Source organism: Coprinopsis cinerea, assembly GCF_000182895.1.
Source record: "Coprinopsis cinerea okayama7#130 chromosome 9 map unlocalized cont3.9, whole genome shotgun sequence".
In the NCBI taxonomy this organism is placed as follows: domain Eukaryota; kingdom Fungi; phylum Basidiomycota; class Agaricomycetes; order Agaricales; family Psathyrellaceae; genus Coprinopsis; species Coprinopsis cinerea.
In genome coordinates, this window is record NW_003307536.1 from 1 (window position 1) to 412,484 (window position 412,484).

Genomic DNA, 412,484 nt, shown 5'->3' on the forward strand with positions numbered 1-412,484 from the left:
ATTCGGTGGTGTTTGGGAGACCCGGCCCGATCGCCGATTTACCAGGTTCGGTGGGGCTGACCTGCGACTCCCGGCACCGAAAATTCTCATCCTTCGAGGGGAGCCGATGTGGGTAAGTGGCCATTTTACTTCGCGACTGCCTTGGTGATTGATTGTGGATTGATTAGGAATTGGCTGGGTGAATTTCCCTTTGTCAGGACGCGCCTTCTCTTCCCTTTTATTCGATAATTTCCCTCTTCTCCCTTTCATAGTACTACCCGCTTACTTACCTTTCTTGATGATTCCCTTTGCCGACTTGTATCTTGAGGTTGGGTATGAATTATATAATTGTCCTTAGTATATACTGTTTTGTGGGCATCGAACGCCTGGCAGAGCAGCTAAGTTGTGAGGTGGTGTGGGCGAAAATGTAGAAACCCAGAGCTCAGGTGTAAGTGGTTCCGACTCAGACAGGGGTGTTCCTGGAACACCACATACAGAGGGTGACCACTCCGACTCAGAGTGTGGTGTTCCTGGAACACCGCATGTGAGCGAGTCACTACTCGGACTCAGAGAGTGGTGTTCCTGGAACACCGCATGTGAGCGAGTCACACTCGGACTGAGAGAGTGGTGTTCCTGGAACACCGCATACAGAGGGTGGCTACCACTCGGACTCAGAGAGTGGTGTTCCTGGAACACCGCATGCGAGCGAGTCACACTCGGACTGAGGGAGTGGTGTTCCTGGAACACCGCATACAGAGGGTGGCTACCACTCGGACTCAGAGAGTGGTGTTCCTGGAACACCGCATGCGAGCGAGTCACACTGGGACTGAGAGAGTGGTGTTCCTGGAACACCGCATACAGAGGGTGGCTACCACTCGGACTCAGAGAGTGGTGTTCCTGGAACACCGCATGTGAGCGAGTCACTACTCGGACTCAGAGTGTGGTGTTCCTGGAACACCGCATACAGAGGGTGGCTACCACTCGGACTCAGAGAGTGGTGTTCCTGGAACACCGCATGTGAGCGACTCAGAGAGTGGTGTTCCTGGAACACCGCATGCGAGCGAGTCACACTCGGACTGAGGGAGTGGTGTTCCTGGAACACCGCATACAGAGGGTGGCTACCACTCGGACTCAGAGAGTGGTGTTCCTGGAACACGCGCATGTGAGTGAGTCACACTCGGACTGAGAGAGTGTGTGTTCCTGGAACCACCACATACAGAGGGTGGCTACCACTCGGACTCAGAGTATGGTTCCGACTCAGAGAGTGGTGTGCCTGGAACACCGCATGTGAGCGAGTCACACTCGGACTGAGAGAGTGGTGTTCCTGGAACACCACATACAGAGGGTGACCACTCCGACTCAGAGAGTGGTGTTCCTGGAACACCGCGTGCGAGCGAGTCACACTGGGACTGAGAGAGTGGTGTTCCTGGAACACCGCATACAGAGGGTGGCTACCACTCAGACTCAGAGAGTGGTGTTCCTGGAACACCGCATGTGAGCGAGTCACTACTCGGACTCAGAGTGTGGTGTTCCTGGAACACCGCATACAGAGGGTGGCTACCACTCGGACTCAGAGAGTGGTGTTCCTGGAACACCGCATGCGAGCGAGTCACACTCGGACTGAGGGAGTGGTGTTCCTGGAACACCGCATACAGTGGCTACCACTCGGACTCAGAGAGTGGTGTTCCTGGAACACCGCATGTGAGCGAGTCACTACTCGGACTCAGAGTGTGGTGTTCCTGGAACACCGCATACAGAGGGTGGCTACCACTCGGACTCAGAGAGTGGTGTTCCTGGAACACCGCATGTGAGCGACTCAGAGAGTGGTGTTCCTGGAACACCGCATGCGAGCGAGTCACACTCGGACTGAGGGAGTGGTGTTCCTGGAACACCGCATACAGAGGGTGGCTACCACTCGGACTCAGAGAGTGGTGTTCCTGGAACACCGCATGCGAGCGAGTCACACTCGGACTGAGGGAGTGGTGTTCCTGGAACACCGCATACAGAGGGTGGCTACCACTCGGACTCAGAGAGTGGGTGTTCCTGGAACACCGCATGCGAGCGAGTCACACTGGGACTGAGAGAGTGGTGTTCCTGGAACACCGCATGCGAGCGAGTCACACTCGGACTGAGGGAGTGGTGTTCCTGGAACACCGCATGTGAGCGAGTCACTACTCGGACTCAGAGTGTGGTGTTCCTGGAACACCGCATACAGAGGGTGGCTACCACTCGGACTCAGAGAGTGGTGTTCCTGGAACACCGCATGTGAGCGACTCAGAGAGTGGTGTTCCTGGAACACCGCATGTGAGCGACTCAGAGAGTGGTGTTCCTGGAACACCGCATGTGAGCGAGTCACACTCGGACTGAGAGAGTGGTGTTCCTGGAACACCACATACAGAGGGTGACCACTCCGACTCAGAGTATGGTTCCGACTCAGAGTGTGGTGTTCCTGGAACACCGCATACAGAGGGTGGCTACCACTTGGACTCAGAGAGTGGTGTTCCTGGAACACCGCATGTGAGCGAGTCACTACTCGGACTCAGAGAGTGGTGTTCCTGGAACACCGCATGTGAGCGAGTCACACTCGGACTGAGAGAGTGGTGTTCCTGGACTCAGAGAGTGGTGTTCCTGGAACACCGCATGTGAGCGAGTCACTACTCGGACTCAGAGAGTGGTGTTCCTGGAACACTGCATGTGAGGGAGTCACACTTGGACTGAGAGAGTGGTGTTCCTGGAACACCACATACAGAGGGTGGCTACCACTGGGACTCAGAGAGTGGTGTTCCTGGAACACCCCATGTGAGCGAGTCACTACTCGGACTCAGAGAGTGGTGTTCCTGGAACACCGCATGTGAGCGAGTCACACTCGGACTGAGAGAGTGGTGTTCCTGGAACACCACATACAGAGGGTGACCACTCCGACTCAGAGTATGGTTCCGACTCAGAGAGAGTCACACCCGGACTGAGGGAGTGGTGTTCCTGGAACACCGCATGTGAGCGAGTCACACTCGGACTGAGAGAGTGGTGTTCCTGGAACACCACATACAGAGGGTGGCTACCACTCGGACTCAGAGTATGGTTCCGACTCAGAGAGTGGTGTTCCTGGAACACCGCATGTGAGCGAGTCACACTCGGACTGAGAGAGTGGTGTTCCTGGAACACCACATACAGAGGGTGACCACTCCGACTCAGAGAGTGGTGTTCCTGGAACACCGCATGCGAGTGAGTCACACTCGGACTGAGAGAGTGGTGTTCCTGGAACACCACATACAGAGGGTGACCACTCCGACTCAGAGTATGGTTCCGACTCAGAGAGTGGTGTTCCTGGAACACCGCATGTGAGCGAGTCACACTCGGACTGAGAGAGTGGTGTTCCTGGAACACCACATACAGAGGGTGACCACTCCGACTCAGAGAGTGGTGTTCCTGGAACACCGCATGCGAGTGAGTCACACTCGGACTGAGAGAGTGGTGTTCCTGGAACACCACATACAGAGGGTGGCTACCACTCGGACTCAGAGAGTGGTGTTCCTGGAACACCGCATGTGAGCGAGTCACACTCGGACTGAGAGAGTGGTGTTCCAGGAACACCACATGTGAGCCAGTCACACTCGGACTGAGAGAGTGGTGTTCCCGGAACACCACATACAGAGGGTGACCACTCCGACTCAGAGAGTGGTGTTCCTGGAACACCGCATGCGAGCGAGTCACACTCGGACTGAGAGAGTGGTGTTCCTGGAACACCACATACAGAGGGTGACCAGAGAGTGGTGTTCCTGGAACACCGCATACAGAGGGTGGCTACCACTCGGACTCAGAGAGTGGTGTTCCTGGAACACCGCATGCGAGCGAGTCACACTCGGACTGAGAGAGTGGTGTTCCTGGAACACCACATACAGAGGGTGACCAGAGAGTGGTGTTCCTGGAACACCGCATACAGAGGGTGGCCATCACTCCGACTCAGTGAGAGTGGTGTTCCTGGAACACCGCATACAGAGGGTGGCGACTACCAGACTCAGAGAGTGGTGTTCCCGGAACATCAGAGCAACAGCGGCTCACCACCTCATCTCAGAGACTTGAGCAGGATGCGCCCAGGGTCCCCCATACTCTCCCCTGACCCTTTCCCCCAGGGTCAGTCCCCAGGGTCCCCCATATTCTCCTCTGACCCTGTCCCCCAGGGTCAGTCCCCAGGGTCAACCATATTCTCTCCCTGACCCTGCCCCCCACAGGGTCCCCCATATTCCCCTCTGACCCTCTCCCCCAGGGTCAGTCCCCAGGGTCACCCATATTCTCCCCTGACCCTGCCCCCAGGGTCAGTCCAATATGACCCCAGGGTCAGACCGACCCTACTCCATTTTTTCTCTCTCTATAACCCTAACCCTAACGATGAACGGACGACGGACGATGGGACGGACGATGGCGGACGACGGACGACGGACGATGGGACGGACTAAGGGACGGACGATGGGACGGACTAAGGGACGGACGACGGACGATTTAGTGATGGCGGACGACGGACGACGGACGACGGACGATGGACGATGGACGGACGACGACGGACGATGGACGATGGACGGACGATGGCGGACGACGGACCCCGGACGACGGACGATGAACGGACGACGGACGATGGCGGACGACGGACGATGGACGATGGACGGACGATGGCGGACGACGGACCCCGGACGACGGACGATGAACGGACGACGGACGATGGCGGACGACGGACGATGAACGGACGACGGACGATGGCGGACGACGGACGACGAACGATGAACGGACGACGGACGATGGACGGACGATTTAGTGTACGATTTACCGAAAAATTCGTTTTTTTTTGGTACGACGGGACGATGAACGGACGATGACGTCATTTTCCCATGGCGGACGACGGACGACGTCGTCCGTAAACATGGCCATGTTTTTCGGAACATAATATTAGGCTTTTTCACTCCTTTCGGTTTTGTGACAAAGATCGGGCCATATCTCGATCATTTGTTGGCCAAATCGAGCCAAACAACGACGAAAATGATGGCATCAAACACCCGGTGATTTTCACAAAATTTTTTTTTCGCCTCTCTGGGTTTTTTTCTTATCTTATCTTATCTAATCTTATCTTATCTCGTCGGATCGCGCCGAAGCGAAATTCAACCTGCCAGCTCATCCTTTTGCTTCTTGCCCTTCAACCACCACCATCCCCTCCCCTGCTCCTCTCTGGTCCCCATTTCCGAGTGCCTCTGGCTCGGAATATGTAGTATATGCTGTAGATTAGTTTAGTCTTAGTTGTTCTCTTTATTTTTCATGTTTTTCTTTTTCTTTTTCTTTTTTTAGCTGATGATGTGGCACTTTTTCGGCGCTTTTTTGCGCTTTTTTTTCCTTTTTTCTTGGCCTCCACCCACCTCCACTTCCAGTTGGGGTACCAGCAGATGATGGGTCGTGCTCCCATCATCTGTGTCGCTCGGCTTGTGCAGTCGAGGGGCAGGTGCCTTCATTCGGAAGTGTGGTCGGGTTTGGTCAGGTGACCTTCGGGCTGCCTCCTGCCCCGACGTTCTGCCCCAGTGCTGGGGCTCGAGCGCGGGTGGGAGTTGCATATCCCGATTAAAGCCTCGGCCGCTTTTTTGAAACATTTTCTGTTTCTTTTTCTTTTTTCTGGGCCCGCTAGGGGCCATGGATCCTGCCCCGACGTTCTGCCCCAGTGCGGGGGCTCGAGCGCGGGTAGGCATCCGGCCATCCTGCCCCGACGTTCTGCCCCAGTGCTGGGGCTCGAGCGCGGGCAGGCACTCTGGCGAGCCCAGAATGCTTTAATTTGCACATTTCGTATTTACTTTATTTTGCATTCGCCTAGTCGGTAGGTAGTCGACAATAAATTTGATTGTGAATTTTGTGGGTGCCAACCGACTGAGGATGTGAGGTGACATAAAGATTCCGAATGGTAGGTATATAGTGCACATATATTGCAAGATATTATATGGTCTAATGGCCCAGTTGGTTTATTGCTCGCGCGATGGCCAAGAGGTCGCAGGTTCGATTCCGAGTGGTGTCGTCAGTTTTTGGTGGTGGCTGTGTCTGATCCGCGAGCGATATTGTCCCGAGTTGAAAGAATATCGCTCGCGCATCAGTGGCTGTGGCCAAGAGCAGGCGATATTCCTCCAGTCCGAGGGAATATCGACAGGTTGCCAAGAGCAATCGATATTCTGTCGAACTGGAGGAATATCGAGTGGGTGTTAGTATATCTATAGTCTACAGCTACATGTATTAGATAGAATGAAATGAAAGCTACTTGTATACAACAACTAAACAAGTGTGAAGTGAACGATATTGTGGCGAAGCAGAGGAATATCGGGTGAGACCTAGGAGGCGATATTCCTAGGAAGTGGAGGAATATCGACCGAGTGCCCAAGAGAGTCAATATAGTGGCGAACTGGGAGAATATCGAGTGGGGTCGAGGGGCGATATTCCTAGGAAGTGGAGGAATATCGAGTGGGTGGGTCTGGCCGATATTCCTAAGAAGTGGAGGAATATCGACCGAGTGCCAAGAGAGTCGATATAGTGGCGAACTGGGAGAATATCGGGTGGGTTCGAGGGTCGATATTCCCCAGAGGTGAGGGAATATCGAGCGGGGTCGAGAGGCGATATTCCCGAGAAGTGGAGGAATATCGAGTGGGTCGGGTCGATATTCCCGAGAAGCGGAGGAATATCGAGGGCGACCCAAAGGGGCCGAAACCCGTATAAGTGGCCTCCGAGCGGAAGCGGGCCCGTTATACGGGTGCCGTGTTATCCGGACAGACAGTTAGGGTACCACAAGGTATCCTCATCGTGCTCTAGTGGTACTATGGTGGTACGATGGTACAAGGGAGGGAAGGTGGGGGGAAGGAGGCAAATGGTTTCAATAGTAGGTTCAAATTGGAAACCACAGACGACGGACGACGGACGATGGCGGACGACGGACGACGGACGATGAACGGACGATGGCGGACGATGGGACGGACGACGGACGATGACGGACGACGGACGACGGCGGACGACGGACGACGGACGATGAACGGACGATGGCGGATGACGGACGATGAACGGACGATGGACGGACCATTTAGTGTACGATTTACCGAAAAATTCGTTTTTTTTTGGTACGACGGGACGATGAACGGACGATGACGTCATTTTCCCACGGCGGACGGCGGACGACGTCGTCCGTAAACATGGCCATGTTTTTTGGAACATAATATTAGGCCATTTTAGCTTAAAAATCCTAACCCAAGGCCCTTTTGGGTTAAAAATCCTAACCCAACGTCATTTTCGGAAAATAAATCCTAACCCAAGGCATATTTGGTTGGGTTAACATTTTTCTGACCGGTTTTCGTGTCAGAAGAATTTTCTGACAAGCAGAGGGGGGTGTATCTGCCCTGCCAAAGTGTATCTGCCACCAGAATAGTGTCAGAAAAAAATGGCAGATACAGTGTATCTGCTACAGGCAAATAGATAGGCTCGTGAAATGAACCTACAGTTCCCGGGTCACTTTAAATCAATATTCCTGCTTCAAATCATTTCCAATTCAAGTTTCCTACTTTAGATAGACGGATAGAGCTTAACGAGCATTCTGTAACATTTACAAGTAAAGTTCGTGACTGTAAGCGGAGTAAACACTTGTGGAATTCCGGGGTAAGGGAAGAGTGGAAAGTAACTTAAGGTAACTTGAAAGGGGAAATGTGCGTGAAGGATCTAATAAATCAGTGTAATGTAAACGTTCGAAAACTTTACAGTACTATTAGATAAGAGGATACTTTAATCTACTTTCTAACGCGCTTTGTACCTCTTTTATCCTCACCCAAACGAGAAACTTCCATCTCTTTGTCCAAAGATCCTACTCTGTCCCTCTTCTGGACTGTTGAAGCTAGGAGTACTCATGTGGTGGTGGTCTGCTGCTCTCCTTTGGTTGGTTTGAAGTTGAGCTTCGTCTGTTCAAGGTTGGTCAACTTCGAAGTCGATGGTACGCTGCTGACGACGCGATAGGTTCCAGTCAATGGAAAACCACGAGGGATAGTGGGGACTGGGGGAGACCCTTCGCTTGAAAAGAGGGCGTTAAGCGCTCGTTTTATCCTCCTCATCTTGTAGATGACCTGCAGAGAAGAGCGGTTAAGAGAAATCGACGAAAGGCAGCTAGCCCTCAAGTGTCCCGCCTCCCGAAATCCCGATGGTCTCAGCCCACATGCAAGCGGAAGCAAATGTGCGGTTTGCCTAATCAGTCTATTGGCGCGTCATAGTACAGCCTACGGTACAGGTAATTATACCTAAACCACTACTGTACATGCAGTTAGCCTGATAAAGGGTTGTGGAATGCGTGTTTGCTCGTACCCTATCCCACTGTTTCAAAGGACCACCCGGGCCCATCCCTTGCCCCAAACGACCCTTGCTACTACGCCAGCTCATCCAACTTTGTATACAGTCGCCCTTTGCCTTTTGAGGTCGAAAATACTGACCCTGTCTGGATGATCGAAGTCGAGCGTCATGGTGGAAGCCAGGAGCCAGGAGAGGTCCTCGCTCGGTGGTTCAGCTTCGGCCTAATATGTAACTTGTCATTCTATATATGGTATGACCACCGTATAAGGACCGAACTCTCACCGGGCTCTCAGCTATCCCTCTACACATACCATAAGTTTTGGTAAGTTCGTACCTCACTTTTTCTGTGTCCCACCAACTTACCATCACTTTACGGTACCTTATGTATGGGCCCAGTAGGGTAAGTTACCTTAAGGGAGCGTAAGTACATTTAATGTACTTTTGGCGGGGCAACTTAGGTAACTTACGGGAGCGTAAAGTACTTTTGCAACCACCCTATCAGCCCAGGAGCGACGCTCGGATTCCTCGACACTTTTGGGGTACAGTAAACGTCGCGCATGCGGTGGAGCACCTGATTTCAATACCTTGTTGACACCCATAGTATTTCACAGAGTCCTCAGTCTACGGGTGTCGTTACTATAGAATGGAACATTCTGGTCGGGTCGCTATCCTTTGCGCTGCCACGGTTAGACCAGATTACATACCTCTCTGGGACTGAGGGTAAGGTTGAAGTTCGAATTTGTTCGACCAGGTTATTCGCATTCGAATGCGACATTAACAAGTGTATTAATACGACATAAAGGGCTCAAATGGCCCAACAACATAAAGAAACGAGAAAAAATCTATATGTACAGGCGAGCGGACATGAATCTAAGAGGAAGGAACAGTGACGAAAATGTACGTATGATATGGGCAGCGAAACGGAGACAAGAATACAAGAAGAGACGAGACGACGGCGAGGGTACGAGTCACGACCACAAGGTAGGGAAGACGACCAGTCAACTACTTCCCAGTCTTCTTCTTCTTCGTACCCTTCGCACTCGCACTCGCCGTTGACGCGTTCCCAGCAGGAGTCGAAGGCCGCGACTCGTCCACAGATTTCGAATCAGCTTTTTGAACTTCCTCGATACCGCGTTTCTGTGCAAGAAGACGAATCAGCATTTGAGTCCCGACGTCGGAAAGGAAATCGTAATCCCAGTCTCGAAAAGAAATCCCAGTCGTCCGAAAACGAAGGGCGTCGCGCAGTAAAAGGAAAAGAGTCACGAAGAAAGGAACGCAACACTTACCTTGCCCTTCGTCCCCTTAACCTTGGCCTCCTCCGCCTTGGCCTGCTCAGCCTCCTTCTCAATCATACTCAACAAGGTGTTACACCTCCTCTGAAGCTCCTGCGGACTCCGACTCTTGAAGAACCAGTCGAACCTGCACGATATCAATCCAGTCAGCCTCTCCCCGGTCCAACGATATAGAGATATAGATGAGGAAAGAGTTCGACGCACCGGAACACAGGGAACTCGTTAATATCCCTCTTAATCCTCTCGTACACGTCGTCGGCTTGCATACCGTAGTGGTGCAATCGGCAGAGGAGGTATCGGTCTTCTTCTTCCGAGTAGACCTTGCCTACAACACCGCACCGCGTTAGCTGGTGGTCCTCAACGACAAGAATAATGTAGACGTACCCTTCGTCGTCGGATAATTCAACTCCAGTTCCTGCATCGGGTACCGCACAGACTTGATCTTGGCGATGAGGAGGTTCTCGAGGTTCTGCCGCTTGGAACGCTTAGCCTCGCCTTCCTTGAGTCGGGCTTCGATACGGGGGTACTCTGTGGGGAGGGCGAGGGGTTAGCGAGTGGTTGAGATAGATGGATGGATGGGTGGGAGGCTCGCTTGCGCGTGACGAGGCGACGAGAACGAAAGAAGAAAAAGGAAGACCAACGCACCAGGCAACGAAGTCCAGTTCTCCTTGAACGCAGCATAGTATCTCTCAACCTCCTCAGGCGTCTTGTCACCAATCTCGTTAGCGTAGACGTCGATATCTTCGTCCCTGTAAACACACGTCAGCGCCAATGTACACGAGATATACCGAAATGAAGGGGATTGGAGGAGGGAGGAGGAAGGGTTCCTCGCCGTTCTCGTCGACCCTCGTCGTCGTCGTCGGCAAACCAGCTGAGCGACGCTCGACCAGGCCCCCAGACACTCGCTCGACAAGCCCCTCCCCATAAAACCACCCTCCCCTCCGAAAGGAACAACCGCACTCACCATCCATACGACTCCAACGCCCTCACAAACTGCTGGAAGTCACGCCGACTCCAATCTGGGAAGCCCTCCGAGATATACTGCTCCTTCTCCGCGAGCTCTTCCTCCGTGAGGGGTTCGGCTGTAGACGAGGCGAGGGGACCGAGTCAATGCGAAAGGGGGATGGCGACGACGATGAGAAAAGGCGACGCGATGATGTAGTACGGGTGACGACGACGATGTAGGACGGGTGACGACGAAGACGACGGCGAATAGCACCACGAACAAAAAAAGAACCAACAAACACCTCATCAGCACCATCCCAAACACAACCCAGCAAAAAAATCGACGCACCAGTATCAATAAACGCCTGCGCAGCCTTCAAATCCTCCTCAATCTTCTCAGGCGTATCATCCGGGAGCGGGTCGCGCGGCGTAGCAGGGATATTGTTCAACCTCTTGTGGACCGCAATCTCCCGCTCTTGAAGCTCAGCCAGACGGGGGTGGAAGAACTGGAAGTCTTGGCTAAAGGACGGAGGACGACCGTTAGTTCAAATTGTTTCGACATGGACAGGGATGCGAAGAAGGAACAGAGAAGGACGAGAAGGACACGTACATCGCAATCTGCTTAGGCGCCTTGGGCATCTTCGGGGCCTTGTCCGTCTTGGACGTCCCAGCGCGGAGCGTATCCTTGAAATACGAATCCACCGAATAGTTGGATTTACGCTCGCGCTTGGACAGAGAGAGGATGTTCAGGTGCAGGGGTTTACGTTGCTAGAGGGAAAAAGAAACGGAACGTCAGCATCTAAATCTTGCTTGACTTGAAACCTCCCGGGAAGGGTAGAGAGACGATGATACGCACCCCACTCCTAAAATCCTCCCCCTCCCACTGCTGCACACTCGCATCACTCTTGAAATTACTCAAGTCTTCGAGGTTGAGCTGTTCGTATTTGGAGTTGAGCTCGGCGGTACGCTCCTCCCCGCGTTGGATGATAGCGTCGATGTCGTCGTCGACGAGCATCCTGTTGGATGAACCGTATGGGGTGGGGCATCGTCACCATTCGATGAACCGTGTTCGAGTCGGATGGGGCGTCGCAATTCGGGTTGGTCGAGGACGCATGGCGAGACGAGATGGATGTCAACAAAAGGGTGACGCGTCGACGAGGAAAGCGCAGTTCGAACGGTTGATAAAAAAGACCGGCAGGTGAACGAGACGGCGACGAGGATCAAACCGACGACCACCACCACCAAACCGATGAGGGCCACACCAACCGAGAGAAGTGAAGTTGAGAGAAGAAATTCGAGATCAAGTCAGCAACCAGTCCTCGACATAAAGAGAAAACCAAAACGCACTGTTCAGACGAATTAATAATCTTATCCGCACCATGCGTGATCATCTCCAACAACTCTTCCTTATTCGCAGCACCTGCCCAAGAGAAAAGAAATTGTCAGCAACACATCCTTCAACATAAAACTCGACAACGCAAGGGCGTGAACTCGACGAGCCTAAACACGAATAGATCGAAAGGGCCACGAACAACCCTAAGTAAACACCACGAGGAAGGCGGAGCCACTCGACGAGTGATCGTATCCACACCGCCGCGCTCACGAAGCCCCTTCCCCACTTTCAACCGCCCACTCCCCTCCCACCCAAAACCCAAAACCCCCAAAACCCCAAACAGAAACGAAACACACTCACTCTTCGCCTGCTGCTGCGCCCTCCCCTGCTGAATGACCAACTGGTCCAACCTAAGCTTCTGCGCAGCCCTCTCAAGCATCCTCTCCTCCACACTCCCCTCCGTAATAAACCGATACACGTAGACTTGCTTCGTTTGACCGATGCGGTGCGCGCGGTCCATCGCTTGGAGGTCGGCTTGAGGGTTCCTGTGCGACGAAGGAAAAAAGGAGGGAAGAAGGGAAAAAAGGAGGGAAGAAGGAAAAAAGGAGGGAAGAAGGGAAGGAGGGGCGGGTAAGCGGGGGGCCCCTAGCGCGACAAGACTGGAAGAAGCGGCGGCTCACCAATCACTATCATAAAGAACAACAATATCCGCCGTAGTAAGATTAATCCCCAATCCTCCAGCACGCGTCGTAAGGAGGAAAATAAACTTGTCGGAACCGGGCTTGTTGTACTCGTCGATGGCGGCGATACGGTCTTCGTGCGCTGTGCCTCCGTCGATGCGGCAGTACTCTGTGGGAGAGAGGAGGTTAGTTTTTTGTTCGAGAAAAAGGGAAGGCGTTCGTCGCTATGGGGAAGGGGAACGATGTCGCGTATGGTTCGACGCCCGCCATAGCTCGGTCATCTCAACGAACGAACGACGAGACCAGGAACAACAACACCAACGACGCAACCCACACCCGCCCAACCACGAAAAGTCGCAGAACAAAACGATACTCACTGTACCCCCTAAACAAACAATAATCCTCCAAAATATCCAACACTCGACTCATCTGACTAAAGATGAGAACGCGGCTGCCCTTCTGGTACATCATCTTGAGGAGTTTGTCGAGGATAACCTGCAAAAGGAAAAAAAACGAGCAAGTTAGCGAAAGAAAACGAGCGAGTTAGCGAAACGTTTGTCTTTCGTGGGCGCGCAATGGCGGCGACGACAACGAGGACCGCGAGGTGGAGGAAAGACGCCCAACCGACAATCCTCCTCCTCCAATATCCTCCAACCCCGAAAGAAAAGAAAAAACAGCACTCACCATCTTCCCCGAATTCTGAATCAAATGCTCATCGGTCGTATACGGCGGACCAGGCTCGGCACCATCAAACAAGTAAGGATGGCACGTAACCTTCCGAAGCTGCATGACGATGTTCATAAGTCGAGTCTTGCCTTCTTTCTTGCCGGTTAGACCTAGAAAAAGACGCTGGTGTTAGTGGGGGCGTTCTCGGGGGAGGGAGTGGGGAGGGTAGACGGGAGGAAGGGGACGACGAGAAAAAACGCACCGTTAACAGCATCAATATCCTTCTCCAACACACTCCGGTACCACTTGCGCTGCATCTCCGACAATCCAACATAAATATTAATCTCCTTCTCTACAAACCAACCATCAGCCTTAACCCTCCCAAAACAAAAGAAAACAAAAAAACGCACTCGGGAGTAAACTCTTCTCCACATCACTCTTCACCCTCCTCAACAAGAACGGTCTGAGGATCTTATGCAGCGCCTCGACCACCTTCTTGCTCTTATCCTCCTCATTCTCCGCTCCACTATCATCCTTGTGCAAAAACGCGTCCAAATCCGCATAATTCACAAAAATCTCCGGGCAAATAAAGTTGAGCAGCGCAAAGAGTTCTTTGAGGTTGTTCTGGAGGGGTGTACCCGTGATGAGGAGTCTCCCGCGCGACATGAACGAGCGAACGATCTGCGAGAGGATAGAATCGACGTTCTTGATCCGGTGCGCCTCGTCAATGACGATATACTCGAAGCTGAACTTCTTCAACGCGCCCTTTTCGATGAGACATATTTCGTATGATGTGATGCACACTTCGAAATCTTGCGGTAGTAGACGCGTGGCGATGATCTCGGCGCGCTCCTCCTTTGAGCCGGTGAGGAGGGCAACGTTGAAGTCGGGCGTCCATTTTTCAAATTCGCGCGCCCAGTTTTGGAGGGTGGACTTGGGGACGACGACGAGGTGCGGTCCGGTGATGCCGCGGACGTGTTTGAGGTACGAGAGGAAGGAGATGGTTTGCAGTGTCTTGCCCAACCCCATCTCGTCAGCGAGGATACCGTTGAGGCCGTTGTGATGTAGCGAGACCATCCAGTTGAGGCCTTGGAGTTGGTACGGGCGCATCGTGCCGTTGATGACTGCAAAGTATTAGCAACGCGAAAACAAAAGAGACGGGGACGACGCACAGCTGGGTGAAGACTCGAATACATACGGCTCGTCGGCCTCCATCTCGCCCTCCTTCAACAACTCTTCGTCCTCCTCCTTTTCGGATTTACGATGACGCGCACCGGGTTCCCTATATTCATCTCGTTAGTGAAATTGACGAAAGGCAGGAGGGTGTGGGACGTACGGCGCCTTCTTGCGACCACGACCTTTGGGTTTGGGCTGAGCGTCCATGATAGCCGCGTATTCAGGGTCTCGGGCGCGCTGCATCGTGGCGTTAGCGGGTGTGGCGGGGCGTGGCGACCAAGTGGACTACGCACCTGCATGTCGACAAAGTGCTTGAACAGTTCGGTTTGGCCCAGGAGGTACGAGTATCGTTTTACAGCGTCGGCGATCTAGAGACCACGCTAAGGAGGAAATAGATAGAGGAGGGAAGGAAGGACGCACCTTGGCTTTGTCCATCTGCTGCCTCTTCGCCTGTAAACCCTCCTCATCCGCCTTCCTCTTCTGCCTCTTCTGCTTCTTGTCTTGTTTCTTGTTCGAAGGTCCCGCGTCCTACCCACCCTCCCTGTTAGTACAAAAACCCATACACCAACCACCGGAGTTTGACGCACCTCATTCTCGCTCTCGAGCTCGTCCTCCTCCATAGGCTCGTCTTCAATCTCGCTCTCGGGTCCTTGACTGGCCTGTACTTCCCTCCCGTTAGACCTCTACAACCGGTAATAGGCGTGATGATACTCGCCTGGCGCGACACGATGTTACTGGGGACGACATCACTCAAGATGTCCTCGTCCATTGGTTGCTCGATCGTGAATTGCTGTTGGTCGTAAACGGGCGGGTTAATTTTCGTGGTATTGACGTCGTATAGGGAGGTTAAAAGTGATCAGCGCGAGACGAGGGAACGAGGAATACGAAGAGGGACGTACGCTCATTTTTTTTAGTGTGTGGTGGTTGGTGGTGGTGGATGAGAGCAGTGTCACGCTTAGAGCGAGCCGCGACCAAACCAATTTGTTTGAATGCTTGGCTTTTTTTTCACACGCTGCTACTTTTGGTGTGGAGCCCCTAAGTACCTCAGCGCTTCGCTTTTTGCGCTTGTGTGTCGACACGTTCGTTGCGCTTCGTTCGGTGTTTTAGAAGCAGGAAATGGGGAGGGAGTCTGGTGGTAGATGCTAGATGAGCGTGGCCGGTTAGGGTCGTGTTGGATTATTGGACGAACGACTTGCCCTGCCTTCGAGTTTCGACACTCGATCCCCAACGACCGACACAAGATCGACTCCACCTGCTATGACTCATCCCTCGTACCGAATGGAATCCTGTAGACTTTCTGCACCACCCTCTTCTTCGTAACACCCTCTTCGATGGCTAACTCCCAGGCCACACGGCGACCTACGAATATAGATATATTTCCGACTCGTCTTTCCTGACTACATTATTTTTAGAATGGATTGATTTGATTGACCAACTCGAACTGGCATGTCGTCTTGTCTCGTCCTCGACTACCGCTGTGCGTATGAACAAGTCTATCGCTGTATGTATGGCCGAAATCTACCTTACGAATCCTCTTCGTACTGTATCTTCACGAGGGGCCTCAGCCTCCCCATATCTCTCTACCATGAAGTATCAGACGTGCGCGCTTTTCGTTGTTACTAACCGTACCAGGCCGTGCGCGTTAAGACTATCCAACACCAGACACACCCACAATAACTTATTAGCTCTTTAATCCGCCCCTCCCACCGTACACCAGCTTTCCCCCGATGGAACAGTCCGCCTTGCAATCCCTCTCTGCTCCCTCACCTCTCGTCACTTGTAAAACACCATCTCGTCGCTCGCTGAACGCTGAATGCTGAACGCCTCGGTTCACTCAGGGCGCCCGTCATCGATTCATCCCTCGTCGAGCACCATCCATCTCCATCCAGTAATCAACCCTCGTCTAACCCTAAGCACCACCTGTCTCCACTCACTACTCATCCCTCATGGAAACAATACTTCTCAGCCTTCGTCGAACATCTAGCAATGTCGGACATCTACCGTCGTCGAGCGGAGCAGATAATCCACCCTCGTCCGACGTCGAACATCTACCCTCTCCGAACGTCTACCATCCTCATCGAACATCTACCGCCATCGTCGAACAATTTTCCTCGGCGAACAGGTGCTACCCTCGTCGTTCAACCAATCCAGCCAAACAAGTACCTGCTCAACCAGCCGTCGCGGAACCGCCGAAAGATGATAATGTCCGCCGCATGCGAGACGCTGTATACCCAAAATTTGAACGAGAACATGGACCCCGGGTCCTGAATGTGTGTTCGGACTTTTACTTAAAGAGTATTGGAGGACGCGGTGGAGCCTGGAGGTAGTGACGAAGACGACACTACGAGCTCGTATTCATCTCTCGCACATCGACATGTATGTACCATATTCGCATTGTAATGTCCACTTTCTGCCCTAACCCTCTCGACACACGACACGCCCCTCAAACACATCAAGATTCAAACTCGACCATACATCGCTCTCGAGCACGACACGTCGGAGGGCAAAAGTCCACACGCCCAAGCTTGCTTCCGTCAACGACCGCCCTCAATTGCACTTACGTTCGCCGTCTGGAGTCTGGAGTCTGAACCCATCCATTTTGTGTCCAAGCTAACTTCCTTGCGTCTACAACCACCACGTCCCTGGTGGGTCGCCACCCCGCATGGGCGTCGACTTGGACAGCTTCAATCGATACACGCAGCACCACCACCCGGCCATGGAGTTAAACTTTCAAGTGAATACGCATATGTCGAGTCTTGACTACATACCGCCAACTGGCCGACGTTCAAAATCGTCGAGGATCGAATGCTGAAAGGGGCGAGCGAGTGAGTGGTCGGTGACCGTGCGGTCTCTCCATGCACAAATCGAACGGGATCCACTCACTCACGCCCTGAGTTTGTCCGATGCCAACCTCGCCTTTCCCGGCAGCTCTTCTCCTCACTGTTTACGATGTACCTTCAATCGATACGGATCCCTCAGCCAATGGAACCAATACCCTCCACGTCACAGCACCGATATCGTCTTTTGCGGACTCCGTGTCATAAATTGAGGATCAGTTTTCGGGTGACATTTTGCGCTTGGGCGTCGACGTTCGTGCATGGGCATTTCGTTGGGTGTGTTGGATAGCGTGGATTGAGGGTTAGATGAGGAATTGGGGTGGTAGATGCTAGAAGAGGGTGGCTGGTTAGGGTTATTGGATGGACGTTGGACGAACGACCTGTTATGCTCGTGAGTTTCGACGCTCGATCCCCAACGGACCGACGCAAGACGGACTCCCCCTGCTATGACTCATTCCTCGTACCGAATCGAATCCCGTAGACTTTCTGTACCACCCTCTTCGTCGTAACACCCTCGTCGATGGATACCCACCTTCCGCGCCGCGCCTGTACAGACCAACATGGGTAAGTTTCCGATTCGTGAGTCGTCGTGCTATATTCAAGTCGCATTTTCGGACTTCACTATTTTTGACAAGTCCGAATTGGCACGCCGGCTCGTCGTCGACTACACTGTATGCATAAACGAAATCAACCGCTCTACCCATCAACGAAAATCTATATTCTACCGTTATACCAATCGACTCCACGAATACCCTTTGTACTGTATCGTCGCTAGGCATCCCCGTACCTCGACCAATCAACACGAGGTGTGGTGCATATTCGTTGTTACTAACCCAGCATCAGGCATGCCCACTACGCCAGGCACATCCACTGGTACTTAGTTAACTCTGTAAATCCGATCCGTCCTAACGTACGCCAGCTCCAACGCGACGGCACCCGCACCTCTCACCACTCGTCGAGTGTCACCTGTCACCTCTCAGAACTCGTCTCTCGTCAAAATCGTCACCTCTCATCCCGCGATGCCTCATCGAGCATCGACTAACAAGTCGACCAGATCAGATATATACATCTTCGAACATCAACCCTACCCTCAGTCCCAGAGAAGTATTTAATCTGGTCTAACCGTGGCAGCGCAAAGGATAGGCGCCCGACCATAATGTTCCATTCTTTTGTAACGACACCCCTAGACTGAGGACTCCGCGAACTACAATGGGTGTCTACAAGGTATTGAAAAATCAGGCGCTCCAATTCTTCTTGAAGGCAAATCAAGCGCTCCAATTTTGGACGCCGACGATCAAATGGCCATTGCCACGAGCAGCTTGAGAGCCTGTACGAGAGCAAGAAGAGTCCGACAGCCAGCGTGAGTTGGCGCTATCTCGGTGGGGGAAAGACTTAAAAACAAACGTACCTCCAACCCGATTTGCGAACATTGCAGTGGGACATGACCCAAGCGACCGCATGCGCGACGTCTCGGCTGTAAAAGTACAAAGGAAAATTGAAATCCGTCACCCATTAGCGATTCAAACTCAATTGAGAGAATAATCAAAGAAAAACATACCAATGCGAAGAAGCAGGGCACTCGGCCCCGATACACCCGCCAATGACATACGAGCTGCCAATGCGACACATGTTAATACCGCCGTAGCCGCCTGTACCCTCAGGGACGCGGCAAGTGGTGGTACCGAGGCTATTGAGGTAGTTGTAGCACGCGTTGGCATCCGCGAGGGGGATGCGGCCATCGTGGCACACAGGATCGTAGCGTCTAACCAGGCCAGATTCTTCAGAGGGGGTGATTGATTCGTATTCTGCTCCTGTTGGAGTAGAAGGGGTATTAGTTGCTGTAGTTAATGAGGTGGGATGGTAAAGGAGAGGGTAAACGCACTAATGGCGGCCAGTGTTTCTTCTGGGATGGGTTTGAGGAGGTCGGCGGTGGTCAGACCGAGCTCTTCCAACGACGGGAGACCTTCTCCAGGCGAAAAGTCCAAGGCGGGCTCAGTGGTCTCGGTTGGGAGGGAGACAGCTCCAGCGAGGAGAGTCGCGGTGGAGAGCAATGAAAAAGTGATTCTGACCATTGTGGATATTTGTGAAGGGTTTGAGAATGGAAGGTGGGAGAGAGAAATAGTAGCTTGCTGGTTGCTGTTTCGTCAATTGCACTTCACCCCTGCTTTTATAGCATTTTAGAGGGATTAGTCAGGGTAGGAAGCCTTTTGTCGGACGGTTCATGCCGTTCTTTCTTTGGATGAATGGGGAAGTTGGACATGGTTTCTGCGCCGAGTGGTCGATCCCCATATATCCCCATTTGATTCCAACAGAGATACTTTGCACGCTGTGTCCGGCCGCCGTAGCCCTTCGGTATCGGCAGTTCACTTGTGTACACCTCAATCCAAACGTCGAATTCAAAGCACCCAAGATTCGTTACCACCTCATGGATAACCCCACTCTCCGCAGACATTTCTACTACAAGAACTGCGAAGCGGAAAGTGTTGCATCGCTCGGCACTCACAATTGGGTTACATAGGGACCAAAGTATCGTTCACTTCGCTGGTTTTATGATTATTCTCGGTGACTTTCGAGGCCGCGAGTGACTGCAATCGGCTGGTTTCACCGTCACGGAGGTATGTCTGTAAAAGTCAACGCCGACTGATCCTGGCGTTGGGCGCTTGCTTACTCCAGCGGTCTTGAGCCGTGCAAGAAACCTGAGAATGATTTCGCCACAAGTAGAGGAGAAAAACGGAGAAACTCTGGTGATCTTTACCAGCCGAGTACATAGGAGAATCGTGATCCATGCTCGAGTGAGATCGGATGCAAACGAGAATAACAGGGTGGCCAGCTGAGGGCGTTTCAATAAATTTGTGTCCATCAGTAGGGTCGTATCGTAGCCTGACCTTCATAGAGTTCGGATTCTAGACCTGAAACCATCACCGTCAACTTGGTAGATCGCATGAATTCCATTCGATTTCGACAGACTGGGTCTTCAAGACTCGTAGTCCGCAGGAACTTCAGAAGAGGTGTAACACGCTGCTTAGCATGAGCGAGAAGGAGGCTGAGCAGGCCGAGGCAGGGGAGACGAAGGTGGAGGGGACGAAGGGGCGAAGTGAGTTGGGTGTTCTTTGTTTCGTCGCTCGTTTCCTTTTTCTTCGTGACCCCCTTTGTTTTCGAACGACTGGAACGAGGACCCAGATGCTGACACGGATTTGTACAGAAACGCGGTATCGAAGAAGTTCAAAAATCTGATTCGAAATCTGTGGATGAGTCGCGGCCTCCGACTCCTGCTGGGAACGCGTCGACGGCGAGTGCGAGTGCGAAGAGTACGAAGAAGAAGAAGACTGGGAAGTAGTTGACTCGTTGTCGCCGTCTTCGCCTGCCCTACGTTGTGACCCCTACACCTGTCTCATAGAAAGCTCCTATTCTCGCCGTCTCGCTTGCCTGGGCATATCACACGTACATTTTCGTCACTGCTCCTTAGATCCGCGTCTGATCGCCTGTACATATAGATTCTTTCTCGCTGTTTCATATTTAAATATACTTTTGCAATGCTGCACGATTGGGATGCGCGATGAGCTGGGAGCTGTCCGATTGTCGAAGTGATTTCGGCGCTTAATGAGGGTGGAAAGTTGAAGGAAAGCTTTGAGATGAATTCCCCCAAGTGCGCGCCATCGACTGCGACTTCGACTCTCTTTTTCGGTGGGTAGTCCGGCCGTTCGCCGTTACTGCCTACCAACAAATTTCTCGGGCGTGTGGCAGATTCAGCGTGAGGGCTGAAATCGATGTCGCCCGACATGCTCCTTCACTTCGCTTCGTTGATCAACTATAACTATATACCTCGACTTCGCCAAAGCGAGATCCAAGTCCTAGTCGTCCGCACAAAGAAGAATCGTTTCGACTTCCTTGGTCGCAAGTTTCAGGAGGCGGTTGGCGCGAATGCGGGATGTTCAGAGTCGTTGTGCTGGTCGTGTATCAAAGTTCAGGAATGGGCAACGGGTTAGGTAAACAAAACTGTAACAGATACCAGTGATAACCGTGTTTAGACACTCAAACGACACAGTGTATCACAATTCGAGTGGTGAAGTACAGGTGCGGTGTTACGGAATTATCGGAACAACGGATCGGAGTAGGCGCCCAATGGACGACGTCTTACAAATCCAATGCAATAAATATTCGGTACGCTGCACATAAATGGGTCAATTCATTGACACAATACTAGGGACCCAGGACATACCTTACTGCCATATTAACCAGCGACGCACGTACAAGTACGGCAGGAAATGGTTCCCTTAAACCCTTCTTCGATGCACGACGAGCCCGCCTTCGCGCAGTACCCTCCTTTAAACCGACATTTGTTGACCTCGCACAATCTTTCCGACGCAGTGTAGACTGTGAGCGACAGTGTGAAGGGTCGAATACGTGACTCGATACTTACGAGGCGAAGATATTACAATGGTAATTGCAAGTTCAATGGAGTTGCTTATGTCAGAGAGAGTGGACTCTTGCTGGAGACAGGTTTGTAAGACTCTTCACGGCTCCACTTCTCGCCACAGTACTCACCTTTAGACAATGAAGGGGACGTTTGCTGACTGACTTGAAAATCGAAACTGGCTTTCGGATTAAATACTCTTCAAGGAACCTGTGGGCGCCTAATTTTTAAACGGATAATTTGGTGCACCACAGCGTCCTGCGAGCTCGTCGGGAGATCCGACGCCACTTGTATGCGCCCTCTTCCCAATCTTTCTTCTTTCACGATGCCGTTTCGGGAGTGGACACGCGCGAATAACTGAGATTTAGACAAATGTAGTTGATGAATCCAACAACTACTCCGTGACAGACTGTCAGCAGTGGGAGCCTCACAGGAAGCCTTCTTTAGCTCTCTTTAGCTCCCCCAACACTGTATCGGGATAGCTTTGCCCTATCTAGATTGTCGGGCCAGGAAAATGTGATAAGGTGTGTTGAAAAAACGCAATGACTTGCGAGAGCTTGGACCAACCTCTCAGGTCAGCCGACCAAGGGCAACAGCCGTAATGCACGCAATGTGGGTGTCATGAGGACGAGGATCATGATTCCCATCCAGCGGCTTCTAGGCTGTGGGTATGTGTGCATAGAGGAGAACGCCCGATCCATTGAGGTCCGCGCGCCGGACCTGGATTCAGTGGGTCGGTCCGCGCGAGGCATCACACGCCTTGTGCATACTTCCTAAATCCAAAAGGAGTATCATCGATGAATAGGTCTGTACTAGTCCTTTCTGCTTCGAGACAGGGATAGGCAACTTCAAATCCTTCCACAAGCCCGAGTTCCACGACATACCCTAGATCGAAGGGCACTTTCGTATGCGTCGGTACGCTGAAACTTAGACACACTTGTCCGTATTTTCGTGTAGTGGGATCAAACACCATTATGCACCCTCCACTCTAGTGGGCGCCTAGACAATTTCCCTTCTTTTGTTAGTGGACGATGGTTGCCCACATGGACTTGAAAACGCTGTGGCGCGTTACATAACATAGTGTCTAGGCTAGTAGGAGATGCCCCTAACAATAAACATTTGCGCGCTCAGTACCTCAGAAATCTCGTTTCGTTCGTTCTCGTGGGTGCTGCGATTGTATAAGCAAGTGTGAATGTGGGTCCCGCAGTGTTCCGTAGTGTTTCTGTTGACACACTTCATTTAAACCGGTGACAGGCGCGTGTCTGATTCGATGGATAGCACTCTACAAGCTGATCGATACAACTTGATACATACTTTACATACTTAAAGCCATCTACATTCACGCTGCAGGATCAGTCTCCGTTACAGGCTCGACCTCATTCCCTCTCATTGATAACAGCGGTGTGTACACAATACCTGGATACTCATTTGATTGTTGAATTCTGTTTTGATGCACAGATTCGATGTCCGAGAACAGGTCGTACCCACGTCTCAGCACCTGGAACGTGGCAGCGAAAACCGCAATCATAGGAGTCCCAGTTGGTCTCGAAGACGTGCCCTGCCTCACGATGATGCTGCGTGTCCTCCACGAGTGCCTTATCCGTGGCATCAAAGTCGTCAGCGCTACATGCAGTGAGGAGGGAGGGCAGCTATACATCGACACCCTCCACGAGGATTGGTACATGTTTAGGGCTTACATTCCCACCGAAGTCGAAGTGAAATTTCCAGATGGTACGAATGAGGATTTAGGACATGAGATCGATGCCTTGGATTCCAGCAGGCACGTGTAACTTTCGTTGATCGTTTTTGATTTTCCGTCACTCATCGAGGTGTAAATTTGTTAATTGTAGTTTCCAACTACAAGGCGACCCCGCTGTGTTCTCTCCCGACGGAGAGCACCTCCCAAAGTGCCCCCCACTCACGATCTACAACCCCGCTGGAAAACGACACGGCGAGGCCGGACAAGTCGTAGTGTCCAACTCTGACGGACGACAGCCTCTCGAGCGGTTCTTCAGAATCCTGCAGCTAGTCGAACGCAAGTACCTACCCAAGCAGACGTTCTTGTCTGCCGCCTATACGCTAGAGAGCTCACAGATCATGGTTTACATTGAGGAGAAGAACTGGGTGGGGCAATTTGCACCGTTTGCTGGGACGGATGTGGTTCAGTCGGGGGTTGGCGTTGGTGTTAGCACTCGTGCTCAGGAGAACTTCAATTTTGTCGAGATTTAGACTTTATTCCCTACATTAACATGACTCTGGGTGTTGACGGTTACCTTCGCCATTCTGGCAACATTCTGGCTCTATTTTGGTTTAAAGTGCGAACAAGATAGAATGTACTTGACGTTATTTCAATTCAAATGTTATGGCGGCTGAATATCTCTGTCCCATTTTCAACGGAATGCTTTCATTCATCGTCGGGGACGTTCAAAAGTACAGACTTCGAAGCGTAGTATCTACTGACGAACCATCATAAAGGTACCCGCGACTGGGTCACCCAGGCCAGTCTGAGCAGCGAAGGAGCTCAAGTTCCAGTTACCAATGAAAGTGGTGGGTGTGACCAAGCGTTGTTGGTTGAAGTTCGGGGACTGTTTGAAGGCCCAGAAGACGTATCTACATTGGATCGACATTTTAGTACCAGTTTACCCAACCTCCGGTTCTACTCGAAAGTTCAGCTGTAGTACAACTCACCGATGAGCAGGATTACCAAACCCAGGCGAAGGCTGGAACCACGCCGTGATGGGTTGGCCAGACGCAACAAGGTTTCCGTCAGGTTGGAGGTTGTAGTTTCCAGCGAGGTAGTGGCGGACATGACCGAATTGTCCACCGTCGGGGTCGACGTTGGCAATCACGTATGGGCCAGGGTCGGTGACGCCAGTGAGCTTGAATGTGGGAGTTTGGGCGGTGGCTGGAAGAGTAGAAAAGGAGAGGAAGGGTCAGAGACGGGGTACAGAGACTAAAGGAGAGATAAGTACCATCTCGAGGAACATTCTGGCCAGAAGAGAACGTAGTTTGCTGACCGTTCCTGGTGAAAGTGGCCTGCAAGAGTCCCACTGGGTTGAATTGGATACCAAAGTCCCGTGGGATCTATAGGGCAACAAACGACTCTGAGTACAAGGAATGAGCATGTCTGGATTGTATAAGAACATACGTTGGCGGTGTTGAAAGCGTTGACGACATCAGCGATGTTGGTGTCCTGTGCGAGGGCGCACGAGGCGATGGAGATCAAAGCGACCAGAGATGGGAACCGCATTTTTTGAATGGAGTTATGAGCTCGAATAGGTCAGTAGTGGAGTACCATTTCCTCCTCTCGACGTTCGACCTTTATACCATTACCGCACCCTCACCGCTTCTTGAAAAAGCTCCAACGGATTTGCCACTACCTTAACTTCTGTTCTCGAGAACTCCGAGTTACATACCATCAAATAGCAATAACAGCAATAGGTTACGGTTATACCCCGGTATGGAGTAATCAGACGATCAGAAGCATGCATCGAAGGCGCATCGAAGGGGCCAAAACGGAACAATTCAATACGATAGCGGTCCGTACCTTGTTTTCTCTACTCTGGAAACCAAAGATTTACCGAGGGAATTTACCAATTTACCCGTCGAAGCGCGAATGAGGATCGCGTGGAGGACACGCGAGAAATGTTTCTGCGGTACCGAAGTGTACATCCGTCCAGTACGAGCACCCTCATACTCTCAAGCTAGCATGTACTAGAGCCCGTAGCTTCTTGGTAAAGCTTGGACCAACTTTCATGAATCTCGAAACGACAATTTGGTTTCCTAACTGGGAACAGACCCGTTGAAGGTTTCTCCTGCTCTTTCGCAGAGATCAACCGTTTAGCCCGAGATCGATAGGTAGTGACCGGAGGTGACTGCTTGTCTCCACCCTACGAATTCAAATGAATTGATAGATCTCGTCCTGATAAATGAAAGAACGCCGTTACCGCCGGTTGAAATATTCTCGCTCCAATTTACTGCTCTCTTCTGAAGCGTACAGCGAGCTTCAGATTGTCCGTAGAGGCCCAGGTGATGATCGGGAAAACCGATAGGTTTCGGAGAATATCATGCATTCCGAGCTGTATAAACATTTATAACAACTGTTGCTCATAGAAAGCTGCAAGAGAAAGGTAAATGTCGGCGAATCCTCCGAGCGTTCAAAAGCGACGCTTCATCTATTTAATTCCGGGTCAGTCAAGTCAAGTGTGGAAGAGTGGATTGGAACCACGTGCATTCCTATGTTTCTATTCTCTAAGTCTGACCCTAAACCTTCGCGCTTGTCTCCCAGAATTAGTGCGGACATCGTCGAGGAGGGGAGGGTCACCATAGCTTTTGCACAACTCACCAAGTCGGCTTTGGTCAGGTTCGAACCAGGGGCTTCGGGGCTTCTCGGGGCTTGGCTGATTGGTCTCGATGCTTTTGCCAAACAGAAAGGCTTTGTCAACTGATATCGGGGTTCACCACAACCGTCAATGACTGGTACACACAATTACTGGCAGCAACATTTGAAACCTATCGGCATCGACTTCTCGTCATGGGTACCGCAACGAATGCTAACCTCCCTGTGGACTCCACACTCGTTTTCTTCTGCGTACCCACCAACGCTATTCGAAACGTAATGAAAATCAGGTTCCTTGGATTCGATTTCCCAAAGTCACCTTCTCCTGTTCTCTGCCGGTGGCTCCACGGCCAAAATCAAACCAGCTGATCTTTATTTATTGGTTCTACACGTCGAACTCGACCCCGTGCTACTTGTCGAAGGTGTCGAGAAAGCGCTTTCGACGTCTTCTTCGACAGCTAGCGTGTGGTCTGAACTTGGCGACTATGCTTAAGAATGCTCATGCCCGCTATCTCACACTTCTCAGCTCTCCGTATGACTCGTAAACTAGCCCTATGTCTTGCGCTCCTCCCGTTCCTCGTAACGGCGCAATCCTCCTCTGAACGAACCCGCTGGATTACCGACCCAGTCGACTTCGTGAACCCATTCATCGGGACGACTAACGTTGGCCATGTCTTTCCAGGTGCTACGATCCCCCATGGAATGGTGAAAGTAGGAATGGACACCGACTCTCCTGGAAACGTCAGTCAGTACCCCGGTTACTGGTTAGCCTTTCGCTGAACCTGTGCTCGTTCGGTACTGCAGCATGCGGGTTACGACAGTAACCCTATCTACAACGTAACCGGCTTCAGTCAGCTTCACGATAGTGGTACTGGAGGGGTATGTGTTCGCTATCTACCGTATTCAGTATCACTAACTCCTTGTCCAGTCGATTCCTCTTTCGAATTTCAAAGTTTGGGCATATCCCAATTGCACGAGTTTCGAGCGGTGCCCTCCTTCACTTGCAAACCGAAAGCTGTTGAGAAAGGTCCGGGAGGATGGTACGTCGTACGTTCCGTATCTGTCTCCTCGTTCTAATCCCACGTTCAACCCAGGTCATGCGGACGACTTCGCATCGCCAGGATACTTCTCAACAAACCTGGTTAGCTCTTAATCCCTTGTACGACGCGCCACACTGATAAGTTTCTCCAGACTAATGGAATGAGGGTAGAACTCACTGCTACTCGAAGAACAGCTCTGCATCGATATACCTTTCCTGCTGGAACGACCCAACCTCGCATTCTGATCGACCTAACGAACGACGGACAAAGAAGCTCCACCGATCCCATTCTCACCTTGGACCCCGATATTGGAAAGGTCGAGGGAGGAGCGTCATTTGCCGCGTCATTCGGACCAGGTTAGAATGTCATATCACCTCCGATTCCTCTCCGCTTATCACGCACTCATCTAGGACGATATAGGGCGTACCTCTGTGTCACCTTCAGAGGATCAGGATATTCGATCGGAAAGCCGACCGAGTATGGAGTGTGGCTCAACAACTTCCCAGTGCGAGGAACAACCGACGTCCAACAAGTGTACTATGGTACGTCCCAACTGTCGAACGCTCGACGAGTCACCTCACATTTCCCTTCAAACAGGGTTCCAGCCCGAGATGGGCGCCTTGTTCACTTTCAATCCATCACCCACTGGTCAAACATCGATCCTCGTACGAGTTGGGGTATCCTTCATCTCAAGCGCTCAAGCGTGCGAGACGGCGGAACACGAAATACCGAACTTTGAATTTGACGAGGTCCATCGAAAATCGAGGAAACAGTGGAACGATGTGTTGTCTCGAGTTCAGGTAAACCCTGAGGGAGTTCCCAGAGAGACTGTGGAGTTGCTATACTCTTCGGTACGCCTGTGCGACAGTAGGCCGCTGATGATACCTTGTTGACGACATATCTAGATCTATCGAACGCATATCTCCCCTGCTGACTGTGAGTTAACTTTGTCTCTATACCGTCATACCCCTAACATTTGTCAGACACTGGAGAGAACCCAAACTGGGAATCCAAGGAACCGTACTACGACTCGCTGTACTGCAACGTACGTCGTCGTCTCAACGGAGTCGCTTCTATGAATTCTGATCCTTCTCAGTGGGACACATACCGCACGCTGTTCCCTCTCATGTCACTGCACGACCCTGTCACCTTCGCTCATATCGTCAGGGGTATGATAGATATCCAAAAGCATGAAGGTATCGACGATAATCCGTACCATCCTTCCGAGCCTAACCGCAATCTCAATAGGATGGTTACCCGAATGTCGAGGAGCAACTGTTCAGCACTACATGCAAGGAGGAAGCAGTATGGAGTCGTTCCTTATCCCTTGTACTCCGATTGCTTACAATCGTCCCCAATACAGACGCCGATCCCATCCTTGGAGAGTTCTATGTCAAGTTCCACGAACAGGCTGCCTCTCTAGGTGTTTCAGCTGTGGATCTCTACGATGCCTTGCTTGCCGACGCTGAGAAACAACCTCCCAACTGGAACCTTCAGGGTCGACAAGTTGAAGTGTGGAAAGAGCTCGGTAAGCCATCGGATTTCATGACCCAAGAAGTACGAATGGATAGTGACGTGCGATAGGGTACATTGCGCAGGACATGTTTTCTCCCGGTGGAGCTAATACTAAGCAGGTGTCGCGGACGCTAGAGGTACGGGACTAGCTTCCCTGTCTGGCTGAAACGACGCTGATAGCGTTCTCAGCATGCCTTCAACGACTTCGCCATTGCTCAAGTCGCAAAGGTACTCGGGAAAGAAGACGAATTCAAGAAGGTGATCCATGTCACGATTCGAATGCCCAATTTCTGACTCGCATTGGGAGCTAGTACCTCAAACGCGCGCAAAACTTCGAGAACGTCTGGAATGCCAACGTTTCTGTTCCGGATGAGCCCAGTATCGTTGGGATGATGCAGGTGAGACACGTCTCCTTTCTCGGTGTGGCGAAAGCGCTGAGTGCGTCGTATCTTAGCCTCGGTTTGCGGATGGAACCTGGAACTACACCGACCCTCGTCACTGCAGCATCCACGATCCTGAGAAGGCAACCTGCTTCCTGAACGCAGTTCGAAGGGATGGCTTCTACGAAGGGTCACCTTTGGTCGTGAGTACTGCTCGACCCAGTGACATTTATTTCTCCACTAAACCTCAAGTTTCTAGTATTCCCAGGTACGTTCCTTAATCAAGTTACGTGTCAGGTCATAACAGGTCGCATCAAGTATGTACCTCAAGACACTGCGAGGCTTATCGAACTCCAAGGTGGAGTCGACACTTTCGTTAAACGGTTGGACTTCATCTTCGCCAACGTAAGTCCCATCCATCTGGTGTAGGCACAAAACGACAGCCCGCTCTTGATCGTAGGACTACTTCGAATCTACAAACGAGCCGTCCCAACAAATGCCGTTCATGTATCACTACGCCGACAAACCTGGGCTGAGTACACAACGATCTCGACAAGTTATAGCCCAGTTCTTCAACACCTCCAGGAATGGCCTTCCAGGAAACGATGGTGAGCTATACCCCTCACTCACGTCGACCAACTCTAATGATGACATGTCTCCTCGGCAGACTCTGGTATACCTAACTGCGCCCATATCCCACTCGCCCGGTTGGTCTTACGTTTTCCGCAGGTGCCATGGGAAGTTACGCCGCCTTTTACCTTTTGGGACTTTACCCCCTTCCAGCGACTCGTCAACTCCTACTCTCATCTCCATTCTTCAAGGAGGTAGCATTCCACAACCCTGTTCTCAAAACGACAACCAAAATTAAAGCCGTCGGATTTAATGGCAATCCCTCTGACGGGACTGGCGGTAACGTCTTCGTCAAGGTACGTCGCATTGCCACAATCCCGTCCTTAAACAAGCTCAACGTTATTTGTGACCTATTTCAGAGCGTAACGATTGATGGCCAACCATGGAAGTCAAGTTGCTACCTCGACTGGGACGCATTTGAGAAGGGGTCAGTTATAGAGCTGACGTTGACTGATGATATCAGCGTCACCTGTGGGACCGGGGACGATGCTTTGCCTCCTTCGATTTCTACTGGAGGATACGATTGATGCAACTGTAACGGACCTTTACTCGTCCCTCGTAAACGCTATATTTCTCCTGTTTCAAGGTCTACCGTCCCCCAATTTCGCAGAACGCCTTCGAATTACTTTGGAAATATGTACCACAAATTCAGAACTCACCCTCATCCAATCCAACGGTGTGCGGCTGTGGCGCGAGGATGGGTCACTAAATACGCGCCTACCTTGATTCTTTCCCTTCATCATTAGCCTCTCCCGAGTTTCAGGCCCACACCGACCATTTCTACTCATTGATTTCCCTCGTGGATACAGAATGAATAGCGCTCTAAGGCACCAATTCAATTGGCACTGGACCTTTCAATTGCTGATCTCTGTAGACGACGATGCGCGAAATGAGGTGCGAGCTCGACGTCCAGTTCCTCGTCTACAGTGCGTGGACGATCGAGTCCAGGCGATAGCATCGACCTTTCTTGTGGCCTGGAATAGACGGCGCTGTCCAACTCCAAAAGATCAGGCTCGCCCTCTGCACAGTTGACCAAGGTCGAAGGATTGAAGGACGGAGAGGCCACTCGCGGGACGGGACAGAGAATGGGATTTCCTCCAGGGCGGGGGATAAGGGAAACCGAACAGAAATTACCGCGCATGAGATCCTGAAGGACCACGGAGACTATCGACAATGAAATTAAGCTCGAACATTCGTAATCGAGCGCTGGAACGTGAGACAAAGCCATCCGTGGATAACTCCAAGCGCCCAGCGTGCGGAGTCGTGTGCTCACATAGTGGGTACCGTTATCCGAGAGGCAAACGACTAGAAAAGGTGAGGGCCTGCCTGTATACCGTCTAAGTCGAGTTAAGGATGTGCTATTACTCCCCTTTCTCGAGCATGCATCAGGCCTTGAGTTTTTCCTCTCTGAAGATTAGCGCTCCGAAAACCACGAGAGTTATCCTTAACTGGAAATCTTAGCCCCTTGGTTACATAGACCTTGCCCACGAGCGGCGTATCAGATGGGAGATTCAGTAGACAGCGGGGATCAGGGTGGCAGGTAAAGCTCTCCAGGTTATGTTAACCAGTAGGCGAGGGATATTGGCACGGTTGTGACGAGCCTCGTCGTCGTTCTATCTCATGGCCGCTCACGAGCATACACCGTAGGTATCAGTTACAGGTTACACTGATTCCAAATTGCAATTGGATCGTCACGGCATCACCCATTGGGAATGTATCTCTTGGTAAGCCGGTAAATTGGGATAGCGTGTGAGAGGAGGGGTTGAACAGAAAGTCAAGCGCTCCTTTCCCCTCTGCCAGTGAAACGGAGGAAGGCTGGGTTGTCTATGTCGGGCTACGCCGTGCTATATATGGTCCAGCTTCCTCTCTGAGTGATGGTACCGACGAGCCTCGACGACGGTCACCATTCCAAACCCCAACGAGACGCTCTCCGCACTGCTTTACGCACTGAGAATAGGAATCCAAATCAAGTTTCGTGCCGTCATTCCGACGGACACCATCAAGGACTTACGGATGTTAGGGCATTCTCCGGCTTCATCATACCTACTGCCAACCAAACACTACTCTATGGAATGAGGAACGATGGGAATATTACTACATGAAAACTCAATTGAAACGAATAACGTTGGCGTCTCCACAGTTGGGAGGATTGAAACCAAGCTCTCGCCTCACTTCAGTCTTCAAGCCACCTTTAAGAGCGCTCGGAGACCATACCTATCGCCTCTCCGTCTGCCTCTTACCCATTGTTTCCCGGTGCGAGTAGTCACTAGTTGGCTGCCATGGCGGACGACGTGACCACCTTGCTCGATCCTCTGAATCTCACATACAAAACATATTATTTGGTTTGTTTCTGGCTGGAGGTACGGATAGATTCAACTTGAAACGTGCGCCGTCTAATCCTCCTAGCAGTCTCTTCTCTATGGTTGTTTCATTCAACTTCGTGACCCGCGACACGTTCCTCATACCCGCTCTTCTAGGGATCTATTTCTGTCTCTTCGCCGCAACGCTCAACATAATGCTGCGGAAACGTTCCCTAAACACTTTCTCGTCTCGCGTTTTCCTGACCGGCGTCATCATAATGTTCATTATAATTACTTTCCACAACTGTGAGTACAGGTTTTTGCGAGCTAACAACGTTTATTTTCGCTGATTCCTCCGCTATCGCCGACGACAGCTCTAAACGTCTACCGAATGATCACAGCATACGTATACCAGGTTCCGTTGGAAGCGGCTGTCCAATACATTCGTAATTTAGACAACTGGGATGCATACGCTCTCCCACTTCTGCTGGCGATTCTCATCTGGCTGGCCGATATACTCGCCGTGAGTGAAAGCCTTGTCCCAGGCTCACTACTGACCTTCACATACACTTACACGTTGCGGATAGATATATCGATGCTATCTCATCTGGAGCCATACCCTCCTCCCTGTGGCACTTCCTATCCTCCTGCTCTTAGCGAGCATAGGTCAGTCCCTGCGGAACACCGTCGCATGGGTGTCGATTATTGACTTACTGACCTTTACTCAGGCACCCACTCCGTGAACCTCTGGTGGTTCGGCCACCGCACCGCACGCTCCATCGACGAAATGCAGCCCCTCTTCAACACCACATTCCCCCTCCACCTCGCTCAGAACGTGCTAACGACATTCCTAATCGCCTACAAGATCTGGATGGAGCACCAAAAGGTCAAGCGGATCGGTATCGCAGTGGTGGGCGGGATGAACCTGATGAGCGTCATCCGGATCTTCATCGAGAGTGCAGCGCTGTATACCATCGAGATGCTCCTCGCCGTCATCTTCTTCTTCGCGCGCCACCCCGCACAGGTGATCTTCCAGCACGCCTTGATCCCCACCACCGGTAAGTACCAAGTTTACATCTATTTCAACCCGCTCTCCGAGGAGCGGTTTATTTATGAGAGAATCCAGGTATCGTCTTCGCCCTCCTCGCCATCCGCGTGCACACCGCCCGACACCGCGACCACGGGCGAAACATCCAAAGTTCCAACTCCATCATCCCCTCCTGGCTGCACGGGGGCGAGGACAACCGGAACGCAGGAACAGGGACCGCCTCCCGGCGTCTAACCCAAGGTGGCATGGGCATGCCAATCGTCACCACCGTCACTGAGGAACACCGGCTGGAGGATATCACCACCTTCAACCGCCATGATTCCGGCTCTGATGGGAAGACGGACGGGAACCTGACATATGATCAGAATAGGACGACGGACGTCAAGTTCGTCGTCTGAGATCTGACTCGGACGTTCGTGTTGTGTATTGTATTGTATTGACTATGGACAGAATACATTTTGTATAATGATATATCTAGCTTATCTGACCTCTTGGCCTATGAGGCTAAGTAACTCAATTGGACACCACCTTAATCACTGCGCGGGTGGATATCTCAATTTGACTTTGTTAGGATGCAAAGTCAATGACGGGATCATCTCCGATCACAGATTGTCAGATTTTCCCTTCTGCAGATCTTCACTGGACCAGTGGTTCGAAGCTGAGGGTAAGTACCCGCACGCGGTGAGTGAGATACAAGATACATACAACGATCACCTCCTTTCCATTATAAGTATCCCAGTTTTAAGTATCCCAGTTTGATAGGGCACTGAAGACGAAAGAATTCCCCTCGCCCGACCTGCCCGTCTCCAGCGCCCCGATCACACCTCATCACATCACCGCGCCCGACTACTACCTTGTATTCAACTCCTCTACAGCATGATTGAACGGCGTTGGGCAGTGCTGCCTCGAGCACGCATCTGTCAACCAATCCCTAAATCAAGACTAGACGATGTCCAAGTGGGCTTGAAGTTGAATGTAAGTATGTAGATGAATCAAGGCTGCGCACGGGGATCAATCAGGACTCTGTCACCGTCGAGGATAAGGTCACCAAGCAACACCTTGTCACGTTGAGGCTAAAAGCCTTTAACAAGGAAGAGCCGTCCAAGGCATAAAGTACATCTCCTCCTTCAAGTTCCCCTCCCTTTTTCCACATAAACCGTAGATTCCCTGCGGTAGACGAACAATGAGCCTGACAGCGCTAGCAAACGGAACATACACAATCTCCTCACTGGTGGGGTCCGATATCTTCTACCTCCAATTCCGAGATAGCGCACCCGGTTCAAGACTTCGTGGTCGACCTTACTCCGGGGATGACTCCCAGCACGTACGCCTTCTGTCTTCGTTCGTCATTGTTCCTGCCACTCCACTTCACTGTCTACCTTGCCTTCATCTTGCCCTCTCCCTTGCCTTCACTTCGCCCTCAGACTTTCCCATCCCCATTACGAACGCGTTTTTCTGAGACATCCTTCGCCTCGTAGTGGGAAATCAGAACCTCCGAACTCCCAAACCAATATACGATCCTCAACGCGCTCTATCGCGTGCATGTCACGTATCCTCAGGCTCCACCGGCCGAAGGAGAGTTTCCAACGCTCGAATCTGGATCAGCACCACAAAAGTGGTTCATCTTCTCCTCCCAAAATGGCTATACGTAAGTTTAACTATGTACCTTTTTTCACCCACCAAAACGCCCTCCACCGACGTAACTCGATTGAAAAATCAATATTTAGGATATCAGATAATGCGAACAGGACATCCGTATGGAACATCGCAGGAGGTGCAATCGTCGACCACGCCAACGTACGTACGGTCCCTTCCCGACTCGTAAAAGACGACCCACTCTGATACAGTATACGTCCCCCACCTGTAGATCATCCTCTACGACTACCACGAATTCGCCGAAAACGAGCTCTGGAACATCGTACCACGGGGTTCCAATACCACAAGCGAAGGTGCAGTAACACTTAGCTTAATCTCTCGCTCTCCCCTCTCGTCGTCGTCCGAGTCCCCCAAGTTCTGATTAGCGCCCAATTGCACACTCTAGGTCCAGCAACAGTTACGGTCTTCAAACCGCTCACCCGCCTGGCCCCGCGTACAAGCACGTCATCCGCATTGCAAAGCCCTAGCCCTCCCACGGATACCGCCAGTAACGAGACCGAGATCAGTGGGGCGCTCGCAGTGCGGGGCTGGGGATTTACAATGGTCCTTAGTGTTGTGATTTCGATACTTTATACTGCTATGGGGCCCATCGTGGTTTGAATACCGTCCAACAATTTAAATGGTAGATCAACGCTCCTTAAATGTTTGTCACCCTATGGGGTTTCAACTTCTCATCACGCTCGCTACATGCTTGGCGCTCAGAGAGTCGAGTCTGGCCTCGGGACTCAGACGTGAATGTGTAGTGAGAGTGAGACGCCTAGGGAAACGGACTCAGGAATTCGGAAGGAACTCGGATTGGTTTGGAATTATAAAAAGTGTTGTAGGCTAAATCGCCTAAGTAATCAAGCTGTAGGCGGTATTTTACCGACCACCCATTCCGTATTGTGTATCGCAAACCATTTCTTACATTGCAGGGCTGTAATTCTAGTATCCGTACTCAGTGTCCCATTTCTTATGGCGGGGTTTAAGTGCTTTGTTTGGATCTGTTAGCAATGGAAGCCTTTGCCCTCCATCAACCCGACTTGGCACAACTGATTGCGTCACTCATTCGGAGCCAACTCTCAACGATACCACCATCAACCCAGAGCTATTCTAACGACTCTACTACTAACGACCTTTTACGACTCCACCACCGCCAAACAAGAAAACATGCCACCAATCAGCCTCGTCCGCGTGCGCTCCTCCAACGCCCTGGCAGCGAGCGCAATCAAAGGCTCGCCCGTCGCCGTCTTCGTCGGGGGGACGTCGGGCATCGGTCAAGGGATGGCAGAGGCCTTTGGCCGTCTGACGAACGGCAACGCACATATCATCATCGTGGGTCGCAATCGACAAGCTGCAGAGTCGGTCCTGGCTAACATACCCACCGCTACCACCCCGCTCGACCCAGCCTCCAACCACCCCTGGTCGCGCGAGTTTGTGCAGTGCGACGCGACGTTGATGAAGAACGTGCAGCAAGCTTCGCAGGAGATTTTGGACAAGTACCCGAAGATTAATTATTTGGTGCAGAGTCCGGGGTTTATGACGACGAGTGGGAGGGACGAGACGGAGGAGGGGATTGATAAGAAACTGGCGGTGCATTATTATGCGAGGTGGAAGTTTATCGAGGGGTTGTTGCCTGCGCTGAAGGCTGCGCATGAGAAGGGCGAGGATGCGAAAGTGATGTCGGTCCTCGCTGCTGGCACGGGTGGGGAGATCGACTTGAACGATTTGGGGCTCGTCAAGAACTACTCGATTACCGCTGCTGCGTTACAGGCAGTCACGTATAACGATCTCATGATGGAGGTGCGTCCATTCGTCCACTCTTCCTTCTTAACCTTTGTTCCAAGTGACGTTCTCTTGCTTCCAGGAATACGCTGAGAGGAACCCAGGCCTCACCTTCATCCACTCCTACCCAGGCGTCGTCAAAACCTCCATCATCTCCAACTCCCCGTCCAAATTCATCCGCCTCACAGGCAAGATCATGCCCCTCTTCTCGCTATTCATGACCTCCAAAGAGGCGTGTGCGCAGTACATGTGGAGCGCCATTTTCAACCATACAGGCGGGGCCTTCAGGACTGGTTCGTCTGGGGAGAACATCGGGAAGAAGAGGTACTTTGGGAATGAGGAGCAGAGGAAGAAGTTGTGGGAGCATACGGTTGAGAAGACGAGAGTTGTCGAAGGCTGAGTGCGTTGCGCTGAGTGCGTGGACTCAGTGTATGCCGATTTCCGTGCGTCATCCTCTCTACCTGTTGCCCTACCCTTTTCTTCTGCTATCGAAGGTTCCAGAACCTGACCCCTATCACGTTTCGTCTCTCCATCGAGGACCCTTACCACACTTTCCGTCTCATTATATATGCGATACCAATATGTACAGCGCTGTAATGTAACTAGATAGTTTACGGTACACGACATGGAATGACTAGTCTCTGTAAATTACGCCTAATTAGTCTTCTGGATCCTTGAGCAACGCTGGCCAATGTTACAGCTACACCCTTCGAGTCGTCTAGTCCCTAGGCGTAACCAGACGTAGGCCGACTAGTAGCTTGATGTGTACACATTCCCCACGGACGGGAGAACGGCTGACTCGGACTCACGACGACATTCCCCAAAAAAGTCTCAATCCCCACAAGGACGCCTGGGACTCAGCATCTCAGTCTAGTGATTCGACCAGCATTCCTCGTCATCGACCTCGTGATTGGGCGGTTCGTTCGGACAGGTACATCGAGAGTATCACGACGACCAACCCTCTCTTTGCAAGCTTCTGCGCCAAGTCTACATCACTCACTTTACGTTTCTTCGAGCGAATCGGGGCGTCCGGCATAGGTTCTTGCAGGTTCTCGGGCGATAATCCTTCCCTCTCATTATAGCGACGCGGCTTCAGAAGTTCCAACGCCTCCCAGTCGCTCCTTCAGCCTTCCAACCCCTCAAAAAACGAAGAGAAAGCCTCACAAAGGATCCAAGAATACGAGACAAGATCAGTCTGCCTGCATTCCATAATCCGCTTTGCACATTCCGCGTATACCACCCTCCTTAGGGTGTTGAGGCAGGCTAGAAAGGACGACTGAAGCAGCGAGGGCGGAAGGAATTTGAGAAGGTCAGCATTCTGTCCAAGATGGTGGTGTAGAATGAAAAAACCGCATCGAGGCATACGACGAATGGATGTACTGCTGGAAGAATGCCCCTCTGCCAAACGCCCGCGAAAGGTTCTCCTCCAATCGCATGCTCAAAGTTGTCGCCCCGTAACACCTCCTCGAGCTCCATCAAGTCTGAATCTACTCTGGAATCCTTCGAAAGAGGATGCGACTTCCAGTTAATGCCTCGTCCAAATGCTGCAATGTCTCGAAATAGAGCTTCCTGAACCTCCGATTCGACGGGTATTGAAACGTCGACAGAAGAGTCCTTTAATGCCATTGTCGATGTTCCTGGGATTCTCTGAAAATCGGAGGCCGAGTGAACCTGTTCAACTTTCCAGCCTCGTCCATAACGCCCAGAGAGGCGAGTAGGACGGTGCTCCCAGATCACCTCCAGGGTTTTGTAGAACAGGGGAACCGTCCGCTCGCCGTCGGGTGGAAGCTCATAGACGTAGCCAGTTCCACCGTGGAGTAGGGTTACGAGCGGATCGAACCCCAACTGCTCGTACGACGAACAGAAGAAGGAGACGAACACATGGGCGAGGATATCCGAGTGCTGTGAGCCGAGCTGTCAGGACAGGTACAAACCGAGCGAGTGAGTGAAAGCCATACCTGCTGTACGTCAAAGGGCTCCGACCTGATGGTCAATGACCTGGAGAAGTACCACAGGGATACATTTCTGTCTTCGACGGTCACCTAAGGAGAAACGAGGTCAATCCCAAGGGCAAAGGTAATAATTAGATCGACATACCCCATACGAGAACCTTCGACGAGGGTCCTCATTGAAGATTTTAGCTGCGTTCGATAGGATCTTTGATTCCTGAAGAAAGACAATTGTGTTAGCGGGTAACTACACCCCGAAGTGAAAGACACATACCGCTGGAACTGAGGTCGACGTGACCTCAATTGGGACCACGATATCGGTCAACTGTAGTTGAGAACCCGGATTTCCCGTGATACAGGCATTGGAGCGATGCTCGCTTGTTTCATCCAAGCGAATAGAGCACTCGTTGGTTGCCGCTTTCACCTTCCCCAGGGCTCTGCGAATTGCGTTCCCGACGGTTTGGAAAGATTTTGCGATACGGTTGGGTGCAGAAGAACCGGTACGGAACAGTGTGTTAAGCGTCTTAAAGACGTGTGTGAATGGAGCCTTTTGCTTAGACGATGAAGGTTCATTGCGAAGCGGCCTGCCACGCGCGACCAAGGCCTTCTCCTTCTTCAACGCTGCAAAAAACGTCGTCCAAAGGGATTTTGTGGTCGGGTAGATAATTCTGAACAAATTCGTCGACTTGACCCGTCACAAAATCGTTAGAAATCGTAATGAGAGAAAATTCCGCAGGTAAGTTGAGGAGATTGGATTGGAATTTAAACGCGAATTGCTTTGGAGATGGTGGTGGTTCAAAGACAACCTGCAATCGCTGCCGCGCGCGGCGATGGGCATCAATGCCCGATTTAAATTTCTCACAGCGTGATCGCGGTACTCACGTGGTCTGATCCAAACGGAGCGCTCGGAGTCGTTATGGACAACGACAGCGTAGCCTGCGTGCTTGAAAGTCTAGGGAGAAGACGACTGTCGACCTATAGTTACCCCATAAAGCTTATTTATGAACTTCAAACTCTGTGTTTGCCAGTGTCGCTGTTAGCTTTAAGACCCATAGTCACTCCGAGGTCGTGGGAACGGTCCATTTATCGCAACCAGTACGGCAACCGCATCTTGTCCTTGAACCACCACCATCTCGCAAACCAAATCTCATTGACTTCCTCTATCAGCTGGATTTTGAAACAAAAAATCATGGAAGCTGACGTTTCAACTTGTACAGTCGGGAAATTCTTTGACAACTATCTCCCTAACCACGGAATGGAGTTCGATGCGGTGGTTGGTGATCTAATGAAGCAGAATGTTCTTGTTTCTCGAGGTCGTTCTTTGAGCCAGCAGCCTGCTTCGCTCCCCAAAAGTACACGTTTCACCCACACATTCAAATCCTTCAAAACTCTTTTCAGATCTCGCACAACCAATCCCACCCGCGTCGTGAAGGCGCTACAAACGATCGGCAATGCCGTTCGTAAAGCTCTGGGAACGTCCCCAGACAGCGAAGTCAACGGCTGCTCTGTTAGGCTCGAAGATACCATCGCATTGGTCTCTCATGGATGCCTTACCACGAATGAGGGCGCGCTGCAGCCCACCGAGGTTGTAGTGCCGATGACAGCCGCTGCTGACAATTGCGACTATACGTTGTCGAATGAGGTACGTTCTACCACTATTTATGTTATGGTCTATTTACTCATGTTTGAATCTCTCAGGCGAAGGCTAAGCTGTTGTCCCGTGCCACCGAAATTATGAATGAGGACGCTCGTCGAAGGTTTTGCTTTGGTGTACATCGATTCTCGCTCTCGAGACCGATTCAATTGACTGATGTGGTACCAGGTAACTTGTGAAGGGCCCGAGGTCACTCTCTGGCGCTTCGCCAGATCTATCGTTGTCAAATCGACACCGTTCGACATGACCGAGGTATGTTCCAAGTCATTACTTGTTCGGCGTTTTCGAGGTGTGTTCTGACACCGTTTCTCTACCAGCAACCAGACCTTCTGGTCAAGCTTTTCGTCGCTCTATTCTCCACCCCTCTACACCAACTCGGTTATGATCCATTGGTGACTTTACTCCCCGATGGGAACTACATCTATCAGCTCTCTTCGTCGACAACGCTCTATTTTAAAACCATACGTCCTATCTGGGATGTCCGTCCCACCTCCCTCTCCGGACGACGCACGCGCATCTGGGAGGTTGAACAGGTGATCTCGCCAGCCCAGCCAACGCGCATCCCAGGGACTCCTACCAGGGCCCTGAAGGATGTATTCCTGTCTTCAAAAGCGAGGACCGAAGCTGACGTTCAGGATGATCTTTTCGCTGATATAGCGAAGCTCGGCCAGGACCCCAACTGGCGATCTCGTCCGCTCCTAAAGGACTTTTCTCCAGTCCACCTTGAGGCGCTTGCTCAGGCGCTAGAAGGCGATCGTTTCAAGGAATATTTCTCCCGCATCATTGCGAATCACCTGGGGGAGGATGATCACCCTGCGTCGGTCACTTCGCCCACGTCTCGACCCAAGCGTCGGTGTCTCTTCTTGTACGAACATATTTGTACACCACTCAACAACGTCGCCACACTGGGTGAAGCCGTTGATATACTTAAGCAGGCTCTCATCCGTACGTCAATCCCGGTCAACCTGTAAATCTAATTCTTACTCCCCTCTCTTTAGCGTTACATCTAATGTTCTGCGCGGGCTGGGTACATCGTGACATCAGTCCCGGCAATATCCTCGCGCGTCGGGATGCGTCTACCTCAGTATGGCAAGTCAAATTATCGGACCTCGAGCATGCGAAGAGGTTCCCTGACTGCGAGATGGCCTCTTCCGATCACATCACGGTAGGTGTACCTGATGACTGCGTCTCGTACCAATGCTGACCAACGACCGCAGGGAACACCTTATTTCATCGCTTGCGAGATTCTCGAGGACAACCAGTTTTTCCCTCAGACGCTAGATCACAGTAAACCACCCCGCACATACCAGCTCTTCGACATCGTCCACACGTACCAATATGACTTGGAGTCGATCTGGTGGATTCTGCTCTGGCTGGTAACCGTGCGAGTCAACCAGAACCTGCCAAAATGGTTCGGAAACAAATATTTTCAGCAGCGGGTCGATTTGGAGTACGCTGGGACGCGGGCCTATTTGTTCACCAGACCCCTCGCCTACGTTCCCAAGATAAAGGAATGCATCCCTCAGGAACTACTTTCGTCATTCTTCGGCCGCCTCGACGTTCTGCGAAATGATCTTTACCGCGAATATGTCACTCGGAACCGCGATGGAAGTTATATAGATATCGAATCCTACTCCTGGATTGCGAGCGAGGGATTCAACAAGTTTTATACTGGGATAGAAGACTCCAGGGATGAGTGGGGAGCTATCGACCTCATAGTTGATACGGTACCCGAACCTGCCCTTGACGTCCGAAAAGAAGACCCTTCGCCTCCTCCCCAGTTATCCAACATCCCGTTATCAAACAAACGCAAAGCTAACCCGGCTCTGGGACAGGGGGGACCGTTGAAGAAGAGGCGATCAGGTGGAGCGAGGGATAGGGCGGTCGCTGTGCGAGTGGACGGACCGGTGACCAGGTCGATGACAAGAAACGCGGGACCAATGACGAGGTCTGCCACTCGACGTCTTCAGGAAGCGGAGAAAAGAAAGCTCGCGCTTCAGACAGGGACTCGCTCGTCGAAATAGGTACATTAGGCGCTTGCTGCATCGGTAGTAACTAGTCTATAATAAACTGATTCGTGTGTTGACAAAAGGAGTGATCCCTTGAGCTTTATTCGTTACAGCCTACAGAATGCGTCGACGGAGTGGCGCATAGACGAAATTCGAAGTCTAATTAACCTCTGTGGCAGTGGCATTGTGTCGATTCGAGGATTCGTAGGGCAAAGCGCTGAAAACACACGTGACCTATGGGAATTAATTTCTAAATTAACAAATCCTCATACCATCAATCCATCATTTCGGTTGTCTTCACCTGAGCTGAACGAAACGCGTCTTGAACTCCTACTACCACTTCACTAGCCCATTCACCAGCAATCATAAGAGGTTAACTTGAAAGCGATGGTTCCAGGACTACTCAATACCACCGCCATGACGAGCTACGATGATACTCTCCCCAATTTCAAGTAAGTTCGCTTCAGTGGCACTCCAGGTGTCGTCTCAGACTAACTTTGGGAATTCGAACAGAACACCGCAGTATGGACGTGTAAGACGCGTACCGAAGGCAATTACAGCATATACACCGGCAGAGAACAGAATTATCGCAGCACCAGAAGCAAAGGCGACCGCGATCGGCTTGAACATCGGGAGCGAAATGAACAAGGAGACGTCCGTTTGCGATATCGAGGTGTTCATGGATCACTATCTTCCAAAGGTCGACGGCAATATCCTGTGCACTGTTCTCGATGACCTGGAGAAGAGGGGTAGTCTTGTACCTCGCGACATCCGTGCCACAGAAGCTCAGGCTGCCACCCCACGGGTCGCCACTTTGGACACCACTACTCTCGGCCGTGTTATTTGCAAGGCGCTCGAAAAGGCCGGTATCAAGCCAAACGAGCATATCATTCGTATGTTCCGCAACAACCAGCGCAAGTCGCCAACCAATGGCAGTATTCGTGGCACCACCGATGTAGCTGTGGCATTTGAGTTCAAGTCGACGCGCGTGGCCGAGATGGAGGTATGTTCTTTCTTTGCTATGGCTTGAGTCAGCCAGATCCTGACATGTACACCATTTTTTAGGACCATGTTAAGGTGGCATTTCAAGCCAGCGACGCAATCAACGACGATTCTCGACGCAAATTCGTTCTTGGGGTATGCTTTCGACGTCCCCTAGGATACCTCGATATACTAACTTCAACTCTTAGATAACCATCGAAGACGATTATGTTTCCCTTTGGTATTTCTCCCGTACCCATTCCGCGAAGTCAGTGTCACTCAGTATGGTCGAGGTTAGTTTCCTTTTCAACTGCTAACCGATGTGGATACTAACTCTACCTCTTAGCGAGCTGATCTTTATGTTAAGATCATGATATCACTTTTTTGTGCCACCGATGAACAGCTTGGATTCGACCCCCTCGTGCAGTTGGTCAGCGACGATGATCTCACAAATTCAAGTGACGAGATACCTGAAGACACGTATTACCACACCAGGCACTCAGTTTCTGCAAGCCGCTCTGTTGGTCGTGCAGGTCGCTTCAGTCGTGCTCGACAGGTTGAGCTCGTGGACCCCGTCAACGAGTCGGGTGCGGAGGACATGATCTTGAACGATGTTTTGTCATTGGTTGGAACGCCAGCTGAGGCTGCCACTCAAGAGTTGGTACTCGCCGATATTGAGGGACTGAGAAAGGACTCTGAGCAGCCCCTGTACGACGCCCCACTCATGGGGGCATTGTCCGAGGCGGACAGTGCTTTCCTCACAAGCCTCCTTCAGGGTGCCGAAAGTGGCTTCTGCCTTGGACTCTGAGCGGCAGCGTACAAGCGAAGGCACCGCTGAGTTGGGCAATGATTCAGCAAACTGTCAGTAGGAGAAGAGGGCGACTATTCCAAGGACCAAGTGGCAAGTCCATGAACCAGGCTGGTGCTGTGGATTTGAAGGCGAGAGAAATCGGCTGCCAAATATCAGAAGAAAGCGAAGAAAGACAGTCGCGATGGACCCCAAACCTTGGAACCTTGCAGAGAGCTCGTTGTTAATGTTCCCCTGTACTCATCTTACCCTCGGAGGAAACGAGGCATTTTGTGTAATTTCGTGTTGTCATTCAGTATCCCTGCTGTTATACTACCCATGTAATAGTCGACTCAACGTGTACTATTTCTCTTGATTATCTGGTGCTAGTTACTTATTCCTGATTATAAAACCTATACATCGATCAACAGCCGTCCGAACTACTTGAATGAGAGAACCCCCCACGAATTTGAGGTGATTAGCGTACCATGACCCACCTATGCTGCACAAAATGCCACGATGTCGACTGAAGAACCAACCAGGACAGAACACCGGTCAAAATGCTGGAGATGTTAGAGTACGCCAGTGTGATTAAACCGAATAATGGGCGCACCTGTCGCAGATTTTTTAAAGACTTCTATCGCCTCACCCCGACCCCAGCGTCGGTGTCGTACTCACACACAAGGTAACAGGATGCGGACAGACTTGCCTACATTGACTCCGTCATCACTTGGCCATCCACACAGTTTCCAGAATGACGACGAAGGTATCGGTGGATTCTCTCTGCCAAGCGCCAGATTGTGCATCACACCACATTGTAGAGTATCAGGCCAGGGCTGGTACAGAATGCGACAGAATCGACCTGAGATCCGATGGTGGAGGCAATCGTGATGCGCTCAAAACTAGATAGAGCCTGTAGTAACGATAAAACTTCCTCTAATCTGCGGATTCCAAGTCATGCTCTATAATTGCGAGTGACATGGCGACCCTGCAACGAGCGCCCAAACCTGTGTCGGGGGTGATCGACCCTCGTAGCCTAATTAACCGATTCGACGATCATCACCCCGGCGATGCCATGGGCGGCGAAGCTAACAATGCTCATGGAGGGGTCATTACGAGTAACGGATAGACCTTCTAGACGGTGATCGCTGAACGAGATTGATCATGTTGAGCTTCTCGTACAGCTTGAGACGCAGTCCGCAGTCTGAGACTGGGATGGCGAGGCTGCTGTGTGGACATTATCCAGGCGCCCAAAAGAAGCTTCTGAAAGAGTGGACAAATGACGCCGTAGGTAGTAAGTTTGGGTGAGGACACGTCGGATGAGTGCCAGTGTTCTATATCAGACCACCGTGCTAGTATGTGGGTCCCAGTCGTTCGAAGGGAAGACGTCTGATTGAGGGGCTGAAGTGTGAGACGACCAGGATTCGGGAGATGAGAGAGAAGATTATATGGTAAAGTCTAGTTTAGAGCCATCTTCTTGAATTGCCATCGCATCGCGATGACAGAGCGCCCACAGAGTAACGGTGCTAGAGGCAAAAAGACAGGAGACTGAAGGTGGCACAGCCACATGAATGACAACGGCAGCTAGGGCGGCGATCAGGCAGGCAGTGTCTCCGACGAACCCTCCAAATCCTAACATCACCAAATGTTGTCGACGACATGGCGATTCCACGCTCACCGAAATCCCGACGACCACGAGGACTGAGCTCGCCACCGTCTAAAAAACCTGCCAGTGTCTCTCGCGAGATCAGAAACGAGATACTCTGACGCTTATCTGTTCGACAGAGTAAGAACATACAGACATCTTCCAAGATCCGTTGTTTGATAGGTAAGTATGGAGGATACTCACCAGCTGACAACGTTTACGGTGGGCTTGGAAGGGAACCATGGTGCTAACGAAGGCGAATTCGGCGATTAAACCAGAACCGGATGATGTTGCCGCCTGGGGATGAATCGTGATTCATTAGAATACCGGGCGGCTTGAGCGCGCTGACTTGGGGAAGCAACATTCTTCTTCATCGATAAAGTAAAGTCGACGGATTGGTTGTTTCGTTTCATCGATTGAAGGACCTACTTACAGCTCCTTAACAGGCTTAATTTATCGTCGGAACAGACATCCAAGTCCTTCCCCAAGGTAAAGGTACCCTCCATCGCAGAGTCTAAATCACCTCCGCCGAGCGCTGCCCTGAATTAGGCGCCTCACACTCAGCCCGGGCCTGAGCGCGACGTCGACTTGCTGCCATCAAGTTCCGCCATCTCTGCGCGGGGCTAGCTGGAACAATGACGACAGCCCTGTTTACCATCCCATCTATACCCAGGCCCTCGTCAACGGACCGGCACTTGTCACTTCGCAATTCTAACGTGCTTCGTCCAATGGAAAAGTTCGAACCTCGCTCGGTGGACCGAAAGGCTATGGGCATTCGCTTGAAATTTCCTCTCTGGGATCCAAGTCCGAACAAGCGACTTGGGCGCTTTACGTACCTGTGGCTAACCTTGCTTCCCTCGTACTCTTCGCTCTGGACGTTGGGTTGTGGGCAACGGGCATCCTGGAACCTCTTGCGTCATAGTTATCTCCCTCGGGTACTCCGGCTGTAACCACTCCCGACGAGATAAGGCTTGGATTTCATAGTGTTGGGCGAAGGGCTGAGCATCGGTTCAGGCAGGTGCGAGCCTCGAGGCTGATCTCGGGGTCGAAGTACTGTTGAGTCATGCCCCTGCCGGTAGGCTATGACGTCGGTCCTCGCTCATCGATAATGCCTGACCTGGACCATGGTCAAGCTTGCTTGACGGCGTCGGTGGGTGGCTGTCACAGTGTCAGCCTACTTAACGACAATCGAGATGAATTCGAGTGAACCTCCGGATTCCGTTCATTAATGGAATCCCATCTCACTGGGTTCGCTCGGGATACCTCTGGCTGGTTCCATTCCATGCGAAAGACGGCCATACATGAACCTCGGGGAAATACTCGCTGGAGCTTGACTCCTCGGTCTAATCTTGGTTCACAGCTGTCCTTCGGTGACGTCGGTCGTGAGAACAGCAAAGCTGGGCGCAAGTGCGGATGTTGACGGAACTACATCATCTTGACTTCACACCTGTGCGCTTAGCTGTTAATTTTAGCGCCAAGTCCCCTGCCTTTTCGGGTAATTTGAAACGCTTAATTCCTAACGTAACTTCTCTGCAATGGAAACTCAGCACTAGGACGTGGTCTCCGTCTGTCTTTCAGATTATCGCCACCACGTACGTCCAATCTAACTATAGGGTATTGCTTGACTGACTCGTCCAATTTTCAATAGCCGCACTAACGAAGCTTCAGTGGTGAATGGCGGGTCGCATCAAGAAGTTCCAACCCGACTCCCGACTCGAGTCACGCCATGGTGCATTTCCCTTTTCTCCGAGGACTAGAGTCCAGCGCGCAGCTCAGTTTTTCGTTTTCGAATGCATAAGGATTACTCACCAATGTCCACATTCCGAACGCGATCCTCTTATCCCGGGATAGCCTGAATAATACTTCTGAACTCCGAATCCCAACCGCTTTAACCGCTGACAACAGTCTAAGCTTCTAGACAGACCGACAGGCAGGCGAGAATTCTCTTCCAGAATATCGAATGGCTCTCTTCGGGCTTGGCGTCATTTCGAAAAGGCCATTGTTCCCTATGTCCGGAGAAAGTCTCCGCATTGTTCAATCTTCTCCACCGCACAAGTCCAGTCACATACCGTTACCTATTCATAATCCAGACCCTCTTCGTGTCGAAATCGGCGATGTCATAGGAGTTGTGATCCCGTGTGGAACGCGATATGACTGACACGCGATGGTGTATTGGCGGTTTGCGGGTATTGGGAGGTGCCGGGTTATGAAAGCGCGGAGGTGGATGGATCATCCGAATCTAGATGCGAGGTGGGATAGAAAGCGGGATTTTTGAAGAGGGACGGCGTTTCATGAACGTGAGTATATGCGCAAACATTGAGAAATCAGGGAAGGGTGGTATTTCACCCGCTTTCCTTCGCTCTTATAGGTTTTGGTTCGCATAACGGTGACTCGCTCAGGCTCGGTGGTTTTCATCCTCGTCCGTCTTGATTTTTATCACTCGCCCTTGCAGATGATAACTCACTATTCTCTCGATATCGAGAGTCAATCTCAAGATTCAGGGCGCTAAATCAGTAAACCACTATTGAGACCACCAGTATTCTCCCGGTGGCGACCCCTCAACGGCTTCAAGGGTCTGCCTGGGACTCCAATTGCCATATCGTAACCTTTCGTTCTGACATTCCACGCGATTACCCTTCTTCCTTCATCCGAGTCAGGTTTCCATCTAGAGTGATAGAGTCAAGCCTCCGTTTGAGGAAAGAAGCTTCGCACTTCGAATTGATTCGTCATTGTTGGCCCTATTTGGTAGGAGGATCTGTATCTGTGTCTCGTCTCCGTTTAGCTACCGATCAAAAAAAATTCGGGTGCGGCTCGCGCGTTCTACCCCTCCCGCTGGCGTCCTCGAGCCTGTAGTGGTCGAACGAATGATACCCTTATTTCATCGCGCCCATAACTGGCACGAGGTGTACCCGCATGTCAATCCTCAACTTTGGTACTACATTGCTCTGTCAGATTCACTGAAAGGTTGGACTCTCGGAAAGAGCCACGCTCCACCAAGCGCGTGCCTAATTCTACTATCCATTTGGTTCGGAAAGATCTGACGAAAGTCCTTGGATTGGGGGTAGAATCTGAGGTGCTACTCCACTGGCAGTCACCTCACTGATCCTCTTTCAGTCGGACTGTTCTAGAGCTTAACTATAGGGCTGAGAGCCATGTCTCTTCGCGATATAGTCTCAGATCGAGAGCCTGGTCCGTGCATACTAACTGCATTCTCCAATTGCACCCGTCGCAATTCAGTGACCTGTGACACCTCTCTCTGAATAGCGACTGGACATCCGAATCGGAAGGGGTACCAGTCACTAATTCTCAATGCGCAGATTTGGAGCATCCTTCATTCATCTCTGAGTACCCCATCTTCCATGGTACATGTGAATCAGGGGTTTTAGTCCAACCAGTCTAAATAAAGCTCACTGCAAGGACACCCGCACATACTTGATCGATAGATACCCTTCCGAGTCGGAGAGGAAGTACCTATGTACCCCCTGTATTTCAATGGCCTGGGGTTGTCTTGTCAGGAACGATTCATTGGAGAAAGGAAAGCGGGGTCATTGAAGGGTGTTGTGCGAGGGTCGCTCCCGAGCGAATGAAGTTTGAGGGTGATGTTGGGGTAGAAGGGACCGAGAAGTGAGGGAATGGGGTGGAATGAATTACTTCTGTGACGTCGTCGTTCTCCCCATACGTTTGCGTGTTCTTTGCGCACTTCGTGTTCGTGAGCTAGTCGATAAACTGAACAATACCTCGCTAGCTGAATTATATTTTCCTTTTCCCATAAGCCCTCATCTCATAGGATGTCTTGAACCACGAGGATTCTACCCTTTCGATGTGTGATAAACCAGATGTGAAAACAAGTTACAACCACAATCGCCCCCGAGCCGAAATCGAACTCCCAGTGCGTGCTCGTAGGGTGGGCGTGAAACCCTGGTGTGCTACTTAACAGGAGGATTTCTGTGCGGATGTTAGGGGTTCGGGATGCAATAAACATCGAATATTGAAAGGAGGGAGCCAGGAAGAACGCCAGGAAGAACGCCAGGTTGAAGATAAAGGACGGAAGTGCAAGAACTGCTCGATCGAACAGAGCCGTAGGTCGATCTAGGTCCTAAGAAACGACATGAATGACGCGGAGTGAGAGTAACCAGAAAGTAAACGAAAGAAAGAAAAAATGCCTTACACCCTCGGGTCAGCCTTCCCCTACGCCCCCGCAGATACTAAGTAGCGGCAACCCTCCAGCGACGAGATCGCCACTCACAAAACGCACCGTACACTTGAACTCCACAGCTCGTCCATTGGCATGGAAAAAACTTACGAAAAACCCAACGTAGATTACAAAAAAACAAAAAGCACAAAAACGTTAAAAAATGAAAAAGGAACGCTAAAGGCAAAATCCAGAGGCGTCAACTCATGCGGTGCAAAGGCAGAAGACACGAACACGGGAAAAATCGCACCTGATGATTATTTCGTATCCAATCACACCCTGATGATTATTTCGTATCAAATCGCACCTGAGGATTATTTCGTCTTCCCGCTGGCCTTCCTCCTAATTTCAGGCTCAAGAGGGAACCTTTGTTCTTCGGGCGCGATGGAGTACAGCCGCGTCCAGATACCTTGCAAAGGGCCAGGCGTCGGCCACGCCAACTCGTCGTTCCGCAACCAAAGTCAGACCAGGTGGCGGCTATATCCAATCGCCCGGTTTTCCAGTCCCAGTTTGTCGCATAGACGTTGTCAGTTCCTTTGTCTTTTTTCACAACCTAAACTCGAGTCGAAATCACTCACGCTTTGTCAGGGCTGTCCCTAAATCCATCCCTCGCATGCAGGAGTCCGAGACTATTGATGTACTGGATATCGCCCTTTTGGAAGTTCAGCCCTAGAGTGTACTTTTCAGCGAGAAAGTGGATGGCGTCTAGCGCTTCGGCTTGGGCTTCTGTGATGGGTGGGATATCAGGATTGCGTTTTTGAGGGCCGTACCCCGTGAAGTGACGGCGGGAGTATTGGAAGACGACCTTGCTCTCTCCGTTGACGGCGACGTGGTAGAGGAGAGGTCGGGTGGTGTAGCTTGGGGTGCCGCCAAAGCTAGAAATAAATGAGATTAGTATCGGGATACCAGAGTAAGCGCGTGAAATGAGGCCATATAAAAATAAGTAATGGGTTTGCATTCACCTATCTAAAGGCCATGGCTCGGATAGGGTTTTGATCAAGTCGGGCCTTGTAGCGGCTAACTCGTTGTATATCCTGCCACCGCTACTGATCCTCGAGGTGCCGCCCTCCGCAGCCGTTTCTGAGTGCAATGAGGTCCCCGATGTCGGTATGAAAGACCGGCTTGTCGCTGGTATACGCGGAGTTGCCGATCCCGCCCTTCTCTTGTGCATGGCTGACGGTGAGGTCTTTGATGTGCGCCAGGACGACGCCTGAAGCGTCTTGTCTCTGCCTCGAGCGGTACCGACATGTGAGGAGATCCCTGTTCGAGAATCGCCCATGTCAAAACTCATCCTTGTGTGGTGTGGAAAATGGGAAGGGGGGCGTACCGGCATAGATGATAAAGAGTTCCTCCCGCGTGTACTTCTCAATGGGTATCGTCCTCAATACGAAGAATCCTCTCCCGGAATAAAGCTCCCTCGCTAAATCTTGCAACACCGTGCTGAGGGTGGGAAGAGGAAAAGTATTCTTCCCCACAAAACCCATAGCCAGATCGAGGCCTATCCAAGACGAAGACGAGAGCATATGTTAGAAAGAGTAAGTCAAGCCACAACAACGATCATAAATCGAGTCGAGTTTACCCTTGAAATGATTCAACCCAAAATCGATCTCCCGCAACTGTTCCTCGCTGAGAGTATACACCCACTGGTCTTCGCACTCCCAATCTTTGCCTTCCCAGACGATTGGACCGAGAACTTGAGAGGGGAATCCGTCGGGGAGGGGCGTGTTGGGGAGTGACGGGTCTTCACTGAGGCGTCTGGCCGTGCGCTCCTTCCATTTCGCTTCGTCCGGGTGGTACCCAATATCGGGCTGCACCGCGACAGCGAAAGGCGGTTCTGTGCAAGTAAGAGTAGTGGTCGACATACTCAGATATCTCTGTAGATCAGCCTGCGAACTGCAGGGGACATACATCTAATATATCTGATATTGCGGCAAATCGCGGTTGTCGGATGGATAGTTATTAATCATTGGCGCAAGTTCGGTGCGAAGCCAATGCGAAGCTGATTATTATTGAATTGCGCATCAGGAAAAACGGAAGCAAAGATTGAGAAGGATGTACTTCCGGGATATCGGTGCGAGTCTAGAGACGTCTGGGTGGTTATGGTTAGCAGAGACCGAAACGATGGCGCGGGCTCATTGCCCCCAATATGGTACTACAAGGGAGTCCCTATGACCTGGATAACGGGATTCGCCCCAGTAAACTGTCAGAGTCGAGCGGGATAAGAGACGGCATGTTCTACAGAAGTCCAAGTCGGACCAATAAGCGGAAGTGAATTCGGAGCATATGAATGCAAAAAGTCGGCAATTCTCTCCAATAATATGATGTGGGTCTACATGATTGACGACCAAGGGCTGCTAGAAAAGGCACATTAGCAAAGGTAATTAATGTGTAACAATACTCATGACACACCTTGACCACCTCCTTCTCCTCCAGCAGTCTCCAGCGAAAGAAGCAACCACAATGGCCCTCGAGCCGAAAACCGAACTCCAAAATCCAAAGAACTCCCAGTCAATGATCGCGAGTCGGTCGATTGCGATGTTGGGCTCGTACCCACAAGGCCTCAGTCGTTATCCTCTCAAAGAGCGGACAGAATGAAGGAAGGGGACGAAGAAACGGTCACCTATTACATTCAGCACCTCGAGCCACGTTAAATAACTAGTCACCAACGATCGCGAGTCGGTCAATCGCGACCCAGGGTATGAACTAACCCACAGAAAATTTACGTTGTGGAATCTGGAGGCTTGTCTTATGAGTTGTAAGGATATGATAACGACGGAGATGGAGGCAGACCTCCCTGGTCGTTAACGAGCTTCCATTTCGTTTGGGGCGTGGAGGAATTCAGGGACTTGATCCTCGCGCACACAGCCCACTTATCTTGAGGATGAATGAAGTTGTTGTAGCTCAATCCGCATAGATTTGAGTGCATTGGGATAAGGGTATTCTCCAAGCCCCCTCCAAACCGTTGGCGAGGAGTCGACACCGTTGAAACCAAACAGGGACAAGCAAAGGCGCGTTCCAGTCATCGTGATTATCGGGCGGAGGACTCTTCCACCGAAACCACATAGCCGCGTCATTGACCGCCAATTCTAGCTGTTCTCCCCACCTTTCAGGACAGTCACGATAAATTCGACAGCCGTAGGATGATAAATCTCTCCTGGAAGGAGGTTGCGCGCCACTGAACGCGTTCAACACCACTTGGCGATGTCGACGACTGGTGGTTTGGTCACTGGACTAGCTTTCCCCACTAGTATCTCTACGCGTTTCTATCTGCAGACTTCTCTACCCTCACACCAAAAACTCTATTAGACGCCCATGCACTCCTGACATGCACACTGACAGGCCTCATGCCCTCGATAAGCCAGGACAAGGGTAACCAAAACTCCGGGAACTGTCTCTTCCACCACGTTCACTCCATCTATGGTCCACTGTGTGTGCACCCACCAGCTCGAGGTGCGTATTCGAGGTATCTTCGGACCAACCCCAACGCAACGAGGCCTGCCTAACCCTCGTTTTTTACCTTTTCCGCACAGATCACCCTCATCGGTTAGGCCGTTTCAAGGGTAAGGCGAGCAGAAAGGATAGGACGAAGTGGCTTCGGATATAGGATCAGATGACAGACCCCGTCCTTGTCGTCGATTAGTCGTTGATAATGCGACGACGAGTTGCGATCCACTCGTCTTATCCGTCGTTTTGAATGCAACGCTGTTGCTGCGTGGTCGGGTTCGTGGGGTTGGGTTGGTTCTTATAAACCCACAGTGGATGGATGGGGCTGGCGCTTTCCCATTCTTGCTTTCCCTTCCTTTCTTCCTCGCCTGCGATTTGTTTTACTTTCCACCATCCTCCCTCTAGGTTTTATGAACCCGCCGTTTTTGCTTTCGCTCTTGTTTCTCTTTGCCTCCCGGGATGGATAGCCTTTCCTCGTTGCACGTACTCACCTTCTCAAGGCTATAGCTCACCATGCGACTCGGGCCTCGTGCTTCTACCTCTACGTTAGGGACTATGCGATGGGGATCGGGACTGTTGGGGTCGGGTGATGGATTGCCGCGCGATTAGCTCTATTGGGTTGGTTGATGGGTGCTATTCCTCCAAGGGTGTGTACTACATTCTATTAAAATCTTGGGTTTCTCGGGATATTTCCCCATCGTGCTCGCCGTCATCGAACAGATGAGGACGTCTAGGCCAGCTCTCGGCGAATCCATGAGATGAAAACATTTACGATTCGACGTTTAACCCATCAACGCTGCGACTTGATTTTTCTTCGACGTCGGCTGGCATCGTTGTTGATCGCCGGGACGCTGTCATGGAGGCCTGGATTGGATGCCAGCACTACGTACGGAGAGCGACGACGACTGCTATCGACTCGGGGCCGACGCTGACGAACATGTCTATCCACGCTCTGCTCCCCGACAAACGCGGAAGAGACTTTGACGTTCTTGATAGTCACGTCCGCATTGCTGTTTCCCGACCTCGGCTGCACCTCCGTCTGGTTTACGACATTGCACGATACACCTAGAGTACACCCTCATTTGCGTCCCGCTTTCTCACCTTCACATCTCATATCACCATCACCCTCATACTTAATTTTCATCCATCTCGCCTCGTCGGGATATTCTGTTCGCCCTGGGGTGGCTTGGGGGTGATCGTCTAGGCGGGATGTGGTGGTGCGATGACAAGACGCGGAGATGAAGGCGGGAACACGGAGTCGGGACAACCAAACCGGTCTATAGGTGCGCTCTCTGAAATCTTCCATTTCCTGGTTTCGTTTTGGGTTTCCTACGAATGTTACGCTAGCCCTTCTGGTGACTTACTAATACCTAAATGCTCTGCCAATGCCCGAGAGCTATACGCATCCCCAAATGTTTTACTAGCCTATTCTACCCCCTGAACACTATACTAAACCGTTTAGGAAATGCTTTGGTATCCTAGCCCTCGGTAGGTCTTGAATTTCACCAAACCGCTTCAGAGGGGTTAAGGAGAGGGGTCATATCTTCTTACGGCTCCGTTGTCAACCTCTATCGCTGTCGACTACCGCCATCCGCATCGGCGCGCTCTTTCTGTCAACCGCCTTATTTCCATTTCGGGAATTACCGCGGCCCGCCTTCATTCCCGATTGGGATCCCCGACGTCATCGTCATCATCGCCTCTCACACGCCCTCGCTATGCGCCTAACTCCAAGTCCTCGTTCCTCCTCTCTCCCTGTCTCGTTAATCCTCCAGTTGACGACTCCCAGACGCTAGGATTATGATTCGGCGATTCCCAGCTTGCGAGGGGCGAGAGGGGACACATGACCGCCCTCGTGTACGGATTGGAGCGCCACATCGCAGGTCCGTCGCGGGTTTCCGGGTGGTGTGACTGGTGGTTTCCCGATATTGTGGCTCGGGGGTTTGGGGCGTTGGGGGGAACCCTGGGTTCCTGAGTGGTATCTGAAGATGGATGCGAGCGGAGTGGGTGGCTGGTAATAGGTATGGGCTCTTTGCTGGTATGGTATGGGCTCTTTGCGGGTCTTTGCTGGGGAGCGCGCAGGCTTTGCTGGTGCTAGCGCTCGTCCCATGGTGTGCTACCGTCGACGAGTGATTCGGATGCTCCTTGCTCACGAGCGGACCGACTGACTGGCTCTCGCTGGCTCGGCGCGCCTCGTTGTGTCTCTTCCCCATCGCGAGTAGTCGCTCACCTGCTTGATGCACATGCTTACGCCCAACGCTCAATCGCAGCACCCTCAACTTCTGGATGTCGAACACATGTCGGACGTTTGTAGGCATACTTGCTGTCGTCGAACGTCGAACATACTTATGTCTGGACATACCCCCAACATTCACGCTGTCTATCTATCACTGGACTGCATGCTCGAATGGTGTACATATCACGGCGACTTTCTTAAGGATCACTTACTCACCAGAATGCGACAACGAACGTGCCCGTCGCTCGTGTGATTGCTCCGCGGAGAACGGGGAGAACACGACGCTCCTGATGTACTCGATTACCTACCGGTATTGGAACACTAGGACTCTAGGATTTCAAGGTAGGGATCACAAGGATCAATGGGTAACCTGATCATGATGCATGAGCAGCGACGCAGCGTTAGTCCAAGAAGCAGAAGCTTTTCGCGTTGTACTTGAAGGGTGCATTCGTGGATATGTAATAAGGAGGGCGGTAGAAGGGCTGACGACGGGAAGGGTTGAGGGTAATGACGAGGGGAGGTAACGTGGATTAAAGACGCCTTGTTCTGTTTTTGGTATGTAGGCGCTCTGGGAAGGGTTTAGTAGTAGGAAGAAGGTTGGTGGTGCTTGAGAAGAAGTGTTGCACTGGTCGGGGAAGCAGGGTAGGGATGTTGACTAGAAGCGCTCGCTGCACTGGATTAGTAGAGCGCTGGGTGAGAAGAAGGTGAGCAATGGACGAGAAGAAGGTGAGCGATGGACTGTGGACGAGAAGCGTCCTGTGCACTGCACTCGACTTCAAAACAGCCACGGAATGGAACGAGTTTCAGGTCGGAACCATCGGGTAGCTGAATTTGAAACTGATGCGAGAAACGAGGGAAGAGAAGGGTCGCGAAGCGGTGTCGAGGAGAGTCAGAGCCATGGAGAAGCATTTAGGTTGTTGGGAAGGCTAAAGCTATTTTGAGAACCCGACAATTTCGAATAGCCCAATGGGCCATGGGTTGACGGTAGGTGGTTATGACGAACCGCGAACGACTGTAAAAGAGGCATTACCAGAAGAATCAAACATGGATCAGCCTTCAATGTTTCGCACATGGACGTTGGAGAGGTCTTCGAAGTTCGAACCTGGATTCGGATAGCTGGGTCGAGGAGACCGGATCGAAGGAGCGATAGCTGCGAGTTGAGAGGGAGCCATGTTAGGAATGTGGCGAGTGGACCTATGTATGGTAAGTAAGAAGATGGCTAGGAGACCTATATATGATAGGAAGATGGCGAGGGGACCTGAATTTTGGAAGCGAAGTCTCTATGAATTGCACAAGTTGTAAGTATAATTGTGGGGTAGTGAAGTCATGGAGTGACGATGGTTTTGTGGGGTATCGCGTGTGGAATAAAAGACGAGCTTACACTGGTGACCAAGTTCCAATTCTTCCTAATATTTCAGGGATATATCAAAGGAGAGCGAACAGCGAAGTTTGAATATTAGACATACCAGGAATGCAAGTGCTAGGCGTCGAACTGCGGCGTTTGGAACGAACCTTATGCATATAACGAATGGTGAGGAAGAGCGTATAGCTGGTTGTATATGTACAACGTCAGGGGCAGAACACGACATAAGTGGAAGACGAAGGCGATATATAGCCTGTACCTGTTCGTTTTAGCTATAGCACCCGCTCCCCCTCTTTCGTCTCGTTCCTGGTCCATCCCCTACATATCACCATATCCGCCGACTACATACATAGCATACGCTTCTGGTCAATCATGCTGCGAGTGAGAGGGAGAGAGGCACTTGGCTCCACCTACCCTATCACGCGACATAGGTCTCTATTGCACGCTCGCTGTCGCACCAAACCTACTCGCCGTGATAAAGAGAGGCTTTACCTGATTAGAACCTTTACCTTTACCAGATTAGATGGAAATCTCTCATATCAGACATATCATGAACATCCGATATCGGAGATGGGGACTGTATTGAATGGCGTGCAGAAGGGATTAGAGTTCGGTGAGGGTCGTTTTGGGATTTGGATTTGGATTTTTCTCAAGCGAGGGAGTCGGACTGCGGGTGTCGGGTCCTACTCTTGTCATTTCAGAATCTTCATTCGTCAACGCTCCGTCTCACAGAGTTCGTGGTCAGTTCGCTTTTCGCAGATCGCAGAGAGAGTCCATCGTGACGCCGGCAGGTAGAGGAACAGGGTTACGGGTACAGACATACGGCCATACGTACAGACAGAGACCAAGCTAAAATCCGGGAGTAGTAGTTACAGCGGCTATGATACTTTCTCAATTCAGAAGCTCAGGCTTCAGAAGAAGCACGAGATTTCCAAAATGAAGCTTCTCTTCCGTTTTGGGGAAACCGTCCTAACCGACCATGTCGAGAGAGATACTATGGCTCACCAGTACATCGAATCCACCACTGAATCGAATTTTGATTACAAAATCGTAACCATTCATCAATTCGATCAATAATTTCGCCGATGGCACTACAAATTACTGATGCCCCCGCCTTCCTTCAAACCATCCTACCTCCAAATCCCATCCGTTTTCTTCAAAAAAAAGTGCACCATCTTCATTTAATAGTCATCTGGAATCGTTGTTCCAATTTTCAGGTCGATTGGGCCAGTGGAAGACGAGATTCAATTCAGTGGTGGATTCGATGTACTGGTGAGCCATAGTACACCGTTTTTAGAGGCATACATAGCCGCTTTCGGGGCGCACTACATACCATCCTGTCCAGATTCCAGCCTTGTGTCGTCTTCCCATTCCCTAGAGAGCATGCGCGTACGCTGACATTTCAAACTTCTCTTCCAGGTTTTTTGGCAGGGGCGCTTCTGAACGCCGGAAGAGGAGGGAGCTTTCTCGGGAGAGGAGCCTGATTCAGAGCGGTCGGCTTTTTTTTTTCTTATTGTTCTCTGGCATCGCCCTACTTTTGGCGTTCTCGTCCTACTTTTGGTCTTCCCATCCTACTTTTGGCCTTCCCGTTCTCGTCATCATGTACACATCTTCTCACAGGCGTTCCGAGTTCGACGTGCGTGGTGGCTGTCTGACTGCTGGTTTGTCATCGATGGTGGTCACGAACGCTGCGCAGCCTGAGGGGGGTTGGGGAAGAGCAGGGAGAGCAGGGAGCAGGGAGCGTTAGCAGGTTATACGTACCCTACCTTTCTATACTTGATGTACATTGGACGCTTATAGACGGCCTTGGAGCCCTCAATTCAAATCAGGTATTTTTTATGGGTACACTGTGGAGAAGTCGGTAACTTGAAGGTACGACGACAGAGCTCGACGTAAAAGGACATTTTGACCGTTGAGGATGTATTCATGTTCATGTGGGCTCGGTATGTGTGGGCTCATGGCTGATATCTTTTTGGATTCGTCGCTGGACGTAGTACTAGTATATACATGGATAGATAGTACAGCGCTCGGTGTCTAAGGGTATCGTGAAGAATGAGATGAGACGATGAGACGATGATGAGAGTGGGTGGCTCGAGAACCGGTACCGTTGTATAGACAGACCAATAGTTCAAAGCATCTCAAGAGCGAGTCATCAGCCAATTAGAGTAGTTCGAGTTCGTGATATCAAGTGCAAGTGTCATTGAATGCCCTCGAGCGAAGAACCTCGAAGTCTGCGTTTGTGAGATCTGTCGTACGTGCGGCGGGTCGCAACCCAACATAACATGAAAAGTATAAAAAAAAAAGTCTCAAAAAAAAGGGTTATAAAAAAGATGAATGTGAGAGGAAGGAAAAAAGCAAGAAGGGTATACGTTGAAAGGGGGGCGATGAGTGACTACAGGCGTAAGGTAAGCTTCAAGAGGAGGCAAGGCAGCCAGTCATCGAGACTGTCGGGGCGCTCACACCAAGGCGAGCCAGGGGACGTACAGCATCTTCGAGAATAAGAAAGAAGAAAAAGGGGTATCCAGCACGATCGGCGAAGGTCGTGTGTTTCTCGAAGAGCCTGTATCCCCAAGGGGTGGGTGGGTGAAGGAGGTGGGGGGTAAGAAAGGTAACCACGGGGATAATTTTACATACAACAGGCCCTTAAAGAATGAATAAACAAGAACAACAACAACGACGGGCGAGGTCGGGGGTTTGCAGAAGAAATGAGTGAATGAATGAAATGCGAGTGGTATGATGGGATGTATGGGTGTTGCGTGGTGAATGCGATGAATGGGTTGAATGAATGTGGTGGTGGTACAGAGTACAACAAGGGGGGGTAAGAATAAAGAGGGGTATCGTCGGGACGACGGCACCGAGGGGAACGAAAAGAAAAGAAAGGGTAAAGGGATATCAAAAAAGGGAGAAGATAATGCGTTTCTTCCTAACCGTACAAGTTTATTAGTCCTTCGTCGTCGTCGTGGTCGTCTTTCCATGTAGATGGATGAGCGGGGGGTCGTTCGTCGTAGCGAGTTCGTCATGAGATGCATGTGGTGTAAAGTATTGGAGCGCGCGATACGGGTTGTCGCGTCCGAAGTCGAAGCGAAGAAGAGAAAAAAGCCTAAAACACGTTCCAAGACGCACAGCATCTTTTTACGTGGACACCGTAGTACGGGGTTGCGTGGGGGTCGAAGTCGAAGTGTGTCGAAATGGGTGTGGATGATGTTATAGGGTGACACGACGTACGCAGCGAGCAACACACGAGCTCGAAGCTCTTACGCAGCAGCAGCGAACGCACTCCCAGCCATCAGATCATCGTATCCTCCCAGCAGCGGATTCGAATCGAACCCGCCCTCCAGCGCCTGCGCAAAGTCATGACCAAACTCGAGTCCAGTCCCACACAGACCGTCTGCACCGACGACACCGAACGACTTGCCCGACACGTTGGGTGCCGAGAAGGCCATCGCCTGGTCGCCGAGCAATGCTGAGGGGATGGAGTTGACGTCCCAGTTGTTGTCGAGCATCGCGGGGGCGGTGGGCCAGTCTGACCAGGTGAGATGCGACAAGTCGTTTTGTTGCTGCATCTCGGCTTGGAGATCGAGCTCGGCTTGTGTGGGGATGCCGTTGTTGAAGTCGAACAAGCCGAGGTCGGCGGTGTTGGCCATAGCGAGGAAGGCGTTGGGGTCGAGCGGGGCGGAGGAGGGTGTGAAAGGCCCTGTCGTTGGCGAGGAGGGACCGGACGAACCGGAGCTGATGGAAGATGCGGGGGAGATGATGTGGAGGGCTGGGGGCGCGGGAGGAGCGGAGTTGGAGGGAGAGTCGGAGGAGGATTGCTGCTGCATGCCCATAGCGAGCTGTTGCAGGGGTGATGGACCTGGCTTGCGGACTTGACCGGGCACGGTGAACATGTTTCGCATGAACTCGGCAGACTGGAAGAATGATCAGTGGACTGAAGACGTAAAAAGACATGCGACTCACCTGGAGACTTGCGTCGAGTGAATTCGACGACGGGAACGGAGGTGGGACGTAACTCTGCGTTGGGACAAAGTCGAAGTTGTTCATAGAGTCGATCGAACCGGATGATTGACGGGTGATCATGGGGATGAGGGACGGGGAGGTTGGGGCGGAGGGTGTGAGGTGGTAGACCTGAGGGATCTTGATGGCCTGGTAGGGCGGTGGCGTCGGTGCCGACGTCGAACGACCGTAATGACGAGGGGCAACAGGAACGACGAACGAAACACTTGCCTCACCATCCCTCCCCTCCTCCCTCCCCCGCTTCTTCGACGCCGACCGCTTATTCTTCGACCGTCCATCCTTGTCCTTCTGCCTCTGCGGCCGATACACATAATTCGGGTACATCAACTCGTGCTCCTTCTTCTTCTCCTTGGCCAGGTTCTCCCAGTACGCCTTCTCCTCCGCCGACAAGCTCTTCCACTGCTGGCTGATCGTCTTGGATAGATCCGCTTGCCGTTGCTTCTTCAGAGGTCCATCGGCGAGCTGCGCAGCCTCTTCCGCGGCTGCCTGGCGGTCTTCACAGCACTTGCGTCGGAAGAGGATGAAGGCGTTTTCCGGGCGCTTGATGTAATCTTCATCACCCTTCTTCGGTCTCCGCTCCGAAGTCTCACTGCTCGCGGATGATTTCCGGCGCTTCGTCGAGGGAGTGGGTGATGATGAACGGAGGGAGTCGGGCGTCAACGGTCGTGCGTAAGGTTGTTGCGGGAGGAAGGGAGGAGGCGTGGGTATTGAGACTGGTGCGAGCCCTCGGATCTGGACGTTGGAGGAGAAGGGGTTCGTGAAGGCAAAGGCATCTCGTTCAGGCTCGAAGGGAGAACTTGAGGGAGAGGAGGAAGGACTGTCGGAGGAGAGATTGTGCGTTACAGGGAAGGTGAATGCGCGGGGCGTCGGGGAAACGATAGCGAGAGAGGGCGGTGCTGGTGCGTCCGTGGTCACTTCAAGTGCTGTTAATCGATGAGTACCACCTTCCTCTCACTCGATAGAGTAATGACTTACATCGGGATTGGGTATCGCGAGTGCGGAGAGCAGGCATGACTTATTCGTGAACGAGAACAATGAAAGACAGAAAAGAAAAAACGACGACAATGGCGGCGAACTGTACAATGGCGGTGGGAAGAGTGGCGAAGGAGGGAAGAAGAGAGTGAGGGGAGAGAATAAAGGGTGGGTTTCCGCCAGAGGGCACTTGACAATCGTTTTCTTTAGTGTCTCGCGAGCTGGGATCAGGTGAAGAACAATTAGGGCACGAACGGGGCACAAAAAGACAAAAAACAATACGGATGGACAGCTTTATACGTTATCTTAATCTGGGCCATGGGCCCCATGCCAGAAAAGGTTCCGCCGAAGAACACGAGTTCAGAGGTCCAACCATCCCAGAACCCTGGGATTCCGTACCCTTGCATTATCCACCCTAAATCAGGTCAAATCCCGATATGGACTGCCGATCGAGGTTCGCCCGGTCCTGTATTTGCCGCTCTGTTTGGCGCTGCAATGGAGATGGGAAAGTCTTCCTCTCAGCTTATTGTCTTTGGTACGCCGACTCGGCCTGGTCTTTCCCTACCCAAGCTCGCCATCGTTGCCGCCCAGCTAGTCGTTCCAGCGAACTACGCAACGAAACACAGTCCCCCATTCCACAACCACAGCCATGATCACCCATCCTGTACGCGAAGGGCAGCACTGCAGAAGCGATCTGCACGCAAATTATACCTCCGCGCCCGCTCTCACAGCTATGTAATGATTCTGTCTGACGTTGTGTGGTTCCTCTCTTCCCAAATGGTTACACGTGTGGGCGCAACGAGTCAGCCTTCATCAAACCCCAACCCTAAAAGAGGAAGCATCGCCTTGGGGAAAAGATGGGATTCTTCCATCATTCGTTCATTTCAGGACTGAGACTCCGGATTGGGTGATGTGGGAGCCGTCCGCTCGTTCTGAACCTTCCCCCCTCATCCCCTTCCCCCTTCAATCAAGCTTTCAATCTTCTAATCTTACTGACTGACTTACTTACCTGGGGATTGCTGTTAGCTGTGAATCTGACTCTGTTCGTAGGAGCGCTTCCCAGACCCTGCACATGCGCATCTCAAAAAATTAGCTCGTACGATTCCGATTTCAAATCGAGCGCTTCTCGACGCTAGTAGCGCCTCCCGCGAATTCAAGAAGCGCTCAGACTCGAGCTTTTTTCGAATAAACTCATGCTTTTCGAATTGCCTTCCCCTCGTGTATGGACAAACACTCTTCCAAATACCGACTACACCATTATCCCCCTCCCATTATCCCTCAATGAGTACGCTACTCCTAGAAAGCTTGGGTATCATGCTCCGAGGCTTATCGATTGCGCTAGCGCCAACGATGCGAGCTCGATGGGGGATGGGTATCCTCGGGGGAGACGAGAAAATACTGGGATGGATATCTTGGGATCAGGCGAGCGCAAGACGTCACACTCACTTCATTCGGGTCTCCCAATATGGTCTTTTCCCCGACAACGGCGATCCAAGACTCAACTCGCCGGATTGATTACATACTTGCTCTTACTTACTTTCATACTGACAGATTTACTACTTGCTTACCCCCATCCAATCACATCGCCGCCTTCACAATGTCCAAGGAAGGAGGGGAAAGTATCAGCAGGTGTGATGTGAAGCGCCGAAGAGAAAGGAAGGAAAGGGCGCATGATGTAGAAATTAGAGTTTGACGCTAAGGTGCTTATCGAGTCCGACGGGGTTTGAGCAGTTGTAGGCGCCAATAGTACCCCTCCCCATCTCATCATCGAGGAACAGAATTGCTATTGAGTACGATGCTATCCCTTGTCTTATCTCGACTGTATGCACATCCTTCGTTCTCCATCGTCGGTCGTCGGCCCCAGCGACAAAGGCACCTGAATCTCGGGGGTCCCAATTCAAGTCGAGCATCGCGCGCGTACGCCGTACATATCCCGTATCGGACCCATACGCTATCAGAACCCCTCTTTGGAACCATGGAGAGTCGCAAGATGGAACGCGTCCAAACGCACGCACGTACGACCGACCGAACGACCGAGAATAGACTAGCGTACGGCCGGCGCCTGCGTTCATACGTGTTCTGCAAGCGCTAAGAGATGTGAAGCGCAGCCGCCTCCCGCCCCCCTCCTGATGATCAGCACAACCATCACCACCATCGCCCGTTCCTTTTCTTTTGAAGACAAAGCAGCGGGTGTGGGCCGTGCAAGGCGCTTCCAAGTTGTTCCTCCTGCAAGGCACCCGGTACGCTCGTCGGGACTCGGGTCTCTTTCATCGTTCGACTTTGGAGTCCGTGCTTTGTTCCTCGCCGTACTTTACCGGTTTTTCATTTAATTTTACATACCTACCCTCAATGTGATTTTAATTATTACGCATCTCGATGTTCGAGTAGTCTAGAAGTCCTCATTTCGCCTACCCACGAGTCGTAAGTCATCATTTGCTGTTCATCTCAAGTCCACCACATACGTCAACGATACAGCCTGAGGGTCAGGTGTGAGTAGAGAGTAAGTAGTGACTCTCTCTCAGCCGGCACGAACGCTCGAAGTCGAAAGAATACGCACATCGCACGCATTTCACCGACTCTGGTCCGGCCGTACACTTGCCATTTGCAGCCGGACCATCTCTGCGCTCTCTTCTCGGCTACACACGAGCCATTTTTTCTAAATTCTCACCACATCCAGGCGCCTCATACAAACCCTGCCAAGGTCGAGGCAATACATACTTATGTAGCTGGCCATGATGAACGTGCCGCCACCATGGACTCTTCCCTTGGACCTGAGCGTCTCTTGTGCGGCGGGTCGGTCTGTGTTCTCTTTCTGGAATCAAAGAATCGGCAGTTTTAGTTGGGTTGGGATTTTTGATGCTTTTGATGTTGTGATATGTGCCAAGAGAATGTGATCGAGATCTGGGCGCGGAGACAAATGGTCCTGGATGGAATTATGGGGAGGGCAGGTGGGTTGCGTCGAGGATACTGTACGGTAGGTGCGTATAGGGAGGAGTACATAATATTTAAAGTAGATAGGCAAGCTGTATGAACTATTGTAGACACATCCCCTCATTCTCATTTCATTATTGATAACACTGAGGATGAGAGTGGGCTGAGCTGAGGTGTACCAATACCGAATTCTTCAGCGCATACAAAATGAAGCTCGTTAACAACCAAAGAGGTCCACCTCCATCTCCATAGTTATAACGCGCCTACAGCGCCTCAGAAACGTGGATTATCAGCGTTGCTGTACATATCCCGAGTCGCGATCGACCGACTCGCGATTGTTGAATATTTAACGTGGCTGGAGGAGCTGAACGAGGATCACATACTGGGGCTTGGACCATCTTTTGGCCTTTTTCGTACTTATGGCCGTTGTATTGAGGACCCAAGAAGCGAGGTATGATGGGTACTAGCGGGACTACCTCTTCTTACGAGCGCCTACCATTTCTCAATCCCGACATCGCGATCACTGACCGACTCGCGATCGTTGACTGGGAGCTCTGCATTTGGGAGTTCGGTTTTCGGCTCCAGGACCATTGCGGTCTCTCTAGAGCTTGCGGGTATCACTCGTCGCAAGGGTGGGACGTTGTGGTCAGAGTGCTTTTAGAGACGGAGGAATATTTGGGATTAGAAAAAGGAATCGCGGGGTGTGAGAGCGGTTCCCAGTCCGTCTACTACGTCCCATGCATTCCGCAAAACTCTATTCTAAAATATCCGCCTTCTTGTATATACAACTCATGACCACGAAGGGTGGATAACAGCGCGAAACCTATGAGCACAATGACGACACTACGCAGGTATTCCATTCCACCCCAATCCTCCTGATTCTCACATCTCGGTTCCTTCCACCCCAAACGCCAGCCTAAATAATCGAGCTCGGGAGCGAACTGTGCACAGCGCCCTTCATTCCCTTACTCCCTCCTCAAATGAAACGTTCCTGACAAGACAACCCCAGCCCATTGAAACACAGGGGGTAGATAGGTACGCTCCTCCTCCGACTCGGGGTATCGATCAAGAGAGCGCGTTTGAATTGGTTGGACTATGTCGGGCCCCTGATATGCCGTGGAAGATGGGGTAGTCAGACATGAATGAAGGACGCCCCAAATCTGCGTAGTGAGAATTGGTGAGTGGCACCCCTTCCGGTTCGGATGTCTATTCGCTATTCAGCCTGAGAGACAGGTGAGGTCGACCAAGAGCGACGGGTGCGATTGGAGAATGCAGCGAGTACGCACGGACCAGGCTCTGGAGCTGAGACTCTCTATCGCGAATAGATGTGGCTCTCAGCCCTGCAATTAAGCTTTGGGACAGTCCGACAAATTGGGAACACATACGGTTGTTATGGAGTCTCAGCAGCCAACCTTCTAATGGGCGCTTACTGCTTTGATGACGTTGAGCTGTGATGCCGATCAATGGCAGATCTGAGTCGACGCACCATCCAACGACCCTACCCACCCAATTCACAATACAGCGGGCAAACCATACCGCGTCGAAATACATCGACCGCAACTCTAATTAAAGAACGCGGAGTTCCCAAAAGGCTGGACGCGTCTTTCCCGCGTCCTGATCGTCGCGTTCCCACATCACTTCGAGTCATTTCGAATACTAGGTGGTGACACTTGCCCAACCTGAGTACTGAGTCTTGAGCTGGTGATCGCAGTGTTCATGTCTTCTTCAGCGCTGGTATAGCCTTCTCACACGATAATTTATCAGAAGCGTTGGACTATGCACGTCGTTGATTTCATTATACTTGACTGAACTGAAAAGAGTAGACTCGGACTGTGTCGTAAAGACATCGCGATAGTGAAAACATCAAGATGATATGAGTATACGTAGAGATGTGCAAGCACCCGTGACATTGGGCGGGAGTCGAATGTACAATGGGAAATCAATAATACCCTTGGGAAGGAAAACGCGAACGTAAGGACTCGCGTGTATACCATAAATTGAAATCTAGTAACGAGAATGACTAGACTATGAAAGAAGATTAGTGCGGTGACTGCCAGTAGATTGGCACCTCAGATTCTACCCCCAATCCAAGGATTTCCGTCAGATTTTTCCGACCCAAGTGGATAAAGACTCATGCGCACTTGGTGGAGTCTGGTTCTCTCCGACAGCTCCAGCTTCCAGTTGAATTAGGATGACAGAACAATGTAAAGTTAAAGTCGAGTAACGACACGCCAGGCACGAGGATGGACTCGGAGTACATGTCGTGTCAGACCCACTTGTGCATCACTCACTCGACAGTTCGAGTCGACCCTTGCGCTGACTCTCTCTCTCTCTCTCGCCTTTTATTCCTTCCATATACACACCAACACCCGGGCGCCTAAAACTCCCATCCAAAAAGCCACCACAGGAATCTCAAACTCGAGGACGCCGGCGGGAGGAGTAGAACGCGCGAGGCGCACTTTTGATCGGTAGCTCAACGGAGAGGAGATAAGTACAGATACAGATCCTGCTACCAAACAGGGGCAACAATGGCGAATCAATTCGAAGCTTCTTTCCTTGCACAGACCAAGCTTCTTCCTCAAATGGGGGTTTGCCTCTGGCGCTCAAGGTTGAAAATTGACTCGGGTGGGCGAAGAAAGAAGGAAAGCGGTATGGATGTCAGAACGACGGCCTGGGTTACGATATGAAAGGTTCGAGCCCCAAGCAGACCCTCGAAGCCGTCGGGTCCGCCACCGGGAGAATACCGGTGGCCTCGACGCGGTTTTCGAGCTTTCTTCCCTTGGTCCTTAGTGGTATTATGATGTAGCACCCTTGATGTTGGATAGACTCTTGAGATTGAGAAAACGATGAACAACAATACTACTGCGCATTTGCATACCCTATAGTCCTCGGAGAAAGCGAAGTCAGCCATGTCGTGACTCGAGTCGGGAGTAGGGTTCGAGCTTCTTGATCTGACCTGCCATTCACTAGTGAAGCTTCGTTAGTGTGGCTATGGAAAATGGAACGAGTCAGACAAGCAAATTCAATACCCTATAGTGAGATTGGACATGCGCGGTGGTGGTACTTAATTTGAATGGCAGGCGGAGAACACGTCCTAGTGCTGAGTTTCCATTGCATAGAAGTTGCGTTGCGAATTAAGCGTTTCAAATTACTCGAAAAGGCAGAGACCTTGGCGCTAAAATTAACAGCTAAGCGCACAGATGTGAGGCAAAGTTTGTTTAGTTCCGTCCATAGGGATCTGGAGGAAGTATATCCGCACTTGCGCCCAGGGACACCTCACCTTTACTGTTCTCACGACCGACGACACCGAAAGACAGCTGTGAACCAAGATTAGCCCGAGGCATTGGGTTCCAGCGAGTATTTCGCCGAGGTGCATGTACGGCGTTCTTTCACATGGAATGGAACCTGCCTAGAGGTATCCCGGAGTGAGCCCAGTGTCATAGGATTCCATCTTCCATCATCTTGAAGGGAATCCGGAGGTCCACTCGAGTTCATCTCGATTGTCGTTAACCAAGACCGACAGTCACCCACCGACACCGTCAAGCGAGAAGGCCAGCAACGGTGAATAGGCTTTCCAGTGGACAGGCAAGCGAAACGACGACGTCATAGCCTACCGGAAGGGACATGACTCAACAGCACTTCGACCCCGCGATCAGCCTCGAGGCTCGCACCTGCCTGAACTGATGCTCAGCCCCTCGCGTAACATGATGGAATTCAACCCGTATCTCGTCGGTAATGATCAGAACCGGATTACCCGAGGGATATGGCGATGACGCAAGAGGTGCCAGGTGCCCATTGCCCAACGACCGGAGCGAAGGGTACCACGGAACCAAGGTCCGCGACAGGCACGTAAAGCGCCCAAGTCGTCTGCCCGGACGTGGATCCCAGAGTGGAAATTTCAAACGACTTTCCATAGCTGCAGTCATCCGAGGCAGGGCTCGAGAGCTGGACTTCCATTGGGCGAAGCACGTTAGAATTGCGATGTGACAAGTACCTGTCCGTTGACAAGAGTCAGGGTGGATGAGATGGAACAGCATGGCGTCATTCCCTCATCGAAGTCGAGGTCATTGAGGTACGGGTAGAGACGGCGGAGCTTGATGGCAGCAAAGTCACGGTCAACGTCGGGCCTCGTCGGGCTCTGTGGCTGGGTGTGAGGCGCGTAATTCAGGGCAGCGCTCGGCGGTGGTGATTTAGACTCTGTGATGGATAGTACCTTTGTCTCGGGTGACCATAATTAAGCCTGTTAAGGAGCTGGTAAGTACATAAGTCTTCAAGTTAAATCGATGAAACGAAACAACCAATCCGCCGACTTTACTTTATCGATGAAGGAGAATGTTGTTTCCCCAGGTCAGCAATCTAAAGTCTCCCGGCGTTCATCGCGGCAAAAGAAGGCGTGAGAAAAAGAGTTAGCCCACAGTGGTGTAGAGTAAACTTGCTACTACGCTAGCACTAGTACTTAGTAGTATTGTATTGAAACCGTGTCACGGTACCCGGTACCCTCACGTGACCAGGTATCGCCTCAAATCGACGGTCTTTTCGACGATTTAGGAAGTGGGAGGTCTTTTCATGAGAAGTGGTCCAAGCTCGAGCGGATTTGGCAGGCGGTTTGGCGCCGAGCGATGCCGGCGTCCATTTCGGGCAGCGAAGTGCCCGTTTTGGTCGTTTTTGATGCGGAGCTTGAATTCGAACATTTGAACTTCACATCTCTCCCTTGCTCTCGATGGCGTTCAGTGCGTCTGTACATGAATTTCACGATTTATTAAGACACAGATAGATTGTATCTATACTAGTAACTTAGCAATGGGCTCCCATCCCATGTGTAGGAACAATAATCAACCACCCAGGGTTCCATTGGCCAGAATTTCGGGTTGAACTGGGAAGAGACATACAATGGACGAGAAACCCAATGGATGGGGCACAGAAGACGTTGGAATAACGCATAATCAAGCTGTATTAGACTCTGAGAGAGAAGCAGATGGATTGGAGGAGGGTAAAGATGAATCGCACCTCTGGCTTTAGGTTGATAGGGGCTCGTTTACTAAATTAATCAGATCAGCCGTTTCTCGCTTCGGTGGTGTTCGGTGGGTATCAGATGCCAAGGGCTCCCATTATCCGGTATAATGCTACTGTGTACCGGTACCCCACCGAAAAAGCGAGGGTACCCGGGGGTACCCCCGCTAGTGGGCAGTATGCCTTATATCCTATGTATCAGGCAATTAGTCCATAATGTTGGACCAACGACCGACCACCGGTCCAGCATCTCTGGTGGCAGTGGATTGCATTGTAATGTTCGGCGTGGTCGACTGTGGCACCGATCACGTGACTGTGGCTACTGTCTTCCCGTTTCGCACTGTTGCAATGATCTTCCCATCAAAGACACCATGATGGGGTTCTAAAAGCCAAACCTCAACCAAACCCCCTTGACCTTTTACCAGTGACCACAACATCGATTGTTACTCCAGCAACCCGTGAACAACTCCTCTCTTCCATAGATGTCCAATGAAGCCCCCTTTAAAGATGTTTCCCTTCAAGTATGTACTGGATTCACCTACCTTCGCGTAGCCACTGACGAGATTTCAACAGCACCCCCCAGCACTCACCGCAAAAGCCTGATCCCAAGACAGCCTCTAATGCTACTCCGCGTCCTTCGAGACATATTGCGGCAGCAAAGGCTAACACTACAGGCATCCGTTACGATATTGCAGAGGCTATGAACTCGGAGACCTTCGTTTGTGACGTCGAGGCCTTCATGGCTCATTACCTTCCCAAGGTAGAGGACAGGGTGCTATCGCAGGTCCTTGGCGATTTGATTGAGAAGGAGGTTCTCATCCCTCGCAAGGAGACCAAAGCGCGACTACAACCGTCTGGAAAAGGAAAGTCCGCGAAAGCGGTGTCGCCCTCTATTCCGTCCATGTCCTATTCCCATGTGCTGAAGAACTTTAAACCTCCCTGTGGCGGGGGGAAGAAAGATGCCCGTGAGGAGAACATCTTTTCACCCTTGACCGAGATCTGTACGGCGATTTGTGAGGCCCTCAACTCGATCGATGGCGTCAAGTTAAATGGATACACGATTCGCATGTGTGGCCACAACGGCCTTGTCTCCTTGATTAAGGGGGGTGATCAGAGGATAGATGCTTGTATGACGAAGAACACGAAGGGCCGACTCCGCGTCACCGACATAGTTGTCGTGTTCGAATTCAAGACGGTACGAACTGAGCCGAAGGTCATGACTCATGCAGGTAATCATCTTTATGTATCACCTTAAGGGATCTTCTAACGCGACATCAATTTCAGAACCGCGTGCAGATCGTCTCACATTCCAACCACGCAATGAACGAAGACCCGCGACGCATGTTTACGCTTGGGGTAAGCTATTATTGCTCACAGTTCTTCAGAAAAGCCTGACTAGTTCTCTAGATCACTATCGAAGATGGCGGGTTCTCCCTGTGGTATTTCTCTCGCTCTCACTCGGCGAAGTCGTGGGCATTCAACATGGTCGAGGTAAAGCAATTTGGTATCTACATCCCACGATAACCGAGGCTGATGCCTTTTGTTAGCGAGCACATTTATTCATCAAGATCATGATTGCCCTGTTCTGCGCCACCGATGAAGAACTGGGCTTCAATCCTCTTGTTGAGCTGCTGGACGACGATATCAGCTTTGTGTACAAGTTTCCCTCGAGTGGAGACAATGAGGATGCAACATTTTTCCGAACCCAGGCCACTATCTTCCAGACTCGGTCCCCCACCCTGACTGGTCGTTCTACCCGCATTTTGAGGGTTCAACAAGTCGATCCCAGCAACGGTTACGCACAAATTGAAGGAACGAAGGACATGATTTTGAAGGATGTATCGCTGCATGTCGACGTGCGCACGGAGGACGACATTCAGAAACGCCTTTTTGCTGACGTCGAGAAGTTTCGAAGCAATCCAGAGAGGCCATGGAGGGATCAACCAATTGTAAAGGACTTTGGCGATAAAGAAAAGACATCGCTGGCTGAAATTCTCGAGGACGATCGATTCATGGACTTCTTCTCTTGCATCATTAAAGCGTACACAGGACAACCTAGTCTTCCCGTGGTTCCCAACGCGTCTGTGGATCCAAACCTATTCCCGACCTCGCTGAAGAACGATGAAGAAACTTATGTTCACCAGTTCGAGACAAACCGACCAGATCCTGGATGTGAGAGAACTAAAGAGGATGAAATCACCAAACCGAAGAATCCTCCCAGCCCCGATTTGTTCCCGCTGAAGAAGCAGTGCTTGTACATCTTTCCAGAGGTCTACACGCCTCTCTATAACATCCCAACCATGGGCCAGGCTATCCAAATCTTGAAACAATGTGTCTTGGGTACGTAGTGTGTCACACTTATTCTACTGTTGACGCTTGCTAACAAAAATGACTAGTGGGTTGCAGGCCATTAAATGGCAATTATCCGAGGCCTTTTGGCCTGCAGCCCTACAGCTTGTCCTTGTTTGAGAGACATCTCCGCGCGTGCGGAAATGCAGCCACATCAATCACATGCATCTGATCACGCACAAGTCACATGTTGAAATCAAGGTCGAAACCTTGGCATCCCAAATCCATCTCCCAACAGAACCCGAGACCAAAAGGCCTCGGAACTTTATCAGTTCTTCAATTGATGGCTTGCGCGGGATGGGTTCATCGCGATATCAGCGCCGGAAATATCTTGGCGATGTGGAATGAGACGACACGCAAGTGGCAGCTCAAACTCTCCGACCTTGAATACGCGAAGAAATTTCCCAGTGAGAAGGGCAGCAAGTCAAGTGCCGTCCCGAAAACGGTGAGTATCATCTTTCTCCCGATAGAAGATGTAGTATGTTAATGTGCCTCCTTATTAGGGGTCACCTTTCTTCATGGCGGTAGCAGTCCAGTCGCAGAGTCAAATTCGTCCTCCTCCTGATTTGGCCTATCATACCATTGATCGAGCCTTTGACAATCAAGCGACGATCGTACATACATACCAGCACGATTTCGAGTCAATTTGGTGGACGTTTATGTGGCTCGGTACTGCCCGAGCAAAACCCGTAATGCCGTCCTTGCTCATGAGTCAGGTCTTCCCCTTGAAACCGGTCGATAATTTGGCCATAAGTCGTGCCAAATTCCAATCTTTTTAGGGGCTCCCTTGCCATAGATACGACCGTTTTCATGTCCCTTCCACTCCCACTAAAGCGCAGCTACTTCATCGCCCTGGAAGATCTTCGAAGTGCCCTTTATGATGCCTACTGCCAACGTAACAAGCAAGAGGACATCAGCTCGTACTCGACTGTAATCAGCAAGCCATTCCGAGCCTTTTTCGAGACACTCGACAAGTCACCAGACTTGTGGCAATCGGTAGAATTAATCATGGAGAAAGAAAAGAAAGCAGTTGGACCTCCAGCGAACAAGAGAAAGGCGAACGGGGATGTCAAGGGACGGAATAATGGAAAGAAAGTTCCTTGGGTGCCCAATCCCAAAGGAACGACCGCGTGGGGAAAGGTGGCATTGAGGAACATGGGTGTTGGAATGCTGAGGGCCCCAGGACCAAAGACGAGATCGATGACCAGGGCCACAAATACGCAGAGTCACGCAGATGGGACTAGGCCTTTAAAGAGGACTCGGCACTAAGACCTTTCAATGCTCCCATACATGTGTTATCCCTGGGTGAATGACCCTGTTGTAAAGGATACAAATTGCTATCGGCTGTTGGATTATGATACTGTATAGTGTGGGTTACTTCTGTAGTCACCTTTGATAAAGCTATATAACCAATATTTCCACACCACTCCCTATGCTTAAACCTTGAATGAATACATCCAGACAAGCCCAGCCTCACTTCGCTTCGGCGTATCCTAGCTAAGGATTGACAATAAAGTAACTTGGGTCCCTAACTTGGGTTGATTACTATTAAACACGTAAGACGATGTACCACTGCAAGTGGGGAAGAGTTCGATAATATTAGTACAGATATAAATAAGTACAATGAGGACATACCTGCAAGTGGGGAAGAGTTCGATGGGGGAACTCCCACTTGCAGTCACTACCTATATACGTCTGGGGACAAAGGGATGTCTATATACGGTAGAACAATAAGATGTCCGAATTGGGAACAAGGGATACAAGAGAACAATAGAACTACTTAATATATCCGAGATCAGAGAACAATAGAATGTCCGTATAAGGATACATGAAACGTTCGTACATAATTGGGCATCCTTGTACCCGTAAATGGAATAGATGTGACATGTGCATTGTATTTCCAACACACCCCCTCAATGTAATGTCACTAGATAATTACACAAGTCCCAGTGCGATTCGATGACGTTCAACATCTTCTCGATGGAGTGGTTTTGTTAGAATGTCGGCGACCATGTCTTTCGTTGGGCAGAAATGGATCTCGATCTCCCTGCGCTTGATCTCTTGTCTGATCCAGTGCATCTTGATGTCGATGTGCTTCATTTTGCTGTGATGCTCTGGGTTTCGAAGGACTTTAATTGCTGACTGGTTGTCTACCATCATCGGTGAAGGTTTATCGAGTGAGAACCCAATTTCCCTCAGCAAGTTCCGTAGCCATATAATTTCTCGTCCTGCTGATGATGCAGAGACATATTCCGCTTCAGTTGAAGAGTTGGCCACAGTTGCTTGCTTCTTGGCAGACCAGCTGATGGCTCCTGTTCCCATCTTGATGACGAATCCACTTGTTGATCGTCTCGTGTCGAGGCATCCTGCATAATCGGCATCACTGAATGTGTGGAAGAGTTCAGAGGCAAGTTGGGGGTTGTTGTCCATGCGATATGTGAGTTTGAGATCCATGGTGCCCTTGAGGTAGCGGAAGACGTGTTTGACGGCTGTCCAATGTGTCATTCCGGGGTTTGAATTGAATTGTGCTAGCTTTGCCACAGCGAAAGCAATGTCAGGTCGAGTGCCGATTGCGAGATACATGAGTGCTCCCACAGCGTTCATGTAAGGAATGTTCCGCATCTCTTCTCGTTCCTCTTCTGTCTTGGGACACTGATCTTTGCTTAGGCGGACGCTTGGGTTCATCGGCGTTTTGACCGTGTTAGCCGCATCGAGGCGGAAACGGACGAGCATGTCCTGGATGTACTGCTTCTGTGATAGTTGCAGTGTCCGTTTCTCTCGATCGTAATCAACCTTAATTCCCAGAAGGTAGGATGTTGGTCCAAGGTCTTTCAGTTTGAACACCTTTGCCAAGGCGTCCTTGACCCATTGTATCTTCTTCTGGTCTTTCGAGATGATTGTGATGTCGTCGACGAAGACGGGCAGGGTGACTCGGATGCCGTCTAATTCCCAAATGTAGACACTGGGATCGGACTTCAGTTGCTTGAATCCGAGTCGTTCGAGTTCCTCTGCCAGTTTCTCGTACCAGAGTCGACCACTCTGCTTCAGCCCATACAGTCCCTTCTTGAGGCGGCAAACCCATCGTCCCCCATTTTGGTTGGGGACTTCGAATCCCTCTGGCTGGACCATGTATACTTCGTATTCATCTTCAATTTCTCCATTGAGGTATGCATTGGAGATATCGATGGATTCGATGAATTCACCGTTCATGGCAGCTTGTGCGAGGATTGCTCTGATGGTGGCAAGGCGGGAGGTTGGAGCGAAGACTTGGTCATAGTCGATTCCTGGTGCTTGGGCAAATCCTTTAGCGACGAGGCGTGCTTTGTACCGGTCAATAGTGCCATCAGACTTTCGCTTGATCAGGAAGACCCAGCGTGATCCAATTGCTTTGCGTCCTTGTGGGAGTTGGACGAGTTCCCAGGTGCCGTTGGCAATGAGGGCATCAATTTCCGCTCGAGCAGCACTGATCCACTTGTCTCTGTCTGGTCGGGCCATTGCTTCCTTCCAGTTGCGTGGCGAGTCCTCTGGTCGTGTGGCCGCTCCAAGTGCTTTTTCCTTCACCTTGTCGAGAACCATTTCGAGTGCCATTTCACATGCTTCAGCCATCGTGAGGTACTCTCCACTCATCCCGTAGACGTGCAGGATGGAGTCGAGGACTGGTGTTGCTTTGAAAGCTGAGTGGAAGTCGGGTTCGTCCTCCTCATTAATGTCGTCGGCTGTGATAGGTGGTAGATTATCCTCTCTTGCACCCCCTTGATCTACTACCTGATCACCCCCTTGGTCCTGGTTCGGTGGATGACCATTTTCCTCTGCTGTTCGTCTTGGGGCAGGCGCAGTGCCCCTGCGTGAGTGTCCAGCTAAGGTGTAGTAATCCGTGACTCTTGCCGTGGAACGTATCGGACGAGGGTTTTGGGATGGCTGTGGAGGTGGTTTTGGCTTGGTTGCTCTTCCCTGTCCAAAGTTCGGTGCAGGGAGTGGAGCGGGATTCTCTACCAGTGGTTCTGGTGACGATGGTGGGACAGGTGGTTGCGATCGGCCTTGTGGTGTGGGTGAGGCTTCCTCTTCTCGATGATAAGGTGCGTGGCGTGCGACTGGAGGTTTTGCCGTTGGGGTAGAAGGGGTCACTAATTCCTCTTTCACTTGTGGAGTGTCTGTTCCAGAGTGTTCTTTCTTGACCCGAGGTTTCGGCGTGTATGGAGGAGTGTCGTCATCATCGGAATCAGAGTCTGACTCGTGCGTGGTTGTGCTCGGAGCGTCCCCCGTACTCCTAAAGCCTGCTGGGGGAGCTGGAGGATCAGGTGGTGCTCCCGGACCATGCGGTGCTGTATCCCATTCATCGTCATCATCATATGGCCAGATGTCTCGGATGCCGACTGGTTTGACCGTGACTGTGGTTGACTTTGTGGATAGGCCAGGAAAAAGGGTCTCATCGAAGACGATATCTCGAGAGATGATGAATTTCTTTGATTGTGGGTCAAAGCATTTCCATCCTTTGTATCCTGGTTCAAAACCGACAAAAATGCAACGGGTCGTATGGGAGTCGAGGTTCCGTCTATCCTTTCGCTGGATGTTGATATATGCTCTACATCCGAATGTTCTGATCATGGACAAGTCCGGTTTCCGACCTTCCCATACTTCGTAGGAAGTCGTGTTGGAGACCGATGCCGATGGAGTCATATTGAGGATGTCGACGTAGTAGAGAAGGGCGAGTGACCAGAATGATGATGGGAGATTTGCCTGGCAAAGCATGGCTACCACTCCTTCAGCTGCGGTTCGGTTGAATCGTTCACTGACACCGTTCTGTTGTGGTGTGCCTTTTACGGTGTGTTGGCGAGTGATTCCAAGTTTTTCGCACCACGCATTGAATTCCTTTCCAATGTATTCACCCCCTTTGTCGTCTCGGAGTTCCTTGACCTTTCGTCCGTGTTTCCTCTCAACTTCGGCCACAAATATCTTGAACTTCTCGAAGGCTTCGTCTTTGCTCTTCAAGAGGTACACTTGTTTATAACGTGAGTAGTCATCAATGAATGTAATCCAGTACTTGTGTCCGGCAGTTGTGCGGGTGAGAGGGCCATGGAGGTCACTGTGGATGCGTCCGAGTAGTTCAGGGGAACGGTTATTGGAGTGAGTTGGGAAGGGATCCCGATGTTGTTTCCCGTCCTGACAGTGCTCGCACACGTTATGGACTTCGGTGTTTGGTTTGACGAGAATGCCTGTAGCCAGCTCCTTGTTGATGAGGGTGTCAAGTCTCCCTTTGCCTATGTGTCCAAGTCGACAGTGCAGGGTGTGCTTATCGACTCGTGCGATGTATGCCTGCTCGTTATATGCCAGAGTTGTGCCATTTAATGTGCCAATAGTGCCCTTGATGCTCGCTGTGAATAAGACCTTGTTGTCTCTTGAAAACTCGAGACTGTTTCCCTCAATAACCACTCGCATTCGACTCTTTGTAACATACGGTGAGGATAGAAAAGAGGTTATTTTGCAATGCTGGTACATAAAGGACATTCTGGAATATAACGGACTCGGCGGGTTTGCCATCTACAACCGGGGAGAATACAACACTTCCCTTCCCGACTGCCCACACTACGTGTTTGTTGGCGAGCTCGACGGGAATTCTGCATGGGACCATATTTCGGATCCACCTGCGGTGTGGTGTCATATGAGAGGTAGCTCCTGAGTCTGTGTTCCAAGATTCGTCAGCATTGGTGTTAAGCGAGCGGATACGAGGGGGACTTGCGAGGTGTGCGACTTGGGCCATCTGGGCCTTGACGATAGCGGGAGGTGTTTTGTCATCCTCTTCAGCGATTTGAGCCTTTCTGCTGCTGAGCCCTGCAGTCCTTGTCGTTATGGGGACTTGTTGGGGGCCATGGACCGAGCAGTTGACACTTGGCTCTTCGGTTTCTTGGCCGCCTTTTTAGAGGCCGCGAGGGGCAGATGCAGCTGAAGCTTCTGCAAGGGCAGTGTTCTTGTCGAGAGTGTCTGCTCGGCGAAGGTGCTCAAGAATGTCGCTGGCCGTAGTGCTCTTGAGGTGGGCGAGGGTGTGACGAAGAACCTTGTCCCTCTTCAGCTATAAGGCCAACGGTCATCATAGCGGCAGCAAAGTCGTTGACGAGGTCAACAGCACTGTATCCCTTGTCGAAGGTGGAACCGGTGACCACAGTCTCCGCTGTCACTGGTGTTGCGCCGGTCGCTTGTGACGTGAAGAAGGAGCCGGATGCTGTGGTTTCCTTGACGTAATTGGGACCAGAAGGGAGGCGATTGATGAGCTGTTGTCCAGCAGCGACGCATCGTGCACCATAATCCGCGTACGTCTCGTCTTCCTGCTTTCGGAGTGTCATGAAGTTCTTGGATCGCGGAAGTCCTTGATCCAGAGTCCTTGGGCTCGTATGCAGTAAGGAGAGTGGTCCAAATTGTTGGTACGTCTAGGATGTCGACATCACCAAGGAGGGTCTCCGTCTGCGCATGGTCGAGTGTGGAGCGGAGGTAACCGGCCATCTTGGAACGACGCTCCTGATAGTGCTGGCGAGCCTTCATCTGCCCGCTGCCAGTTGGCGCCGTTTCTTCGCCCGTGAAGGATATCATAGGCGGCGAACTCGAGAGCTTTGTTGATGCAGACCCGCTTCCATTGTGAAATGGTCGTGGCCGACAGTGGGTTGTCGGTGGTGACGGTGGTGGACGACATAACGGAGTGTGGAGGTAAGGGTATGCGTCAATTGGTTGACTTGGGAGCTCCCAAGTCAGCAACGACGAGGCACGAGGTGGCAAGTGGGCTTAACGAGTCCTGGGAGCTCCCAAGACTGGTTGTAGGCACAGGAAAGGGGAAGACACGAGGCAGGGTTGGTCTCAAGGTCAAGTGGCACACTTGGACGATGAGAGAGCAAAGGGGGAGCCGTAGGCGAGGTGATCGAACAGATCGTCGTGAGTTGTCAGGCGGCGCGAGCAGTAATACTGATAAATCAGTTATGCCCGGGGCTCATAACCTATTAAACACGTAAGACGATGTACCACTGCAAGTGGGGAAGAGTTCGATAATATTAGTACAGATATAAATAAGTACAATGAGGACATACCTGCAAGTGGGGAAGAGTTCGATGGGGGAACTCCCACTTGCAGTCACTACCTATATACGTCTGGGGACAAAGCGGATGTCTATATACGGTAGAACAATAAGATGTCCGAATTGGGAACAAGGGATACAAGAGAACAATAGAACTACTTAATATATCCGAGATCAGAGAACAATAGAATGTCCGTATAAGGATACATGAAACGTTCGTACATAATTGGGCATCCTTGTACCCGTAAATGGAATAGATGTGACATGTGCATTGTATTCCAACAATTACGGTGTCCCTGACTGAGAAATAGATAGGTCGTGGGTGCTGGCGGGGTCGAGTATGCACAGGGAGCCGCCGACTCCGAGTCGAGGAGAAGGCCATGACTCACGAAAACTGCTATCTGTTGCCTGCACGACTACTATTTTCACCGCGGAGTCAGGGATCACGTACGTGCTGTCGATGATGCTCTTACAAAGAAGCATGGCTGCTATAGAGGCGTTAGAGCTTTACGGTGATGATGCACTCATCCATATCCGTTATAGCGCGCTTCGCCGAATCGCCCGCTACTACCTAACTCCCAAAAGCCAGACCACTCTGAATCAGCAGATATCTCCTCATAAAAAAGCACCTTATTGTTGCTCTGAACTCGTTCATAATTTTCTTCGGTAGGCTTCACCCACCTCTGAGTCAGATCTGAATCTACTACTACTACTACTAATACTACTACTACTACTACTACTACTACTACTACTACTACTACTACTACTACTACTACTACTACTGTCGCCGTACTGTCGGTCTCAAATTGAACACTGTACTGCACCACCATTATATGTTCCATTCCTAGAGCTCATGCGCGCGCAAGGGGTGCGCGTAAGGACTGCCACCTTGTATCTTAGCCTTCGATGTTCTTAAGTTTAGTCTGAATTCATGCCTTCGGTGGGAGAATCATCAGCAAAATTGATGATAACGCTTTTTCTCAGCCCAAGCTTCAACCGGACTTATATGAAAAACATCCACTTTAATGTTATCCGCCACGGTGAAGATTCTAAGTTTAGATAACAGAGCTCTATACTACTACATGACTGGAATCACAGCGCTTAGCGACGTTTCTTCTGCCTTTCCTCTTCTTGAAGGCGACGGGTCATAGACCTCGTAATTCGACCCTCATTCCTAGCCATCGACCGTGTAATGGGTCCTGTCCTGCCAGAAACGATAGCAGGAGCTGGCGTCGAGTTCGGTCTCGCCCTCTTGCGCACTCTTCCTTCCCCACCCAGGTCCCCAGCTTCACGCTTATTGGACACCGGCTTGCCGTGTTGCTTGTTGGCACCCGAAGCGTGAGCTGTAGGCGGGCGGGGTTCCGAGTTGACAATAAGCTCAATGTCTTCCCATTCCGCCCTACTCGCCTTAACCTCATCAAAGAAACTATTCATTCCCTCACTCGCAATTAACGAGTACGAGGAGACGTCGGTCCATTTGGCCTCCCAGCTTCGTGTGCTGTATCCGATATACAGATGGCGTCGCAGTCGGTCCAGGCCTATGAGGAACGGAGAGCGTTGGAGTACCGGAGGGAGGGAGTGGTGGATGTCAATGTCGTAGGCAAGACCTTGCGTTAGCAGCGCACCGCGTCGGCTGGCATGCCCATAACCGACTTTATCCGTGAAATGTTTTGCCCCAAATCTCCATGGAAGCTTTTGGTTGATGCGCATGGTAATCAGCCAAATGAGGATCCACCAGATTGACTCCAAATCGTGTTGGTAGCAATGAACGACCGGGACAGGTTTGACAGGGTGGGACGCGTCACGCTCGTACTCCTGAAACATGGGGTAAACGTGCTTCCTTCCGGAGATTTCATAGGCGATGAAATAGGGCGTTCCCTAGGGGTCTCGAATGTCAGCTCCGAAACCAAATGAACGCGGAAGGAAATTCACAATGATGCTATCCGCCGCACCAGTCGATGCAGGATCAGGGAAACGTTTTGCATGCTCTAGATCGGAGAGCTTGACAGTCCAAGGCGAGCCCGGTGATTCACGATATGCCAGGATATTGCCGGGACTGATATCGCGATGCACCCAACCCGCACAGAACATCAAACGTAGTGCTAAACCAACAGTGTCAGTAAAATAAATCGGAGAAATTCGAGGGGTGAGAAACTTACGTATTAGGACCAGTCTGAGTATGTCGACAGCTTCCCCAAGAGAGGGAATGTCGTTGAGCGGTGTGCATACGTGTTCGTACACGAAGAGACAACGACGTCTGGGGAGACGTGGGGGTGGTGGCTCAATTATCTTCCAATAACTGCCAGCTGGGTCATCTTCCAACCCATTGAGTGGATCAGTTTCTCCAATGTGCTTCGCAACTATACAGGAGAACAATTGGCGGAAACTTCCGTTTTCCAACACCTCCGCAAGATCGTCAATGTCGCGTTGGCGAAAGTCCTGGATGTCGTGAACAGCAAGTACGAGCCCCTATTTTTCCTTATCTTATCTTATCGCTTTCATCGCTCTTATCACCTTCTCTTTATTCTCATTTTTGCCCTTATTCTCGACACGGACACTTTCTCCCATGGAACACTGCCTCGTTATGCCCTTCGCCCTACATCTTATTGTTCTCTCCATTCTTGCACTGCCTCGTCACTCCGTTATTGTTTTCTTCGTTCTTCGCGCAGCCTTGTGACTCTCCTTATTGTTCTTTTGTATCTCACCATCCGTTCGTCATCTTGACTTCATCGCGGCTATGTAGACTGTAGAATAGGTATATAAGCTAGGTAGATCCCTCTGTATTTCCTCAGCTTGACCTCTTCGTCAATATACCGCTTCAGCATTCATCTGCCTTAGTCGCTCATCGCTCTTACCTCGCTCTCCGCTCTCATCCGCTCCGCTCTTCTGGTCTTTGGTTTGGTTTAGTGTTTGCTCTTCGCGACATTAGGTCAAGCTACCTTTGTGCACCGGCAACGCCGATCGTTGCTCCTGCATCATCCGCATTTCTGGCTCCTGGTTGACCTGCCGATCAGGTCCCTCTCTGGCAACTCTGGTCCCCGCACTCCGTCAAGATTTCCGCCGCACCGGAAGACACCTCTTGCCTGTTTAAGCCACACTTCGTTATCCGAATTGGTGACGGGCCCGTCGTCGTCTTAGACGTTCACCTACCGAGCTTCAACAACTGGGTTGCCTGCTCCGAACAGCCCTGCCCCAACCGCTATCACGAACCATCCATACACGACTGGGTTTACATCAATTCCCTCAAGCTAAACGCCGAATCACCGTCCCCCGTTAATCAGCAAGCAGTTGAAGAATTCGCCCGCAACAACCCCAGGACTCCGCCCTCTGAAACACAACCCACCGCCACCGAATCTCCAGAAACCCCGTACCAAGCTTACCGTTCCGCAAACACCTCCCCCGCTGCCAAAGCCGGTTCATTCAAGCTCCCAGATCCCGACACCGACCCCAAAGAAGACGAAGAAGCACGACGACGAGGAAGAAGAAGAAGAAGTCGTCCAGTCCCTTAGCGTCCGATCAGCATCCCCCGAACAAGAAAACACCCTCCCACCGTTCAATACCCTCCACTCCGCTCTAGCCGCATCCGCACCCCTCATCTCCGCACAACGCCTCAGCTCTTCCGGCCGCTCTACACCGACAAACCCCGCCTCTTTCGTTTCTCGCCCGATCCATCCCCCTCTTCACACCTCTCGGCAGTTGGAGGATACATCTGACGCTCCAAGCTCAGAACAGAAACCTCCCACTTCCACCCAGCCAACTACTCTACCCTCTTCCACTTCCCAAACCACCAACAACTTCACGATGTCCGCCGCCGATCTCGCGAAACTCTCAGGAACAGCAAAACCAGCTCACCGCCGCCATTTCTACCCTGGTCAGCCACCTTACAGCCGCCAAAACCGCCTCTAGCAAGAGCCCGGTCAAGGCGCCTGAGCCCTTCCACGGCAAGGCTGAAGACGCCCGACGCTTCCTCCAGTTCTTTACCAATTGGGCCGGACACCAACCCCAGTTGAAGAAGGACGACGGCACTCGAGATGACAAGGAATGGATTTCCACGGCCCTCTCATACATGCATGGAGAAGCTGGTCGATGGGCATCTCGCTTCCTCCAACAGATCGCCGATCACGATGCCGATAAGACCAAGCCTTGGCCCTTCGCTGGGGGAAAGTGGGCTAACTTCCTCACTGAGTTCAAGCAACACTTCCAACCTGCCAACGACGCCCAGGCTGCCCTTCAGGAGCTTGAGCAGCTCACCCTCGGTCGAGGAACTGTAGCCGACTTTGCCTCTCGCTTCGTCGACATAATTTATCCGATTCGGACGGGATGGCTCGCTTCAAGAGGAAGCTCTCCCAGGAACACCTTCTCTGGCTCGCCCTCAGCAACCTCATCAAGGAACCCGCCAACCTGGAGGAACTCGTCGCTCAAGCCATCAAGAACGAGTTCGTCATGCGAAACATGAACCCCAACTCGTCCCGCACCTCCCTGGCCCAGTACGCTCCCGCTCCCACTCCCGCCCCCGCTCGTGATCCGTACGCAATGGAGATCGATGCTACCCGACCTGGCCCTAGTGGCAAGACCTACCAGGATTTCCTCAATGCCATGCGCGGTCGATGCTTCGGCTGTGGATCCACCGGTCACAACAAGAAGGATGGGAATCATGGGGCGTTACGCTGCAACTACTGCCAGCGTATGGGACATGCGGCCACCGTCTGCCAGGACAAATACATGGGATTCCCACCTGGACGAGGGCTCTCTCGACCTCCGCGTCGCCGTGTCGCCGCTACCCAGGAAGCACCCTTCTCCCTCTTTGATGAACCCGCCCCTGCTGCCACTGCCACCGTTGCCGCCACCACTCCTGCCACGCCTTCTGCCCCCGCCCCAAGCCTCGCCTCTCTCTCTGCCACTCAACAACAACAACTCGACATCCTGGCTAAACTCCAGAGGCTCCATCAGGGTTTTTGAAACGGGTGCCCGTCCCTGCCGCAACGCAGGCACCCTTTGCTCCTCCGTACGGCATTTCTGAATATGACTCCATCCGTTCATGTACTATTAGCTCGATTTCGCGAAATAAACCCCCGTTTCGTCACACTTTCGCGTGAACGTGAGGCTCAGAGGCAGAAATCGCAGTACCAACTCCGCGGCCATGATCGACTGTGGGGCGACAGGCAAGTTCCTGGATAGACCCTTTGTCGATCGACACAACATCACCACCTTCCCTCTCCGACATCCCATCCGACTCCTCAACATCGACGGTACCCCTAACCAGTCCGGCAATATCACACATTTCGCACGGCTAGAACTCACGGTGGATGGTCACTCTGAATGGACCGACTTCCTTATCGCCGATCTGGGAGGCGAGGACATCATCCTTGGGCTCCCCTGGCTTCGAAAGATCAACCCCACTATCGATTGGCGCAACGGCACCCTCCAGGTCCCCTCCAAAGTGGCCAGAGAAGTGCGAGTTCGAACGTCACGGAGATCGAATACCTTGGGCTGATCATCCGCGAGGGCGAAGTCAGCATGGACCCCGCCAAGGTCGAAGCCGTCCGCAACTGGCCAGTTCCCCGCAACCTCCGCGCTGTTCGAGGTTTCCTTGGATTCGCCAACTTCTACCGCCGTTTCATCAAGGATTTCGCCACCATCGCCCGACCGCTCAATGACTGTTACGAACTCCCCTATTTCTTCCTTTGTTTCCCTCTACGCACTCTACCTTTCCGAACCTTCCGGACTTCCGTTCTCTCCGTAGTTCCGTTACCTTCGCTTCTTCGATTCTCCCGCATCTCCGAACCTTTCGTAGACTTCTGTTTCTCTCGTATTCCGTACTCATCGATACTCCTTACTTGTCGCTTTCACACCTTCTTTCGCTCTCTTCCAAACCTCTTGATAGCTCGCCAACTCTACTATAAATACTGTCTCTCTGTAGTAGATATTCCTCAGCCTGTTATCGAGAACCTTTCCCTCAGAACTTCTATCGCTCTCAGCTCGATCCTCTCTGTCTGCGATAGCGACAGGCCTCTTGAACTTGATTCCAGAACCAGAACTTCGATCCAGAACTCCAGAACTCCAGAACTCCAGAACGACTGTTGGCAACGATAAGTCCTCGTTGCCCGAAGTCGTAACAGAATAACAGGCTCCTCCATCGCCGCCTTCCTCGAAAGTGCGGCCCCCTCTCTTCAACCACGGATTCAGACGACGATCTCCGAACTCCTTCGACCCCTCCCTACGGCTGCTACAACCAGCCACACGCATTCTACTCCGACAAGAAGTTCGACGTCCACCTAAACCCAGCCGGCAAGTGGATCCACTGCACTCGACAACCTTGCCCACATCGTCTATCCAATCGACCCGAAGAGATCCCCAGTTGGGGAGTCCCCTGTGACACCGTGGAACAAACCGAATTCGATCCCGACATCGTAGAAGAATCCCTCCAGAAAGCTCTCGAATCTCGAACTGAACGAAGAAACAAACAGAAAGAAGAAAGAAGACTTCAAAAGAAACATCAGAAAGCTACGAAGTCACCAAGGTCGAGGGGCCCTACCGAAATCGAACGAACCCTATCGGACCAACTGAAGAACCTGAACATCGACCAACCGATTCCATCGAAGAACCAAGAAGACCCTGAAACCGACTCTGATACCGATATGGCCGGAAACAATAACAGTAACACCACCAAGAACGACTCGAAGAGCGACAATGGCAAAGTTATCCCCAAGAGGTTTAACGGAAACCGCTACCACTACCAGGCATTCCGCGACGCCGTCGATCTCTTCTTCATCACAGACGACAAACACGATACCGATCAGAAGAAGATTGCCTTCGTCCTCGCCCTACTCGACGAAGGAGAAGCTCGCATTTGGCGAACCAACTACCTCAGACAATGCCGCAAGAACGGTAAACTCGACCTCGGAAATTTCGACGAACTGCTCAAGAAACTTGATGATACTTTTAAACAACCTGAAGAAGAAGATGAAGCCCTCTTTGCTCTTAACAACATGAAGCAACGACCCAATGAACGCGCGGAACAGACGATCACTCGATTCAGAGAACAAGCCTCCCTCGCTGGTCTCGATCTCACCAAGAACGACCGCATCGCCATCGACTACCTCAAAGACGTCCTAGACCCTGGTCTCGTCGACAAAGTCTCCCTTGACGTTAGAGAACCCGATACATTCGAAGAATGGGTTAAACTCGCCATCAAATACGACCGGGTCTATCGACGCAACAAACTTCTCAAATCGCTTGGCAAACGGGGAAATACACCCAACTTCCGCAAGACCCTCAGTGCCTTCGCCAGATCCACCAGAAACAACTCCGAACGCGATCCTGATGCCATGGACATTGATGCTATTTCCACCGATGAACGAACTCGAATGATGAAGACCGGCAGCTGTTTCTACTGCCGTGAACAAGGCCACATCGCCAAGGAATGCCCCAAGAAACGCAAAGATCGAAACTCATCTACCTCGAACGACACCAAGAAGAAGACCCCTCGAGAAGCCGCCAAATACATCCGAAGACTCCTCGCTCAATACTCCCCAGAAGAAGAAGCCGAAATCCTCGAAGCCGCTGGAGACACCCTCGATGAAGACGAAGACGATAACCAAGAGGATTTTTTGAATCGGGGAGCGGTTCAGTCAACGTACGCCTCCCCTCAGCTTGATATCTACTCTGTACTAGTCACCGAGATCAATGACCACACTATGCGCGCCCCTATTACTCTCATTGGTGAAAAGACAGGAAAAACCGTTGACACTAAAGTTCTTATTGACAGCGCAGCAGGAGGAACCTTTATTAGCACAAGATTCGCGAAACGACGAAATATTCCCCTCCGTCCACTTCCTCGACCACTCAAAGTCAACAACGTTGACGGGACTCCAAACAAGGAAGGAGCAATCACTCATTTTGTCGACTCATTGGCTCGATTACACGGTCAAACATTCCGGATTCGATGGTATGCAACAGAGATCGCCCACCAAGATCTAATCCTAGGCCTCCCATGGCTCCGTCGTGCAAACCCCATCATCGACTGGAAGAAGGGAACACTCGACTGGCAAGACAAGATTGACCCCGATAAAATCGAAAATCACCTTCCTCAAACAAACTTTTCCACCCCAAACACAACCACTGTCGCCGTAATGTGCCTCCTCGAAGATGAAACCGACGAAGAAGGCGAAACTCCTGTTGTTTGGATGCAACGCTAAAAACCACTACTGCTCAACTCCTGGCCGCACAAGAACAAGAAAAGAAAGAAAAGAAGACTATCGACGACATCCTTCCAGAACCATACAAGAAGTATCGACACCTATTCGAAGATCGCCCAGAAACAGCCCTTCCTCCTCACAGAAAATGGGATCACAAGATCGACCTCAAACCCGGATTTGTTCCCAAAGTATTCAAGACTTATCAGCTCACCCCAGCCGAAGACCAAGAACTACAGAAATTCCTCGAAGAAAACCTCCGACTCGGACGGATCCGCCCATCACAATCTCCGATGGGATCACCTCTTTTCTTCGTTGCCAAGAAGAACGGAAAACTACGCCCCTGCCAAGACTACCGCTACCTCAACGACTGGACCATCCCTAACGCCTATCCACTACCTCGAACTGATGAACTCATGGATCGACTCCAAGGATCCCGATACTTTACCAAACTGGACATCAAATGGGGGTATCATAACATCCGGATCCGAGAAGGAGACGAGTGGAAAGCCGCCTTCAAGACAAATCGAGGACTCTACGAACCGACTGTCATGCTTTTCGGAAAACGCAACTCACCAGCAACCTTCCAGAACATGATGAACGATATCCTCGACGAAGACGACGGAAACCCCAAACCTCTCAAGACAGAAGGATATATGGACGACCTCATGCCCCACGGAAGAACCAGAGAAGAATGCCGAGAAAACACATTAAGAACCCTCGCCAAACTCGACAAATACGACCTCCCCCTCAACCTCGAAAAATGCATATTTGAAGCCACCGAAGTCGAATACCTGGGTCTGATTGTCCGACATAACGAACTCAGTATGGATCCCACGAAGGTGGAAGGCCTAGCCAACTGGCCAACACCTAAAAACGTCAAACAAGTCCGACAATTCCTTGGTTTCGGGAACTTCTATTGACGATTCATCCGAGACTACTCCAAGATCGCTAAACCACTCAACGACCTTACACGAAAGAACAACAAATTCGAATGGACAAGTGCTACCGAAGAAGCCTTCCAGGAACTCAAGAAGCGATTCACATCTTACCCCGTTCTCCGCATGCCCGACTTTACCCAAACCCTTCCAAGTTGAAGCCGACGCCTCGAAATACGCTTCCGGTGCTGTCCTCACACAAATGGATGACGACGGAATCCGACACCCGGTCTGTTTCATGTCCAAGACCTTCAACGACGCCGAACGGAACTACACCATCTTCGATCGCGAATTACTGGGCCATCATTCGAGCCCTTACCGAGTGGAGACACTACCTCCAAGGGTCTCCCTTCCCATTAACCATCTTCTCCGATCACAAAAACCTTATCTATTGGCAAGACCCGCGGAAGATTACCCCCCGACAAGCTCGCTGGCGCGTATTCCTCGAAGAATTCTCCCCTTACGAAATACGGAACACCCCTGGAAAACAAATGATCCAATCTGATAACCTCTCTCGACGACCCGACCTCTGCCAAGAAGATGAAGAACCCGAACTCGTCACCATGTTACCTAAAGAAGTCTTCGTCAATCTCATCAACCTCATCGACCTCGACATCCAGGAAAGAATCCTATCCTCCGATCAAAACGACGACAGTGCAAATCAAGCTTTACAAACCCTCCGTCGAAGAAGCCCCCTCGGATCTCCGACAAGATCTCTCCGATTGGACTTTGGAGACGAAAGATGGCCGACGAATGCTCTTCTATCAAGGGAAAGCTTACGTTCCCAACGACTCCGACCTTCGACGAGAAATCGTCAGAAAACACCATGATTCCCCCACGATTGGACACCCTGGTGAACTCGGCACTTTCAACGCAGTCAAAGAACACTACTGGTGGCCCGGAATGCGACGATTCATCAAATCTTATGTCGAAGGATGCACCGAATGCCAACAGTACAAGATCAATCGTCATCCTACTAAACCCACCTTGGAACCTATCGCCGCCCCAACTTCTTCCCGACCATTTTCCCAAATATCGATGGACTTTATCACCGATCTCCCACCATCAAAAGGATATGACTCCATCCTGGTCGTGGTGGACCACGGCCTTACGAAGGGGGTAGTCCTTGAACCTTGCCATAAGACTATTACCGCCGAAGAAACTGCCCAACTCTTCCTTAATCGAGTCTTTTCCCGATTCGGATTACCAGACAAATTCATCTCCGATCGCGGACCGCAATTCGCAGCTCGAGTCTTCCGCGACCTTTGCAAGCTTCTCAAGATCGACTCAGCTCTCTCCACCACCTTTCACCCGCAAACTGACGGGGGAACCGAACGAGTCAACCCAAGAAATCGAAGCATACCTATCCATTTACTGCACCATGAACCCCGAAACTTGGGCCGATCACCTCCCCATCCTCGAATTCACCCACAATTCTCGACCCCACGCTGACCGAGCCTTGTCACCATTCGAACTTATCATGGGAATCAAACCACAAGCTCTTCCCGAAGCGTTCGATAGAACAGACTATCCTTCGAACGAAGAGCGCATTAAATCCCTCGACAAGTCTCGAACAGAAGCCCTTGCCGCCCATGAACTCGCCCGGTCTCGTATGATTGAACGATCCCGACGACAATGGAAACCGTTCAGAAAGGGACAAAAGGTCTGGCTCGAAGCGAAAAACCTCAAACTCCCTTACCAATCAAAGAAGATCGCTCCCAAACGACTGGGCCCGTTCGAAATCACCGATGAAGTCGGCTCCCGAGCGTATCGCCTTGCCCTACCAACCCAATGGCGCATCCACAACGTTTTCCATGCCAGTCTTCTCTCACCCTTCAAAGAAACCGACGAACACGGAACTGCCTTCTCCGAACCCCCACCGGACATTTATCAATGACGAAGAAGAATGGGAAGTAGAAGCGATCATCGCGCATCGCCGACGAGGACGGGGTTACCAATATCTCACCCACTTCAAAGGCTACCCATCAAGCGAAGATTGCTGGTTACCAGAGCGAAACTTCGAAAACGCACAGGAAATACTCAACGCCTACAAACAACGACACGACCTATAAAACCTTTACCCAGACTCCCCATCCGACAGCATGTACAACCACACCAACTACTACAAACGCTTCCAAGTCTACATCGGCCGACCAGAAACTGTCCAAGAAGCTTCCGACCGCTACGATAAAGAACTCAAACACTCCCGCGAACACTATTACTTCTGTCGCGCGTCCTTCTGCATCTACCACTTTCGCTATTAATCCCCTCTTCATCCCTTCCATGACGGAACGTCCCTCTAACAATTCGCTCCTCCCTCCATCTATCCGCAAATACCTTGAAGAATCAGAAGAACAAATCCAAGCCATCAAGACCGTCAACGATATCAAGGAAGTCGTCGGTGCCGACGCCGCCCTCCTCCTTGTTGGAGAACGTACCCCTGCCATCTGTCGCCTATACGCCACCCTTGTCCAGGAACACGAACGCATCATCAAAGAGAAGTTTCACCTTATCGGACATTACCAAGCCCTCGACGCATCAGTCACCAAATTCTTCGAAGCCACCCAGAAGGTCCTAGACGGACTCAACGCTCAAGACCAGATCCTCGAACAATCTCGCCAACGGGTTGAAGCAGAGCTCCTTCGTGACCTCGACGAACTCAAGAATGCCATTGGACAAGCCCAACTCATTTCTGCTTTCGATCGTCGACGAGTCCATCTCGCTTCCCCCGTACCTTCTTCCTCTGGCAATCACGGATCAGTTTCCACCATGGCTCCCGGACTAAGGCTGTACACGGGTGCACCCGCACGGGTACCCGGAGCCGCCAAGCAGGTACCCGCAGCCCCAAAAGCGACACCTACACCCTTGAAGGTAAAGCTTCGCGGATCACCTGGACCCACAGGTCAGGTACCCTCGGGTACGGTGGGTACCTTCCTGTCACAGGTATACAAGGGTACCTCCAGGTATACCCGGAGGTACCTGCAGGCATAGATCAACAATGACCAACGAAAATTAATTTCACAACCAAAGAAATACAGATTTATGGTATAGACACAGTACAAATCAATCAACCAGCTCGATGACAGTAGAAGTGTCACCTGCATCCATGCGAACCTTCTTCCGCTGGGGACGACGGCGGACCTTCTCCTTAAAGATCTCGAGGACAGTGTCAAGAGGGACCAACGACTGTGAGGCCCAAGACCCCAATACAGTAGCAGCACGGGTAGAGCTGTCTAAAAGAGAATGGCGGAGCTTCGACACTGTAAGCCCACCTCGGGAGAACGCACGCTCGATATCAGTAGACGCAGCTGGAATCAAGGTCAATACTTATTGACCACAGATGGGAGAGACAACATACCCGGTATAGTGAGAAAGTCCAAAGCCATACGTGCAAGTGGATGACCAGCCGCCTGCATCTGAGACCAGTACTTGAGAGGATCAATGACCCCAGGAATCGGAGGGGAAGCCATCCATTCCTCGAGAGGGTCAAGAGATGCAGAGGTCACCGAACGCGAGTGGACCAAAGTGAAATGCTTGCGCGTTACCGCAAAGCGCTACAACAAGATTGTCATTAGTGATACTCCACTAACGACAATGATCGCAAACTTACACCATCCTTATCATTGCCCGCAGTAGCCGACGACGATGACACGGGTGTGGAGGTCGAAGATGCGGGGGTGATAGCAGACTTGTAGTATGTTACCCACTCATCTCGTGCAATGGCCTTGGCCGCCACAATCCACTCCGGTTCCCATTTTGCTGTCATGAAATAGTTCGTTTTGTAACCCGGATGGAGAACTGTGAAGATGTCAGCCAAGAGGTAACTACAGACTGAGCAAACACTTACTCATAGCAATACGATACACGATGCTCTTGTCAGTCTTCGAATAATACTTGTTCAGCATTTTGAGACCACGTAATGCGGCATGGCGGACAGCGGGATGGCGCTCAGTGTTATCGATGAATTCGTCAAACATTGAGGTGAGCGAGTCGATAAAGGGGATGACTTCGTGGATCAGCGGGATGCTCGACTTGGAGACCTCCTTTGTCGCGTAGAGAATGCCCTACAGTCAAGAATTAATTCGCATCAGTTGAGGATGGGAATCAAAACAAATACATACATCGAGAAGGGGAGCAAGCTGCTCCAAGACTTTCCACTCATCGGGAGACAGTCGGTACTGCTTGAGGCGAGCCCCTCGAGAACGGTTGTGCTCTGGCATGAGACAGAGGCGGTCCAGAGCAGCACGGAGCTCCAAGGCACGGTCGAGTAACTCCGCAGTACTGTTCCATCGGGTTGGAACATCACGGACCATCTTCTTTGCAAAGACACCGACGCGCTCACAGCAGGCCTTGAGGTCTTCAGAGATAGTGGGGCTATGAACAATCTTGATGGCGAGCTTCCGGAGCTGATGACTTGTGTCAGTACACTGTTCCGGCCATGCATCAACAAGAGCATACCTTTGTGATACTACTCTGCGCAACCTTTGCGTCGGCAGCAGAGAGAGGATCAAGGCGCGAGACAAAATCTGCCTCAATCTCCCTCACAAGGTCCGAAACCTCCCTCTGGTCACTCTCAATGAGGCCCTCGGGTACTTCGAACTCGCCGTCATCGTCGTCATCATCGTCACTGACATCGTCGTCGTCATCACCATCTTGGTCCTCACTTGGGGGTACCTCGACATCAGGGTGTGCGGTGGACTGACTGTCTTCTTCAGCTGGGTTGTCAACCTCAGGATCAACATCGTCGTTGGGGCCACGCTTCGCCTTCGCAAAGGGTGACATGACAGACTGAGTTGACAAAGTTAGCATAGCGTAAAAGTGAAGAGTTCTAACAGACCTTGACAACCAGGTTAAGGATGTGGGCAAAGCACCGCACCTGGACCTCAGGACCACGGAAGCTCGGCATGAGCTCCTTCAGTTCTTCAAGCATTGTATCGTTGTTCGAAGCGTTGTCACCGGTGAACGCGAGGATCTGCGGACGTGAGTTGTGGTGGATCATATCAATGAGATATGACAGTACATACCTTATCGGCAATCCCAAACTCATGCAGACATTCCATCAACTTGGACGCAAGATATTGTCCAGTGTGAGCCTTCTTCAGCTTGATGAAGTCGAGAAGGGTCGCGTTAATCGAGGCATCCTTCAAGCGATGGACCGTGACACCAAGGAACGAGATGACATTCGGACTGGTCCATCCATCAGCGGCAAGATTAAGCCTGCCCGGGTAATCCTACGGTGAGTGTCAGCATTCATAGATGGGGGAGAATCGTTGCCAGCGCACCTGAAGACTCTTCTTGAGTGCCTCGCGTGTAATGGTAAAGATCTCCCGGACGTCTCGGGATACCATGTTACGTGAAGGCGTTTCGACGAGGGTGTTGAGCTCCTTGAAGATCTGCAAAAGTTCAGGATCTTCAACAATGGAGAACGGCCGACGTTGCTTTGCAACCCAAATGGCGAGGAGGACCCGATGCCGGAGCTTGTTGAACTTGTGGCCCGCTGTGAAGGTGGCCATTGCCTGCACCTCAGAGGAGTCTGCTGGGACACATTTGTCGACGTGGCGCTTGAGGTTACCCGTGCTCTCGTCGTGGCGAGCACGAGTGATGGAGACACTGGGATGACTGATAGGTAGCCATGAGTTAGTCAATGACAGGTGCTCAGTGTCAAAAAACAGACTCACGCCTTGCAGGTAAAAATGTACCAGACCTTGTCACCCTCACGTTTGATGGTCGGCGAGTCGAAATGGTCGTAGCATCTTGAAGTCCAAGCGTTTCGCTGCGCCGCTAAAATCAATGGTCAACACGCGGTGCCCCCTCAGACAATGGTGAGAAACATACCAAGGACCTCTTCGTCAGTGCGAGTCTCAGTCTTGTACCTGGCTGCGAACCGAGACAAGCGTGCCGCATCCTTCGAAGCTGTGGAAGGGTTTACCGGCGCGGTCGTGGGTGTTGATGATGCAGATGCCATATCCTGGGTGGGCGGGGGTTCAGAGTCAGAGCCAGACTGGCTGGCATCGGAGACAGACTCGTCGCTGTCACCAACAGCGCCAAGGTCAGGCATAATGCCAGCATCCACAGCGTCTCGCGCTCGCTTGGTAAGCCGTCGTCGTCGTTTGGGGCGAGTGTTGGTCATGGGAGAGAGGAGGGCGAATAGTTGGGCGCTAGGCGTCGGGCTTTGGAGCCGTGAATGGTGGGTTAAAGAATCTCCAGAATTTTCGAGTCCTGCTGTCGTCGAAGACACCTCTGAGCAACGTGATAAAGGAACAAAATAGGAGGCACTCACCCTCAGCCAATCGTCGACGAATTCGACGATAAAGAGATAGCCGTAGCCGACCAAAAGACGGAAACCGTCACGCAGTTGAACCGGTCGCAGCATTGGTGGTGGTCTCGACTCTCATCGATCGATGACAGGAGGCGCAATGCAAAGAGCAGGGAGCTGGGGAGAGGGGAACTGTGGAATCGTTGAGCAAGCATGACTTGTTGATAAAGGGCTGCCACGTCGCCAGAATGAAGGAGACTCGTTGTGGGCGCTGTTTTGTGTAAACGACGCCCATAGACAGTGCCCACAGCGGCATTCTGCGAGCGGAATGACGTCTGACGTGAATGCTTGGCATCTAATTCACGTCACCAACGGGTATCGTCGGCCACTGACTTTTGCCGGCACCTGGATGTTCAATGAGCCGGGTATGGCTGCAAGGCGCGATAAGGGGGTTTGGGATGCGCGTTTGGGGGGAATGATAAGAGCCAGCACCCAGTGAGGCAGTCCGTCAATGTGCACAAGCGCCCAAATGCAAGACAACCTGCCATTGACGGCACCATCCGATTCGGGCAATCCCACGGCTGCCAACCGGCCTAATTCGGATTTATCGACGAGAATTCCTTCGGTTGTCATCGACAATGCTGCCGAGCCTGTGTAAGTCGACCATCCTTTCTGTTTTCCAGATGTGTGCTTAGTACACTCATGTCATTCCGAAATGTAGTGAGCGCATGTTCTCAAACAGTGTCCCCGCCACGCGCTCGCGATGTCAAAGCCACCAAGAGCTTTTGCAATTAGTGAGTGTCTAAATGCCATCACAGCCTGAGCATTGACTTATCTCCGAATGTAGAAAGCGTTCATTTTGTCGTTCCATGATGATGTTTCGGAGCCCGAGAATAAATCTTAGTAGTTAGAGTGTATGCACGGTTAAAATTAACATTTTTTCTGCGCGGGTACCTGCAGGTATGACCTGCATACATGAAAGCCACACCTGCACCTGCGCGGGTTTTTTGGTGAGGATCACCCGCACCTGCGGGTCCGTTTACCTGCAGGTTTCTTGGCGGCTCCAGGTCCAGGTACCCGGGTGCAACCCGCACCCGCGTACAGCCTTATCCCGGACCGGTCGCCAGAAGCAACGTTCCTTCTGAGCCCGACGGCTTGGTTCGACCTTTGTCGAAGAAAGAACTACGCAAGAGGGATGGTCATAGGTGCAACAAATGTGGCGAAACCGGACACTGGCAATGCGACCATTACTCCTACAAATGCACCCTATGCGGCAAGAACGCTCCCGGACACAACTCTGGTTCCAGGTGGTGTCCCGATTACCGACCAACGCCCCGCAACACTTCACCCGATCAGTATGACGCACTCTTGGACGACGGAGACTATGACGACTACTTATGGGGAGACGAAGGAGAACACAATCTGAACACCTGATGCGGAGCATCAGGCATACGAAGGGGGTACTGTTACGAACTCCCCTATTTCTTCCTTTGTTTCCCTCTACGCACTCTACCTTTCCGAACCTTCCGGACTTCCGTTCTCTCCGTAGTTCCGTTACCTTCGCTTCTTCGATTCTCCCGCATCTCCGAACCTTTCGTACTTCCGTTTCTCTCGTATTCCGTACTCATCGATACTCCTTACTTGTCGCTTTCACACCTTCTTTCGCTCTCTTCCAAACCTCTTGATAGCTCGCCAACTCTACTATAAATACTGTCTCTCTGTAGTAGATATTCCTCAGCCTGTTATCGAGAACCTTTCCCTCAGAACTTCTATCGCTCTCAGCTCGATCCTCTCTGTCTGCGATAGCGACAGGCCTCTTGAACTTGATTCCAGAACCAGAACTTCGATCCAGAACTCCAGAACTCCAGAACTCCAGAACGACTGTTGGCAACGATAAGTCCTCGTTGCCCGAAGTCGTAACAATGACCTCACCAAGAAGAACGTCCCCTGGCAATGGAACGAACCCCAACAGCAGGCTTTCGACACCCTCCGCAACGCCTTCACGTCCGCCCCCATCCTGGCACTCTGGGATCCTGACCGCCCCACTTGCATTGAAGTCGACGCCTCCGGCTTTGCCACTGGAGGAGCCCTTCTCCAGAAGCAGGACGACGGTCTCTGGCACCCTGTTGCATTCCGATCCGCCTCCATGCAGCCCGCCGAACGGAACTACGAGATCTATGACCGGGAGATGTTGGCCATTGTCGAGGCTCTCAAAGACTGGCATCACTTCCTGGAAGGACTCCCCAAACCATTCGAGATCGTCACCGACCATTCCAACCTCGAATACTGGCGCACCGCACAAGACCTCAGTCGTCGACAAGCTCGTTGGGCCCTCTACCTTTCCCGCTTCCGGTTCTCGCTCACCCATCGCCCTGGAAAATCCAACACCCAAGCCGACGCCCTCTCCCGCCTCGATATTCACCAGGTCTCTGACGCTGAGGACAACAAGCAACAGGTGGTACTCAAACCCGAGCTGTTTGCCAAGCTCGCCGCCTCAAGCATGGTCGTCAACCCCTTGGAGGACCGTATCCGGCAGGCCAGCGCCCGAGAATCCCAGGTTCTGGATGGACTCGCTCAGCTCCGCAAGACAGGTCCCCGCCGTCTCACCTCTGGTCTCGCTGAATGGGAGGAAGATAATGGCCTTGTTTACTACAAGGGTCGAGTCTACGTTCCCCCCGACGATGAACTTCGACGCGACGTTCTCAAACAGTGCCACGACGATCCTACCTCTGGACATCCCGGAGTACACGGAACCCTCGAACGAGTTGAACGACAGTACTGGTGGCCGACCATGCGAGCCTTTGTCAGGAAGTATGTGGAAGGTTGCGACATCTGTGCCCGGAAGAAACACGCCCAGCACCCCCGCGCCTCGACCCAGCCCTTGGAGGTACCCGATGGCCCCTGGGAGACCGTTGGAGTCGACCTTATTACCCAGCTTCCTGATGCCAATGGACATGATGCCATCATCGTCTTTGTCGACCACTACAGCAAGCTCCTCCACGCCCTTCCCTGCACTTCCGACATCACCACCGAAGGTGTCGCCGACATCTATTACCGAGAAGTCTTTCGCCTCCCGCGGCCTCCCACTCCGGTTCATCAGCGATCGCGGTCCTCAGTTTGCCTCCAAGGTCATGCGCACCCTCCCTCAAGCGTCTAGGCATCGAGTCAAACCTCACCACTGCCTACCACCCTCAGGCCAACGGACAAACCGAACGAGCCAACCAAGAAGTCGAGAAGTATCTCCGCCTCTACGTCAGCCGCCGACAAGATGATTGGGACAAACACCTTCCTATGGCCGAATTCGTTATCAACTCCCAAATCCACTCTGCCCACGACCGATCCCCCTTTGAAGTCCTCTACGGCTACATCCCTCACTTCAACATCCCTGTCGGTAAACGAATCTGACATTCGCCCCGTCGATGAACGCATCCAACAGCTTCAAGAAGTCCGCAAGGATGCCGAAGCCGCCTAACGCCTTGAGAAAGCGCAACAGAAAGGACTCGTACGAATCCGGCAAGCGATCAGCTCACCAGTTCAAGGTTGGAGACTACGTCTGGCTCAACGCTAAGGACATCCAGATCAAAGTTCCTACTCGGAAACTTGGCGACCTCCAACTCGGCCCTTACAAGATCATCGAACGAATTGGCGACCTCGACTATCGTCTTGAACTTCCCCCATCCCATCTCCCGCATTCATCCTGTGTTCCACGTTGACAAGCTCTCTCCCTGGAAAGGCAATGAGGTCAATGGCATTCTGCCACCTCCGCCTGAGCCTGTTGAACTGGAGGGGGAGCTTGAATATGAGGTTCACGACATCCTCGACAGTCGTTGGAAAGGACGAGGGAAGAATCGCAGGCTGGAGTACCTGGTCAGTTGGAAGGGCTACGGATCGACAGAGGATACTTGGGAACCAGAAGGGAACTTGGAGCACGCCCCCGACGCCGTCAAGGAGTTCCATCAACGTCACCCCTCTGCACCCCGCCGCATCTCAGCCACCACCTTCACTTCTCTCCCTTGGCGCTCGCTTGAGAACTTCACGGACACACCGCCTACCGACTTCGACTGGGAGCTTGGACGACGCCTACCAGTGATCATCGAGGACGATGAAGCTTAGAAGGGGGGTAATGTCGTGAACAGCAAGTACGAGCCCCTATTTTTCCTTATCTTATCTTATCGCTTTCATCGCTCTTATCACCTTCTCTTTATTCTCATTTTTGCCCTTATTCTCGACACGGACACTTTCTCCCATGGAACACTGCCTCGTTATGCCCTTCGCCCTACATCTTATTGTTCTCTCCATTCTTGCACTGCCTCGTCACTCCGTTATTGTTTTCTTCGTTCTTCGCGCAGCCTTGTGACTCTCCTTATTGTTCTTTTGTATCTCACCATCCGTTCGTCATCTTGACTCATCGCGGCTATGTAGACTGTAGAATAGGTATATAAGCTAGGTAGATCCCTCTGTATTTCCTCAGCTTGACCTCTTCGTCAATATACCGCTTCAGCATTCATCTGCCTTAGTCGCTCATCGCTCTTACCTCGCTCTCCGCTCTCATCCGCTCCGCTCTTCTGGTCTTTGGTTTGGTTTAGTGTTCGCTCTTCGCGACATTAGGTCAAGCTACCTTTGTGCACCGGCAACGCCGATCGTTGCTCCTGCATCATCCGCATTTCTGGCTCCTGGTTGACCTGCCGATCAGGTCCCTCTCTGGCAACTCTGGTCCCCGCACTCCGTCAAGATTTCCGCCGCACCGGAAGACACCTCTTGCCTGTTTAAGCCACACTTCGTTATCCGAATTGGTGACGGGCCCGTCGTCGTCTTAGACGTTCACCTACCGAGCTTCAACAACTGGGTTGTCTGCTCCGAACAGCCCTGCCCCAACCGCTATCACGAACCATCCATACACGACTGGGTTTACATCAATTCCCTCAAGCTAAACGCCGAATCACCGTCCCCCGTTAATCTCTGGTCTTTGGTTTGGTTTAGTGTTCGCTCTTCGCAACACTGGAGAAGGGGCCGAGAGCGCCAGTTCACATCCTCCGCGAGCTTTGTGATGTCCTCGAAGAGCTCCTCCTGGATATCTGCCTCGGTACGCATGGTGTGATCCAGGAAGACATCCTTCAACACTCGATTGGACTTTCCAGGGATGGGGACAGGGTTCGAGGCAGATTCCACCTGCTGAACCTCCCAGATACGCAAGCGGCGACCAGAGACGAGACGGGGAGCCGAGTCACTGATCGGCGCGACGGTTTTGTAGTAGAGGGATCCAGTACAGCTAGCGGAGGGAATCTCGTAGACATAGTTGAAATCGGGAAGTAGGGTGATGAGAGGATCGTGCCCCAGGTCACTCGCGGGTGAGTACAAGAGCGACGTAAGCAATCGGATGAGGAGGTCAGGGCGCTGCGGGCCAAACGTCGAAAATGAATCGGAATGAAGCTGAAACCCACCTGAGTCATATCGAAGGGTGTCGACTTCAAGGAGATGGACCTGGTAAAACGCCACATAGTGACCTCTGGACCATCGAACGTAACCTAATACGGCGGTAAGTCAGTTGCCTCGCACCTGTTTCAGAGAGAGAAAGGCCGACGTACCCCATAGCAAAAGATGTGTCGTGCATCCGAATTCATGATTTGGGCAGCACAGGATAAAGCCAATGTGTCCTAATCAATACAAACCATAAGCACCTCCTGAAAACGGATGAAGCTGACCTTAATACATACCTCGTCGGAGTCTGGTTGACCATGGTAGTCGTCAGAGATAGCCATAATGGGCACGGTTGACGACGCGGGTTTTGAACAAGGATTTGAACGATTTGAAGGTACTGGAAAACATGGATCCGTTCTGAGATGGTGACGGTTTCTGGCGAGAGGAATCTCCTTTCTGAACGAGCACCTTTTGTTGCTCGAGGCCTTCGACAATCGCGTCGAACTCGATGTCAGCGCTGGGTAGGTATTTGGCGAAGAATTCTTCAAAAGTGCAGGTTGATAATTCTTCACTCATGATGAGGACCTTTCGAGGTGAGAGACTGAGTGTAACAGGTGAAGTTGAAAAATTGGTTTTGAGATGGTGGTGGTTTAAAGACAAGGAGTGGCGGCGCTCATAATGGCACACCAATGCGGATGCATTAGCCACAGGGTTTCCCACGCATCGAGCAGGTGATCGCGTCAACCACGTGGGTTGTTCCGGCTAAGGCTGTACGCGGGTGCGGGTTGCACCCGGGTACCTGGACCTGGAGCCGCCAAGAAACCTGCAGGTAAACGGACCCGCAGGTGCGGGTGATCCTGCCGACCCTTCAACTTGCCTCGGAACCACCATCATCTCAAAAATCATGTCTTGTTTCCTGTCCTGAAAAAGGGTACAATCATGACCGAATCATATACCTGCAGTTTTGAAGAATTCTTCGACAGCCACCTACCCAGCAATGGAATCGAGCTCGACCCGGTTATCGGAGATCTGAAGAAACAAAAGATGCTCGTTTCTCGAGGGCAGTATGTGTACCAGAAATCGTCCTCATCCACGCAGAAGCCACCGTTCATGCAGACGTTTAAGTCGTTCAAAAGTCTGTTTCGATCGACGATCTCACACCACAAATCCAAGTCGAGTCATGAAGACGCTTCAAACCATTGGTACCGCCGTCCGTAAAGCGCTTGGAAGGGTCACCAAGAGTGAGGTGAATAACTTTTCGATCAGATTGGAGGAGAATGTCGAATACATCGCCCATGGCTGTATAACCTCGAATTCGGAGGGCCCATTACGATTGATGGACGTCGTGGTGCCGATTATGGGCGTGGACAGCCGCGACGTTCACCCATTGTCCGACGAGGTACGCATAATTATTTCAAACTCCTGTATAATCGGTGCATGGACTGAAGTGAGTCTCTTTAAGGTTGATGTTGTACTTCTGTCCCATTTTGCGCAAATCGTGAACGGAGACGCCCGTGGAAGGTTCTGCTTTGCGGTATGTTGTCGCCTAACTCCTTCACGCGCACACCAGTGCAGATCGCTGACTGTAGTAACAGGTAACCTTCATAGATTCTCAAGTAACACTGTGGCGGTTCAGTAGGTCGCTAACCATCAAATCCACGCCATTTGACATGACCGAGGTTCGTTCCACCTTTATTGACCACTTCGAGGTGTTGCTGACGGATCTCTCACAGCACCCAGACCTTCTGATCCAACTTCTCGTGATTTTTCTCGGGTCACAGACACATCTACTGGGGTACGATTCCCTGGTCACCCTGCTCCCCGACTCAAACTATGTCTACGAGATACCGTCCGATGGCGATTCGGGACCCCTTTACTACAAAACCGCCGCCCTTATCTGCGACTCCCAGCCTACGTACGTCTCCGGTCGCTCCCTGCGGATCTGGGAAGTCGAGCAGGTGGAGTCAGTTTCGAACCCCGTGCGCGTACCAGGAACGCCCAACAGGGTATTGAAGGACGTCATCCTAGATGCCACCGCGCGCACAGAGGCCGACATCCAAGAGGAGCTTTTCGCTGATATGGCGAAATTGGCCAAAGACGAATCCTGGTCGTCACGGCCCTTCCTCAAGGATTTCCCCCAGTGTGATATCGACGTTCTCGCGGATGCGTTGGAGGGCGAAAGGTTCAAGCGCTACTTTTCCTGCATCATTGCGAAATACATTGGGGAAGTTGACAACGCCTGTGGTCACGGCCGCCCCATACGTCGCTGCCATTTCGTCTATGAACGCATTTGCACCCCTCTTGACGACATCACCACCCTCGGGGAAGCGGTCGATGTGCTCAGACAAGCACTGATACGTACGTTCTCAATCCCGATAGGATTCCCTTGAAAATGCTAATACCTTTTTCCCAGCGCTGCGCCTCATGTTCTGCGCTGGTTGGGTCCACCGCGACGTTAGTCCAGGCAACATTCTCGCATACCGACAAGCACCCGGGTCGCCCTGGACGGTTAAACTCTCCGACCTCGAGCACGCAAAGAAGTTCCCTGATCCTGAGTCCACTGGGGGGGACCGTATCACAGTACGTTTAGTTGCAGCATTGTAACACATAGCTTGGAGCTAACATCATACTTTGATAGGGAACGCCATATTTCATTGCCTGCGAAGTCCTCGATGGCGATTACCCGTCCCCGCAAGAGCAAGACGAAGATTGCACAGACGATGATGATCCGGACATGTCTCCTCCACCGCATGAATTCGTTCCTGTCTGCCACAACTTCCAACATGACTTAGAATCCATCTTCTGGATTCTGCTGTGGTTGATTTCGATGCGAATTAACCAAAAGATGTCAAGAGCGTTCGGTGAAAGGCATTTTCAACAGCGCGTTGACGGGGGATATGCCATCACCCGTTAGGGAATGATGGGGGGTACCCTGGGGTAAACTGAGAGCTACCCTTACCCCTACCCCTGTAAACCCTTACCCCTCAGTCAGGGGTAGGGGTAGTACCCTTACCCCCCAACCCTGGGGGTTTTGGCCAAGGGTTTTTAGAATTTTGGCACTAATCATTAATTACAGTAGTTTATATAGATATTTTGATGTGTTTTATCACTCATACAGCAGTTATTTGGTAGAAACTATATACAGATGTTGAAATAGGCAGGTTTTGGCTGATTTTTATCAAAACCCTTACCCCCGGCTAGGGGTAGGGGTTTGGCCAAGGGTAGCCAAAGACCTACCCTTACCCCTACCCCCCCTCTACCCCTGGCCTCTACCCTGGGGGTTTTAAAACCCCTTGACCATCCCTATCACCCGTTGCAGGGCTCTGGCATCTAACCTTCTTAGACAGGTGGAGCTGGTGAAGTCGCTCCCTAAAGCACTACTCCATTCTCGATTCCTCAGGCACCTCAATAGGTTACGAAAGAACCTCCACGGCCAGTACATCGCACGGAACAACGATGGAAAGTACAGCGACATTTCTACCTACTCTTGGATCGCGAGCGGTGCTTTCGATAGCTTCTTCAATGAGGTGGAGGCACGCAGGGACGAATGGGCTGACATCGAGGTTGTGGGCAGTTCGACAGCGCCTCGTAGAGAATTAGCGCCAGCCGACAAATCTACTACGATTTTCGCCGCTGATGCACCGCCTCCCCCTTCACGTTCGCCCCCGAACCAACACCAACAGCCCGAGGGCAAGCCGTCCCGTAAGCGCCCAGTCGCCGACTCGGCTGAAGGCGGAAGAGCCCAGAAGAGGGCCCGAAAGAACCCTGTGCGTGATGATATTGTTGTTCCACGCCGGAGTGGACCAACAACGCGATCGATGGCGTTGAACGAACGTCGAGTCACAAGATCAACCACTCGCCGTCTTGAAGAAGAGAAGAAGAAACGTCGTTTGAAGTAAATGGCACCACTCCTGAGTCTTGTGTACTAGTAGCGATAGCAATCTCATAGCAGTGTAGAATACCAGACCCTAGACTTTGAATTCATGCACTAGATAATTCGTTGCAGCATTTCACAGGCCTTTGAGCCTGCAGGATTCCTGCAGTGTCGGCGAGACTCGAGAGGCTGATCGTTCCAAGCATCTGGAGAAGTGAGGGCTCCGAGTGAGACGGACCTCCTGTGAACTTTCACCATCAAAACTGATGGCCACTTGTTCGCGCGACGATTGATCTCGACTTGACTTTGAACCACTACCATCTCCAAACCAAATATTCGTTTACACCTCTCACTCCAGTCGTTCACCTCTCTAAGGGCGTCTCATCATGGTTAACGACGTAACGGTTTGCAATTTCGAAGAATTCTTCGAGAAATATCTGCCCAACCCTGGCGTCCAACTCGACGCGGTCGTTGACGAACTAAAGAAACAAAAGATGCTGGTTTCGAGAGGGGGATCCTTGCACCAGAAGTCATATTCTTCAAAGAAAGGATCTCTGCTCTCGCACACCTTCAAGTCGTTCAAATCTCTGTTCAGATCCCGGACCACCAACCCAACGCGCGTCATGAAGGCGATACAAACCATCGGTAACGCTGTTCGTAGCGCACTTGGGAAGGCTACAGACTGTGAAGCCAGCGACTTCAGTGTGAGAGCGGAGAAAAGTACTGGACTCTCTGCTTATGGCTCTATCACTTCGAAACTGGAGGGCCCACTGCGACCTACAGACGTCATGGTACCCATTATGGTCAACCCTGACAACAATGTCAATGAACCAGATTTGAACCAGGTACGTCTATTCTCGGGCTTCATGTGGCATATCAGTCTGCTTACTTTGGGCTTTGACTAGGAGAACGCTGCCTTTCTGTCCTGCGCTGCTGAAGTTATGCATGGGGACGCACGGCGCATCTTTTGTTTTGGGGTACGTGTATTTCCGTCATTGAACAGCGCATCCATACAGGTGGCTCACCATCGTCGTAGATTACTCTTGAAGGTCCGGAGGTCACGATGTGGCGGTTCTCCAGGACCCTAACCATGAAAACGACTCCATTCGATATGACAGAGGTGCGTTCAAACGAGTTCGCCAGACACTTGCGCGATTTACTGATAGTGCTTTCCCCTCAGCGCCCGGATCTCCTCATCCAAATGTTTACGTCGCTCTTGTCCTCGAGTGCGTGCGATTTAGGTCACGATCCTCTCGTAACACTGCTCCCCGATGCCAACTACATCTACGAAATTCCCTCCGATGGTGGCACTGGGCCTCTCTACTACAGGACGATCACGTCTATCTGTGATGCACGACCCTCCGGCGTCTCTGGTCGCCGCTTGCGTGTCTGGGAAGTTGAGCAGGTGGAATCAATTTCGAACCCTGTTCGCGTTCCAGGAACAGCGACTAGGGCACTGAAAGACGTTTTCCTCGATTCCGGCGTACGTACCGAGGCAGATATTCAGCAGGATCTCTTCGACGACATCGAAAAGCTTGCACAGGATGCAGCCTGGCGTTCTCGACCGCTCCTGAAGGACTTTCCCCAGCGTGATATCAACGATCTCGCATACGCGCTGGAAGGCGGAAAGTTCCGACAATACTTCTCTTGCATCGTCGCGAAGCACGTCAGGGAAGCCAATCCACTCGACAATGTTGAGGAAGAAGACGAAACCGGGGTGGCTGCGCCAGAGGATTACCAGATCAACAGCATAGGGGAGTCGGAGGTGGTCCCGCCAGTCCCCCGGCGTGTCAGGCGTCGATGTCTGTTCGTATACGAGCACGTCTGCACACCCCTCAACGATATTCCCGCCCTTGGAGAAGCCATCGACGTACTGAAGCTCGTCCTTAGGCGTAAGTCGCTGTCAAATAACTCATCCGATGAAGCCATACTCAAGACACTGCTTTAGCGCTCCGCTTGATGTTCCTCGCAGGCTGGGTCCACCGCGACATCAGTCCAGGCAATATACTTGCGTATCGAGAAGTCCCGGGGTCGCCTTGGACGGTCAAGCTCTCCGATCTCGAGCACGCGAAGCGGTTCCCCGACTCTGAGTCGAGTGGCGCGGATCGCATCGTTGTAAGTCGACCCTCAAAACCTTTCCCGGTCTCACAGCTGACGCTACCTGACAGGGAACACCCTATTTCATTGCCCATGAAATCAACGCAGGGTCACGCATTTTCCCCCGAAGTCTCCCCTCGGGATGCTCCATGCTGGTTACAGGATCCTGGCCCCGTCGTTCACAATTACCAACACGACTTGGAGTCGATCTGGTGGATCCTCCTTTGGCTGGTCGCTATGCGTATCAACCAGAAGCTACCACGAAAATTCGCTGCAACCTACTTCAAACAAAAGGTCGGATACCATCGCGGCAGCCTGATTACCAATAACCTGGCCTATGACATCGAGTTGCACAAATCACTTCCCCCGGTGCTTCAACGTTCTGCATTCTTCATAGCCCTGGACCATCTTCGACACTACTTGTATATCGCGTACACGACCCGAAGCACTAACCTCAACCACGACGACGTCTCCTCGTTTTCATCTATTGTCAGCGAGGGAATGAATGGTTTCTTTGACGCGATTAAGGCGAGTAGGGAACAATGGGCCGACATTGATCTCATTGTCGACTCAAAACCCCGCAAGGCGGAAGCACCACCCGCGTCTACATCACCACCTTCGACTCTCGAACAGCGTCACGACGACTCGTCGACCAATAAGCGCCAGGCTGAGGATTCTGGCGAAGGGGGAAGAGCGAGAAAGAGGGCCCGACCCAGCGCTGTGCGCTACACTGCCATCGCTCCTCGCAGAACTGGACCAACGACGAGGGCGATGGCGAAGAATGAGGTGCGAGTTACGAGATCCATGACGCGTCGTCTTCAGGAAGAAGAGAAGCAGAAAAAAGGCGATTGATGTAGTAACCCCACTTTTGTGCATCCATAGGATATACAACTAGGCTGCATAACTTGCCTGTAGGATTGTCTGAAACTTACGATCCGAGGACGATCGAGAAATAAGACGTCTTGAGGTCTTGAGGTCTTGGACGAATCACGATGGCGCCGGGCTCGTGTACACGGTTGGGTATATAGTCATTGAAGAAAATCTCGAAACTGCAAATAGATACCTCGCTTATACGATTCTCGTTACTACTCTTATCCCAGTAACACATTCTGCCAACCGACATAACCCAAGTCTTTCATGTCAAGACACCCCGGTCGTACCCTTTGCTCAATGGAATATTGCGGTGAACCAGGTCTTCCAAAGGTTATACCTTTTCGAGAAGGATGGTAAGTGAGGAATACATCGGTGCGGAGAGGGAAGAGAGGAAAATGTAGATCGTGGTAAGCCGAATGGAGGAGGCAAACTGCTGTAGGTGGACTAACTTCTTTCCAGTTCTACAATCGAACATAGACGCACGACTTGTGAACAACCTCTCTCATTGTCAACACGAGGACCTAAGTTGCGAGTGGTGTATGCCAATGTACGAGAAATGTGTAATTGACCATAATGTGAAGTCTAAATGTACAAAAAATCCTGATCTACGACGCTACTTTATTGGTGCCACTACTACAACCGACGTTGCTTCTGTCTTTCCTCTTCTTGAAGACGACGAGTGGTGGACCTTGTGATTCGACCTTCGTTTCTCGCCATCGATCTAGTAATCGGTCCACTTCGGCGAGGAACAACAGCGGGGGCGTGGGCTGGGTTCGGTCGAGCTTTCTTTGAGACCCTTCTCTCTTCACCCGAGTCGACGGCGCGGCGCTTATTCGACGGCGCGGCCCGGTGGGATTGGTTATGAGGCGACAGGCGGGGTTGAGGTGGGACCGGGCCACCAGATGCTTGACGCGTGTTGAGGACTTTGCGAGGCTCCGAATCGACCATGAGCTCTATCTCGGCCCAGACGCTCTTGAAGGCCTCGACGCCATCGAAGAAATTACTGATCCCCTGTCCCACAATCCACGAATAGGAAGACAGGTCGTTGTGGGTTGCATCGCGGTTCCGTGCAGTGTACTGCTCGTAGAGGTTGCGTCGTAAAAGGTTGAGGCAGTAGAAGAACTTGCAAGAGCGGAGCAGTGTTTGGGGGAGCGCCTCAAGCAATTCCAGGTGGTAGAAAAGGGAGTGTGTGAAGACGCGGTTGCGGAGACCAGCATGGCCTTTGTCGACGCGCTGTTGGAAGTACTTTTGCCCAAATTCCCTTGGAAGGTTCTGATTGATGCGCATAGAAACAAGCCAGAGAAGGATCCAGAAAATGGATTCCACGTCATGTTGGTAGTTGTGAACCAAGGGAATAAACCGATATGATGGGAGGGGAGTATCGAGAGGGAGATCCACGGGGAAGAGTCTCCTGCCTAGAAGGATCTCGCAAGCAATGAAGTAGGGTGTTCCCTGTCACATAGTATGGTGTTAGCTTGGGCTTTCCCGCAGATTCTAAGTGAAACCTACTGTGATACGATCTTCGTCTGTAGCCTCAGCGTCGGGATATTTCTTCGCGTGCTCGAGGTCCGAGAGCTTAACAACCGAAGGTGAACCCGGTTCGCCTCGATACACGAGGATGTTTCCAGGGCTGATGTCACGGTGGACCCAACCAGCCAAGAACATGAGGCGGAGCGCTACGAGAAAGGCATTAGCGGATGTTCAGTGTAGTAAGATTGAGTACGTACGGACGAGAACTTGTCTGAGAGCATCGACCGCTTCTCCGAGGGTGGGAATGTCGTTGAGAGGGGTGCAGATGTGTTCGAATACGAAAAAGCATCGGCGCTTCGGTGGGCAGGGGGTGTCGTCTGATGGAGATGGATCGCTCACTTGATCAGCTTCCCCAATGTTCTTCGCGAGGATGCGGGAAAAGAATTTCTTAAATTTGCCGTCCTGCAATGTGTCTGCTAGTACGTCTATATCAGACTGGGGGAAGTCCTTGAGCAGGGGGCGAGACGACCAGGATTCGTCCACGGCTAATTTTGCTATATCCGCGAAAAGGTCCTCTTGGATGTCCGCCTCGGTCCGGACGGCGGCATCCAGAACGACGTCCTTCAGGACCCTGTGGGGTACCCCTGGGACGCGCACTGGATTGGCGACGGAATAAACTTGTTCAACTTCCCAGATTCGCATGCGACGACCGGAAAGATAGCCAGGCTCGGAATCACAGATTAAGGAAACAGTTTTGTAGTAAAGAGGCTCCATACGAGATGGGATCTCGTAAACGTAATTTGAGTCGGGAAGCAGCGTGACGAGCGGGTCATACCCCAGTTGACGCATTTCTGAGGAGAAAAAAGCCACGAGGAGTCGGACAAGAAGGTCAGGATGCTGTAATGCGAGATGTATCAGTAAGGGCTCGCACTGGAGAATGACATTGGAACGGACCTCGACCATGTTGAAGGGCGATGACTTTATGCAAAGGGACCTAGTAAACCGCCACAATGTTACATCGAAGCCTTCCAAAGACACCTGTTCTCTCAATCAGTCACCGATACTCGCCGTGTGAAGGGATAATGAATCAACGTACTCCGAAGCAAAACGTTCGACGGGCGTCCTCATTCATGATTTGCGCGACACGGGATAGGAGTATCGACTGCGTCTGGTGTATACACTTTCAGAAAATTGACCGAATAGAGTAGAATGTGCACTGTCGCACGTACCTTGTCGGACGATAAATAACCGTCCTGACTGTCGATGGCCATGATCGGTACCACGACGTCTGTTGGATGCGAGACACCCTCCGAGTTGGAGCTGATGCAGGCTTGGGCCCTGGATTCAATATCTTCTTCCAGCCTGATGGCGCAGTTATTCCCCTCTCGATTTTCAACCTTCCGTAGCGCTTTGCGAACGGCGCTTCCAATGGATTGTAGTGCCTTCACGACGCGACTACGATTGGGGTTGTTGGATCGGAGCAGGTTTTTGAAGGTCTTGAAGGTCTGAGAAAAGGGTGGTCTGTGTGTGGATGAAGTCGGTGTCTGGTGCAAGGACCGGCCTCGCGAAACCAGCATCTTTTGTTTCTTCAGATCTCCAATAACCGCGTCGAGCTCAATTTCGGAGTTGGGTAGATGACTTTCGAAGAATTCTTCGAAATTGCAGGTTGGTATTTCGTCGTTCATAATGGCAGTTGGGTTGGAGACGTAAGAACCGCGATTCAATTTTGAAGATGGTGGTGGTTCAAAGACAAGAAGCGGCGGAACTTGTAATTCCACACTTGAAGTATTCCTATTCCCACGGCTCGCGCGCCAGGTGATCGCGTCGCTCACGTGAATCCGATATGGAGTCCGGGTGGCTCGAAGGCCCATTCTGACACAACGCGCATGCGAATTGGGGTATAAAACTTGGATGTCAGAAGGTTTACCGTGAGGGGAGGGACTGTCTTGATCTCACATTTCCATCCGTACCTTACCGTGAGAGCCAGGGGAGAGCAGGGAACTCAGCGACAGGTCACGGAGCTCAACCAGGAGGTGACTCGCCCCTTCTCGCTTGGTACTCCCAACATGGCGCCATGACGAACGTTGTGGAGTTCATGTTGGGTGCCACCTGCTATTTCATAGTCCAAGTATCTGGTATATAAGTCATCGATAGATGAATAACGGAATGTGTGAGCTGAAGATCTTCAATGATATTAGAATCGGATCACTTCAATCACTACTACTAATGTCTGTACTCAAGAGGGAAGCACAAGCGAGATTTTCTGGACAGACTCCTTTGTAGCTCTGACTTAAGCATCGATACATCAACGACTACTTCTCATAATCGTATTTTTAACAAACAGGATTGTGTAACTATGGCCAGCACTAAAGGTGTTTGAGAATCCTCCGTCCCGCGATAGAAACTCCGTCCAGCGATATGCGCATGATTATGAATCCATGTTCAAAGTGCTTGTTGAGAGAGACGGGAGCAACGCTAATAGCGGGCCCTCTTGAATGACCTTGATTCTTCCGGCTGGCCCTCGATGGCCTTCGTCATGGATCTAGTCCTCACCCCGGTGGTCCTCGGCACTGCATTCGACCTTCTAGTATTCGATTTGGACTTTGCTTTTCCCTTGGTCTTGCTCTGAACCTTGGCCTTTGGTTGGTTTGTGTCGTCCACTTCATTATCAATATCCTCCGCCTTTCTCTTCTTAGATCCATTCTCTGTGTTCCCTTCTTCTTGTATCTCCCAACCGATCTTCAGTTCCACTGACCTCCATGGATCCTGAGACTCTTCAAGAATGCTGAAAAAGACCTGGAAAGGCTTGCTGATGATGAATGAGTAGGACTCTGCAAGGTCCTGTTTGCCTTGCATGTTCCGGTCCCGATAGGCAGTGTACAGCTCTCGTCGAAGTATGTTGAGGGCAACCAGGAACGAGCGCGAGAGTTGTGGAGGAAAGAGAGGGGACAATTCATCACTGGCAGCAATGTTCGTTAGCAGGATGTGCTCTCGTGACCCGGCGTCTGGAATTTCCCCTTTGGTATCAAACGGGTTTTCAACAAAGCAGGGCGCGATGAACCACTTTACTCTCGCGATAGCCAGCCATAGCAAAATCCACCAGATCGATTCGAGATCGTGTTGATAATTGTGTATGACCGGTTTCCGTAGTGCGGAAGCGCTTGCCAAATGCTCGTCGACATTAGTGGAGCTTGACTGAGCTTCGGGAGGAAGAATATTGTATTGGCCCTGCATCTCCACCGCCATGAAAAATATAGTTCCCTGCGTGAGATAGTCAGATTTGATGGTTATGAATGAGCCTGCTAGATTGACTCACCGTCTTAGCTATAGCACTTGAAGAGTCAGGCTTGTCATTCGGGAACTTCTTCGCGTACTCAAGGTCGGATAGCTTGACCTGCCACTTCTGCTTCGACTCATCCCAAAAGGCCAGAATATTGCCGGGGCTGACATCGCGATGTACCCATCCCGCGCAAAACATCACTTGAAGAGCTGGGAAGATGGTCAGTTTAGACGTCGATAATGGAATTTGATACTAAAATACGCACCCAAAACGCATTGCTTCAGAATGTCAATCGCTTGACCGAGAATAGGAATCTCGGAGAGTGGAGTGTAGACGTCCGGACAAACATGACGAAACTGCTTCTTTGGAGGAAAGTTGTCTCGACAAGGACCCGCTGATCGGCCGGCTGGAGCATTGGGTTTCGAAGGTATTCGATACCTGGGACCCGGTCGATTTGTCTTGTAGTAGTCGACCAAATGCTCATCTTTGTCCGAGGCAGGGAAAAGAGTTGGATCGGCCCAGACTGTGGGAGCCACAGGGAGGGTAGGTTCGCTGGCAGAGGATCTCACAATACAGGCGAAAAGCTCCTTGAACCTTTCACCGTCCCCTAATAGCTCTGCAAGAGATGCCCTCTCTTCGTCGTCGAAGTCTTTTGCAATTGGGCGCGTTTGCCAGGGCTTGCTCGAATCGGTACCAAGTTCCTTGATGTCGGCAAACATATCCTTCTGTATTTCTCCCTCAGTACGTGCGTCGGCGTCCAAAGAGACATCTTTCAAAATCATGTCCTTTGTTCCTTCGACCTGGGCATAACCTTTGTCGGGATCAACTTGCTGAACCTTCCAAACACGAGTGCAACGGCCAGTAAGCGTGAGAGGGCGGCTTTGGAAAATGTTGCTTTGGGTTCGATAAAACGTGTCTTTGTCGTTGTCTCCATCCGCAGGGAACTTGTAGACGAAGCTACCGTCGCCCAGTACCTCCACAAGGGGATCGATACCCAACTGCTCGTCGGTAGCACAGAATAGGGCAATCATGATTTTAACGAACAAATCTGGCTGCTATTGAATGGTCTCAGCCTCGGCAATCATAGATATGTAGACCTCAAAATGACTCACCTCGACCATATTAAACGCCCGCGACTTTGCCGAGTGAGAGCGAGAGAAGTACCAAAGAGAGAACCCTCCATCCTCGATAGTGATCTAGAGACTTGCAATCAGTGAACTGGAAAAGGACGAGATGAGCTGGAACTGGCTTACTCCGAGCGTAAATTTGCGGCGTGCGTCCTCGTTCATGGCGTGGTTGGAATGCGAAACCATCTGCGCCCGATTCTGAGAACAAGTGTTAGCATAGTCATTGGAACGCAGACAACAGCCGTACCGTCATAACCATAATACCCGTGCGGGTTGTCTTGAATTCGAAAGCGACCATTACGTCGGTGATGCGCAGTTTCTCGTTCATGTTCTTCGTCATACAGGCATCGATCTTCTGGTCGCAACCAATGGTTTCCGAGTCCATCTTGTTTGCGCCACACATGCGGACGGAGTATCCATTTAACGCGACACCATCCACGTTGCGGAGAGCCTCACAAATGGCCTCACAGATCGAGGTCAGCGGTGCGAAGACATCTTTCTCGTGGTCTTTACTCTTTCCGCCCGCGCAGGGAGGTTTAAAGTCCTTCAAAGTATAATCGTATGGCGTTCCAGGTGCCGATTTCGCCTTAGACTTTGCTTTGGATTTGGCTTTCGACTTCGCTTTGGATTTGGCTTTGGATTTGGCTCTCGGATTTCCAGATGATGCCGTCGTTTCCTCTCGAGCTACGAGGACCTCCTTCTTGATCATATCCGAAAGTACATGCGATAGTACCTTGTCTTCAACCTTGGGGAGGTAGTGATCTATGAAAATCTCGACGTCGCAAACGAAGGTTTCTTTGTTCATAGCCCCTGCGATATCATAGCGGATCTTGGTCGTCTTTGCTTCGGCTGCTGCAATACGCTTTGGTTTACGGGGTGTGTCCTTGGTGATTGTCTTAGCCCCAGGCTTCTGCGGCGTGTGCTGGGGCGTGCTATGTAGAGTTCGGTCAGTGGCGACAAGATTAGGTGTGATGAATCCAATACATACTTGTGGGGAAAGGTCTTTAAACGCCCCATTGGAACGCTAACAAGAACTTGGGAGAATGCCTAAAAGGCTGTTGTGGATCTGTTGTATTTGGGAGATGAAGTGGATGTCGTGGTAGGAGGTCAAGAGGCGTTTCGTCGAGTTTGGGCTTTCGAACCGCATCAGTGTGTCTTTGATGGAGATACAATGCACATTCTGCCAATCAAGAAGGTTGGACCCACAGTCACATGATCCGTTAGGACCACGCGCGTCCTTCCTACCTCCATTATCCTGGTCCAAACCTCCTCCCCAGATAACCAGTGACTTGTCTTTAATTACGAAAGTTAATAGTCATGTTTATAGCATTGAAATAGTCTAGTACTTGTACCGACGAACGCCATTTATCGCGCTTACTGTGAATTGAACCTCCGTCATCCTGCCTTCGACCCATGGCCTGTGTGAATCCTGCCAGGGAGTTCCCGCCAACCTTACAGGCGTCCTCCATTATCCAAACCTCGTCCCCAATTACCGGTGACTCGTTTTTATTTAGCATATTGAATAATATGTACATCGGGACCACACTCAATCATTCCGTTAGGTCGTCGTAACCCGCGTTTACTCAGACTGCCACGATGCCAGTGGCATGCAAACCTCTGACTGCCCCACGTCAGCCCGATCTCTGGTAAATGAGGGATGGTCCACGAAGGTCGTGTACTCTGTGGCACATATCTAAAACGACCCAGATTCGTCAGCTTTTCAAGCCAGACCCGTGCGTCGTGACCAATCGCTTGATGAGTGAACCTCTCATCCAAAAAGAAACCTACTTACGAGTAAAGTGTATCCCTATACACTGCCTTGCCGCGTATAGATGAATGTTCGGTTTCAATTAGATGAAGCTACATACGATACATGGAGCAACTAATGAAACCCTTCGTAACAGTAAATTCGACTACCCAGAACCCCATGCATAGGCGACCACCTGAGCGAGAAACAAAGAGGGATCCATATTGTCGCCACCCCTCTTCAACTCTGGCCCAATCCCACAAATCAAAACCAACACTACCCTCCTCGAAACATCCATATGCATCCTCACGGCGCCCAACACTCCCTCCTCGTCTGAAAGTTATCCATATTACCCTTATACCTACGCAAGATGGATATTAAAGATCCTCCCGGGATTCCTGTTGGATTCCTGCCTACATTTCCAACAACGCTCCCTCGCAACTCGCAGCTATCGCTCCCTCGATCCGCTCTGGTCGACCCAGCTATCCGAATCCAGGTTCGAACTTCTTCGAAGACTTCTCCAAAGTCCATATGGGAAGCATTGACGGTTGATCCATGTTTGAAGACCGACATCGTTTCTCACCCAGCGTTCTATTGGTTCTGTGCATCGAGCGCTTCCCGTCGGCCACATCCCCCACCCCTACCCTGCTTTCTCGACCAATACCAGCTTCTTAGAGCGCCTACATACCAGAAACGGAACAAGGTGTTCTTTGAAGTTTAATCCACGTTACCTCCCCCCTCCTCGTCATCACCCTCAACCCTTCCCGTCGTCAGCCCTTCTACCGCCCTCCTCATTACATATCCACGAACGCACCCTTCAAGTACAACGCGAAAAGCTTCTGCTTCTTGGACTAACGCTGCGTCGCTGCTCATGCATCATGATCAGGTTACCCATTGATCCTTGTGATCCCTACCTTGAAATCCTAGTGTTCCAATAGTCGTATGTACTCGAGTACATCAGTAGCGTCGTGTTCTCCCCGTTCTCCGCGGAGCAATCACACGAGTGACGAGCACGTTCGTTATCGCATTCTGGTAAGTAAGTGTTCCGTAAGAAAGTCGCCGTGTTGCACCATTCGAGCCCGAGTCCCGTGGCTAGTCCATAGAGGGTATGCAGTCCAGTGGTAGATGGACAGCGTGAATGTTGGGGGTATGTCCAGACATAAGTATGTTCGACGTTCGACGACAGCAGGTATGCCTACAAACGTCCGACATGTGTTGGACATCCCCGATTCGAGGGTGTTGGCGTAGGGCGTACCGTATACGTGCATCAGCAGATGACCGGCCACTCGTGATGGTGAAGAGACAACGAGGCGCCCCGAGCCAGCGAGAGCCAGTCAGTCGTCCGCTCGTGAGCAAGGAGCATCCGAATAACTCGTCAACGGTAGCTAGCACCAGCGAAGCCTTAGCGCTCCGCAGCAAAAGCCCGATGCCAGCAGAGAGCCCCACACCAGTACCAGCAGACAACCCTTACCAGCACCAGCAAAGAGCCCAGACCAGCACTTTGTAGCATCAGTCTACGCACTCCTGGCATCCCGCTTCCGATACCACTCAGGTACCCAGGGTTCCCCCAGCACCCCAAACCCCCGAGCCACAACATCGGGAATTTGGAAACCACCAGTCACACCACCGGAAAACCGCGACGGACCTGCGATGTGGCGCTCCAATCCGTACACGAGGGCGGTCATGTGTCCCCTCTCGCCCCTCGCAAGCTGGGAATCGCCGAATCATAATCCTAGCGTCTGGGAGTCGTCAACTGGAGGATTAACGAGACAGGGAGAGAGGAGGAACGAGGACTTGGAGTTAGGCGCATAGCGAGGGCGTGTGAGAGGCGATGATGACGATGACGTCGGGGATCCCAATCGGGAATGAAGGCGGGCCGCGGTAATTCCCGAAATGGAAATAAGGCGGTTGACAGAAAGAGCGCGCCGATGCGGACGGCGGTAGTCGACAGCGATAGAGGTTGACAACGGAGCCGTAAGAAGATATGACCCCTCTCCTTAACCCCTCTGAAGCGGTTTGGTGAAATTCAAGACCTACCGAGGGCTAGGATACCAAAGCATTTCCTAAACGGTTTAGTATAGTGTTCAGGGGGTAGAATAGGCTAGTAAAACATTTGGGGATGCGTATAGCTCTCGGGCATTGGCAGAGCATTTAGGTATTAGTAAGTCACCAGAAGGGCTAGCGTAACATTCGTAGGAAACCCAAAACGAAACCAGGAAATGGAAGATTTCAGAGAGCGCACCTATAGACCGGTTTGGTTGTCCCGACTCCGTGTTCCCGCCTTCATCTCCGCGTCTTTTCATCGCACCACCATCTTCATCGCGCCACCACATCCCGCCTAGACGATCACCCCCAAGCCACCCCAGGGCGAACAGAATATCCCGACGAGGCGAGATGGATGAAAATTAAGTATGAGGGTGATGGTGATATGAGATGTGAAGGTGAGACAGCGGGACGCAAATGAGGGTGTACCCTAGGTGTATCGTGCAATGTCGTAAACCAGACGGAGGTGCAGCCGAGGTCGGGAAACAGCAATGCCGACGTGACTATCAAGAACGTCAAATTCTCTTCTGCGTTTGTCGGGGAGCAGAGCGTGGATAGACATGTTCGTCAGTGTCGGCCCCGAGTCGATAACAGTCGTCGTCGTTCTCCGTACGTAGTGCTGGCATCCAATCCAGGCCTTCCATGACAGCGTCCCGGCGATCAACAACGATGCCAGCCGACGTCGAAGAAAAATCAAGTCGCAGCGTTGATGGGTTAAACGTCGAATTGTAAATGTTTTCATCTCATGGATTCGCCGAGAGCTGGCCTAGACGTCCTCATCTGTTCGATGACGGCGAGCACGATGGATACGTAGAATCAGGATGGATATACAGGGAAATATCCCGAGAAACCCAAGATTTTAATAGAATGTAGTACACACCCTTGGAGGAATAGCACCCATCAACCAACCCAATAGAGCTAATCGCGCGGCAATCCATCACCCGACCCCAACAGTCCCGATCCCCATCGCATAGTCCCTAACGTAGAGGTAGAAGCACGAGGCCCGAGTCGCATGGTGAGCTATAGCCTTGAGAAGGTGAGTACGTGCAACGAGGAAAGGCTATCCATCCCGGGAGGCAAAGAGAAACAAGAGCGAAAGCAAAAACGGCGGGTTCATAAAACCTAGAGGGAGGATGGTGGAAAGCAAAACAATCGAGGGCGAAGAAGAAAGGAAGGGGAAGCAAGAATGCGAAAGCGCCAACCCCACCCACCCACTGTGGGTTTATAAGAACCAACCCACCCCTCGAACCCGACCACGCAGCAGCAACGTTGCAGTCAGAGCAACGGATAAGACGAGTGGATCGCAACTCGTCGTCGCATTATCAACGACTAATCGACGACAAGGACGGGGTCTGTAATCTGATCCTATATCCGAAGCCACTTCGTCCTACCCTTTCTGCTCGCCTTACCCTTGAAACGGCCTAATCGATGATGGTGATCTGTGCGGAAAGGGTAAAAACGAGGGTTAGGCAAGCCTCGTTGCGTTGGGGTTGGTCCGAAGATACCTCGAATCCGCACCTCGAGCTGGTGGGTGCACACACAGTGGACCATAGATGGAGTGAACGTGGTGGAAAAGATTGTTCTCGGAGTTTGGGTTACCCTTGTCCTGGCTTATCGAGGGCATGAGGCCTGTCATCGTGCATGTGAGCAGTGGATGGGCGTCTAACAGAGTTCTTGGCGTAAGGGTTCACAAGTCTGCAGATGAACGCGTACAGATGGTGGGGAAGGCTGGTTTGTGGCCAAACCGCGCCAAACGCGTCGTCGACATCGCCCAGCGGTGTTGAACGCGTTCAGTGGCGCGCAACCTCCTTCCATGAGAGATTCATCATCCTATGATTGTCGAATATATCGTGATTGTCCTGAAAGGTGGGGAGAACAGATAGAATTGGCGGTCGACGACGCGGCTGGATGTGGTTTGGGTGGAAGAGTCCCCCGCCCGATAATCCCGATGACCGGAACGCGCCTTTGCTTGACGTTGTTTGGTTTGAAGGGTGTCGGCTCCTCGCCAGCGGCTCGGAGGGGGCTTGGAGAATACCCTTCTCCCAATGCACTTGAATCTACTATGCGGACTGAGCTACAACAACTTCATTCATCCTCAAGATAAGTGGGCTGAGCGCGCGAGGCTCAAACCCCTGAATTTCTCCACGATTCAAACACAATGGAAGCTCGTTAACGACTGGAGAGGTCCGCCTCCGTCTCCGTCGTTATCATGTATTTACAACTCATAAGGCAGGTCTCCAGAGTTCTCAACGTGAATTCTCTGTGTGTCAGTTCATACCCCCAGTCGCGATCGACCGGCTAGCGATCATTGGGTATATAACGTGGTCGAGGGTGCTGAATGGATCATGGCTCGAACTTGGACCAATTCTTCGTCCTTGCGTAGCTCTACGTCCGTGCTTACTACCGCGTACCGTTTCTCAATCCCGACGTCGCGATCGTTGAGTGGGAGCTCTGGATCTGGGAGTTCGGTTGTCGGCTTAGGGGCCGTTGTGGGTGTACTCCGGGGTCTGATTTATCGCACGTCGAAAAGGTAGAGTCTCGTGGTTCAAGAGATCATATGCGACGAGGGCTTATAGGACCAGGAGAATAGGATCGTGGGAGGATACTCATATTTAACTCATGAGAAGAATAACGACACAGGGTAGGTATACTACATTCCACCCCAGTCCTCCTGATTCTCACTTCTCGCTCCCTTCTACCTCATAACACCACCCCGGGCAAACCATACCGCGATGAGATGCATCGACCGCAACTCTAATTTTAAGAACGCGGTGTTCCCAAAGGCTGGACGCGCCCTGATCGTCGCATTCCCACATCACTTCGAGTCACTTCGAACACTGGGTGGTATAACTTTCTGACAGTCTAGGTTAGCGCTGGTATAGCCTTCTGACATGGAAATATATAACTTTCTGTCAGACGAGTTTGTGTATGCACGTCGCCGAGGGCATTAATTATTCGAGTAGACTACTCGAAATGCTATATGAGCAGGTGTAAAGATATCGTGATATTGCAAAACATCAAGATGCTATAAGTGTACCTAGATATAGATAGAAACCCCTGACACTGTGCGGGAGCCGAGACAATGGCAGACTGATCTAGACGGCAGTGAGGAAAACGACAAGACCATGAATGACTAGACTATGAAAGAGGATCGGTGTGGTGACTGCCAGTGGAGTAGCACCTCAGATTCTACCCCCCAATCCAAGGATTTTCGTCAGATCTTTCCGACCCAAGTGGATAAAGACTCATGCGTGCTTGATGGAGTCTGGTTCTCTCCGACAGCTCAAGCTTCCAGTCAATCTAGGATAACAGAACAATGTTGACCCTTTCTCTGACTCTCTCTCTCGTCTTTGAATTCTTCCATATACACACCAATATGAACACACTGATAACACGCATGTAGAAGTCCCATCCAAACAACACCTCGGGAAATACAAACTCAAAAACGCCGGCGGGAGGACTAGAAGTTACCGCGAGGCACGCCCCTACTCGAATTGATGATAACGGAGAAATACAGATCCCCCTTCCAAATAGGGGCAACAATGGCCAATCAATTCGAAGTTCGAAGCTTCTTTCCTTGGGGACTTGACTCTATCACTCTAGATGGAAACCTGAGTCGGATGAAGGAACAAGACTCGTAATCGCGTGGAATGTCAGAACCATAGGTTACGATATGAAAATTCGAGTCCCAGGCAGACCCTTGAAGCCGTCGAGGGGTCGCCACCGGGAGAATACCGGTGGTCTCGAGACCATTGTCGATTCTTCTTGCCTTGGTACTTAGTGGTGTACTCAGTAGCGCCCTCAATCCTGGGATACGCTCTTGACATTGCGAAAACTGCGATCTACTACCCGGAAGGGAGATTGATAAACATCAAGAGGGACGATGGAGAAAACCACCGAGCCTGAGCGAGTCACTGTTATGCGAACGAAATCCTATAAGAACGACGGTGAGCGGGCCAAATACTACCCTTCCCTGATCTCTTAATGTGTACCCACGCACAGCTGAAACGCCGTCCCTTCTCAAGACTCGCGCTCCCTATCCCACCTCGCAGCTACCAGATTCCCATGACTCTTCTACCTACGCAGTTTCGGCACCTCCTAATGCCCATAAACCCGCAAACCCCATACACGTTCGCGTGTCAATCATATCGTGTTCCATACGGGCTCAAGAGCATAGACGACAACTCCTATGGCATCACGGATTTCGATAGGAAGAGAGTCTGGATTATGAATAGGTCAGGGTATTTATGTGACTGCATCTGAACTCGTGCTATGGAGAAGTTTGAACTGTGTGGAGACTTTCTAACTGGATATAGGGAACAATGGACTTTTTGAAATGACGCGAAGCCCGAAGATAGCCATTCGATGAAGTCTGGAAGACAATTGTCAGCCATTAAAGCGGTTGGGATTCGGAATTCAGAAGTATGATTCAGGGTATCCCGGGTTAAGAGGATCGCGTTCGGAATGAGGACATTGGTGAGTAATCCTTATGTGTTCGAAAACAAAAACTGTGCTGCGCACTGGACCCTCGAAAGTCCTCTAGTCCTCGGAGAAAAGGGAAATGCATCCATATTGTGACTCCAGTCGGGAGTCGGGTTCGAACTTCTTGATGCGACCCGCCATTGACCTGCGGCTATTGAAATTGGGACGAGTCAGACAAGCAATACCCTATAGTTAGATTACACGTACGTAGTGACGATAATCTCAAAAGGCAGACGGAGACGACGTCTCATGCCATGAGTTTCCGCTGCACAAATTTGTCGGAGGCTGATCACCGCCTACCCTTCTCAGAGCCACGGACCGATTATGTGCCAATTTTGTCCAAGTGCGATGCGCACGATGAAGTGGGAAGTGGATAGCTAAGTGCGACCTACATGAATTGCATCTCAGGAGTTACTTGGCTGTAGCGCAAGCGGGCCACGGTAGCACGCTTCTCACCTTAGGTCCGCAGGGAGTTCTTTTACTGAAGTAGTTGGGACAGCCGTTGATCGATGTATGGGTTTTATCATTCAAATTTGTGACCAGCACCAGCTAACCAAGAGCAATACACGTCGAGTTGACTACATCTGTACAACAGAAGTCCCGTCCAGGGGCATTGAATGATAATGACGTTCCAGAACCAAAATACTTCGTCTCCTCCGAGGGAGGGAAGTGTACAAGCAATAGATCATTAACGACGAGCTCTCTTCGAAGGCTTAGGTCCACCGTGATCGACTTTCTTCGATTTCTCTTGAGGTTTGGCAGCCGATCTCGCCTTGCCTGCACCTCCAGCCTGGGTCATCGACCTAGTCGTTGGCCCGTTCTCTCTCTGGATCCTGGCTGAAGCCCTCTTTCCCTCTTCGACACCCTTCTGCGGTTCTTCAGGCCCATCACTCGCCTCCTCTTGCTCTGGGACCAAGGTGAATGTTACCTTCTTTACACTGCCTCTGCTGAGTGTGCTCGTCGCAGTTCCTTCTTCGTAGTCCTTCTCTACATCAAGGGCGAAAGTGACCTTCTTCACCCCAATCACACTCGTGTCTTCTGCTTCCAACTCATCCGTCGCCTTTCGCTTTTGCAACAAACCCGAATCGGGCTCTCGTTCTGTCAGTCCATGTCCATCTTCTCCCCCTTTACGTGTCACATCCTGCTCGGCGAGTAGCTCAATTGCATTCCATTTCTCCCTGGACCCTTCGATCTTCTGGAAAAACTTTTGGAAGGCCGTACTCATGATGTAGGAGTAGGTACCAAGGTCATCCTGCTTTCCTTCGACGTTGCGTTTCCTGTACTCAGAAACCAAGTCCTTGCGGAGTCGATCGAGGGCGAAAGTGAAATCAGGCTTCATCTCTTCCGGGAGCGATGGGCGGAAGTTCTTGTCAGTCAGGAGGCTGGTTGTGAGAGCAAGCTTTCGGCTTTTGAGATGCGCCTCAGCCTCCTTTTTCCCTAAATATCCAGCCTGAAAGATGGCATCGGCGAACAATTGTGGAAGGGTTCGATTTACTCTCGCCGTCGAAAGCCAGAGAAAGAGCCACCAAAACGGCTCCAGATCATGCTGGAAGGTGTGCATCACGAACTTCCCAAGCTGAGAAAGGCTATCCAGGTCCTCTTCATCGGAAATGACCTCATCAATGAAGTCCTGAGGGAGCAGGAGAGCGCCATCCTGGATCTCAACAGCCATGAAGAACGGTGTTCCCTGTAAAACGTTGAGACTCTAGTCTCTCAATCTAAACCAAGCAATGTACTCACTGTCTTGGGTATACCACTCGACATACGGCCTTTCTTGCCTGGGAATTTCTTCGCGTACTTGAGATCGGATAATTTGACTTGCCATTTTTTCTTTGATCCATCCCACCAGGCAAGGATATTCCCCGCGCTAATATCGCGGTGCACCCATCCCGCACAGAAGATGAGTCGGAGCACTATATGACAAAAAGGGTTAATGTTGTTGAGCATACAAGAAGGAGAGAAGGGATGATGCACCATCGAGGCATTGCTTCAAGACGTCGACAGCCTCTCCTAAGGTGGAGATGTTGGAAAGCGGTGTGTAAACACGCTCAAAGATGTAAAGACACCGCTTCTTGGGCACTATTTCTCCTAGAGTTCGCTTCTCCGCGTGCTTGGTCTCATCGCAAGACTTCTGAATTCCAGGGGTCGGTCGTATCGTCTGGAAAGGATTAACAGACAAGGTATCGAGCTCTGAAACCGGGAATATAGTGTCATCAGCCCAAACTTGGGGAGCTACAGAATGTCCGGGCGGCCGGATGGCTGTTGCGATTATGCGAGAAAATAAGTCCTTCCATCTCTCGCCGCCGCCTTCAAAGAGGTCTTCTAGGAAGGCTTTGTGTTCGTCAGCAAAACCCTTCACCATGGGATGCTCTCTCCATGGATTCTCGGTGTCCTCCTTCAGTTTCTCAATGTCGCTGAAAATCCTTTCCTGTATGTCCGTCTCAGTGGGGGTGTCGGCGTCCAGCGATACGTCCTTCAAGATCATGTCCTCGACACCAGCGACTTGGAGGTAGTCATTCTTCGGGTCCACGAGCTCAACTTGCCAAATCCGAGTGGAACGACCCGCGAGACCGAGGGACCGTGATTCGAAAATGGAGTGCTTGGTCCGGTAGTGCTTGGCCTCGGGGCAGTCGTCGCTTGCAGGGAACGTGTAGATGAAGTTGTAGTCATTTGTTAGCTGTACAAGCGGGTCGAATCCAAGCTGCTCGTCGGTGGCACAAAACAGGGATATCATGATCTTGACATAAAGGTCTGCGTGCTAATTTCCATGAAGCATGTGAGCTTTCTAGTGGAGGTGTTAGGTCGAGAAGGAAAACGAACCTCAACCATACTGAACGACCTTGCTTTCACGGAGTGAGAGCGGGAGCAGTACCATAGGGAAACGCGGTCGTCTTCAATCGTTATCTAGGACTTCACGTTAGCACGTAGACACAATATGTGGGCTTGGTTACCACTTACCCCGAGGATAAAGGTGCGTCGAGCATCGTCGTTCATGGCGTGGTTGAAATGAGATACTATCTGCAGGCGATTCTAAAGAAGCTTGCGTGTTAGTACCTATCCAACTCAAAGGGTCGCACAGAAGCCCATACCTCCTTTACTTTGGCCCGCTTCGCTTTGAACTCGAACGCAACAGCAACATCGGTAATCCGAAGTTGCCATTTCTTATTCTTGGTCATACAGGCATCGATTTTGTGGTTCCCACCGTTGATTCGAGATCTCAACGGATTATCGCCGCACATGCGAATGACATAGCCATTGGGCTTGATACCTGCCTCCCGTTTGAGAATGTTGCAAATCGCCGCACCGATCGCGGTCAAGGGCTTGAACGTCTTATTCTCCAACGCCCTATCATTGTCGCCGGTCGTCTCCATTGTGCAGGGTGGCTTGAACGATTTGAATACATGTGAATAGGGCTCAGGTGGTGGCGAGGGTGGAGTGGCACCCGATGTCGTCTCTACTGGTGTGGTGGCTGAAGATCCAGTCGTCTGGCGAGGGACAAGGACCTTTCTCTTCTGAAGGCCCTCAAGTACGAGTGCATGAGTCTCATCTTTGACCTCTGGGAGATAGTGGTCCATGAAGATGTCCACTTCGCAAACGAAAATCTCTCTGTTCATCGCCAACCCAACCTCATAGCGAATCAATGTCGTCTTCGCTTCTGCAGCTGCAAGTGGTCGTGCTTCACGCGGTGTTTCAGTCACATTAGGTACAGTTGCTATACCACATTTCTGCGGTGTATGTTGGGGTGTCCTATCAGTAGTATTGTCAGATATTTTTGCACACGGAGGGCCATGTTTGGTTTGAAGAACGTACTCATAATTCGGGTAGGTATTACTACGCTCCGTTGGCATGACGGGCGCCGTTTGCGTGTCAAGAGTGAAAGGTGTGGACTGGATGTTCTCTTTGGCTAGTTACCAAGGTAGTGGCAAGAGGTTAAGAGGCGTTTTGTGCAGGAGTGTGAACAAGTCCCCTTGGGTCAGCATTGATCGTTCATCATTGTCGAGGCAATTGATTTAGTAATTGTTACTCACGCCAAGCTCAATCTTGATCGCGATTTCTCCTGTGGCATTTGTGCTGAAGATTTCACGGAAACTGCACATCATTGGATATACTCGTACAGATTCATGGTCGGAAACCTTACTGACTTAGAGGACGATTACCTTCTCCGACTAGAGTCTGGTTCACAAGACTAACTCAACGCCATTCATAATCCGCTTGTTAGAATGAGCAAGGAAGGTCACGGTACTGTAACCACATTGCGGAAGACGTTGGTACCTTCGCCATGAGCAAGAAGTACAAATGTCCCGGGAGGCTCTGATCCAGGATCTGAATGTATCCGTAGATACATTTCTGCACTTCTGGACCCTCTGGGTGCTTAGACTTCACTCTGGGATCTGATTCGATAATTCAACAACGTGGATATGATAAGGTCGAGGTAGTAATACATACTCTAGTCTACAGTATAAAATTACACGAGTAAGGTCTAGTTGCTCCTATCTACGCTGCTTCTGTAGCTTGGCCTCCCGAAGACGTCGAGTCGCAGACCGTGTCATCCGACCAGCGTTCCTCGTCATCGACCGTGTCGTTGGACCGCTCCTCTGGGGATCGCAGGCGCCACGCATAGGCCGCAGCCTCTTCGGTGCTCTGCTCTCTTCTCCCAATTCGACATTTTGACGTTTCTTGGGACGTTGGACGGTGGGTGGTTGGGCAGGACGCAAAGTCACCTGTACATGGTTGTCGACCTTGTTCCCAGCCTCCATTTGACGTACGTCTGTGTCGACGATGAGTTCAATACCACCCCATTGATCCCTGCATCCTTCGACACCGTCGAAGAAGGTCCGCATCCCTTCGCTGATGATCCACGAGAAAGTCTCCATCTCATTGAACCTTCCCTCCTTGTTGCGATTGAGGTAAACAGCGTAAAGGTTGTGGCGTAGGATGTTGAGGCGTTTGTAGAACGAACCGTGCAGTGCTGGAGGAAGTGACTCCTTCACCTTGGGTTCGTGTGAGAGGGGGTTTATGAGTAGAAGAGCCCTCGTTCGGGCATAAATTTGATCGACTCGCTGCTGGAAATGAAGTCGCCCAAACTGTCTGGGCAGGTTTTGGTTTATCCGCATGGTCGTCAACCAGAGAAGAATCCACCAGATGGACTCTAAATCGTGCTGGTAGTTGTGGACGACCGGTGCGGTAGGAAAAGGGGGAACTAGCCCTTCGGGGTCTATCCGGTCCGGGTCGACTTCTGTAGGGTAGAGATGTTGACTATCGAGGACCTCATATGCAATGAAGTAGGGGGTACCCTATCACCATGGGTATTCAATAGCAAGTTCAAACACGAGCAGGGATATGCTTACCGTTGTTCGATCCCCATCGCTTGATCCAGGGTCGGGAAACCTTTTTGCATGCTCGAGATCTGACAGTTTGACCTGCCAGGGCGCGTCCGCCGTTGCTCGAAAAGCAAAAATGTTCCCTGGACTGACGTCCCTGTGAACCCAACCCGCACAGAACATCAACCGTAATGCTAAAGAAAAGATGTGAGGGCGGTGTTCGAGCTGCGAGGCGGATGGTTTATGACGTACGAATGAGCGATTGCTTAAGAACATTTACCGCTTCACCGAGTGTGGAGATGTTGTTGAGCGGTGTACAGACACGTTCGTACAAGAAGAGACACCGGCGCTTTGGTGGAGACGTGGGTGGAGTGACCGACGCAAGCTGATCATCCTCCCCCAGGTGATTTGCAATGACGCAGGAGAAATAGTTCTTGAAGCGATCGCCTTCTAGCGTGCGGGCAAGCATATCAAGGTCGGCTGGAGAAAAGTCCTTGAGGAGCGGCCGGGATCGCCACTTGGAATCCTGGCCGAGTTTCGCTATATCAGCGAAAAGATCATCCTGAATGTCAGCTTCGGTCCTCGCGTTGGAAGACAGGAACACATCCTTCAGGGCCCTGGTAGGAGTCCCTGGGATGCGGGTTGGCTGAACTGGCGAGATCACCTGTTCAACCTCCCAGATGCGCGTGCGTCGTCCGGAGAGGGAGGTGGGGCGGACATCCCAGATAGGACGGATGGTTTTAAAATAGAGCGGTGTCGACGAAGGGAGCTGATAGATGTAGTTCCCATCGGGAAGTAAAGTGACCAACGGATCATATCCGAGGTCGTGGAGAGGGGCGGAGAACAGAGCAATGAAAAGTTGGACCAGAAGTTCTGGTTGCTGAAGGACGATTCGCGTTAATCATAGGTCGTAAAAGAAATGTAAGGCTCAACACAAACATACCTCCGTCATGTCGAACGGTGTTGATTTAACGACGATGGATCTGGAGAAGCGCCAGAGAGTGACCTCGGGCCCCTCACAGGTTACCTGGTGCCACATTAGTCAATTGAATCGGTCCGAGAGGGGGATAGTCTACGTACACCATAACAAAACCTTCGACGAGCGTCCTCGTTCATGATCTCCGTGGCACGGGACAGCAGCTTAACCTTCGCCTGAGAAATGCTGTCTTCAGTAAGCAGACCAAAGTAAGGAGATTGATACTACGTACCTCATTCGACGACGCATAGTCGCAATTGTCGGCAACGACTGTCATCGGCACCACAACCTCGGTGGGGGGCAGCGCGCCATCTGCACTCGGGGTGAGGCATCCATGAGAGACCAATCCGACGTTATCTTCAACTCTAACGAAACGGTCGTTGACCTCGCCGTCTGGGGTCTTCCCCAGGGCTTTACGGATGGCATTACCGATTGTTTGTAGCGCCTTCACGACGCGGGTGGGGTTGGTTGTGCGAGATCGAAAAAGAGTTTTGAAGGATTTGAACGTATGGGTGAACGGCGGCCGTCTTGGGGACGAAGAAGGCTCCTGGTCCAAAGGACTGACTCGAGAGACAAGCATCTTCTGCTTCTTTAGGTCCCCAACCACCGCGTCGAACCCTATTCCGTGGTTAGGAAGATAATTTTCCAAGAATTTCCCAACAGTGCAGGTCGAAACTTCAGACGCCATGATCGTTTAGTTTCAAAATCCAAGCCGATAGAGGAAAAAAGAGATCTGGTTTTCGAGATGGTGGTGGCTCAAGGACAAGGAGCGATGGCCGTCAATCCACGGCTCGGTTGCAGTGACTAGGCCATTCCCACGAGGCCAGGTGATCGCGTCTCTCACGTGACACGTGGATCCAACGGGCGGGGTGGCGACGCGTCACGCTCTGCCTCCTATGGTCAAAATCGCTGAGACGATGCTTGAGAAGGGATCATCTCTGTTCTTTGCTGAAGGGGCTGTCATCGATGTCATCCTCGAAGAAACGGAATACCCGAGAGATGACAATGACGCAAGAGGTTCTCCAGGACACTACGCCAGTGCCGAGCCTGCCGATCCTCCATACGGCATCACATCAAAACTAAACGTTAAACCGTCGTCGGCGGCCGACTCAGCGCTGAGTCGCCGAACGCGCGTCGCGGCTCAAGCGCTCAAGCTTCATGGTGTTCGCGTCTATGCCTTTGACATTCGCGTCTACATGCCGATAGGCGACCAGACCACATATAAAGGCGGGCGGTGTCTCGAGTGAAGTCACTATCTTCTCTACGACACTATCCTCCCATGGTCTCCCTAACCGCCATCCGAGCCTCGAATATCGTCTCCGCCAGCGCCGTCACTGGGTCTCCTGTAGCCGTCTTCGTTGGTGGGACATCAGGTATAGGCCAGGGTATGGCTGAAGCATTTGGGAGAATGACGAATGGCAACGCGCACATTATCATTGTTGGGCGGAACCGCCAAGCTGCCGAATCTGTGCTGAGCAACATTCCATCACCTACTTCACCTCCTTCCCAACCTCAATCCGGAGCTTCGACGACAAAGGAATGGACCAGGGAATTCATCCAATGCGACGCAACTCTGATGAAGAGTGTCCAAACCGCCTCCAACGAAATCCTCGCGAAACACGGCAAGATCAACTATCTCATCCAAAGTCCAGGGATCATGACTACCGGCGGTCGCGACGAGACTTCCGAAGGGATCGACAAGAAACTCGCGCTACACTACTACGCTCGGTGGAAATTCATCGACGAGCTCCTTCCTGCTTTGAGGAGAGCGAACAAGGATGGGGAAGATGCGAAGGTTATGTCGGTGTTAGGTGCTGGCTATGGAGGGGAGATTGACGTCGACGATCTGGGGTTGGTGAAGGGGTATTCCACGAGGGCGGCGGCACTGCAGGGCACGACGTATAATGATCTCATGATGGAGGTTCGTGCATCGTCAATTCCTCTCCTAATTCTCAAGAAACCAAACCTCTGTCTTTCCCATATGGTCCATGCAGGAATTCTCCAACAGAAACCCAGGCTTAACCTTTATCCACGCTCAACCAGGTGGCGTCAAAACCAACATTGCCAACAACTCTCCGTCTCTCTTGGTCCGTCTGGCTGGAAAGATCGGGCTATTCTTCGTAGCACCCTTCCTCTCCACCTCGGAGCAGTGCGCACACTATATGTGGAAGGCCATATTCAATCATGCAGGTGGTGCATTTAGGACAAACCCGAAGGGGGCGGATATAGGGAAGTGGCGGTACTTTGGGAACGAAGAACAAAGGAAGAAGTTGTGGGAACATACCATTGAGATGACGAGGACGAGCGTTCCTTCAACTTAGACAACCAATTCACCTTTATAACAGGTTTGACCTGTAATGAACGATAGTGATTGATTAAGATATCAACAGTATTCCTTCAATTCCTTCAGTCTAGCTCATCCCACACCCAGTCGATCGCCCTCTTTTGGTTACCTGACGGAACCGACTGTCAGTTTCGTGGATTATTCATGATCCTCTGAACAGCGATAGCGTCATTCCCAGCTGTCCTCCTAAACACGAACACGCGTTAGTCAACTGATGTAAGTAAACCTACTCGAGTAATGAAGTGCGAGTTGGGGGATGTACAGCTTCTGAATAGGAGTGTGAACTGGCTGTGGCTCTGCACTGTACTCTGCCCCTCGAGCTGGGCCTCCACCACGCCGTGCACCTCCTCGACTTGGACCTCCACGAGGACCTCCTCGTCCCCGTCCACCTCTAGTCCGAGCTTCGAGAACGTCTGTATCACTGACAACGCTTTGGAGCGACAGCGAGAGTGCAAGGAGGGGGAGTGCAATAGACGTCGAGAAGCGCATGATTTCGTTATGAAGTTCGATTGGTAGGATCTGAATGGTATGGATAGACGTTGGGGAAGTTCCGAGTCTGTGTTGTTGGATTCTTTGTGGGAGAGGACCAGCCTGAGGATATGAAGCGGCAAAATGGCACTCTTTATAGCACCCCTCTCATTCTGGTTTATGGCTGCTCGGGTGTCGGTGGCAAGAAGCGCTCAGAACGGACGGCGCGCAACCGCACTGATATGATACCACAGAAAAGTTCCTCAGTCTCACGGGCGGTGAAGCAACGGAAGAAACGTAGCACCGGATAGCTATCCCGGAGAGCTGCTTGTGTGGGGACTGCGCGAGAACTGAGTAGGAACGCCATTTCATATGCCAGATGGGTGATCATTCATAGTAGTGATACAGTTCTATAATACAACATACGGGATGGGTAGTATTACACCAAGCTCAGTTGTTTCTGCTGCTTCTTCGTGAAGCCGACGTGTCATAGATCTCGTCTATCGATACACAAAAGTGGGTTTTACTACATCAATCACCGTTTTTTCTGCCTCTCTTCTTCCTGAAGACGACGCGTCATGGATCTCGTAAATCGCACCTCATTCTTCGCCATCGACCTCGTCGTTGGTCCATCTGTGCGAGGAGCGACGGCAGTGTCGCGCACAGTGTTGGGTCGGGCCCTCTTTCTCGCTCTTCCCCCTTCGCCAGAGTCCTCAGCCTGGCGCTTATTGGTCGATGAGTTGTCGTGACGCTGTTCGAGAGTCGAAGGTGGTGATGTGGACGCGGGTGGTGCTTCCGCCTTGCGGGGTTTTGAGTCGACAATGAGCTCAATGTCGGCCCATTGTTCCCTACTCGCCTTAATCGCGTCAAAGAAACCATTCATTCCCTCGCTCACAATGGATGAAAACGAGGAGACGTCGTCGTGGGTGGCGTTACTGCTTCGGGTGGTGTACGCGATATACAAGTGGTGTCGAAGATGGTCCAGGGCTATGAAGAATGCAGAACGTTGAAGCACCGGGGGGAGTGATTTGTGCAACTCGATGTCATAGGCCAGGTTATTGGTAATCAGGCTGCTGCGATGGTATCCGACCTTTTGTTTGAAGTAGGTTGCAGCGAATTTTCGTGGTAGCTTCTGGTTGATGCGCATAGCGACCAGCCAAATGAGGATCCACCAGATCGACTCTAAGTCGTGTTGGTAATTGTGAACGACGGGGCCAGGATCCTGTAACCAGCATGGAGCATCCCGAGGGAGACTTCGGGGGAAAATGCGTGACCCTACGTTGATTTCATGGGCAATGAAATAGGGTGTTCCCTGTCAGGTAGCGTCAGCTGTGAGACCGGGAAAGGTTTTGAGGGTCGACTTACAACGATGCGATCCGCGCCACTCGACTCAGAGTCGGGGAACCGCTTCGCGTGCTCGAGATCGGAGAGCTTGACCGTCCAAGGCGACCCCGGGACTTCTCGATACGCAAGTATATTGCCTGGACTGATGTCGCGGTGGACCCAGCCTGCGAGGAACATCAAGCGGAGCGCTAAAGCAGTGTTTTGAGTACGGCTTCATCGGATGAGTTCTTAGACAGCGACTTACGCGTAAGGACGAGCTTCAGTACGTCGATGGCTTCTCCAAGGGCGGGAATATCGTTGAGGGGTGTGCAGACGTGCTCGTATACGAACAGACATCGACGCCTGACACGCCGGGGGACTGGCGGGACCACCTCCGACTCCCCTATGCTGTTGATCTGGTAATCCTCTGGCGCAGCCACCCCGGTTTCGTCTTCTTCCTCAACATTGTCGAGTGGATTGGCTTCCCTGACGTGCTTCGCGACGATGCAAGAGAAGTATTGTCGGAACTTGCCGCCTTCCAGCGCATCTGCGATATCGTCGATATCACGCTGAGGAAAATCCTTCAGGAGCGGTCGGGAACGCCAGGCTGCATCCTGTGCAAGCCTTTCGATGTCGTCAAAGAGATCCTGTTGAATATCTGCCTCGGTACGCGCGCCGGAATCGAGGAAAACGTCTTTCAGTGCCCTAGTCGCTGTTCCTGGAACGCGAACAGGGTTCGAGATTGATTCCACCTGCTCAACTTCCCAGACACGCAAGCGGCGACCAGAGACGCCGGAGGGTCGTGCATCACAGATAGACGTGATCGTCCTGTAGTAGAGAGGCCCAGTGCCACCATCGGAGGGAATTTCGTAGATGTAGTTGGCATCGGGGAGCAGTGTTACGAGAGGATCGTGACCCAAATCGCACGCACTCGAGGACAAGAGCGACGTAAACATTTGGATGAGGAGATCCGGGCGCTGAGGGGAAAGCACTATCAGTAAATCGCGCAAGTGTCTGGCAAACTCGTTTGAACGCACCTCTGTCATATCGAATGGAGTCGTTTTCATGCTTAGGGTCCTGGAGAACCGCCACATCGTGACCTCCGGACCTTCAAGAGTAATCTACGACGATGGTGAGCCACCTGTATGGATGCGCTGTTCAATGACGGAAATACACGTACCCCAAAACAAAAGATGTGCCGTGCGTCCCCATGCATAACTTCAGCAGCGCAGGACAGAAAGGCAGCGTTCTCCTAGTCAAAGCCCAAGGTAAGCAGACTGATATGCCACATGAAGCCCGAGAATAGACGTACCTGGTTCAATTCTGGTTCATTGTCATTATTGTCAGGGTTGACCATAATGGGTACCATGACGTCTGTAGGTCGCAGTGGGCCCTCCAGTTTCAAAGTGATAGAGCCATAAGCAGAGAGTCCAGTACTTTTCTCCGCTCTCACACTGAAGTCGCTGGCTTCACAGTCTGTAGCCTTCCCGAGTGCGCTACGAACAGCGTTACCGATGGTTTGTATCGCCTTCATGACGCGCGTTGGGTTGGTGGTCCGGGATCTGAACAGAGATTTGAACGACTTGAAGGTGTGCGAGAGCAGAGATCCTTTCTTTGAAGAAGATGACTTCTGGTGCAAGGATCCCCCTCTCGAAACCAGCATCTTTTGTTTCTTTAGTTCTTCAACGACCGCGTCGAGTTGGATGCCAGGGTTGGGCAGATATTTCTCGAAGAATTCTTCAAAATTGTATGTGGACACTTCGTTGCTCATATTGGGTCCTTTTGTGAGGTGGGTGGCTCGGTATAACAGATAAAACGGAGATTGGTTTTCGAGATGATGGTGGTTCAAAGACATGGAGCGACCGCCGTAGGTCCACATTTGCCACCGCGCTAGATTCCCACGACCTGGCCAAGTGATCGCGTCATGCACGTGAGTCCGATCCACTCGGAGACAGACAATTCAGATCCTTCACCGTCAGACTCCTAAGGAGTCTGCTTCACCGTTAACTTTTAAGTTCATATACACGTTATTCAAACGCGCTCGCGCTTCTCCGCAAAGGCTTGCTGATATGGAACCTCAATTTACAGTAGAGCGTCAGTAAGTATAACCTCTCTGGAGGGCGAGTAGTAAGCACGCTTCCTTTCCTCAGGAGAGGGACATCCAGCATCGTTATCAAAGATCTTCGCGACATTGCGATCTTGACATTGATTGACCCCTTCGTACACGTTCACGTAGATGCGAGTCCACTGTCCAACTTCGTGAACGTTGACCACTCTCAATATTAAGCGAGTATCTTAGATCTACGAAAGCGAAATTGATGCGATGAAATTAGGAGACCATATTCCTTTACGTGCAACATCACTCCCCTGTCCTATGACATTTTCGCTCATCTCCCACGTTAAGCCGTGGCGCCTTCATGATCCAGGCAATATCCCGCCATTGCTCTACGCAGTCACGTCAGGGAATAGATGACTTCGGATTATAACGGCCATTCACGAAATATCTTAGAAACGTAGCGCTGGGATTTATGGGGTCTGATTTCAAAGAGTCGAATACAGAAATGACCTGCACTACTATACACAGCTGGCCGTATCAAACGGCCAAAATCAGATACATTCCGTACAACAGAATATCCATCCAGGGATGGTGCATATGGACGAACAGTTCAATTGCAATGTGCATCAAAACCTTCCAACGTCATCAGCGACGAGCCCTCTTTGCAGGCCTCGTACTCCACGCTTGATCCGGGTGACTCTCAATATCCTGTCTGCCTTGGGCGGCTTTGGTCATCGATCGAGTCTTTGGTCCTGTCGTCCTTAGTATTCCCACTGCCCCACCCCTGGTCGCCTTTTTGGCTGCTACTTTGGCTTTAGGTGGACCTGAAGTCCAGGTGACCTTGCCACCTTTCCGGGACTCTATAGCGTCATCCACCGCCTTTCGCTTATTCGCTGTAAATTGAACTTTCTCCTGTTCAATAATCAATTCCACCGATTGCCAGGCGTCCTTTGACCTATCGAGCGTCTCGAAGAATTTTCGGAAAGGCTTGCTGATTACATTCGAGTACGATCCGATATCTTCTTGCTTTTCTTGCAAATTCCGGGTCAAGTAGGCGGAATGAAGGGTATCCCGAAGTTCCTCCAGGGCGATGAGATAGCTACGCTTTAGTGGGAAAGGAAGGGAAATCAGGACACTGGAATCTTTGCCGAGGGAGGTTGAGAAGAGCTGAGTGCGCTTCTCAGTCAATGAATCGTCCGGTTTCAATGGGAACACCTCCTTCGCGAGCTGGTACGGGATAACGGGCTTCGCTCGGGCTGCACCAAGCCACATAAATGTCCACCAGATTGACTCGAAATCGTGTTGGTATGCATGTACCACTGTCGGCGTTTGCAGTCCAATTTGAACATCACTATCAATCGTGTCACATTTCAAAGAAAGATAGGGACGAATTTGGCGCTGGGACTGCACTTCGACCGCCATAAAAAACGGTGATCCCTAATAGAAAGGTACGTTAATTTACTCCTGAATCTCTCAGGGCGACAATTCATACTCACCGTTTTGGGACGGCACTTGCGGTGCACTTCTCATTGGGAAACTTCTTCGCGTATTCGAGGTCGGATAGCTTGACCTGCCACCTGTGTTCCGACTTATCCCACAGGGCCAAAATATTCCCAGCGCTGATATCGCGGTGAACCCATCCCGCGCAGGACATCAATTGAAGAACTAGTCGAGTCGCTGCATTAGACACTGCCATTGCTGGATAAGCTGCCGAAAACACTTACCCAAAACACATTGACGTAAGATATGGACGGCCTCACCCAAGGTGGGGATGTTGAATAGAGGCGTGTAGACGTCTGGAAAGACATACCAGCACTGCTTCTTTGGGGGGAACTGATCTGGAGAGGGAGGATCCTTTGGTTCTGTAGCCTCGTCCTCCTTAGTTCTCTGATAACCGGGATCGGGCCGAATTGACTCGAACTGGTGAATCAAAGGTTCGTCTTCGTTCTCCTCTGAGGTCGGGAAGAGATGGATCCACCGAGGCGTTGGGAACAACCGGAAGGCTGGGAGCTCCAGCATGTGCTTGGATAATGGGGGAGAAGAAATCCATGAACCGGTCTCCCTCGAGGATGTGTGCCAGAGATTCCTTGTCTTCGTCGCCAAAGTCCCTCACGATCGGTTGACTCTGCCAGGGCTTCTGTTCATTGTTTCCAAAATCCCTGATATCAGTGAAAAGGCTTTTCTGAATGTCGTCTTCAGTGCGTGCGTCGGCATGAAGAGATATATCCTTCAAAATCATGACCTTTGTTCCGACCTTGGCGTAACCGTTGCTGGGATCGACTTGCCTAACCTTCCAGATACGGGTACAGCGACCAGTGAGAGTGGGAGACCGATTCTGGGAGCCAGCTCCCTGAGTTTGGTAAAATGTGGCATCGCCATTGTCTCCGCTCGATGGAAACTTAAAGACGAAACTACCATCTCCCAGCACCTCAACGAGGGAATTGAGGCCCAGCTGCTCATCGGTAGCGCAGAACAAGGAAACCATTATCTTGATGAACAGATCGGCTCGCTAATGAAGGGAGTTACGTTAGGTGGTGTTGTATATATAGGGAGAACCCACCTCAACCATATTGAACGCCCACGACTTTGCCGAGTGAGAACGAGAAAAGTACCAGAGAGACATCCCGCCGTCTTCGATCGTGATCTTTAAAGCAAGTGTCAGCGTTTTCCCCAGGGACTAGAAGCGACAAGCCCTTACTCCGAACATAAATTTACGGCGTGGATCCTCGTTCATTGTGTGATTGGAGTGCGACACAATCTGGGCACGGTTCTAGAAGATGATAAGATATTAACAGCACTCCAAAGAAGACACATAGATCCATACCTGTATCACCATCTTGACCGTTCGCGTTGTCTTGAATTCGAACGCGACAATTATGTCGGTGACGCGCAATCGCTTATCCATATTCGTCGTCATGCACGCATCAATCCTCTGGTTACACCCACTGATATCTGAGGCAAGGTTGCTTTCGCCGCACATACGAACAGAATACCCGTTTAACTCGACGCCATCCACGCTGCGGAGGGCCTCACAGATCGCCTCACAGATCGAGGCCAGGGGGGCAAAGACATGTTTCTCATGGTCGTTTTCCTTTCCGCCCGCGCATGGAGGCTTAAAGCCCTTGAGGGTATAGCCATAGGGCCTTGTCGGAGTAGAGAGTGGCGTCGCACTTGCTGATTTGGATCTCGCTTTGGATTTCCCTTTGGATTTCGCTTTCACATTTCCGGTTGATGAGGCAGTGGTTTCCTCTCGCGACACGAGGACATTCTTCTTGATCATATCAACGAGAACCTGCGATAGGACCTTGTCCTCGACCTTGGGGAGGTAGTGGCCCATGAACACCTCGATGTCGCAGAGGAACGTCTCCGAGTTCATAGCCTTGGCAATGCCATAGCGAATGCGGGTCGTTTTTGCTCTTGCAGCTACAATATTCCTCTTGGTACGCGGGGTGTCCTTAGTGATCGTCTTTGCGCCAGGCTTCTGCGGCGTGTGCTGGGGTGTACTGTGCAAAGTTCGGTCAGTGGCGACAAGATTAGGTGTGATGAATCCAATACATACTTGTGGGGAAAGGTCTTTAAACGCCCCATTGGAACGCTAACAAGAACTTGGGAATGCTTAAAAGGCTGTTGTGGATCTGTTGTATTTGGGAGATAAAGTGGATGTCGTGGTAGGAGGTCAAGAGGCGTTTCGTCGAGTTCGGGCTTTTGAACCGCATCAGTGTGTCTTTGATGGAGATACAATGCACATTTTGCCAATCAAGAAGGTTGGACCCACAGTCACATGATCCGTTAGGGCCACGCGCGTCCTTCCTACTAGTACCTCCATTGTCCTGGTCCAAACGGTAAACCTCCTCCCCAGATAACCAGTGACTTGGCTTTAATTACGAAAGTTAATAGTCATGTTTATAGCATTGGAATAGTCTAGTACTTGTATCGGCGAACACCATTTATTGCGCTTACTGTGAATTGAACCTCCGTCATCCTGCCTTCGACCCATGGCATGGCCTGTGTGAATCCTGCCGGGGAGTTCCCGCCAACCTTACTCATCCACACCCAAACCCTCATTCTCCGGCTACTTGGTTCGAGTCAAGTTTAACCTTCTACACACGTTACCCCGTATGTAAGGCCAAACCCCAACGGAAATCTAATGCGGGTGAGAACTACTATTGACGAATGTTCGATATCAATTAGATTAAGCTACATACAATTATCAATACATGGAACAACTAAACAAACCCTTCGTAGCCGTAACTTCCAACTACATGTGCCCAGAACCCCCAAAACGAAAGCATGCATAGGAGAAAACCTGAACGAGAAACAAAACGAGATCCATAATGTCGCCACCCCTCTTCCACTCTGGGCGCAATCCCCCGATCCAAAACCAACACTACCCTCCTCGAAACATCCATCCTCACGGCGCCCAAAACTCCCTCTTCGTATCCAGCGGATACAAACTGCTAATCTGTGGATCCTGAAAGTTATCCATCTCACCCTTATACCTGGGCTCAACCGGCTTCCCGCCCCTTGCCACGTGCTTACGGTTCCATTCCCGGACCCTTCGACGAAAATTTCGTGTTAATGAGTGCATGTTGACGTAGGATGCGTGGAGGCTGTGGCTATTAAAAATGTCATTAGGGCGTCGTTTCAACCCAGGTGATGAAGAATACCAACCTGACTCGACAAAGAAGAGTATCAAGCGTCGGATGCGGGTCTTCCCCTAAAAATAATAAACGCGTTAATCTCAGAATTACCAGCTCAAACAAGCGAGAGGAATAACATACGCAAGATGGATATTAAAGCCTGCGTCATAGACGCCCCATTGACATCTTCCCGAGATTCCTGTCCATCCTTCGCGGCAGAGAAACAAACCTACAGTTCCGCGGCCAAGTTAGATGACCAGGGTAAATGTGAAAAAGGTGAAACAACACGTACGACAAAGCCAGCCTCCCCCCTCCCACTCCAAGGCTTCTTATGCGCTTCACACCACCCCGTACAGAACAACCCCTTCGGGCTCAAATACCGCCTGACCACCTCCTTCCGCACCCTCTTCTTCCGTCGACGTTCCCCACCTGTCGTAAATCGGCGACTACCACAAGCGCACTCTCCGTTCGTGGGTGCGCAGTCCAATGAGTGCGCAGGTGGAGGTGTAGCATTCGCGGTGGAGTGCAATTCCCCATTCTGGAGTCCCCCAACCGTCGCAGTTTGTACCCCAGAGGACTCTAGTCGCCTAGAATCAGACGCATGCCGGTTCCGAACCAACGCCCGCCCGCGTTCAACGACACCCCCAACCTCGCGCTTAATCTCCCTCCCCCTCTCCACCACAAAGGATTTGATGGCTTCCGAGATGGCACGAGGACGGGTCTTGCTGTTGGCATTCCCGACACCCCCGGAGTCGGCGTGTGCGTCAGGATCCAAATGCCGCCCAGTAGGCACCCCTCTCGCGGACCCCAGCCCAGCCTCCAACTCTAACACTTGGGCCACCTCCATCTTCATCTCCACCTCATCCTCCCCATCCACTCCGACGACCTCCTCGACTTCCTCGGTAACAACCTCCCGATGAGGAAAGAACCACGGTACACTCCCCCCACCCTCCTCTGACGACGAGTAGTAGTAAACCCCACTACTATGACCGGACGTCGAAGTAAGAATCGTATCGTCGGTTTTACGAGACTGGCGGCGACTTCGAGGGTTAGCGGCACCGTTGGCGTTGGCATAGTGCGACGGAGGGGTGGGCTGGAACTGCTGCGCCGGTCCTCGAAAGTCTTGAAAGCCGTGTCCGCTGATGGGAGGAGCACTAGAGGGGTCGACTCCTCCGCCCAACGACCCCTTCCTCGACCCAGCAGGACTCTCCTTAATAGGCCCCATACTTGCCAGGCTCTCCCTAACAGACCCAGCACCACCAACACCCTCTCGCGACGAATGCATCTCGTCCACCGCATTCCGTCTCGCCCCAACCTTCCTCCCCGACGACACACCCACAGGACCTTGTGCGAGGGAAGCCGAGCTTGGTACACCTCGAGTTCCTTGGGTAAAGGAAGCGGAGCTTTTCGCGCCCATGGTGACGGCCTGGGCATACGAAATCGGACGAGGTGAGGTAGGCGTATACGCGTCTGTTGACCCTGTCTGGATACGCAGGGGCGGCCCTCGACTGCCCGTACGAGCCATAACAGGCGCGATTGTCATCACGCTAGAGCTCGGACTGGGACTGGGACCCTCCACCACATGCCCGTTCGCCAACGCGTTTGTGGATTCCACCGAGGTTGGATTGGTCGTAGAACCCTCCCGGTCTGGCGCGACAACTCCATTGGGTACACTCGATCGATTGGCGTGCGTCGTCGTCGTCGTCGTTTCTGGCCCAGCAGTAGCGCTCCCAATCGCACCTCCAGCAGCAATCTGGTCCATCACCACCTGATCAATCGACCCACGGTTCCACAGCTTCCTCTCACACCTCGTCGCAGAAGAGGGGGGATGTTGCTGGTGTTGCTGATGGGGGTGTTGGAAATGAGGAGGGAGAGCGTGCCGAGTCACCGTAGGTGGAGCGGACGCAGGTATAGCCGAGAACCCTTCTCTCTCCCCTCCGCCACCTCTCGTACGTCCTTCGACTGCCGCACGCTCAATCGACTCTCCACTGCCATCTTCTTGAACAGTAGCCAAACCCCCTCCGGCACCTTCTCCCGGAGCCGGAGGCAAAACCAACTCCCCAGGCCCATACTGACTCGCCCTCTTCCTCCTCTTCCGCACAGGCACAGGTAGTCCAGGGAATCTCCGACGTGTGGGTTGCGGATTTGGCGACAATGGACGAGCATCTTTGCGGACTGAAGTACGAGAAATAAAGATATGAAAATGAAGCCTAGTCAACCGACTCACTTTGATTGTTCCACAATGTGAACGACTTTCTCCTCCCCTTGTTCCGCCACGGCACATAACACCGATTGCACCTAAAGTGCGGGAGATCTAAATGTTATCAAGATGAACGTTGGTCAGCTAAACGTCCCCGACGCTTGGTTTGAGAAGTGCAAGCAGAAAACAAAGGGAAACGCGTGAGTGAAAAGTAAAAGGGGGTGATCCAGAGATCGATGATGAGATGAGACAGGGGATTTGCGAAGGACCAGCCTACTAGTCGAGACATCCCATCTCGTCAGTCCCGTCTCAGTCAATCCCTATCCGACTTTATATGACAGCCTTCCCTCGCCTCGGGTCCTCTCGAGCCCTCCTCCTTCACGCATTTAACCATCCAGAGACCTTCGAGTCGCCCACACCGCCACCATGCACTACCAACAGACTCCAAGCACACAGCACTAAAACGAAACGAGAACTCACCCAACAAACTAGCACTATGGCACGAATCAAACACCGCAAAGAGCGTCGCTCCAACAGGTAGCCGGTCAACGAGTAAAGCGCGAAGGGTGTCGTCTCTGATGCGGAGGTGGTCCGACGTTATGATGACTGCCAGACGAATCGTTAGTTTCGCGTTGGAATGGCAATTAGACCAGGTAGAAAAGGAAGGCATGGGGTGGGCGAAGAAGGAAAAAAGGAGATAAACGCACGTTCATCCATACCATCCTCTTCATCAGGCGCGTCCGTTGGTTCCTGCATCGAGTGGCCAGCGACTGTCGTCCATACCAAGACCAGGGTCCAGGCAATGGATGGTTCGTCGTTGAAGTGGGTTGATCATGGGTTCCAGTTGGCGGCGAAGTGATCCGCAATTGACGATCGTCGAACGGGGGCGGGTACAATGATATGTGGGTGGGTCCGGGATTAATCGACATTGGCGACATGAGAGGAAACATATGCAGTAAGTCGTTAGCGCGTACAGTCTCAACAGGATAAGCAGACAGACGCACAGAAGAAGAATAATCGATCTCCAGCTTTCACATCCTCCGTGAACCTCTCAAGCTCGCGTAGTATGTTGTCTTTCGTCGGCACAAGGCTTCGATCTGCACCTGTAAAATTCTTCTCATTCGTCTCAGGCTGGTTGGAATCAGGCGACGATGACGACGGGTCGGAAGACCAGGGCGAGGCAGGTTGGTCCAGCATGACGATGATATCTTCGGGCTTGTACGCATACAGCTCTAAATTCGAGGAAGTGAGAAGGCTAGTTAACGCGAGTGAAATGATAAACTCACCAATTAAAACCTTCCTCATATCGGCCACATCGTTATGGCACCCCTTCAACTCGTCCAGCTCACTTACACCCTCCACTGCCTCCGAACTCGCACTCGATGCTGCCTTCTTGTGTCCGGAATTGGCCACCTCTGGACCCGTGCTGGTAGTCGTTCCGCTCGAGCGACCGATACTAGCGACCGACGAGGCAAGTTTGGTTCCCGCGGCTTTCGCTTTCGAAACCAAGGTCGTCGAAGAAGCGGCTAGATCCTTCGACGTCGACGTACCCGTTCGAGGAGGGGGTGGAGTGACGGATGTCAGAGACGTTGCTGTCCGAGAAAGCGTTTGTACTGCGTCTTGATGCGTCGTTGTTTTAGGTGTCGAGGCAGGTCCTGGAGATTTTGCAGAAACCGTTGCAGATGTTCCCGTGGCCATCGCCGGCGTTGAAGATGAGATTGAAGTCGTAACTGGGACTGTTGAGGGAGAGGGAGAGGTCGAAGTGAGATGGCCGTCAGAGAGTGGGAGAGGGGGAACGGGGTCTGCAATCGGAGGGATAACCCCTCGTGTTGCTGGTGCAGCATCGCCTTCTCGAATCCCAGCCACTGCTGACCCTTCAGGAGCCATCCCATGGGAGTTTGTCGTCGGCTGACCGTCGGTGCTGGTCTGAGACTTTGGTTGAGACGAAGGAGACGGCTGGTCCTGATAAAACTGAATCCCAATCAATAGCGCTCTCCGTCTTCCAGCGTATACCGTATGTTCGACACACTCATCGCGTAGTTTCTCCGCGATTTCGACTACCTCCCGCGCCGCTTCTATGCCCTTGCCTACTCCTTGGTCCTCTGCCTCGCTATCTTTCTCGCAACCCTGCTCTCGATGCTTCACATCGCCCTGAACTCGACTTTCTGTCCCCTTCTCCCATCCCTCAGCGTCATCTCTCTCCCCAACGTCCTCGACAATCTGCTCGTTACTCTCGACGACCGCGCCTTGGGCCAGAAGCGCTGGTCGGTGCCGGTTGATGTTCTGAACGACCAAGCTGGCATGTCGCGATATGCGCTTCGAGGTCGTCGTGACGAACTTGATGATCTTCATCCTCGCTTTATCGTGTGTGTGTGTGGAGGCTACGAGCCTCGTGGTGTCGTCCCTGAGCGTGTGTGGCCGGTTTGGTCCCTAGCGTGTGTGCGAGTAAAGCGTAGAGTCGATGAATCACGGCAGGGGTTGTCCGATGTCGTCAAAGGTTGTGGACGCGACCGCGGGTGGGGGTGTAGGTGGTCGTTTGCGACTAGATGTAGCCGTCGATGTCGAAGTGCGGTGTGGTGGGGGCTGTTAACCGGTTCTTGGTGGTGTGAACATGGATCGAAGGGTGTGGTGTCGGCGTCGGCAGTGCGTGGCGCGGTATGTATGATATTGATCCAACCCTATCCCTCGATCGCCCACAGAAGTGATTATAACACCAATAGAACCGCAATAAAACACGAATCCAACAGCGATACAGCACAGACAACCGGCTGTGAGCAGACGAAGAAGTGTGGCAACTAGTTGGAGAAGCAAGTCAGTGATAACGATCCTCGAAGAAAATCGGTACCCACACGTCTCCGACCGCCAAACTCCAGAAATGACCCGTCGAATCCAAAAAGCCCTCCTAATCCGAACGTGGGATAAGGACCGTGCACAGATGGTTATCTCCTCCGCTTGGCTCTTCTTCCCCTTCGATAGATGTTGATTTGTGGGCGGGTGTCAGCGCTTCGCCCAAGTCCAACCCCCAGTATGCAGCCTGGACCCGTAATCACTTGCCGAGAAATGGTCGTGCGCTGTATGACAACCAACCCACCCCTGTCAGCGTCACAGCAGCCTCGAGGACGAAAGTGATAGCGAGGAGAACGGAGCGCCCAGGAGTGAATTGTGAGGGAGGTGAGCAGCGACATGATGTTGTGGGTCCCGCACTGCGTTGCACCGAACTTCGCTGACGGAAAATCAGCCCATCAATCAGAACAAACATCGGCCGAGCCCCGGCACTGAAATGGGCGCTGATTCGGCGCTTCTTTGAGCAGTCTTGCTGTTCAGCGAAATTGACGAGACCGGTGCGCCCAATGTCTCCAAGTACATTGATTTAGGTCAAAGAGTTAATTCCAGGGAGAATGGGGGTGGTTAGGCGCTTGAGCACGCAAATATATTTCATGGCGTTAGCGCCCCTCCCCTGGCCAGGGCTGTGCCAACTGATAGACCACTGCTCTATTGCTGTGGTGCATACAGCATCCTCATTTGAGCGCTGTATTTACATAGACATGTATGTAGTTAAGTGAAGCCACTAGAGCGCGCTGAGTGCCCTTTCAAATCTGCAGCCTGAGGCTGGCCCCCATCCACATAGTAATCTTCCCCAAACCACTGAATGGGCCTTGGGTTAAGAGAATTCGAAGCAGATAGCGAGGTGTAAAATACAGAATGGTTGATAAACGATATTTTGAGGCGGCGTTAAGGGAAAGAAGAGCCTGAGATTGAGCGCCAATCAGGTGGGGGCATCCGGCGTGATCGTGGGAATGGCCTCCGAGGCTATGGAACTCGTGATCAAACACGCGAGGCGCGTCTTGTTCAAGTTCAACCACCATCTCCAGATCCAAACCTCATTTCCACAATATTTTGTCTGACTAGAGACTCTCAGCTCACTAAATGTTACACATCATGGGTTCCGATGTCGTGTCTTTGGGTATCGAAAAGTTTATCGAACAGCAACTACCCGAGCGCCAAGTCGAGCTGGATGTGGTCGTTGCAGACCTCAAGAAACGAAAAGCGCTTGTTTATAGGGGAAGATCTAAGGTCAAATCGTCGAGCCAGAAACAATCCTCATCTGGTCATCCCTCGCCACGAGTGCTATCTCATACCTTCAAAAAATTCAAGACCTTGTTCCAATCTGACACTACCACCAAACCCAGCCGGGTCATGAAGACCCTCCAAACAATCGTAGCCACCGTTCGTAGTGCGCTGGCAAGGGTAACGAACTGTGAGGTTGCGGACTATGCTCTCAGGCTGGAGGATAACATCGAATCCACCGTCCACGGATGTATAACTTCGAAACTGGACGGCCCCGTGCGTTCCACGGACGTCCTAGTACCAATTATGGGTATCGACAGTGGCGACGTCCACCTCTCACCCAAGGAGGTATGTGAAAGTTCTCTCCTTATGCCCGGTATTCTAACAGTGCGCCGCCAGATTGACTTCATTCTTATGTCTCTCATTGCGCGAATCATGAACAAGGACGCCCGTAGAAAGTTTTGCTTCGCGGTACGTTGGTTCCTAGCCCCATCATGCACCGAGTATGGGATACTCATGCACCTTTAGGTCACATTCGAAGGCCCTGAAGTAACATTGTGGAAGTTTACTAGGTCCCTGCATATCAAGTCGACCGCGTTCGACATGTCCGAGGTTGGTTTCAATTTCTGATGTGACTCTCAAAAGCTTTACTGACCGACTCGCCTCAGTACCCCGATCTGCTAATCCAACTTTTCGTTTCTCTTCTCGGCGCACGAAATGATCTACTGGGATACGATCCTCTCGTCACCCTGCTCCCCGATGAAAACTACATCTACGAGATGCCCTCCGATGGCGATACAGGTCCACGTTATTACAGAACCATTGCCTCTATCTGTGACACGCAGGCTTCCTACGTCACTGGTCGATGCTTGCGCGTCTGGGAGGTTGAGCAGGTGGAGTCCGTGGCGAATCCCGTACGCGTCCCAGGTACGCCCACCAGGGTGTTGAAGGACGTCTTCCTGGACTCTGGCATGCGCACCGAGTCCGACATCCAGGAAGAGCTTTTCGCCGACATAGCCAATTTGGCCGCAGATGACTCATGGACCTCTCGGCCCTTGCTGAGGGACTTCCCTCGATCCGACATTGACGCGCTGGCAGATACGTTGGAGGGCGAGAAATTCAAGCGTTTCTTTTCGTGTATCATCGCGAAGCACGTCGGGGCTGCTGATGAAGTCGGTGGTGTCTTTGCCTCTTTGTCGCCCTCATCCGCTTCTGAAGATACACCACCCCCACCAAAACGACGCTGTCTATTCGTGTACGAGCACGTCTGCACCGCTCTTAACGACATTCCCGTCCTTGGAGATGCCGTAGAGATCCTGAAACAAGCGCTCATACGTATGTCCTCTATTTCTAATATCTTTTAACGGTCCTGCTGATGCCTTCCCAATAGCACTGCACCTAATGTTCTGCGCTGGATGGGTCCACCGCGATGTCAGCCCCGGGAACATCCTCGCCCTTCGAGCGACATCCGATGAGCCTTGGGTGGTAAAACTCTCCGACCTCGAGCACGCAAAGAGGTTCCCTGATCCCGAGTCACCTGGGGAGAAAAATGTGACGGTACGTCGTCTGCCCATTCTTGCACGCTAACGTCCATTCTGACTCATATTAATGACGATAGGGTACGCCGTACTTCATTGCCTATGAAATCATCTACGGCTATCAGCTTTTCCCTGCAACCGCCGATCCAAAATTCCCTTCGTGGTCGTACAAGTATGTCCCAATCGTACACAGCTTCCAACACGACCTAGAATCCATCTTCTGGATCATCCTCTGGCTGATTTCCATGCGCATTGACCAAGAGGTACCCCGGGAATTTGGAAAGACATACTTTCAACAGCGCGTTGACCACGGGTACGCTCTTGCCCGCTACCGAGCGTTTACAAAGCCGCTCTACATCCAAACCGACTTGGAGAAGTCCCTTCGCCCAACATCGTTGCTTCGCTCCAGGTTCGTCAGCACCCTCGAGAACCTGCGGAAAGACCTCTACGAGCAATATATATCCAGGAACAAGGAGGCGAGGTACCACGACCCCTCTTCGTACTCGTGGATTATGAGCAAGGCGTTCAACAAGTTCTTTGATGCTGTCGATGAGTGCAAGGACAGGTGGGGTGATATTGCCCTCATGGTGGACTCGAAACCTCGCAAAGTTTCGCCTCCCCCACCGCCCCCATCGTCTTCTCTCAACCAAGGTGACGACGTCACACCACCGATTAAGCGAAGAGCCAGGGATTCGGGGGAGGAGGGTAGAGCGTCAAAGAGAGTTCGAATCAATGCAGCGGAGGAACGTCCCATTGTTCCCCGCTGGACTGGCCCAAAAACTCGGTCCATGACAAGGAACGAGGGTCGAATCACAAGATCCACCACCCGCTGGCTTCAAGAAGAAGAGAAACAGAAGAAACGCCGCTTGTAGAATATTGTGGCATTGGAAAATAGCGCATTTTGGCCGTTTAATTTTACTCAATGGCTTATGTTTCCCTGCTGCATGATCTGAACCCTTGAGCAACTAGTTTGGAGTACTCCTACCAACTTGAACTTGAAGGTGTGATTCGGCTTGATCACAGTTGATCGTGGGAAAGGCAATGTTGCCAACTGATGGGACTCCGTTGGAATCGCGAGGCGCCTCTTGCTTAAACACGACCACCATCCCCAGATCCAAGCTTGCTTTCAACCTCATTTATTCGATCATTCTCCCTACACCTCTAATCAGAGCGCCACAATGGATATTGACGTGTCATTTATGGGTATCACAGACTTTGTCGAGCAAGAGCTACCCAGTGCCCCAGTCGAGCTCGATGCAGTCGTTCAAGACTTGAAGAAACGAAAAATACTTGTGAACCGGGGGGTCTCTAACACTATATCGTTCAATAAGCACCAGCGCTCGTCTGAACTCCACCGGAAAACCCGTTTCTCTCACACCTTTAAGTCTTTCCAAACACTGTTCCGACCTGGCACCATTACCAAACCAAGTCGCGTCATGAAGACGCTCCAATCGATTTCTAGCGCCATTCGTAAAGCCCTATCAAGGTTCTTTCGTAGTGAGATCAGCAACAGCCATATTATGCTGGAAAAGGACATTGAATCTACGACCCATGGTTGCATCACCTGTAATTGGGAGGGCCCCGTGGATGCTACCAATGCCCTAGTGCCAATTATGGGCATCGACAGCCACGACGTCCACCTCACGTCCAATCAAGTACGTCAAGTGCCTTCTACGATCCTTTCCTAGTATTCTAACAGTCCTACGCCAGATTGATTTTATTCTTCTGTCCCTCGTTGGGAAAATCATGAACAGCGACGCCGGTCGAAGGTTTTGCTTTGCGGTAAGTTGGTTTGAATTTATCTGTACGTCCGGTATGAGGCTCTAACTAATCCCTTAGGTCACATTTGAAGGATCTAAAGTGAATTTGTGGAAATTTACGAGATCTTTCTACATCAAGTCGACGCCATTTGATATGACCGAGGTACGTTTCTATCGCGCACCGCCGTAGCTATTGGAACTGTTACTGATAGGCGCTGTCCAGAACCCCGACCTTCTAATTGAAGTTCTCGTTTCCCTTCTCTGCGCACCGAGAGATCTACTGGGATATGATCTATGCTCAGTATACTGCACGGAACTGGGATCGAAAATGCAGCGACATATCATCCTATTCATGGATCATAAGTCAAGCCTTCAACACCTTTTTCGATGATGCCGAAGCTTGCAGGAACGAATGGGCGCACGTCGAGCTCCCAGTTGATTCTGAACCTCGCTCAGCGCTCCCTCCGCACTCCCATCAGGAATCTGGTCTCCCAGCGGATCCCGATCAAGAAGGAAGACCTCGTAAGAGGGCCCGGCCGAACCCACTCTGCACTCCCGCCATTGTTCCTCGTCGCAGTGGCCCAGTAACTAGATCCATGGCGAAGAGTGAAGGTCGTATTACAAGATCTACCACTCGTCGCCTTCAAGAAGAAGAGACGAGGAAGAAACACCGTTTGAAGTAATCATACTATCCGTGTTTGTAGCATCACACCTCGTGTTTTTACTTTCGATTAAAGTGTACTTGCAATACCACTTACTTTTCATACAGTGTTGGTGAACCCGCAGTTCAGGAGTGGTGATAGGACTGATAACCATGGGCGTTCTTACCATTTCAAATGGCTATGGAGCGCCTGCCAGTGAGCTCTCTGATGGAATAAAAATACCAAAGGTTAGCATACCATTGTTGCAGGTGGTTGCAAAAATACCTACGGTCCCGGAGTGTCTCGCAAGCGGACCTTGCTGCGTAAAAAGTGCGGAGGTCAATGAAGCTCATTGTGCGACGGCAACGAAAGCGTGAAATGAAATGAGATATGATCCAAGCTCGTCGTCACAGTAGCGACCATTGTCCAAATTATGGTGAACGCGCGCTTACTACCTTGACTCCCTGGTCCCTTTGTTCCATGAACCCCACCGTGAGAAAATGCGCAGCCCATTGGTCTTGCGCTTTGACTGCCGTGGACATATATAAAGCGATCCTCTACCTGCCCCAGTCGAATAAGCACTACCATCGACCTAGATCCTTGCCTGAGTTTAATCCAAAGCAATAATGGCAAACGAGTGGAGACTCATAGAATCTGGACCTCGAGCTGACATCGACCTTCTCACCCTTGCTAGATCCCACAGCAAGGACAGTCCCTACCTCTGGACGACCATCGCAGCCCGTACTCTCGCTCTCGTTGACCTGCCAGCACATACCCTCGTACAACTCGACCATCCAGATGGCCCTCGCGTGATCAATCACCTCGACCCAAGCACCCCCATTGACTATGTTTACACTGTCCCCCGCTTAATGAAATTCAATCCAGAGCCCTGCGTCATCGTCAATCTTATACTCAGCGACAACTCTTACCTCCGCGCACCCAAGCTCTCGGACCTCGTCTGCGACGAGACAGTTCAAAGACTGAAGGTGAGCGTTGAAGGCGTGGTCACACCCCACGCTGCTCTTCCTAAGGAAAAATTAATTCTGGTCCTTGATTTTTGCGGGTTCGTCAGGCCAGGGCCCATCGCAAGTCCAAGTAAACACGGTGTCTTGACGTTGGGGGAGATCTGTACGCCGTGGAAGCTCCGGCGTAAGGGTGTCGACGGAGAGTCCACTGAGGTGCGGATTACCTGGGCTGCCGAAATAGCGAGGCACTTGAAGCAGTGGATTGACGTGGTGATGGATGAGCGTATACCGCAAGTTCGCAATCAAGCAAACAAAGAGCTGTTCATGCTGAGGTATCCGGCGGAAGAGATTCGCGTTCTTGGATTTGCATATAATCCTGATGAGGGGTGGGTCACTCCACTACTCGCGATTTCGCCGAAAACACCTCTCAACGAAGAGACCGGGAGACATGCTGGATATTAGCAGTTGAGGAAAAATATAGTGCGCCTGTAAATAAACTCCAATCTATTCCAGTACTGAACTTGAGGACAAATGTAGTAGACACCTGTTTAGACACAAATATTTGCCAGTATTGAGCGATCCGTCGGGTCATAGATACAACTCATTGTTATCTACACTACATCAATAGTTCATAGGCATGCTCCTCGGTATTCAGGAGTTGAGTGTGTACTGGCTAATGGACTGATACAGACGCGGTCTCGCTGCTCTCAACTGGGTCAAGTCTAAATACAATAAATTCAATACTAACGATTGTCCACTAAACATGAGTTCTGGCAGCCCTCTATTGCGAGGAGGGTCTATCCGACATCCGGTTTCCGCTGAACGTGAACTATTTTGAGGTTCACATCAATCGTCACGAAAGGAGGCTAAGGCTGCCACCCTCCTTTGGAATTGAAAGGCACACTATACTCACACTTCCCTTTCATGTGGCCAACTCTGTTTCTGCCTACCCACCTAGGGACAGTCTGGATTCGATGCGTAAGGGAGACCTTGTGGTAGACCTCGTCACCCGATAGGTGTTCCTCGTCGTCGACCTTGTTGTCGGTCCTCTCCTCTGAGGGACCTCGTTGTCGCACACGCGGCGTGTCCGCATTCGCTTCGACGCCCGTCCCGCCACTTCAACGTTTTTACGTTTCTTTGAAGCATCGGAGGCTGGCGGTTGGAGATGAAGCATAGCTGCTGCAACGGACGTTGTCCGTGGCTCGGTATCAGTCATGAGCTCTGTATCGCTCCACTTGTCCCTGGAGCGGGCGACACCGTCGAAGAAGAGACGCATGCCTTCGCTGACAATCCACGAGAAAGACTCGACGTCACGGTGTTTCCGTTCCAAGTTGCGATTGATGTACGTGGCGTATAGGTTGTTACGCAATGTATTGAGGCGCTTGTAAAACGAGGTTTGGAGGGATTCAGGGAGTGATTCCCTTATAGGTGGCTCGAAGGAGAGGCTTTCCCTGAATATAACGCACCGCGCCCTGGCAAACTGCAGATCGACTCGCTGCTGGAAATAAGTCTGTCCGAATAGTCGTGGAAGGTTTTGATTGACTCGGGTGGTTGCAAGCCACAAGAGGATCCACCAAATAGACTCCAGGTCATGCTGATAGGTGTGGAGGACAGGTACAGGGCGATAGGGGGGATCGAGCTTGTCGGGGTCGACCATCAATGGAAAGAAGTGTCGGCCGTCGAGTACTTCACACGCGATAAAGGAAGGTGTTCCCTACATCATCAGTAGGCAACAGATTCAGAGAAAAGCATAGACATAACTTACCGTGATTGGGTCCCTTCCAATTGACCCAGGGTCAGGAAACCGTTTCGCGTGCTCGAGGTCCGATAATTTGACTGTCCATGTTGAGGTAGGCGATTCTCGATACGCTAGGACATTGCCCGGACTGACGTCTCGATGAACCCAGCCCGCGCAGAACATCAGACGCAAAGCTAAGGAAATGGCGTTAGGACCACGGGTAAGGGGAAGATGAACAATATATGGCGTACGGATGAGAGTCGATTTGAGGATGTCGACCGCTTCACCAAGTGTAGGGATGTTGTTCAGTGCCGTGCAAACATGCTCGTACAGGAAGAGACAACGGCGCTTCGGCGGAGGGGCCGTTGGATTGTCCAGGGCAGGCACATCGCCTTCCCCGACGTGCTTCGCGACTATGCGCGAAAAGTATTGCTTAAATAGGTCCCCTTCCAATGCCTCCGCCAGCCCTTCCAGGTCGGTTTGGGCGAAATCCTTCAGCAGAGGTCGAGAACGCCAGTTCTTGTGCCGGCCAAACTTCGCGATATCAGCGAACAGTTCTTCCTGGATGTCGGATTCGGTCCTCGTGTCCGAATTCAGGAAGACATCCTTCAAAGCCCGGTTAGGTGTGCCTGGAACTCGAGTCGGATCAGACGGTGAGAGGACCTGTTCGACTTCCCAGATACGCGTGCGGCGTCCAGCAAGGCAGGTCGGTTTGACGTCCCAGATCGGATGGACCGTTTTGAAGTAGAGCGGCGTTGTGGAACTATCAGACGGGATCTGGTAGACGTAGTTGAGATCGGGGAGCAGGTTAACCAGAGGGTCGTATCCTAGCTGATGTGGCGGGGCTGTGAACAGAGCGACGAACAGGCGAAGCAAAAGGTCTGGTTGCTGAAGTGCGCAGTGTATCAGTGCAAATCTCGAAAACGCGCGCAAAATGGGAAGCGCACCTCGGTCATGTCAAAAGGCGTGGACTTGATGACAATAGACCTGGAAAAGCGCCAGAGAGTGACCTCAGACCGTTCACAAGTGACCTGGAACTGAATCAATCGATGGATCTTAATTTCGAGGAGAAGCTACATACCCCGAAACAAAACCTTCGACGAGCGTCTTCATTCATGATTTCAGTGGCACGGGACAGTAGTTTTGCCTTTGCCTAATGGATGTCAGTTTCTAATAAGTAGTCCCAAGCAAGGACAGCGAAACACACGCACCTCTTCAGATGATGTATAATTACCATCGTCTGCGATGACTGTCATCGGAACCACAACTTCGGTGGGGTGTAATGGGTCCTCCAGGTTCGAGGTTAGGCATCCTTGAGCATTCTCTCGGATGTTATGCTCTTCTCTGAGGGAGTAGTCGGTGATCTCGCAGTCTGTGGCCCTCCCGAGGGCTTTACGAACAGCATTGCCGATCGTTTGTAGCGTCTTCATGACGCGGGTGGTGGTGGTGGTGCGAGACCGGAACAGGGTTTTAAGAGACTTGAAAGTCTGAGGGAACAGTGGCCTTTGTGTGGATGAGGACGGTTTCTGTTCCAAAGACCGGCCTCGAGAAACGAGTGTCTTTTGCTTTTTAAGATCATCAACAACAGCGTTGAACGGGACTCCCTGGGTGGGAAGATAATTTTCGAAGAATTTCCCAACTGAACACGTCGAAACTTCAGCGTCCATGGCGGTTAGCGTTCGGAAGCAAGATAAAAGAGGATGAAAGTGAGATTTAATATCGGAGAGATGGTTGTGGTTCAAAGACAAGATGCGATGGCCGTAATTCCACGCCTCGGGCGCATAGGGCATTTCCCACGACTCGCGCCAGACCATGTGATCGCGTCGCACACGTGAGCCCGACTCAGTCGGAGTGGCTTTGCACATCAGATGCAATGAGTGCAACCGTGAAGTGTCGACGCGCAGCTCGATGCCCAAAAGAAGTGCGTCTTCCAGATAGATTTCCTTGAAACAAGGTACTCAGCTCTGTCTAGTGACATTGAATTAACCACTGCCTAATATGCGTCCTCCGAATGTACCACTCGAACTCGCAATCTTGCATCGATCTAGAAGGTCATTCAAATCTCGAGGTGTGTTACGGCTCATACGTACTTGATATCACGCTTTCGACACCTGAATGGTTGAATCCACATTCATATGGCTATTCGTTGGGCGTCTATACCCCCTCGGCGTCTATTACCAGGCCTAGTCAAAATCCGCCAAGCCAGGCTATGTTTGGTTCTGTGATGGCCTCGGAGGCATTCACAAGATCCAGTGTGCAGCGCCCAAGCTCATTTGTCCTCCACTGCCCTTCATCTCCTCCGCCCACCGACTGTTCTCCCTTTACGAGTTTCTCTGCAACAATTTCATCAATATTTGAATATACCGCCACTGTCTCGGGGTATTACGACTCTGCTTGGACACACGATCTGACTTTCGGTAGATCCACTTCCGACCATGATAATAGGTCCGTTCTTTTCGTATTCTCCTACCATCTGAACGACCCACTGACATGCCTTCACTGCCGGCTCCTCCCCCGCCTGTATTACACCCCTCGAGCAGTAGAACCATCAGGCTCCAAAGCCAACCCGCCAGAGTGAATATGACGGTATTTCTGGAGGACGAGAAAGCTGAGAAGAGTACCGCTGACGACCTACCTGTCGTTGTTACGTCTAGCTATGGGACGGCGGTGAATAGGCCACGTCATCCGTGAGTGGTTATTTCTGTCGTCGTCTCGTATTTGTGAAGGCTGATCGCCCTATCGTGGCTCGAAGACCAGCATCAACCCCAACGCCCGCCATCTACCGCTTCACGCCTTGGACGGGCACCTCAATGCTCATTCTGCCACCTCAAGACGAACCGAATCAGCAGCCACTGTATAGGATAACGGTCGAGCTGGATCTGAATCCTTTCCTTCCCGTCAGCACGGTCACACGAATAGAGAGAGTGGGCGGGCGCCCGAGCCCAGGGTCTGAAGGAGCCGGTGTGGTGGCGGAATTCTCGTGCGTAGCCTATTGTTCACGAAGAGTCCTGTGAACGCTGAATTTATTTCCCTAACTCAGAATGTCGATGAACAGGAAACGCGGAACGCTCACAATGCCTTCGACCGGCATCTCCACGCGTCTTTCGAAGGTTATCCGGTCGGTTGGGTCTGGGTCTGGGAAGGTGTTTGAGTGGACGTTCAGAGATGTAGTTCTGAAGTGGGACTGTACGGAGGTTCTCCAGGATGGGAGTGGGATGCTGGTCGTACGTTGCTTCTCGCGCTCACTTCTCTGGTCTAGGCTAACGTGATATTCACTTTCCCTGATATCCAGTGTTATCGAGTCCTTGCTAATTCGGCCAGCACAGGTCCGGGTGGGATACCCCTGCGGCAAGAGATACAGATCGCGACATTCGTCACACCTCCGCTCGATGGCTCTCCGCCTCTACCGGATGCGACGCTCACGGTGTTTCCGCAGGGACATGCAGTGATGGACCAGTTGGTTCTTAGCGGGCTGGTGGCAGTGAGGATTCTGGTCAGATGATGGCTAGCGGTCGAGCTATTCAGTGAGGACTGCTCTAGCTTGCTATCTAACAAGTATCTCTCATATTTACACTCATTGAACGGAGATGATGGATATCTCCGCAGTATGTCCTTGATTTTGAAGAACGACGCCTTCCTCGCTCAAATCTCTAGACAGATCCACGACAGCTTTAAAATTGGAAACCACGATGTTTACCTCCCATCCATCGCACTGGGGTAGCTATTGTGGCCCTTGGACTCTCCGTCCGTGCAGTCGATTAAAGGATCAAAGCTACATCACATCTGGCTACTCCTTGCAGGTAGAGAGGGCAATGATACATATGTGGTTATTCCGCTGAAGTCCGAGTCGACACCAGAAATGCTCCTAGAACTAGGAAGAGGAATCCGAGTCGTAAGTCTGAATGCTATTTCACTTTTACGCTCGCTTGAGGTCATGACTCACGTGGCTGGACTGAGGATTATTCGGAATTGTGCCGTTGGAAAGACAGAGCTCACAATTCTCATTACTCGGTACGAGCGCCCGTTGGTCGTGGACGAATTAACTGCACTCTGACCCTTTGCATCGGACGATCTAACGACGAGGGATATAGTAGGCCAGACAGGCCAGCAGATCGATGTCAGTACTGCTAAAAGTGGGTTCCATCAATGTTTCTGGTCCCGATTCGTAAAAACCGATGTTCATCATGGCGTTTCTTCATCGCCGGCTCGACTTGCTCTTGCCACACGTCCGCGGCCGCCCGGCGCCACTGGGGTTTCTTACAAGTTACGCCCTTTGCAACGGACATCCTCTGGAGGCTCTGACATCTCGTGTCCGTCTTGTAGCGTGGCTCAACTATACGAGGGTACGATTCTGTACAGTCGACTACTTGTAATGATATTCTCTTATTTTTCACTGGACATGCTCGTGAAATCATTAGAGTGGTCCTGGAGAGTGCACGTCCATATGTACCAGCTGCACTCCTATGGAGCAGATACAGGGCAGAATTCCTTGATAGTTATCGCAAGCTGAGTGTATATCCTCTCTAAGTGCTAAAACCATGTCCACTCACTCGATGTATTCAATTTATGTAGGGACATGGAGGTCCAGGGAGGATGCATTTCGCGCCCGAGCAGTGATGGCATTGACAGTGTCCCGATAACCTCCTAGCTGTCGGAAATTCACCTCCCCAGCTAGCCGTTTCTTACTATTAAAAGCAGAAATGACGAGGGTAGCCTAAGTATACCCTTTAAAACGAGTCACTGGTAATAAATGGAGGGGGTACTACTACCGGGGTAGGAGGAAGGACGCGCGTGGCCCTAATAGATCATGTGACTGTGGGTCCAACCTTCTTGATTGGCAAAATGTGCATTGTATCTCCATCAAAGACACACTGATGCGGTTCAAAAAGCCCAAACTCGACGAAACGCCTCTTGATCTCCTACCACGACATCCACTTCACCTCCCAAATATATCAGATCCACAACGGCCTTTTAAGCATTCCCAAGTCCTTGTTAGCGTTCCAATGGGGCGTTTGAAGACCTTTCCCCACAAGTACGTCTCGAATTCATTAGTCCTAATCTTGTCGCCACTGACCGAGCTTTGCACAGTACACCCCAGCACACGCCGCAGAAGCCTGGCGCAAAGACGATTACCAAGGACACACCACGTACCTCAAGGCGTACTGCAGCATCGGAAGCAAAGACGACGGATATTCGCTATGATATTGCAGGGGCTATGAACGCAGAAACTTTCGTTTGCGATGTTGAGATTTTCATCAAACATTACCTCCCAAAAGTCGAGGACAAGGTCCTCTCCCATGTCCTCGCGGATATGATTAAGAAGGAGGTCCTCATAGCTCGAGAGGAAACCACGGGGACATCATCTGGAAAGGCGAAAGCGAAACCCAAAGCGAAGTCGAAAGCAAAGTCGACAGCGAGCTCCGGGGCAAAATCAGCCACTGCAGTGCCACCTTCCACTCCGACAAAGCCCTATGACTACTCCCTGAAGGACTTTAAACCTCCGTGCGCGGGCGGAGAGAAGGATGCCCATGAGAAGAATGTCTTTGCACCATTGACCTCCATCTGCGAGGTGATCTGTGAGGCCCTTCGCGATGTCGATGGCGTGGACTGGAACGGATATTCTGTTCGTATGTGTGGCGGAAACAAGATGGACTCGAAGATCAATGGCTGTGCCCAGAAGATCGATGCCTGTATGACTAAGAACATGGACGAGAAACTGCGCGTCACGGATGTAATGGTCGCTTTCGAGTTGAAGACGACACGAACGGACGCGATGGTAATGAAGGTACGGCTTTTGTGTTTCTTTTTAGCAAGTTACTAAATAAATTCCCTTTTCCAGAACCGTGCGCAGATAGTTTCGCATTCCAACCACGCAATGAGCGAGGACGCACGCCGTAAATTCATACTCGGAGTAAGTCGGTCTCTTTGTCGTCCCTGGAGCCTCGCTCATCGCAAATGTGCAGATCACTATCGAAGATGGCGGGGTCTCGCTCTGGTACTTTTCTCGTTCTCACTCAGCAAAGTCGCGGGCGTTTAATATGGTTGAGGTGAGTTATTTTGACATCGACGTTTCTGTTATTGCTGACGCCGAAGCCATTTAATAGCAACCCGATTTGCTTGTCAAGATCATGATTTCCCTGTTCTGTGCCACCGACGAGCAGCTGGGCATCGATCCCCTTGTTCAGGTGCTGGACGACGGTAGCTTCGTCTACAGATTTCCATCGGATGGAGACAATGACGGAGACACATTCTACCGAACACAGGGCATCGTCTTCCATGATCGCTCCCTCACACTCACTGGTCGTTCTACGCGTGTTTGGAAGGTTCAGCAAGTCGATCCCGACAACGACTACGCACAGGTCGAGGGGACAAAGAATATGATTTTGAAGGATGCCTCTGTGGACGCCGATGCACGTACTGAGGATGACATTCAAAAGAGCATGTTTACCGACATCAAAGACATCGGGGGCAATGGGAGCAGGGCTTGGCAGAAGCGCCCGATTGCGAAAGACTTCAGCGACGAGGAAAAGGCATCTCTCGAAGACTTACTGGATGGTACAGAACAGTTCAAGGACTTCTTCTCCTGCATCATCAAATCTTCAACCGCAGAGCCTAGCCTCCCCGTGGCTCCCGAGGTCTGGGCAGATCCAACCCTCTTCCCTTACTCAGAAAAAAAGAAGCTGTCCGTGGATCTGTACCAGACAAACCGCCCAGATTCTGGCCCGAAACCCTCGGGCAAGGCGACTGAAGTCAATGCGATGGAACCTGCCTGTCGAGATCTATTTCCGCCCAAGAAGCAGTGTCGTTACATATATCCGGACGTCTACGCGCCCCTCTACGACATCCCTACCTTGGGTGAAGCCGTCGATATTTTGAAGCAATGTGTGTTGGGTACGTGCGACTCAATATTCGCTGTTTTCTAATGGATTTCTAACCGTTTTGTCAGTCCTTCAAGTGATGTTTTGCGCCGGTTGGGTGCATCGCGACATTAGTCCTGGCAATATTTTGGCGTTGTGGGATGAGTCAAAGAGCAAGTGGCAAGTCAAGCTGGCCGACCTGGAATATGCAAAGAAGTTCCCAAATACTGGTCCTGACTCGTCAAGTGCTATACCCAAGACGGTGAGTCCACTGTCAAATCCATATTAACACCATTGAATGTGACTCCTTCGCTTAGGGAACACCATTTTTCATGGCCGTTGAAATCCAGGGCCAATTCCACATTCTTCCCCCTGAAGCTGAGCCGCGATATTCTGCTACTGGTGGCTTCCTGGTTGAACAATACCTCAATCAGGCTGCCGCACTTGAGAAGCCAGTTGTACACAGCCCCCAGCACGATCTTGAGTCCATCTGGTGGATTTTTCTCTGGCTAGCTTCCAAGAGAGTAAAGCGACCTTTCCCATCGTTGCTCGGCGAAGGCCCATTTGACACCAATGGCCCAGAAGTTCCAAGTGTTGAGAAGCGACAGAAGGTCCTTCAGAGCTGCCTTCTGTACAATAAAAAAGTTCGCCCCTTCATTCCTCAACAGCTAGCACGTTCATTCCTCGTCGCCATTGACGTAGTTCGAGCCGATCTCCACAACGGCTACCTCAGGCGCAATGCTGAAGGCAGACAAAACGATATTGCAAGCTACTCGCACATCGTGAGCAAGCCTTTCCAGATTTTATTCCAACTGCTGGAAGAGTCGCATGATCCATGGCGCTCGGTGAAGCTCGTGACTGGTAGGGACTCGGAACAAGAAGAGGAGACTGAACGGAATGGGCCAGAGAAACAAAAGGGAATGGACGATCATGGCGGTACTGGCACCAACCAACCAAAGGGGAAGAAGAGGAAATCGGCCGCACCGGAATCGAAGAAGGGCAGGTCGACCAGAAGGACAAAGGCGGTTGCGTTCAGATTACCGAGGACGACTGGGCCAACGACTAGATCCATGACTAAGGCTGCTCAGGACCAAGATATAGAGCCACGACCTTTGAAGAAGGCTCGCCGTTAACTGGTCAACACCGCTGACTTCAATGTTAGTATTTCATAGAAGATGTGTGACTTGGAAGAGCTGGACTCCTGGACATCACATTCATTATACATATCCCTGGATGGATTAGCGCATGTATAGAGTTGAATGTAATCTATCGCTGGACGTATCCACGCATTACACACTCAATGAAAACCCCGATAAATCATAAGCGTTACACATCCATCGCACCTGGCTACCTGGGAAGTTCGCGAGTAAAATCTTTAGTGATCCTGAAGCTTACTTGAATAATGGGGTACCAGGACGTAAGCATACCGTCGAGAACAAGAGCATCTTGAAAGGCGTCCCATTTGATTCGGTTTTGAAATTCACGTCTATACTTGCGCTGGCCTCTAACCATCCTGTCACCTGAATGCTGCACGGTGGGAGATGGTAGACATAAATCACTGGGTTACATTTATTTTTCGACGCACTCCAGGGCGCTGCGCGCACTTGAGCGGCAACTTGAATAACTCCAGCGCCGGCTCACTGCACACACGAATACGCCAGATCGGCTCTCGGTTACCCTTGTGCAACTTCCAATCTTTAAAGCAGGGGGGATACATATATCATGTTCTTCTATCTGTATAGAGTAGAGCAACTCGGAATCTAGAGACCGCCGGTCAGTCTCAACTGTTGAATCTACAATCGATGATTCGAACCCTACTCTTGAATCAGTTATCAACGTAGCTCCAATGGATTCCTACGTACTACGTATGCTTATAGTATGTAACTGGTGTGAATGGATTGGCTTTTTTCTGAATTCTAGCCTGTCAGCGCTGTGAGCCTTGAGGCGAGCGAGTGGCATGAATCGGACTCACGTGCAGTGGACGCGGTCACTGCCTGAGGCCGTGGGAACAGTCCACATACCGCGATTGATGTGTGCCACCACCGCCGTCGCCTCTTGTCTTTGAACCACTACCATCTCAAAATTCGAATTGGGGTTCTTGTCTCTTCTACTCAGTAATTATCTTCGAGCGAACATCCATCATGAACGACAACGTATCGACTTGCGCTTTTGAGGTATTCTTCGAAAGCCATCTACCCAGCTCCGAAATCGCGCTCGACGCGGTTATTGGAGAGCTCAAAAAGCAAAAGATGCTTGTTTCGCGAGGCCGGTCTTTGCATCAGACACCGTCCTCATCCACGCACAAATCATCTTTCTCGCACACTTTCAAATCATTCAAAACTCTGTTCCGATCTGGCAACGCAAAGCCAAGTCGCGTCATGAAGACGCTACAATCTGTTGGCAACGCCGTTCGTAAAGCGCTCGGGAGGATCGAAAACCGAGAGGTGAACTCCTGCGCCATCAGGCTGGAAGATGACGTGGAATCTACTGCCCATGGTTGCATCACCTCAAATTTGGAGGATCCCTTACATGCTACAGACGTTGTAGCGCCAATCATGGGCATTGACAGTAGCAACGTCCATTTTTCGTCGACGCAAGTACGTGCAATTTCTGCGGCTGTCAGTTCCTACGCTTACCATCTCTCCAACAGATCGATTTCATACTTTTTTCCCGTGTCGCGCAAATCATGAACAAGGACGCGCGTCGAAGGTCTTGCTTCGCGGTACGTCCATTCTTGTCTGCTGCCGCACACGATATGGATAGCTGACCGTAAATTCAGGTAACCTTCAAAGATTCCAATGTGTCGTTGTGGTGGTTCACGAGGTCGCTTACCGTCAAATCCACGCCGTTTGATATGATCGAGGTTAGTTTGAATAACATTCAACAGTTCGACATGTTGCTGACTGATTCTCGCCGCAGCACGCAGACCTTCTTATCCGAGTTTTTGTCTTTCTGTTCGGTTCGCAGAAGCACCTACTGGGGTACGATCCCCTGGTGACACTTCTCCCGGACAGAAACTACGTATACGAGGTCCCTTTCGATGGCCACGCAGGTCCCCTTTACTACAGAACCATCAACCTGATCTGCGACTCCGAGCCCGCCTTTGTTTCTGGTCGTCGCTTGCGGGTCTGGGAGGTTCAGCAGGTGGAGTCTGTCTCGAATCCAGTCCGCATCCCAGGCACACCCCGCAGGGTATTGAAAGACGTCATTCTGGACGCCGGCGTGCGCACCGAGGCGGATATCCAAGGGGAACTTTTCGCTGATATCGCGAAGTTGGCCCAGGACGAATCATGGGCTTCACGGCCTCTACTCAACGACTTCCCTAAGCGCGATCTGGACGTTCTTGCCGATGCATTGGAGGGAGACGAGTTCAAGCGTTACTTTTCCTGCATCATTGCGAAGCACGTCGGGGACGCTGATGAAGTCACCGGCCACTTTCATCCGCCAACGTCGCCCACGGGGGATACTCCCCCCAGGCCGAAGCGCCGATGTTTCTTCATCTACGAGCACGTCTGCACCGCCCTCAACAATATTTCGACCCTCGGAGAAGCGGTCGACGCTCTCAAGCAAACCCTCATTCGTACGTCGTCAATCCAATTACGCCGTTGAAATCTGCTAATACCTTGCCTTAACTAGCGCTACGCCTGATGTTCCTAGCTGGATGGGTCCATCGCGATATCAGTCCCGGCAATATCCTCGTGTATCGAGAGGAACGGGGCTCACCTTGGACCGTTAAGCTCTCTGACCTTGAGCACGCAAGGCGCTTCCCTGACCCTGAAACACCCGTTGAGGATCGTGTAACGGTACGTTTCATTTGTATTCATTTAGGTGTTGACGCAAGCTAACATCATGTAATGATAGGGAACGCCCTACTTCATTGCCTATGAAGTGTTAGATGCGCAAGAACTTCTCCCCAGCAAGGCAGTCTCTTATGAGGACTTGTCATACGAATTCCTTCCTATCGTGCACAACTACCAGCACGACCTCGAGTCCATCTTTTGGATCCTCCTCTGGCTCATCTCCATGCGCGTCAACGAAACTTTACCGAGAGTGTTCGGCAAAATGTACTTCCAACAACGCGTTGACAGTAACTACGCTGCTCTCCGCTATCGTGCACTGACGCACAGCCTCTTCTGCCACCTGGAGCTAATGAAGTCTCTCCCGCAACCACTACGCTGCTGCACGTTCTTCAATCACCTCGACTCATTGCGAGACGACCTTCACCTTCAGTACGTCGCGCGGAACCGTGATAAAATGTGCGACGACCTGGCCTCCTATTCGTGGATGGTAAGCCACGGGATCAACGCCTTTTTCGACGCCGTTGAGGCAATCAGGAGCGAATGGGCGCACGTCGAGCTTATGGTCGACTGGGAGTCGCGCTCGGCGTTCACTCCGCACCCCCCTCAGGAATCTGACGCCCAAGTGGCATCCCCGCCTCCTAGCCAACACCAGAACGTCGCGTCGTCGAATAAGCGCCGGGCAGCAGATACAGGTGAAGAAGGGAGAGCTCACAAGAGGGCCCGACCGAGCCCTGTCCGCATTCCCGCCATTGTACCTCGCCGCTGTGGCCCAGTAACCAGATCGATGGCGAGGAGTGAAGGTCGTATCACCAGATCTACCACTCGCCGTCTTCAAGAAGAAGCAAAAAGGAAGCAGCGCCGTTTGTAGAGTCATATCCATGCTTGTAGTATCATAGACCTGAGAACAGCTTTGTTTTACTTGTATTTTTATTTGAATAAATTGTACCCAATATTTCTCATACAGCGTTGGCTGACTCAGAGCTTGGAACCTGAAGGCGAGCCGCGAATTCAGGACTGGAAGTAGATATCGTGGATAGATACATGGAGAGGCATACACACGATGATCTGTTCTTTACGACCTAACCGCCATGCAGCACAATTGTTAGTTATCGCGGTGGATTAGTTCAACATGGACACACCTGGCACTTGACAGCCGAATGTCGGTCTTGGGGCACAATACCACGATGATACCGAATTCTTTGTGGGCGGGACAAGCCCTCACCTTTCGTCTCCGACGCCCGAGCAAGGACTGCCATCATTCCCGCCACATTACGGCGACTTTGCGGCTATTCAACCTGATTACATTGTAACCGTACGCGGCCGTGACTTTGAAACCCGATTGTTCCTTTTCAGTGCTAGGCCCACAAACGTCGATGACGCTCTACCTTTCGCTTCCACCTTCCCTCCATCCGTACTGGAAGTGACTCTGTCTCTCTCGTCCAAAGGCGTGGGCTGTCGTCCAGCAGCGATTCAGGTTGGGTAGAAGGGTTTGAATGGTCGAAACCGATCTGGAATGGCTGCGATAATTGAAAATATCGACCCTATCCTCCTGTGCGCCCCGCCCTTACTTCTCGAAATGTGAGCGCCGCGTACTGACCCCTCAATTTACATAACCTCACCACTAGGAGCGGGCCTCTTGTACGTCGGAGCAACCTCAATGAAATGCATTTCAGGATCCATTAACAAGGTTTCTCTCGGGCTGCAGTACATTGGAGTCCTAATTGCGCATTTGCTCTTTGGGGCTTATATTGTTCAACTCTGTGAGTTTCCCTGCTGTATTTATACTTGCCCCAGCTGATCAGCCTTGCCCAGTCTGTTATGTATACGAGATCCGACGCACCACCCCCAGGACATTGACTGCTATTGGTAAGTACGTTGGTCCAGATACGATTCCCCTTGCTAATTTGGACTGGTGCCTCGACAGTCGGATTAATCACCATCGTTGAAACGGTCAGCATATGTTTGATTACGGAAACAGGGTGGAAATGCCTTGTCGCCAGTAGCTCTGCCCCGGACCTCAACCAGCTTGCTACCTACACCCCGGGTATGGCGGCGTATCCTGCCCTGAACGGTGTCGGTAAGCAAATCGCTGTCTATTTTTCCATCTGGCGCCACTCTGACTTGTTCTCCTTCGACAGTGGCGTGTACAGTCCAGCTTTATTTTTCTCAGTGAGATCTACCAGCAAGTCATCTGTCTTGGACAACTGCTGACCCCGGCACTCGTCGTATAGTCGCATCTGGACGCTATCAAAGCTGAGCGCGCAAGCATACATTGCACTCGTAATAGCATTGGTAAGTTTCCTCTGAGCAACTCATAGTCAGATCTTCTGACCTCATTCCCCAGGTCGCATGCATAGGTCTAGGTTCGACCATCATCGTGTCCACCTTTGTGCGTAGTCCATTGAGTACGTCTTCTGGTACTAATCCCTCACCTAAATCTTCCTCTAGTTTGGTCGCATAGATCAACAAGTCCTCGGTATGCCCGACGAGAAAGGCCTGACGAGCAGCGTCAGTGTCGCCCTCTCCGCACATCTCACCGCGGATTTCCTTATCACTGTTGCCATGGTTCGCATTGTACGTCGTGACCCTCGCGCTCAACGTGCCTAAATCTGACACTCTGCTTTGTGGATTACCGACTCTTAGCTGAGAGGGTACAAAGATCGGACCGTCTTGCCAGCTGCAAAGAAGCTTTTGACATCGTTCACGGTCAACACCATTGAAAATGGGATGGTTACGACTATATGTGCAGCAACCAATTTGGCCCTCTTTTTCGCTCGCCCCCACGACGCCTTGCACGTGGTCTTGTGAGTTCTCTCGCGTTCTCTCGCCACCTAGGATGTGGGGCAATTCAGCTGAAGTAACCTGTCCTAGCCAAGTAATTATTGGGCGCATGTGAGTACATAACCTTCTCCTATTTTGACTTGCTTTTCTGTAAACTAAAAGAGGTTTGGACATGTAGATACGCAAACGTCCTCCTAACATACCTCAATCGACGAAGCGCAGCCGCGGCCCCCTCCCATTCAGGTCCCTCGGGGACATCTTCTGAGAGTTGCCCGCCTGTATCTTCATTCCCTCCCCCATCGAAGACAAGAACGACGACGATCCCTCGCTGGTCATTCCGAAGCCGACCAAGATCGCAAACCTCGACCATAAATCGGAGCAGCTTGGCGACCTCCGATTCAGGATCGTCTCGACGTACTGGTAGTTCTGAATGGAAGGGCAATAAATCTTAGGTCTTTTTTTTTGGCCTCGTTGGACTTGTAGCTTATATCCACAGCTAATGCGAGCTTAATCAGAACGATTCATCTTCCAATCGACGAGCTTCGGTTTTTTCCACTCGATTTCAATCCATGGCCTTTGTTTGGCGACAGCCTTCAAAACATACATTACCGTGACCATTATTAATATGAAATATCCGAACATAGGACAAACAACTGCAAAGGATGCGAGCATACCCATTGAATGTGAGTCTGTATGCTTACACCAGAACCAGGGTACTAAATGCTCCTCATTTGCGACACAACCATGGGATCCTTTGTCAAAAGAAAGGAAAACGCCGCTTATGTCGGTTGATTTTCCCCTTGGACTGACTCGGAGGGACTTTTCACTCCTCTCTTCCAACCCTTTGCCCACCAATTCTACACCAATTCCAGCGGTACATCTGACAGATATCCATATTTTCCATCAGATGGTGAGGAAAATTAAAGCCACTAGTATCCCATTGTCGTCCAAACTTACAGTTCAGACCACCTTTGTCCAAGGCGCCAAACATTGATGCAGGCGCGATCAGGTGCCGACATTTGTCCTTTTATGGAAACTATAAGCGCTACCGACGCAGGCGCTTAATATTTCTCATCAAATCCAAGGACGGCGCTCCTAGCGCACTTACTTGATATAGTAGGCGTCGTGTTGGATTGTGGTGTCCCTTCTGACTCGAATCAAACTTCGCTGCTAGATGTCGCTCAGGCCCGCTCGGCTTCCTTGATATGGTATTCCCGCCCATTGTTGATCGTGCTCAAACAACGACAACGTCGGGCGGGGTATAAGAGGAGCCCGACGCCTGGTGTGAGTCAACAGCATCCCCCGTCTCTCGTCTCAATTGGTCTGCATCCCCTTCCCCGCCCCCACTATGTCATATCACTCATCGCCTCATTGGCCCGTCAATAATAAGGATTGGCAGTCGAACTGTTCCCGTTCGGTTGCTCCTACTCCTGTCTCCTCATGGGGAACACGTACGTCGATCTCTTCCTCCGCACTTCCACCGCTCACGGAGCCCTCCCTCTGCAGTCCCCGATAGCTCGTCTGGGCATTCCGTTCCGCGATCCATCGGTACGTACGCCCGGGCCTGAGCTTATCGTCAATGCGTGATGTATTGATCCATGTTTTTATTCCAGCATTCTCATATACATCGGGAGGTTATCCCAGCTCGTCGCTTGATTCGCCGCATAGCAACTACAGCGTCGCATCGATCGAGAGTTTGTCGTCCCCTCTCCACCCGGGTCTCCAACCTCAAACTGCCCTTTCGCTCAACCTCGACCTCCTTTACACATCCTTCCCTCCAGAACTCCCTTTCGATCCGCGAGAAAGCGCTTTCAATCCTCCTGTATCCAGAGTCAATCTTGAATTCGAAGGTCTTCACCCTAACTGGAAAGTCTGCCTCAAACTTCCCTCCGCTATTCTTGTATGCCATGTTCTGGAACAAACCTATCGCCACTGTTATTCCGAGATACGACGAGAACAGGACCAGGAAGTTCCCCATCAATTAAGAGCCCAGGCGGCTGCCTATTTCCAAAAGCGCGCGTCACGTAACCCAGGTCAAGCCAACCCAGCGATGATGCTGATCGATGTTATGGGACCACGAACTCTATTCACGGGCCTGACGCCAAAGCCAAACGACCCGACGACATGGGTAGTTCGCTTTGGGCCATCACCGTTCTCCCGGTGAGGCCTATCTATGGCACGTCGATGACCTTGTGACCAGTCTCGCTCAATTGAAAAGCCTAAGTCCGCGATGTTGAGCCTCTCCCTTGGGCTGCGATGACGTTTCTTTTATACTGCCTTCCGGCTACTAACCACCCCTCACTTTGCTTTTTATTGGTTATTTGCTTTCGAGTCTCCATCACTTTCCGACGCTTTCGATATTCTCCTAGCTTTCCAAGGACATTGCAGCGTATAGCAGCTACACCCCCATTCGGACTACCCCTTAAACGACGCCGCGGACGTTTGTATTCATATACCACCGCTTGTATTCCCACCCAAGAGTATACCATGTATCCCTAGTCATGCTGTAAAACTATAATCTCCCTGTAGCAATATCATCACCACTCCACCCCCCTTCCAACGCGTGCCCATATCTTTCGCGGTTCCCTGCGTTATCTGCGGGCCACGAGTCCAATGTGCTGTTTCAACTTTCCCAGACTTTCCCGTCGTCAAGCGCAAATCAGCCCGTGTGTGACACCTCAGGGATACTCGGAAATCGACGTCTCCCCAGCCTGGCTCTGGGGGAATGGGATGAGGTAATAATTCCAAAGGAAAACAAGACAGCGACTATTATACAAGGTGCTACAAAACATTACAGTTACAACAAACCATGTTAATCCAGAGGACCCTAATGTACAAAGCAGACACGAGAGCGAAGACAACAACACGATAAGCAGACCGAGAGCATGGGATCGTACATAGCAAAAAGCATAATGTCCTTAAGTCCAGCCCCATTAAAACGTGTATACAAGGGGCGCACCATATGAGTCAACCAATAACGGAACGGACGAGCGAAAGCGATAATCGAAAGCGTGGCCCTTCACTTCTCCTCAGCAGCCTGAACCTCCCCAAAGAGAATCTTCCCAACAACGGGGATCTCATCTCCCCTGCCCAACATATCAGAAGCATACCTCTCACACTCCTCGACATCTTTCTTCTTTGAGGCAACCCCAACCATGCACGTCTTTTGCTTCAGGAAATCGATCCTCTTGACCCCATCGTTCAGGGAGTCCCCAGTATCCTTGCACCTCTTGCGATAAGCGCGAGCGACGCGACGCTGGTCTGGCGAATCGTTCCCGAGAGACTCCCACTCCTTCTGAGTGATAGGGGTCCCCAGGGAGGTGTGCACAGCGCAGAGAACGTCGAGGTTGCTAACAACAGCATCACTGGAGCCCTGCTCGACAGTCGCAGAATCAACGTCGTCGTCATCGTCGTCGTCGTAGTCAGAGTCCTCGTCCTCGTCGATGTAGAATTTGTGCTTGGGGACCGCAGTGGCCCTGGTCGTTGTCGGCGAGGAGTGCGGAGACGGTTTGAGCATTGCACCTGGACCACACGCGTTGCCAGAGGCATGAACTACGATAGTCCAAGGCAGATCCTCCGCCTCAAGAACGAGCTTTCCCCGGATGGGCGGCTCGGTCGCTGGTTCCAAAAGTGTGGACACTGGAATCTTGTCGCCTACGAAATCGAGAATGTTGGCGTTGGAAGGAGCGACCGCAGCGTCATAGTTGATGGGAGCTCGCTGAAGAGAGGGGGAAGATAAAGCGAAGAGAGGGTGCATGAAGACAGGTATTTGCTTGGTAGGGTTGCTGAATGAGACCCTGCATTCTGGAAGCAAAGGGTCAGCACTCGATGACGACGTTGAGCAAACACTGAACGACATACTTGATTTGACCGCAAGAGATATTTCCGATGCATTGGTCGGGTTTTTGGGGACAGGAGGAGTGGAGCAATCCTCACTGAAGACCGACGAGTCGGAGGAAACACTTGACAGGGACGAGAATGAGGAATCTCGCGAAAGGGGTGGTCGGCTGGGATAGATCGAATGGGAGTGAATGGTAGGGACTTCAGGTTTCTTGTAAGTAACTGAATTGACTCGGTGAGTCGAATTCGAAGAGATGAGACAGAATGACTTACAGTAGCATTCGTTGCTCTGAGCCTTGCTCTCGTTCCAGCTAATCATCGGCGAGCCAGCCGGACTCGAGTTGCATGATGAGACGTATGGATATCCGGGTGAGAATCCAGGAGAATAGTAGCCAGGGGAAAAGTTAAAGAAAGGTGGTTGAGTTGGACTGAAGGTGGGTTTCGCGGGCTCTGCCGGGAGCTTCTTGTTCTTCTCAGGAGACGAGGGCGGTGTGTTCTTTGACTGAGAGTTGAAGACGGAATGACCGAGGAACATCTTTCGGAGGTAGCCCATGATAGAGGAGTCGTAACGAGTCGTAAAGATGGGGATTCAGACGGTACCGAGGGAACAAGAATGGGAGCCCCAACTTACTTATATTCTTTGAACACTCGTACAGCCGGTGGTTCGGTTTGCCGTTGGGCGGTCATGAGGCTTCAGTTCCGTTTTCTCGGATACGCCAGAGGAAGCAACGTTGCGCCCTTGTTGTTGGATAGGTATCATGATCGAACACCGAGTGCAGGGACCAGGTCTTGTGAAAAGGAAGCCTGGCGGGATGCGCGCTCTACACGTGTAGGGACCTTTCTGTTAAGCGAGTGACTGCTGGCAGGGCTAGTAAGTCATAGACAGGACCAGCCAGTCCAACGTAGGACTTCTTGATAGCTTGCCGAAGGGCGAACATTTTCCCTCCCGCCAATGTATTCTGTTGGAAAGGTACGCTCGCCGACACCGGATTCCTGGATTCGGACTCGGAATTGCGCTAGGGCACGAGGATGTGAATGAATGTCCTCCAGCAAGCAATCTCTGAAGGAAATGAAGCTCAAAGGGCGCTGAATGACCTTTTTTGTCTCTAATATCAGCTCCCTTTGCTGCAGGCTTGTGTTGAAGTCCACAGAGAACGGAGGGGAAGAGATGGCTGTGGGTGGTTCTGCACCAAAAAGGTGAAAACCCGCCCAGGCGCTGCTGCCGCGCCTACTTCTCCCGAGCCGTCCATAGCCGCCGTCAACTTCAAATGGCCGGTAAAGGGTTCTCGAGGTTCTTAAAGCCGTCCCATACACTCGCTTGGAGACGGTCAGAGAACACGCCCTCGGTTAACGTAGATATCGGAATTAACGCACATCTACCATTCAACGCTGGGTTAACGTTAAATGTGATATCGAATTGTGAAAAACCAGGTAGAAGCCGGCCGGCATTTCATTTAGTCCCATAGGACGAGCGAAGAGGAGACTCAGAAGACGTACTGACGTCCTCAGCTTGGACGAGATTCTGGTCAGGGGGCATACAAGGAAAAAGACTTCAGATTCAACAAAGTCGATTGGAGAGAGCAATTACGCTCTCATAAAGGCTGATAAACGTGCCAAATGGGCGGATAGGCGATAACGTACAGTACAGCTTCGATAGGCGATAGGCGGGCAGCATCGAAATGTTTCCGCGAATCCACTTCGTTCAGCTCCCATGGACCCTTAACCAGGAGCGTACCACCAGAGCGTGGTGACACCCACCGGGAAAACGTATGTGGCCTGCAAAAGAATCAAGAGAAAAATCAGACAATGGACACCAGTGAGAACACCCAGGCTGACCTGCATCCCTCGGAAGCTAATCGTGGCCCGTACCGGCTTGGGGTTCCAGCCAGAGTTGGCGCTGTCATCCCCTGCACAATGACGCGAAACAGGTGTCAGTGAAAGGAAGAATGAGGGTACAAAATCCCAAGCGTACAATTCAAAACGACCATTGAATAACGCGTCCATTCACCGGGCGAGCTTCGACGAGTGGCAAACGCTGTAGCTCTCAACGCCCACCCCTTCGAGCCCTCCACAGATACGCCAATGCGCTGGCCAAATGGGCCGTTAGGGTCCTTTGGCGTCACAGCTTTCGAAGCTTGCGCCATTGCGTAAACTGTATCAATTTACATGACAAAGACAGAGGTCAGCAAAGCCCAGAAGAGGGCGAGAACAGGACTGAAGGGCCTCACATTCTTGATTGAAGGTATAGCTGCCGTCGTTGTTCACTGTGACGAGGGGTCGGCAGCCAGGCCCGCCGCAGCTCGTGGTGCCAGGCAGCTTGGGATTACCAGCGCCATCCAGCGCGATGTTCCACATCAAGCCCTGAGTTGGATAGTAAGTAATGATTATCCAACCATAACCCAATGGGAAACTTCATTTAGATGAAACTCCTTGGTAGTAAAGCTTGGACTAGAACGTACCGTACGCGAGAAACGTTCGACACTTCCGATCCACCTATGAGTAGAGGGGCAGAGGGTCAATGGGACTCCGGGGATGGATAATGGACTATGAGATCGAGACGACGTACAAATTGTCCATGTACCACTGGAGATGACGTTCAGCTACACTGTTACGGTGATAGGAGTGTCGTTAAACCCGCTTACCTTGATGTCCGACCACCAGTCCGAACCATAAGTTCCCGTGCACTCAGTGAAGTAAATATCCTACTTTCCGCGTCAGAACTGTCCGTGATGAAATTAGGCGGGAGCGCAGGAACCTACTTTATTAGGGAACCTTCGCTGGAACGAGGCCTGGTTAGACACCGGCCCTTCGTAACAGTGGAAAGCGACGCCCGAAACAGCGTCACCCGCTTGAGTGACCTTAATCAGATGATCGTTAATGAGTTAAGGCTGGGATAAGCGAAAGGAACAAGCCGTACCAGGTCCACAGGGTAGCTATTTGCGTTGTTCCAATTGTGCTAGTATTGATTAGATGGGTCAGCTGAACGATAGAAACATGAATCCAAGACTCACGTCATAGCCAACGACCTTCACTTGTCCGAGACCGCTCGAGTCCAACAGCGATCGTAGCTTGACAGCAATCCTCGCCTCGACGTCAGGTGTCATCGAACACGTTGGGTAGGTCGGGTTCGTGTGTTGAGGCTCGTTCTATGAACAAGGCATCGCGTCAGAAACGAAACGTAAACCGGTGGGATAAAAGAGTCGGGATAAGACAGCGCTTACCTGTACCGACACCGCGTGAACAGGGAATCCCTGAGCTCGGAATCCTTGGACTGATTTCAGTAAATAGAGGGCGTCTGTATGTAAACAACCAGGCAGGGCAAGGGGGTTTGTCAGAGTCCAGATTAAGAGTCCGAATCACCGGAGAGGGATGATAGAGCCACGGATTCAAGCTAGAACGTGTTCACTTACAGGCATCACTGTACTGCGGCAACAAGCTCCCGCCATTCATGGATCCGCCCGACTTCATCCAACCAGGCTGAAAAAGGCAAGTCAGTATCGAAATCAAGAGATAAAACGCGGGGAAATAAGGTCATAACATGAGGGGATGCGGGGTAATGTGAATCGAGTGAAGAGTCAAGGACGAATTTGGTTAAGACATACCGGGGACCAGGCTACCAGGTGGACCTTGAGCTGATTGTTCATTCCTTGGATGTCACGAAGAACCGAGATGACTTGGGAAGGGACCTTGCCCATGTCAAAGCGGGACATGGAAGTGTCCCCGCTGACGTCGTTCAGACTGTAGGCTGAAGCAGGGCGTTAGTGACATTCGTACATAGCGTCATTGTCGCGACTCACAGCTAGCTGAGAAATCGGATGCACCGATGGGAACGCGAATATAGTTCAATCCGGCCGAATCGGGGTTAAACATAGTCCTCATAACATTCCAATAGTTTCCAGAATTGCGGTTCTGAGGAAGTGAAAAAAGTGAAGCATGAGTGATTGCGTTGCCATTGAGTTGCACCCAAACCGAACGAGCAGTCGAACCTTGAGATTATTGAGGACAGTGGCCGACGAATCCGCTGTTCAACCAGTCCAAACGTCAATCAAGATCTAGGGATCGTTAGAGACTCAAAGACGTACTGAGAGAAGCACCAAATCCAAGCATCTCCTGGAACCGCGCACCATCGTCCACGACAATGTTGGCCTCTCCTATCGGACCAGGCTGGACAAAGTTGATGGGAGCAGGAGGGCCGACGGACGTAAAGAGCCTGCTTCGATCCCACGTCGTTTGCCACTGTAAGAGATTGAAGATGTGATCGATGAGCCAACCCGAGAGTGTCGATGACGATGATGAAAAGAAGAAAGACGACTACTCACAATATCCCAAATCTGTTGCGACGCCACGCCTGTGGCGAGGATCGACGCGATCCCAGCGAGTCGAACGTGGAGGGAGAGCATGCCCGCGATCCGAACTCGAAATCAGCACCTATCAAGTTGAGAAGGTGGATGTCGATGATATCAAGGAAAAGATGCGCGAGGTGAGCGACGATCGAGAGTTGTCAGAGGAGATGCCCAAGGTACTCGCAGGGAAGGAAAAAAACAAGTTCGAGGGGCGACAAAAAATCACCATCCGGACCTCACCCCACGCTTCTTATACAACACCCAACATGCCCTGTGTCCGACCATCTCTCCCCCCTCTCAGTCTTCTCCCATTCCATTCATTCCATACCACCAGAAATCAGCCTCCGTAGCCACGAGAGCAACGTGGCTCAGAACCCAAAATCTCCAGGACAAGAACGCGGAAAGAGGCGGCTACACTCATCGGCACACAGAATGCATTCAATTAACGGAGAGACGGACCATTCACGACCATGTGGGGGATCGCCCTTGGCAAGGCGAGAGGCGGCTCAAGTGAGCAAGTGAATGATCCCCTCGACGGTCGGACAAATATGGGAATGTGGTATGCCTTACTCGGCCATACGGATGGGGCTCCACCAGTTCGAGCATTCCGTACTCAGCGAAACTCAGCGAGCGCAGTGATCGCCTCTGTTTTTCAAGTTGCGCGGACTACGACACTATACCTAGAACCGACCGGTAAGTAAGTACGAAGGATAACCTTGGAGCATAAAAGCTTTGACCCCACTCACCCGCTACATCCAACTCTTCACCCCGAGTTGCTCAACCCGAGGTTTACGCAGCGTCGAGCGCTATCGATCACTATCGATACCGGCAAAGTTCAGCATCAAGACGGCAACAGCGCCAGAAACGGCACAAACAGTCAGAGCCCTCAGAGGGCTCCAGCATCACGGCTCGTAGTCAAATGCTCCACCATCGCGGCACGAAGACCATTCAGCGTGAAAAACCATCTCTAGTCACAAGACTACGACTGGCTTCTTCACCATTAGCCGTATGTCTTTTGCAACGTATGTATGCATACCAGGATGCCCAGTCATTGATTGTAGTCGTCCTAGTGTATGTTGATTGCCATAACCATCCCAGTACATGTCGTAGTCGCCATAGTATATGGGTTGACCGTAGTCATCCCAGTGCACCTTGATTGCCAGACTGGGCAAAGAACATCATCATCATCCATTCGTTATTGTCTCGTTCGCAGGGAAGTAGGCCAGCAAAGTTCAACACGGGTCAAAGGTAGAGGCAAATAGTTCGAGTTGCAGAGGCTCCCGGAAAAGGTGATGCGGTGTAATAGCCAACGGAGATGGACATGGTGGTGGTGGTAAGGGAAACCGAACGAACGAAAAAGGAGTGGCAGACGCGGCACAAGAGCGGACTATGGCAAAACCATTAAATAATTACATAATAAAAGATACGTGATAAAAATATCAAATAGCATTTTGTGCTAACTCGAGAAGGGCTTCGAATGAAAGTTGCGAATGTGAACTTGATGTGAACGAAGGACGGACCAAGGGTGGACAATGGACTTTGAACCGTGATGACAGACTGACACAGACACAAGCAATGGAGTAAGAGAGACAAGCAAAGCAAACACAAAAGATAAAAGGAAAAAATGGGATGCGTATAGTAGTAGTACAAATGCAGGAGTGTGTCGAAACAAACGAATTGACAAATATATGCAGCAATGCAGAAAAGAGAGCAAGAGAGGGTGAGAGAGATCGAGTGTCAACTTGCAAGAAAGGTCAGAAGGACGTTGAAGAACGCCGTGAATGGGCTGTTGTATCAAGAGAGGGAGAGAGAGAGAAAGAAAGTTCCAAAACGGTATGAGACATGAAAGGTAGAAAAGAACACCAATGGCAAAAACTCTATAAGCGTAAAAAGTAGGTAGATATGGTAATAGATAAGAAGATGATGACTTGCGATATGATAAGATTGACACGACGATAAATGAAAAAGTGACCAAGATAAAGGGAAACACCAAAACGAACATGAAAACACCGAAAAGGAGAGTATGTGGCAAGGGTTCGACGACGATACAAGTTGGATAGACAGAACGCAAGAATAGGGAAACCAAGAGCAAGAAACTTCGCTGAGAACAGAAGACCAAATGGAATGTGGGAAGGGCGTAAACAGGGACGGATGGGTGACGGTTGCCCTTCAAGCGAACAAGGAACGGCGAAGAAGCAACCTGTCCAAGTCCAACGGAAGGCGAGTAGCGAGCACAGAAATAGAACTGGACCCTGGTGGTCAGACTGCAACCCGTCAACGAAGATCCGGTATACTCCAGGGATAAGCGCTAAACCAGGGATGGAACGACCAGAGCCCCCCAAACGCAGAACCTACAAGGTTCCAGCGTTCAACGGACCAAAATGGCACCTCTCATTCCGAGCAACCTATACCCGGAGCAGTCACCGGAAATTGAGGGCCACGCACCTATCCACCATCTCCAAACGCAACCCTCACGACACCCACAGGAGCCATCGCGGATAATCACGAGCCTCCTTGATGCATCCCTCCAAGCCCACGAACGCCAGCCTCAACCGTATCCCACTCCTCCGGGTTACGAGCCAACCCTAACTCCATATGATGCCCTGACGGATGGGGCTGCATGTGCGAGTTGTTGTTCCAAGGGTCTCGTACTGGAGGCTGAGGTTGGGTGTGCCACTCGCTGAGAGGTGTAGAAAAGCTCGCCCGAGCTGGTGGATTCGAGGTCGGAAGCGGTGGGACATGCCCTTTCGAAACCATCGACAGCGGCTGGTGAGGATGGTGCTGCGGCTGCTGGTGGTGGTGCTGTGGGTGTGGGTGCGGCTGATGAAGGTGCAACGGAGAGGGTTGATGCTGCTGATGGTGTGGATGATAACTCAACTCCCCCGCCCAGCCGGTGAGGGTGGAATACGATGTTGCAGCGAATTGGGGCTGAACGTGCACTTGAGGTTGAGATTGAGGATGATACAAGAAAGGGGCTCCAGGGGCCGCAGTCGAAGGAGGGGCTCCGATCGCTGACGGTCCAGCTGATGAATTTGCAGTGAGCGATGACCGATGGGTATGGCTGGGGAGGACTCTGTTGTTCGACGGTGAAACGGTAAGAGCCATCAATGGCGTCGAAGGAAGAGCGTGAGTGTGAGACAGTGCTGTCGGAGGGGATGATCCAGGGAACGGCGGGGAATGCTCTCCTTCAAGGCCCTCTCCTTCCATGAGACAGGGATCTTGGATCGTGGCGCACAGTCCATGGCGATTAGCTCCGTCACTCGAGGTGGTCGTCCATCCAGTAACCGTATCGCTTCCATCCGAAGGGAGATCGTTTAACGATCCATAGGCACCCTGTCCAACGAGGATCTACATGAGTTGTCCGAATCGCGAAGAGAACAAGATGGAGGAAAGAAGCTTACCTTTTCGAATCTGTTACTCCAATCGTCCATGGTGTTTGTGCGCTCGTATCCAAGGTCAGCGAGGTTTTCGTGCTTCAGGTCGGCGCCACTACGAGCCGGCGGCAAGGTCTTGTCGTCGAATGATAGTGTCGCAGAGGGGTTGGGTGTTGCAGAGCTGGTATCCCACCAGAATTGATCTCCAGTCGGTGATGACCGATGGAAGGTGGATGGTGGAGAGGGTTCGATATCGCCCTGACCCCAGCCGGATGGCTTGGGGTATCCCGAAGAACGTGGGGAGGTCGAAGGGGATGGCGGACAAAGCTCAGCGATGGACGGCGTCGCCGAGCTAGGAGAAGTGAACATCTGAGTGAGAGGAACGCTTGAGATCCCTTTGATAGGGGCGCTCCTTGCAGTCGAATCATAGTGCTGAGTCGGAGAAGGCAGTTGGTGCTGTGAATGGTGATGTGGACCGGCGAAACTCGATGACGCAGATAGGGGCTGGGGACGTGGATCTGGGGTATCGCCAAGGTTAGAAGTAGATGAGGACGGTGGCTGACCGGAAATTGGGGATGACGTTGGAGTATATGAACCCAGCGATGTCGGACTTGGGCCTGGAGAACTCGTATTCACCTCCTTCCCCAGCACAGAGTTTCGCCTCTTGTTGCCTTCCTCCCATTCTTCGACAGCATTGGCGAGCTCGGCTCCAGATTTTCCTTCGACGAGAAGAGTGGCGATCTTGTCGCAGCGAGAGTTGCGTTGTTCGAGGATGGTGCGTGCTTTGGCGGCCCCTACGCTCTCCTTCTCCTTCCCTTTACCCTTCCCTTTGGACTTGCTCCCGCTGGTGCCCTCAGGATGCTCCTTGGTATCGACAGGAGAAGATGAAGAAGACTCGGGGTCGTCGGGTGGATCCTTGGCATTGCTGACGGTGTTACGGCGTCCGGACGACGACGAAGCTCCACCAGTCTCCCTAGTCTTCGGCTTGCCTCCCATCTCATACGGGCCAGGCCGGAACCGCCAGTCCGGGTACTTTTCTCGATGCTCCTGCGCAGCCTCCTGCGCCTTGGCCTCCCACTCTGCGCGTTCCTCTGGGGGCAGTGTCTTCCAGTACCTCCCTACAAAACAAAGACGGGCGTCAATCAATCAACACGTGTACAACGCATGGCGGGGTACGCACCAATGATCTTTGAGAGGTTGCTGTGGTTGCCCTCGACGCGATCTGGGATGTGCTGGCTGCGGATAAAGGCGGAGCGGAAGAGGATGAAAGCGTTGGGGGGTCTCGGGATGCGGCCTTCGTCGCGTCTGGGACGTGGTTTGGACCTCGAGCGGCGAGCAGAAGCGGCTTTGGCGCCCGCCGACGACGATGAGGACGACGAGGCGACGGGCATGTGGTGGGTGGGGTCGGCGGGGTCAGGCTTGGACAAGGGTTGAGCTACACCTGGTATTGGAGCGGTGTTGGCGGTGGGGGACGTGATGTTGATTGCTGACGGTGTTACCTGGGAAGATAACGCAAGGTGGCCGTCATACGCGTGGTAGGACGTCTTGTTTAAGCTATTCGGGTTGTCAACGAGCGGCGGCATGTCTTTGAGCGTGTTCAGAGCAGGTGTGGGTGGTACTAGAAGCTGAGGCTGTGCGCACCATCGTCCTCGACACCGTCGTCGTTGACAACAACAGCTGGTGCAGCTGGCTGCATCTATCTAAACCCTCTAAATAAAAAAGAAAGGGTGATTAGAAGTCGTTTACGACACTCGCTTTCGCCCGATTCCCAAGAACAAGAAAGAACTCACTCGTGGTAACAGGAGAATCGAATTACTGGATCAGAGGGTACGCAGAGTCAGCAACATCGTGCTTTATGATGAACAGCTCTTTTCCCACAAAGCCAGGGATAGGTAAAGACGTCTGTATGTACCCTCTTCGATATCATACACGTCCTTCCTCATGTCCGTACGACAATAAGAAACAAATCACTTCCAACACGATGCCATCGCTGATATCCCGCTAAGACCCAAAACAACGGATCGAAGCCCCTTTATGGGAATATGGGCCCGGTACTTTGGATCCGCCCGATGTCGACAAGATTCGTGACGTGTGACCGTCACCTGACGGAGGCTTGCCTTTTCGAGCCTTGAGTTTGTCTTGGATGGATTGGCGACTCGACTGCCCTCCTTGGGATCATCGCGAATAGGGCCCCTTCCTGTCTTCTCCACTCACAAAATCGTGCACGTCGCGGAACTGCGGGGACTCTATAGGTACTTTGGGATTCAAAAACACCCCATTCCGCGCTCCCTCGGAAGAAAGACGCCACTCCGTACGGACTACACTCAAATCCTTCAACCTTCACGGTGAAATACGTCTTCTCAAAAGCGAAATTTCTCCTCCCATTCCATGAGGCGCCTGCATTCAATGTAATCAATGACTTAATTTTCCCATAATCTCTCTCTTTACGACATTTCATGGACTCTGTCACCTAGGTCGCTGACCAAAAGTCATACTGGGTTTTCTTTATCCACCTTGAGGAGAAGCTCTGGACGCCCTGATGCAAACGGAAAAGAACCATCTTAATCTCCGATCTGAACGAATCACCCCAGCCTTGTACCTCGCCGTCGGTCCACATACCTGGGTAAGATATGCTTTGAATTGATTCATACCCGTCCTCGAACATCGATTACATATCGCCTATTGCTGTGCAACACGTTCCCTTCGTCAGACCCAAACTGGGACAACGGTCGACAACTAACCATCTACGCAACTCAGCATCGCGCGCCCTCTTGTGATCACTTTTACCCTAAACCGAACGTCCAAACGGCACATTGACCTGACTCGTCTCGTTCCCTTCTTTCTTTCTGGAATACCCTAACTAGGAATTCGACATGCACACCATGCATAAGGGGCTTGACCTACTTGTCCAAAAATACCCCAAAGCGCACTTTGAAGTTTGAAGTGACCCGCAATGAAATCAACGACCTACCTCCATCGTCTCACATTTTCTCCGGGAAGCTGTATATATACGTTACTATTCGCGTTATGTACGCACTCTCCAAACGTCCAAAGAACAATAAGAAAGCATAAACACAATAAGACCTTCGTACGTACATCGAGCCTCAAGGCTCGCCTAAACCTCCCATCCCATCGCATCCCGTCGTACCCAATGAACCCGTTCGAACCCAGAACCCAACCGCGCTTCCCAGAAGACCCACTGGAAGAAAATTAAAAAACGAACGAGTTGTGGCTTATCGATAATCATAATTAAAACGGTACACCCCCCACCACCACAATCTGATTCTTGGTTATTTCAAGAGTCTGAGCCACCCGCCACTGCCATCCAAAAATATGAGCGTGTGTCCGACCCCCATCCGCTTAGGGCAGTCGGTATACCCTTTCGTTCTCCTCGTTCTGATTTTCGGGCAATGGGGCTGTGTGTGCTAGAGTTATATTTAGGTAAAAAAAGGGACACTGACGACGTACGTTATGTACCTGTGACTTCAGAATTTCGCATTGAGCAACGAGGCTGTCCACCCACGGCAAGTGTTTGCCACCCGTGTACTCGAACGTCGACCTTGAGATTCTAGACCCCTCCCAATCCCCAGTATGTATGACGTGAGTGCTGAAGTCGAAACTCCCCAACACATACCGCATCAAGACAAACCGTCCAGTCGCGGCGTAACCTCACCTTCCCAACCAAACTTACCTCGGCCCACCGGAAAAAGGCCTCGAATTCGGGTTATGCTCGCACGCAACAACAAAAAAGCGCGGTAGAAGACTGTCAAACTTTGAACACCCGTCAAACCTTCATAAGTAAGTAGGTGAATTCCTCAATTGAAAGAAACAGGGAGTCAGCCGGTACATAAATATCAATTGAGTTGAAAGGAGAGTGGAGGATGGAGGATGGAGGATGGAAGATGGAAGATACCGTAGGCAAGTTCCATCGGAATTTTTGGTCCCGTCAGTTATTCAATGGACCTGTCGAATGAGCCTCTCCTGTGACGTTTCCATGCCTTCCCCTAACGCCCAATCGAGTAAATCGAGTAAGTAAGTGGGTATGCTGGTAGCATTTAGAGTGGGTATACGCGCAGCACAGAGCACCCTTTGAGGATCTTTGAGTCTTTGTCTTCGGAAAGGACCCAAATAAATCATCTCCGTGTGTACACTTAAGTCTGCGAAGGTAAGATGGCTTTGTACTCATTGATGGCCGCTCTATTCTGATAGCTATATCCCTAGGACAAAGGGAACGCGGCAAGGTATACGGGAGCGCTGAGCGCCTTGCCTAAATCACCCCTGACCCACATCCACACCGACGTTCGTCTCAACTCTGAACTCTCCCATCCCCACGGAGTATTGTACTCGGCTCCTCATTCCACGGACCTCGAGGCAGGAACTTACTCAAAGGGCATTCCTCCATGGTATGCGGACGCCTTACGGACTGACCGGGTAGAGGGTAACCGAGTGGACCGGTGGACGTGCTAAGCGCCTGTCTTGGCGAATAGGCGCTCGAGAGGGCAGCGGGCGGCGCTGCGCTACACGGAGAGGTTTAGCAAGAGGATAGCTAGCGAAGTGCCTTTCTGATCCAGGAAGATTTTTTGAAAGAGAACTAATTAGATATCAGAGCGGTATTGAACGGAGGACGTGACGTTCGGCGACAGTGTCGGGCTCGTCCATTCTGGCTGTCAGCAACTTCATCTCGTACTATTTCCCCTCTTCGCAGCCGCTAGATTTACCGACCAGCTCACCGCCAGTAACCCTTATTGCAGAGATATCTGGTTCCACTGTCATATCTCGATCATGCTAGCGTCGTATAAAGTCGATTTCCCCCCTCGCCCTCCCAACAAACTCGGATATGGTCCTCTATAAACCTGACATTAACTTCATTAGCAGTGGACGTCAGACTCGCTAGATTGTCGAACTGGTGGCCGATGCCCAAAAAACGACCAAGGTATGCATCCACTCCAGATTCTCATGTTCAAGGACATCTCGTCGGTCGTCGGTCGTCGGTCGAAAGAGACCTACTCCGCCCTCTGCTAGCTTGCGATGAGAAGTGGGTATGTGGGCTTCTGAGACGTCGCTTAACCACTAGTGGACACCTCGGCTAACCCTCGAACCAATCGCCAAGGGCAGTTCGAATCAGAGTACTTAGTGCAGTGAATTTATCCACGACAAACGAAGGTGCGTGCTTAGCGAGCAATGAACTGTGGGCGATTGGTTGAGAGCTGCCACACCCAGACCGCTTGAATTCGCGTCCCGACTCTAGTGTGGTGTCACCGACCTTCAGGATGTCGTTCCAACGGTTGCACGGACGGAGCGTCCAAGGCCAGAGAGAGTTCTAGTCGGTGGAGCCATTTGAGTGACTCGTGAGAAAGGCGTCGTTCTCGGGACTCAAGGGCAGTCTGCGGGGTTAACATTCATCCCCTGGGTGTAGTTGAACCTGAGAGACACTTGATAGAAACAGATGGTTATGAGTGAGCTGAGGCAGTCCTCACCGGAATAGCTCGACCACTAACCATCGTCTGACCAGGACTCCTGTGAGCGTCGCATCTGGTAGAGGCGGCTGAACCATCGAGCGGAGGGCGTGACGAATGCTGCAATCTGTATCTCTTGCCGCAGGGGTATCCCGCCCCGACCTGTATTGGCCGCGCAAGTGAGTATCACGTTAACCTAGACCGCAAACGTGAGGGCCAACAGCAACTTACGGTCAGAAGTAAGAGCGAGAGCATCCCACTTCATCCTGGAGAACCTCCGTACAGTACCATGAGTTCACAACTACATCCCGGAACGTCCACTCAAACACTTTTCTAGACCCAGACCCAACCGACCGGATACCCTTCGCAAGACGTGTTGAAATGCCGTTCGAGGGCATTGTGAAGTTCCGCGCTTCCTGCTCATCGACATCCTGAAGTGTGTAGTTGCCATGAGCATTCGCATCGAGAACAAGAGGCTACGTACGAGAATTCGACCACCACTCCCCTACCTTTATACCCTGGGCTTGGGCGCCCATCTACTTTCTTTCTCTCTCTCTCTCTCTATTTGTGTGACCGTACTGACTGGAAGGAACGGGTTCAGAGTCGCTGCACTGGCTCCCAGCGAACGCCCACGACGATCGATGCAAGATTGAGAGTTCGAAGTTCGACAAATAACTTCTGAGAACGCATGGTAGGCAGTGGTAAACTGAATGGCTCACTGGATGGACCTCAGTCGCGCTTCTTTTGGGCATCGAGCTGCGCGTCGACACTTCACGGTTGCGCTCATTGTACAAGGCCACTCCGATTGAGCCGGGCTCACGTGTGCTACGCGATCACATGGTCTGGCGCGAGTCGTGGGAAATGAGAGTATATACTATCGTAGTGGAGTGGGATTGGGAATATTAGTAGGGTTGCACAAAAAAGCGGGATGATGCCGCAAAAGAGTGGGATTGATATTTGACTGCGGCTCCCTTCAAAGTTAGTGTATGAAGACGCGCCAGGGGCGCAAAATACAATATATCCCCCTCCCTAACCTCTAACCACTAACCCCAACACTAAAGCCCAACCCTAAACCATACTCTAACCCCAACCCCTATCCTAACGGCTGCGCTACGCGCAGCGACTAACGCCCACTCTAACAGCCGCCCTTCGGGCGGCGGGGCTATCGAGCGAAAGGAGGCGCGAGCAAAAGAGTGGGATGATGGCGTGATCCCACTCTTTTGTCTCAATCCCACTCTTTTGCTCGCCATCCCACTTTCTTTCCCAATCCCACTCCACTAAAGTTGTCATCGCCCGGGAAATGACCTAAGAACTGCGCCCGATGCGTGCCGTGACTCTTGTCTTTGAACCACAACCATCTCTGATACTGAATCTCATTTCAAACTCCTTTTACTTTGCTTCTAAAAGCTAATCGCCATGGACACTGAATTTTCGACGTGCTCAGTTGGGAAATTCTTCGAAAACTATCTTCCCACCGAGGGAGTCCCGTTCGACGCTGTTGTTGACGATCTCAAAAAGCAAAAGACACTCGTTTCTCGAGGCCGGTCTTTGGAACAGAAACCGTCCTCAACCATACAAAGGCCACTGTTCCCTCAGACTTTCAAGTCTCTTAAAAACCTTGTTCCGGTCTCGCACCACCACCACCACCCGCGTCATGAAGACGCTACAAACGATCGGCAATGCTGTTCGTAAAGCCCTCGGGAGGGCCACAGACTGCGAGATCACCGACTACTCCCTCAGAGAAGAGCATAACATCCGAGAGAATGCTCAAGGATGCCTAACCTCGAACCTGGAGGACCCATTACACCCCACCGAAGTTGTGGTTCCGATGACAGTCATCGCAGACGATGGTAATTATACATCATCTGAAGAGGTGCGTGTTTTCGCTGTCCTTGCTTGGGACTACTTATTAGAAACTGACATCCATTAGGCAAAGGCAAAACTACTGTCCCGTGCCACTGAAATCATGAATGAAGACGCTCGTCGAAGGTTTTGTTTCGGGGTATGTAGCTTCTCCTCGAAAATTAAGATCCATCGACTGATTCAGTTCCAGGTCACTTGTGAACGGTCTGAAGTCACTCTGTGGCGCTTCTCCAGGTCCATCGTCGTCAAGTCCACGCCTTTTGACATGACCGAGGTGCGCTTCCCATTTTGCGTGTGTTTTCGAGATTTGGACTGATATACCTCGCACTTCAGCAACCAGACCTCTTGCTTCGCCTGTTCGTCGCTCTGTTCACAGCCCCGCCACACCAGCTAGGATACGACCCTCTGGTTACCCTGCTCCCCGATCGCAACTACGTCTATCATATTCCATCTGATAGTTCTACAACCCCGCTCTACTTTAAAACGGTCCATCCGATCTGGGACGTCAAACCGACCTGCCTTGCTGGACGCCGCACGCGTATTTGGGAAGTCGAGCAGGTCCTCTCACCGTCTGATCCGACTCGAGTTCCGGGCACACCTAACCGGGCTTTGAAGGACGTCTTCCTGAATTCGGACACGAGGACCGAATCCGATATCCAGGAAGAACTGTTCGCTGATATCGCGAAGTTTGGCCGGCACAAGAACTGGCGTTCTCGACCTCTGCTGAAGGATTTCGCCCAAACCGACCTGGAAGGGCTGGCGGAGGCATTGGAAGGGGACCTATTTAAGCAATACTTTTCGCGCATAGTCGCGAAGCACGTCGGGGAAGGCGATGTGCCTGCCCTGGTCAATCCAACCGCGCCTCCGCCGAAGCGCCGTTGTCTCTTCCTGTACGAGCATGTTTGCACGGCACTGAACAACATCCCTACACTTGGTGAAGCGGTCGACATCCTCAAATCGACTCTCATCCGTACGCCATCTGTTGTGTCATCTTCCCCTTACCCGTGGTCCTAATGCCATTTCCTTAGCTTTGCGTCTGATGTTCTGCGCGGGCTGGGTTCATCGAGACGTCAGTCCGGGCAATATCCTAGCGTATCGAGAATCGCCTACCCTCAACATGGACAGTCAAATTATCGGACCTCGAGCATGCGAAACGGTTCCCTGACCCTTTATCCAGTGGAGGTGATCAAACCACGGTAAGCCACCATTTTCAGCGTCGTCGAACTCATGACTGATTTTTGATGATCTCAGGGAACCCCTTATTTTATCGCGTACGAAGTCCTTGACGGACGACACCTCTTCCCCACGGGGATTGACCTTGCTCGCATTGACCCCAGCCAACTAGCCCCCCCTTATCCCATCGTACCTGTCCTTCACAGCTACCAGCACGACTTGGAGTCGATCTGGTGGATACTTCTCTGGCTTACGACCATGCGGGTCAATCAAAACCTGCCGAGACGGTTCGGGCGACTGTACTTCCAGCACAGCGTCGATCAGCAGTACGCCCGAGCGAGGGCCCTTCTACTCATGGACACGCTCTCATACAAGCCCGACATGAAGGAATCCCTCCCTCCAGCCTTACGAACTTCGTCGTTCTACAATCGCCTGGACATGCTACGCCACAACCTCTACGCTGTATACCTAAACCGCAACAAGGAGGGGAAATTCAGTGACATGGATACTTACTCGTGGATCATCAGTGAGGGAATGCGCAACTTCTTCGATGGTGTCGACGGCTCTAGGCAACAGTGGGGTAATATTGAGCTTATGGTCGACACTCAGCCACGAAGCTTGGGCGTCGGAGCCATCGGCTGCGGCCTCGTAGAAGCGCCCTCGCCCTCCAACCAACCAACCACGGACAATGTGATAAAGACGCGTAACCGTGATGAGTTGGATGAAGACAACCGAGTGCTCCAAGAGAATGAGGCCTATTCGAGCGCGGGAGACAGCCATGTTCACGCAGAGGAGTGGAGCGACGACTAGATCGATGACAAGGAATACTGGGCCGATGACGAGATCTATGACCAGACGTCTTCGTGAGGCTGAGCAACAGGGACGAAGTAGCCGATAGCAGCGACAATGGCTTTACATACCTCAAGAAAAGGTCGATTCTGGCTCTGGCCAGGCAGCCCACATTAGGGTTAGCTCTTGCCCGCCATGAGCGGATTGCACTGTACCTTCACCATCTAATACGGTAAGCAAATCTTGTCATGTTGTTTGACTTCTACTTAACCGCCTACCTTTCCCCAGTCATCACCAATCGAATTGAAGGCCGTTTGAACCATCATGTCTTGTTTATCCTCGCTTGGCCTTCGCGCAATTTTCCACTCGTATTCCACCATCAACCTTCAGTTTCGCTGGTCCTTTCCCAGCCCGAATTTAGCCACCGCGAAAGGCAGGAGAAGCGTGATCCCCTCGACTTTGATAGTAGGTGTCCCCTCATGTGAGAATTACGCTCCTTTTCACGAATACTACTCAGGGGAGGCATGTATAGAACCTGCACCTCCACCCAGGCTCCAGCTCGCAATACGCGCCCGTGGTCGATTGGAATTTTTTCAAGCACTGACACCAATTGGTTTGCAGTTGAGTATGTTCCGAGTTCCGAGATCATCCTGTATTTCGAGGTGTCGTTGCCTAGTTATTGGGATAGATATATCGAATGTGCCATCTCTTTAACTTAAGAGGTACCCAGGTAGAATACTTCAGCCCCAATCACTGATTGCAGCGAGTCGAGAAATCAAATCGACCGCGTTCTGCTCTGTTCTTTTTTCGACTCGGGTGCGAAGCACTGGTGAAGGGTACCACCAAAAAAACGAAAAAAAGGCGACCGCATTCCCATCGAGATAACGTTCGATCGATGTATAGTCGAAAGCGTCTTCCGGCATTGAACTATGTAAAAGCTGGATTGTGGTTGAGAATATATCTCCTCTCCCATCTATTACACTGCTCCTATCAGATCTAAAGTCGGCTTGAGTGACAATGCAATTCGCGCACAAATGCCACGGGACAATGATCGATATGGCTTGGCGTGGGTAATATTTTCCGAATCGAAACAACTGGACAATGATCACCAATGCTGCCTAGCGGGACTAAAAAGCGAGGATGGTGAAACGCCTCTTGAACTTCAACCACCACCATCCATTGTTTGAACTGGAGTTAACAGAATACGAAGTATACTCATATCCAAAGCACCCAGAGCGCAACGATGACGCTTTACTCGTTGCCATTTTTGTATGTCCAACTTGGCCACTTGACTCTCCTCTTCTCACTGACGCCTCTAATAGAACACCCCCGGGCAAGAAAAGATCCACCCACTGGAGCGCCCTCGCGAAAATGCTCGTAACTCCACGAACCGCACCAGCTAGGGCAGGGCTCAATGCCACAACCACGCAGCTCCGAGGAGGGATCGCGGAAGTGATGAACTCGGAGATGGTTGGCTGCTCGATTGAAGAGTTCCTCAACCATTACATGCCCAAGTGCAACAAGAAGACTGTCATATCAGTCATAGCAAATCTGAAGAAGGAGAACGTCCTCGTACCACGCGCGAAGTCCAAGAAGAAGAAAGCCACAGTATCTTCGAGTGAAGACGGAAGAAAGGTATATTCCCATATCTTCAACAACTTCCGCCCGCCCGCCATTATCGAAGAGAGTACCGACGCCAACAGCACGGAGAAGCCCAACGAGATAATGGTCTTTGACTCTTTGGCGACAATCGGTGCATCAGTCATCGAGAGTCTGCGCAAAGTGAAAGGTGCCACTGTTAATGGTCATTCCATTCGCATGTGCCCCCATGCTCGTCTCAAATCCCCCATCGAAGGGTCAGATCATCGGATTGACGCAGCGATTACAAGAAACACGAATTTGAACAAGCGACTTTTTGATCACGGACATTGCAGTGCCCTTTGAATTCAAACTAAATCGTTCGCCGGGCGAGGTTTATCAGGTATGAGAGCACTGTGCTTGTCTGACTATACCACTGATGAGCGCTTTCAGAACCGCATTCAGCTCGCGTCTCACGTCAACCACACCATGACCGATGATGCACGCCGAAAATGGACCTACGGTGTAGGTCCTGTGTTCACACTACCACAGTAGACTGGTGCTCATTGTTCTCTCTTCTAGATTACCATTGAGAACGATCGGGTTTCTCTTTGGTATTTCTCTCGCTCTCATTCTGCCAAATCCAGATCCTTCAGCATGGTCGAGGTACGTCCAACGTTGGTCAGACCTTTGACATTAATACGTATCTAACCCGTCTTTCAGCACCCCGACATCTTTGTCCAGATTCTGGTTTCGTTATTTTCCGCCACAGACGAGCAACTCGGATTTGACCCGCTTGTTACGTTGGTGGGAGACAAAGACTACGTCTACGAGTTCCCACCCAGTGGCGAGAGGACGGATAGCAACTTCTATCTCACCCTCGGGTCTCTCTCCGAATTTCGTGTGCTAAACCTGATTGGGCGCAACACCCGCATCTGGAAGGTCATGCAAGTGGTCTCCGCGAAGGATCGCAGTCGAGTCCCAGGTACGCACGACATGATACTCAAGGATGTCTCCCTTTATCGCAACACGCCAACGGAAGGGGACATCCAGAGAGGTCTATTCCTTGACATCGACACCTTTGGGAAAACGGAATGGCGAAAGCACGAGTTGTTGAAGGACCTATCTGACGAAGGGAAAGCAGCTTTGGCACAGCTACTGGAAGGCGACGGAAAGAAGTACAGGGATTATTTCTCATGCGTTATCGACGAGCACGTTGGGGGCCCCAGCCTTCCTGTTGCAAGTGAGGCATGGGACGCCCCTGACACGTTCAAGAATGTCGAGCCCGTGGAAGAGAATGCCACCGAGTCGATTCGCAAAGACCAGGCCACAAAGGGTTTAGATGATGATGATAGCGAATCCGACTGGGACGATGAGTTCGAAGACGACACGGACTGTGGAGGCAGTGTTGAAAGCACAGATGGAGATGAACTTTCTCGTCCCTTCGAGCCGAAACAGCAGTGCAGGCTAATCTACAAGGATGTATGCACCCCACTTCACAACGTCCATACCATGGGAGAAGCGATTGACATTCTAGAGCAATGTCTTTTGGGTAAGTAGCGTCCAAGTTATCTCCGAGACTCTCGGTAACCACCGTTGATTGATATTCGATTGCAGTTCTTACCCTGATGTTCTGCGCGGGATGGGTTCATCGAGACATCAGCACCGGGAACATACTCGCCCATCGCTCCGCACCAGGCGCACCATGGCGGGTCAAGCTCTCCGATCTTGAGTACGCCAAACGGTTTCCGGGTAATCCTACAGCAACTGCAAGTACGGAGGTCAAAACGGTAATGTCCCATGGTTTTGGTCGCATACTATATTTGAAACTTATCACTTCTCATTTCAGGGAACCATGTATTTCATGGCCACTGAAGTCCAGCAATCGCAGGTTCTTCTTCCCGGGGTCCCCGGTACAAACGGAGCAGTCATCGCGCACAACTACCAACATGACCTGGAGTCCATCTGGTGGATCGTACTCTGGCTTGTGACAATGCGGGTCAAACAGAACCTTCCACGTATCTTTGGAAAAGAAACATTCCAGCAGACCATGACAATCACATACATCAAGGCGCGTATATGGTGCCTGACAAACCCGTTAACGGGTGACAAGAACCTGCTCGCTTCCCTGCCACGGACCTTGCGATCAACCATTCTTCATGGGCTCGAAAATGTACGTGAAGACCTCCAGCACGAGTATACCAAGCGGAACCAGAGCCAAGAGCAGAATGTAGTGGGGTCTTACTCACGTATTTTGGGAATAACTTTCCCAAGTTTCTTCTCCGAGCTACGAGCAAGGCGAGACGAATGGGAGTTTGTCAGGCTGAAAGTATCGAAGAAAGTCCAGAAGGAGGAGTTGAAAGATGCCTCCAACAAGTTGAAGCGTAAGGCAGAGAAGATGGAAGCAGCTGGCAATGACGACACGGACATGATCACCGACAGTATGGCGCAGAGCAGCAACATTGTAGGAGACTTGCGACAATATGCGCTCTTGCCTTCAACCCGCCACCATGTCCAAAGCAAGAGTGTCTCTGGCAACAGACCCACAGGGCCTATAACTAGGTCAATGACAAAGAGCTCAACTGATGAGGCACCGAGGCCTTCGAAGCGTCCTCGTCGCCGATGAGTCCTAGTACAGTGCCGATGCTTACCTACTCCATTGAATAGGCCCGGGGCCCACAAAGTTTCATCAGGTTACTACAATGTATCTCTCTCGCTAGACGACTTGCCTAGTACTATTGCATAGTTACCGTTTCAGGGCCAATCGATACATATGTTAACAGTAATATACACATTTCAAACTTCAAAATTTATGAGCATGCGAGGTCACGTCTATACTCAGTTCGACATGGATATCTGAACGGGATGATGTCTTCAATCTTCAATACCTGTGTTCCCACTTTAGGGCTCTGCGTCGAGACAGGCTATTCACTGTACGCCATTCAAGGTAAAAGCATATCATATAACTAAGGTATACTAATGACAGTGCTCCTAATCAGCGATGTTGCGAACTCTTAGCCTGTTCAAGTTGACGCGCTACTGACCTCGTCATCGGACGAGCATTCCTGGTCATCGACCTAGTGACTGGACCACCCTGACGTACGGCTACTGCGGGCACATGACGGCGGGTTCTCTTGGAGGGTAACTCATTGCGATCAGCCTCGGCCTTGCGTTTCTTCGGTTGAACGGGGTGGTCTGGCGGTTGAGACAATTGTTGCTGGCGTCTCGCCTCCTGCTTTTTCCTTCGTCTCTCGCGGCGTTCACTCTCGACGATGAGGGCAATTGCTCCCCACTCATCACGAGAAGGCTCAATACTGGCAAGGAACCTGGGAAATGCTTTGGATATAATCCAGGAGTAGCTCCCGATGTCGCTTTGTCTATTATCCCCATTCCGCGCGATGTATTGGTGATGGAGATCTTGCCGCAGAGTGTCAAGGGCGTTGAGAAAGGCCGAGGAGCGCAATGACTGGGGAAGGGACCTGAGAAGATCACCGGCGCGGGTGAGCGGGTACGTCAAGACGTAGTGTCGCGCCTTGGCATAGGGCCCATTGACATGTTGCTGGAACATCTCGCTGAACGTGCGAGGAAGCTTTTCTTTAACCCTTGTCCCCACTAGCCAGAGGATAATCCACCAGATTGACTCCAGGTCGTGCTGGTAGTTGTGGATGACCAAGGATTCCGGGTCTATAGGGAATCGCTCCCCCGTTGGAGTGTATTTGGGGAGGAGATGCCGCGAGTGGAGTAGCTCGTAGGCCATGAAATGAGGCGTACCCTAATAAAACCTCTGGTGTAAGTTATACGGTTTGAATATCGAGTCGATGAAACCCACCGTCAATTGTTCTGAAACAGTCACGACCCCCGATGCTGGGAACCTCCTCGCAAACTCAAGATCGGAGATCTTGGCGTGCCAAGGGGAGTTAAGCGTTGCGCGAAAGGCGAGGATGTTGCCGGGGCTTAGGTCGCGATGTACCCACCCTGCACAAAACATGAGACAGAGCCCTACCGAACGAGGTGAATAAGTATTCAACATGCGTCAAATTCAAGGGCACGTACCAAGGAGAGTCTGCTTGACGATATCAATGGCCTCCCCGAGAGTAGGAATGTCATGCAGCGCAGTGCAGACATTTTCGTAAACGAGGCGTACTCGACGATGACGATCGGTGCCTTGATCCATGTTGGAGATAGGGTCGATCAGGGAGACATGCTTCGAAACAATGCATGAGAAGAACTGCTTGAAATTATCACCCTTCAAAGCCTCCCCGAGAGCGTGCAGGTCGTCGTTGTTGGCGTCCTTCAGCAACGGATGGGACCGCCAATTCTTGCTTCGCGCAAAGTCCGTGATATCTCCGAACAGCCTGTCTTGTACGTCCGATTCGACGGGTGCGAGAGCATCGATGGACGAATCCTTCAAAACCATGGTCGACGTCCCCAAGACTCTCTGTGGATCTGAGGCAGAGGTCACCTGCTCGACTTTCCATACTCGGGACTGACGCTCGCAGAGGTGTGCGGATTGGCGGTCGCAGATGACCTCCAACGTTCTGTAGAACAAAGGGAAGGTCCTGTCGCCATCGGGAGGGAACTGATACACGAAGCTCCTGTCTGGGAGGAGGGTTACGAGCGGATCGTATCCCAACTGCTCGTTTGAAGAGCAGAACAACGAGACGAGGAGCTGGACGAGGAGATCTGCGTGCTACGATAAAAAGGTCTTCAGTACCCAGTGGCAGAATAACGGACTTGGGGCTCACCTGTTGCATATCAAACGGCTTAGACTTGACGGCCACGGCCCTGGACAGGTACCACACTGACAGGTTTTGATTTTCGATCGTGACCTGCAGGGAAATCAGCATCATGAAACGGTAGGGGTGCGATCCGACATACCGCGTATGAGAATTCTCGCCGAGCATCGCGGTTAAGAATCATTGCGGCGTGAGTCATGATTTTGGTTTCCTGAAGAATGGGGTGCGTTAGGATCACAATAATGTTCGAAATGAACGTCACGTACCTTTGAAGTTGTGATCTCAATCGGGACCACGACATCCGTCAGATGGGCTGGAGAACGAAGATTCGTTGTAAGATAGGCACTGGCGCCATTCTCGCTGCTTTCATCCACCCGAATGCCCCGTTCGTTGGTTGGCGCTTTGGCCTTCCCCAGGGCTTTGCGAACCGCGTTCCCGACGGTCTGAAAGGACTTTAGAATACGATTGGGTGCTGCAGACCCAGTTTGGAACAAGTTGTTGAGCGTCTTAAAGACATGGGAAAATGCGGGCCTATTCTTCGATGACGAAGAACGACTGCGCTTTTGCTGGGACGGGCTACGATCGACGAGAGTCTTTTGTTTCTTCAGGTCTGCAATAACAGCGTCGAAGTGCATCCTGTGGTCTGGGAGATAAGATTTGAAAAAATCATCGACCTGACACGTCGAAAATTCGCTGGACATTGTGACAGAAAATCTAATAGAAGAGGTTTCGACGCAGATAGATTCGGAGATGGTGGTGGTTAGAAGTCAAGCTGTGGCCGCGGTCGCGCCAGCCACGGCGGACATCAGATAACTGCAACCGAACTTTCCCACAGTCCACCATGTGATCGCGAACCACACGAAGTTCCAAGTTCGAGCCACGAAGGAGCCTCGATCGACTCGTTATTGTTCACCGATGGGAGTCCATTATTCGACAATACCGATATACACAGCAGGTACGACCAACTGACTATTCAAACTACAGTCACCGCAACGCCCACCGACGCGGCGCTACACATCGACCCACATGCGTTAAACCGAATCCATTCACATCAGTTAGGTCAATAATAAGTAATACGCAGGACTCCAATAGACTCTCTCTAAGTTTCTAGAAACCAGTAGAGTTTGAATTCACGACTTGGGTTTGCGAATCCTTTGGTTTCCAACGCGAATGAACCGGCCCTAAAGTGAACACAGCCACCAGACCCTAAGGGACGCGAATTCAGACTGTCCGGCGTATTCCAAGTGAGATTCTAAGCCAAGTTAGAGTTGTAAACAGGTGAAGGTCATCGCCTTTTATATAGTTAAGCAGCGAATTCAAATGGCACATGAGGAGAAATCGTAATTAAGGGGAAATTGTAAACATGTGCTAGAATCCGGGGTGGCGATTCGTATCCTTGCATATCGCCTTCTGTGGGGAAACCAGCAAAATGGGAGTGATAATATTGGCGTAAGGGTCATAGATAAACCCTCCCACCCGAAGAGAGTTGACAGGATATAAACCTATGAAACTGTCTCGGTGAAGATTGGGTAGCGCGGACAGCTCCGTCACCGATTCGTGCACTTCCTTGACCCATTTCAACAGCTGGGACGCAATGAAATACGCCCAAGTAATGATAAAACCAGGGTCATCGTCGCTCCTCTTGAGAACAAACCGTTTGACGATATCATCAAAAGTGCTCACCAGCTCCGGCGTCTCAATTTCCATCTCCCTGACATACGAGGCAAAGTCCAGACGGAGTGTATTCTTCTCGGCCACTTTCGCATGAGGGGTGATGACCTTTTCTACAAGCTCGAGTCGAAGCGAAGTGGATGTCGCGTACCTACCGAGCTCTACGAGTCTGGGTGCCATCGAACCATTGGACATGAGACTGACAACCGTGATGCACGCTATCTCTCTTCGAGGAAGGATATATGCGTAATCCACGTGTTCATTCTCGTTCAACTCTTGAATGGCACGGGGACCAGAAGGGCCGTCAAGTCTGATGAGAGTGTGCGCAGGAAGAGTCAACACATGGACTGCGTCGTTCGGGATTGGGGCGGACATCGTCTGAATCAGCGTTGGATGGATAGATGTGGAGGTTGGTGGATGATCCAGCTCGTCGAGATTCCACCTGGCTTATATACGCAGAAGCCACTCAAGCCACAACGCGTCCTTCACGATGAGTCAAAGCGGGGATCAACAGTTTCGGCTCACGGTAGCCATGTCAAAGCCTATGCCACGGGCGTCAGTGGTAGCGCTTGGCCCATCGAGACCTATTGGACTGGCGTTTAAGCAATCATATCATCCTGCCTATCCTTGACAATGCATGTGTATAAACGTCTTCAATGAATCATCTGTCAAACAACCGTATAGAATTGGGCGAGATTAAACAAAGGCTTTCGTACCTCTGCCTTCATTCGTAGCGCGAACGCTTTAAAAACCAGACAATTCAGAGGGAACAACACTTCCAAACCAGGTCCTGAAAGGCGACCGGGATTATAAATGAGAGGTATCGCAGGAGTCAGCCAATCTAATGAGCCTTTTATGAGTGGTGTAGATACGTATCAGTTGCAAGAGTCTATCTGTACGAAGTATGGCAGAAAAACAATATGTACTATGTACGAGATCGCCTATTCGAAGATCCCGTCTGTCGGGAGGAGCTAGTAGCAGTAGCTTTCTGGAGGCGGCGTGTCATGGATCTCGTCGTCGGGCCTGCGTTGCGTTGTTCCCTAGTCATGGACCTTGTTACAGGTCTCGAGCGTTGTTCCAGACGAGTGGTGGAGTTGGACGCTGTGAGTCGTGGTCGCTTTCGAGGCCGGTGAAGCTGCTTCTCTTCATACTGTTCAACCGCCGGGGCCGGGTTAACCGCATTCGGAGCTGCCGCCACCGCCTCAAGCTTTCTCTTCTTGGACAACGCCGCCTGTGGGACAGCCTGCCTGGCCTCCCGTGACTCTGTCTCGACGATAAGCTGGACAGAAGTCCACGCGTCCCTAGATTTTTCGATACCTCGGAAGAACTTGGAAACGCCCTTGCCCATCATCCACGAATAGCTGCCCGGGTCTTCTTGAGCTTTGGCTCTGAATCGCAGCTTGTACAAGCGCCACAGATCAAGCCTAAAAGCATCGAGGCACCGTATGAAGCTTAACGGCTTCCTATGCAGAACTGGTGGGAGGTCCGTTGGAAAATTGGCACTTGAGTCGATAGTATCCAAGCGGGACAGGAGCATTTCACGTGTCCTACCATGCCAATGGTCGTTGCTGTGTTTGAAGTACTTTTGGCTCCATTGACGCGAAAAGCTGGCACGGGTCCTGGCGGTGACGAGCCAGAGGACGATCCACCATATTGATTCGAGATCGTGCTGGAAGCTGTGCAATATTGGCAGGAAAGGTGCAAAATCTTCTGCCGAGAATTCGGGGTCGCTGTCGTGGTCGGTCTCCGCCGTGGGGTCATCACCAGGTACAAACGGCATTCCAGTTTGCAGCTCACAGGCCATAAAAAATGGGGTTCCCTTCGAAAAGAAATAACAGATTAGCTTTTGCCCGAGGACCTGATAAACGTGATCGCTTACAATTGGTTTTTCGTCTTTCTGAATCTCAGGGTCAAGGAATTTTCTCGCGAATTCCAGATCAGATAGCTTCATCTCCCAGAGGCCCTCTGATGCCCGGCGAATAGCGAGAATATTCCCCACACTGATGTCCCGGTGGATCCATCCAGCGCAGTACATCAATCGCATGGCTGATACAAAAGTCAGGCTCTGGTCGGCGAACAAGGACAGCTTACGTACCTGTGACGCACTGCTTGAGGATGTCGATGGCTTCTCCGAGTGTGGGGATGTCCCAAAGTGGCGTGCAGATGAATTCGTAGAGGTAGAAGCACTGGCGCTTCGGTATACAGCTCGATTTGGCGTCGTCGGTGAGAGGAAGAGCGGGATATGGATGAGATTTGCCGACATGACTGGCGACGATACATGAAAAATATTTCTTGAAGTTCTCCCCGTGCAAGGCATCCGCGATCGCGTCCATATCTTCCTCCCGCATGTCCTTCAGAGCTTCTGCCGAACGCCAGTTAGCGCGCTTCCCAAAGTCAGCAATATCAGCGAAGAGCTGTCGCTGAATGTCCACCTCGGGTTTCACAGTGCGCGCATCGAGGGACACGTCTTTGAGGATCCTGTTGGAAGTCCCGGGAACGCGCCTCAGGTCAGTGGGCGAGAAAACCTGCTTCACCTTCCAAATCCGGGCACTGCGTCCGACAGGATCGTCGGAGTGGAACTCGGAAACGAGCTCGACGGTCTGGTAATAGAGAGAGCCTTTTCTTCCCTCATCTGGTGGCAGTTCGTAGACGTAGGTAAGGTCCGGGAGCAGGGTGACCAAGGGATCGTATCCGAGGTTCTCATCTGTGGCTGCCATCAAAGCTATAAAGGTTTGGACGACGAAATTGGTGTTCTGGGCGTCGATTGTCATTAAGGGCGATGGTTTGAGATTGGAAATTGGGACACATACCTCGAGAATGTTGAACGGAGTAGATTTAATGCATAGAGACCGAGAAAGATACCAGACCGACATGTTGGAACCGTTGATGGTGATCTAATGGGCAAACAAGCCATTAGCCCTCGATCGTTTTCTAAGATAAGGTACCTACTGCGTAGAGGTGCCTTCGGCGACCGTCTTTATTCAACACACGGAGAAAGTCTGGGAGGGGATCGGGAATGTTCTAAGAGGTCACCAAGCCATTAGCCGATGTAGATGGACACAACCAAACGTTACTACATACGTGGTCATTACCACTGGTCCCAGTTGTCACGCGTAAAGGGATCACAACGTCGGTCGACCGCAGAGGTACACCCTTGTTGGCGGTCAGGCAAGTGGCTATAGTGGCATCTTCCCCCTCGACACTGCGGAAGGAGTGGTTGTTGATGTTTGCCTCAGCGATCCTCTCCATCGCCTTGCGTACGCTATTCCATGTTGCCTGCAGCGCCTTCAGCACACGATCCGGTTTGGCGTAACCTGAACGAAAGAGCCCATTAAAGAAATTAAAGATATAACCGCTTCGAGATACGGCTGCAGCGGGCTGGGCGAGAGGGCGACCACGAACTGCCAGGACCTTTTGTGCCTGCAGCTCTGCCATAATTGCGTCGAAGTTGCTCAAGCCGTCCTTTGGTAGGTAAGTTTGAATAAATTCTTCAGCAGGGCATGTAACAGGTTCGTATCCCATGGTGGATGTAGGAGCTGAGTCGTGAAAAACAGATATTGAGTAAAACGATGGTGGTGGTGCAAAGACACGCAGAACAGTTTGTTCGTTGTGCTTTGGTCGGAAAGTCGGAAAGGGAGAAAGTTCCCACACAGCCACAATATGATCGCGAGGATTGCGGACGCTATGCGCCGTCTTTGAAGGGCTGTGGCACTTCCCCACAACACCCTTCTCAGCGCCCACCACACAATGCTACATTGATTTCCCCCATATACATAGGGCCAGTCAGGCTGCTTTTCCCCCCAATGTATACTTGATAGTCTGCTAAATTGGGCAGCCATGTAGTCCCATCCTCGTCAGTTCAATTGGACTCTACCCTTTTTGCTATGATGTACCTTGTAACCTTGTAACTAAGCCAATTGGTCAAACGTACTTGCTAGGTATTCCTCATCGTATAATTGGACTCTACCCTTTTCTATTCTGTACCTAGTAACAAGCTAATTGGTCAGATATACCTGCTAGCAACTCCACTCTATAGGAACCCATAAAACACGCCAACGAAGGACCAAATCGGTCATAGACCCCCAATTGAGCAGACCATGTTGAACTCCCTAGAAAAACATACCAATTGGGGAATCAAGTCAGCTGTCCGGTTGCCCAGTTCTCAAAGAAGCACGATCCCATCGGCTCCATTAGGGAGCCGGACCCCCTCACCTCGGTTACATTCCAATCATGCTCCCCAATTGACTCGATGAAATGCCGCGCTGATTTGAATACCCCGATTTAGGGTACGAGCACCGAACGCTCCCCGATTGACTCGATGAGATGGCGCGCTGATTTGAACACCCCAATTAAAGGTACGAGCACCCCATTACCCCTACTTCGCATTAATTGAGCGCCCCAACCGACTCGAGCAAACCGAACGGCAGTAGCCCCGCGCCAATCCGAAGCATTGGGTTTGTGGCGGACGATTGGTCAGTATAAGGTCTCCCCACATGCTCTTCCCTCCAATTCAACTATAAGTCGTCCACAGCCGGACTCTCGACCCAACGACACGCCCTTCCGCGCCTCCATCATTCAACTGCACTAGAACCTATCATGCCTCCCAAGACTTCGGCAAGTGCTCGCATGCTCGATGCCCTCCAATCGTTCTTTCTCGTGATCGCAACCATCCCCCGATGGCGACACCTCGACGAGAAAATAGTTCAACGCAACAAACTTGCCCTCAGAGACTCTACAGTCAGATTAACCTCAACATAACCCTCGATACTTAATTTCACTGACACGTCTGCTTAGAGAACCATCTACTCGTGCGCCAACGCCGAGAACTTGCGCGAGTCGATTCATCTCGGCGATGACCTGTTGCGGTGGATAGGCAAGGATGGCAAAAAATACGACGGGAGGCCTGAAGAAATCCCCCTCGATTTCTTAGAGTCATCTGCTCTAGGTCAACCCGCCCCCCTCCTCGCTCGACTCCGTCCCTCCTGCAAGAAGCTACTCACTGACCAGGCCGTCCTCAAGAAGTATCTCACTCTCGACGGCGGCGACGATAACGAAGCAGCGCCCAGCAAACGAGTCACGATCAAGCAGGAACCCAGCAGCCGTCCTCCCAAGCGCAATATCCCTGAAGACGATGAGTCGAACCACTCCCGTCCAGGCCCCGCGACCAAGAAGTCTCGGGCTGACTCGTCTTCCACTCAGCCTCCCACAGATGCTCGTCCACCAGCACCCCGCGTAAGTCGCCACCCCCATCCAGCGCTTTCTGACTCTTACACTACTTTCTTCCCCCAGAGTACCGCACAAACGAATTCTCAGAAGGGCGACAAGCAATCAACCATTTTCAAACCGACCCCAGTACGTATATACCTCTGCTACTCGATGAATTGGCTAAGTCCGGCAGGTCAAGCTCCCTCAAACCCCTCAAAATTCGGAAACCGCCCAACAGGATCGTGACGAAGACGAGGTTCGTGCGTCCCCACCCCTACTAGTGCCTCAGTTACTGACTCCAACAAAACCCTTCCCTCCATGCACCAGTCCGAAAGCGACGATGAACCACCCCCAGCCACCCATTCTCGTTACCGACCGATCAGATCACCGTGTCGCGACGATCTGCCTTCTACTGACCCGTCTCGGGATCTCGCTGACCTCATTCAGCTACACGTCAATCAGACCGCGAGGATTACCGAGGTCCAAGGTCACTGTCGGGTTCTCATGGATTACTACACCAGGGAAAGAAATTTCTACCGCATGCAGCTCGATGAGCTTAAGAAGACGGTCGACGCGCGAGAATCCGAGGTCGAAGGGTTGAGGCAGCAGGTACAGCAGATTCGTCGGTACCTAGGGTTTGGGCAAGTGCGTCTACAATCCCACCTTGTGAAGCTTTGTAGCCGTTTCTGATCTACATTCTCAAGGACTCGAAACAGCCGCCTCAACACCATTCTCAGCACCCTCCACGTCCCCATTCTGTTCCTGCCGTCGCCCCAGGCCATTCTGCACATTCTGCAGACTTCGTCGTACCCCAGGGACTCTCGATGCATCCGCCGCAACCCACCACTCCGCATATTCCCAACAATACGCCTCCCACTTCGCTCCAGAACATGCACGCCAACACCAACAACTTCGAAAACTCCAACAACTTTGGAAGTTCTATGGAGTTCCAAGGCCAGTTCGCCAATGGCTCCTCTTACCCTCCATTTCCTTCTAGTGCCCCACCCCAGGACAGGATGTTCGACGTGAACAATTTAAACCCACTCGATCCCAATTTCATTCCTCAGAACCAGAATGGTCCTCCTCTCACTCTCCCCCAACAGGAGCCTGGGTCTATGTAGTGTTATTTCTATCCTCATTCTGTTAATCTTCATGGCATCTCCCTTGTCCTTGTAAAATTTTCTTTCCTGAATCTAATGCCTCTTGAACTTCACTTCATCCTCACCAGAATGAACTTGTGCCATTCAGCCGGACGTTGTAAGAATATCATAATGGAATTACAGTGAGCGCCTCTATCTAATGCTTTTCACATGTTTCCGATTGTACCGATGTTTTCCCGCACCAGAGTTCACTTTGCCCCACCCACGCCTTGCCCAAGCCCAAAATTGGTCCGTCCAATTCGACACACCTCTTTCATCGGCCCAATTAGGCCTGGCTCTAGTTGAAGACGTCTAATTGGATTGTACCATATGGCACCCCATGTTGATCGTCCCAATTAGGCCTGGCTCTCGTTGCCCACGCCTAATTGGAGTGTACCATATGGCACCACACGTTGATCGTCCCAATTAGTCCCCGTCGCAGACGTCTAATTGGAGGGTACCATGTGGCACCCCATGTCAATCGTCCCAATTAGTCTACCTTCTCAAGGCAAATTCCCGACTCGACACACCAGGTTCACCGGCCCAATTGGACCTTACAGTCGGTCTAAGCTTCCAATATGCCCATCTAAAAAGTAGTCCATAGATGCTCATGTAACAGTAGTCATTCTTTTCGAATTTCAATAATAAAGAAACCGCACCATGTATATACGACGAAAAGTGAAGCCATTAGGAAATGCCAGAGACAATGAAGACGCCAAATGCAAGAGTGAATGAAAATGAGTCCAAAGCAACTATGTCATCGCCTCCCTCCCCTCCCTCCCCTCCCTCCCCGGCTACGAGTGTTGGGACGAGGCTGTGGTAATTCATCTTCGGCAGCACGCTTCCGAGACGCACCTCGGGTGGTGCGAGGTAGCTTGAGGACGTCATCCGGTAAGGCCTCCAAACCGGAGCCAATGTTCTTGGGAACACGAGAACTGCCTGGAGTCTTACCCGGGGGTCGATTTCTTGAAATCGACCTTGCGGATGCTGGCGTGGACGGAAGGTCATCGCCAAGCTGCTCGTCGCCCGAGGCAGGAGGCGGAGAGAAAGCAAAAGTTGAGTCGGGGGTCGGAGATCGTGTGGACGTAGGAGGCGGTGAGAAAGCAAACCTTGCGGGCGATGGCGGTCGAGTGGACGAAGGGCGTCTAAATTGATTGGGCGTGGGAGGAGGTGGCGAGAAAGTAAAAGATCTGTTTGGGGACTGAGGTGGTGGGGAGAACCCGGAGAAATTGCTATGTCGAGGGGATGAAGGTGGAGGCGAGAATCCACCGAACAACGATTGGACAGTGTGGGGGGAATCAGGAGGGGAAAACCCGCCAAAAAAGGTAGACGAGGAGGGGGAAGGAGCTGGGCTAAACCCCCGAAACCCAAGAGGTGACGATTGAGGCGGTGGGGAAAATCCCTCAAAGCCCCCTGGCGATGAAGGACGATCGGGGGAGAAGCCCTCGAAAGCAGCACCTTTGAGTGAGTGTTAGGATAGAGCTGACGCGGAACTGAAGCGAACGTACCGTCTACAAATGGACCACGATCAACCCTCTTGCCCTTTGCACGCTTCTTGTTCGACTTGTTCTGTTTGACGAGGCCTTGGAGGGCCGTTCCCTCCTCTCTTGCATGAGGAGGTACAAAATCGTACCCGGTCATGTCGTTGCTAGCGTGCGCACCTTTGGGCGACCTGACAGGGGCAAGCTTGAAACGAAAGACTTCATCGACCGAAGGGTCTTCCTGGCGGGCGAAGAGATGTTTGTAGTACATCATCTGGGGACCCACTTTCATATGCGCGGGATCCTTAAACAGACCCCAAAGGTCTTTGTCCAAGCACTCCTCGTCGAAGCACAGCTCATTGTGTTCCTTGAGGGCGGACCAAGGGGCAGATAGCCGGCCACTGTTTGGAGGTACCTCCTCCGGGAGGGCTTTACCCGTGACGTGGATGACTATTGGGGCAATCAATACACCATTAGAATGTCGAAAATGAAGGATACATTACCGTAGTACCGCGTAAAGTAGCTGCGAAAGATGTCTCCCAGCCATGTGTTGAGGTTCACCCTCGGTGGCTGAGCGGAGAGAGGGGGGAGGAGAGGTCTCCCGTGCTCGTCACACTCCAGAGTCACCAACGGTCTCCCTCTCACCCGAGAAACCTTTCCTTTCTCGGTCTCCCCCCTGGCCTCCTCACCATAAACCTCACTCACCCAATCCCTCCACATTTCCACCAAGTCATCAGTCTCATCTGCGTATACCGACGAGAATGCCTCCTTACATCCTCCGAGTTCTTTGTTGAACTCCACCTTCAGGGCCACGGGTTCCTTCTTCAAGTCGCGGAAGCCAACCATCAACCAAACGCGTGCATCCATGTCATTATGTAAAGCGATAGCGAAATCCATACATCGACCACGAATGAAACGATCTGCGCATCTAGATATACAAATGGTAAATAAAATGTCCCACAGCCGACGGTTGAACGTTGAGGATGTACCGGAGCTTCTCCTCGAGGGGCGGTCCCTGCATCCTCCACTCCTCAGCCTTGGTCGTGTATTGGGCACGCTCCGCCTCAGTGAGAGCCCCCCAGAGAAGTGTCGTGGCGGTTTGATATTTGGTGAAAGGAGTGGCCGGCACGCCATCGTCGTCGTCGTCGTCGGCCTCGTCGTCCTCCTCATCGGACTCGGGGGGTAAGAGATCGGTGTGTGTCTCGTTTGGGGGGATGACAAGGTCGGGATCTTCATACAAATCACGAAGGTTGGGGATGTTGGGGTTTGGGCCTGAAGCGAGGACTCTGGCGAGGTACATGATGGCGCGGGCGTTGGAATGCTGGAACACCAGGCGCGCATGCCAACGTATCCCCCAGATGTGTTTGGGGGCGCCCTTGGTGGAGAGCGCGTTTTGATCCAGCCAGTGCGCCACGGCCTACACGAGAAGAGGATCAGAACGCGAAGAGCCGAGATGTAACCACATACGCACCTTGCGCAACGACTTCTCCATCTCCGACGACATGGATTGGTGAACCATCTGCTCGTAGTCCTCCTTTAATGCACGAGCACAGGAGGCCGCCACCTTCTCCTTCGCAGCTTTCTTCTTCTTGTCGCGGTACTGGTCGACGCGTGTTCTGAGATACGCGACCTGCGACGCGGTCAGCTGATATCCCCTAAGGGGTTGGGACGCTTCTTGGGGCATGGCTAAAGGGCTCGTGTCAGTATATGGAACAGTGGGAGGAGGTAGAGGACTTCCTTCGTGGTCACGATGAAGGAGTTTAGGGACGATGGTGGGGAAATTTGCAGGGTGTGCCGTGGTTTTATATAGAAAAAGTGCAATCCAGATTTGGCAAGGCTGTTAATACGCCCGAGATTGCGATCACGATCTACGTCTCGATCTAAATCATCATCCCTACTCCCTAATCTCCTTCTCCCCTAAAATCGACTTCAAAAATGGGCTTTGGGAAGGAGAGACGAGGGTTCACTGACGGCGGAAAGGGCAGGGCAAAGATCATGCACGCGAAGCTAGTTCGCACAAAAACAGGTCGACGTAAAGTTGAATTTGTCCAGGTGCAGTCGAGTCCTTCACCTACCAAGTCAACTCACGGCTCTCCCAGTCCGAAACGAAGGAGGACCATGGACGACAGTGATGATGAGTCGTCCAGAGGTGTCTTTGTTCGATTTGAAGATAACGACCTCAGTGAGACGATGAACAGGACCAAGGTAAGGCGGACCATGTCAGTATGACCAGTCTGACCCAGGTTTTAGGACTCAAATGATTATATGCTCGAGTGGAAACCAAAGGAAAGGCTATATCTGGAGGAGGTGATAAGACGCGAGGCACCCCCTGAACAACTACTCTGTGACTCTTGCGGCTCCGCAGAATCTCCTACCTGGTGGCGATGTCGGGACTGCACTGGGCGCTCTCTATCGTGCTTGACATGCATCAAAGGCCTACATCTGCGCTTGCCTCTCCATAGGGTTGAAGTCCTGATGGACTGCTATTTCTCCCCAGCCTGGCTATGGCACTGTGGCGTCTATGTCAGTCTCTGTGCCAACGGTGTCTGCCAGCCTCAAGAGACAGTCGAAATAGATACCACCAGTGAGGAAGAAGAAGAAAAGGGCGATGAAGATTGGTTGGACAACGACGACTGTACATTCGGCGCTAAGCCTCGAGGACGAACTCTCCGGGGGATGAAGATTGTTACTGTTATCCACAGCAATGGCGTCCACCATCTCCCATTTCTCTTTTGCTCCTGTCTGGATGCACCCGATGCCGAGATACAAATGCTTCGCAATGATTTCTATCCCTCCACCCCCAAAGCCATCCGAACGGTCTTCTCGTTTTCTATGCTGGACGAATATCTTCTGGAGACGTTGGAGTGCTACACATCGACGCACCACTACTACTCAAAGATTCGCCGACTCACAAACGAGCCATTCCCCGACACAGTCCCGGTGTGTAAAACTTTGACTTGCATTTATCTAATGAGCTCTTCTAATCGTATCCATGAACAAGGACCGCACCAGGGAGCTTCGTCGAGTAGGGAGACAGTGGAGGAGGTTGAAAGAGCTCAAGAGGAACGGCTACGGGCATTGCTCTGAGACGCCGGGCAAGGGAGACCTCGCCCTCTGCTGCGCAGCTTGCCCGCAGCCCGGTGTCAACCTTGAGGCTGATTGGGAGCAGGACAAGGATCAATGGAAGTTCACCCGCAGTTTTGTAGCAGACGGGAACTTTACATGCATTCACCGCAAACAGAAGAGGGGCGAACTAGACGTCTACTTGAAGAATGGGGAAGGATACATGGTGGAAACTACAGAATATGGTAGGCATCTAGCGACTGCAAAGGAAACAGCCGAGGTGAGTACATCATCTGTGCTCTGGAATAGCCTTTCTATATTAAACCGACACTACCATCCAGCCTCCAACTTGTCACGAGCATCGAGCCATCGCAGACAAATCCAAAGTTCGCAAGGGCCTTGATGCGACTGGTATAGGTGCTATAGCCTGTATGAGACATGGAGCGTTTGTACCCAGCTCTATCGTCGATTTTCAGAAAGGGGAACGGTCAGTGAGGCATTAACTTTGAGAGACTTGGTCGCTTATCTCGTTTCCCTGCCTTCTAGCCATATTAACATGGACTACGCGCTCTCTGAAGCATTGAAGCACTCGAACATGGATAAAATCCAAAGGGTCATTTTCGTTTACGACATCAATTGCCAGTACAGCAAGAAGGCGCTGGAAAGGCTACGCTCAGGAGACTATCTCGAGCTAAACGAATCCCTTAACTTCATTTTTGGGATTGGTCTGTTTCACGTTCACGGGCATCAGGAAGCATGTCTTCCCAGATATTCCTTGACATTCATTCGTGGTGCTGGTGTTGCAGCAGGAGAGATACTCGAGTCTCTGTGGGCAGTTATCAATGAGGTAGCGCGAAGTACCTCAACCATGACCCTCGCACATCGTCTCGAAGTGTTGGATGCTGTAATTGGGGACAGCAACTGGAAAAAAATGCTTAAATTGGGTGTGTAGCACAGTACTAGACGCTATACCTACTACTCACCTATCTCTCTCAACAGTGTCCGCGATCTGCAAGAATTGGAAGAACGCCCTCAGACAATATGCGAGGGCCAAGGAGGACTTCGATCTCCTCAACGAGACTGCCGCCCCGGCTCAGCGCGTTAAATGGCAACAGCAGCTGGACCAGGCCCAAGAACGGCGTACTACGGACGTATCTGCCATGGACATACTGTCAGCCAAGATCAGCCGTCGTAAGTCCATTCCACAAGGAATCACATAAGTTGCTGAGTGCCTGTTTAAGCGCCCTCCCTCGCCAAAGTCCGAACAAATCTAATGGAGGCTGAGAAACGTTTGGGGACAGACGTCGGGACTACGTCTTGGTTAGCATTTGGTCTTAAGATCCAGGAGTCACAGTAAGCGGCAAAAAACGTCGGTGTATTGCGAGGTGGCTTACCTAGTTCGAAGGATCTATCTGAAATCGCATATTCGAAATCTACCCAAGGAGAAAACCGACCCTCAACTCCTGGAGCTCTCAAGGAGGCGCGAATCTCTCTATAACGACCTCAATAGCCTGTATGAAACGGCTGCCACCCTCTTCCCAGATGCCGATCTTGTCACTCTGAAGTTTGACGCGCCACCCCGCGAGAGAGTCGACCTGGATGACGACGAAGATTCCGACGAAGAGGATAACCCATTTTCCCTGTCTCAAAACGAGATGGAGGACGTCAAGATACCCCTGCCTTCCTCTTTCTCTGAACACAACATGCCGATAACCCTTGCTCGCGCGAGATCCAAAGAGCTGGAACTTCGTATAGCGCAGGCAGACGACATTCTGGAAGCCATCCGTACCGACATCGGTCACAAGTCTTTCCTTTATCGCTCGAATGTGCGACTAGCAGAGGGGAAGAAACAAAAAACCAGGGGATATGCTGCCGTAAATGCGGTAAACCAAAGCCTTCGCGACTCCATTCGTGTCTACAACCAGGCCCGTTGGGCAATACGGCGCTTGGGTGCCGACGACTCCACGATTCGAAGATACCGAGTTCTGAAACCCGAAGATACCAGAGCCGTGACAACGATTTATCAACCCAACATGCGCGGAGAGAGAAATCGACCTCTCTCTTGGATCTGGAACCTCGACGTGAGTGGGGATTCGGCTCGTTCGGAGTACCTTGAGGAATGTAAGTGGGGATCTCTACGCGATTTCGGTCGATTCTGGACTCATTTCCTGCAGTGTACAGGGTAAACTGGCTACGCGCACAGTCTCGAGTTGAACGGTGGAAAGAAGAATACGTGCTTCTTAGTTCTGAAATGCGATGGGTACTGAATTTCTTCGATTTCAAGAGGCGAAAGTGCCTGGAGTGGGTAGATCTGCGCGGAGACTCACCTGGACACATCGCATACGCCCATCGCCAGGCCCAGATGTGGAAACTCCTTTACATGCAGGCCGAGAAGGCTCTCGAGAAAGCTCGAAAGACATCGTCTACTGTACATGTTTGATAGCCAGTTTTCTTGGTCCATTCTCATCTTCGACGGGCACGCAATTATTCGTAGAGTGGAAATCGACGCCTTTATTCACTACTCACTACTACATGGTATGATATACGGTGATGGCTACATGTCAGTGTCGCGATCCAGACCCAATTCCGGTGAAAGTGAACTATATTCCGCAGGACTCCATTTGCGACTGAAGAGGTGCATGTCATCGGGGATGGTACGCTTCATCACAGCCTCGTCAAAAGAGGCGATGGCCACAATGTGTGGGTCGTAACCAGCCGCTGTCCATCCATGGTAAAGAATGCGAGTCATGCCAATGAATAGCGTACCTGGATGAAAGTAAAATTCGTGCCCTAGGTTGGGGCAAACAAAGCGGTTGATCTGGGAAGTTCCCGCAGAGAGAATGGTATCGAAGGCGAGGGGTGGTGTGACATCTTCCCGACGAACACCGGAGTTGTAATTGTTGTATATGCGGAATAAAGAGTGGGGGGATGTCCAGAGGGAGAGGACGTCAGTGACGATGTACTGAGGGGTCACGGATTTGGATGGCTTTGAGAGCTGTTCTAGAGCTTGAAGTCCGGCGAAGAACGATGGTGGGTGGATCACGGAAATGGCTGCCCCAATGATGGCGAAAGTTTCTGAGAGTTCGTCGAGAAGTCTCATTCCCCGATACCTGGACTCAAGGAGGACCGGAGAGGGAGAAAAGAGACCCTATACACTCGTCAGGGTATGAGAAATAGGGGAAAAAAAGGCTGGGAACACACCCTTCCCTCGTCTATGAGATGTGCTGGTGCCAGGCGAGCGCAACCGTTAACCAGATCATCGTGCGTATATAGAAAACCTTGGGGCGATGCGCATGTTTCGTCGATTGACATAAAAGGGGTGGCTGGGTCGATCGATTCCCTCCGTCGGTTAGCCGACAGTTCGATATGCAAGTTGAGTAATTCCTTCAAAAATCAAGGGGTCAGACGCGCATTGAGAAGGGGGAGATTGGAACGCACTAGACGATGTTGCTGAATGGCGGAAGGAAGATGGTATGCGACGGGATGCCCATCGTCATCGTAGTAGATGGCCGGACCGATTTGGATCGTATGGTGGTCGGACCCTCGAGGAAAACGAACAAACCCGCCAGCGGGAGGATTCTGGGTCTGGAAATCGGAGCGGGGAAGAAATCCAGGCTCATATTCCCTGACTTTGAGATGGCGGACATTGACTAGGGGAAGAGGAGAGAAGAAGCTTAACAGTAGGTGACCGAAGGTAGGGCAGGACTGAATACTGGTGCGTGTTGCCTGGTAGATGACCGAGACCAGCTGGTGCAATTCACTCTTGATTTCAATGGGAATTGCAGAGAACGTGGGGATCTTGTGACGAGGGTTTTGAAAGCGATGATAGGCGTGCTGGCAGTAGCGACCATACAGGAGGGCAAGGCGGAGGGACTGGGGGAGAGTGTAGTCAACGCGGAAAGGGCGGACTGGAGTGGGGTGTTTTTTCATGTTGGAGAGTATCAAAGGGGGAGGTTAGGACTCTCGACCGTGAAGTCGGTACGAAATATATCAAACGGGAGCAGTACGAGGGCCCACATATCACATGTGAACATGGTACTTCCATTTTTCTGTTTTCACAAATCTCCCAATTGGACTGTAGCAATTGGGGTTAGATATTTGCCCCACATATTGAACGATCCAATTAGATACGCAGCGGGATCGAGTTGCCCAATGGGACCGTTCAGAACGATGAGGATCGATCACAGCCTAATCGGTCAGTGGAAATTGGTGCGACTCGTATGTAACGGTACAATTATGGCTCACTGATACACACTATGATTGAGGTGCCCAATTGGACGGTACGGTACGAGGTCTACGTGTGAAACGACCTAATTAGATATGTACTATGTTTGAGGTGCCCAATTGGACGGTACAGTACGAGGTCTACGTGTGAAACGACCTAATTAGATACGTACTATGTTTGAGGTGCCCAATTGGACGGTACAGTACGCTGCACGTACGGAGCAGGCCAATTAGACAAGGTTGTTATCATGGTCCCCAATTAGGCCGACGTCATTGATGGTCGGCAATCAACGATCCAATTGGACCAGCGTACTCTAACATAGTTATTTTCAAACTGAAGTGGGGTCTAAATGCTTAAGGGCAGGCGTACTTCTCCTCTGAAGGGAGAAGAATGTCCAACAAATGACGACGATTGATGACACAAAAGTAATAACAGCGGCAGGGGGGAGGGAATTCTGTCTACTGGTCGTCAATGCCTAAGAGAGGAACAGGGGGCAGCTGGTCGGCACGGAAAAGGACATCATGGGTGTGCGAGCGTATGAGAGCGGCCAGGGCCCTGGTGCGAGCAACAGAAGGTGATAACGCTGGATCTTGAAGTACGGTCAACGTGTCCCGAATGAGGCGAGACAACGTCACCCAGGTTTGTCGCATTCGGACTGCACCTGGGGATGTTTCTTTGGATACTGTCCTCCACCCAAGTGTAAACGAGTTTACTCACTGGCTGTAACGCGTGCGTTCTCCTTCCTAAGGTCTTCCAAATGGTCTTGAAGCTGTTTGATGGTCTCCTTGGGGTCGTTCTTCTTGGACCCAAGGCGAGGGGTCTCTGCAAGGAAAACAATGTTAATAAATGCCATGGGATTCATGATCAATACAGACCAGGCAACTGAGATGAGATTTTATCGACGAAATCCCGCGCTTGTAAAAGACCTGGCAAAGAGTCGGGGTATGTAAAAGAATTTCTATAGTGTATGGCATGGGAGACTCACCAATGAATAGGCGACCATCAACACCTGCTCCAGAGCATGACATGGGCTCGTTACCGAGGAGACGAGCCTTCAGGTCCCTGTATTCATGGAGGAAGGGGGCGATGTCCTCCTCGGGTAACTCACAATCACTTTCCAGGAAGTGAGCGATGGCCTCCTCGAGTAGCCCACAGTTTCCAGTAACGCCACGGGCGGTCTTAAAACAGTTGACACAGGACTGGTGATCGAGGAGTGCTTCGCAGGAGTTGTTACACCCCTCCTCCCCGCAGTTAAGGTCGGGATCGTTGTTCCAAATTCGAGACGCCCAGGTGTTCCAAAACTCCAGGCGGCCCTCAAGTTGGAAAGCGAGTTCGTTTCTTCTTTGTCGATGAAGGCGATTGGGATGTTGTCCATGGCTTCAAGAGCAGTTAGGGGAACGGGGAAGGATGGAGAGAAGGAGAAGTGACGGGGTGATGAGGGGAAGGAAGGGGGGACACCAATGAAGTGACCAACCCATGGATTGAAAATGGTGGCCAAACAAACAGTGCATCGGCATTGCGCGCTAGATTGCTTGTCCTGGGAGATGGGTCGTTCGATTGGGCAGTACATGGCCTTTACTGGTGCTATACCAGATGATTGGAGCCGATGTCGTGAGGGTAGGTCCTCCTACGTCATCGGCCCAATTAGGCGCGCGGTAAACCAGGTATGCGATCCTCCCAAGTACCCCTCCTCGAGTATTCAACCCCTTTTTCTAGCATCCTGATGCGCTCGTCAGGCTACTAGTTGCTCTATTCCTTGCAAAGGAAGAGCAACTTGGGTACGACCCCCTCGTGACGCGGCTTTCCGATGGAAGCTACGTGTACGAGCTCCCGCCGGATGGAGAGAGGCCATCATCAGTGTACTACAGGACCGTCGCTCTCCTGTCCCAGTATCACTCCCCCTCGCTCACCGGTCGACGTGCGCGCGTCTGGAGGGTCAAGCAGGTTGTCTCCCCTACAGACCCCAGGAGAGTGCATGGGACGATTGACCGCGTGCTCAAAGATGTTTTGCTTGACGCGACGATGAAGACGGAGGCTGAAATCCAACAGCAGCTATTCCACGACATCGACGCGTTTTCGCAGGACGCCAATTGGCGTAACCGCGACATCCTGAAGGAATTCGACCAAACAACGATAGACTCGATCGCGGAAGCGTTGGAGGGGGGAAACTTTCGACGATATTTCTCCACAATCGTCGATAAACACATCGATTTCCTTTCCTCCACTTTATCCTCACCCTCGTCGCCTGTGACCTCCCCTCGAAACCGGCGATGTCTGTTCGTATACGAGTATTTTTGCACCCCGCTTTACAGTGTTCCAACCTTGGGAGAAGTCTTTGATATTGTCAAGCAATGCCTCACTGGTACGTTCCTCACTCCTCTAGCTAAGATTTCTCGAATTCTGAATCAGTTTTTCGTAGCTCTTCGCTTGATGTTCTGTGCGGGATGGGTTCACCGAGACGTCAGCCCCGGAAATATCCTTGCTGTTCGTCAAACACCCGGATCTCCTTGGAGGGTGCAGCTGTCCGATCTTGAATTTGCTAGGAGATTCCCTGACGTTGGAGCTCCTCCCTCGTCACAAATTACGGTAAGTCCCCAAGATACCATAGTCCCCTTTGTCCACAGCCTCACCACTCTTTTCAGGGAACCCCTCCGTTCATGGCCTGCGAGATACACACATCGAAATATCTCCTGCCTCCACCGACCTTGGAAAGGATTCCACCAGGTGGCAAGGTGCCGGTTGTGCCGCGCCCCAAGGGTCCGGTGGTATACCACTACCAGCACGATCTGGAGTCGCTGTGGTGGATCGTCCTCTGGATCGTAACGATGAGAGTAAGGCAGAACCTGCCTCGAAGGTTCGGCGAGGCCATGTTCCTTTCGGAGGCGGGCATGCGAAATGGTCTGGCCCGGACTACTCTTTTCTCCGAATGTATCGCCGACGACGACATGTTTCTCGAATCACTACCACCATCCCTCGAATCACTGGCCGTCCCCCTCGAAAATCTCCGCTATGATCTCTACGCCGCCTACACCTCACGGAACCAGGAGGACAGGATTAATGACATCGGAACCTATTCGTACATCATGGGCCGTGCTTTCACACTTTTCTTCGATGATGTCGGCAACTCTCGCTCGGAATGGGAGTCGGTAGACCTGGTTGTTGAACACGATGCTCCCTATCCTATTCGAACCAGTACTGTGGTTAGTGGTCCACATCCCCGACCTTCATACCCAGTCCTCACCCTCAACAACCCCTCCCCAAAAAAGCGACAGCTACAAGACACGGACACACAAGGGAGACCTGCGAAGAGGGCGCGTTGTAGTCCGACCGTCAACCGCCCAGTCACTCGGTCGATGACGCGACAAGACGGTCCCATCACGCGGTCTCAGAGCCGTCGTCTGCTGCAGATTCGGCAAGGTAGATGCTAGACCCCTTTCTCTGAATGCGATCCAGATTCTTCCTTCCTTTCATGTGTCTTTTTCACCGTGTGTTTGCATTTCAACTGTACTCTATAGTAGAGTAGTGAGCTCAACCATAAATGAATATTTTCGTCTTCCACCGTTGTTGGTTCTGAGTCGAATGAAACCCACGCTGGCCTGCTGGCATTCTCGGACTAGGGAAGATTCATGGGATAAGAGTAGGTACACTTAGGGACGTAACTCATGAGGCTCGGTCCCCTGACCGAACTTGGTGATAGTGATAGTGATAGTGATTGGCCGCCATGAGGACCCACTTTCTGGATCACCGGTTTCTGGGACTATCAAATACAGGTAGCTATTTCTAACTAACTTTGGTGATGGGATGTGTACGGTCTAACTGTTTGCTTGACCGCGCTTGACGGATCGACAACTCGCGTAGCGTTGATGCATCAGTGTCCGGTTAAGCAGCATGAGGGAATGCAGTATACTTATGTTAATAACGTACCAGTACATCTCTGTATCTGTCACTTTACAGCAAAGCAAGTACATCCATGCCTGCTACTACTAGCGTAGCATCAGGTTTACTATACACTGCTGTGGGCAAACGTCTCTTCTCACGCCTTCACTTGCCGCGGTGGCGGTTCTCCCACTCCTCCGTCGCCCTTGTCGCCCAACCATGGTCATTTCTCTTTCTCAGTCAACAATGCAAACTTCCTTACCCTCTGGGCATTAGGTAGGTGGTTAGTAGCAGGTTGTGCGACGAAGTGCGCTGTAGTAGTTATACCTTCCTTGAACATCGACCAGGAGGCGGCTGGACGGCACCCACTGGTGCCGAAGGCGTGGGATTGATGGGCCCGATTAGCTAAGGAGGCGATTACTGTCCATGCAAACCAATACCTTGTGGCCGACACAGCTTGACTCTTAACCACATTGAAATCCGATCCTTCTTGCTCATAAACAACTCTCAAGTTTAATCCAATCAACGAAGAAGAGATAAGTGAACCTTCTAAGGACTGGACTCAGCATGCCGTCCAGATCCGTTGTTTTTTCGTACGTCTTTCCCTTGTCACGCCAGTGGCATCTGTTCACAATCGCTAATTTCGCCCTGACTATCGAGCAGAACACCACAACGCCCGCCTACTGAGAGGGCCGTTACTTACAGAAGAGAAACCCCGCGGAAGAAGCCACCAAAGACCATGTTCACCGTCAAGACGGTGGACCTTCGCCCTGAAATTGGCGACGCTATGAATTCCGAGATGTTTATGTGCGAAGTCGATTATTTCATGGCACATTATCTTCCCGCATACGACAAAGAAACTGCTCAGGCAGTAATCGCCTTCTTGAAAAGCGAAGGTGTTCTCAAGGCCTGCAGCGATGTTCCCAGTCACTCGGATGTCAGTCCCGAGCTCAACCTTAACAGCCAACCGGAGACAGTCCCCTATTCGCACATCTTTGCCTCGTTTCATGAACCACGCAAGATTAAGCAGGTTCAAGATTCCAGCATCGCCCAGCTCCGAACCCCACCTAAGACTGACGAAAAGGCCGCGTTCGACCCCCTAGGACGCATTTGCAACAAGGTTCGCCAGGGCCTTCGAAATGTCAAGGGGGCCAGACCGAATAATTACTGGGTTCGAATGTGCCCCGACACGCGCCTCCAGTCTGCCTTCAAGCCGTGTAATCATCGTATCGACGCGTGCTTGACTAAAAACAGATTTAAGAAAGACCCACTGCACATCACCGACATCATCATCGCATTCGAATTCAAACTGTCTAGGCTGCTAGACGATATCTTTGGGGTATGCAGTGTAACATGTTCCAATCTTTCCGACGATAACTGAAAGCCTCCATAGAACCGACAACAGCTAGCTTCTCACGTCAATCATACTATGAATGAAGATCCTCGTCGCAAGTTCATGTATGGTGTAAGTTAAAATACCCGCCTTCATTAAGCACTATTAACGACTCATCCGCTATAGATCACCATCGAGAACTCGCAAGTCTCCCTGTGGTACTTCTCTCGATCACATTCCATCAAAGCGCGATCGTTCGATATAATCGAGGTATGTTTCTCACTTTCTGGATGGTTATAGTCCCTCATATTTGGAAATGGCGCAGTACCCCGAATTATTCGTTGAAGTGATGGTGTCATTCTTCTGCGCCACAGACGAGCAGCTTGGATTCGACCCATTGGTTACGTTCGTGCGCGGCCGAGAATACATCTATAAGTTTCCGGCCAACGAGAGCCGGCTTCAACCGGCCTATTACCTCACTGTTGAACCCATCTTTGAGTACCGTTCTCTCTGCCTCACAGGACGATCTACTCGTATCTGGAAGGTTAGACAGGTTGTCTCTACCACTGACCACACTTCAGTTGAGGGAACAAAAGAGATGGTCATGAAAGAGGTCGCGTTAGGCTTGGGAATGCCCACAGAGGCAGATATACAGAAGTCGCTCTTCTCCGATCTCGAAGCGTTCAGAGAGTCTCCCTGGCGCCAGAGCCCACTTGTTTCAGACCTCAAGGAAGGTCTAGTGGCTCGACTCGGACGTGCTTTGGAAGGCGATAACTTCAAGAGGTTTTTTTCCTGTGTCGTCGACCACCATGTTGGAGACTTCAACCGTGCTCTCTGCTCCAAGGCGTGGGCTGCTCCTGACACTTTTCCGACCGCTAAGCCCAAGCAGAATGGTATATACAAGACCGTCCATGGCCCACCAATGGCCTTGACACTTGAAGGAACATTTCCCCCAACTCACCAGTGTTGGCTCTTGTTCGACGATATTTGCACCCCTCTTCACGACATTCCCAAACTGGGGGAAGCCATGGAAATCCTCAGCCAGGCTAGTATGGGTAAGTCTCTCATCTCTCCAACCATCTAAAGTCAGTCACTCAACCTAACCACCTTGGAATTTGAAGGTCTTCTACTCATGTTCTGCGCCGGCTGGGTACATCGAGATGTCAGTGCGGGTAATATTCTTGCCTTCCGTGCCACACCCGACGAACCATGGCAAGCCAAGCTTTCCGACCTTGAATATGCCAAGAAGTTCCCTCACCAAGGACTCACCGGCGCTGAACCCAAGACAGTAAGTTTTCATTTCTACGGAAACATGTATAGACACTGATGATAGTGCACTCACCCAGGGAACACCGTTTTATATGCCCTGCGAGATCCAATGTCAGAAATACATGGTCCTGGCAGCTCAACCGGGCAGACTCGAAGGCGGCGCCAAAGTACCTGCAAACAATCTACGCGGCTTGCCCATCCTCCACACTTTCCAACATGATTTCGAGTCGGCTTGGTGGATCACCCTCTGGCTTTGTAGTGCCAGAGTCAACCAAGATGATCTTCCAAAGAACTTTGCAGGCGAAATGTTTCTCCAAGACACGAGCGTGAATCACGGGAAGACTCGCATGCGCGTTTTGGACGAGTCCCTGGCAGACAATGAAGATCTCATGGACTCACTTCCACCATCCTTGCAAACGGACGGTGGCTTCCTGGAGAAGCTCGACATTTTGCGATCCAACCTCAGCTCCGAATTTAAGCGACGAAACATGGCGCGAGCACATGATGATATTGGCAGCTACTCGTGGATCATAGGCAACTTCATGACTTTCTTCGATGAAATTTCGTACTCGCGTGATCAATGGAGCTCGATCAAATTGTTGGTAGAGAAGGACTTACCAAAGAGATCAGAGTCCTCCGACGAGGCACGCGATGATCTGCCCGTTGATGTAACTGGCCAAGAGAGAGCTGCAGGAGAACAGCAACATCAGAACAACGCCAATGTCCAGGTAAAAAAAGAGAAAGATGATCATGATCACAGTGCTGCCGTTGCGACCGTCAATGAACTGGAGAAGAAGATCACGCGATCCAGGAAACGTAAAGCGCCGGAGGACATTAGGGAAGGACAGAATGATACTAACCATGATGGTGGGGTTGAAGTTCCAGTGCCATCCAAGAAGGCTCGCGTCAAGGCAAAGTGGAAGATGCCCACACCTTGCGGTGAGGGTGGACGAGTGACGAGGTCCATGACGCGTAACTCAGCGGGAGTGGGGGGACCATCAACAGGGGTTTAAGGACATTGAAAAGGAAAAGATCGGAGTAGCTGTGGATAGCAGATGACGTACGTAGTTGCCTGGTGCATGCCTATCCTGTATTGCATTGTTTCTGCTGGACGGTACATATGGTAGTGATGTAGGAAGCGCTTGGTCGAAAGTACATACCTAGCAATGCAGTCATTGACTTATCATCCTAGAGACTCCACATTAGTATTTGATTGTCTGGATTACAAGACACCGAAACGGAGCAGGAACTCTCAGAGGAAGAGTCTGTGGAGGAGAAATTCCTCTCAAGCACCATTGTGAATAAAACAAAGGGGCAACGACATACTTCCCATAGCGTAAGGGAAGGGAAATTTAAACGAACACGAATATATGAAGAATTTGAAGTTCACCACTTTCGCGTTGAACTGAGGGGCACGGGGGCGTGCTTGTATTAGGCGAATCGGAGTGTGCAGAGTGGCTGGCGTTTTGTCAGTTGAGTTACGTGGTATTGTGACAGAGAGTAAGTACAACTACAGCAATGTAGGGAGTCTAAACATACGAGGGGTCGAAAAAAACATAGAGATGCTAGCTAAAGGTACGACGGGAAAGGGGTAAACTGTACAGTAACAGTAAGAAAAAGGTCACGCGAGGGTCGCAAAAGCCAACGCCAAAGTCGGTTGGGTTGTAACCGTCATCTACGAAGCTTCGATGCATGAGCCTCCCGCATGCGACGAGCAGCTCCCCTCGTAATGGGACCGGTGATGAGAGCATTCCGGGTCATCGACCTTGTTACTGGACCTGCTCTCGGTTTTGGACCTTGACTGCTCAGTGCAGGGTCACCGCGGCGTTGTTATGGTGGGCGCGGAATTTTGACCTTCCTGTGGGTCTTGACCCCGCCATCATCATGCGATTCAGACGCTTCTACCTCAGCCGACTTGCGCTTTCGAACTGGTGAGTGAGTCAGGTCGGTTGGAAGGCGTTCTTGTTTTTTGTTAACGGGAGGGGCGCTCTTGTCGATGAGCCTCACGCTTCCCCATTCCGATTGGGAGGCCTCGATTCCACCAAAAAAGTTCGCGAAGGCTTGGCCAATCGCCCACGAATAAGTTGAGATGTCCCCTATCTCGTTCCGGGAGAGGTATTTGCCAGGAAATCGCGCCGTTAAACGTTTGCATCTCTGCCGTTTACTTCGTGGTCAGCCAGTATATTTCTTCTGTATTCACTCTGTGTACTTACGATACCCTATCCTGTCCTAACCTTGCCGTTGGCGGTTACATTCTCTTTGGTCCATTTTCTCGCGATCCCGATGATACCTTGTTAACGATTAGCTTATACCTATCTCTTTCGCGATACCCAATGTCTTCTAGAGCTCCCACGTTATACCCCTCCATAGATCCTTTTTTCATGGTTAGTAGCACATTCCGTACAATGACATTTATGACGTTTATCTTTTGTTCCACACATCTGGCATCTGCATGACTCGGATAATGGATGGCTCAATTGCGAAGCATTTTTAGGACGTGAAAAAAGCAGATGTGAATGTGCGGGACATTGTGCGTCGAAATTTGCGAGATCTTGGATATAACGTTTGGCACTTTAGTTATAGTTGCACGAAAGAGACGAAGCAGATAGAACGTGTGTGGGTCCCGCCATACCCCTTGGTTTGTAGTTGCTTGAGAGTTGCTTGAGATTTGGACATCGTCGACGGTGGCCTCCGGTCTGGAGACTGGATCGTCTAGCTTCTTAAAGCCATCCTCCATCTGACTGCCGACCGGCTTTCTCCAATTTCTACTTCGTCGCCTCAGTAAATCAGCTCATGGTATGGATCGTGCAACGTTGTCAATTCCGATTGTTTCGGAGCCACGATTAACCGTGGGAACATCTTGATGGGGACTCTCGTGATGATTCGTCCTCAAGGTTCGGAGCATCTTTTGTCCTCGAACCGCTACCATCCTCCAAGGGTCTTTCTCTTTTGACACCTTTACTTCACTTTCATACCTTAAGGGACACTCCAAAATGAAACGCTCGCCTTCTTTGACTGACATTGAACATTTCCTTACCAATCACCTCCCCAACCACGACATCAGCACGTTCAACGCAGTTGTTGCGGCTCTTAAGAAAGAGAATGCCCTGGTTTCCGCTCGCCAGGAAGTCCAGAAGTCATCAAATCCTGGTTATGAATTTATATCACTCAGGTCATTGTTGAAAACCCATTCTCCCAGTCCGACCCAAGTCATTGATTGTTTGCGAGCAATCTGCGAGGTCGTCAACAATGCTTTGGAAAGTCTTGGAATTCAAGTGGCTGGCGACGACAGGCTTTCGATTTGTGCCAACAACGGGATAGACCTCTCTGCAAACGCTTGCTTCACAAAGAAGTCGGAAGGGCCCTTGAGTGCTTTCGATGTCGTCGTTCCTATTTCCATAGTTCCCCTAGCAGAGAATAAAAAGGTACGGATCGCTCGTATCTCAACTATGTCATTAAGCTCAAAAATATCTCATCAGGTTGGAAGGCACGTCATGGAACGCATAGCGACTACCATGAACGACGACGCTCGCAGAGCTTTCGCATATGGGGTGAGTTGGTCTGTTCAGTGTAACTGGGCTTGGGCTAATGCGCTGTTTCAGATCACCATTAGCCACGACCAAATGACTCTCCATCAGGCCACTCGAACTCGTGTTATCCATTCACATCCCTTTAGCTTGACTGAGGTACGAATCTGCTGCTCGAAGACAGGTCCCCTGATACTTACCGTGCCTATCTAGTCTGCCGACGTCCTCCTCCGATTATTTATCTCACTTCTCACTGCCACTGATGAGCAGCTGGGAATGGACCCCTTCGTGACCTTGCTCCCAGTGGGGAGTTTTCTCTATCAGCTACCCCCGGAAGGCGAATGGACGACCCCTCGTTTCTACGAGACCCTCGACCTCATCTCCTACTACCCGTCGACAACTCTCGGCGGTCGTCACGCCCGTATCTGGAAGGTCAAGGAGGTCATCTCTCCAAGCGACCTGCGCCGTGTGGCCGGAACGCCCGACAGAGTTCTTAAGGACGTGTGGGTTAACGCTGGGACGCGCACCGAGGCTGATGTCCAGGACGCTTTGTTCCGGGACATATCGGCTATTACAAAGGCAAGAGGCTGGCGGAAGAGGCCAATCTTCCAGGATTTCCTTGAGTCCGACGTTGACTCGCTCGCTGAAGCCCTGCAAGGCGACAACTTCAAACGCTATTTCTCGTGTATTGTTGCTAGGCACATTCGTCAGCCTGCCCCAGACCTCGCGCCTTCCGATAAACACCGGTGCTTCTTCGTGTACGAATCCGTCTGTACTCCACTCCACGAGGTTTCGACCTTTGGGGAAGTCATCGATATTCTCAAGCAGTGCGTCACAGGTACGAACACTACGTCTCATTGTCGCTGTGATTTTGCATACTGACGCCTTCCTTCAGCACTTCGGCTTATGTTCTGCGCTGGGTGGGTCCACCGGGATATCAGCACCGGGAACATACTTGCATTTAAAACATCGTCGTCGTGGCAAGTCAAGCTTTCCGACTTGGAGTACGCAACACGGTTTCCGGATACAGACCGCGCGGGACGCGAAGAGATTGTGGTAAGAAATATGATGCCCTCTGACGTGCCTTGTATCCTATACTGACCATGGTTCTCTCAGGGGACTCCTTACTTCACACCCCATTACATAACATCACCCATAAGTAATGGTGCCACGTCGCGGATCATTCCCATCACCCAATGGCTCAACGGCGAGAGCTCTGCCTATGCCGGACGGCCATCACCAATGGGTGAGCTCTCGGCTAGCACCTAACCATCACCCCTTGGCTGCGCTGTCACCCTCCCACCATAAGCGATGGCCCTAGCGCTGCGGTGCCAGCTTGGGGTTCCCGATTTCGGTTGTTCCCCGCCGCCATCAAAATCCCAACACCGCCTGTTTACTGCTGCGTGGGATATCGCGTCCGCTTCCTACAGAAGCCGGCCGACAGATTTTTTGTGGCCGCGCCTTGAGCACCCCCCAAACCCCAGCACATCCAAAAGTCCGAGAACACGAGGGTGCCACGAGGCGCCTCGACTCTCGCCATAAAGTTCTTGTGAATTAGCGCAGGATTGATTCTAGGTTGATATGTCACCAGCTCCTCCAAACGCGGAGGATGTGGACCTCCTGGCCATCGCTGACCCCATGATTGCCCTCGACTACCTCCACGAAAAGGCTATCTATTTCCATCAACTCTGTTTCACCAAATATACCGCACCGACCGAGCCGCTGCCCCACCCGGACTGGCTGGACCTGGCCGAAAGGTTGCAACTATACGCGGCCTCTGACCTTGTAATGGCGGCTCTGAAAAACCAAAGTGACTGCGTTTGCCTTTGCCCTCCCGGAGTCCCCAGCCACTAACTTGTACAACAGTCGTCATCGATGTAAAGTTGCAGACCCTTGCTACGCAAGAAAAAAGTACACAGGCGGTCGATCCCCAGTTTCCACCCAAGCAGGACGGTGTTAGCAGGTTGATTAGCGGACCAGTGCACATCTGCGACAGCAATGGCCATGTCCTCTACTTTCACCTACCTAGGCTCCTTACAAATGAGCAATTAGATGTCGTCGAAGAGGCATGCCGCGACCTGGTCAATGCACCGCACGCCAAGTTGGAGATTTCCCCCGAGAAAAAGTCTTGGCGGACCGACCCGAAGTTTTTCAAAGACAGCAACTTTTGCGACTTTACCCCGGGTGTTCTCAGTCTCTCGCCGTGCTGGTTCATGCAAAACCACTTGGTAGGTGATTTCATCTCAGCTTGCTCAGAGCCGCAGCATACTCACCCGGAGCATTCCAGCCGCCGAAACATCAGCCAATGGTGTCCGCCTCAATTCGGCGTCGGGACGGAAAGGACGGCGCAATCCCATTCCTAAGGGCTATGCGCAGCGCATTCAGTCTTATTGGCGCAGTTCTATACGTTCTTAGCCCGGCCCAATATGACCAGGGGGTGGATGCCTGGAGGGAAATGCTGGATACGAATTGCGAGGCGGCCGCTCCGAAGTATGCCGATTTGATGTCGGGAGTTTTGAAGATCTGGGCCTCTCCCTTTACAGTCACCCAAGTCATCTCCAACCGTCAAACTCCCTTCCATTTTGATACGTCTGGGGATCAGAATTGGTATGACTGCTTGTTGACCGTCGGGCCGTACAAGGAAGGGAGGTTTGAACTAAAAGGCGTCGGGTGTCGCTTCAGATATGAACGCGGGACGGTATCCTTTCTTCTTAGCCGATTATTGGAGCACGGAACGGGTGAGGTCGATGGAGAGCGAGTTTGCCTCGCCAGCTTTATGCGACCTGAGGTAGTAAAGTACATCCTGAAGGAGCGGTTTTACAGCTCCCGCCCTGAAACCTTCATCAGCTTGCAGGAACGGCTTGGGGTCCCAGCTGAGCATAGAGTTGCATTTACTCACATGTAATTACCCCTTTTGAGGCGGGCAATCATCGAGCGGTATATGTTATCCAATTGAGCGGTACCGGTAACAAGGCGGGGATCGCCCGATCGGACGGTGCGTGAATTGAGGCGGGTGTTTGTCCGACCGAGCGGTACGTGAATCGAGGCGGAGGCGGGGATCGCCCGACCGGACGGTGCGTGAATTGAGGCGGGTGTTTATCCGATCGAGCGGTACGTGAATCGAGGCGGAGGCGGGGATCGCCCGACCGGACGGTGCGTGAATTGAGGCGGGTGTTTATCCGATCGAGCGGTACGTGAATCGAGGCGGAGGCGGGGATCACCCGACCGGACGGTGCGTGAATTGAGGCGGGTGTTTGTCCGATCGAGCGGATGTAGCAGGTGGTATATTACAGAAAATTGAAGGGCATTAATGAGGACAGTAATTATTTAGCTAAATTCTCTCTCCGACGTGTCTGCGTAGCTTGTCTGTTCCCGATTTTGTACCAATCCAAATAAAGAGGGTACAAACAAATATCCGAAATGCGATTCACTGCCTCTTGTAATGCCGGAATGACTTGCTGAGCGGTGTGATCCAACATGTCTGCTGCGCCATCGGGGTAGCCAGCAAGGTCCTGGACGCAGAAAGTGAGAGCGTCGGCATAGTCCTCCATGTAGCCGACGGGCGGAACGCGTGACCGAAGGTAATTGCAGTACGACATCCAAGCCGACATTGCCTTGTCAAATCCCAAAAGCGCTGCGGGGGGGGGGGGGGGGGGGATTCTGCCTTTATCGTCGGGGCTACCGCTGAGTCGTCGTATGGTGTGCCGCTGGCAGCTGGGTCGGCGGCCACGTCCTAGCGGCCCGTTGAGCGCAAAAGGACTACTATTGACCACGAACCAACGCTCACCTTCCACCATGCTAAAGGCATTGCCTCGTGAAATGCTTGAGAGTCCATCACCCAGCCCTCCGCCCGGGAAAAGTCTGGCATCCGCCCTTGTTCCACTTCATCAAACATTACGTCCCAATCTTCGATCAGCTTCGCTGTGAACCTGCCGATGGAAAGCCCTGCATGGAACATCCGTGATAACCCCACGAAATGAAGCGCTTGCAGCTTCGAAGCGTCAGTGTGGTGTCTTGAAATCCCGGCCAGACTTACAAACTCTTCGGTGAATTGCGTCCGACAGGCTTTCCACAGTCGGCCAGTCTCATCGCGGGCAAACGCGGTGAATGCCAGCTGGAGGCGGACGGAAAGAAATTCATGGAAAGATTCCCATTCATCGGGAGACAGCGTGGCATAGGATAACGGTTTAGGCATGAGGTGATACAAAAATTTACAATGTAGCGTTCGAAACACGCGGTTGTGGGTAAGGCATGAATCAGTCAGGGGCGGGTCACGTGCTTTCGTTGATTTGCCCACGCCAAGATATCCTCCAACACCGCCTTGCTCAGGCCCTGCTCACTCAAGCCCTGCAATCGGGCCTCGTGGCGACGGCGGTCATCCTCAATCCGGGATTTCACCAGCAAAGCCTTCCAGCGACAATACAAGTTGACCGCTTTGGCGATCTCGCGGGCGGTGATTTGCGTATCTTTCTTCACCAAGCTTGCACATTGCTCGATTGATTCAGCGCAAGCGACCAGTTGCTTGTGGCTGAGGTCGGAGAGACGGTTGCTGGGAAGAGGGAGCGGATCGAGCGGGAGTAGGAAATGCCTTTGGTGACGAAACGTTCGGGCGATGAACGACACGTTGCTGGCGTCCCAGTTCTTGGATGGATCAAAGGGTCTCCACCAATTGCATTCGTAGTGTGCCAAAATGCGGTCGGGGACTCGGGCATGGGATGGCTTGCAGGCGGCAAGAATTTGCATCGGGTCACCCTGCTTGAGGACGGTGAGGAGGGTCACCAGCTCTCGATGGGCTTCTCCTGGATTAATCTTCGGGAAACGAGTTGCGGCGAATCCGAAAAGGGTGGTGTGCCAAACCTGCATCGTGTTTGACATTACGATGTAGAGGCGGGCGGACATACGAGTTTGTACTCACAATCTCTTCGTAGAAAATTTTAAGAAATTCCGCCCGTTGGTTCATGTCTAAATCGGCAAACATGTGAGCATAAGCAGTCCCTGCGGCGCGTTGTCGGGAGGATAGGTAATATAGAAATTGCTGCATGGTGGCGCTATCGTAGTTGTCTAAGTCGGCAAACATATCAGTGACGAGCTCAGGCGTGTTTCCTGGGGGACTGTACTTGTAGTCCATGATGGCTGTGAACAAACGTGTAATTACCCAACCTGGCAATGTGACAAGGGGTGATCGATTATGTAAAAGGCGGTCTCTCTTCTTGGGGCGGATCATAAAAAGGACTAAAAGCGGCGGCCGCCTGATAAGCAAGTTTCCGCCATGTGGCCGCGTGATACATTGCCACCGCACGCGCCCCCATGTCATTAGCCCTTAACGCTAAGGCATCCCAATGTTTTGCCTGGTTTTCCATATACCTCGCAGTCCATCCCGTCTCCGCCTTCACCAAGTCTACCTCCTCTTGCCACCTTTTCAAGCGAGACGTTGTTCTAAGCCAATTCAACCTGCATACTAGGCAAGGGTCAAGCGGCGCCAGAGGGTACAAAAATCGATACACACTTTCCAATAGAAATTCCGGATTTGAGCTGTGTCCTTGGTGCCTCCAACCCCAAATCCAACTCACGATTTGGCGACTTTGACCCGGCGCATTCGGTTGATAAACAGACTCTAATGGCTTGGCATCGCCTTTATTGAGTTTTTGATAGGTCTCCCGAATGGACACGTCATCGGTCAGCTGCCAGATCGCCCATTGAGCTTGATTGTAGATCCTCGTGCTCCTCTGAATTGCTTTCTCGGCGGAGGCTACTGCAGCATAACCGCGGGTTTTCTGCGCTTTATTCTGGGCGAGCTGGATGTTAGCCTTAAACAAGAATGACTTGTACCCGACTTGTGTCCGCAGGTTTGCAAGGGCTTCATCGGCTTGAGCTTTCCGCAACTCCAGCTCAGCGTCCTTGGCCTCCACAGGCATAATTTGGGATCCCGGCGGTTCAGATGATGGCATCAGTACCGCCAACTTCTCCAGCGGACCTTTGGGTACCGCCTCGAATGGATTCAAGTCCATGCCCGAGTGACCGCACGGTATGTGCTCACAGTCGCATGGCTCTCGAATTGGAGCGTGGAGGAACGCTGAGCGGGGATCTGCATCGTTGTGCTGAGATAAACGTGGGAATAGCTGGAGTCCTTTCTCGAGATGTTGGTCGTGCTTAGCTTTCAAGGCTGCCCGCTTCCTTTCGAGCTCTAGCCTTCGGTCATCTGTCGGAGTTGGGCCTAATTCCTTGGCGGCCGATAGGACATCCATCCTGTACATATATCAGTTGAGTAATTGTACGAGCTGAAACAAGCCTGCGCACTGTAACTCCTGAATCATCATGCCATCGTGGACCCAGGAAGTCAACCCTACGTGGCGACTTTGCTTGAGCTCGGTGGTTATCAAACTGGCCTCGATAGCTTTCCGAGACGGCGCTGCGGCAGGTCAGATTCGGTTAAAGCGACACAAGTCAGGACGAAGTCAGGACGTGCCTTTGTCAATTGTGGACATTAGAATGTCCATGGCATCGGGATGGTGCTTCTCCCGCTTCTTCTGAGCCTCCGCTAACTGATGATCCCATTGTTCCCGCTGTGCTGCTGAAGCTGAAGTCTTGAGCATATCCACGGCGTCCACCAACTCAGCCAAATTCTCGTAGGCTCTTTCGAGCGCTTTAGGAAGGGTCTTATCTGCAAATCGGTTAACTCGTGGCATTTGGATTACGACACAGGCGGCGGACCCGCCCTATGGATCGCATCGGACCCGCCCAAATAGCCGCTCCGAAATAAAGCCGCTTTGTATGCCGCCCCGATCTATTATTTGGCTGGGTCCGCCTGTAGACTTACAAAGATTTGTCATTTTCTTCCAGTTCAAGTCCATCATCTTGCTGTCTAGAACTTCCATGCGGTGCGCCTCGGTCATTGTACTTGTCATCGTCCCTGTCGAATTTAGCAGAGACCAATTAGGCTCCAAAATCTCCCCGTGATTCCAGCCGATCCCTTCGATGTAGAGGGGAGAAAACCGCGGCAGACATTTTTCTTGATGTCCATGGACATGGAATTGACCAATGGAGAACACCATGCGATCATACCATGGAAGCTTGATGTCTTTGTATGCCTTGATGCGTGCCGCCAGGTTTTTCCAATACTGACAGCAAATATCATAAATGAAGATTATCCGTGGTACCTTTGAAGAGACGACGGCCTTCAATCCTTCACATAGGGCGTAATCCATGTTCATTTGCCGTTCTCCTTTCTGGAAATCGACCACAGATGAAGGCACGAAGGCTCCATGCCTAGCGCAAGCCAGAGCGCCGATACCAGTGGCATCGTAACCCTTGTGCGCTTTGTTCTTATCGGCGACCGCTCTGTGCTCATTGCATGTTGAATGCTGGCCGACAAAAGCATTTAAATGTCTCCCCTCTAAGCTGCGATTATTGGACACTTACCTCTGTGTTCTCTGTAGCGGAAGCGAGGTGGTGCTTGTATGCTCTGCTCTCCACAAAATAACCTTCCCCTTGCTTGAGGAACAAATCTTGTCCTGCGCCCTTTTTACTTTGCCTGACGCAGACGAAGTTGCCGTCGGCCACAAATGACATGCTGTACTTCCATCTCCAGGAACGTGGGCATTGTCGGCAATGACTAACAATGAAGAAGAAGTCCCACTCACTGTTGTTTGTCCTTCTCCCAATTTTCCTCCAGATTGACGTCAGGTTGCGGACACGCCGCGCAGAACAGGGCCATGCTACCAGGCTTTGACGCGGCCTCCCTGGTCGTATAGCCAAAACGGATCAGTTCTTGCAAGTGACGGAATTGTCTGGCCGCTCGCAAGAGTTCACGATGACGATTCTTTGCTGCACTGTTAGCTCTATTCAAAGACCAAAATTCAGCCACTTACAGGGACAGTGTCGGGAAAATCTGGGTTGGTTAGCCGTCTGAGCTTACTGAAGTATTCTCCCGCCGAGGTGCAGCATTCAAGGACCGCGAGGTTGAAGTCCCGGAGGAGTTGGACAGTGAATACTGTTTCCACCGATTTAAAAGTGCTCGGGTACATCCCCGCCATCAGGTATTGTTCGTCTAGTGCAACCGCCCCTGGACATATGCAAGGATAAGCCACTAGGTGGTGCACACCGTTGACGTGAACAACAACAATCTCCTGGCCGCTGCCATGCTTTCCATGGTGTGGACTTGAACCAAATGTGAAGTCGGCGTAGTTATTCCAGTCGGATTTGGCTGACGCCAAATACTGATCGTTGGGGTGTGTGATTGGCGACTGATAAGGGACTAGAGGACAAGGCTTTCCTCCATGCCCCAGGAAGATGCACACTCCCAGCTTCCACAGCCAGGAAGGCTCATAGAAGTCCCCTGTCCATATTTCGACGCGATGAAAAGGGTGGTGGACAGAATGCATTTCCCGGCAACAATCCGAGCACAGATTTGGAGTACCGAAGCAAGATATGCACCGCCATAGGGCGTCCTGTGTACCACAGACGGCGCAACGTCGATCGTCTGCCGGGATGGTAGAGTTGTATAAGTGTTTCAAGTAGACGTTTATCCGCGGTTCCCATTGGAGCATATAATCATAGTTGCTCTTCCCCCATCAGCTGCGTTGGTGGTCTGGATATGACTGATATCAACAAAGTACGTACATTTTCAACGACAGGTTCTTGCGGATTAACCCATCCACTACCAAAGGGATTGGCTGGATCAGAGGGTTGATCCTGCTCGTAGTATAGCTCTTCAACTCGGCGGCGTTTGCCTGCAGGAGTCGGTATACCGATTGTTGGTTTGGGGGGGAGCGGAGCCAGTTGGTACTTGGTTCCTTTGCTTGTATAGACTTCCACGAGCCTTCCTCCAATCGGTCCATCCTTAATGACTGACTTCTTAGTCCGCTTTGTCATCTTTGAGGGTGGAGAGATGCTGAGACGACGAATGTTGGAACACTTACCGCCCCTGATTATCGATGTTTGTGTAGGCCCGACCCGATCATTGATTTCCCCTTATGGATTGTCTGGCCAGCGGGGGTTCGTGGCGGACCTTGGTGGTATAAGTTCCCGACTCTCCTGACGTGGCGTTCTACCCCACCACCGTTCACTCATTGACATGGCACCTGGGAAGCAACCTGTACGCACATGGACGGAAGACCAGCTCAAGGTCCTCAACAACGCCAAGAGGGAATTTCACACCGCCGACAATGTCAAGCGGCAGGCCGTCGCCGATGCCGCCGCAACAGAAATCCAAGCCGCGTTGGAGGGGGCAGGTGAGCGGTTCGACAGCAAGGCTAGTCAGGCTCTGTTTACTGTAGGTGCTCATCTTTTTGTCGTCAAGGACATTGTTCTGACTAGGCTATAGGCGGTCCGTGGATGGTTGAAGGCGCGGTGTAAAGCAAAGCGGAAGGCGGATGCTATTACCTGGAAGGGTGTAAAGGCGCGCAACGTGTTCATTCGCCACAACCGCCGCTCTATTAAGGAAACACAGAAAGCCTTGTACGAGAAGGCTACTGGTGATATATTTCCTTACGCCGTGGATACATTCGTTGATACACCCTTGCCCGCCTTGGACGAACAGGACATGGCTTTCTTGGAGGAGAATGGAATGAGCCCCGATGACCCTGAACTCGACGCGGCGCTCGGCATGGACGACGATGAAGATGAAACAGATGAGGAAATCACTTCGTCGGATGACGACAGTGACAACGACGAAGACAACAGCCACGGCTCCGCCAAGAAGACCAAGAGCGGTGCTACGTCAACTAGAAACCGTGGCGGTAAGAAGACCAAAGCCTCAGAGCCAACTCCATTCCAGAAGCGCAGCAACCAAGTCTTTTCGTACTTTCAAGATGCTGTGTCGCTCCTTTGGAAGAAGCTGCCCGCCGAGGAAAAGCGACGGTACCGCCTTCGGGCATTTATCAACAAACAGCGGGGTCCGACTGTCGAGGAACAGGCAGAGTGAGTCATTGTTGACTGAGCAACATGGGCACCTGAGCTAATGCATAACTAGAATGGCTGACAAGGAGCTTCCGGCGTGGTTAGAAGGAGTCGCAGCGCAGGGGCAACAGAAATACAATGTCCGCATGGTGTTCACTCTGGTATTTCTGGACAGGAACGGCGTCATGAATATCTGGACCTCCGATTACAACAGCAACATTGGAGGAACCAATTTCACTGACATCCACCCGAGACTGTTTGAAGACAGTGGCCTCAACGCCGCCTTTGGTGCTTGGGGCCGCAGGGAGTTCCGACAGGACAATGCCCCCATCAAAATTATCTCCAAGCGACAAGGAGCTCATGCTCTTATAAACCTGCCCTCAGGATCGGATGGTGCGCGCTTGGTCGACCCTACCAAGCCTCCGATACCTCCCGTGGCAAAGCCATGGTTGATGGACTTGCTGAGGTCGTACTTCACTCATAAGTATGGTGCGTACAATTTTCAGGAATACACGAGAGTCTTCCTTAAAATTTCACTTAGTCGAAGCTTGCAATGCCAAAGAACGCGTGAAATGTCCATGGGCGGATATTGAGAAGGGGCCGTCCCGCTTCTTCGACAGCGACATCCTCCCCACCGACTATCAGGCAATGATTAGGGAGCCCTCAAGGATGACGGTGGCCGAATTGAAAGCGGTGCTGGGTTATCTGTACACCCGGCAGGAAAGTGGGATCCAACCTCCCTTCCGCTTCGACTATTACATCGACAAGTCCAGCGGCACCGGCAATATGGTCAGGTCCCACCAGCTAAGTGGGCAAACCCCTGACCGCCAGCAGCCTATTCGTGCGCCTGTCGCCGGTCCCGTTATAAAGCCGGCCTCAACCCCCACCCCCGAACCCGCCGTTACCACCCCCAGGGTTAAGCCTGCTGCCACTAAACCGATGGTCAACACCGCCACGAAACCGGCCAACAGCCCCGCCCCCGATATCGACACCGCTTTCGAACCGCCTTTTGTACCCGCCGTTACCCCGCCCAGGATTAATCCTGCCACCAAACCCACAGTCAATACAGCAACGAAGCCGATCGTTAACCCTGCCACGTCACCCCCAGTTAACATGGCTACCAAACCCGCGATTCCCACCTCTACCAAACCAACTGCCACCCCCATTAGCAAGGCCACGCCCGCCCCATTGACGCCCATCACCCCATCGGCAACCTTGCCCGACATCGAGGAGGAGGCAGAGTTCGAGCAGCATGGTTCTACAGATGAGACCCTGCCTAGCGTTGCCCCATTTCTCGAACCACCCCTACCTCAACCACCCATACTTTCTGCACGTCCGAAACCGAGGCCGCGCCCCTCAGGGACACCCTGGACACCAGACAAACCCAGACGTTCGGCTGCAGAGCTGGTGAGAGCTCTTGGAGGATCGCCCTCAAAACTGCACATCCAACCTCCCACCCCCTCCGCCGGGCCATCTTCAACAAAGACAGTGGAACCGCCTTCAAAGAAACCTGCGCGGAAGCGCACGAGGGAAGGCATTGAACTGTTGCCTTTGCCGACGGAAGGTGTAACTACTAGATCCCGCGGTGGCCTTAACCGCAGGCAAACCAGGAGCATGAAATAGATAGTCGGCAGGTAGTTTCCATTCACGTAGTCTCCCTCTATCCGTACAATATTACAGTCAGAGAGTATTACTTTTATATTCGAAAAATAAGAAAATACAGTGGTGTCCGATTACTATGCGAATGTATCTAACTCTTTTTTGGTCGCTTAGACCGCCGGGTTCCAATGGCCGCCGCACCTTCTGGATTGACCTGGACTTTGGTGGCCTTCCGCCGAGCACCCACCACCAAGTCCTCAGGATCGTCTGGAGGGGGGGACAACGGTGAGTCAGGGGCTACATCATCAGGAGCCGGAGACGGTCCTTCAGACCCGGCGCTATCAGGAGGAATAAAGAGTGGCGCTGGCGGCGATCGAAGGGCGGTGGCGGCTGCCACTGAGGCGGACGGCGGGGCGGTGAATGTAGAGGCGGGGCGGTCAATCGGGGCGGCATCCGTGATATTGAGGCGGGTCGGGTGCAGTGTTTGGTCGGGGATGGGACTCGTCGCTCGGTCGGTGAAATCGGTTTGAAGCGGGGCGGGAAGCGGACTCGTCGCTCGACTCACCACCTGCGGAGGCGCTGCGGCTGGAATTTCTCCTGCAGGACTTGTCCCTCTGTCGACCAAAGTGCGACTGTCGCTGCATCGTGGAGCCCCTCCTAACCTGTCAAGTACCGCCTCAAGGGTACTCTGGTTGACCGATGTCGTAAGGCGATCCCAAATCTCGTCGCTGTCGCCCTGTAACCCTTGGCACCGCTCGCCCAGCGCTTCCAACTGCCGTTCGGCATCCGCCATCCTGCCCAGGAGTTCCCGGACGTTTCCTTCCACAACGTAAAGACCTTTGAGGTCCCTCTTGACTTCTTGCTGAAGATTCTCTGCCTCGCGCGATGCCTTGGAGCATGTCGTAACCGCGTGCTCGACTTTTCTGTCGAGATCCGACACCCGTTGGTTGACCGAATTGTTGGCCGCACTATCCACTTTATTGGTGAGTTCCACCATCCTCTCCTCAATGCCTTCCATCCGCGCCTCATACGCCTTCATCCGCTCCTCCCAGGTCCGAACCAATGCCAGTGCGCTGTCAGTTGTTTTTTCAAGTCTGGCCTCGCGTTCGTTGAAGTCCTTCTCCAGAAATGCGATCTTCCGGTGCAGCTCATCGAATTCACCGCGACGAACAGTGGGGGTACGAGTTGTCTCTTCCAACCTGTTCACGGCGGCAGTCAGACCGCGAACGCGCGACTCCGCCTGGTTCATCCGACCTTCGAAGGCGTCTTGCTTCGATGTACAGTTCACTAAGTCAGCCACAATATTGCCGGTGGGCAACTCTGTGTGATAGGCGGGGATTACCGTGGAGTCGGTGGGCGGCGCAATTGACAGCGGTTTGCTGAAAACCATGGGTTGGGCGTTTGTCGGGTGATACAGCGGGCCCAGTTCTTTCGTCCCGGCGTAGACAATCTGCGCGTCCACGGTCGATGGACCAGGCGGCATTGCCGAGACGTACAGAGGATCCAGAGGTGTGGTGGCCTTGGACCCCTTGCCCATCCGTTTCGCGATAGGCTTGGCCTTCACCCCCGCTTTTGAACTGTCGTGCTCGGAGGCGGGCACGGACTTTGCGTGGTCCATGCGCGGTTTCTTGGCGGCGGGGGTATTCTCTGAATCGGCGGCGGCGGCAGGGCTGTTGCTGTCGACGTCGGAGTCCTCAATGTAAGCGGCGCTCTTGCGCTTGGAGGACTTCTTGACGGTCGATACTTCTTGGTTGCTTTGCGGCGGTTGGAGGGCGGGGTCGTCGGGGGCTACTGCGCTCTTACGCTGGCGACCGCGCTTCAGAGCAACGGCTAGGGCTTTGATGGCGTCACCGTTGAGAAGCCTTTCGCATTTTTTCTTGCCGTTAGCGCAACGAGGACAACTTCCACTGCCGGGAGGTGTACAGGGCGGTTCGAGATTGCTTTGGTCGAATTTCTTGCCTAGAGCTTTCGAATGTTCGGCGAGAGCCTTGGCTTTCAAACATCGGTCGCAGAGAACGAAGGCGGCGCGAGTTCCTGAACCAGATCCTCCACCAGGAGCACCCGAAGTAGTGGCTGCGAAAGGATTGCATTATGCTTAACGTACCATTAGGTCTGAACGAAACATACCTCGTTTGCGCGGGGACCGCCTGATAGCCATGGGGCTCCGGTTGTGCACCTCCTTGTCCTTGTCCTCGTCCTCCTCGTCCTCCTCCTCCTCCTCGTCCCCTGCTTCGCCGTTTGCTTCGCGGTCGGCAGTACCACCACCCTCGTTCTCCTTTTCCTTTCCTTTCCCTGTGGAGGTTCCCTTGTCGTTGGCCATTCCCGATTGGTGGGCAGGTGGATCCGAAGAAAGTGGAGGGATCTGCCATTGGGCGATAAAGTCGAGGGTTTGGTCGATATACGCGTGGGGGTGGTGCTCGTCAAATGGGTCAAGGTATAAGGATTCGTCTGGTTTGACGTCCTTCAAGAAGGATAGGTCGAGCGGGGTGCCGGGATGGAGCAGTCCGGGTTTGGCACGAATCTGGTCGAAGAGCGCTTTGATGGGGTGACCGGCATAGAGGGGACACGTCGATGGGATTTTATTACATATCTTCTATTAACGTTATTTTCCTTCCAGTCAGTCAACATAATCCTTGGACTAGCAGCTACATTACGCACCACAAGACCCATAACCGCCCGCCGCACCTTGTGCGGCCAGTCTTCATCCTGAGGCAAATGCTGGTGATTATTGAGGATTGTTCGAAGTCGTTGAAGGGCGGGTTTGAAGATTTTACGCAATTCTTCATTGCTGAACGCAGATAAGGACTGGGTACTAGTCGCCATTGCAGTATGACAGAGTAGTGTTGTTGCAGGTTGTGGACAAATTGTGCGAGTTGTCTCCGCGCGCGATTGATGACGGTCACGTGATCGGCGGATAAAGCCGACTGATTTTTAGCCCGCCGCGGTTGTTGAACCCCGCCTGTTCATCGATATCGATCAAGAGAACTAGCACTATGGACGGCACTAATCGCACGGCTGGTAAGTTTGTCAAACCATTACCTTATGATTTGCTCGTGTATACAAGGCATAACTCGACCCAGATGATTCCGAGATGCTCGCCGCCGGAAGCAGCGCGATGGAGGTGGAGGTCCCTGATGACCTCCGCTTTGTCCCATTCGATTATGACATCGACGAAGGAACTACCCTACTACAGGAGGAGGGCGGCGAGGAGGTTTGGAGAACATTCAGCACCCAAGAAGCCGAGGGTCCCCCTCCCTCTCAGTCGTCAGCTTCAGTCCCCGCCCAGCATGTCAAAGGAGCGGACGGTACCGCCCAACCTGAAGGTAAGCATCTTTGGGGCGGAAGGCTACGTAGAATCGTCTTACATTTTTTCCCTTAGGCACGGGAACTCTGAAGGCCGATAAGGGGAAGCAGAGAGAAGGATGGGCTCCATTCGCCGATGAGGCGGCCGCCATCGCTTGGTTTTCCACCCTACCAGAGGACAATGCCGCTTCCCTCATGCGCGCCTACCTTGCCAACACCGTTGCGATGTCCGGGCCGCCTCATCGGGAGGCATTTCCAAAAGACAGCAAATTCCCTTTGGCCACCGCGCTCAAGTCCGCCCGCGAGGCATCGGCGCAGCAATCGGGTGCCAGCGCGAATAAGGAGATGGAGGAAATACTCAAAGGTGTCGTCGATTCGATGCCCGAGAATATCCGCCAGGAGATCCTCTCTGATGATTCTGAGTTAATCTGGAACATTCCGAGCCTCGAAAGCGCAGGCATGTCGGCCGATCTCATCGACGCTCAGCTGAACTACATGTCATCGTGGTTGGCCACTCTCGTAAACCACTATATGCACAATTGCGAGGTCCACGAGAGACTGGAGAATCACCTGAGGGCGGTGAAAGCAGCCTTGGTGCTCAGGGAACAGAGCACGGCTCTTTCCGACTCCCTCAAAGGCCTATGCAACATGTATGATAGTTAGACGACGCCTTTGCTCCCTTTTGTTCATTTGGCACATTCATATTACATTGGATTTGTTCCTACCATAAGATTGCTGGAAATGATATATCGGCGGCGACTTCCCGACGTATATCGTTTTGGTGGCGGGTTTGAAGGCGGGATGGCTAAGCGGCGGTTTGGGTCGTGGTGCTCTGGCCATTCGGTTATGGTGGGGGCCCCGACAGCGCAGCCAAGGGGTGATGGTTAGGTGCTAGCCGAGAGCTCACCCATTGGTGATGGCCGTCCGGCATAGGCAGAGCTCTCGCCGTTGAGCCATTGGGTGATGGGAATGATCCGCGACGTGGCACCATTACTTATGGGTGATGTTATGTAATGGGGTGTACTTCATGCCTTGCGAGATGCACATGGGAGAACACATGTTCCCCCTCGTGCTCGTAAACGGAAAGCTCAAGCAACACCCCGATAAACCCCTCGTTTACGGCTACCAGCACGATCTAGAGGGTATCTGGTGGATCATTCTCTGGTTTGCCACCATGCGGATCGACCAAGACCTCTGCCGTGAATTCGGTGACTTGCACTTCCAGCAGCCGATCGACCGGGGCTGTATCAGTCGACGTTGGACACTCTTGACGAGTTGACGGGGTCTGGAGGCGAATCCATCACTCGTTGATGCCCTACCATCCGAGCTCATCGACTCTGGCTTCCTCCAAATCCTGGGACTTCTGAGATACCAGATCCACGGAGAATACATGATGCGCAACGCGGAAGGGAAGCAGGAGGACATCGGGACTTACTCATTCATCATCAGCCCGTCATTCACTCACTTCTTCGAACAGCTTGATGAGTCCCGCGCTATGTGGGAGGACCTGAAGCTTTCCACCACCACCGAACTACGACACCAACACGAACGCGAAGTGGTGAGACAAGTGTACCGCCGCCGACCAAAGCGAAAGGTGGATGAGGACACCGGAATCGAGCGAAAGGGAATGGATGGGAGGGGGAGGAAGGATGAGCAAGGCCCTCCGACGAAGAGGGCCCGCTTTACTGCCCCTGTCGCGGAAGTCGAAGCCCCGGTTCGAAGATCAGGACCGGTGACTAGAGCGATGACCCGTGCAGCCCAAAACACCGGTCCCACCACGAGAGCCGCTGCTCGCCGCATGCGCGAGGCTGCAGCATCGAAGAATCAAACGGCTACCGCCACCGCCACTAAGACCCGAAAATCCCGCCGTTAACGCCCGTTTCTTCTTTCTTGATTTCCAGTAGCGCTTGCAATACCTTATTCACTCGCATCTCCTATCCCATAGACTTCATACCAATATCTATTATTGTTCCTGTTTAACTTCACTTACCGACTCGATTTTGTCGTCGTGCGTTCTGATTTTACCAATGTTTCATTGTGCCAAGCAGAGCATTCCGTCCAATAGCACCAATTTTTATCCCTACGTCAAGGATCAGTATGATAAGGAGTGACAGTTGCACGACGGTCGTCATCAGGTCGTGGATTGTGGATGAGACTGACCTAAATGCCGGACTCCCTCAATTTGGATCGTAAGCGAAGGGAACGAGCAATGAGGGCGAAACCACCAAAAGAAACAAGCCAAACGGCGAGACGTAGAGCGCTCGTACCGAAGACACATACATCTTTAAGTTTGATAAAGCGTGATAGATTTACGCCATTACGAACATACCAAAAAGGGCACCAATCCCAACGACCTCGCACCCGCAGCCCCGGGTCACCCACAAACGCAACACCAAGTGGATCGCGAATGCAAAGAGGGGGTGATTATTGAAGGGGAAGATGTTGCTCTTGTTGGCGAGGGGGTTGAAGTCGCGCGAGTAGTACGAAGTTGGGGAGCTCATTAGCGGTAACGATGGCGGCTACTCCACGACAGAGTTATTCAGGAACCCTCCACCATCCTGGTCATACAATACCCGAACCCACATTGGGGATCGTCCCAGAGATACGCTGCTCGACTGCCCCGAGGTGCAGAGTTTGAGGTTCGATCCCAACACGTGCCTGAGTACCTTGATTCAAGGATATCGATCTGGAAAACGATCCACCTTTGGGTATCGAACTGCCATGGACGCTTCACTATGCAAGGCCGTGGTACTTTCGGAGGACGCATAGTAGGCAGTGGATGGCTCATCGGACGGACCTTATTAGTGTGCATTCCTTCAAGGATATCTATCCTGAAGACCGGCCTCTCTTGGGCGTCGAGCTGCGCGTCGACACTTCACGGTTGCACTCATGGCATCTGATGTGAAAAGCCACTCCGTCTGAGTCGGGCTCACGTGTGCCACGCGATCACATGGTCTGGCGCGAGTCGTGGGAAATGACCTATGCGCCCGAGGCGTGGAATTACGGCCATCGCATCTTGTCTTTGAACCACAACCATCTCTCCGATATTAAATCCCACTTTCATCCTCTTTTATCTTGCTTCCGAACGCTAACCGCCATGGACGCTGAAATTTCGACGTGTTCAGTTGGGAAATTCTTCGAAAACCATCTTCCGACCCAGGGAGTCCCGTTCGACGCTGTAGTTGATGACCTCAAAAAGCAAAAGACACTCGTTTCTCGAGGCCAGTCTTTGGAACAGAAACCGTCCTCATCCACACAGAGGCCACTGTTTCCTCAGACTTTCAAGTCTCTCAAATCTCTGTTCCGATCTCGTACCACCAGCACCACCCGCGTCGTGAAGACGCTGCAGACGATCGGCAATGCTGTTCGTAAAGCACTCGGGAGGGCCACAGACTGCGAGATCAACGACTACTCCCTCAGAGTGGAGGATAGCGTCGGAGATCACGCTCGAGGATGCCTAACCTCGAACCTGGAGGACGCATTACACCCCACCGAAGTTGTGGTTCCGATGACAGTCATTGCAGACGATGGCAATTACACATCATCTGAAGAGGTGCGTGTTTTCGCTGTCCTTATTTTGGATTAGTTATAGAAATTGACATCCATTAGGCGAAGGCAAAATTACTGTCCCGTGCCACTGAAATCATGAATGAAGACGCACGTCGAAGGTTTTGTTTCGGGGTATGTAGCTTCTCCTCGAAATCTGGCTCCATCGGCTGATTCAGTTCCAGGTCACTTGTGAACGGTCTGAGGTCACTCTCTGGCGCTTTGCCAGGTCTATTGTCGTCAAGTCCACGCCTTTTGACATGACCGAGGTGCGCTTCCCATTTTGCGCGCGTTTTCGAGATTTGCACTGATACACCGCGCACTTCAGCAACCAGACCTTTTGCTTCATCTTTTCGTCGCTCTGTTCACAGCCTCACTACACCAGCTCGGATATGACCCATTGGTAACCCTGCTCCCCGATCGCAACTACGTCTACCAGATCCCGTCTGATAGTTCCACAACGCCACTCTACTTTAAAACGGTCCATCCGATCTGGGACGTCAAACCGACCTGCCTTTCTGGACGCCGCACGCGTATCTGGGAAGTCGAGCAGGTCCTCTCACAGTCCGACCCGACTCGAGTTCCAGGCACACCTAACCGAGCTTTGAAGGACGTCTTCCTGAATTCGGACACGAGGACCGAATCCGACATCCAGGAAGAACTGTTCGCTGATATAGCGATGTTTGGCCAGGACGAAAATTGGCGTTCTCGACCTCTCTTGAAAGATTTCGTCCAAGCCGACCTGGAAGCGCTGGCGGAAGCGTTAAAGGGCGACCAATATAAACACTACTTTTCGTGCATAGTCGCCAAGCACGTCGGGGAAGGCGACGTGCCTGGCCTGGACAGTCCAACGGCCCCTCCGCCGAAGCGCCGTTGTCTCTTCCTGTACGAGCGTGTCTGCACGGCACTGAACAACATCCCCACACTTGGTGAAGCGGTCGATGTCCTCAAAGCAGCTATCATCCGTACGTGATTTATGGGTTTTCTCTCCCTAACCCGTGGTCCTGACGCTATATCCTTAGCTTTGCGCCTGATGTTCTGCGCAGGCTGGGTTCATCGAGACATCAGTCCGGGCAACATCCTAGCGTATCGAGAATCGCCTACCTCACCATGGGCAGTGAAGTTATCGGACCTCGAGCATGCGAAGAGGTTCCCTGACCCACAAGCAAATACAAAGGATCCAATTACAGTAAGTCACGCATATTCTCTCTCCGAATTTGTGGCCAACTGCCAGTATTCACAGGGAACCCCTCCTTTCATTGCGTGCGAAATCCTTGACGGTCACCACTTCTTCCCGATCAGTATTAACCCCAAAAACATGGTTCCCCCTTATCGACCCGTTCCCGTTGTTCATACCTACCAGCATGACCTGGAGTCCATTTGGTGGATTCTCTTGTGGCTCGCGACCGCTCGTGTCAACCGGAAGCTTCCGCGAATTTTTGGACAGACATATTTCCAGCACAGAGTTGACCTGCAGTACGCCAGGTCGCGGTGTGGCTTGCTCATGCAAAGCCTCTCGACCGACCCACAGGTCAAGGAATCTCTCCCTCAGACACTGAGAACCTCATTCTACAAACGCCTCGACATCCTGCGCAATAACATTTACGTGACCTACGTGACTCGGACCATGGAACAGAAACATAACGACATCGAGTCTTTTTCGTGGATAATAAGCGAAGGCATGCGTCTCTTCTTCGATGCTGTGGCACGCTCCAGGGACAAGTGGGGGGGTGTGGAGCTTGTGGTTGACTCAGAGCGACGGGTATTCCCAGTAGCAGCACCTTTACTCCTTCCTGAATCACCCAAGGTCGAAGCTCCAAGGAAACGCAAAAATGTCGGACTAGAAGGCCGAGCACCAAAACGATTGCGGACAGGTCCGGGGCGCGACACGGATATGCCGACACGTACGACTGGGCCAATAACAAGATCGATGACACGGAACTCTGGACCAGTGACGAGGTCCGCAACTCGCCGTCTTCGCGAAGCTCGGAAGTAGAACCAGGGGCTCTCGACAAAGGCTCGTTAATAGAAGTGAATAATCCAATTCATGTGATGCTATACTAGGGTAGTCCGGACACCGTCACGTATTCCACGTTCCCGTCTTTGAGTGTAATTTACATCTGCCACGAATTTAATTTACTCACTGTCCCTGCTATAACTCGTCGGTCCACCGAGGCTGGAAGACTGCGCGTTTGCGCCACTCATCTTTGTCCTCGAACACTAGCAATGCACGTCTTAGTTTCAACGAGGCAGTGGATGGCAAAGAATATGGGATGGCTTTGATCACTTTTGCCACTCACACTACCAAAGAGGGTCAAACGATAGGCTTTTGACTCCAGGCATATGGGGAACGCTAACATTTTAACCCTGCCCCCGGGGAAACATCCATCTGTTCAAATGGGTCGAAGTATGCTAACGCTAACATGCTCTCATGATAACTCCCCGCGAATACTTTTTCAGTTAATCACCCTGTGTATATGGTGAAAATAGGCCTGAATATAGGCCTATGCATTGCAACCTAATAAGACTGCGACACAGTGTGCTGGAAAAGCTGTGCGTGGGTAAAATCTGCTAGATCGAAACAACGGACAATGATCTCTCATCAGTGCTCAACGCGTGGGTCCTAGACTGTCCACAGGTCGGGTCATGACCCTCTGACCCCAGGGTCGACCTGACCCAACCCTAGAGGGTCAGGGTCAAGGGTCGGTTGCTTGCTGACCCTGACCCAACTTGGGCAAAATCACACATGTCAGAAGCCGAATTGTATAGGAATCTCTTCTAGTATTGCATAGAGTAATTTGGATAATATAAGTACACTCTAAGTGTATGTTTTATCAGCATGAATGATGAAAATGGTCCTATAATCTTACTCAGAATAACTTTTTGACTGCTGGGCACCCCATCAATACCAGATATCTTGCTTATAGTTCAATCCAAATGACATAGCACTGGCCTAAACATGAAAAATAGATGAATAAAAACAGAAATAAGCATCAAAAAATTCAAAATCTAATTGACCTAAAAATTAGGGTCGACCCGGGGTCGACCCTAGGGTCAAGGGTCAGGGTCAGGGTCACTAGGTGCCGACCCGACCCTAGGGGGGTCAGGGTCAGGGTCAGGGAAAAAGTGCTGACCCTGACCCGACCCGACCCGTGGACAGTCTAGTGGGTCCTTTTCGTGTTCATTTTGAATGAGACGCCTCTTGACCTCTTTCCACTACCTTAGTGATTACTAGGACAGAGTACCTACCTACTGTCATTGACTCTCGCCTTATCCAAAGACGGTGCCATGACGGCGAATAACGCTGCCACCTACCCGAGCTCTGAGTACGTCCACCAACAACTTCCTTCTATTGGATCACTGACTAGATTTGTGACAGAACGCCCAAGCACACGCCACAGAAATGCGGCCCATCGACTGTCCCCGAGGACACCCCGCGCGAAGTACGGCCTCTTGCACCTGCAGAAGCAAACACGACCTTGATTCGCTATAACATTGGTTTGGCGATGAACGGAGAGATACTCGTTTGCGAGGTTGACATCTTCATCAATCATTATCTCCCCAAAGTCAGCAACGAGACACTTGAGTTGGTTCTGAAACGCCTAAAGAGGAGGTGTCATGAACAGGCGAAATCATGACATAGAATGGTGCTTATATACCACGGTCTGCCTGTCCACCTAAGCTGGACATGGGCGCCTTTTTGGCGCAGTGGTTAGTGTGACCGTCTAATCACGACATTATGTCCAGCTTCAACAGGTCGAGGGTTCAACTCCCGGGATGTACACATTTACTGGCCGGTTTGAGTCATGTGAGCTTAAGGTCATGTGACAATAAGAACCATGTGATAGGCGCAAATGTAATGGATCACCCGGGCACCTTCTGGGCCCTCATAGACCTGCAGGCATGACAGTTGTCCGCTGCCTGGAAAGGCCGGTATAGGGGATGCATCATTCTCGTCTTACGAGGACGTAAGCCAGAGAAGGGGGCTAATGTCATGAACAGGCGAAATCATGACATAGAATGGTGCTTATATACCACGGTCTGCCTGTCCACCTAAGCTGGACATGGGCGCCTTTTTGGCGCAGTGGTTAGTGTGACCGTCTAATCACGACAGGAGGAGAATTCTCGTACCTCGCGAAGACACTGGAGTCTCAGCCACTGCACCAGGAGAGTTGACATCGGGTGCCACTCCAGCCTCTCCACCACCTGAGCCGTATTCCCATGTCTTCAAGAAGTTCAACCCGCCTTGTACGCCCGGATATGATGGCGCGCTCGAGAAGGACATTTTCGCGCCCCTCACCTTTTTTGGCGAGGCGATTTGTGAAGCTCTCGAACGGGAGGCCGGGATCAAGCCCAATGGCTATGTCATTCGCATGTGCGGTGGCAATCCACTTCGGTCCCGAATCAATGGCTGCAACCACAAGATAGATGCGTGTATGACCAAGAATACTGACCAGCAGCTCCGCATTACCGACGTGGCCATCGCGTTCGAGTTCAAAGCAAAGCGGGCCAATCTAAAGGAGGTACGACCCCATATTCTGCACGCCGTCCGTGACACCGCAACTGACACGATAACGTCGGCAGAATCGGCTCCAGTTTATTTCACACATCAACCACGCAATGAACGACGATGCTCGCCGCACATTCGCTCTTGGGGTAAGCTCAACCACGGTTTTAAATGACTGCACTGCGCTGATATTATTTCTAGATAACGATTGAAGATGACCGTGTCTCCCTCTGGTACTGCTCCAGGTCTCATTCCATTACAAGCAAGATCCTTCAGCATGGTTGAGGTTCGTCTTACCTTTTGGTTTACGCCAATGATCATGCTGACACTAAACTGTCTTGCTAGCACGCGGATCTCTTTGTCAAGATTATAGTGATTTCCCTCTTTTGTGCCACGGATGAGCAGCTCGGATTCGACCCTCTCGTAGAGCTGACCAACGACTATAATTTCATCTACACATTCCCACCAAACAAGGATTGTCCCAAGGGCAGGCATTATCGCACCAAGCATTCCATCTTCGAGACCCGGGCGCTGAGTCTCGCTGGTCGCTCTACCCGTATCTGGCAGGTTGAGCTTGTGGACCCCACAAACAATTATCTCCAGGTTGCGGGTGCGGAAGACATGGTTTTGAAGGATGTGTCGCTGGATGAAGACACGCCTACAGAGGATGATATCCAAAAGAAATTATTCGCCGATATCAGGAAGCTAAGGGATGACACCAAGATTCCCTGGCGCGAGCACCCAATGGTGAAGGGATTTACGAAAGAACATAAAGGGTCCCTGGCAGACATGCTCGAAGGCGATGGGGAGCCATGGAAGCACTTCTTCTCTCGCATTATTGCCACTGCCATTGGCGCCAAAGGCTTACCTGTGGCGCCGGAGGTTTGGCGTGACAATACTATTTTCCCAATTTCGCCACTCGAAACCCTTGAAGTTAATCCATTTCAGACGATACGACCAACTTCAGGGATCCAACAAGTTTTCGATGGCGTCGAAACCGCCGAGAGGCCAAATCTTCCTGTCATCCCACGGAAGAAACGATGCTTTTATGTCTTTGGAGGAGTATAAGGCTGTCCACGAGTCAGCCCTACTTGCAAGTACTTGCAAGTAGACCCGTGGGAATACTTGTGAGTATCCTGACTCGCGGATCCGAGTCACCCGTGCCAAAATACTCATGCAAGTCCGAGTTTGGGATTTTGGCCCATGAGTACTTGTAAAAAGGCCTTAAACAAGGCTTTACGGCCCTCTAGTGCTGTATATCTGCTTTAAGTAGGGTCTATCCCATGAAAGGAACACTAAACAAAGGTACATTGATAGAGATATCACAGATTAAAAGCATACAAACCCTTGTGAGTATTTGACTTGTGGATCCGAGTCACTCGTGCCAAGAAACTTATGTGAGTCCAAGTTTGGCTTTTGGTACTGTGAGTACTTGCCTTGCGGCTCCGAGTCAACTCGCGAGTTGACTCATGGACAGCCTTAGAGGAGTATACACGCCGCTCTCCAGAATTCCGACCATGGGAGAAGCCATGGATATTTTGAAGCAGTGCCTTTCCGGTATGTCCTGTCCATTTCATGCGACACTCACAGAGCTGACAGTTCACTTGACTACAGTTCTCCGTCTGGTCTTTTGTGCGGGATGGGTGCACCGTGATCTCAGCGCGGGGAATATTCTTGCTTTGAGGGATGGGCCAAACAAGAAATGGCAAGTTAAACTATCGGACCTCGAGTATGCGAAGAGGTTTCCGAGCGACGACCATTGTGCAAGTCCTGTACCTAAGACAGTATGTCGTCAGAACGGTTACCAGAGAATACCAGATTGACTCTTATCTCTAGGGCACGCCATACTTCATGGCCATTGAAATCCAGCAAAGAAAACCACTTCTTCCTGCTGTATTCTCAACGAACACTACTCTTGCAGAGGATTCTGGGGAGGACGACGAATCGGAAGGGGAGGAAGAGGAAGAAAACACAAAGGCCAGCGCTCTCCAAAAGTTCCAGAGGCCCGTGAAACACAACTACCAGCACGATCTCGAGTCGATTTGGTGGTTGTTTGTGTGGCTGGGAAGTGCAAGAGTGAAGCGAGCACTTTCACGATTGTTTGCAAAGGGGTTATTCCAGGCTGGTGCTCCGACAGGAGTAAATATTCAAAACCCAGCCAATGCTCGTTTTGTCGCTTTCGTGAGTAACCTCGAACTCGACGAGAACTTCCCCCTATCCCTTCCCGAAGAAATGAAACCATCCTTCATCTCGGGTCTCGAGACCCTTCGGTGTGATCTCTATACTGCTTATACTCGGCGCAACGTAGAAGGGAGACAGGATGATCTGGAAACCTACTCCTACATCATGAGTAAGGCTTTTCATCGGTTTTTCCGAAAGATCGAGAAATCGAGGGACAAGTGGGAGGCGATTGAGTTAAAGGTCGACCAGGATGCTGGGGTGGAAGGACAAGGAGACGGGGAAGGCGACCCATCAAAGAAGCGAAAGACGATGGACGAAGAAGAACAAGAGGCAGAAGAGACGGATTTACAAGTCGGAGTCGTGAAGAAGCTCACCTTTGCTTCTGATACAGAGAAGGATGACGAAGAGAATGGCACGAATGAAGCAATCAAGCTCAAGGATGGCAGAAAGAAAGATTCCATCACTCTGAGCCCAGAAGAAGGGAACGCCGGAGATGGAACGAAGAAATCAGGCAAGGCAGGGGCTACAGCACGAGAGCATGTTGCCACCCCAGCCCAGACGCAGAGGGCGGCAGGTCCAACGACAAGGTCGATGACCCAGGCTGGTGGTACAGGGAAAGAGAAGCCAACTGCAAAAGCACATGGAGGAACGAAGAAAGGCAATGGGGATGGACCCAAACCGTCAAAGAGAGCTCGACGATAAAGTGTTGACGTGTTCAAGCATCGCGTCCGAGGCAATGCCACGACCTCCACACCCTCCACAGCGATTCTCTTTTCCTGACGATGTCTGTAAATTTCAAATATCATCCCTTGAAGGGATTTCTGTTGTACAGATATAGTCGCTAGGTCGACATAGACCGCTGCTGGCACAGGTTCTAATAATAAAATCTAAATTACCATGTAACTTGTCACGACTGAATTTTAAGAGTTAGAGCAACAGAGTGGAGGAAAGTAAGTACTAATAACTCGACATTCCGTGTCACTTTCTTCAAAGACTGTGTTGGGATTCGGTGGGATCTCCTACAGACATGTCACAGGCGCTATATTCAGACTCGCCAGCACCTCTCACCAAGTGGCATATCTTGCTCTGGCGCTGGTACATGCTTTGTAGCGGAGAGGCTGAGTGTCAAGTCTTCGAGACCCGATATCGTACCCAAGGAATGTGGTCAGCGTTGTTATCCGATCGAACGTGAAGGTTCTCAATATAACGGAAAGGACTCAGCGTACGGTTACGAAATTGGACGGATATCGAAACGCATGGATTCATTGGCCCTGTAGTACTAGTAAGCGGCAGTACCAGATACAACTTGAAGTTATCCTACTACGCCTCAATAGCCGCCCTATAATGCTAGAAGCCTACATGTTTCCCAGTCCGCTCGTTGAAATGAACGGAGTCGGGGGAAACAGCCAACACCGGCGTGATATATTCACCAACATGGTCATACGCAAATCCAACAACGCGAATCTGCTTCACGGGGTATTTCATCATGAACAGGACAAAGTCACTGGACGACAATCTCCCCGCCAGCTCAAGTGCCGTTCTCTCTAGCACCGTCAATACCGTCCTCGCCAGGTCCGAGGCCCACGTGACTGGAGTTTCTTCCCCTTCAATAGGTTGCCCATCACAGTCCAACGTTGGGGTCCAGTCATACGTACAACAGATGTCGGCCATCGTTAAGACTGTCTTCGGAAGCCAGACGTCCATCTCCGTTACGTACCCGCAATAGTCCACAACCAACTTTATGCTGTTCTGAGGGAGCGCGACGTGGGGTATGATGTCGCCCTCGACGCCGATCTCCATAGTTTCGGTCATTTCGTTGGAGGCGAGTATTGACAACATGGGTGCGCGGCTAGAAGGATCGTCGTAGAAGATCAGGTTTGCGAAGACACAGTTGTCTGGGCTGATTTTAAGGCTGCGGGGGAGCGTGTAGGCGTAGTCGAATGTGCTGTTCGGATCATCGAGGTAGTCGATAGCATAAGGGCAGTCTCGGCTGCTGAGGTCGACGAGGGTGTCCGCTGGTAAGTTGATGAGACCACGAGCGTAGGGCGAGTATTTACGGGACATGAGGATGGGACAGCGCTCCCCCATTTCTGTTACTGAAGGTAGCCAGGACATGATGATTGTTTCTTCGGATTTGATTCAAAGTCGAGTATGTGTTTGTCGTGTGCAGTTCTGGTATTTCAGGATGAACATGAACCTTGTTTTATACCTCACTGAAGGCGGCCAATGCGAGGAGTCGAAGACCTGCGCATTGACTGGAGCTGTGTTGCCATATCATCAGAAGTGCGCAGGAGGTCAACGAGCTTAGCGCGCGCCTATAGTAGAAAGTTGTTCCTTGTCGTTACGGCAACAGGCTAGGACCATTTGTACTCAATATTCTTGCAATCTTCTTTGTCTCGCACTGAAGGTAGATTAACTACGTAGGTCAAGGGGCCAAGGCATATCTACCTTCGGTATAAACAGAGAAAACCCTGCTTATCGTCACAGCAATACCGATGACCCAAGTGTCGCGACTAGACAGACCACGGCCCTTAATGACAGGACGAGCCTAATCACGACCACAACCATGGCACACCCGGACCTTCAACATCTTATCAGCGCCTCTATGACTTCTCGATTCTCGATGGACATTTCGGTAGCGCCAGGTAGGCAGAGCTACTACCTCCAGACAGGATCTAAAGTCCGCTCGTAGACGTTCTTCCTCCAGACCAGAATTCAAAAGGCGAGTACTTCCCGTTCCAAATGTGACGTCATCGATCATCCTTTACAGAGAGACGAGGACCCGCTAGTCCATCGACGGTCCTAGAGTGCTTTCTCGACCGACTCGCTGCGCTTAACGCCGACAGCGATATGTCCAGGCGCCTTCTATTGATTCTGATGGACTCTCCATTGACGAGGCTGGGACTTCGAATGGGCGGAGTAATTCCACTTTCGAGCGCTGCAAATATCCGAGTTAAGTTCATTTCTCTAGGGTTGCTCGTGGAGGGATAACGCTATACTGTAGTTAGCCTTTATGGCGATGTCAAGATGGCGGTGACGACGACTCTGAGCAGATCATGCGTTGAAGGATACCTCGACTTGCTACCATCCTGACATTAGCCCTCCGCGTTTTGGACTAGCACTCGGCATGTGGACAATTGCTGATACTTATGGGGATGCATGAGGTCACTGAGATCGTAGCGTGGTATCGAGATGGGGATAGAGAGGTCGGTATGTTGCTTTTCTCGGAGTAAGTCCTTTGAGGGCATTGCTGATCGTTCAGAATCATACATCTCGGTGTCATACATAGTCTGAGCCCTAAGTGACCAGGTGAAGGATGAGAGTATAAGTGACATTCTGTCAAGTGTAAGTCAGTGTCAGGCGGATGACACAAGATGACACATAACTACTGGTAAGACAGGAAGGTGAAGACGGTGAAGAGAGTGTAGACAGGGACTTATGACCTTTACGAACGCGACGGAAGCGCACGATTTACCTTGGATCATGATCAGTCGATGATTGTATTGAGTTGACTCGTGTTCGACGGAGATTTGGGATTCTGTCAGAACTCGGAGAACGCGGTCATAGGAGTCATACCCGGCTAACCTAACTTCTGGAAAATGGATATGAAAGTGAGTGAGTGAGGCAAGGTCGAGTGGAGTCGAGTGAATCCGAGTCGTCCTCCCATGGTTCTGCAGTCTGTCAATGTTGGCTTTGAGATTGGGCTACGGAGATATATCATCGCTCCCATATCGTTCATCTTTGAATGTTTCTGTGTTTCTGATCCGTGGTGAGGTATTTATCCCGACCGTGAGTGAGGCTTATGGAGGTTTATGAAGCATCACATTCTGAACATCCTTACCGAGTCCTTCCGCGCTCGAACTTAACCGAGGAGCTCCAAGGCACGGAACGATCCCTTTTCACGAAGTTCTTTCCTATCCTCATAGCTAGGCTTCACTTCAATAATCTTAGGTTTTACTCAACGGCTTTGGCAGACTCGAGTCGTGATTTAGAGTTAGTCGCAGCGCCGGATTCGAGGGTGTGGCTAATGGATGGGAATTAGGGAAGGGAGGTAAGTGACGCCTGGAGGACGGAAGAAGAATCGAAGAGGGAGGCTCGTTGTACCTGAAAATTAAGGGTATTACACCGAAAGCCGACGCGCGGAAGAGAAGAATGGGTGAGGCTGAAGAACCAATACTCCGGAGACTGAGCATGGAACTGGACTTGGGGGAAGGGAGATGGTGATCATTTAGCTAGATATGTACATCTTAGTCCAATCCTCACCGCGTCTTCAGTCCTCTTCCTCCTCCAAAGGACAAACTTCAAATCTGTACCACGTCCTACCATCGAGGTTGACGGCGACTCATCCATCGGCTATGTACATAGAGCATTGATCACGGGATTGCACCCGTGCAGAGCCAACCATCGAGCGTGGAGACTCAGACTGGGGTAAGTATGGGGTAAAAGGATCATTCCGAGATCAGCTTCGCCCTCGTGGAGCCACCCGGTAGTTTGGTTTGACTTTGCTCTGATGCCTGCATCGGTTAGAGTTGCAGGTATCTCCAATGGGGGTTGGGACTTCCCAGATGTGGATATTTCTCCGGGCGTGCCGCCCCTTGCCGCGCGTCAACTCGAAATCGCCGTTCACTTTTCACTGGCAAAGGTTAGTCTACATCGACGCACAAGCGAAGTGAACTCCAACGGAGAAAAAGGGAGGTAAGACCCGACGGCCGCCCTAACTCTTCACATCCATCAGATATCATAGGTTCGAATTCGGTGAAGCACAGAAGAGTCGGTCTTGTTGTGAGTGCTTCGAATAGCTGTCCTTTCGAAGGTAGAGCGGGGTTTGGGTGACACAAGACGGTGATAAGTGGATGAATGCGATTTTTTTAAGTACATCGAAGTTATGTAAGTCGTCTGAGGGCGTACTAAGGACACTTCTCTTGTGTGTGGTCATTGATTTCTTTCTGTTACGAAAGCCGACAGCCAGCAACTGTGGGATAGGGATGTTGAGGAAAACGTGGTGATGTGGGATTTTAAAGAAAACGTGGTCGAGGCGAGGCGAAGAGCTAGGCGGGCCGCTTTGGGCCTGTTCGATGAAGAGAGGTGAGTGAGAGTGCGAGGATGGATCGATGGATCGTCCTTCCTCTATCCCTTCAGTCAGTATTTACCCACCGGGAGTATATCACTCAGGCGTCCGACCTCAAGCACCTAAAGCGTTCTTCCGAAAACCACACTTCCATTCGAGCGAACTCTGGTCTACGCACGAGTATAACGGTGATATGATGGTACAGAAAGAAGTCCAAAGTTAAATAGTGTGTACGTAGACGTCGGACGGAGGGGAACGAACCTGTGGGACTTCGGCGAGGCACTTACTTCGGGAATGTCAGCGTGCGCGTGAGTGCGAGTGCGACTTGTCAGGGTCTTGTCAGACAGAAGAGCCTCTACCCGGCACATCAAAAAAGCAGAAAAAGGAAGGAAGAAGGGGCTGCAAGTTCTATTTACCTTGTATGGATCCTTCAAGCTTCTTCGAGTTCGCGCGTGGTTTGACAGATCATACGCCCGTTGGATTCTGGACCGAGTATACTTTTCTTTCGGTGATGATGAACCTTTTCTCCGTCGACGAGCTCGGTGTTAGGCTTTGTACGGGCGTTGGATGACTCGAAGTAGACCCGGGCTATTAGTGGATGGAAACTAATGAAAGAAACTCGCTGTAGAGATGGTAAAGATAGAAAGGTTAGATGGTAGTTGCCCTGAAGGTTAATCCCAGGCCCAGTGAGAGTGGTTTCCCCGTAGGATGGCATGAGACCAAAGGCACAACGAATCTTGAGAAGAAGCCAATACCACTCGGTGAATCTGGCTGTTCGACGATGTATTGCCGTCCTAGAGCGGCTTTCGGATTGAGGGATTTCTCCTACTATTTTCCAGAGGCTTGTGACTTGGAACCGCTTCCCTCGGATGGAAGAAGATTAGCAGCAAAAGAAAGTGAATTGAATGAACAGGACTCGAGGCAAGAGTGAGGTCAGCGAGATGGTGGCTGACTGGGCCGTTTGGCTCGGCGCTGCTCGCGTGCTTAGGGTGCACAGCCACTATGTTCCCAGGAGCCACGTGCGCGTCGGGCATTTGCTCGGAAGGCGGAATGAGGGTTTGCTGCGAACCGTGACCTTGGGGGAATAGCGCTTCAAATCGACTTGAATCGGCTGCCCACATGAGCGTTGAAAAGCTCTATACGCTATAATCTCGGGTGGCTACATCGACTATGGACAGCCTGGCAATCGCTTTTTACCCGAAAATTATCAGGTCGCGGAATCCCTCGTGGCCCTGGACTTCGACGATCAACGACCCTTCTTATTCACGCAATTGGCCCTTCGCTAGCCGGAAAAAGAATCTATCCAGGTTCTGAACCTGCGATTTCCGACTCGACTCGCTTTATTTCTCCGGAACAAGACACGGTGATTCTGAACAACGGTGATTTGGGTTTTGTTATAGTCGATTTATCGTCGCAGCGCGACGCTTCGAAATGTGCGAAGAGGTCCATTCTGGGATCGAACAGCGGCCCGCCAATCGTAGCCCAATCCCAATCTGGTTCCTGCGATCCATGGTCAGTCGTTTTGGGTACCACATTCTCCGGTCATATAAGAACTAACGCCTCTGGTTTTTTTGGATCCTTGAAGGTTCTTGGCAGCAATTCCCCCCGCGAACTAGTTGCAGGTGCTCGACATCATGGACGCACTCAAGCGTCCTCTTGTCGCGCTTGCCCTGGCGCTGCCAGTTCTCGCATCCATCGGTTCATGGACAGTCGGTCAGTATTTTATTCTCTTCAGTCAGTCTCCACAACTCACCTCGTGGTAGGTGGAGCCCATGATTGGTATGGCGATTCCTATACCAAAAACATCCCCAGTCATCTCGCTCCACTCGACGTGTCTTCTGGCTCCGACTCGTTGGTCCGTCGACAACAACCCCCAAATTGTGCCCCGCCAGCAAATCCGACGCTTGCACCAGTCGAACGCCTCAACAACCCATTCGTGTTCCTCGATGGAAGACCAGTCGCCGACGACGCAGATTGGTATTGCCGTCGTCAGGAGATCGCTACACTCTTCCAACGATACGAACTCGGTACTCTTCCTCCCAACCCTGCATCGGTCTCCGCATCGCTTTCTGGAACGACTCTCACCATCAACGTGGCTAGCAGCAATGCGACCACTTCCTTCGAGGCTTCGATTGAATACCCCCAAGGAGGCGGTGATGGTCCTTTCCCGGCCATCATTGCCCTCGGAGGATCCTCGTTACCTACCCCAGCTGGTGTCGCCGTTATCTCCTTCAACAACCGAGAGATTGCCTTTGACAGCGGTCCTATCGGACGCGGCCAAGGCAAGTTCTACCACCTCTACGGCGCATACCACCCCGCTGGCGCGTTGATGGCATGGACCTGGGCCGTCTCCCGCATCATCGATGGACTCGCCCTCACCCCTGGTGCAAGAATCGATGTCGGCAAGCTCGCAGTCACAGGTTGTTCGGTCGCTGGCAAGGGTGCCCTCGTCGCAGGTGCTTTCGAGCCAAGGATCGCCTTGACAATTCCAGTCGAATCAGGAACTGGAGGTGCAGGTTGCTGGCGTATCGCGGACGACATTCGTGAAGGTGGAGGTGCTATCGTTACTGCCTCCGAGTTGGCCAACACTACCACCTACTACTCTACCTCCTTCAACGCCTTCGCGACCAACATCCCAACCCTCCCCATCGATCACCATCTCCTGCAAGCTCTCGTCGCACCCCGTGGTTTGTTGATCCTCGACAACAGCCAATACTCCTGGTTGGGCCCTGCTTCCGTTTTTGGATGCAGTAAGACCGCCAACGGTGTGTACCGTGCTCTCGGTATCGGTGATAGGCTTGGTGTTTCCATCGTTGGAGGCCACGACCACTGTGTCTTCCCAGGTCAACAATACCCCGAGTTCCAAGCCTACATCAACAAGTTCTTGCGAGGAATCGACGGAGAGAACACCAATGTCCTCAAGAGCGACGTTCCCAACAACGGTGGCTTCGACGAAGCCAAGTTCGTCAACTGGACCATTCCTCAACTCGTTGCGCCTCCACCGCCACCCCCGCCTCCGGAGCCTGGTACGTGATAATCGGATCATCATGACGCGTTCAAGGTCACTGATGTTTTAACTTTTTAGGTGTCTGCGACGCGCCCCTCGATCTCGACCTTACCACGCCCATCCCGCGTCTCAACAATCCCTTCGTCTTCCTCAACGGTTCCGACGTCAGCGACACGAACGATTGGTACTGCCGTCGTCAAGAGATCAGTTCCTTGTTCCAGCGTTGGGAACTTGGTTATCTTCCTCCTCGCCCTTCGTCTGTTACTGGTACCCTCTCCGGTAACACCCTCACCATCTCCGTCACCAACGAAGGACGCACGATCTCGTTCACGGCTTCGATCACCTACCCCGAAGGCAACGGTCCGTTCCCAGCCATCATCGCCGTTGGAGGTTCGACCATCCCAGCACCTGCCCAAGTCGCCATCATCACTTTCAACAACCGCGAGCTCGCCGTCGACGATGGTACTCGAGGCCAAGGAAAGTTCTACGACCTTTATGGCAACAACCATTCGGCTGGTGTCCTCATGGCGTGGGCCTGGGGTGTTAGTCGGGTCATCGACGCCATCTCCTCCGTCCCCAACTCGCGCATCGACCCCGGTAAACTTGGTGTCACGGGTTGCTCCAATAACGGAAAGGCTGCTTTGATCGCTGGTGCCTTCGAGCAGAGGTTGGCGTTGACGATTCCGGTTGAGACTGGCACTGGAGGTGCTGGTTGCTGGAGGCTTGCTGATGATTTGAGGGAGAATGGAGTCGGTCTTGTTACCGCTCGTGACCTCGTCAGCACCACCTCGTACTATGCCACCGCCTTCACCCCCTTCGCCGAGAACATCCCCACGCTCCCCTTCGACCACCATTTGCTCGCATCGCTCGTCGCACCCCGAGGTCTCCTCGTTCTCGACAACTCGCAGTACCCCTGGCTCGGCCCACCTTCGGTCTACGGGTGCATGGTCACCGCCAACAAGGTGTACCAAGCCCTCGGTATCCGTGACCGTCTTGGTGTTTCCATCGTCGGAGGACACGACCACTGTGTCTTCCCAGGCCAGCAGTACCCCGAACTTCAGGCATTCGTCAACAAGTTCTTGCGAGGAAGCCAGAACGAGAACACGAACTTCATCAAGACCGACGTACCCAACAACGGTGGCTTCGATGAAGATGAGTGGGTTGACTGGGAGGTACCGAACCTCATCCCCGTCGTTGAGCCCCCTCCACCACCTCCCCCTGGTGTTTGCGACGCCCCTCTCGAACTCGACCTCACCGCCAACCCTACCCTCAACAACCCATTCGTCTTCGTCAACGGGTCCAAGACCGTCGAGAATACTGGGGACTGGTACTGCCGTCGACAGGAGATTGGAAGTCTCGTCCAGAGGTTCGAGTTGGGTTACCAGCCGGAGAACGCGACGACTACCGGTTCGCTTTCAGGGAACGTCCTCACCGTCAACGTCTCCCATGAAGGTCGCTCGATCACCTTTGCCGCCACCATCACCTACCCCACTGGAAACGGACCGTTCGCCGCCCTCATTGGTATTGGAGGATCGACTGTCCCTCAGGCTCCCGAGATCGCCACCATCACCTTCAACAACCAGGAGATCGCTGTCGACAACGGTGTCCAGGGTCGTGGTCAGGGCAAGTTCTACGATCTCTACGGGTCGAACCACTCGGCTGGTGCGCTTTTGGCGTGGGCTTGGGCTGTCAGCAGGGTCATTGACGCGCTCGCTGCTACCCCCAACGTTCGCATCGACGTCGGCAAGTTGGGTGTAACGGGTTGCTCAGCGAGTGGTAAAGCCGCGCTCGTCGCTGGTGCCTTCGACCCTCGTCTGTCGCTCACCATCCCCGTCGAGTCTGGTATCGGTGGTGCCGGTTGCTGGAGGATCGCTGATGACATCAGGGCTGGTGGTGGCGCGATTGTTACGGCTGGAGAGCTTGCGAACACGACCTCGTACTTCACCCCTGCGTTCGCTGCACTCGCCAACAATATCCCCACCCTTCCCTTCGATCACCATCTCCTCGCTGCTATGGTCGCTCCCCGTGGTCTCCTCGTCCTCGACAACTCGCAATACTCGTGGTTGGGTCCTCCTGCTGTCTATGGATGTATGGTCACTGCCAACAAGGTCTACCAGGCTCTTGGCATCCGTGATCGTCTTGGTGTGTCGATCGTTGGCGGACATGACCATTGTGTCTTCCCAGGTCAACAGTATCCCGAGTTCCAGGCCTTTATCAACAAGTTCCTGCGAGGCGCTGTCAACGAGAACACCAACTACATCAAGACGGACGTGCCGAACAATGGTGGCTTTGACGAAGCCAAGTGGGTTAACTGGCAGGTACCGAACCTCGTCCCCGTCGTCGAGCCTCCTCCCCCACCTCCCCCGCAAGTCTGCGACGCACCTGCTGAGCTCGACCTCACCCCTGTCAGCCGACTCAACAACCCCTTCGCGTTCGTCAATGGTTCCAAGACGGTCGAGACAAGCGATGACTGGTTCTGTCGTCGTCAGGAGATTTCGAACCTCTTCCAGAGGTTGGAGTTGGGCTTCATCCCTGGTCGTCCCACCACCGTTTCGGGCTCGCTCTCCGGCAACACGCTCACCATCAACGTCGGCCACGAAGGACGCTCCATCTCGTTCACCGCTACCATCACCTACCCTCAAGGCAACGGTCCCTTCGCCGCCATCATCGGTATCGGTGGTTCCACCCTCCCTCCTCCGCCAGAAGTCGCTGTCATCAACTTCAACAACCAGGAGATTGCGGTGGACAGTGGTACGACGCGTGCGCAGGGCAAGTTCTACGACCTGTATGGTGCTAACCGCTCGGCTGGTTCACTCGCTGCGTGGGCGTGGGCTGTCTCGAGGATCGTCGACGCCGTCTCTTCGACTCCCAACATCCGAATCGACGCTGGCAAGTTGGCTGTCACTGGTTGCTCTGCAGCTGGTAAAGCCGCTTTGGTCGCTGGTGCCTTTGAGCAGCGTATCGCGCTCACGCTCCCTGTCGAGTCGGGTATTGGTGGTGCTGGTTGCTGGAGGATTGCCGACGATTTGAGGAATGGAGGTGCTGCGATTGTCACGGCTGGCGAGTTGGCGAACACCACTGCGTACTTCTCCAGGGATTTCAACCCCTTCGCTGCGAACATCCCCACCCTGCCGTTCGACCACCATCTCCTCGCTGCGCTCGTTGCGCCTCGTGGTCTCCTCGTCCTCGATAACTCGCAGTATTCGTGGTTGGGTCCGCAGTCGGTGTATGGGTGTATGGTTACGGCGAACAAGGTCTTCCAGGCTCTCGGTATCCGCGACAGGTTGGGCGTCTCGATCGTTGGTGGGCACGACCACTGTGTGTTCCCCGGCCAGCAGTACCCCGAGTACCAAGCCTTCGTCAACAAGTTCTTGCGCGGTATCACGAGCGAGAACACAAACGTTATCAAGACCGACCAGCCTAACAATGGTGGATGGGATGAAGCCAAGTGGGTCGATTGGACTGTGCCTAACCTTGCTCCTGGTCAGCCTCCTGTTGAACCTCCCCCACCGCCGCCACCGCAAGTCTGCGACGCACCCGCCGAGCTCAACCTCTCCGCCGTCGATCGCCTCAACAACCCCTTCGCTTTCGTCAACGGCTCCAAGAACGTCGAGGACGTCAACGACTGGTACTGTCGTCGCCAAGAGATCGGTAGCTTGTTCCAGCGCCTGGAGTTGGGCTATGTTCCTGCTCGCCCGTCGACCGTCACCGGCTCCATCTCTGGAAACGCGCTCACCGTCACCGTCGGTCACGAGGGTCGCACTACCAGCTTCACTGCTAACATCACCTACCCTCAAGGCAACGGCCCCTTCGCTGCGATCATCGGTATCGGTGGCTCCTCCGTCCCCGCCCCTCCTGAAGTCGCCATCATTACGTTCAACAACCAGGAGATTGCGGTTGACAATGGAGTCGCTGGTCGTGGCCAGGGCAAGTTCTACGACTTGTACGGCACAGGTCACACTGCTGGCACTCTCGTCGCGTGGTCTTGGGCAGTGTCTCGCATCATCGACGCCCTCCAGTCCACTCAGAACTCGCGTATCGATGCTGGCAAGTTGGCTGTGACGGGCTGTTCGGCTGCTGGTAAAGCTGCCTTGGTGGCTGGTGCCTTCGAGCAACGTCTGTCGCTTACCATCCCTGTGGAGTCGGGTATCGGTGGTGCTGGATGCTGGAGAGTCGCTGAGGAGTTGAGGAGAGGAGGTGCTGCGATCGTTACCGCCGGTGAACTTGCGAACACGACCTCGTACTACTCGCGGGATTTCAACCCCTTCGCGGCCAACATCAACACTCTTCCTTTCGACCACCATCTCCTCGCTGCCATGGTCGCCCCTCGCGGTTTGCTCGTCCTCGACAACTCTCAGTTCTCGTGGTTGGGTCCTCAGGCTGTTTACGGATGCATGGTCACAGCGAACAAGGTTTACCAGGCTCTCGGTATTCGCGATCGTCTCGGTGTTTCGATTGTTGGAGGCCACGATCACTGCGTGTTCCCTGGTCAGCAGTATCCCGAGTTCCAGGCGTTCATCAACAAGTTCCTCCGTGGCATCACCAGCGAGAACACCAACGTCATTAAGACCGATCAGCCCAACAACGGTGGATGGAACGAGTCGAGATGGGTGGATTGGACTGTTCCCACCCTCGTTCCTGGCCAGCCTCCCACTGAACCACCCGTCGAGCCACCCCCACCTCCTCCACCCCAGGTCTGTGACGCCCCCGCCGAGCTCAACCTCTCCGCCGTCGATCGCCTGAACAACCCCTTCGCCTTCGTCAACGGCTCCAAGAACGTCGAGGACGTCAACGACTGGTACTGTCGTCGCCAGGAGATCGGTAACTTGTTCCAGCGCTTGGAGTTGGGCTATGTCCCTGCTCAGCCCTCGACCGTCACTGGCTCGCTCTCTGGCAACTCCCTCACCGTCACCGTTGGTCATGAAGGACGAACGACGAGTTTCACCGCCAACATCACGTACCCTCAAGGCAATGGTCCGTTCGCCGCCATCATCGGTATTGGTGGTTCCACTGTTCCCAACCCTCCTGAAGTCGCCGTCATCACGTTCAACAATCAGGAGATTGCGGTGGATAACGGTGTTGCTGGTCGTGGCCAGGGCAAGTTCTACGACCTCTATGGAACTGGTCACACCGCTGGCAGCCTTGTCGCTTGGTCGTGGGCCGTGTCTCGAATCATCGACGCCCTCCAGTCTACCCAGAACACTCGCATCGACGTTGGCAAGCTCGCCGTCACCGGTTGCTCAGCTGCGGGTAAGGCTGCGTTGGTTGCTGGTGCTTTCGAGCAGCGTCTGTCCCTGACCATCCCCGTCGAGTCTGGAATTGGAGGAGCTGGATGCTGGAGAGTCGCTGAGGAGCTTCGTCGTGGAGGTGCCGCGATCGTCACCGCTGGTGAGCTCGCCAACACCACCTCGTACTACTCTCGTGACTTCAACCCCTTCGCCGCTAACATCAACACCCTTCCTTTCGATCATCACCTCCTCGCTGCTATGGTCGCTCCCCGTGGTCTTTTGGTTCTCGACAACTCTCAGTACTCGTGGCTCGGTCCTCAGTCTGTCTACGGCTGCATGGTCACCGCAAACAAGGTCTATCAAGCACTCGGCATCCGCGATCGTCTCGGTGTTTCGATTGTTGGAGGCCACGATCACTGCGTGTTCCCTGGTCAGCAGTATCCCGAGTTCCAGGCGTTCATCAACAAGTTCCTCCGTGGCATCACCAGCGAGAACACGAACGTCATCAAGACCGACCAACCCAACAACGGCGGATGGAACGAGTCGAGATGGGTCGACTGGACTGTCCCCACCCTCGTTCCTGGTCAGCCACCTACCGAGCCTCCCGTCGAACCTCCTGCACCTCCCCCACCTCAGACCTGCGACGCCCCAGCCGAACTCAACCTCACAGCTGTCGATCGTCTCAACAATCCATTCGCGTTCATCAACGGTTCGAAGACTGTCACCACCGCCGATGACTGGTATTGCCGACGACAAGAGATTTCCAACCTCTTCCAGCGACTCGAGTTGGGTTACGTTCCTCCCCGCCCGGCGACTGTCACTGGATCCCTCTCTGGTAACTCGCTCACCATCAACGTCGGGCATGAAGGTCGTTCCACCAGCTTCACCGCCAACATCACCTACCCTCAGGGCAACGGGCCGTTCGCGGCTATCATCGGTATTGGCGGCTCGACCGTTCCGGCTCCGCCCGAGGTCGCCATCATCACCTTCAACAACCAGGAGATCGCAGTCGACAACGGTGTCGCTGGTCGCGGACAAGGCAAGTTCTATGACCTCTATGGAACTGGCCACACCGCAGGCAACCTCGTCGCTTGGTCCTGGGCCGTTTCACGCATCATCGACGCTCTTCAATCGACGCAGAACACTCGCATCGATGTTGGCAAGATCGCTGTCACTGGATGTTCGGCTGCGGGTAAGGCTGCGTTGGTCGCTGGTGCCTTTGAGCAGCGCATCTCTTTGACGATCCCTGTGGAGTCGGGCATTGGAGGAGCAGGATGCTGGAGGGTTGCTGAAGAACTTCGTCGTGGAGGAGCCGCCATCGTTACCGCCGGTGAGCTCGCCAACTCGACCTCGTACTACTCGCGCGACTTCAACCCCTTCGCCAACAACGTCAACACCCTTCCCTTCGATCATCACCTCCTCGCTGCTATGGTCGCTCCCCGTGGTCTCCTCGTCCTCGACAACTCTCAGTACTCATGGCTCGGTCCCCAGTCGGTGTATGGATGCATGGTCACTGCGAACAAGGTTTACCAGGCTCTGGGCATTCGCGATCGTCTCGGTGTCTCCATCGTCGGCGGTCACGACCACTGCGTCTTCCCCGGTCAGCAATATCCCGAGTTCCAGGCGTTCATCAACAAGTTCCTCCGTGGCATCACCAGCGAGAACACCAACGTCATCAAGACCGATCAGCCCAACAACGGTGGATGGGATGAATCGCGATGGGTCAACTGGCAAGTTCCCAACCTTGCACCCGGACAGCCGCCCGTCGATCCTCCCACTCCTCCCACTCCCGGCTCTTGTTCCGCACCGCAGAACATCACGTTGACCCCCAACACCCGCCTCAACAACCCGTTCTCCTTCGTCAACGGCTCCAAGTCGGTTACGACCACTGACGACTGGTTCTGCAGACGCCAAGAACTTACCGACCTCTTCCAACGCTACCAACTCGGTACCCTCCCCGGACGGCCTTCGACCGTCACCGGCTCCCTCTCTGGCAATACGCTGACCGTCTCCGTCTCCAACGGTGGTCAAAGCACTTCGTTCACGGCCTCCATCAACTACCCGACTGGTGACGGACCCTTCCCCGCCTTCATCGCCATCGGTGGTTCGACTCTACCTCAACCCGCCGCCGTCGCCGTGATCACCTTCAACAACCAGGAGATCGCTGTCGACAATGGTGCCGCCTCTCGAGGCCAGGGCAAGTTCTACGATGTCTACGGTTCCAACCATCCCGCTGGTGCTCTCGTCGCCTGGTCATGGGCTGTCAGTCGCATCATCGACGCTCTCGGCGCTGTTCAGAACTCTAGGATCGATCTCGGCAAGCTTGGTGTCACCGGTTGTTCCGCGAAGTGGCAAGGCCGCTCTCGTCGCTGGTGCGTTCGACCAACGTCTCGCTTTGACCATCCCCGTGGAGTCTGGTATTGGAGGAGCTGGAGCTTGGAGGATTGCGGATGAAGTTAGGAGGGGAGGAGGAGCTATCGTCACAGCTGAAGAACTCGCCAATTCGACTGCCTACTTCACGCCTAGCTTCGGTCAGTACGCGAGCCAGGTCAATTCTCTTCCGTTCGACCACCACCTCCTCGCCGCCCTCGTCGCCCCACGTGGTCTTCTCATCCTCGACAACAGCCAGTACTCGTGGCTCGGTCCTCAAGCTGTGTACGGTTCCGCTGTCTCTGCGAGCAGGGTCTACCGATCCCTCGGCATCGCGGATCGACTTGGCGTCTCCATCGTTGGCGGCCACGACCACTGCGTCTTCCCTGGACAGCAGTACCCCGAGTATCAGGCCTTCGTCAACAAGTTCCTCCGAGGTAGCCTCACCGAGAACACCAACTTCATCAAGACCGATGTTCCCAACAACGGAGGCTTCGATGAAGGACGATGGATCGACTGGACCCTCCCCACGCTCGCCCCCGGTCAGCCACCTACTGAACCACCGACTCAGCCCCCCACCAACCCGAACGTTTGCGCTGCACCCCAGAATCTCACCCTCACCGCGAACACTCGCCTCACCAGTCCTTTCACCTTCGCCGGTAGCACTCGAGCGGTCACGTCCACCAACGACTGGTTCTGTCGTCGTCAGGAACTCACGGACCTCTTCCAGCGTTACGAACTCGGTACCATCCCAAGCCCTCCTTCGTCTGTGACCGGATCGATCTCGAACACCACCCTCACCGTCAACGTCTCGCATAACGGTCGATCGACCTCCTTCGTCGCCTCGATCACCTACCCCACCGTCGGTGAAGCGCCCTTCCCCGCCATCATTGGCATTGGCGGCTCGGCTCTCCCGACTCTCCCCGGTATCGCGGTCATCACGTTCAACGCCCAGGAGATCGCTGTCGACAACGGAGCTGCTGCGCGTGGTCAAGGGAAGTTCTACGACCTCTACGGCTCTGACCACTCCGCTGGTGTCTTGGCAGCCTGGTCCTGGGCTGTTAGTCGCGTCATCGACGCTGCCGGCTCGACTCAGAACAGCAGAATCGACGCCTCCAAGATCGCCGTCACCGGTTGTTCCGGCTCTGGAAAGGCTGCCTTGGTCGCTGGCGCCTTCGATCAACGTATCTCGCTGACGATTCCTCAAGAGTCGGGAACTGGTGGAGCAGGGTGCTGGCGTATCGCTGATGAGCTTCTCAGGAACGGACAGGGTATCGTCACCGCCGCCGAGTTGGTTAACTCGACAGCCTACTTCGCACGGGACTTCAATCCATTCGCCTCCCAGGTCAACAACCTCCCCTTCGACCACCATCTCCTCGCCGCTCTCGTCGCTCCCCGAGGCCTTCTCGTTCTCGACAACACTCAGTACTCGTGGCTAGGCCCTCAATCCGTCTACGGCTGCATGAGGACCGCCAACAAGATCTACGAGTCGCTCGGCATCGCGGACCGCATGGGTGTGTCGCTCGTCGGTGGTCATGACCATTGTGTCTTCCCTGGGCAGCAATACCCCGAGCTCAACGCCTTCGTCAACAAGTTCCTACGCGGCAGCTTGAACGAAAACACCAACGTCATCAAAACGGATGCGCCCAACAACGGAGGATTCGACGAGTCCCGATGGGTTGATTGGACCACTCCGAGACTGTGAGTTATGCCTTTCGCTTTCTCGTTCTTTCCGTTACTGACTTCCGCGCTCGCTTTTCAGATCATAGAGGGTTGTGATCCCATACCATCTCGATGAATCTTTGTCGCGTCAATGTACGCATTTCCTTATGTTTCCGCTCGCTCTTTTTTCAATTCATTCACCACACGTGTAGTTTACATCATTCATTTCTTCATTCATTTCTTCCTCGTTCCTCGTTGTCAGTCGTGTCCACCAGATCTCTAACGCTGTATCATTGGTCAGTGGGGCTTTCGATTGTATGTAGTTTTATACCAGGCTTCTTTCCGTATATCCGAAATTGTAGCTATCGCTTTTTTCCATTGTTACTAAAGTCCATAAATGCTCAATACATTTTTCTTCTTTCATGGCTTCACTCTTGTTCTCGTCTTGTAAGGATTCGTAGGACCGCGGAAGTGTTCTTCCCTCTGAATTGTCTGGTTTTTGAAGCGTTCGTGCTACGACTCTCTTACATGAAGGCAGAGGTACGAAGGCCTTTGTTTAATCTCGCCCAATTCTGTACGTTTGTTTGACAGATGATTTATTGAAGACGTTTATACACAAGCATTGTCAAGGATAGGCAGGATGAACAGGATATACCTTTGAAAGATGGATTACATGATCGCTTAAACGCCGGTCCCAAAGGTCTCGATGGGCCAAGCGCTACCACTGACGCCCGTGGCATAGGCTTTGACATGGCTACCTGGGCCGAAATTGTTGATCCCCGCTTTGACCTATCGTCAAGGACGCGTTTTGGCTTGAGTGGGTTCAGCGTATATAAGTCGGGTGGAATCTCGACGAGCTGGATCATCCACCAACCTCCACATCTATCCATCCAACGCTGATTCAGACGATGTCCGCCCCAATCCCGAACGACGCAGTCCATGTGTTGACTCTTCCTGCGCACACTCTCATCAAACTTGACGGCCCTTCTGGTCCCCGTGCCATTCAAGAGTTGAACGAGAATGAACGCGTGGATTACGCATATATCCTTCCTCGAAGAGAGATAGCGTGCATCACGGTTGTCAGTCTCATGTCCAATGGTTCCATGGCACCCAGACTCGTAGAGCTCGGTAGGTACGCGACATCTACTTCGCTTCGACTCGAGCTTGTAGAAAAGGTCATCACCCCTCATGCGAAAGTGGCCGAGAAGAATACGCTCCGTCTGGACTTTGCCTCCTATGTCAGGGAGATGGAAATTGAGACGCCGGAGCCGGTGAGCACTTTTGATGAGGTCGTCAAACGGTTTGTTCTCAAGAGGAGCGAAGATGACCCTGGTTTTGTCATTACTTGGGCGTATTTCATTGCGTCCCAGCTGTTGAAATGGGTCAGGGAAGTACACGAATCGGTGACGGCGCTGTCCGCGCTACCCAATCTTCACCGCGACAGTTTCATCGGTTTATATCCTGTCAACGCACTTCGGGTGGGAGGGTTCATCTATGACCCTTACGCTAATATTATCACTCCCATTTTGCTGGTTTCCCCACAGACGGCGATATGCAAGGATACGAATCGCCACCCCGGATTCTAGTACATCTTTACTATTTGCCCTTAATTACGATTTCTCCTCATGTTCCATTCGATTTTGTTTTTCAATTAGATGAAATGCGTCTCCACCTGTTTACAACTCCAACTTGGCTTAGAATCTAACTTGGAATACGCCGACTGAATTCGCCGCGCCCCTGCAGCGATCAAGCGTCTGGTGGCTGTGTCCACTTTACGGCCGGTTCATTCGCGTTCGAAATCCAAAGCGCTCGCAAAACCAAGGCGTGAATTCAAGCTCTACTGGTTTCTACAAGCTTAGAGAGAGCCTATTGGAATCCTAGATACTATTTATCATTATCCTAAGTGATGTGATTGGCTTCGGTTTATCGCATTTGGGTCGATGTGTAGCCCCGCGTCGGTGGGCGTTACAGTGGCTGTAGTGTCAATGCTCGAATAATCAGTTTAGTCGTACGTCTTTTGTATTTAAGTATTCTTGAATAATCGACTCCAATCGGTGAACAATAACGAGTCAATCCTTCGTGGCTCGAACTTGGAACTTCGTGTGGTTCGCGATCACATGGTGGACTGTGGGAAAGTTCGGTTGCAGATATCTGATGTCCGCCGTGGCTCGCGCGACCGCGGCCACAGCTTGACTTCTAACCACCACCATCTCCGAATCTATCTGCGTCGAAACCTCTATCTAGTAGATTCTCTGTCACAATGTCCAGCGAATTCTCGACGTGTCAGGTCGATGAATTTTTCAAATCTTATCTCCCAGACCACAGGATGCACTTCGACGCTGTTATTGCAGACCTGAAGAAACAAAAGACTCTCGTCGATCGTAGCCCGTCCCAGCAAAAGCGCAGTCGTTCTTCGTCATCGAAGAATAGGCCCGCATTTTCCCATGTCTTTAAGACGCTCAACAACTTGTTCCAAACTGGGTCTGCAGCACCCAATCGAGTTCTAAAGTCCTTTCAGACCGTCGGGAACGCGGTTCGCAAAGCCCTGGGGAAGGCCAAAGCGCCAACCAACGAACGGGGCATTCGGGTGGATGAAAGCAGCGAGAAAGGCGCCAGTGCCTATCTTACAACGAATCTTCGTTCTCCAGCCCATCTGACGGATGTCGTGGTCCCGATTGAGATCACAACTTCAAAGGTACGTGACGTTCATTTCGAACATTATTGTGGTCCTAACGCACCCCATTCTTCAGGAAACCAAAATCATGACTCACGCCGCAATGATTCTTAACCGCGATGCTCGGCGAGAATTCTCATACGCGGTATGTCGGATCGCACCCCTACCGTTTCTTGATGCTGATTTCCCTGCAGGTCACGATCGAAAATCAAAACCTGTCAGTGTGGTACCTGTCCAGGGCCGTGGCCGTCAAGTCTAAGCCATTTGATATGCAACAGGTATGCCTCAAGTCCGTTAGTCTGCCACTGGGTACTGAAGACCTTTTTATCGCAGCACGCAGATCTCCTCGTCCAGCTTCTCGTCTCGTTGTTCTGCTCTTCGAACGAGCAGTTGGGATACGATCCGCTCGTAACACTCCTCCCAGACAGGAGCTTCGTGTATCAGCTCCCTCCCGATGGCGACAGGACCTTCCCTTTGTTCTACAGAACGTTGGGGGTCATCTGCGACCGCCAATCCGCACACCTCTGCGAGCGTCAGTCCCGAGTATGGAAAGTCGAGCAGGTGACCTCTGCCTCACATCCACAGAGAGTTTCGGGGACGTCGACCATGGTTTTGAAGGATTCGTCCATCGATGCTCTCGCACCCGTCGAATCGGACGTACAACACAGGCTGTTCGGAGACATCACGGACTTTGCGCGAAACAAGAATTGGCGGTCCCATCCGTTGCTGAAGGACGCCAACAACGACGACCTGCACGCTCTCGGGGAGGCTTTGAAGGGAGATAATTTCAAGCAGTTCTTCTCATGCATTGTTTCGAAGCATGTCGCCCTGATCGACCCTATCTCCGACATGGATCAAGAGACCAGTCGTCATCGTCGAGTACGACTTGTTTACGAAAATGTCTGCACTGCGCTACACGATATCCCTACACTCGGGGAGGCCATTGATATCGTCAAGCAGACTCTTCTTGGTACGTGCCCTGGAATTTGACGCGTGCTGAATACTTATTCAGCTCGTTCGGTAGGGCTCCGCCTCATGTTTTGTGCAGGCTGGGTTCATCGCGACCTAAGCCCCGGCAACATCCTCGCCTTTCGAGCAACGTCTGACTCCCCTTGGCAAGTCAAGATCTCCGACCTTGAGTTTGCGAGGAGGTTCCCTGATTCCGAGGTCGCGACAGACTCGGAACAACTGACGGTATGTTTTATCGACTAGGTATTTAAACCGTGTGACTTACGCCCGAGTTTAATTAGGGCACACCTCACTTCATGGCCTATGAGCTACTGCGCTCGCAGTATCTTCTCCCAGAATACACTGCGACCGGGGAACCATTTCCCTTTGACCCAGAGGTTTCCGTTATTCACAACTACCAGCATGACTTGGAGGCAGTTTGGTGGATCATTCTTTGGTTGGTGTCAACGAGGGTGAAACAGAAGCTTTCCCGCACATTCGGCGAGGACATGTTCAAGCAGCACGTCACCCCCCTGTACGCAAAGTCTCGATGCTGCGTCTTGACAATCCCGCTCATGCGTGACACCGACCTTCCCAAGGCCCTTCCCTCCTCACTGCGGTCCTCCTCCTTTCTCCGTTGCCTTGACACTCTGCGGCGAGATCTTCATCACCAATACCTCGCTCGAAATGGAGATGGTAAACAGAGCGACATCGGCACTTACTCTGGGATTGTATGTGACTCATTTCCCAGATTCCTCCGCGGCATAGAACCCTCTCGTGATGATTGGGGATCCATTCAGCTCATTGTCGAGAGTGAGCGCCTCGAGAGGCGAAGGAGAAAATTAGAGGCCATGCGTCAGCAAAAAGCGGGATCCCGCCCAGCTGACAATCTTATTCGACCCGAGAAGCGCAAGAGAGGCCCCGAACGGAATCAGCAACCATCTAAAAGGACTCGCGCTTCAGCTGCAGTGCCCGTCGAGCGAAGGGGCCCTGTCACTCGATCAATGACCAGGAACGCTCGCGTGGTGACAAGATCAATGGCTCGCCAGATGGAACAGGCGAACAAGGGACGTCGCTGATTGCACCGTAATGGCATTATGTATGTTTGTACTGCAATATGTTTAGAAGTTCATATGGAATGACCTAGTCTTGAAGCTTGAAGCTCCATGAGGGAGCGCGAAAAGGGAATCCTGATGCATACGACTAATGAGAGCTGTAGTTGTCTTAGCCTACCTTTGGTCCATGCCGCGCGAAATGAAAACGGTCAAGGGGTGAATCAATGAGGGTAGTAAGAAGGTAAAGTTCAAGACACACTCCCCAACGCACCCTCTCCAAACGCAAACAAATCAATGCGATCTACAGCTCTAAGGGCACGTCTCTTTACAACGACGGTCGATATTTCCGAGTAAACTATAAAGCTATCCTCCTTCCCTCTCTCGTAGCAGACTGTTTTCGAAAGTGTGCTCGGTGTACCCCTCGGTATCACGATGTTTGGGGTGAAACTGATAATGGATGTATTGATGTTGATAAGTGTACACAAAAATAATTCTGAAGCCCGTCGACCTGCGAGAAATACACTGTAGTTCCCTGTAACCTTCCTTGGGCTAAATGACATATGTGCAAGTCTGGCAGCATTAGGACTCAGCGTGTTCAGCAATGGCGAGATCGCTTAAAAGGTCTCTTCTCATCATTCTGAGGCGTATTGGGGGTAGTCTTGGTCATCGACCTAGTTACGGGTCTCATAGACACGTCGCCGGGGAGGGTCTCGTTTTGACCAAGGTGCCCATTCGGTAAGGCGGCATATTTCCGTGGTTCCACTCTGCCATTGCCGCTGCTCTTACCCACAGTAGAGGCCTTCTTTGCTTCGTCGCTAGTCCCTTCCATCTTTGAGGCCTTGCGCTTTAGCTCTTCTTTGCGGACTGTCTTTGACACAATCAATTTGACAGGCGCCCATTCGTCCCTCCTGGCACGCAATCCAGAGAAGAAGTCCGGAAAGGTTGTTCCCAGAATGCGTGAATAGGAACCAATTATGGTCTGCTTGTTGGTGGCATTCCGATTGACGTACTCCCGCTTCAGATCTTTTCGGACCTTCTCGAGCCCTTCAAGGATGGTTGACCGGAAAGGTCGGGGCAATGAGCGGAGCAGGTCTTGCTCCTGTGTTAGGGAATACGACAGACAGTGGTTGCGCCCCTTGATATAAACACCAGACATGGTCTGTTGGAATGTCTCTTTTCCAAACGCTCGGGGGAGATTCTGCCTCACTCGCATTGTCACGAGCCAGAGCAAGATCCACCATAGAGATTCGAGATCGTGCTGGGGGTTGTGAATGATTACTGTGTTGCTTGCCTCGGAAGTATCAGTGAGGATAAGCTGTGAGCTTTGGACCTCGACAGCCATGAAGTACATGGTTCCCTGAAATGTGAAGCGAGTGAGTTTCAATTGAGACTATGTGACCAAGATCGTGGGACATTACCGTTTTGACCTCCGTACTTGCAGTTGCTGTAGGGTTGCCCGGAAAACGTTTGGCGTACTCGAGATCGGACAACTTGACCTGCCATGGTGTACCTGGCGAGGAACGATGGGCGAGTATGTTTCCGGTGCTGATGTCCCGGTGAACCCATCCCGCGCAGAACATCAGGGTAAGAGCTGTAATCGAATGATAATCAGTGGCCGCTACAGCAAGCCTCAGAAAGCTTGGACGCCACTTACCCAAAAGACATTGCTCTAGGATATCAACTGCCTCTCCCATGGTGTGGACGTTGTGAAGTGGGGTGCATACGTTCTTGTAGATGAATCTGCACTGTTGTTTCGGTTCGAAGGGCCGAGAAAGATCATCTCCATCTGTACTTTCGACACTGCTTCCACAGTCTGACATGTCGTCTTCAAATTCATAATCATCGTCATCCAAACCATTTGTGGCCTGGTATTTACGAATCGTCTCAGTAGCATTCTCCTCCAAGGGCTCGACATTCTGGAAGGTGTCAGGGGCATCCCATGCCTGACTTGCGACAGGAAGGCTAGGGCTCCCAACGTGCTCGTCGATAATGCATGAGAAATAGTTCCTGTACATCTTTCCGTCGCCTTCCAGCAACTGTGCCAAAGCCGCCTTCCTTTCCTCAGATAGGTCCTTCAACAACTCGTGCTTTCGCCATTCCGTTTTCCCAAAGGTGTCGATGTCAAGGAATAGATCTCTCTGGATGTCCCCCTCCGTCGGTGTGTTGCGATAAAGGGAGACATCCTTGAGTATCATGTCGTGCGTACCCGGGACCCGACTATGATCCTTCGCGGAGACGACTTGCATAACCTTCCAGATGCGGGTGTTGCGCCCAACCAGGTTTAGAACACGAAATTCGGAGAGTGAACCGAGGGTGAGATAGAAGCTGCTATCCGTCCTCTCGCCACTGGGCGGGAACTCGTAGACGTAGTCTTTATCCCCCACCAACGTGACAAGTGGGTCAAATCCGAGTTGCTCGTCGGTGGCGCAAAATAACGAAACCAGAATCTGGACAAAGAGGTCGGGGTGCTGAAAGACGGGGTTAGATATGAAACGATCTCAAAGGACTAATTAATGTTGAACGTACCTCGACCATACTGAAGGATCTGGATTTGGCCGAATGCGAGCGAGAGAAATACCAAAGAGAAACTCGATCGTTCTCAATGGTAATCTAGAACAGAGGACAATGAGTACCGGTCTACTGGCAGTGTGAACACAGGACTTACACCGTAGGTCCATTTTCGGCGTGCATCATCGGTCATGGCGTGGTTGACGTGAGACGCGAGCTGAATGCGGTTCTGAACGCGCTCATTAGTGGTATATTCAGACAATCCCGGATACAGTGCTCTCATACCTGATAAACCTCGCCCGGCGAACGATTTAGTTTGAATTCAAAGGGCACTGCAATGTCGGTGATCGAAAGTCGCTTGTTCAAATTCGTGTTTCTTGTCATCGCTGCGTCAATCCGATGATCCGACCCTTCGATGGGGGACTTGAGACGAGCATGGGGGCACATGCGAATGGAATGACCATTGACAGTGGCACCTTTCACCTTGCGCAGGCTCTCAATGACCGATGCACCGATTGTCGCCAAAGAGTCGAAAACCATTATCTCGTTGGGCTTCTCCGCGTCGTTGGCGTCGGTACTCTCCTCGATAATGGCGGGCGGGCGGAAGTTGTTGAAGACATGGGAATATACCTTTCTTCCGTCTTCACTCGAGGATACTGTGGCCTTCTTCTTCTTCGACTTTGCGCGTGGTACGAGGACGTTCTCCTTCTTCAGGTTTGCTATGACCGATATGACGGTCCTCTTGTTGCACTTGGGCATGTAGTGATTGAGGAATTCTTCGATCGAGCAGCCGACCATCTCTGAGTTCATCACTTCCGCGATCCCTCCTCGGAGCTGCGTGGTTGTGGCATTAAGCCCTGCCCTAGCTGGTGCGGTTCGCGGAGTTACCAGCTTCTTAGCGAGGGCGCTCCAATGGGTAGATCTTTTCTTGCCCGGGGGCGTTCTATTCGAGGCGAGTCAAGTGGCCAAGTTGGACATACAAAAACGGCAACGAGTAAAGCGTCATCGTTGCGCTCTGGGTACTTTGGATATAGAGAGTATACTTCGTATTCTGTTAACGGCCAACTCCCGCAATGGATGGTAGTGGTTGAAGATCAACAGGCGTTTCAACCATCCTCGCTTTCTAGTCCCGCTCTGCAGCATTGATGGCGATCATTGTCCAGCTGTTTCGATTCGGAAAATACTACCCACGCCAAGCCATATCAATTTCTCCCGTGGCGTTTGTCCGCGAAATGCATTGCCGCTCAAGCCATACGAGATGAGGGAGGAGATAATATCAATATCGATCTAGCTTCTAATCACCATACTGGAAGACAGTGTGACAGTGACCACCTAGACCCGGACTAAAATAAAAGCATGAGTTACAAAGGCACAGTGATTGTGATACGGTGGTCTGAGCGGGAGTGGCAATGGCAGTGAGAGAAATGACAACGGGCTCAAAAGTGTATTTCAGTTAGCAATATATCATACAGCCACCAGTAGCTTGAGCCTCGAGTGAAAGCTTCGGTTAATAATCAGACCTGTGTGTACATAATTGTATGCGTGGTGGTCGGTTACTCTAGGGTTAGATGGCGTTGGGCTACTTGCAACATAAAGTCAAGAATAATAGCAGACCTGTGGGTTGAGAAACCGTATGACTACTCTACAGTGACGTACTGTACAGAGTCCAACGTTGTCGACGGTCAACCTTGGTCATCCATGTCGACATTTCTACGTTTCTTAGGAACTTCGACAGTGGGCGAGGGGGTAACGGCGTTCCCGTGGACCCTGGTCCTGATTTCGGTGGCTCTCGGTCGACCATAAGTTCGACGGGGGCCACAAATCACTGAGATAGAGGCGGCTACAGAACGAGGTTTTCAGCTCTCTGGGAAGTGATTCTATCATATCCTCGTCGCCCAAGATGATCTCCATGAACAAGCCACTCCATACCCCAGCGTGTGGCGGGTCGACTCACTGTTGGAAGCAAGCTTGTCCGAAATTTCTTGACAACGTCCAGAGGGGAACCTAGGTGAAATCCGGAAAGAAAACTCTCCAAAAAATCCGGATATTTTTGCTCAAAAAGGATCTAGGTTCCCCCTAGGTTTTCCGGGGTCCTGTCGCTGCCCAGCTGTGATATGAAGAAAATGTTGGGTCGAAGGCTTGCGCTGCGGCATTCGACGAGCATCTTCGCGATCACCTGGCGCATCGTGGGAACTGTGCTGCCAGCCGGTGTTGATGGTACGGTGGCAATGCGTCCGTCACCTCTTGTCCCATTCACCATCCATCCGCGATACCTGACAACCCATTCCTTATCGCTTTCGTCTAAGTATCGTTCTCAGAAGTCATCTCGATATGAACGCTGATATATCCACATGCAAATCCGAGGATTTCCTTGAGAATTACCTACCCGACCACGAAATCGAGTTCAACACCGTGATTCAAGACCTCAAGAAACAGGGGATGCTGGTTGCTCGACCTTGGTCTCTGAAACAGGTAGAATCTTCGCCCGCCAAAAGGCCACCGTTTACGCATACGTTTAAGTCTTTCAAAACTGTGTTCCTATCCCGTACCACCAATTCCACCCGCGTCATGAAGACGCTGCAAACGATCGGTAACGCCGTTCGTAAAGCGCTCGGCAGGGCCACAAATTGCGAGGTCAACGACTGCTCCATCAGAGTGGAGGGCAACCGGGGATGCATAACGTCGAACTTGGATAGCACCTTGCATCCCACGGACGTCGTAGTGCCGATGGCAGCCATTCCAGACGATTCCGACGACCACCCATCATCGAGCCAGGAAACTCGGCGGTTGCTGACTTGGGGCTCTGATATTTTGGACGAGGATGCTCGCCGCCGATTTTGTTTTGCAGTAAGCTGCTTCCCACCACAGCTCATTCCTTTCTAACTAAGTCCCCAGTTGACGGTCGAAAGGACCGAAGTAACCCTTTGGCGCCTATCCCGGTCTTATATCATGAAGTCTACCCCATTCGACATGACTCAAGTATGCATTCCCCGCCTTCTGTGTCTGTCTCGTTCTCTAACCGTGTTCTTGTATAGCACGCTGACCTTCTCATTCGAATGTTCGTCGCCTTCTTCTGCGCGCGCTCACCACAACTGGGTTACGATCCCCTTGTCACTCTTCTTCCCGACATGTCGTACGTCTATGAACTCTCGTCGCACAGCCCCGAGTTCCCCCCGGTTTACTACAAGACGACTACCCTTCTCTGGGACCATTGTCCACCTCTGGCCACTGGTCGGCACCTGCGTATATGGGAGGTTGAGCAGGTGTGCTCCCCGTCTGATCCAACCAGAGTCCAGGGCACGACGTTGAAGGCCCTGAAGGATGTGTCTGTGGACGCCGATGCGCGACTGGAGCCTGACGTCCAGGACGAACTTTTCAACGACATCGTGGAGCTAGCAAGCGACGACAACTGGCGCTTGAGACCCATCTTGAAAGATTTTCCTCAGTCTGACATCGATTCACTGGCGGAGGCGCTGGAGGATGGGAACTTCAAGCAGTTTTTCTCCTGCATCTCAGCCAAGCACTTCGGCGAGCCTGACTCGACATTTCCTGCGTCGACCATCCCCTTGAAAAGATCTCAGTCCAACACGAGCCGTCAACCAAGGCGTCGTTGCTTTTTCATTTACGAGCACGTCTGCACGCCGCTTCACGATGTCAAGACCCTCGGCGAGGCTGTTGACATCATCAAGCAGTCATTGATACGTGAGTCCATTCCTTGCTTTTTCTTTACCGGTCATCCTCACCTCCAACAGCTCTTCGACTCATGTTTTGCGCAGGATGGATTCACCGCGACATCAGCGCCGGAAACATCTTAGCCGTTCGCTCATCTCCAGACGCTCCGTGGCGCGTGAAGCTTGCCGATCTCGAATTCGCGTGCCGATTCCCTGGTCCAACTGAAAGTAAGGGGAAATTTACGGTAAGCTGTCCGTTCGTATCTTGCCTCAATAGAACCTAATCTTCGATTCCAAAGGGGACACCCCAGTTCATGGCTTCGGAGATGTTGGACGGCGAGTGTATTCTTCCAACGTTCGTTGGTGGGGATGAAGATGAGGACGAGGAGGCACCTAGTGACCCCAGCGTGCCCGCTGTACACAACTACCAGCACGACCTTGAGTCCCTTTGGTGGATTCTACTGTGGTTAGCGACCACGAGGATTAACCAGGACCTCCCGAAGAGATTCGGCCAAATTTACTTCCAACAGCGAGTCGACAGTCCGTATGCATCTACGCGACTCCAGCTCTTCCTTCAACCCCTCATCCGCGCGCGAGATCTCCAGGAATCGTTACCCGAGAGTTTACAGTCCTCCTTCATCACCAGCCTCGATCGTCTGCGATATGACTTGTACGCGGGATACGTCAGGCGTAATCGGAGTTCCAGACAAGCTGACTCTGGCGCTTATTCTCGCGTTCTGACGAAGCCGTTCGCGCAGTTCTTCGAAGCTTTGGAGGGATCCCGGGATGAATGGGCAGGTTTAGAGCTGATTGGGGAGGGCGACTCTTCGGAATCGGGATCCGTAGACAGCAAGGAGGGCGACGTGCATCCGGAGGCATCGGCTGCGCCAGTTTCTCTGCCTCCAATACCACCACCATCCCGAAAGCGCAGAGTAGCCGATTCGGAGCAAACCCAGCAGCCTTCGAAAAGGGCTCGTATGTCTCAAGCCGCGGTACCGCCCAAGAGAAATGGCCCTATCACAAGATCGATGACGAGGAATGTAGGTCGGGTTACGCGGTCTATGACCCGACGCCTTCAGAAGGAAAAGTAGATTATACGTAGTCTGTTAGCATGGGTAGGGTAGTTGCCCTTTTCGAATAAGACTGGTTCGTTGGTCTTGATTGACGAGACGCCTCTCGTGAAGCAATCGTAAGTCCATTGTAGTTTCACTCAGGCAATGGTCCTTCGTTGTTATGAAGTGATGGTTGGGAGACCCTTGAATTAAGTGCCGGATTAAGATGTTGCATTTAAGGCGTGTCATTTCGGATAGGGGTAGCCCAATGTCCTAGTTGGTCGACATGGAAGCAAGTACATTCTCTCAGCCTGTATTTGTCAGGCGTTCAATTGGTTCGGGGGGTTGGAACACAAAGGAAATTTGCAGTTATCTTATCTCGAAGTGAATACTGATCTCGTTCCGCCTGTTCAGAAAATCAAACACTCCATTCACTTCCTAAACACGGAACGCGACCCATCGTGCTGCAGGATCCCAAGACTGCGGTAGAGGTGCGATCAATCTCAAAAGACTGGAACATTCAAGGTCACACTTACCGATTTGTAGTTCATATGCGGGTCAGTGACGAGTGGCAAACCTTCACAGATCTTATCGCCGTCGTTGCAGAACGTCTTGCGTCTGTTCTCCATCGCACCAGGGAGGGCTCGTTTAACGTAGGGGTCACCGAAGGTGATAACGCCATTAATGCGGGATTGAACGCTACTGGCGAGTTGAGCTGCCGCGAGGTGTACGACCTGGGCACCTTGGCTGTAAGATTTAGATCAGCATTTGTGTTCGTCTCACCATGCATTCCCCACCAGACTTACCTATACCCACTCAAGAAAATCTTCGCCGACGGGCAGCTCTTCGCAATATTCGCTGCAGCAGTGGCCATCGTCTTTGCTCCCTCTTTGTCACCACCCTGAAGATACCCGAGGTAGCTCGCGGCATACGAGATACCAGCGAAACTCAATGTCCTCGAGCTCGGCAAGACCTTGATCAGGTTGTCTCTGAAGCCTGGGCCGACGACTTCGCCGAGGGTGGGTGTTTCAGCTGTTCCTCGTGCGAAGAGGACGTGCACGGAGCGACAGGTTACCTGACGCGCTTCGAGGAGGTCGCGGATGTCGAGGTCGTCGTGTTCGATGATGGGATTGGGAATAGGAACGGGCGTGGCGAGAGTGAGTGATGCAAGTGTGATGAGAGGTAGAAGAGGTGAAAGTCTCATTGCGGGATGGAGGAACTGGGCTGGTAAATTGAGGCCTAGAGAGCTGGAGAATCAGATAGGGATGACTATACAGGTTTTATAGCTGGAAACTCGGTTGGCTAAGAGATGTGAAGAATTGATTGAGCTATCGTAAGATGAAATGGCCTGCTAAGTGCTAAAATTCTTACCGCTCCCGTGACCCCTCTAATCCGCGTTGCGAAGAGGTAGAGCAGCATCTCGAGGACATTTTTGTGATCTCTGAAGAAGATACATACATTGACTGCCTACACCATAATTCTGTGATCTAGTTCCATCATTCGACCGACGTCTCAGCTCGGGGTTAAGTCGATACGCACCCACGATTGATAGATGTTCTTTGAAACCTTTTCCATTGTGAGGAGATCTGCAGTGATACATCATGTCAATCCCTACTTCGACAGTCTTGGGGACATCTACGACTTGCTTAGATGCGATGGAGATGGAGCAGTCTGATCTATCCGCCTTCACTGATTAGTCCCAGAGACCAAGTCCCAGGCGCTGTCCATTGGTCATGACTCGAAAAAAATGTCCTAATATCTATTCGATGTGTTTTGCGACAGTTCCTGATCTGTCCTTGTACGCCACCCCTCTTTGTTTCACCCTGATTCCCGACTCGAAATTGACCTCCTCGTCGCTTATCAAGGGCACGCCATACTTCATGCCTTGCTAAATTACGACAACTGGACCATCCCTTCACGGGGGCGCGAGGACAACGACAAACATACAACAACCTCGAGTTGGCAGCAGCGAGCCCAGTAGAGACCTCCGCCAATCCACCTCACCAGCCGTTTGAACTCATATATGATCCATTGTTTATGTTACTCAAGGAGTCTTTTGCCATACCCACTTAGTACATTTTTCCCCCTTCGGTATGGTAGTTAAGGTTCCCAAAGTCGAACTGTAGTAAGCAGCGATTCTGCATTGGTCCCTAGGCATTAGATATTTTACTGTACCAAAGACCGGTGCCACAGATTGTACTTAACAACGAGGCGAATTACCACTAGCTGTCTCCTCCCTTTCCAAACCTCTCCACGAGCTTCCCAAACTCAGCCTTTACCCTGTCCATCTTGTCCTTGGTGACCGAAATATTCAGCACCAGGTCTCCGTTCTCTAACCAACCGTTCGTAAAGAGGATGTTGACGACTGGGATAGGGGAAGGCGACAATCGATAATGCGTGAGCGTTCTCCCTCCCTTTCCACCTTTCATCGCCGGACCCCAGCCCAAGAACGCTATCCTCGCGATGCTGGCATTCGTCATCAGCATCGTCTCGTCCGTCCTCTCCGTCACTGGAAGTGCAAGCCCTCCAAGCCACTGCGCATCGACGATCTGGCTGGTTTTGTAGCTGATAAGGAAGTCGTCCACGCGAGAGGTGGTGGCACGGGTTTTGGCGAGGGTGTAGGCGATTTGGTAGAGAGGTTGAGAGGATAGTGAGTGAAGGTAAGGGGAGGGAGATGGAGAAGTCGTGAAGATGGGGTAGGAGATGGACGTGACGCTGTTGTGAGGGTAATTGGATAGTTTGGCGGGGTATGTCGAACGAATTGAGGCTACATTGCCTAGGCTGACGGTTCGATTCCTATTAGGGTCGTCCTTGTACAACGACTACCATGACCAGTCAGTGGACCAGCTTTGAATAGGCTAATAATTGGAGAAAACGCACCTGAAGAAGCCAAGCCAAAACAACATCCCCACCCGAAATCCTCGTGTCCGTCAGCCCATTGTCCTCGGCCTCCTTCCTCGTTTCGTTCGCCAGTCGTGTATGGATGTCGCGAGGGAGGACCACATGTGTTGTCGAAGCACCATAGACCCATTTCTGGATGAACAATCCAATCAACCACACGATGATTTGGAGAAGGTTTACGATTTTCATCGGTGGAGGGTACCGTCTCAAGTCTTCGGGGAAGCCAGAGCGTGAAGTCGCTGGGGAACCGGGTTTGGATCCTGCTTCCGTCCAAGGTAACAATGCGTCCAGCGCTTCATTTCTCTCCTTATCCTCCAACAGCTTCTCCAGCTCCTCGTCCAAAATCTCCTGCAGTGGGTTCGGGTGTAGGCCAGGGGTCGAAGGGTACCACGGCACCGTCCATTCCTTTCCATTGAGCTCGGCGTCCAACGCATGAAGGAACATCGAGTTACCGACGGCATCGAAGAGCCCGTGAGAGTAGGTCACTCCGATGCAGGTGTACCCCAACTCCCCGTTCTCGGGGCCAGGCGGGAAGTAGGTGAAGTGCCAGTGGGTAATCGGTGTGCCGTTTTTTGCGTAGTCGGCCAAGGAACCGAGTTTGTGTCTGCCGTCGTCAGGGATGAAGAGCGAGACCGGCGGACATGGCGAGAACGTCCCCAATGGCAGTTCAATGAAATGTGAAAGCGGGACGGAGGAGGTTCGGGAAGTGACGCAGTACGTTTCGTAGTCTTCACGCAAGTCGGAGAGGGCGGTTGGGACATGGACTAGGTAACGCTAGAGTGCATTCTCTAGGCATTAGGGAGCAGAAATGGAACCGGTTGAGCGACATACTCGTTTTCCAATCATCTCCACTCGACCAGCCATGGTAGGCCACTTCTCGACAACTCGATCGAGCGCCTCGCGGATCTTCTCTGTTTCGACAATGCCTTCGACGATCCATGCTTTCACCATGCTTGCCAGTGCAGCTGGCATGTCCATAAAGGTGAGAGGGTAGATAGCAGCATTTGGAGGCAGCTTGGGTGTTGACGATTTCCGTGCCATGCCTCCGTCCGTAGTCCTGTGAGATCGATGAGGCGGTGGTTGCACAAAGGGAAATAGAAGGAAGCAGCTGTGCCTGAGCCGCTGGCAGGTAGTGTTATGAGAGCGCAGTCGAAATCTGCTGGGAGAACATGGTGGTTTTTAACAGAGCGCGAATGGAGCGCGGAGGCATTTGCCATGTGGCATTCTGGCGTTCTCATTCTCCATCCGTTTCCGTTTCGGCCTCAGTGACAGCGTATGTACGTCCTCTATCCGCAAAAGCCGCCGTTTCAAAATGATATGCACTGCAGTAAGGAGAGCAGGGCGATACGGTTATCATTGGTTCGTGGTTGTAGGATCAATGAGTTGGTAAGTAATGGAGACACGCAAGTGCCGACAAAGCTTACTATTGCTGGTTGACTGACCCGTTATTTATCGACAGCATGGCGATATCGCGGCAAAACTGTAGAATCGCATCCCTCGGGACGAGTTACAAATCTCAACAGCGTAATGGTATTCTCAGGAAGCAGGAGTAGACTAAACCTCGGCCTGGTTGAATACCCAGTTTCTTCACTCTCTGGGGCTACGCGGTCGTGTATATTCTGAGGTAACGACTTTAGCATTGGACCATGACGGTACTCTCGCAAGAGTGAGTGTATTGGCAATATGGCGAGGGTATCGCGTGGAGGTAGATAAGGTATATGAAAGGTAGACAACTGGGATCTATGGGGGTATGGGTATCATCATCGGAATGTAAGATAAGATAGTACTATAGGACTACGATACAGAAGAGGACCACGGTATTGCTCAGGGTCAGGCGTGGAACCCGGTAGCAGGGAGATATTGGAAAGGAGATGTTCATCGACGGGTCTTCTTGGCCGCTTCCTCCCGCAGCCGTCGAGCAGCCGCTCTCGTGACGGGGCCAGCGTGAAGGTTACGAGCCAAGTATCCCCGTCGGCCGCCTGGCCACAACGGGCAATGGCAGAGCCAACCCCCAGAGTGCACGATTGTGCGCAGACCGTTATCTTTACAACATGGGCAATGGCAGAGCCACCCCCCAGAGCGCATCAGAAATGACAAAATTTGACGTAGACAATGGCAGAGCCACCCTTGTAGTACACCAAAACACATATGAGACATGTCAGGCCCAAGACATGTCAGGCCCAAACACCACGACCTGCGCAGGGGGATACTGACCTGGGTTGACGATACACGCTGCGAGGAGGGCGTCGAGCAGCGGTGAAAATTGGTCACTGATTGACTAAGGGCGGTGACATCAGCACGGATGAGGCGGCCCGGGAAGGGGCGGGGACCCACGGGCGTCAGGGCCTACGCGGGTTTTTTGGATCTCGACCTCCGAATACGATGGCGAGCAACAGCCGCAGCTCAGGCTGACCGAGGGGCAACACCCGTTCTCCAACCCGGCAAGACTGACGACCTGTCGCTGCCCCGGCTCACGTCGCATCCGTTTCCTCAACCTTGTACCGCCCTCGATCGTCTTGGAATGCTGGGCGAAAATCTAGTAGAAAAGGTCTGCTGGTGCGGTACTGGGCACTGCTGGGACCCAACACACACCTCCCATCGGTAGCAGCTGATTTGCGCACAACTCGTGCACTACGAAGGCGACAGCTGCTAATGAACGTCTTGAAGCCAGACGATATGGAACGCATCCGAAGCGTGGGGAGCAGGAGCACCGACCAAGTGCGCATTCTCATTAGCATCGACAAGGCCAGCGAGATAGTGGCACCCTTTGCGTACAAGGTCATGAAGACGGTTCGACAGGTAGCATCGTAACACACAAACTGCCGCATATATATATTCGAGAACCAATGTTTATAAAATAGGAAGTATATGGGAGTATTTGTGACCCAAACACGGGAGAAATCGTGAATTAAAACTCCTCGGGTTGTCGGCTACTCTGGGATGGACATCGACTACCTACGGGCTGGCGACAGTCGCCCTTTGTCCCGACAACTTACTGGGCTGATGAGAGTTCTAGGAGTTCCTCTCTATTAGTCAGCCTGGGGGTTACGGTGCCCACGAGGCTGCTGGACCTTGGAAACACACACACACACCTTCCTTGGCATGCGACCATCACCCCCATCCGCGCTTCCATCCATCTCATCCGCTTTTCGCTTATGAATGGAGGAATTATCAGGATTTTCTGCGGCGCGCTGAGCTCGAAGTTGGCGATTGGCGATCAGATCGAGGTCGCCCCAAACCGCACGAGATTCGTCGATACCGTCGAAAAACTGAGTGAGCGACTCGCCAATCATATACGAGTACGTGCCAACGTCGTCTTGCTTCCCCTCCGCGTTCCGCATCATGTATTCGAAGAAATTTAGAATCGAGCACCAGAACAAGCCAAGACAATCAAGCGAAAGACAGACAGCGAGAGGTGAACGAACACCGATACCCCGGCACCCTGGTAGAGCCAGGGAGCTTACATAGTTCTATTTCTATCGATGTAGCGAGCCAACCTAGGGCAGACTAGCGGAATCAGTAGGTCCCCTGACCCGTCTGACCCCTGCAGTGCTTGGGTCGATTTCAGAGCTGGGTCCACTTAGGTCACTGCTGCGCTGACAGCCCACCTTCTGACAGTGGCTAGAATTTCCATTCGCCCCAGCCCTCAGTTGATATCTCGTGGATACGACAAAAATGGAAACTGTGTCTATGTTTCGTCTCAAATGCTATGATACAGACAGAATATTCGCAACAAATCTAGTGTAGAAGTTACAAAGTATTTCCTTTTTGCCACCTTGCTACTCCTTGCGTCCGAGACGTCGGGTCTGAGATCGTGTCACTGGTCCTGTTGTTCTGGTCATAGACCTAGTGATTGGACGACGCGCAACAGGAGCCCCTCCCTGTTGAGTACGACGCCTTTTGGGTGCAAATCCTTCCTCACCGGCATCCCCTAACTTGCGTTTCTTCTGCGAGGTATCTTCCGGAGGCGTAGGCTGAAGTCGAAGGTGAGCCGGGGCACTTAACTCGCTACTGGGATATGGACCTTGCGGCAGAGTTTCGACCATCAACTCCATTGACTCCCATCGAGCTCGGAAGCGGTTTGCATCGTCGAAAAAGCTTTCAAAGGCCGGCCCAGTGATAAAAGAATATGTCTGGATGTCGTAGACCTTGTCGTCGTGATTACGAGCTGCATACGCCCTGTACAAATCGCGTCGTAGGTTTTCAATGGCCACTATAAAGGGCTCGACAGCTGAAGGAATGGCTTTCCTCAACAGCCGGTCGTCGATAATGCATTTCCTGAACAGGTGCTCGCGTACCGCGCTGGTCGACATTTCCATATCTGATGTAAAGAGCTCCGAACCGAATTCCTGTGAGCGCGTCTGCTTCAACCTGGCCGTCGTTAACCAGAGGAAGATCCACCACAGAGATTCCAGGTCATGTTGGTAGTTGAAGACGACTGGGCCTTGAGGTTGAGGTTGGTCTGGGAGTACGCTATCCATATCGACTCTGTCGTCGCAGAGTTCGCGGAGGATATATGTAGATGTTCGTATTTCGCAAGCCATAAATGGAGGCGTTCCCTGTGGGCGTTATTAGCAGCCAGAAAACGGAGGCCGAAATGAGAAAGACATACAATGACCTGGCTTGCAGAAGCATTTCCTGAATGCGTAAATTTCATTGCAAATTCGAAGTCGGTCATTTTGACCTGCCACGGAGACTCTGGCGTAGAACGGACAGCGAGGATATTGCCAGGGCTGACGTCACGATGGACCCATCCTGCACAGAACATTAATCGCAAAGCTGGAGGAAGTTTGGTTGTTAGATCAATGAGCGAAAGAAGGACGACGTGATACATACCGGTGAGAGACTGCCTGATAATGTCGGTAGCCTCGCCAAGGGTTGGGATGTCGTACAGGGTCGTGCAAACATGCTCGTAGACGAAGAAACATCGACGCTTCCGAGGAGGGGACGACGGCGGTGCGAGTGGAAGGGATTCGACATAACAATCCACGATACAGGAGAAATATTCGGTGAAGCGGTCGTTCTGCAGCGCCTCAGCGATAGAGTCGATGGTAGCCGGGTCGAATGCGCTGAGAATATCGCGGTTCCGCCAATTGGGGTCCTGAGACAGCGCACGGATGTCGTGAAATAGCTGCCTCTGAATCTCAACCTCTGTCGTGGTCTCCTCGGGGACCGACACGTCTTTGAGCACCCGGTCAGAGGTACCTGGCACTCTCCTGGGGTCTGTGGAGGAAACAACCTGCTTGACCCTCCAGATGCGCGCACGTCGACCTGTGAGCTCGGGGGAGCGATACTCGGACAGGAGAGCGATGGTCCTGTAGTACACGGATGACTGCCTCTCTCCTTCCGGTGGGACCTCGTACACGTAGCTTCCATCGGGAAGCCGCGTCACGAGGGGGTCGTACCCAAGTTGCTCTTCCCTCGCAAGGAATAGAGCAACCAGTAGCCTGACGAGCGTATCAGGGTGCTAGAAATGGGGGTTGAATACTTGAGGGGGCCGGGATCTGGGGGGATCGCGTACCTGGTTTATTTTCAGTGGCAAAGATTTAGCAACGCGAGAGCGATGCATAAACCAGATAGAGAAGCAGTCGTGTTCAAAGGTTATCTAAGTTCGAATTAGCGTGGATCGAAAGCGCGGTAAGAGGAAGGAAACTCACCCCATACGCAAATTTCCGTCGAGCGTCTTCGTTCATGATACGATTAACATGAGAGATGTATCTGAGGTCCTGCGGTTTCTGGTCAGACATCGACGCCATCAATCTCAGAATTCGTGAGCATAGGCATACCTTGTTCTCGTCTTCTTCCGCCCGGTCAGTTCTGCGGCCAGTGACTCTGACAGGGACAACGACGTCGGGGGGAGAGATTTCCCCATCGCGGTTAGGCGTAATGCAGGCGTCACCGGTCGAGCCCATCGCTTGGACCTCGAACCCATTGACGGTGGCCCCTGTGATCTTTCCTAGACCTTTGCGGACAGCGTTGCCAATCGTTTGAAATGATTCAATAATGCGCTCGGGTTTCGCGGAACTAGATCGAAAAAGGGTCTTTAAACCCTTGAAGACGTGGGTGTAGGGAGGTTTCCGAGCTGACGAGGACGCTCTCCGAGCCACAGACCGTCCCCGAGCGACAAGAACCCTTTGTTTCTTGAGCGTATCCAGCACGGTGTCGACGGTATCTGTGTGGCCGTTGGGCAGGTAAGAATCGATGAATTCCTCAACGTGGCAGGTATGAATTTTGCTATCCATTTTGTGCGCCGAAAGGACTGGTATTGGTGGAAGGCAAATCGATTTCGTTTCGCGATGATGGTGGTTCAAAGACAAGATGGGACCGTCGCGCGTCTCCCATCAAACGGAAACAACGGTCTCACGAGATCATTTTTCCACGGGATCGCGTCAACTCCGATTCTATCGGAGCCTTCCCTCCAACGGAACGAGATTGAAAGGAAAGGGGAACACAGGTTCATCGAACGAATCAGGCTGACGCCCATCGGATGCCAGAGCACTAGACTCTATCTACGTAAGTACATTAAGTCGGAAAAAATCGAGATGAGTAAACTAGTCTGTGATAGGAACAGGGAGAGAGAACTCGGCGCTCAGGGTTGCACGACGTCGAGGGGCTCGGGATATGGGAACAGGAGAAGGGGGGAAACGTGTCGAGGTGGGTAAAGCGATTTCCTTTCCCCAGTTCACTAATGACGCAGAGTGTAAGCCTCGATGAATCCCTCAAGGATGGTCTCACAGGCATGCTTCGTTGGATCGCGCGGAGGACGTTTGACGTCTGACGTCTGTCTCGCCCTCGACTCCCTACCTACTCTCGAATGGGCGGTAGGTATATAAGTAGTCGGAAGTCTCGGGCTACTAGGTACCTCGGGGACACATCTCAGTATAGGGGACACAGCGGTTGGCAGCATCCGGGGGACATGGAAGTTGGTAGGGGTAGACTCGGCGTGGGTGCGAGGGGTATTGAATCGAATCAAGTCGGGGTTTAGCGCTTTTAGAAAGTCCACAGTCGCGGTGGGCGGGGGGGGGGGGGGGAGGGGAGGATTTAGAAGGCGTTGTAGTATCGACTAGAGGTGAATAAACTGACGTGAAGGAGGGAACTCGGCATGGAGTGAGCCCGCCGCGAGGGATGGGATATCACAATCCAGTACCGCGAGGGATCCTATGTATGGCGTTTCACGGATCCATCGTCGAGGGTAGGAGTTTCCACAATCCATATCCACAATCCATGATTCAATCGCTCGCGGTCAACGTCATCTTCGAATTTGTCCCATTTGTCCCCAAGTCAGGTTCGAATTTATCCCAAGTCCGAGTCGCTCCCAGTAGTCAGGTTCGAGTCTGCTCCCAGTCTGCTTGCTCCCAGTTACCAGTCAGGTTCGGAATTCGAAGTTCGAACCACTCTCCAATCCATTCGTTCGTTCCCAGTTATCCGTTCCTCTCTCTCCCAGGTCGCTACTCAAAATCGCTCTCAGATCAGATCGTAGCTCCAAGGGTGGAAAGTGAAAAAAGGCGGGTGCTCGAACCTCTGCCAGTCCCATCGCTCCCATATCGTCGATCCAAGGCAGGAAGATGGGGTGTCCGTGCAAGCGTGGGGGATACGAAGTCGAGTCCAGCGCTGCAGAATGATCAATTGTCGTTGTCTAATTCCCGCCCAATCCGATGTTAGAGCGGTTGGAAGTGGGCGGCGGGTAACGAAGGCGATGTCGTCGTCCCTCGAGGCTCAGAGGGGGGTGGGTGAGCTTGAGGCAGCATCTCGTCTTGGGAGACGTGGATTTGAGTCTAGCGCTGGTGAGACATCCATCCACAGGTCGGCGGATAAGTTCAACTGGTTTCAGATTTCCGTCAAGGATTGGATGTTGACCTCCAGCAGGTGGACAGCCTCAGAGCATCGAAGGCGTAGATTTTGACCGAGGCCGAAGCTGGTGGTCTATCGTCCATGGATGGCGGCGTCGTCGAAAAGGTCGATGAAAGAGAAAGCTGCACCGCGTCCCCGCACGTTGGAAATCGGACGATTGTGGGCCGACGCGCAAGCTGAGAGCTTCTGAATCTAACACTTACAAGCATTCCGTTTTGCGAACTGCCCCACCCTCCGAACCTAACACCTCCAAGCAAGCTTCAGCCATCACAAAGCCAAACAAACAAATGCGTCCCGACTCCCGAACCTTCCGACGACGATGACCGCGAAACGCGGTTGACGCTCGCCTTCCTTCATTCTTCCTCATCTCGTTTTCGACTGTTGTATTCTCAAATGAAGAAAGCGAAAGGATCCCAGCAGGTACGTTCCTAGTGTTTCTTGCTTCGATGGGAAGGAATTGACGAGAGCGTGATATGGCAGACTATGCAGTTCCATCAACGACCATAAGAAAGGATGTGCCCAGGTGCGTATTTTCTGTACCTTCGATGCACGGGGAAGGAATTGACTGGGCGGTGTCACGATCGGACTACGCAGATACGTAGATTTATAAACAGACCATCCACGCTCTCCTCCGTCCCCTCCGACTCAATCAGCTTCATCCGATGGTCGCCCACCTCCCCCGGCCAGATGCTCGTAGCTAGTTTTGGGATACCGTACGCTCTTTGCTTCTCTGCATTGCCTAGTCCTTTCGTGGAATGCCTAGCTGATGTATTGGTGGAATAATGCTACAGACGATGCGATTATATCGGACATCGGCGATGTACCGTACACAAACGGCTGACGACCCTCTGAACAACGCCTCGAAATCGACCACAGCGCGCCCGTGCTCGCGCGTGCGTGGGGAGAGGGAGGGAGTATCGGCAAGTGGGATACCGGTGTCCGAGGGTACGTTTCATTCTCTCGCGTTACTTTTTTCTGACTGGCCAGTGGATGCGCTGGGTGTAGGCTCGATCTGGAAAACGCATTTGGGCACGCATAGCGACGAGAACCCTGGTCCTCGTTGTTACCATCTTCCACGCTTCCAGTTCCAGGCGTCTGCGGGACCCGTTTCTTCTGATTTGACTTTCGTCTATTGCGATACCTTGGGCGTCGATGGAGCTTAGGAAGACTGTTGAAGAATTTTTGGCTGAAAGTGTTCGCTTTCAGACTGGAAGAATTTAGTCTTTGCCTGGATGAGTTTTGGCTGTTCCATCTCGCATCTGTTTCTGATTTTCTGTCGCTTTTCTCTGTCCTTTTGGGATGGTGGTCTTGGGTGCTGCCGAGGGCGATGGGCGCGTTGGCGTGCACCGCCGGTGATTTAGCTTCGTCGATTCCCTGGGATACGGAAATCCAGTGCCGTTTGCGAACAAGGGACATTGGCGCGATTTTCGCATACGTTTGTCGCCATTGCGCATTGAGCGCGCGTTTCTTCCACTTCGCCTCTTGCCTTCTCTCCTCCCTGTCCCCCCTTCCTTCAGTCTTTCATATACATTGTTCTACGAGCGCTGTTTCATGGGAGAAGAACAGACTATCCTGGACGTTCAACTTTTGGTCGTTATGTGCGTATTTGGAGCAGAGTACGAGCCTCGATGTCTGATCGAAGGCTTTGGAGATAGGTATACGACGATATCCCTGGTCTGGAATAGCTGGAGTCGCCCTTCACTGGAAGCTGCGTCGATTCATTGGCAGTATTATTATCCATCCCGACCTTTGATCGGCTGGTTGAGCAGGGATCCGTATGAGCAGATGCTGAATCAGTGAAAGCAGCTGACACATTTACCAGCTCGGTTACATGGCAGAAGCACTATTAACGAACATCGTGTGATTCAGGTCAGTTACGAATGTTCAAGGGCAAATGGGGAGGCTGTATACAAGAAGGGAAACACTTGACATCTCCTATATGATATTCACGAAATGGAACCTAACCACATAGCACTTGGTCGGGGAATACAGAAATTGGGAAGGGTCAATCATCTTCTTCGTCTGAGTCCCCGTTCGAACAGACTCGCTTACCGGGTCTCTCTTCTTCCCCGTCATTACGGCGTAAATCGCGTTGCGCTGTTGTTGGGGAGGTAACCGTAGGGCTAATATGTGTCATGTTTATGGCTATCGCAGGCTGCTGAGGCTGAGACAAAGTGCTGAAAATCCTTTGAAATGGTTACGGGTACGAACATCCACAGTCGCGACTGCGACTCCGAACCAATCGGAAGCCGATGGTGGGTGTCCTCTCGAAAAGAAGTACGATACCTGTACCACTTTCAAAGGTACTAGCCACGAATCTCTGCGCAATACTCATAGTGGGTCGTGTTATTGGTTCCATTGTATATCTCTATGACAATGACATTGCTAGATAATGAGGGAACGATCGCGATCACGTGTGAACGTGGGACTCCTAGCTTTTGATGGTCCCATCGACCGGCTAGGGGCCTTGTCTTTGAACCACCATCATTGTCGTCGCAGACTCAGTCGATCCACGAACCATAACCGTTATTTTCATCTGGACTGAGACATGCCCAGCGAATTTCAGAGCTACGGAATCGACGACTTCATGGAGCTTTTCATGCCCAACAACCACCTCGCCGCCCTTGAGCCACTCCTCAAAGACCTGAAGAAACAAAAGGTCCTCGCACCGCGTGTCCGGTCTGGTGTTCGAACCACTTCCCCATCAACCGGCCGTCCCGTCTACTCTCATTCTCTCAGGACGTTCAAGACATCCTTTGGTTCCTCTACGATCAATCCAAAACGCGTTCTCAAATCGCTTCAAACCGCCTGGAACGCCGTTCGTCGGTCACTTCACCGAGCAAAGTCTGCTCCAGTCAACGCGTGTTCCATCAGTCTAAATGGGAGTCTTGGTGGCTGCGTTACCACCAGTCCCGAAGGTCCTAGGGAATCCACCAATGTCGTGATGCCGCTGAGGTTCATAACGAGAGATCCGGATCACGATGATGAACGCGAGGTAAGAGTCACATTCTCGTCCTTCGTTCTTGTACTGAGATTAGATATCGTCCAGATATCGCCCGGGTTCATCGCGGACATCGAGTCGATCATGAAGGAAGATGCTCGCCGGACATTTGTTCGTGGGGTGAGTTCATGCGGACCCCGTGCTTTACCGTTTGTTGACTCTTTTGTCTCGATCAGATTACCATCGAAAACGACATGCTTTCACTCTGGTATGCATCTCGATCACATACAGCACAATCTGTTCCATTCAGTATGGTCAATGTGAGTGTCGAATTTTCGAATTTCGTGGCGGTGACTCATGGTCACTTAGCACCCGGATCTCGTTGTCGCGGCGTTCGCCTCTCTCATATGCGCGACGCCCGCTGGCCTGGGCTATGACCAGAAGGTCACCCTGTTATCAGACCAGACGTACGTCTACGAGCTTCCCCCAGATACGGAAAGGACGACCCCCGCCTATTTTAAGACAATCCACCTACTCTCTGACCGCGAAGCCTCAATACACAGAGCTCGCGTTTGGCGCGTGAAACGCGTCGTCTCCAATTCCGATCTGCGACGAGTACCTGGAACCCGTGACGAAGTGCTGAAGGACGTCTATGTCGATGAGCACGCGAAGACCGAAGCAGATATCCAGGATGACCTGTTCCACGACATCGCTTCATTCGCGCGCAACGAGGACTGGCGCAGCCATGTCCTCTTAAAGGACCTCGAGAAAGAGGACCTTGACCCGTTGGAATCAGCCTTGGAGGGGGAGAACTTTAAGCACCTCTTCCTGCGCATCGTTGCAAAACACCTTAACGAACCAGGAGATCCGCTGTTATCGGGAAAAGGGAATCGTAGGCGTCGGTGTCAGTTTGTCTACGAAGATGTCGCCACTGCCCTTTATAACATCCCCACACTTGGCGAGGCCATCGAAGTGATCAAGCACTGCGTCCTTGGTGAGTACAGGCCTCACATTCCTTCCGTAAATTACTTCGTTCTGATTGTTTCTATTTTAGCCCTTAGGCTTATGTTCTGTGCCGGATGGGTGCATCGAGACGTCAGTCCAGGCAACATTCTTGCCGTGAAGCTTGATTCGACCTCAGGATGGAAGGTGAAGATATCGGACCTCGAATATGCGACCAGGTTTCCCCGCCAGTCGAGTTCTGAGGTGACCGGAGATGATCACATTCGGGTACGTGCTGTGTAAGACTTGTATCATTCAACTTCTGACAAACGCACCAGGGAACGCCCTCATTCATGGCATGCGAGGTTCAACGGGGGTCATACTGGAAGGAGTCAAAACCGACGGGGGGTCGTAGGGGTCGGCAGAAGCAATCGTCGACTGAAGATGCACCGACTCACCCCGTTATCCATAGTTATCAGCACGACCTCGAGTCTCTTTGGTGGATCATCCTCTGGCTCATCGCGATGAGAAGGCGGGATGGCGCTGATTCTCGAGCGCTCACAGAGCACCTATTCCAGCAGACAATGGACACCGGCTACATCTCGATGAGATGGCTCTTTTTCAAAGAGGGACTCGATGAACTCAGCACAGCCTGGTGGGCCAGCTTTCCTTCAATATTGAAGGACGACTTTCTACCCCACCTGGATGACCTTCGAGGGGAGTTGTTGGCGTCGTATACGCAGCGCAACGAGGCCAACAGCGTAATGGATGTGGAGTCGTACTCTTGGGTCATTGGCGTTCCCCTAACATTGTTCTTCGCCATTGTTGACCAAACACGTGCGCAATGGGGTGGTATCGAGATGGACCTTCGCGACGCACCAACCGACGACTCGCCTCCCACGCCTGCCCGAGAACAGGACGTTCACCCGTTACCACCACCCTCACACCAAGCCTATCATGTCGCAGCCAGGAAACCAAAGTTAACGATAGGTAGACCTGCGGTTGAAAGGACTGAAGGCCCGCGAACCAGATCGATGACCAAGCGCATGGCTGAAAATCAGCTCGATGCTTCGCGCGGTAATCGTTCCAAGAGGCCCACCCGATATATGTAAGCTATGTATACTAATGTGACAATGTACACGATTAGTTAGAAATTCTTATATGAATTATTTCGATCTCATGGTGCTTGAAAATGACCCTTCTGCGAAAAGACAATGGATGCGGCAGTGATGTCAAGCGATCAAATACGTGGGAAGTATCGATGCCACAGATCGAGAAGTTGAAATGGGCTTCGCCTGGGCGATCCAGCTCTTGCCCTCTAACCACGACCATCTATTCTCCAAACTCATTATAAGTCACCTCTGAGAATATCTCCACGCAAGGAATAAGATGTTGCCCGCATCTTACCCTTACCGGTACGTCTTCTCTCCTAGTATTACCTCTCCCCATCGCTAACATCGTCTTCATTGTCGCGGTATAGGACACCCATTCGCAAGATATTGCGAAAGCAAGTGAATGTAGCCGCGACGGGGAGCGTTACACCGAGATGTGTGGCTGACCTGGCCCCCGCGAACGCGAAAACCACAGAGCTACGTCCAGACATCGGCCAAGCGATGCGCTCTGAGATGGTTGCTTGCGATGTGGAATATTTCGTCAGCCATTACATGCCTAAGTGCTCCCCAGTGATTCTCGAAGCAGTTCTCGAGCACCTGAAGGTATCTAAAGCTCTCGTGCCACGGCCCAAGAATCAAGCAAAGAGCAAGGGAAAGGGAAAGAAAAAGCCGTCGACCTCCCCGGCGACTGGTAATGACTCTGAGGCGCAGGGTGCGACAGAGGAGCGAATCCCGGGAAGGGAGTCCTACTCTTACGTTCTCAGTGACTTCAAGCACAAGCCTTCCCAGTTGAAGAAGATCTACGAGACCAACAAGAAAGAAATCGCCCCTGGAGACGACGATGAGCCGCCCAAAGTAGACGAGAAATCGGTGTTCAGCCCACTTGGAGATATCATACTAGCCATTCAATCCAGCCTTCGTCAGGTTGAAGGTGCAGAACCTAACCGATATGGGATTCGCATGTGTCCCGACACCCACATCACGTCCGACATCACCGGGTGTAACCACAGGATCGACGCGTGTTTGACCAAGAATGAGGCCGATGGACTGCATATCACGGACATTGCTGTGCCTTTCGAGTTCAAGCTGAGTCGTACGAAGGATGAGGTGTATAAGGTATTTTTCTACCAGCTCATCTGTGACTAGTCACTGACTGACCTGTCGCTCTCAGAATCGGCTGCAGTTGATGTCCCACGTCAACCACACTATGAACGACGATTCCCGCCGCATGTTTGCCTACGGGGTATGTATAATTAGCTCTGTCTACAGGAAACACTGTGCGCTAACATCCTTCTGCGGCAGATCACCATAGAAGATGATCGGATGTCTATCTGGTACTTTTCCCGCTCGCACTCTGTCAAAGCGATGTCTTTCAGCATCATCGCAGTACGTCCTTCAGTCCATATCACATCAGTGCTCGTGAGGTGCTAATGATTCCGTAGCACGCCGATCTTTTTGTGGAGATCATGATTTCTTTGCTATGTGCAACGGATGAACAGCTCGGCTACGATCCACACATTACATTACTCGACGATCGCAGTTTTATCTACGAGTTCCCTCCCGATGGACAGAATACAGGGAGCGTCTATTATCACACCATTGAATCCATCAATGAATCGCGTACCCTTCGCCTTACTGGCAGGTCGACGCGCATCTGGAAGGTACTTCAAGTCGTGTCCAAGACTGATAGCACCCCGGTGAAGGGGGCGACAGAGCTTATCCTCAAGGACGTCTCACTGGATTCCAATTCGCCAACCGAAGCGGATATTCAGGACATGCTGTTCAAAGACGTCAGGTTGTTTGCGAAGGATCCCAATTGGCAGGAGCATCCGTTCCTTGAGGACTTCCCAGAACATTACAAAACCTTGCTCGCTACAGCTCTGGAGGGCGATAACTTCAAGAAATACTTCTCCTGCATCACTGCGAAGCATGTTGGGAGTCCCACACTGTCTGTTCACCCTGATGCTTGGCCTGCACCGGATATCTTCCCAAAGGAAGCGCCACCCAAACAGTCAATGCAGTCCACCTATCACTCCGTACGGATCGGCCACCCCACGCCCGCAGATTCAATCCCTCCTCTGTCGATCTCAGAATCAAAAGCGCCTCAGAAAAAGAGAGTGAGCGCAACTCAAGATCCCACTCCGGTAGCTGAAAGCGATTGCATCCCAGGGAGGACTCTGGCACCTCGACACCAATGTCGCTTTATCCTTGACAGTGTTTGCACCCCCCTCCACGATATTCCGACTCTGGGGGAAGCCATTGATATTCTGGAGCAGACCCTTATTGGTACGTCACACACCCTTATTTACACTACTGGCTCAGAGGAATGGTACTGACTACGTATGACAGGACTTTGGATTATGTTCTGCGCTGGTTGGGTCCATCGTGATATCAGCGATGGGAACATCCTCGGGTTTCGTGCTACACCTGAGGGACACTGGCAGGCAAAGATCTCCGACTTCATGAATCTAGATTTGTTTTAACGTGTACCTTAAAGGGAACGCCCTATTTTATGTCGTGTGAGATCCAGACCGGAAGGTACCTTAAAGAGGCCAAGAAGACTGGAGGGAAGCTCGGAAAGGCAAAGGGGAAATCTGGTGAAGGCAAACGCGAATCACGGAGCGAACAAGTCGCACACAACATTCAGCATGACTTAGAATCCATTTGGTGGCTCATGCTTTGGTTGGCAACGACACGCCCGAAATGCCTTGCCACCGGAACTGCATCGGTTTTTTTCCAACAACGACTTGACGCCGAATACGCCTCGCTGAGAAAGCTGCTGTTCACAGAGTCTGAAGGACTCGCCGAGAACGAGCACTTGAGCAGAGTGCCAGAACCATTGAAGTTTTTCATCCATAGCGGTCTCGAGGACTTGCGTAATGATCTATACGCTGAATACACTGAGCGCAACAAAGCTCCAGCATCAAGAGACGACATTACCTCCTACTCGTGGGTAATGAGCGTCGCATTCTCCCAATTCTTTGATGTCATTAGAGAGGCGAGGGACGACTGGGGTGGAATCGAATTGGTTATAGAGACGGAGCTTCAGCGCGCTCTCAAGGCGAGTGCAATGACAAGGAAAACCGTCACTTCGGTTTCTGTGAAGCGCAAGCTATTTGAAGAGGAGTTAAAGGCTCTCAAAGAGGATAGAGACTCGGGAGGGGTTGAAGGGGCATTGGAGGCGAGGTCTTCTCTCAAGAATAATGCTGATCAAGATCACCAGGGACCCCAAGACTTGAGGCGAAGTCAAAGGCTGCAATGTGGTAAACTCAAGGACGATGTACAGGGGCAGGATGTACAGCCTCGACCCTCAAAGAAGGCTCGGCGCTGAGTTGTCGTATAGTTCTCGCTCAGGCTGCATTCGATGTGTAATAGTTCTGAACAGCTCGTTTTCTTACTCTTAGACCTTACGGGTTGTTGCATGCTGTAAGTAAATAGAGTAGTTTAGGATTAGTGAACAAGCTATGAACACATTTCGGTGAAAGTGCCTTTTCGAATCTTGAAAATCTAAGTGACATATACATCGGGTAAGACGATACAGCTTCTCTACATCACTAGGCAGTGCGGCCGGCTCCGCCGTCACCTTAGACCTCGGTCCACGGTCAGAAGTGTATTAGGCGTCGGCTTGGTTGCCTTACGGTCGCTCACGCAGTGCGCACCTCTCCACGTGCTTACAGTTGCTTTAATAGTGGATGCCAAATCCCATATCAATAGCCTCACAACTCGTTTCTAGCCTCAAGTCACCCAGAAAAGCAGGGTAGGAGACATGAATTTGCTTTGAATAAACCCGACGTAGCCATTGAATTATACCGATATGAGTCCATTGCTGAAGAAGTTCGCGGAGTCTGGGGTACTCCCGTTCAAGTCGCGTCCACATCGTTCGTTCGAGGGGTAGAAGGCATCCAGAACAGGTCAGAGAGGCCTCGAGAGGGAGAAAGCTTAGGAATCTTTGAGAAGTATAAGCTTGGAGTGGATTCAGCACAGCGGGTTCTGGATGAAAAATGTGGTGCAGCATTGATCAGAGGGGTGGAAGGCTCGGCGCTCAGCGCTCAGCGCTCAGAGGGAACGAAAGGGGATCAATTAAAACAGTGGTTGGTGTTAGACTACATCGAGGGTGAGAAACTCGGGAATATGGAGGCGTGGGGATATAGACAAGAGGGGAGTTCAATGGTCTCCCTCATAAAATGTTCTCCGTTAAGGATTGGATTCCGGTCGGCGGATGGGGGAGACATCGACTTCCAGAGCGCAGGTGGACAGCCTCAGATGTCCGCAGGCGTGGATTTTGACGGGGGCCGAAGCTGAATGGACGATCGAGGGAAAGAGAACGCTGCGCCCCGTCGAATACTTCGGAGTCATGATCGCAATTGATGGGGTGTAGGCCTTTCCGTCTTGTGACACTTTTCCTCAACCGCGACTGCCTACGGGACCTCTTAACATGAAACCAAGCACTTCCTCAGTCTCTATTGAACAATTCGTGTCAAATCACGAGCCAGTGTGATCGCACGTCCTCCACCCACGCGCCATCCCCCTGCTCTCGGATGACGACCGATCCCTGTTCTTTCGTTCGTCGACGCTTCCAGACCATTCCGGGTACCGTTTCGTGTTCACACTACACGCTCGTCCATGGTTCAGCCTTGCTTGTCGATGAAGTTTGGGTTTTTTTTTTTTTTTTTTTTTTTGACTGGAAGAATTTTGGCCATTTAGTTTCGCATCTGGTTTTTGCTACGCCGTTGAGGAGACTGAGATTTTAGGGTGCGCGTCGCATTCGAGGGCGTGGGCGGTGCATAGTCATTGATCTCGTTCTTTTATTTGATCCCTCGGGGTGGGTATAACGGGGGTAGGTTGGTCAAGTTGGGGCTTTTGACTTCCGGTTAGTTCGGTGGCGTGGAAGCGTGATGAGGAAGATAATGGTCTTTCATCGTAGACGTGGATATAGCTTGCTATATGCATTAAACGTCGGTGTGCTTGTGTGTTCGCTTGTTCTTAACGGTATCAATTACTTTTTCAAATCTAAAACTCTCTGTTGTGCGTGTTTTGGGTATGGGTATGGGTGTTCTAGGTCTTGCCGACTGGCTTGTACCACTTTGCTTGGTTTCGCCTTCGTCGTTAGATAACCGAGGAAGGGGAGTGGTGGAAGCAAGGTGGAGGAAGCAGTGTGTAGACGGTAAGTATGAGGTCAAATGCGGCGGTTCTTCGGCCCTGGTTAGTTGTCGACTGTTCCCGCGTCCATTGTCCACATAAACCGTGGTTGGACCATGGGTTGGCGAAGGTCCAAAGGACAAAGTACACTTGATGACGTGAGAAATCAAATCCCAATTGAGTCCGGCCTCGACAATGGTGTTCAACAGAGCGTTCACCTCCTTGCCACTGCTTGACTCTCAACCACATCGTGGTTTAATCCATCGAGCTTCTAGAATCCGTCTTATCTCTCTCTCAACACACCTACGGGCCCAACAGTAGCTACGATGGCTCCCCGAAGTCTTCCACCGCGGTACGTTAGACTCAATCTTCGCACAGACTCATGTGGCTTTACTCATTTTCGACCAACCTGCAGGACTCCCAAGAAATACAAGAAGAGGCCTGGACATGCCAGAACCGAACCCAAGCCAAAGGACACTCCACGATCTCTCCCATCGCTGGCCCCCCTTATCAAAGCGCACAGGCTTCGCGTCAAAATTGCCGAGTTAATGAATTCGGAAACTCTCGTCTGCACACCCGATGAGTTCATGGACCGCTACATGCCACCCCGGGACGAAGGAACGACACAACAAGTGCTGGACCTGTTGCTCGACGCAGGAATCCTTGTCCCTCGCAATGCCAACCTGCCGACGGCTACAGAGTCCACGCAGGGTGCATACCGTTATGTGTTCAAGGTATTCCAGCAAAAGCCCTCTGAAGTGAAGAAGGGAACGAAGAAGCGTCCCCAAGGAGACAACGGCGAGATCAGTGACAAAACCGTGAATGAGATCCTGATGTTCGACAATCTAGGCGAAGTTGGCCAGGCAATTCTCGAGGCCTTGAAGAATGTCGAGGGGGTAAAAACCAACGGCCACCAGATTCGCATGTGCCCGCACAAGCCAGTCACATCGACAATCGAGGGACATGGCCACAGGATTGACGCTTCACTCACGAGTAATCTTGACAAGAAGATACCGCTGCTCGTTACCGACATCATAATTCCGTTTGAATTCAAACTCACGCTTACTAATGAGGACGGGGTACGTAGTGATTCACTCTCTACAGCGTAGTGATTTTCACCTTTGACATATTCTCTTCTTTCCGCAGAACCGCCAGCAATTGGTTTGCCAAATCAACCACACAATGAATGATGATCCCCGTCGCCTATGGGTCTACGGAGTCAGTGTTATTCTTCTCTTCACATACCCGATACTAACCAAGCTGGGGTAGATGACTATTGAGGATGACCAGGTCACCATCTGGTATTTCTCCCGTTCTCACTCGATGATGTCAATGTCCTTCAGCTTTCTCGATGTAAGTCGCATGTTCTCCCATGGTTCTTCCTCTCTCTGACAGTCACACAGCGCGCAGACTTACTCGTCGAGATGCTTGTCTCGTTCTTCTGTGCGACAGATGAGCAGCTTGGCATTGACCCCAATGTCAAGCTAGTGGCAAAGGACAAATACGTCTACAGGTTCCCCAGCGATGCCACCAACCCCGAGCCTGCCTACTATTACACAGTAGACTCCATCGTGGAGTATCGCCCACAGAGACTGCGGTGTCGCGGGACTCGCCTTTGGAAGGTCACGCAAGTCAAATCGTTTGACAATTACGATCGCATCTCCGACAAAGACTTGGTCCTCAAGGAAGTCTTCCTCAATAACGACGCTCCATCCGAGATGGATATCCAGCAGAAGCTTTTCGAGGACGTAAAGAAGTTTAGGGGTGACAAGGGATGGCGTCAGAGGGAGATTCTGTCGGCCTTTAGTGCAGAGAGCAAAAGAACCCTTGGTACTGCACTCAAAGACTTCAAGAAATATTTCTCCTGCGCCATCCGCCAACACAGTGGCCATCCTGGTCTCGAAGTATCGCCCAAAGCACGGGCTGTCCCTAACATCTTCCCCGTCTACACACCTCCCCCCGAACAGCCTCTCGGGACCACGGTTAGACATATGAGTGGGACTCAATCGGCGTTGGAGCAGGCCCGCATGAAGAAGTCCACCCGAAATAAGCCCTCTGAAATAAAAGCTGATCCGGACTCTCTCACTCCAAGGCGTCCGTGCCGAGTTCTCTTTGAGAATGTCTGCACTCCCCTTCACGATATACCAACCCTCGGAGAAGCCATTGACATCCTGAAGCAATGTGTTATCGGTAAGTAAATCCGCCGGGCGTCTCTCGTCGACTCATACCGAATCTAACGCGGAATTATCCAGCCCTTCAGATCATGTTTTGTGCTGGATGGGTGCACCGGGACATTAGTGCGGGTAACATCCTCGCCCTTCGGGGTAAGCGAGGGAAATGGCAAGTGAAATTATCCGACCTTGAGTATGCGAAGAGATTCCCCTCCAACGCACCCGCCAGCTCCCAGCCCAAGACGGTGAGTTGTCCCTTCTAGAGTCACAGAAGTTGTGTTAATGTTCGGGTATCTTGAAGGGGACACCCTACTTTATGCCTTTGGAGATCCTCATGAAAACACTTCTCGTACGTCCGGAGTATGACCGAGTCATAAACATGGGAATAGAACGTACCCCAACCATTGTTGCCCCAAGGATCGTCATACATGGCTTTCAGCATGACCTGGAGTCCGTCTGGTGGATCATCCTCTGGCTGATTACCATGCGAGTTGCCGAGGACTTGCCCAGAAAGTTCGGGAAAAGGGTGTTCCGCAACAACCCCATGGTAGGCGCTCGCAAGGCAGTTCTGGACGAGATGGAGCTCTACGAGCGCCAAGACCTCATTGACTCACTTCCAGCACCGTTGAAAGGCTCCTCGTTTGTTGTTGCCCTCGACAATCTGCGCAGGAACCTTGTGACCGACTATTTGAATCGTAACAGGGACAAGACGCATGATGACCTTACAACGTATTCGTGGATTATTGGAGAAGGATTCAAACTGTTCTTCAATCATGTCTCGCGCACCCAAAAGGAGTGGACCAACATTGAGATGATGGAGAAGATGATGACCGCGGAAGATTTTGAAGTTCTGGAGGACAGTTCAGATTACGCTGAACCACCATCGCCTACCCCAGCTGTGGGAAGGTCATCCAAGAAGCCTCGATTATAGCTGTTGGAAAAGTTAGAAATGCGGAAAGAGTTACTTAGCGACGTTGAAGTGCTTGGGATGGATTTTCCGACTTTTTTTTTGTTTTATCTACGCTTCCAAATCCCTCATTCCGTTCATCGACATGGTCATTGTTATGTAAATACGTCATGTACATACCCCTTGTAACTACAACAGACCTTGGCCTATCGTTGGGACAGAGTTGTACAATTGTTGTCTATTCGACGTCAGCCAGTGCGAGGCCGAGGGCCAAGTTTGAATGAAGTCTGAAGATTTGTGTACAGTTCGCGCCTTCTTACCTACTACCAAGTGGACTGTCTCTAGTCTCGCTGAATTCCACGTTTGTTTCAAGCTACCCGACATCGTGCCTATACTTCAGACGGGTATCCTATCGTCGACTGGCTCGGGGATATGTAGGAGGTGATTGACATCTGTGGCCTATCGGTGTCCCGTAAGAGTTTGTCGCTGTATAGAGTCTTACATTGTTCCCTTGATTGTCTTAGTAGAGGGCGTTCGAAGGGAAGTAAGCTCCTCGAAAGCGGCAGAAATGCAATTAAGTTACCGGGTCACGTGCCGGTCGCGATACAATGAGACAATGGCTGCTCAGTTAGACTTTACTTACAATGTGGCAGAAGGCCAATATATATATACAACATACACATCTCTTACTACTTGTCCACGTGCTTCAAGTTTGCGTTTGGACTCGAATCCCTAGAGGATTCCATCGCCCTTCGAAGTTGGGAGTCGGGATTATAAACCGTGGGGCGTGAGAACGGACCCGGTGGATTTGATGGCCCAAGCTCAAGTTGAGCGCGACGCCTTTTTGTCTCCGAACTATCACCATCCTCAAAGGGTTTTTTTCCTTGTGGCATATCCCCTTCCACGCCTACCACCTGCGAGAGCCCGAAAGATGAAACCAACAACTTCCACTGTTTCTATTGAAGAATTCGTCTCAAATCACCTACCAAGCGACAACGCGAACGCTTTCGACACTGTCTTCACGACTCTCAAGAGCGAAAGGCTCCTTGTTTCTACCAGCCAGCCAACAGCCCAGAAATCTTCGGAATTTGGATATGGAATTACAGCGTTAAAATCGTTCTTTCAATCCTACTCCCCCAATCCGAGCAAGATCGTAGAATCTTTGCGAACAGTCTGTGAGGTCGCGAGCGATGCCTTGCAAAGGCTCGGAATTCGGGCGACAGGTGGCGACAGACTTTCGATCCGAGCCAACGAGGGGATAGATCTCTCAAAGAACGCTTGCATCGCGAAGAATTTCGAAGGACCGTTAAGTCCTTGCGATGTCGTTGTTCCCATTACAATCCTTTGTGGAGGACACAACGAAGAGGTATGGACCTTTTGCATCGCACGATGTACGCTTTAGCTGAAACAACCTGACATCAAGCCTGGGAGTGATATCGTGGAGCGTGTAGTGGCTACCATGAACGACGATGCTCGGAGAACGTTCATTTACGGGGTGAGTCTGCAATTCGTCGTACATGGTCAGGTCGCCCTGATTTGTTTCAGATCACTATCCACCGCGAGCAGGTGACTGTCGGTCGGTTTAGTCGATCGCACGTAATCCATTCTCGCCCATTCACTTTGACAGAGGTACGGATTCCCAATTCAATTTAACGCCTCGGCGAATGATGCTTACTGTATCCAATAGTCCGCTGATATGTTGATTCGAGTCATCACCGCACTCCTAACTGCCACTGACGAGCAGCTCGGATATGACCCTTTGGTGACGCGTCTCCCAGACAATAGTTACGTTTACCAGCTACCTCCCGAGGAGGGGGGCTCGAACCCACTCTTCTACCACAGCCTCGAACTTCTCTCACACTACCCATCGACGAGTCTTGGTGATCGCACCGCACGGATATGGAGGGCTGTTCAGGTTCTATCGCCAGACAATCGGAGACGCGTGGCAGGAACCCCGGACAGAGTCCTTAAGGATGTGTGGGTCGATGCCGAAATGCGCACCGAGGCAGAAATCCAAGAAGATCTTTTTCGCGATATCAAGGCCGTGACGACAGACGTCGACTGGCGTAAGAGGCCGATCTTCCAGGATTTCCTCGAGCGCGACGTCGAGTCACTGGCCGAAGCTCTACAAGGCGACAACTTCAAGCGCTACTTCTCGTGCATCGTCGCCAAGTACGTTGCCCAGCTCGACACCCGCGCCACCTCGACGACTTCACCCAGTAAACGTCGATGTTTCTTCGTGTACGAGTCGGTCTGTACGCCCCTCCATGACATCTCCACCTTTGGGGAAGTCATAGACATTCTCAAGCAGTGCGTGATAGGTACGTCTTCGACGAGTCCGTGCCCAATCTGTTTGTTGATACATTGATTTCAGCCCTTCGCCTGATGTTCTGCGCTGGATGGGTTCATCGCGATATCAGCACTGGAAACATACTCTCAACTCGTTCGGGGTCGGGTCAGCGATGGCAAGTAAAGCTTTCTGACCTCGAATACTCCAAGAAGTTTCCAGACACTAGCCACCCAGAGGATGAGCACATGATGGTATGTTCATCCGGATCCTTACTCGACTTGTCCCTGACATTTGAGCGCTTAGGGTACACCTTTCTTCATGCCATGCGAGATCCAGATGGAGAGGCATGTATTCCCCATCAATCCAGAGCGAGAGCGATCTCAAAGGTATCCGAAGCGTCCTGTCGTCTACGGGTACCAGCATGACCTCGAGAGCATCTGGTGGATAATCCTCTGGTTTGCTACGATGCGAGTCGACCAGGACCTCTGCCCCAAGTTCGGGCGTCTGCACTTCCAACAACCTATGAACGAGTACTGCACTGATCGACGCTGGTTACTCTTCAGGGACCCAAGCCACCTCGCAACGGTTCCGCTGCTCGACGACGCCCTTCCATCTGAGCTCCTAGACTCGAACTTCCTCGACGAACTCCAGATGCTCAAGCATCAGATACACGGCGAATACATGATTCGTAACGCGGAAGGGAAGCAGGAGGACATAGGAACTTACTCGTATGTCATCAGCCAATCTTTCACTCTCTTCTTCGAACGCCTTGAGGAATCCCGCGCCATATGGAAGGACTTGAAGCTATCCATCACCGCCGAAAGCGAGGGGTCAACCAAACCATACCGTTACCAACGAAAGCGAAGGGCAAGTGATAGGGAGGTCGATAGGAAAGAGGAGGGTGTCTGGGTCGAACGGAAGGTTGTCGAGAAGAGGAGAAGAAAGGACGATCGACCAAAGCAAGACAGACCGACGAAGAAAGCCCGCTTCGATGCCCCTGTCCCAGCAGTTGAAGCCCCGTTTCGAAGATCAGGACCGGTGACGAGATCAATGACCCGCGCGGCTCAAAACACTGGCCCCGTTACGAGAGCCGCTGCTCGCCGTATGCATGAGGCTGCCGCATCAAAAAACAAGACGACCACCACCACTACCAAAAAATCGCGCCGCTGACCGTTCGCATCTCTGCCGTTTACTTCGTGGTCGGCCAGTATATTTCTTCTGTATTCACTCTGTGTACTTATAATACCCTATCCTGTCCCAACGGCAAGGTTGGCGGTTACATTCATTCTCTTTGATCCATCTGCTCGCACCTTCCACCTATCATTACATCTCGACGTTACTACTCAATCTTCGTGGTCAAGTTCTCCGAGGGTCTATATAATCTTTGAGGTCTTTGAGGCGGCGGAAAGTTCTGTGGCTGTCAACTCACTCACTCTCTTCTCGCGGTGTCGGTCCCTCTGCAGAGTGAGTCCCACGTAGTATGAAGTTTGGTGGAGAAGAGAAGGTGCACCGTCTTCCGCAGTGGACTCGCAGGGAATTCGAAGAGACTCGGATGTTTCGCAAAGAAGAGAAGGTGTGGTTGAGATGACGACTAGAAGCCCACCACTACCGTGACGAAGGGCGTGTGGGGATTGGATATCATTAATCATTTGTTCCACACACCTGGCATTTGCGTGACTCGAGTCTCGCATAATGGATGGCTCAACTGAAAAAGCAGATGTGAATCTGCGCGCCAGCATACACAGAGAGGAGTATATATAATATACTATCGTAGTGGAGCTCCGAAGCTCGGATGGGCGGTGTGCTTGTTGGAAGGCGGAGTGGGATCGTTCAGCCTCAGGGCACTCTCTTCGGGCTAGGTATCGGTATCTTGGGCTCAGGGGCACGTCTCATCTCGGGATCAGGGGCACGCACATCTCGGGCTCAGGGGCACGCACATCTCGGGTAGGGGGTACATCTCGGGTAGGCACCATGGGTTGGAAGCGAGAGATTTAACGTGGGCGTAGGGGGTATTAAGTCGAGGCGTAGGGAATATTAAGTCGAGTACGATCGAGTCGGGGGTAGTGAATCTGGAAGGAAAGACCACAGTCGCGTTTCCATACGAGGATAGTAATACGGAGTTCGAAGTTCGAAGTTCGGCTTGGCGTCGTCGTGAATGGGGATGCGGTAAGTATCGACCACGGGACAGGTGAGACTGGATGGAATGGAATGGAATGAATTCTGCGTGGGGGGATGGCAATCGAGAGTTCCACGCAGGCAAGGCACCGCGGGGAATGCTATGGGGGTTTCACAAAGCCATCGTCATCGTCGAGGTAGGAGTCCGCGCCCCAATTGATTATTCGAGCTCGAGGTCATCGTCGCATTGAGTCGCACCCAGTGTCCCAGTGCCCTTCCATTCGTTCGCCGGTATCTTCGAACCACTCCTGGAAGTCAGCATCGAATCGCTCCCAGGACCCAGTTGCTTCTCACATTGCTTCTCGTATCGGTATCGTCGTCGGTCCAAGGCAAGAAGCTGGAGCGGGTGTGTGTCAAAGGCGAAGGCGATTGAGTCAGCGCTCAGCCCTCGAGGCTCAGAGGGTAATCGATAATCGGTGGTTGTGAGGCGGCGTCTCGGCGTGGGGGATACTAAGTAATACAAACTCCGTTCTGAATATTCGATATTCGATCGCGGTTGCCCTAATTCCCAGTCATTCCGGCGGTTGAAAGAGTAAATGCTATTCACCCAGGAAAAAGGGGGTGACAAAGGCGATGTCGTCATCCTCAAGCAACTTAGACTCAGAACCACATCTCGGTGCGAGGGATGTACAGTCTAGTCTAGTCCTAGGCTGCAGAAACGTCGGTCGGGAGGTGTGGGCATAAGCTGGTTTCAAATTTCTGTTCAGGGATTGCGTTCAGGTCGGATGAGGCGGGAGAGGTCGGCTTCCAGAGCGCAGGTGGACAGCTAGCGTCGAGTGCGGTGCTTAGCGTTGAGGGCTGGACGTTATAGACGGCTTTGTAGCGAGGGTGAAGCTGGGGCGGTCTGATTGAGACTGGATGGTGGATGGATGGCGGCGTCGAAGGGCGATGGGAAACTGAAAGCTCCAACCCACCCCACATGGTTGAACATCGGATAATCGTGGGATAGGCGCAAGCTGAGACCTTTTGAGTCTAACACACTCAAACAGTCAAAATTTCCCCCGTGTTTGCTTGTTGCCCCAACCCAACGCCCTAAACGCAACACCCTCCGAACCTAACACCTCCAAAAAGGATTGAATCCTAACAAAGCCAAATAATTCCGTTTCGAACCCGCGCGCGCCGTCGGCGGCGTTCTTCATCTCTTCTTCCGACGACGACGACCTCGGAACGCGGTTGACGCGTGCTCTTTCCTTTGCTCTTTCTCATCTCAATTTCTACTGTTGTATTCTCAATAGCTCAACTCTATCCTTCTCGATCCGGACGAAAACGCTTCTGGAATTTCGCTTGAACAGGTAAAAGAACCGAAAGGATGTCCGCAGGTGAGTCTTCCTTTTCTCCACCTTCCAAGAGAAAAGTCGGGAAGAAACTGACAAAATGGTGATATGACAGACTACGCAGATCCATCAACGACCATCACACTTTCCTCCGTCCCCTTCGACTCGATCAGCTCCATCCGATGGTCGCCCACTTCCCCCGACCAGATGCTCGTATCTAGTTGGGATACCGTGCGTCACCTCTCTTGTCCAGTCTTTCCGTTGAATTCCTAGCTAACGTATTGGTGGGATAATGCTACAGACGGTGCGATTATACGACATCGGCGACGTACCCTACACAAACGGCGGACGACCCTCCGAACAACGCGTCAAGTTCGACCACCGCGCGCCCGTGCTCGCGTGTGCGTGGGGGGAGGGAGGGAGTACCGGCAAGGCGTACAGCGGGGGATTGGATACCGGTGTCCGAGAGTGCGTTCTCATTCTCTCGCGTTCCTTCTCTTATTGCTGACTGTTTGGTGTAGGCTGGACCTGGAAAAAGAATCGATGACGCATTTGGGCACGCACGGCGATAGCATCAGCTCGATGGTCTGGTCGAAAGAAACCAACAACCTAATTACCGGTTCGTGGGACCGCACACTCCGATTCTGGGATCCACGCGCCTCTTCTTCTTCCACCAACGCACCCACATCCCCCACCTCCTCGTCGCCCTCCAACGCACCCTTCGAAAACTCCCAACACAGCGTCCCCGAGCGAATTTACGCGATGGATATAGTGAACACGAACCTGGTGGTGGCGATGGCGAGCAGGCTGTTCCATATTTATGATGTGAGGAATATGAGCAAGCCGATGCAGGAGAGGGAGAGTAGTTTGAAGTACATGACCCGGAGTTTGGCGTGTATGCTTGATGGGCAGGGTGCGTTCCTATTCTCTTTTTCAACCCTACCCTTCTTCCCTCTTACCCGTGACTCGCTCTAGGCTACGCAACAGCCTCAGTCGAAGGCCGCATCGCCGTCGAATACTTTGATCCCTCGCCCGAAGTCCAAGAAAAGAAGTACGCCTTCAAGTGTCACCGGCAGACGGTCAAAGAGGTGGACCCGGCGAGTGGGAAGGAGCAAGAGGTGGACCATGTGTGGCCTGTTAATGGTTTGGCGTTTTGTCCGAGGTGCGTTTCCTTAGTTTATCGACGCCTTCTCCTTTGTTCTTTTTCCCTCGCTTTCCTTTCTTTCATCCACTCTCTCTCCCCTTTCCTCCAATAAACAATTCTGACCATAACCGTACAGGTACAACACATTTGCCTCTGCAGGTTCAGACGGCACAGTCAGCATCTGGGACTTCAAAGTCAAGAAACGACTCCGCCAGTATCCTAAATTCCCGAACCCGGTTTCGGCTATTGGGTTTAGTTGTGATGGGGGGAAGTTGGCTATTGGTGAGTTTCTCGTTTCTGCTTTTGAGTTTGAGTTTGGGGTTTTGGGTTTTGGATGCGGGGAGGTTTTGGTGTGGGGTGCGGGGAGGGTTGGAGGGGTTGGTGGAGGCGGGATCTGGGGGAGGTGGGGCACACCCGTTTGGCGCCTCTGTCGCTCTCTTTGGTTATCCTCTGCGCCTGATGGCTTGCCCGCTGTTTCCTATCTCGCTTTTTTTTTACCTTTTTTCCCGTTTTTCCTTTTATCCTCTCGTTCGCGGCTTCTGTTCTTTCCCTCGCCCATGGTTGTCGACGTTTTTGGGCCCTGCACTACTGGACGCGGTGTGTGCTGGGCTGTTGAGAGACGTGGCTGGCGTCTGCGCTATGGGGTTTCGATGCGGAGTGGTGGTCTGGTGGGTGCAGGACCGCTGTCATCCTTTCTCGTGGGGCCATCACCTTGCTACCAACCTTTGCTACCAACCTGGGCGATCTGGATGCAGTGTCTGGCGCGCGTTTGGGAGACGTGGTGAGCGTCAGCGTTGCGTGGTTTTTGATGCGGAGTGGTTGGTGGGGTGGTTGGAGGAAGACGTGCTACCGTCCTCCCTACGCCCCGGGGACATGGCGGGGGTGTGCGTTGAGTCGTTAGAATGTGGATGGTAGTCTTGGTGGGTGGGGGGAGCCCGTGCTACCATACTTGCTCGCGGCTATCGTCTTCGTCTACGATCGTCGTGCTACCACTGTCGTTCTCGTGCGTTCACAGGACGACGCTGGTCCCTGTAGTTCCGTTCGTCGACGCATCCAGGCCACTGCGGGTCCCGTTTTGTGTTTTGTCCTCGCGCTCGTTCATGGCTCTGCCTTGATTTTCCTCCGATTTGGTTTTCGTCGATCGCGATGCCTTGGCGTTTGGGTTTGTGGGCGAGGTCTCGGCGTCGATGGAGTACGACGCGGTTGGCGAGGGTTTTTGGACTGGCAGAGTTTGCGTTTCGACTTGTACTTTTACCAGGAGAGTTTGGGGCGTTCTTGTGTCGCATCTCTTTTTTTTACTGCGACTGCGCCGTCGCTTTTCTCTGAGGGTCTCTGGGTTCTGGGCGCATTCGAGGGCCTGGGGCGTGGGCGTGGATGGTGCATGGTTACACACCCAGCCGTTCGTATGGCCCCAGCTCATCCGAGGCTCGGATGTGCTGGGTTTAAAAGGAGTTTGAACCCCGGGATGTGATCGGGTTCAACCTCGCGCATTCAGCACAATTATGAGCGCGGGTGAACTTCCGTTACAACCCCTGTGCCAATTTCAATGATTTGTCCCGAACCCAATATTCGTTGAAACCTGGGTTGAACGTTGACCATTCGTTGTCCCAACGCCCTATCTGACTTCTCGCGATCACGTGCGCGAAGTTCGAGAAAATCAACATGTTCGACTTGAACGTTGAACGAACTTGCGTTCTTCTGTTCTGAACCACCACCATCGCCACCCACGCTGCGGCCCATCAGTTAGCATATGAGCAGTTTGGCAAAGGGGGTAAAGTGACGCATCTAGACAATATGAATGTGCCCTTGCTGACGACTTTTCGCGATCGCCACGTCCGCAGCTTTGGCACGACCACACCGGTGAGTTTTGCTCCGGTCTCAGGTGAGCCCTCTCTTCGTCTAATTCCAAATCCACACGCTGAGTTAACTTTCTTGCAGTAGTTCCTCGTCTATTGGCCGTGCTCGATTATTGCCTAAGGGTTGACTGTAGCCTGTCAACGTTGACAGGCTACAGTTCTCAACTCCAGGTATGTTTGTCTTCGCTTCTCTAAACCACCATCACTGACGGGCTCATGGTTCTTTCCAGGTATCGTGGGTTGCCAGTGCAGCCTACCACCGCTATTTGCAAAAGAGCACGCCGCCCCGATGGTATGTCCCCTCACTCCTAAACCGTCTTTCCTCACACTGACTTGTACTTTTCCCTCTCAGATAGTTGACTTGATTTTGGTTTGATGTATCGTTTCGTCGGCTTGAGCACTCAGTACAGTATTTTGTATGGTAATGTGCAGTAGTCTAATAGGTAGATGCAATAAGAAAAATTTGTATTCAATTTTCGAGCTAGATGAAGAAGAAATGGAAAGGCGGGAGGACCCGGAAGGTCGACGAGCAGCAAAAGAAAAAAGAAAGGGCAATGAACCCAAGGCCATTCGGTGGTTTAACCTGGGTGCATTGACGGGGCATACCAGGGCTATCCCGTGCAAGATAGCCCTGGTATGAGTCGGCCTAAGTTAAGCCGTGTTTGGCCCGCGATGAGTCTGGGATCATGGCCACAGGTTTAACCTGGGGTTGTCCTCCGGGTCCGGCTGTGTATTAGTGTTGTTCGTTTATCCGATCCTACGATAATCATATCCTTGGCGTTGTTGATCCCTCGGGGTTTGGGTTCCAGTGCTGTTTGCGGCTCTTGAAGTGCTATCGTTGGTTCACTCGAGCTTTGAGCTGCTGCCAACCTCTCGTCGGTTGGGTGGGCAGGGATTCCGATTAGCATGTGGAATTAGGGTGGTGAGGAAAATTTGGAGGGTGAAGCAAGTTGTCTCTGCAACCAACCCCATGTTTCTGGAACGCCTGACAGAGTTTTCAAAGACGTGTGGGTCGACACAGGGAAAAGGACGGAGGCGGAGATCCAGGACAATCTTTTCTGAGATATCTCAGCCGTAACAAAGGATAAAGAGTGGCGCAGTCGAGCTATTTTTCAAGATTTCCTCGAGGGCGACCTTGCTTTTGACCTCTTAAAGGACACCACACTTCATGCCGTGCGAGATCCACTGGGAAGAGCATCTGTTACCCATCGACGCTCAAAGAGGACGGACACAATCCTACCTTAAAAGCCCATTGTCTACGGGTACCAGCATGACCTAGAGAGTATCTGGTGGATTTTCCTCTGGTTCGTCACGATGCGAGTCGACCAAGACCTGCCTCGGGAGTTTGGAGATCGGTATTTCCAACAGCCAATGGACGAACACTGCATCGGGCGCCGCTGGTCACTCTTCAAACATCCAAGCCACCTCGCAGATGTTCCTTTGCTTGTCGAGTCCCTTTCACCCGAGCTCCTAGATTCAAAATTTCTGGACAAATTCTCCTCTCTCAAGTACCAGATCCGCGGTGAATACATCATCGTTCACTCGCTTCTTCGAAGAGATCGAGGAATCTCATGCCATGTGGAATGTCCTCAAACTATCAACTGTCACCCAACTTCGACACGAACGCAAAGCAGAGAGACATGGGCACCGCGCCCAGCGAAAGCGACAGGGGGATGATGGCGAACTATCCGCTGGACTAGAGGAATTCTTCACTGGCAGCTGTATCAATCCATCGGTATTCTGTGCAGTAGTCTCTCGTTGGATGGGTGGGCAGGGATCTGGATTAACTCGCGGAATTAGGGTGGTGGGAAAAGGTTTGGAATGTTCGAGGGTAAATGTGCGGAGGTCAGCTAAATAAAGGGAAATGCTAGATATCTCGTGTATGATATCCAGACGACAATGGAAAATATCTGCATAGCGGCGCTAGCACCAGTCGTAATCGTTGGTTAAGCCCTGAAGTCGTAATGGTATTTACAACTCGGAAGATACGGTGAAAAGAATGTAGAATCGATTCGAGGTAACCTACCCTGTATACAAGTTGCATTATAGAATGTAACATCCGCCAGTGGGGATAAATGGGGGGCCCCAATTCTACTCTTTCGTTCGAGGGAACCAGTCTACTGAAAAACACATGCCACTCCGAATCAAACGGACAAAGGCCCTGACGCGATCACATGGAGGTTCGTGGGAACTCTGTCGTTACCGTGCCGTTAATGGCCAAGACGCGGCGGTCCTTGCTTGTCTTTGAACCACCATCATCGCGCTTCAAAAATCCATTAATTCCACTTTTATTTCACCCACACCACGCGCTCTACCATGGTTAACGAATTCTCCACTTTGCAGGTCGACGAATTCTTCGACTTGTACCTCCCAGGCGGCGGCCAGGACACTCTCGACGCCGTAGTGAGCGAGCTGAAGAGCCAGAAGGTCCTCGTTCCTCGTGGAGGGCGGCTGGACCAACAGCAAAAAGCGTCGGCTTCGACGCAGAGACCTGCGTTCTCCCATGTCTTCAAGACTTTCCGAAGTCTCTTCCGATCTGGTTCAACCAACCCCACCCGCATTATGAAATCGTTCCAGACGGCTGGTAATGCCGTTCGCAGGGCTCTCAACAAGCTCAAAGGGCCAGCTCCCAACGAAAATGTCATTCGCACTGTAGAAGCGGACGAAAGTGCTCTCAATGGCTGCCTCACGAACAATCGCGAAGGGGAGCTGCGGTTGACTGACATCATCGCTCCGTTCAAAGTCATCTCGACGAAGCCGCAAGTGCGGAATAATGTCTTCGATGACAGGGTATGTGATCCCCTGCATCGTGTCATTGTCAAATACTGAATTTTCCCTCCACAGACCCTTCACCCTCTCATTCCCATTGTAATCGACTTAATGAACGGCGACGCACGCCGACGGTTCATGCACGGGGTAAGTACCTCTGTCAATTTCTTTCTTTCGATTGCTAACCACCCTTTGAAAAGATAACTATCGAAGAGAGCCAGGTTACCCTCTATTACTTTTCACGCTCAGTATGCGCCAAATCTACGCCTTTCGATGTAACCAAGGTGCGACACATGTTTCTAAATGAAATTCATATGGCTAACTCGGCCCTAGCACCCTGAATTCCTGATTCGGGCGCTTGTTGTGATGCTTACAAGCGCCATCTCGCACCTTGGCTTCGACCCCCTCGTCACACTGCTCCCTGATGGCAGCTACGTGTACGAGATACCACCAGAGGGGCCATCGATGGCCCCGAAATTCTATCAGACTCTACGGATGTTATCCATGCGCCATACACGACGTCTCATTGGTCGCATGGCTCGCATTTGGCGAGTGCGCCAGATTGTCTCTCTCTCATCCGTGGCACCAGTACCAAACACCTCCGATTTCGTGCTAAAGGACGTGTCTCTCGAGGCTGACGCACCCACGGAAGTCGAGATACAGCATCAGCTCTTTACTGACATTGTCGCCTTTGCAAATGACCCTAATTGGCGAGCGCATCCGATACTGCAAGACTTTCGACCGGAAGATCTTGATAGCCTCGCGGTTGCCTTGAGGAAAGGCGATCCGCTGGAGTTTTTCTCTCGCATCATTGCCAGCCACTTGGGAGAGCCGGAGCTCTCCTCTCCAGGGTGTATCACGCGTCGCCAATGTCGCTTTGTGTACGAGAAGGTTTGCACCCCGCTCTACGACATACCGACGCTCGGTGAAGCTGTCGATGTACTCAAACAGACCCTTATCGGTGCGTTGGTTTGCAGTGGGCTCTCCGTGTCTTTTTCTTTGCTGACTTTGTTTTTGTGTAGCCCTTCGTATCATGTTCTGCGCCGGATGGGTGCATCGCGATGTCAGCGCCGGCAATATTCTGGCTTATCGAGCCGCCTCGAACGGTGATTGGCGAGTAAAGCTTTCGGATCTCGAGTTTTCCAAACGGTTTCCCGCCTCAGACGACTCGAAGCCTGAGATAAAAATCGTGAGTCCTCTTTCAACACCATTTTCGCTCCAACTCACAACGTGATGCACAGGGAACCCCATTTTTCATGGCATGCGAGCTTATGCGCGACATTCCGGTCGCCGCGTCGGTGCATGAGCCTGGTAATTACCGGGATGATGATGCCGTTGGACCCCTACCGGATACTACCTTCAGGCCTCTCTATAATTATCAGTACGACCTGGAGTCCGTGTACTGGATACTCCTCTGGCTTGTCTCAGCACGGTTGAAGGGCGAGCACGACCCGGATAGGCTTCCAATTATCTTTCAACATCGCCTCGACGCGGAGTATGCCGCCGTTCGAACAATGGTGTTTGTTGACACGCTCCGAAACAACAACCTCGTTCGCAACATCCCTCCACCTCTGGAAACCTTTGTCATGGGCTACCTGGACATACTGCGGCGAAACTTGCTTGGTGAATATGTCATGCGTTACAAAGCCAAGGCCAGAGATGACGTATCTACATACTCTTGGGTATCGAGCCGTGCCTTCTACCCTTTCTTCACTGGCATTGAAAAATGTCGCCCGGAGTGGGAATCCATCGAACTTCATGTAGAAGCAGAACACGAGCATCTGGTGAAAGGCGAAGGGGTGAAGCTGTCGAAGAAGAGAAAGCGCGATGGTGACGGCGATGAAGATGGGGAGCCTGAACAGGCAAGGAAAACGGTCAAGCGCCGGGTTGTTGAACGTCAACCAACCCCTCGCCAGGGTGGTCCAGTGACCAGATCGATGTCAAGGTCAGCTGCTCGGATGACGCGCTCCGCAACCCGTCGTCTTCCAGCTGATAAACTCCGTTGCATTTCTCGATAATTGTACTGTAGAGTTATCACTCATTGTAGTACATAGTCTCATGTTATCCTATTTTGATACACACGTCAGTCCATGAGTACCTAGAACCACAGCCACCAACCCGGGCTTGAGAGTCGACATCCACCCAAAAGAAAGATAAATTTGAATAATTCACGCTACCGAGGATAAGTAGTACATGGGGCTCAAGTGTGCTCATATTCTGTGTCCGATCGCAAGTAGAGCTTGAATCCACAGATTGATTTAGCTTGGGCCTTCTGGGACGTCCAACGCAGATGGGCCGGCCCTAAAGTAACGAGCGCCTAACGTGTAGCGCCCACCCCAATGCGATATTCTGACAGGTCACAACAGAGGTCGGGCTAGCTCACCATGCTCCACCATAACTGCGGCATGAAGCGAGATAACTGACGAGGTAAATGAACCCATGAACAATGAGCATTGAGGAGTCCTTCGGACGAATTGCGATCAGTGGCACAGCGAGTGTGGGAAAGCTCTCGCGCTGTGATCAGTTAACCATCAAACTCCGACAAAGCTCGATTCGTTCGAACCACCACCTCGTTCTTCTTGAATCCCATTCCAACAACCTCCTGCAAACTTCTACGAGTCCCGTATCACAGAAAGCCCCAACTAAATTCAAAGGCGCACTGATGGCGTCGACCCCTTACCAGTAAGTCGTCCATTTTCAAACTTGAGTAAACCCTGACTCCGAGAAAACAGAACCCCTCCCCGAAACGGGAGTCGACAAGCACTGGGTATGGCGGCAACGACTATAAACAATAAAGTCACCCCGCGTCACGGCCCCGCACCCCCTCTGCAATACGACGACACCAATACCCAGCTTCGCCCAGAAGTTGGTCACTTCATGAACTTCGAAATGGTCGGGTGCAGCGTGGATGTTTTCATGAGCCACTACATGCCAAGCTACAAGCGAGCAACTGTCAAGAAGGTCATGAGTCGTTTGAAAAACCAGCTCCCACCTTCTCTGGTGAAACGCCACTCGTCCCTTGTTGAATCCAACGGACAGCAGCCAGAGAGGAATCCTTACCCTTTCGTCTTTGATTCGTTTAAGTACCGCCCGGCCACAATCAACGGAGTGAAGGACTTCAATGAGAAGTACTCGTTGAATGTATCGACAAAGCAGATTGAGAAGGCTATCTTTGAGGCCATCGAGAAGATCGACGCGGCTGTCAGAGACGCACTCAAGTCTCTTGGGATTGAGGTCAATGAATTCTCCATCCGCATGTGCCCTGACACCAATCTACTTGCCGACCTCGACGGAGCCACTCAGAGGATCGACGCGTGTATGACGGCCAAGAGAACTGGGCGTCCTCATATCACGGACATCATCGTAGCTTTCGAGTTCAAGGTCAAGCGCACAGAGGCGACTATTGAGCAGGTGAGTACTGCTTCATTGTCTAACCAATTTAAGCTAACCTTCTGTAATAGAACCGTCTTCAGGTTGTGTCGCACGTCAACCATGTGATGAGCGACGACCCTCGACGTCTATTTGTATATGAGGTGAGTATCCGAACATCCATTTTCAAGGTGCTTCTTGCTTATTCCACGGTTCTCAGGTCACGATCGAGGATGATCGTGTCACGCTTTGGTACTTCTCGAGGTCCCACTCTGCGAAATCCGAGTCGTTCAGTATGATCGAGGTGCGTTAGTCTTAACTCCATTTCCGAGCAACAATTCATTGTCCCTTATCCAGCACCCGGATCTCTTTGTCGAGGTAATCGTCTCGCTCGCGTGTGCAACGGCGGAGAAACTTGGCATTGATCCCTACGTTCACTTGGTGAATGATCAGCGCTATGTCTACGAGTTTCCTCCCAATAGAACACGACTCCAGTCGGAGTTTTACCTGACTGACGGTGTTCTCTCCGAATATCGCTCCCTACGGCTCACTGGTCGCTGCACACGGATCACTATGGACTCCATACCGCGCAGAAGCTATCCGGTTGCCGTACAATGGCTTTTGTTATCCTCAAACCGGACGATTCTGGTCAACTCAGAAAGTCGCGAAACTTCTAACTTTTTCCTGATTTCACACCCCGTATGAATACTATCCGGTTCTAGCAAAACCGGATAGTATTCATACACGTCTAAACCGCGAGGGAGGCTCTGAGTTCCCCAGGCAGAAAAGTATCCGGTATTCATCTCCACGGAAATTGAATTGGATACTGTACAAGGGGCTATATTCAGGATACAAAGGAGGGCTAAACAGAGAGTATTAGACTACTACTATGGCTCATAACGTACAAAACAAGAATGGTATACAAGTACAATGGTGGATCACTGCATAACAAATGAATACGGCGAGAGAAGGAAGAGGTCAACAGGAGAAAAGCTTGAGACAGAGTTTAGAAAGGGGAGAAGAAAAGAGAGGCACAAAAGAGAGCCGCCTAGTTGTCGCTCGCGAGGGGGTGCAGATCGGGACCTTCAACGAGGAGGCGGTGGTATCTATCCCGTTGGGCCAATAAACATCGACGATAGGCCCTAAATTGTCCAAGAATGATACGGCTTGAGGCATCCACGGTCTGCAGCTCAGTGTCGATGTGATACATTCTCAGGCGTACGTCCCAAGCCCAAGGTGCATCAGTGTGTAGCGTGTAAGGGGAGTATGGCGACTGTGGCTCGACGTTCAGAATGGACGGCACCTGTGTCGTGGAGGGGTGGTCGTGGTCCGATGACAAAGAGCCTAAATACTGGTTTGGGGTGTGGTGAGCTCGGTTACACTGAGGAGGCGAGTGCTGGGTGGGGGCATGACCATCAGAATAAGGCGAGGAAGAGGCTCGAGGTTGACGGCGTGGTCGTAAGTAGCTCAATGGAGAGCTTTGCAGAGCCATGTAGACCTCTCTCTCGGTTGAAGGAGGGATGATTTCGTGATTAGTGGATGGGGTCCTAGGGCTAGACTGAGAAGTGCGAGGTGTAGAAACATTCTGGATATCATGGTTGGGGCCGACGAAAGGAGAGCTGCACGGAAAGTCGCCGGTGTTGGCGTTATTGCTAGCGCTACTGCCATTGACCTCGTCACAGCTGGCTTCTTCTCTCTTGCCATTATTGAATTCGCTGCCAGCGTTGTAATCGCCCTGTGCATCTTTTCTCCCATCACTGTCCGAAACTTCGCTGTAGCTGTCGAGTTCGCCGTTGTTCAGATCGTCGTCGGAGTCCTCGCCGCTGCACTACATTGCTATTAATGATGTTATTCTTTTGTGAAGATGCAAACTCACCGATTTAGCAAGTTCCCTTGCCTCTGCAGCAAGCCTTTCCGTGTGGAGATCCCAAGCCTTTCGCTCGATGTACGACATGGTGATACTTTGGCTATGTGGCTCCCAAAAGCTTCCAAAGTCCTGGTGTAAAACGTTGGAGAAGTCGAATTCTAAGGATTCGTCCATAGGCGGTATCGCGTGAGGATAATTAGGGTGGTGGTGGTAGCGGGTTGTGGTGGTTGAGGTTGAAGACGCCCCCGGCGGGGTGCCGCGACTTAGCTCCCCGCAGTGTCGTTCTCACGATTGCTAGGCATACACAGACCGATAGATAGAAAGGCAAGAATATATTAGAAGGACGAATAGTCCTCTGGGCTACAAGAACACTTTACTGATTAATCTCCAATCACTCCGACTCGTCGACAAGCTCAGGGGGGATTGTGCCTCCACTGCGATCATACAGAGCCCATAGGCTCTCTTCCCCCCACCTCAAACGCGCAACCAAAGCCTGTATAGTGGTCAGGTCGACAATTTCGGTACCTGACTTCATCCCGCAATACACGTAGATAGGAAGGCTTTTGAGTTTTTTCGAGCGCGCCAATGCTTCGGGGTCATTGGGGTCGAATTGACAGGGGTTAATTTCAGCGAACACGACCACCTCGCTTTTCTTGATTCGCAGTTCCTTGGAGGGGGGCATCTCGATGTAGAAGATCCGCTGAAGTTCTCCAAAGAAGGATTCTCGCACCAGGTCTTCTTCAGCCTCGTCATAGGGCAAAGCTGCATTGCGATCAACTGCGAGGTCATACTGGAGAATGACAATGTATGAGATCTTTATCCATCTACGAGGGAATGAGCACGACGTACCCTGACAAACGAAGCTTCCCGTGAGTCCAAGGCTGTTGTCTTACATACAGCCGCTGCTCGGATCGTATCACCCCCATTCAAGCACTTGATACGGCCAAAGATTTGCACTCTATCGCGCTTGAAGTATTTACGGACTGTCTTCATGGCGATGGCAGGTTTTCCTACAGGTGTATAACGAGTTGCAAGGGCCGCCACAAGCTTGCGTTCAAGTCCACTGTCGATCTTGGGATCCTTGATACGAGGGTAAGAGAGCATATAGTGACCAGAGTCTGAAGAGGCGACGTGCTTAGAGATCGAGTATCGGAAATAAGGACGAGAAAGACATACAGAACGGCTCTGGGATAACGAAATCCTTCATGTTTTTGTGTTTGGGTTTGAAAGAGAGGACCTCCTTAAGGTTGAAGTTCAGTATGATCTGTTGGACCTGGGCGGCAAGAACGACATAATTATCGAGTGCCGCCCATGGGTGACGTTTACTGTGGAGGTAGGGGCGCAGCCGTCCACAGAAACGCTCCATTGCCCACGCCCAGTAAGCCCAGACTGGCCCGTTTGCTTCGATGCCATCCGCAATGTGAAGGAGGGCGTGGATTGTTGATGGGCATGCTGGAAGCCGATCCATATCATACTGAAAGTAAAGTCTAGTAGGATTTAATTTTCGTTCGACATTAGTACTAGGCTCTAGCTTTGGGGTAGTGACGGCGTACTTACCGTTCGTACTCAAGCACCCAGTCAATAAACCCCGAACGTATGTCTTGAATGTCCTTTTTCGAGTGTTCAAAACTCAGGCAAAGATTAATGAGGCGAACGAGGTGTCGAAAATGGCGGTAATAGTCGTGGTTTTTGAATTGACGTCGGAGAAGAACGGGTCCAAGGCAGAGGGTCCAGAAGGACCAAGTGTCGGCGGTGGTAGCACCAATGTCGTTGACTATGTTCTTGGGGCGGCTGCTATAGGCATTCGGGATGGTTTTTCCTGCATCCTCTCCAGCCTTGGCAATTGCATTCCAGATGGTTTTGTCGATGACATAGTCTTGACCTGTGTGGTCCAGGTTTTTGAAGTCGCCAGTCCAAAATAGAACGAGATTCTTGACGAGGTTTTCCCAAATCAGATGCATGAAGTCGAATGGAAAAGAGTCGGGAAAGAAGAAGGATGGGATCTCCGAGAGAATACTGACACCTTTGATCCCCGACGCCTTTGCTCGTTTCTCGCGCTCCGTTTTGCTGACGGTGGGGTCTTCCGCGGCCTTTGCATCTGCCATCCATTCCCGGTGGGTTCGAAGTGGCAAGTCAGTAGGGTCGTAAGGTTCCTCATCAAAGCGCGCCAAAGGGAAGTAGTGGGTGGTTGCTTTAGCAGTCGGATCGCGGATTCCTTTGATCTTGCAGTCGCGGCAACCACAGATACCATTATGGCCTTTTGCACACAAGAACATGGAGACTGCAGGGATGTCGCCAAACCCGTCGATTGGGAATGCGCGGAGCTGGAAGTTGGAATTTGCCCGTCGCGAGAAAGCCGTAATGCCGACGGCCAACTTCTTCATCTCGTTTACGAAAGGTCGAAGAAACGAGTTGCTGTCTTTCGGCTTGGTGGGACCTGGGATGACGCCAAGGCAGAGGGCCCACTTGAGATGGAAACGGATTTCGGGGGGGAGGTTGTAGTTGAACAATAAGATGGGCCAGCATGACTTTTTCCTCCTTCGGAACGGGCAGAACCCGTCGGTTGAGAACCCCAGGGCGACGTCGGTCTTCTGCTCGAAAAAGCGATGGGCATATCGAACACCGTCGACTTCAACGTGTTTCTTGACTAGGCGGCGATAATTCCTCCCATCAAAGATATCCTTCGTCTTCTCTTTGACGACAAAAGGATTGTCGTCCGGGTCTGGTGAGTATTCCTTAGAGCGATAGTCCATGAGGTCTTCGGCTTCGCGGTTGCTGAACAGTGCTATGAGGCGGGGGGTGACTGGGATGTATGTCCAGACTTTGTAGGGCTTGCCGTTAGCGTCGTAGCGAGGGTGGTCGCATTTAGGACACTTGTCCAAGTCCTCGTACTCGCCGACAAACGCCACACAGACACGATAGCAGCAATGGTATGTCTCCGGCTTGAAGTCGGCGAGTAGGCGGAGCTTGGCCTTGCTGGCCTTAAGGGTTGAGAGTCCAGATTGGTCAGGGAAAGCAAATGGGAGTTCGTTGAAGGCCTTGTCGGTGAGTGCGTTGCGTAGTTTGTAGACAATTGCTCGCAGAATTGAGCTGGTGTCTCCGTCAATATACACTTGGCCTGGTTGGTGGGTGTGAGAAATGTAAAAGAAAAACATGAGAGAATAACCTACCACTGTCTAAGGCTTCGGCCCAGAGCCGCTGGAAGTCTTCATCGTCATCATAGGTGTTGTATACATCGTCTTCGCTGTCATCCAAGCCATCGTCGAGACTTTCTCCATCCCCTTCCAGGTCACTCTCACTTCCCTCCTCCCACAGATTCTCTCTCTCTCGCTCCTCCTCCTCCGGCACCTCCTCTATCTCAACTCTCCAGGTCCTCTGCCCTTGCGGGCTACCGAATGCTTGCTGCTCTGGACTGGGTGGCTGCGGAATCTCCATCCTCTCCTCCTCCTCCTCCTCTGCTATATCTTCCATCTCAACCGTTCTTCGAGGGCTGTTATGAACTTGCTGTGGAGAGCCGACCGAGTCCATAGACACTGATTCGTGTGTGAGGGGCTGTGGTGAGGGAAAGCGAGGGTCAGAGATCTGCATGGGTGAGCTGAACCATTGAGAAGGGGACAGTATTGGCGGGGTCCGTGGTGTATAACAAGGAGCGGAAGGTCCTGGAGAGCGCAAGAGGCTCATTGAAGCCCGTCTCAAGAGCTTCTTCCCTTTCTCCTTCAACTTCTCAGCCAGCTGTGTTGCTTGTGTAAGGAAAGGTACGTTCTTGCCCTTTAAATGGCGACGAATTTGCCGTTCACCCAGCATATCACCACAATGTGGGCATTCCCAACGTTCACCCTCGTCCTCGCTACCGCCTTCGTTGTCGGATTCGTCGTCGGGTTCACCGGCGGATTCATTGTCTGGGATGGGGGGCCTGCTGGACAATCTATTTTGTTTGCGTTTTAGAAAGGAATGCATTGGTAGGTAGACGACAGTGGTAAGAGGACGCAGGTAAAGCAAAACGGTTCCTAGAGAAAACTTAGAAGTCGGCGCGCAAGTCCTGGGGCACGTGATCGCATGATACCGTGAACGGCGAACCACGCCCTATCATCCTACTTCTCAACACTCTACAGCCGTCCTCTGGCTACTGTCAAGTCACCATCCTTTTGTAAACCACACTCGCTTTCTCTACGTACTCAACCCTTCATGCCGCCCAAGAAGAAATCAAAAAACCCAAAGAAGAACCCCGGCGCGAATGACGACTCCGACTTCTCCAACTCAGGCGACCCTCCCCCAACGTCCAAGGCTAAGTCCAACACCGCCCAGAAGAAGAAGGCCGCCAAATCAACCAGCAAGGGGGGTACCTCCAAGAAGGACAAGCAGGCAGCAAGAAACGACAGTGATGACGAGTCTGAACACCTGAAGGCGGCTCCTAAGAAGAAAGCCAAGCCCGCCACGAAGGGCAGTAGCTCTGCCACGACTACCAAGAAGGCCACCCAGGACGAGGAAAGCGATGTCGCCATGGGCGATTACGACTACGATGACTCCCCCTCAGTTTCAAAGAAGACAGCCAAAGCCACTACCGCCTCGGGCTCGAAGTCTGCCTCTGCCAAACCCGCCAAATCGCAAACACCGCAGAAGAAGATTTTCAAGGGCGAGAAGGGGGGGCATGGATCCGAGAAGAAATCAACTAAGAAGTACCGTGCACGATGGTATGATTCAAGTAAGTGTCATTCCCTTCCCTTCTTCATGCTCACTCACCTCAAAGCTCAATATTGCAGTCAGTCTCGAGCCGAGCGCCCTTGCGAAGTTTGTGGCTTCCACAGCTACCGTCAAACACATCCCAAAGCCTCCTGGAGAGCCTGGAGAGCCTGGTGGAGGCGGATATACAATTGAGACAAAGGTCCGGCTAGACCGAGCGCGTTATGGAAAACATTTCCGGCGAGAATATCTCGACATTCAGGTATGTGGTCTATCCATCCCTGAACCTCGCTGACCATACTTTACTAGCAAACCATTCGCAATTTCTGTAGGGCTGCTAAACTTCCTCCGTATGCGCTTCTCAAGGACCAGGACCTCGCAACCATCGGAAGAATCATCACGATGGTAAGTGGTTTCCCTTCAGTGGTTTCTATGCTGATCCTCTCGATTTAGGTGGCACTTAAACATCCTTACATGGATTCTCGACATTTTCCCAACCACTGGTCCATTGCTGCAATGCTCAAGACATTCCTTCGGGGCCAAAGAGCAGGTGTTCGCAAGAAGGAGAAGGAGTTGGGCGATTCAATTCTTGCAGAGCAGGGCGAGGACGGTTCAGACATTGACGACGATGAAGAAGAAGGGATTGACGCAGAGGGTCACCCCACCAAGGCAGACATCCTCAAGGCATTCAGTGCCAACGCTGATAGCGACTATGAAGACGATCCCACTGAACCGGGGCAGTCAAAAAAGGTATGATTTGGCAATTCTCTTTATTTTACATATTGATCTTTCGATGCAAGGGAAAGCAGCCCTTGAAGACGACTAAACCAAAGAAGAAGAACGCTGCCCCTGTTGTCGAGGAGGAGGAGCAGGACAAGGAGGACGATTACGAAGCTCCTCGACCCAAGCCGAAGAAGAAGGCCGTGTCCATCGTTGAAGAGGAGGAGGAGGACGAAGCTCCTCGACCCAAGCCAAAGAAGAAGGCTGTGCCCATCGTCGAAGAGGAGGACGACGACGAAGCTCCTCGACCCAAGCCGAAGAAGATCGTTCCCATTGTCGAAGAGGATGGCGATGACAACGAAACTCCTCGACCCAAGCCGAAGAAGACCGCTCCCATCGTCGAAGAGGACGACGACGACGAAGTACCTCGACCCAAGCCGAAGAAGATCGTTCCCATCGTCGAAGAGGACGACAACGACGACGAAGCTCCTCGACCCAAGCCAAAGAAGAAGAAGACCGCTCCCATCGTCGAAGAGGACGACAACGACGAAGTACCTCGACCTAAGCCGAAGAAGACCGCTCCCATCGTCGAAGAGGAGGAGAACGACGAAGTACCTCGACCCAAGCCGAAGAAGAAGGTCATCCCCGTCGTCGAAGAGGAGGAGGACGAGGAGGATGAGGCTCCCCGACCCAAACCCAAGCCAAGAGGAAAGGTGAGTGACCCTCGCCTCGACGAGAATGACGCCGGCGATAGTTCCGGTGTCTCACCTGTGGCCAAACGCAAATCGGCAACAACGGACGACTTCTTCGACCTCTCTCACAATCGGAAGAAGCGGAAGTTGCCATCCATCGCGTCGACTCCATCAACTCGAAGCACCACCCGAAGCTCAGTCCAAGCGGGTTCAAAGGCAGTGGAGTATTCTGGGGATGAATTTGAAGTCGACACCACCTCGGTCTCTTCAAAGGCTAGGGGTAAACAGAGGGCACAAGACGTTGACGACGATAGCGAGTTCGAGTCCTGAATCCGGCCCTTTCGAGGTTTATCGACCATCCTTTCTTTTTTTCTTTTTCTTTCTTTTTTGCAGTGTAACCTTTCTTACTCCCTCGTCTCCCTCTACCCTACCATCCCTGCGACCCCTGCATTTGTATCATACATCACTCTGGCATTGTATCCTAGTTCTGACCTGTATCCCCTGTTTTCAATCGAATTGTAGCCTTTTTGACCATACACAAAGAATCCGTATTGAGAAGAACCATCCTGGGTCCGGATAATTTCCATGTATACTACGTATGCACTGCGCTACACACAACAATCCCCTGGAGGGATAAAAATCATCATCACCAACGTCCGATATCGACCCTCGATGGACCGGATAATCTGGACATATCCCGCATAGAGACTATCCCTCTGCCGGATAGTCCGGATTATCCGCCCACCAGATTATTTTGTTCCAAAGTAATGAAAACCACCCGCTAGCAGGGTAGTCTTTCCCCAGCCAACGGGTACCTTCCCGGATACTTTTGGTCCTGGATTGGGCGTACAGTGGATCTGGAGAGCCAGGCGCGTCGTATCGGTGAAGGATCACAAGCTTATCGACAAAAACGAAGTGTTGGCCCTCAAGGATGTTTCCCTGGAAGTGAACACAATGACTGAGATGCAAATTCAGCACAGACTGTTTGCGGATGTCAGGGCCTTTCGTGACTCGGATTGGCAGAAGAGTCCTGCGGTGAAGGACTACGGCGAAGAGGAATTAAATCTCCTGGCCGATGCGCTGGACGGTGACAGGTTTAAGAGGTTCTTTTGCTGCATCCTGGACAAGTATGTCGGAAAGCCCTCTCGTTCGCTTTGCCCTAAGGGGTCAATCGAAACGAATGTGTTTCCTGAATACAAAGCGTTCAAGAGCCACAACAGTGGCGAGTTCCTCCCTTCAATTCGTACAGGCCAGAGCACGGCAAAGCCAAAGACATTGAAGAAAGCGGAAGATGCCAACCTCACCCGCGCCTTTGATCCTCGAAGACAGTGTCGCTTCATTATGGAATCGGTATGCACCCCTCTCAGCCAAGTTGAGACTTTGGGCGAGGCTGTTGATATTATAAAGGTGCTTATGACCGGTGAGTGGCATCAACATTCACTAAAACCAACAACAATTCATGCTAACGATCTCGTTCCTCATTAACCAATCCAACCAGGTCTCCGTATTATGTTCTGCGCGGGCTGGATTCACAGAGACATTAGTCCAGGCAACATCCTTGCTTGGCGCGCGTCAGAAAGCGAGCCATGGCAAGCCAAGCTCTCCGATCTCGAGTATTCGAAGAAACTCCCTTACACTGGGCCAGCTAGCCGGGACCCTAAGACTGTAAGTGACATCGTGTACATTTTATTCTAAATGACTCTGACACTGGCCATGGGACAGGGAACACCGTATTTCATGCCCTGTGAGGTTCTAAAAGGGGCATATTTCCTTCCCCGTTCCACCGTCAACTATAGGGATGACAACGAGTCAGGGGCGAAACCAGCCTGGGATAAGGAAAACAGTGTTACCCCAAATTACCAACACGACTTGGAGTCCATCTGGTGGATTCTTCTGTGGAAGTCCACGGCAAGGGCCTGGGAAGACGCTCCAATTGAGCGAGACATCTATGTCTTCCAGAAGAGGGTAACAGACATGTACACAAATGCTCGGGCGGCTTGTTTTCGGGTTCCACTTGGCGATGAGGCTAAAATTATGAGCCACGTCCCCCCGCGACTGGAATTGTTTGTCGGGCAGCACCTAGATTTTTTACGATCTAGCCTGTACTATGAGTACGAATCTCGCGCCAAAGAGGACAGAGACAATATCGGGTCTTACTCTTGGGTTATGAGTAAGCCGTTCACAAGATTTTTCGCCAGAGTTGAAGAGTCGCGGGAGGAGTGGGGGAGTCTCAAATTAGTGGTGGACAAACAGGTCAGGAAGATGGAGGACTTGGAGTTAGTCAGCCATACGGATACTGACGAGCCCAGCACACCTGCGGGGGAAACCATTGGAGTTTCTGAGGAAGGAGAAGCTACAAACATAGAACACAATGAGAGAGCTCAAGGTAGCGAGCAAGATGTCGCTGATCCAGATATCGAGGAATCAACCAGCCGACCAATGAAGCCATCGGGAAAGAAGAGAAAGGCTACCGACGTAGAAGAAGACAAGGTCGTTGATGGTCGCGGGACTGCAGCAATTCACAGGGCCGAGGAAGATGGTGATGTTGACGACAAAGCGCAGTCGAGGCGTACGTCGAAGAGGCTCCGCTCGGCACGGGCAGACACACAAGAGAAACTGGCGGATACGCACATTGGAAGGGTGACTAGGTCGATGACCAAGGCCACGACAGCGACCACGCAAGGAGGCAGTGCCGCCAACACCGATAGCGTCAAACAAAACCACGGACTTTCGAAACAGAAGAAGAATACGCGCCGCTAAGATCATTTTGTTTTTGTTTTTTTGTGGAGTTTGGTAATGTCTACTTAAACTTGTGCTGGACGCGAGTTCCCCTCACTACCATTAATTACACTGTATCTCGCTGGACGCCTAGTACTGTGGGTAGTCAACGCTGGTCGTAGCATGACTGGTTCAATATATGTCATCTAGAAAAATAAGGTCGACGGGAATGTGTGAACATTGTCTCTGAGCAACAGGGATTTTCGGTAGAAGTCGTGCACTCATAGCATTCTCCCTCCCTCCAGTTTCTCAACAGGTTATGAGCCCGTTCGTTGCTGAGCATGGTGTAGAGCTGCTCCTGACCACCACCAAGCCTAGAGTTGTGTAGTTGGGAATTGAGAAACCCATTATCCGAGTCATGCAGGGGCCAGATGTGTGAAACAAACTCCAATGGTATTTGACGGAATGTGCTACCAAACAATGAGAAGAATCTATAGAAAGGAATCGTGCGGAATCTTTAGAAGACAGGTATCGCGAAGGAGGTAGGTTTGAAGTAATCAGTAACGGGTATCATCGAGTGTGGCAAGGTTACAACGACGAAGGAAGACGAAAGTGGTGGAAACAAAAGAGGGCAGGGTATCGTAAATACACACAGTGAGTAAAGAAGAGGTATACTGGCCGACCACAAAGTAAACGACGAGCGTTTAACGGCGCGATTGGCTGGTAGTGGCGGTGGTCGTCTTGTTTTTTGAAGCGGCAGCCTGACGCATACGGCGAGCAGCAGCTCTCGTGACGGGGCCGGTGTTTTGAGCTGCGCGGGTCATGGATCTGGTCACAGGCCCTGATCTTCGAATAGGGGCTTGGACCTCTGGGACAGGGGCGACGACCCGGGTCCTCTTCCTTGGTCGGTCTTCCTTAGGTCGATCATCCTTTCTTCTCCTCTTCTCAGCAGCCTTCGGTTCGACCCGGACACCCCCCTCTTCCCCATTGTCTGCCCTTCTCTTTCGTCGGGGGTGGTACGGTTGCGACAGTTCTTCGCGTTCGCCTTCGTGTCGCTGTTCGGTCGAGGTGGATAATTTGAGGTCATTCCACAGCGCTCGGGACTCCTCGATACCTTCGAAGAAAAGGGTAAAGGACTCGCTGATGACATACGAGTACGTGCCAATGTCGTCCTGCTTCCCTTCCGCGTTACGCATGATGTATTCGCCATGGATCTGGTACTTGAGCTGCTCGAATTCGTCGAGGAAGTTGGAGTCCAGGAGTTCCTTTGGCAGCGAATCGAGGAGTGATGGGGTGGAAGAGATGTGGGTTTGATCCCTGAGCAGACCACGACGTCGACCGATGCACTGCTGACTCATTGGCTGCTGGAAATGCAGACGCCCGAACTCCCGGCAGAGGTCTTGGTCGACCCGCGTCGTAGCAAACCACAGGATGATCCACCAGATGCTCTCCAGGTCGTGTTGGTAGCCGTATACAAGAGGCATGTCAGGATAATCAACTTGTTTACCCATACGGAACTCGACAGGGAAGTAATGACGCGACGTTTGGATCTCGCACGGCATGAAGAATGGTGTTCCCCGAGGGGAGAGTCTCAGTACCAGGCGACTATGACGTCAGTGATGAACGCACCATGATCTGCTCGTCTTCAGAAAGGTTTGCACCGGGGAATCTCGTGGAGTATTCCAGGTCGGAAAGTTTCACCTGCCATGGCTGGTCGGGCCCCGATCGAAATGCGAGTATATTTCCAGTGCTGATATCGCGATGGACCCATCCAGCGCAGAACATAAGTCGAAGTGCTGCAGGGAATGTGTTAGCAAATCAACCACGAGAGCAGCGATCAGGATCGTACCTATCAAACACTGCCTGAGTATATCAACGACTTCTCCGAAAGTCGATATATCATGCAGAGGGGTGCAGACAGACTCGTAGACAAAGAAACATCGACGTGTATTCGATGAGGTGGAGGGGTCGTCGACCTGGCGGACGTACTTGGCAACAATGCACGAGAAGTACTGTTTGAACCTATCGCCTTTCAAGGCTTCGGCGAGAGACTCAACGTCGCGCTCGAGGAAATCTTGAAAGATCGGCTTCATGCGCCAGGATGCACGGTCCTGGACAACAGCCGAGATATCTCGGAACAGGTCCTCTTGTATTTCCGCCTCGGTTCGCGACCAGGAGTCCACCCAAACGTCCTTCAGGACTCTGTCAGATGTACCAGCAACACGGCGCCGGTCGGTTGGAGAGACGACCTGCTTAACTCGCTAAATCCGCGGACTGCGATCACCAAGACATGTCGACGGGTAGTGCGAGATAAGCTCGAGACTGTGGTAGAAGACTGGGGTCGATCCTTCCTTGTCGGAAGGTAGCTGGTAAGCATAACTCCTGTCCGGGAGCATGGTCACGAAGGGGTCGTATCCTAGCTGCTCGTCGGTAGCAGTGAGAAGCGAGATGATGACTTGGACGAGAATGTCAGCGGACTATTAAGCGCGGACGCGATGAGTACGAATTAGCTATGGTCGAGTCGGAATTCGTACCTCAGTCCAGTCAAACGGAAGAGAGTGGATGACTTGGGATCGAGAAAACCGACTAAGGGCCATTTTCCCGTCACGAATAGTGATCTAAAACGATGAATTAGGTTGACCTAAGTACGACGTTCGACAAAGAGCACTCACCGCGTAAGTAAATGTTCTTCGAGCATCATCGTTCATGATAGCAACTATGCGCTCCATGACGTTGCTTGCATCCTATGCAACTTATCTTTGAGATAATGACGTCGAATGCAGTGGAAGAGACTCCTACCTCTTTGTTCTTTTCTCTCGGGAGCACGGTAACGGGAACAGCGGCGTCGGAAGGAGTCAGCGGTCCATCCAGATTCTTCGACAAGCAAGCCGTGACAGAGGGATCGCCGTCCTGGCTTACTTGGACCGAAAGACTGTTATGTCCCCGAATTCCGAGACTTTCCAAAGTGCCACTGACGAGCGTGCAGACCGTTCGCAAAGCCTCGACTATCCTGCTAGGAGTGGGAGAGTGGGACAGAAACAGAGACTTCAACGATGTAAATCCGTAACCGACTTTCTTCGATTTCTGGCCCTTGGATAGGCCAGTAGAAATAAGGACCTTTTCCTTCTGCAGAGCCGTGATGACAGCGTCGAACGCGTTCCCGCTGTTGTTGGGTAGGTGATCTGAGACGAATTGGTTAATACAAACTGCGGAAGTGATTGGTTTCATGTTCAGAGGTCCTGTAGGAAGTATACGTAGAAGAAAGTTGCCCTAGAGACTCTATGGATTAAGCATCAATGTGGTTGAGAGTCAAGGAGTGGCGAGAGGGTGAGCGATCATTGTCGAGGGATTTGATTTCTCACGCCATCACGTGTAGGTGTCACCATGGTTACTCGGCTTAAATAAGCTGAGTGTAATTTTACGCGAGCGCGCGCGCACAAAATGGCCACTCCCATCAGTCAACTGGGAACTTATTCCCTAATTAGGAACGGAGTTCCAATTTGTCCTTCGCCACTTTGCTCGTTCTCCACTTCTCATTCAACAGAGTATATACTGTCCCCTTCCAATTTGTTTTTGTTAAACTTAGTACCAACGTGTATTTAGTAATCGAAAATTAATGATGAAAATTGCCCTTTCAACTTACCTTTCCGCTGAAACTGTTCGCCATGCCCTTTGTCGGAGTTTCAATTGTTTCCTCCACTGGAAGCAACTCGTTTCTGCTTGTCGTATACCGTGTATCCTAGTTCTCTTAAGTGTCTTATATCGTAGCTCTCCTTTGGTCAACTTCTTTGTGTATTAGTTAGAGAACTAACGCTAGTAATATGATTCTTTTATTAAACTACCTATGGAATTAGGTCGCAACACTCGGTTTCCCAACCCCACTCGTGCTCGTACACGTGTAAGCGCATTTGCTCTACGGTGAATTCCAACTCGACATCGCGTACCCTTCTCATCAAGCTCCTGGAAACCGTTGTCGGTGTTAGTCTCCCGCGTACGCTAAGAATTGATTGTGGCACCTTGTCAGTTCTTCCAGCACCCGTCCAACATCGTCGTCTGTGGCATCCACCAACGTTCCTTCCTTGTCTTTCAGGATGACAAGGATGCCACCTTCCTCACCTATATACCTGCCTGCATTGCCGACAATCGCTTCCATAACCCTGTTTTGCTATGGGCCAATTAGTACTTTAGAGATACTATCGGCAGACCAACTCACCCTTCGTCCTTCTCCGTTGACGGATAACCCCACCGCATCTTTTTCATCGTTGATCTTTAAGTGATCGGCCCGCCATGTATGTCGTTCGTCTCCGACCGGAAGATAGATAGTCGGAATGGTAGCAGAGATTCCTGCCCCCCGTTCGCTACACCTGCGAAGGGGCACTGGCACCATGACCACCGAACTTCGGTCATCGACCAACAGAACCCCGGTCACCCAGTCATAGCCTCTCTTTAAAAATACATGTCAGTTTGCTCCACTCGAATGGCGAATTGGTAGCTACTCACCTCAATCATCATCCATGCTTTGGTCAGAGAATTTCGCGTACGTGCCCCGAAGCCAGTACTGCGACGATTTCCACCGAAACTGTGAACATGTCGCAAAGCCTCTGGCAGGTGTACAATGGTCTGAACCCGCGAAAGGGCCTGAGTACATAGCACCTCTGTAACACGGTCGAACAGCAGCCTAGAGGACAAAACTTCATAACCGTTGTCGAAAATACCTGAAAAGGTAACACTTACCTCACAAAACCCGCAGCGAAAAGCTCAAAATCACCTGGTTCGCTGTCCTGTAGGTGCCCGATGGCGTTTGTAGTAAGAACAAGACAGGCTCCCTTGGTACGAAGAACAGAGCGGCTCCAGGATGAAGTCATCGTTGTAAGGGTCGGGTTGCGGGGCGATCCCTCCTCGACCTCACTTGCCGAGAGCATGATCCAGCACCGTCCGTCTGCGAGACCGTACACAGGGAGGATGCTCAGCCTTATCGTCCCTTCCACACTCCCTATCCACGGTTCCGTCTCCAGCCCTTCGACACTATCGAGTCGATCCATACCCGGTTTTAATGCCACTCGGACCATCGCAGGCGTTGAGCAGTCAGAGGGTTAGGGATACCACAGGGACCATCCCCAGTACTCTAGTCAGGAAGTTAATTGTAATATTGAAAGAGGTAAAAAGCGTATTCCAAACATACTTGGAGGGGCGTTACCTCGGAAAGATCAAGGTGATAGAGAATTCTACTGCAAAACCATGCTAACACTTTTGAAGCCCTGGCGGAGATGGAAGGACTTGCGCAACGTGGATGAATCATGGGATGAAGCGTTTGTGGGGCATAAATTCACAGATGAACAAAAAAAGCTACTAGCAAACTTCAATCTGCGCTATGAATGTTTGGATGACCGGGACGACTATCACCGTCAAATGCAAAAGCGACTGAGAGAAGCAAAACAGTTCACAGTCGGCCTGTGGGATAATAATTCTGGTTTTGAAGATTGGGATGAGGATGACTATACCCGGTTTATTGAACTCGAGAATAAACTCGCAATGGATATTGCTGAGGACAAATTAGGGAGCAAGTTCAAGAACAAGCAAAAACAAATGCATGAGGCACAAGAACTCATGAAGCGTGTTGGTTGGACGAAGAGAATAATTGCAGAAACAGCTAATGGAGTGAGTTCCATTAAAGAGAGGATATCAACTGGTTTTACAGCTAATAGTTGGAGAGAATCAGTCAAGTCTGCCAAAGAACGGTTGTTAAGAGAAAGGAGAAAGTACTTGGGGTCTAATATCAATGAAACAAAAGAGAATAAAGACAATGATGAAAACGTAGCAGACAAGAAAGGTGAACAAGTGAAATTGCTTAATATAAATTGGTTCCAGAAAGACTACAAGGCGCAAAAAGAAGAAGAACAGGATATTATAGATACCACTGTTAAAGAGTTCAGCCTTAATGAGGAACAAGAAAGGGCATTTAGGATTATTGCTAATCATTCAACAAAGTCAGGTGAAGAGCAACTTAGAATGTATCTAGGAGGTATGGGAGGGACTGGAAAATCCCAAGTTATCAAGGCTGTAATTTCTATGTTTAATAAACGTAACCAAGGTCACCGGTTCATTGTTTTGGCACCTACAGGAACAGCAGCCGCTCTATTGAACGGGTCAACTTATCATTCAATGCTAGGCATCCGAATGGCTGATGCTGAAAATGAAATAGTGAAGTCAGACTCTAGAACAGTTCAGGAGGTGAGGTCAAGATTGCTGGGTGTGCAGTATATTTTCATAGATGAGGTTTCTATGATTGCGTGCCACGAACTGTACACTATAAGCAAGCGACTTGCTCATATAACCAATAAGCCTGATCTGCCCTTCGGAGGAATGAACATGATTTTTGCTGGGGACTTCGCACAATTACCGCCAACCAAGGGGATGTCTCTTTACAGTAACGCTATGGAGAAGGTTCAAGATGCACGAATGACAAGACGTCAGCAAGAGACTACCTTGGGAAAGATTCTATGGCACCAGGTGACAACAGTTGTGATTCTACGCCAAAATATGCGGCAAAAGTCACAGACTGAGGAAGACGGAAAGCTTCGAAAAGCATTGGAGAATATGCGGTTTGCGGCTTGTACAGCAGAGGACATAGAGTTCTTGAGAACAAGAATTGTAGGTGATCGCCCTGGACGCCCAAAACTTACTGACAAAGAGTTCCATAATGTTTCCATTATTACAGCATGGAATTCGCAGAAGGATGCATTGAATGAAATGGGGACAGCTAGGTTTGCAGAGGAAACTGGACAAGAGATCAGGTACTTCTACTGCCAGGATTCCGTTGGAGCTGACTCTAACACTGGACCTGTTGAGAAACTGGAGAGAGGGCGAATGCCCATATCGATTGAGTAAGTAACTACGAACTATTTATACACAATCGAGTAGTCTACGGATATATAGATGTAGAATTATCGAGGAAATAAGAAGATAATTAATCTCCTAAATCCGTCCGATGAATAAGCGCCCGGCACAATTACCGAGTGCCGAGCTGATTCCCAACACTCCCCCTCAGATCGGCAGTCGGGGTGAGTCGAAAATATCTACCTAAATCTACCTAAGTGCTTCTTTACTAAGTAAGGCAGTCCGTGACGAAGTTAATACATGCTGTTAATGTCCTACAGCACAAACACGAGTCCGTTAGCGCTTCCAAACCTCTTGGTTGGTCCGTGACCACAACCATAGCCAAAAAAAATCGAATTGTAGGTGACGGGGAGCTCTCCCGGCTCTACCAAGTCCAACCCTAGTCCGAATACATCCGTGATGGGCAGCGTACCAGCTTACACCACATCTACGCGATGCCAAAAATAGTCGTGCCTCCCATGAGCGCACGTAACCCGGCCTATGGCCCAAAAATAGGATCCCGGCTTGATCCACTGGCGGAATGCGCGCCTAACGCGGCGGTGATGGTCGTAAGACGTCCGAGCCGTGCTCCAAGGACGAATGATGGGCGGTGTTGATAATGAGGGAATAAATGAGTGACGATGCCGGCGTCGGTGACGGAATGATGAACAAGAACAATAACCCTCCTCCCCCTCTCCCCAGAATGGCATAGTCTCCCCCTATTCTCTAGCTCCAGCCTCGGATGGTGATAACGAGCCCAATAGGGATGGCGATGGGCGTAGCCGATGCACGACAGTCAAGGCGTCATCGGGGTTGATAGCGGCGAGCGAGATAAGATAAGATAGCGAGGGTGAAGACGAGATAACAGTTCTACAACATGTTCAGCAATGAGCGGGGCTCATAACCTGTTGAGAAACTGGAGAGAGGGCGAATGCCCATATCGATTGAGTAAGTAACTACGAACTATTTATACACAATCGAGTAGTCTACGGATATATAGATGTAGAATTATCGAGGAAATAAGAAGATAATTAATCTCCTAAATCCGTCCGATGAATAAGCGCCCGGCACAATTACCGAGTGCCGAGCTGATTCCCAACAGGACCTAGACAGAGAGGAAGGCCACGGAAGAAGAGAGCAAATGTTACCGAATTTGAAAAGATCCAGAAGGTCTTGTGGTCCATGAACCCATGTACATCTGATCACATACCCGCTGTTCTTAAAATTTGTTATGGACTACCTGTCATGATTCGCTACAATGATGCTACAGAGCTCTGTATAACAAAGGGACAAGAGGGAAGAGTAGTGGGGTGGGACGAAGGAGAAGGTTCTCATGGAAAACCTATTTTAGAAACATTATTTGTCGAACTGATTGATCCTCCTTCAAAGGTTCAAATCCCCAGACTTACTGTGAACGTTGTACCAATTCCTAAAAGTAGTAACCGTGTCGAGTGCCTAATGCCCAATGATAGCGTGGTTCGAGTGGAGAGGACCCAAGTGAATATCCTTCCAAACTTTTCAATGACTGATTATGCATCACAAGGCAAAACTAGAACTTATAATGTGATTGATTTAACACATTGCAAGAATCATCAGTCTTACTATACCTGTGTTTCACGTAGTGCATCTGCAGCAGGGACAGCAATTCTCCAAGGATTTGACACAGAAAAAATTACCAAAGGGATCAATGGATACTTGCGACAGGAATTCCGTGAGTTGGATATGCTAGATACAATTACCCTTTTACGGTACAATAAGTTAATACCTGAAGATGCAGTCAGACCTTTGCGAAATCCAACAATAAGGGCATTCCAGAAGTGGGCATCAGAGAACAACATTGACTATTCATCCAAATGGCACAAGTCCCTACAATGGAGAAAGAATGAGAAGATTATACAGGAGCCAGAAAAGGATGGCACTTGGAACTTGGCATATGCTAAGACCCGTGAAGTGATAGAGAGAGAAAAGAATCAGCTTGGTAAGAGAAAGGCAACTGGTAATTCAGGGCAAGAAGTTAGTAGGCGAAAGCGACAAGTCACTACACTGGCCCCTAATCCTTTGAATCTTCCGTCTGAGGTATGTATTGGGTTAGAATGGGATACGGATAACTGGAGCTGCTCATACGACTCACTCTTTACAGTCACTTATAACCTGTGGAAGGAAGCATCACCAAACAGGAGAGATGAAATCATGGATCTCAGTACATATATGGGAGGATTTATCTCAGAGATAAATCATGATTCTTCTAAGGAGGGCCTGGAAAAGGCACGCAATATAGTGCGGAATCAACTATATGACCATTCGGCGACATTATTCCCCAAAGGGAAGGCTTATGTGGACATGGAGGATTTACTAGATGTGTCTCTAGGGAAGATGACACCAAGGGCAAGAGAAAAGACAATATGCAATACTTGTAAACATACATCACTTCTTAAAGATCAGCCAATGTTCTCTACTGTAACTGTGGCCACAGGCCGAAGGAACATAGTTGTTCCAACAGAGATGGACCCCAAATCTCTACCACTCGACTGGTGGTTGAATGAGGTTATGAGAGAACCAAGAAAGGCAATGTGTAAGAAGTGTAAAAATAGAACGATAGTCAAGACTACAGAAGTCTTTTCAGCACCGGTCCTGTTAAGTTTTGTCATGGAAGGTAAAAAGATTATTCCTAGTGAAACTTTGACTGTGAAAGTGAACGGCCATCCAGTATTGTACCACCTAAAAGGCCTTTTATACGGGGGTGATAATCATTTCACTTGCCGCTTTGTGGATCGATGTAACAGGATTTGGTACCACGATGGTATGGCTAGAAAGGGTGAAGGCTACTATGAAGGTGACATAACCACAGACTTTGATCTGAAAGTACTTCAAAAAGCTGGAAGAAAAACATTGATTGCATGTATCTACGCTAAGTCTGACATTTTCTGAACCATTTAAGTAAAGGTGTTTCCGGCGGAGCCTTATTTAAGCCGAGTTATTGCCATGCATGTGCATTGGCCCGTATACTAGTTTATATGTAACCTAAATACATAGTCGACAACTAACTAGGGACAGCGAGACGCTGCTGTCGACTTAATGGTTACCATTTACACGTACACACGCGGGTGTTACAAAAGTAACTTTCTCAACTAACTTTTCCTTACTAAACTAACTTTTTCTAACTTTATATGATGCAAGCTGTCATTGACATACAATACACTCCTGTTTCCATCTAACGTCTCCGACTACACTCTTACTACATTCTTTTGACGCCAGATACGTCTCCCCATCATGATGCCAAATATACACATCACCTTGGTTTGGCACCTTACACCCTCAGTGCTTAGTTCTATAGGTCATTCCAGTCATTCCCTGGTTTATACTCATTGACTCGGATGTCCTACCATCCGAGCTACTACTCGACGCCCCTCCAGCTCATCCTTGTATATCCCTGCCCACCCAGCCGACCGCAGGTTCGAGAAATCACGTCGTATCTTCAAAGAGCCCTAGAGTAACCCTAGAGGCTTGAGCTCTGCTCGAAGCAAGGAGACAAAATAGCTGAAAATAGACCTGTTAATAGTTAGTTCATCTACCATGAAAGAGAGCTCACTGAATGGTAACCGTTTCCCCAATCGACATCTATTATCCACCCACGGTGCCGCACATGGCGCAGAGTCCAAAGGTCGCCCAAATCTCATTGAACCCTCAAGTCCCATCAAGGAAGAAACAAGGGGAGGGAAATCCAGTGACGACGACGAGGACGAACCCCAGCAATGACCCAGCAATGTGAAACGTGCCAAACAGAGAGACCCGGAACACCCATACCCAAAACACACACACAAAAGAGAGCTTTAAATTTGACAAAGTGGGATAAATTGATACCATTAAGAACAAGCGAACGACCTAGCACAAGCCGACGTTTAATACACAGCAAACGATATCCACGGCAACGTTGTCGGGCTAACACCCTCCTCATCACCCTCCCACGCCGGCTCACCAACCCCACCAAATCGAAAGCCCCAGCCTATCCAGCCCATCCCTCTACAAGACCGCCTACTTAACCCACCCCGTTATACCCCGCCCAAGCAACCACCCGTTTCCGAAACACTGCCAACCAACCCACCCCCTACGAAACACGTCTAACCAACCCATCCCTTCGGCCTAACCTCATCACCCAACCTCCTCACTCCCAACCACGGCGCTTTCGCACTCTTGAGCCCATGGTCACCTTCATCCCATGTATACGATGCAGCTGTAAATCAGAATGGGAAAGATTAGCGACCGTCGAGGTAATACGGAAGAAGAAACACGAGAAGAGGAGGGGGAGCAGGAGGGGGACAGGGAAAGCGAAACACAAGGGAAAGGATGAGAAAGGTAGCAGTGGAACACCCATAGATGGTGTCGACCGTAACACTTCGAGGTGTAGGTAGAAAACATGGGAGGGAAAGGGAGGGCAGGGGAAAAAAAGCGAAGCGGAGGAAATCCAAGCAGGAGCCTCGGAGGAGCAGGACAAAAGCAGACAGGCGGGAGTAAAACCGAAACATAAATCGACAGAAACGAATAGAATCGTCACGCCCTCAATTCATAACGCATGAACTGGTAGGCGGGAAAAGAGGAACCCGCCCGAAACTCAAACAAAACAAAGCGAGACGAGCTGAAAGCTCGAGTGAACCAGCGATATCACTGGAACACCACGCCCAAGGACTCAACATTGTTAAGCCACAGGCACGAGCGCCGTAGACGACGGGATAAAATGAACGCATGGCACCAACAGCCACGCGCCATCCACGCCCACGCCCCAGGCCCTCGAATACGCCCAGAACCCAGAGACCCTCAGAGAAAAGCGACGGCGCAGTCGCAGTAAAAAAAAGAGATGCGACACAAGAACGCCCCAAACTCTCCTGGTAAAAGTACAAGTCGAAACGCAAACTCTGCCAGTCCAAAAACCCTCGCCAACCTCCTCGTACTCCATCGACGCCGAGACCTCGCCCACAAACCCAAACGCCAAGGTATCGCGATCGACGAAAACCAAATCGGAGGAAAATCAAGGCAGAGCCATGAACGAGCGCGAGGACAAAACACAAAACGGGACCCGCAGTGGCCTGGATGCGTCGACGAACGGAACTACAGGGACCAGCGTCGTCCTCTGAACGCACGAGAACGACAGTGGTAGCACGACGATCGTAGACGAAGACGATAGCCGCGAGCAAGTATGGTAGCAGGGGCTCCCCCCACCCACCAGACTACCATCCACATCCTAACGACTCAACGCACACCCCCGCCATGTCCCCGGGGCGTAGGGAGGACGGTAGCACGTCTTCCTCCAACCACCCCACGAACCACTCCGCATCAAAAACCACGCAACGCTGACGCTCACCACGTCTCCCAAACGCGCGCCAGACACTGCATCCAGATCGCCCAGGTTGGTAGCAAAGGTTGGTAGCAAGGTGATGGCCCCACGAGAAAGGATGACAGCGGTCCTGCACCCACCAGACCACCACTCCGCATCGAAACCCCATAGCGCAGACGCCAGCCACGTCTCTCAACAGCCCAGCACACACCGCGTCCAGTAGTGCAGGGCCCAAAAACGTCGACAACCATGGGCGAGGGAAAGAACAGAAGCCGCGAACGAGAGGATAAAAGGAAAAACGGGAAAAAAGGTAAAAAAAAAGCGAGATAGGAAACAGCGGGCAAGCCATCAGGCGCAGAGGATAACCAAAGAGAGCGACAGACGCGCCAAACGGGTGTGCCCCACCTCCCCCAGATCCCGCCTCCACCAACTCCTCCAAAACCTCCCCTCCCCGGCACCCCACACCAAAACCTCCCCGCATCCAAAACCCAAAACTCAAATCGAAGAGAGAAACGGAAAGAAAAACTCACCAATAGCCAACTTGCCTCCATCACAACTAAACCCAATAGCCGAAACCGGGTTCGGGAATTTAGGATACTGGCGGAGTCGTTTCTTGACTTTGAAGTCCCAGATGCTGACTGTGCCGTCTGAACCTGCAGAGGCAAATGTGTTGTACCTGTACGGTTATGGTCAGCATGGTTTGTTGGAGGAAAGGGGAGAGAGAGTGGATGAAAGAAAGGAGGGCGAGGGAAAAAGAACAAAGGAGAAGGCGTCGATAAACTAACAGAAGAGTAAAGGAAACGCACCTCGGACAAAACGCCAAACCATTAACAGGCCACACATGGTCGACCTCCTGCTCCTTCCCACTCGCCGGGTCCACCTCTTTGACCGTCTGCCGGTGACACTTGAAGGCGTACTTCTTTTCTTGGACTTCGGGCGAGGGATCAAAGTATTCGACGGCGATGCGGCCTTCGACTGAGGCTGTTGCGTAGCCTAGAGCGAGTCACGGGTAAGAGGGAAGAAGGGTAGGGTTGAAAAAGAGAATAAGAACGCACCCTGCCCATCAAGCATACACGCCAAACTCCGGGTCATGTACTTCAAACTACTCTCCCTCTCCTGCATCGGCTTGCTCATATTCCTCACATCATAAATATGGAACAGCCTGCTCGCCATCGCCACCACCAGGTTCGTGTTCACTATATCCATCGCGTAAATTCGCTCGGGGACGCTGTGCTGGGAGGTTTCGAAGGGAGCGTTGCTGGGCGACGAGGAGGTGGGGGATGTGGGCGCGTTGGAGGAGGAGGAAGAGGCGCGTGGATCCCAGAATCGGAGTGTGCGGTCCCACGAACCGGTAATTAGGTTGTTGGTCTCTTTCGACCAGACCATCGAGCTGATACTATCGCCGTGCGTGCCCAAGTGCGTCATCGATTCTTTTTCCAGGTCCAGCCTGCACCAATCGCATTTATTCAGTCAGCAAGAAGAGAAGGAACGCGAGTGAATGAGAACGCACTCTCGGACACCGGTATCCAACCCTCCGCTGTACGCCTTGCCGGCACTCCCTCCCTCACCCCACGCACACGCGAGCACGGGCGCGCGGTGGTCGAACTTGACGCGTTGTTCGGAGGGTCGTCCGCCGTTTGTGTAGGGTACGTCGCCGATGTCGTATAGCCTGACCGTCTGTAGTATTTTTCCACCAATACGTTAGCTAGGCATTCAACGGAAAGACTGGACAAGAGAGGAGACGGACGGTATCCCAACTAGATACGAGCATCTGGTCCGGGGAGGTGGGCGACCATCGGATGGAGCTGATCGAGTCGAAGGGGACGGAGGAGAGTGTTATGGTTGTTGATGGATCTGCGTAGTCTGTCATAACGCCGTCCTGTCAGTTCCCTCCAATATTCCGATCGAAGGTAGAGAAAAGGAACACCCACCTGCGGACATCCTTTCGGTTCTTTTACTTGTTCAAGCAAGCGAGGTTGCCGAATGGCTTTCGGCGGAGATCGAGAGAAAAGTAGTGTTGAGAGATTGAGAGGATTGAGAGTACAACAGTCGAAATGAGAAAAGGAAGGAGCACGCGTCAACCGCGTTCCGAGGTCGTCGTCGTCGGAAGAAGAGATGAAGAACGCCGCCGACGGCGCGCGCGGGTTCGAAACGCAATCGTTTGCCTTTGTTAGGACCGAAGCCTGCTTGGCAGTGTTAGGTTCGGAGGCTGTTGCGTTTAGGGTGTTGGGGTTGGGCAACAAGCAAACACATTGGGTGGGGGACCGTCGGTGGAAAATTCGACTGTTTGAGTGTGTTAGACTCAGAAGCTCTCAGCTTGCGCCTATCCCACGATTATCCGATGTTCAACCATTTGGGGTGGGTTGGAGCTTTCAATTTCTCATCGACCTTGACGACGCCGCCATCCATCGACCATCCAGTCTCAGCCAGACCACCCAGCCGCACAATCGGTAAAAAGCCGTCTATAACGTCCAGCGCTCGACGCTAGCTGTCCACCTGCGCTCTGGAAGTCGACGTCTCCCAATCCTTGACGGAAATTTGAAACCAGGTTATCCCACCCGACGCCTCGACCTCTCGACCGACATTTCTGCAGCCTAGGACTAGACTGCACATCCCTCACACCGAGATGTGGCTCTAAGGGGCTTGAGGATGACGACATCCCCTTTGACACCCCGCCGCCAACTTCCAACCGCCGGAACGACTGAGAATTAGGCAACCGCGATCGAATATTCAGAACCGAGTTCGTATCCCCCACGCCGAGACGCTGCCTCACACCCACCCATCCCCCTCTGAGCCTCGAGGGCTGACTCAATCGCCTTCGCCTTTGACACCCGCCCCAGCTTCTTGCCTTGGACCGACGATACGAGAGCGATTCGATGCCGACTTCCAGGAGTGATTCGAAGATAACGGCGAACGAATGGAAGGACACTGGGGGCGACTCGACGATGACCGGTGACCTCGAGCTCGAATCATCAATATTCAATTGGGGAACTCACTCCTACCTCGACGATGGCTCGTGAAACCCCATAGGATTCCCCGCGGGGCCTTGCCTTCGTGGAACTCGAGCTCGAGATTGCCATCCCCACGCGGAGTTAATGCATTCCATTCCATTCCAGTCTCACCTGTGGTCGATATTCAAATTGCATCCCCATTCACGACGACGCCCGGCCGAACTTCGAACTTGGAACTCCGTATTACTATCCTCGTATGGAAACGCGACTGTGGTCTTTCCAGAAGCCCTACCCTCGACTCGATCGTACTCGACTTAAGCATCCCCTACGCCTCGACTTAACATCCCCTACGCCCGCGTTAAATCTCTCGCTACCAACCATGCGCCCTACCCGAGATGTGCCCCTGAGCCCGAGATACCTAGCTCGAAGAGAGTGCCCTGAGGGATGCCACTCCGCCTTCCAACACACCGCCCATCCGAGCGTAGGAGATTGACCGTCGAGTGAACCAGACGTACTCCGTGAGATTCAACGAGACATGCGATGAGACCCTTCATCGAGACGGGCCATGATGCATGAGAGGTTCATCAAGTCATTCTACGAGGGGTTCATCGGGACACCCTGAAATAGGATTCGCAGATACATGTATTGAAGAATCACCGAACTTACCCCACAGCGACGACCAGCCGGCTTCCTACTTCTCCAAGCTTCCTCCCACCGCCTTTCACGTCCACCGCCCTGCATGGATCGCGGAAACTCCTACCTCGACGATGGCTTCGTGAAACACCATAGGATCCCTCGCGGTACTCGATTATGATATTCCATCCCTCGCGGCGAACTCACTCCATTCCGAGTTCCCTCCTTCACGTCGGTTTGTTCACCTCTAACCCCTCTAGTTGATACTACATCGCCTTCTAAATCCCCCCGCCGACTACCTCATTCCTCGTAACGAAACGCGACTGTGGACTCTCTAAAAGCGCTAACCTCCGAACCCTACCAACCATGTCCCCATACTGCCAACCGCCGTGTCCCCGAGGTACCTAGCAGCCCGAGAAGCCTCCTACCGAGATGTGCTCTATCCGAGAGAGCCCTGAGGGATATCGCACCGCCTTCCGACTATATACCGCCCATTCGAGAGTAGTCGAGGGCGAGACAGACGTCCTCCGAGCGATCCAATGAGGCATGGGGCGCGTTAAGGGACTCATCGAGGTTTACACTCCGGGTCATTCATTCATGAACTGGGGAAATCGCTGCACCCACCTCGACGCGTATCTCCCCCTCCTCCTCCTTCGGTATTCCCAGCCCTCGACGTCGTCCAACGCTGAGCGCCGAGTTCTCTCTCCCTGACTATGCTTCTCCCTGACTATGCTATGTATCCCCTCCGCGGGGTGTCGGGACACCCTTCCACCCCTCTGATCGACGCTGCATCTACGTTCGCAACGACCCGCTGGCTTCCTAGCTTTCCGACTGTGTTGTGCTTGCTTGGCCTTGGTAACGTATCTCTTCGGTGGCTTCGTGGAGTACTTACTGTGCAACGCTGGTTGGATTGGAACGCGGGAATGGATATCGACGCTCCCCGGCGCCACTTTCGCCTGACTCTGAACTAGATGACGTCCACCTGACTCTGCACTAGGTGACCTCCACCTGACTTGACACCCCCAACAGTGAACTGCGCCGTTGGTTTTGAGATTGGATTTTGGAAAAAAAAAAATTGGGTTTGGGTTCGGAAAGAGTTTGGATTTGGATAAGGGCGTGTGTTGCGGCCCATGTCCCTCGAGCGACGTGTCCGATTGGGTTCACCCGTCAACAGCCTTTCGCAACGTCGAACGATCGGCCCCCTTTCGCACCAACCGATATTTTCGCTGGATCAATTTACTCTCTGGAACAAATGACATGGGCATTGCTGGTCGGATAGCCGCACGCTACACCCCTTGGCTTGCTCTATCTCGAAGCTTCTTCCCTCTCTAAGCCTGTATACCCTCGGTTATGTTGGAAAGGAAAGGACACATTGAGAGTAATGTAATGGGGCTCGGGTTGGTGTCGAAGAACACAAAAGCGCGATCGCGATGAGGATGAGGAGCTTCATCAGAGAAAGAAATCGGTAAAGGCTCGAGCCGTTGGACAACACCCACTACCTTGGAATGTTGGCTCAGTGACCCGGGTCAGCCCTCTCGGACAACACGCTCTGCAACCCGTCGTCGACTTCAGCAGATACCCCATAGACTAGTTTACTGTACTCGATTGTTTGTAGGGTACTTACGCAGATAGAAATAAAATACTCTGATATCCATCGTGCGTCAACTTTGCGCTCCATTTACTGAACAGAGTGAAGGCTCCGAGCAAATCGGAGTTGACGCGATCCCGTGGAAAATCGATCTCGTGGGAGCGTTCTTTCCGTTTGATGGCCGACGCGCGACGGTCCCATCTTGTCTTTGAACCACCATCACCTCAAAACGAAATCGCTTTGACTTCCACCAATACCACTTCTTTCGTCGCACAAAATGGATAGCGAAATTCACACTTACCACGTTGGGGAATTGCTCGATTGTTACCTCCCCAACGACCACACCGATACCGTCGACACCGTGCTGGATGAGCTCAAGAAACAAAGGATTCTTGTCTCTCGGGGACGGTCTGTGGCTCAGAGAGCGTCCTGGTCAACTCGGAAACCTCCCTACACCCACGTCTTCAAGGGTTTCAAGACCCTTTTTCGATCTAGTTCCGCCAAACCCGAGCGCATTCTCAAATCGTTTCAAACGATTGGCAACGCTGTCCGCAAAGCTCTGGGAAGGATCAAAGGGATCAGCGTCAATGAGTTCGAGGTCCGAGCGATGGACTCGACCGGTGACGCCTGCATTACGCCTAACCGCGATGGGGGAATATCTCCCCCTGACGTCGTGGTCCCTGTCAGAGTCACTGGCCGTAGAACTGACCAGTCGGAAGATGAGGACAAGGTATGCTCAGGGGATTCTCTGATTGATGGCCTCGACGTCTGACCCGAGACCTCAGGACCAGAGATATGTCTCTCATGTTAATCGTATCATGAACGAAGACGCTCGACGGAAGTTTGCGTATGGGGTGAGTTTCCATTCGTTTACGCGCTTTCGATCCATGCTAAGTCTAAATTAGATGACCTTCGAACACGACAGTCTCTCTATCTGGTTTATGCATCGCTCTCGCGTTGCTAAATCTCTTCCACTGAAAATAAACCAGGTACGCGATCTTCCCCGGGTGCCCCTCCTCAAGTATTCAACCCCCTTTTCTAGCACCCTGATACGCTCGTCAGGCTACTAGGTGCTCTATTCTTTGCGAAGGAAGAGCAACTTGGGTACGATCCCCTCGTGACGCGGCTTCCCGATGGAAGCTACGTCTACGAGCTCCCACCGGATGGAGAGAGGCCATCGTCCCTGTACTACAGGACCGTCCCTCTCCTGTCCGAGTATCGCTCCCCCGAGCTCACGGGTCGACGTGCACGCGTCTGGAGGGTCAAGCAGGTCGTCTCCCCCACAGACCCAAGGAGAGTGCCAGGTACCTCTGACCGGGTTCTCAAAGACGTGTCGGTCCACGAGGAGACCATGACGGAGGTTGAGATTCAAAGGCAGCTGTTTCGCGACATCCGTGCGCTGTCTCAGGACCCCAATTGGCGCAACCGCGATATTCTCAACGCGTTCGACCCAGCTACGATTGAGTCTATTGCTGAGGCGCTGCAGAACGACCGCTTCATCGAGTATTTCTCCTGTATCGTGGCTTACTATGTCGAATCACTTCCACACGCACCGCCATCATCCCCTCCTCGGAAGCGTCGGTGTTTCTTCGTCTACGAACACGTTTGCGCGACTCTGTACGATATCCCAACCCTTGGCGAGGCTACCGACATTATCAGGCAGTCTTTGACTGGTAAGCAACACGTCGTCCTTTTTTCGCCCATTGCTCTAACCACTGAACTTCCTCCAGCTCTGCGATTAATGTTCTGTGCGGGATGGGTCCATCGTGACGTCAGCCCTGGCAATATCCTCACTGTCCGTTCGACGCCAGAGTCTCCTTGGCAGGTCAAAATGACCGACTTCGAATTTGCAACGAAATTTACCCATTCAGGAAAAGTTTCGGCAAGCCAGGTCACTGTATGTCTTTCTCATTTCGGCCTCCCTTTATTGGCTGCTAACAACGCCCACAGGGAACCCCTCCATTCATGGCTTGCGAAATACGAACATCTACATATATCCTCCCCCCACCCTGCTATGACAGAGTCGATATGGATGGCGAACTCCCAGTTCAACCTCAAGGTCCAGTCGTCTACAACTACCAACATGACCTGGAATCACTGTGGTGGATCCTCCTCTGGTTAACGACAGCCAGGTTGAAGCAGAGCCGCTCACAGGAATTCGGTCGGGAGCTCTTTACATCGGATGTGGGAATGTCGACCAGCTTGCTACGCGCGAACCTGTTCACGAAATGCATCGTCGACGACCGGCTGTTGAGGAAAGCGATTCCTTCCGCTGTCGAGCCCTTTATAGTGGCCATTGAAAACCTGCGACGCGATTTGTACAAGGTGTGTACGGCTCGTAATCACGACGACAAGGTCGACGACATCCGGACATATTCTTTTATCACTGGGCCGGCTTTTGAAGGTTTTTTCGACGATGCAAATCGCTTTCGAGCTCGATGGGAATCATTGGAGTTGATGGTCGAAACTCTGCCGCAACCTCCATATCTCAGTGACGAATCGAGTGCCCCGGCTCAACTTCGACTTCAGCCTACGCCTCCGGAAGATACCTCGGGGAAGAAACGTAAGTTAGGGGATGTCAGTGAGGAAGGATTTGAACCCAAACGACGTACTCGACCGGGAAGGGATCCTGTCACGCATCGACCAATCACTAGGTCCATGACCCGACGTCTGGGACGGAAGGAATAGCAAGGTTGCAAAAACTAAATACTTTGTAACTTTTACACTAGATTGGTTGCGAATATTCTGTCAGATGAAACCTACTCAGAGATACTGTAACTATAACCTTCGAACCCGTTGTTCTAGACGGACCAGTTCGTACCATTCGAGCTTCTTTCAGTATTATAGACTCTTCTACATTTATGGTGTTATAGCCGCTGCGTTTGAAACTTGGGCTCTCTGTGATTGCTTAGCAGGGAGTTAAACATCGGGGTTGCGCTTCAAGTTCCTGCGCGATGGTTCATTTTGTCTGCATCGCACTACACCTTCCCTCCATGCGCCTGTCATGGAATACCGTAGACCTTGAAACCTGTTAATTTTCACAAATATAAATTCGACACTGTGTCTTGTCTTGCTAGTTCAATTATGGGAGGAAAGAGGTCTGGTCGCTGCGGTGCTGTGATCCAGGTGGTCGGTATGTCTTACTATGACCCTTGCAGGTTTTCTCGAGGGACATGAACATGCTCACTCAACGCGTCGAGGCCACGACATCAGTTCACCTTTTAACGAACAATCCTTTAGCCCAGGGTGGAACTCCAGGCCGTGTTCAAGTGTAGCCCAAGTCTCTTGAGAAGCCGTTTATGCAGACGCTCGATCGTCTTGCGTTATGTGCGAATGTTTAGATATAGAAGCCTTCTATGACGAGCGTAGGCCAGCGTAGTATGATTCCGAGTTGTGTCTCGGACATTTATTGAGAGAAAGTTGAATTCTCAGCAGCGCTTTCATGAAAAGGCTGGTTCGACGTCCCCTGAATCTTTGTCGCGCCGCGTTGAATCAATCACGTGGACATACGCGATCACATGCTGCGTGGGATAGATCATATGTATCCGAACATCGGCTCGGAATCCGCGCCGGCCACATCTTGTCTTTGAACCACTCCCATCGCAAACGCATTTCCACTACAACCTCTTTCACCGTCCGCGGAATTTTGGAAACTCGACTCAAAAATGGAAACCAATATTACCAATGTCGGAATCGACAATTTTCTCAACGATTATCTCCCGAATGACTGGTCGCACGCCTCTGAGAGCGTGCTTGCAGACCTGAAGCGGCGCAAGGTCCTTATTTCGCGCGGACCCTCAGCTCGGCGAAAGCCATCCTCTTCGACTCAAAGGCCACCGTATACACACGCCCTTAAGACGTTCAAAAGCGTCTTCAGTTCCAAAACCGTCAATCCCAATCGTCTAATGAAATCATTCCAGTCCGTCTGGAATGCCGTTCGACGATCGTTGAGCAAGATTGAGGACACTAGCATCGACGAGGCGTGTATTCGACCAATTCGAGACTACGGCCCAGTGTTAGAGGCGTGCGTAGCACCTAGCGCGGACGAGAAGCTGCGCCTCTCAGATGTCGTGGTCCCGTTGATGGTTGCACGAGCTCGGAACGACAGGGATGAGTGCGATGTATGACGTTTTTTGACCGAACGCTTCAAAATCACTGACCAGCTTTGACACCAGGAGGAACCTGATGTGATCTCCCGCTCCACTGACATACTGGACGACGACGCGCGACGAACGTTCGTCTACGGGGTGCGTTTCGTCGACCACTGTTTCTGGACCACTTGCTAATTTCTTCTGTCAGGTCACCCTCGACGAAGAGAAGATCTCCGTATATTATGTATCCCGCATGCTTACCGCTCGATCTGAGCCTTTTAGTATGATCGAGGTACGTATGCCCCTTTGTGCCCTACTTCACCGTTGATTACTCAAACATTCTTCAGCACCCAGACCTCGTCGTCAGGATTGCGATTGGCCTTCTCTGCGCAGTGGCCCAGAAGAGTGGTCACGACCCACTTGTAACCTTGCTCCCTGACGGCACCTACGTCTATGAGTTGCCTCCCGACACCACAAGAAATACCGCTCTTTTCTACCAAACCATTCGGCTATTATCCCACCCCCTCTCTGTAGCCAAATCGCGAGTCTGGCGGGTCCGGCAAGTCGTCTCCAACCTCAACCCTACAGAAGTACCCGGTGCTGTGGACCGGGTGTTGAAGGCCGTGTTTCTTGATGAAGACGTCCAAACGGAGGTGGAAATTCAAGGGGCACTCTTCAGCGATATTGCAGCGTTCGGCAGTGATAAGGATTGGCGGACCCGTGAGATTGTGAAGGACTTCGAGCAGGCTGATCTGGAATCCCTTGGGGAGGCTTTGCAAGGCGACAATTTCAAGTCGTACTTCTCCTGCATTGTCGCCAGTCACAAGGGAAATCCTTCGAGTATGCCACTCGGATCGTCGCGCAAGTCTCGATGCCTTTTCGTCTACGATAGCCTCTGCTCTCCTCTAGACGACATAGCTACCCTTGGCGAAGCGATGGCTGTCTTAAGGCAATGCGTCATCGGTACGTTCTCCTCCTCATGTCGTCCTCCAGTTCTGATTTTTAACGCTTTGGAATAGCCCTCCGACTCATGTTTTGTGCGGGTTGGGTTCATCGTGATCTCAGCCCAGGCAACATCCTTGCCTATCGACCCACGCAAGACGCGCCGCTCCAAGCCAAACTATCTGATCTCGAACATGCAACAAGATTCCCCAATATCGGCGCGGTGCAAAGCAAAGCGATAGTCGTAAGTCACTTGCTGTAACCACGATTTGTGACTAACCCCTCCCCCGTAGGGTACTCCGCATTTCATGGCATGTGAAATCCAAACATCTCGACATTTTCTTCCGATCGTGGGCGGAAGGAGGGTACGGGGTTACGTTCGACCAGCCCCCAAAGAGACGCCGCCAATGATCCACAATTACCAGCACGACTTGGAGTCCCTTTGGTGGATTACCCTCTGGCTCATTTCCACGAGGGTTGATGAGCCACTCCCGCGGGTATTCGGTCGCTCTTTCTTCCAGCAACGAGTTGACCACCTCTATGGATCAGCCCGGGGCTCACTTCTGTCCCAATCGCTTCTTTCCAACAGTGATTTGCGCCGTTCCCTTCCGTCGTCCCTCGACTCTTTCTTGACCAACCTCGACAACCTGCGAAATGATCTTTTCGTGGACTATATGACGCGGAACGAGGCTGGGAAGCAGAGTGACGTTGGTACATACTCGTGGGTGCTCAGCGAGCCCGTCTCCGCGTTTTTCGATGGGATCTCAGAGTCTCAGGAGAGGTGGGCCGCCATTCGTCTTGTGGTCGAGTCTGAGATGCAACGGGAGGATCGACCAGTGTTCATGGTGGACAATGAGTCTCCTGGCCCAAGTAAAATGGGCGACATTGTTCAACAACCTGGAAAGCGCAAGCGCAGCGCCGCTGAAGCCACCGATCATCCATCTAAGAGGATATGTGCTAGTCGCATGGAACTCCCGGTGGCCGGGGAGAGGTGTGGCCCAATAACGAGGTCTATGACCAGGGCAGCCGGTGCCAGGACTAGAGCTGCAACTCGACGTCTTCGATAGATTAACATTGTTCTGTATTCCTTCATATATTGGTACCAAAACTCAATAATAGATCTGCTCTTCTTCTCTTAAATGGTATTGGAAATTCCCGATCCCATACCAGTCTAAAACCCTTTACAATCTCATGTATGTTTTTGCTACGCAGCTTGGCTCCAAAAAGCACGAGCATCAGGCGAACCTAGATTAGGATTTCCGATCCTGTCGATCAGCGGAAATCTATAGCCTTTGGTAAATTTAGAAGCAACGCCGGGCCTTCTGGGATGGCTACTTATTTTCTGCTGAAAATTTTGAACCTATATTGAACCTATACCGCGATGGGCTGTCTGTCGTTTGAATTTCGGATGGGCAACCCTTCGATGGCAATCATGTGAGTGTGGGAACGCTTTCCTATTCAGATCAATCTTTGATCACAACACAACTTTGCTGCAGAATGGCTGCAACGCCTCTTGACTCTTAACTACATCCTTGTTTCTTTAATTGCGTTTTTTTTTGTGAACTCAGTCAAGGCTGCAGTTAACACTTGAGGCAAAGGTACTACCATGCCTCCCGCTACCCATCCACTGAAGTATGTCTTCAATCTTCAATCGAGTGGCGTCGTAGCTGATGTTCTCATCCCAACAGGACTCCCCGTCGTAAGCCACGGGGAAAGGTCGATCGCTTCACAACTCTTCTCCAAGAAACGCCACGACGCTCAACCACCAATGCAAATGCCGATACTACAACCACGCTCCTCCGTGCCAATCTTGGACAATTCATGAACGCTGAGATGTTCGCGTGCGAACCTGAGGATTTCATTATCCACTACCTTCCGATGTGCGAGGATGACGAGGTCCAGGAGACTCTCAAGCTCTTGAAGGACAGAGGGATCCTGGTACCACGGCTGCTCCCGACGGAAGATGAGAAGGTCGAACAGGGAACGCAAGCAGCCGACTCAACTGATTCAGGATCGGAGAGAGAGGCGTACGATCACGTTCTAAGCTGTTTCATGAAATCTCCCAAGGTGCTCAAGGACACGTACGAAAGCTTGAAGAGACAAGGTCTCGCCGACGCTGCTCAGGCTGTCGACGAGAAGTCAGTGTTTGACAAGATAGCCACAATCGACGATCAGATTCGCACAACGCTCGCCAAAGTGAAAGGGGTAAAGGCAAACGAATATTTCATTCGCATGTGCCCAGATGCTCGCCTCAAAGGTGTTCTCCCTGGATGCAATCACAGGATTGACGCAAGTATGACGAAGAAAAGGGGAGGACGCCTCCGAGTCACCGACGTCGCCGTTCCATTCGAGTTCAAGTTGAATCGCACTGAGGGAGATGCCCAAGGGGTATGTTTTGCTCGTACTCTCTAAAACTATGATTTACTAAGAAACATTGTGTAGAACGCAGAGCAACTTCTGTCTCACGTGAATTACACGATGAATGAAGATGTTCGACGAGTCTTTGTGCTTGGGGTGCGTCTTTTCTTCCGCTTTTCCCGTCCGCAGTTCTGACGCCACTCTGCCACAGATTACCGTTGAAGATGACCGGGTATCATTGTGGTACTTCTCTCGCTCCCACTCTATGAAAGCAAGGTCCTTCAGTATTATCGAGGTTAGTTGCTCATCCCTTTATATCGTCGTCATCGCACACTCACCCCTCTCAAACCCTAGAATGCCAACTTATATGTTAAAGTTATGATCGCTTTGGCGATTGCTACGGAGGCGCAACTGGGATATGACCCTCTCGTCACTCACATCCAGGGCAACCACTACATCTACAAGTTCCCGGCGGACGATACACGATCAGAGGACGAATACTACTACACACTCCAATGCCTTTCGCACGATCGAACCCTCCGCCTTACAGGTCGCTCCACTCGTATTTGGAAGGTCAGACGCGTACCATCACCCACCCTCCACCGCCGCTTGTTTGGAACAGAAGAGATGGTGCTGAAGGACGTATCCCTCGATGCGTATGCTCCAACAGAGGGGGAGATACAAAGGGCTCTTTTCTCGGATATTGATGCCTTTGGGGAGACAGAATGGCGCGAGCATGTTTTACTGAAGGATTACGCCGAGAGCGACATAATGGACATTGCGGAAGCTCTAGAAGGAGGGAAGTACAGGGAATTCTTCTCCTGTGTCGAAGCGGAATATGTTGGCAACCCTGGTCTGACCCTCTGCCCGTTGGCGTGGTCAGTTCCTGATCTCTTCCGACTCCCGAATGAACCGCTGAATCTTTACCAATCATTCCGCAACGCTGCTCCTGCGGACGACACCGAGTCCCAGGCATTTGGCCCCAGAAGGCAGTGTCGGTTCCTCTACAAATACGTCTGCACTGCGCTCCATGACATTGGAACCCTGGGCGAGTTTTCGGACATTCTCAAGCAAGGCTTAACACGTAGGTCCCTTTGCACTCAATCTCCGTAGACATGTCAACACTGACTTCATGACTCCAGCCCTTCGACTCATGTTTTGCGCCGGATGGGTCCATCGAGATATAAGCACAGGAAATGTCCTTGCCTTCCGGACGAGCCCGAACGACAGATGGCAAGTGAAGCTTTCCGACCTCGAGTATGCAAAGCGGTTTCCCCGAGACAAGGACGGAGCCTGCACTGATCCCAAGACGGGCACCCCTTTCTTCATGGCGTGCGAGGTCCAGACCCGTCAGTACTTCACCAGATTGCCGGAGGAGAAGCGGGGACGCAAGAAACAAGGCGAAGTGGCGACTCCGAGTGTACGCAGCGGCGAAGCTCAAACCGTGAGTCACAACTACCAACATGACATGGAATCCTTCTGGTGGATCTTCGTTTGGGCATCTTCCTCGCGCGTTAACCAGCGAGACCTTCCGATGAAGTTTGGAAAACAGTATTTCCAGCAAAGCATGGAGGGTATTTATGCTGGAGGGCGTCGTTCTCTCCTCCAAAATCCACTTCACAAGAACGCGGACTTGCTACTCTCCCTGCCCACCCCTTTGAAGTCGTCGTTTTTGAGTGCACTCGAAGACCTGCGCTACAACATTTATCTGGCCTACATGGAACGCAATGGACCCGAGAAGGCTGACGACATCTCTACATATTCTTGGATCACTGGAGATGCGTTCACGATTTTCTTCGAAACGATTGAGGAATTTCGCGCGGAATGGGAAAGCATCGAGCTGGTAATCGAGAGCCACCTTCGGAGCAGGGATCCAATGGTCAGGGCTAAAGTGTTGCGAAAGGATAGTCAGTCGAGCTTCTCGCAGGTTCTGCCGAAAAAGCGAAAGTTTGAAGAAGTTGACCAGGAGTTCGATGGTAAGACAGAGGGTGTTGGGGCAGATGAGAGCGAGGTCTTGGTGGAAGCGATCCCTGTCGTTGAAGGTACAGAGGTAGTTGGAGACGTGCCAGAGGGCTCCGAGACAAGTGAGAAAGACGAGAGAGAGTGCTCGGACGATGGCTTCGACTCCGGTCCCTCAAAGAGAGCCCGACATTGATGAAAGACCATTCTTGTCAGCCCCGTCAATCTCACTGCGCTGTGTTCATTTGGTGTATTGTATCTAGTGCCGGTCATTGTAGTTGTACACCACTTAAGTAATGCAAGGTTTCATTACTATCTAAGGAAGCCCGTCGCGTATTCAAGCTGAACCGCATTTGAGGAACTAGAAAAGAGAGACCACAGGAAGCATTCCCGTGGGCATTTTGTCGCTCTTTCTTCCAAGAAAGGGTTGAAGACCTCTGTGGATCAGCCCGCGTGTCCACTTCCATCCTCCGTTGACTCTTCTTTCTTGACTAACCTTGACATTGAATGCTCATCATCAGCATCATCGTCGTGTTTATTGTCCGCCGCACAATGGTACAGACAAGTCCCAGCAGTCTGTCGTTACGCACTTTCAGCTGAGATGAAAGCCAGCAGTGGAAGCCTCTTGACTAGGGCACGATCTCCAAGCTAGATCTCTCACTCCCTCGTTCATGAATCTATAAATGAAAGTAACACACATTGTTTGTGATGTATTTAAACCAATCTCAGTTTCGTATGTACGATTTAATTAAACAACAGCAAAACGAGGTAGATATTACCGACCCTGCTTCGTCGACGAAGTCACCTTTTGTGCAGGTTCCTGAAGGCGTTGGGGGCAGCCGTTGAGTTGCACGTTGTTATAAGTCACCCATACCGGTGGGACTAACCATATCCTACCGGTAGGACGAACACGTGGCATTGTTAGGATTTCATAAGTATCATTGCATTGATAGTACATCAGTACATGACATACATTATGTATAGACACTAGGTACAATTGGGGGACAATGTCTGACACGACCGTTCATTATAGGTCATGGCCACCGATAGATGGCGGTTCAGTGTCGCCCCAGACCCAGACGAACAATGATGACCACCCTGCGATGTCTGGAAGGAATACATGGCCGGTGAGGGGGTACATCTCAGTGTCTACCCAGACAGGGAGGTACTACTTGTAGCTGAGCAAGAGGGCAGGTACGTCCTTCGATACCTGCATCTTGGGTGGAGGGTCGCACCACATATCCTGTTTGAGGCAGCTCACGGTACCTAACGACCACGAGAATGGTCACTCACCCGCCACGACTGCCAAGCTGGGGTAGGTTGAGGCCAACCAATGTCCGGGAGGACATTGATCGCCTCAAGTCGGCCGCTCGAGAGTCTGCGGGGACTTTGCTGCGAGTGGTCCCGCCCTAATCCAGTATATGGTCAGACGCTCCACTGAATGTTTGTTGCTATCAATGGTCCCCGAGGACCATGCACAACTCGTTGAAGGCGACTTGGGGTCGTGGACGACAACACCCGTGCGACTCACCAGGTGGTCGAGCGTCTGTACAGACGCTCCAGTGAGGGTTCCGGCTTGGGCAGAGGGTCCTTGGTGACAACGCGTGTCCTGTTTGAGGCATCGAACGGTACCCGACAACCACGCTGGGGTAAGTTGAGGCCAACCAATGTCCAAGAGGACATTGATCGCCTCAAGTCGCTCGCTCGAGGGTCTCCAGGGACTTTGCTGCGAGTAGTCACGCCCAATCGAGTATCTGGTCAGACGCTCCACTGAAGGTTTGTTGCGATCAATGGTCCCTGTGGACAATGTATGCCAATGCGACTCACCACGAGTGAGGGTTTCGGCTTGGGTGGAGGGTCTGTGTGGACAATACGGACCTGGTTGTAACCGGCTCAAGGTACCAGACGACCACGAGGAAGGCCATTCACTAAAGGTAAGCAGTCCCCCACGACTGCGACGGTGGGTAAATTGAGCCGGCCAATGTCTACAGGGACATAGCACGGCTCGAACCGCGCGGCTAGGGTCCCGGTGGACAACGCAAGACGTGTTCCAATGGGACTCACCAGGTAGTCGGGCGTCTGTACAGACGCTCGAGTGAGGGTTTCATCTTGGAGGGAGAGTCCCTGGGGACAATACATACCCTGTTTCAAATATCGCGCAGTACCCGACGACCACGAGAATGGCCACTCACCAGGTCAGCACTCGCCCACGACTACCAAGTGGGGGTAGGTTGAGGCAAACCAATGTCTGCAACGACAATGCGCGCATTGAATCGCGCGCTCGAGGGTCTGCGGGGACTCTGGTCGGAATGATCACCTCAATCGAGCATCTGTACATACCCTCCACGGTACGTCTCGTCTTCACTCGAGAGTGCTTGTGGACAATTCCCACGCTTGCTGGGTGTCACAACCCCGGTCGAGCGTCTATTTAGACGCTCGACCTAGCGTTTCAGGTCGGTTCGAGGGTCCCTTGAAACAATGCCAGGGTCATGGGCGACGACGAGAATGCCACTCACCAGGTAGTCGAGCCTCTGGATAGACGCTCGAGTGACCGTTTACCCTTGGGTGGAGGGTCCCCTTAGACAATACAAACGCGGTTGTAACCAACGCACAGTACCAGACGACCGCAGGAATGATTACTCACCAAGTCTGTACTCCCCCACAACTGCGAAGCCGGGGTGAGTAGGGGCAAACCAATGTCTATGGGGACAATGGTGGCTTCGAATCCCACAGTAGAGGGTTCGCACGGACTCTGGTCCGAGTGATAACCCCCAGTCTAGCATCTGTGCAGACCCTCCAGTGAAGGCTTCGCGCTCTTGGGAGTCCCTACAGACTTCTATGTAGATGCTCGAATGAACACTGCAGGTTATATAGACGGTCCCCGTGGACAACGCAAAACATTTTTAAGGCGACACAGGGTCATCGAGGACAACAAGAATGTCACTCACCATAGACGCTCGACTGGGGTGGTCGCTACGTTCCCTGGAACCGCGTGTACAGATGACATTGGTGTAGTCGTTCGTGAACATGTCTGGCCTTCACCGCGCGTTGGATTGTACCCAGGGACCATCGATCCAAGCTGAACAAAACAACTAAGTCATATATGTATGTATATAAGTAAATTCAATTCAATTCAATTCAACTCAATTCAATTCAACTCGACTGAACTCAACTCAACTCATTTCGCTTTTGAATTCTCTAAGTATCAGGAAGCGGCATTCATTCCATTCGATGACCAATACCATTCCAATAGGGTGCATACAATTTTTAAAAACAGAAAAGACGATACATGCATACGAAAATATACAGAGGGAGCTACGTTGGCCGCACAAAGAATGATTACTCCGAGTCAGAGCCTACACGATTCTTCTTACGATCGCGGCGAGAAGGGCCAGCGTTAGAGGAGTCGACGGAAGAAGACCTGGATCGCTTTTTGGACTTTTTTACCTCCTTCTCCTTCCCCTTCTCTCGCTTCTTCTCCCTCTGCTTCTCCTTCTCCTTCTCCCTCTCCCGCTTCTTCTCCTTGTCCCGCTTCTTCTCCCTGTCCCTCTCCTTCTCCCTGTCCCTCTCCTTCTCCTTACTGCGCCTCTTCTCACTGTCCCTGTCCTTCTCCCTGTCCCTGTCCTTCTCCCTGTCCCTGTCCTTCTCCCTGTCCCTGTCCTTCTCCTTACTGCGCCTCTTCTCCTCCTTCTCCTTCTCCTTGTCCCTCTCCTTGTCTCGCTTCCTCTCCTTCTCGCGGCTCCTACCACCCTCGCCTTCATCATCGTCGTCCTCGCTCTCGTACTTCACGGTCCTTTTCCTCTTCTTCTTATCGCAGAATGCCGACAATGACTCTTGCACCTTCCTCCACTCCTTCTCCTCTGTTCCGCCGTCCACATCGTACTCGATCGAAAGAACGAGACCCAAAAGCTCCTTCTGGACCTTCCTGGCCTGAGGAACAGGTTGGATAGCAGGGAGGACGAGAGGGCGCTCGGCCTGGCCTCGAATCGTGCCCCAGAGGCGGCTGATCTTCTCGAATACGCGACCGTGGCTATCTTGAGGCCTTCCAAATATGTCGAACTCGAACAACTCGTCGAGATCAACACCAAGCCCTCGCACGATGCTGCAAAGCCACGTGCGTTGTCGAGGGTCGATCGGGGGGCCGTAGGGCTCGCTTTCGATGGTGGGCGAACAGAGGGTGGGGAATGTCTTCCACAGAAAGAAGTTGAGCAGGACGTCTTCGAGAAGACATCCGCAGTGGAGGAGCCGAGCGTCGGTGTCCGGGTGACGGGGGTAGAACTCAAGGAGCTCGTCGAGGGTGAGGTTGTTGGCACGTACGGGTCCTTTGGTGGGATACTCGACCGATCCTTCGGCTAGGGTGACGTTAGGCGACATCTGAATAGGCATCTTTGCCTGGAGAAGCGCAGGAGCAGCCACTTGCTCGATTTTCCGAGTGTAAACGCCGGTCACCCGACCTCGCACATCCTCGTCGTTCCTTTCGGACTGGTGGTCGAAGACGGTGTGGTAATGGCACCGGGTGAGATGGCGGCTTTTCTTTTCACCTCCGAGGATGAACACCTGGAGGATGACGATCCTGGCCATGGTGGCAAATCGGCGCTGTAAGAGCTGGTGAACGCGAATCCCTCTTCGAATAAACGTCGGTATGATTATTTCATTCATCGCGTTCCACAAGACGATGTCGGCGATGGCTAAGAGTGTAATGCCAAGTCAGAGATGAGAACTTATCGAGGAAAGTTATTACTCACGAATGAGGTTTCGGTACTTAGATTCTCGCTCCTCGCGAATCTCCTCCTTGGACCTAGCCGACGCCCGCGGCCTCTTGGCACCCGAGTCAGCAGGTCTGTCCCCATTGACGATCTTCTGGAGTCCCTCAACCGTCGTCCCGGCGGGAAGGAGAGCCATCTCACTTCCCTCGTCCCCCGCCCCCACCTTCTCCTCACCTAACGAACTACGCGATCAGGGACTCTTCAACTACAATAACTCAATCCTTGTATCCCACGAGCTACTCGACGAATACACAAGTGCTTACACAGGATCCGAAACACCTTTCTCCGCGTGGGTCTTGCATATGTCGCATCGATATGGGAGGACCGGGCAGGTGTTCATGGGCGAAGACCTCTTTCGCTCTGTGTGGTTCGCCTACGTGGCCCTTCAGGACTTTGGGCAAGACATGGTGTGTTCGAAGTGTGGGGACTATCCCGAGACCGTCATCTGGGACGGAATCACTCTGGCGTTTGGTCGTAAGCACATACGAGACACTCTGCGACCACCAACAGCCTTCTCGGAATCGGCGCTGACACGACGGAACGTCAAGTACCACCCACGACAGCAATTGATTGAAGATGCCAATTTGCGAAAACAGATGCGATTGGTGTTGGACCCACCCGCGCTCGACAGCATCAACCTCGACGGGGATAGTGTTCCCACCTCTGCTCCATGTTCCCCTTCCAAGGGCGGGGGTGACATTTCGCGGGACCTATTCCTTGTCTCAGAGCACCTGGAGCGGATCGAGAGTGTTCTCCACGGTTTGGAGGAACTGTGCCCCGCTTTGCGGTGCTTGTTCGAGAGTCAGTACGGACCGTCCGTCTACGCTGCTCGCATTAAGGCCGGGTCTGTGTATAAAAAATTCTTTCTTCAAGTAGGCTTTCATATATCGTTCCTTATATGTCTTGACTTACCGCCGCTGTCAGGTTGCTGCTGAAGAATCGGTTCTGCAGTTGGTTACCAATACATCCCTCCAACATCTCAAATCCTTCATTGAAAATCCGACGAGGTCAAGAATTACGGAGGTCTTGTCGATACCGGGGGTCTACAAACTCTTGGAGGTGCACGAGGATATTGACAAGTTGATGCCCATATTGGAGTGGATCCAGGCTCGCGCAGCGCAGGTTCTGACGGAGCTAAAGGTTGAGCGCCCGCTCCCCGCCATTCAGGAAGGCTTTGATAACCGTCCTCCTGACGACTGGAAGAAGGTAGGTGTCAATGTGTCTGTGATTGAACAAACATACTAATTTCTCTTTCGCGTTGCAGACTGGCTGCTTGTACAATATGCCACAGATCCGCCATCGCCCTCAGTATCCTAGGTTGAGGAACGATCAGCAGAAAGACAAATCCTCGAAGCGTGGGGATCAGTGTGGCAAGTACTACAGTCAGTACGGGGAGCAGAGACTCACAGGTGGAATCATGGTGGCTTGGTGCACCCATAGTATCTGCTACGGGTTTCACTGTATTGCGGAGACCGAGGGAAGGGACGACGTGTTCTCGGCAATGATAACTAGGTGGCCTGTCGCCCCAAAGCGGGTCGTGTACGACTTCGCGTGCTCACTGGGTCCCTACTGCATGCTGCGGGAGCCCGAATTCTTTCAGAATACCTTCTTCGCCATTGACCATTTTCACAGCTCGGGCCATACCAAATGTTCCCCCGCCGCCTTCCTTTCTGAATACGCGAACGTCGATCCTCGATTGGTTGGAATCAATTCAAGTGCAGCGGAGTGCGGCAACAGTTCCCTCAAACGGATTCGTAAATCGGTCAGCTACATGTCGCAGCAGAGGGCGATAATTTATACAAGAGTATTTCTTTCTGTTTGGAACAGGATTCGAAAGCGTAGAGCGGCGGGTATTCGGTAGATGACTATGGGACTTCGCCAAATAATTGCAATGTAATTGACAGTTGCTTGGAACCGTATACTCTAGTGATCATGCTCCGTGAAGCCCGAGAACGCAAAGCTTTCACTGGAGGGTCTGCACAGATGCTAGACTGGGGGTTATCACTCGGACCAGAGTCCGTGCGAACCCTCTACTGTGGGATTCGAAGCCACCATTGTCCCCATAGACATTGGTTTGCCCCTACTCACCCCGGCTTCGCAGTTGTGGGGGAGTACAGACTTGGTGAGTAATCATTCCTGCGGTCGTCTGGTACTGTGCGTTGGTTACAACCGCGTTTGTATTGTCTAAGGGGACCCTCCACCCAAGGGTAAACGGTCACTCGAGCGTCTATCCAGAGGCTCGACTTGTGAAAAATCACGTAGTGATGTTTGGAAAGAAAACGACCAGACCCGGGATTGAACCGAGGACCGTCCCAACACTAGGTGGATGCTCTAACCACTGAGCTATCCGGTCTAGTTCAACGTAGTGTGATACAGGTATTGAGCATATGCAAGAGATTGCATGTGAGCTCGGCGTATGCTAGAGATAGCATGTGAGCCGTATACCTGGTAGAGATAGCAATCGGATTACTGATCTCAACACACCCCCTTAAGCCGATTGCTTTCAATCCAACGACACAGTTGTTGCTACCATGTGAAAAATCACGTAGTGATCTTTGGAAAGAAAACGACCAGACCCGGGATTGAACCGAGGACCGTCCCAACACTAGGTGGATGCTCTAACCACTGAGCTATCCGGTCTAGTTCAACGTAGTGTGATACAGGTATTGAGCATATGCAAGAGATTGCATGTGAGCTCGGCGTATGCTAGAGATAGCATGTGAGCCGTATACCTGGTAGAGATAGCAATCGGATTACTGATCTCAACACGACTACCTGGTGAGTGGCATTCTCGTCGTCGCCCATGACCCTGGCATTGTTTCAAGGGACCCTCGAACCGACCTGAAACGCTAGGTCGAGCGTCTAAATAGACGCTCGACCGGGGTTGTGACACCCAGCAAGCGTGGGAATTGTCCACAAGCACTCTCGAGTGAAGACGAGACGTACCGTGGAGGGTATGTACAGATGCTCGATTGAGGTGATCATTCCGACCAGAGTCCCCGCAGACCCTCGAGCGCGCGATTCAATGCGCGCATTGTCGTTGCAGACATTGGTTTGCCTCAACCTACCCCCACTTGGTAGTCGTGGGCGAGTGCTGACCTGGTGAGTGGCCATTCTCGTGGTCGTCGGGTACTGCGCGATATTTGAAACAGGGTATGTATTGTCCCCAGGGACTCTCCCTCCAAGATGAAACCCTCACTCGAGCGTCTGTACAGACGCCCGACTACCTGGTGAGTCCCATTGGAACACGTCTTGCGTTGTCCACCGGGACCCTAGCCGCGCGGTTCGAGCCGTGCTATGTCCCTGTAGACATTGGCCGGCTCAATTTACCCACCGTCGCAGTCGTGGGGGACTGCTTACCTTTAGTGAATGGCCTTCCTCGTGGTCGTCTGGTACCTTGAGCCGGTTACAACCAGGTCCGTATTGTCCACACAGACCCTCCACCCAAGCCGAAACCCTCACTCGTGGTGAGTCGCATTGGCATACATTGTCCACAGGGACCATTGATCGCAACAAACCTTCAGTGGAGCGTCTGACCAGATACTCGATTGGGGCGTGACTACTCGCAGCAAAGTCCCTGGAGACCCTCGAGCGAGCGACTTGAGGCGATCAATGTCCTCTTGGACATTGGTTGGCCTCAACCTACCCCAGCTTGGCAGTCGTGGGGGAGTGCTAACCAGGTGAGTGACCATTCTCGTGGTTGTCGGGTACCGTTCGATGCCTCAAACAGGACACGCGTTGTCACCAAGGACCCTCTGCCCAAGCCGGAACCCTCACTGGAGGGTCTATACAGACGCTCCAGTGAGGGTATGTCCGCTCGAGCGTGTATATGGATTCGCATGGTGATTGATCCCCTCACTCGAAGGTGTGTACAGACGCTCTGGGGAACGTCTCGACCACAGTCGAGAGTGCCTATGGACAATGGTCAATCTTTGTGCGGAGGGACCATCCCAGGCTATGTCTCGACTGAGCGGTTCCACTTAGGTAGAGGGTCTGTGGGGACAACGAGAGACGTGTCGAAGGCGACGCAGAGTGCTATGCGACCATATGAAAGGTCCTTCACCGGGTAAGCACAGGTAAAGCTGATGCTTTGAAGGTCTATGAGTACATTGCTCGTGTTACATTGGGAATGATCAGACGCCAGACGACTTCAGTAGAGAGTCGATGGGGACCGAACTATGGTAGACGAACGCGGGATGCGGTATGTACAAACCACCAGAATGGCTACTCACCAGGAATGGACTTCCAGTGATGAGCGTGGGGCAGCGTTTTGTTGAAGCCAATGGTCCCTAGAGACACCTCAAGAATGGTCTATGTGGCCAATGCTATGGACTACGGTCCCGAGGATAGACCGTATCATAGGCAATTACGATTGAGAAGCCCCAGGGATGTACTGTACGAAGGCACGATGTCTGCCAGGACTCTGGAATTCACGCGAGTCCCGTCTAGACCCTGAATGTTAACCCTATGACTAGGGATACATATATAGAAAGATGGTATCTAAGGCACGGTTATGATAGCATTACCTGGCCTTAAGATCATGTCACGTGGTATTATACCTACGGGTAGGCCATGGTTAGTCCCACCGGTATGGGTGACTTATAACAACATACAGCTCAACGGGTATCCGAGGCGTTGGGTAACGGACCGAGTAACTGGGCCAGTAGCCCTTGTCATCGACCTCGTAACTGGATAAGACCGGACGTATCGGTGTGCCTCGGGACGAGTTCAACGACGCTTTGTTTCAACTACGAGCGGGATTGCCTTCCGTTGGTCTCGAGAGCCTTCTATGCCTTCGAAAAAAATGATAAAACGCTTCACTCGAGACCCATGAGTACGTTCCAGCATCACCCTGCTTCCCTTGCCGTTAGTCCGCGTGTTAATAACCAATCTAGTATGTCAGTTACAAAGTGTCTACTTTTCCAACTCGCTATTCCTGCCATCCCAGAAGTGCGTCTGAGATCGTGTACTCGGCAGTCTCCCCAAGCTCCATCGACACCAACACCAACAAAGGCCAACGACAAGCTATCGAAATTGACAAACATCAGATCGGAGAAGCAAGGAAGAAGAACGAACGAATATAGGGACAAACACAAGGGACCCAGAGTGGCACAAGGACGATGGTAGCACGGCGATGACCACACGAGGAAAATGGTAGCACGTCCTCCACCCGCCCACCACAATACTTCCCGCATCAGAACCACTCAAGGCAGACGCTCGTGAACGTCTCCAAGGGTTCAGAGAGAACCACCGGGTCCAGCCGTGCACTGCCAACAAAATAGAGAGCCAAGGGCGAAGGAAACAACGGAAGCCACACCCGCGAATAGGAGAAACAGATCAAAGGAAGAGAAGCGAAAATGAGTAAGGAAACGGCGGGGAAGCCATCAGGCGCGGGGGAATAAGTGAGCGGTGGATAGGCAAAGATCGGAAGACGCATCGAGCGGGTCTGTCCCATTGTTCGCGCTCGAATCGACGACTCGAGAGAGCCAGACGGCCCTCACTCCTCCACCACCACTCCACAGAACGCCACATTCAAAACCCAAAATGGAAAGAAACGAACTCACCATTAGCCAGCCTGGCCCCATCACAGCTGAAACAAATAGCCGAAACTGGGTAGATGGTGGGGAGAGATGAGGATCGAAGGGGCAGAGGGAGAGAAAGAAAGGCGGGAGAAATTTCCAGGTGCAACCTATTCATCCGCTTGTCGGGCAGTCTTCAACCTACCCTACAAAGAGTGAAGGATATAACCCCCGGCTGTATGCCTTGCCAGTACTCCCTCACTAACCCCACGCACACGGAAGGGCGACGCACCTGCGGACATCTCTCGGTTCTTTTACTTACTCAAAAAACCAGGTTCTGGAAGCGTTTTCGTCCGGATCGAGAAGGGTAGAGTTAAAGCTTCGAGAGTACAACAGTCGAAATGAGATGAGAAAGAGAAAAAGGCGGAGCACGCGTGCGTTCAATCGAAGTCGTCGGAAGAAGGAAGAGGTCAAGAACGCCGCCGACGGCGCGCGGGTTCGCAATTGTTTGGCTTTATTAGGGACCGAATAAGCCTGCTTCGTGGTGTTAGGTTCGAAGGGTGTTGCGTTTAGGGCGTTGGGTTTGGGCAGTGGCACAGCGGAGATTGAACAATGTCCTATGGTCGCACAGTCATCGGAAATGCCGTCGCCTGAGAGTCTTTGCCCGAAATTCCTTTTCGATTTAACGCAATGGAAAAGGGGTAGCAAATGAAAGATGAAAGCCTTTCCTTCGTCGGCAAATGGCGCTTTTGGTATTTGCTATCCGTTTGCTCACGCCTTCCCGCATTGGGAAACTCTTGTATAATCTGGGGTAAAGACCATCAGGCGACGCCATTTGTAATGCCTTTGCACGGTTGGGACATTAGCTCACCTCCGCTGTGTGGGGACCGTCGGTGGAAAATTTGACTGTTTGAGTGTGTTAGATTCAGAAGCTCACAGCTTGGGCGTCGTCCCACAATTATCCGATGTTCAACACATGCGGGGTGGGGTGGAGCTTTCGGTTTCTCTTTCATCGACCTTCGACGCCGCCATCCATCGACCATCCAGTCTCAGTCAGACCACCCAGCCACACAATCGGTAAACGCAGGCTATAATGTCCAACACTCGCTCGTTCTCCCCCTGCGCTCTGGAAGCCGACGTCTCCCGCCTCCGCCGACCTGAAGGCAATCCTTGACGGAAATTTGAAACCAGCTTATCCCCGACCTCTGCATGGACGTCTCGACAGCGCTAGATTCGACTTTACATCCCCCAGGCCGAGGTCCTCTCTCACAACGGGCCATCCCCCTCCGAGCCTCGAGAGACGACTGCATCGGCTTTGACGACCACCGCCCACTGCTAGCCGCTCCAACGTCGGATTGGGCGGGAAATAGCCAACGGCGATTGAGAAGTCTGAAGCGTTGGAGTCGACTTTGTATCCCCCGCGCCGAGACCCTGCCTCACGCCCACTGATTCCTCCTCGAGAGTCGAGTGCAATGCTTTCGCCTTGCACGACCACCGCCCAGCTTCCTGTCTTGGACCGATGACTTGATAGTGATATGAGAGCGACCGGGGGGAGTGATATGGGAGGGACTGGCAGAGATCCGAGAAACGACTGGGAACGATTTGTAACTAGGCGCCGTTCGAGAAAGGGGTTGGTCAGAATGGATCAGAGAATCACGGTTCGCGAAACTTTTCCTACCCCGATGATGGCATCCTAAGACCCCATAGGATCCCCTGCTGTGTTTTGTGCCTATCACCACGCCGAGCCCACTCTTTCATGCCAAGGTCATTACCCTCCAACCCCTCGAGTCGATACTGCATCGTCTTCCACATCCCTCGACGAACTTCGTATCCTTGTAACGAAACGCGACTCTCGACCTTCTAGAAACGCTGACCCCGACTCAATTCAACTCCACTCGACTTCATATCCTCCGCGTGTGCGCTGATTCCCTCGCTACCATCCACGAAACCTCGCTGCCAACCGTGCACCCGAGCCCGAATGTGCCCTATCCCGAGATGTCGCCTAGGCCCAGATGTCACCTAGCCCCGGCATGTCCTCTATCCGAGAGAGCCATGAGGGATCCCACACCGCCTTCCGGACATACCGCCTATTCGAGCGTAGGCGAGACAGACGTACTTCGAGCGATCCAACGAGGCGTGCCTGTGAGAGCTTCATTAAGAGATTCATCGAGACTTGATCCGGGGATTCACGAACTGGAAAAATCGCTGTGCCCACCTCAAATGTCCGCCGGTCGATAGATCCTCTTCTAAGCGACACCGGCAGCCTCCATTCGCAGCAATCACCCCCTTCCTACCCGCCTGAATATTTACACTGCAACGAGCGACTTGGAGGTGCTTGGTCAGAGGTTGAGTGAGACGTGATTGGAAAGGTTTCTTGGTCCCTTTACGGACGATACGGATGATGTCACTTTCTAGACGGCTATACTGACATCTACCCATCGATTGGCCCAGCGCGATACTTGTCACCTACAGAGTACTACTCTCACCCATCCACTATGTTGGCCTTTTTCAGCGTATATCTGGGGAGGACTACCGGACCGAAAGCCCTTCAGAGCGATTACGCCAGCGTTTCTCAGCGATTATACTGCCTGTGTCACCACCTGTTGAGTATCCTATGAGATGAGTCTCCTGTGAACCGAGTGTCCTGTGAGACGAGGGGACTGCTCGATTGTAAATGAGAGGAAGTAAGATTGAGAAACATCGAGGATTGAGAGATATCTCGCTCACCCGACTCGTGGACTTCGTTGACCGACGGATTTCGGTTCAGTATCCCCCCATGGCGTGTTACTATCTCCTAGCCTTGCACGCTTTCGGGATATGCACGACGACCCTCGACTTGCTCAATAGAACCCTCAAATTCCGGCTCCTACCTCGCGTGGCGGAGATCGGTGGTGTAAGAGTCTTGGTTTGACGAGGGAGGAATAAAGATGAAAGAACGCATGAGGCTGACTGAACAAAAGGATGAGTGAAAATCATAATACGAGTACGAACGAGAGAATGAGAATGAGTGGGATATTTTCATCTGAATCGTCCCCTCCAGCACCCCATGTCCCTTCCCACGCAGTCTTATGCGTCTGTCCACTGCATGCGACTAAGGGAACTAGTTTGGGGTGTTCGTTGATTGCAGGTAGACGAGTGGCTTACCTTTTGGAACTTGAAGAGTATGTGATAGACGGCCGGGGTGCCTAGGTTTGGCGTCTTGGTTTATCCATATCTATCGATTCGGGACTGCGCCTGTATCGTCAATAAACTTCATTTTTTCACTCAATACGTGACATACAGAATACTTGTCGCCTCGAGTTTATCCTGGATGTGAACCTGCATATCGAAGCCTATAGGGGCTTGGTACTGTCATTCTCACCTGTATACCTCCGCCCTTTCTGAATCAATTATGTTTGAAAGGACGCGATGAGATTATTGTAATCTTTTCAGCAATGGGCTCGGCTTTGCTCTTGGATAGGGGTTCGGTCGATTCAGACAGTCGCGATCACAATTGATGGAACGTGGGACTCAGAGAGGCTTCCTGCCAATGAACGTCGGCGGCTTCGCCTTGTCTTCAAACCACCACTATCTCACTTTCCGAGTTCCATCAATTCACTTGCTTTCGAAACACATCTCGCATCGTCTCCCATGGACAACGAATTTTCCACACTCCAGGTCGAGGAATTCTTCGACTTGTATCTCCCAGGCTGCCACCAGGAAACCCTCGATGCGGTTGTGGGAGAACTGAAGGCACAAAAAGTGCTTGTTCTTCGCGGGGGACGGCTGGACCAACAACGACCAGCATCGACCGCGACGCAGAAACCACCTTCCTCTTACGTCTTCAAGACTTTTCGAAGTCTCTTCCGTTCTGGTTCAACCAATCCCACCGGATTATGAAATCGTTCCGGACCGCTGGTAATGCCGTTCGCAGAGCTCTCGGCAAGCTCAAAGGTCCCACGCATGGCGTCACCAGACAGCATTCAGCTGTCAAGTGAAGGAGGGAATTGTGATGTGAACTGGAAAGGTCAATGAGTCAAGCGAGAGCGACAGCCCACAGACAAGGCAGATATCAGGGGACATATCTACTCTATGTTGAATTAGCATGTAGCTGCACGTTCAACCTTTCAATCATCCTGAATAACCGACGACCGTAAACTCCAGGGCGTCGCGGATCAGCGGGTTCCAAAGGACAGCATGAAACGAGTGAAGGCATCAATTTTGAAGTACGAGAAGGAAGCCGAGTACTTAGGAGAACGCCGCAATGGCGCTTCATACTACAGTGGTTAGTTCAGCATGTACCGCCTACATACCTGATTGTCAATATCTCTTAGGTTCAAATGCGCGCATCGAGGGGAACATGAGAAACGTTGAAATCCAGTTACTTTATCAACTGCATTGCCAGGGGTGCAACCGCATCGCTGCCGCAGCCTTTAAGGCCAGTTGTAGCCAAGGATCCGAAGCGTGTGGCGAACCAGTGAGCTTCGACCACCGTTCCGAGTATCTCAGGTGTTTTCAAGAGGAATTGGTAAGCTGTTACTTTATGAAATAAGGCCTTCACTGACATCAAATTGACAGTCTATGGCCTTTTGTTCCTACCTGTTCATTATGGGATTACTTGAACACGACCAAGATGCGCACCTGTGGCCGCCGCACGGACTGCTTGGTAGGATAACAATGCTGCTAGAGGAGGACGACTTATCGGAGGAGAGCCTTTTTGAAGGCCGGGTGTACTGCGAATTGGACAAACCGTCTTTCGATAGTTCGCTGGAACCAACTTGGTTTGCGTTGATTCGCAGTGCCGAACCCACGTGGGAGCATCGCATGCGGGGATGGGGTTCGCTGGTGGACAGCCAGTCAGATTTGCCTTCAACAACCGCAGAATTGCGATTCATCCGCCGGTTGTTAAAGGATCGAATACGATGGGTACAGGATGAGCTCGCTTATGATGAGAGGATGGAGATTGGGTTTCGAGATCGAATAAAGATCTCGAAAGCCATAGTTAAGCGGTGGAGTGAGGACTGGAAGGCAATTTCATTCTGATATGTACAAGAGTTACAGTAACATAACTATCTACAAGACACCGGAGGTTTATAGAACTTGAGAAGATTTTCAAAAGTAATGTTTTTTGGGGCCTTCTGGAAGGGACTTTGCAATAGCATCACTCTGCGGAAGAAATGGGCGATACAAATGCGTGAACCATTGACGGGGCACGCCGTGCTCAAAAACGGCAGTGAGCAAAGCTATGACGGTACCGGGATCATATCGGCATCGGATACCGAGTCCAGGGACTTCGAACCGACCATCATCGTAGTCACCGGAGGTGTAGAGCATGTCGAAAGCATCAGTAGGGCTGAGGGAGTCGCGATGGAGATCTGTTTGTCGATTGGTGATGACAGAGAAGGCGGTGAATGGAGACGACCAATGATTGAGAACTTGCTTCAATAAGTCGTAATCCCTCACTTCGATATACCCCGAGTTAAGCCTTGAAAGGACTTCAACACCCGCCTCGAAAAGCGCAGGGTGAATAACCGCCAAAATGGCGCCTAGAACCGCAAGCGATTCTGAGATCATTTCCAAAAAGGAGAGCCCACCGCCTTTGGGATTCTTGAAGTTGGCTGAAGGAGCCCACGGTCCATCCTACGACAATGTGAGACGTAGTTAGTTTCACAATGGTACTCGAAATCTAGAAACGTACGGGGTGTCCAGCCATCGGCCAAGTGGAGGCGTATGTTACAACTCCACTACGAATATCGGTGGTTGAAGGGCTGAACTTCCCGGGGTTAACTCGGAAATTACCATCAGGCTTCTGAGTCAAAGGGGGGACTTGGGGGACGTTTGAAAGCCAGGTAATGGCTTCACGGATAATGGCCTATGGCTTGGTTAACAACATTTCAAAGAAAGTAGTTCGGATTTCGATAGACCTGTCTCTCTTTACATATCACGGATGGCAAGTAACACATGACTACTCGACCCGAGAGATCAATGACAAGGAACGGCTCGTCTCGGAGAACAGAGTTAGGTGGACCATTGGAATCAACAAAGGGTGGACAAAGAGTTTCAAGGGTCGATCTTTTCTTGTGGCGATTCTCCATATATGTGTTGGTGGTCCATTTGAGCTGCACTGGACGTCAGTGTATGGTCAGAAAATAGATTGGGGATGTCGATAAGTAACGAAACGATACGCACAAGGGTTGTCCAACGCCTTGCAGAGACACGCTGCTATAAGGCGAGCCTCGGATTGCAGTTGTAGCGATAAGCCTGGCGGAGGTTGACTTGGTGACAGCTGGGGATGGAGTTTTTCACGAACAAGCTGTTGCGTGTAACTGGCAAGAATCATGAGTTTTTTGATCGCCGGGGGGAGGGTGTCGCTGGGGTCCATTTGAAAGGATTTGGTGTGTTTGGTGGTCGCGAGAGGCTTTAAAAGGATCGTAGTGTATTATGTAATCTGACTGACGCGCATAGGGTGAGATTGGGCGCTTACACTTACGCCTAAGAAATGATCAATACCAGCCGCGGATCATGCATCGATCATTGGGGAGGGCTATAAAAGCTGGAGCTGCGGGAGTTTGAATCAACTTCTCGTTTGTCATTTGCTTCAAGTCACTACTTAACTATCCCTTAATCCCCCTAAAACATGGCAACGTCCCTGACCGACAAATGGACATTTGAAGAGTGGCTTCAAATGAAGGCAATGATTGAACCTATGATCAGAGGTGCAGTGGAATACCATTCAGTGTGAGCGATTTAGGCTGATGGACTTTACCAGCACACCTCGAAATATGGGATCAGGCAGATGAAGCTGCCATTCGAGTCATGGAATTGCGGCAGTTGACCATGGCGGCATCTGTTTGGAGCGATGATGAAGAGACGATTGACCTAGTTGGAGCCGCAACGCAGGCGCAACTGCGCGAAGTTCTGCGACTTGTCGAGAGGATGCGAAGCACAATCAGCCGAAGTTCCAGATTGTGCCTACAAATTGGACAGGCAGTAGTATATAATGGGCGTTAACTACTCAGTAATGTCGAACGGCCGGGAACTATGTAGTTGGCCAACTCAATAGTATTTATCGCTAGCGAAACCGGCTGTTTAACATTTACCGCGCGAGTCGCCCCTCGAGAGAAGGAGGATACAAGTCAAATTGCATGAAGATGCGGAACGCGGTAGCTTACAACCGCATGCGGCATCTCATAATCGTGCGGCAGAATGGCGACGGACCACATGGGTGGCACGGAAAATGGACAATTAAGGCGGAGATTTAAATTAATCGCGGACTTAGATAAATCGTGGTTTCGGCGCTTAGGGCTCAGAAGAACGTCCTACACCGAGATGCCCATATTTGTGAGGAATGAGTATGTGGCCATGTAACTACCCCGGGGCGCTATTAAAAGTTCTAACCCTAAATTCACAGTTGACAGCACCATGTGTGAAGATGACCCTCAAACTCGAACTCGCTTTGGAAGACTTGGAACGCGAGCTGGAATGCGAGCTTGGCCAGAATTACGCCATTCTGTTGGCGCCGGCTTGGGATCGAGTGAAGAAGGAAGTCCTAGATGTTTCGGCGTCCGTTAGGACGGTCAACGGATGTGTCGTTCGGGCTAGAAGCTACCATGATATTGGTGAGAGAGTACTGGAAGACGAGGAAAGGGAATGAGCATGTACTTAATTAAGAAATCATTACGAAATCGATCTCATTTATGGCTGGTTTCCTTGGCGTTCGGTGGTGCAGATTACGATATTTAAGTCTTGAGACAATCCTCAAGTACGTAGGAGGCACCAACAAACTTTCCCCCACTTCCCATGTCTGTGGCTTTCACCTTTCTGGATGAGGAAGTCCGGTCCGGCTACTATGGAGCGCGGGTGCGGGACGAACGGTACGACGGAAGCGAGTTGCACTTCCTGATAAAATCCAACTGGAAAAGTTTGAATGGTGAGGGTGTGTTTGTATCGGGATTTGGGATAGCGCCATAACTGACCTGATCTGGGCATGGTAAGAGACTAAGCGGGCGGTCCTATCTCTGAAGTCCAAGACTGCAGAGGAGAGGATCGAGCGCATCAAGCACTTGCGGCCCTACATGCGCGCTTACGATCCTCTATCGGAGGAAAAGGACAATCTTCAACGCATATGCCTTAATATCAAACGATATCTCAATATATTCCTTCACTACGTGGCACGAGTGGCAGGGGGTAAGTGATCCACTTATCCGAACTGAGGTTGGGTGTTAATTGGACGTCTAGACAATAACTTCCAAGCGGCTGATTCGGCTATTGGAGAAGAAGCCAGTGAGTTATTTTGCCGCTTACTCGTTAGGAAGAATCGAGTGCTGATCACAGCCTAGAAGAACATACCCAACAGGTATTGCCGCCTAGTTGGATCAGTGACCAGGAATTAATGGAGTTATTGGATTGTAAGTTGCCTCATTGCTTGAGATCTGTAAAACAGCCGCTCACTCTGTGGTCTTCCAACACAGTGCTTGCACGAGACTGGGGTGCGGCAGAGACAGAGCTCTGGATCCTAGAAGATCGCGCAAATCATATGGAAGATTTAACGCAATTCACGTGGATCCCGCGGGAGGATGTAGACAAGAACATCCGCGAGGCAGAAGACAGAGTCAGAGCGGGTCGGTCCAAAGTGAGAAAAGCGGCAAAGGCTGTGTTCGAATGTTCTATGCGGTTGAAAGACACGTTGGATCCTATTCTGTCTGACGCTCTTGAGCTTGCTCGAACAGACATTTAGTTACATCCAGATGTACTTATGGATGAAACAAACTGAAACAAACATGGGGGATCTATATAAGGGATGTAGACAGAGAACGACGAGGGTAGCGGAGGAGACACGAAGCTCTGTGCAACAAATACTTATCATGCGTAGGTCACCTGGGTGAACGTTCCCCCTTAGTTTCTGACTCTGACCGGAATCATTGATGGCAGCCAAAGTACGCACCTGTACCGCCACTCCACAGGAGGGACCCTGTAAGTTGCACAGTGCACAGGGCGATAACTTGCGCGCTAACTCTATCAGATCTCGCGGTAAAAAATCGAGCAAGGGCCAAAAGCATAAGGTGGTCAGAGGGCTCAGGTGCGCTTCAATGTAAGCATAGTAATCGACTAATAATGACCTTGTGACAGCCGATAACAGACAGGACAACAAGAGTTCTGATCAGGAAGTTGTCACTGAAAATATCAATGCGGCGGCTGTGACCAGCCTGGAGGTCAGTACTGGCTTTGCGTTACCAAGCGCTTCCAAGTATCATAGAGGTTGATGAAGGGTACAGTCTATACAGTGCAATGTAACCGAAATAAACGCCAACCACGTCAATAGGGGGGCCGGAACGGATCCTGTTGAGTCGATAGTATCGAACGAAAAGAAAATCCTCTTGACTCTGATAGATTCACTTAAAGGAGGTGCGTGTGAACTGAGCGCATCCCGGATACATACCCATTCTAACTGTTAAGTAGTTCACAGGAAACAGTACAAAGGGCTTTGCCGCCTGGCAGAAGTCAGCTGGGCCTACCTCGATGGAACTAAGAGGGCAGCAGAAGAGGGCGGGCGCGAAGAACTACTAGAAATTCTTGGAGACCTGGACAAAGATGAAATCCAGATTTCCACGTGGGTCGAGGCGATAGAGGCTGTGCTGAGAAGGGAAGACTAGAGTTGGGTGCGGCTGTAATAAATGCGGCTGTAATGAGTTACAGTAACGAAGAAAGCAACTTAGTTGGGAATTGACTCAAGCGGCTGCTTTTTTTTGCGGCTGGCTTGTCGCGATTACCCCAAGATGAAGTAAGAAACAGGACTCTATCTGAGAGTTGAGGTAGTTACCGACACCGTGATGGTTGGGGCATTGCGATTGAACCGATGCTGCTCATTGAAGCGCCTGCTGCCCTCTACCATAGTGCGGTTGCGCTGAGAGCCAAATCTGGGATTTGTCCTTGCGCTTGGAATATTACTTGGAGGTGCGCTTTCTCCGCCCACTGCAATGAATTGAGTATAGCGCGATAGCCGCGGTTCCGGTTAAATTCGAACCGCACTGTTGGAACCGCGCGGCAGTGATCGTCGATAAAAAGATCCGATCTTCGTGACATCATGGCAATCTTCCCATGGTACCACCGCTGCTCTGAATTAGCAAGCCGGTAAACACACCACGCCAATGGACAATGAATTTGCCGCAGTAATCAAGTTAGTATCTGATAGCCTTTCACGTTTGTTCCAACTTCTTGTAGCCTGTACCTTACGTTTACCTTGTCGACTGTGGTAGGTTCGGTTCGCTGCCGCGGTTGAATTACCGACAGCAGAAAAAACAACTTGATTGGGAACTGGAGAATATATGCAGCGAGTAATGGGCGAGTATAGAACTAGGCTCAACTAAGCAACGGTTTTGCGTCGAGACTACTAAGTCTAGAACAGGCTAGTAAGGCTTTCTGAAACCAACTTGATTGCCGCGGTGAAATCGTCTTCCATCGGCTTTGTGTGTTTTCCTGCTTCTTTGAGGAGAGTGGCGATCGTTCCTTCGGTCAATTCTTTGAGAAGAGATTGACGCGCGTCGGTCAGTGCGGGGTGAGTAGGCGGTCCCTCGTACCACTTGGACTGCTCCCATTCCTCTAATTTTGTTAGGTACTCCTGCAACAACCGCACCGAAATCCGGACCTCCAACAGTGCCTGCCTTCTTTGCTCAGAAGCCTGTTCCAGCATACCCTTGAGGAAAGGACTTTTGGAGAGATCGGGAAACCGTATGTGAGGGAACGCCTTAACGGTGCCTTGATTGAGAGTGATTTTCTCCTCAACTTCGCGCATGTAGTTGCGGCGGACTGTTTGGAAGGAAATGAGGGTTTGCATAGTTGGATAGTGGGAGTGGACGGTACGAACCTTGAAGTTCAGGTAGGTAGCGCTGCATTTCCCTAAGTTCAATTTCTATGAGGCGATGGAGAGGGGCCATGGTGCTGCGACAATAACGGTACGGGATGGGCAACAAATTCCAAATTGGGGTGTGATTACTCACATCAAGTTGTGAATGAAAACCGGGGGGTTCAAATCGATTCGGATCGTCTGAAGAGAACCAGCAAGTTTTTATAAGAGACGGAGACGGGAATTACCAAAACTGGAAGTCGCATAACCGCACCACGGATTCATTGCACGCGGTACCGCATAAACGGGGTGCCGCATAGTGCGGGTAGGTTCCGCATGTTAGACGCGCGGTACCGCAAACACGATGCGACTGACTCCTTGACCAGGTGGTTCCGCGCGCGGTACCGCAAACATGACGCGACCGAACCATTGACCAGAGTGAAAATCCCATTGGACCCTGCCTCCCCTCGCAAAACTCTGCAGTCCCCAACTTCCAGAGACCTCAAATATTAAGGTTGCTCAATAGGGTCCATAGTTCAGCTCTATAACTATGCGGAATGATGTCGCCCAGCTGGTCTATACAGGTTGTGCTTTCATACAATATCTAGAAAACATAGCTATGCATCGTGGTGCGGTAAGTGTCGATGGTTGGGACCAGGATTGTCATTGCTCGCAGCGGATTAATGAAGGTAACGTCAGTAGTCCTAAGCCTTATAGTTCAGCTATTTAACCAATACGTACGCACGGCCCACACCCAGCTACAACATGCGAGTCCTGTCGTAACTGATTATCAAGATATAGCAGCTATGTGTCACGGCGCGATCGGACCCACACCCAGCTACAACATGCGAGTCCTGTCGTAACTGATTATCAAGATATAGCAGCTATGTGTCACGGCGCGATCGGACCCACACCCAGCTACAACATGCGAGTCCTGTCGTAACTGATTATCAAGCTATAGCAGCTATGTGTCACGGCGCGATTGGATAGAGACAGCTGAATCATTGTGTTAGTAGAGATTGTCCAATAGGCCTATTGCTCAGCTATAATGCCAAAGGGCATCAACCCCAAAGCAGCCATGTCCTGCTGTACTAGATACGGCTGCGGTAGAGGCCGCGGCCCATACAACGAGGCCAAGCTAGGTCATTCGTCAAGGGTCAATTACCAATATCACCATACGGCAGCTATGTTTCAAAACCGCTCCGGATAGACCCAGCTGACCCTCTCGTCATATACAGTTTGCCTTTACCGACCTGCATCAGCCAGACCCCCGGCTCTGAATGGTGTGAACAGGCTCAAACAGATAGTATTTTGAAAACGGCTATGTCACCATACAGGAGCTACATCACCATGTCACCACCCGATTCGACAGCAAACCAGAACGCGCGCAACAAATGCCAATCCTACCAATCCGTCCCAAATGGCAATAGGCGGGGCAGGGATCCCAACACCAGCTATGCAAGGAATACCATAAACATTGTACAAGGAACAAAAGCCCAGCTAAACTGCTACAAAATATTGCGGGTACCAAGCCAACATATATTGCATGTGTCACACTCAGGCTATAGAGTTCTGTTAAGCGAGCTTGAAAACTGTTTAATAATGCAATCAGTAGGAGAATCAAATCAAATTCAATTTTGAATGGTGAGAGTACCAAAGGATACTGGGGGATGGTATTGATACCAGGTTGGATGAATGTCAGTGGGCTATAGAATGCTCAATAGCCAGAAATCCTAAGTCAGCTGCATTAGGAGCCATATGGCCCTGCATAATCCCAGCCAAGTCCTATGAGACAACCTGCCTATGTGTTTCTCCCATTGCTGTGGCATAGGGTCCTTATCATTGGTCTACTGACTGCCCTGATCCCAAAGGGACGGCCGAAGACGATAAATCGCGCACCCACGCCCAAGCCAGTAACGAAACACCCGCTTCGCTTTCAGGGTCCATGGGTCGTCCCTCACGGGAGCAGAGGAAGATGTTGGACGACGGGTTCGATGTGATCAACGACTCCTTTGCCGCACTTGCGGGGAAAGTTGGGTTCCCGGTGGCGAGAGTCAAGCAAATGTGGTCTCAGAAGAATCGCATGCTCATGACCAAGCCAAGAGGAGGGAATGGCGTGAACTACTTTAACTTGTACGGCAAGTTGTCACAATGATACATAGATCCCCCCCTAATATAAAGAGTGCCCGGAGTGTAAAATTCCCCTATGACATAGACGTAGCGGAGTCAGCTGAGAACGATGTACCCCCTACAATCCACACTCAGCTGAGGTCATGCTGAGACATACCACCCACACTCAGCTGAGGCTGTCCCAAAATGTTCTGTCCACACTGAGCTGAGGCCATCCCTAGACTACTAGTAGTGTGTAATATAATCTATTCTATCATACTGTTTACTAGTCGGTTGCATGCTATTAAATGGCAATAATCCAATACTCTCGCCCAGTATCTGAATTCTAAATAATGACCCAGGGTGCTTGTAAGCTAGTCACGTAGGTCACTTCAGCTGACGCCTGTACAGCATCGCTGCATAGGCAGGACTGATGAGTATAACATTATACGGGTAACGACACCGTGCTTGATAGTACCACATCCCTACCTAATGTTCGGCCATTACACGCCACCACCTAATCAATCGCAAGGTTCAGCTAAGGATCTTGAATGTGTCATTACTCCGACCACCCTCAGCTGAGTCATGGATATATGACGCTGTATTCAACGGTCAGCTGAGGAGCGCTCTTCATCTGCAGTCCCTGACAGCCTCAGCCGAGCCTTGAATGTACTGAGCCTGCATCCAATGCTCAGCTGAGGCCACGGTCTTCGGCGCTACTAGGCCCTACCCAACCACGCTCAGCTGAGTCGCGGATATATGACGCTGTACTCAACGGTCAGCTGACGAGCGCTCTTCATCTGTAGTCCCTGACAGCCTCAGCTGAGCCTTGAATGCTGACCCTACATTCAAGGCTCAGCTGAGGCCCCATTTTTAGCGCTACACAAACCACCCTCAGCTCAGTCACAGACACACGACGCTGTGTTAAACGGTCAGCTGAGGAGCACCCTCTTAAGCAGAGTGTCGCGTACCTGGACAAGCCTCAGCTGACTCAAGGGAATACGACCATGTATTCTTCACCTATCGCTCAGCTGGTGTACGCGATCTCAATTACCCTTATCACCATCGCTAGTGATCACCAGGGGTTAACCCCGGGTTTTGAAAGGCCGACCCGGACCCGACCCCTGGCGTAACCCTACCCGTAACCCGACGGGTTTTCCGCACGGGTTGAGCCTTAGATCATCGAAAACGGATAAGAAATGATTGAGATATGGTCAAAATACTACTTTGACCATATCTCTAACCATTTCCCATCCGTTTCGGATGATCTATGGCTCGTTTTAAAGATCTCGGGTCTGAAAATGGCGACCCGTACCCGACCCGTTACAGGGTTGACCCGAAAACCCGCAGGGGTCAGCTGACCCTTGCTTTTCACTAACCATCGCTCAGTTGATCCATCAATCCATCAGTAGTCTTGGGGTATCGTCGCGCATCGCGAAGCAATTTTGCCCATCCGTCTCACCTTCCACTTTGCAGGTCAAATTATTGCAGCCCAAGCAAAAAATGAGTTCGACTTACCGTGCCGCCGCCTCCACCAAGCTGATTAACCGTCTTCAGCATCTCTACAACCTTATCCGGGAAGTTCCTTCCTGGAGCCCCGGGGATGAATGGGACCGGAAGACTGTTGACCTGATGACAGCTTCGGTACGATCTCGTTTTTATTTTCGTATTCTATCTGTAACCTGCCTCCCAGTTCAAGGTGTCCGAGCAAAGTATCAAAGAAGGCTTCGCGCGGGAGAAGTACCTAGGCCCGGCGATCTATACTTGGCTGTTCACCCACGCTGAGGATTATGTGGACAGTCCCAAAGACATTCCAGACGCGGTATTCACTCTCGACCACCTTCATGCCCGACTCCCGCCCCTTCTTAACCCCGAACTACGCAAAAAGCTCGAGAAGGAACGCAAAGAATCCCCACCATCCAACCACCAGAAGCCTCAGCCTTTACTGCGACACGAGCCTGTGGCTGACCCTCCCGTTCCATCCAGCTCCAGTACAGGGAAGGGCAAGGGGCAACAGGACCCATCGGTCAAGGTTAAGCAGGAAAAGGGGGTGAAGGAGAAGCAAGTGGCGCTGAAGGTGGAGAAGGGTAAGGGTGTTGTCAAAGAGGATAAGGGAAAAGGGAAGGAAGCGGATGGGCGTGACGACACAAAGTCGCAGGAGGCGGTTGAAGGGAAGGGTAAATCAGACAAGGGTAAAGGTAAAGAGCCTGTCAGAACGAAAAAGGGCGAGGAAGCTTCAGAGCAACGAGGGACGTCGTCGAAGACTACCACCGCAAAACACGTCACTTTCAAGCCATCTACCTCAAACAAACGGCCACCCACTTCCTCATCGTCGGAGGATGACACGCTTCCCGTTCCCGCTCCCAACGATGATGCCACTGTTCCACCTTCCAAGAAGGCCAGACGTGGTCCATCTCCTGTACGTGCTCCGCAATAATGTTCCCATAACGAATCTAACAGTATCCAAATTAGGACCCCTCTCTCTCGGCTATCAATCGCGAATCCTCCAAATCGGACTACCCTGAGGTGTCAGACGGAGATGGAGGCATTGAAGTGCGTTCCTCTGCCCTAACCCCTCTCATGTGAGGCTCATCCTGTCTAGGGATTCTGCCCTGATGAACTTCCCACAGGCAACATCCGTCACGACGTTGCCGAAGCCATACGCGTCTTCAAGCTGGTGTACAGAAAGATGGCAGTTGTCCAGGCAAACTATGACGCCGTCCTCGCACATTCCAACCAGACCGACAACGACCTTCGGGAACTCCAGAAGAAGAAGATCGAACCACTCCTCGCCCATTCGGAACAAGCCATCAACGACATTAGCGAACTAAGAAAGTACAAGGTCGATCCCATTCAGCTCCAAGCGCATGACCGAACCATTCAAAGCCTCAATGAATCCGTCGCCGATCTTACCAAACAGAACGCCGAGCTGAAGCACCAGGTCGAAAAGCTGTCCAGGGCTTTCCAGTCGCTTTCCGTCGCCGTGCGCTTTGCCTAATCTTCCTCCATTCCATGCGACGCTGACAATCTGCCGCATCTTTCAGATTTCCAACCGCACAGACCTCACTTTCGAACCGATTGACATCTCCAACGACGCGAACATGCAAGAAAGTCACCCCTCTTACTCATCTGTGGCATACGATCCACAGATGCTCGCATACCTCGGCAGCGGCGTCACTCAAGAACAACCTACCACGTTGACCAGCTCTGGTGTGCAAAACACCTCTTCCCACCACAGCACAGGGAGTACCTCAGGCACTACGACAACGTTTGGGTAGGGTAGACTTAATTTTTTCCTCTTCATCGCATACTCTAGAAAGCTATTTCGTATATTCTGTAAATGTACACTGTTTGTCTATTTCCTAATCTAATCTTGCCTATGAACGGCATTGTAAGGTCTCAGCGGAGACTTCGTTCTGTTAGGAGGGTGCTCGAGGCCTCAGTTCACCCGCATCTATAGCGGCGGATCCATGTCCTATGGACCTGGCTGAGCTGAGGCGCGCTCACACAGAACACATTCTCAGCGGAGCCTATGGCCTAGCGGGTGGTCCGCGTGCTATGGACGAGGCTCAGCTGAGATGCACCACACAGAGCAAAGTCTCAGCGGAGCCTGTAGCCAAGGCGATGTATGCCCATGGCTCAGCTGAGACTCGGACCCCAAACGGAGTGTTCGGCTATTCAGTGAGCCGAAATCCGTTCAAGTGCGATCAGCCAACGTCGAGCCGTCCGAGACTCCTTTTTCTTTCCTTGTCTGCCCCTCCTTCTCCACGTTGACAACATGTCCCCTACCCAAGTTCCTTCATTCGACCGCACTCTGTATCGCACCCAGTATAAAGTGGGCCCACTACTCGAGCAGGGGTTTCGATATGCTTTCTATGCTCTCAGTCTCCTCGATAACATGATAGATACAGAGAAGCGAGAGGTCAAGTCCGACCTACCGCTCCTTATTTGTGCTGAGCTTCAGCAAGCCGCCAACCAGGTTTTCGAGGGCTTCCAAAATGCCTGTACGTCTCTTTTTCCTAGCTGCCGAGCCCCAATTCACCGAGACAGTGCGAATGCCGTGGTCACTTGAGGAGTTCGAAGAAGCCTATGCTGAGTGCGGCGACAATGAGGAAGAGCTGGTTCGTCGGTGTCCTCCTCCTCAAGACCTCCACGACACCCCGAATAATCATGCCACGAGCCACTACACGCCGACCTTCTTCGTTGACAAAAATGACCGGCTTCTCTTTGCCTACGTGCCCGCCATGCTTAGAGAGAGTCGATGGGTATGTTTCCCTTCGATGATCATGCCTTAACACAGCTCATGTAGTCACAACAGCAAAATTTACTCCAGGCCACCACCCCAATCTTTAACCAAGCTTCACGAGAGCACAGCAAGTTTATTCGGCACAGCTCTCATTCGGTCAAGGCCCGTACATTCGGCCTGCAACCCGGAGTGTTAATACTTTATCCAGGTATTATCACGTCGTACAAATTCCCTGTGAGTGCAATCGTTTTCATCCCTCGATCAGACTCTGAAAACCTGTAGACCGTTCATTACCCCGAGCCTGCTGCTGCCTTCACAAACCCCCATATCCGTCCCCGTGTGTTCGAACTCCTCGACACCATCGACCCAGACACATTTGGCATCCTCTGCGCTGTCCTTGCTATGATCCACCCTGACCGTTTCCATGCCGCCTTCGAGATCCTCGAGGGACTCCACAACGGGACTATCTGGAGTGGCGACAAGTCTCTTCGCGAGGAAATCATGAAACGCTGGGGCTTCCCGTTCACATGTGTCGGGTTCTTTTCCAATCTCAAACATCCATATTGGGAGAGGAGTGATGTACTGAAAAATGACCTGGCACTCTATCTGTCCATGGGAAGTACGTCTCTCACCTCGTTCACAGTCCCCGGTCTCCACCGAAAATTCCACTTTGATCCAGGTACGATCTGTGTGGGATTCCCCCATGTTTTCCCGGTGTCTTGGAGCTCTAGCGAGGACGGCGACCAGCTCACATTTGTAGGCTCATTCATGGATCTGAGATTCGCAACTTCACGCCTCGTTCGGAATCCGCGCCCGATGGGTACCCGTGAATATACAGCATACGTAGACTACATGATTCGGAACGAGAGCCCGCCGTTGGATTGACCAGCATTTGTAATTACGACACTCCTAATCAATCGCTGTATCTTGAAAGCTTCGGCGCCTATGTTAGCGCCTAGTCTTCCCCTACACTTGCCCACACAATGTATTTAATCATATCCTCCGCTTTCAATACAAACTTGCTCCATATAAACTACGTGGAGGGTTCCACCAACACTATACGGACGACCTAGACTCCTTCTCCAATGTCTTTCTAAACGCTTCCCCCGCATTCAAGCCCATCATACGCCACATTTCCCCTTGCCTGTTTGCATATGCGACATGCCCGGGCGAGTCCTTCTTCAGTAGCGCCCAGCGACGACATTCCTCTTCCTTAAAAGAGAAGAAATTCGTCACCCACCCCATCTCCTCCCTCAACAGGATAAATTCTTCCTCCCACCTCTTCGCTCTCGATTTAGCCCTGAGCCAATTCACCCGATATACTGAGTTCATTGTTAGTTCTCCGTAGCCAGGTCACCCAAAGATTCGAACTCACATTCTTCCAGATAAGCGGAATTTTCGGAATCTTGTTCGATATTGAGATTCCAAATCCACAACATCGCCTTATTCCTTTCGCCTCGGGCATTGGGGTTGTAGACAGCGGTAATAGCCTGAGTGTCCTCTTTCCTGATAGCTCGATATCGCAAGAGAACGTTCCCGTCCGCACCTAACCGCTGCATCGCCCATCGTGCGAGGCTGTAAATCCGGACGTGTAGTGAAGGACATGGGTCACCCATGGGTCACTCAGGTCTGACCCTCACCCATACCCACCAAAACCTATACCCATGAGTGTGGGTGTGGGTGTGGGTCTGAAACCCATGGGTTTTGGAAGCATGGGTAGAGTGGAATTGTGAGTGATTGGAGTACAAATAGATATTGGACATAAATATTTAACTTAATAGAGTAGATAGCATCAATACAAGAGCAATTGAGGTCAAAATAGTTGCATACAGAAGCATTTTTCCCATTGGCACTTCAGACTCCAGTAAACCGTGGGTCAGGTGGGTTAGGTGTGGGTGCCGCAGAAGTGACCCACACCCACACCCACCTGACCCATACCCACCAACCCACAGGGTCAGCCCAACCCATGTCCTTCACTACGGACGTGCAGCCTGAGTTGTTTATCCACCCCACTAACAGCCGCATACCCTCGAGTCTTCTGCTTCTTCCCCTTGGCCAGCCGGACATTTGAACGATACAGGAAAGACTTGTGGCCAATCTCTGCACGAATATTCTCCAAAGTTTCCTCAGCCTGTGCAATGCGCAGCTGCAATTCCTTTTCCCGAGCGCGGTCGAGGGAAGGAAAGCCCTCTTGATGGAAGGATGAGGGTAGGGGTATGCGCACCTCTTCTATGTCGTTGTGGGTCACAGAGTATGAGTTGTCGTCTGGCCTGTTGTCCCCAGCACCCTCATCGGCGTCCAAAGCATCCCGAGGAGGTTCTTCACATTTCAAGGATCCGAAGTCAACCTCGGGGAAGAGAGTTCCGGCCGTCTCGTAGAACGAATTGACGTCTATCAGAATCTGTTCTCGGCGTTTCGAAACCGAGAGCTCTTGAAGATCTGTTTTCTCCTTCGGCAGACTTCGGACAAAAGCCTGGAGAGATAACCTAGCATTATTGATCATATATTAGCAAGTTCAAATGAAGAGACGAGGCACTCACTGAGCTTCCTGAATCTTGATCCCCAATGCCAGCCACGACGTGACACCCACACCTCTATCGATCTGTTGTTCTTTCTCCATCATGGAGGTTTGGGTCTTTGCTAGGGTGGGCGCTGTTTCAAATACGAGACTGAGTGGTTGAAGACCTGTAAACTGGAGATAAGGGAACACATCTTTCACTCTCTCTCTGTTGCACTTCTCCAACTGCGCGTTCCACCTGGCGACCTGCGAAGATGAGGCGGTCTCATTGAGAAGTTCAAAGTCTTCGGACGCCCTCATCAACTCGAGACGTGCGTGTTCCCAGCTCTTGCAAATCCGAGCCACTGGTCTGGAGGTTAGATCAGGTTTAAACGTCTCAGTGTACGCGACATACCGATTTTAATCATCTTCTTCCAATTTATATCTGCAAGAAGAGAGTCGAGTACCTCCATTCGTTGAGCCAAGGTCATCGTGGACGTGCTCCTGGCTAGTTCATTGACGACCGCCCACAGAGACTCCAAGATCTCTCCGGCTGCCATGCCCGCCCCTTCCATATACGTTAGGGAGAACCTTTGGTTGCAGGACTGCTGGTGTCCGTGAACATGGAATAACCCGATTGCGAATAAAACTGTAAGGTCCTCTGGAAGCTCCAGAGAATCCGATCCACTAAACCGTTGGAAGAACCGCTTTGAGTATTGGCAATTAATGTCGTATGCCAGAATGACTCGTGCGATCTTCTCGGTATGGGTGAGCTTGAGCGCTTGGGAGAACGCGAAGTCCATATTGACCTGTCTGTATTCGCTGTGTTAGCCCATTCTTCTGTGGGATAAATCCTTATTTACCTCTCTCCCTTTTGAAAGTCGACAACCGAGCCGGGGGCGAAGGCTCCATGACGCATACATGCGATGGCCCCAACGCCTGTCACGTCGCAGCCTTTGTGAAGCTTCGACTTGTCCGCAACTGCACGGTGCTCGTTGCATGTGGCAGGCTACGCGCTATGAGTGGAATACATCGGAAATGGTATACACAAAATCACGAACCTCTTTGGTCTCCCGGGTGTTGTCAAGATGTTCTGCATAGGAGTCCCGTTTTGTCATGTACCCTTCCCCGTTCTTCAGATACACGAGCGAGTCGTCATCCTGTCGGCCTTTGCGGTGAACGCAAGTGAAATTCCCGTCTGCAACGTAACTTCGCATGTATTTCCACTTCTCATCATCGTCTTCCCAGTTATCGGCCAGGTTGATTCCTGGTTGGGGGCACGCAGCACAGAAGAGCGCCAATTCGCCTTCTCCAGGATTCCTACCCATGTGACAGAACCCATTTCTCTTTAATTCCTTAAGCTTCCTCCATTGTCGACTAACCCTGCGAAGTTCACGAGTACGATCCTATTGAATGGGAAAGATATTGGACAAGCGAACATAACTCTGAGGGTGCCACCTACCGGGACTGAGTCAGGGAACGGCTCGTTGGTAAGCCGGCGAATCCTCGAATAATAGTGGTGGGCCGATGTGAAGCACTCGACCGTCTCGAGGAGGAACTCGTCAAGAAGCGAGAAGGTGAAGACTGTCCGAACAGACTTGGACGTCGAGGGGTAAAAGCCTTTACGCAGGAGTTGTATTTCGGGTTGGGGGGCATCAGGACAGGCGCAGAACAGAAATGGGAGGTGATGGACGCCGTTGGTATGGACAACAACGAGGACCCTACATCCCCTGATAGTCCTCTTTGCTGGTTTGGCCTGGTAAGTGAGGTCGATCGTCGGCCTTGGGTCATTCGTGGCATCCCCGTCCTCGTCAGCAGACGAATCTTCGAAATCGTCGTCGACTTCCAATGGCTGACATGCACTCGTTGGGCAGAGATTCACGGTGACGCCGGTTATCCATAGCCAGGAAGGGGTGAAAAAGGTACCGTTCAATTTCTCGACGCGGTGGAAAGGGTCGAGAATGTGTTCTGAACCGCAGCAGGTTTCGCAGTATAACGGGGTACCACAGCAGCCTTTACATCGCCACCAATCTGGAGACGTCAAGGTTCCACAGCGCGAGCAGGAGAGAGGAGACGGCGGCGACTCTCTACGAATGACCTCATCGAGGTATTGGGCTTGTTTGGGTACCCACTCAAGCATATAGTCGTGGGCGTCTAATGGACACCCAATCCGCCTGCGGTCAGATTGTATCCGAGTTGAGAAATAAAGATCCACTCACATTAACAGCTCCCTTTTTCGTGTTTGATTGACTACTGGTTAAGGTGACTTGAACACTACCAAAATCGTCCCCGAATAGGCGTGTTCGTTCATTAGCGCTCGCCTTCGTCGTTCGAGAGGGTTTCACTTTGACCGGTGATGGCAGCGCCGGAACCAATTTGGACTTGATGGACCTCTTGGTTTTGAAGACCTTTCCTCGCATGAGCACCACAGACCCCGTTGAGGGAAGGATCTGCCCTTTCTTGACCATTGTGCCGCAATCAAGAGGTTGAGATGAACATCGATCTGCCTTTCACGATCCTAAAGTTGGGACGGGCCGTCACCGGATCAGATCTCGTCTATTTGATCGAAACGGGAAGGTTAGTCGTCCCTATTTTTCTTTCTCTGTTCTCTTGCACCCGAAGTGCTTTACTTCGCACAACACTGTGTAAAGGTCTATGCCCAACGAATCCCGTGATGATGCTGGCACTGGGCCCTCGAGACCCCCTGCTGGGGGTCCAAGCTCAAGCGCCGTGTTCACCTTCATGCCATCCCAGGTCGCCTATCTGCGGGAGGCGATGGAAGAGTACCGTGAGTTGAACGGCGCTGGGATAAAGGCCAAGTTTGCTACCAATGTCGCAGACACTCTCATCCGAGAGATCCATGAATTGTCTGGCGTAGACTGTCCACAGGTCGGGTCATGACCCTCTGACCCCAGGGTCGACCTGACCCAACCCTAGAGGGTCAGGGTCAAGGGTCGGTTGCTTGCTGACCCTGACCCTGGGGTCGGCCCGGGGTCGACCCGGGTCGACCCTACCTTAACCAAGGGGTAGAAACTTGGGCAAAATTACACATGTCAGAAGCCGAATTGTATAGGAATCTCTTCTAGTATTGCATAGAGTAATTTGGATAATATAAGTACACTCTAAGTGTATGTTTTATCAGCATGAATGATGAAAATGGTCCTATAATCTTACTCAGAATAACTTTTTGACTGCTGGGCACCCCATCAATACCAGATATCTTGCTTATAGTTCAATCCAAATGACATAGCACTGGCCTAAACATGAAAAATAGATGAATAAAAACAGAAATAAGCATCAAAAAATTCAAAATCTAATTGACCTAAAAATTAGGGTCGACCCGGGGTCGACCCTAGGGTCAAGGGTCAGGGTCAGGGTCACTAGGTGCCGACCCGACCCTAGGGGGGTCAGGGTCAGGGTCAGGGAAAAAGTGCCGACCCTGACCCGACCCGACCCGTGGACAGTCTAGTCTGGCGTAAAGCCGTCAGACAGGAGGAAGGCGCTGCTAGAGCAGGTGAGTAACCCAGACCGCCTTTGTCAACACCGTGTAACACGAACTGGATCTAGGCTGTGACCCAGTGGTTCGAAGACAATGGGAGGGTGGATATCAGGAAACCTAAACGCATGTGGGCGTTTCGATGGAACGCTCGACGGGTATTTGGATCTATCCACTCCGGCATAGTCAAGTTCGTCGCCCAACTCCTCCTCGACAACAAACCGATCCCCAACCTGCGCAAACTATATGATGAAGAGGAGGCTTTTTTGGCCAGAGAAGGTATCGACAACAACGACATGCTGGGCGAAGAGGAGCAGGAAGAGTATGTTATGGGCAGCCTAGGAGAGAGTGGGGAGGAGGATGGGGATGTAGAAGACGAGGGGATAGAAGAGACGCCCAAAAGAAAGAAACCGGGGAAACGGGAGAGGAAGAAGGGAAGAGGGGGTGGGACGAACATGCCCACATACTTTGTGACGTACCAGGACGCCATAACCCTTTTCTGGACGGTGCTCACGCCCAAAGAGATCGAGAAGTACGAACATATCTGCATGGAATGGAGGGAAGTCGGGCCAAGGCCTCAACCGCCACCCCGACTACCTCCAATCCCAAGTCCTCTGCGACTTCCGATGGCAAATCATCTACCAAAGGCACCAAGCAGGCAGCCTCATCGCAACGGAAGGCTTCGAAAGCGGACGAATCCTCGAAGGCCGATAAAACATCGACCCAGGAGAAGGGTGCTGGAAAGCGGAAGGGGAAGTCGGGCGTGAAAGAGGCGAAGACTGGCAAAGGAAGGGCAGCCTCCAAGTCAACGAAGAAGAACCCGATGGCGAAGCAAGTGGGAGGCGGTGGGGAAGGGCGGGAGTCATCGGGTGGCTCTGACGAGGAGGAGGAGGAGGAGGAGGAGGAGGATAGCGGAAGTGACGTGGACGACTACGACGGGGGAGCTTCGCGGAAATCGGTCAAGAATGTGCCTCGACGCAATACCCGTCGAAAGGTCACATCTAAAGCGATCATCGACACCAGTACCGAGGAGTCTTCGGACACCGACTCGAGCGACAATGACTACAGCCCCAGTGGAAGCTCGTACAAACAAACATCTCTTCAGGCGGGTGGTCACCCTACACGGAACAGTGCATTCGGTGATGCTACAGGTAGCGGGAACGAGATCGAACAGCCCAAGCTCCCAGCAGACGATGCCTTGCGGGGGTCGGACACCCAGGTTGTCCCAATAGGCGCTCCGGGGAAAACAAATCCCCTCACGCTGCTAACCGCTGAACCCACTGTTCCTCAAAAACGCGTTGCGGACAACAATCAAGACGAACAAATCGCGGAGAAGAGACCCAGGACGGACGCGGATCCGAGTTCAGCTATCGCGGCCACGACAGTTACTCCTGTCCTCAGTGCGAGAGAAGATGGTTCCAACGGCCCAAGTGCTAGGACGGGGCCCACTCATCATCCACTCCAGCAGACTGCTTTTGCCGAACAGGCCTTGCCCAGCGGATCCGGGTCTCATCAACAATTTCAGCACCCTCCTCTGGCGGAGCAGATGGCGTCACGGGACGACCATGCCCTCGGATTTGCACATGGTCAGCCTCCTCGGGCGTACGGCGACAATCCTAGTGCCTGGGCCCCTCTTGCGACGAATGACGAACATGCGGAGGAGTCGATTGTCTCAACCCATGACGCCAGCCGCGGTTCACATACGGCTCTTCCACCTCGTCCTCAGTGCGTGCCTCCTCATGGCCAACCCCTACATACCCAGCTTCGTCAGCAGACCCTTCCCACCCATGGCCAGCCCCCGCCCCAACCGACGCTCCAAAGTCAGCATCATCGTTCCCTTCAGGCTCCACCTACCAGATACCCGCCTCAGCCGCCTATTCCATCTCAACCTCCATTACCCCCTTCGCAAAGACCTTCCCATCCATCCCAGCCCGTGCAGGGTCCGTACCAAGGCAATTGGGGTCATCATCAGCCAACTAATCCTGCGTGGCCGCAAGGACAGTACCCAGCTCAATGGCAGTCGAGTGGTCCGTTCCAAAACCTTCATTCAAATCAAGAGTCAATGTCGCTCGAAACTCGCCCGGACCACTTTCATTCATCCATGTCGTTTGGAGGCCGCCCACATCCCAATGCGTCCGCCCAATGGGCTCATATGCAGGAATACTCCGACCCTAGATATGCTTCATATGCTCCGCTGTCAAACCCATACCAGTCCGCTTATCACCAGGAACAGGCAGCTCGGGGCCAGCAGCCAGCATTTGAAGTGGAGGCAGGTCAACGCGGTCATGTTTTGTCGCACACCCCATACGACGCGCATTACAATCCCAACGCTATAGGCCCATCTCCCCCCGGGGACCGGATTTCACAGAACCCGCTCCCGCCTCATTAGCTGCAACTGACTCGCTCATTTATCTCAGTAATCTTCTTGTAATCTTCGGTGAAAATGTACATTAATCTACTACTCGTGTTTATTGCCAAATACATCTTGATTTTCTTGAGCTTCAGTGGGTTATATTAATAGGGTACCCGATATCTGTGGTGAAAACATATCATTTGTCTTTCCAATTCAAAACTAAACGTTAAACCATTGTATCCTGTAACTAAACCTTTCGTTTCCTTCGAGATAATAAGGACAAACCACATCACTGTGTTAGTTCAAAACAACAGTAAATAAGCCCCACCCTTCCTCCCCGTCCCTCGCTGCAGGCAACTTCCATCTCTGCCGCCTCCCCCACTGGACCGCCCACCTTACACCTCTCGTCGCTCCGTTCTGAGTCGGCTTGCATCGCCTCATCCCCCGATAACGACGTCCAAAACACGATTCGAACACGCCCTGCGAAGGCATGCACCGCATCTAACCCGACGCCCCGCCGCCGCATGCGCCCATGCGTACTGAAAAGCACCTGTCCTGCGGTAAGCATTAAGCTCTGCATTCAATTTGTTAGCGCTAACTTTGTCTCTGTGTTCAGGGCCAAGGACATATCATTGCGGTATCTCCACCCAATCCTTCAACCTACGGACACTAACCACATCTGCCACCACATCTGCTATCTACACGTAGGACACCGTATACGAGGATCGACTGACGCTACCGCCGCTACCACCACCATCACCGACGTGCCTGAACCGGCGTTCCAAGGACATATCCGATAGGTCATAGATACCCCATGTCAAGCCTCGAACGCGCTCGAACAAGACTGTTCTGGTGAGCGGCAATCTCAACACCACTCGACAGGTGAGCAGAGCCTCCAGCCGCGCTGTATCTTCTGTACTGTCGCTATCTCCTTAGTATTGATCACCCAGCTCGCCCTTTCTTCAGTTCCTCTCCCTAGTACCCCCTCATCCGCCAGTCTCTTGTAACTCGTGTAGCTTTCAATACAGTGTATACACAACTAATGCTTACCCGTTGAAGGGTAAATATTCTTGTGAGCCAGAAGTCCATGGACAGATACCCTCTGGATACAGAGAATTAGAACACAAGCGACGGTGATGCGCTGACTAGCACAGAAAGCACAAAGAAGAGCAAGAAGACAACCGGTGGTCCCGAATCGAGTGGAACTTGTTGTGAGACAAGTGACACGAAGATGAAGACCGACGGCCGAATCTAAAGACTTTTAGGTACTGTCTGTACGTTGGCACGCAAGTTCGATGGGGTTGTTGTTTTTAGTAGACTAAGTTAACGAGGAGAAGACTCTCTGACTCGTATAGAACGGTTTTTAGGGCTTTAGAGCTTTGAAAAGGCTCTTGACTTTATACGGATGGTGTTTGGTATTTTTGTTGTGCTCTACACACAAGGGAAACACTAAGTGCGACTCGTGACTCGATTTAAACACGACTTAGACTCGAAACTCGAATTTGAACTCGAAAAATACGTAAACTCGTCCCGGCGGGATCACTCGTTGACTCGTTTTTAAAAACCCGGACTCGTGTATTCACGCGCAAATTCTAACTCGACTCTGACTCGCTAACTTGTTCACTCGACGCTCGGAGACTTCCTCTTTATTTTACTGAACGACTTGTGTCGATCAGGACAAGATATATAATCGAGTCAAAGGGGTATCTATTGATTCTTTTGCCCGGCGGGCCTATATATATAGTACAACTTGTTTGACTACGAGCTGCGAAATAAAGACTAGCAAAGACTATAAAACAAGCCGAATTCGTGCACAGGATACAAACGATAAGAGTAGAGAGACGGAGCGGAGGTACGAGAGAATCAGAAATACAAAATAGGAAGGAAACGCGACAAAAGAAGCCCCGGCGGTGTCGTGCCGAGTATGCCCATAGGCGTCTATTGATGCGCTGTTGAAGCGCGTGAATTTTGGTAGTTCCGTCCCGTCGGACGGAACCAATGTGTGGTGGGAAACTCCATTGTTACTCCGTGAAGATGCTTCCGCGGAAACAGATGGTATACCCTTTTTGTAAACACCGCCGGCGGGCGGCGTATGGACTCATCGTTCTGTCCCTTCTCTCTGTACTACTTCTTTTCAGTTGACAGGTCATGGGACTGTTAGTACCCCGTTTCATCTGTCCTGGAGAGGGCACCTGTCCAACGGAATAGAACATCTCGTGTGATCCGTTCCTGGTCCCGTTGTTCTGGTTATCTTATCTCGGCTTCTATCTTATCGATCTCGTGCCTAATCCGTAGAGGTCCCCTTAGCTTTCCGCGACTGATGGCTGATGCCGACCGTCCGGCGGCGCTTATGGGCGTTTCCTCTTAGGGTACTGACAGGCGCTGGCGCTAAGTGTCATCGTTCTTGCTAAGTGGCTACTAACTTTCTAGTCGATTTGAAGTCGATCGTGCACTCCCATGGATAGTCTTGCTCCCGGCGGTGAGGACTTCGTGCAAAATTCTCACTTCCGTAGTTCGATCTTCAATCGGTCCAGTACACATCCTTAACCCGTCAATTAATACAGTATCAACGATGCGTTACATTCAACCTCTTTCGGAGTCGTTCTTAGAGCTCGACTTAGTTGACGACTCTGGGCTCGGTCTCAACTCATACGACAGAATAAGTGACCGCCGGTTATGAAAAACACAGTGCCTTAGGGCTTTTCAGTCACTTATCGAGATGTACGTTTTTACCAGACGAAATTAGTCCGGCGGTGTGTTATTCGCGATTTTTGAAGGGTCAGACGACCCTCGGGCGTAACATCTCCCCCCAACTTAGAATGAGGACTGTCCCCAGTCAGATTCTTGTCGAAGTACCAAGAACTTCGACATATACGATCCGTCACTCCTCTTGACATCGACTTCTGAAATTCTTCGCCACCTTACAGGAACTCCAATTCACTTTTGCTAGACTAGCCCATCGTCCCAAACTTGGACTTGTCGTGATACGGTGGTGTTTTTGTGATCTGGCGCTTAAGTGGGCTCTTGAATCTGCCGCCGTTACGACAAGGCATCAAACGTTGCTTTCGAACGTACTTTGGATTGACAATTTCGCTTTCCTACTTTCTCTGATCTTTCTGCCCTTGACTTAGATGAGTAGAGCGTTAGATTCTAGTGGGGTTTGATACCACATATTAAGGGTCAAGCTGTCGTGGTTTGACTCCTGTTAGGGTCTATCACTTTCCTTTTTGGGAAGTACCAGCGTTAACACCTTCCCCACCTCTTCTCATGAAGTCAGTCCGCGCTCCTAGAGGGATTATCCGCTCGGTGTCGTTCTTTGGCCTATATATAGAGGACGACCGCCGGTCTTCCCTTCTCCAAGCTCCTGGCTTACTGTTGTACTGTGCTATCTTTCAACGATGTCCACTCCTCAACCTGCTACTCTCTCCGGCTGCGAGGCATTCTTCTCGCCTCAGCAGTTCCTCATCCAAATCGGCGACCAACGTCTCCAAATTGACGACAACGCTGAAACGTTCCGTCTCTTTCGTTCTTCCCCTTATCTTCGACAGTGCTGGAATTTCATCGTCGACCACCCTCAATCGTTTCCTCGGCCAATTCAGGTTCGAGGAGGCGTTTATATATTCCCCTGAGTGGGACTTCTTATCTTTCGCCACTTATAACGACTTAGGTGAGTCTTTGTGCTGTTTCTTCAAAGCTTTCTGTCCTCTGACTTGACTTTTCAGTGTATCTTACAGAGGTTGCCCGGCGGGGCATTCGCTGATGGCGGTGAGGGCCTACACCATGGCCTTCATGACTGTCTATCAAGGCAATGACGGTCCCCCTGGTCATCCTCGCTACCCTCTTACTGCACCTTACTCCTGGCGGGCCTGGGCTGAACCTGTCCACCGAAATATGGGCATTCGTCGAATGATGAACGTCGTCTTTACCGACCCCCAGATGGCTATCCTAAGGTTGACCCGTCCTATTGTTCCTTCGGCGGTTCGTCTTACCTTATCTATCTCTTCTCGGCTACTTACTTACTATTCTTTTGTTAGGACGCTGAGATGCCGTTCCTCATCCCTCGTCGCCTTCGTGACAACACTTTACGAGGATGGAGACTCATCTCTCCTCCAGCGTTGCCTATGGATTGGGCTACTTGGAGGGCAGATCCTCACTATCAAGTAAGTTTCTGACTGTCCCGGCGGGTGACGTATTACTGAGGGGATCCAATATCTAGCACTGGCACATCTATATCGATGTGGCCGTCTCTTTTGAAGAGGCTTTGGCCAAGTACAGGCGGGAGCGAGCTGCATGGCTCGCTGACCACACCTCGCCTCCTCCTGGTACCCCTGTTATTCGTCATCCTCACCCTCAACTTCCTCGTCTTACTGTTCGTCCTCGCAACTTTCCGCCGGGCGTCGTTCTGCCGCCCACTGCTCTCTCTCGAGGGGAGGGACGCGAATCTGCTCCTGCCTCCCTCTCGCCTTCTGGTACTTCGAGTCTGGAACGTCAAGTCTTTGGTACCAGCTCGTCAGTCTCCCAAGCGGCTCCTGCTTCTTCAGTGCCTCCTGTGTCTACTCTGGGTAAGTAGGCTCTTCTTTCTTCTTTCGTTCCTTTAACTGACGAGTTGACGACTCCCTAGACGACCGTCGTTCCGTGTCGTCCTCTGTGGCCGCGTCTGGTACGGGTCTTGACGACGGGGACGCTGTCGACGAACTCGACCCTTCGCCTAGCGGCGAAGATGTGCGTCAAGAGGCTCCTCGAACCCCTCGTCGATCTCGCTCCCTTCAGGTGTCTCCTAAGACGCCCAAGACGCCCGGCATCCCTCCTATTCCTGCGACTCCTTCCTCCCGCAGGGAAGATGTGCCTATTCCTGGTCAACCCGCCGTCTACGGTCCTTCTTCCTTCCCTCGTGCTCCCAAAGGTCCTCAAGCGAGTACGCGCTATACCGGCACTGGCCCGCGCAACCTTGAGTCGATCGATGGAGAGCTTTTCCATCCCCCTTCCGTTGGTTTCAACCCGATCGTCCGCCGGGATGGCGTCGACGATCCTACGGGTTTCCTGTCCCAAGGGAGGGACACTACTCCTCTCGAGCTTCAGTTCTCACAGAGGACTGGCGTCTCCATTCAACACCTGAGCCGGGAGGAACGCCAGGCGCACTACTTGCGTCCACCAGTCCCTCCTAAGGGCTCCCCTTCCTCTTCGTCTTCGTCTTCTTCGTCTAACTCTGAAGGGGGCTCGTCGGATGCTGGAGACGCTTCGTCTCGCTCCTCGAGCAATCCCTTCGTCGGATCCCTTCGTCGCAACATGCCTACCGCGCAACGTCAGACTACCGACCTTCGCAACATCCTCTACCAGAACCTTACAGGTATCATGGGTTCCCGGCGGTTGTTGTCCGACCATGCCTTGGTAAGTTGCCTTTCTCTTTTCTTTCTCTTTAACTTCTTACTAACTTAATACCCTCCCAGGTTGTGGGCCCCTGCGCTAGGTGTGCCTTCTTAGGCATCCCTAGGTGTGAGTACCGTGGTCCTGGTCTTAGCTGCGGCAACTGCGGTCGAGCGGACAAGCCATGTCCGTTTTCGTTGAACATCGACGCTCGTCGCGGCCTTCGCAACCAGCTGGCGGGTGCAGCTGAGGGATCTTCTCATTGTAAGTCCCCTCGTGACCTTCTTTTCCTCCGCCGGTACTGATTATTATGTCTTACTCTTTAGACATTGACACTGTCGTGCGCGACATCTTGCACCAGTCTAACGTGGTGCGAGATTCGCTCAATCAGTACCTCACCCACTCCCTCCACCTTTACGAGCTTCACGCTCGTCTCCTCTCGGCCATTTATCGTTTGGAAACGTCTGAGGGACCCGAGGCCATCGTCGTCGAGTTTTTCAACAACGACTTCGATGCGTACCTCGAGTTTCGCTCGATGTTTACCTTCGATAATTTCCTCGTGGGCGCCGACGGTAGCACCGTCAACAAGGCCGAGCTTGTCCAGCGTATGGACGAGCTCTTCACCCGTTCGCGTCGGGCCTCCGGCGTACCCATCCCTGACGACGAACTCCTGCCTACCGTCGCCAACCCTCCTCACGCTCCTTACGTCTTTGGTTCGTTCATTGCGCAGGAGTTCCCGATGGCCAAGGACGGCCGTCTCTGGTCCCCGTCGCAACTCGATCGTCCTCTCGACGACGAGTTCGACGATTTCCTCGATCAAGACGCGTCCTCTCCTCCCGCGTTCGATCCTCTTGTCGACCCGGCGGACGGTGGTCCCGCTCCGAACGACGAAGATGACTGTAAGTCATATCGCTCTTTTTTTTTTTTTTTTACTATCTTACTCCTACTAACATTGCTTTCTAGTCTACGACGATCGTACTGGCGTAGCTCCCAGTGCTGACGTTATCATTGGGGACTCTCTTGGTCTCTTTTCGTCAGAGGAGTCTCCAGAGTGGCCAGGCATCGAGGGTTCGGCGATGAACGTCGACGAGAGGTCTAGCTCGGCCCTCTCCTCTGCTCGTTCTGGTGGTGGCGCCTCGTCCTCGAACTCAAGCGACGAGGGAGACCTTTCTGGCTCCCCCGAATACTAAGTTCGTCGTTTTCTTCTTCTTTTTCCTTCTCTCTTTTCGTGTCTCTCGCTCGTTTCTGAGAGACATTTCTTCTTTCTATTCTGGCCGCCGGCAGGGGAGGCGCTTATTGGGGACACTCGTATTTATTTGTTTTTCGCACACTGCTTGATTTTGTATACTCATGTCCTTCATACGCTCTTGTATATTTTGGATTACTACACTGACTTTTAGGTAGTCATATTAGTGTAGCTTCAAATCCAATTGTTTGGTTATCTCTACTGCCGGTATCCTATCTGAGACTTAGTGTGATTTCTCGAAGCGGTGAAATTGCCAACCGTTCGGCTGAGTTGCCTTCTGGGGATCATCTTAACCCATTCGGATTGTGTCCGCGGAAGCAATTCTCAAACTAAATGGCAATGTGGGCGTTTGCCAAGCCATCAACCCTTCCGGCGGTATTGCCAATTCGGGATATTCGACTTTGCACAAATTTCTAAGGAAGACTCATGTTTTTCGGTTTTGGGGCACGTTCTGCACCACCGATTTTCGACTGTGAGATTGTGGTCGTGTCGATTTTTCCTTGAACACGTCTACCAATAGAAATTCCCTAAAACTGAGAGGCTTTTTGCTATAAAACCCGCCGGTTTCTTGGTCGAGTCTCTTCAGCCACCTCCTCTGGTTCTATTCACCTTTCTCATCGCTCTATTACTCTCTTCTTCGTCTTTTCGATTCTCTTCCTCTCTCTGCTATCACCATGTCTTCTCCCACCTCCACCGTCTTCCAGGAGATCCTCGGTTTCGACCCCAAGGTTCCTCTTGGTCTCCCAGTGCCGGCCAAGTCTATCCCGCCGTCCGTGTGGGATGGCATGAAGCGCATCTACGTCGACGATAACGCTAACGTCGCTTGTGGCATCCACAAGCTCACCGGCGTTCACCTCCGTCTTCGTGCGATCGCCAAGGAAGTTATTCCTTTCAGCATCCTTAAGGAGTACAAGACGGCTGCCCTTGAGCTCGTCTCTTACATGGTGAGTCTCTTTTCTTTGCTTACTCGTTTCCTTTCTACTTACGCCTTTCTTTTAGTACCCTAAGCGTCGCCTCTACGGCGGGCAGATGGCCTACACCGCCCTCGTTCAGAAGCAGCTTCGCGTCATGTATCCGGCGCTGAAGGTCTTCGTCGAGTTCTGCGGTGACAAGGACATCGGGCTCGACGTCCCGGCGGAGGTCTCTCACCACCTCGCTTGGTCTGGCGAGGCGGTGAAAGCTCCCACCATCCCCCTTCCTGCCGATGCTGACTCCGTTCGACGTCAGCTCGGCATTCCATAACATTAAAAAGCTCGCTACTGGGTCTTCGACTCAGGAGGAGGAGGCTCCTACTCCCAAAAAGCGTAAGTCCTATTCTCTTTCTACTACTATCTTCGCTTATCCCTTCTTTCTTAGGTGGCCAAAACAACCCAAGTCCCCCGCTATCATTTACGATTCCGACGTGGTAAGTGTTTGTCTCTTGCCCTTTCTATTCCTTACTGACTTATTGTTTTCAGGAAATCGTCGGTACTGAAAACGGCGGTCCTGGCACTGCTTCCACTTCAACTTCGTCGACTCGTGGTGGCAAGGTCGTCGCTCGTGGTCGAGTAAGTTCTTTCTTCTTCCTCTCTTCGTTTCGTTACTTACTCTTTGACTTTACAGGGTGGCCGCGGTGGTGGCCCTTCTCGCTCTCGTACCACCGCCGGTGCTTCTGCTGCCGTCGTACGAGTCCCTTACTACCTCGTTCCGAATCTCGACTTATCATCTCCCGCTTTTCTCAAGGCCACTCAGCTGGGTAAGCGCGCTCGCGTTTCGCTTGACACCAAGGCGCTCGAGGAGGTCAACAAGAACGCTTTGGCCTCCAAGTATCCCAACTTGTTCCCCGACGGGATGCTCGTCAAGACTGGTAAGTCATCCGTCATCTTCTGTTTCTTACTCTTTTTACTCACTCTCTTCTTTTTAGCCGACCACTTCGCCGTCAACAACGAGTGGGTCAATGGTGTTCTGTCTCAAGTACAGAACATCTTGGCCAACTACTCTGACGCCGTCAACGTCGGTTCGTCGACTCGTGCGACGCTGACTGACATTCGTTCTGAGATCCTCCGGCGGGTCCACCTTCTCAGTCTCGACGTTCGATTCCTTGAAGTACTCTTCGCTGAGTATGATAGGATCCAGGCCCATCTGGAGAAGGAACTCCCTCCTCTCTGAGAGAGAAGGATCTTCCTTCTTCTTCTATGGAGTCTCCTGCTTCCCCTCCTCCTCTTGAGGCGGAGAACACTCTTGGGGGCGACGTCGATGCCGCCGGTGACGTCGATATGACTGAGGCTTAGCCTCTTCTCATTTTTGGGTCTCGTTTTGTAGTAGTATTAGGTTTTTGTTGCGATTATTCGCTTTTTCCCTAGTACTACTACTATATTGAATATCATCATGCTTTGCACCCTCTCTATCTGTGTGTGAACTCCTCCTAAGTGCTCTAAGTTGTCTTAAGTCTTTTCTAAGTCTTCTTGACTTGGAAAATCGAAAAATTTTAATGTGAACTTTAGGTTAATGTTTACTTGGTCTTCAGAATGTACTCTTTTTGAGTTACATTCTTTCGCCCTATTGGTACTCCTCTCCCCCCAACTTAGAAATATCAACCGTCCTCGGTTGAGCTTCCCAAGTCGTCGAGATCGTTGTCCTCATTCACCTGTTCGCTTCGTCTATTCCCTTTAGGCATTCCTTCGAACGCTATGTCGTCCGCCGGTTCGCCTTTTCGTCGCGAAGACACTAGTTTGTTCAACTCTGCCGGCCCTAGGTCGATGCTCTCGTGAATATTTCGAGAGTAGCTCAATCTTCTTTCGTGCGTGGTAAGGTAATAGCCTAAATGCTGCCACTACAGACTGGTATACTGACCCGTCTATTTCGGCAACTATGTAGGCGCCTCCTTTGTTTCTATTCAGCACTACGTACGGACCGTTGTACTTAGGTTTTAGCTTTCGATCAAGGCTATCCTCAATTGGGGAGTTTCTCATTATTACGAGGTCTCCTGGCTTGAAGTTGTAGTCTTTAATCGTCCGCCGGTGTTCAATCTCGTACTTGGCTACTCTATCTTTCTTCGCCTGGTGGATCTTACTTCTCACTGACTCAACGAAGTCTCTATGCTTTGCCAACGCCTTAGCTCTTCGCGCGAGCAAGTCTTCTGTGGAAACGAACGATTCGGGAGGTTCGATCAGCCAGGTCACTTCTTGTATGTCAAGAGGTGTTACTGGTTCTGCTCCTGTTACCATATAAAACGGCGAACACCCAAATCTTTTTCTTATCGTGATTCTGTCCGCCCACATAATGTGAGGGAAATACCACTTCCACTTAGACAAATTCCCGGCGGTCACCTTGGCTAGCATATTTACTACGTCGAAGTGAGGCCTTTCGATTGTCCCGTTTGCTTGAGCGTTGTAACCCGTTTACTTGAATGCCACGGATTCCATACTTCTCTTCTAACCAGCCAACAGCCTTTTATGAAAGGTCCACCATTATCTGTCACTATCTTTCTGATGCAACCCCATCTTAAGATTACATCTTCGAACAACCACTTGCCAATAGTACTAGCATTTTGCTTTTGTAAGGCTTTCCCTTCCATCCACTGTGTCAATGCACACCTTCCGTGAACTATGAATTTGCACTTATCGCTAGGAATACTCATATGAATCACGTCGGCGTGTAAGACTTGAAATATAGATGGAGTTTCCGTTACCGTCGGGGGTATTCTCATGAACAATTTTTGACGGATTTGACAGACATGGCAAGTTCTCGTATACCAGCCTACGTCCCCGTCTAAGTCTGGCCACCAAAACCGTTTAGCTAGCAATTCCTTAGTAGCATAATGTCCTCGATGCCCTGTAGCGTCATGCGCTGTACGCATCAAGTACATCCGATTTTCTGGATAAACGACTATCTTATGTTCACCATTTATTCCTCCGACGGAAAAGCCTTCCATCTTTCTTAGAGAAATGCGTACTAAACCTAGCGAATGCTAGGTATTCCGCGTCGCTCATTCCTTTTGGTCGAACTGAAGGGTTTTCTAACCACTTATCTACAATCGGTATTTTTCTGTCGATCTCTTTGATAAGCGGGGTGCCGGCGGGACTCTCCATCGTATTCTTGTCGAAGTTTAGGATCCTCCTTTAAGGATAAATCTGGCAGTACTTCCACATTTACGAATTGAGTTTCCATTCTTGGCCTTAGTGACCACACCTTGTCCGCCACTGCTCTATCTAACTCCAAATCTTCTTCAAAATCTGCGATGTCTTGAAGATATCCCCCACGAGTATCGATTTCGTGCTTGAACTCTTCGAAGTCCAACGGTTCTGGGTCGTCGGGGTTTGGTTTCCTGTACCCAGTGAGTCCGCCGGTCTCTTCTTCCGAGTGATCGTAAGGAGTCTTTGGCTTATCATCCGGGTGTGGAACTCGACGTGACAGACCGTCGGGTATCGCAAACTTACTTCCAGCTACATGTTCCAAGGTGAAATGGTACATGAGTATGGATTCGATCCATCGATTTATAGTCGCATTTGGTCCATTTCCAGCATTTTGTAACATGCCTTTAATGTACTTAGCGTCCGTTTCGACAATCAATTCTCTACACCCAAGTAACCAATACCTATTCTCTTCTAAGGCTCGCATCAGGCCAAAGAGTTCCCTCTTCGCTTGACCATACCTTGCTTCTCTCTCACTTAGCGTTGTAGACCCGAATCTAGCATAGTGCCACTTATCAGGGTCATCGTCATCCTGGACGGATACCACCCATCCTATGGCTTTGTACGACGTATCTACTGATAATTTTAAGGGCACATTCCTGTCGTAGTCTATAGCCTTCAATACTGGTGCAACTCGAATGGCTTCCTGTAAATCTGCCATTGCTGCCGCCTGTTCTGGTCCCCATCTAAATGGTACTTCTTTACGCGTTAGTTCTTGGATAGGCTCTGCCCGGCGGGCATAATCCTTGATGAACATTCGCAAAGTTCCTAGTACTCCTAGGAAAGATCGTACATCTGAAACGTCTTTACATGCTCCCCACTTAAGGATTGCATCTGCGCGTTCGGGATTAACTTTCCTTCCTTCGTGAAGTACAAAGGTGTCCTACTACTGTAAACTCGTCTGCCAAAATGATCGACTTCTTTCCCTGAAAATGTCCCTCCACAATACTTCATACGCTGCATCACTCTGTTTACGTCATTTAGATATTCCCATACGAACCGCCGGATACCAGGATTTTCAGGAATGGTTTCATACCCTCCTTTTCCGTCTTCGTACCTCGTTGCTGGTCCTCGCGTAGGAACATCGTCAATATACGGCTTCGTGACTGCAGGAATCTCGTCTTGTAAGATATGAGTTACATCGTCATGGAAGATTGGTACCGAGTTGGTCCATCCCATTGGTAGGGTAACCAAGCGCATCGCTCCATAAGGTGTTTGGAACGTGGTAAGGTCTCTGTACTTTTCGTCCAATCGTCTCTCATCGTAACCTACGAACAAGTCCATGCAACCTCCACAAGCTCTACCGGCGAAGTGATTTGCCAATTCTTCTGTTGCCGGCGGGATGCCTGAGTGCGCAATCGTAACTGCGTTAAGAGGCTCTAGACTATGTACAATTCTCAGACTTTCACCATCTTTCTTAAGTACGCAGAACCACCTCGAGCTATAACTCGAGTTCGAAGGCTCATACACGCCTGAATCTATCTTCTCCTTGATAATCTTACATACTTTATCCATAAGCCCAGGTGGGATTGGTCTATTCCTCAATACCCACGGTGTGTGTGGTACCGTTGGGATAGGGACATCAGGGAAAAACTCTTGTCTGAATCTCCCTTTTTCCGCATCTTCCCAAGCGAAAGCTATGTTGTGTACACCTATTAACCAGTGTAATAGTTTCCGCTCTTCTGGCCAAATGAAATCACCGCCGTGGACCTTATCCATGGCTTCCTTTCTCTCTGTGGTGTATCTTCCTTGGGGTGTGAATTCCGGCGGATTTGTAGGTAACTTAGGCAATTCAGCCAGTGGGTTCCCTATAATCTTCCGAACAATTCTAAACTCCTCTGCTAGAGTCCCCAAGATGGGTCTTACTTTATCTGCCACTTTCTTATACTTCTTTCCTGTAGAGACACCTTTAATTTTTGGTTTAAACGTTAGGGTTCCCTGCTACTACTTCGTCTTTGTTCTCGCTGGAGGTTGTTGACGAAGTCTTAACAGAATCCTCGATGATATCCTCTTTTAACTGTTGATAAATTTGTTCGAAGTGTTTTATCACAGTATCTAACATCATGACTTCACCGACGGATTTGTCTCTTTTGCCTGTCCTGACTTGTTGCAAGAAAGCTTCGACCTTTTTAGCGGCTTTCTTGTTTTCCACCTCCCTAGTTAATGCTTCTTGAATAAACATTAACTTCACGTCTTCTTGGCTGAACTTTCCACTTTTATGGCCGGACTGGAACACCTTTTCGACTTTAATCTCTCCAGAAGCTGTCTGTTCAAAGACGACTGCAAGCTCTCCTACATCTATTGATGATTCATCGAGTTCTGAAAAGACCGCCGGTTGGTGTCCAACTCTGCCTTTAACTCTGGAGGAGTTTCTCCTCTAGGATAAGTGTTCAACCTCACCACTTTGCCGTTCTGAGGATCGGTCAGGGTAATCGTTTGTGACCCATCTCGATTGTTCTTTGTTAGCGTTTCCGCTATCATCTCGAACGGTCTTCCCAAGCAAGATCCTATAACCCACGTCTGGAAGTACATGTATTTGGAGGTACACTCTTACTTCTCCAAAGACAAAGGGCACGTCTCTTGCTAAACCTAAGGACTTCTTCAATCCTTTGTCCGCTGAGGACATCCATACCGTCACCGCCGGATCCCAAGTAAGGCCGTGGTCTTTTGCGGCTTGTTCATGCATCGAACAGATTGTCGAACCGCCGTCTAATAAGGACTCTTCCTTCATGGCTCCATTGATTTCAGGGTAGATGACCCCTCAACGAAGACGACTCTTTCAGCTTTCACTATAACTGGGCTTAGCTTCAGTACCCAGTTCAATCATATATTGTTCCACCGGGTCAGAGATAGTGATACTCCCCAATGGTTTCTCATCTCCTTTTTCTGCAACAGTTCGAACCGCCGGTCGCAAAGTTGAGGGCTTCTTTATAGTCTCTGTCTCGCTTTTCGGCTAGGGCTCTTTGTTCAACCGCTGCTTCGGCTTTTGCCATTGCTTCCTCACTATTTTCTACCCATTGTAAGCCAACGTGTAGACGCTTAACTTCGTGCGGATCGTCAAAGAAACGCTTAAACACCTCAGTCTCTCTAGGGATAGGGACTTCTCTAGTCGGTACTCGCTTCCGAGTCAGGAGGTTCTTGAGGTATTCCCTTGCCTCTGGCGAAACCCCCATAAGCGACTTGATGTTCACCGGTACGGTGACTTCAAGCAATTCGTTGACGATCGCTTTTGCCGCACCATTTTGTTCTACAGGTGCTCGTTTGTTATAGGCTGGTCCCCGCCGGTCGATTTCCGGTAGAGGTTCGCCTTTCTCTTCCACTTCTCGTTCTTTCTCAAAAGATTTCTCCTCTTCCTTGTTCACTTTAGGCTTGAATGCACCTAAAGGTTTAGTTGAGAGAGGAGGGACGTCTACATAAGGTAGAGTTCCGGACGGTGTAAGCTTCGCCGTTGGTTGAGAATCTGACCATGTTACTTTCTTCTTTTTCTTAGGAGGTCCAACTCTCTTAACCTAGCGACAAACCTCAACGGTTCCTCTTCTCTCCTCGTTGTAACTCGTCCACCTCTTCTTCTTCACTCTCACTTTCTTTTTCTTCGACACGCTCCTTTTTATTGGTGTTTTCTTTCTCTACGCCGGCGGTTTTCTTAGACTTCTCTAGCTCAGTCTTGCTACTTCCTGCCGGTTGGAAGAAGCAGCAGCTGCTGCTTTCCTCGTCGTCATGAACTACCCTCTGGTCGACGCGATTTTGGTAGACACTGGGGAGGCGTTCCACATCGCTGCTTTTCGTCAGCAGCCACAGACGCTTCCGCGGACGTGTCGTTAGGCGCCGACCCTAAACTCTGCGCCTTCTCCGTTTCCAATTGACTAACCCGTTCCTTAAGGTCATGTACCAACTGCTCTTGCGTTGGTTGACCCGTCAACGGATCCCTCCACCTATGCTCCGGCGGCTCCTCTTGTACGTACTGGGCCTCGCGCTTAATCGCGTCGAGGTCCAACGTATGGCCGCTACTCTCCATACTCTTTCTAATGAGGTCGAGAGTAAATTCTTCCCCATTTCTGAAGGGCGTAATAATTCTATTACTTTCGAGGATACGATAATCGCCACCTTCATGACGAATACGACCCGTATCCAACATCACCCTTCTAATTTTGCAGCCCATAACTGCATGAGCTGGCTCACCACAGAACCAGCAAGTCACTCCTCGTCGCTCTCCACCACCAGCGTCACCGTTTCGCCACACGCCTTGGCTGTAGCCCTGTTGACCTGGTCGACGCGAAAAGTCGACGTATCCTCCGCCTGAGGAACCCGAGTTCGAGTAGTTCCTTCTTCCCGGCGGAACGTAGGATTGACCAATGGGGTTTCCTCCTGACGAGTTGTGCGAGTTGAATCGCTGAGAATGGTCGGTCAACCTCTTGTCGATTTTGGCCTCCATTCTCGTCTCAAACTCCGTCAGTTGTTCTTTTTGCTCTTTCTTGAGACCCGTGAGGGTATCCTTCCATTTGGCCTCTTGTTGATCCAGTCTTTCCAAGATGAGTTTAAACCCATCGTTGTCCGACTTAGAAGGTCCTGACCACTGGTACATCCCCGGCGGCATGTTTTGACTCCCTCTATGGGGTCCAACCTCCTGCACATGCTGCTCTTCTCTCTTGGGCTTAATACCCAATCTCTTCAACGTTTCTGCCACGGCGGTATTAATGACGTCCTGGTCTGCTGTACCAGTGTCACTTAGATCCGTCGTGAAGCGCAAAGACCGAACTATTGGAGTGTTCCCGGGCTACCACTTGTGCTACGTACAGCAGATCATCTAGCGTGTACTTAGTAACAATGGGCATAACCCGTTCCAAACCTGAGGAGTCGTAGAGCTCGCCATCGAAGTCGTCGTCCCCATCGTCTTCAACTTGGATAGGATTGACTTCTGTCCCAAGATCTCCTTCTGGGGCCGTAGAGGGTCCTCCTTCTTTGCCTTCTTCAGGTTCCACCTTTGGGCCCTTTGGTGCTTCCATCCTCTTCAGCCTCTTGTCCAATGTTCTGGCATTGGCTCTGCTCTCTCTCTTCAACTCTGCCAGGATCCTTCGCTGATCGGCTGTTGAGAGCCGTACTTGAACCGCCATTCTAAAGTTACGATCCAAACACGCCAGGAAATCCTGGACTAACGTCCTTTTCTGAAAGGAGTTGGATTTTCCTCTTCCTTTCGGTCTCTCGAATTTTTGAGACCTCTGTCCTGACCTTCGCAATTAGGTCCATCAACTTCTGTTCCTCATGCATCTTAATCCTAACATACCTGTTGAAGATTTTCTCCAACTTATCAAGGCTTCCCTCTTGGAGTTCCTTGATGCCCGGATAGTAAGACAGAATTTCTGCCTTAAATTGTGCATATGTCCCGTCTCTATACTGGGTCAGCCGGGACCACTGATCCTTTAAATCGACTTTCTTTACGAAGTCGACCAACGCCTTCTTTTTGTGCCTGTCCAGTACTACGCTCGCTTGCTCAAACATCGTCTCCATCCGCTCTATGTAAGCCCATACTTCTGCCGCCGGTGTCATCCTTCCAACACCTAAGGTGGGCTCGCCTTTCCACAATTGAGGAACCCTAGGGTTCTTGTACAACTGTTGGGTTGTTAAGTGATCAACCCCTGGGATCCATAGAAATCTCGTATTCCATCTTGTTGTGGTTTTGTAACGACGGAGAGATTAAGGGTGCTTTTTCGTGGGTAGGAGTCTCAAAGTTCGAAACTGAAGGTTTTTGTTCTCGTTGAACAGAAGTAGCCGTTTGATTTACCGGCGGTTGTGGAACGTTAACTTGTTCCTTTTCTTTTGGCGTTTCTCTTAAGACGCTCGTTTTCTTCGTCCTTTTTCTTCTTCTTGTTCTGCGTTCAGGGAGTCGTTCGATATCCTCTTCGCTCTTGTTTCCAAAATCCACAAAACTTTCCCCTGTAGTAGGTTCGCTGGGTGTATTTGTAGTGGGCTCTGAAGTCGAACTTCTATCCTCTGAAGTCGCGCGTTGCTTTCCTTTGTCTCTTTTGTGAGATCTAAGGCTACCTTCTACTTCGTCGCTTCTGGCGGGAAGTTCTACCTCGTTCTCTTCTTTTACTGGACTAAGTTCCTTACCTTCTTCTCGCTGGCTTAACGAAGCTTCTAGCGGACTATAAGGTTTCGGAACTGCTGGGGATTGAACTGACTTTCCTAAGTCTTCTAAGGATAAGTCCGAGAAATCGCCTTCAGTGGCAGAAGACTCTGTGACGCGGTAACTACTTCTAAACGGATGTTTCTCGAAGTAAAGTGGCTCGTTGGGGGTTCCTAGCGAAGATGGAAACCCTAATTCTGCGACGTCGGTTTTGAGTTTGTCTAACCGACGGTACGAAACGCTTTCTGCTTTTGGTAATTCAAAGCCGCCGGGGAAACTTGGTCCCTGACTAGCTCCTAATTTGGAAAGTTGGAGGAAACTGATTCCTCTTCTGACTCTGTCTCTGCGCCGGGATCAACTAGATCTTCAACTGCGGCTTCTTCGTCCTCTCCAGAGGTAGTTTTTGCTTTAGCCTCCTTAATTTGACGTTTTAGCGCTCTATCCGACTCTAGTTCCTGGTATTCCAGAGGTTGTCCTTGACGCTGTCTTCTCGTAGTTCTTTCTTCAAACGCTTTTCCTGTGAGCGGATTTACTCGCGCTTCAACAGATGATTTTGGTGCCTTAGGATTTCTTTTCTTGAGAGTGGAAATCTCGTAGGCTTTTTGGTTTCCCGGCAGACGTTGGATCGAGCTCAAAGACCTAAGTCCGAAACTCAAGATCTGACGCAGCCGAAAGATCGTGCTACACTTGTTTTAAGTCCTGCTTTCGCAAAACTTCGTCTACTTAAACTTGGAAATTTGGACAACCCCTCGCGGTGGGCTCCAAATGATGCGCTGACTAGCACAGAAAGCACAAAGAAGAGCAAGAAGACAACCGGCGGTCCCGAATCGAGTGGAACTTGTTGTGAGACAAGTGACACGAAGATGAAGACCGACGGCCGAATCTAAAGACTTTTAGGTACTGTCTGTACGTTGGCACGCAAGTTCGATGGGGTTGTTGTTTTTAGTAGACTAAGTTAACGAGGAGAAGACTCTCTGACTCGTATAGAACGGTTTTTAGGGCTTTAGAGCTTTGAAAAGGCTCTTGACTTTATACGGATGGTGTTTGGTATTTTTGTTGTGCTCTACACACAAGGGAAACACTAAGTGCGACTCGTGACTCGATTTAAACACGACTTAGACTCGAAACTCGAATTTGAACTCGAAAAATACGTAAACTCGTCCCGGCGGGATCAGCTCGTTGACCTCGTTTTTAAAAACCCGGACTCGTGTATTCACGCGCAAATTCTAACTCGACTCTGACTCGCTAACTTGTTCACTCGACGCTCGGAGACTTCCTCTTTATTTTACTGAACGACTTGTGTCGATCAGGACAAGATATATAATCGAGTCAAAGGGGTATCTATTGATTCTTTTGCCCGGCGGGCCTATATATATAGTACAACTTGTTTGACTACGAGCTGCGAAATAAAGACTAGCAAAGACTATAAAACAAGCCGAATTCGTGCACAGGATACAAACGATAAGAGTAGAGAGACGGAGCGGAGGTACGAGAGAATCAGAAATACAAAATAGGAAGGAAACGCGACAAAAGAAGCCCCGGCGGTGTCGTGCCGAGTATGCCCATAGGCGTCTATTGATGCGCTGTTGAAGCGCGTGAATTTTGGTAGTTCCGTCCCGTCGGACGGAACCAATGTGTGGTGGGAAACTCCATTGTTACTCCGTGAAGATGCTTCCGCGGAAACAGATGGTATACCCTTTTTGTAAACACCGCCGGCGGGCGGCGTATGGACTCATCGTTCTGTCCCTTCTCTCTGTACTACTTCTTTTCAGTTGACAGGTCATGGGGACTGTTAGTACCCCGTTTCATCTGTCCTGGAGAGGGCACCTGTCCAACGGAATAGAACATCTCGTGTGATCCGTTCCTGGTCCCGTTGTTCTGGTTATCTTATCTCGGCTTCTATCTTATCGATCTCGTGCCTAATCCGTAGAGGTCCCCTTAGCTTTCCGCGACTGATGGCTGATGCCGACCGTCCGGCGGCGCTTATGGGCGTTTCCTCTTAGGGTACTGACAGGCGCTGGCGCTAAGTGTCATCGTTCTTGCTAAGTGGCTACTAACTTTCTAGTCGATTTGAAGTCGATCGTGCACTCCCATGGATAGTCTTGCTCCCGGCGCGTGAGGACTTCGTGCAAAATTCTCACTTCCGTAGTTCGATCTTTCAATCGGTCCAGTACACATCCTTAACCCCGTCAATTAATACAGTATCAACGATGCGTTACATTCAACCTCTTTCGGAGTCGTTCTTAGAGCTCGACTTAGTTGACGACTCTGGGCTCGGTCTCAACTCATACGACAGAATAAGTGACCGCCGGGTTATGAAAAACACAGTGCCTTAGGGCTTTTCAGTCACTTATCGAGATGTACGTTTTTACCAGACGAAATTAGTCCGGCGGTGTGTTATTCGCGATTTTTGAAGGGTCAGACGACCCTCGGGCGTAACAACGGCGACATAGACGAGGGCGGAGAGCTACATAAAACAAAAATAACATATAGGTACTGCTGTACGTCATCACCCTCCACCCAAGGCTGTTTCGTGCAGTTAGTCGCAGGTCCGTCCAACCTCCTACGCAGTTCGCATATGGGACTGCCCCTACCGAGGCTTACTGCTTTGGGACGTAGGTGTAACTGCCTATGGACACTTACGCTCGTAGCCATATTCCTGCCACACAAAGATATTCGCTACTAGCGTTCACGTGACCGATTTGCAGTTCAAAGTGTGTGCCCAGGGGTGAAATATATGGCATTTGTATTCTCTTTACACAAAATCAAGAAAAGGCTCAAAATATGCAGTCCTAGGCCCCGACTGTATCTTGGTACAGGTGTGCTTGTGAGATCGCACGGAGACCGCGCGCGCGCGTGAGATCTCACAAGCCGCGGCGACGCTTTGGAGACAAAGCATCTGGTGACTCTCGCACCAGCGCCGCCGCGGTTGTGTGCGCTCGCGTGCGGTGACCAGGACATTGGGCGGCTAGGGACATCGCCTGGCCACCGCTCAAATATCTCCAACAAGGTTTTTTAGTGATGAGGACCCTCGGCCTCCTCTCAAGCCCATACAAGTCTACAGATCCTGGGATCCATAGAAATCTCGTATTCCATCTGTGTGGTGGATTCGTAACGCCGGAGAGATTAAGGGTGCTTTTTCGTGGGTAGGAGTCTCAAAGTCCGAAACTGAAGGTTTTTGTTCTCGTTGAACAGAAGTAGCCGTTTGATTTACCGGCGGTTGTGGAAACGTTGACTTTGTTCCTTTTCTTTTGGCGTTTCTCTTAAGACGCTCGTTTTCTTCGTCCTTTTTCTTCTTCTTGTTCTGCGTTCAGGGAGTCGTTCGATATCCTCTTCGCTCTTGTTTCCAAAATCCACAAAACTTTCCCCTGTAGTAGGTTCGCTGGGTGTATTTGTAGTGGGCTCTGAAGTCGAACTTCTATCCTCTGAAGTCGCGCGTTGCTTTCCTTTGTCTCTTTTGTGAGATCTAAGGCTACCTTCTACTTCGTCGCTTCTGGCGGGAAGTTCTACCTCGTTCTCTTCTTTTACTGGACTAAGTTCCTTACCTTCTTCTCGCTGGCTTAACGAAGCTTCTAGCGGACTATAAGGTTTCGGAACTGCTGGGGATTGAACTGACTTTCCTAAGTCTTCTAAGGATAAGTCCGAGAAATCGCCTTCAGTGGCAGAAGACTCTGTGACGCGGTAACTACTTCTAAACGGATGTTTCTCGAAGTAAAGTGGCTCGTTGGGGGTTCCTAGCGAAGATGGAAACCCTAATTCTGCGACGTCGGTTTTGAGTTTGTCTAACCGACGGTACGAAACGCTTTCTGCTTTTGGTAATTCAAAGCCGCCGGGGAAACTTGGTCCCTGACTAGCTCCTAATTGGAAAGTTGGAGGAACTGATTCCTCTTCTGACTCTGTCTCTGCGCCGGGATCAACTAGATCTTCAACTGCGGCTTCTTCGTCCTCTCCAGAGGTAGTTTTTGCTTTAGCCTCCTTAATTTGACGTTTTAGCGCTCTATCCGACTCTAGTTCCTGGTATTCCAGAGGTTGTCCTTGACGCTGTCTTCTCGTAGTTCTTTCTTCAAACGCTTTTCCTGTGAGCGGATTTACTCGCGCTTCAACAGATGATTTTGGTGCCTTAGGATTTCTTTTCTTGAGAGTGGAAATCTCGTAGGCTTTTTGGTTTCCCGGCAGACGTTGGATCGAGCTCAAAGACCTAAGTCCGAACTCAAGATCTGACGCAGCCGAAAGATCGTGCTACACTTGTTTTAAGTCCTGCTTTCGCAAAACTTCGTCTACTTAAACTTGGAAATTGGACAACCCCTCGCGGTGGGCTCCAAATGATGCGCTGACTAGCACAGAAAGCACAAAGAAGAGCAAGAAGACAACCGGCGGTCCTCGAATCGAGTGGAACTTGTTGTGAGACAAGTGACACGAAGATGAAGACCGACGGCCGAATCTAAAGACTTTTAGGTACTGTCTGTACGTTGGCACGCAAGTTCGATGGGGTTGTTGTTTTTAGTAGACTAAGTTAACGAGGAGAAGACTCTCTGACTCGTATAGAACGGTTTTTAGGGCTTTAGAGCTTTGAAAAGGCTCTTGACTTTATACGGATGGTGTTTGGTATTTTTGTTGTGCTCTACACACAAGGGAAACACTAAGTGCGACTCGTGACTCGATTTAAACACGACTTAGACTCGAAACTCGAATTTGAACTCGAAAAATACGTAAACTCGTCCCGGCGGGATCACTCGTTGACTCGTTTTTAAAAACCCCGGACCTCGTGTATTCACGCGCAAATTCTAACTCGACTCTGACTCGCTAACTTGTTCACTCGACGCTCGGAGACTTCCTCTTTATTTTACTGAACGACTTGTGTCGATCAGGACAAGATATATAATCGAGTCAAAGGGGTATCTATTGATTCTTTTGCCCGGCGGGCCTATATATATAGTACAACTTGTTTGACTACGAGCTGCGAAATAAAGACTAGCAAAGACTATAAAACAAGCCGAATTCGTGCACAGGATACAAACGATAAGAGTAGAGAGACGGAGCGGAGGTACGAGAGAATCAGAAATACAAAATAGGAAGGAAACGCGACAAAAGAAGCCCCGGCGGTGTCGTGCCGAGTATGCCCATAGGCGTCTATTGATGCGCTGTTGAAGCGCGTGAATTTTGGTAGTTCCGTCCCGTCGGGACGGAACCAATGTGTGGTGGGAAACTCCATTGTTACTCCGTGAAGATGCTTCCGCGGAAACAGATGGTATACCCTTTTTGTAAACACCGCCGGCGGGCGGCGTATGGACTCATCGTTCTGTCCCTTCTCTCTGTACTACTTCTTTTCAGTTGACAGGTCATGGGACTGTTAGTACCCCGTTTCATCTGTCCTGGAGAGGGCACCTGTCCAACGGAATAGAACATCTCGTGTGATCCGTTCCTGGTCCCGTTGTTCTGGTTATCTTATCTCGGCTTCTATCTTATCGATCTCGTGCCTAATCCGTAGAGGTCCCCTTAGCTTTCCGCGACTGATGGCTGATGCCGACCGTCCGGCGGCGCTTATGGGCGTTTCCCTCTTAGGGTACTGACAGGCGCTGGCGCTAAGTGTCATCGTTCTTGCTAAGTGGCTACTAACTTTCTAGTCGATTTGAAGTCGATCGTGCACTCCCATGGATAGTCTTGCTCCCGGCGGTGAGGACTTCGTGCAAAATTCTCACTTCCCGTAGTTCGATCTTCTAATCGGTCCAGTACACATCCTTAACCCCGTCAATTAATACAGTATCAACGATGCGTTACATTCAACCTCTTTCGGAGTCGTTCTTAGAGCTCGACTTAGTTGACGACTCTGGGCTCGGTCTCAACTCATACGACAGAATAAGTGACCGCCGGTTATGAAAAACACAGTGCCTTAGGGCTTTTCAGTCACTTATCGAGATGTACGTTTTTACCAGACGAAATTAGTCCGGCGGTGTGTTATTCGCGATTTTTGAAGGGTCAGACGACCCTCGGGCGTAACAACGGCGACATAGACGAGGGCGGAGAGCTACATAAAACAAAAATAACATATAGGTACTGCTGTACGTCATCACCCTCCACCCAAGGCTGTTTCGTGCAGTTAGTCGCAGGTCCGTCCAACCTCCTACGCAGTTCGCATATGGGACTGCCCCTACCGAGGCTTACTGCTTTGGGACGTAGGTGTAACTGCCTATGGACACTTACGCTCGTAGCCATATTCCTGCCACACAAAGATATTCGCTACTAGCGTTCACGTGACCGATTTGCAGTTCAAAGTGTGTGCCCAGGGGTGAAATATATGGCATTTGTATTCTCTTTACACAAAATCAAGAAAAGGCTCAAAATATGCAGTCCTAGGCCCCGACTGTATCTTGGTACAGGTGTGCTTGTGAGATCGCACGGAGACCGCGCGCGCGCGTGAGATCTCACAAGCCGCGGCGACGCTTTGGAGACAAAGCATCTGGTGACTCTCGCACCAGCGCCGCCGCGGTTGTGTGCGCTCGCGTGCGGTGACCAGGACATTGGGCGGCTAGGGACATCGCCTGGCCACCGCTCAAATATCTCCAACAAGGTTTTTTAGTGATGAGGACCCTCGGCCTCCTCTCAAGCCCATACCAAGTCTACAGATGCCGTGTTTGGAAGGTTGACCAGGTTGTTTCGAAAGCTGACTTGACACGCGTCCCCGGGACTTCCGATATGGCTCTGAAAGACGTATACAGCGATGCAGAGAAAAGAACTGAGGATGTTGTCCAGGGCGAGGTCTTCCGAGACATTGGTGCCTTTGGTCGCGACAAGAATTGGCGACAGCATCCGCTCCTCAAGGCGCTCGATGATGACGAGATATGGACGCTTTGGGTGACGCGTTGGAGGGCGATAGGTGGAAGAGTTTTTCTCTTGTATTATCGTGCATCATATTGGCGAAAGCGTGGCCAGCAAACTTCCCGAGGAGGCCTTCAAGAGGGATTATGACTACATGGAGGCCACTTGTCCCCGTCGTACTCCGTATCCGCTTGGGAGACAGTGCAGATATGTTTATGATGTGGTGTGCACTGCGCTCCCTAACATTCCGACTTTGGGTGTCGCTATCGACGTGATCAAGCAAGTGCTTATTCGTAAGTGTGCCCAATTCTGTTACCCATTACCAACAGTTGTATTGACTCACGTTTTTAGCACTTCGTCTTATGTTCTGCGCGGGATGGGTTCATCATGACATCAACCCCGACAATATTCTTGCATACCGCCCTTCCGATGATGCGCCCTGGTCGGTCAGACTCTCTGACCTCAAGTTTGCCACGAAGTTCCCTGCGGCGGAGATACCTCCCAAGGACGAAATTATCATTGTGCGTTTCTTGTTCTTTTTTACTTTGACGTTCCTATCATTCCAACACGAGATACTGACGCTTCTCGGCTACTACAGGGTACACCAGGCTTTATCGCATGCGAGGTCCAGCAGCAGCAACACATATCTCCGCCTATTACCATCGACGACGATGTGCCCTGCGAGGAATACCTCCGACGATTTGAGGAAGCCCGAGAGAAGCTCGATCTCTCCGGGCCAGTGTTGCAGACCTACCAACACGAATTCGAGTCGATCTGGTGGGTCTTGATGTGGGAGACGACCTACCGCGTCGCCGATCGGCCCGACACCAAGGAAAACATATTCCTCCGCCTCGCCAACCCCGATACCGTGTCCTGGAGGAGATCGTTGTGGGATGAGGGGATAAGGATTTATAATATCCGTGCGAAGAATAGGGTGTATGTGTCTCCCCGTACAACGGGGTTCCGGTTGCGTCTACTCTTGAGGGGTTCATTGTGGCGCTTGACAAGTTGGCGTGGGCGTTGTGGAAGGCGACATATAGGCGTAATGAGGGGGGTTTGAGGAGGCAGGTGGCAGCGTACGCGGATGTGGTCGGTAGTAAGCATTGGAAGGCGTTTTGGGGCGCTGTGGAGGAGAGTAGGGAGCAGTGGGGAGAGGAGCTGCTTATGGTTGACAGTCTGGTGTGGGATAGGGCGAGGAGCGTGGCGAAGGAGTTGGGGAGTCGGGTATACGAGTTTGTTCCTCTTACTGTGCAGGAAATGCAGAAGGTTAAAATCGATGCCGAGGAGAGCAAGGCGAAGAAGCCTGCCACGAAGAAGAAAGGTTTCGCCACCAAGCAGAAAGGCTCGACCAGCAAGAAGAAAGCTGGCGATGCTACGACGAAGAAAGCCAGTGATGCCGCCAAGAAGAAAGCCGGCGATGCTACGAAGGAGAAAGCCGGTGATGCCACGAAGAAGACTAAGTCGAAGACTGTCACCAACAAAGAGACAGCCACTGCTGCTTCGGAGAAGAAAGCCGGCAACTCGAATAATTCGAAGAAGCGTAAGGCTCTGGAGGGAGCCGATGACGATCGCGGTAACGCCGATGAGAATGGGGACAATGAAGATAGGAAGAGGGGGGCGAAGAGGGCCAGGGTTGGGTCGAAATAAACTGGTGTCTGAGTTGAAGTATTACCTGAATTGGAGTGTTCAAGTAGATGCATATAGTACAGAATGATCGGTCTTGGAATGATAGCGCAGCGCGAAATGAATTCAAAGCTATCCTTGCTATACGAGTGTATGGGTATCTATGTATGTCTCTAGAAAAGGAATCCACCTTATCTTCAAACGACGCTTAGCTTTCTACAACAGTTTCTCGAATTCGTGGCCTGGCGCGAAACTGAGACTTATCAGTGAATACTGTGAACAGCACCAAGAACGCCTTTCCAGCTTCACAGACTTCCTACACCCTCGTTTGTTAGGAGAGTCCCTATTTATTTGGATAAGAGAAGAGTGGGTACGTACGGTGCATCGAGCCTACGCTCCAGTCTGCTCATCCCCAGCCACCCTCCCCTCGTATGTAGGTCACGCATTCGCCTGGCGCTAGTGCTAGTCACGGGTAACCCGGGGGTATTCCGGGGCCTACCCATACCCGTACCCGCAAAAAACCCGTACCCTCAATGGCGGGTACGGGTTTCTCACGGGTATATGGAGGATGGAGGGTACGGGTAGGTACCCCATACCCCAGGGTTTTCCGTGAGGGTATGGCCCCCGAGCTGTAAAGAATCGAGTTTTATCTCGATTTTTTCGCCCCGCCGGAGGGTTTTGATGGAGCTTCCCGATATGGAAGGTACCCGCAACCCGCGAGCGCGGGTATGGGTTTGTTCGTGGGTGACCACAACCCTACCCATACCCGTACCCGCGCCTACCCGTTCCCCGATACCCTGCGGGTATCTCATACCCTTGACCAACACTACCTGGCGCCTTCCAGCGGTCTCTTCAGACAGACTGCAGTCACGGTAGGCCTTCCTACGCGAAGCACTTCGAGACTCGAGTCAGGTCAGGTTGTGTCATAATAACCTATAACCTACCAGGCAGCGACAGAGTGTCCGAATCGTAGAATCAGCTTTGCTTTGCCTTGCTTCCCAACCCCGTTGCTTCCAATGCTTTCGTACGCGCGACGGGCGTTTGCTGTTGCCAATTGGCCCGGTAACCAGCCTGGGTCTTGAGGATGAAGATGTAAGTACCGCTATAGTCCGGGCGATTCATTGAGTCATGACGAGCGACGAGGATTTGGGGCTAGTAGAGACTAGAGTCTACGGCGATGAAAATTTGAAAAGGCGATGGAGCTTCGTTGTACATCAACTTTTGGAATCTACCAGTCACTTTGGAGCGTGGTCCTACGAGTATGGCGAATCAGAATGTTCAGTGAAGGAATGGATTGTGATGGAAACAATGTAAACTGAACGACCGTCGTAGAGTAGGACTCGGAGTCTGGCAGCCTATGCCTCGTGAAACCGGTGTAACCTTCGATCCCAAGGATATTTGTTCCTATTTAGCCCAGATGGTTTCGCCCTTGAGACGAGCGCTTCCCCTCGACTCCTGGAAGTAGGCAGGTAGAATGCCATGGTCTGTTCTCTTGTGTGTAAGTATCTACGCCCTACGCCCAACGCTCAGCACTCGGCCGTTCTTAATTGTTGTTCGTGTAGGTTTTCGTTTAGGTTCAGTTTAGGAGACGAGCGCTTCCCCTCGACTCCTGGAAGTAGGCAGGTAGAATGCCATGGTCTGTTCTCTTGTGTGTAAGTATCTACGCCCAACGCCCAACGCTCAGCACTCGGCCGTTCTTAATTGTTGTTCGTGTAGGTTTTCGTTTAGGTTCAGTTTAAAAGCAAGGCGGCGAAATGAAATTAACGAACAGTGCAGCTCTTCCATTCCGTCGTTCAATGACCCCAACCTCCGCTAAGAACCACCCTCCTCAGACTGTTGTAGTATGTATGATATATGGGATGGACGTAGGTATGGCTACTTGTTCCTCTCATCTTCGGGTTCGTACTAGCTAATCACTCTCGTCTTAGTACTAGACTCTAGCTAATCACTCAAGTATTTCTCTTACTCCCACTCGTAGGTTTACAAAAAAACTTATATTTCAGTAACGACTTCACGACTGTACGAGTCCGAACATCCGCTCGATCCCACTGAACGATGTTACATCATGTTTGTTCCTATTTAGCCCAGATGGTTTCGCCCTCGGCGATACAGTACGAGCGCTTCGGAAAAGTTCCCCTCGAAGCTCCTACATAGAAGTAGGTAGAATGCCACGGACTGTTCTGTGCGTAAGTATCCAGGCGTAACATCAGAATAATATAAATAGATTAAATAACTCTCAGACGAAGGGTAATGTGCTCTTGCTCACTGTTCATCTGCATAACGTCTGCCTATAAGCACTGAGATATCACTTGTCCGAGACGGTAGAGTACAGCTTAGCGCTATGCTACGGGCCGTGTAGGGTGTCCGAGAAGGACATGGATAAAACTTTCGCGCGCGAGCACTGGGCGACCACAGCCACCGATCCCAGGCCCCTATGTCTGGCATCCTCCGGTCGTTCAAACGCTCGTCGTGCTCTGCACATTCCTCTAAATACAGCCACAAACTTTTTACAAGATTCGTCTACCAAACATTGACGATATGATAGATTCTAGAGCCCGGGGTAACTTGAATTGGAAAAGGTTAGAACAGTAGGAAAGGACATAGAAACATCAGGTCTCCGGCATGGAAACCATCCTCAATTTGAACACCCATATGGTGCCCTGAATTTGACT

At 51.6% G+C, this 412,484-nt stretch overlaps 126 protein-coding genes and 2 non-coding genes across 128 annotated transcripts; 75 read left to right on the top strand and 53 right to left on the bottom strand.

The window, feature by feature from the left end:
* Positions 1 to 4,064: 4,064 nt before the first annotated feature.
* On the top strand, positions 4,065 to 4,433 carry CC1G_06980 (hypothetical protein; the record flags this gene model as incomplete). Its single annotated transcript, XM_001831877.1, has 3 exons — positions 4,065 to 4,158; positions 4,209 to 4,244; positions 4,291 to 4,433. The coding sequence occupies 3 exons, from the start codon at positions 4,065 to 4,067 to the stop codon at positions 4,431 to 4,433; spliced, it is 273 nt and encodes a 90-aa protein (XP_001831929.1).
* A 3,447-nt stretch (positions 4,434 to 7,880) lies between these two features.
* CC1G_15101 (hypothetical protein) lies at positions 7,881 to 8,486 on the bottom strand (the record flags this gene model as incomplete). The annotated part of the gene is made up of 2 exons (XM_002910414.1): positions 7,881 to 8,096; positions 8,457 to 8,486. The coding sequence occupies 2 exons, from the start codon at positions 8,484 to 8,486 to the stop codon at positions 7,881 to 7,883; spliced, it is 246 nt and encodes an 81-aa protein (XP_002910460.1).
* Positions 8,487 to 9,074: 588 nt separating this feature from the next.
* Positions 9,075 to 15,028, bottom strand: CC1G_06981 (transcription activator snf2l1; the record flags this gene model as incomplete). Its single annotated transcript, XM_001831878.2, has 22 exons — positions 9,075 to 9,453; positions 9,603 to 9,735; positions 9,813 to 9,933; positions 9,993 to 10,136; positions 10,254 to 10,357; positions 10,386 to 10,547; positions 10,573 to 10,690; positions 10,903 to 11,072; positions 11,164 to 11,321; positions 11,410 to 11,569; positions 11,901 to 11,973; positions 12,247 to 12,431; positions 12,567 to 12,735; positions 12,944 to 13,061; positions 13,251 to 13,402; positions 13,495 to 13,584; positions 13,643 to 14,356; positions 14,405 to 14,514; positions 14,569 to 14,645; positions 14,702 to 14,776; positions 14,829 to 14,936; positions 14,996 to 15,028. 22 exons carry the CDS (start codon positions 15,026 to 15,028, stop codon positions 9,319 to 9,321), a joined length of 3,309 nt encoding a protein of 1,102 aa, XP_001831930.2. The 3' UTR covers positions 9,075 to 9,318.
* Positions 15,029 to 16,394: 1,366 nt separating this feature from the next.
* CC1G_06982 (hypothetical protein) lies at positions 16,395 to 16,676 on the top strand (the record flags this gene model as incomplete). The annotated part of the gene is made up of 1 exon (XM_001831879.1): positions 16,395 to 16,676. One exon carries the CDS (start codon positions 16,395 to 16,397, stop codon positions 16,674 to 16,676), a length of 282 nt encoding a protein of 93 aa, XP_001831931.1.
* Positions 16,677 to 18,539: 1,863 nt separating this feature from the next.
* On the bottom strand, positions 18,540 to 19,317 carry CC1G_06984 (hypothetical protein; the record flags this gene model as incomplete). The annotated part of the gene is made up of 4 exons (XM_001831881.2): positions 18,540 to 18,572; positions 18,650 to 18,719; positions 18,804 to 19,056; positions 19,128 to 19,317. 4 exons carry the CDS (start codon positions 19,315 to 19,317, stop codon positions 18,540 to 18,542), a joined length of 546 nt encoding a protein of 181 aa, XP_001831933.2.
* A 955-nt stretch (positions 19,318 to 20,272) lies between these two features.
* On the top strand, positions 20,273 to 20,582 carry CC1G_15102 (hypothetical protein; the record flags this gene model as incomplete). Its single annotated transcript, XM_002910415.1, has 2 exons — positions 20,273 to 20,317; positions 20,448 to 20,582. 2 exons carry the CDS (start codon positions 20,273 to 20,275, stop codon positions 20,580 to 20,582), a joined length of 180 nt encoding a protein of 59 aa, XP_002910461.1.
* Positions 20,583 to 23,122: 2,540 nt separating this feature from the next.
* On the top strand, positions 23,123 to 23,888 carry CC1G_06985 (hypothetical protein; the record flags this gene model as incomplete). The annotated part of the gene is made up of 2 exons (XM_001831882.1): positions 23,123 to 23,445; positions 23,510 to 23,888. The coding sequence occupies 2 exons, from the start codon at positions 23,123 to 23,125 to the stop codon at positions 23,886 to 23,888; spliced, it is 702 nt and encodes a 233-aa protein (XP_001831934.1).
* Positions 23,889 to 24,112: 224 nt separating this feature from the next.
* On the bottom strand, positions 24,113 to 24,909 carry CC1G_06986 (hypothetical protein; the record flags this gene model as incomplete). The annotated part of the gene is made up of 4 exons (XM_001831883.1): positions 24,113 to 24,269; positions 24,348 to 24,564; positions 24,632 to 24,743; positions 24,808 to 24,909. 4 exons carry the CDS (start codon positions 24,907 to 24,909, stop codon positions 24,113 to 24,115), a joined length of 588 nt encoding a protein of 195 aa, XP_001831935.1.
* Positions 24,910 to 26,499: 1,590 nt separating this feature from the next.
* On the top strand, positions 26,500 to 30,090 carry CC1G_06987 (hypothetical protein; the record flags this gene model as incomplete). The annotated part of the gene is made up of 21 exons (XM_001831884.2): positions 26,500 to 26,739; positions 26,803 to 26,877; positions 26,927 to 27,038; positions 27,093 to 27,139; positions 27,190 to 27,394; positions 27,449 to 27,580; positions 27,636 to 27,889; positions 27,944 to 27,974; positions 28,022 to 28,083; positions 28,135 to 28,207; positions 28,402 to 28,566; positions 28,623 to 28,690; positions 28,743 to 28,811; positions 28,865 to 28,951; positions 29,008 to 29,136; positions 29,193 to 29,201; positions 29,252 to 29,338; positions 29,394 to 29,541; positions 29,601 to 29,606; positions 29,663 to 29,859; positions 29,923 to 30,090. The coding sequence occupies 21 exons, from the start codon at positions 26,500 to 26,502 to the stop codon at positions 30,088 to 30,090; spliced, it is 2,364 nt and encodes a 787-aa protein (XP_001831936.2).
* A 2,051-nt stretch (positions 30,091 to 32,141) lies between these two features.
* CC1G_06988 (hypothetical protein) lies at positions 32,142 to 33,309 on the top strand (the record flags this gene model as incomplete). Its single annotated transcript, XM_001831885.2, has 5 exons — positions 32,142 to 32,169; positions 32,238 to 32,386; positions 32,451 to 32,529; positions 32,592 to 32,921; positions 32,990 to 33,309. The coding sequence occupies 5 exons, from the start codon at positions 32,142 to 32,144 to the stop codon at positions 33,307 to 33,309; spliced, it is 906 nt and encodes a 301-aa protein (XP_001831937.2).
* Positions 33,310 to 34,094: 785 nt separating this feature from the next.
* Positions 34,095 to 35,167, top strand: CC1G_06989 (hypothetical protein; the record flags this gene model as incomplete). The annotated part of the gene is made up of 5 exons (XM_001831886.2): positions 34,095 to 34,235; positions 34,390 to 34,559; positions 34,639 to 34,708; positions 34,779 to 34,860; positions 34,953 to 35,167. 5 exons carry the CDS (start codon positions 34,095 to 34,097, stop codon positions 35,165 to 35,167), a joined length of 678 nt encoding a protein of 225 aa, XP_001831938.2.
* Positions 35,168 to 35,716: 549 nt separating this feature from the next.
* On the top strand, positions 35,717 to 36,731 carry CC1G_06990 (hypothetical protein; the record flags this gene model as incomplete). The annotated part of the gene is made up of 2 exons (XM_001831887.1): positions 35,717 to 36,349; positions 36,414 to 36,731. The coding sequence occupies 2 exons, from the start codon at positions 35,717 to 35,719 to the stop codon at positions 36,729 to 36,731; spliced, it is 951 nt and encodes a 316-aa protein (XP_001831939.1).
* Positions 36,732 to 37,594: 863 nt separating this feature from the next.
* Positions 37,595 to 39,333, bottom strand: CC1G_15103 (hypothetical protein; the record flags this gene model as incomplete). Its single annotated transcript, XM_002910416.1, has 6 exons — positions 37,595 to 38,233; positions 38,290 to 38,373; positions 38,429 to 38,497; positions 38,555 to 38,901; positions 39,163 to 39,232; positions 39,295 to 39,333. The coding sequence occupies 6 exons, from the start codon at positions 39,331 to 39,333 to the stop codon at positions 37,595 to 37,597; spliced, it is 1,248 nt and encodes a 415-aa protein (XP_002910462.1).
* A 136-nt stretch (positions 39,334 to 39,469) lies between these two features.
* CC1G_06991 (other/FunK1 protein kinase) lies at positions 39,470 to 41,958 on the top strand (the record flags this gene model as incomplete). Its single annotated transcript, XM_001831888.1, has 6 exons — positions 39,470 to 39,922; positions 39,979 to 40,050; positions 40,103 to 40,186; positions 40,252 to 40,879; positions 40,933 to 41,099; positions 41,152 to 41,958. 6 exons carry the CDS (start codon positions 39,470 to 39,472, stop codon positions 41,956 to 41,958), a joined length of 2,211 nt encoding a protein of 736 aa, XP_001831940.1.
* Positions 41,959 to 42,360: 402 nt separating this feature from the next.
* CC1G_06992 (other/FunK1 protein kinase) lies at positions 42,361 to 43,732 on the top strand (the record flags this gene model as incomplete). Its single annotated transcript, XM_001831889.1, has 5 exons — positions 42,361 to 42,395; positions 42,457 to 42,946; positions 43,009 to 43,080; positions 43,134 to 43,217; positions 43,271 to 43,732. The coding sequence occupies 5 exons, from the start codon at positions 42,361 to 42,363 to the stop codon at positions 43,730 to 43,732; spliced, it is 1,143 nt and encodes a 380-aa protein (XP_001831941.1).
* Positions 43,733 to 45,050: 1,318 nt separating this feature from the next.
* CC1G_15104 (hypothetical protein) lies at positions 45,051 to 46,256 on the bottom strand (the record flags this gene model as incomplete). The annotated part of the gene is made up of 5 exons (XM_002910417.1): positions 45,051 to 45,100; positions 45,390 to 45,428; positions 45,609 to 45,653; positions 45,790 to 45,870; positions 46,193 to 46,256. The coding sequence occupies 5 exons, from the start codon at positions 46,254 to 46,256 to the stop codon at positions 45,051 to 45,053; spliced, it is 279 nt and encodes a 92-aa protein (XP_002910463.1).
* A 3,866-nt stretch (positions 46,257 to 50,122) lies between these two features.
* Positions 50,123 to 51,410, bottom strand: CC1G_06993 (taurine catabolism dioxygenase TauD; the record flags this gene model as incomplete). The annotated part of the gene is made up of 4 exons (XM_001831890.2): positions 50,123 to 50,423; positions 50,511 to 50,808; positions 50,876 to 51,046; positions 51,098 to 51,410. 4 exons carry the CDS (start codon positions 51,408 to 51,410, stop codon positions 50,123 to 50,125), a joined length of 1,083 nt encoding a protein of 360 aa, XP_001831942.2.
* Positions 51,411 to 54,787: 3,377 nt separating this feature from the next.
* Positions 54,788 to 55,099, bottom strand: CC1G_15105 (hypothetical protein; the record flags this gene model as incomplete). The annotated part of the gene is made up of 1 exon (XM_002910418.1): positions 54,788 to 55,099. The coding sequence occupies one exon, from the start codon at positions 55,097 to 55,099 to the stop codon at positions 54,788 to 54,790; it is 312 nt and encodes a 103-aa protein (XP_002910464.1).
* A 4,743-nt stretch (positions 55,100 to 59,842) lies between these two features.
* Positions 59,843 to 61,614, bottom strand: CC1G_06994 (hypothetical protein; the record flags this gene model as incomplete). Its single annotated transcript, XM_001831891.1, has 3 exons — positions 59,843 to 60,496; positions 60,546 to 61,525; positions 61,578 to 61,614. The coding sequence occupies 3 exons, from the start codon at positions 61,612 to 61,614 to the stop codon at positions 59,843 to 59,845; spliced, it is 1,671 nt and encodes a 556-aa protein (XP_001831943.1).
* A 278-nt stretch (positions 61,615 to 61,892) lies between these two features.
* CC1G_15106 (hypothetical protein) lies at positions 61,893 to 62,710 on the top strand (the record flags this gene model as incomplete). The annotated part of the gene is made up of 2 exons (XM_002910419.1): positions 61,893 to 62,109; positions 62,601 to 62,710. The coding sequence occupies 2 exons, from the start codon at positions 61,893 to 61,895 to the stop codon at positions 62,708 to 62,710; spliced, it is 327 nt and encodes a 108-aa protein (XP_002910465.1).
* Positions 62,711 to 64,449: 1,739 nt separating this feature from the next.
* On the top strand, positions 64,450 to 64,677 carry CC1G_15107 (hypothetical protein; the record flags this gene model as incomplete). Its single annotated transcript, XM_002910420.1, has 2 exons — positions 64,450 to 64,552; positions 64,616 to 64,677. The coding sequence occupies 2 exons, from the start codon at positions 64,450 to 64,452 to the stop codon at positions 64,675 to 64,677; spliced, it is 165 nt and encodes a 54-aa protein (XP_002910466.1).
* Positions 64,678 to 70,022: 5,345 nt separating this feature from the next.
* CC1G_06995 (other/FunK1 protein kinase) lies at positions 70,023 to 73,108 on the top strand (the record flags this gene model as incomplete). The annotated part of the gene is made up of 10 exons (XM_001831892.2): positions 70,023 to 70,036; positions 70,089 to 70,710; positions 70,800 to 70,871; positions 70,923 to 71,006; positions 71,063 to 71,855; positions 71,912 to 71,999; positions 72,048 to 72,309; positions 72,368 to 72,478; positions 72,699 to 72,994; positions 73,048 to 73,108. 10 exons carry the CDS (start codon positions 70,023 to 70,025, stop codon positions 73,106 to 73,108), a joined length of 2,403 nt encoding a protein of 800 aa, XP_001831944.2.
* Positions 73,109 to 80,022: 6,914 nt separating this feature from the next.
* On the bottom strand, positions 80,023 to 81,489 carry CC1G_15852 (serine/threonine protein kinase; the record flags this gene model as incomplete). The annotated part of the gene is made up of 4 exons (XM_001831894.2): positions 80,023 to 80,799; positions 80,854 to 81,023; positions 81,081 to 81,360; positions 81,436 to 81,489. 4 exons carry the CDS (start codon positions 81,487 to 81,489, stop codon positions 80,023 to 80,025), a joined length of 1,281 nt encoding a protein of 426 aa, XP_001831946.2.
* Positions 81,490 to 91,349: 9,860 nt separating this feature from the next.
* CC1G_07003 (hypothetical protein) lies at positions 91,350 to 94,184 on the bottom strand (the record flags this gene model as incomplete). The annotated part of the gene is made up of 12 exons (XM_001831900.2): positions 91,350 to 91,362; positions 91,413 to 91,470; positions 91,566 to 91,608; positions 91,665 to 91,852; positions 91,902 to 92,118; positions 92,176 to 92,460; positions 92,513 to 92,842; positions 92,892 to 93,026; positions 93,079 to 93,285; positions 93,337 to 93,664; positions 93,733 to 93,835; positions 93,890 to 94,184. 12 exons carry the CDS (start codon positions 94,182 to 94,184, stop codon positions 91,350 to 91,352), a joined length of 2,202 nt encoding a protein of 733 aa, XP_001831952.2.
* A 655-nt stretch (positions 94,185 to 94,839) lies between these two features.
* Positions 94,840 to 95,744, top strand: CC1G_07004 (hypothetical protein; the record flags this gene model as incomplete). Its single annotated transcript, XM_001831901.2, has 2 exons — positions 94,840 to 94,964; positions 95,378 to 95,744. 2 exons carry the CDS (start codon positions 94,840 to 94,842, stop codon positions 95,742 to 95,744), a joined length of 492 nt encoding a protein of 163 aa, XP_001831953.2.
* A 3,474-nt stretch (positions 95,745 to 99,218) lies between these two features.
* Positions 99,219 to 100,069, bottom strand: CC1G_07006 (other/FunK1 protein kinase; the record flags this gene model as incomplete). The annotated part of the gene is made up of 4 exons (XM_001831903.1): positions 99,219 to 99,704; positions 99,752 to 99,835; positions 99,896 to 99,964; positions 100,025 to 100,069. 4 exons carry the CDS (start codon positions 100,067 to 100,069, stop codon positions 99,219 to 99,221), a joined length of 684 nt encoding a protein of 227 aa, XP_001831955.1.
* Positions 100,070 to 100,667: 598 nt separating this feature from the next.
* On the top strand, positions 100,668 to 103,627 carry CC1G_07007 (other/FunK1 protein kinase; the record flags this gene model as incomplete). The annotated part of the gene is made up of 8 exons (XM_001831904.2): positions 100,668 to 100,942; positions 100,995 to 101,127; positions 101,191 to 101,262; positions 101,324 to 101,407; positions 101,462 to 102,086; positions 102,142 to 102,308; positions 102,367 to 102,492; positions 103,076 to 103,627. 8 exons carry the CDS (start codon positions 100,668 to 100,670, stop codon positions 103,625 to 103,627), a joined length of 2,034 nt encoding a protein of 677 aa, XP_001831956.2.
* Positions 103,628 to 103,988: 361 nt separating this feature from the next.
* CC1G_07008 (other/FunK1 protein kinase) lies at positions 103,989 to 106,551 on the top strand (the record flags this gene model as incomplete). Its single annotated transcript, XM_001831905.2, has 5 exons — positions 103,989 to 104,447; positions 104,508 to 104,579; positions 104,639 to 104,722; positions 104,783 to 105,494; positions 105,551 to 106,551. 5 exons carry the CDS (start codon positions 103,989 to 103,991, stop codon positions 106,549 to 106,551), a joined length of 2,328 nt encoding a protein of 775 aa, XP_001831957.2.
* A 654-nt stretch (positions 106,552 to 107,205) lies between these two features.
* Positions 107,206 to 109,727, bottom strand: CC1G_07009 (other/FunK1 protein kinase; the record flags this gene model as incomplete). Its single annotated transcript, XM_001831906.1, has 6 exons — positions 107,206 to 108,024; positions 108,082 to 108,248; positions 108,300 to 108,939; positions 108,997 to 109,080; positions 109,139 to 109,210; positions 109,272 to 109,727. 6 exons carry the CDS (start codon positions 109,725 to 109,727, stop codon positions 107,206 to 107,208), a joined length of 2,238 nt encoding a protein of 745 aa, XP_001831958.1.
* Positions 109,728 to 110,517: 790 nt separating this feature from the next.
* Positions 110,518 to 113,466, bottom strand: CC1G_07010 (other/FunK1 protein kinase; the record flags this gene model as incomplete). The annotated part of the gene is made up of 7 exons (XM_001831907.1): positions 110,518 to 111,303; positions 111,359 to 111,531; positions 111,588 to 112,377; positions 112,435 to 112,518; positions 112,576 to 112,647; positions 112,697 to 113,381; positions 113,438 to 113,466. The coding sequence occupies 7 exons, from the start codon at positions 113,464 to 113,466 to the stop codon at positions 110,518 to 110,520; spliced, it is 2,619 nt and encodes an 872-aa protein (XP_001831959.1).
* A 614-nt stretch (positions 113,467 to 114,080) lies between these two features.
* CC1G_15108 (hypothetical protein) lies at positions 114,081 to 114,769 on the bottom strand (the record flags this gene model as incomplete). Its single annotated transcript, XM_002910421.1, has 2 exons — positions 114,081 to 114,142; positions 114,562 to 114,769. The coding sequence occupies 2 exons, from the start codon at positions 114,767 to 114,769 to the stop codon at positions 114,081 to 114,083; spliced, it is 270 nt and encodes an 89-aa protein (XP_002910467.1).
* A 337-nt stretch (positions 114,770 to 115,106) lies between these two features.
* On the bottom strand, positions 115,107 to 115,881 carry CC1G_15109 (hypothetical protein; the record flags this gene model as incomplete). Its single annotated transcript, XM_002910422.1, has 2 exons — positions 115,107 to 115,225; positions 115,719 to 115,881. The coding sequence occupies 2 exons, from the start codon at positions 115,879 to 115,881 to the stop codon at positions 115,107 to 115,109; spliced, it is 282 nt and encodes a 93-aa protein (XP_002910468.1).
* A 1,823-nt stretch (positions 115,882 to 117,704) lies between these two features.
* Positions 117,705 to 118,007, bottom strand: CC1G_15110 (hypothetical protein; the record flags this gene model as incomplete). Its single annotated transcript, XM_002910423.1, has 2 exons — positions 117,705 to 117,868; positions 117,953 to 118,007. 2 exons carry the CDS (start codon positions 118,005 to 118,007, stop codon positions 117,705 to 117,707), a joined length of 219 nt encoding a protein of 72 aa, XP_002910469.1.
* Positions 118,008 to 121,409: 3,402 nt separating this feature from the next.
* Positions 121,410 to 124,569, bottom strand: CC1G_07011 (other/FunK1 protein kinase; the record flags this gene model as incomplete). Its single annotated transcript, XM_001831908.1, has 7 exons — positions 121,410 to 122,408; positions 122,462 to 122,634; positions 122,696 to 123,479; positions 123,542 to 123,625; positions 123,680 to 123,751; positions 123,811 to 124,468; positions 124,532 to 124,569. 7 exons carry the CDS (start codon positions 124,567 to 124,569, stop codon positions 121,410 to 121,412), a joined length of 2,808 nt encoding a protein of 935 aa, XP_001831960.1.
* A 642-nt stretch (positions 124,570 to 125,211) lies between these two features.
* Positions 125,212 to 127,706, bottom strand: CC1G_07012 (other/FunK1 protein kinase; the record flags this gene model as incomplete). Its single annotated transcript, XM_001831909.1, has 6 exons — positions 125,212 to 126,015; positions 126,070 to 126,236; positions 126,295 to 126,922; positions 126,986 to 127,069; positions 127,123 to 127,194; positions 127,251 to 127,706. 6 exons carry the CDS (start codon positions 127,704 to 127,706, stop codon positions 125,212 to 125,214), a joined length of 2,211 nt encoding a protein of 736 aa, XP_001831961.1.
* Positions 127,707 to 127,914: 208 nt separating this feature from the next.
* On the top strand, positions 127,915 to 128,265 carry CC1G_07013 (hypothetical protein; the record flags this gene model as incomplete). The annotated part of the gene is made up of 1 exon (XM_001831910.1): positions 127,915 to 128,265. The coding sequence occupies one exon, from the start codon at positions 127,915 to 127,917 to the stop codon at positions 128,263 to 128,265; it is 351 nt and encodes a 116-aa protein (XP_001831962.1).
* Positions 128,266 to 128,297: 32 nt separating this feature from the next.
* Positions 128,298 to 129,339, top strand: CC1G_07014 (hypothetical protein; the record flags this gene model as incomplete). The annotated part of the gene is made up of 2 exons (XM_001831911.1): positions 128,298 to 128,939; positions 129,013 to 129,339. 2 exons carry the CDS (start codon positions 128,298 to 128,300, stop codon positions 129,337 to 129,339), a joined length of 969 nt encoding a protein of 322 aa, XP_001831963.1.
* A 1,026-nt stretch (positions 129,340 to 130,365) lies between these two features.
* On the bottom strand, positions 130,366 to 132,924 carry CC1G_07016 (other/FunK1 protein kinase; the record flags this gene model as incomplete). The annotated part of the gene is made up of 7 exons (XM_001831913.2): positions 130,366 to 131,052; positions 131,110 to 131,142; positions 131,196 to 131,362; positions 131,419 to 132,130; positions 132,191 to 132,274; positions 132,334 to 132,405; positions 132,466 to 132,924. 7 exons carry the CDS (start codon positions 132,922 to 132,924, stop codon positions 130,366 to 130,368), a joined length of 2,214 nt encoding a protein of 737 aa, XP_001831965.2.
* Positions 132,925 to 133,854: 930 nt separating this feature from the next.
* On the bottom strand, positions 133,855 to 137,206 carry CC1G_07017 (other/FunK1 protein kinase; the record flags this gene model as incomplete). The annotated part of the gene is made up of 10 exons (XM_001831914.2): positions 133,855 to 134,560; positions 134,706 to 134,828; positions 135,020 to 135,129; positions 135,188 to 135,718; positions 135,770 to 135,853; positions 135,908 to 135,979; positions 136,034 to 136,712; positions 136,810 to 136,911; positions 137,030 to 137,084; positions 137,170 to 137,206. The coding sequence occupies 10 exons, from the start codon at positions 137,204 to 137,206 to the stop codon at positions 133,855 to 133,857; spliced, it is 2,499 nt and encodes an 832-aa protein (XP_001831966.2).
* Positions 137,207 to 137,620: 414 nt separating this feature from the next.
* On the bottom strand, positions 137,621 to 140,435 carry CC1G_15111 (hypothetical protein; the record flags this gene model as incomplete). Its single annotated transcript, XM_002910424.1, has 6 exons — positions 137,621 to 137,825; positions 137,881 to 137,926; positions 137,991 to 138,078; positions 138,142 to 140,024; positions 140,077 to 140,147; positions 140,389 to 140,435. 6 exons carry the CDS (start codon positions 140,433 to 140,435, stop codon positions 137,621 to 137,623), a joined length of 2,340 nt encoding a protein of 779 aa, XP_002910470.1.
* A 592-nt stretch (positions 140,436 to 141,027) lies between these two features.
* Positions 141,028 to 143,234, bottom strand: CC1G_15112 (hypothetical protein; the record flags this gene model as incomplete). The annotated part of the gene is made up of 4 exons (XM_002910425.1): positions 141,028 to 141,281; positions 141,336 to 142,479; positions 142,747 to 142,844; positions 143,141 to 143,234. The coding sequence occupies 4 exons, from the start codon at positions 143,232 to 143,234 to the stop codon at positions 141,028 to 141,030; spliced, it is 1,590 nt and encodes a 529-aa protein (XP_002910471.1).
* A 754-nt stretch (positions 143,235 to 143,988) lies between these two features.
* Positions 143,989 to 146,527, top strand: CC1G_07019 (other/FunK1 protein kinase; the record flags this gene model as incomplete). The annotated part of the gene is made up of 6 exons (XM_001831916.2): positions 143,989 to 144,465; positions 144,517 to 144,588; positions 144,646 to 144,729; positions 144,786 to 145,452; positions 145,508 to 145,674; positions 145,736 to 146,527. 6 exons carry the CDS (start codon positions 143,989 to 143,991, stop codon positions 146,525 to 146,527), a joined length of 2,259 nt encoding a protein of 752 aa, XP_001831968.2.
* A 306-nt stretch (positions 146,528 to 146,833) lies between these two features.
* Positions 146,834 to 148,098, top strand: CC1G_07020 (other/FunK1 protein kinase; the record flags this gene model as incomplete). The annotated part of the gene is made up of 4 exons (XM_001831917.2): positions 146,834 to 147,310; positions 147,366 to 147,437; positions 147,495 to 147,578; positions 147,661 to 148,098. The coding sequence occupies 4 exons, from the start codon at positions 146,834 to 146,836 to the stop codon at positions 148,096 to 148,098; spliced, it is 1,071 nt and encodes a 356-aa protein (XP_001831969.2).
* A 584-nt stretch (positions 148,099 to 148,682) lies between these two features.
* Positions 148,683 to 149,483, top strand: CC1G_07021 (hypothetical protein; the record flags this gene model as incomplete). The annotated part of the gene is made up of 1 exon (XM_001831918.1): positions 148,683 to 149,483. The coding sequence occupies one exon, from the start codon at positions 148,683 to 148,685 to the stop codon at positions 149,481 to 149,483; it is 801 nt and encodes a 266-aa protein (XP_001831970.1).
* Positions 149,484 to 149,967: 484 nt separating this feature from the next.
* CC1G_07022 (other/FunK1 protein kinase) lies at positions 149,968 to 152,426 on the bottom strand (the record flags this gene model as incomplete). The annotated part of the gene is made up of 6 exons (XM_001831919.2): positions 149,968 to 150,735; positions 150,787 to 150,953; positions 151,011 to 151,647; positions 151,707 to 151,790; positions 151,841 to 151,912; positions 151,971 to 152,426. 6 exons carry the CDS (start codon positions 152,424 to 152,426, stop codon positions 149,968 to 149,970), a joined length of 2,184 nt encoding a protein of 727 aa, XP_001831971.2.
* Positions 152,427 to 153,249: 823 nt separating this feature from the next.
* CC1G_07023 (hypothetical protein) lies at positions 153,250 to 154,261 on the top strand (the record flags this gene model as incomplete). The annotated part of the gene is made up of 4 exons (XM_001831920.2): positions 153,250 to 153,446; positions 153,512 to 153,739; positions 153,800 to 153,983; positions 154,052 to 154,261. 4 exons carry the CDS (start codon positions 153,250 to 153,252, stop codon positions 154,259 to 154,261), a joined length of 819 nt encoding a protein of 272 aa, XP_001831972.2.
* Positions 154,262 to 155,762: 1,501 nt separating this feature from the next.
* On the top strand, positions 155,763 to 158,749 carry CC1G_07024 (other/FunK1 protein kinase; the record flags this gene model as incomplete). The annotated part of the gene is made up of 7 exons (XM_001831921.1): positions 155,763 to 155,791; positions 155,848 to 156,544; positions 156,599 to 156,670; positions 156,723 to 156,806; positions 156,864 to 157,650; positions 157,706 to 157,878; positions 157,934 to 158,749. 7 exons carry the CDS (start codon positions 155,763 to 155,765, stop codon positions 158,747 to 158,749), a joined length of 2,658 nt encoding a protein of 885 aa, XP_001831973.1.
* A 1,008-nt stretch (positions 158,750 to 159,757) lies between these two features.
* On the top strand, positions 159,758 to 162,284 carry CC1G_07025 (other/FunK1 protein kinase; the record flags this gene model as incomplete). The annotated part of the gene is made up of 6 exons (XM_001831922.2): positions 159,758 to 160,213; positions 160,267 to 160,338; positions 160,396 to 160,479; positions 160,536 to 161,196; positions 161,253 to 161,419; positions 161,478 to 162,284. 6 exons carry the CDS (start codon positions 159,758 to 159,760, stop codon positions 162,282 to 162,284), a joined length of 2,247 nt encoding a protein of 748 aa, XP_001831974.2.
* A 645-nt stretch (positions 162,285 to 162,929) lies between these two features.
* CC1G_07026 (hypothetical protein) lies at positions 162,930 to 164,224 on the top strand (the record flags this gene model as incomplete). Its single annotated transcript, XM_001831923.2, has 10 exons — positions 162,930 to 162,967; positions 163,042 to 163,054; positions 163,122 to 163,176; positions 163,229 to 163,282; positions 163,341 to 163,493; positions 163,555 to 163,585; positions 163,648 to 163,708; positions 163,761 to 163,805; positions 163,865 to 163,990; positions 164,060 to 164,224. The coding sequence occupies 10 exons, from the start codon at positions 162,930 to 162,932 to the stop codon at positions 164,222 to 164,224; spliced, it is 741 nt and encodes a 246-aa protein (XP_001831975.2).
* Positions 164,225 to 165,545: 1,321 nt separating this feature from the next.
* CC1G_07027 (hypothetical protein) lies at positions 165,546 to 166,361 on the top strand (the record flags this gene model as incomplete). The annotated part of the gene is made up of 3 exons (XM_001831924.2): positions 165,546 to 165,648; positions 165,704 to 165,745; positions 165,811 to 166,361. The coding sequence occupies 3 exons, from the start codon at positions 165,546 to 165,548 to the stop codon at positions 166,359 to 166,361; spliced, it is 696 nt and encodes a 231-aa protein (XP_001831976.2).
* An 855-nt stretch (positions 166,362 to 167,216) lies between these two features.
* Positions 167,217 to 168,590, bottom strand: CC1G_07028 (hypothetical protein; the record flags this gene model as incomplete). Its single annotated transcript, XM_001831925.1, has 3 exons — positions 167,217 to 168,001; positions 168,059 to 168,259; positions 168,311 to 168,590. 3 exons carry the CDS (start codon positions 168,588 to 168,590, stop codon positions 167,217 to 167,219), a joined length of 1,266 nt encoding a protein of 421 aa, XP_001831977.1.
* A 1,166-nt stretch (positions 168,591 to 169,756) lies between these two features.
* On the bottom strand, positions 169,757 to 172,437 carry CC1G_07029 (hypothetical protein; the record flags this gene model as incomplete). The annotated part of the gene is made up of 17 exons (XM_001831926.2): positions 169,757 to 169,813; positions 169,874 to 169,944; positions 170,010 to 170,189; positions 170,266 to 170,398; positions 170,497 to 170,530; positions 170,604 to 170,620; positions 170,680 to 170,739; positions 170,797 to 170,895; positions 170,955 to 170,993; positions 171,049 to 171,183; positions 171,259 to 171,332; positions 171,448 to 171,514; positions 171,640 to 171,782; positions 171,835 to 171,946; positions 172,012 to 172,058; positions 172,120 to 172,273; positions 172,357 to 172,437. 17 exons carry the CDS (start codon positions 172,435 to 172,437, stop codon positions 169,757 to 169,759), a joined length of 1,503 nt encoding a protein of 500 aa, XP_001831978.2.
* Positions 172,438 to 174,882: 2,445 nt separating this feature from the next.
* CC1G_07030 (hypothetical protein) lies at positions 174,883 to 177,450 on the bottom strand (the record flags this gene model as incomplete). Its single annotated transcript, XM_001831927.2, has 6 exons — positions 174,883 to 175,441; positions 175,616 to 175,713; positions 175,782 to 176,258; positions 176,391 to 176,872; positions 176,935 to 177,339; positions 177,396 to 177,450. The coding sequence occupies 6 exons, from the start codon at positions 177,448 to 177,450 to the stop codon at positions 174,883 to 174,885; spliced, it is 2,076 nt and encodes a 691-aa protein (XP_001831979.2).
* Positions 177,451 to 179,087: 1,637 nt separating this feature from the next.
* CC1G_15113 (hypothetical protein) lies at positions 179,088 to 179,857 on the top strand (the record flags this gene model as incomplete). Its single annotated transcript, XM_002910426.1, has 6 exons — positions 179,088 to 179,172; positions 179,196 to 179,218; positions 179,284 to 179,354; positions 179,398 to 179,552; positions 179,705 to 179,782; positions 179,814 to 179,857. 6 exons carry the CDS (start codon positions 179,088 to 179,090, stop codon positions 179,855 to 179,857), a joined length of 456 nt encoding a protein of 151 aa, XP_002910472.1.
* A 3,007-nt stretch (positions 179,858 to 182,864) lies between these two features.
* Positions 182,865 to 185,056, top strand: CC1G_07031 (other/FunK1 protein kinase; the record flags this gene model as incomplete). Its single annotated transcript, XM_001831928.2, has 7 exons — positions 182,865 to 183,083; positions 183,141 to 183,212; positions 183,264 to 183,347; positions 183,407 to 184,043; positions 184,102 to 184,146; positions 184,199 to 184,269; positions 184,325 to 185,056. The coding sequence occupies 7 exons, from the start codon at positions 182,865 to 182,867 to the stop codon at positions 185,054 to 185,056; spliced, it is 1,860 nt and encodes a 619-aa protein (XP_001831980.2).
* A 1,222-nt stretch (positions 185,057 to 186,278) lies between these two features.
* On the top strand, positions 186,279 to 189,239 carry CC1G_07032 (other/FunK1 protein kinase; the record flags this gene model as incomplete). The annotated part of the gene is made up of 8 exons (XM_001831929.2): positions 186,279 to 186,304; positions 186,358 to 186,891; positions 186,944 to 187,016; positions 187,067 to 187,138; positions 187,196 to 187,279; positions 187,337 to 188,165; positions 188,231 to 188,403; positions 188,463 to 189,239. The coding sequence occupies 8 exons, from the start codon at positions 186,279 to 186,281 to the stop codon at positions 189,237 to 189,239; spliced, it is 2,568 nt and encodes an 855-aa protein (XP_001831981.2).
* A 369-nt stretch (positions 189,240 to 189,608) lies between these two features.
* Positions 189,609 to 192,050, bottom strand: CC1G_07033 (other/FunK1 protein kinase; the record flags this gene model as incomplete). The annotated part of the gene is made up of 6 exons (XM_001831930.2): positions 189,609 to 190,385; positions 190,443 to 190,612; positions 190,667 to 191,303; positions 191,359 to 191,442; positions 191,492 to 191,560; positions 191,616 to 192,050. 6 exons carry the CDS (start codon positions 192,048 to 192,050, stop codon positions 189,609 to 189,611), a joined length of 2,172 nt encoding a protein of 723 aa, XP_001831982.2.
* A 667-nt stretch (positions 192,051 to 192,717) lies between these two features.
* CC1G_07034 (hypothetical protein) lies at positions 192,718 to 193,395 on the bottom strand (the record flags this gene model as incomplete). Its single annotated transcript, XM_001831931.2, has 1 exon — positions 192,718 to 193,395. The coding sequence occupies one exon, from the start codon at positions 193,393 to 193,395 to the stop codon at positions 192,718 to 192,720; it is 678 nt and encodes a 225-aa protein (XP_001831983.2).
* Positions 193,396 to 193,945: 550 nt separating this feature from the next.
* CC1G_07035 (other/FunK1 protein kinase) lies at positions 193,946 to 196,542 on the bottom strand (the record flags this gene model as incomplete). The annotated part of the gene is made up of 6 exons (XM_001831932.2): positions 193,946 to 194,839; positions 194,900 to 195,066; positions 195,116 to 195,773; positions 195,831 to 195,914; positions 195,970 to 196,041; positions 196,102 to 196,542. The coding sequence occupies 6 exons, from the start codon at positions 196,540 to 196,542 to the stop codon at positions 193,946 to 193,948; spliced, it is 2,316 nt and encodes a 771-aa protein (XP_001831984.2).
* Positions 196,543 to 197,616: 1,074 nt separating this feature from the next.
* CC1G_07036 (hypothetical protein) lies at positions 197,617 to 199,346 on the top strand (the record flags this gene model as incomplete). The annotated part of the gene is made up of 6 exons (XM_001831933.2): positions 197,617 to 197,757; positions 197,815 to 198,252; positions 198,310 to 198,372; positions 198,419 to 198,481; positions 198,553 to 198,870; positions 198,930 to 199,346. 6 exons carry the CDS (start codon positions 197,617 to 197,619, stop codon positions 199,344 to 199,346), a joined length of 1,440 nt encoding a protein of 479 aa, XP_001831985.2.
* A 705-nt stretch (positions 199,347 to 200,051) lies between these two features.
* Positions 200,052 to 202,529, bottom strand: CC1G_07037 (hypothetical protein; the record flags this gene model as incomplete). Its single annotated transcript, XM_001831934.2, has 6 exons — positions 200,052 to 200,158; positions 200,220 to 200,822; positions 200,873 to 201,295; positions 201,349 to 201,773; positions 201,835 to 202,262; positions 202,317 to 202,529. 6 exons carry the CDS (start codon positions 202,527 to 202,529, stop codon positions 200,052 to 200,054), a joined length of 2,199 nt encoding a protein of 732 aa, XP_001831986.2.
* A 251-nt stretch (positions 202,530 to 202,780) lies between these two features.
* CC1G_07038 (hypothetical protein) lies at positions 202,781 to 206,348 on the top strand (the record flags this gene model as incomplete). Its single annotated transcript, XM_001831935.2, has 9 exons — positions 202,781 to 203,050; positions 203,096 to 203,785; positions 203,847 to 204,188; positions 204,250 to 204,395; positions 204,455 to 204,852; positions 204,908 to 205,099; positions 205,150 to 205,261; positions 205,314 to 206,029; positions 206,083 to 206,348. 9 exons carry the CDS (start codon positions 202,781 to 202,783, stop codon positions 206,346 to 206,348), a joined length of 3,132 nt encoding a protein of 1,043 aa, XP_001831987.2.
* Positions 206,349 to 206,462: 114 nt separating this feature from the next.
* Positions 206,463 to 207,838, bottom strand: CC1G_07039 (hypothetical protein; the record flags this gene model as incomplete). The annotated part of the gene is made up of 3 exons (XM_001831936.2): positions 206,463 to 207,056; positions 207,110 to 207,292; positions 207,347 to 207,838. The coding sequence occupies 3 exons, from the start codon at positions 207,836 to 207,838 to the stop codon at positions 206,463 to 206,465; spliced, it is 1,269 nt and encodes a 422-aa protein (XP_001831988.2).
* Positions 207,839 to 208,591: 753 nt separating this feature from the next.
* CC1G_07040 (hypothetical protein) lies at positions 208,592 to 209,508 on the bottom strand (the record flags this gene model as incomplete). Its single annotated transcript, XM_001831937.2, has 5 exons — positions 208,592 to 208,794; positions 208,851 to 208,955; positions 209,009 to 209,059; positions 209,119 to 209,185; positions 209,242 to 209,508. 5 exons carry the CDS (start codon positions 209,506 to 209,508, stop codon positions 208,592 to 208,594), a joined length of 693 nt encoding a protein of 230 aa, XP_001831989.2.
* Positions 209,509 to 209,701: 193 nt separating this feature from the next.
* Positions 209,702 to 211,561, top strand: CC1G_12692 (other/FunK1 protein kinase; the record flags this gene model as incomplete). Its single annotated transcript, XM_001831938.2, has 4 exons — positions 209,702 to 209,797; positions 209,850 to 210,495; positions 210,553 to 210,719; positions 210,776 to 211,561. The coding sequence occupies 4 exons, from the start codon at positions 209,702 to 209,704 to the stop codon at positions 211,559 to 211,561; spliced, it is 1,695 nt and encodes a 564-aa protein (XP_001831990.2).
* A 1,187-nt stretch (positions 211,562 to 212,748) lies between these two features.
* On the top strand, positions 212,749 to 215,624 carry CC1G_12693 (other/FunK1 protein kinase; the record flags this gene model as incomplete). The annotated part of the gene is made up of 7 exons (XM_001831939.2): positions 212,749 to 213,348; positions 213,403 to 213,474; positions 213,529 to 213,612; positions 213,668 to 213,875; positions 213,924 to 214,397; positions 214,464 to 214,630; positions 214,689 to 215,624. The coding sequence occupies 7 exons, from the start codon at positions 212,749 to 212,751 to the stop codon at positions 215,622 to 215,624; spliced, it is 2,541 nt and encodes an 846-aa protein (XP_001831991.2).
* A 1,980-nt stretch (positions 215,625 to 217,604) lies between these two features.
* Positions 217,605 to 221,043, top strand: CC1G_12694 (hypothetical protein; the record flags this gene model as incomplete). Its single annotated transcript, XM_001831940.2, has 9 exons — positions 217,605 to 218,036; positions 218,091 to 218,162; positions 218,214 to 218,297; positions 218,352 to 218,976; positions 219,034 to 219,194; positions 219,255 to 219,384; positions 219,730 to 219,948; positions 220,005 to 220,366; positions 220,426 to 221,043. The coding sequence occupies 9 exons, from the start codon at positions 217,605 to 217,607 to the stop codon at positions 221,041 to 221,043; spliced, it is 2,703 nt and encodes a 900-aa protein (XP_001831992.2).
* Positions 221,044 to 221,461: 418 nt separating this feature from the next.
* CC1G_15114 (hypothetical protein) lies at positions 221,462 to 222,333 on the bottom strand (the record flags this gene model as incomplete). Its single annotated transcript, XM_002910427.1, has 4 exons — positions 221,462 to 221,752; positions 221,821 to 221,871; positions 221,926 to 222,129; positions 222,175 to 222,333. 4 exons carry the CDS (start codon positions 222,331 to 222,333, stop codon positions 221,462 to 221,464), a joined length of 705 nt encoding a protein of 234 aa, XP_002910473.1.
* A 65-nt stretch (positions 222,334 to 222,398) lies between these two features.
* On the bottom strand, positions 222,399 to 223,266 carry CC1G_15115 (hypothetical protein; the record flags this gene model as incomplete). The annotated part of the gene is made up of 2 exons (XM_002910428.1): positions 222,399 to 222,995; positions 223,054 to 223,266. 2 exons carry the CDS (start codon positions 223,264 to 223,266, stop codon positions 222,399 to 222,401), a joined length of 810 nt encoding a protein of 269 aa, XP_002910474.1.
* Positions 223,267 to 223,607: 341 nt separating this feature from the next.
* Positions 223,608 to 227,009, bottom strand: CC1G_15116 (hypothetical protein; the record flags this gene model as incomplete). The annotated part of the gene is made up of 9 exons (XM_002910429.1): positions 223,608 to 223,643; positions 223,709 to 224,384; positions 224,436 to 224,547; positions 224,956 to 225,499; positions 225,558 to 225,708; positions 225,779 to 225,957; positions 226,007 to 226,200; positions 226,240 to 226,381; positions 226,758 to 227,009. The coding sequence occupies 9 exons, from the start codon at positions 227,007 to 227,009 to the stop codon at positions 223,608 to 223,610; spliced, it is 2,286 nt and encodes a 761-aa protein (XP_002910475.1).
* A 202-nt stretch (positions 227,010 to 227,211) lies between these two features.
* Positions 227,212 to 229,658, top strand: CC1G_12696 (Thr rich extensin; the record flags this gene model as incomplete). The annotated part of the gene is made up of 4 exons (XM_001831942.1): positions 227,212 to 227,409; positions 227,461 to 228,056; positions 228,109 to 228,524; positions 228,577 to 229,658. The coding sequence occupies 4 exons, from the start codon at positions 227,212 to 227,214 to the stop codon at positions 229,656 to 229,658; spliced, it is 2,292 nt and encodes a 763-aa protein (XP_001831994.1).
* Positions 229,659 to 229,785: 127 nt separating this feature from the next.
* Positions 229,786 to 232,457, bottom strand: CC1G_12697 (hypothetical protein; the record flags this gene model as incomplete). Its single annotated transcript, XM_001831943.1, has 3 exons — positions 229,786 to 231,707; positions 231,762 to 232,227; positions 232,293 to 232,457. 3 exons carry the CDS (start codon positions 232,455 to 232,457, stop codon positions 229,786 to 229,788), a joined length of 2,553 nt encoding a protein of 850 aa, XP_001831995.1.
* A 268-nt stretch (positions 232,458 to 232,725) lies between these two features.
* CC1G_12698 (hypothetical protein) lies at positions 232,726 to 233,600 on the top strand (the record flags this gene model as incomplete). The annotated part of the gene is made up of 2 exons (XM_001831944.2): positions 232,726 to 232,957; positions 233,014 to 233,600. The coding sequence occupies 2 exons, from the start codon at positions 232,726 to 232,728 to the stop codon at positions 233,598 to 233,600; spliced, it is 819 nt and encodes a 272-aa protein (XP_001831996.2).
* A 364-nt stretch (positions 233,601 to 233,964) lies between these two features.
* Positions 233,965 to 234,216, top strand: CC1G_15117 (hypothetical protein; the record flags this gene model as incomplete). The annotated part of the gene is made up of 1 exon (XM_002910430.1): positions 233,965 to 234,216. One exon carries the CDS (start codon positions 233,965 to 233,967, stop codon positions 234,214 to 234,216), a length of 252 nt encoding a protein of 83 aa, XP_002910476.1.
* A 114-nt stretch (positions 234,217 to 234,330) lies between these two features.
* CC1G_12699 (other/FunK1 protein kinase) lies at positions 234,331 to 234,810 on the top strand (the record flags this gene model as incomplete). Its single annotated transcript, XM_001831945.2, has 1 exon — positions 234,331 to 234,810. The coding sequence occupies one exon, from the start codon at positions 234,331 to 234,333 to the stop codon at positions 234,808 to 234,810; it is 480 nt and encodes a 159-aa protein (XP_001831997.2).
* A 1,224-nt stretch (positions 234,811 to 236,034) lies between these two features.
* CC1G_12700 (protein kinase subdomain-containing protein PKL) lies at positions 236,035 to 238,479 on the top strand (the record flags this gene model as incomplete). Its single annotated transcript, XM_002910431.1, has 6 exons — positions 236,035 to 236,490; positions 236,547 to 236,618; positions 236,669 to 236,752; positions 236,812 to 237,448; positions 237,506 to 237,672; positions 237,727 to 238,479. 6 exons carry the CDS (start codon positions 236,035 to 236,037, stop codon positions 238,477 to 238,479), a joined length of 2,169 nt encoding a protein of 722 aa, XP_002910477.1.
* A 4,028-nt stretch (positions 238,480 to 242,507) lies between these two features.
* Positions 242,508 to 243,873, top strand: CC1G_09358 (other/FunK1 protein kinase; the record flags this gene model as incomplete). The annotated part of the gene is made up of 3 exons (XM_001831948.1): positions 242,508 to 242,547; positions 242,605 to 242,774; positions 242,827 to 243,873. 3 exons carry the CDS (start codon positions 242,508 to 242,510, stop codon positions 243,871 to 243,873), a joined length of 1,257 nt encoding a protein of 418 aa, XP_001832000.1.
* Positions 243,874 to 244,518: 645 nt separating this feature from the next.
* On the bottom strand, positions 244,519 to 245,286 carry CC1G_09359 (hypothetical protein; the record flags this gene model as incomplete). The annotated part of the gene is made up of 1 exon (XM_001831949.2): positions 244,519 to 245,286. One exon carries the CDS (start codon positions 245,284 to 245,286, stop codon positions 244,519 to 244,521), a length of 768 nt encoding a protein of 255 aa, XP_001832001.2.
* A 1,484-nt stretch (positions 245,287 to 246,770) lies between these two features.
* CC1G_15118 (hypothetical protein) lies at positions 246,771 to 248,365 on the top strand (the record flags this gene model as incomplete). The annotated part of the gene is made up of 7 exons (XM_002910432.1): positions 246,771 to 246,790; positions 247,164 to 247,222; positions 247,446 to 247,599; positions 247,699 to 247,866; positions 247,916 to 247,953; positions 248,130 to 248,256; positions 248,344 to 248,365. 7 exons carry the CDS (start codon positions 246,771 to 246,773, stop codon positions 248,363 to 248,365), a joined length of 588 nt encoding a protein of 195 aa, XP_002910478.1.
* A 1,508-nt stretch (positions 248,366 to 249,873) lies between these two features.
* On the top strand, positions 249,874 to 260,613 carry CC1G_09360 (Cip2; the record flags this gene model as incomplete). Its single annotated transcript, XM_001831950.2, has 5 exons — positions 249,874 to 249,952; positions 250,003 to 251,265; positions 251,325 to 258,846; positions 259,100 to 260,545; positions 260,607 to 260,613. 5 exons carry the CDS (start codon positions 249,874 to 249,876, stop codon positions 260,611 to 260,613), a joined length of 10,317 nt encoding a protein of 3,438 aa, XP_001832002.2.
* Positions 260,614 to 261,414: 801 nt separating this feature from the next.
* Positions 261,415 to 262,092, top strand: CC1G_09361 (hypothetical protein; the record flags this gene model as incomplete). Its single annotated transcript, XM_001831951.2, has 1 exon — positions 261,415 to 262,092. One exon carries the CDS (start codon positions 261,415 to 261,417, stop codon positions 262,090 to 262,092), a length of 678 nt encoding a protein of 225 aa, XP_001832003.2.
* Positions 262,093 to 262,766: 674 nt separating this feature from the next.
* On the top strand, positions 262,767 to 264,909 carry CC1G_09362 (other/FunK1 protein kinase; the record flags this gene model as incomplete). Its single annotated transcript, XM_001831952.2, has 8 exons — positions 262,767 to 263,201; positions 263,257 to 263,325; positions 263,375 to 263,458; positions 263,514 to 264,150; positions 264,205 to 264,374; positions 264,431 to 264,663; positions 264,728 to 264,824; positions 264,880 to 264,909. The coding sequence occupies 8 exons, from the start codon at positions 262,767 to 262,769 to the stop codon at positions 264,907 to 264,909; spliced, it is 1,755 nt and encodes a 584-aa protein (XP_001832004.2).
* An 869-nt stretch (positions 264,910 to 265,778) lies between these two features.
* Positions 265,779 to 268,489, bottom strand: CC1G_09363 (other/FunK1 protein kinase; the record flags this gene model as incomplete). The annotated part of the gene is made up of 6 exons (XM_001831953.2): positions 265,779 to 266,540; positions 266,602 to 266,774; positions 266,838 to 267,651; positions 267,710 to 267,793; positions 267,849 to 267,920; positions 267,977 to 268,489. The coding sequence occupies 6 exons, from the start codon at positions 268,487 to 268,489 to the stop codon at positions 265,779 to 265,781; spliced, it is 2,418 nt and encodes an 805-aa protein (XP_001832005.2).
* A 1,533-nt stretch (positions 268,490 to 270,022) lies between these two features.
* On the top strand, positions 270,023 to 272,453 carry CC1G_09364 (other/FunK1 protein kinase; the record flags this gene model as incomplete). The annotated part of the gene is made up of 5 exons (XM_001831954.2): positions 270,023 to 270,538; positions 270,587 to 270,670; positions 270,727 to 271,393; positions 271,444 to 271,607; positions 271,662 to 272,453. 5 exons carry the CDS (start codon positions 270,023 to 270,025, stop codon positions 272,451 to 272,453), a joined length of 2,223 nt encoding a protein of 740 aa, XP_001832006.2.
* A 399-nt stretch (positions 272,454 to 272,852) lies between these two features.
* CC1G_09365 (triacylglycerol lipase) lies at positions 272,853 to 273,618 on the bottom strand (the record flags this gene model as incomplete). The annotated part of the gene is made up of 3 exons (XM_001831955.1): positions 272,853 to 272,894; positions 272,951 to 273,161; positions 273,221 to 273,618. 3 exons carry the CDS (start codon positions 273,616 to 273,618, stop codon positions 272,853 to 272,855), a joined length of 651 nt encoding a protein of 216 aa, XP_001832007.1.
* A 1,018-nt stretch (positions 273,619 to 274,636) lies between these two features.
* CC1G_09366 (hypothetical protein) lies at positions 274,637 to 276,475 on the bottom strand (the record flags this gene model as incomplete). The annotated part of the gene is made up of 3 exons (XM_001831956.2): positions 276,147 to 276,475; positions 275,295 to 276,089; positions 274,637 to 275,236 (listed from the first exon to the last, which is right to left on the bottom strand). The coding sequence occupies exons 1-3, from the start codon at positions 276,354 to 276,356 to the stop codon at positions 274,637 to 274,639; spliced, it is 1,605 nt and encodes a 534-aa protein (XP_001832008.1). The 5' UTR covers positions 276,357 to 276,475.
* Positions 276,476 to 277,310: 835 nt separating this feature from the next.
* CC1G_15119 (hypothetical protein) lies at positions 277,311 to 279,028 on the top strand (the record flags this gene model as incomplete). The annotated part of the gene is made up of 6 exons (XM_002910433.1): positions 277,311 to 277,341; positions 277,613 to 277,871; positions 277,983 to 278,033; positions 278,332 to 278,614; positions 278,804 to 278,834; positions 278,934 to 279,028. The coding sequence occupies 6 exons, from the start codon at positions 277,311 to 277,313 to the stop codon at positions 279,026 to 279,028; spliced, it is 750 nt and encodes a 249-aa protein (XP_002910479.1).
* A 66-nt stretch (positions 279,029 to 279,094) lies between these two features.
* On the bottom strand, positions 279,095 to 281,557 carry CC1G_09368 (other/FunK1 protein kinase; the record flags this gene model as incomplete). Its single annotated transcript, XM_001831958.2, has 6 exons — positions 279,095 to 279,874; positions 279,928 to 280,094; positions 280,152 to 280,782; positions 280,837 to 280,920; positions 280,973 to 281,041; positions 281,102 to 281,557. The coding sequence occupies 6 exons, from the start codon at positions 281,555 to 281,557 to the stop codon at positions 279,095 to 279,097; spliced, it is 2,187 nt and encodes a 728-aa protein (XP_001832010.2).
* Positions 281,558 to 283,639: 2,082 nt separating this feature from the next.
* On the top strand, positions 283,640 to 284,205 carry CC1G_09370 (hypothetical protein; the record flags this gene model as incomplete). Its single annotated transcript, XM_001831960.2, has 3 exons — positions 283,640 to 283,689; positions 284,043 to 284,111; positions 284,172 to 284,205. 3 exons carry the CDS (start codon positions 283,640 to 283,642, stop codon positions 284,203 to 284,205), a joined length of 153 nt encoding a protein of 50 aa, XP_001832012.2.
* Positions 284,206 to 285,714: 1,509 nt separating this feature from the next.
* On the top strand, positions 285,715 to 288,161 carry CC1G_15120 (other/FunK1 protein kinase; the record flags this gene model as incomplete). Its single annotated transcript, XM_002910434.1, has 6 exons — positions 285,715 to 286,161; positions 286,216 to 286,287; positions 286,344 to 286,427; positions 286,477 to 287,101; positions 287,162 to 287,337; positions 287,388 to 288,161. The coding sequence occupies 6 exons, from the start codon at positions 285,715 to 285,717 to the stop codon at positions 288,159 to 288,161; spliced, it is 2,178 nt and encodes a 725-aa protein (XP_002910480.1).
* Positions 288,162 to 288,438: 277 nt separating this feature from the next.
* On the top strand, positions 288,439 to 291,492 carry CC1G_15853 (other/FunK1 protein kinase; the record flags this gene model as incomplete). Its single annotated transcript, XM_002910435.1, has 7 exons — positions 288,439 to 288,464; positions 288,530 to 289,277; positions 289,333 to 289,404; positions 289,464 to 289,547; positions 289,604 to 290,447; positions 290,511 to 290,539; positions 290,659 to 291,492. The coding sequence occupies 7 exons, from the start codon at positions 288,439 to 288,441 to the stop codon at positions 291,490 to 291,492; spliced, it is 2,637 nt and encodes an 878-aa protein (XP_002910481.1).
* Positions 291,493 to 293,626: 2,134 nt separating this feature from the next.
* CC1G_09374 (other/FunK1 protein kinase) lies at positions 293,627 to 296,402 on the top strand (the record flags this gene model as incomplete). Its single annotated transcript, XM_001831964.2, has 7 exons — positions 293,627 to 293,652; positions 293,716 to 294,379; positions 294,447 to 294,518; positions 294,570 to 294,653; positions 294,704 to 295,490; positions 295,553 to 295,716; positions 295,773 to 296,402. The coding sequence occupies 7 exons, from the start codon at positions 293,627 to 293,629 to the stop codon at positions 296,400 to 296,402; spliced, it is 2,427 nt and encodes an 808-aa protein (XP_001832016.2).
* Positions 296,403 to 297,309: 907 nt separating this feature from the next.
* CC1G_09375 (other/FunK1 protein kinase) lies at positions 297,310 to 299,838 on the top strand (the record flags this gene model as incomplete). Its single annotated transcript, XM_001831965.1, has 6 exons — positions 297,310 to 297,744; positions 297,802 to 297,873; positions 297,924 to 298,007; positions 298,066 to 298,699; positions 298,753 to 298,919; positions 298,972 to 299,838. 6 exons carry the CDS (start codon positions 297,310 to 297,312, stop codon positions 299,836 to 299,838), a joined length of 2,259 nt encoding a protein of 752 aa, XP_001832017.1.
* A 2,314-nt stretch (positions 299,839 to 302,152) lies between these two features.
* CC1G_09376 (spindle assembly checkpoint protein SLDB) lies at positions 302,153 to 303,721 on the top strand (the record flags this gene model as incomplete). Its single annotated transcript, XM_001831966.2, has 7 exons — positions 302,153 to 302,162; positions 302,233 to 302,348; positions 302,419 to 302,585; positions 302,639 to 303,030; positions 303,093 to 303,279; positions 303,398 to 303,543; positions 303,576 to 303,721. The coding sequence occupies 7 exons, from the start codon at positions 302,153 to 302,155 to the stop codon at positions 303,719 to 303,721; spliced, it is 1,164 nt and encodes a 387-aa protein (XP_001832018.2).
* Positions 303,722 to 305,011: 1,290 nt separating this feature from the next.
* On the top strand, positions 305,012 to 305,493 carry CC1G_09377 (hypothetical protein; the record flags this gene model as incomplete). The annotated part of the gene is made up of 5 exons (XM_001831967.2): positions 305,012 to 305,032; positions 305,103 to 305,143; positions 305,269 to 305,288; positions 305,348 to 305,409; positions 305,470 to 305,493. 5 exons carry the CDS (start codon positions 305,012 to 305,014, stop codon positions 305,491 to 305,493), a joined length of 168 nt encoding a protein of 55 aa, XP_001832019.2.
* A 938-nt stretch (positions 305,494 to 306,431) lies between these two features.
* On the top strand, positions 306,432 to 306,794 carry CC1G_15122 (hypothetical protein; the record flags this gene model as incomplete). Its single annotated transcript, XM_002910436.1, has 1 exon — positions 306,432 to 306,794. One exon carries the CDS (start codon positions 306,432 to 306,434, stop codon positions 306,792 to 306,794), a length of 363 nt encoding a protein of 120 aa, XP_002910482.1.
* Positions 306,795 to 307,433: 639 nt separating this feature from the next.
* CC1G_15123 (other/FunK1 protein kinase) lies at positions 307,434 to 309,904 on the top strand (the record flags this gene model as incomplete). Its single annotated transcript, XM_002910437.1, has 6 exons — positions 307,434 to 307,907; positions 307,962 to 308,033; positions 308,087 to 308,170; positions 308,220 to 308,847; positions 308,909 to 309,075; positions 309,128 to 309,904. The coding sequence occupies 6 exons, from the start codon at positions 307,434 to 307,436 to the stop codon at positions 309,902 to 309,904; spliced, it is 2,202 nt and encodes a 733-aa protein (XP_002910483.1).
* A 428-nt stretch (positions 309,905 to 310,332) lies between these two features.
* On the top strand, positions 310,333 to 311,960 carry CC1G_15124 (serine/threonine protein kinase; the record flags this gene model as incomplete). The annotated part of the gene is made up of 5 exons (XM_002910438.1): positions 310,333 to 310,568; positions 310,619 to 311,297; positions 311,348 to 311,419; positions 311,476 to 311,559; positions 311,613 to 311,960. 5 exons carry the CDS (start codon positions 310,333 to 310,335, stop codon positions 311,958 to 311,960), a joined length of 1,419 nt encoding a protein of 472 aa, XP_002910484.1.
* A 343-nt stretch (positions 311,961 to 312,303) lies between these two features.
* Positions 312,304 to 313,209, bottom strand: CC1G_09379 (hypothetical protein; the record flags this gene model as incomplete). Its single annotated transcript, XM_001831969.2, has 2 exons — positions 312,304 to 313,083; positions 313,132 to 313,209. The coding sequence occupies 2 exons, from the start codon at positions 313,207 to 313,209 to the stop codon at positions 312,304 to 312,306; spliced, it is 858 nt and encodes a 285-aa protein (XP_001832021.2).
* A 4,098-nt stretch (positions 313,210 to 317,307) lies between these two features.
* CC1G_09381 (hypothetical protein) lies at positions 317,308 to 319,544 on the top strand (the record flags this gene model as incomplete). The annotated part of the gene is made up of 5 exons (XM_001831971.1): positions 317,308 to 317,824; positions 317,883 to 318,064; positions 318,112 to 318,207; positions 318,256 to 318,552; positions 318,603 to 319,544. 5 exons carry the CDS (start codon positions 317,308 to 317,310, stop codon positions 319,542 to 319,544), a joined length of 2,034 nt encoding a protein of 677 aa, XP_001832023.1.
* A 624-nt stretch (positions 319,545 to 320,168) lies between these two features.
* CC1G_09382 (other/FunK1 protein kinase) lies at positions 320,169 to 321,974 on the top strand (the record flags this gene model as incomplete). Its single annotated transcript, XM_001831972.1, has 3 exons — positions 320,169 to 320,634; positions 320,713 to 320,879; positions 320,937 to 321,974. The coding sequence occupies 3 exons, from the start codon at positions 320,169 to 320,171 to the stop codon at positions 321,972 to 321,974; spliced, it is 1,671 nt and encodes a 556-aa protein (XP_001832024.1).
* Positions 321,975 to 322,636: 662 nt separating this feature from the next.
* Positions 322,637 to 327,001, bottom strand: CC1G_15125 (other/FunK1 protein kinase; the record flags this gene model as incomplete). Its single annotated transcript, XM_002910439.1, has 12 exons — positions 322,637 to 323,482; positions 323,562 to 323,728; positions 323,782 to 324,193; positions 324,269 to 324,409; positions 324,467 to 324,550; positions 324,605 to 324,676; positions 324,732 to 325,114; positions 325,877 to 325,892; positions 325,969 to 326,097; positions 326,146 to 326,376; positions 326,433 to 326,610; positions 326,667 to 327,001. The coding sequence occupies 12 exons, from the start codon at positions 326,999 to 327,001 to the stop codon at positions 322,637 to 322,639; spliced, it is 2,994 nt and encodes a 997-aa protein (XP_002910485.1).
* Positions 327,002 to 327,170: 169 nt separating this feature from the next.
* Positions 327,171 to 329,212, top strand: CC1G_09386 (hypothetical protein; the record flags this gene model as incomplete). Its single annotated transcript, XM_001831976.2, has 4 exons — positions 327,171 to 328,816; positions 328,981 to 328,993; positions 329,090 to 329,126; positions 329,172 to 329,212. The coding sequence occupies 4 exons, from the start codon at positions 327,171 to 327,173 to the stop codon at positions 329,210 to 329,212; spliced, it is 1,737 nt and encodes a 578-aa protein (XP_001832028.2).
* Positions 329,213 to 329,695: 483 nt separating this feature from the next.
* CC1G_09387 (hypothetical protein) lies at positions 329,696 to 331,185 on the top strand (the record flags this gene model as incomplete). The annotated part of the gene is made up of 4 exons (XM_001831977.2): positions 329,696 to 329,756; positions 329,911 to 330,519; positions 330,586 to 330,884; positions 331,177 to 331,185. The coding sequence occupies 4 exons, from the start codon at positions 329,696 to 329,698 to the stop codon at positions 331,183 to 331,185; spliced, it is 978 nt and encodes a 325-aa protein (XP_001832029.2).
* A 3,447-nt stretch (positions 331,186 to 334,632) lies between these two features.
* On the bottom strand, positions 334,633 to 336,078 carry CC1G_09388 (WD40 repeat-containing protein; the record flags this gene model as incomplete). Its single annotated transcript, XM_001831978.1, has 6 exons — positions 334,633 to 334,813; positions 334,944 to 335,130; positions 335,193 to 335,584; positions 335,648 to 335,814; positions 335,885 to 336,000; positions 336,069 to 336,078. The coding sequence occupies 6 exons, from the start codon at positions 336,076 to 336,078 to the stop codon at positions 334,633 to 334,635; spliced, it is 1,053 nt and encodes a 350-aa protein (XP_001832030.1).
* Positions 336,079 to 339,586: 3,508 nt separating this feature from the next.
* On the top strand, positions 339,587 to 341,997 carry CC1G_09389 (other/FunK1 protein kinase; the record flags this gene model as incomplete). Its single annotated transcript, XM_001831979.2, has 6 exons — positions 339,587 to 340,039; positions 340,095 to 340,163; positions 340,215 to 340,298; positions 340,352 to 340,982; positions 341,040 to 341,206; positions 341,260 to 341,997. 6 exons carry the CDS (start codon positions 339,587 to 339,589, stop codon positions 341,995 to 341,997), a joined length of 2,142 nt encoding a protein of 713 aa, XP_001832031.2.
* Positions 341,998 to 342,974: 977 nt separating this feature from the next.
* Positions 342,975 to 345,409, top strand: CC1G_15126 (other/FunK1 protein kinase; the record flags this gene model as incomplete). Its single annotated transcript, XM_002910440.1, has 6 exons — positions 342,975 to 343,430; positions 343,485 to 343,556; positions 343,609 to 343,692; positions 343,748 to 344,363; positions 344,420 to 344,586; positions 344,636 to 345,409. 6 exons carry the CDS (start codon positions 342,975 to 342,977, stop codon positions 345,407 to 345,409), a joined length of 2,169 nt encoding a protein of 722 aa, XP_002910486.1.
* Positions 345,410 to 345,948: 539 nt separating this feature from the next.
* CC1G_15127 (other/FunK1 protein kinase) lies at positions 345,949 to 348,855 on the top strand (the record flags this gene model as incomplete). Its single annotated transcript, XM_002910441.1, has 6 exons — positions 345,949 to 345,974; positions 346,031 to 346,730; positions 346,785 to 346,856; positions 346,912 to 346,995; positions 347,055 to 347,784; positions 347,843 to 348,855. 6 exons carry the CDS (start codon positions 345,949 to 345,951, stop codon positions 348,853 to 348,855), a joined length of 2,625 nt encoding a protein of 874 aa, XP_002910487.1.
* A 3,143-nt stretch (positions 348,856 to 351,998) lies between these two features.
* Positions 351,999 to 353,561, bottom strand: CC1G_09391 (hypothetical protein; the record flags this gene model as incomplete). Its single annotated transcript, XM_001831981.1, has 2 exons — positions 351,999 to 353,347; positions 353,405 to 353,561. The coding sequence occupies 2 exons, from the start codon at positions 353,559 to 353,561 to the stop codon at positions 351,999 to 352,001; spliced, it is 1,506 nt and encodes a 501-aa protein (XP_001832033.1).
* Positions 353,562 to 353,727: 166 nt separating this feature from the next.
* CC1G_09392 (hypothetical protein) lies at positions 353,728 to 355,286 on the top strand (the record flags this gene model as incomplete). The annotated part of the gene is made up of 3 exons (XM_001831982.2): positions 353,728 to 354,297; positions 354,350 to 354,631; positions 354,690 to 355,286. The coding sequence occupies 3 exons, from the start codon at positions 353,728 to 353,730 to the stop codon at positions 355,284 to 355,286; spliced, it is 1,449 nt and encodes a 482-aa protein (XP_001832034.2).
* A 419-nt stretch (positions 355,287 to 355,705) lies between these two features.
* CC1G_20175 lies at positions 355,706 to 355,778 on the bottom strand. Its single transcript has one exon. It is a non-coding gene; the product is annotated as a tRNA-Thr (tRNA).
* A 214-nt stretch (positions 355,779 to 355,992) lies between these two features.
* Positions 355,993 to 356,065, bottom strand: CC1G_20176. Its single transcript has one exon. It is a non-coding gene; the product is annotated as a tRNA-Thr (tRNA).
* Positions 356,066 to 364,035: 7,970 nt separating this feature from the next.
* CC1G_09395 (hypothetical protein) lies at positions 364,036 to 365,305 on the bottom strand (the record flags this gene model as incomplete). Its single annotated transcript, XM_001831985.2, has 4 exons — positions 364,036 to 364,563; positions 364,622 to 364,795; positions 364,848 to 365,047; positions 365,113 to 365,305. The coding sequence occupies 4 exons, from the start codon at positions 365,303 to 365,305 to the stop codon at positions 364,036 to 364,038; spliced, it is 1,095 nt and encodes a 364-aa protein (XP_001832037.2).
* A 255-nt stretch (positions 365,306 to 365,560) lies between these two features.
* CC1G_09396 (hypothetical protein) lies at positions 365,561 to 365,934 on the top strand (the record flags this gene model as incomplete). The annotated part of the gene is made up of 2 exons (XM_001831986.2): positions 365,561 to 365,639; positions 365,693 to 365,934. 2 exons carry the CDS (start codon positions 365,561 to 365,563, stop codon positions 365,932 to 365,934), a joined length of 321 nt encoding a protein of 106 aa, XP_001832038.2.
* A 400-nt stretch (positions 365,935 to 366,334) lies between these two features.
* Positions 366,335 to 366,577, top strand: CC1G_09397 (hypothetical protein; the record flags this gene model as incomplete). Its single annotated transcript, XM_001831987.2, has 1 exon — positions 366,335 to 366,577. The coding sequence occupies exon 1, from the start codon at positions 366,356 to 366,358 to the stop codon at positions 366,575 to 366,577; it is 222 nt and encodes a 73-aa protein (XP_001832039.2). The 5' UTR covers positions 366,335 to 366,355.
* Positions 366,578 to 366,723: 146 nt separating this feature from the next.
* Positions 366,724 to 367,660, top strand: CC1G_09398 (hypothetical protein; the record flags this gene model as incomplete). The annotated part of the gene is made up of 5 exons (XM_001831988.2): positions 366,724 to 366,859; positions 366,919 to 367,110; positions 367,162 to 367,206; positions 367,263 to 367,331; positions 367,395 to 367,660. 5 exons carry the CDS (start codon positions 366,724 to 366,726, stop codon positions 367,658 to 367,660), a joined length of 708 nt encoding a protein of 235 aa, XP_001832040.2.
* A 1,659-nt stretch (positions 367,661 to 369,319) lies between these two features.
* CC1G_09399 (hypothetical protein) lies at positions 369,320 to 369,857 on the bottom strand (the record flags this gene model as incomplete). The annotated part of the gene is made up of 2 exons (XM_001831989.2): positions 369,320 to 369,729; positions 369,788 to 369,857. The coding sequence occupies 2 exons, from the start codon at positions 369,855 to 369,857 to the stop codon at positions 369,320 to 369,322; spliced, it is 480 nt and encodes a 159-aa protein (XP_001832041.2).
* A 1,854-nt stretch (positions 369,858 to 371,711) lies between these two features.
* On the top strand, positions 371,712 to 371,921 carry CC1G_15128 (hypothetical protein; the record flags this gene model as incomplete). The annotated part of the gene is made up of 1 exon (XM_002910442.1): positions 371,712 to 371,921. The coding sequence occupies one exon, from the start codon at positions 371,712 to 371,714 to the stop codon at positions 371,919 to 371,921; it is 210 nt and encodes a 69-aa protein (XP_002910488.1).
* Positions 371,922 to 373,378: 1,457 nt separating this feature from the next.
* On the top strand, positions 373,379 to 375,153 carry CC1G_09400 (hypothetical protein; the record flags this gene model as incomplete). The annotated part of the gene is made up of 5 exons (XM_001831990.2): positions 373,379 to 373,519; positions 373,569 to 374,294; positions 374,348 to 374,428; positions 374,478 to 374,858; positions 374,920 to 375,153. 5 exons carry the CDS (start codon positions 373,379 to 373,381, stop codon positions 375,151 to 375,153), a joined length of 1,563 nt encoding a protein of 520 aa, XP_001832042.2.
* A 500-nt stretch (positions 375,154 to 375,653) lies between these two features.
* Positions 375,654 to 377,006, top strand: CC1G_13537 (hypothetical protein; the record flags this gene model as incomplete). Its single annotated transcript, XM_001831991.2, has 4 exons — positions 375,654 to 375,879; positions 375,926 to 376,140; positions 376,194 to 376,355; positions 376,404 to 377,006. The coding sequence occupies 4 exons, from the start codon at positions 375,654 to 375,656 to the stop codon at positions 377,004 to 377,006; spliced, it is 1,206 nt and encodes a 401-aa protein (XP_001832043.2).
* A 171-nt stretch (positions 377,007 to 377,177) lies between these two features.
* On the bottom strand, positions 377,178 to 377,737 carry CC1G_13538 (hypothetical protein; the record flags this gene model as incomplete). Its single annotated transcript, XM_001831992.2, has 2 exons — positions 377,178 to 377,443; positions 377,497 to 377,737. 2 exons carry the CDS (start codon positions 377,735 to 377,737, stop codon positions 377,178 to 377,180), a joined length of 507 nt encoding a protein of 168 aa, XP_001832044.2.
* Positions 377,738 to 378,075: 338 nt separating this feature from the next.
* Positions 378,076 to 381,086, bottom strand: CC1G_12722 (hypothetical protein; the record flags this gene model as incomplete). Its single annotated transcript, XM_001831993.2, has 7 exons — positions 378,076 to 378,607; positions 378,662 to 378,983; positions 379,034 to 379,431; positions 379,482 to 379,627; positions 379,680 to 380,024; positions 380,081 to 380,772; positions 380,897 to 381,086. The coding sequence occupies 7 exons, from the start codon at positions 381,084 to 381,086 to the stop codon at positions 378,076 to 378,078; spliced, it is 2,625 nt and encodes an 874-aa protein (XP_001832045.2).
* A 187-nt stretch (positions 381,087 to 381,273) lies between these two features.
* Positions 381,274 to 384,503, top strand: CC1G_15129 (hypothetical protein; the record flags this gene model as incomplete). The annotated part of the gene is made up of 5 exons (XM_002910443.1): positions 381,274 to 381,507; positions 381,556 to 381,600; positions 382,088 to 382,132; positions 382,186 to 382,589; positions 382,637 to 384,503. 5 exons carry the CDS (start codon positions 381,274 to 381,276, stop codon positions 384,501 to 384,503), a joined length of 2,595 nt encoding a protein of 864 aa, XP_002910489.1.
* A 3,362-nt stretch (positions 384,504 to 387,865) lies between these two features.
* On the top strand, positions 387,866 to 388,227 carry CC1G_15130 (hypothetical protein; the record flags this gene model as incomplete). The annotated part of the gene is made up of 3 exons (XM_002910444.1): positions 387,866 to 387,978; positions 388,016 to 388,134; positions 388,190 to 388,227. 3 exons carry the CDS (start codon positions 387,866 to 387,868, stop codon positions 388,225 to 388,227), a joined length of 270 nt encoding a protein of 89 aa, XP_002910490.1.
* A 20-nt stretch (positions 388,228 to 388,247) lies between these two features.
* CC1G_12725 (hypothetical protein) lies at positions 388,248 to 391,021 on the top strand (the record flags this gene model as incomplete). The annotated part of the gene is made up of 7 exons (XM_002910445.1): positions 388,248 to 388,445; positions 388,502 to 388,627; positions 388,684 to 389,029; positions 389,089 to 389,855; positions 389,915 to 390,095; positions 390,158 to 390,730; positions 390,795 to 391,021. The coding sequence occupies 7 exons, from the start codon at positions 388,248 to 388,250 to the stop codon at positions 391,019 to 391,021; spliced, it is 2,418 nt and encodes an 805-aa protein (XP_002910491.1).
* Positions 391,022 to 391,751: 730 nt separating this feature from the next.
* CC1G_12726 (hypothetical protein) lies at positions 391,752 to 393,225 on the top strand (the record flags this gene model as incomplete). Its single annotated transcript, XM_001831997.1, has 7 exons — positions 391,752 to 392,021; positions 392,077 to 392,299; positions 392,354 to 392,381; positions 392,434 to 392,482; positions 392,535 to 392,624; positions 392,680 to 392,923; positions 392,981 to 393,225. 7 exons carry the CDS (start codon positions 391,752 to 391,754, stop codon positions 393,223 to 393,225), a joined length of 1,149 nt encoding a protein of 382 aa, XP_001832049.1.
* A 3,945-nt stretch (positions 393,226 to 397,170) lies between these two features.
* CC1G_15131 (hypothetical protein) lies at positions 397,171 to 400,360 on the bottom strand (the record flags this gene model as incomplete). Its single annotated transcript, XM_002910446.1, has 5 exons — positions 397,171 to 397,547; positions 398,152 to 398,758; positions 398,811 to 399,024; positions 399,050 to 399,973; positions 400,044 to 400,360. 5 exons carry the CDS (start codon positions 400,358 to 400,360, stop codon positions 397,171 to 397,173), a joined length of 2,439 nt encoding a protein of 812 aa, XP_002910492.1.
* Positions 400,361 to 408,343: 7,983 nt separating this feature from the next.
* Positions 408,344 to 409,836, top strand: CC1G_07425 (other/FunK1 protein kinase; the record flags this gene model as incomplete). Its single annotated transcript, XM_001832002.2, has 4 exons — positions 408,344 to 408,482; positions 408,541 to 408,710; positions 408,788 to 409,057; positions 409,123 to 409,836. 4 exons carry the CDS (start codon positions 408,344 to 408,346, stop codon positions 409,834 to 409,836), a joined length of 1,293 nt encoding a protein of 430 aa, XP_001832054.2.
* Between the last annotated feature and the right edge of the window lie 2,648 nt (positions 409,837 to 412,484).